The sequence below is a fragment of the Dasypus novemcinctus genome, chromosome 23, assembly GCF_030445035.2.
Source record: "Dasypus novemcinctus isolate mDasNov1 chromosome 23, mDasNov1.1.hap2, whole genome shotgun sequence".
Lineage (NCBI taxonomy): Eukaryota > Metazoa > Chordata > Mammalia > Cingulata > Dasypodidae > Dasypus > Dasypus novemcinctus.
In genome coordinates this window covers 68,352,615-68,839,184 of record NC_080695.1, presented here as the reverse complement: position 1 = coordinate 68,839,184, position 486,570 = coordinate 68,352,615, and the positions used below count along the sequence as shown (strand labels likewise).

At 53.2% G+C, this 486,570-nt stretch overlaps 14 protein-coding genes, 1 long non-coding RNA gene and 1 pseudogene across 52 annotated transcripts; 7 read left to right on the top strand and 9 right to left on the bottom strand.

Moving 5' to 3' along the window:
- The first annotated feature begins 16,759 nt into the window (after positions 1-16,759).
- C23H16orf96 (chromosome 23 C16orf96 homolog) lies at positions 16,760-73,324 on the top strand. Of its 2 annotated transcripts, XM_004452189.4 has the most exons (17): positions 16,760-17,335; positions 34,261-34,365; positions 35,079-35,159; positions 35,342-35,428; positions 35,558-36,821; positions 39,288-39,373; positions 39,729-39,839; positions 55,328-55,402; positions 55,799-55,963; positions 64,402-64,520; positions 65,126-65,188; positions 67,745-67,837; positions 69,671-69,851; positions 70,030-70,132; positions 71,537-71,620; positions 71,937-72,132; positions 73,163-73,324. In XM_004452189.4, the coding sequence occupies exons 1-17, from the start codon at positions 16,916-16,918 to the stop codon at positions 73,176-73,178; spliced, it is 3,249 nt and encodes a 1,082-aa protein (XP_004452246.1). In that variant the 5' UTR covers positions 16,760-16,915; the 3' UTR covers positions 73,179-73,324. The 2 variants fall into 2 exon arrangements, with proteins under 2 accessions (XP_004452246.1, XP_058142536.1); XM_058286553.1 differs by lacking the exon at positions 73,163-73,324 and having other exon boundaries at positions 71,937-72,136.
- A 4,387-nt stretch (positions 73,325-77,711) lies between these two features.
- On the bottom strand, positions 77,712-82,882 carry UBALD1 (UBA like domain containing 1). The gene is made up of 3 exons (XM_004452187.5): positions 82,619-82,882; positions 79,109-79,168; positions 77,712-78,725 (listed from the first exon to the last, which is right to left on the bottom strand). Exons 1-3 carry the CDS (start codon positions 82,736-82,738, stop codon positions 78,375-78,377), a joined length of 531 nt encoding a protein of 176 aa, XP_004452244.1. The 5' UTR covers positions 82,739-82,882; the 3' UTR covers positions 77,712-78,374.
- A 5,233-nt stretch (positions 82,883-88,115) lies between these two features.
- MGRN1 (mahogunin ring finger 1) lies at positions 88,116-152,785 on the top strand. 8 transcript variants are annotated; one of them, XM_071211414.1, is made up of 18 exons: positions 88,155-88,395; positions 114,686-114,804; positions 117,424-117,512; positions 118,088-118,234; positions 120,755-120,872; positions 130,489-130,555; positions 131,169-131,218; positions 133,982-134,029; positions 135,221-135,289; positions 137,577-137,736; positions 140,753-140,862; positions 142,991-143,056; positions 144,619-144,845; positions 145,832-145,955; positions 146,327-146,372; positions 147,221-147,319; positions 149,398-149,442; positions 151,473-152,785. In XM_071211414.1, exons 1-17 carry the CDS (start codon positions 88,308-88,310, stop codon positions 149,436-149,438), a joined length of 1,668 nt encoding a protein of 555 aa, XP_071067515.1. In that variant the 5' UTR covers positions 88,155-88,307; the 3' UTR covers positions 149,439-149,442; positions 151,473-152,785. The 8 variants fall into 8 exon arrangements, with proteins under 8 accessions (XP_004452249.2, XP_071067517.1, XP_071067515.1 ...); XM_071211413.1 differs by having other exon boundaries at positions 88,194-88,395; positions 117,424-117,516; positions 118,092-118,234; XM_071211416.1 differs by lacking the exon at positions 142,991-143,056 and having other exon boundaries at positions 88,139-88,395.
- Positions 145,949-151,475, bottom strand: LOC139437421 (uncharacterized). The gene is made up of 3 exons (XR_011647229.1): positions 149,639-151,475; positions 146,756-146,885; positions 145,949-146,322 (listed from the first exon to the last, which is right to left on the bottom strand). It is a non-coding gene; the product is annotated as an uncharacterized lncRNA (long non-coding RNA).
- Positions 152,786-155,419: 2,634 nt separating the features above from the next.
- NUDT16L1 (nudix hydrolase 16 like 1) lies at positions 155,420-157,529 on the top strand. 4 transcript variants are annotated; one of them, XM_071211411.1, is made up of 3 exons: positions 155,420-155,613; positions 155,712-155,966; positions 156,683-157,529. In XM_071211411.1, exons 1-3 carry the CDS (start codon positions 155,461-155,463, stop codon positions 156,902-156,904), a joined length of 630 nt encoding a protein of 209 aa, XP_071067512.1. In that variant the 5' UTR covers positions 155,420-155,460; the 3' UTR covers positions 156,905-157,529. The 4 variants fall into 4 exon arrangements, with proteins under 4 accessions (XP_071067512.1, XP_071067511.1, XP_058142533.1 ...); XM_071211410.1 differs by having other exon boundaries at positions 155,712-156,036; XM_058286550.2 differs by having other exon boundaries at positions 155,706-155,966.
- A 1,362-nt stretch (positions 157,530-158,891) lies between these two features.
- On the bottom strand, positions 158,892-216,298 carry ANKS3 (ankyrin repeat and sterile alpha motif domain containing 3). 11 transcript variants are annotated; one of them, XM_058286543.2, is made up of 17 exons: positions 210,746-210,808; positions 207,712-207,922; positions 205,167-205,365; positions 204,892-205,013; positions 203,261-203,342; positions 185,350-185,485; positions 179,992-180,150; positions 177,509-177,646; positions 176,800-176,906; positions 176,242-176,418; positions 161,867-161,991; positions 161,253-161,394; positions 160,677-160,855; positions 160,326-160,405; positions 159,713-159,796; positions 159,352-159,442; positions 158,892-159,255 (listed from the first exon to the last, which is right to left on the bottom strand). In XM_058286543.2, exons 1-16 carry the CDS (start codon positions 210,780-210,782, stop codon positions 159,363-159,365), a joined length of 2,058 nt encoding a protein of 685 aa, XP_058142526.1. In that variant the 5' UTR covers positions 210,783-210,808; the 3' UTR covers positions 158,892-159,255; positions 159,352-159,362. The 11 variants fall into 11 exon arrangements, 10 of the variants coding, with proteins under 10 accessions (XP_058142526.1, XP_071067509.1, XP_071067510.1 ...); XR_009183092.2 differs by lacking the exon at positions 158,892-159,255 and having other exon boundaries at positions 159,393-159,442; positions 160,677-161,394; positions 210,746-210,813; XM_071211408.1 differs by lacking the exons at positions 158,892-159,255; positions 159,352-159,442; positions 159,713-159,796 and having other exon boundaries at positions 159,829-160,405; positions 210,746-210,813.
- Positions 161,998-173,582, bottom strand: LOC131275629 (hydroxymethylglutaryl-CoA synthase, cytoplasmic pseudogene; annotated as a pseudogene).
- On the top strand, positions 211,306-225,395 carry DNAAF8 (dynein axonemal assembly factor 8). Of its 2 annotated transcripts, XM_058286547.1 has the most exons (9): positions 211,306-211,510; positions 214,473-214,626; positions 216,253-216,369; positions 218,012-218,503; positions 219,874-219,991; positions 221,346-221,487; positions 222,480-222,605; positions 222,822-222,944; positions 224,706-225,395. In XM_058286547.1, the coding sequence occupies exons 2-9, from the start codon at positions 214,498-214,500 to the stop codon at positions 224,962-224,964; spliced, it is 1,506 nt and encodes a 501-aa protein (XP_058142530.1). In that variant the 5' UTR covers positions 211,306-211,510; positions 214,473-214,497; the 3' UTR covers positions 224,965-225,395. The 2 variants fall into 2 exon arrangements, with proteins under 2 accessions (XP_058142530.1, XP_058142531.1); XM_058286548.1 differs by lacking the exon at positions 222,480-222,605.
- A 9,689-nt stretch (positions 225,396-235,084) lies between these two features.
- SEPTIN12 (septin 12) lies at positions 235,085-255,037 on the bottom strand. 3 transcript variants are annotated; one of them, XM_058286538.1, is made up of 10 exons: positions 254,965-255,037; positions 254,252-254,427; positions 247,558-247,683; positions 247,386-247,467; positions 244,415-244,552; positions 244,113-244,230; positions 243,917-244,012; positions 241,093-241,189; positions 240,251-240,302; positions 235,085-239,733 (listed from the first exon to the last, which is right to left on the bottom strand). In XM_058286538.1, the coding sequence occupies exons 2-10, from the start codon at positions 254,412-254,414 to the stop codon at positions 239,532-239,534; spliced, it is 1,074 nt and encodes a 357-aa protein (XP_058142521.1). In that variant the 5' UTR covers positions 254,415-254,427; positions 254,965-255,037; the 3' UTR covers positions 235,085-239,531. The 3 variants fall into 3 exon arrangements, with proteins under 3 accessions (XP_058142521.1, XP_058142519.1, XP_058142520.1); XM_058286536.2 differs by having other exon boundaries at positions 238,743-239,733; positions 241,134-241,189; XM_058286537.2 differs by having other exon boundaries at positions 238,743-239,733; positions 241,134-241,189; positions 254,252-254,364; positions 254,965-255,007.
- Positions 255,038-272,149: 17,112 nt separating this feature from the next.
- SMIM22 (small integral membrane protein 22) lies at positions 272,150-273,032 on the top strand. Of its 2 annotated transcripts, none has more exons than XM_058286535.2 (4): positions 272,150-272,263; positions 272,502-272,664; positions 272,763-272,842; positions 272,939-273,032. In XM_058286535.2, exons 2-4 carry the CDS (start codon positions 272,529-272,531, stop codon positions 272,978-272,980), a joined length of 258 nt encoding a protein of 85 aa, XP_058142518.1. In that variant the 5' UTR covers positions 272,150-272,263; positions 272,502-272,528; the 3' UTR covers positions 272,981-273,032. The 2 variants fall into 2 exon arrangements, with proteins under 2 accessions (XP_058142518.1, XP_058142517.1); XM_058286534.2 differs by having other exon boundaries at positions 272,763-272,854.
- Positions 273,033-273,186: 154 nt separating this feature from the next.
- Positions 273,187-278,803, bottom strand: ROGDI (rogdi atypical leucine zipper). Its single transcript, XM_058286533.2, has 11 exons — positions 278,696-278,803; positions 278,552-278,623; positions 277,788-277,870; positions 277,545-277,599; positions 276,940-277,020; positions 276,314-276,409; positions 274,892-274,990; positions 274,477-274,590; positions 274,221-274,270; positions 273,986-274,112; positions 273,187-273,714 (listed from the first exon to the last, which is right to left on the bottom strand). Exons 1-11 carry the CDS (start codon positions 278,738-278,740, stop codon positions 273,673-273,675), a joined length of 864 nt encoding a protein of 287 aa, XP_058142516.1. The 5' UTR covers positions 278,741-278,803; the 3' UTR covers positions 273,187-273,672.
- Positions 278,804-279,269: 466 nt separating this feature from the next.
- GLYR1 (glyoxylate reductase 1 homolog) lies at positions 279,270-315,969 on the bottom strand. Of its 8 annotated transcripts, none has more exons than XM_004452202.5 (17): positions 315,806-315,922; positions 314,745-314,781; positions 313,337-313,416; positions 304,782-304,920; positions 304,089-304,331; positions 298,690-298,776; positions 297,538-297,594; positions 296,711-296,761; positions 296,549-296,622; positions 294,582-294,681; positions 291,510-291,572; positions 291,203-291,313; positions 290,201-290,302; positions 289,265-289,427; positions 288,753-288,932; positions 288,264-288,388; positions 279,270-281,393 (listed from the first exon to the last, which is right to left on the bottom strand). In XM_004452202.5, exons 1-17 carry the CDS (start codon positions 315,913-315,915, stop codon positions 281,319-281,321), a joined length of 1,797 nt encoding a protein of 598 aa, XP_004452259.2. In that variant the 5' UTR covers positions 315,916-315,922; the 3' UTR covers positions 279,270-281,318. The 8 variants fall into 8 exon arrangements, with proteins under 8 accessions (XP_004452259.2, XP_004452260.2, XP_004452258.3 ...); XM_004452203.5 differs by having other exon boundaries at positions 291,203-291,295; XM_004452201.5 differs by lacking the exon at positions 291,510-291,572 and having other exon boundaries at positions 315,806-315,969.
- A 1,068-nt stretch (positions 315,970-317,037) lies between these two features.
- Positions 317,038-352,774, top strand: UBN1 (ubinuclein 1). 4 transcript variants are annotated; one of them, XM_004452208.4, is made up of 18 exons: positions 317,038-317,174; positions 320,379-320,666; positions 324,170-324,256; positions 324,753-324,848; positions 325,191-325,325; positions 326,020-326,123; positions 326,772-327,210; positions 339,367-339,437; positions 340,740-340,869; positions 341,033-341,151; positions 341,370-341,498; positions 341,682-341,825; positions 343,596-343,646; positions 343,736-343,778; positions 345,419-346,636; positions 347,678-347,927; positions 348,223-348,312; positions 350,486-352,774. In XM_004452208.4, the coding sequence occupies exons 2-18, from the start codon at positions 320,418-320,420 to the stop codon at positions 350,533-350,535; spliced, it is 3,405 nt and encodes a 1,134-aa protein (XP_004452265.3). In that variant the 5' UTR covers positions 317,038-317,174; positions 320,379-320,417; the 3' UTR covers positions 350,536-352,774. The 4 variants fall into 4 exon arrangements, 3 of the variants coding, with proteins under 3 accessions (XP_004452265.3, XP_058142511.1, XP_058142510.1); XR_011647228.1 differs by lacking the exon at positions 348,223-348,312 and having other exon boundaries at positions 345,419-347,287; XM_058286528.2 differs by lacking the exon at positions 324,753-324,848.
- Positions 352,775-352,931: 157 nt separating this feature from the next.
- Positions 352,932-400,114, bottom strand: PPL (periplakin). Its single transcript, XM_058286526.2, has 22 exons — positions 399,885-400,114; positions 380,976-381,075; positions 373,965-374,119; positions 373,261-373,381; positions 372,299-372,424; positions 372,121-372,162; positions 368,838-368,999; positions 368,637-368,744; positions 368,074-368,169; positions 365,786-365,908; positions 365,547-365,693; positions 364,798-364,949; positions 363,995-364,092; positions 363,726-363,883; positions 362,740-362,918; positions 362,519-362,657; positions 361,436-361,629; positions 360,072-360,222; positions 359,254-359,337; positions 357,826-357,942; positions 357,257-357,349; positions 352,932-356,421 (listed from the first exon to the last, which is right to left on the bottom strand). The coding sequence occupies exons 1-22, from the start codon at positions 399,944-399,946 to the stop codon at positions 353,764-353,766; spliced, it is 5,265 nt and encodes a 1,754-aa protein (XP_058142509.1). The 5' UTR covers positions 399,947-400,114; the 3' UTR covers positions 352,932-353,763.
- An 18,402-nt stretch (positions 400,115-418,516) lies between these two features.
- SEC14L5 (SEC14 like lipid binding 5) lies at positions 418,517-472,589 on the top strand. 3 transcript variants are annotated; one of them, XR_011647227.1, is made up of 17 exons: positions 418,854-418,871; positions 419,326-419,439; positions 438,696-438,845; positions 439,316-439,447; positions 441,338-441,466; positions 442,122-442,314; positions 445,661-445,773; positions 446,348-446,537; positions 448,199-448,287; positions 448,369-448,439; positions 450,187-450,358; positions 457,991-458,125; positions 459,485-459,598; positions 459,968-460,168; positions 463,185-463,294; positions 463,850-464,028; positions 468,696-472,589. XR_011647227.1 is itself a non-coding variant. In XM_058286524.2 (16 exons), the coding sequence occupies exons 2-16, from the start codon at positions 419,377-419,379 to the stop codon at positions 468,802-468,804; spliced, it is 2,040 nt and encodes a 679-aa protein (XP_058142507.1). In that variant the 5' UTR covers positions 418,517-418,771; positions 419,326-419,376; the 3' UTR covers positions 468,805-472,589. The 3 variants fall into 3 exon arrangements, 2 of the variants coding, with proteins under 2 accessions (XP_058142507.1, XP_058142508.1); XM_058286524.2 differs by lacking the exons at positions 418,854-418,871; positions 463,185-463,294 and adding an exon at positions 418,517-418,771; XM_058286525.2 differs by lacking the exon at positions 463,185-463,294 and having other exon boundaries at positions 418,836-418,871.
- A 2,525-nt stretch (positions 472,590-475,114) lies between these two features.
- NAGPA (N-acetylglucosamine-1-phosphodiester alpha-N-acetylglucosaminidase) lies at positions 475,115-484,090 on the bottom strand. The gene is made up of 11 exons (XM_058286523.2): positions 483,964-484,090; positions 483,413-483,862; positions 482,253-482,392; positions 481,255-481,363; positions 480,241-480,369; positions 479,584-479,789; positions 479,449-479,496; positions 478,262-478,390; positions 477,977-478,108; positions 477,824-477,887; positions 475,115-475,871 (listed from the first exon to the last, which is right to left on the bottom strand). Exons 1-11 carry the CDS (start codon positions 484,047-484,049, stop codon positions 475,661-475,663), a joined length of 1,704 nt encoding a protein of 567 aa, XP_058142506.1. The 5' UTR covers positions 484,050-484,090; the 3' UTR covers positions 475,115-475,660.
- Positions 484,091-486,570: the final 2,480 nt, after the last annotated feature.

Genomic DNA, 486,570 nt, shown 5'->3' with positions numbered 1-486,570 from the left:
CCAAGAACTTCCACTCTAACAGACAATATACAGGTAAACCACAAAATGCCAAGCGCTGTGAAGGAAAGAAACAGAATGCGCCAACAGACGGTAACCCGAGTTGGCTTTAGAGAGGGCGTTCAGAAAAGGCCTCTCAAAGGAGGTGAGGGTGAGCGAAGCAGGCATGCCTAGAGCCAGGGGAGGGGCAATCCAGACAGAGGGAAATGCCTGGCCAAAAGCCTGGAGGTGAGAAAGGAAAGGAAGGTTAGTGTGTCAGAGCAGGGTGGTGACGTCAGAGGGGTAGGCTGTTTGCAAATCATGTAGGGCCTTCTAGGCCTTTGCAAGAAATGTGCATTATTCTACAAGTGGAATCTCTTTGTAGGATTTTATGCAGTAGAATTAAATGATTTGATTGACATTTTTTAAAGATCTATTCCCCCCCCCCCCCCCCGCCCACCCTGGGTTATCTGTTCTCTGTGTCTATTTGCTGCATCGTCTTCTTTGTCTGCTTCTGTTGTCAGCTGCACTGGAATCTGTGTTTCTCTTTGTTGCATCATCTTGTTGTGTCAGCTCTCCGTGTGTGCGGCGCCATTCCTGGGCAGGCTGCACTTTCTTTCGCGCTGGGCGGCTCTCCTTATGGGGCGTGCTCCTTGCGCGTGGGGCTCCCCTACGCGGGGGGCACCCCTGCGTGGCAGGGCACTCCTTGCGCACATCAGCACTGCGCATGGGCCATCTCCACATGGGTCAAAGAGGCACGGGATTTGAACCCGGGACTTCCCATGTGGTAGACGGACGCCCTAACCACTGGGCCAAGTCCACTTCCCTTGATTGACATTTTAAAGGGTCATTCTGACTCCTGTATGGAGAATGGTTTAGACCAAGATGCAATTAGGAAGCCAGGAGACCATATGGACCTGCATAAATGTAATTTAACATTTTCCTAGTGGCCACATTTAAAAAGTAGAAAAAAACATGAAGTTATTACTTATAATACTTGATTTAACCTACGTACAAATATTATCAATGCAATATTTAATCAGTATAAATATTATAATCAGATATTTCACTTTCTTTTTCATACCAAGTCTTCAAGATCTGGTATGTATTTTATACTTACAGCACATCTCAGTCTGTACCAGCCACATTTCAAGTGCTCAGTAACCACATGTGGTTGGTGGCTACTGTATTGAACAGCACAGATAGAAAACATTTATTAATTTACTCATTAACCAAGCAAGGTCTTGTTCTAGGCCTGAAAATACACAAAATGGAATGAAACCTAATCCCCTTTCTCAGAGAGCTCACAATCCAGCTAGGGAGGCTCATATAATAGTTATGCTGAAGACGTTAAAACAAAGTGCACTGAGATTTCAGGGAAGGGAATACCAAGACAAGGAAGGCTTCAGAGAAGTGATGGACATTTAGACTGGGACTGAAGGACGCGTAGGAGTTCTCTGGGTGAAAGAAGGGGAGGGCACTCCACACGATGAGAACTGCTTATGCAAAGTCCCAGAGGAATGAAATGCAGAATGTCTCTGGAAAAATAACATCAATTCAATATGACTGGATAGTAGGAAATGAAATGGGAGGGGTAGAGGATGGGGAAAGATGAGGGTCTAATAGAGCAGGCTAAGGAATTCAGAAGTTGTTCTATTCAGTAGGTAAGGGGGAATGTTGAGATTTTTAAACAGAGTGATATGATCAGATCTGTGTTTAAGACAGATCATTCTAGCAGGGTGGAGTGGGTGGAAATTGGAGGCAGGAAGGAAAGGGGTCTAGATGGATCCAGGAAGAAAGCCCCATGGGAGGATGGACAGACAGAAAGGAGGACAAAGGGTGGTCAAGAGTGTCCCACACAGGGAAGTGGACTTGGCTCAATGGATAGAGCATCTGCCTACCACATGGGAGGTCCAGGGTTCAAACCCAGGGCCTCCTTGACCCATGTGGAGTTGGCCCACATGCAGTACTGATGCGCACAAGGGGTGCTGTGCCACGCCGGGATGTCCCCCGCATAGGGGAGCCCCACATGCAAGGAGTGCACCCTGTAAGGAGAGCCACCAGCACGAAAAAAGCGCAGCCTGCCCAGGAATGGCACGGCACACACAGAGAGCTGACACAGCAAGATGACACAACAAAAAGAGATACAGATTCCCGGAGCCGCTGACAAGAATAGAAGCAGACACAGAAGAACACACAGCGAATGGACACAGAGAACAGACAACTGGGGGGTGGGGGAAGGGGAGAGAAATAAATAAAAATAAATCTTAAAAAAAAAAAAGAGTGTCCCACAGAATTGAGGCCAAGCACTTGAACAGAACACACAAACATTACCATTATGCTGGGAATATTTACTAACCATCTAGGGTCCACTGAACAGCAGTGAGTTTGAGAGACGGTAAGAGCCTAAAATTTACTCTGATGGAACTGGGTTCGAGTCTTTTTTTGTTTGTTTGTCTTTATTTTTTTAATGTTACATTAAAAAAATATGAGGTCCCCATATACCCCCCCACCCCCCTCACCCCACTCCTCCCCCCAGGTTCAAGTCTTAGACCAGTTGAACCCAGCGCTCTCCAGCAGGGTCGGCGGTGGGGTGCGGGGGAGGGTTGTGGGGGAGGGGAGGAGCCCTGGCCCTGCTGCGGCCGTCGCCACCCGCCGGCCTGCCCACCCAGACCCCCGGACTGCCAAGGGCGACCGGCCCGAGAGGGCGGCCGGACCAAGGATTCGCTTCGGCTCGGCCACGCATATTTTCCTTCCTCCACGATCTCCAACACTGACAAAGTGGAAGAAACTGAGGAGGAACCGAGGATTGAACCCAGGGTCTCATTTAACAGAGGACCTTACACATGCAAAGCAGGCACTCAACCACTGAGCTCTACCCACTCCCCCACATGGTCACTTTTAAAGCTAGTTTTGGTGAGGAAGCTTTAGTTAGCAATTCAAGACTATGAGCATCCATTACAGTTTACAGTTTTTAAATTTAAGGGTTTTATCTATTTCTGACAACATTGAAGAGAGTATATATAACATGTCAATCACAAAAAATAATATTAAAATGAACACATGTACCCATAATCCACTTTAATAAATATAACATATAGTAATATTTTTTAAAAAAAGTCTTAGACTGTAATACTGTATGACTTGCTTCATATATTCAATTTTTCTAACTATGAAATGAAGATAAATAGAACACCCTCTTCATAAGGCCATTGTGAGGATGGAATGACTTTATGCGTCTAAGTCACTTCACATCGTGCCTAACGCGTAAGAGGCACTCCATACAGACGGCAGGTTTTTTTTTATTAGTGATCCTTGAGTGCTCTGGACCTCGGTTCCCTCATCTATAAAAACAGAATTATCGTCTCCCTCCTGCTGTTAATGGGAATCAAGGAGTCAGATGATTGAAGCATACATGCCCTTAAAACTAAAGGCAAACTGGCTTAGTTTCCAGGCTGCAATGGTAAATACCCCACAATGGACAGGCGTAAACAACTGTGACTTACAGTCTACCGGTTTCAGAGACCCGGAGGCGGGCTTCCCCCTGGGTCAGGAGCGTTCTGGCTGGCTGGCAATCCTGGGGTTCCTCGGCTTTCCCGTCACATGGCAGTGTGTTCTCTTCTCTCTTCTAGGTTCTGTTGACTTCCAGCCTCTTGCTCCTCCACGTGGCTTTCGCTTCATAAAACCCCCAGTAATGGGACTGAGGCCCAGCCTCATTCAGTTGGACTATATCGACTATATCTTAACTTAAAATAACTTTAAAATGTTCTTTATACAATGGGTTCATACCCACAGGGATGGATTAAGAATATGTGTGTTTTCCTGGGGAACATAATTCAACATACCACACAAACATTCCTCAAATGTCCACACAAAACCTGTACCCAAATGTTCATAGCATCATTGTTCATAATAGCCAAAAAGTGGAAAGAACCCAAGTGTCCATCAACTGATGAATGGATGAACAAAAGTGGTATATCCAGACAAGAGAATATTATTTGCACAGAGAAAGGAATGACGTACTAGTACATTCTACAGCATAGATGAACCTTGAAAACATCCTGCTGAGTGAAAGAAGCCAGACACGGAGGCCACGTGTTGAGTGATTCCACTTATATGAAAGTGGAAAGTACGTGTTGTAATTGTAAAAATCCAGATGACTAGGCAGCTCCATAGAGACGGAAAGCAGATTAGAAGGTCCCTAGGACTGGGGGAGTTCTGGGAAATGGGAGCCCACTACCAATGGGTACTGGGTGATGAAATTTTTGGGGGGTGATGTAAACTGTTCTAAAATCGATTGTGGTGATGAGGCACAACTCTGAATAAACTGAAAACCCCTGAATTGTAGAGTGGGTGAGTTAATCATCATGAAGCTGGAACCAAAACAAATAAGCTGTACCCAAAGAAAAACGGAGAGTATTTAGACACATAATGGGGGCTGGGGTGGGAGGAGAAGCAGGCATCTGTGCAGAGCCAGGGCAATGTTTTACTGCTGTTATTTGTTCTGAATTCCGCACTGGGCGCTACTGAACCAGAGCCCACAGCTGCCCCAGGAGGTCTCCTCTTCATTCACTCTTGCAGTGTAACTGCACATCCCGTCTTTCCAAGGGGACCACTCACTTTCTGGGAATGCCTCCCACACACACTCACGCGCACACACGGCCCCCGCCTCCTCCTCACAGGCCCCCTCCATGCCCCACACCTGCCCAGCAAAGTCAGCCGCCCTCTAAGCAGAGAACAGATTTTGCCAGCCCTGGAGAGGCAGGAGCCCTTAGGCCCGACACGCCTGCCACCAGATGCACGGCGTGAACACCTGCTGGCTTTCAACACCACCAGCCCATGGGATTTCCAGAGCCCTCGCTGGCTGTTTGCCTCCCGGGTTGCGTGGAAAAGCGCGAGCTTTCCCACACTCTTTGCAGCCAGTGCCATCTGCTGGCAGAGCGGGGGACGAGGCCTGGGCAAACCCCTCCTGGCCCTTCCTCCCCGACTGGAGCTGAGTTCCTGAGATCTCGCTGGGACTGCTTACTCTCTTACTTAGGCCAGAATTAGAATTCAATCTGCTTCTTATCTTGACTCCCTGAAAAAAAAAAAGCATACAATATCTTAGGTATGTAGCCGGATGATGAATTAGCACAAGCCCCCACAACGGTGCAACAAGCCCGTTGTCAAGAGACAGAGCACGACCTCTTCTGTGCTGCCTGCCAGACGTGGTCACCGTGAGAGGAGGACACTAACGCGGCCCGAAGAACAGATTCATTGTGCCTGTTTTTGTATCTTTGACTGGAGCCACAGAGTGCATGCTTGTAATTGCAAACATCCAGATGACTAAAGGGCTTTTTTTTTTTCCTGGAATTTTAAAGTTCTCAGAAGGGCATTTTGAATGTCAGAATCAGGAGGTGGTGACTTTCTCCTCCCACCTTGCTCTACTTCCTCTCCCCTCCCCCATCGAGCTAATGCGTCATTGGCTTTAAGCTTCAAACAGAACCATGTGATCATTTTAGGAGATGCAGCGAACACCACTGAACACGTACGTGGGGGCAGGTGCTGGGCTCGGCACTTGGTGGGCATCACCTCCCTTCAAGTCCACAAGGAGCCTACGGGTTGACCTCACGGCCCCTAAACCTAATCAGAGTTTACGTAAGGTGCTCACAGTGCCTGGTTAGGGTGACAGTTTGAAATTATTTACGAATCCCAAAAAGAGAAAGATTGTTTGTAAATTGATCTAGTCTTCTGGGTGTGATACCTTTTAATTATATTGGATTCAGTTGGGGGGCCCTCAATTAAATTACCTATTAAGATTAGAGCTTTGATTCGACCATGTCAGTAATGCGTGACTCAGGTTGAGTCTCGGCCCCCTTGGGGGACCCATATAAGTGGACACTCAAAGGGAAGCAGACATGGCTCAACTGATAGAGCGTCTGTCTACCATATGGAGGGTCCAGGATTCAAACCCAGGGCCTCCTGACCTGTGTGGTGAGCTGGCCCACGCGCAGTGCTGCCACGCGCAAGGAGTGCCGTGCCATGCAGGGGTGCCCCTGCTAGGGGTGCTCCATGCACAAGGAGTGCACCCCACAGGGAGAGCCGCCCCATGTGAAAAAAGCGCAGCCTGCCCAGGAATGGCACCGCCCACACAGAGAGTTGATACAGCAAGATGATGCAACAAAAAGAGACACAGATTCCCAGTGCCGCTGGATAATGCAAGTGGACACAGAAGAACACATGGCGAATGGACACAGAGAGCAGACAACGGGGTGGGGGGCAAAGGGGGAGAATAAATAAAATAAATCTTAAAAAAGAAAAAAGAAGACATAGGCCAGAGGAGAGAAACTTGTCATTTTTTAACCTGCCATGTGACGGAAAGGAGAAGACTCACGTAGCTAAAGCTCGGGAAGAGATGGACCATTTGCCTGAGAGCTTACAGCTGACCTTGGGAAGAGAGCCAAAACTGATACAGGAAGCCCTGAGAGACAGGCCCCATGCCCGCCTGCAGCTGAGAAAGGAAGAAACTGGGCCCAAGGAGCCCCAAAAGGGAGAGCGAGCCCAGGAAGGAGAGACCAGAAAGAGATCAGCCGCCATCTTGCTTCAACACGTGGCAGCTGACTTGGGTGAGACAGCAACCTTGGGCTGTAACTTGGCCTTGTAACTGTAAGCTTTTACTCTGTGTTTATTTGGCTTTATAAAAGCCAACAGATTTCTGGTCCTTTGCATCAGCACCCCTTCAGCTGACTAATACAGTTCGTGCCTGGGACCCGGGCTGAGAGGTCTTGTGATTTCAAAGTGATGGTACCCTCACCACCCAATCTGCACTCGAGGTTACCGTGTGAGTCCACACATCCTGGGGCCAGAGAAGACACTGTTATATTCAGGCCGGTACTCCGTGAAAATCTGTTCTTTGCCCTCAGCACAAGTTGAGCCAGCGGCCCCTGGAATCCATGTTCTTGGACCACTAACCTGAATTGTTGCAGTTCTCCGACAGTGGTGGTTTGAAGCTGTATGTATGTAACCAATGGGTTAAAGAGGAAATCAGAGGCGAAATTAGGAAATATCTTCAGGTGAGTGAAAATAAAAATACAACGTACTCAGCGCTGAGAGGAAAATTTATAGCCCTAAATGCTTACATTCAAAAAGAAGAGGGAAGCAGACGTGGCCCAGTGGATAGGACATCCATCTACCACATGGGAGGTCCGCGGTTCAAACCCAGAGCCTCCTGACCCATGTGGAGCTGGCCCACGCACAGTGCTGATGTGCGCAATGAGTGCCGTGCCACGGAGGGGCGTCCCCTGTGTAGGGGAGTCCCACGTGCAAGGAGTGTGCCCCGTAAGGAGAGCCACCCAGTGTGAAAAAAGTGCAGCCTGCCCAGGAGTGGCGCCGCACACATGGAGAACTGACGCAGCAAGATGACTGCAACAAAGAAAGACAGATTCCCGGTGCCACTGACAAGAATACAAGTGGACACAGAAGAACACACAGCAAATGGACACAGAGAGCAGACAACAGGGCAGGGTGGGGAAGGGGAGAGAAATAAATAAAAAATAAATCTTCAAAAAAAAGTGAAAAGGCAGCAGGAAAAAAAAAACGAACTCTAAGTGGATACTACAGACAACTGTCCATACATTAGAAAACCTATATTAAATGGACGAATTCTTAGAAACACCCAAACTGCCTACATTGACTCAAGAAGAAATAGAAGGTCTTTTTTTTTTTTTAAGATTATTTATTTCTCTCCCCTCCCCCCCTCACCCCGGTTGTCTGTTCTCTGTGTCCATTTGCTGCGTGGTTTTCTTTGTCCGCTTCTGTTGTTGTTGGCGGAATCTGTGTCTCTTTTTTTGTTGCATCTTCTTGCTGTGTCAGCCCTCCGTGTGTGCGGCGCCATTCCTGGGCAGGCTGCACTTTCTTTCACGCTGGGCGGCTCTCCTTATGGGGTGCACTCCTTGCGCATGGGGCTCCCCTACGCGGGGGACACCCCTGCATGACATGGCACTCCTTGCGCTCATCAGCACTGTGCATGGGCCAGCTCCACACGGGTCAATGAGGCCTGGGGTTTGAACCGCGGACCTCCCATGTGGTAGACAGACGCCCTAACCACTGGGCCAAGTCCGCTGCCCAAGAAAGAGAAGATCTTAATAAACCAATTAGTAGTAAAGAAATTAAATCAGTAATAAAAAACCTCCCAACAAAGAAAAGTCCAAGACCAGATGCCTTCACAGGGGAATTCTACCAAACATTCCAAGAAGGCTTAACTACGGTTCTTCTCAAACTCTTTTGAAAAAAATTGAAGAGGGGCAACACTCCCTAACTCATTCTACAAAGCCAATGTCACCCTCATACCAAAGCCAGATAAAGATATTACAGGAAAAGAAAACTACAGAATAATATCTCTTATGAATATAGATGCAAAAACCCTCAACAAAAACTAGCAAACCAAATCCAACAGCATATTAAAAGAATTAGACATTATGATCAAGTAAGATTTATCCCTAGTACACAAGGTTGTTTCATTATAAGGAATTCAATTAATGTAATACACTGCATTAATACAATGAAGGAAAAGAAAAACACTTGATCATCTAAATTAATGCAGAAAAGGCACTCAACAAAATACAGCACCCTTTCTTGATAAAACCACTAGAACATCAGGAATAGACAGAAACTTCCTCAACAAGGCAAAGGGTATTATGAAGAGCCCATAGCTAACATCCTACTTAAGGTGAAAGTCGGAAAGCTTTCCTTCTAAGATCAGGAACAAGAAAAGGATGCCCACTGTCACCACTGTTATTCAACGTTGTACTGGAAGTTCTTGCCAGAGTAATTTAGGTGATTAAAAGAAATAAAAGTGGGAAGTGGACTTGGCCCAATGGATAGGGTGTCCGCCTATCACATGGGAGGTCTGTGGTTCAAACCCCGGGCCTCCATGACCTGTGTGGAGCTGACCCACATGCAGTGCTGATGTGCACAAGGAGTGCCCTGCCACGCAGGGGTGTCCCCCGCGTAGGGGAGCCCCACACACAAGGAGTGCGCCCCATGAGGAGAGCTGCCCAGTGCGAAAGAAAGTGCAGCCTGTCCAAGAATGGCACCACACACACGGAGAGCTGACACAAGATGACACAATAAAAAGAGACACAGATTCCTGGTGCCGCTGACAAGACAAGAATAGAAGCGGACACAGAAGAACACACAGCAAATGGACACAGAGAGCAGACACCTGGGGGGGGGAAGGGGAGCGAAATAAATAAAAAATAAATCTTAAAAACAAAAACGAACAAAAAACAAAATAAAAGAAATAAAAATCATCCAATTTGGAAAGGAAGAAGTAAAACTTTCCATATTTGCAGGTGATATGATCTTATATACAGAAAATCCTGAAAAAAATCCACACCAATGTTCCTAGAGCTAATAAATGAATTCAACAAAGTGGTGGGGTACAAGGGCAACACTCAAAAAACACTCAGAAATCAGTTCATTGCAATGAACAACTGGAAGAAAAAATCAAGAAAAAATTCCATTCACCATAGCAACTAAAAGAATCAAATATCTAATCAATAAATCTAACCAAGGATGTAAAGGACATGTACACAGAAAATCACAAAACATTACAAAAGAAATCAAAGAAGACCTAAATAAAGGGAAGGACATTCCATGTTCATGACTGGAAGACTAAATATCATTAGGATGTCAGTACTACCCAAGGCAATTTATAGATTCAATGTAATCCCAATCAAAATTCCTCCTTTGCGGAAATGGAAAAGCCAATCATCAAAATTATATAGCACAGTAAGGGATCCTGAATAGCTAAATCCATCTTGAAAAAGAATGAAGTTGGAGGACTGACACTTCCCAATTTATTACAGAGCCACAGTAAAAACAACAACAAAAGAAAGCATGATACTGGCACAAGGACAGATATATAAGACAAAAAGAATCGAATTGAGAACTTAGAAATTCACCTAATTTTTAAAAAAGATTTAATAAATAATTAATTTCTCCCCAACCCCTTGTTGTTAGCACTTGCTGTGTCTGTTCATTTTTGTTTTCTTTCTTCTTTTTTAAAGATTTATTTTTTATTTATTTCTCTCTCCTTCCCCTCCCCCCCCCCCAGTTGTCTTCTCTCTGTGTCCATTCACTGTGTGTTTTTCTGTGTCTGCTTCTATTCTTGCCAGCGGCACCAGGAATCTGTCTCTTTTTGTTGCGTCATCTTGTGTCAGCTCTCTGTGTGTGTGGTGCCATTCCTGGGCAGTCTGCACTTTTTTTGCGCCAGGCGGCTCTCCATACAGGGTGCACTCCTTGTGTGTGGGGCTCCCTTCCATGGGGGACACCCCTGCGTAGCACAGCACTCCTTGCATGCATCAGCGCTGCGTGTGGGCCAGCTCACTACATGGGTCAAGGAGGCCCTGCGTTTGAACCCTGGACCTCCCATGTGGTAGGAAGACGCTCTATTCATTGAGCCAAATCTGCTTCCCTTCCTTGTTTTCTAGAAGGCACCAGGAACCAAATCCAGGACCTCCAACGTGGGAAGGACATGCCTAATCACTTCAGCCACCTCCGCTCCCTGCTTTGTTATGTCTCTATGTTTTCCATCTTGTGTCTCTTGTTGAATCATCTTGTTGCATCAGCCCATAGCATCAGCTCGCTGTCTTACTTGTCTTCTTTAGGAGTTACCAGGAACCGAACCTGGGACCTCCCATGTGGTAGGCAGGAGTTCAATTGCTTGAGCCACATGTGCTTCCTCCAACTGATTTTTGACAAGGTGCAAAGACTACCCAATTGGGAATGAACAGTCTTCAACAAAAGGTACTGGAAAGAGGATCTCCATTTCAAAAAAAGAAGGACCCTCTACCTTGCACCATACACAAAAATAAACTGAAAATGGATAAAAAACCTAAATACAAGAGCTAGAATTATCAAACTCCTAGAAAAAAATGTAGGGAAGCACCTTCACAATCTTCAGTTAGGAAATGATTTCTTGGAGTTTATACCCAAAGCACAAGCAACCAAAGGAAAATAAATAGATAAATGGGACATTAAATGAAAAGCTTTTGTGTCTCAAAGAACTTTATCATGAAAGTAAAATGACAACCTATACAATAGGAGAAAATATTTGGAAACCACATATCTGATAAAGTTTTAATATCCAGATTATGTAAAGAAATCTTGCAACTTAACAACAAAAATGATAAACAACCCAATTAAAAAATGGGCAAAAGACTTGAATCAACATTTTTCCAAAGAAGATAAACAAATGGCCAGAAAGCACATGAAAAGATGCTCAACACCATTGGCTATTAGGGAAATGCCAATCAAAACCACAGTGAAATATCATTTCACATCTATTAGAATGGCTGCTTTTTAAAAAATGGAATATAACTAGTATTGGCTAGAATAGAAGAAATAGGAACACCCGTTCATTGCTGGTGGCAATGTAACATGGTGCAGCTGCTGTGGAAGACAGGCGATACCTCAGAAAGTTAATTATATAATTACCATATGACCTGGCAATCCCTCCTCTAGGTTTAAAATCAAAAGTATTGAAAGAAGGGACTTGAACATATATTTGCACAGAGATATTCATGGTGGTTTTATTCACAATAGCCAAAAGACAAGCAACTCAAGTGTCCATCAACTGATGAATCGATAACAAAATATGGTATATACATACAGTGGAATATTATTCAGCATTAAAAAGGAATGAAGTCCTGATACATGTGGCAACATGGATCAACCTTGAAGACATTATGTTGAATGAAATAAGCCAGGCACAAAAGGGCAAATATTATATGATCTCACTGATTTGAAACAATAGAATAAGTGAACTCATAAAGTCAGAATCTAGAATATAGGTTACCAGGGGATGGGGTGGGAATAGGGAGCAGGAAGTTAAGGCTTAAACTGTACAAGTTTCCTATCTAGAATGATAGAAATGTTTTGGTAACGGATGGTAGTGATGGTAGCACAATGTTGTGAACACGATTAACAGCACTGAAATAGATATCTGAATATGACCAAAAGCGGAAATGTTAGATTGTATATATGGTAACAGAATTAAAAAAAAATTGAATCCGTGTAACTACACTAGACAAACAGTAACCCTAAGTTAAACCATGGATTTTAATTAATAGCACAATTATTAAAAATGTGCTGTTATTAATTGTAATGAGTGTTCCACACCAATGCCAAGTTGGGTGGTAGGCTGGTGTATGGGAATCCTGTATTTTATGCATGATTGTTCTGTAAACCCGCTTCTCTAATAAAGGAAAAATTCAGACTCAGAGTCTCTATAGCCAGCACTCTGGCACTGAGCTCTTGGACTCTGGTATCTTCTGACCCCTTTGCCCCCAAATCCATCTCCTGGCCATCAGAGAAATGGCTCTGGTATCTGTATTTTTGTCTCAAAAGCTCCCCATTCAGAGCTCTATATGAGAGTTTCTGATTTACTGAACTGGGGTCACCTGCCTATGCTTCAAGGGAGGATGGGAAATTAGTAACTGGAACTTTCCACATCTGCAGTGAGAGCAGGTTCTATCTCCCACCAAGACCCCTAAAGGGGAGACTTCCCCGAACACAGAAATGGTCTCAGATGCTCGATGTCCAAAAAAAATTGGTAAAGAGCCATTATGCTACTTTCCCAGGTTGGCTCCAAATTGCCAGAATTGCTTAAAATTCTATCACTCATATTTCTTTGTAAGACTTATGGGCAGTGCCTTGATCTTTCCCTCCCCCCCATGCTCATCTTCTCATGCTTGTTTCCTACACTAAACTGCTTGCAACTCCCCCTTCTCTTTCCTTGCCCACCTGGAGACCTCTTGCTTATGGTAATCTTTTATTTGCAATTCCAATATCCAAAAGCTTCCCAGGTTTCCAGTGAACGCACCTTCCAGCCAAAGACCACCAGGAATCCCCCTGTGGTTGGAGAAAGTTGGGTCTATTCACTCGGTGCAGCAAGGGAGCGTGTAACCATGGGGAAGGGGTGTCCTCAGTAAGAGAACATTAGAAAGGATGTGGCAGGATTTGGGCTTCTGCTACCTGCTTTCAAGAAGGGCTCAAGGGGCTTTGCTCTGGACTGGACGCTGTCAGGAAATAAGCATAATTCTACAGTTGGCTATTTTAATAAATCTAATGTAGAAGGGGGGAGGGATGAAGGAAAGCTAAAGCCATAATGGGTAAAGAAGCAGCACTCACTTGCCTTGGCCCAGATGGGGCATGTTTGGTCATTTTTGTCTGAGTTCAGACATGGTTACGGACCTGCCTTGCTTTGGTTTGGACCCATCGCCATGGTTAGAAGGCCTGTCTGGCCTCAGTATCCCCTGAAACGGTTGACATTGCGCAGGAGCAGGCCGAGGCTGCGCGGAGCAACACAAAGGCGGACTGTGGGCTGCAGGGGCTGCTGCTTTCTCTTCCTTGATGCCCCCTTTAGCCAAGGGCAGGTGAAGCCAGACCTCAGAATATTCATCTCTGATGCCCAGATCTTCCCCGTTGCCAACAAGGCGCTGGTGAGCAGGTTGCTCAGAAACGGGGTCCAGTTGGACCAGGGTTCGCTCCCCTGCTCTTTTGGTCGCAGGTGAGTTACTGCAGGTGAGGTGTTGAATCCTCTGACATGACAGTGGCGGCACAGAAGAATTTAAGTCTCTAGACGGAGCACATCAGCCACCAGCAACATAGACAATTATTGGAAACAAAACCAGTTATTCGTCCTGGGAACAGACCCTGAAAACGGGCTGATTTACCAATGACCAGGCTCCAAAGTCCAGCTGGGCTTTTTTCCTACTAGATCAGGGCAGTTTTGTTTTGTTTTCTTCTTTAAAGCCTAGCCACAGACCGTTCTACTTACCTGTAGTATTTCTATAGTATTTACACAGGCGCAACAAGAGGTGTTTGCTCCCGCGTCAATTCCCCTTGGGCTAGCTAAGTAGAAATGGAGGGCGCCATGACAACAGCTAATGAATCTGCAATGAAGCTGGCTACCTGGGCTTCCAGAGCACAAGCTGTGTCATCGAGGACATCTGCAAGGGTCAGAGACAAGTTCGGGGTGCTTTTCCATCCTCCCTGCTATGGAAACTGTCATTGACAGGGTGTTCATGAAGAGGGAGGCGTTCTCCTTCCTGGGAGTTCCCTCAGGTCGCCTGTGCCTGCCCCTTTCTGGAAGCCTCTGAGTATTCTTTTCGACTGGAGGGGAAGTAGTTTTAAGCATCTAAAGGTCTTGAAGGATAATCCTGAATTTCAGGTTAAGAGCGGGTGGGGAAGCAGACTTGGCCCAGTGGTTAGGGCGTCCGTCTACCACACGGGAGGTCCGTGGTTCAAACCCCGGGCCTCTTTGACCTGTGCGGAGCTGGCCCATGCGCAGTGCTGATGTGCGCAAGGAGTGCCCTGCCACACGGGTGTCCCTCGCGTAGGGGAGCCCCATGCGCAAGGAGTGCACCCCGTAAGGAGAGCCGCCCAGCGCGAAAGAAAGTGCAGCCTGCCCAGGAATGGTGCCGCACACACGGAGAGCTGACACAAGAAGACGACACAACAAAAAGAAACACAGATTCCCGTGCCACTGACAACAACAGAAGCGGACAAAGAAGACGCAGCAAATAGACACAGAGAACAGATAACCGGGGTGGGGGGGGAAGGGGAGAGAAATAAATAAATCTTTAAAAAAAAAAAAAGAGCAGGTGGTGCAGGAGAGTGTAGCCTGAAGTCCACACATAAGGAGTGTTCAACACGCGCTAGGATGACTGTGGTCAAAAGACAGGCGGTAAGTGCTGGCAAAGATATAGAGAACTAGGAACTCTGGTGCGTGGCTGCCGGGAATATGAAATGGCGCAGCCGCTTTGGAATGGAGACTGGTGGTTCCTCACAGGGTTAGTCATAGACTGACCATTTGACCCAACAAGTCGACTCCTGGGTGTGTATCAGAGGGAAACGAAAACATGTCCACACAAAAGCATATACGCAAATATTCAGAGCAGCCTTATTCATAATAGCCAAAGAGTAGAATTAACCTTATCGTCCATCAGCGGGTAAATGGATAAATAAAGTGTGGCATCTCCAGATGCTGAAATAAAAAGAAATGAAGGACTGATGGATGCTGCAACCTGGGTGGACCTTGAAAATATTATGCTCGGTGAAAGAAGCCAGTCGAGAAAGGCCATGTGATTCCGTGAAATACCCAGAGTAGGCAAATCCTTCAGGACAGAAGCAGGCTAGTGGTTGGCAGGGGCTGAAGGTTTGGCTGTGGAAATGGGGGTGATGGCTGAACAGCATGGGATTTCCTTTTGGGATGGTGAAAATGTGCTGAAGTTGACTGAGGTGATAGTCGCACAACTCTCCGAATATGCTAGAAACCACCAAATTGTATACTTAAATGGGAGAAGTTTATGGTACATGAATATCTCAATAAAGCTGTTTGTTTGTTTTTTAAATAGTAGTAGCCCTATGGGGCTATATTGGGAGTAAAAGCATCATTTATCACAACAGGAGAGGGCCTTTGTGTGTGGGTGGGGGGCACCCTTGAGAGGAGTTAGATCCTGCACAGGACGCTGGTGTGTCTGGAGAGAACAAACTGACACTTAGAGCGAGGAGAGTCCCAACATTAGTTCCTGTTATTCCCAAAGCCCTGTTCTCCCAGCTCTGGAGGCCAGGCCTTCGAAACCAGGTGTCGGCAGGGTTCCAGGGGAGAAGAGCCTCCCTCCCGGCTCCTCCAGGGGTTCCTTGGCCTCCTTGGCTCGTGGCCGCATCCCTCTCATCTCCGCCTCTGGCATCACAGGTCCTTCCCCTCTCCTCCGTGTGTCCCTTAGAGGGGCACTTGTCATTGGATTTAGGACCCACCTGGATAACCCAAGACGAGCTCTCCCTGCAGTCCTTAACGTCATCACATCTGCAAAGACCCTTTTCCCAAATAACGTAAAACAGTTACAGGTTCCAGGATGTGGATGTTTCTTTTGGGGGAGCACTACTCAGCCCGCCGCACCTTTCCAGCTCTTTGGGGTAGAATGCTGGCGAGGTTTGCCCCTTACAGACCGAATCCCTGAGCAGGGCTTATGTTGTGTGATTTGAGGAAGCAGGTGCATGCCAGGAGTGTGGAAGAGCCATGCTGGGGTGGGCCAGGAGTCGGGGTCCTGGGCCAGGAGTGGGGGTCCCAGCTAAGAGTGGGCATTGGGCCAGGAGAGGGGTCCCCACCAAGGTGAGAGCCTTCCCTATGCACTTCCCGTAGGCAGGCTGCCGTGTTCTTATGAGAACTGGCAAAAGCAGGGCTGAGCAGAGCAGGGGCCCAGCTGGTCTCCCTGTCCTGTGGCAGCTGGTTCCAGCCAGTGCCCTTAAGACTCTCAGAGCAAGGCTGAGACCCTGCTCGGTGACAGGGGAGCCCCAGCACAGGGGAAGCACAGAGCCAGGCTGGTGAGGGCATGGGCGGGACTGCCCGCAGCCTTCTCACCTCCCGGCCGGTGTCCAGAAACCAACGTAGCTCTTCAGACTCTTTTCTCGACATCCTCCTTCCTTAAAACTTGGACTTTCCTAAACTCCAAGACAGAGTTTTGTCCTGATTCCAGGGCCTTCCAGGGAGCAGGCAGCCTCTCTGATGCTTTCGCCACATGCTTCCTGGAAGAGTTCATCTGTCTTACGTAATCAAAGGGCTCGAGTCAGAGGGCCAAGTGTTCACGTAGTCAAACACTCATGAAATATTAATTGAGCACCTACCCTGGGCCAGGCTCGCCCGGGAGCACCTGCCCCACTCCAGGCTCTCGGAAGCACGCCCTCGTGCCCAAGTTCCTTGGTGTCCTAGCAACCATCAGAGACTCCAACCTGACCTCCGGCCAGGACAGAGGCCATTTTCTCCCCAACCGCTGGGACTCACTCCCTGCCTGCGCCCCTGAGGACCTGCCAGGACGGTGGAAAGCCATCCCTGGTCTCCAAGTTCGCCCAGAAGCCCGACCCAGCCCCCCACCCCGTCCCCCACGCCTGCAGAATGAGCTTCTCGCTGACCTTCGCCGAACTGGTCAACGTGGCCATCCCGCAGCGCGGGGTGGTGAACTTCCAGGCGCTGCACCTGCTGCTCCACGGCATCCTGGAGCACATCCAGATGGGTGAGGTCAAGAAGGACCTCACGGGGGACGAGGACTTCCTCCAGACCCTGCAGGCCGGGTTCATGCCCAGGGAGGGGGATGCCCAGCCCGTCCCGAGCGCCACCAAGAGGCTCAGCAACGTCTTCGACCACGTGGTGGACCGCCTCGACAGGATGGAGAGTCAGCTGGCCGTGCTGCAGGAGATCCCGTCCACCGCCCAGCTGCTGGAGGGCAGCCACGGGGTCAGCCGGCCTGCCCAGGACCTGTGGCACCTCATCAAGCTCCGGAAGATGGTGGAGGGCAACGAAGAAGCCACGGCAAAGGTGAGTCGCCCCGCCTCTGGAAGCTTCCTGTCTGCCCTTGCCCGGATCTCTTGCTGCTACCCCCTCGTGCCCTCTCTTGATGGGCCCTCTACTAGTGCCAGAGGGGGAAGAGTGGGGCTTTGGAGTCAGACGGAACCGAAGCGCCAGGCTTGCGTGCTTGGTCAAGTAGCAACCACGGTTACCTTGCTGGAAGGAAGGTGAAGGGGTGCGGCCGCTGTGCAAAACAGCCTGGTGGGCCCTCCCGAAGTTAAGCATGCAGTTACCCTAAGACCCAGCAATTCCATTCCTAGCTATGTTCCCCCCCAAATTGAAAATGGGCTCAAACAGATGCTTGTGCACTGGTGTTCGTGGCAGTGGTACTGCCAGCAGCCAAAAGGTGGAAAGCCCCATGTCCAGTAGGCAAATGGATAAATGAACACAGCGTGGTCCATCCATGCGTGGAATATTACTCAGCCGTAAAAAAGGAAAGAAATTCTGATACGTGCTACCACATGGATGACCCTTGAAAACATTATGCTCAGTGAAATGTCAGACGCAAAAGGACAAATATGATTCCATTTGTATGAAATATACATAATAGGAAAATCCCGGAGAAAGAAAGATTGATGGTAGTCAGGGACTTGGGGTGGTGGTGGGGGAAATAGGGGGTTATTGCTTAACGGGTACAGGGTTTCTGTTTGGGGTGATCAAACATTTTGGAAATAGGTAGTGGAGATGGTTGCACAATGCTGTGAATGTGGTTAAGGAAACAAAACTCTTAATGTAGACTCTGCCGTGGGAGAGGCCCAGGTCATTCACGGGGAGCGTGGGGGGAGCGGGGGAGACAGAAGCAAGTGAGGAAAAAATCTGAGAAGTAGCCCTGTGGAGTAGCTCACCCCCGGTTTATAGGTGAGGAAACTGAGGCTGGGATGCGCTCATTGATTTGCTGAGGGCCTATCAAGAGCAAGGGGTACAGCGGGGAGGTGAACCAGAGCTGCCTCCATACCACCCACTGTGCTCTCCTGCCCCTCCAGGCACACAGTAGGTCCTCAGTAAATAACGGCCCAAGGAGGAATAAGAGCTGCCACCTTGATGAAACTTCAGTCAGGCATTCCATCAGATTTTACTTATTTTTTCATTCTTTTCCCTCCTAACTCAACCAGCTCCCCGGAGGCCGTGGGTATCTGGCCAGGACGGGCTTGTAGAAGGGCCTGGATCCCTGGGGTGCAGCTGGGGAGGGCTTCACCTGCGGAAGGAGTTGGCGACACTTGCCGAGGGCGCCTCAGAAGCCCCCGGAGGACCCTTCCTGCCTCCTCTGGTGGCTCCAGGTCTTTGTTGGCTTGTGGCCGCACAATCCCAGTCTCTCCTCACGTGGCTGTCTTCCCCCTGCACCTGCATCCCACTTTCTCTCTTCTGATATGGGTCCTGGTCCATGGATCGGGGCCCCCTCTAGTCCAGTGCAGCCTCGTCGTAACTTGAGGACATCTGCAAAGACCCTGTTTCCAAACAAGGTCCCATGCACAGGTTTTGGGGTTGGGGCTTGAACAACTCTTCTAGGGGGACCTGAGTCCCACCTCGCGTGTGTCTCGGGGTGCCAGGAAGGATGAAGTGTGAGGCTGTGGGAACTGTGCTCTGGACGCACCCGGCACCCAGGCTCTGGCCCCCAAATCTCCACTTGCACCCCACCCTGTCTTCTGAGCTCCAGCGGCACATCTCAGCTGCCAGCTGGGCATCTGCCCCCCGGGTCTTCTCCCCGCATGTCCAACCTGCATCTTCTCGTCTGTCTTCCTAGTGGAGAGCAGGGCCTTCCCTCAGCTGTGTGTGGGCACAGAGGGCACGTTAAACGGGGGTCGCTGGACAGAGTTGCAGGGAGTATTTCAAAGGGGCAGACGAGGTTAGAAGAAGGCAGCAGGGAGGCGTGAAGCTGAAGTACCCGAGGCTCGCAGCCCCTGGACACGGTTATCCCTTCAAGGGTGAGGCAGGGCGCGGGCGCCAGGCTGGGAAGGACCTCAGCCAGGGCGCAGAGTGGGACTGTCCGTCAGGGGCTGCGGCTCTGTGGAAGAACCCAGCCGCTGCGCAAGGCCAGCCCAGCGGGAAGGGGTCTTGGGAGTTAAACACCCAGACCTCTCTCTCCTGCCATCATCCCCTTCCTGAGACCAGAGGGCAGGGGCCTGGTGGTGCAGTCCCCAGGGGTTGGCTCCCGGGGCACAGAGTAGGCAGGGGAGGCCGGAGGACGGGTGCACAGGGGCCGATGAGTGCGCCCATCTCACTGCAGGCCGCCCCAGGCGCGTGCCCCTCGGAGGGCTCAGAGCCAAGCCTTGGCAAAGTCGGGAGAATTTCAGCAGAGACGTGGAGGCAAAGACTTCCTGGTGGAGGAGGTGGCACGAGCCAGCCGGGGGCACAAGGGCCCGTCCTGTCGGCAGCTCCCCGGAGAGGGGAGGGGATGAGGCGCCAGGAGGGTGGTCGGGCCCACCCTGGCGGCGCTCAGACCCAGGGACGGGGTCTTTCTTGGCAAGGGAAGTGCGCAGCCTTTCTTGTTAGGGGCCTGGAGTGGGCTGCATCGCCCCCCCCAGAGGGCTGGTCTGGCCTGAGGAGGGGGGCATCAGTGAAAGGAAGCAGGAGCGAGGGGGGCGGCCAGGGAGGAGGCTGTGAGCCTTTTGGACCGAGGCCAGGGAGAAGGAAGGGCGACGGCTGTGGTGGGCACAGAGAGGGCAGGCAGCTGGATTTTAGGGGGAGTGGGAGGAGAAGCCGGCGGGCCCCGGGGTCTTCAGCCAGGCGCTGGGGGCCAGCTCGGGTCTCCCACGGCTGCGAGCGGGCAAGGCGACGGGTTTGGCCGTTAACATTGCGAGGAGGTGAGGGTGACAATTCTCGGCCAGAGAAACAGGGGTCAAGGACCTGGCGGAAGGGAGGCGGCTAGAGCCAGGCGAGGTGTCCCAGAGGCAGAGGCCGTCAGCCGACCTCTGGGGGAAGAGAGGGAGGGGGTGTGAGGACAGATAGCCCCAGCGCCAGCCGGCTGGCTTCACACCGTTTTGGAACAACGGGAGGCGTTATTTGACAAAGGACCGGCGTGGGTGGGCCAGACAGCCGTCGCTGGGTACTGGGTTCCTTTTCGGAGCCTGGAGAATGTTCTAGAATTAGGCAGCGGAGCTGGTCGCCCAAGACTGTGCGTGTACTGAGTGCCACGGATGCGTTTCGCCACAACGGACGAGAGAGGCGAGGTGGCCGCAGGGTCTGGCCAAGGGCAGGTATGCCTGGGCCAGGAGCAGGAGGGGGGGACTCTGGCCCCCGCCCCGCCTGCCTGGGCGGTGCGGCTTCTGGAATGCACGAGCACTCCAAGCAGCTCAGGAGGCACGGACGACCGCCCCCCTGCCAACCCGGCAAAGGGCCGGCGGCCCCCCAGGCCTGTTTGCGCAGCTGAGGCGTGGCCCCACCCTGTCGGGCTGAAGGAGGTTGCTAAGGGTGACCGCCGTTGTCAGGGTGGTGGCTGGGCTCTAGGAGGTGCCAGCTGGTCAGGTGGCTGCCCCCGCCGCCCGACCAGGCGCGTGCCCCGGGTGGTGGAAGATCAAAGGTCGCGGAGATGCCAGGCCCCCCGCGTCGGGGGACCGCCCCCCCCTCCTCTGGGCTGGCAGGGTCAGGGTCCCTGCCTCACGGGGTGCACAAGGGAGGACACAGACAACCGCCGGCCTCAGCACCCACCCCGATGGGGTGAACGGCGCAGGAAAGCAGGGCAGCCACCGAGGGGCCTCTCCCCTGGGGGAGAGAGAGGGGTTTGTGGGACCTGCAGGCGTGGCCCCCAAGGGCTCTTTCACCAGCACTCTGCCGGGTTGGGGGCTTGTGCACGCCCAAGGGTCCTTATTAAACAGGATTCGCCTGCCGGGTTCTCAGCTGGCGCACCTTCGGGGCCGGCCGTGCCTTGCCGGGGGGCGTTTAGCAGGCCCCCCCACCTCCACCCACCGTAAACCAGGAGCTCCGCCGCCCAGTCGCGACAACCTAAGACGTCTCCAGACGTCTTATTTCCAAAATTTCCAAAATTGCAGGTTCCCAGGCCCTGCCCCAACCCCTGATTCAGCATCCTCCCGGCATCCTGGACCTTGTTTTGGAAAGCTGCACGAGGAAGTCACGGTCTATCACCTCCAGGCCTCGGTTTTCTCACCCGGAACCCCAACTCTTGGCTGGCCAGGCTCGCGGGGAAAAAGGGACGGCAGCTGCTGCTTGTTATTAAGAGCGTTCTGTCTAGCCCTGTTTTCATGTTTTCTGGAAATGGACAGAACTCTACTGTATTATTTGAATGTTTGTAGTACATTCTCTCATATTAAGAAGCATCATTTTTTTTTCCAGTTTCACAATGGAATGAAACTAGAAATCATTAATAGATGGGAAAGAGGGAAATTTGCAAATGTGTGGAGATCGCACAACAAACTCCTGAACAATCGGTGGGTCAAAGAAGAAATCATAAGTGAAATTAGTAAATATATTGAAACAAATGAAAACGAGAACACAACTTATCAAAACTTACGGGATACAGCAAAAAGAGAAATTTATAAATTATTGTATCAAAAAAGAAGATAGAGCTAAAATCAAAGAACTAACCGAACAACTGGAGAAACCAGAAAAAGAAGAGCAAAAGGAAAGAAATAATAAAGTTTAGAGTAGAAATAAATGAAATCGAGAACAAAAAACAATAGAAAAAAATCAACAAAAGCAAAATCTGGTTCTTTCAGAAGATCAATAAAATTGACAAACCCTTAGACTAACAAAGAAAAAAAGAAAGAAGATGCAATTAATAAAATCAGAAATGAAAGGGGGATGTTATGACTTACCCTACAGAAGTAAAAAGGATCATAAAAGGATATTATGAGAAACTGTATGCCAACAAACTAGACAACCTAGATGAAATGGACAAATGCCTAGAAATGCAAAACCTACACTGACACTACAAGTAATATAAGAATTTAACAAACCAATCACATTTAAAGAGATTGAATCTGTCATTAAAAATCTCCCAACAAAGAAAAGTCTAGGACGAGATGGCTTCACAGGTGAATTCTACCAAGCATTTCAAGAATTAACACCAATCCTGTTTAAACTCTTTCGAAAAAATTGAAGAAGGGGGAAAATTACTCAACACATTCTATGAAGCCAATAGCATACCAAAGTCAGATAAAGACACTATAAGAAAAGAAAATTACAGGACAATCTCTCTAATGAACATAGATGCAAAGATTCTCAAAATACTTGCAAATAGAATCTAACAGGACTTCAAAAGAATTATACACCACAATCAAGTGGGATTTATTCCTGGTATGTAAGGGTGGTTCAATGTAAGAAATTCAATTAACATACTATACCACCTTAACAAATTGAAGGAAAAAAACCCACGTGATGATTTTGATCAATGCAGAAAAGGCATTTGACAAAATCTAGCATTCTTTCTTGATAAAAAGCATCCTAAAAAAGAAGAGTGATGTGGCAGGACTCTCACTGCCTGATCTAGAAACATATTACAAAGCTGCGGTGGTTGAAACAGCATGGTGTTAGTATAAAGATAGACATGGTCATCAGTAGCCACCTGGTTTTTGACAAACCTACTAAGTCCATGTTCCTGGGACAAAACAGCTTCTTCAACAAAGGGTGCTGGGACAACTGGTTATCCAAAACCAAGACTGAAAGAGGATGCCTCTCTCACTCCCTAGGCAAGAATCAACTCAAAATGGATCAAAGACTGAACTATAGGGAAGCAGACAGGGCTCAGCTGATAGAGCGTCTGCCTACCACATGGGAGGTCCAGGGTTCGATCTGACCCATGTGGTGAGCTGGCCCATGCACAGAGCTGTCACGCGCAAGGAGTGCCATGCCATGCAGGGACACCCTCGCATAGGGGTGCCCGCACGCAAGGAGTGCGCCCTGCAAGGAGAGCTGCCCCGTGTGAAAAAAGTGCAGCCCGCCCAGGAGCGGTGCCCCCCACACAGAGAGCTGACACAGCAAGATGACATAATAAAAAAGAGACGCAGTTTCCCAGTGCCACCAAGGTGCAAGAGGGCACAGAAGAACACACAGCGAATGGACACAGAGAGCAGACAACGGGGGTGGGGGTGGGGAATCTGGGGATTCTTAAATAAATAAAGACCGAAATATAAAAGCCAGGACCATAAAACTACTAGATGGAACTGTAGAGAAAAATCTTCAAGATCTTGTAGTAGGTGGTGGTTTCTTGGATCTTATACCCAAAGCAGGAGTGACAAAGGAAACAGTAGATAAATAGGACCTCCTCAAACTTAAACATTTTTGCATCTCAGAGAGGACTTTGTCAAAAGGGTGAAAACACAGGCAACTCAATGGGAGAAAATATTTGGAAGTTCAATAAGGGTTTAATATTCATGATATATAAAGAGATGGTACAACTTAATAACCAAAAGACAAAGAACCTGATTAAAAAATATGTGTAAGACTTTGTTTTTTTTGTTTTTTTTGTTTTTTTAAAGATTTATTTTTATTTATTTAATTCCCCTCCCCTCCCCCGGTTGTCTGTTTTCTGTGTCTTTTTGCTGCGTCTTGTTTCTTTGTCCGCTTCTGTTGTCGTCAGCGGCACGGGAAGTGTGGGCGGCGCCATTCCTCGGCAGGCTGCTCCCTCTTTCGCACTGGGCGGCTCTCCTTATGGGTGCACTCCTTGCGCGTGGGGCTCCCCTACGCGGGGGACACCCCTGTGTGGCACGGCACTCCTTGCGCGCATCAGCACTGCGCATGGGCCAGCTCCACACGGGTCAAGGAGGCCCGGGGCTTGAACCGCGGGCCTTCCATGTGGTAGACGGACGCCCTAACCACTGGGCCAAAGTCCGTTTCCCAAAAAATATGTGTAAGACTTTGAATAGACATTTGTCCAAAGAAGAAATACAAATGGCGAAAAAATACATGAACAGATATTCAAAATCACTAGCAATTAGAGAAATGCAAATCAAAGCTAAAATGAGATATCATTTCACACCTATTGGAATGGCCACTGTTAATGAGGCAGAGTGTTGGAGAGGCTGTGGAGAGATAGGAACGCTTATTCACTGTTGGTGGGAATGCAGAATGGTACTGCCATCGGGGAGGATAGTTTAGCAGTTCCTAAAGAAATTGAATATAGATTTGTCACATGACCTTACAACACCTCTACTGGGTATATACCCAAAAGAACTGAGAGCAGTGACACGAACAGACATCTGCACACCAATGTTCATAGTGGCGTTACTCACGATTGCCAAAAGATGGAAACAACCCTGGTGTCCATCAGCCAATGAGTGGATAAACTGTGGTATATACACAAGATGGAATATTATGCAGCTGTAAGAAGAAATGAAGTCATGAAGTACATGACAGCGTGGATGAATCTGGAGGACGTTATGTTGGCTGGAGCAAGCCATACACAAAATGACAAATATGATTTAATATGACAAATAGAATAGCGCAAATATGATTGTGCTATTATGAACTAAACATGTTGTGTAATCTCATGGAGTCAGTAACTGGAATATGGGTCACCAGAAAATAGAATGAGGTTAGAGAATGGAAAGTTGACGGTTAACTTGTGCAGAATTGGTAAAAAAGGATGTTAATCTTTGGAAATGAATAGAAAAGGTGAAAGCCCAACAAAATGTTTGTAACTAGCCGTGCTATTATATAGGTATGACAGTGGTTTAAAGGGAAGGTCATGTATATTACTAAAAGGAAAGCTAAAAAATGTAACACGGAACTGTACAGCATAACAAAACCTCATGTGAAATATGAATATGGATAAGATTGCACATATAAGATTTTCTTTGAAATTGAACAAATATTTTTAATACTACAGGATGCTAATAATGTCAGACAAAAAAATACCATTATGCTAAATAAAAAAACCCAACACAAAGTATTATATATTGTATGATTCCATTTATATAAAATGTAAATATGAATAAATTTATAAAGATGGAGTTAGATTAGTGGTTATGTAAGGCTCAGGAAGGATGGCTAAGGGGTGTGAGTTTTTCTTTTTGGAGTAATGAAATGGTTCTAAAATATTTTTTGTGGTGGTGAATGCACAACACCGTGATTATACTAAACCCATTGATTGTACACTTTGGATGGATTGTATGGTATGTGAACATATCTCAATAAAACTGCTTTACAAAAAGATAGCATCATTTATTTTAGCCATCTTCCCTTTATTTTTGAATTTTTTATTGTGGTAAAATTTGCCATTTTTACCACTTTTAACTTCAAGGCATTAATTGCATTTGCAATGTTTGCCGCCATCCCAGTATTTCCAAAACTTTTTCATCACCCCAAACTGAAACCCTGTACCTATTAAATAATAACTACTTTTACTCCTTGAATATAGGCATATATGTTTTCATTTTTCTTGGGTATATAACTAGAGGTGGAATTGCCAGGTCACATGGTATCTCTATGTTTAGAGTTTGGAGAACTGCTAGACTGTTTCCCAAAGTAACTGGACCATTTTATATTCCCACTAGCAGTGTAGGAGGGCTCCAATTTCTCCACATCCTTTCCAAGACTTGTTATTCTGTTTTTAAAAATTATTATTATTATTACAGTCATCCTTAAGGCTGTGAGGTGTCATCTCATTGTGGTTTTGATTTGCCTTTCCCAAATGGTGAATGATACTGAGAATCTTTTCATGAGCTTATATATATCTTCTTTGGAGAAAAGTCTGTTCAACCCCACTGTCCATTTTTAAATTGAGTTATTTGTCGTTCTTTTATTGAATTGTAGCAGTTCTTTAAATCCTTTACCAGTATGTGATTTGCAAATATGTCTTCCATTTTTCCCATTTTCCCATTCAACCTATTCTGTAGGTTGTCTTTTCACTCTCTTGATAAGTGTCCTTTGATGCACAAATATTTTTTATTTAATCAAGTCCAATTTATTTGTTTTTTCTTTCATTGCCTATGCTTCGGGTGTCATATTTAAGAAATCATTGCTGGATCCAAGTTCTTGAGTTTTAGCTCTTAATTTTAGGTCTTTCATCCATTTTGAGTTAATTTTTGAATATGGCATGAAGTGAGAGTTCAGCTTCATTCCTTTGCATGTGTGTTGTCCCAGCATCATTGGTCAAAGGGATTGCTCTTTCCCCCATTGAATGTTTGGCACCCTTGTTGAAAATCAATTCATCATAGATGTGGAGGTTTACTTCTGAAGTCTCAATTCTGTTCCATTGAGCTATATGTTTACCCTTATGCCGAAACCACAGTTTTCATTACTGTACCTTTTTAATAGGTTTTAATCTCACTTACTGTGTCTCTCATTCCCACTAGTTCTTATTTTTCTACCCAAGATTTCAAATTTTTCTTTGTGCTCACTCAGTGTCTTAATATCTTTTACCTCTTTCATCAGGTTGTCCTTCAACTCCATGATTTGGCTTAGGATATCTGTATGAACCTCATCGATTAGTTGTTTCAAGTGCTGTGTCTTGTCTGAAGCTTTGATTTATTCCATTGTCTGAGTCATATCTCCCTTTTCTTTGTATGTCTTGTCATTTCCTGCTGATGTCTAGGCATCTTCTTCTTTTTTTTTAAGATTTTATTTTTTATTTTTTTCTCTCCCCTGCCCCCCGTTGTCTGCTCCCTGTGTCCATCCGCTGTGTATTCCTCCGCGTCCACTTGCATTCTTGTCAGGGGCCCTGGGAATCTGTGTCTCTTTTTGTTGCATCATCTTGCTGTGTCAGCTCTCTGTGTATGCCATGCCACTCCTGGGAAGGCCACACCTTCCCCGCGTGGGGCAGCTCTCCTTGCAGGGGTGCACTCCCTGCACGTGGGGTTCCCCTATGCGAGGGAGACCCCTACGTGGCACAGCACTCCCTATGTGCATCAGCACTGCGCATGGACCAGCTCACCACGTGGGCCAGGAGGCACTGGATTTGAACCCTGGGCGTCCCACATGGCAGGCAAACGCCCTATCAGTTGAGCCAAATCTGCTTCCCAAGGCATCTGCTTCTGATGCTGAGTTCGCTCTGATGTTCAGTTCCTCTCTCTTGCCTAGGGATGTACTGTTAAGTAGCTGTTCTTTGACTCTTGGTTCAACTTGTTCTAGATATTTAGGAATATCCCTGTTTAACCACTCAAACCAGGGCTAAGCACCCAGTAATGGGATGCAGGCCAGTTTCCAAGAGCCTTGGAGAGGGTGGCACTAAAGACACCTGCTTCCCTCTTTTATTTATATATAATCATTTTTCCTTTTTCGTGCACTTTTCTGGTCTGCCAGCAGATGATACTCTTAGGCAGACCTCTCAGCTCAGATCCCGGGTGCAGGGGGTGAGATACATTCCATGTAACTCCTCAGGCGGGTGGGTGGTGCAGAAGCCGTGTCCTCAGGGCCGGCCAAGACTCAAACAAACTTCCTCAGAAGCTATTCTCCTCCCTTGGCCACCCATAAGGCCATAACCCCCCTCCCTCAGCTTCCTCAGCAACCAACCCGGGGCAGTAAGGAGGGTGGTTGAGAAGGCAGATTATCTCTAGCGCCCAGCTGGCTCTCAGGGCAAACAGGGTCCACTGGCCTGGAAGACTGTGAGCCCCCCAATGCAACAGACAAAGTTTGCTGGCCAAAATCTGAATTTGCTGTAGGCTGTGTCCCTCCCTCTCCCCTCTCTTGGGGAAGAGGACCCCTGCAACCCCTCAGTCCACAGCCACTGCAGACCACAGACTGCTGTTTGCTCTGTGGGTGGGGGAAAGGGCGTCCACTGCTGCTTTTGCAGCTCTACTCACAGGATTTTTTAGCCAGCTGAGACTGCTCTCCTTTGCCCCTCTCTTTTCTGGGTGGTGTCTTGCCTTCCCCTGGTGGCCTGAGCCCCTGAGCAGCCCTCTAGACAGTCTCTGTTGTGTTTCCTGGGAAAGAAGTGATCCTTCCCAGCTCTCTAATCCTCCATCTTCCCAGCCTGTAATAGGTTTTGAAATCAGCAAGTGAGAGTTCCCCAATGTTCTTTTTCGAGATTGTTTTGGCTAAGTTGGTTTCCTTGAAATTCCATATGAATGGCAGGATGAGTTTTCCATTTCTGCAAAAAGAGGCATTGGCTTTTCATAGGGATTGCCTTGTAGCTATAGACTGTTTTGGGTAGTGTTGTCACTTAACACTATTAAATTCAACCCATGGACATGAGATTTCTATCCATTCCTTCCAGTAATATTTTGTAGTTTTCAATGTATGATTCTTGAGTAGTCTTGGTTAAATTTATTCCAAGAGTGGATGATGGCCTGTGGTTAACAGAATAAATATGAGAACATTCTCACATGGACTATAACAAATACACAATACTAATACAGGATATTAATAATGCTTGGGTTGGGGGAAAAATACACAAATGTACTACTATCATTAGTAGTAATATTTTGATGATGTGCTTTCACAATCTGCTACAAATGTTCCACAACAATGCAAGGTATTAAAGGTTAATGGTGGGGTGATGTATGGGAGTCCTGCATGCTACACATGTTTGACTTTTAAGTTCACAACTTTTACTCTACTCTTGTAGTTTATACAGGTTCACATATACATGGTATACTTCAATAAAATTTTTTAAATGAAAAAAAATATTCCTGGATATTTTATTATTTTTGATGCTATTGTAAATGGAATTATTTTCTTAATTTCCTTTGTGGGTTGCTTATTGCCAGTGTATAGAAATACAGCTTGTTTTTGCATGGGTTGATTTTGTATCTTTCAACTTTGCAGAATTAGTTTATTAACTCCAATAGTTTTTAGTGGATTCCTTAGACTTTCTATATGCAAGATCATGTCAAGAGCAAATAGAGATAATTTCCTTTTCCAATTTTTATCTCCTTCCTCCTTTCCTCCCTCCCTTCCTTGCCGAATGCTGTGACTAGAACTTCCAGTATATTGTCATTCAGAAGTAGCAAAAGCAGGCATCCTTGTCTTGTTCTTGATCTTAGGAGAAAGCTTTCAGTCCTTCGCCACTGAGTGTGATGTCAGCTGTGGGGTTTTCATATGTGAACATTGCCATGTTGAGGAAGTTCCCTTCTAGTCCCAGTTTTCCGAGTGTTTCTGAGTGTTGGGTTTTGTCAAATGCTTTTTTTTTTGCATTAATTGAGATGGTTGTGGTTTTTTTATCCCCTTCATTTTATTAATGTGGTATTCCATTACATTGCCTGATTTTGATAAATTTCACCACACCTGCATTCCAGGGATAAATCCGACTTGATCATGGTTCATGGTCCTTTTAATTTGGTTGCTGGTATTTTGTTGAGGATTTTTGCATCTATATTCATAAGGGATATTGCTGTATAGTTATTTTTTCTAGTAGTGTCTTTGTCTGGCTTTGGGTATCAGGGTAATGCTGGCCTCCTAGAATGAGTTAAGAAGTATTCCCTCCTATTCAGTTTTTTGGAAAAATTTAAAAGGATTGGTGTTAATTTTTTTTACCATTTAAAATTTTATTATTTTTAAACAAAATACATTTTATAAAAACCTAATATATGTTTTCATTTAAGATGTAATTAAAATTCATGGTATTTTTATGGTAGTTATTAAAACTTCTAACTATATAGCATAAGCATTTTATGTAGCTTTCAAAGCAATTCTTATTGTGGTAAACTATATACAACATAAAATTTCCCATTTCCACCACTTTTAAGTATACAATTCATTGATATTAATTGCATTCACATGGTTATGCTACCATGACCATCATCTATCACCAACTTTCCTCCATCATCCTTAACAGAAGCTCTGTGCCTATTAAACAGTACTCTTCATGTCATCTCCTGCTACTCCTGGTAACCCATGATTTACTTTTTGTCTGTGAATTTGCGTATTCTCATTATTTCATATAAATGAAATCATACAATATCTTTCCTTTTGTGTTTGGTTTATTTCACTCACCATGATGCTTTCTCGTATTAAATTTTCTTCAAATGTTTGGTAGAAATCACCAGTGATACCATCTGATCTTGAAATTTTCTTTGTTGAGAAATTTTTGATTACTGATATTAATTGCATTCACATGGTTATGCTACCATGACCATCATCTATCACCAACTTTCCTCCATCATCCTTAACAGAAGCTCTGTGCCTATTAAACAGTACTCTTCATGTCATCTCCTGCTACTCCTGGTAACCCATGATTTACTTTTTGTCTGTGAATTTGCGTATTCTCATTATTTCATATAAATGAAATCATACAATATCTTTCCTTTTGTGTTTGGTTTATTTCACTCACCATGATGCTTTCTCGTATTAAATTTTCTTCAAATGTTTGGTAGAAATCACCAGTGATACCATCTGATCTTGAAATTTTCTTTGTTGAGAAATTTTTGATTACTGATTCAATCTCCTTAATTGTTAAAGGTCTATTCAGAATTTCTATTTCTTATTTAGTCAGTTTTGGTAACTTGTGTTTTTCTAGTAATTTGTCCATTTCCTCCAGTTTATCCAATTTATTGAAGTGTAGTTGTTCAGAGTATTTTTTTATAATCCTTTTTATTTCTGTAAAGTCAGAGTAATGTCCCCTCTTTCATTTCCCTTCTTTTAAATTTTTTTAAAAATTATTTTTTTAAAAGGTATTTAGATTACATCCCTTCTTTTTTTTTTTTTTTTTTTTTTTTAAAGATTTATTTATTTATTTATTTAATTTCCCCCCCTCCCCTGGTTGTCTGTTCTTGGTGTCTATTTGCTGCGTCTTGTTTCTTTGTCCGCTTCTGTTGTCGTCAGCGGCACGGGAAGTGTGGGCGGCGCCATTCCTGGGCAGGCTGCTCTTTCTTTTCACGCTGGGCGGCTTTCCTCACCGGCGCACTCCTTGCGCGTGGGGCTCCCCCACGCGGGGGACACCCTTGCGTGGCAGGGCACTCCTTGCGCGCATCAGCGCTGCGCATGGCCAGCTCCACACGGGTCAAGGAAGCCCGGGGTTTGAACCGCGGACCTCCCATATGGTAGACGGACGCCCTAACCACTGGGCCAAAGTCCGTTTTCCCCTTCTTCTTAAATATAGGCATTTACAGCTATAAATTTCCTTATAAGCACTGCTTTAGCTACATCTCATAAGTTTGGGTATGTTCTGCTTTCATTTTTATTCATGTCAAAGTATTTTCTAATTTCCCTTGTGATTTCTTCTTTGAGTTGTTAGTTGTTTAACAGTGTGTTGCTTAATTTCCACATATTTGTGAATTCCCAAAATGTTCTCTTTTTGATTCCCAATTTAATTCCATTGTGATCAGAGAACATACTTTGTATGATTTAAGTCCTTTTAAAATTTACTGATGCTTGTTTTATGGTCTGGCATATAGTCTTTCAAGAAAATATTTCATGTGTACTTGAGAAAAATGTGTGTTCTGCTGTTTTTTGAGTAGAGTGTTTTGTATATGTCTGTTGGATTTGATTGGTTTATAGTGTTGTAGTTGAGTTGAATGTTCTATAGATATCTACACTATTAGATCTAGTTAGTTTTTAGTGTTTATGTCTTCTATTTCCTTGTTGATCTTCAGTCTAGTTTTTCTATGCCTTATTGAGAGTGAGGTATTGAAATCTTGAATGATGATCATTTTAAAAATTTTTATTTATTTTTCTAAAAAAATCAATTTTATTGATACATATTAATAAAGCATACAGTCATCCAAAATGTACAATCAATGATATTTAACATAACCACATAGTTGTACATTCATCACTTCAATCATTATTAGAGCATTTTCACTATTTTGGTAATAATAATAGACAAAAAACAGACAAGCGAACAAAAGATTCATCACCTCTCAATCTCTCTATACTTCCCTTGCTATAAATAACTATTTCTGGCTATTCTTGCTTTCTTATTTATTTTTATTTTAAAGCAGTTTTATTAAGATATATTCACATACTATACCATCTATCCAAAGTGTATAGTCAATAACTTTTAGTATAATTACAAATTTGTGCATTCATCACCACAATTTTAGGTCAACTTCATTACTCCAAAAAGAGAAACTCCACACCCCTTAGCAGTAACCTCTCAATCCCTCTATCTTTCTCTACATAACCACTAATCTAATTTCATTTTTATAAATTGATTTATATTTACACTTTATAAAAATGGAGTCATTAATATCTTTGTGTTTTTTGTCTGATATTAACATTTCGTAACATTAACATACATTTATTCAGGTTCAAAGAAAAACAATCTTATATGTGCAATATTATCCATATTAATATTTCACAAAAGGTTTTAGTATGCTATACAATCCCATGTTATTTTTTAGCTTTACTTCTAGTAATACACATGACCTTAGACTTTCCCTTTCAACCACTGTCATATCCATATAATAGCATTGTTCGTTACAAACATTGTGTTGTGCTTTCACTTTTGCTATTCATTTCCAAAGATTAGCACACAACTTTTTTTTTAACCAATTCTGCCCGTTAACCGTCAGCTTTCCATTCTCTAACCTCTTTCTATTTTCTGGTGACCCATATTCAAGCTATTGACTCCATGAGATTACACAACATATTTAGTTCATAATAGTGTAATCATATTGTATTTGTCCTTTTGCGTCTGGCTTGTTTCACTCAACGTAATATCCTGCATGTTCATCCATGTTGTCACATGCTTCGTGACTTCATTTCTTCTTACAGCTGCATAATATTCCATCATGTAAATACACCACAGTTTTTTATCCACTCATTGTTTGATGGACACCTGGTCAAATGATGATTATTGAATTGTCTATTCCTCTTTTTGGTTCTGTCATTTTTTACTTTATGAATTTTGGGTATCTTTTATGTGCATATGTTTATAAAATCATTGTATCTTCCTAATGGATTGACCCCTTATCATTATAAAATATGCTTCTTTCTAGTAACAATTTTGTTTTACATTCTATTTGTTTCATATTAGTATATATACTCCAGTTCTCTTTTGGCTACTACTTGCATGGTGTGTGTTTTTCTATCCTGTTACTTTCAATCTGTTTGTGTCTTTAAATCTAAAGTGTGTCTCTTGTAGACAACATGTAGTTGGGTCCTATTTTCTGAATTCATTCTATAGTCTCTGCCTTTTAACTGGAGAACTTAATTCATTTACATTTTATTTTTTCTTTATTTTTAAAGAAACTTTAGATTACTAAAATGTTACATTGAAAATATAGGGAATTCTCATATGCCCTCCCTCCCCTCTCACACTTTTCCCCATTAACAACATCTTTCATTAGTGTAGTACGTTTGTTACAATTGATGAACACATATTGACGCATTGCTCCTAGCCATGATCTATACCTTACATTATGGTTTACACTTTGCACTGCACAGTTTTATAGGTTTTGACAAAATGTATAATCCATTTAGATTTAATGTTATTACTGATAAAGAATGACTTATTCTGCCATTTTGTATTTATTTTAACAGCCCTGTATACATATTTTCGTATTTTTTCATACCCATTTACAGTTGAGGAATCTAAAACCTAGAAAGATGCAGTAACAGCTCCAGTCAGTGCTGGAGCTGAGCCGTAAGCCTGGCATTGTGACCAGCTCCTTTTGCCTGGCCTCCTGGCTGTCCCTCTTGCCCTCCCAGATCCAAATTCCACATGCAGCCTGAGGAATCTTCCAAAAATCTAAATCCTGCTGTGATGCCCTTGCTCCCAACCACCCAAAGGCGCCCCTGAGATGGCTCTGCTTTCTTACCTGGTTCTTACCCTGATGGATGTGCATCACACAGGCAAGGGCAGGAGATGCTTTCTGAGGAGTAGTTCCTGGGCTACTGAACAAAGTCAACCTAGAGTTGCATTTTCCCCTCCCAGGCTACCTGAGAGCCCAGAGCACCAGTAATGAGTCATTTGCTGGCCTCTGAGTTTGTTCCAGCTCAGGCCTTGGGAATACCAAGAGGGCCCCTTGGGCCATGGCCATCCCTGAGAGCTGCCCCACTTTGCTTGCCTTCTCGTGGTGTCACACCAACTTCACATTTCCCCCTCCTGCTCCCCTCTTCAGTCCATGAAGACTCTGCAGGAGCTGCTCACTGACCTTTACACACTCAAGGTCACCATCGATGACCTCGGGAAGGATGTGGCCACGCTGAAAGACCAGTTTGAAAAGGTAGACTCCCCGGCATCCTGCACGATGGCCATGCTGCTCAGACCTCGAGCGGTTGGGGCGAGAGGGAAACTCTAAGCTTGTTCTTGGTCAAAGAAAGCAGCGACGGGGGCAGGAAAAGGGAGCTGATGTGGCCCAGCCGCTTGGCCTGTCCCGCTGAGCCCCTCTTTGCTTCTCACCCCACTGTTAATCAGGAAACTGATTTGAAAAGGACAGAAACAGTTCATCCTGACTTAGGCAAAATAAAGAGATTTATTATCTCGTTTCCTAAAAAAGCCAGGGGAAGCCGTCAACTGCCTACAGCCAGATCTAGGTGCACTTACAATAGCAACATCTCCCTTTCTAAAAGATGCTTTCCTCTGGATTGTCTTTATTCTCAGGTCGGTATGCCCCACTTTCTGGCATCTCCAGTCTGCATTCCACTAATTTAACAGAAAGAGAGCACTTCTTCCACTTCTAGAAAGCTCTGTCTGCACTGAAAGGAAGAACACACGTAGCACACGGTTGCACGTACTAGTACTAGCCCTCGTCTGCCCAGGAAACCTCGTGGTCATTCCTCCTAACAGGCCCTGGGAAACACTGCGATGGCATCTGTTCTTCCTTCTCAAACTCTTTCAGTTACCCAAAGCTAAAGCTTTCGACTCTAGCTGTGGGAAGAAGCAGGCGCTGGGGCCAGAACCCGGAGCTCCGGCCCACAGGCTCATCTTATTTGACAGATGAACCCAGAAAAAATAGATAACCTCTTCAAAGAGTTCAAAGAGCAGAACCGCAAGACGAGTGCCTTGCATCGGGAAGTGGTGAGGGCCTCCGCCCCTGCCTGCGCTCCTTGGTCCCCCCACCTCGGGGCTCCGATGCTGGGGGTGGGGCAGGGTGACGAGGACGGTAAACCAGAGAGGCCAGTCTGCCCGCCCCGTGCGGAGGGCGGTGTAGACGAGGGAGCCACATGTGGCCGTCGTTTCCCACCACCCCCGCCTCCCAGATGTCTGTCCAGAACAGGATGAACTCCCTCCCCCAAAGCGATGACCTGGTGCTCTGGAGCAGCCTCCACGAAGCCATGTTCCCCGCGGTGAGTGGAGGAGGGAGAGCAGGAGGGTGGGGAAGATGGCGGGGGGCGATGGCGAGGAGAGGGGGGCAGCCGGGCCGGCCCAGGCTGGGCTCGGGTGGAAGCAGCCCTGCGCGGCCCTCTCTTCCGCAGGATGAGCTGTGGCGGACCTCGCAGCGGCTCTCGGAGGCACCTCTTCCCCAGACCCCCAAGGCCCTCGAGGCTCCAGGGCCCACCGAGGCCGAGAAGCCCTTACGGGTGTCCGAGGTCCTGCGTACCCCCTGGCTTTACAAGTCCCCCGGGATCCTCCCAGATGAAGAGCTCGCCCAAGCCTTTGTGCTCCCCGGGGCCCACGGACCAGACCAGCCTCAGGCACCCGGGCCCGAGCCTGGGGCTGAGCCCGGGTCTGGGGCTGAGCCCGGGCCTGGGGCTGAGCCCGGGCCTGGGGCTGAGCCTGAGCCGGGGGATGAGCCCGAGCCTGGGGCTGAGCCCAGGCCTGGGGCACCGGGGCTGCCAGAACCCGTGCCCGCAGCGGGGCCTGGTCCGGCACTGGGGCCCAGCGTGACACCTGGGGTGTTCTCAGCCCCCAGGCCTGGGGCTGGGCCTGGGCCTGCGCAGCCAAGGGGCTGGCCTGAGCTGCTGGAAGGGTGGCCTGTCCCCAGAGGCTGGCCTTCCTGGGGCTCAGGCTTCTTCTACCCCGGCCGATACCCTTCCAGGCCCCTGTCACCCACCCAGCAGGCCCCCTACTTCAGGACCTTGCCCAGGGTGACCGAGGAGCCCGAAGCATCAGGACCCGCTCGGCTCCTGACGCCGCCGCCCCAGCTGGCTAGGGCGGAAAGGAGAAACCGGGAAGAGCAGCGAGCCCTGGAGGCGAAGGGGGGCCGCAAGGACAGGGCCCCCAGGGACGCGCCGCCCAAGCCGCCCCGCTCTGCCATCCAGAGAATAAAAACCACCGCCACCATCGCCGCCGCCGCCGCCGCCGCCTATGCCGCCGCCGCCGCCTCCGCGGCCCAGGCGGCCAGGGCCGCCGCCAAGGTGGTCAAAGAAGCCCCTGCCACCACGTTGGCCTCCCGAGCCGCAGCCATGGCCATGGCCGGGCCCTTAGGGGCCCTGGCCGACGTGCTGGGCGCGGGCACTGCCCGCGGGGCCACCGCCTCCACCCCCTTCTCGGATGACACCGAGACCGAGGACTACTACGAGTTCTTCTCCCCACCACACTCCACCGGCCCCGTCTCTCCCTACTCGTCCCTGTCGGACCTCGCGCTGGCCGCCAAGCAGGCCGTGACCCCCAAGGACAAGAAGGAGGTCGTAAAGCAGTCCATGACCCAACTCGGCCACCTGCCCGCTCTCCGGGACTCCATGAAGGAAGAGTTCGCCCAGCTGTCTTCCAAGCTGCAGAAGCACCTGACTTGCCTAGGTAGGCCCGGCCTGGCCGCCTGGCCCCGCAAAGCCGCAGGGGCTTAGCCCCCCCACGGCCTTCGGGGAGCACCTCCTCTTGTCTTAGCTCCCCTGACCAAATCGGCATGGCCATCAGCCGCTCATTCCTCGGGCATGCGCGTCGGCCTCTTGCTCAGCTACGATTTCACCGTGAATGTACAGCACCCTCTCATCTTGGGGTGGGGGGGCACTGTTAGGGTTTAAAGTTGGCCCGTAAGGGGGAGAATCACACATCAAAAATTACTCTTGGGGAGCCGCTGTGGCTCAGTGGTTGAGAGCTGGCTTCCCACGTGCGAGGTTCCAGGTTCAATCCCCCGCCTCGGTACTGCCAAAAAGAAATTACTCTTGAAAACGCCTCTCTAGCTGCCCATAAAACACAGTTCCTTAAAGTCATTTATTAACTGCAACTCATGCGGCGGGCTTGGTCCAGTGGTTAGGGAGTCCGTCTACCACATGGGAGGTTCACAGTTCAAACCCCGGGCCTCCTTGACCCGTGTGCAGCGGGCCCATGTGCAGTGCTGATGTGCGCAAGGAGTGCCCTGCCACGCAGGGGTGTCCCCCAAGTAGGGGAGCCCCATGCGCAAGGAGTGCGCCCCGTACGGAGAGCCACCCGGCACAAAAGAAAGTGCAGCCTGCCCAGGAATGGCGCCGCCCACACGGAGAGCTGGCACAACAAGATGACTGCAACAAAAAGAAACACAGATTCCCGTGCCGCTGACAACAACAGAAGCGGACAAAGAAGATGCTGCAAAGAGACACAGAGAACAGACAACCGGGATGGCGGGGAGAAGGGGAGATAAATAAATAAATAAATCTTAAAAAAAAAAAGAAAGTAACTCCAACTCAGCCGCACAGTGGGCCCCACAGGAGGTGAGGAGTTTGGGTTTAGGAGCCACTGCTGGACCAAATATGTATCCATAAAGACCACAGCCGTGCCCTGGGTGGCGACGCTACCGGTGGCGTTACATTTCCCTTTCACGCCCGTGGCGCGTTGTACGTGCTCGTTGGGTGGGATGAAGAGCAGAGGGGCCCTGCCCACCTCGAGCAGGCCTGGGCGTCCCCGCAGGGCTCCTTACAGCCCAGCCTTCTGGTTGCACCCTGGAGCTTCTCAGGCGGTCATTCTCTGATGGGCCCCGAGAATTTGCATTTCTAACCCGTTCCCAGGTGTTGCTGCTCCTGCTGGCCTGGAGACTCACTTTGAGAACCTCTGTCCTTCACTCTTTTTTTTGGAGGTACCAGTGCTTGAGCCCCAGGACCTCGTACATGGGAAGCAGGTGCTCAGCCACCAAGTCACCCCCACCGCCTGTCCTTCACTCTTTACATCATTATCTTGCTTTTTTTACTCTCTGCCAAGTACAAAGGTTGAACGAACCTAAGTTAAATCCAAGTACGGTGCTACCCCTGAGAGGCACTGCTATCCTACAGACCTTAAAAAAAAAGCATAACTTCAGAGAGCTAAAAAGAACAGTATTGATATCAGTGAATACTGGTGTGTCCATAGGGATAAATTCAAATTTAAAATGTAAAGCAATCATAGCCCTAACTCTTCTTCTGACCAGCTGCCGTTTTTGTAAAGAAAATGAAGATGAGTTAGAAAGCTCGCTGTGGCAGACATGCTTTCATAGTCCCCTAGTTAGGTGGGGCACCCTGTTTTCCAGCTTCAGACCGCAGGCCTGTCGCCCATAACTGTTTCTAGGGCCCTTTTTTTTTTTTTTTGAGGTACCAGGCCTGGGGATTGAGCTCCCGACCACGGCTGGAGGAAGCCGCTGCTCGATCACCGAGCCACATTGAGTTGGTTTTTTCGCTTGTTTGCCTGTTTTTAGGAGGCACCGGGCACCGAACTGGGGACCTGCCGTGTGGGAAGCAGGCGCTCAACTACACGAGCCACATCTGCTCCCCATGCTTTTTTTTTAATGCCCCTCCCTGGCCTTTTAGTTCAATCTCCCCTCTCTTATTTTACAGTGGGATGATAAGCTTCATATAATCTGTTAAATAAGAGACTTCCTAGTTTTGCTCAGGGTCACTTTGGGGAGAGAGAAATTTAGGCCCAACTGTCTAATCTGAGAACCACTACCCCTATGTGGCTGTTGAACTCTTGAAATATGTCCAGTTTAAATCCAGATGTGCTCTGAGATACATCCTGGAGTTTGAAAACTTGGTATGAAAAAAATCTCGTAATGATTTTTTATTGCACCTTAAAATGGTAATATTGTGGATCTATTGGGTTAAATCAAACATTTTATTAAAATTAATTCACCTATTTTGTTTTAGAATTTTTACCGTGGCTACTAGAAGATTTACAATGATACCCACGGCCCCCATTTGTGGGTTACAATTATTGCTATTGGAATACATTGCCTTAGAAGCAGCTGGAAAGCTAGCCAATAGGGCTAAATCCTCTTCTTCCACCCCTGCCCCCAACAGCCACTCCTTCCTTTGCTTTCAGCTAATATGGGAGACCCTTCCGAACTCAGGACATCCATGGATGTGTTGCAGGAAAAGATTGGCAACATCCAGAAAGCCAGGCTACAGGTCAGTGTCCTGGGTAGAGGACACTTTTGAGAAGGTAATGGCTTGGGGTGAGCTGATGGCAGAGCTGGGTGGAGCTTCTGCCCTCCCAGACGCAGCATTCGTCCTTCAGCTGAAAGGAGACTTGGGAAGCGACGACGGCCAGGAAGGAGGGCGCAGCTGGCTGGTGCAGAGCCCCCACGGATGGGTGGCTGCACGACCGCTTGGCGCGCAGTGTCTTGGGCCGCTGCTAAAATGGGGCGGGTTGGAGCCATGCGCGTCTGGTATCTTCTTGGTCTCAGGCGTCCCTCCCAGCCCCTTCCCAGCCACGGTGAACTCGGATGCAGAGTCCTGGGATGTTTGTGTCTCCCCTTTCTAGGAGGAGGAACTTGAGAGAATTTGGGGCAACCAAATAAAGGCCATAAAGGAGCACTACATCGTGTTGGACAGAGCTGTGGAAAAACTGGAGATTCGCATGGATGAGTACAAGGTTTGGAGGTCTGGGTGAGCCCAGAGGTGAGGATGGGAGGGGCTGGGCGGGGGAGAGCTCCTCATCAGGACCGTCAGACCCTCCCCAAACGTTCCACAGAAGGCCAGGGAAGCCGGGAGCATCTTACCAGCATTTTGCTATTCATAAATTATACTTCAAGTAAAACCAAACATTGCCACACACAGTCCACCCCACACACACACACGCAAATGAAGGACCTGGATTGTATCTTTCTTATTGATTACTTTGTCTCCAGACCCTGGAAGGGCACCTGGCACAGAGGGAAGACTCAGTTACACCTGCTGAATGAATGAATGAATGAATGAATAGGATTGATTAAGCCCACTGTTCTGTTGATAGCATTTCCCATAGACTAGCTAGGGCACGAGACTGTCCCTGAATTCTCAGCATCGTGGAAACAGCAGAGTAGCTAAATGATCTGGCAGAGGAGTTAGGGGCTCATTACATGTAAATGGGAAGATGAACTAGTATAAAAAACAAACAGAAGATAACATGTTGGGAAGGATGTGGAGAAATTGGGACTCTGTCCAGTGCATTGTGGGAATGTAAAATGGTGCAGCCACTGTGGAAAGCAATAAAGCAGTTCCTCAAAAGTTAAATATAGAATTACCATTTGACCTGGCAAGCCCACTTCTGTATGGTCTATTCAGACAACAGAATATTATTCAGACTTAAAAAGAGGTGAAGTGATGGTCCATGCTACAACATAGATGAAACTTGAAGACATTATGTTGAGTGAAATAAGCTGGATACAAAATGAGAAATATTGTATGATTTCTCTTACATGAAATATTTAGAATAAGCAAATTCACAGACAGAAAGCAGAAGAGTGGCTATTGGAGTGGGGGTAAGGTGAAGAATGTGGAATCAGTGCTAAATGAGTATGAGTTTTGGTTTGGAATGATGAAAATAGTCTGAAAATAGATAGTGGTGAAGGTTCTACAGTGTTGTCAATGTACTTAATGCCAAAGAATTGTCCACTTAAAATAGTTGCAATTATTTTTGAAATGTATATTTTACAACATTTAAAATTATAATTAATTAGTTTTTAAAAGACATGCACATGCAGGAAGGAGTATCTGCTGCTCTGCCAGAGAAAGTGAGAAAAGTGAGAGGAATATTTCTCACTCCTGGGGCACAGAAGGAGGGCAGAGAAGGACGAGAACTGGAGGAGAGGAATAAGCAACCTGACAAAAGGCCATGAGAAACCTCTCGGGATTCATTGGACTGTGTTTTTTTTTTTTCAATTCGGATGTGACCTGCTTTTTTTTAAAACTTTTTATTTTGAAATGCTTTCGAACTTACAGGGCAGTTAGAAAAATAATACAAATCCCATACAGAGAACTCCAATATACCACAAAACCCCCAGATACTCAAATCCACCAATTTTGATATTTTGCCACATTTGCTATATCATTTTTTTTTAAAGATTTCTTTATTTCTTTTTTTTTATTTCTCTCCCCTCCCCCCCCAAGTTATCTGCTTTCTGTGTCTATTCACTGTGTGTTCTTTTGTGTCTGCTTATATTCTTGTCAATAGCACTGGGAATCTGTGTCTCTTTTTGTTGTGTCATCTTGCTGCATCAGCTTTCTGTGTGTGTGGCACCACTCCTGGGCAGGCTGCGCTTTTTTCTCATGGGGCAACTCTCCTTATGGGGTGCACTCCTTGCACGTGGGGCTCCCCTACGCAGGGGACACACCCTGCATGGCATGGCACTCCTTGTGCGCATCAGCACTGCTCATCACATGGGTCAGGAGGCCCTGGGTTTGAACCCTGGACCTCCCATGTGGTAGGTGGACGCTCTATCCATTGAGCCAAATCTGCTTCCCTGCTATATCATTTTATCCATCCATCCATTCATCCATCCAACCATCCATCCATCCATCCATCCATCTGTTTGTCTATCAATTCATTTTCTGAACATTTGAGTATAAGTTATAAACATCATTCTCCTTGGACACTTAATATGGCCAAATACATTTCCCATGAACAAGGGCAGTTATCAAGTTCAAGAAATTTAACATTGTTATACAGCTTACAGTCTATATTTCAATTTTGTCATATATCCCAACAATGTCCTTTTGACTCTTTTCTGTGCCAATCTAGGATCACGGATTGGGTGTAGTTGTCATTGATTCTGGTTACTCTCATTCTTTCTCTCTTTTTTTATTGTGGTCCTATATATACCACATAAATTCTCCCATCTCAGCCACACACAGTCATATCATTCAGTGGGAATATAAATCACACAGAGTTATAGTACCCTCACCACTTTCCATTACTAAAACTTTCCCATTTTCTCCAACAGAAACCCTACACCCATTGTACATTAACTACCCATTCCCCTTGCCCCCTGCCCCTGACAACCTGTACTCTACTTTCTATTCCTACAAGCTTTCATATTCTGCAATATTTTCTTTGTAGCTACCATGAGGCTTAATTTAACATCCGACATCTATAGCTATCTCATTTGCTTTGTGTTGGGGATGGAATTGTGTTCCCCAGAAAAGGCATGTTCAGGTTGCAACCCCTGGTCCTGTGGGTGAATAAAACCTTTGAAGATGTCATTAGATACTGTTTGCCCAAACTCAATGAGGATGGGCCTTAATCCAATATGGCTGGAGTCCTTATAAGCAAAGGAAATTTGACGCTAAAAGGGAGCTATGGGGAGCAGCCAGAAGTTGAAGTCAACAGAACCCAGGAGACAGAAGACACCACCATGTGCATTGCCAAATGACCGAAAAGTCAAGGAACCCCCAAAACTACTGACCAGCCAGAAGATACTAGTGTCGGGAGGAAGCAGGCCTTTAAGCTTCTGACACCTTAAGTCAATAAATTCCTGTTGTTAAGCCAACCCATTATATGGCATTTGTTTTAGCAGCTGGGAAACTAAAGTACTTTGATACCAACATAATTTCGATAGTATCCATAAGCTATATTCCTATACCTCTCCATCCCCCACCTTTATATAGTTCTTGTCACAAATTTCGTGTTTAGATATTATGAATCTGCCTTTTAGATTCTATAAGGAGTAAAAAGTGTAGTTACAAACCAAAAATACAATAGTACAGGCACTTATATTTACCCATGTCATTACCCTCAACAGAGATCTTTGTTTTTTCATGCTGCTTCAGTCTATTGTCTAATGTCATTTTCTTTCAACCTACAGAACTCTTTTTAGCATCCTTTGTAGAACCAGTCTAGTGGTGACGAATTCCCTCAGCTTTTCTTTATCTGGAAATCTCTCCCTCAGTTTTGAAAGAGTTTTGCAAGATATAGAACTCTTGATTGGCAATTTTTTCCCTTTTAGCACTTTAAATATGATATCCAGCTGCCTTCTTGCCTCCTTGGTTTCTGATGAGAAAAACCACACTTAATCACACACTGTATGTGACATTTTCCTAGGCTCTGTGGCCTTCAGAATTCTCTTTTTCTTTGGCATTCAAAGTTTGGTTATAATATGTCACAGTGTGGGTCTCTGTGTTTATCCTGTATGGGTTTTGTTGAGCATCTTGAATGTGTATAAACATGTCTTCTGTTAAATTTGGGATGTGTCAGCCATTATTTCTTTGAGTATTCTCTCTGCCCCTTTCTTTATTCTCCTTCTGGGACTCCTGCAATGTGTGTATCGATATGCTTGATGGTGCCCCACAGGTTCTTTAAACTCTATTTTTCTTCATTTTTTTCTTCCTTCTGCTTCTCAGACTGGATAATTTCAAAAGTTTTATCTTCAGAGTCACTGATTCTTCTGCCAGCCCCAGCTCCAATCTCTGTTAATCTCTCTAGGAAATTTTAAATTTCTGTTACTGTGTTTTTTAGTTCTGTTGGATCCTTTTCATAATTTCCATCTATTAATATTCTCTTTGTGTTCCTCTATCATTTTCCTGATTGCCTTTAGTTATTTTTCTATGCTTTCCTTTAGGCCCTTGAGTGTATTTAGTACCATTTTAAAAAACTCTTTGTCTAGAATGTCCCATTCATGATTTTCCTCATTGATAGTTTCTAATGCTTTAATCTTCTCTTTTCCCTAGGCCATCCCTATGTGTTTCTCTGTAGGTTTTGTAATCTTTTGTTGAAAGCTGGGCATTGTAATATTGTAATGTGTTGTCATTAGAATTTTTTTTTTAAGATTTTTTTTTTTTAATTTCTCTCCCCTTCCCCCCCTCCCAGTTGTCTGCTCTCTGTGTCCATTCACTGTATGCTCTTCTGTGACTGCTTCTATCTTTCTCAGCGGCACTGGGAATCTGTGTTTCTTTTTGTTGTGTCATCTTGTGTCAGCTCTCCGTGTGTGCGTTGCCATTCCTGGGCAGGCTGCATGTTCTTTCGTGCTGGGCAGCTCTCCTTTTAGGGTGCACTCCTTGTGCGTGGGGCTCCCCTATGCGGGGGACACCCCTGTGTGGCACGGCACTCTTTGCACGCATCAACTCTGCTCATGGGCCAGCTGCACACGGGTCAAGGAGGCCCAGGGTTTGAACCGCGGACCTCCCATGTGGTAGACGGATGCCCTATCCATTGGGCCAAGTCCGCTTCCCATCATTAGAATTTAAACAGTGAGGCATCTGTTCCTTACACTTATATCCTGCTAGTGTTATGACAGAGCTTTCCTTGAATGCAAGCAGGTAACAAGAGAGAAAGAGAAAGACATAAAGAAAAAAACCTTTCACAGTCATTGCAGATTTACCTGTGCAAAGGAAATCCTTCAGAGCTTATCCATACAATGAGTTTAAAGAGTAGTTCAAGACCAAAGTACGGGGGCCTTCCTGTTCCTTTCTGTCATGTGGCTTGTCTTGAGCATCTGGCCCTAGGAATTCCTCCACTGACAGGATACAGAGCATTCTAGCAGAGCTGTGTGTGCCTTCTACACACAGGGCAAGTCCTGGGATGGCAAGTCCCTCAAGCCACCACCAGAGAGACTGGGCCAGGCAGACAAGCCCCAGTCTGTGCATGAGGCTTCCTCTTCTCCCTCTGGAATTGGGGCCAGGGACCCCCACTGAGAGGGTGGGCCAGTGAGGGTGGGAGAAAGGCCAGCCAGGGCCACAAGACCCTGCTGCTTTATTCTAGTCACTGGGGCTGGGGACTGAACCCGGGGCCTCATATGTTGGAAGCTGGCACTCAATCCCCGAGCCACATCAGGTCCCCTGAGCTGGTTTTTTCATTTGTCTGCTTGTTGTTTGTTTTCGGGAGGCACCTGGAACCGAGCCCAGGATCTTCCTATGTGGGAAGCAGGCGCTCAACCACTCGAGCCACATCTAATCCCTAACCTGCCACTTTTAAGCTGCCTTTTTCTTGAGTTGGCACTCCCCTTCTTACTACAGACCTTCAGCTGGTTTCTGGAGCTTTGAGAAAGATGTTTCTGCCAGTTCTCACTGGTTGTCTGAATCTCCTGTGGGGGTGGGAGCCCTAAACTTTCTTGCTCTGTCATTTTGAAGGGCCGGGTCCCTGCAATGGACTTTTAAGAACAGAGATGCCCGGTGCATGGTTTTAAATGTTTCCTTGAACAGGGCACAGTGTGACCTCTCTTGGTGACCCAAACACCTGTGAAAGTTCTGCCACATGCAGCTGCCTGGATTCATGTTTGCTCTGAGGACGGTGGGGAGGGGAAGGAGTGGGTCCCTGGGTGCGTTAGTGCAGTTGAGAAAGTGAAAAGTCACCAACGCAGAGGGCACGTCTGGAGAAAGGGGACCTAACCCGCTGAGAGTTCTCAGAAACCCGGGGAAGGGCACGGAAGGGGAGCGTAAGCTGATCTCAGCTTTAAGGAGACAAAACGCCTTTTCCCTGGCAGCTCTCCCGGAATGCTTGCTCCCGCTTCGCCCCAACCTGGCTCGGTGCCTCTGGCGTTCACCAGTGAGAGCTGGCGTTGGCTGGGTCCGCTCTGCGGACCTGCACAGTGCAAGGCAGGGGCTGATCTCCGCCGAGGGAAAAGCCTCCATTCCAACCAACCACACCTGCAGGCTTACCCGAAGCGTTTACCCTGCCAGGGAAGCTGAGCTCGGAAGCCTGCCAGCTGCGGAGAGGACTCCATTGATCCTCACGCAGCAGCCGGCGCTGAGTACCGTCCTCCATCGCCGCCAGAGAAGACAAGCTGTGTAATCGCTCACCCACACTTCGAGATGTGTCAGGGCCCTCGAAGCCGAGTAGTCCCCTCCCTCCCTGGAGAGGACCAAGCTGTATAACCAATAGGACGGTGCAGAAAGGATGGTGTGTGACGCTGGCAACCGGGCCGGGGAAGGCATTGTGGTGTCCTCTGGGGGATCACAGGCTCTGGGGGAAGCCAGACGGCATGTTGGGAGGACACTCAAGCAGCTCGGTGGAGCGCTCCACGTGCTGTGGAAATGCGGCCTGCGCAAGGAGTCGGCCTGGACGCGCCGCCCTGCGTGAGCCGCCTCGGAAGGAGACTCTGCAGCCCAGGGCGGCCTGAGGGACTGCGGTCCCAGCTGGCACCTCGGCGGCACCCGCGAGAGCCACCCGAGCCAGGGCCACCCGGCGCAGGCATTCCAGGTCCTACACCAACAGCCCGGTGCGGGATGGTAAACGTCTGTTGATTTTTATTTTTTTTTTTAATTAAAAAAAAATATTTATTTATTTATTTATTTATTTATTTCTCTCCCACCCCCCCTACCCCCCACCCCCGTTGTCTGTTCTCTGTGTCTATTTGCTGCATCTTGTTTCTTTGTCCGCCTCTGTTGTTGTCAGCGACACGGGGAGCTGGGCGGCCCTCCTTACCGGGCGCACTCCTTGCGCGTAGGGCTCCCCTACGGGGGACACCCCTGCGTGGCAGGGCACTCCTTGCGCACATCAGCACTGCGCGTGGGCCAGCTGCACACGGGTCAAGGAGGCCCGGGGTTTGAACGGGGGCCTCGCATGTGGTAGGCGGACGCCCTAACCACTGGGCCAAATCCTATTCCCCGTTTGTTGTTTTAAACCATTAAGTTTTGGGGTAACTTGTTACGCAAGAATAGACAGCTAATACACATCCAGTTCATCAGTGAGCACCACCACAATGCTGGAAGATTGTAACTAGGCCCTGGGGTACAAAATGAAGCCGGCTAAAAGTGACTTAAATAAGGATAACGTATTATCTTACATAACAAGAAGTCCAGAGGTTGAGTCGCCACAGAATTGGTTAATTCAGTGGCTCAGCCACATCATCAAGCATCACTACAGATGACAAGAGTCATTACAAAATAATAAATGGCTCAATTAGACTAATTCGCACCTAATAATAGAGCCTTGAAAAGTGACAGAAATACAAAGAGAAATAGATAAACCAACCAGCAGCGGGGGATTTTTAACACGTCTCTTTCAAGAATCAATTAATCAGGAGCAGGTATGGCTGAAGCAGTTGAACGCCTGCTTCCCACAGGGGAGGTCCCGGGTTCAGCTCCTGGTATCTCCTAAAAACAAAATAAAAAAAACCAAGCAAGTGGATAAGTGAAGAAACCAACTCAGGGGAGCCGATGTGGCTCAGTGTTGAACACTGGCTTCCCATATCGAGGTCAAGGGTCTCCACCCAAGTACCTTAAAAAAAACACAGAACAATAAATCAAGCAGACAATCAGTAAAAATTTAAAAATCAATAATTAACAAGTTTTCTCTAACGGGTATATATAGAATACCACAGAAAACCTATTCTTTTCCAGTGCACACAGAAAAGTTATTAAAATGGATCTCGTAATGGGGCTGAAAGCAAGTCTCAACAAATTTCAAAGGATTGGTATATCATAGAAATCACATTATCTGACCACAATCCAATTAATTTAGAAATCAAATTCCAAAAAAAATGAGAAAAAATAAACAATTTATGTGTTTGGAAATTAAATAACTCATGATTTAAGAAGAAATCAAGGAAATCAGGCCAATAGATCTGAACAATAATTAAAATTCCACATATCAAAACTTGAGGTGGTGCAACAAAGTATATTTAGGGGAAATGTATAGTCTTAGATGCTTATAGTGAAGGAAGAAAAAGACTATTATCAAGAGTGACTTGGGAAGCAGATGTGGCTCAAGCGATTGGGCTTTTGTCCACTATATGGGAGGTCCAGGGTTTATTCCCAGGGCCTCCTGGTGAAAGTGAGACTTGCATGGTGAGTTGGCCCACATGGAGTGCTGGCCTGCGCAGTAAGCTGGCCCGAGCAGAGAGCTGGTGCAGCAAGATGACTCAACAAAAAGAAACACAGAGGAGAGACAATAAGAGACACAGCAGACCAGGGAGCTGAGGTTGTGCAAGCGATTGAGCACCTCTCTTCCACTCTATAAGGTCCCAGGATTGGTTCCCAGTTCTGCCTAAAGAGAAGACAAGCAGACACAGAAGACACACGGTGAATGGACTCAGAAAGCAGACAGTGAACACAAAGCAACGAGGGGGTGGGGGGACAAATAAATAAACAAATCTTTTTTAAAGAAGAGTGGCTTAGGGGAAATGGATGAGGCTTAAGTGAATGATCTCCCACCTACCACATGGGAGGTCCTGGGTTCGGTAACCGGTGACTCCTGGAAAAGATGAGCAAGACAGTGAGCTGGCATGATGGGCAGGTGTGGTGCGCTGATGCAACAAGATGATATAACAAAGAGACACAAAGAAGAAAGACAATGAGAGACACCATAAACCAGGGAGCTGAGGTGGCTCAAGTGACTGCGCATCTTTCTCCCACATGGGAGGTCCCAGGTTCAGTTCCCGGTGCCTCTAAAGAGAAGATGAGTAGACACAGAGAGCAGAGAGCAAGTGCAAACAATGAAGTGGGGGGCGGGGGGAGTAAATAAATAAAATAAATCTTTAAAAAAAGAGTGGCTTAGAGTCTGAGTTTTTGTTTAGGATGACCAAAATAGTCTGGAAATACACAGCAGTGAAAGTTACATGGTATTGCCAATGTACTTAATGTCAAAGAATTATCCACTTAAAATGGTTGAAATGTTTTTTATGTTGTGTATATTTTACCTCAGTTAAAAATTAATTAGGGGGAAACGGACTTTGGCCCAGTGGTTAGGGCGTCCGTCTACCACATGGGAGGTCCGCGGTTCAAGCCCCGGGCCTCCTTGACCCGTGTGGAGCTGGCCCATGTGCAGTGCTGATGCGCGCAAGGAGTGCCGTGCTACACAGGGGTGTCCCCCGCGTAGGGGAGCCCCACGCGCAAGGAGTGCACCCGTAAGGAGAGCCGCCCAGCGCAAAGGAGGGAGCAGCCTGCCGAGGAATGGCGCCGCCCACACTTCCCGTGCCGCTGACGACAAACTTCCCGTGCCGCTGACGACAACAGAAGCGGACAAAGAAACAAGACGCAGCAAAAAGACACAGAAAACAGACAACCGGGGGAGGGGAATTAAATAAATAAATAAATAAATCTTTAAAAAAAAAAAATTAATTAGGGGAAACGAACTTGGCCCAGTGGTTAGGGCGTCCGTCTACCACATGGGAGGTCCGCGGTTCAAACCCCGGGCCTCCTTGACCCGTGTGGAGCTGGCCCACGTGCAGTGCTGATGCATGCAAGGAGTGCCCTGCCACGCAGGGGTGTCCCCCGCGTAGGGGAGCCCCACGTGCAAGGAGTGCGCCCCATAAGGAGAGCCGCCCAGCGTGAAGGAGAGTGCAGCCTGCCCAGGAATGGCGCCGCCCACACTTCCCAAGCCGCTGACAACAACAGAAGCGGACAAAGAAACAAGATGCAGCAAATAGACACAGAGAACAGACAACCGGGGGGGGGAGGGGAGGAAATAAATAAATCTTAAATAAATAAATAAATAAATAAAATAAAAATTAATTAGGGGAAGCGGACTTGGCCCAGTGGTTAGGGTGTCCGTCTACCACATGGGAGGTCCGTGGGTCAAACCCCGGGCCTCCTTGACCCATGTGGAGCTGGCCCATGCGCAGTGCTGATGCGCGCAAGAAGTGCCGTGCCACACGGGGGTGTCCCCCATGTAGGGAAGCCCCACGCGCAAGGAGTGCACCCCGTAAGGAGAGCCGCCCAGCGCGAAAGAAAGTGCAGCCTGCCCAGGAATGGCGCCGCCCACACGGAGAGCTGACACAGCAAGATGACGCAACAAAAAGAAACACAGATTCCCGTGCTGCTGACAACAACAGGAGTGGACAAAGAAGATGACGCAGCAAATAGACACAAAGAACAGACAACCGGACCGGGGGGGGGGAGGGGGGTGGGGAGGAGAAGGGGAGAGAAATAAATAAATAAATAAATCTTTTTAAAAATAAATAAATTAATTAATTAGGGGAGCTGATGTAGATCAGTGTTTGAGCTCCTGCTTCCCATGTGCAAGATCCCTGGTTCAATCGCTGCTACCTCCTAAAAAAATTAATTTTTTCCCCAAAAAGAATGGCTTAGACTAATCACGAGTTCCCTCCTGGCACTGAGGAGGGGGCCACCTTCGCAGAAGTATGTGGCGGCTTGAAACCAGAACAAAGCCAAGAGGTATAGTTGGGGAACAGCATCACACAGGCGGGGCACCATGTGCAAATGGCACTGCATGCTGGCAACGAGCTTGCTCAAAACCCAAGGGGAATGTGGCTTGCAGCAAGGAAGTCTCAGATGCAAACTCTTCTCCACAGAAGCACTGAGCACAGAGCTGTCCAAGAATTCTCCCACCGCATCCGCCTTCAAGGCCAGCTTACACAATCTGTAAAACAGTGGGAGTGTCTGACACACGGGTCGGCCGTGGACATCCACTCGGCCTTTTGTAACAGTGACATCATCAGCCTATTAAACCTTACATGTAAGAAGCATGGTCTAGGGAAACAGCCCGAGATAGCCAGGAGCACTGGTTCCAGTTCTCTATCTGTCACTGGACTCAGAAGTCAAACTCCCTTAATTCAGTTTCCTCGTCTCTAAAATGATGCTAATTTTCATGATCTCAGGGTCATTAAGATATCCAGTAGCTGTTTTTTTTTTCCAGATTTATTTTATTGATTTATTTCTCCCCACCCACCTTGTTGCTTTCACTTGCTGTATCTGTTCGTCTTGTTTCTTTTTAGGAGACACTGGGAGCCAAACTGGGATCTCCGATGCGGGGGCAGGAGCCTAATTGCTTGAGCCACCTCTGCTCCCAGCTTTTTTGGGTCTCTCATTGTTTTTCCTCCCCACGTCTCTTGTTGCGTCATCTTGTCATGTCAGCTCGCTGCGTCTGCCCGTCCTGTCAGCTCCCTGTCTTCCTTAGGAGGCACTTGGAACTCCTGCTCCCCGCTTTGTTGAGTCTCTCATTATGTTCCCTCTTCTTGTGTCTCTTGTGTCAGCTTGCCACTCCTGCCTGTTGCGCTAGCTTGCTGTCTTCTTTAGGAGGCATCGGGATCCGAACCAGCAATGTGTCCCATGTGGTAGGTGGGAGCCCAGTCACCTGACCCACATCCATTTCCCTAGGTCCAGTGCTTTTTTTCCAAATGGTTTTCCTAAAACCGTTTATTGAATGGTCCATCTTTTCTATAGCAGGCATGAACAGACTTCTCATGACTTCTTAGATGTGTTCTTCCTAGCCTAATGCTCTGTCTGGTCCTATCCAGCTCTACACTTTTTTTCTTCTTTTTTTTTTTAAAGGTATTTATTTATTTCCTCCTCCCGCCCACCCCCATCACCCTTTGTGTTCTCTGTGTCCATCCTCTGTGTTCTTTCTGTGTCTGCTTGTACTCTCATTAGGCGACTCCGGGAACTGATCCTTGGACCTTCTGGAGTGGGAGAGAGGCGCTCATTCTCTTGCGCCACCAAAGCTCTCTGTTCTGCAACATCTCCTTATTGTCTCTCCTCTGTGTCTCTTTTTGCGTCATCTTGCTGTGCCAGCTCTCTGCATCGGCAAGCACTCCTGCACGGGGTGGCACTCCCGCGGAGGCTGGCACCCCATGTTGGCCAGCTCGGTGCATGGGCCAGCTCGCCTTCCCCAGGAAGCCCTGGGCATCAAGCCCTGGACCTCCTGTATGGTAAATGGGAGCCCAACTGCTTGAGCCACATCCGTTTCCCTTCTTTTTAATATCGTTATTACAAAACTATTTTTGTGGTTCGAAATTCAAAAGGTTAAAAAGCCAAAACAGTGAAAAGTTTTTTGCCCACCCCTTTTCCCAGCCATCCAGTTCCCCTTCCTAGAAGAAACTAATGCTATTATTGTTTTGTGTATTCTTTAAGAGACATTTTCTGCATGACTATAAGGAAACATTTCCCCTTTTTCTCCTACAAATAGTCTTCCCCTTTTTTTCTAGAAATGGTAGTATATATTATTCTGTTTATTAAGAGGCATCTCATTCTATATTTTTCAATAGCATAGAATTTACTACTGCATTCTTTTAATTATTGTTACAACATAAGGAATTTTAATACTTGGTCCTAATTCCCTTCAGCTTGAAGAAGCTTCTCTAGCATTTCTTGTAGCACAAGTCTTTGGGTGCTAAATTCTCTTACTTTACTCTAATATCAAAATGTCTTTATTTTTCCTTCATTATTACTCTATATCCATATATCAGTGAATATAGAATTCCGGGTGGATAGTTTCTTATTTCAGCATTCTCAAGATGTTTTCCAAGGTCTGCTGGCTTCCATTCTTTCCAAGTCGGTGATCACTGGAATCAATGTTGGTTTTTGGTATTGTTTTGTTTTCCTGTACATAACACATTGGTTTTCTCTGGCTGCTTTTGAGATTATCTTTTTTATATTTTTATTCGTCAACTTAATTATATTCTTTTTTTTTTAAGATTTATTTATTTCTCTCCCTCTCCCCCCCCCCGCCCCATTGTCTGCTTTCTGTGTCCATTCACTGTGTATTCTTCTGTGTCCACTTGCATTCTTGTCATGTGGCACTGGTAAATTGTGGCACTTTTTTTTGTTGCATCAGCTCTGTGTGTGTGCAGTGCCACTCCTGGGCAGGGCTGTGCTTTTTCCGTACGGGGCAGCTCTCTTTGTGGGGCGCACTCCTTGTGTGTAGGGTACCCCTATGCGGGGAACACCCCTATGTGGCACGGCACTCTTTGAATGTGGGCCAGCTCACCACACGGGTCAGGAGGTCCTGGGTTTCGAATCCTGGACCCTCCAAATGGTAGGCGGATGCTCTATCCGTTGAGCCACAACTGCTTCCCAACTTAATTATATTCTAAGTACAGTTATCTATTTGTGTGCCCTGCCTGGGGTTCACTGGGATCTTAGCTCTGTACATTTATATATTTGCCCAAATTTGGGGATTTTTTTTAACCATGTTTCTTCAAATATTTTTCTGCCTCATTCTCTATTTCCTCTTCTTCTGGGACTTTTAAAAAAATTTATTATTATTTCTTATTTATTTCTCCCCACCCCCTGTTCCCCGTTGTCTGCTCTCTGTGTCCATCCGCTGTGCACTCCTCTGTGTCCGCTTCTATTCTTGTCAGTGGCACCGGGAATCTGTGTCTCTTTTTGTTGCATCATTTCAGTGTGTCAGCTCTTCTCATGTGCAGTGCCACTCCTGGGCAGGTTGAACCTTTCTTCACATGGGGCAGCTCTCCCCACGGGGCACACCCCCTGTGCCTGGGGCTCCCCCACACAGGGGACACTCCTGCATGGCACAGCACTCCCTGCGCGCATCAGCACTGCGCATGGGCCAGCTCCACACGGGTCAAGGAGGCCTGGGGTTTGAACCGCAGACCTCCCATGTGGTAGATGGACGCCCTGACCACTGGGCCAAGTCTGCTTCCCTGGGACCTCTTTTGATACTACCCCTCTGAGGCTCTGATTTCTTTTTCCATCTTTTCTCTCCATTCTTCAGACTGGGTAATTTCTACTGATTTATCTTCATGTTGCGTTTTTTCCTCCCTCATCTTCATTAAGCCCGTTTACAAGTTTTTTTAATCTTATAATTATGATTTTTCCATTCCAGAATTTCCATTTGGTTCTTTTGAAAAGATGTTTATCTCTGTCCAGAGATTTCCTCTCCCTTTACTCTTTTCAAGCCTATTTCCCTTGACGTTACTGAGTCATGGTAGCCACTTCCCAATCCTCGTCTGATAAAGCTTCACATCGGAGTCATCTCAGGGTTGTTCGCTGTCAATTGTCTTTCCTCCCAGGAATGGGTCCCATTTTCCTGTTTCTTCATATGTCAAGGGGTTTCTCTTGCTTCACCCTAGACCTTGTGAATATTATTTCGTGGACAATCTGGATTCTTTGGTATTTATCTGAAGAATGTTTGCTCTTTGTTGACTTGTTAGTTTCAGCAGGCAATTGATTTTATTATCGACTCAAACGGCATACCCTCTCTTGGCTCAGTTCTGGGCTCAGTCCTTTCCTCCTTGCTGTGCTTGTCTCCCCGAGGCATGGTTCGGGGGGGCAGCTAGAGCCTTCGGCTGGGTGTATACACAGAAATCGGGGTGCCCCCCAGCACCCCCTTCCCAGGACATCCTCGCTCCCGCCTGGAAGTTCAAGGAAGGGCGTGCCCAGTCGCTTTAAAGACCCAGCGCCAGGGAGGCTGGGGAGAGCATCCTGGTCCCGGGCAGCCAGGGGCCATCGGGGAGCTGGGGACTCTGTTCCCAAGGACGAGAGGAAGAGTGAAAGCCGGTTTCTGGCCCAGTGGGTGCCACGTTCTTCCCAAGCAGACCCGCTGCGGCTCCTTTACGGGGAGGGTCTGGGTCTGGTTTCCTAGGGCGCCCCTAACAACCTACCGCCAAGTGGCTGAAAGCAGCAGGAACTTACTGTCTCACAGTTTGGGGGGTTAAAAGGGTGAAACCACAGTGCCAGCAGGGCCACCTGGAGGGCAGAGCCTTCCTGGCCTCTTTCGGCGGCTGGCGGTGGCCGCTGGCCAGCGTGGCGCACCTTGGCTCGTACGCGCACGGCTCCACCCCTGCCCCTGTCTTCACATGGCTGTCTCCCCTGTGTCTGTCCAAATTTCTCTTCTTCTGAAGACACCAGTCCTGTTGGACCGGGGCCGACTGTAACCCAATCTGTCCTCATCTTAACCAGTCACATCCTCAAAGGCCCTATTTCCCAACAGGATCACCCTCATGGGACCTGGGATTGAAAGTGAAACATTACTCTGTGGGGGATGCAGCTGTGCCCTAACAGCCTGGTCAGCGAGAGGGGAGGCTGCTGGGTGGGTGCGTTCTGCAGGGAGCACGGGGCCGGGGTCCCTAACACTTAGGCACAGAGTGTGTGGCTCATAATCAGGGGTTGCATAGAATGGAATTCTCACGGGACCCCATTCTGTACCAGAAGAAGAGAACTTGCCTTAAATGTCTCGAGAGCCCGATCAGCAGCCGATTTCCTACCTCCTGTCCCCTCTGCGCCGGGCAAAGAGCCCACGATTCCACCTGGGAGAGGACAGCTCGTACCAAGTCCCCCTCTCCTTCCTCCAGGCAAAGGCCTGGCTTCCCTCCTGGTCTGGGCATTTGGAGACCGCTAAGCCCAGACTTCTGATGTCTGCTCTCTGTCCGCCTGCTTGCTGTCCCTTCCTAACACGTGGACAGGGGAGGTGGGTGTTGGCCTCGAGGCTTCCCAGGGTGGCTGACCTGCCTTTGCTTCTGTTCTCAGAATATCCAGGCTCAAATTAAAAAAATAGATATGATCAAGGTGGATAAAAAGGTGATGGAACAGGAGCTGAAAGAGGTAAGCCCAGGTTCCTGTCTCCCATTTCCCCCTCCTGAGCCCCAGCTCTCCCGCCCAGAGAAATAGACACATCTGACCAAAGGCAAAAGCCAGAGAGAGCCTTCCAGAATTTCCTTGGACTTTTATTCCTATAGAAAGGTTGGGGTAGCATCTCAAAAGTTGTCCCATCATCTCCTATATTCCCGGTGACACTTTGTTATGTCGGTTTACAAATCATGTGCCACATTCTCTGTCATGGGAACACGTTGGCTGAGCTCTCAAGGTTGTGTTTGAGCCAAAGCTAGACCTCCAGGCTCCCAGACTAGAAAAAATTGCCCAAAGGTATCTAGTTTACCCCAGCCTTGCCCTACCCTCCTCCAACAGCCCTTCCTCCTTGAGCTCCCTCTTTCTCTCTAGAAAGCAGACAGGGGTGCCCTGGCAGGCAAGGCAAGCCGGGCCGACCTGGAGACAATGGCCACGGAGCTGAATGAGACGATCCAGAACTTGCTGTTCAAGTTCATGGACAATGAGTGCAGCTGGAAGAATTCTGTGGAGCAGCTCAACAGGGACCTGAGGACCAAGGTGAGCTCCCCGGTTTTATCTCTTGCTGTGTAACAAATGGCCCCCAAATCTAGCAACCTAAAGCAACAAATACTATCTCACAGTTTCTGTGGGTCATGAATTTGGAAGGGGCTTAGCTGGACGGCCTGGCACAGCGTCCCCCCGCGAGGCTGCAGTCTAGCTGGGGGTGGGGGCTGCAGGCACCTGAGGGTTTGATAGAGGCCACAGGTCCTCGTCACCTGGGCTCTCCTTAGGGCTGCTTGAGAGTCCTGGCTACATGGCGGCTGGCTGCCCTGAAAGCCAGGGACCCAAGAGAGTGAAAGAGCAGCTGCAGCGTTTTCTGTCTCTTACTGCAGGAGTCTCGCCCACGTCCTGCTCGTGTCACAAGCCAGCCTCGCTCAGTGTCGGCAGGGACACCACAGGGGCAGGAATACCCAAAGCAATTCTTAGGGCCCAGATCGGGCAAGCGAGGAGACATGACGGAGCGGAGATGGGGGCTCTGCAGAAGGGCCATCCAGGGCTTCATTCATTCCTTCACTCATTCATTTCTTCATCATGGTCGGACCCCCTTCGAGGGGCCAGCCCCTGGGGCCGTGTTACTGAAGGAGTTCCACCGCCACCTCCATTTGTTTTTTGGCTTTTTTTTTTTTAAAGATTTATTTTTATTTATTTCTCTCCCCTCACCCCCTCAGTTGTCTGCTCTCTGCGTCCATTTGATGCGTGTTCTTCTTTGTCCACTTCTGTTGTTGTCAGTGGCACAGGAATCTGTGTTTCTTTTTGTTGCATCATCTTGCTGTGTCTGCTCTCCGTGTGTGCGGCACCATTCTTGGGCAGGCTGCGCTTTCTTTCGCACTGGGCGGCTCTCCTTACGGGGCACACTCCTTGCACGTGGGGCTCCCCTACGCGGGGGACACCCCTGCGTGGCAGGGCACTCCTTGTGTGTATCAGCATTGCACGTGGGCCAGCTCCACACGGGTCAAGGAGGCCCGGGGTTGGAACCATGGACTTCCCATGTGGTATACGATGCCCTAACCGCTGGGCCAGGTCCATTTCCCTGGCTTTTGTTTTGATTTTCAGGAGGTCCCCAGGAGTGAACCCCGGCCTTGTACCTGCGAAGCAGGCACTCAATCACTGAGCCACATCCTCTCCCCGCCTGTCTCCATGTGTAGTCTAACAGATAGTTGCTGGGCAGCCTGCTTGCCAGGTGTGGCTGGTGTGGCCAAAACAGCTTGGGTTCAGAATCGGGCAGCTCTGGGTTGGCCGGCCAGCTCCGCTGTGACCGGCAGGAGCCCTGAGGCAAGTGCTGTACCCTCGCTGAGATTAGTTTTCTGCGTCTGTCAAATGGGGGAGATGCCGATAGCACTGGGGAGATGAAGATAGGGGAGCCAGACATGGCGCCCGGTGCTCGCGGACACAGGCAGTCCACAGAGCACACGAGGCAGTGCAAAGTCACGACTGGGTCAGGATCGTCAGTGAAAGGAACGTGGCGCTGGGAGAAGGGGTTTGGGGACCTGGGTAAGTGTGGGGGCTTAGGGATGGCTTCCCTGGGGAGGCGAGACCTGGAGGCTAAATAAGGAGTTAGCCGGGCAAAGGATGGCAGAGGTGGTGGAGGCAGCCCAGGGCAGCCCAGTCCAACAGCAACAGAACAGCAGCCACGTGGGGAACGGTCAATTTTCTGGAAGCCACGGTTAACAAGCAAAAAGAAGCAGGTGCAATTGATTTGATTTGATTATTATTATTTTTAGATTAATTTTAGTCCCTGCCCCTTGTTGTTTTGCGCTCGCTGTCTGCTCTCTGGGTTTTTTTCTGTCGTTGTGTGCACATCTTCTTTTTAGGAGGCACCGGGGACCGAACCTGGGACTTCCCAAGCGGGAGGGAGGCGCCCAGTTGCTTGAGCCGCCTCAGCTCCCCAGGAGCAATTGATTTTAATCATATATTTGATATGACCCAATCTCCAAAATAGTATCATCTCAACCTGGAACGAACATTAAGCAATACTGAGATCACTTACATTCTGGGTTTCCCACTAAGTCTTTGGAATCCCGGGTTAGCAGAACGCTCTGGACTTCTGGGTCCCTGGCTATGCCGCATGAAGGGATTTAAGGATACGCCATAGGGCAGGCAAAGAATGAAGACTTTATTAAGAAACAAGAGAAGAGAAAAGCCCACAACCCAGGCCTGGGTGCGGGCGTGCTGGGGGTGAGACGCTCTGTGGGGTCTCTTCGGCTGGGCTGGGGCCCCAGCTGTCTGCTGTTCTGACTGCTGCCTTGTGATCCCTGCCTGCTGGCTCGCAGGGCACCTTTGGGAGGCCTGTTTGGAGCTTCCCGGAAAGAGTTCCAAAGGGGCCCTTGTGGCCAGGGCCTTGGCAGGGTCTCTCCGGCTTTGTTCTTAGAGCGGGGTCTCAGGCCCTGCTCACCGCCAGGTCCCAGCTGTGACTCCCCTTTTTCCCTATACTAACCTGCCTGGGAAGGAACGAGAGGCCGAGTGCCCCAGTTCCCCGCCCCCCGCTGAGGCTCCCCAGGGTGGGGGCGTTGCCAGGGAGGATCCCTGCTGGCCCTTGCCCGGGAATGCTGGCCCTCGAGCTGCGGCGTCTCTCTGGTTTGACCTCTGCCACCGCTCTGCGCCTTGGCGCGAGGCCCCGGACCGGGCTAATTAAGGTGCACTGAGCTTCCCCGGAGGTCAGGGCCAAGGCCGGAGGAAAAAAAGAGTGGCTGGATGACCTTGGAAGACCTTGGGTTGAGGGAATGAAGCCGGACCGAGGGCCCTGTGAGTGTGATCCCATTTCTAGGAAGCCTCAGAAGAGGCAGCTTCTTAGAGACGTGGGCAGAGCAACGGGCTGGGGGCAGGCGGGGGCAGCGGCTGCTCAGGGGAGCCAGACTCCCCGCTGGGGTGATGAAAATGGCTTGGAACTAGATCCAGGCAGTGCCTGCACAAACAATGGGGATGGACTAAATGCCGTTGAACTGTTCACTTTAAAGCGGTTAATGCTTCTGTGATCGAAACGTAACACCTCTTTAAAAATAAAGTTTACACAAAAATAAAGTAGTTAACGATTATGTTATGTGAAAAAGAAAAGAGTGTAGGATCATTTAAAACATCAACAACACCAACTATTAGGAAAAATTTCAACTGTGTAGAGAAGTGCAGAGACCAGTATAATTAACCCCCATTTACACAGCACCTAGGTTTATTACTAACATGGGGCTAAATTTGCTTCCTTTTGAAAGATTTATTTATTTATTTATTTCTCTCCCCTTCCCGCCCTGGTTGTCTGTTCTCTGTGTATATTTGCTGCGTCATCTTCTTTGTCTGCTTCTGTTGTTGTCAGCGGCACAGGAATCTGTGTTTCTTTTTGTTGCATCATCTTGCTGTGTCAGCTCTCCGTGTGTACAGCGCCATTCCTGGGCAGGCTGCACTTTCTTTGGCGCTGGGCGGCTCTCCTTACGGGGCGCACTCCTTGCGCGTGGGGCTCCCCTACGCGGGGACACCCCTGCGTGGCAGGGCACTCCTTGCGCGCATCAGCACTGCGCATGGGCCAGCTGCACACGGGTCAAGGAGGCCCGGGGTTTGAACCGCGGACCTCCCATGTGGTAGACGGACGCCCTAACCACTGGGCCAAGTCTGCCGCCCTTGCTTCCTTTTTATGAAGTATACTTTTAAGTTACAAAAATCATGACATTTCACCCTTAAAAATTGTAGTAGTTATTTCTAAAAGATGAGGATACTTTCATGCATAGCACAAACCAGACATCACATCTAACAAATAACAGGGGGTCCTTCTTGGATCTAATTCCCAGCCCATTTGCAGTTGGCTTGATTGCACCAGGAAACACAGTCTCCCCGTGTAGTTCATCGGGCTGTTTTGTTTCTCGAGACTCTTTTCATCTAGAGCAGTTCACTTGTCCCCATTTCCTCCCCCCGCCCCACCACTGAGGTATTGAAGAAAAAACATGCCCGGCCTCTGGGATTGGTCTCGTTGCTTCCTCCTGGTTCCAGAATTGTCTGTAATTTGGAAGTTAGTTCCAAAGGCTTGATCAGATCCAGGTTAATAAATTGGGGAAACGGCTTTCCATTAAAGGACACCAAAGAGATGTGATAGCTAAATGCAGTTTGTGGCCCGTTGAGTCAACTCTGGCTTAAACTAAACAGCTATGAAAGACATCACTTGGATAGTTGGGGAAATGTGAATAGCAACTGCATGTTAGATAATAATGTGTTCTAAATGCTAAATTTCCCATTAATTTAATGCTAATTTAATGGTTACTCTATTTGTGGTGACTCTATAGGAGTATGTCTTTGTTCTTAGGAGACCTGTGCTCACATATTTAAGGGGTGACCTTTTGGCTTCTTTCATTGGGCATCATGTCTTCACGGTTCATCCGTGTTATAGCATGTATGAGAACATTTTTGTGTGTGGCCAAATAATATTCCATTGTATTTATCCATTCATCTATTGATGGCTATTTGGGTTGTTTCCACCTTAGGATAATTGAATAAAGCTGCTAAGATCATTTGTGTACAAGTTTTTATTTGAACTCCTGTGATTTCAGTTCTTTGGGGTATATACCCAAGAGCGGAATGGTTGGGTCATATGGTAATTCTGTGTTTAACTTTTTGTAGGGGTGATGGACCTTTTATTTTTTTCAGGAAATACCGGGGATTGAACCCGGAACCTCACGCCATGTGAAGCAGGTGCTCAACCACTGAGCTACACCCACTCCAGTGGTGATGGATCTTGATGTCTGTGAATGGTTCAAGGAAAAATGTGTGTGTGTGTGTGTGGTATAGTTAAAAGCAAACATGGAAAGGTATTAAAAACTGGTGAATTTAAGTGAAGGATATATGACTATCCATTGGATTATTCTTGCAACTTTTCTGTTGGTTGAAAAGTTTCCAAACCAGGAAATGGGGAAAAGGAACGCTGTGCAGGGATGCCGCACATTCCGGTTGCTTTAGGTCAGCGGCAGGTCACGTGGGCAGGTGGTCCCTTGAGGGTCACCAGCGTCCACCAGTGGAAAGGTGTGTTTCTCCTCTCACAAGCAGCAAGTAATTTGTGGGGAACACTTTGGCACCCCAAGAAAGTCCATTGGCCATTCTCCTAGTAGATTCCTCATCCATTGAGGAGTTCATTAGGGATTGCAAAAGGGGTGCCTTGTAACTCTAGTGACGCTTCTACATTTATCAGCTAGAAGTACATAAAAAAGAGTGTTCTTTCCCTTATCAACTTGAGGTCCTTGGCTACCCTGAAATATGACTCCTGCAGAAAAGACAGGGATAATGATGAATTATTTCCTTAATGATCAGGTTTTGGTATAAGATATTGGTACAATTGCCTCCTCTAAGAAATGGTGGAAAAGGAGGGTTTCCCTTTTTATTTTTTTGCTTTCCCTTTTGTGGCATTATGAATCATGGATTTTGATTTTGTTTTTCATTTTTCAGTAGAGCAATTGTAGGTTTACAGAAAAATCATGCAGAAAGTACAGAATTCCATATGCTCCCCTCACGTGCAGTTTTCCCTATTATTAGCATTTTGAATCAGAGCACTACCTTTGTTAAAATTGATGAAACAATATTATTATAATTATACTATTAACTATCATCCACGGTTTACATTAGGGTTCACTCTTTGGGCTGTACAGTTGTTGTACAATTTTGATTTGGATTTCCCTAATGGCTGATGGCTGTTGAGCACCTTTTCAAGTGTTTGTTGGCCATTTATATATCTTCTTTGGAGAAATGTCTATTCAAGTATTTTTTATGTTTTTTTCTTTTGTTATTTTTATTCAAGTATTTTGCCCATTTTTTTCTCTCATTCTTTAGAGAAATTGTAGTTTTTCAGAAAAATTATGCAGAAAGTACAGAGTTCCATATACTCTCCTCACATGCAGTTTTCCCTATTAGTAACATTTTGCATTGAAGTGCTACCTTTGTTAAAATTAATGAAACAAGATTATTATAATTATACTATTAACTATAATCCATAGTTTACATTTGAGAGATGAACTGAGTTTACTGTGTTGTACAGTTCCATGTTTTTACTTATTTTTATTTTGGTAACATATATACAACCTAAAATTTCCCATTATCTACTTTTGAATATACAATTCATTAGTATTAAATGAAGCCACAATGTTGTGCTTCCATCACCCCATTAAAAATTCATTCCCCCTTCCCTAGCCTGACCCCGACCCCTGGTAACCTGTATTCTAGTTTTGGACTCCATGAAATATTCTAATTATTTCATGTAAGTGAGATCATCCCTTATTTGTCCTTTTGGCCTATTCATCGGATTGTTGTCCTTTGTTTTTGAAACATGAATTTATATATATCCGATTTTGTTTGATCAATTGTTATTTATTTTCTGGTTCAAATTGTCGCATTGATGGCCTGAAGGAGCCCCTTTTTGCTAGTTTCCAAATCCTTTTGACTTGACACTCTAGTTTTGGACACCTTCCTTGCTTTCTAACATGAGAGGATATTACCAGCTCATCTTGCACATTCCCTTCCTCAGACCTGAATCAGCCATTTGTCTTTGAAGTCTTAGTTCCTTTTGATGGGGAATGGTTTTAGAAACCATAATCAGGGCACTTGGAAGGATTTCTTTCTGAAAATTCACAAGTCCCACTTTGGAAAACAGGCTGACATTTTCTTGAAAGGTTAAACATAGAGTTAATTCAGCAGTTCCACTCCTCGGTGAATACCCAAGAAATAATGAAAACGCATATATTAGTCAACCAAAGGGGTGCTGATGCAAAATACCAGAAACTGGCTGGTTTTTATAAAGCGTATTTATTTGGGGAAGGAGCTTACAGATAACAGGCCATAAAGCATAAGTTACTTCCCTCACCAAAGTCTATTTGAGCAAGATGGCTGCCGACGTCTGCGAGGGTTCAGGCTTTCTGGGCTCCTACGTTCCTGGGGCTCGCTTTATTCTGGCTTCAAGGTTCCTTCCTTCCTGGGCCTGGCTTCTCTTTCCTGTGAGTGCTGACTTCCCAGGGCTCCAGCTTAAGTCTTCAGCATCAAACTCCAAAATCAAAACTCCCACATTAAAAGCCCCCAACTCTGTTCTTCTCCATGCCTTTTATCTGTGAGTCCCCAGCCACCAAGGGGCGGGGACTCCACGCCCTAATCATAACTCAACCATGCCCAGGTACAGAGCAGATTACAAACATAATCCAATATTTCTTTTTGGAATTCATCAATTATATCAAACTGCTACAACATATGGCCACATAAAAATCTGTACCCAAATGTTCATAGCAGCATCATTCACAATAGGCAAAGCGTGTTCATCAACAGATGAATGGATAAATAAAATATAATCTATCCATACAATGGAATATTATTCAGCCATAAAAAGAATGAAGTACTTTACATGTGCAACATGGAAGAACCTTGAAAGCATTATGCTAAGCTGAAAGTGGTTTCATGAGTTCTATATAATTTTAAATGCTCATGCATTCTATTGTATCTTCAAAGACAAGGAAAAATAATTTTAAAATTGTCTTCCTCATTTTGGTTTGTGCAAAGCTTTCTATGAAATTAGTGTTTTCTTCCACTGAATGTGAGCATCTTTCACTTGCATTTCCATTTCTAAGCCTGTGGATATTTGCTTTGGGGGTGGATGGGCAACCTGCTCTTTCCCTCCACCACCGCAGCCGTCTCTTCTGTTGCTGCCACCCGCCGGGTCTAGGCTCCAGTCGCTCAACCCTCCCTGTCCCCCTGCAAGCGCCCTGCTTCCCCGAGCCATGTGCATGCCAGAGGCCCGGGCCGGCTGCTCTGCGATGTCGTGTGCCACCTACAAAACACAATTTTGAGATAAAACGATGAAGAGTTTAAAGACGGCGACAGCGGAGCAATAGGCTAAGCCGGTGCCTGAGTGTGGAGCTCCGTGGGTCTGTAGGGCACCCTGCCCACGAAGCCAGGCTGGCGTCCAGGGGAGAGAAGAGCTCTCTTGGGTTGGTGAAGGCGCCCAACTGTGGTGCGATCCCCGATGGGGAGTCAGACTCTGTGGGTGAAGCTCCAGCAGTTACCGGAGAGATCTGAGGAAGTCTGGTACCGTGCTGGGCAGACACCATCGCACAAAGAACGTGATGGAATGAGTGCTGGCAGATGAATGGGGCCATCGGGCAAATGCTTCTTGGGCCTCTGGGCCTGGCATTGAGCGGTGGGTTTGGTTTTAGCTTTTGGAGTCAGTGATATTTCTTTGCCTGGGCTGCTGGGAAGCTCACGGTACAGCTTTCCTCTCATTATGAGGCCCAGCATGGATTGGGAATACAAATCACAACCCAGGCTTTCCCATTTTCCCTCTCCTTGACCACCTCGCTTTGTTTCGTTTTGATCTTGTTCTATCTTTTTATCTGCACAACTTGGTAGGGTGCTGCAAATCCTTCTCTGGGCTGAGGCAGGGTGTGACTTAGTTGATCAGACTCTCTTTTCTTCCCTTTGGCGGTTGGCAGCTAGTCCAAAGTGATCTGGATCCAATGAAGAAAGAGATGGAAGAGGTCTGGAAAATGGTCCGGAAACTGCTGATCGAGGGTCTCCGCTACGACCCGGACAGTGCCGCAGGCTTCAGGAAGTGAGTGCATGCCCCCCCCACCACCTCCTTCTGGGTAGGGGTCCGCTCTCCAGGGAGGAAACAAAGGGCTATCTGGGGATTCTGGGAGGGAAGGCTGGGGTGGGGGGATCTCAGTGGGAGGGGGCAGGGCAGGTGGGCGCTCAGACCCCAGGAGGAGCTCTGCTTCAAAGCCAGTTTGTCAAGGAGGAGGAAACTCAGGCTCCGAGCGGGCAGGGGTCGTGGGAGGCTGCAAAGGGGGCCTGGGAGCCCCTGGGTCCCTGACCCCCGGTGCCAGGCAGTACCCCACACACCCGCAGAGGGTTTCCATCCTCGGATCACCCCTCACACACACACACCCGTGCAGGGTAGCTTCTAGAAGCCCCCTTATTTCAAAGACCACGCATGGTGTTTGGGGCCGGGACATCAGTAACTACTTTTATCCCCACCTCTGGCCCAGATGAGGGGTGAGCAGGGGCTGGAAGAGCTGAGCGGCGTCTGGAGGGGGTGGGCGTGTGGAGGGAGTCCTGCCGCCCCGCTGCTCCCCAAGCACGGCCCGAGCCAGGGGCGGCCTCGCGGGGGGCCGGGCGGCCCCCGCGGACCGGCTGACGGAGCCTCCTGCCTTTCAGGAAGCTGTTTGAGCGGGTCAAGTGCATCTCCTGCGAACGGCCCGTGGAGATGGTGACCGGCCCGTGAGTACCGCCGCCAGGGGGCGCCCGCCACGGCGCCCGCTGGCGGGGATCGCGCCCACCCCGCCGCGACCCCACCGTGCCGCGGGGGGTCCTCTCCGCAGACGTGCACGAGGCCCGAGGGCGTCGTGCATAGGTACACCTGCAGCCTTGGTTCCACAGACCTCCCTTCACTCGTTCCCCATCCCAGCTCGCGGCGTCTTCCAGAAAGTTCGTTCCTTTCTTGAGCAGCCCTCTCTAGTGCCCAGGGGCTGGACGGATTCCAGAAGAAAAGGGACAGAATCATCGCGAGGGGAAGCAGAACGTTGGTGGACGTGCTGGCACTTGCTGCTAGAGCCTAAGAAGTATTGTTTTGAGTTGCCCGGGAGAAGAAAGCCAGGGCCTTGGCAGTGCCCACAGCCATTGCGGTGCCAGCCCGGCCCTGGCCATCAGCCCCTGCCAGCTCACATCCATGCAGGGGCTTTTTGGCTGCAGCCGGAAGTTTTCTTTCAAACCACAGATGTCTAGTTGCAACTTTATTTACAGTAGTCGGAAAGAAATTGGAAGTAACCTAAAGTCTGACAATAGGGAAACGAGTCGTGGGCAATTCACATCTGCCACTATAGGTCGCACTCACTGCCCAGTTCAGTGCTGCCTGGTGGCAGAAATGTGCAGTATCTGTGCTGCCCAATGCAGGAGGCACTCGCCCACGTGGCTACTGAGCCCCTGAAATGTCAGGGCAACTGAGGAACTGAATTTTAAATTTTATTTAATTTTAGTTCATTCAAGTGCCAATTTTAATGGCCACACTTGGCCATTGGCCAACATATTGGATAGCACAGGCGTGGAGGAATATTTAATGACCTGGAATAATGATTGCAATTAATTAAATGAAAAAAGCAAGTTTCAAAGTAATAGGTATAGTATGATCCTATTTGTAAAAAAAGAATACAGACGCATGGAAAAATAATGGAAGGACACATATCAAAATTTTTGTCGTGTGCTTACGTGCTTTGTTGGTTCTTTGTGCTTTTCAGTGCTTCCCAGCATTTTGACAATCCATACCTATTACTTTATTTATTTATCTCCACCCTGCCCCGCCCCATCTGCTCTCTGTGTCCATTAGCTGTGTACTTCTTTGTCTGCAGCACCCGGAATTTGTGTCTCTTTTTGTTGCATCATCTTGCAGTGTCAGCTCTCTGTGTGTTCGGTGCCACTTCTGGGCTGGCTGCACTTTTAATTGCATGCGGCGGCTCTCCTTGTGGGGTGCACTCCTTGCCCATGGGGCTTCCCTATGCAGGGGACACCCCTGCGTGGCAGAGCACTCCTTGCGCGCATCAGCACTGCGCGTGGGCCAGCTCCACATGGGTCAAGGAGGCCCGGGGTTTGAACCCTGGACCTCCCATGTGGTAGGCGGATGCTCTATCCGCTGAGCCAAATCCGCTTCCCAAATATGTATTACTTTAAAATTCTATTGTGGCTTAACATACACACAGGTTAGTACACAAATTTTAACTGTACAATTCAGTGAATATTTACACGTGTCTCTGTGTAATCATTGTGCAAATCAAGATGTGGAACAGCTACAGTGACCCAGGAGGCTAACGTGGTGGAGGTATTTTTTTTTTATCTTAACTCTTTATTGAGGTAAAATTCACATAACATAAAATTAACCGCATGAAAGTGAATAATCCAGGGACAATTATTACGTTCATACTGCGTTGCAACCATCACTTCTATCTAGCTCAAAATATTTTCATCACCCCAAAAGGAAACCCTTTGCAGCCCCTCCCCAGCCCCCTCTCCCCACTTCCCTGTGTTGTCTCTGGTTTGCTGACTCTGGTGTTTCACTTTTAGAATTAGAAAACTTGTTCTTTTCTTTAATGGCAGTTTTTGTTAAATTTCTATTGCAGTAACATATATAAAACAAAATTTCCCATTTTAACCATGATTAAGGGTGCAATTCAGTGGCATTAATTACATTTGCAGTGCTGGGCTCCCATCACCACATCTATTACCAAAACTTTTTCATCACCCTGAACAGAATCTTTGTCCCCCATTGTGAGAACTCTCCATTCCCCCTCCCCCTCTAATCTACTTTCTGTCTCCCTGAATTGGCTTACTCTCGGTATTCCACGTAAGAGAAATTGTACACTTTGTCCCTCTGCGTCTGGCTTATTTCACTCAGCCTAATGTTTTCCAGGTCCATCTCCATTGTCAAGTGTACTGGAACTTTCTTCCTTTTCATGGCTGAATAGTGTTCTGTTGTATGGCTGGAGCACATTTGGTCGATCTGCTTGTCCATTGACGGGCACTCGTGTTGCGGCCGCCTTTTGGCTCTTGTGAATATGCTGCAGTGAACATTTGTGCACACGGGTTCTAGGAAGCTCCCAGTTTAATCAGGGCTGCTCAGAGCCCTGCACAGCGGTTCCATATGGTGGGCGATTCTGGAGAATATGCCCCATCCAAGGGTGGGGGTACCCCAAGTCTTCTCCTTCTCTGGCTGGGACAGCCTCGTGGCTGGGCGTGTGAGCCTCTGTTACACCTCCCCAGCTGTGACCGCCGTCTTGTCCTCTACAGACACCTCATCACCATCCGCAAAGCCCACCTGCTGTCACAGCTGCGGCCCACCAGTGCCAACAGCTACGAGTACCTGCAGCGGCAACAGATGAGGTGAGTGGGCTGCGGGGGGTGGGGGACCTGCCTCGCAGGGGTCCCTCCAGATGCCAAGAGCCTCTCCGTGTGGGACGTGTCCCTGGAACCAAAGATCATCCTGGGCATTGGCCAGCCATTCATTGCAAGGAAGCCTTGCCTTGGTTTCCCAGGGCCGCCGTGCGAAGTCCCACAAGGGGGTGGCTTAAGACAACAGAAATGCATTGCGTCCCCGGTTTGGAGGCCACGAGTCTGAAATCTTACGGGGAAATGCGTTCCTTGCTCTCCCCAACTTCTGGTGACTTGCTGGCGACCGTTGGGCTTCAGTCTCCCTGTCAGTGGTCACCTGGCCGCCTTCTAGTGACCATCTGGCTGCGTCTCCTCTCCTTTTTTTATAAAGTCACCAGGGGAGCGGATGTAGCTCAGTGGTTGAGCGCCTGCTTCCCACAGTCACCAGTCACGTTGGGTCACAGCACACCTTCATCTTTTTGGGCCTCGTTTTAACTAATCAATCTTCAAAGACCCTGTTTCCAAATAAGGTCACCTTCAGAGCACTGGGAGTTGGGCTCTGAACACGTCTTTTTGGGGATCACAAGTCAACCCCGAACAGGGACATTCCAGGAGGTGACTTGGGCAGCAGATGGGCGAATGCGGTGACCCTGGGGAGAGCCACTGACATATTTCTTGGACATCGCTAAGGGCCAAGGGCGGGAGGCTTCTCCTTTGACGCGCACCGCTCCCTGGGAGCATGGAGGAAATAAGCCGTGACTCTTGACCTTCCCCAGTCCTGCCAGGGCCAGCAGGCACTGCGCTGAGTGCTTTGACCGACCTGACCCTGTTGAGGTGGGTTCTGTCATCACCCCCTCTATTAGTCAGCCAGAGGGGTGCTGATGCAAAGTACAAGAAACTGGCTGGTTTTTATAAAGGGTGTTTATTTGGGGTGGGAGCTTACAGACACCAGGCCATAAAGCATGAGTTCCTTCCCTCACCAAAGTCTATTTGAGCAAGACGGCTGCCGACGTCTGCGAGGGCTCAGGCTTCCTGGGTTCCTATGTTCTTGGGGCTCGCTTTCCTCTGGGTTCTAGGTTCCCCTCTTCCTGGGGCTGGCTTCTCTCTCTGGGAGCTTACTTCCCGGGACTTCAGCTTAAGTCTTCAGCATCAAACTCCAACATCAAAACTCCAACATCAGAAACCCTCAACTCTGTTCTTTGCCTTTTATCTGCAAGTCCCACCCACCAAGGGGTGGGAACTCAATGCCCTAATCATAACTCAGTCATGCCCAGGTACAGATTACAAACATAATCTGATATTTCTTTTCATAATTCATCAATAACATCAAACTGCTACACCCCCATTTCACAGTTGAAGAAACTGAGGCTCAGAGTAATTAAGCAACCCAGTGCCAAGGTCACAGCTGGGAACGAGGCTGTGGGACTCCAGGTGCTGCCGTCAGTCACCACCTGGGGCTTTAGCCCCGAGTCCGAATCCCAGCTCCGACCCCGCCATCCTGACGTCCCAGGGCTTCGCGCCCCCTCCACCCCCCGGGAGCCCAGCCCTGGGGTGCGTCTGGCCAGACGGGGATGTGCAGGGGTCTCTGCCCCGTCCCTTACCTGAGTCCTTCCTGAGATCAACAGCACGCCTTTGGCGGCCAGACCACTCTCCGTGGTGTGGCTGGGGCCTGGGGCCATGTGTCTCGATTTTGTCCCCTTGTCCCCAACCACCAGGCCCCCAGCTTCTGCCCAAACACAAGCTGAAGAAATTCCAGTCTTCCCTGTCCACTGGCCTGGCCCTCGGGTTCATCCCGAGGAGGTGGCCCCCAGTGGGCCGCTGATGCCCCCGTCCCCCCCGCCCCAGGGAGCAGCAGCATCTGCGGCAGCTTCAGAACCTTGGAGACGGGGAGGCAAGCCTGCACCCCCTGAGCCCGCCCCGGGACTGGGGCGACGGCCTCCGGAACGCCGCCGGCCTCCAGCTCAAGTCGTACAACCTGTCGACGCTCTACCCCTACGGCGACCCCCAGCTGCTCGACTATGACACCGTGAGTCCGGCTGTGCTTCGGGGCCCGCTGGAAGGGAGGGACCTCAGCGTGGCACCCCCGCTGGGCATGGGGTCCAGGCCCCGAGGACGGGCCCAGCAGGGCTGGGCCTCTGTGGGGGCGAGGTGGGTGGCCAGAAAGGGGGCGGGGAGCCCCTGAGCAGGGACGGGCCGTCCCACAGGCCGAGGTGGACATCCTGGGAGTGGACGGGATCCTGTACAAAGGCCGGATGAGCAGCCAGGACGGCGTGCAGCTCGGGGCCGCCGTGGAGAAGGACCTGGCAGGTGAGGGCCATCGGGCCTTCTGGGGCCCTCTCTGGCCCAGGGGTCTGGCTTTGTGGGGCAAGGTCATGGGGTCAGGGCCAGTGGCCACAGCGGGGGCAGGGCAGGGGCCACAGCCGGCGTCCCTGGCCGGGAGACCCTCACTGAGCCACTAAGTGCCAGGCCCTGGACCAGGTGCTGGGAGACGTGGGAGTAACACAGGTGGGACGGTCCCCCGGGGCTTCCACCTGAGTGGGAGGCAGACAGTAAGCAAATCACCAGAAGACTGAGCTGAGGGAGGCCCCGGGTGATGGGACCACCTGTGACGAGGGACACGGGCCCAGGGAGGGCAGCCACTCTGAGGAGGATGTGGGGGCTCAGCTCTGAAGAGGGGTTAGCTGGATGGAGGGGTGAGGTGCCAGGAGAATGGTCTTGGTAGCGGCTATAGCAGGTGCAAAGGCCCTGTGGTGAGAGGAAGCAGGCACAGTTAGGAGCTCTCCAGGGCTCCTGCTCTAGGCTGGAATACAACAAGGGAAGCCTGCCTCTATGACACTTTAGAGCTTCCTCAGCCTCAGGGAAGAAGAGTTCTAAATTTTGCCCTGGGTTGGCAGCCACACCTGGCCCCATCGGTGGGCCAGAGGGCTAGAAACTACCTGTCGTGATTTTTTTTCTCCGGCACCACTTGCCCCATTGACTTGGGGACTGACCAGCCAGAGTGATCAGCAGGAATTGGATGTCTCAACACAGCAGGGTTTTATTCTAGGGGTTCTGGAATGCCAGGCATTTGCAGTCAAGGTGTCGGCAGGGCCACGCTCCCGGAAGCCTCGGGGCGCGCCCCTCACCTCCTCCAGCTGCAGGTGGCCCCAGGGGCCCTCCTGCCTGTGGCTGCTCTGCTCCAGCCCCTGCTTCCCCATCCACATGGCCTTCCCCTCCATGTCACGTAATTGCATCTCACTCCATGTCACTTAATTGCCAAATCAGGTCACTTCCGTAGGTCCCAAAAGGGACTTCTCTTTTGGGGACCACCTTTCCATGCCCCCCCCCCGCCCCTGCCCCTGTCTTCTCCCCGGTCCTCGCCTGCTCTCTCCTGGCCTCTCTTCCTGAAGTCCAGGTGCCCAGTCGTGCTGACTGGGCTGGACAGGAGGGGGGCTGTGGGCATGGGGCAGGGAGGGGAAAGGGGGGCCCTGGCTTGAGCCTGCAGGGGCCAGGGGCACCTCAGCCAAACCATCCTGCGTGTCACTGACCTGCTGCTAGAACCACGTCTTGAGTTATTACCCAAAAGCCTTCCTTAGACTGGGGAGAGCCTGGGGGCGCCTCTAGACCCAAGAAGGCAGGAGGGGGGACTCTCTCCTCTAAGCGTGGGTGAGGGGAGGTGGGGGGCCCCCGGGGCGCGGGAACGCGGAAGAACCCCCTCCCTTCCCGCCCAAGCCGTGAAGGTCCCGCGGCCTCCTCCGTCCCGAAGCCCGCAGGAGCCGGGGCGCAGCAGCGCGCTCCTGGGCGCCGTTTACTCGCGTGAGTGCCGCCCGCGCCCCCAGCCCGCCCGCGCCTGTCGCCGGGGGAACGGCCTCTGCGGGGCCCTTCAGTGCCCGCACCACCTTCTCCCTCCCCATCCCACCCTTCCGCCCGCTCGCTGGGGGAGGAGCTGCCCCAGTCCTTCCCCGCCCCCCCCCCCCCCCAGGGAGGCTGAGGGTCCCCACCCGGGGCCTGGGAGGCCCGGCCCATAGCTCGCCCCTTCTCGGGGCTTCTCTCCCTCTTCACCCGGCAGAGGGCGCGGGCCTCCAAACCCAGGGTCCTGGGGACCCATCGAGGCTCTCTCCTGTCCTTGCAGCCCTGTACCCCCGCAACAGGGCTGGCACGGCCCCCTTGGGCCCCCACCTGATCGTCCCGTCGCGGCCGCCGTCCCTGCCGCCGCTGCTGCCACCCCTGATCCCGCCGCAGCAGGCCCGGGGGCCCGGCAGGCGCGCGCGGGCCCCGCACCTCGAGCCGCGAGCCGGCGCCCAGACGGCGGAGGAGCCGGCGCGCCCGTGAGCCCCGCCGCGGGGCCCCTCCAGCTGCTGAGGGCAGGGCCGTGAGCCTGGCTGGGGGGTGGGGGGCCGGAGGGGGCCCGGACCCTGGAAGTGGGGGGCCCCACAAGGGGGAGGCCAGAGGGGGCGGGGCCCTGGACGTGGGGCCCCCAGTGTTGGATCCACCATTTGAACCCACTCCTTGGGTATAAACACAAACATATTCCTTCTTTTTCTATATTTTCACACTTTTCTGGTGAGAATGCTCCATGACACCAATTTAATTCCTTGACCAATTTGTGATGCAACGCCAAACATTTTTAAAAACCACTTTCCTTTTTATTTTGCTCAAATGATTGCATCAGGAGGTTCCTTTTCATCTGAATTTTTCTGTGAAACTGATTCATCGATCAACCCCCATCATATCTTACCAATTACAGCTATTGCCACCATGCATTTTATTGGAGGGCTGTTCTTTTTACCAAGACCACTATTTTTAATTTTGTGTTATTTCTGCTGGTAATTATCATTATGAACTGGATCCAAAACGCCCCGGTTGTTTGCATTTCCTTCTTGGCCACCCCAAGAGGAGAGTGGAGCAACCGCCTCACAGATTCCGGATTGTTCTGCCGCTCTCGCTCCCCTTCTGCGTTCTCCCGAAGGCCTCTGGTCCTGAGCTCGCTGCCCCAGTGGAGCGGCTGGCCCAGCCGAACGGCATCCCTTCTCCGTGGCTGCTTCTCATTCCTCCCCCTTCTGGCATCCCTCCCTCCCTCCCTTGCTCCCTCCTCCTCTCACTCTCCTTCCTTATTGTACTTTTGACACATTTCAGAGATTTAGAGTAACTGTCCCTCCGCCCAGTTTGGGGCATGCCCCCCACGTTCCTGTGAGGCTGGGGGGGCGGGGGGATGGGTCAGGAAGCTGGGGGAAGGCCGCCCCGGGGGCTCCAGGCTCTGCCAGGTGAGCGGGAGGTCTGCAGACTCTGCCCATGGGGGTCCCCGGGCCCCTCCCCCAGCGCCCCCAGGCCCTGACTGCGTGTTCTTCTCTCTTCAAGGACTGTGTCCAAGTGAGGCCAAAGGCTTCCTGACCCAGATGATTTACCTGTGGCCCTGGGGGACCACAGCCGTGGAGCCCAGGCCCCTCTGTCCCCACCCCCACAGCACAGATGAGTATTTTTGGCAACTTCTCCCCCAAATAAAATCTTTCGCTCTTCTGACTGGCCGGGTGCCCTTGTCGTGCCCTCCCCACGTGGGTGGGTGGGACCTGCTCACCCCTCCTCCAGCCACACCCCAGGGTCAGGCTCCCTGTGCCAGCGTGGTGGGCAGGTCGGCGGCCGTGGGCAGGAGGGGTGGTATGACCTGCTGGGGGCACAGGCTGGAGGCCCCTGCTCGCCCCCCTGTGCCCCCAGGGCTGACACCACCACGGCACCCAGGTGCTCCCCCCTGGCTCCCCGGCTTCACTTCCCTCCTGGCCCCTCCAGAACTGCGGCCCAGCCCCTTTCTCAGGTCTACAGAGGAGTTGGCGCTGGAACGAAGGCCCGGCGGGCCAGGGTGTCGAGGGTGCGTCTGTCCTCTAGCAGGGCTCCAGGGGGGGTGGGGCCCAGCCGGCCACTGGAGCCGTCCTGGGAAGACGCTCCTGCTCCCCAGTGCGGGCGGGCTGGGGGCGGGCCTGCTCCCAGGTGGGAGCTGTGGGCAGTTCCCTGCCAAGGACGTGGGTGGACCACCCCCCACTGCCCTGATCTCGGGGAGGGGGGTGGACCTGGCAGGTGCTGGAAGCCGGGGAGGGTAGCAGAGGGAACCAAGGATGGGAATTTGGGGGGCTGGAAGCCCAGTGGCCCTGAGCCCTGACTCCTGGCCTGAGACAGGGCAGCAGGCAGGCTGGGTGGGGAGGAGGCGACCTGGGGCTGAAGGGGATCCCGGGGCGGGAAGGCCAGGACAAGGTGGTCCCTCCGGGAGGGCGGCCGGGGGCCGGCCCTGGCTGCACAGCCCCGGCAGAGGATCCTGCCCCTGGCGCTGCTGGGTGGAGATGCCGCCTGGTGCCCTGCTTCCAGCCAGCCCCGCCCCATACCCGCCCACGCAGGCCAAAGGGTCACTGCCTGTTTCCTTCCTTGCAAATGAGCTCATTAACCCCAAGGTGTCAACAAGTGGCAACAGGAACGTGTGCCCCAGATGAGATGACCTGCCCTGGGAAGAGGGCACTGCCAGGCCCCAAAGGCAGGAAGCCACGAGGTGACGTCCAGGCTCTAGGGAAGGGCCTTCTGTGTGGGGACGCTGTAGGGACACTCGAGGCTCTGCACACTGGCCCGCCCGCCCCGTCCAGGCTGGCCGTCCACGGAGCGGGGAGCACCGGGTAGATTCTCCCACGCGCACGCCCCACACGCCGTCAGAGGGGCTTCTCGCCTCTCCTCTCGCTGACAGCCTCCTTCAAGAGCAAGGCCCCGTCGGTATGCGCAGCTTTGTTCTTCCCCAGGAGACGTGGAGGGGCCCCAGAAAGCAGAGCAGAGCTCCCCTGGAACACGGCCCCCCGCACTGTGGAGGCGCGGTGTGAAACACACACACTGCCCTGACAGCAGCTGTGGTTCAGCCCTGCAGCCCTTTCCAAACGGAAGGCCTGGGAACAGCCTTGCTTCTCTAGAGATCTGCCCTCGGCCCGCCCGGGCGGCCTCCTCGCCACCGGGAGGTTGGGAGGCATCAAAGGCACCATCTGTCCTCGAGGGGTGGCTGTTCTGAAAGCCCCTCAGACCTCCCGGCCCTTGCTTGGGGCCAGCCCTGCAGCCGGCCGGCCACAGCTGGTCCTGGGAGAAGCTGGGTGTGACCGCCAGCAAGGCTTGGGGTTGCCGCCCTCGGCGTGGCCCCCACGTCCAGCAGGACCTCGCAGAGAACAAGCGCTTCTCTCTCGAGCCCCGCAGGAGCCCTGCCTGCCCACCGAGGGCATTTCCAGGCCTGACCGCCCCCTGCCGGGGGAGTCGGGCCACTCCCCGCTGCCTGGAGGAAGCTGCTCCAGAGCAGCAGCTGAGGGCCTCGAGCTGGGCAGGGGGGTCGCCTTCAGCCAGTGGTGGCCGGAGGGAGTTTGGGCCAGATGGTCCGCTTTGCCAAGATAAGCCAGAACCAGGGGTTTTCCCGGCAACTCTCCTGAATTTAAAATCTTGGCAAACAAATCAAGAAATTTTAAAACGCCGTGCAAGCCAAACAGCCCCCATCGGGACTGTGAGCTTGCAAGCCTCCGAGATGACCACTCCCCGTGCAGGGGCAGCCCTGACTGGGCACGCCCCGCTGGCACCTGGGGGGACACGCTCCATGCCCACGGCGCTGCCAGGGCCCTCGAAGCATGTTCTCCCCAGCAGCTTTCGCGCATGCAGACTGTTTTTCCGGTGGAACTTTGGAAACACTCAGAAATCTCATTTGGAGCCAAGTCCGGGGGGCGAGACGGGGGTGACCTGGCCCAGACTGGCTGGGCTTTGAGGTGACACAGCTGGTTCCCCTGTGGTGCTCAGGCAGCAGCCGGCTTTGGCTCCTCTCGGTTTGCTCCTGGGCTTTGCAGCCTGGGGAAGAGGTGGAAGGCTCCGCACGCTCCACGTCATACTCCAGTTCTGGGGCACGTGGCTTCCTCAGGCCGCCACCCTGGCTCCTCTTGCACCATCCTGGCCACTCTTCTGCCCAAGGATGTGTGCAACCCTCCCCTGGCCCGAAGCCGGCTCCCAGACCAGGGGCACCCATGGGGGCGCAGACGTGGCGCAGAGTGGGGGGAGAACGCTGGCCTCGCTCCCCCAGGCAGGTCCAGCTCGTCCCCTCGCCTGGGTCCTCACTAAGCATCAAAGGGGACGCTGGCCACCACGTTGGGACTCCCGAGTCCGGGGCTCCCCTGTGAGGGGTCTGCTCCTGGGTGGGCTGCATCAGGGTCACTGGGGGGGGGGGGGTGACTTTGATATTTGTTCCCAATGGTCCCATTGAGAACTTAGACTACTGGCTTTACCCTTTTAGAGGGTACAACTGAGTTTTTAGTATACTTAAGTGTACTGGCCCTTTATCTACCTGGGAAGTATTTAAAAATACACCAGCAGGGTTTCTCCCCAGATTCTGATGTGGAGGAATGGGGAAGGGGGCAGAAAGTCCTGCTTTTCAGGGAGCTCCCAGGAAGCTCTGTTCTGCAGCCAGAGGTGAGAACCTCTGGCATCAGGCAGCCTGGAGGCATTTCTGGTGGTCACTAACGAGGGTGCCACAGGCACCCAGTGGGAGAGGCCAGGGATGCGGCTGCACACCCTGCCACGCCCAAAATATCAGTGCTCGGGAGAGCTCGGCCTCGAGGAGCCCTCCCAGCCTTCATGGAAGACTTGGGGCCCCCAGGCCTGGCACAGAGGAAGGAACATTCAGCCCAGACAGCAGCTGGGTACGTTTCTCAAACTTCACTGCCCGTGTTAATCACCAGTGGTCGGCTCGGGGGTCTTGTCTGGGCCTGAGAGCCTGCATTTCTAACCAGTGGCCAGGTGACCGCCAGCGCACACCCACACTGGGCATTAAGGCCGTGTCTGAGACAGGCTGCTCAGGGCTGCATCAAACCCCAGCCCTCCTGCCTTGTGCCCAGGCCGCCTGCTAATTGCTCCCACACCTGCCTCCTGAAAGCATTCTTCCTACTATCTGCAAGTGGGCGTGGCAGTTCCCTGAGAATTCTCTTCCATCCCAGAGAATGAAGGCCTGGCACGGCCCTGCCCTCTTCCTCCTTCCCCAGTGACCAGGGGGACTTGGGCGGACACAGGACATCAGCTGAGACAGAGCCGCCAGCTTGGCCCCCAATCCTGGACTGGGAGGCGGAGAATGCTGGGGTTCCAGGGCAAACAGGTTTCCGGGTTGTGAACATCAGCATCAGTCTTCAGTGACAACCCGCGTGAACAGCTGTCTCGGGGGCTTCCAGACGGCCCGGGTTCCCGGGACAGTAGGCAGGGTGGCCCGGTGGGAATGCCGCCACATCACTCGGGGCAGGAGCAGGTGCTGTCGACAGATTGTGGGACACCAACCAAGCGTGAGCTTCCGAAGGACACAGCCCAGGAGCTGAGGGAGGGGCTGGGCAAGAAGGAGGCAGGCTTGCCCACGGCCAGCCACACCACGCCCCCAGGGTTGCTGCAAAGGCCCTGGGCGTCCTCAAGTCCCCAAGAAGGGACACAAGGTAGATGCCGCAGGATCCCAAAGCTTCCCCTAGGAACCCCTTCCCCGGGGTGAGCAGCTGCCTGGCCCTACCCAGCTGAGGGGAGCCCGGGATCTCCTACCACCCACGAATGTCTCCTAGTGACCTAACGCTTGCGCCCCATCCCGTGCCAGCACTGCCGCCTCCCTAGGGGACACCCCGCTTCTGGGGCCGGCCTCTGTCCACACGAGCAGCAGTACGGGGGGGTAGACCGAGGCGGGGATTCTTTGGAACACTCTGTGGGAAAATCTCGGGTGGGCAGGAAGATTCTAGAGCATGTTGGGGTTGAAAAGGCAGTGACAGGCAGGAGCAGTGCGGGGCCAGGTGAGACGGGAGATGGCCCTCTGCTTGGCGGCCTCCCCCGCCAGGATGAGCCAGGGGGCGGCAGGGCTCAGAGAACGAGGCAAGACCACAGAGCCCAGTGCTGGTTTGCAATTCTTTCTTCTCCTTAGTTAAAAGGGGGAAAGGAGATGGGCATGGGGTACCCCCGGCTCTGGGGGAGGCATGCAGGCAGCCCCAGCAGGCAGGCACGGGGGGGTGGGCGGAAGAGTCCGGAGCTTCCCGCAACCCTCTCTGCAGGGAACAGCGATGCTGGCGGAAAAGGGGAAGAGGGGAGAGGAGCAGGGCCCTGGGGAGAGGGAGGGGGCAGCCCGGGGCTCCAGGGCTCGCTTCAACATGCAAAGTCCAGATGCCCCGCAGACCAGGCTGCTTTTGGAGAAACAACACATATATAAATACACAGACAGGTGTGCGCTGCGCCCCCACGTGAGCTTCGGTGCCTGGCAGCCCCCAGGAGCTCGGAGCAGGGCCCAGCGATGGGCCCCAGCACCCCCAGGGTGGGGAAGTCCTCGCAGGAAGGCCGATTGCTCTGAGAAGCTCCGCGCGACAGGCACCCAAACTTCGCCCCCGTGCAGTTTCGGGGGCCGCGTGCGTGTGGGCGCAAGGTGCATCCCTGTCTGCCTCGAGTTTGCGCTCTCCCCTCCAGGGCTCTGGGGGATGGGGTGCAGAGGAGGGGTGCAGGGGCCCGCGGAGACATCCTCTCCCCCGCCCCATGGGGCCTGGCCCCTGGGAGGGGGGAGGGGCCACCCTTATCTCTCGGCTTCCATGGCAGGGGGGGCCCTTGGTTCGGAGGCAGCCTGCTGGGGGACTAGGGGGGGCCAGTCTGAAGCCGGGGAAGGAGGTGCTGGAGTCCACAGGGGCAGCTGCTGAGGCTGGTGGTGCTGGGGGCCCCCGGGGGGCGAGGCCGCAGCCGGCCAGCTGGGCGCCGCGAAGCTCCCGGTGGCCGCGTGGGGCAAGTGCGGCGGGGGCGACGTGGCCGTGGCCATTGGGCTGCCGGCGCCACCGCCGTGAAAGCTCTCAGAGGCCTTGAGACGGGAGAACATGGTGAGGGCGTCGGGGAAGTTGGGGGGCGTGGCGGGGGTGTTGGCGGGAGTGCACATCTGCAGGGGAAGAGAGAGAAGGGGGGGGTGAGGCACCTTTCTAGGAGAGCCCCAGGCCTTCCACTGCCCAAGCCTGCGGGTTCCATCTCCAGATGCTACCTGGGCCACCCAGAAACAGGCTGACCAGTCCCCTGGGTGGCCGATCCACATGGCCTAGGCCAGTCCCCCTGCCACACTGGCAGGGGAACTGTGAGGCTCTCCCAGAACCCCCCACACCCCCATACTGCATCCCCAGGGGACCGCAGGGCACGGGGTGGCATTTACTGGTGAGATGGCCGCTCCAGAGGCTGAGGCTGCCCGGGTCGGGTGGGGGCTGTGAAGGTGGGACCGAGTCCAGGCCCTGCTCAGCCTGCACCTGCAGGTCTGCTGCAGGGGACACTTACCATCTGGTGGTGGTGGCTGTAAGGGATGTTGGTCTCCTGGAAAAAGGCGCTGAGGGCCGTCTGCAGGGAGAAAGGCCGCCCTTAGCCTCTGGCGCCGCCCAGGCCAGCGCTGGGCTGAGCTGCTCTGGCCTCGCTGCGGCCCCACGGAAAGACGGGGAGAAGCCTGGCTGAGGGCGCGCGCCTGCCACTGGCTTTCTCTTCCTGCTCCTCCCGGCCGAAGCGCTTCGTGCTGCACGGTGGCCCACCTGGCCCTCCTGCTGAGCCTCCCCTCACCACCTGGCGGCTCGGGTGCCATGGGGACTCTGCGTATTATAGCGGTGCCCTCGCCCCGGGACACATCCACGAGGGGTGGGGGCCGCTTGGCCACCGTGGCCCCTCACCTGTGGCCTGGTGGCTCCCAAATGGCCTGCCATGGACCTGGTCTTTGATTCAGCGGAGTCCAGCCTGGCTCAGCTGCCCACTTGACGGGCGCCAAGTCCCCCTCCCCGCTAAGCTTCAGGCCCCCCCTCTGGGACCTGGGGCGCTGACCAGCTCCCCTGCCCTCTCCTTGGCTGGCCTTCTGGCTGCTTCGCTGTGGGGCCTGGCAGGCAGAGCCCCGGTTCCAGGCCCAGCCTGACCCCTGCCTGGGCGTCACCCCCCTTAGGGCAGCCTCCCTGGAATGTCCTCGAGGTGGCGGGCAGGAGGATGGTAAAAGAACGTGTGCCTCCGGGTCTAACCCCACCGCAGGGTTTACGACAGTGACAGTCGGTGGCCACTAACCCCGGCTACAGCCACGGGCCATCTGCTTTTGGCCAGGCGTGTGCCATCCCCCTAATTGTCGCCTCCCCACCCCGCAGCCACACGGGCAGTCCAGCGGGAGCGTGCCTCCACCTCCTCAGCCCCTGCTGTCACCGTCTTAAGATGGGGAAAGTGGGGGATGACGTGCCCAGCCCAAGGCCACTTGGCTAGCAAGGGCAGAGGCGGGCACCCAGGGCTCCTCGGGACAGGCCCCGGAGGGGAGCGGGGAAGAGGCAGGCAGGCGAGTCCGCCCCGGGTGCAGGGCGGGCTCACCAGGGCGGGCGGCAGCGCTGGCATTTGGCGTGTCCTGACTCGGGGCCTCAGAGGGAAGGAAGGGAAGCGGGCTGCTCTTGTGCAAGCGCCCATGGAGGGGCCTGCCCGGCGAGGGGCCTGTGCCAACGCTGGCCCACCCAAAGCTGGCTCCTCCCAGCAGACCCTGCGCCACGGCTCCCAGGGCTTCGGTTATTCATTCTTTTTAAAAGTGAATTCAAATGAATTAGCCTGAGAATTTCCTCCTGGAGACACCCTACCCAGAGGGTCCCCTAAAGCATGAGCTGGGGCTCTAGGTCCATGGAGACCCCGACACCTGCTGGCTGCCCAACTTCACTTTGCAAACCCTAACCCAGGAGCCCCAGGGGCCGCCCCTTTCCTCCAAATGAGGTGGCTATGGAGCAGTGGCTCCCCTAGCCCTTGCGGTGCAGTGGGTCAACTGGTTCAGACAGCCCCTCCCCCACAGCCTTCTGCCCCCATTAGCACCGGAATCACAGAGAATATGACCCAGAAACAAGGCTGCCAGCTAGGGCTGCCTGAGCAGCTGCCAGACCTGCTAAGGGGTTGTGTGTGTGTGGAAGGGTGAACCAAGGAGCCCCTCCCTCACTCCCATACAGAAGTCTGAGGGTTAGGGGTCCACAGCCCACTTCTACCTTATGTGACCCTCCCCACTGTCCCCCATTTTACAGGTGGAGACATCGAAGCACAGACGGGGATCCCTAGGACCCTGCAGGCCACCAGCTCCCCTACCCATCTGCAGGTTGCTTGTCCCCCCACATTGCTGTCTTCAAAGTCACATCTTCATTTCCTGTGATCAGGCAACACCAATCCCAGCACCCTGAGAGACGCGGCCCGTTGCCCAGCCCAGGGCCAGGCTCGTGGTCTGGGCAGGGAGGATCCCCACCCCCCCACCAGCCCAGCCAGCCCCAGCCCCAGGAGAGGGAGCTGGGTATGCAGAGAACTGCCATGAATGTGGTTTTGCAAGTTTTGCCACATCCAGCCCTAGAGACACATGGGGCTGATTAGAGGTGTCAGGTTAGGTGGGGAGCAGGGAGGTTCCTGCAGGGTGGGGTTGCTAGCCTGGGAGTGATGGTAGGTACAGTTAGCCAGCCATTCCAACTCCCTGGTACAGATGTGGAAACTGAGGCCAGAGTGGGGAAGAGACCTGCAGAGCAGCCTCCAGGCTCTGTTGAGTCCAGACTGGGCAGGGGCAGCGGCCCCCGGTGCCCCGATAGGAAGGAGGGAGCAGGGAGGGGAGGGCGGATTCATCTGGGTGTATCAACCTCTGCCTTCCCAGTCTGTCCAAAGCCTCAGGAAGGAATTCCAACCCCCATCACACCCCCAGGAAAATGGGCCCCAGACAGATCCTGGTCCGGCCGGTGGCTGAAGGAGGAAGATAGCCTGTCTAGCCTCAAACAGCTTCCCTGGGAGAGCCCAGTTGGGCAGGGGCCCCCAGCATGGCAGCCACCGCCGGGTACAGACACCAGCAGCCTGGCTGGGACTGTGACCTGGGGCCCTGGTGAGGCGGTGGAGTCCAAGAGGCTCTCGGCTCAGCCTCAGATCCCATCCGGCCTCCCGGGCTATTTTGGGGCCTTCTGAGTGAGGGAAGGCTGCCTGGCGCCGAGGACCCACCCGGTGGGGAGGCTCCACTTCCTGCGCGGCTGGCCTGAAAGCTACTGAACCGTGTCCACCCTCCTCAGGTGCACCCGTGCAGGTACACGATTCCCTCTGCCAAGACAGGGCAGGACCCAGGACCCGACACACCTATGGGTCCGCGTACACGAATGCACACCCCGACCGCCCGGCTCCGACACAGCACCGTGCCCTCTGCACTGTGTACAGACTGAACACACGCCACCACGACATCCCGCGTGCCCGCACGGCCCCCCCCGCACTGACACTGTAACGTGGCCCGTGCGTAAACACACATTCACATGTGCGCGGACTCACGCTGCCCCGCCGTCTACGCCGGCACACAGACCCCCGCACCCTTAACACGAGACCCGGGGCCCTCCCTTCTCCCGACCCCACGACTCCCAAGGGGGGAGGGCGCGGGCCAGCGCCGGGGCGTCCCCCTTCCGGCCGCCCGCCCGGCTGTCGTGTCCCGGCCAAGCGCCGCCCCGCCCTCCGGCCCCGCCGCCCGGCCGTTACCCAAACAAAAGGGGGTCCCCCCCAGTCAACTCCCAGGGGCGCTGGGGCGCGGGGACTCGGGGCTCCGGCGCCGGCGGCCAGGGCTCCCGCACCCCGCGCGCCAGCGGCGCTTCCGGGCGGAGGCGGGGGCCGCGGAGACGCGCCCGGGCCTGACAGCCGCCCGCCGGGGTTGCGCGTCGGGGTTCGGCCGCCCGGGCCCGTGGGGAGCCCGGGGCGCGGGCGGCGGGGCACAAGCACCCGGGCACGTGTCCGCGCCGGCCCCGCGCCCCCCGGCCCACGCGCGCGCGCCCACGCCGGCCGCCCCCCGCGCACCTCGAACTGCCAGTGGGCCGCCTGCAGCAGCTGCTTCGCCTGGTCGGCCGCGCAGCCCGCCGTCAGCACGAACTGGTTGATCATGACCTGGTGCTTGAGCTCGTCCATGTTCACCGACATGGCGCCCCGCCGCCGCCCGGCCGCCCGCCGCCGCGCGCCCGCCGCCTCACGCGTCCACCATTAGCGAGCCGGCTCCGGCTAATACAAATATTTACTGTGCGCCTCTGACTCACCCCGCCTCGCCTCGCTCCGGCGGCCGCGGGCGGGACGGCCGGGCATGCCGGGAGTTGTAGTCCGCGGGCCCGGGCGGGGGCGGCGGGGAGGCCGGCGCTGGCCCGGGGTTCCCCGCACCCAGGCCTGGCTCTGGCGGGGAGGCGATCAGGAGAAAGCGGGCCGCAGAGGTGGGCGTGGGCCCTCTGCAAGCCCCCACGCCCTTCTGAATACACTCTTTGGGGAGGGCGCGTAGGACTATTGGCCAATGCCGGCTGCTCTTGGGCCACAAGCCCCACGAAGGCTTGCACACACTAGTCCCGGATAGACACTCGTTCAGGGAAAGAATGAAGGGTTGCGTCTGCCCTTTTCAAGGCTCTGCTCGTGCCACTGCCGCCAGGAAGCCTTCAGGGTGTCCCCTGCGGCCCCCAGCGCAAGCGCGCGATGCCCAGCGCTTGGCCCGCCGCGCTGAAGGCCTGAGGAACACCTAGGGGGAGGAACGGCACCCGGGACCGGCTAGCGAGGCCGGTCAGCCTCTGTCAGGTCGGGGTTCCGCTTTCCCATGCAAAATCTCGTGTGCTGGCCCGGAAATCTCGGCCCGCGGCGGGTAGGTAGCAGGACCGCGCGGAGCCAGTTCCGGGTCGGCCACGAACTCCCAGTCCCAGAAGGCACCGGTTTATTTGCATCTGTCCATCCTGGGTGACGTCACTGCGTGAGACCGCGCCTCTGCCAATGGGCGGCCGCGGGGTGTTAGGACCTGGCCTTATAAGGTAAACAAAGCCGACGGCCCAATGAGGCGGCGGCGGGGGCGGGCGCTGGGCGGGGGCGCGTCACGAGGCGGGCGGAGCAGGCCCGGGGGCGCGGGGGTGGGGCGCTGCGGGCCGTGTTTACAGCTCCGCACGTGCCACTTCCGGTTGGCGTCGCTGCCCCGGCGTGCGGCTCCGGGGCTGGTTCTGAGCGGGAGTGGGGCGGTGGGCGGCGGGGAGAAGCTCCGGGCCACGGTCTGGCTTTCACATCCCCGCGTTGGGTGACTTTGGCCAGGTTTCATCCAGTGAGCCGTTATTCTTTAGGCCGTTACTCTGTGCCGGGCCTTAAACCCGGGCTATAGGTGGATTGGCCGAGGGCGGTCTGAGAACAAGACCAGGTCTGGGCGGTGGGGGGTGGACGCTGGTTAAAAATCCCCAGGAACAAATGTAGAATTACGAGTGTGCAAAATGCCCTCGAGAGGGAGGCGCAGGCCCAGGGAGTGGGTTAAAGGACAGTGAAGGGTATTAATAGATCTGCTTTCTCGTACCTATAAGCTTTGGTGTGGCTGTGGCAGGGTGGGGGCCGGATGGGGACTGGAGAGGGGGCAGGGGAGGCGTGCAGTCAGGATCAGGCGCGCTTTGGGGTGTGTCTGGTTCCAGAGGAAGCCGCCTTTGCCTTGCCGCAGAAGCCTTGTCCATCGAATTGGAGTGGAGGAGCTGGGGGGCCCTTCCTGGGCCCCTCCCTGCCGGGGGCTCTCCCATTCGCTGGCAGGAGGAGGACGATAGGGGTTTGGTGGAGAGGGCCTGAAAGATCCTGGGGTTGTTGGGAGGCTAGGGGTACCCTGGAGGCAGAGGTCCCAGGGAGGGAAGAGAGCTAGGCCACAGTGGGATTGCTACGAGGTGGGGAAAGGCCTGGGTATAGTTTTCCTTCCAGTCCTGGCAGAAACCCCTCACCCCTCTTCACTGGGAAACACCAATTTAGCTTCTTTACCGCAACTTTCTGCCTTTCAGGCTCCTCAACTTTTTGCAAATCATGGTGACACCAAGAGATTTTTGGCTCTTAATTAAGAATTACTCCAGGGAGTTGAATGTGGCTCAAGCAGTTGAGCACCCACCTACCACAGGGGAGGTCCCGGGTTCAGTTCCCGATTCCTCCTAAAGAAAAAAGAGTGAGTGCACACAATGAGCAAAAACAACAAAAACAACGCGAAGACAGACTAGGGAGCCGTGGGGTGGAAGGGGGAAGAATCACTCCTCACCTTTGCAAAGCATTTGGGTTAACATGGGCCAAATGCTGAGTGCAGGGAAGGCACACAGTAAAAGGCAGCTCTGAATATGATGACTGTTATTTCTATGGAGATGGCAGCACAGCACGGTGGAAGGTGGCCAGGTACTGGAGTCAGACCTGAATGTCAGCCTTCACCCTGCCACTTAATGACTGTGTGATGCTGGGCCAGTCACTCCCCCTCTGAGCCTGAGTCTCCTTGTTTGTGGAACTCAAGGTAAGAGTGCTGAGCCTCTCCCCCACTCCCAGGGCCGCTGGGGAGTGGGGGGTGGGGTTAATGCCCATGAAGCCCTCAGCATGGGACCTGGCACTCAGTACACTCTTGATTTTTTTGCACTTGTCACTCATTGCCTCATCCCCATTTTACAGATGAGGAAACCCAGACTGGATACCAGACTGCCTTACCCTTTTGCCTGGCCAGTGGGGCAGCAGGGTGTGCTTCTAGCAAGGGAGAGTGTGCCACCCCAGCTGGGTCCACTGAGGGCTTTACCTGCTCAGAGAGTCAGGAAATGCCTTCACTTGTCCCTCTACCCTCACCCAGGTAGCACTCAGGTGCCAGCCCAGGCCTGCCCAGTCCAGAAGGAGCTCTCCCAGGCAGGGGTGGGACAGATGGGGCTGGAAGGGGCAAAGGTCACTTTGCTGGCCCGTGGCCCCCCAGCTCGCTTGTTTTCCCAGGAACAGCAGGGGAAGAAAAACAACCTTGTTTTCAGCTAGGTCTGGCCAGGCTGGAGGGTGGACTTTGGATTTCTCAGCATGCTTAGCTGGGGCCAGTAGATGGGAATGGAGGTGGGGAAGAGAGGAGGGTGCGGCATTTCTAGCAGCACCTTCATCTTACCTGAGGCCCAGAGAAGTCGAGGGCCTTGCCAAAGTTCACACAGCTAGCCAATCGAGGGCCAAGGGTCCTAGCTGCTCTGGCCTCCCCTGGCTTCCTTCTCCCATCCCCCTGCTTTCCCTCACTACCCAGATATTGGTCAGACAGTTGCATGTGCAGGCTCTTTGAGCACTAGAATGAATAGGCCAGGTTCCTCCTGGCTCAGGAGGCTTTTGAAGGTTAGACTTGAGGGACACAGACCAAGGGGCCTTGAGCCGTTGCCAGGTTTTGCCATATTTTTCAAAAGTGCAAATGCGACTGACTGGGGGTGGGGATGGGGGAGTTCCTCATGATCTGATTCTCTCATCCTCCCTCCACTCCAGCCACTAGCATTTGAGCTCGTGGACCACATGCAGCTGTTTTTTGCCTCAGGGCCCTTGCACATGCTGCTTCTCCTGCCTGGTACTTAGGTTGGGCTCCCTTTCACTTTGCCAAGTTAGTTGCATTGCAAGTCCTGGTTTAAATGTCACCTTCTCAGAGAAGCCTCCCAGTTTTCTCCTATTAAGTAGGTATCCTCTATTATTTCATACTGCCCCTCAATCCACTGCCCTGAAGCTCTTAACACATTTTATCAGTATACATTTGTCAGCCTTTTTAGTCCTCTGTTTCTCCACTAGTCTTCAACTTCCATGCTGGCTAGTTCCATCCTTTGATCTCTGTTGGCTACGTCACATCTGCCTTTCACATAGTAGCTGCATGATAAATATCTGTTGACTAACTGAATGAATCACCCAGGATGTTGACTGTGGAGCTAGGATTAAATCAGAAAGGGCTCATCTCCCAGCTGGGCATGGATAATCATAGAAAAATAATGGTGGCGGTGGGTGGGTGCGTGGGTGGGGGAGCTTTGAGGATACCTCCAGTCCTAAGCTCTATGCAGCTGCATACTTAATCAGGCACCCAGCTGCCCTGGTCCAGGATCCAATGGCTGGACATGTTGGTGTTATTTTTCAGGCGTATGTGTGGGAACAGCAGGGCTCTCAGTATTCCTCTTCCCTTCCCCCAAACAGTCAGGGAGGGCAGTAAATGGAATGTGCCTGTGTTACCTGATTCAACAAAGGAAGTCTAGAATAGGGGAAGGAGGATCACACAGAGGTGGGGGTGTTTTCAGGCCTGACCAGGCAAGAGGAATGAAATTGGGACACTGCCATTGCTGGGGGTGGGGGGGTGGGATGGGAGTGCTGTGGCCAGGGCAGTGGCTTGGTTCACATTCCAGCTTTACCACCTCTCTGCTTTGCAATCTGGAGTGGGATACCTCACCTCTCTTCCCTCTTCTGTAAATTGGGAAATCAAAATAGAATAGAACCTACATGAGACTTAAACAAGAGAACATATGCTATATGCAAAGGGCTCAGTATATACCAGGCTGGAGTGAACAGGGAAGTTTAATCAGGCTCCTTCAAGACCTGGACTTTTCCTGATAATCACACAAGTCCTGCAACTCCTTTATTCATTTGGTTTCCCAGGTTCCAATACTGGGAAGGTTGTGCTGGGGCTTTGGGCCCCTGTAAAATTATCCAGCTCATTTTAATGTGGACTATGGTAGATTCTCCATTAGAGACTCTGAGACAGTTACTGCCCTCCCTTGCACCTTTCTTGGCACAGCAGGCTTAAGTACCATCAGTCCTGTGCCCCTGGAAAGTCACTACCCTCTCTGAGCTGAGTTCCTCTACTTTAAAGTAAATAAAAACAGACCCCAGCTTCTCTTGCTTACAGAGTCGTGTGTGTGAGTCAAAAGCCAAGTACCTTGTAAGCTGCATGCCTCTGTATCTCCACCCCGCTTTCGCAAACTTGTTTCCAGCACCTTCTAGGTGCCTCTCCCTCCTTTTTTTCCTCTGTTGAATGGAAATAGGTCTCGCCTTTTGTAGTGGCAGTAGAATTATGTCTTTAAAGTAATTGTCTGAGCGTGTTATTGGAGTGGTGCCTGAGTTCTGGCAAAGGCCAAATCAGGCTCTTTGCTTCCCCTGTGCCACTGGTCCAGGTAAGCAAGCGTCCCAGGTCAGCCCTTTCTGGGTGGCAGGTAAAGGCGTGCCCTCTGCTGGCCGGGCAGAAGACAGACCCTGGGTAGTGGGGAAAACCACGGTGGCGCAGGGAGGCATTTCACTGAGATGGTAAATGGAAAACTTTGCGTCCCTAGAAGCGTCTACATCTGATCGAACTATGAGAAGCCAAAACAGTTAAGATGCTAGTGTTGCGCTTGGAGGGCAGAGGGAAGGCCATTTTGAGGCGCAGAGGATGGTGCCTCCCCCTTAGCTTTAGGTCGTTTGGTTTGTCCCGGAGCCTGGTCAACAACCTCAGCGGGCCTGGGAGCAGAGCATCCTGGGAAATGTAGTCCGCAGCTGGGCTTCCTGGCCGCGGCCCCGGCGGCGAAAGGACTCCATTTCCCGAGATGCCGCTGGCCTGGGAGGCGGGGTGGCCGTGCGGTCGGGCCCAGGGCCGAGCCGGGGGTGGGGACGGAGGCCGAGGCTCCGCGGCGGCAGTGGACGAGCGTCCGTGCGGCCTGGTCCCGGCCATGTCCGCGTGAGGACGCCGGCGCCGCTGTCCCGCCTCGGCCCCGGCCCGGCCGCGCCGCGCACCATGGGCTCCATCCTGAGCCGCCGCATCGCGGGGGTGGAAGACATCGACATCCAGGCGAATTCGGCCTATCGCTATCCCCCGAAGTCCGGTGAGCGCCGGCCGGGCCCCCAGGCGCGCACGGCGGGCGCGGGGTGAAACGCGGGAGCGGCGCGGGGCCCCGGGCTGCTGCCCTCGACGCCTCGGCCTCGAAGCCCCGCGCCTCTCCCGGCCCGGACCCTGAGGCGTGCGTGGGATTTGGGCCCGAGAGCGCCCCGGGTTGCCCCGCGCTCTTGGGCGATGCACCGACTCGCCCGAGGTCGTGCCCGGCGCTACCACTTCCCGGCCGGGTGACCTTGGGTCAATCACTTCAGCCCTCTGTGCCTCAGCTCCCTCCTCTGTACGGTGGAGGAGCTTTTACAAACTGGGGTGGGGGTGGGCCACGGTGGGTTGAGGGGACACGATGGTGGCAAGGCGCTTAGCCCGGGGCCCGGCTCATCGGCCCGTGTTTATAAAGTGTCAATTGTCACCAGCACTGACATCATCACCATCACCGGTTTTCGCTTTCTTTGGTGGCTTGGTGGCTCTGGACACTTTCCATCCCATCTGTGCAGAAGCTGAACTCTCCTGCGGCGTCCGGGGGGGCGGGGGTGTTGGGAGAAGTGGGTTTGGTCCCAAGGAGAAGATTGTATTGATGGTGGGAAGGGCCTCGGGGTTTTTACCAAGCTGGAATGGTTGGAAGGGACTTCTGCGGTCTCTGGTTTATGGCTCTGGGACCTGGTGCCACCAGGGAGGAAGCGACTTTCCCATGGTGTCTGAGCTGGATGGAGGCACCCCTGGGACCAGGCCCCAGTGCCTGACTCCCAGATTCCCAGATAAGCGTTTCCACTCAGTCCCACTGCCTCTGTTGATGAGCGTGCCCTGCTGGGGAATTTCGGTCAGGTTCCTCACTCTCCGTCTTAGCTAGTTATGTGCTGTGGAAAGAGGAGGAGGAGGCGGTGGCGGAGGGTTTGAACATCATTGAGACCTTCAGATGCTGTCCTCAGATCCTGGCTTGTGAAGCAGTGGATCTGATGTGGCCTCCTGGGCCTCACAGCTGACCCTAGTGGGCCAGCATCTTCTGAAGGTGGCCCAGGGGCACCTGCTCCCACCCAGTGGGCACACTGGGTAAGCATGCATTTCCCAGGCCATACTTCAGTCCCACCAGGGCCTGCTGGGGCCTAGGAACCTGAATTTTAAACCTGTGGCCCAGGTGAGCCTGATGTCCACCCAAATTTGAAAACTGCTCTGCCGTGGTTTTGGAATACTAACTGAGTGGGGGTTACTGGGGTTAAGGGGAGGAGTAGAGTTTTGAGACAGTCCGAAGATGGAGTCAGAGCTGGGCACAAAGTGCTGTTGCTTACCAGTTGGGGAGATCTCCATGACCCCAGTGTTGTGGGGCCGTTGGCCGGGGGAACCCCCTGCAGGGCCTGTGGGCTGATGTCCCAGACCTAACAGAGCAGTTGTTTCTAATGTCCTTTTCCATCTCCCGTGTTCTCCCAGCCTATCTCCGGTTGAGTGGCCCTAGGCAAGTTTCTTAGCTCCTGGACCAACAGTTTTCTGTAAAATGGGATGAACTGTCCATGCCACCTAAGTGGGCTGAAGCACACACAGTACCCAGAACAGTGCCTGGCCCGAAATTGGTGTGGGCCAAAGGTGAGCTGCTGAAATTGCTTTGAAGGAAATTGGGCTCAGACCCCAATAGCAGTAGACAAGGGCTTGATTTTTCACACATGGCTGAGTATCCAAAACAAATAAGTTGATAGGGCACTTCCTATCACCTGGGACCAGAGCATGTCCCTTCACTCGAGGGCTTGGACAAGACACATTAGGCCAGGCTGACACACACACGGCTCTCACAGCACGCCTTTTGGATTTGGCACCTGTGACACTCTGTCGCTCTGAGCCTGGACTTGATTTCAGAGTCCAGCTAGCCACTCTGAATCGGTGGGAGCTGGCACCGCAGCTGAGCCCACTGACTTCCAGCAGGAATAGTTCTCTTATGGGCCTGTCCAGAACAAAGGCTGTCCACGCCGCCGGCTGTTTTTTCCTCGTCTGCTTCCTTATTCGTCTGGGCCCCCTTTCCTGTTCATGGCTCCTGGGCCCTGGCCACCACTGTCTTCCCAGACTCCCCCTCAGGTCACGGCAGGTCAGTCAGAGGCAGAAGGGACCTTGGCAGCACTTTGTGCATTTCCCAGTAGTGGATGGGGTACTTTGGAGGTGTTTGGGGTGGTTTTAGGGGTGCCCCCTGGACTGCTAAATCACTTTAAGAGAAAGTTGTTCCCTTTTCACGTCCCTGTCTGTTTTGAATTTTTAAAAATTTGTCAAGGAGAAAGAGTCATTCTGTGCTACTGTCTTCCAGTTGCCCTTTGATTATGTACCTTTCGGCATTTGGTATAGTGGTATCTAGCTTGAATTCAATAATATTTGCTTTGATTTCATTGTGTGTTTTATTTTACGCCCTTTTTTTTAAAAGATCTATTTTTTTATTTATGCCCCCCCCCCCATTGTTTTTACACTCACTGTCTGCTCTCTGTGTCCATTCTCTGTGTGTTCTTCTGTGTCTGCTTGTCCTCTCTTTAGGCAGCACCGGGAACCAATCTTGGGACCTTCCGGGGTGAGAGAGAGGCACTCAATCTCTTGCGCCACCTCACCTCCCTGGTCTGCTGCATCTTTTATTGTCTCTCCTCTCTGTCTCTCTTTGTTGCGTCATCTTGCTGCGCCAGTTCTCCACGCGGGCCAGCACTCCTGCACAGGCCAGCTTGCTTTCACTAGGAGGCCACGGGAATCAAACTCTGGACCTCCTACAAGGTAGACGAGATCCCCATTGCTTGAGCCACATCCACTTTTCTGTTTCACTCTTAAGAGCTTTATTGAGGTGTATTTTAGGCACCATACAGTTCATCTGTTGCAAACAAAAGGTTTGGTGATTTTTAGTGAATTTATGGATTTGTGCTGTTACCACCACAATCCAGTTTTGGATACTTCCTCACCCTGAGAATTTTCTTTGTGCCTATTTGCAGTTAACCCCACCCCCAGCCCATCACTGATGTGCTTTCTGTCTTAAAAAAATTTTTGCCTTTTCTAGACATTTCATGTAAATGGAATCATACAGCATGTAGTCTTTCTTTTTTTTCAGACAGGCTTCTTTCTCTTAGCATAATTTTTTTTTTTTTAGGAGGCACCAGGGATTGAACCCAGGACCTCGTACACGGGAAGTAGGCGCTCAACCACTGAGCCACACCCGCTCCCCAATGAGAGTTGGTTTTTTCATTTGTTTTGTTTTTAAGAGGTATTGGGGATCGAACCTGGGACCTTTTCCATGGGAGGCAAACTCTCAATCACTTGAGCTACATCTGCTCCCCTTAGCTTACTATTTTTGAGGTTCATGCCATTGTGTGGAAATAGAATATTTTGTTTATCAATAGTTTACCTGTCTGTTAATGGACGTTCGGGTTGTTTTTACTCTTTGCCTATTATGAATAATTCTGCTCTGAATATTTATACACAAAGCTTTGTGCAGACATGTGTTTTCATTCTCTCCTGCGTACGTCTTGGAGTGGAATTGCGGGATCGTGTTATAACTCTATGTTTAACTTTTTGAGGAACTGCCAAGCTTTTCTACAAAGGTGTGCCATTTTATATTCCGCTAGCAATAATGAGCGTTGCAATTTCTCCACCTCCTTACCAACGCTCACTGTGGTCTGTCTTTTGATTATAGCCATCCTAGTGGGAATTAGGTGACGTCCCACTGTGATTTTGATTTGCATTTCCCTAAGTGGCTAATAATGTTGAGCATTTTTTCAAATGCTTTTATACATCAACCTCCCTCCCTCTTTTCCTGAAATGTCTATTGAAGTCTTTTGCCCAATTTTTTTTTTCCTGAGGTACTGGGGGCCAGGGATTGAGCCTGGGACGTAGTATGTGGGAAGCCAGTGCTTAACCACTGAGCCCCATTGGCTTCCCTGAGTTGGTTTTCTTGTTTTTTTTTTTAAAGACTTATTTTATTTATTTATTTCCCCCCACCCCCTTGTTGTTTTTTGCTTGCTGTGTCTGACTTCCTTGTTTCTTTAGGAGGCACTGGGTGTCAAACTCGGGACCTCTGATATGGGAGGGAGGTGCCTAAATGCTTGCGCCACCTCTGCTCCCCGCTTTGTTGTGTCTCTCATTATGTTTTTACTCCTCACATCTCTTGGTGCTCAACTGCCTGAGCCACATCTGCTTCCCTGCCCAATTTTTAAGAATTGGATTGTTTTCTTTTTTTTTAAAGATTTATTTTTATTTATTTCTCTCCCCTTTCCCCCTCCCCTTGTCTGCTCTCTATGTCCATTCGCTGTGTGTTCTTCTGGGTCCGCTTGTATTCTTGTCAGGTGACACCAGGAATCTGTGTCTCTTTTTGTTGCATCATCTTGCTGCATCAGCTTTCCAGGTGTGCGGCACCACTCCTGGCCTGGCTGTGCTTTTTTCGCATGGGGCGGCTCTTCTTGTGGGGTGTATTCCTTGTGCGTGGGGCACCCCTACGTGGGGGAACGCCCGCATAGCACGGCACTCCTTGCCCACGGCAGCACTGTGCGTGGGCCACTCACCATAGGAGGCCCTGGATACTGAACCCTGGACCTTTTATCTGGTAGGCGGATGCTTTATCAGTTGAGCCATATCCACTTCCCTGTTTTCTTTTAATTGATATGGAAGCATTCCTTGTGTATTCTGGGTACAGTTCCTTTATTGGCCGTGAAACTTAAATATTTTCTTCCAATCCATGACTTGTTTTTTCATTTTTTTTAATGGTGTCTTGAAGAATAAAAGTTTTCCATTTTGGTGATGTCACATTTACCAGTTTTTAAAAAAATTTTTGGAGTCATAGCTAAGAAATCTTTGCCTACCCTAAGTGAACAAAATTTTGTCCTATGTTTTCTGTCTAGAAGTTTTACAGTTTTAGTCCTTTCTTTTTTTTTTAAAAAGATTTATTTATTTATTTAATTCCCTTCCCCTCCCCCAGTTGTCTGTTTTCTGTGTCTTTTTGCTGCGTCTTGTTTCTTTGTCCGCTTCTGTTGTCGTCAGCGGCACGGGAAGTGTGGGCGGCGCCATTCCTCGGGAGGCTGCTCCCTCCTTCGAGCTGGGCGGCTCTCCTTATGGGTGCACTCCTTGCACGTGGGGCTCCCCTACGCGGGGGACACCCCTACGTGGCAGGGCACTCCTTGCGCGCATCAGCACTGCACATGGGCCAGCTCCACACGGGTCAAGGAGGCCCGGGGCTTGAACCGCGGGCCTCCTATGTGGTAGACGGACACCCTAACCACTGGGCCAAAGTCCGTTTCCCAGTTTTAGTCCTTATATTTAGTTCTGTGATCCATTTTGAGTTAAATTTTTTGGTATATGGTTTGAGGTAAAGATCTAAGTTCATTTTTTTACACTTGGATATTTGATGAAAAGGTTATTCTTTTTCCTTCCAATTGCCTTTGCACATTTGTTGAAACTCAGTCCGGTAACTGTGAGAGTTTATTTCTGGATTCTCTATTCTGTTCCTTTGATCTATATACCTGTCCTGCTGTTCTCAACTGGGGGCGATAGTGGCCCCCAGGGAACATTTGGCAGTGTTTGAAGACATTTTTAGTTCTTAACAGCGGGGGCGGGGGAGATGGAATGCTACTGTCACCTAGTGGATAGATTCTAGGGGATTAAACATCCCGCGTGCCTGCAACAGCCCCCACCCCCCGAGAATTATCTAGCCTCAGCGTGGTTCTCGCCAGGGCTAGCCTCAGACCAGTGGCTCAGTTGGTCGGAGCTTCTGAGTGTGTTTGGAAATCAGGTGGCATAAATCCTCCACCTTTTTAAATTTTCATTTTATTTTATTTATTTCTCCCCCACCCCTCAATGCTTTGTGCTCGCTGTCTGCTTTCTGTGTCTGTTATGTGCTCATCGTCTTTTCTTTAGGAGGCACTGGGAACCGCACCCGGACCTCCCATGTGGGAGGGAGGCGCCCCATGGCTTGAGCCACCTCCGGTCCCGTCTCCTTTTTGTCTTTCAATATTGCTTTGGATATTCTAGGCCCTTGTGCTTCCATATAAGCTTTAGAATTTGCTTGCTGGTTTCTACCAGAACCCTGCAGAGATTTGGATAGCGACCACGTCGACTGTCGCCTCCTTGGGGGGGACGCCACCTTCACGGTGTCGCGTCTTCCCCTCAATGCACATGGTGCTGGCAGCTTTCATTTCTTGGTAGTATGTGTTTTTAAGGTAACTTTAACTAGTTAAGGCAAGACACTACTGGTTTTCCAATCCAGTAGTGATCTAAAGATTCCTTCTTGACATTTCTTTTGAAGTAAGAGTTGATTTTGATGGCGACATTAAGTACACTTAACGCACGTGGCGGAGTTATGGCAGAAGCCCTGCAGCGAGTTCCTGAAGCAGGGGGAACCTTGTTCTTGCCAGACACCCCCAATATAGGTGAGGCCTGAGGCCCCAAGGCAGGACTCCGGCTCTCCTGAGGTTCGTGGCGGGGGTCCCAGCCCCTCAGCTCAGGTTCTTCCTGCTGGCCCCTGCCGACTGCGGACCTCGGGCTGTGAAGGGCCGGCCTGGGTCTCTGCAGCCTCTTTGAGCAGGATTTTCGTCCTCTCTGGAAGCGCACCTCACATGGCATTTTGTGTGAAGTTGCAAGGCCAGGCCTGGGGACCCCCCAGCCCGCTGGCGCGTTTTCCTGCCCAGCCTTCCCGCTGCAGGACCGAGGGGCCTACGGGAGCCGGTGAGCCCCTGCCCAGGCTCACAGCCCCCAAGTGCTCCTGGGGAGAGCACAGCTCCCTGGGGCTGCCCGGGAGAGCCAGCGCAGGCAGGGCCTCTGCCATGCGCCGTGCACGTCTGGGCCTCTGGGGCTGGCAGAGCAGAAGGAGCGGGTTCTAGGACCGGCCTCCCCTCCCTGGCTGCGCTGGCAGGGGTGCGTGCTCCCTGCTCTGAGAGCCGGGGCCTGGCCGCAGCCCTCTCGAGCAGAGTGGCAGCTTCCCCCGTGCTCTGCTGCGTGCACCTGCTTGGGTTCTGTCGCCGTAAGGGCTGTGGGAATCAGGCGAATTTGCCGAGTTCAGTTGTCCAGCCCTAAGCAGGGTTGTATTTTAGGTGAAACAGCAACAGAAGTGACAATGACAAAATGTCCTGTCGGCCCTGTGTGATCTGAGAATGAGTTTGCTTTTGAGGGGCGCTGGGTAGGGCCTGGGCGTGAGGGGCCTGCCGTGGGCTCCCTGCCACCCCGCGTGCCGGGGCTCAGGCCCGGGGCGCCGTGGCTCCAGCGTGCCCCTGGTGCCTGGGCCCTGCCCATTTGTCATGAGCCCCCTGGAGCGGGGGTGTCCCTGAGGTCCCAGCATCATTCGCTGGGCTGCCTACGTGTCACAGGTCGCACCCACTCGAGGGGCCTTTCGCAGCTTCTCTGGGAATTGTTGAGAAATTAAGCTCTCTGCTAAAATAACCTGAGCCGGCCTCCTGCTCCCGGGGCTTCCTTGAGCTCTCATCGCCGCCGCCCCTCGCTCCACGGCTGCCTTGCTCCAGGCCGTGCCAGCCCAGCCTTCCAGGGCAGTGATGCCCCAGCTTGTGCGTTCTGGGGGGCCTGGGGAGAGGGGTTCAGTGGTCATTATTTAAAATAACGGCTTTTCTGAGGTAGGGTTCCCACGCTGCCCCATTCCTTTTGAAGCGTGCGGTTGAGTGGTTTTTAGTACGTTCTCAGGGCTACGTGACCGTCACCACAGTCTACAGCCAGACCATTTTCATCACCCCGAAAGAAGCCCTGTACCCATTAGCACCCCCTGCCCGTTCCCCGCTCCCCCTGGCAACCGCGAATCTGCTTCCCATCTCTCTGGATTTTCCTCATCTGGACGTTTCTTGTAGATGGAACAATATACTATGAAGGCTTCAGGGCCTTGCTTATTTCACTCAGCATGATGTTTTCTAACATACGTCAGAACTTTTTTCCTCTTTTGGGCTGAATAATACTCTGTTATGTGGAAATACCACATTTTGTTCATCTGTTTGTCTGTGGATAGACATTGGAGTTGTTTCCAGAATTTTTGATTCTCCCAGAGAAGTTGCTGTACCTACAGGGTTCCCACATTTGTGGAGGAGGCCAGTTTCTGGTGTCCTGCTGCTTGGGGCTAGGGGGCGGGGGCTCCCCTCTGCAGCTCGGAGCTCCTGGGGGCCCGAAGCAGACTAGCACCCCGCCTGGGAGGCAGTCTCCTCCCTCCCTAGCCGGGCTCCCTAGGAGGCTGCCACCCTCCCCGTCTCTTTCTTCTTCTGTGATAGGAAGCTGGGGAAGGCTCCAGAGCCCTGCTCACCCGGTGCCCAAGGCCAGCCGGGGAAACAGCCAGCTGGGAAAGCTGGTCGCTCGAGCCCCGGGCGAGCCGCCTGCCTTTGACAAAGACTCTGCCGCTGCGAGCAAGCTCCAGCCTCCCTCTGTCATCTGTAAAATGGGGAGCCAAGTGTACGCACGTCTTGGGGTTGTTGGGGGCACAACGTGTGGTACAGGATGTAACGTGCTGGGCTCGCTGCAGGGCCCGCAGTAAGCCGCGGTCACTGGCCGCAGTCATGGAAACCGATGAGTAAGGAGAAGCTCTGCTCAGACTCCCTGACTTTGACCTGACTCTGGGTGGTTGGTGGGGTCCAGGACCACTTGGGTCGCCTTCCTGCCCCAGGCCACAGCCGAGGTGTCTTCTTTGTGGCCATCACTGTCCTGTTCCTGACCTCCCGGGATGACCCCAGAGTTTTCTTGTCTCTCCCCTGGGGCCAGGCATCAGAGCTCAGAATCTAGAGACCAGGAGGTGAACTGGCCTTAATTGCGGGGTGCGGGGGCCTGGCCAGGCGGCACACAGACCTTGGGTGCCGTGCCAGGAGGTGGCTGCTGCCCGCCCCCAGGTGGCTGTGGCTTGCAGGCCGTGGGCCAGGGCCAGGCTGCCCAGAATGAGGGGAGACTTAGTTTAGGGTGTGCATGCGTGCGCGCACGTGTGTTTTCGCCCTCATAAGTTAGGGCGGCCTTTACCTTGTTTGTACCATTCTCATCCTTGGAGATGGCTGCGCAAGCTGCAGATCATCTTAGCGTCACAGGCTTGAGTTTCGTAGTTGGGCACATTTGAAGGAAAAGACAATCCTCGCTGACTGTCTGGTGTGGGGTCCTTTGGCCTCCCAGCCCCTCTGCCTGCTGGGGGCGACAAAGCAAGGAGCACTGGACTCTGAGCCCCGAGACCCAAGTTCCAGCCTCAGCTCTGCCAGAAACTCATTCCCTGGCCTTGAGCCAAGTGCTTGCTCTCTCGGGACCTCAGTTTTCCCAGCTGAAATGCAGGGAGTTAAGCCCTGGTTTCCTGGGACCCTTTGGGTCCTGTTCGGTGGGTCCACAGGAGCAGGCAGGGTGTGAGGGGAGAGACAGGCTGGCAGGACCCTGCCCAGGCGCTCGTCGTCCCGCAGAGCTGCCTGCTTTTCCCTGGCAGCAGGTTTCCGGGAGAACTGCCTGCCCTTCCTGGAGGAGACTTGGGCAGTGGGCGTGCCCGCCTGCCCGACCTCCCGGACCAGGTGCCGCCCAGGCCGCCGCTGGCACGGATCGCCTTCCATTTGGCATTTCCCGTGCGCATTTCCTTTTGTGGTCGCCTACAGTTGTCCAGCTCCCGTCTCTGTCATCACTGTCCCCGTCCCCACAGCGCCTGACTCGGTGCTCAGCAAATCACCAGGAGTCGGTTGATTCTGCCACCTGGGGGAGAACCAGCTCAGCCACTTCCTGGGTCCCGGGAGGGCGACCTCCCACCAGGAGGGCCAGGGGAGCAGTGAGGCCCGTGTTCTCTGCTGTTTGCAGAAATGCCAACAGTAGGGGACAATCTGGAGCAGGCAGTGTATGGGGCAGGTGGCCCGTATGGGGCAGGCGGTCAGTATACAGGGCAGGTGGCCTTTCCAGGGCAGATGGTCAGTATATGGGGCAGGTGGCCTATGTATGGGGCAGGCAGCGTATACAGGGCAGGCGGTCTTTACGGGGCTCTTTGGGATGGCCAGCCTGGGAGACAGGTCAGGATCCACAGGACGGATCTGGTGATTTGCTTCTTCGTAGAGCCAAGTGGGGCAAAGGTTTGAGGAACGACAGACTTTGGGGCCATTTGCTTTTGATGATAGGTTATCTGTGTCCAATGCGCTTTCTAAAATAAGCTCCGAGGCCGAGGTGGAAAGAACACCGTTCCCACAGGCCTTCCTTCAGCGCACTGTTGATTTGGGCCCCGTCGCTTAGTCCAGGGCGCACCAGGCCTGGGGCTGGTGGCAGTGGGCAGAGCCAGCGCTGGTGCCCTGGGGGAGTCACTGTTCTGATGACCGAGCTCCCCATTTACCACATCGCTGCCACGCGGAACTGACTTTCATTATAATATCCCTGAGGGTCAGACTCCCAGGCTGCCCATTTGGTGACTCAAAGAAAGAAGGGATAGGGTTCACTTCCGTGCTCAAAACACGCACATGTGGGAACCTGAAGTCCGACACAGCGAGATGTGCTGATCAGGAGCGCCCAGCTCCCTGGGGGGCCCTGGAGGGAGTGGGGTGCAGCAGCAGAGCAGCCCCCCCGTTGCTGCCCGGAGACCCCTTTGTGGCCTCTGCCTGTTTTTGAACTTGATGCAAATGGAATGAGGCACTCTTGGGAATCCTGCTGCTTCTACTTCACGTGCCACGTGAGGCGGATGAGAGGTGCCTCTTGGGTTCACTTTGCCTGGTTGCCGAGTGACGCCGCGGCGCCCATTGGTGCCACGACTGCGCCCGGTCCGCTGCGGGTGGGCACGGGGGCCGCTCCCGTCTGGGCTGCCGGGCGTGATGCTGCAGTGGGCGCTGTGGAGCGCGGCTTCGGGGCCGGGGTCACAGCGACGCTCACGTCCTCGTGCGCACCCCCACTTCAGTAGCCTTCACCCAGCTTCCTGGAGGGTGGGGGCGGTTTGCACTCGAGCTAGCCGAGTACATTCTGTTTGCTGTACCTTCTCCCCGCTCCAGGTCATTCAGGGCTTTGCTTGCTTAACCCTTCCACTAGATAGCTCTCTGCAGTTTCCATTCCATTTCCCTGCTGGCGAATGAGGGTGAGAACTTTTTCATGTATAAATTGGCCATTCATTTCTCTCCCTCCCTCCATGAAGTGCCTTTTGCACATTTTAAAATGAAATTTCTAAGCTTTTATTCTTTTTCACATTTAAAAAAGTTGGCTTTTCTTTTTTAAAAAATTGATTTGCAGAAGTTCTTTTCTTCAGTAAGTGCTTTCCATTACCTTTTGGGTTCTTTGGAGATGGGTGGTCTATACGGCACTCATGGAAACTAGCTTAGGCCAGGGGTGAAATTTCCTGGGCTCTCTCTGCCTAGAGGAGCCTGCACCAAATCTCAGTGTGTATTTCTGTCCTTCTCTCCCATTTCTTGGCAAGCTCTCTTCTCTTCCCCCATTTCCCAATAAATTGTTTTTACTGGCTTAGCTAAAAAAAAAAAAAAAAAATTTAAAATTGTAAGGCTCCAGGGGAGTCTCTTGACCCCAACGGTGGGAAACCAAGACGTGGAGAGCCACCAGGACGCAGAGGCCCCTTTTGCGCACTGCCCTCCGCACCTCTGCCTGTCTTCACTGCCCCAATGGGGACGAGGCCGACTGGCTGCCCGCCGCGCCCTTCCCAGAACAGGCCAGCGGGCTCTGCTGCTGTCCCCTGGCCTCCCACCCGGCGTGGGCTCTGCTGCTGTCCCCTGGCCTCCCACCCGGCGTGGGCTCTGCTGCTGTCCCCTGGCCTCCCACCCGGCATGGGCTCTGCTGCTGTCCCCTGGCCTCCCACCCGGCGTGGGCTCTGCTGCTGTCCCCTGGCCTCCCACCCGACATGCTGTTCTCGCAGCTTAGGAAGGGTGCCCTGAGCTTGACACCCTGTTCCTATCTGGCCTTGGTTGGAGTCGAAGGTCTCTGTATCCGTGGATTCGTGTAGCTGGGAACTGGGATGAGCGAGTCTCTCGAGGGACTGGAAGAATTGCCGGCAGGTGGGATTCATGAGCTGTCCCCGCCGCCATGGCTGCTTCTGCTGAGCGGAATTGCTGGAGGCCGGCGGTGAGGTGGCCAGGTGGCGTCTCAAGTTCCAGGGCAGAGTGGGTTCCTTAGGCCGCGGGTGCGCTGGGTGCCTTGATGAACTGTGGGAGCGCTCTCTTGGCTGCATGACGTAGGTGAGAGTGAAGGCTGCCGTCGCGGGGTGGGGGTGCGGGGTGAGGCTTGAGCGGCTGCTTGACCTGTCCGTGCCTTGGTTTCCTCAGTGGTAAACAGCTGTAACGGTGTCTTCCACCTCGTGGCCTTCGCTCAGCCGATGAGCGTTTATCCAGCACCTGCAGGTGTGGCCCACGGCGGTGTCACTGGGATGTAGAGCCGCGGAGGGAATCCTGGGGGCGGATGGGACAGCGTGACCAGGAGAGACGTGATCAAGACTGCGGAGAGTTGCAATGGGAAGGAGGTGGCCTCAGGGTGGGGGGGTGCTTGCCGTGGGGACCCGGGCAGGAGAGGCTTAGGGGCCAGAGGGAAGGATGGGAGTCCCCTGGGTCCGGTAAATGGGACGTGCCCCCGGGGTGTGGCCGTCCTGGCTGGGTGCTCTCAGGCCTGGGGAGGCTCTGAGCCTGTCTGGCCTGTTCACATTGTGAGTGTCTCAGAGGTTGGGAGGTTTGGGTGCAGGTGCTTCTCAGGATTTCACACCTGGTCTCGGATAAACTTTTTTTTTTTTTTTAAACTCTGGTACATAGTTCCAGAAAAGTTGGTCCTTGTGGATATGTCGAGGGCATGTGGCAGGGTCCTCAGTTGCTCCTCCCACCCCTCTCTGCCAGCTTCCTCCCAGCGTCTCCTGACAAGTTTGGTGTGGGGCTTTCCAGACCCTTTTATTCAGATCTGCTCGCTCTTTCTCTTTTTTTATTCTCCCCGTTTTAAAATTTTGATTGTGGTAACATAAACACAACACAAAATTTCCCATTTTAACCATTTTTTAAGTGTACAATTCCATGGCATTAATTACATTCACAACGTGGTGCTACCACCACCACCATCCGTTACCAAAATGCTTTCATCACTCCAAACAGAAATTTTGTCCCTATTAAGCAAGAACTTCTCATTCCCCTTCCCAGCCCCTGGTAATCTCTGATCTACTTTGTCTCTACAAATTTGCTTTTTCTCAGTATTTCATATAAGTGGACTCAGACAATATTTGTACTTTCTTGTCTGGCTTATTTCATTCACCATGATGTCTTCAGGGTTCGTCCATGTTGTCACATGTTGTGACAGCTTAAATCCCAAAAAGAAAACGATTAAGGTTTTGAACTAATCCATTCCGGGGGTGTGAGACCCTTTCAGTTGGACTGTGCCAGTAAGGCATGACTCAGTTTAAATCTCCACCCTCTTGCTGGGTCTTGTATAAATGGAGGCACAGAGGAAGAGGGAGCTTTGCCATTTTGACCCTGTCGTGTGAGAGAGGACTCGAGGAACCATAGCAGCCGGAGCTTACACAGGACGCCCCAGGAGGCCGGGCCCACAGAGCAGCTGTGGCGGAAGAGACCAGCCCTGTGCCTGCTTGCCCACAGCCAGGAGGCGGGGAGGCCGAGGGGAAGGCAGGGAGCTCGGCAGAGGTCAGCCGCTGTCTCGCCTCCCCAGGTGGCAGGAGCCGGGGTCACCTGTAGCTGCCTGGGGTGAGAAAGCATCTCTGCTGGGGCCTTGATTTGGGCATTTCATGACCTCAGAACCGTGAGCTTTCACCGTAAATAAAACTCCCATTATGAAAACCAACTCTTTTTTTTTTTTTAAAGGTAATTGCAAATTGCTTGTTTTTTTTTTTTTTAAAAGATTTATTTATTTATTTAATTCCCCCCCCTCCCCTGGTTGTCTGTTCTTGGTGTCTATTTGCTGCATCTTGTTTCTTTGTCCGCTTCTGTTGTCGTCAGCGGCACAGGAAGTGTGGGCGGTGCCATTCCTGGGCAGGCTGCTCTTTCTTTTCACGCTGGGCGGCTTTCCTCACGGGAGCACTCCTTGCGCGTGGGGCTCCCCACGCGGGGGACACCCTTGCGTGGCAGGGCACTCCTTGTGCGCATCAGCACTGCGCATGGCCAGCTCCACACGGGTCAAGGAGGCCCGGGGTTTGAACCGCGGACCTCCCATATGGTAGACGGACGCCTTAACCACTGGGCCTAGTCCGTTTCCCTGAAAACCAACTCTTTTCGGGTACTTTGCGTTGGCAGCCCCATGGTAAACTGAGACATATGTATTAGAATGTCATTCCTTTGTGACAGTGGCTGAAAAATACTATCGTACCAATGGACCATATTCTGTTTCTCCATTTATCCATCGGTGGACGCTTGGGTTGTTTCCACCTTTTGGCTATTGTGAATGTGCTGCTAAGAACACTGGTGTACAGGGATCTGTGAGCCCCTGGGATGGCAAGTCGGGTGGTAGTTCTCCATCTCACTTTCTGAGGAACCGCCAGGCTCTTTTCTACAGTGTTGGCACCACATTACATTCCTACCAACAGTTGCAGAAGGTGCCTGTTCCTCTGCATCCTTGCCAACACTTATTTTATTTTGTTTTATTTGTCTTTCAAAGATTTATTTTACTTATTTCTTTCTCCCCACCCCATCGTTGTTTGCACTTGCCGTATCTATTCATCTTCCTTGTTTCTTTAGGAGGCACTGGAAACTCTACCTGGGATGTCCAATATGGGAGGGAGGCCCCTGATCACTTGAGCCACCTCCATTCCCTGCTTTGATGTGTCTCATTCTGTTTCTCTTCCTGTGTCTCTTGTTGCATCATCTTGTTGCGTCATTCTTGCTGCACCTGCCTGTCACAACAGCTTGCTCTCTTGCTCGTCCTCTTTCGGAGGCACCTGCAACCTCTGCTTCCTGCTTTGTTGTGTCTCACATTATGTTTTTCTTCTTGTGTCTCTTGTTGCATCAGCTTGCCATGCCTGCCCACCACACCAGCTTGCTGTCTTCTTTAGAAGGCACCGGGAACCGAACCAGGAACCTCTTATGTGGTAGGCGGGAGCTCAGTTGCTTGAACTGCATCCACTTCCCATTAACATTTATTTTAAATTATAGCCATCCTACCAGGTGTGAAGTGGTATCTCATTGTGGTTTTGATTTGCATTTCCCTAGTGCCTGATGCTGAGCATCTTTTCCTGGGTTTATTGGCCATTTGTGTATCTTCTTTGGAGAAATGTATATTCAGATGCTGTGCGTATTGTTTAACTGCTTGTTTGTCTTTTTGTTAATTTGTAGGACTTATTTATTTATTTCTCCCCCCTCCCCCCGTGTCCATTCGCTGTGTGTTCTGTGTCTGCTTGAATTCTCGGCAGCACTGGGAATCTGTGTCTCTTTTTGTTAAGTCATCTTGCTGCACCAGCTTTCCGTGCGGGCCAGCACTCCTGGCACGGGGCAGTACTCTGCCCAGGCCAGCACTCCACGCAGGCCAGAACTCTCTGCAGTCTAGCTCACCACACCGGCCAGCTTACCTTTAAGCCACATCTGCTTCCCATGTCCTTTTTTTTTTTTTTTAAATACAATTTTATTGAAGTATATCAGTTCATACATGAGCATAGTAAATTTGTGAATTTACAAAATAAACATGCGTGTCATCATACAGGGCTCCCATACATCACCCCACCACCAGCACCTTGCATTGTTGTGAAACACTTGTTAGTATGAAAGAGCATCATCAAACTATTACTGTTAATTATAGCCCGTATGTTACAATAACCCACTCGATTATTAACACCCTGTATTTGTACTATATATTTGTTGTCATTCAGGAGAAAACGTCCCTGTGTTATACAGTCCCATGCTTTGTACAGTCCATTCAAAGTGTACACAGTGGCTCTCAAATTCATGACAGAGTTGTGCTGTCATCACCTTAGTCAATTTTAGAATGTTTTCATACTCCAAAAGGAAAAATCCCATACCCCCTGTATTAGTCAGCCAAAGGGGTGTTGATGCAAAATACCAGAAATTGGTTGGTTTTGATAAAGGGTATTTATTTGGGGTAGGAGCTTACAGATACCAGGCCATGAAGCATAAGTTACTTCCCTCACCAGTCTATTGTCACGTGTTGGAGCAAGATGGCTGCTGGCGTCTGCGAGGGCTCAGGCTTCCTGGGTTCCTCCCTTCCAGGGTCTTGCTTCTCTCGGGGTTCAAGGTTCCTCTCTTCCTGGGGCTGGCTTCTCTTTGCTCTGTGAGCTTGCTTCCCAGGGCTCCAAGTTAAGGCTTCAGCATCAAACTCCAACATCAAAACCCTTAACTGTGTCCTTTGCCGTGCCTTTTATCTGTGAGTCTCCATACACCAAAGGGTAGAGACTCAGTGCTGTACTGGTACAAGAGGTTTGCATAATTACTTAATCAAATAAACCTCTGAATCCAATATAATCTAATATGCCCAGAGGAAAAGATCTGTTTACAAACATAATCCAATATTTCTTTTTGGAATTCATCAATAATATTAAACTGCTACACCCCCCTTATACCTCCTTATTGTTGTCACTTGGTATGAAAAAAATATTATCTTGCCATTGCTGCAAAATATTACAATATTACTGTTAATTGTTCATAAGTTATTTGTATTTTTAAAGTTAAATTCTTATTTTTTATTAGAGAAGCTGTAGGCTTACAGAAAAATCATGCAGAAAATTGTTAAGTGCAAATTCAGTGGCATTGAGTACATTTATAGTGTTGTGCTGCCTTTACCACCATCCATTACCAAAACATGCTCTGCACTCGGAATACTCCCCACCCGGCCCCTGGTAACGTTGAACCTGTGTTCTAGCTTATGAATTTGCCTCTTCTAGATGTTCATGTGAGTGTCTGCACACAGCACACGAGACGTGTCCTTGGCGTCTGGCTCATCACGCAGCGTCGTGTCTTCAAGGAGATGGGTTTGTTTTCAGCCTTGCTGTTGAGAACGCGCCGTGGAGGCTCGGAGTCCTGGAGTGTGTCCGTGCCACGTGGCTGGGGCTTCTCGGCCGCAGTGGGTCCGTGCTGCCCCTGCCAGTCCCACTGGGTGTGGCCGCAGCAGGACTTTGAGCTGTCTGGTTGGGAAGACCCTTGCGCGCGGCGCTTTACGTGAGCAGCCGCAGTCCCACCTGCCTGTCACCTGTGGGGCGGGCATTGCGGAGGACAGAGGGCTCTGGAATCTGCAGATCTGAGACCAACCCTGAGCACAGGGTCTCACCTGGAGAATGGGGCACCCTCTGGGCCCAGTGTCTGGCGCGTTGGGTCTCCCTTTCCTTCTTCCCCTCAGCCTCCTTTCCTTTCTCTTTTCTGCCCCCACCTGCTCCTCTTAGTCCTAAACTACACATGTACGCATGCGCACACACAGACACACAGCAACAAGTGCACCATAGGTATGAATGCACATGCACATATAAACACACCATATACGCTGTGTGTAGACATACGCACAGCACACATTACGTTCACACATAAACGTGCCCACGTGCACCACAGATGCACCGTTTGCATGTGCGCACACATCCACACACAGCTCACCAATGACACAGTAAAGAACGGCATTTTCCTGAGCCCTTTTTCTGGCCTGGTAGCCTCTGTTTACTCTTTGCTTTATGTGCATCTTCTGCGGCTGCTTCTGGGACCGCTTCAGGATGCTTTCACATTCCTTGTTATGAGTGTTATCTTATACGTGTTCTCTAATAACTTGCTTCATCTTTTTTTGGGGGGGGTACAGCGTGACTTTATTGGTGGTACATGACAAGGCAGGGCCCTCTGAGCGCCTCCCGTTCTTCAGGGGGTCTGGGCTGGAAGCTGTGAGGCTGGGCGATGCTCAGTGTTGGGGGATTGAGTTGGGACCAGGACTCCCCAGCAGCTGTTGCTGGGGCTGGTGGTCCAGGGGCTCTTCCTCCTTGGGGGCATGTGAGCCAGGAGGTCCACCACCCTGTCGCTGTAGTCACGTTCATCGTCATACCCGGAAAGGAGCTTGACGAAGGGGTGGTTGAGAGCAATGCCAGCCCCAGCATCAGAAGTGGAGAGTGGGTGTCACAGGACGCACCCTGGTCCTCGGTGTAGCCCAGGATGCCCTTCCGGGGGCCGTCTCATGCCGTGTCACCGCCTTCTTGATGTCACTGAATTTGGCCTCTTTCCGCAGGCGGCAGGTCAGAGCCGTGCTGGACACGTTGGGTGGGGACACGGGTGCCATGCCGTGAGCTCCCTGGTCAGCTCCAGGGTCACCTCGCCCACTGCCTTGGCAGCCCGTCGAGGCAGGGGTGATGTTCTGGGCATCCCCACGGCCTCCACACTTGCTTTGTCTCTGAGTTGTTCTGCACTTGATCCATGTTGAGACAGACCCAGGTCATGGCTTTTAGCTGTTGGGTGGTGGAGGTTCCGTCTCAGGAACGGGCCACAGTGTATTTATCCATCTCCTTATTGACAAACATAAACACTGATTCCAGTTTTTAAAAACTGATTGAGAGTCTTTTTTTGATCAACGTGTCTCTGTAGCTAAAATATGTATATAAGTTGAAATAAATTTTTTTTAAAAATTCACTTTTGTGTGATCTCTGTATCTTTTTTAAAAAAGGTAATAAGAAAAATAAAACAAATATAAACCTCAAAAAAATTTTTTTTCACATATCCATAAAGCTCTGTTAGAATTTTTCTTCAGGTTTGAGTGGCCATTAGAAACACAGCTAGTGTTACCTAAAATCAATACTTGCGGTGCAGTCACAGTTATTTGTGGATATGCACAAAGGGGTGAAAAATATTGAGTCACCCGCTGTACGTGTTCCCAGCTGAGGTCCAGCAAGCAGTGCTCTGCCTTTTTGTTTCAGCTTTCATTCTGTTAAGCAAGTGCTATTTTCACAGTACATTTAGTGCCACATTTTCTCATTTTTTTGCTTTTTTTTGGTGATTTCTTTGCTTAAAAATGGCTCCCAAGCATAGCACTGAAGCTCAAGAGGCTGTGACATACCCGTGGAGAAAATACGTGTGTCTGTGCAGCTTTGTGCAGGCGAGTTATGGTGCTGTTGGCTGCGAGTTCAGTGTTGATGGATCAACAGTATATATTAAATAAGGTGCCCCAGACAGAAGTACAGGAACACACGTGCAGCGAGGCCGGTCGTTGACCGATTGCTGAAAATGTGCCCAGAGGCTCACAGAACACTAACCCTCTATTTCCTTGAGGAGCAATAGTCCAGTGTAGCAGTTTGATATAATTGATGAATTCCAAAAAAGAAATATTGGATTATGCTTGTACTCTGATCTGTACCTGGGCATGATTGAGTTATCGTTAGGGCTCAGAGTCCCCACCCAGTCCCCACCCCTTGGTGGGTGGAGACTCACAGATAAAAGGCATGGCAAAGGACAGAGTTGGAGCTTTTTTTTTCCTTTTTTTAAAAGATTTATTTGTTTATTTCTCTCCCCTCCCCCCCACCCCGGTTGTCTGCTCTCTGTGTCTATTTGCTGCGTCTTCTTTGTCCGCTTCTGTTGTTGTCAGCGGCATGGGAATCTGTGTTTCTTTTTGTTGCGTCATCTTGCTGTGTCAGCTCTCCATGTGGGCGGCGCCATTCCTGGGCAGGCTGCGCTTTCTTTCGCGCTGGGCAGCTCTCCTTACGGGGCGCACTCCCTGCGCATGGGGCTCCCCTACACGGGGGACACCCCTGCGTGGCAGGGCAACTCCTTGTGTGCATCAGCGCTGAGCATGGGCCTGCTCCACACAGCTCAAGGAGGCCCAGGTTTTGAACCACGGACCTCCCATATGGTAGGCGGATGCCCTAACCACTGGGCCAAGTCCACTACCTGAGTTGGAGCTTTTGATGTGGGGACTTCTGATGTTAGAGTTTGATGCTGAAAACCTCGGAAGTTAGCACCCAGAGGAAAGAGAAGCCAGCACCAGGAAGGAAGGAACCTTGAACCCAGAGAAAAGCGAGCCCCAGGAACGTAGGAACCCAGGAAGCCCTCGCCCTCGCAGATGTTGGCAGCCGTCTTGCTCCAAATAGACTTTGGTGAGGGAAGTCGCTTATGCTTATCGCCTGTTATCTGTAAGCAACTACCCCAAAAAATATCCTTTATAAAACTAACCAATTTCTGGTTATTTTGCATCAGTACCCCTTTGGCGGACTAATACATCCAGTATTCCCTAACTTAGTGTTTCTGGTGACTGAATAGAATATAAAACTACTGCCAGTAGTGAACATTGACTGTATATGCATAAATTGAAGTTATAATTAAAGCTCTAAATGAGACTTTTTCTTTCGGTTTGGCCATTAACAAATACCCAGTTGACCTTAGTAACATAAATATTACAATTTCTATTTATAATATACATACATACTAAAAAAAAATACTTTGGAAAGGTATATCTTCATTAAATAGATGGAATTTTTTTCCCAGTAAGTTCATATATTCATAATTGAATATTACTCATTGCTAGAATGATGCAGAGTTCAGTATCAATTCTGTTTTTTTTTTAAGTTGAAAATCTTTGTTTATATAAATAGATGGGAATTGACAGGTTCAGCTATAGCAATACCATCTAATTTTGAGTTATTTGCATGAAAAACCACATGGATATCTAGCATCAAAATATGTTTATTGTTAACGACTTCTCAGCAGACAATTTGATTAAGTCCTTCCAGTTTTTAAAAATAACAGCCTTATTGAGATATAATTCACATACTACAAAGTTTAATTTGTGGTTTTTCACAGTCATGGCAACCATCACCACTAATTCCAAAATGCGGTTCCAATAACAAGTTTTTGATATCATAACCGTTGCTGAAAGACATCCTTGCCCCATGCCTCAAATCTTTGAAAAATAATTTTTCTCATTTAAAAAATAAAATGCTGGAAGTGGAGGTGGCTCGAGTGATTGGGCTCCCATCTACCATGTAGGAGGTCCAGGGTTTGATTCCCAGGGCCTCCTGGCGAAGGCAGATCGGCCTGGGTGATGAGCTGGCCAGAGCGGAGAGCTGGCTCACATGGAGTGCTGACCCACATGGCATACTGGCCTGCGCAGGAATGCTGTCCTGCACAGAGTGCTGGCTTGCACAGAGAACTGGTGCGGCAAGATGACACGACAAAAAGAGACACAGTGGACCAGGGAGCTGAGATTGTGCAAGAGATTGAGTACCTCTCTCCCACTCCAGAAGGTCCCAGGATTGGTTCCCAGTGCTGCCTAAAGAGAAGACAAGCAGACACAGAAGATACACAGTGAGTGGACACAGAAAGCACAGTGGGTGCAAAAACAGTGAGGGGGCAGGAATAAATAAATAAATCTTGAAAAAAAAGTAAAATGCATTCATTGCAGAAAACTGTACAGGTAAGAAAAAAAAAGTAATAATCACCACCTCTTAATACACAGATTTTAGTTTGGAGCACATACACCTATGAAGTTATTGAAACTGCAGAAAGCCTTTGGCACCAGCTGTATATAGTAAAATGGTCATGAAAAATGCTGTGGAGAAGAATAGAGAAGGGGGCCGGGGAGGTTCAGCAACCAGGGTGGGGGTTCAGCAGCCAGGGTGGGGGTTCAGCAGCCAGGGTGGGGGTCGCAGAGGTTCAAAGGCGCGATCAGAAAAGGCCTCGCTGAGATGGTAACGTGAGGCGAAGGTTCAAGACCCAGCTTTTGGGAAAAACCTTTTTAAAATTATTTTTTAAAATGTATTTTATTTCTAAGCTGAGGAAAGAGTGCAGTGCAAAGGCCCTGCAGTGTGAGCAAGCTGTGGTGAGGAGTAGAGGAAACCATTGGGAGTTTGAGAGCAGTGAGATGTGGAAAACAGACTTCCGGGCAAGGTAGAGGTGTGGAGGTGGGCTGCAGTGAGACAGGCAGCCGGTGCTGGTGGCCTTGGCCGGGGCAGTGGCCACTGGACTGTGTTAGAATCAGGAGCCTACTGGGCCCAGAAAGCAGACAGCATGTGCAAAAACAATGGGGGGCAGGGGGACGACGGGGGCGATAAATAAATCTAAAAATAATCAGGAGTCTGGAGAGGAGAAAGACGGGGGGTTCCCAGACTGGGTTTCAGAAGCCCATTGTATGGGTTAGCTTGTGTTCCATAGCAAATCACTGCAAAATTTAGCCGCTTAAAGCAACAGTGAGCACTTTTTATCTCACGTGGGTTCTGTGGGCAAGGCATTTGGGAAGAGCTTAGCTGGGTAGGTAGTTCTGACTCAGGGTCTCCCTCGGGGAGGCTGCAGGTTTCTAGAAGCTTACCCGGGCTGGAGGATTCACTTCCAAGATGGCTCACTCACCTGGCTGGCGAGTTGGTGCTGACCTCGCCACAGGGCTGCTTGAGTGCACGGCGGCTGACTTCCCCCAGAGCCTGGGAAGGCACACCCCATCATTCCCACAACATCCTCCAGTCTGCACAGGTCAGCCCTACCCAGTGTGAGAGGCGGCCCCTTGGAGGCAGTCCCCCAGGAGGTGTGACCCATCGGGGCCCATCGTGGAGGCTGGCTGCCTCTAGTGAGGAGACTCTGGGGCCTTGTTAGGTGCAAAGTGGTTGTGCCTTGCAGGGCCCCTCGGAGGAGTTTGGAGCCGGTGGCTTCCAGGCCAGGGACCTGACTCCCAGGCTGACTCTGCCTTCTCCGGAATCTTCCCTGCAGAACCAAGCCTGCCTGGACTTTTTCCCGAAGTCCGTCGACAGAGCAAGGAGGGGCAGAGGCCCAATCTCCACGAAGGGCAGCCCGGATGTCCAGGTCTCCTGGGGCGTTCTCAGCAGTGCCTGGTCTCCCCTTGTGGTTGGCTGCGGGGTGCGCTGGTTCACCTGGCAGCCAGGCTGCTAGTGGGGGTTAGCAGGCGAGCGGCCCTGAGCCGGGTTCGCCCTAATCCTTGGGCCAAGCCCCGTCTTGCCTGCTCTGTGCTTCAGGCTCGGTTGGGTCAGCCAAAGACCAGCCAAGGCTGCAGGTGCGGTTCCAAGACCACCTCTGCCTGAGGCCTGGAGGCCAGGTCCACCACCCTGGCTCTGGTGTTCTGGGAAGTGTCACGGTTAAAGTCTTGGCATGTTAAAATGCACCCATGCTCTCAGTACGTGGGGGTTGGTGTGGAGACCAGCACGATTTGGGAAGGCGTCTTTGTGTGCATCTCTATTTCAACCATTATTGTTATTTATAGTCAACTGATCTTTGCCAAGGCATCAATAAAAAAATAGAATTTTTAACAAATAGTGCAGAAACAACAGGATATTCACATGCAAAAAAGGAATTTAGATAATACCTTTTACTTCTCACAGAAATTAATTGAAAATGGATCGTAGATCTAAATGTAAACACTAAAATATAAAACTTCTAGAATACAACATAGAAGAAAACGTTGGACTACAATACAATTAAAAACTACTGCTTTGCAAAAGACTGTTAGGAGAATGGAAAGACAAAACAGAACTGGAGAAATTATTTGCAAAACGTATATCCAAAAAGGACTTTTATCCAAAGTATACAAAGATTTCTTTAAACAATAAGGAAACAGTCAAGTTTTAAAAATGGGCAAAGGATCTGAAAAGACAGGTCACGTGACCAAAGAAGATGTGCAGATGGAAAGTAAGCATATGGAAAGATTCTCAACACCATTTGGCATTAAATACCACTACATACCTGTTAAAATGGCCAAAACTCCCGTTGACAACCCCAAATGCTGATGGGGACGTGGAGCAGCAGGAACGCGCATTCGTTGCTGGTGGAAGTGCAAATGCTACACCTCTTTGGAAGATGGTCTGGCTGTTTCTTACAAAGCTAAACAGAAGAGTCTCGTAGGAGCCAGCGATAGATAGCACTCCTTGGTGTTTACCCACGAGTGGAAAACACGTCCACACAAAAACCCGTACACAAGTATTTAGGTATTTATAGCAGCTTTATTTATAATTGTCAAAAACTGCAAGCAACTGTGTTGTACCAACTGCGTGCATCCATATCATGGAATATTATTCAGCAATTTTAAAAAATGACCTCCCAAGCCATGGAAAGACATGGAGGAACCTTCGATACATATTTCTAGGTGAAAGAAGCCAGTCTGGAAAGACTCCATGCTGTGAGAGTCCCACTGTAGGGCATTCTGGAGAAGACAAAACTAAAGAAACAGTAAACACGTCAGCGGCTGCGGGGGGTCAGGGCCTGGGAGAAGAGGTGATCGTCTTCTCTGTGAAGCTCTGAGGGATCCGTGACGTGACGTAGTCGTCAAGTCCCACGGAACTGTACGCCGCGTCGGCTCTGGGCTTGAGGAGATGTAGCGCGTCAGGGTTGGCTCAGCAGCTGGGGCGATGAGCCACACCAGCACGAGATGTCGGGGCTGCGGGGGAGAGGCTGCAGGAGAACTCTGTGTACTTTCTGCCCATTTCTTTCCTGTAAATCTAAAACTGCTCTAAAAATAATCTAAAAAAGACGTGAATGACCCTTAAACGCCCCAGGCCTTACATCCTCTTTTATAAAGTTCTTCCCACATGGGAAGAGACCATGTGGGGTCTCCTTGGCCACTTTACGGGCAGGAAGGCCTTCCCCGAGAGAATCGTGGGGGCTGCTGCAGCTGCGCTCTCCTCTCCCTGCTTGAAGAGCCTCTCCCTGGAAATGCACTTTCTTCAGTGTGTCCTCATGGTCTTACTGTAAAATGTGTAACATGAAAATTACCATTTTAACCATTTTTAAGTGGACAATTCAGTGACATTCCCTTCATTAATGCAACCATTATACCACTATCTATTTACAGAATTTTTCAACATCCCGAACAGACTCTGTCCCCAATGAGCAGTAACTCCCTCTTCTTCCCTTCCCAGCCCCTGGTAACCTCCGGGCTATTTTCTGTCTCTATTAACTTTCTCAATATCCCGTGTGAGTGGAATCCTACAATACTGCCCTCCTGCGTCTGGCTTGTTTCACTCAACACGATGTCTTCACGGTTTGTCCGTGTTGTGGCGCGGGCGGGCGCTTCGTGCCTTTTCACAGCTGAATAGTGTTCCGCGCTGTGGGTGGAGACCTGTGGGGTCTCCCTTCTTCTGGGTGGGCGTGGTTTTTGCTGCTGTGCACGGGGGTGCACAGGTGTCTGCCCGAGCCCCTGCTTTCAGGTCTCCTGGTCTGTACCTAGCAGTGGGGTTGCCGGTCAAGCGGTCATTCTGTACTTAACTTTGAGGAGCCTCTAAGCTGTTTTTCAGAGCGGCTGCACCTCAGCCCTTCTTTTTCCTGACTTAACAAACTCCTGTCGGTGCGTGTTCCCAGGAAAGAGCTGATGTGGAACAGAACGTTGGGTCTTTGGTCCCCACCACGCCTGCCCCCCAGCTAGCTTCTCTGGCAGCCTTTAGCTCTGCCTCTTCCCACCCTTTCTGTGTGCACTCACCGCTTGTATTGCACACGTAAGTGTGTCCATTCTTCCCCAAAATGGGGTCCAGGACGACAGCCAGTTAGTTTTTTTACTAACAAACATTTTGTGACCATTTCCCTCCTCAGCACCTCCGGGCATCACAGTGGCAGCATTCCATAAAGCCAGCGTGCTAGGATCCACCTCGCGGGTTGCCGCCTTGCTCTCTTCCTCTTGGCTGGCTTTCGAGGCTCCCTCCCCATGGGGGCGTAGGCTTAGGGTTGGGGTAGGTGCCGCCCGCTGCCACTGGGGGGTGGTCGCTGCCCGGTCTCACCGCTCAGCCTGTGCAGGCACGCCGTGCCCACCTGTCGCCCAGGGCCGCAGGTCTCAGCAAGGGGCACGCCTCCACCGAGGCCGCCAGAGCCTGAGCTCTGAGAGCCCCGAGGTCCCCCCCCCAGAAGCTGGAAAGGACCCGCAGGGGCTCTGGTGACCGGAAGTCTGTGCCGGGCACGAAGCTGGGGAAACGTGTCCAGGCCACCGCGCAATTCCCCAGGCCCCACGGTCGCCAGGCCTTCCCCTGCCAGAGAAACCGGGGGAAGGGGTGACGCTGGGCTCAGGAAGCCGGGAGAGCCCGTACCCTCACGTCTCCTGCCGTGAGCTGCACACGCCGCTGCTGGAGGCTGGCTGAGGTCGGACCTTCAGTTCCTCTACCCTGCACGGACGTAGGAGAACTGCTGGTCTAGTGCCTGCTGGGTGCCGGGGCCTGGGGAGGACGCCGGCCCTGAACGCAGAGCCCAGGTGGCAGCGCTCTAGCCCGCAGGGGTGCCGAGATGAGCTTGCTGACAGGCTGGGGCTGCCTGCGGGTCAGGGGGCTGCCTCGAGGAGGTGCTGCTGGAGCTGGGCACCAAAGTGCAGCTGTGAGCTGGGCCCTGTGACCCAGGAGGGCCCTCCGAGGCGGGCAGACGGGTGGGCGTGGAGGCCGGGCAGGACCCCGAGGCGGGAGAAGCCGCGGCCAGGGACGCGAGAGCGGAGAGCCTGTCCTGCAGGGGAGGCTTCCCTGGGCCCGTCACCTGCTCCGCCTCATCCACCACTGCGCTTTCTTTCTGAAACAGGGAACTACTTTGCCTCACACTTCTTCATGGGTGGCGAGAAGTTCGACACCCCGCACCCCGAGGGATACCTCTTCGGAGAGAACATGGACCTCAACTTCCTGGGCAATCGCCCGGTCCAGGTGAGCCCCAGCGGGCAGCGGGCCGAGGCCCTGTGGGAGTGAGCGGAGGCGGCGGTGGCCGTGAGGTCTCCGCTCCGGCCAGTCTGTGTCCAGCTGTGAGGATGGGTGGCCCGGGGCCACCCCACAAGCCCCCCGGAGCTCTGTGCGATTGGGCGAGAAGCGGGTCAGTGGTGTGACTCGGGGGTGCCGGGAGCCAGGTCCCCGAGGGCAGAGCGGCCTCCGTGGACGCCAGCGCGTCCAGGCCTGGGCGTGTGGCGGGAGCTCTGCCTGCCTTGTCCAGGCCGAGCTCCGGGCCGCAGAGGAGGGAGGAAGGCCAAGGCCGGCCCGCGCCTGCGCAGCGCCGCCATCCTGGCATCCTGGAGGGGCCCGGGCAAGCACGTTGGGAGCCTGCCACGTGCCTGGGACTCGTCCATCAGCCTCGGAGGTGCCGTCAACAAGGAAGAAAGCGTTGCGTGAAGGGAAACAGACAGGAAGACAAACGGGGAGGGAGGAGAGGGGCCAGGAGCGACCCGGGGGGCCCCGAAGCAGCGTGGGAGCCGAGGCCTGGCTGGCGGGGAGGCGCCCGCCCTGCTCGTGGCGCAGGTCAGGCACCTGCCCAGAGCGTGAAGGCAGGAGCGAGGGCGTGTGGGGGAGGTGAGCCCGTGAGGCGGGTGGGGGCAAGGCACGGCCTGCGTCTGTGACAAAGCCCCGGGGTGCAGGCTGCAGAGGGGAAAGGGAGCGGGCTGTCGTGGGGCGCCTGCAGCAAACCCCTGAGAGCTGGAGGCCCAGCCGGGGAGGGGAGGATGCGGTGTGTTGTGGAGATTTTGTCTGCACGTCCCGGCAGGGTGGAGGGCCCGGGAAATGCAGCCGTCCTGCGCGGGGTTCTGTGAACCCGGAGGTGGCTGTGGGGGTGCCCGTGGAAGCAGTTGGGGGCGCAGTGCGTTTATATGACTGGATTGGGGCTGGGGGGCCAGGCCAGGCCTGGGCAGGGTCACCAGGAAGGAGGGGGTTCCACGGAGGGAAAAGTGCTGAGCGGGGTCTCACAACCACTCTCAACTTTTTTTTTTTTTTTTAAATTTCTTTCCTCCCTCCAGTTGTCTGCTCTCTGTGTCCACTCCCTGTGTGTTCTTCTGTGACTGCTTCTATCCTTCTCAGTGGCACTGGGAATCTGTGTCTCTCTTTGTTGTGTCATCTTGTGTCAGCCCTCCGTGTGTGCGGTGCCATTCTTGAGCAGGCTGCACTTTCTTTCGTGCTGGGCGGCTCTCCTTACGGGTGCACTCCTTGCGCATGGGGCTCCCCTATGCGGGAACACCCCTCCATGGCATGACACTCCTTGCATGCATCAGCACTGCGCATGGGCCAACTCCACACGGGTCAAGGAGGCCCGGGGTTTGAACTGTGGACCTCCCATGTGGTAGGCGGACGCCCTAACCACTGGGCCAAGTCCACTTCCCCACTCTCACTTCTGACGCCAGTTGCAAGAGCAGGGGTCCCCCGGAGCTCCTCAGGCTCAATAATTGGCTCAGGCGCTCGTAGCACGCGCTGAGAGCTGTGAAGCTCGTGCTTGTGATTTTGGCAGGCAAAGGGTAGAGGGTAAAATCAGCCCAGGGAAGAGGTGCGGGGGGTGATAGCCAGCAGAGTTCCAGCTGCGGGGCTCTGTCATCCGCAGGCCGCACTTCTCTCCTGGACATGATCTGTGCCCGCACACTCGGCGCGCTGGCCTCCAGGGAGGCTCGTCCAGCCTCGGCCCCGTGTCTTTACTGGGACGCCACCCCGTGGGCCTGGGGGACTCCACGTGGCCGACCTCTCTCCAGGGGTTGAGCTGAGAGCCAGAGCACCGCCCTAAGTCACGTCGTTCCTGGCTGGCATGTGCCAACACCCCCCACATGAGCAGAGACCCCCCCAGACAGCACGTTCCGGAGGCTCGGAGCTCACCGCCCAGGAGCCAGGGCCCAGGCCAGGCCCTGCTCGGGGGCGGTTGAATTCCTCCTGCACTGGGGCTTGGGATTTGGTTTCAGATGATGGTCCCACGTGGTGAGGGCCAGGCGGAGGCCCTCAGCATCGGGCACCCTGGACTCCGTGTCCCGGGCGGTGGCCGAGCCCTGGGGTGGCCTTTGGGCCTGGAGGGGTCCCGCGGGGCCAGGGGTGCCCAGGCAGTTGGCAGGAAACCTTTATCCACCAATGGTTGTGGTGCTGAGGGGCTGGCCCAGGGTCCAGCCCCTTCCCGCTGGGCCCAGAGGCGCCCGCGTTGCGCAGCGCTGTCCCCGGCCCTCGGGAGCCCCGGCTCCTGCCCGGGCCTGGCTCCCCCTGATGGTCGTTGGAGGAGGGCTGCCCCTCCGCTGGGAACGTGACTGGAGGGCCCCAGGCTTACCTGCCCCTCCGGTGGGTCCTCGCAGCCAGGTCGAGGTGGCGGAGGGTCCTGCGTCGAATGGGAGTCAGGCCCGCGCGGTGGTGAGGACAACCCGGAATCCGCCGGGGCGGGGTTCGAGTCCTTCCCTCTGACCTAACAGTGCAGCGCGTGGCACGGAGACGAGAGCCCAGGAATCCCCGGCGCCCTGGGACGGGAGCTCCAGGGCCCCTGCTCTCCGCCGCCTGCAGCTCTGGAGGCCCCTGGGGTCACTGTGGGTCTTTCCCTCCCAGTTTCCCTACGTCACTCCCGCCCCGCACGAGCCGGTGAAGACGCTGCGCAGCCTGGTGAACATCCGGAAGGACTCCCTGCGGCTCGTGAGGTACCTCCTGGCGCGGCAGCCCGGGGCCCGGGGGGCCCCCTTTCCTGTGGGCTCAGGGGCTCAGGCCGGACACCGGGTGAGGAGGGCGCGGCGGAGCAGGAGGGCGCCTGGGCCTCTTCCCAGTGGGCCTCTCCCAAGGCGGTCCTGCCCCCTGGGGTACAGGGGGCCCCGTCGGAGACATTTCTAGCTGTCTCAGCAGGGGGGCAGGGAGCTGGCATCTGGAGGACACAGGCCACCCTACAAAGCACCCTACAAGGCACAGGCAGCCCCCACAACAAAGACTTGTCCGGCCCCAAAGGTCAGTAGCGCCGAGGTCGAGACACAAGGCTGGAGGCAGCTGGCGCCACCTCTAAACCCAGGGCGTTCTGTTCCCTTTTCTATGGGAAGGAAAGGAAAGAACTCTGGACTCTTGGACCTCCTTGTCCAAACGGAAAACGCACATCCACGTTGGCTAGGGAAGCGGGGTACGTCCAGGCAGCCAGCTCCCAGGGCCCCTGGATGGGCAGGGCACGCCGCCCAGCAGTTCTTGCCTGCCTCGGCCCGCTGATGCCTCCTTGCCTACCTCCCTCGGGCAGGTACAAGGACGACGCCGACCAGCCCCCGGAGGAGGGCGAGAAGCCCCGGGTCCTCTACAGCCTGGAGTTCACCTTCGACGCCGACGCCCGGGTGGCCATCACCATCTACTGCCAGGCGATGGAGGAGTTCATGAACGGCACGGCCGTGTGAGTCCCCGCGGGCGCCCGGGAGCCGGGGCCTGGCAAGCGGGGGGGGGGGGGGCAGGGGCGGTGGCTTGGGCCTCGGGCAGCGCTGCTCTATCGGTGTTAGAGTTAAACCTTTGCAGATAATGGTATGTGAAATAAGGCCCCTGCTGACCACAAAGCTCCAATTCTGCAACTTGAACACGACCCTGGCGGAGCTGCCACCGGTCTCCAGGCCAGGCTCTGTGACCGTAAGGGACAGCAGAAGAGTGTGCGTCCTCCCTGTGTTGGACAGAACTGCTCCAGGGCTTTGAGGCCCCCCGAGGCCCGGCGCACTCCAGGCGCAGCTCTTCCCGCGTAGCGAGGGCCCGTAGGCGCCCATCAGAGTCAGCGCTGCTGGAGGAGAGTCGGAGCGGGTGCTGCTGGGAGAACCCCCACGAGGGGCTCGCCTGCGGGAGGAGCCAAGCCCCGTTTCCCGGACTTACTTTTGGACGCCTTCTGTTGACCCAAGCGCTGGATTCCTTTTTTCATCGCACGTGTAATTCACGAAGGCGTTCTTAGAAAGAAAGCCTCCGGGGTGCAGAAGCTCAGTATTTGGAGGGTGAAGGGTCCGCCCCTGCCTGGCCCCCTGGAGGCGGGCACCGTGAACTGCTGCCACCACCCAGTGTCACGCCAGCGTGGTATCTCACCCTGTTCTCCAGCCTTCACCAAGGCCCGCCACATGGGTGCCGCGCTGGCTCTTTCCAGGGCGACCTGCAAGCCTGACGGTTGTTCCTCGGCGTGTTTGCTGGTTCTGGTCCCCAGCCAGAAAGGAGGAGGCTGTGCCCGGTGGCAGCTCTGCCACATGCCCCCCACCTGGGCAGCTCTGCTTCTGTCTCGTGCCCTGGGCCTCTGTGTAAGATGTGCTTGGGAGAAGATTCTATCGCTCCCCGAAAAGGTTGGGAAGGCAAAGAAGATGCTCCCGGCACGCCTGTGCAGTGGGCACCCACGGCCGGGGGCCCCTGCATTTCAGAGACGCCCTCCTCGGGGGCCAGGGGCAAGAGGAATGCCGCAGTCTCCTTCCTGAGATGGGGCGCAGGCAGCTGCAGGGTCGCCCACACGCTCGGGTCAGCCCCCCCCCCCCCCCCCCGGCTGCCCTATGGCTGGATAACAGAGCACAGAAGTCACTGGAACAAAGAGAGAAGCAGGAGTGGCTCCAGGACTTGGCAGGCTGTGCCCAGGCACCCCTACCTCAGCCAGCCTGGAAACTGTTTCCATTTGCACTGCAGGGCCGGCCACCCTTTTGCCTCTTCCCCAGCTCCCTCTCCTGCTTCCTGACGAGGAAAGCAAGGCTCAGAGAGGAGGAGGGGCAGGTGTGCGCGAGGGCATGGTCCAAGGCTGCGCCCCTGGCCGCAGGCTCCGTCCTGGGCCTGCTCTTGCCCTCCCCCGCTGGCCCCTGCCCAGGCCCTGCCAAGCCTCTGGACAGGGTCACGGCCCTCTGCCCCTGGGTGCCACGGGTGGGCCTGCCACACCCCACTTCCCCGCCAGTCCTTTCAGGCAAGTCGTGCCCCAGCTTGTGCAAGAGTGTCCTTCATCCAGGAGGCAGAGAGGCCCCAGGGCCAGCAAGCAGGGGCGCAGGGAAATGGGCGAAGGGTGGGTGCAGGTCTCCTGCACGTGGGACACCAGGGTCCATCAGAATTCGGAGACCGCCCCGTTTCTCTTCTGGAAGCATGCCTTGGGCATATGTTCCCGCATGTGAGTTTGGCTGGTGGGGAAGGAGGGTCCCCGAGCGCTTGGAACAGCAAGGTGCTGGAGATGCCCTTTGTCCGCCGCGGGCTGGCTGAATTAGAGCAGAGCTCTGCAGCTGCAGTGGAGCCCCACGTGCCACACGGCTGTCAGAGAACGCAAGTGATTGGGGAGGCAGATCAGTGTGTGGAAATGACAGGGTGGGGAGAGAGTGTGGCGGCCGCTGACTGTGTATAAAAAAAGAAATGTTCGTCTGCACATGTGAACGTGCATTCACTTTCCCAGGAGTGATTGATGGGCCACTTCCAGAAGTAGGCGGCTGGGGACAAGGCCAGCAGGGGGTGGGGAGGGCACTTTGCCCCGTGAACACTGTGTACCTTTTTAATTTTGTACCACGTTTGTTCAAAAATGAGACAAGCTGCACAAACCAGATGGAAAGGCAAGGGCCAGTCTGGGAAGATAACAGAGGTATCGGGTGGTTGTGGGCTCTGGAAGCACCACAGCCCTGGCCGGCGGTGTGACCCGCAGAGGGAGGTGGTGACGGTTTGGGGGTTCTTTCGGAACGAGTGCCATGTGGCCACAGAGGCTGGCCTCCCTCTTCCCACTGGAGAAGAGCTGTGGACTTAGAGCTGTGGACTTGCAGTGGTGGATGCTGCAGGCCAGAAGCTTCTACTCGGTCCCCAAAAGAGAATTGGCTGCCAGCCCCCACCCGTCGGCGGGTCTGTGCCGTGGGGGATCCTGGCAGGCGTGGGGGATGGGACCGGGGGAGCGAGTGCCTAGCAGGGGTGTCATCACCTTTCTCTCCTGCTACCCTTCCAGGTACAGCCCCAAGAGCCCCTCTCTGCAGTCCGAGACCGTCCACTGTAAGAGAGGGGTGAGCCAGCAGTTCTCCCTGCCCTCCTTCAAAATCAACTTCTCGGAATGGAAGGATGATGAGGTATTTCTCTTCGTCTGCACCCCTGCTGTCCCCCTGCCCCCCTTTTCTGAGTCACTCCCCTGGGGCCAGGTTTGAGCACTCGTAGACTGTGGCTCTGGGATGGCCTGGATGCTGGCTGGGCTGGAAACATGGAAAGGTGGGGCTGAGCCAGGCAGCACCAATTTAAAAGGTCGAGACATGGGCTTTGGGGGAAGAAAGGGGGTCCTCCTCAAAGGGGCCGCAGGACAGCAGCCTCGTGGGCTCTGGTACTGGTGGGCAGGCACCCTTCAGCCTAACAAGTCTGCAGCTAGGGACACTGTTTTACACGTGCACAAAGGACGTTCATTATAGCTTTGTAGTAGCAAAAATTTGGAAATAGCCTACCTGTCCTTCAGGAGGGGATTGCTTAAACTTAGTCCATTTATATCACTAGATGCCATGCAGCCTGAGAGCAAAGGAAGGAGAAAGGCAGGCGCTGACTGGGAACACCATCCTGGGCGTGTGGGAAACGGGAGAAGTGTAAGTTGTAGAACAGATACAGGAACAACAGTGAACGTGCACAACAAAGCATTTCTGTAGGCACATGTGTTGGTGTGTACACCTGAGGAAAAGACCAGAAAACAGGCCCATCAAGCTGAAGACGCGGTTACCCTGCAGAGGGCCGTGGTGTGAGGAAGCTAGCACATGACACGCGCACACACGGAGGACATCAGTGCCCTGTACGGTTCTGTACAGGCTTGGGTTTGTTTTTTTTAAGCAGTTTATTGAGGTATAATTTACATGCCATAAAACTTAACGCATTTTAAGTACACAGTTCAATGAATTTTAGGATTTTTAGTAAATTTATGAGTTGTGTGACCGTCCCCACAGTCCATCCAGTGTTTGCACGTTTCCATCAGCCTGGAACTCTCTCTCGTGCCCATTTGCAGTGGACGCCGTTCCTCCCCCAGCCCCTGGCCCCCTGGTCTGCGTTCAGTCTCTATGGATTTGACTTTTCTGGGCATTGCTGTAAGTGGAACCATGCAGCCTGTGGCCGCTGTGCCTGACCGCCTCCACTGAACTGAACTGTGTCGTGCTTTCGTAGATGGCGTTCATGCGTTGCATTTTTAAAACCGCTTGGGGGTGTGTGTGAAGGCAGAGGGGCATGTGGTGATGTAGGGACTGGCCATGGAGTTGCTGGAATTGGGGCTGTGGAGACGGTGAAGACCACACACTGGGACTTGCTCTCAGCCATGGGCGTGCTTGCCAGCCAGGGCTCTCTGATGGCGAGCAGCAGAAGCCATGGCTGAATCACTGAGGTGTGAAAAAATAGCTGTTTTCAGAGGGTCAAAGGAAGAGCTGAACAGTCCCCGGGACCCAGCACGCAGGCACCGTGGCCTCCCACGACCCCGTGGAAGGCTCCAGCCCCGGGTGTGCAGATTCCAGCTCAGTCGCCCGGTAGGACGCCTCTGCGGCGAGCTTGGGTTTCCTGCCCACCCACCTTGTGAGTGGGGCTGGGGAGAACGGGTGCTGGGGCAGGGGCAGAGCGGAAGGGCTGGCAGGCCTGGTTGCTCCACTTCCGTGGTGACGTGGGGCAAGTCTGGGCGGAGGCTGCCCCTGGCAGCTCGGCCGAGTGACCGGGTGGCCTCTCTCGGACCCAGGCTGTCAGCGTTTGGGCCTGGAAGCAGACCGCTGGGTCCTCGCAGATGTGCCGAGTCAGACCGACGGTTTGGGCTCCAGGCCCCCGGTGAAGTCCTTGTCCTGGGGGCACACCTGGCTTGGGCAGCAGTCCAGGAGCGTGTAAGGGCACCCCCTTCCTCAGAACGTCAGGACACCTCGATGCCCACTGCCTGTCTTCTCCACTGGTCTGTGGCGTGGTGTGGGGCTGGGGACGGCCCCTGCGCCTGTCCAGGGTGTCACTCCAGAACCCCACTCCTCACCTGGGCCTTGCCACGTAGTCACCTGCATCGTTTTCTTCTCTGAATCAGCAGTTCTTCTTAAGTGCTTTTTGTTGTGGTGACACACACAGGAATTGCACCGTCAGTGACGTTCAGGGCGCTTGCGGGTCTGCAGCTGTCTGCACTGCCTGCTGCCAGAACGTTAAAGGAAGCCCTGCTCCTGCTCAGCAGGCACTCCCCAGCGCCCTGAGATGGTTTTAAAAATGGGTACTCGATCGGTCACTACTGTAGGTGAAAAACGGTAAACGAAGGAACATGCTCTCAGGTTCTAGCTAGGGATACCGGCCCCTGTTAGACACACAGTAAAGACTCTTTAAAGACAAGTTTGGCATTTTCCTTTTTTTTTAAAGATTTATTTATTTCGCTCCCCTCCCCCCCACCCCAGTTGTCTGTTCTCTGTGTCTATTTGCTGTGTCTTCTTTGTCCGCTTCTGTTGTTGTCAGCATCACGGGAATCTGTGTTTCTTTTTGTGCGTCATCTTGTTGTCCTGTCAGCTCTCCGTGTGGGCGGCACCATTCCTGGGCAGGCTGCACTTTCTTTCACGCTGGGCGGCTCTCCTTATGGGAGGCACTCCTTGCGCGTGGGGCTCCCCTATGCGGGGGACACCCCTGCGTGGCAGGGCACTCCTTTCTTGCATCAGCACTGCGCATGGCCAGCTCCACACAGGTCAAGGAGGCCCGGGGTTTGAACCGCGGACCTCCCATGTGGTAGACGGACGCCCTAACCACTGGGCCAAGTCCGCCTCTCAGGCTTGGCACTCTGACATTTGGGCCTGATCTTTCTTTGTGGCGGCTGGTCCTGGGCCCTGGAGGATGTTTAGTGGCGTGGTGGTCTGAAGCTGCGTGTTCCCTGGAACATCACGTTCTTAAACCTTACCCACTGCGAATAGGAGCTTCCCTTAAGGTGTGACCCACCCCAGCTAGAATGGGTCTTAATCCTATTTCTGGAGTCCTTTATAAGTGAACAAAGTTCAGGCCAAGGGAGAGAAAGCCATGAAACAAGAAACTGAAATCAGCAAAACCCAGAAGAGAGAGGAGAGGCCAGCTGGCGCTGCCGTTTGCCTTGCTGTGTGGCAGAGGAGCCCAGGATCGCCAGCAGCTGATGCCTCAGTTTGGACATTTTCCCGGCCTCAAAACCATGAGCAGATAAAGTCCTGTTGTTTAACTGGACCCGTTCCATGATACTCGCCTTGAGCAGCTTAGGAACCTAAAACAAGCACGTTTACCTAGGGGACATCCCAGACAGTGCCCAGTGTCCCCTGGGTGAGAAGCACCGCCTGGACACCGCACAGGGGGTGACTTCCTGCTGGCAGGCCCATTCTTCAGCATCTCAGCTGGTACCACTGGAGCTGCTGGTGGCTTGTCCTCTGGGCTCCAGGCATCGTGCTGCCTGCCTTCTCTTAGCCATTATTTACAGCTTTGCCTCTTTTGTGACTGCAGCAGTAATGTGTGCTTATTGTAAAGCCTGTATTACACTGGATTCTGTAAAGCAGAATGCCCTCGGTTCTGTCTCCGCTCTCCGGAGGTGACCATTCTGACAGTTCCCATTTAGGGTGTGTTCCAGACTTGTTTCCTGTCTGCATTTGTTTTTGCAAAAATGCAGGCAGACTGTGCAAATATTATTCTGCAACTTGCTTTAAAAAATAGCTCTGTTGAGATATAATTCCTATGCCATACTGTCCACCCTTTGTAAATTCTGGAATTCACTGGTCACCACAGTCAAGTTTAGGACATTTTTATGACTCCAGAAAGAAACCCCGTACCCACAGCAGTCACTCCTCATTCCTCTCTCTCTCCCACAGCCCTCAGCAACCACTTTCTGTCTCTCTGGATTTGTCAATTCTGGACAATATAATATAAATGGAATCATGCAATATGTGGTCTTTTTTTTTTTCAAGATTTTTTTTAATTTTTAAAAATTTTTATTTATCCCCCCCTTGCGGCTTGCTTGCTGTCTGCTCTCTGTGTCCATTTGTTGTGCATTCCTCTGTGTCTGCTTGACTCCCTTTGTTGCGTCATCTTGCTCCACCAGTCCTCCGCGGGCACAGTGCAGGCTGTCATCTCTCCATGCAGTCTGTCAGCTCTCTGTGGGGGAACCTGCCTTCACAAGGAGGCCCTGGGACGTGAACCCAGGGCCTCCCATAGGGTAGACGGGAGCCCAATCGATTGAGCCACAGCCGCTTCCTGATATGTGGTCTTTTTGATTGGCTTCTTTCACTTAACCTAATGTTTTCAAGGGTCATCCATGTTGGAGCATATAGCATGGAGCAGAACTTGATTCCTTTTTGTGGACAAGTAATATCCCATTGAGCGTTGACGGACATTGGGTCTCCAGCCTTTGACTGTTAAGAATAATGCTGCTGTGAACATCCACATCAAAGCTCTGTGCAGACGCCTGCTCGTTTGTCCTGGGCACGGCCTGGCTTTTAACTTTGCTTTGGCTGGGCTAGCCTGTGGGTTCTTTCTGCATCAGTGCTTGCCCAGGTCCTCGCGGGTCTTTGTAAGCCACAGGTCTTGTGGCGTCTTTGCACGTTTTCCCTCCCAGGCCCTCTCCTGGGCTCATCTTTATTTCCGTCAAAAGCCCTGCCATCTTCCTTTGCCCCTTGCTTTCTCCCTACTTCAGTGTCTGTGTAGCCTGGGACTTGCGAAGACCCTTGTCCAGGGACTCGCATGGAATGGGCAACCCCAAAGCAGAAGCGAGATGTTTCATGTGCTGGGGCCCACCAGGCCGCATGGGGGGCGTGGGGAGTGGGGCCCCAAGAGCTCGGTGTGCCTTTCCTGACTTGGCGGCTGCAGTTCCCTTGGAAAGCTTCCCTTGTCCTTGCATTAAAAATAAAGCAAGGCGCAGGGGTTGAGCGCCTGCTCCATGTGTATGAGGTCCTGGGTTCAGTCCCTGGTACCTCCTAAAAAGTAAAATAAAAATAAAATAAAAGTAAAATGAAGCAGGCATTCCTCTCTGGCTTTGTCACGTGGGCAGATGCCTCCCGGACCTCTCCCAACACACTTGCGTCCCAACACTCTTGTGTCCCTACACGTTTGCGTCCCAACACGCTTGCGTGTACTCATGCTTCGCTCTGGCGCATGACTTGCGGGCCACGTACGTCTTCATGTGCCAGACTCCGGGGATCAGAAGATTCTGGGGCATGTGGGTTTTCCCTGTTGGTGCCACTTGCCCTCGGGCCCCTTCCCGGGGTCCTCTGGGGAGCCCCGCCATCCATGTGATGGGCAGTAACTGGGGGATCGGGCAGCGGGCTGGGCCCCGTTCCAGTCCTGCTTCTTCCCACCATGGGGGCAGTTGGGGTCCCAGTGAACCCCGTGGCCTCCATCTCTTTGTTCCCAGGACCCAGCGCTGGCTCGGCACAGAGCAGTGACCCTTCAGGCACGGTGGGGCTTGCGATTCTGTCTGACCATGATTGCCTGGTTGAGTGCTGGTGGGAGGTGTCTGGGGAGGCTGCCTGGAGCAGCGGTGTAGTTGGTTGTCAGGACTTTTTTGGCTGCAAGTGACAGAAACAACTCATGTTGGGCTTACAAAAAGAAAGACGAGTTAATGGAAACGCTGGACAGCGCGAGGTTGCTTCCAGGGCTCGGGTGAGGCCTCAGGACAGGCTCTCTCTGTCCCGGCTTTGCTGCCCACGAACAGCTTTATGCGCAGCCAGACGCTCGGCACCTGGGGCTGCACTCCAGGGCCAGGCCTGAGGACTCAGGGCAGGCTGCCTGGGGCTGTGCGCCCCCCTTCATGCTGCCCTCTGGCCAGATACTTGGGTCATTTACTTACCAGACCACATGGACCCAGAGGGGCAGTTCCCTGAGGAAGCCAGCACCCCCCAAGTGGCAGCTGTCTGTACCTTTTCTGTAACTTTTGGACAGGTCGGGGCGGGGAGGCCCTAGGCGGGTGTATTAGTCAGCCAAAGGGGCGCTGATGCAAAATACCAGAAACCTGCTGGGCGTTATAAAGGATATCTATTTGGGGTAGGAGCTTGCAGATACCAGGCCATAAAGTGTAAGTTCCTTCCCTCACCAAAGTCTATTTCCACGTGTTGGAGCAAGATGGCTGCCAACGTCTGCCAGGGTCAGGCTTCCTGGGTCCCTCTGGGCTCAGCTCCTCTGGTTCCTCCACAAGGTCAGCTGTAGACTATGAGGCAAACGGCTCTGTCTCTCTCACTGGGGCTCCAGCGTCAGCATCAGACTCCAACATCAAAACGTCACCATCAAAAGCCTCAGCTCTGTCCTCTGCCATGCCTTTTATCTGTGAGTCCTCACCCACCAAGGGGAGGGACTCAGCGCTCTAATGACATGGCCCAATCGAAGTCCCAATCATAACTCAGTCATGTCCAGGTACAGACCAGATTACAAACATAATCCAGTATCCTTTTTTGGAATTCATAACCATATCAGACTGCTTTAGTGGGTTAGGACTGGTGAGCTCAGTCTCCAGGACGGAAGGCCCAGGGGTGCCCAGAGCAGCACCCTGTGGCTTTTCTTAGAAACTGGGGGGCAACAAGTGTGGGAGGTGGGGGAGCGTGGGGCTGTGGGCGAGGGCCCCCCATAGGAGCCTTGCCTCTCCCCACTCCCCAAACTGCAGAGAGAAACAGGCCCACCTTCCCGGGGTGCCCACGAGGGGCCCTGAGGCAGGCAGGCAGAATGCTCAGCTCTTGTCTTCAGCCCCCTGGACCAGCCAGCAGGCAGAGGGGAGCACGGGGGCCAGGCCCCCTGCAGGGAGAACACGCGCCTCCGTCCCGGCTCACCCCAGCCAGCCAGAGCTGTCAGCTGGCGCTGAGCAGCCAGGTCAGAGTGCACATGAGTGCAGATGGCTCAGAGCCGCCTCCGCAAGCAGTCACCTGCGTCAGCGCCGAGGTACTGGGTGCTCAGATCACATCCCAGAGCGGCTGAGCTGGAGCGCGGGGGTGGCCCGGCCCCTCCACAACCCGTTCTTTCCCCATCCGGCTGTCTCTGAAATGAGCAGCTGCCAGCGTGCCAACTCCCCTTCCTGGCTTAATCATCGCGCTGGGAAAAGGCAGCGGCTGAGTGTCCTGTTGAGCTGTGTCGTCACGGGCACTTGAGGAAGGTCAGCCGCAAGCTCCCTCCCGGGGCACGTGACTTGGGATGTGCAGGGAGGGAAGAGGCAGGTGGAGCGAGGGAAGGAAGAGGCAGGGAGGGAAGAGGCAGGCGGAGGGCCCTCGTCCTCCAGGAGGACAGCTGGCAGGGGGAGACACTCAGGGCCCTGGGCCTCCGGGACGGCGGGAAGCCACCCGGGTTCCCGCAGAGCAAGGCCCTCCCTCTGACTCGCATAGGTGCCCATGGTGCGGTCCTTCTGCCCCGAGACAGCGAGGAGTGTGCGTGATTGTGGGCGTGTCACCCACCCCCAGGGGTGCAGACCAGCCCCCCAGGACTCGCTGCCCAGCATAGCCCTTGGGATACACTCCTTGGCCACTGCTCTCACCTCCTTCCCCTCGAGCACCCTGGGACCACCAGCCCACAGGGGGACACCCCCATGCTGAAGCTCCCCTTTGCTCCCCAGTTGCCTAGAGACTAGCTCTAATTGCTGCTGTTTATCAAGTGTGCTCCCCATCACAGGTGCAGGTGAGATAACTGAGGCACAGCTCTGTAGTTGCACGCTCTGCACCTCTGCTCAGGGCCCAGCCACCTCCCAGCCGCTCTGCCCTCTGACGGTGTGGTGTCTGCCCGCTGCTCTCGCCACAGGCGCTCCCTGGACCCCCGCCTCCGCTCCGGTGTGGAGGTTGGGCCTCTTGGCACTGGGGTCTAAGGGTTTGGGGTTTGTTCAGCTGGCAGCTGCTCTCCTGGGACTTTAAGCCTGGAGGGCATTTCTAGAAGCAGAGCCCTGGGCTTGAAGTGCGGCAGGCGCAGCCCTGCTTTCCAGCGGGCCAGTGTGCCGGGTGCAGCCTGCTCAGCCGACTGCCCTGGGTGGCCGTGGGGACAGGTGGACAGGGGCCTTCCCCTAAAACAGGGGCAGCCCCCACTGTCGCTGTCGGACGGGCAGAGCCAGCGTCCATCTCTCCTGGCTCCCTCCTCCTCTTTGCTTGTTCTTTGTAGTCCTTCACGGCTCCTTTCTCCTCCTTTGTGTTCCTGGTAGCAAATTCCGTGTTGAGTTTCCTTAGGTTGAAGTCTTGGGGTGACACTTCTTCCTTTCCCTAGTTCATAGTGACCATAACACCTGCGCTCAGCCTGGCGAATGACCTGATTTACACACTATGAAGTTGGTGCAATACTGACCCACTTTACCAAGCGGGAAACTGAGGCTCAGGGAGGCAGAGTGACTTGGGACGGAAATCACGCCAGCCTCCTGGGTGGGGACTGCGAAGGGGGTGCGTTTGAGCTCTGCTTCCACTGCCTGCTTCCTGGGTGGAAGGGGACCCTGGAGCAGTGCCCCAGGAGTCCCCGCTTCCTGCCTAAGGAAGGAGTTCACACCTGGGCTTTGCTGAAGGCCCGTTTTCAGATGTGGGTTGGTTTCAGTGTTTCTAAAACTCTGCTTCGCCTCCTGTTCTTTGGGCAGGAATTCCTCCATCGTGACGCTTCCCGAGGACAGTTCTGCAGATAGACTGGCCCCCTCCCCGCTCCCCTGCGGTGGCCTCCGCAGCCGAAGCCGCTGCCTGGGCTGGGGGCAGAGGCCCTGTGCCACCCCCTGCCCCTGCAAGCACCCGCAGCTGCGCCCCAACCCTGGGAGCTGGGGGCAGCCCCTGCTTCCTCTTTCCTTCTTAATTAATTAACTTATTACCTTTCAGTCAGTTATCAAACTGTAGAGAATCACATTATTCTATACAATAGCGATATAATTTGCCAGGCTCTAGGTTGTAGGGAGTGCTAGAGAATGAATATTCTCGATTCACATTTGCTCGGTGTGTTGATTGCAAAGAAACCTGCAGGCTCACAGACTAGACACTTAAAGATTTTATTAGGGGAGCAAGGGAGAGCAGAACAAAACTATAATGTTAAAGAATCATACTTTTTTTTTTTTAAAGAAAATGGAATAGCTTTATGAGATTTTATTTTTTAAAATTAATAGTTTTGTTCACATACTGTATAATTCACCCACTTAAAATACATAATTCAGTGGTTTTATTATATTCCCAGAGTGGTGCAGCCATCATCCTTTCTTTTAGTAAGTGTTTGTTGAGAAATAGGTGCTGTTTTATTCATTTCCTTTATGAACGAGGACCCCAGCTCTGTGTGCTTCGTGTTGGGGTAGCAGGATGCCCTCCAGGGCTTGCCTGGGGGGTTGTTCCTCTCTCTGCTCAGAGCTGGGGGGCTTCCTGCGTGGGGGGATTCCAGGGAGCGCTTTCCTGAGACCCAGAGTAGGAGCCGACCAGGAGGGGGTGCCGTGTGCTGGAGGGCGGGGTGGGGGCAGGGCGGGGGCGGCACCTGGCTGGCTGCAGGGGCCAGTGGTTGGGGTGAAGTCAGGCTGTGGCCGCAGGCCCAGAGCCCCCCGGCAGGGCTTTATAGCTGGGGGTGGGGTGGGGGTGGGTGGACCTCAGCCCCGGGGGGCCCACCCAGGGGTCTGAGCGTGGAGAGTGAATGAAGCACAGGGAAAGGGGATCTCTCCCTGAGCCCGGAAAGTTCACGGGGCCCCTCCCCTCGCCTGTGTCGCCTTCCCCCTGCCCGCGTGGCGCCAAGCGCCAGGGCTCCCACCCCGATGGCAGCCAGCCTGCAGGGCCTGACCACGCTTGCCTCCTGTTCCCCCCGCAGCTGAACTTCGACCTGGACCGGGGCGTGTTCCCTGTGGTCATTCAGGCCACGGTGGACGAAGGAGACGGTGAGCGCGTCCCCTGCCTTCCCTCCGCCCGTGGGGCCTCCCCCCTAAGCCTGGGGTCGCCCCCCGGGAGACGCCGCGGGAAGATGTGCGCTCAAGCCCAGCTAGCGGGTTTAGGGCAGTGGGTCTGTGGCCCTCCCCTGGGGACCCCTCCAGCACTCCTGCCCTGGGGGCCGGGGCTTAGGTACAAGCCAGCCCTCCCCCAGGGGCAGGTCCTGGTGCTGGAGCCAGCTCTGCCCCGCGTGCTGTGCAGAGAGAGATCTGTTGTTGCTTGTGCTTCAAGGCAACCCCCCTGGAGAGGGACAGCTTCCCCGCTTCCTCCCGGCTGCCCCCCGCTGCTGGCCGGCCCGCCCTCCCCCTGCTGATCCTGTCCAATGGCTCCCAGGCTTAGGGTGAGGACACCGGGTCCCCGCACGCCTGGCCGTGTGCAGAGGGGAGTGGCAGGCACAGGGCCAGCCTCGGGCAGTGCCCGCTCAGATGAGGGGCGCCCGTGAGCGGGTCTCCAAGCTGGCAGGAGCGCAGGCTGGCAGGGTGGGCACGGCAGCGTGGGGGGCAGCGCCTGCACCTGCGGCGGGAGGGCCGAGGCCGGCTCTGACTGCCCCCTCTCTCCGGGCAGTTGTGGAGGTGACTGGCCACGCCCATGTGCTCCTGGCCGCCTTTGAAAAGGTAAGTGCCACGGCGCCTGCTGGGCCCGCGCTGGGAGCTGTTGTAGAGGGGCAGCCTGGCGAGACTGGTCTGATTTGGGCTTCGGGCTACTGCCGGAGGCCTGCCAGGGGGGGAGGCCCAGTGTTTTGGGCTCCTGGGAGGGCCTGGGGTGTGTGGCGAGGGAGGCCAGCCCTTGAGAGCTCTCTAGAGCCCGCTGGCACGGGGGCCAGACGCCCACATGGGCACGCCCAGCCTCATGGGCCGCTTCCGAGAGCCGTGCCCCTGCCCCCCAGGCACAGCGTGTCGGGGGTCGTGAGGAGGCCCTCACAGCTCCCTGCTCGCGGCTCCTCTCCTCAGGCTCTGCCTGCCTGAGCCTCTTGGGCAAGCGCTTCCTCGACTGGCTTGGTTGGCGCCTGCGAGGGCAGAACCTCAGAGCTCGGCATGCCCAGGGCTGGGGTGGCTGTCCCTGCCCTGTGTGTAGCCCCCATCCTGCGCGGGAGGGTGCGGGGAGGGAGGCGTCCAGGCTTGGAGCTGCCCAGGGGGCCAGTGGAGCGGGCTGTTTGCAGGGAAGGATTCAGTTCAGTGGTACCTCTGTCGTCACATGTGCTTGAAATGGGTGTCCCCTCGTTTCCCCCCAGACCTGGAGTGCCTGAGCCCCCCAGCTGTGGGTGTTTTTTGTTTAATGGCTTATTTTTGATTTATAGCTTTCGCCCCCCACCTCGTTGCTTGCGCTTGCTGTCTGTTGGCTGTGTACTGGCTGCTTGCCATCTTTAGGCGGCACCGGGACCCCCATGCAGGAGGAAGAGGCCTAATCCCTGAGCCACCTCCACTCCCTGCTTCTCGTGTCTCTCATTGTGTTTCCTCCGTGCGGCAGCTCACCATGTCAGCTCACCGTCGTCTTCCTCTTCTTTAGGACCCCGGGGAACTGAACCCGGGACCCATGTAGTAGGCAGGCACCCAACTGCTTGAGCCACGTCGCTTCCCTGCTGGTGTTCTGAGCGGCATGTTGAGGGGTGGGATTTGGCTTTGGCAGTGAGGACTGTCAGGTCTCTGCTTTAGGGAGCTGTGGATTCTAGGGATGGGCACAGTTAGACTCGGTCACCCTGTCAGTGTGTGCTTGTCACGCAGGGGTGAGTGCCCGGCGGCGCTAGGATGGGGTCTCTGCTCCCTGAGCCCCTTGCCAGAGGGGTTGGGGAGTGGCCTATTTGACAGTGGTCCAGCTAGCGCCGCCTGCCCCCACCGTGACATTGGCCAGCACTCCACAGCTGCCAAGTGTTTGCAGCACCAGCCTGCGGCCCAGGTGGGACAGGGCCCTGTTTCACTCGAGGAAACAAGGTCCCGTGGTTCAGAAGTGGCCCCGACAGGATGGAGACAGGGTGCCAACTCGGTCCAGCCCCGGGTGCCTGCGCCAGCACCAGGCCTGCATCTGCAGCACATGGGAGGTCGAAGGGCAGCGCCCAGGCCCCTTCTTGTGTCTGGGTCTTTCCAAAGTGCCCGGGCGTCAGAGCAGCTGCTCCACGGCCTGGCCTGCTCTCCCCTGGCGAGGCTGGGCCTGTGTCTCTCTGGCCTCCTGCCCCGAACCTCCCAAAGGCACCGAATGCGGTGGCATGGAGCCCCAGCCGAGCCAGGCCTCTGCCTCCAGGCTCGGCAGCCGCACACACCCAGCTCAGCCTCAGAGAGACGGCCGCGCTCCACACCTCTGCCTTCCTGGGGGCAGGTGGGCAGTCTCCGACAAACAGTCCACCTGTGCTTCTGGTTTAGAGTCCAGCATGCTGGACACTTCCGTTAGAAGCCCCCGGCCACAGCAGGAAGTCCCACGTGCTGGTCTTGGTCTACTCAGATGGGGTTATCGGTGGGGTCGCAGGACTGCAGATCTAACTCCTTCGCCGACCTCGCTGACCTCTGAGGGGGGCGTTGCTTTGGCTACTGCTGAGTGTGGGTTACGCCACGTTAATTTGTTTTTATAGTTTTTTTAAAATAAAGATTTATTTTTTATTTATTTCTCTCCCCTTCCCCCCCCGCCCAGTTGTCTGCTCTCTGTGTCCATTCGCTGTGTGTTCTTCTGTGACTGCTTCTATCCTTATCAGCAGCACCGGAAATCTGTGTCTCTTTTGGTTGCGTCATCTTGTGTCAGCTCTCCGTGTGTGCGGCACCATTCCTGGGCAGGCTGCACTTTCTTTTGCGCTGGGCGGCTCTCCTTACGGGGCGCACTTCTTGCGCGTGGGGCTCCCCTACACAGGGGACACCCCTGTGTGGCAGGGCACTCCTTGTGCACATCAGCACTGCACGTGGGCCAGCTCCACACGGGTCAAGGAGGCCCGGGGTTTGAACTGCGGACCTCCCATGTGGTAGGTGGACGCCCTAACCACTGGGCCAAGTCCGCCTCCCTTAATTTGTTTTTATAGTTTTTAGAGCTTTGAGCTTTTCAGTGTGTGTTCCTGTGCTGTCTTCTCAACTAAATCAAGCTTGGTTCGGCATAGCTTTTGCCCTCCAGGCGCTCTTCCTTGACGTTGGGGTTCCTCGTGGAACCTGGCCGTGTGCTCGTAAGCCTGAGTGTGCCTAAGACTCACCCCCCTTTCGTGCCTCGGGGTGAGGCCTGAGCGCTGCATTTTAGAACATGCCCCAGGTCTGCGGGACGTGTCTCGAGAACCCGCCCTGGCTCTTCAGTCTTCGCGTGGTCTGTCCTCTTCTGCGCTGTGGCAGTGGAGAGGCGCGGAGGGGCTGAGCAGCAGCCGAGCAGGCCCCGGCCGGCCCGGGGTGACCTCCTTTCTCTCTCCCCTGCAGCACATGGATGGCAGCTTCTCCGTGAAGCCCTTAAAGCAGAAGCAGATCGTAAGTTGTCAGACTAAATGCCGTGGCTCATTCTGATTTCAGAGAAACATGCACCCACAGTCAGGCAGGCCCTGTGTGTCGCCCTTCCAGGGCGCCGTGGCGTGTCCCCCCGATGCGTGGGGGCAGGGTCTGCGTGAGCTGTGAGCCTGCCGCACCCCAGCACTGAGGCCCAAGCCCCAGCCTAGTGCCTCGCGTTCAGTAAATACTTGCTGAATGATCATACAGAGGAGGGAAGCAAACAGGAAACAGGGACCGAAGTTCCCTCTCTCCCTTACTTGTTGCTGGAAATACCTCAGTTTTGGTCAAAGACTTGGGCTGACAGCATCTCAGAGGAGGGATGGGGTATTCTGGAACAAGGGGACTGTGGGCCGGCCCCGAGGTCCGGCGCACCCGCTTCCCTCTGGGGGTCCCCCACCCCGCACCTGAGGTCCGAGGAGCAGTTCCTGGTGTCCTCCGCATAAGGACATGTGGATTTCGAGGATGGGGTCCCCCAAACAGCCCGTCAGATTCTGGTTTTAACAGCAGGCTGTCCTTGAGTGTGGCCGCGTGGCCGCGTGGGCGCGCAGGCCCTCTGGCGCACCCCAGCCCGTGCAGCGTGTTTGTTAGGATTTTCAGAGCAGGTCAGGGACGAGCAAAGGCCCAGCCGCTGCGAGGGCCGGAGGGCAGGAGACCCCGGGGATGGCGAGGTGCTTGTCCCGGGTGCTCTGGAGGCTGGGGGTCCGTGTGGAAGGCGGGGTATCCGTGGCCTGGGGACAGCTTTCAGGACGGCCGGTGAGCAGCCTGCAGGCTGGTGTGAGCAACAGGGCAGGTGCCGCATGGGAAAGCGGGCTTGGCGTCTTGTGAAAGGAGACTCTAGAACTCACTGGCAGCCCCTTGGGCACCAAGTCCTGGAAGGCCTCAGCCTCAGGTCAGTTCCAGTCTCTCCGGGGGGCCAGAGTGGCACCTCCCGAGGGGCGTAGTGTGCTTGCTCGGCCCCCACAGGACATGGCCCAGGCCCTCTGGTGGGCAGAGCCCCTGGCCCGTGTCCCGGGCCGCAGGGCAGGCCGGGCAGGCAGCAGGTTCTTCTCTCCCTGGGCCATGGGGCTGGGCGCGCTCCGAGGGCCACTGGGAGCCCCAGCTGCCCCCACCCTGGGACCTGGCGGGTGCCGAGCATGAGGGTGTGGGAAGTGCCGGCGGTTCTCTGCTCTGCAGGTGGACCGGGTCAGCTACCTGCTGCAGGAGATCTACGGCATCGAGAACAAGAACAACCAGGACACGAAGGTAGGGCCCTGGGCCGCGCGCCACACGCCACGCGGGCCGCGCCCCAGTACCTTCCTCCTGCCCTCGCACAAGCCAGCTCGGGCGGCTCCTGGCCGCGGCCACCGCCCTGGGTTCAAGGACGGGCGAGCCGTCGCCCCCCGGCCTTACCTGGAGCCCTGGGGTCACTCCCAGGCACCAGCCTTTTCCCTTCTTTCCAACTTTTTTTTTTTTAATTATTAAAGGTAATGGAGTTTGTGCAGTATTTTTTTGTTTTTCCAGCAAATCCAATGACTTGTTATGCATGTGCCCTTCATGGGGTAGCCTGACTCAGGTCAGTGGGGTAGCCTGGGACCCAGCACCACTTGGGCCACTTGGGGCTGAGCTTGTGGCCTTTGTCCTTCTCTCAAACTCAGCGGGTGGCCCCCACTGCCCCTGCCGGCCGGCGACAACCCCCACCCCGCTGGCCCGAACGCAGTTATCTGGTGGAGCCACGCGGGTTCCAGGCGTCTGATAAAGCAGTGGGCGCTGAGTAAGTCTGGATTGAATTAAGTCACGGTCTGTCGTGGCCTGGACAGAGCTGAGGAGGAAAACTGCAGCACGGCTGCCTTCTTAATTGTTCTTAATCAGCGGCACCGCGGCGTGAATGAAACCCCCCTGTTTCTTAGAATCTCTCCGGAAGTCTCACACCCCCGGCCTCACTCTGACCCTGGATCTGGGACAGCTGGAAGCAGCTAGACGCCGCCGCGGAGGCGCAGTGGTTTGGCCAGGCCGTGGCCTTTCAGGAATTTAGCCTAGACCAAGAAAGAGCTCGCGGCTCGCTTCAGACGGTTCCGACCCCGGTGTCCGCAGAGTTCTGCGAAGACGCCGTCAGGCTCCCGAGGGCAGCCCCAGCGGCGGAGGCAAAGGGCCGGGCCAGGCGCCAGTAGAACTTGACCTCCGCAAACGAGCGGCGGGCCGCAGCGTAGGCCGTCGCTTTCTCTTGATCCAGAAGCTGCCATGATTCACGAGGGCATTTCAAGCAAACTGACCTTTTTTTTTTCCTTTTTTTTTTTTTTTAACAAAACCTAGGCATGCCCTTGACCGCCGTGCAGCCGTGTTCCTTAGTGCCACGGCCTTGCCCTGTGCTCTCCTTGGTTCCGGGCGGTAGAAAGACTCCGTGCCTTTGAGTTGGGGGCAGCAGGCACAGACTCTTCTCTCCATGCGAGTTCTGTCTCGGGCAGGCCCCTGGGGGCCTCACACCTTGCAGCAGCTCCCGGAAGGATTCACCTTGCGTTGGCCCGGGGGCCTGTGTGGGTGGGCACTGGCCCATCCCAGGAAGGACATGGGCCTCCTCCTTTGGGATCTCCCCCAGGCCTTTTGCCTGCTCCCAATTTCTCTTGTGGATGCAGGTGTTCCTTTGACACTTCCCCTGGACTGTCCCCGGGCTGGCTCCGTGTCCCCAGCAGGCACCCTCCCACCCCGAGGTTGGGCAGTGGTCAGCGTGGGCTCAGGGTTGGACCGCCTGCCACCCATCCTGGGCCTCTTCGAACCTTCAGTGTTGTCACGAGTGGGGTCGAGGAACAGGGACAGACGAAGTGACACACAGAGCCCCAGGGGCAATGGGGCATGAGGAGCTGGGGGTCCTGATGAGCCCCTGTCCCTCCCCGAGCAGGGATGAGCCCACTCGTGAGTACTCTGGGCTGACTGTCCCCTGCCCTGCTGGAGTTGCCCCGGTGTGGCATCTGCAGACGGGGGTGGGAGGTGAGGTGGGCTGTGGCCAGGTCCAGCGAGCGGGCACAGGCTCCCACCTGGAGCAGCAGCCAGAGCTCCTCTGCCAAAGCCCACTTAAAAGCAGTGCCTGGTCCGGGCAGCCTGGGAACTGCCGGGCTAAACCAGTGCACAGGTTTGTTTCCTGAAGGCGTCTGGGGTCAGCATGAGGCTGCAGGCTTGTAACCCTCCCAAAGGGCGATGACAGGATGGAACTGTCATCCCGGTGCTGCTGGCAGAGGCTGCGTCCACAGGACGCCATGCCCAGCGCTTTGCCCGTGGCTGTCTGGTCCTCCGCACACCCCACCCCATTCTACAGAGCAGGAGGCCGAGGCTCAGACAGGTGCACGGCCGCACGTGTCACCCAGGAAGCAAGTCACAGGGCTGGGCTGACCCCCAGGCTCGTCTCACCCTAGAGCTCACGCTCCCCCCCATGCCGCACCCCGTTTCCCTCCTACCCGACTCGGGAGCTGTGGGTACACTTGTGGGGTGGGGGCTCGGCCCTGTCCTTGGCCTCAGGCCCTCTGCCTGCCCCCGGCCCACCTCTGCCCTTGTCCTGCAGCCCCCAGACGACGAGAACGGCGACAACAGCAGTGAGTGTGTGGTGTGCCTGTCGGACCTGCGTGACACGCTCATCCTGCCCTGCCGCCACCTGTGCCTCTGCAATTCCTGCGCCGACACGCTGCGCTACCAGGCCAACAACTGCCCCATCTGCCGGCTGCGTGAGTGCCCGCTTGCCCACGTGTGGCTCTCCCAGTCAGGGTCAGCGCAGGCCAAGGGGAGGTTTCTGGAGACTAGCGACGGGCCACACCGTAGCGGCCCCAGGCCAGAGGGCGGCACAGAGCCGTGGGTTCCGTGTTGGCTAAGAAAGAGCCTGTCCTCCCTCCATCCAGGCCGCGGCCGCCTGCGATGGTGACGCGCAGGGCGTGATGCCGACACGACACCAGTGGCACGTGGTATAGTCCACTCCAGGGAAACCAGGCTTGTCAGTACAGCGGCCGTGGAAGAAAGCCGCCAGGCAGATGTTACTACCCATGGGGTTTGAACTGGGCAGAAATTCATCAGTGAATCAGTCTTTATTTAAAAGCTGACCTGGAAAAGAATTTACTTTGATCCCAAATTAAAGTAAAACTGAAGATGGAAAAACGGGCTGGGTGGAAAATGGCTCTAGGAATCCCGTTTGGTTTCACGGGGTATTCCAGAAATGCTGTCAGTGAAAAGTTATTAAGTTGGGCATAACTGTGAGTAAAATAAGTGTCTTCAGATGGAGTCAAAACATCCACTGGTCAAGACGAGCACCAGGCTGGGGGGCCATGGTCTTGGGTCCCCTGAGTTGTCCCTACCCTGTTGAGGCAGGGGATGGGTTGCCCTGGAGGGCTGCAGGCCCCACCTTCCATCTCGGAAACATTCATTTTGGCTTAGCAGGTAAATGATTGCTTTTCAAAAAGGCCTCCTGCTGCTTCACACCCGGGGTGCAGATCAGCACCCAGGAGCTGGCCAGAGACACTGAGGCCGCGTCTTGGCCCCAAGCCAGGACGTGGAGCTGCCCATGGGGCCCACTGCGCTGGGGTGCAGGGGTCCTGCCCGTGGGGCTTGCTGCGCTGGGGTGGAGGGATCCTCCCCGTGGGGCCCCTGCCTGCCCGCGGTTAAGCAGCCAGCTGGGCAGAGGTGGGCTTGAGCTGGGCAGTGGCCCGGAGCTTGTGCTCTCGACCCCACGGCCGGGAGCAGTGACCGTTCTTCAGGGACTAGAGTGCAGCTGGGCATGGGAGACGAGGAGGGTGAGGTCGTCTGTCTCGGGGTTCTGGAGCCTGGCGGGGGGAAGCCCCTGCTGAGGAGGGAGGGCTGGGGGCTGCGGCTGCAAGGCTGGGCGGGCAGTTCACCGTCCTGGCCTGCGGGGTTTCAGCTCAAGGAGGGGACCGCACGGGGGGCCACTCTCCCACATTCCACCTGGAAACGGGGCCGAAGCACCAGGGAGCGTCTGCAGATGGGGGCGGGTGCCTGGGTGAAGGTTCTCTCGTGCGCCCCGAGAGCAGGCAGGGCAGGAGGGGCTGGGCCTGCGGTGACAGGGGTAGCAGCGGCGGTGGAGCGCGCTGGGCGGGAGCTGGGCTGGCGCACTCGGGTCTTCAGGTCTCCCCTGTGGGATCTCAGGACCCTGCACCCCTCTTGTTTGCTCCTTCCCGTGCCCTTTAAGCACCAAGTTCCCCCGGAGCCCCGCTGCCCGGGGCTGCACCAGCACGGGCCCGCGAGCTCAGCCGGCGACCGGGGAGCCCCACGCTCTAGCCGAGCCCTGCCCGCCCGGCCCAGAGCCCTAGGGTCCCTGACGGGCCAGAGGGGGGCCCTGGAGTGATAGTCCTTGGTCCTGAGGCCACTCTGTATGTCGGCTGGAGACCCACAGCCCCCTGTGGGCCTGGAGTGAGGGCTTCTGTGGGCCTCGGCTTCCTGCCTGCAGCCCTGCTGCTCCCCTGTGCCTCCTGCTGCTGGTGGGTTCAGACCGGAGGGGACGGGCTCCCCCGGCCGGCGGCTGGTGTCAGACGTAGGCCTGCCCCGCTGCAGGGAGGCCTGGCCCAGAGGCCCCGCCTGGTGCTGGAGCAGGCAGGGAGCAGTGCACAGCTATCCCTGCCCCACCGGCCTGCGCCCTGGGGGGGAGCAGCGCCAAGGGAGGGAGGGGAGCCTGGCCCATCAGGACTCGGTGCAGTAAGGAAACCCCGGGCCTGGGACTGAGAAACAATGGGCGTGGCTGGGGACAGTCCCTGGAGGGGTCCAGATGGGGGCATTGCAGGGGAGGAGTCGGGCCCTGCCCCGAGAGCAGGGGGCATGGGGAGCAGAGCGGGAGCGTGGCCCCCACTGCTGGCCGAGCTCGGGGACCTCCAGTGTGGAAGGAGTGCGGTGTGGGGCCGGCAGCCTTGCCTGGAACCTTCCACGGGGCCTGGGGCCGGCCTCCAAGGCGGTGCCTCGCCTGCATCATGGGGCCAGGGCCCACCGGAACCTGGGTGCGCTAGGGTCAAAGGTCGGGGAGTCCTGGGGGAAGGAAGGCCCTGCGGTGCTGCCCGTGGGGCGAGCTCTGCCCGCACGGATGCAGGTTCTTGCGTCTCCTCTCCCTCTGTGGCTGATGCCGTCTGCAGCCTTTGTGTGTGTGGCCGTGCGGCTCCACCTGCAGCATGTCTACGGGCAGCCCCAGGTCCTCGGGTGTTTCTGTAACGTGGTTTTACACAGCGGCCCAGCGGGCTGCTTCCGGTAGCAGGAGGGGCGTGGTGAGACGACTGTGTGCCACGGCGTCGTTACCCCCCAGCTCCCGCGGGCGAGTGTCGGTGCTCTGCGGCGCACGTGGCGGTCGGTGGTGTCCACCCGCCCCGTCGGTCCTCTCCTTCCACGCGTTCCTAGGACTTGCTGGCCTCAGGCGCGCCCGCCCGAGGTCTCGACGGGTTGGCAGAGGTGGGGTGGCCGTGGCCGTCACCCTTGGGTTACGGTTCTGTGGGTCCTGCAGGTGTGAGGCCGCGGATGCCCCTTCCCCTGCGCTCTGAGAAACTGCCCACAAGTCTCCACCGGGTCAGCGTGGCAGCTGCCCCCCTCCCGAGCCCCCGTCATTTTGTTGAGACTTTATCCTGCCTGGGACTTGGGGGACAGGTGACTTTCCCAGGAAGTCTGCTGCGGGAGGATGGGCAGTGTCCCCAGAGCCTGCAGGGCCTTGGCGGGGAATGGCTGCCCTTGCCCAGCCTGAGCCCGTCCCTTCTGCCGCAGCTTTCCGGGCCCTTCTGCAGATCCGAGCCGTGCGGAAGAAGCCAGGAGCCCTGTCCCCCATCTCCTTCAGCCCCGCCCTGGCCCAGAGCATGGACCACGACGAGCACGCGGTAAGTGCTTCCCGACTTGTGGGGGGCAGCAGTGGGGAGAGGAGGGAGCCCACCCACCGCAGGCCCTGCCAGGCACCCAGATGCCGCCGCGGGGGACCAGGGCTGCCTCTGCGTCAGGACGGTGTCCGGTTCCCGGGGAAGGGTTGGTCCGGAGGCCTGCGTGGCGGCGGCCGTGGCGGCGTGGCCAGGCAGGGGCTGATGTGCTCGGCCGCCCCAGCCCCCGCTCCGGCTCCTGGGCCTCTGCACTCTGGTCTGGCAAATGGGAGGTGCGGCCACAGGGATGCCCGTGAGGCCTAATGGAGTGAGCCTTGCCGCCCAGCAAGTGCCAGCGCCCCCCAGCAGACCTGCCTCTGGCAAGGGGCCCTCGGTCAGGGGCAGCTGAGCTCGAGCCGCTGTGTTTCTCCCCATCGCTCCCCCGTGCTGGTCCGTCAGGGGGCTCTGGTTGCTAATAACGACACACACCCTTTTTCCTGGTGCAGAGGGCGGCTGTCACGCTCTCCTCCTGTGCCTCCACCCACCTGTCCCTGCCCGGGTGGACCGGGGGGACCTCAGCGGGGGCAGGTTTGTCCCACCTGAACCCTCACAGGGATGTTCCTGGCTTCGGGCAAACAAAGGTGGTCCAGCTCTGGCTTTAGGGACCCAAAGAGAGCCCTGCAGCAGCGGGGAGAGACGCGATGGAGGCGGGGGCTGGAGGGGGAGCAAGGGCCGGCCCAGTGGCGTGGGCAAGGGGCAGGGCCGGGCGGGTCCTCCTGGCGCCACCCGGCTGCGTGCGTGGTCAGCAGCTTGTGCCACCTGGCTGCATGTGTGGTCAGCAGGCGAGTGTTTCCTTGGCCAGGGCACGAGCTCGCTGGGACCCAGCCATTGCCAAGGGCCCAGGCCCCTGGAAAACTCAGCACCTCCGCGTGGGTAAGTCCCCACGACGAGGACCCTGCCTTGCGTGGGTCCCCGTGAGAACCTGTACGTCGGGGCCCTGGGCTGGGCCCGCGCACGTACGGTGGCAGAAGCGACGGTGCAGCCTGCGGTGCTCCTCACCGGGCCTGCGCTTAGACGTCCGCAACTTCCTCAGCCGGGATTTCTGGGTCCCCTAAAACCAAGGCTGCGGCCTCGACGCTGGAGCAGGGGCCAGGGCGTGGTACCCCTCTGGCGGGAGGGCCCCCCTCCACCAGGCCGCCCCGCCCACATATGCGCCCCGTTGGCCGCCTGGCCGTTCACGTTGGGTGTGATCTCCATGCTGCCCACCCCTGGCAGCCGCCACGTGTCGGGGAGTCTTAGCTCAGGACGCGCAGCGCTGCCGGCCGCTGACCATGCCGCCTTTCGCCCTTGCCCGGCCCCCTTTCTGGCCTGGTGGCCGAGCTCAGGCCGTTTCCTCCCAGGCTTGGGGCCAGCAGGCGGCCGGGCTCATGCTCCCTTCTGGGTCGGGAGTGGCAGCCAGGCGGCGCTTGAGGGACCTAGGCCGTGCCGGCCGCGATGTTCTGCAGGAGGCCCACAGCCTCCAGGGCGCCGCTGCCAGCCCCTTGGGAGGGCCGACGCGGCAAACACGCGGGTCCGCGGGTCTGCGCCCCTTCCCCGGGCGGGCGGGTGATTCCCACGTAGAGCCACGTGGGCACACGTTGGGGACCGCCCACAGGAAGTCCCTAGCGGTCCCTACGGAATAGCCCTTGCAGTTAGACACTGGCAATACACCCATGTGGCAGAGCCGAGCCTGGCTGAGACACCCGGGCGCCGGGCAAGGGGTTGGGTGGGTGGCCCAGTGCGTTGCCCAGTCCAGTGCACCCTGACCTGTAGGTGGGGCCCTTGGGGGGTGCCCGCCTCCTGGGAGGACCTGCCCCTCCAGGAGACCAGATCATGGGGTGCTCCACTGGGCAAGGGAGGGGGCTCCGCCAGGCAGGGGAGGGCGCGCCACCATCATGGGGGCTCCGCCGGGCAGGGGAGGGGGCTCCGCCCTCCAGGAACCCCAGCCCAGGCCCCAAGTCGGCGCCTGGCGTTCGCCGCTCCTCGTGTGCTTGTGTGCAGAGGCTCTGGGCCACGGCCCACCTGGGGACAGCGAACCGGGAGACCCTGCTGAGCCCGCTCTGGCACTTAGGCAGGGTGGTGATAGTTGTACAACGTCTGGTTTTTATTTTGACAGTGTCCCTTTAAAAAATCAAAGTCGCACCCCGCCTCCCTGGCCAGCAAGAAACCTAAAAGGGAAACAGTAAGTGTGTCCGCCCCGATTTCGCCCCCTGCCCTGATGGTTCAGCCAGTGACAGGTGTGGGCAGTGGCTTCCGCCCCAGGCCGCTCGTCTGGCTTCCAGGCCTGTCCAGCTCTTCTCCCCAGCCCGGGGCCTTGCCCGCAGGGGCGTGCTGGCCGAGGGGCCGTGGGCAGCCGGGTCCCGCCGCGGCCTCGCGCACTGCCTCCTCTCGCCTGCTTCGCCACGCAGCCCTCTGTTCTCTTGCTGGCGTGGAGCGAATGTCGGAGCTGGACGGGGCGGCCGCCCTCTTGGCAAAGGCGCCCCTCGTGCCTCAGCAACTCCGTCCTCCTGCCTCCCCTCAATGCTGGGGCCTGCCGTTCTCTCGCTGTCCCTGTCCCTGCGGAGGCGTGTGGCAGGCGGGCCCAGCCCAGGAGGCCGGATCGAGCCAGAGGCCCCTCGGGTGCCGGAGAGGGGCAGGCGCTCGAGAGGCGACCCGAGCCTGCTGTTTTCCCTTCTGGAGGGGCAGAGGGGCTCGGGGTAGTTACTTACTTTTAAACCGAGGTCAGGTGAGGGCGCAGACCTGCGCGGGGCAGGCGAGGTCTGTAAGGCGCCCGGGCCCATTGGTGCTCTCTGAGGGTGGCCAGGCCCCCGCAGTCCCCGTGGCTTCCCGGGAGGCAGCTCCCCGCCCTCCAGGTGGCTGGTCAGGCGGGCGGGGGCACGTAGGGCGCTCCCGCGAGCCTGCTGCCCCTTGGAAGGTGGTGGCTGCCCACCCCACCTGGTCCCGGCGCTTGCACCACACCCTTGGACGGCCCCCGCAGTGCCCCTGCCGCTCTTGACCAGTCCTCCCCATCCCTGGGCCTCCCTCCGTCCCGTCATCTTTAGCCACGAAGCGCGACGTGGTCTGACTGGGTCCGCTCCCAAGCAGGGGGTAAAGGCAGTGGCACGTCCAGGCCCGTGAGGGCCCCTGGAGCTGGGCCGGGCGCCTGCGTTGGACGCCCCGGGGGCCGCCCCTCTCGTCCGGAGCCCACGCGCCTCCGGCAGACCCCCCTCTCCTGGCATGGCTTTGCTCTTCGCCTGCTCCCGAGCTCTCTGCCACTAACCCCTCTCACTGCCTCCTCCCTGCCCAGGCAGGCCGGCGAGCCGGGGGGGGAGGCGGGGGGCCAAGGCCGCCATGGGGGCAGCCCTGCTGCGAGCCCCTCACGCTCCTCGTCCTGGGCGCCGGCGCCGGCCCGTGGGTGTCGGGTGCGGTCGGTGTGAGCAGGAGCGAGGCACCTCACCTCTTAGCCTCGTGCGGGCAGGGGCCGGAGCACGTGAGCTGCTGCCTCTCTGCACCTGGGGTCCATCGCAGCCGGCTGAGGGGCCCCTGGACAGGGCCGTCCTCAGGGCTGCTCGGGAGTTCTTGGCAACTCTTCTGAGGGAGGCGGGACTTGAAGGTGGAGGGGACAGGTGGTCGGGAAGGGGTCGGGGAGTAGGGCGCCGGCGGGCTGCAAGCCCAGGGCCTGGGGCCGAGTCCCTGGGCAGCGCGCAGTGGGCAGCGGGCAGGGAGCCCGGGCAGCCAGCCCTCCTACCTGCCTTGTCCCCGCAGAGCTCCGACAGCATCCCGCCAGGCTACGAGCCCATCTCCCTGCTCGAGGCGCTCAATGGCCTCCGGGCCATCTCCCCGGCCATCCCTTCAGCCCCGCTTTACGAGGAAATCACCTACTCAGGGGTCTCGGATGGCCTGTCCCAGGCCAGCTGTCCCCTTGCTGGGATTGACCGAGTCATGGAAAGCAGCCATCAGAAGGGCAAGCCCCGGAGCAAGTCTCCCGACAGGTGAGTCCAGCCGCCTGGCCCTTCACACCTGCCATTCACGGGAGCTGGAGGGTGTGTGCCAAGCGTAAAACAGGAGGATCTGTGGCTTCAGGTGGTTTTATAACACGTTTTAGTCTGTGGCTTGCCAGGACTCACAAGGCCTAGTAGCAAGCTACGTGCACAGCTAAAGTTTATTTTAGCAAAAACGGTAGGAAAAAGACCCACCCTGAGAAGCGCCTGCTGCCCCTCCTCCTCCCCGGCTGTGCGGAAGGGCCCCTCCTCTCAGCACCCAAGGACCCCACAGGGGGCTGCTCACACAGGCAGCCTAGCCGTGGCCGCCGAGAGCCGGGCCGTGGCAGTGGGAGCAGGTGCCGCTGCCGCCTGTGATGTCCGTGCACAGCCGCTCCAGGGGCCAGGCCGGCGTGGCCGCCAAGCCACCCGCACCGCCATGCACCAGGACCCGGCGTAGGGCCGCCGCGGGTCCCTCGCAGACCGGCGGGGGTGGGCAGGCAGCCCTGCCGCGCTGGCTCTGTGCTCGCACGTGCATCTCTTTTTAATCGAAACGTCTAAGGAAGGCACGTGCTCTTTAGAACCACCCAGAACCCCTGTGATTTACACACGGGGCAAAACAGCCCCGAAAGGACCAAAGGGAAACGGGACCCTCTCCTGCCACTTCCCACAACCCCATCCTACCCTAAGGAGAGGCCAGTTTGTTTTCTCTTTCCCGGGAGAAAAAACCAGGCTGTGGAGATCGGCGCCAGGACGGGCCTGGGCTTGGCCTTTCTGTCCTCACGGGCCTGAGCTGCCTGTTCCTGCCGCCGGCCCCTGGGTGGGTTCCAGGCGTTGCTGCCCCAATGGGCACCTCGGCCCCCAGGCCCTGGCGCACATTGGTGGGTCCCCCTGGGAGAGTCCAGCAGGGGAGCAGCTGGCCCCAGCGTGGCTTCGGCAGCTCTGGTGCTTCTTGTCCGGTTGTCGTCCACCCCCACCCTCTCTGTCTCTGTCCCCAGCACCCTGCGGTCCCCATCGTCCCCCATCCACGAAGAGGATGAGGAGAAGCTCTCCGAGGACTCGGCCACTCCTGCTCCGCTGAGCGGCGCGGAGCTGGCACCACCAGAAAGCAGCCTCCCAGAGGTGAGGCTCCGGAGGGCAGGCGCCCCACGCTGCCCCTCCCCTGCCCTGGCCGCTGTACCAGGGCCTCCTGCTGGCCCCGGAAGTGCCACTTCCCGTGCCAGCGCTTCCCAGTCCTCGCAGACCTTCCCCTGGCCTGCACGCACAGTGGCCGTGGCCTGCCCCGAGCCTCGTCACCTCATCCGTAGAGGCGCTGCCTCCTCGCCTGGTTGCGAAGGTTGCGTGAGATGCTGTGGGAAGCCCAGCACGCAGGAAGTGCCACTGGGACCACTCCCCTGGCCGCCGCCGCCTCTTCTCGGGCAAGCCGTGCATCCGGCCCTCGGCACCAGTCGTGGGTCCAGAGCTCCAGGCGGCCTTTTCTCTTTTGTTTCTAGAGTTTTGTAACAGAAGAGGGTGACGAGGTGTCATCGCTCAAGCAAGGTGAGACTTGAGCTTCCGAGGTCTGCTCGAGCGTACCCCCAGCACCCCCCAGCGCTCAGCCCTCAGTGCCCTCTGCGGCCTCGCCAGCGCCTTGGCAGCGACTCCGTCTCGTGCCGCAGCGCCTCTGCGTGCGGTCTGGCAGGGCTCCGGGTTGCCGCCAGCCCCCCGTGGCGGCCACCCAGCTTCGCCTCGGCCTCTCCCCCCAGAGCACGGTTGTGCTGTCCTGCCAGCCCTGGAGGCTCTCGGGGCTCCCGTCAGGACCCTGGGCCTTGGGCAGACGGACACTGGGTCCTCTGCAAGTCCCCGCCTCCCGTGGAGGACAGCGGATCCTGTGCCCTGGGCACAGCCGCCAGGAGGGTCCTCGCTTTTTAGCTTTTGCTTACAAACGGCCTCTGGGAGCCGGGCCTCACGGTGCTTGCTCTGGGCTGGGTGAACACCTGCCCCGCGCCTTGCCAGCGCCCGGGCTGCAGATCCGCGTCGGGGCGGGGGTGGGGGGCTGCCGTGCTTGCACGTCTGGAAGGAAGGATAAGCAAGGGGCAGTTAACGTGTCGCCATAAGTTTTCTTTTAACCTGGGCACGTGGTTCTCTTATAACAAAAAACAAAAGCCCCGCGGCGTGGGGGAAAGAGGGAGGGATGGAAGGAGGAAAGAAAAAAGGAGGTGGCGGCCTTCGGGGTCCCTGGGGAGCACAGGGCGTCAGGGTGGGATCTGGGGCTCGAGCTCAGGGCCCCAGGCCTGGTTGCTGCAGCGCCCCCAGCGAGGAGGCAGACTCCTGGGCCCCTCAGGGAGGGCCCTGCCCAGCCCGGCCCCTCCGTGCGCCGCCCCTGACCTCGCACTTCCCCGCCACAGCGAGCCGCGCGCCGTCCATTGAGAATGTTCTGCAGGACAGCAGCCCTGAGCTCCGCCGCCCTGGCCAGCCGGGCCCGCCCGCCGACGTCTACCTGCCAGGTAACAGCACCCACTCCCTCGCCCTGTGGGGCTGGGGACGCCCCGCCCAGGGCTGGTGGCGCCAGGCTCCGTTCCTGGCTGTGGGCCCCGACTGGCTGAGGGGACCGTGGCGGGAGGAGCTGGCCGCTGCGGGCCTGGGTGCCTCTCTCCCCACCTGGTCCCACGGGCCCCGCCCACGGCAGGGCCAGGCCCTGGCAAGTCCAGCCTGGGCCGCGGGCCCCCCTCCCTGGAGCCAGCTCCACTCGGGAAGGGGAGGCGCTTTGCCCAGGCCCTTCCATCTCCTGCCCCAGGCCTGACGGGTCACCTGCCAAGGGCAGGTGCTGTCCCAGGGGCTGACTGGATCCGCAGGTGCCAGGGAAAGCCTTCAGACCTGGACATGGCTCTGGAAGACAGGCAGGGGTGCCGGGCGCCACGAAGCCCCGGAGCAGCAGGGACCGCAGGGAGCGGTGGCCCCTCTCCCCTCCCCACAGCCGGCCTCCTGGCCCTCGCCCTCGCCAGGTTCAGACTTGAAGTTCTGGGCCCCGAAGAGGGGTGTAGGCATGGGGGGCTTTCACGGCCCCTGTGCCAGGCACCTGCGAGGACAGCCTGGTGTTCTGGAACCAGCTTCAGAGATGGACCCGCAGAAGCAGCAGCTAGGGGCGCCCAGCACCCCACGTGGCCAGGGTGGCCCCCTCGCTGCAGTTGGTCCCCCGGGGTTGCCCAGGAGCCGGGCCTGCCCCTGGTCACAACGGCCCTCTGGGCCTCGTGCTGGTTTGCGGCAGCACGGCCTGTGCCAAGGGGCAGCCTACTGGTGGGCGGCAGAGGGCAGGCGGTGGGCTTGGCTTTCCCGTGCCGGGGCTGTCCAGGGGGCAGGCCCTGCGCAGAGGCTGCTGTGAGGTCGGCGTTTCACGCAGCGGGGCAGGCCAGGAAGGCCTGGCGGGCGGCAGGCGGGCAGCGGGGCTGCGGCCTCCCGGAGCCCGGGCCTGTGCCCTCTGCCCCTGGGCACCTCCCTGCACTCTGGCCCCTTCTGGGGGCTCGCAGACATGGCCAGGACACGCCCTGGGTGAGGTCTCAGAGGGGAGAGGAAGGGCCGGAATCCGCAACTGCGAGCGCCATGGGGCTCGGGGCTCCCCGCTCCCCCTTGCCGTTGAGGAGTTAGGGGTTCAGGGTGTGGCACAGGTGGAGGAAGACGGTGGAAAGGAGAGTGAGCTACCCCAGCCTCCCACGCCTCGCTGCCCCTGGCTCTGCTGCACAAGGCCCCCCTGCCGGCCTCAGCCCTGAGCACCCGCATTCGCCGGAGGCACCGCTGGCTAGAGTAGCGCTCTGGGGAGAGACGGGTCACGTCCCTCGCGTGTGCACGGCCTTCACACATGCATGTATGTGTGCCAGCCATTGGGTGTGTGTTTGCATGTGCACACGGCTGTGCTTACACGTCTGCGGCCCTTGTGCAAGTCTTCGTGTGTGTGGCTGGTGCACTGACGTGTGCGCAGCCCTCGTGCGTGCTTGTTCTCAGTGCCACCCTGAGGCCCACCTACAAACTTCTGTGGACGGGAGCACACAGGTGTCCTCGTTCTTTTCACAACGGCACGGTTGTCCCTTGACGGACGCAGCATGTTTTGGTGACCTTCCGTGTCCCGTCGAGGGAGAAGCCCGCTCCGGCAAACGTGTAGAGCGGCAGCGCATCCTGTCAGCTCCACCCTGTCTCTAGGACAGCGCCTCGCCCCGCCCAGCACCCTGGCTGGTCCCCACCCGAGGACACGGCCTCCGGGGCCTCCCTGGGCACACGGCCTCCATGGGCACAGGCTCGTCCCTGCTCTTGGCTGCCGGCAGCTGTGGCGGGCAGGTGGGAAGCTACAACAGCCCGGCGTTCTAGGCATTTAAAATGTGGCCCAGGTGCGCCGTGTTCCAGGAAGGCTGTGTGCCAGCACGTGCTGGCTCTTTGCTCCTCTGGGCCAGCAGAACACTATGAACGGGCCAAGGCGCTTTGCCTCCCGACGGCCCCTCCCCGGCCTCTCCTAAGGTCAGCCAGTTGCCATGGAATGTGCTAGGCTCTCGCTTTGCTAACTGAGCTTCCGTCTGTCTCCCTCCTCTCTGCGCAGCCCTGGGTCCTGACTCCTGCTCTATTGGTATAGAGGAGTAAGCTGGTACGTGACCTCCTTTCCTACGCATTTCGGGGGGCAGGGGAGGTCCTTGGCAGCAGATGGAGAGAGGAGCCTGCTTCCTGCTCCGCCCCCCATGGCGGTCTCTGATTTCTCACAGAGCTAGATTCAGGGTGCAGAGGTCTCCAGAAGCCGCTCACCCCCTTACCCCAAAAGCCGATCCTGGGACTCCTGGCCATACCTGGGTTTTGGAGCCGGAGGTTTGCCCACCAGGGCTAGACAGACCAGTCGGGAGCTTTCAGGGTCCCAGCAGTGGTGATGTAGCTCAGGTGTGCACGAGCCCCCGTTCCCAGTGGGAGACGGTGACTGCAAGGCCCCTGGCAGCCTCCCAGCAGCAGGGGACCCCCAGGAGGAGACGGGCCCCCGACTCTGGGGTTGTCACCAACGCTGGAAGAGAAGTGTTGGGAGGCTCAGCCAGCTAGTGAAGTGTGTCCTTCCTCCTGTTGCTTTAGAAATCCCCAGGGGATGTAACGTGCCCCACGCTGGGAGGGGTGCAGCCCCAGGCCACCTGCCCCCAAGCCAGGCCCTATGCGGCCCAGCCTGTCCTTGTCCTCGGAGGCCCGGCCCAGACGGTGTCCCCTCCCAAGCTGGCTCTGGGGACCCTCCTCCCTGTCAGCCCGGCCTCCGTGACATGGCCGCTGTCTTGTGCTGGCACATGGTCCTCCTGGGGTCCCTGATCACATTCGCTGCCCAGCGTTTCTGCCATAAACCCTGCCCTCATGCTGCTGCCTTGCCTCACTCTGCCCCCTGCCTCTGGAACCTTCCAGAATACCAGAGCACTCTGAAATAAGCCTGCTGGGAGGCCAGGGAGGCCGACGCCCCACCTGTCACGGAGGTGCCCTCCACCTCCTGAGCCAAGTGGCTGTTTAATGAAAAGCCTCTCCAAGAGTGTCTCCAAACAATGGGCAGATCTGCCTGGGACCCTCCTTTCTTCCAGAAGGTTCCCGGTGCACTAACTACTGGGAAATCTGGTGATGAGAGCCAGGCCTGTGGAGCAGGCGTGGAGTGCCTCTCCTTGGTGGCCTTGCCCTCCTGGGGCCACATGTGAGCCTTGAGCTGCGGCACTTATGCCCTGCTTAGCTTGGCAACTTGGAACAGCCTTGGGTGTTCCTGTCTTCACTCCATTTGGTGCCTGGGGTTGGTGCCAACACACACCTTTCTGTCTTCCTGCAATCTTTCTTGACAAAACCTGTCACTCTATTGAAATAGGACCCAAAGTTCTCAGAAAATCGGCCACAGCTCCCACCTCGTGGGTGGTTGAGTTTTGGAACAGAAGTAGGAAATGCAGGGAAAACCCACCTGCAGAGGATGGTGTCTCGCCCGCATGCTGAGGGCTTGCCGGGTCCCTGCACAGAGCCACAGCCCCCAAAGGAAAGGCCCCTTGGCTGGGGGCAGAGCAGCTCCCGGTACCAGGGAGCTCCTGGCTGGGTGTGAGCAGAAGATGCTGCAGAGGAGGGCACGGCCCCATCTGCACCTGCCGGGGCAGCCCTGGGCACGGTCCTGGAGGGCACAGCCCCATCTGCGCCTGCCAGGGCAGCCCTGAGCAGGGGTCTGGAGGGCACGGCCCCGTCTGCGCCTGCCCGGGCAGCCCTGGGCAGGGGCCTGGAGGGCACGGCCCCGTCTGCACCTGCCTGGGCAGCCCTGGCCAGGGGCCTGGGCCCTTAGGTTGGCTTCCTTTGGCACTGTCCTAGGCATTGCCCAAGTCCACCTGAGTCCTGAGGGAGAGCCCTGTTGGGACAGTGGCTGGCCAGGGCCCGGGAGTCCCCAAGGGGCTGGCAGCCAGTGGCCCCACAGCCCTGTCCCCAGCTGTGCCCGCTGGCGAACTGTGTGGGGAGGGAGGGAGGGAGCGTGCCCTGCGGGCCCAGCCAAGGACCCATTTCCGCAGCAGCCGTGCTGGAAGCTGCTGAGTGCCGGGGGCCCCTTGGGCTCACGGCCGGCAGGCACGCACGCGGGGCTGGCGGTGGACGAGCAGGTGAGCCTGCCGGCCCTAACCCTGCTCCTTCTGCTTCCTGCAGGATGCTCCACCACCCTGGAGACGCCCCACGGCCTCGGCCCCCCAGGCACCCCCCGGCCCATGCTGGGCAGCCTCAGCCCAGACCCCGGGGCTGCTGAGCTGACCCCACTCTGAGTGCCAGGCCTGGCTGCAGCTGGAGCCCCCAGCCCCCGCCTGCACCCAAGGGCCCGTGGCTCCGAGGGGCTGGGGCGACCCCTGGTCAAAGAGCACAGTGGACTGTCCCCTCTGACCCCGCCCTTTTTCTACGGTCGATATATTTGTAAATGGTACAAGATGAAGGACAGCAACGTGTTATCCCGTGTGCCGGTGCCCCGTTGGCGGCTGGCCCTCGGGAGAGCCGCAGGCCCTGCCCATTGTTCCCGTGCGGGCTTCACCCCACCCCAGCCACAGGAGGCCCCGTAGCTCAGCCCTGGCAGACGGTGGCGTGCCGTCCTCACAGGCGCCGTGGGGGCCTGTTGCTGGGGTCGGGGAGGGACGCAGGTCTGGGTCTCATCAGTGAGGCAGGCGGTGCCTGGCCCGGCATGTCCGCCTTACTGGTGCGCCCCTCGGCCCCCCGTGTGGCCCGTGCTGCTGCCTCCCTGCCTCTCAGGCCCTGGGGTGCAGCCACCACCTCCCGAGGCCCTCCCTGCAGCCTCCCGGGCCTTCTGGGCTGCCAGGCTGGGGTCTGACCACAGGGCAGAGGGCTTCTGATGGCCTCTGCACCTTTCCTCCAAGCTCTGGCACCTTCTCAGGGGCCCAGTTCTGCTCCAAGTTGTCAGAGGCGCCTGTGGCCGAGAGGCTGCTGTTCGGCCAGTGGCGCTGCCGTCCCCTTTCCCCCACGGGGAGGCAGTGGCAGCCATGGGTCCCTGCTGGCACCTAGCAGGTCTTGCACATTGCTGGGCCCCCAGCCCCGGCTTCCCTGGGCTCGTGGTGGTCTAGCCCCCACTTTGTCAGCCCTCGGGGGGCAGCTGGCGGCTGGGCACGGCTGTTCCTTCAGGTTGAGCCTGAGAGTGGAACTGCTTGGTCACACACGGCTCACTGCACCCCAGGGTAACCCGCCCCGCTGCCACACAGGCTCGTGCTGGCATCACTCCCACCTGTACACGCAGGCTCTCGTGCACACGCACAGGTGTGCTCACAAGCACACACCTGCGTGCAGGCTGGTTGTGCCCTCCCAGCACCCCCACCCCTGACCTGGCACCAGGACTTGGTCTGACGGACAGGGCAGGTTTGCCCGCCTCAGGTGGACTCGTGCTACAATTTGATGTACTCTGATTGGCTCGACTTTTGTCCGTTTTTACTGTATATTTATAGTAATAAAATCATGCAGCAATACCTGTCTGTTCTCCATGTCCATGCACAGCCCACACCCCGTTCCAGACACCCTCACCCAGTGCACCTGCTGGCTGCTGGCAGGGCCGTCGCAGTGCGCTTGGTGGCCTTGGTCCCCTCTCGTGTAAGGTGGCAGTGGCAACGCAGATGTCCAGGCAGGGCGACGTGAAGCCAGGCGCTAAGTGGCCCGTAGCTGAGACCGGTGACGGGTGTACAAGCGGCCAGTCGCCGGCACGATGCAGTGTGGGCGCCTGAGCTGGGTGTTCTCGTCTTTGCTGGTTCTGACTGGAGCAGGGCCTCCATGTGGGCCGGGAGCTGCTCTAATCCACGGCCGCGTCGTGGGTCCTCACCTCAGTCCACGGCCACATTGGGGATTCTCGTCCCGGTCTGTGTCCCTGATTGGGTCCCTAGCCAGGTACGCAGCAGCTGCTGTGCTGGCAGAGGGCACGACAGCCAAGGCCGCGCCCCCAGGAGCTGACCTTTCAGTCAGCGAGACACTGAGCAGGTGCCTCTTGAGGTTTGGCTCCTGTTAGGAGGAAGGTAAATGGGGGTGACGGGCTAGGGTCACCAGGTGATGGGGTGCCCAGGGCTTCTCTGAGGAGCTGGTGTCACCTCACGTGCTGCACGGCAGCATGGAGCAGCGGGTGCCCAGGCCCAGGAGCCAGCGTCAGTGGACCAGGAAGAGGCTCAGGGTTGTGAGTGAAGGGGGAGACCGCAGGCCCTCCAGGGGCAGTGGGGCCTCGAGATTTGTGTAAGGACAACTGGTCCATGGGCGGCTTTGAGAGGGGAGTCACCCCTCAGGCTGTCAGGGCGGGGAATGGATTGGAGGGGGCACAGGTGGCTGGCAGGTGGGGCTTCAAGGCTGGCACCTGCCCTGGCACCCTACCCAGGCCTCAGTCGCTGTGTGCCCCCAGGGGGTCCCCTGCTGGCCTGCAGCCTCCCCTGGGGCTTCTGGGGGCTTGCCCTGTGCCTTTCTTTGCAGTCCCAGCACTGCAACACCCAGGAGGATGGAGAATAGAACGCGAGTCCTTGAGGCTGCCAGCCCCGTCCCGGGAGAAGCCAGCCACCCACAGCTCTGTGGCTCTGTCAGACTTGCCTGGGCCTGGCACGGTCCCAATGGGCAGGGGGGTCTTGGATGGGCTGACATGAAGCCCCTCTGCACCTCCCCTAACAGACCCAGCCTTTCCTTCATGTCTGGGGTGGGGTGGGGAAGCCTAGAGGGTCCCCCTCCTTGCCTTCGCTGACCTCCCTTCACACACACACCCCTGGACTCGAGCAGACGGCTGCAGCAGGGCGAGGGCTCCTCTTCAGGTCTTTATTCCCCATGCCTCCTGACAAACCAGGACGCTTGCCAGTCCTCTGCCCCTCTTGCTGGTCCTCTGCCCCTCTCCATCAGTCAGGGCAGGCTTCCCTGTGCCACGAGGCTTGGACTGACTCATGGCCCACCCGGGGCTGTGTCCAGTGGCCCCAACCCTGGGCACCCATCCTCTGAGGGCAGGGGTGTTTTCATTCTGGGCATCCATGCCCCCTGTGGGGAGGAAAGTAGATGTCAGGGCCAGCAGCTGGGGAAGTGAGTGACACCATCCTGGTCCCTTGGATGGGTGTCGTCAATGCCCGAGCCCAGAGACTGCCTTCTCCAAGTGGAACACGTGGTGAGTAGCTCAGGTTGTCCCTGTTTCCAGTTGTGGACACTGGGGTGGCATCCTGACGCTGCCAACTGCCGGGTTCCTTCAGGCACGTGGCCCCCGCCCCCCAGTATAAACGGGGGACACCACTCCCCCAGGCGTCCCTGAACGCGGGGCCTCACCTGGCCTGCAGGATGCTTCCAGGGGCAGGGAGGGTGCAGCCCGTGGATGTCTTTCATTTTTTCACTGTGGTAACGTTTATACACAGTGTTTCCCACTTCAACCACTCCCCAGCGTGCACCCCAACTGTTAGCTACAGTCACAAGGTGGTGCGGCGGTCCCCACCTCCGCCTGGCGCTTAGCTTCCTGCTCCAGTGGGCCCCGGGCAGGAGCGGCCACCACGCGCCCGCACCGCTATGCCTTGGGGGCAGTCAGGGCCTCGCCAGCCCTGTTCTCCCCGCTCTTTCGGAGTCAGGCTGCCCGCCGCTGGCCGTGAGCTTGCCCGAGTTACCTGCGCGCACGGCAGGTGCGGGCGCCCGGCAGTGGGCTGCTGCGCGCGGCAGGGGTACGTGGCCCCTGCCGGGCTCGGCCACGCAGCGAGGGGTGCGTCAGGCTCGCAAGGCCAGGGTAGAGGTTGGGGTGGTGGGAGCCCCGAGACCCAGTCCAGGCCGCAGCAGCGCCCCGGAAGGCCCCCACTTCCTCCACACGCCGGTCTCGGAAGTTCGCGCTCCGCTCCCGCCGGTCTCGAGGCGGACGTCGCCTCTCGGGAACCGTAGTTTTTCGGTGCGCGTGCGCGCGGCGCGGCTCCTGGGCGGTGGCTTGCGCGTCCCGCCCTCCCGCGCACCGCTCCTCCTGATTGGCTCTGTTCCCGACGCGCGTCGGCGACGGGCGGGGCGGGGCCCGCGGGCGCAGCTGTTCGCGGATTGGCGAGGCGGGGCGGAGGCGCGGCGGAGGCGGGCCCGCGGATTGGCGGGGCGGAACGGGGGCGGGGCGGGGGCGGGCCTGCGCATGCACTTAAGGGCCCGGCGCCCGGTTGCGGAGGGCGGCGGCAAGATGTCGACGGCGGCGGTTCCGGAGCTGAAGCAGATCAGCCGGGTGGAGGCGATGCGCCTGGGGCCGGGCTGGAGCCACTCGTGCCACGCCATGCTCTACGCGGCCAACCCCGGGCAGCTCTTCGGCCGCATCCCCATGCGCTTCTCGGTGCTGGTGAGGACGGGGCCGGGCGGGGCCGGGGGCTGCGCTCCGACCTCGCCGCCGCGGGCGCCCCCGGCCCGCCCTGACCCGCGCTCCCCCGCCAGATGCAGATGCGCTTCGACGGGCTGCTGGGCTTCCCCGGGGGCTTCGTGGACCGGCGCTTCTGGTCGCTGGAGGACGGACTGAACCGGGTGCTGGGCCTGGGCCTGGGCTGCCTGCGCCTCACCGAGGCCGACTACCTGAGCTCGCACCTGACCGAGGGCCCGCACCGCGTCGTGGCGCACCTGTACGCGCGGCAGCTGACGCTGGAGCAGCTGCACGCCGTGGAGATCAGCGCGGTGCACTCGCGCGACCACGGCCTGGAGGTGGGGCCGCCGCCCGGGCCCCGCCCCCCGCCCCGGGGTTTGGCTCTGGCCCCGCGGAAGGCACCGATGGGTAACACGCCCCCCTGAGGGTCCCCTGGCCGGGCTGGTGGGGTGTCGCTGTCCCCAGGAGCGGGGCAGGGAGAGGGGCTTGGGGTCGGGAGGCCGGGAGAGAAGGGACGGGGACTGGGCCGCCCTCAGGGCTGTGTTACATCTGCCTTGCTGCCTGCCATTGCCAATCCTGGGAGTGGGGAGTGGGCGCGGGTGTGTGGGGGGATCTTCGTGGGGGGACGGTCGGGAGCGAAGGGGGGGGGTGTTTGCCTGGGGAGATGGGAAACTGAAGCGTGAGGGGCGGTGGGCTGGCGGGCTGGGAGGGAAGTTGGGGGCTCCCGGGAGGTGCTTGGGGATCTGTGGGCTTTAGGGATTGGAAGGGCTGGATGCAACACTGGGAGTGTTGGGGGTTCATCAGGTGCAAGGGGGGAGCATGGGGTGCGGGCTGGGAGGGGTATGGGCGAGGAGAGGAGGAGCACGGGGTTGGCCTTGAAACCTGCTTGCCGAGGAGGGCTGGGGGGAGCTGGCTGGCACCTGCCTCACCAGGCCCTGCCCGGGGTGCCCAGTATGTCCTTGGCAAAACTAGCTGCTTTTCCCCTGGCCCCAGATCCCGCAGGGCGTGCCCTGTGGGCAGGGGCCCGGTTTGACCTGGCCTCCTCTCCTTGCAGGTGCTGGGGCTTGTGAGGGTGCCGCTGTACACCCAGAAGGACCGCGTTGGAGGCTTCCCCAACTTCCTCAGCAACGCCTTCATCAGCACCGCCAAGTACCAGCTCCTGTTTGCCCTCAAGGTGCTCAACATGATGCCCGAGGAGAAGCTGGCGGAGGCCTTGGCCGCTGCCACGGAGAAGCAGAAGAAGGCCCTGGAGAAGCTGCTTCCAGCTTCTTCCTGAGGGCACCCCTGGGCCAGCTCTGCCTGCCACCCACCCCCTGGCCCTCTGTGCCCGTGGGCTGAGGCTCAAGCCCGGTACCCCATGGAAGTATCTCCTAGCCTGTTTGTACCCCCCTTCTGACACCTGGGGCCAGTGGGCATCATTGGCAGTGCCGGGCTGGCTGGCACCCAGCCCACCATGGTCTCAGGGCGGGAGCTGGGTGGCCTGGCTCTCCAGTTTGGGATGTCCTCCCTGCCCCACCCTCCTGTGCCGGTCCCTGGCAGCGCAGGCTGCGTGCCCAGGGGCGGCGGCTTTCCCCGCTGGGCTTGCGCACACCTCGGGGCCTTCAGAAGGTGCTTCGCTCCCACGAGGATGCCCCTGGCGGCGTGGTGGACTCATCCCCGCATCCTCCCGCAAGCCGGCCTGCCCAGAGCCGGGTGGGGGGGCAGGCAGTTGTCCTGTTAATTTTGGTGGCTGTTGGATTCACTTGGTTAGGTGTTTCTTCCACGGGGTATAGACTGGGTGAGGCTTTAAAGTGGCTTCACCCCACGGTGGGCTCAGTCCCAGAGGACAGTCAGGGCCATGGGGCCCAGCTGCGTGTGGAGTTGTTGAGGGAAAAGAAAAATAAAGCAGGCTGGCAGCCGCACTGTGTGTTCTTTGGTCCTGGAGGCCCAGGGCTGGCCTCGGGAGGTGGTCCCAGGATACTTGGGCGGGTGCAGCTTCCTCTACCTGGGTGGTGGGCACCAGGCTCAAAAGAGGGGCTCTGGGTCCCCAGGTGTGGGGGTCCAGTGGCGTGGCTCAGGCCAGGGCTGTCTGTCCGCTGCAGCTACCACTGCCCTCCAGGCCACCAGCCTGGTTGGGTGGCTTCTCTGTGCCCTTCCTCCCTGCAGCCTGCTCCAGGGGCCAGCCTGCGGGCACCGGTGTGGAGGCAGAGCCCGGTGCTGGGGGCAAGAGCCCCGTGGCTGTGTCCGTGGCTTGGGAAGAGCCGGAACCTCCCACAGCCAGGGCCCAGCCGGGGTCATCTCACTCGAGCCACCTCAGGCATGGGTGAAAGGGCCACAAGGGTGAGGGAGGGTGCCGAGCAGTGGAACCCCTGGGGCTCCTGGGCACAGGCTTGGGGCTGGTTCTGAGCGCAGCGCCCTCTAACGTGGGTGACAGAGCTGGCAGGGGATGCCTGGGCCCCAGTCAGTGTCTACTGCTGCCGTGAACCAGAACTCAGCCCCTGGCCGGCTGGGGACAAAGACTTGGGTGGTCCACGCCCAGGTCCCAGGGTGTAACCTCTGGGCCCACCCTGCGAGCTCATATGCTAATGAGACAGCAGGGCGGGGCCAGCCACACCTGCAGCCTTGGGGAGGGGCGGGGGCTGTGGAGCGGGCTTGGTCCTCTCTACACAGAGACCCGATTCGAACTTGGGGATTCGAACTTGGGCCGCTGGGAGCCAGGCGCAGCTTGTGTGTGAGAAAATAGAAATTCACCATTGCTGAGCTGGGGAGGGGCAGACATGATCCCGCTCCACGTGGAGGGCACGACGCTTCGCCTCGTCCGGCTCTCTTGGCTCGTGTCCTTTTATTAAAACAAAACCGATCAGGTAGCGCGCTGCCCGGTGAGTTCTGTGAGTGGCTCCAGTGAGGTTACTGATGCTGAGGGCGGCGGGAGCCCCTGAGTTTGTAGGTCCTGGGCGTGTGGGCGGCCAGGGCCCTGAACTTGCACGTGGTGCCTGCAGGATAGTGATCAAGGACACCCTGACCCTGTGGGTTGGGGAGCTAGAACTGGGTTGAGCGGAGTTGTTGGAGGAAGTGGGTGTAGCTCAGTGGTTGAGCGCCTGCTTCCCACACGGGGTCCCGGGTTTGACCCCCAGTACCTCCTAAAACAAGAACAAAGGAAAAACCCAACTCTGACAGGGAGTGGATGTAGCTCAGTGGTTGAGTGCCTGCTTCCCGTGTCTGAGGTCCTGGGTTCAGTATCCGGTACCTTCAAAACAAAGGAAGCTGCAGGAAGCTGTCAAAGCTTTTCGTATCTCTATACCGGCTTATCTTAAACTTTATTTTCCAGCAAATGACATCAGCTGCCCAGGCGCCCTGGTCCTCACCAAGAGGCCACGCCGGCACCTGCAGGGTGTGGGGCTCTCTCCTCTCCAGGCCCCACCTGGTCTGGGCCAGGCTGCCCAGAGCCACGGGCTGGCCACTGGGTTCTGAGCGAGGCCGCGTCCTGCTGCCGCCCTCGCTGCCTGGCCGGGCCGCAGTCCCGTCCTGCCTCTGCCGCTGCTCCGTGAGCCCGATCCTCTGCCCAGGGGCCTGCAGCCGCCCGCTCGCTGCCCTCGTCGTCTCCCCAGTACATAACTTCAGGGTGGATCGATCACCCAACGTCAGGTTCTGGGAAGGCAGAGGGAAGGTTCTGAGAAGGGCAAGGGAGGCTGAAGGGCCCCTGGGGCTCCCGGCCCCAGCTGCAGGCTCCGGGCTGACGCTCACCGCCCCTCCGGCTACGGCTCCCGCCAGCTCTGCCGCCCGGTCAGTGCACACAGCTTCTCCAGGCTCTGGGTCATTGAGCTCAGGGCTTGCCCTGTGGACGGGAGCGCGGTCACGGCTGTGCGCGGGGGCTGGTGGGAGGCTGCCCCAGGTGTCTGAGCACACAGGGCAAGGTTCCCCCAGGGCCTGTGTCCCCCCACTCCCTCGAGGTGACCTGCCAGAGGGAACCCTAGTAGAGCAAGTCCAGCCAGCCTTCCCGGGGAAGGGGTCCCTCTGCCTCCCTCCAAAACTATGGGCGCTCCGCTCACCCACTGGTCCGGGTGGGGGTGGGGCAAGGACCACTCGCCGCTGGCTGGAGACTCACCCATCTCTCGGACCCGGTCCTCCAGGGCCCCTGACAGCTCGGGGAGAGTCATGGCCTGCAAAGAGGCTTGCCAGGCTTTGGGGTCTGCGGAGCACAGGGCTGGGTTGGTCTGGGTCCGCATCCTGAGCGTGGCCACCTGGGAGCCCTGGAGGTCGGCTCCTCCCACCCCAGACCGAGCAGAGGCTGGCAGCCTGTGGGCGCACTTGGGCTTCCACGTCACCTGTCGTGCCCTCCCCCTGCTGGGCACCCATGCCTGGGAAGACGTGTCCCACCCAAGTGTGCTTCCTCAGGGCTTGATGACCAAAGGCCAGCGGCCACTCAGGGCGAGCCCCAGGAGAGCTGGACGGACCCAAGCCGCGGGGTCCCTTGGGTGGGCCCGCCTGGCCCAGCTGTTAGCTCCTTGTCCCTGGGGCTCCTGGCCAGACCCAGCCTCCGGCGGCCTGGGGGACAAGGCGGCCCCACCACAGTAGCCCTGTGCGTGGCCCTGGCCTGCGGTGCCTCTGCCGTCTGGGAGCTGGCGGGCAGCCGGGGCCTGCTGGTGACGAGGAAGGCGGGCCTGGGGCCTCCCCGTCCCCCCACGGCTGCGCGGAGACTGGGGCGCTGCTCTCCTTACCAGCTGGGGGTGGGACTGGGGCCACCCCGCCTCGGGGCTCGTCGTGCCTCGTGCGGGCTGCCAGCTCGGCTTGACAGGCTCTGGGGGACACGAGGCCGAGTGGGGTGAGGGAGAGGCCCGGGCAGGCGTTCCTGCCCGCCCGCCCTGCCGCTGCCCCGAGCACGGCTGCCGTCAGGGCAGGTGCCTGTGGCCGGGAACCTGCCCTCACGGCAGCTCCCGCAGTGCTCCTACAGGAAGAGAGGGGGTGCCACGGGAGGAAGCCGTGACCCAGGGCGGGGGTCCCGCCGAGGCCCACAGCGTGGCTGAGCAAACGGAGGCCCCTCTGGGGACGGCGAGGGGCCGCGCACTCACCGCAGCTGGTCCAGCACGAGCGCCGCGTCCCGGGCCAGGGCCCAGGCCTCCTGCAGCTGGGTGCGGCTGTCCCCGCCGGCGCCGTCCTGCTCCTGCTCCAGGAGGCAGCTCTCCACCACGGCCCGCAGCGCCCGCTCCTGGGACACCAGGCCCCGCAGGGCCTCCACCTCCTCGCTGCGCTACAGGGCCAGGGGGGGCTGCGAGCCAGGCCTGCGCCCTCCCCCCGGGGCTGTGAGCCGTCTGTCCTGGCTGGCGCACTGGCTGTCCCCTGGCGCTTGGCAGTCCACACGGAGCCGGGGCTGCACCCTCTGGTCCTGTCTGCATGCTGTGCCATCTCCTTCCTCTCCTCTGACCTCCCACCCCCAGTGTCCCCATCTGTCCAAGCTCCTCCCCGGTGCGGGGAGCGCTGCGGGGGGGAGCTCTCTGGGCTCTGGGAAGGGTGGAAGGCGCGCTCCTTCTCTTGCTCCATCCGCTCCTCCCCGCCCCGTCTGTCTGTCTGTCTCCAGGCTGGGGCCCTTTCCTCCTGTGCCTCTCGCTGTCCCCGGGGCTCTGCCAGGCGCTCCTGCCCCCACTCACCCTGTGCAGCTGGATGGCGAGCTCCTGCATCTCAGCCTCCAGCCGGTCAGCGTAGGCCAGCTCGAGGGCGTCACTGGGGGGGCGGGCGCTGCTGTGCCAGCGGGCGATGGCCGACGTCATCTTCCTCTTGGGCCCAAACAGCCTGCAGGGGCGGGTCAGAGCCGGGAGCTGCTATGCACCTGCACGGGCGTGACGACCACACCAAGACCACCCCTGGGAAGCGCCCAGCTTGACGGGAGGTGGCCCGCGGGGTCCTGGGGCAAGTGGCCAGAAGCCGAGCTGTAAGAGATGGGGCAGCCCGGCCGTGCCTGCCTCCCACACCTGGCCCTTCCCAGCCCGCTGGCGACTTCCATGGAAAGGAGGGCACTGCCAGTCGCACCCGGCAGTGGGCAACGACAGCCGCGGCCAAGGCCACGGCCTCCAGCCACCCTCCGGATCCAGACCTGAGTGCAGCCAGTCGGGCCACTTCGGGGACCTGGGGCCCGGCCCTTGATGCCAGCTGGATGTGGCTGCAGGAGCGCAGAGCGGAAGCTGCTTCTAGACGGGCCAGCTCCCCGCATCCTCGCTGGGGCCCTGGACGAGCGGGGTGACGGCTGCAGGGGCCCGGGACTCACGTGATGCCGATTTCCTTGAGGTCGCTCTCGGTGAGGGTCAGGAAGATGCGGAGGTCGACGTCCTGCTCCTCGAACACCTGCAGGTACTTCAGGCAGCCGATCTGCTCCAGCAGCGTGGCGAGGTCCTATAGGGCGGGCGGGGCGAGAGAAGACACTGCTGCCAGGCAGAAGCACTTCCACCTCGCTCAGCAGGTTCCCGAAGTCCCGGCGCCACTCCAAGCCCTCCTGAATCCCCGCGTTCAGCACCAGCAAAGGGACCGGCCTAGGGGCAGGACCCCAGCTGTCCCAGCTCCCCCCAGGGAGCAGGGGTCCTGCCACGTGGGGGGAGGCGAGGGGCCCGCAAGGGGGGATGCTCCGCGACGGAATTCCCCTCTCCGACGTCTCCTGCCTAGCCGTCCACATACCCCTGGGAACGGGGTGCCTCTTCCTTCCTGGAGCAGCTCCAGCAAAGGAGGTTACCTGGAGTGGGGGCCATTTGCAAGACCGTCCCAGATCTGGTCAATTTGCAAGTGCCCTTTGGCCTTCAGGCTGCCCTCCTTCGGAAGGGACCCCCGAGGAGGACAAGGATAAACACACTCTAGGTCCAGTTATGGCTCCAGGCTTTTGTCTTCAAGCTTTCTTTGTATTTCTTTTTCTTCCCTTATTTTTTTTACATTGCACAATTCAGTGGTTTTAAGGACATAATATTTAAAAATATTTAAGTACATTTGACAAGGTTATATAACCAGCATTTCTAATTCCAGAATATTTCTATCACCCCAGAAAAGGTTGCTTGTCATCTTGTTATTGTGTTATAAAAATTCTTTCTATATTTTGGATATTAAGCCCTTATCGGATGTATGGTTTGTGACTATTTTCTCCCATTCTGTAGGCTTTTCATGTTGTTGATAATGTCCTTTGATGCACAAAAATTTTTTAATTTTGATGAAGTCAATTTTGTTTCTTTCATTGCTCACACTTTTGGTGTCATACTTAAGAATCAACTGCCAAATCCCAGGTCATGAAGATGTGCCACTATTTTATATTCTAAGAGTTTTATAATTTAAATATGTGTACTTAGCACCCTGTTAACAGAAGACCAACTGGCCATAAAGTCTATTTCTGGACTTTGAGGTCTGTTCCATTGGTATCTATGTCTATCTTTATGCCAGTATCTCATTGTGTTCTTTTAAAAAAGATTTTATTGTTATTTATTGCCCCCCTCTCCAGATGATTCTCTCATCTGTCTGCTCATTGTTTGTTCGCCTTCTCCTGGCACCTCCCACATGAGAGGCCAGTGCCCAACAGCCTGAGCCACATCTGTTCCCCATGGCTGTGGCGTCTGCTGGCCTGTGGCATATGCTTGTTGTGGCGGGGGTCGTGTCTGCTCGTCTTCTTTCAGGAGGCACCAGACCTGAACCCAGGACGTCCCATGTGATGGGTGGGTGCCCAACTGGTTGAACCACATCCACTTCCACGTTGTTATTTTTCTTTTTGTCTCCCCTCCCCCTCTGTTTTTGCTGTCTGTGTCCCTTCACCGTGTGATCGTCTGTGTCTTTCTTTTTTCTTTTTTTTGTCTTTTCTCATTTTTTTCTCCTCTAGGCTTCACTGGGATTCGATCCAGGGGACCTCAATGTGGGAGGGCAATTCCCTGTCACACCACCTGAGTTCCTGGTTTCTGTTGCGTCTCGCTGTGACTCTCCCCTTCGTCTCTTTTGTTGCGTCATCATCTTGATACACTGCTTGCCACATGGGCACACTTTTACCAGGAGGCCCTGGGGACTGAACCCAAGTCCTTTCATATGGTAGATGGAAGCTCAATTGCTTGAGTCACATCCACTTCCCACCACATTATTTTAATTATTATATCTTTGTAGTACAGTTTGAAATTGGGAAATGTGAGTCTTCCAACTTTGTTCTTTTCAGAACTGTTTGGTTATTCATGGCCCAGTGTAGTTCCATATGAATTTGAGGATTGGCTTTTCCATTTCTGCAAATAAAGGCTGCTAGAATTTTTACAGGGATTGCACTGAATTTGTAGATTGCTTTGGGTAATATTAACATCTTAAGAATATTAAGTTTTCCAATCCATGAACAGGGGATGTCATGTTATTTATCGAGTTCTTTAATTTCTTTCAGTGCTGTTTTGTAGTTTTCAATGAACAAGTCTTTTATGTCTTTGGTTAGATTGTTCCTAGGTATTTTATTCTTTTAGATATTATAAATGAAACTGTTTTCTTAATTTCCTCTTTGGATTGCTCATTGCTAGTATATAAAACACAATTGATTTATGTGTGTTGATCTTGTATCCTGCTACTTTACTGAGCTCATTTATTAGCTCTAGTACTTTCCTTGTGAATTTCTTTGGACTTTTAAAATATTAGATAATGTTATCTACAAATAGAGTTTTACTTCTTCCTCCCCAATTTGGATACTTCTGGTGGTTATTTTCTTTTTTCCCCTAACTGCTCTGGCCAGAACTTCTAGCACCATATGGAGTAGCAGTGGTGAAACTGGGCTTCCTTATCTTGTTCCTGATCTTAAAGGGGAGGTTTTAAGTCTTTCACCATTTAGCACGATGTCAGCTGTGGTTTTTTCATAAATGGCCTTGGTCATATGTGAAAGTTCTCTTAGTGTTTTTATCAAGAAAGGGAGCTAGATTTTATTACATGCTTTTCTGTGTTTATTGAGTTGCCATGTGATTTTTTTCCCTTCTATCTGGTGTATTGCATTGGTTTTTCATATGTCAAACCACCCTTGCATTCCTGGGATAAATCTTTCTTGATCATGATGAATAATCTTTTTAGTATGTTGTTGGAGGCAGTTTACTAGTATTTTGTTAAAGATTTTTGCATCCATATCCATAAGAGAAATTGGTCTGTAATTTTTTTCTCTTGTAATACTTTCATCAGGCTTTAGTGTCAGGATAATGCTGTCTATGTAGAAAGAATTACGAAGTGTTTCCTCCTACTGAATTCTCTGAAAAAGTATGAGAGGGATTCATGTTTATTCTTTTTTAAATGTTTGGTAGAATTCGCCAGTGAAACCATTTGGTCCTGGACTTTTCTTTGGTGGAAGGGCTTTGATTATTGATTCAATCTCTGCACTTAGAGTTTTGGTGAGGTTTTCTATTTCTTTTTTTTTTTTTGAGGAAGTAAAGGGGAATGATGCTGGGATCTTACATGTGGGAAGCAGGTGCTCAACCACTGAGCTACATCCACTCCTCTAATTCTTCTTGAGTCCTTAGATAATTTGTGTATTTCTAAGAGTTTTCTAGGAAAGTTGTTGGTGTACAATTGTTCACAGGTATTCAATAGCTTCTTAGATTCTCATCTTTCATCAGATTTGGGAAGTTTTTGGCTATTACTGTATATCTTCAAATTGTGGTGTCCCACAGTTTCGTCAGGCTCTGTTCATTTTTTTTTTTTTCTTTTCATTTCTTTCTGCTCCTCAGACTGGACAATTCCAATTGTCTTGTCTTCTAATTCACTGACCCTTTTTTCTGCCTCCTCTAATCTTGTTACACCCCTCTATTAAATCTTTAATTTCAGTTATTGTACTTTTCAGTTCTAGAATTTCCATTTGGTTCTTTATAATTTTATATCATGATTAAAATTCTCACTTTGTTTATATATTTTTTTCCAGATTTGCTTTAGTTCTTTGCCCATGTTTCCCTTTAGCTCATTAATCCTATTTAAGAGAGTTGATCTAAAATCTCTAATTAGTAGTTTCAGAGACTAAGTTTCTTCCAGAATAGTTTCTGTTGAATTATTTTTTCCCTATCACTGGAACATAGTTTTTATTTCCTTGTATTGCTTTGTAATTTTTTTTTTTAGTTTGTTTTTTGCAAACTGGATATCCTGAGTATTGTGTTGCAGTAACTCTAGAAATCTAAGTCTTCCATTCCTTATTTTGCCAGATCAAAAGAAGGAAAAAGAAGAGAGAAAGTACAAGAGAAAAGTAAATACTAACAAATAGACAAACTCAAAAAAAATTAAAATACATGTTCTGCCTCTTAAAGTCTCTTGGTGGATGCCAATTGGAAGCCAAAAGCTACTGCTGTCAAGGCTGAAATCAAGGCCGTCATCCACACTGGTCTCTCAGGGATCCACCAAACCAAAAAAGAAAAAAGAAAATCAACCAACCAAAAGAAAAAGAAAAAGGTACAATAGTTTTTTACACCCTCCTGGTAGATGCTTCTGGTGTAAGGGCAAAACCGAGGCTAGCATCCACACTGGTCCCTCAGCCATCCACTGGAACAAGAAAACCCACTCACAAAAGAAAGAAACCAATGTAAAAAAGGTTCACTGCCTCTCTACATCCTGGTGGGTGCTAGTGTGAGGTCAGAAGTTTAGGCTAACTAGATGGCCAAAACCAAGGCTAGCGTTCGCTTGGGCTACCTGGGATAGAAGATGCATTGGCTATTTATGTCCTGGTAGATGCTGGTGGGAGACTGTAAGTCACTGCTGCCCACAGGGCTGACACCTGGGCTAGCAAGTGTACTGGTCCCTCAGAGATCCCTGGGACCAACCTTGACCTTCAACCCCAAACTTTGAAAGGTGAGTGTTCCTCTGCCCACCCTGGCCCTAGCCAGCTACTCCCAAATCTGGGTGCATTTCTGCAGCTGCTGCCATTTCCAGACCCTCCCTCTTTCCACGGCTCCTGCCACAGGGCTAAGAAAGAAGGGCTGGTCACTGCTTCCTACTTTCACTTATGAAAGCTGGACTCCCGACAGTTTCTCCTTTTGTCCAGCACTCCTGTGGATCTTCTAAATGTCCAGTCTGGTTTCAGGGTTACCATCTTCTCAATTCCAATTTCTTTGCAGCTCATTCATTTTTCTGATGGAAGGAACAATCTTTACTATTTCTTACTCTACATTTTTCTTTTTGCGTTAATTTTTATATATAATTTGAGGTAGTAGTCCAAATTTATTCTTTAGAATATGGACATCCAGTTGTCCCTGCACCATTAGTTGAAGAGACTAGTGGTCTCTTTACTCATTGAACTGTCTTTGTGACATTGTCGAAAATCATTTCACCAAAGATGTATGAATTAATTTCTATACTCTCAATTCTATTCCATTGGTCTAGAAATCTATCCTTATGTTAGTGCTATACTGCTTGGTTAACTTTCTGGTATATTTTTGAACCAGGAAGTGTGAGTCCTCTAATTCTTGTTCTTCTTTTTCAAGGTTGTTCTGGCTATTTTGGGTCCCTTGCATTTCCGTATGAATTTTAGGATCAGCCTGTCAGTTTCTGCAAAAAAGAGGAAGCTGAGATTTTGATAGGGATTGCACTGACTCTATAGATCAGTTTGGATAGTATAAGTCCTATAATCCATGAACACAGACCATCTTTCATTTAATTTCTTTCAACAATATGTTATATTTTCCAGTGTACAAGTTCTGTACTTCTATTGCTAAATTTAAATTTATTCCTAAGTATTTTATTATTTTTGAGGCTATTATAAATAGAATTGTTTCCTTAATTTCATTTAGGGATTGTTCATTTCAAATGAATAAAATAAATTGATTTCTATCTAACGATCTTGTATCCTGCAGCTTTTCTGAACACATCAGGTGTACATTTTTATTTTTTGGCATGAATTCCTTGGAGTTTTCTACATATGAGATCATGTCATATACAGATAGAAAGTTTTACTTTTTATTTTCCAATCAAAATGCCTTTTATTTAATTTTCTTGCCTAATTGCCTTGGCTCCAGTACAATACTGAATAGAAGCAGAGAGAGCCTACATCCTTGTCTTGTTTCTGATTTTAGGGAAAAAGCTTTCAGTCTTTCACCATACGTATATGCTAGCTTTTGTTCTTATCATAGATTCCCTTTCTCATGTTAAGGAAGTTCCCTTTTATTCCTAGTTTGTTGAGTGTTTTTATCCTGAAAAAGATCTGAATTTTATCAAATGCTTTTTCTGCATCAATTGAGAGATAATCATGTAGTGTCTCCTCTTTATTAATGTGGGATACTACACACTGACTGATTTTCATATGTTGAGTAAATCTTGCATTCCTGGTATAAATCCCAGTTGGTCATGGTGTATAATCCTTTGAATGTGCTGCTAGATTTGGTCTGGCAGAATTTTGTTGAGTATTTTGTGTGGGTCTTTTTTTTTTTTTTTCCATTATATTTTTGCATCTATCGTGGATATTGGGCTATAGTTTTATTTTCTTGTGATGTCTTTAGTCTAGGTATTAGGATAATCCTGGCCTCATGGAGTGAGTTGGAAAGTGTTATTCTTTTTCTACTTTCAGAAGAGGTCTAAAGGATTGGTATTAACCCTTCTTTAAATGTTTGCAGAATTAATCAATGAAGCCATCAGATCTTCAGCTTTCCTTTCTGGGAAGCTTTTAAATCACTGAAACAAACTCTTTACTTGTTAGAGGTGTAGTCAGATTTTCTCTTTCTTCTCAAGTCAGTTCCAGTAGTGTGTGTTTCTACAAATTTGTCCTTTTCATCTATGTTATTTGTCGGCATAAAGCTGTTCATAGTATTCTTTTTTAAAAAAATATCACCGTTGTCTGCTCTCTGTGTCCATTTGCTGTGTGTTCTTCTGTGTCTGCTTGCATTCTTTGTAAGTGGCAACGGGAATCTGTTTCTCTTTTTGTTGTGTCATCTTGATGCGTCAGCTCTCCGTGTGTGCAGCACCACTCCTGGGCTGGCTCTCCTGGCGGGGTGCATTCCTTGTGCATGGGGTTCTCCATGTAGGGGCTACCCTGCATGGCACAGCACTCCTTGTGCCATTAGCACTGTGCATGGGTCAGCTCATCACACAGGTCAGGAGGCCCTGGGTTTGAACCCTTGACCTCCCATGTGGTAGGCGGATGCTCTATCAGTTGAGCCAAATCCACTTCCCATAGTATTCTTAAATTTGGTCAGTAGCATTGTCTCCTTTTTCATTACTGATTTTTTTTTTTTTTTGGTTTTGTTTTTTATTTTTCTTCTTTTTCATTTTTTACTGATTTTTAAAAATTTTAACAGTTACTTAACATGAAATTTATGATTTTGACTATTTTTAAGTGTACAATTCTTACAATGTTTTTTACCATCACTACCTCCCAATACTAAAACTTTTTCATTACCCAGAACAGAAACTCTTTACCCTTTAAACAATAACTCCCCACTTCCCCCTACTCCAGCCCCTGGTAATTTCTGTCTCTCTGAATTTGCTTATTCCAGGTATTTTATACAAGCAGAATCATACTATGTTTGACCTTTTGTTTCTGCCTTCTTCACTTAGCATGGTGTTTCAAGGTTCATCCACGCTGCAGCATGCATCACAACTTCATTCCTTTTTATGGCTGAATAGTTTCCCACTGTTTAGATATAGCATATTTTGTCTCTCCATTCATCTGTTGATGTACATTTGGGATGTTCCCACCTTTTGGCTATTGTGAATAATACTGCTCTGAACATAGGTATACAAGAGCATCTGCTTTTTTTTTTCTTTTTCTTTTTTGAGGTACTGGGGCCTGGGAATTAAACCCAGGACCTTGAATGTGGGAAGCCAGTGTTCAATCACTGAGCCACAGTGGCTTCTCTGAGTTGGCTTTTTTTGTTTGGCTTGTTGTTATTTTCAGGAGGCACCAGAAACTGAACCCGGAACCTCCCATGTGAGCAGGAGCTCAACCACTCGAGCCACATCTGCTTCCAGTAATCTGCTTTTAATTCTTTGGGGTATACCTCTAAGAGTGGAAATGCTGAATCATATGGTAGTTCTATGTTTAACTTTTTGAGGGACAGCCAAATTGTTTTCCTTGTTACTGACTTCAGTAATTTGCATCTTCTCTTTTGTCTATCTAGCTAAACATTTCGTTTATTTCTGCCGTAGTTTTTTAAGATTTATTTTATTTCTCTCCCGTTTCCCCCTCTTCCCCCTGCTGTTGTCTAACCTGTGTCCATTTGCCGTGTATTCTTCTGTGTCTGCTTGCATTCCTGACATTTTTTTGTTGTTGTGTCATCTTGCTGTGTCAGCTCTCCATGTGTGCAGTGCCACTCCTGGGCAAGCTGAGCTTTATTCGTGTGGGGCGTGCTCCTTGTGCATGGGGCACCCTACATGGGGGACACCCCTGCGTGGCGCGGCACTCCTTGCGCGCATCAGCGCTGCGCGTGGGCCAGCTGCACATGGGTCAGGAGGCCCTGGGTTTGAACCTTTGGACCATATGGTAGGCGGATGCTCTATCAGTTGAGCCACAACTGCTTCCCATCTGCCAAAATCTTTATTATTTTCTACCTTCAGCTAGCTTTTGGTTTAGTTTTCACTCGCTCTCTCTCTTTTTTTTTGTATTCCCTTAAAGTATATAGATAGATAATCTATTTGAAATCTTTTTAACACAGGCTTTTACAACTATAAAGTTCCCTCTGGGTACTGCTATGACTGTATTCCATAAGTTTTGAAATATTGTGTTTTTGTTTTAATTTATCTCAAGGTATATTCTAATTTCCCTCATGAGTTCTTCTTTGGCCCACTGGCTATTTAGCAGTGTGTTTGATTTCCCATATTTGTGATTTCCCCAGTTCCTTATGTTGGTGATTTCTAATTTCACTTCATTATGGTTTCACTCATTATGGTTTGAAATGAGTTTGTATGATTTAAATGGTTTGTATGATTCAAATCCTTTTATATTTAATGGAGACTTGTTTTATGGCCTAATACATGATCTATCCTGGAGAATACCCCATGTGCACTTAGGCAAGTGCATCCTGCTGCTGCTGGTGGAGTGTTGTACAGGTGCCTGTCTGTTGGTTCTAGCTTACAGTGTAGCGCAAAACTTCTCTTTTCTTGCTGATCTGCTTAGGTCTATCTATTATTGAGGGTGGGGTATTGAAGTTTCCAAATATTATTGTTCAACTATTTCTCCCATCAATTTTGTCCATTTTTGCTTCATATTATTTTGGTGTTCTCTTGTTAGATGCGTATATGTTTATAAGTTACATATTTTTTTTTGATGGAATGACATTATTATAAAATGTCTTTCTTTGCTCTAACAATTTTTGTCTTAAAGTTCATTTGGTCTGGTATTAGTACAGCCACTCCACCTCTTTTGGTTTCTGTTTGCATGGTTTATTTTTTCCCATCCCTTTATTTTTAACCATCTTGTGTCTTTGACTCTAGTGTCCCTTTACTAGTACTTCCTGTAAGGTAGGTCTATTAGTTACAAATTCTCTTAATTTATATTTATCTGGGTATGTTTTAATTTTTCCTTCATTTGCTGAAGGATAATTTTGCTGGAGAGAGCATTCTTGGTTGACAGTTTTCTTTTTATTTCAGCACACTGAGTATGTCTTCCAGCTGCTTTCTGCCCTCCACTGTCTATATGTCATGTGTCATTCCTCTCTCATTCCCTTTAAGATTTTGTCTTTGTCTTTCAACAGTTTGATTATGCTATGTCTATACATGGGTCTCTAAGTTTATTCCACTTAGAATTCATTGATCTTGTGTGTACAGATTTAGGTCTTCCATCACATTTAGGAAGTTACTGGCCATTATTTTTTCTCATATTCTTCCTGCCCCTTTCTCTCTCCTCTCCTTCTGGCTCTCATTATGTGCTTGCTGGTCTGCTTCAGGATCTCACTGGGTGTCTGTTCATTTTTCTTCATTTTATTTTCTGCTTCTTAGACTGCATAATATCAATTGACCTATCTTCACGTTCTCTAATTCTTTCTTCTGTCAGCTAAAATGTGCTACTGAGTCCATCTAGTGACTTTTTCATTTTCCAACTCCAGAACTTCTATTGGGTTTTCTTTTTAACTTTTTATTTTGAAATACTCTCAAACTTACAAAAATAATACAAAACCAATACAGAGAATGCCAATATGCCCCATCTACTAGTATCCTTCAGTTTTAACGTTTTACCGTATTTGCCATATCCTTCTATCTATCTGTATGTCTGCCTATTTATCAATCCATTTTCTCTACATTTTAGAGTAGGTCGTATACATCATACTTCTTGAACACTTAACACTGCCATGTACAAAAATTTCTTAAGAAGAGGGATATCCACGTATGTAACCACCTTAAATACAGTTATCAAGTTGAAAAAAATTAAGACTGATATGAAGCTTACAATCTATATTCCAATTTTTCCCTAAGTCCCAAAATGTTCTTTCAAGCCTTTGTTCCTCCCTACTACATCCTGTCCAAGATCAAGTGTTACATTTAATTGTCACTGTCCCTTTAGTTGCTCTTTTTTTAAATTGTGGGAATATATATACAACATAACTTTCCCATCCCAACCACTCCCAAGCATACCATTCAACAGATAATCACATTCACAATACTGTAGTACCTTTACCACTTCTCATCACTAGAATTTATAAAGCATTCTCTTAGACTTTCACATTAAAACAACAACAAACAAAAACTCTCATGTGGGGTGAATAAGACTAGTTAGAAAAGTTTGTAAATCTTTTTTGGTGCTGAACTATGACCCAAACCTCATAGATTGTAAAACAGAGATCGTTGGAACTAACGTACAGAACTAAACTTTTTAAATTTGAAGTTAAATTCTATGAATTTATCTAAAATATACACTCACACAAATATGAAATGTAGTGTTTCAGATTGCAAGGTAATATGTAATGTAGTGTTTGTAAAATACCTTTGTTTAATATTAACTAGTATTGTTTTTATTTGTACTGTCATATTTGTTAAAATGACATTTTAATATCCACCGATTAATAATGTAAGTTCAGATTTAAAGATTGATGGGAAAACGGTACATGTAATACTTTTGCAAGTATTGGGAAGTCAGACTGTTCTGAAAAAATAACTTAACTTTTGGGTGCTAGGAAATAGGTTTAATCAAAGTTCATTGCCAGCAATGTGCAGACCTAGTGATGCTGGCACAGAGCATTACCTGTATGCCTCATTAACAATGAGGTGACTAACCCTGAAGTAAAGCAAAGATGCCCTTGTTTCCTGATTCAAGAGGTCAGAACTAGCCTTCATAAATGCCTCTTCCAGATCTCTATCAAAGTAGGTCCCTTCTCGCTTCACATCCCCAAAGGTTGCCAGGCCACTATAGATACTATTTTTATCTCTGTTCTGGCCATTAAGGAAGTTGTTCAGCAACAGCCAAGCTAGAGATTTCTGATGGTGAGTGAAAAATCACTCAAGGTAAAACCTCCATCGTTTCCCTCCTCCTGCCACTGGGCAAGGATCTTTTTGCAGTAGACAGAAGAGCAGCGGTCTAATGCACTGCGAAACACGATATGGAGAGTTTTCCACCTAGTAGAGGGTATTCAGAGAGCATATGAGGATTGTAAAAGTCACAGGCATGTGTATGCATGCCCCACAAAGCCCCCAGTCAAAAATTAAGGAGCGTTTGGCCCAATTAGCAGAGTAATGGCTCCAGCTCCGCCTGTTGGTCTAGCACTTTCTGTTGCATTTACAGCAATACCTCCTCCACTCCCAGGGCATACTGTCTATCCGGAGGGCTGGACTCAGTTCAGTGCACAGCGATGCAGAGAGCAGCTGTGCTCTCAGAGCATGCATTGGAACATGCACTAGTCCTTCTGTATCTCTATCCCAGACTCCTCAAATAGCTGCATCAAATTAGTCCTTGCTGGGAAGCGGACTTGGCCCAACAGATAGGGTGTCCGCCTACCACATGGGAGGTCCAAGGTTCAAACCCAGGGTCTCCTGACCCATGTGATGAGCTGGCCCACGTGCAGTGCTGATGCCACGCAGGGGCGTCCCCTGTGTAGGGGAGCCCTATGCACAAGGAGTGCACCCCATAAGGAGAGCCGCCCTGTGCAAAAAAAGTGCACCTGCCCAGGAGTGGTGCCGCACACACAGAGAGCTGATGCAGCAAGATGACACAAAAAAAAAGAAACAGATTCTTGGTGCCACTGATAAGAATGCAAAGCGGACGCAGAAGAACACACAGCGAATGGACACAGAAAGTAGACGGGGGTGGGGAGGGAGGAGAAATAAAATAAAAAATAAATAAAAAAAAAATTAGTCCTTGCTGACTTTGATTTGCCTTTTTAAAAAAAATTTATTTCTCTCTCTCCCCTCCCCCCCCCACCCCAGTTGTCTGTTCTCTGTGTCTATTTGCTGCGTCGTCGTCTTTGTCCGCTGCTGCTGTTGTCAGCAGCACAGGAATCTGTGTTTCTTTTTGTTGCATCATCTTGTTGTGTCAACTCTCCATGTGTGCAGCACCATTCCTGGGCAGGCTGCACTTTCTTTCGTGCTGGGCAGCTCTCCTTACAGGGTGCACTCCTTGTGCGTGGGGTTCCCCTATGCAGGAGACACCCCTACGCGGGGGACACTCCTGTGTGGCAGGGCACTCCTTGTGCGCATCAGCACTGCAAGTGGGCCAGCTCCACATGGGTCAAGGAGGCCCGGGGTTTGAACCTCGGACCTCCCATGTGGTAGGCGGATGCCCTAACCACATCCGCTTCCCTTGATTTGTTAATGACTGTCTGTGTTCCAAATTCCAGTCAACCCAGGGTCATCATAGAATAGGCTATTTCTCTCTGTAAGATTTTTGTTGTTTTTTGAGTGTACTGGGGGCCAGGGATTGAACCTGGGACCTCATAATCAGGAAGCCATGCTCAAACACTGAGCAAGATTGATTTCCCTGAGTCAGTTTTATTGTTTGTTTTGCTTGCTGTTTTTTGTTTGTTTTTTTTTTAAGGAGGCACCAGGAACTGAACCCAGGACTTCCCATGTGGGAGGTAGGCACATCTACTCCCTCCACAAGATTTCCGCCCCCCCAACAACATTCATTCATTCATTCATTCATTTTCTTCTCCTCCCCCACCCTGCTGTTTTTGGTCTGTTTCCATTTGCTGTGCGATTTTCTGTATCTCTTTCTTTTTGTCTTCTCATCTTTCTCCTCTAGGATTCAGCAGGATTTGATCATGGGGACCTCTGATGTGGAGAGAGGTTCCCTGTCAATTGCGCCATCTCAGTTCCTGGTCTCTGCTGTGCTTCACCTTGACTCTCCCCTCGTCTTTCTTTGTTGTGTGATCATCTTGCTGTGTGACTCACTTGCGTGGGCACTTGGCTCTCTGTGCAGGCACTGGCTCACCATGCAAGCACGCTTTCTCTTCTTTTTCATCAGGAGGTCCCAGATGGTAGGCGGAGGCCTTGTGCCACATCTGCTACCCCCCTGTAAGATTCTGAGCCACAGTCAGGCAAAGAGAGCTGACATCTTCTCTGTCTGTGCAGAGGCCCGTCGGGCCTGGCCCACGCCCGTGGTATGCTATCCAGCGTCTATGCCAGCAGTTTCCCAACTTTGCTTGATCAACGTCTTGAGAGGAAAATCTCAAGGGCAATGGTTCCCATTGCCTTTGCCAGCAGGCTTCGGCAGCCCAGCGAAGTGACCCAGGCATGGTGAAGGGCCAAATGTGACCAGGCAGGGGCCAGGAAAGGGCGTGAGCCACGAAGGAACAGTATTGAGATACTGAGTATTGAGTACTGAGTACTGAGATACCCCCTAGGTTTTGGTCGACCTAGAATTCTTGGTGGGCAAATTTGCTATGTTCTTCCCACAATTTGGCTGTTTCTCTTGAATAAATACTCCCTGGGTTGCTGCAAATTTTGGGTTAACTTCCTGAGTTCTGAAAAAGGTAATTCTAACCTTTTCTGCCAGTTTTTTTGGGTTGATTTTGTGGAGGAGCAATTCTCAAAGGTCCCTACACCATCACTTCTCCCTACCTACTTTCTGAAACAAACAGCTCTAAGACTCCAGCACGACCACAAACGCTCCGATCAACACGTGATCGAGGAATCAAGAGGTGCTCCCTGCTCGCTGTGCCCTGGGAGAAGAGGCCCGAGGGCTCCCTGAAGTGGCCGGGCAGACGGCGCGACCCACACCTGCTGTCACAGGCCACGGGTGGACAGCTGAGCTGCCGTTTAGCAAACAACTGGGAACGCGTTCCCTCGAGGCCCTTCCTCTGCAGAAGAACTCAGTGAGCACCTTGGAGAGCGGAGCCTCACCTGCAGTCCCAGGAACCCGCCCTGCCCGGCAGCCCAACGAAAAGGTGGCATCGGCAGTGGCCGCTGGGAGAACGCCACGCGGCAGCCACTTACTCTGTTTTACATACGTCCTCTCCTGTACTCCTCCAGGTGGCTCTGTGAGCTCACTGCCGTCTCTCTCCTCCCCAAGCTCAGGGAGGCCCGGTCAAGTACGGGAACCAAGGGGGCAGTTAGGTCCCTCCAGGGAAAGAGCCAGGCCACACAGCCTGCCCCCAGCCTCTCTGCCACCCGCGCAGTCGGCTCTCGATGGGAGCAGGTTTACGGGACTTTGGGAAGAAGCCACGCTGCTCGGTTCTGCCTGGCCCATCACAATCACGCACGCACTGTCTCCCCGAGTGGGAAAAGCGCCTTCTGCTAGCAGCACGCCGCCAGTTCTGCAGGTGGTCTTACCTGCGGCCCTGCATAGGGGGCTCGCTCGCTCTGGGGACTGTGTCCTGAGGAGCAGGCTGCCGCGGGAGTCCCAGTGCCGGGAGGCCACTGGCTGTCACTGCCGTGGTAACGGTTCTTGGTCTTCAGATAACTCTTTGTCTGCTTGCGAACTGAGCTCTCCCGAGTGTGGTCTGAATCCTGTGCGAGAGAGGTATTTACACTGACATTGCAGTGACACTGAAGGTCTTACGGCTCATGCAGCTGCAGCCAAACTGCTCTCTGCCCCTGGGTTCTCGCCTCTGCGCCTTCATTTGTGCCCTCCCGAGGTGGGTGAGACTCGGAACCCTTGAGGAACTCTCTCCTCGCCCCCCGCAGAGGCCTCCTTGGGGTTCCTGCTGCAGCCTGTGCCCCCAGCTCAGGCAGGCCTCCCGGAGGGCAGACCCAGAGCCCGCGGTTGAGACGGTGGAGACGTGCATTACATGCGGGTCCCCAGACCTGCCTGTCTCACGGACCGTGAGGCCTCAGCCACGACACCAAAGAAGGGAGGGAGGCAGGAAAACAGGAGGAGAGCCTCCTCACCTCGTTGCTCTCCAGCGAGCCCTCGCTGCTGACGGTGTGGGCTCTCGCCAGCCCCTCGCTGCTGCTGCTCCGGGCGGTCCCCAGGGGGGCGCAGAAAGCAGGTTCTTCTGGCAGTGAGGACAAGGACGCCTGACCACGGGCCCTGCGCGGGGTGAGGGCAGCGTGCGCGCCCCAGGCCGCGGCCCTGGGCTGGATTTCCACAGCCCGCGCCCCCTTCTTAAAGGGGTGACTCTTTTCTCTGTGTTCTGGCGACCGCCCGTCCTAAACGCCACTTCCGCACACACGCGGCAGAGTTTTTTGGCTTTTTTGTTCGCTGATGAATGAATGCTGGGCACAGAGTGAGCGCTCAGCAAACAGCTGCTGAGTGAATGAATGTGTGTAACCACAGACATTTCCTGCTGCTGAATTCACGAAAGCCTCTGAGGGCGGACGAATAAGGCGCTAACTGGGTGGAGGACTCGCCCCGACGCCAGGGGAGACCCTGCGCCAGAAGCTTCTCCTCCCCGGTGCCCACGCCAGATTCTCCGACTTTCCTCACGAGAGCCTGGGCCCTCTGTGCCCTTCGCCCTCTCGCGCTTTCTCGGGGGCTACGCGTGGATGGGCGGGGAGGGGGCGCGCAGGGAGGCCCCGCCTGGACGACTGCGGAAGGGAAGACCAAGCACCCAGCGAGGGGGACGGTGGGACTGGGAGGTTCGGGGTTCGCGTGTACCCCGGCTGCTGCTACTGCTGCTCTCCACGTCCCGGTCGTTGATGGGCGAGGTGACGTCCCGGTAGCAGAGGCCCCCCGCTTCCAGGGGGTTCTCGTCGCTGCTGTTGAAGGTGACGTAGCCCCGCGGAAGCTCCTGCTCTGTGGGCGGAACGGGGCAGGGGAACGTGAACGAGCGCAGCGGGGAAGGCGTGGTCCCCGACCTGGACACGGTGGCCTCAGCAGACGGCGCCCGTCGTGAGGGACGCGGGCTTCCCGGGCCGCGACTCCCGCTACCCGCCGCGGCCCCCCGGGCAGCACTGGTGTTTGCAGTTTGCAGGTGAGCAAAGAGGCTCAGGGGCGCGGCCAGCGCGCGTGGCACATCTGGGAACGGAGCGCAGGTCAAGCCATTTACTATTCCCGTGAAAAGGTAGGAAATTAGCTGGCAACACCTAATCGCTTCCCCTCCCCGGGCTTTTCTTCCCTGTGACTTTCAAACAGAGGCATTAGATGCCGGGCCACCTCCACCAAACAGAGATCTGGCTCAAGAGAAGAGCCCTGGGCTCAAAATTAACAGAAATACCAAGTTACATAACCCTTAAACCTTTCTGCCTGCAAGGAAACAAGCAGAAAAGACACAACACGAAACAAGAGACTATAATTCCACTTCTGCCCCCAACCCCAGAAAGTACATTTCTTTGCACAGAACGAGGTTGGTGGGATTACGGGTCACTTTTCTTTTCCTTATATTTTATGTAGTTACCAAGAGTTTTTACAATCAGCACGTGCTATTTTTCATTTTTTAAAAAATGATGGGTAAAGAAATATATTCATTTCTTGTAAAATCAATTACTACCACAAAATCAAACACTATCACAGATCTAAGAGGAAAAACCAGAAATGCCCTGAAATGCCACGGTCGAGAGAAGCACCACCGTGACTTCCAGACTCCTCCTGTGGTCTAACTATACAGAAACACAGTTGTGCATAAACGGGCTTTGGGCATATATTTCATTTTAAAATAGCACCTGGGAGTGGCTATACAGACGAGCCTCACATACGCCCCAGGGACACACCCTCCTTCCCATCCCCCACCAAACTTCAGGGTAAGGCAGAGGGCACGGGCTTCTCGCAACAGGCTCAGGCACTTGGAAGGAGCAGCTCAGCCAAACGTCCCAAAGCACCGCGCTCGCAGGCGAGCCGCAGAATGAGCTGGGCCCGGCGCCCCGTGGCGGAAGCGCCCCGTGGCGGAAGCGCCCCGTGGCGGAAGCGCGCCAGCTGCTGCGGGAAGGCCTTCCCCAGAGGCCAGCCTGCCCGCCCCTCCCCGGGTGATGGGGAAAGTCCATCCCGAGCTCCCAACCCCGTGCCAGGGCTCCTGAAAATGCAAGCCTGAGCATCCCAGCGCTCCTGAGGCGCTCATGAGCGAAGGATGTTACTTGTATACTCGACTAAAACCCAGTCCCTGGCTGGGAAAGCTGGTCTCTTCCAAGCCCAGGCTGGAGAGGGATTCCCGTTGAGGAGAAAGGCCCATGCCCCGGACTGCCAGGCCGGCAGCCTCAGCGGGGCCCCTGGTCAGGCAGCCGTCAGGGGAGGCTGCAGCTCCAGGGCAGAGCGGGGGGGGCAGGGCCCCAGGAGGCAGCACCAAAGCCAACCCTCCCAAGGAAGGCGCGGCCGCCCAGCTCTCCCGGGGAGCGCGGCCCCCAACGTGCTGTGCTCCAGAAACTCCCGGGAGCGCGGCCCCCAACGTGCTGCGCCCTGGAAACTCCCGGGAGCGTGGCCCCCAACCTGCTGTGCTCCAGAAACTCCTGGGAGCGCAGCCCCCAATGTGCTGCACCCCCAGAAACTCCCAGGAGCGCGGCCCCCAATGTGCTGCACCCCAGAAACTCCCGGGAGCGCGGCCCCCAACCTGCTGTGCTCCAGAAACTCCCGGGAGCGCGGCCCCCAACGTGCTGTGCTCCAGAAACTCCCGGGAGCGTGGCCCCCAACCTGCTGTGCTCCAGAAACTCCCGGGAGCGCGGCCCCCAATGTGCTGCACCCCAGAAACTCCTGGAGAGTGCAGCCCCCAACACGCTGCACCCTGGAAACTCGGGGTCTCGAGCTTGAGGTCCGCCAAGCCCACCATCTGACAAGTCTCAGAAGGGCCTGCGCATCAAGCCCACCAGCCTGAGAGAAGAGGGCAAGAGACAAGTGGCCCCAAGGCCTTCTGCCCCCGAATTCTTTGCCTGGAAAATGCAGTAGGGAAGATGATCTGTCAGCACCTTAATCACACACTCGGCCACAGCTCCTTTACCTGTGATGAAGGGAATCCGAGCCAAGCTGGCACTTGTGCTGCAGAAGAGGAAGCTGCTTTTCTAATTTTAACCGATGGAAAGGAAAACCAAGGAGACGCACCAAATCCCAAGAGCCGGCCGACGGCGGGTGCGTTTCCATCCCTGTCACCAACCTGGGGTCTACCTGCCCACCTTCTGTTCCCGTGCAGGCGGCGTCTTGGCACGCGGCACGCTCACCGTAGCAGGGCGGCGCCGTCTTCCCCCCGAGCCCGAGAGCCGTGAGCCTGGCCAGCGCGCGCGGGCCCTCGTGGATGCTGAGGCCCTTCCTGCGGCAGGGCCTCTGCCGCTGGGGAACCGGGCAGGACTCGTCCGATGAACTCAGGTCTTCGTATTTTCCTGTGCGTCAAACACCAGAATTAGGACAACCTGCTCCGTGATGGACTAATTCACTAGCTCTTCCAAGTAAACTAGAAGAAAATCAGCACGGCTGGTTTTCTTAAGTTAAAAAGAAGGTGTGTTTCCAAGGATTTAACTGTCAGAAATGCCTGAGAGCCGGGCCACCGCTGGGATGGCCCCTGGTGGCATCGGGGACGGCGGGGGGGGCTTGCTAACCGGCAAAGCCAGTCATGATGGAGGAGTTGAATTCTCGTTCTCTTTTTCGGTGTCTTCGTTTTTTAAGTAATAGCATGCATTATGTTTATTGTCAGAAATAAATTTTGTTCTAAGTTTAAGTTCTATTTCTTCATGAAAATATGGTAATATCAGTCACAACTTCTTAAGAAATTTTACATTTTCAGCATTAGGGTTTTTTTTTGGTTGTTGTTGTTTTTAAATAAATCCCTGAATTTTGCCTTACAGGTAAGATCAAATATGAAATACTATGGAAAGCTGTACATCTCCTAGGAGTTAGTATTTCAGATCTCACTTTCCATTTGCGCTCAAGAGCGCAACGTGGGAAGCGGCTGTGGCTCAAGCAACTGAGCTCCTGTTTACCATGTGGAGGACCCGCGTTCAATCCCCTGGGACCTCCTGGTAAAGAAAGGAAAAAGAAAAAGACAAAAAGGCGCCCCAGACCTGCGCAGTGAAGTGCAGGCCCTGCGTGGCATGGAGACAGGTGCAGCCCCCACGCAGAGAGGCAAATGCAGGGATTTATTTAAAGAAGGCTCCTGTCTGATTCTGCTTTTAAGAGACAGACAAGGTGTTTAAAGGAGCTGCTGCTAAGATCTCATTTGGGAGTTGGGGAGATGGGGTGGAGACATGCGGGAGAGGCTTCTCATGTTACCATCTCACCGATGAATTAGTGTTTATTAAAAAAACAAACCTCTGGGGAGAGGGTGTAGCTCAGTGATTTGAGTGCCTGCTTCCCGCGTACGAGGTACCATCCTAAAATTTTTTTCTTTAGATCTGAAATGGCTGGGCTTGATAGCACATCAACATGCCTTTGGAGACAGATTTACTATATCTGTCCTTGGAAGAGGAAAAAACAAAAAGAAATGGCCAGTTCAAAATCCAAATTTTTATTTTATGGAGCTAAAATGCCCGTGTTGCTACAAGATGACTACGGTTTCCAGTCACGCTGACCGTGGTTCTTTGTGTAGCTTGTTCCACAGTGTTGTGCCAGCCAGGGGGGAAGGCCAGCCTCACAGAAGGATGTTCACTTAAAGGAAACAACACCAAAAAGGAAAAAAAGGAAAACAATACTAATGAACAGGGAAGCAGACTTGGCTCAATAGATAGAGCGTCTACCTACCACATGGGAGGTCCAGGGTTCAAACCCAGGGCCTCCTGACCTGTGTGGAGCTGGCCCATGCACAGTGCTGATGTGTGCAAGGAGTGCCGTGCCACGCAGGAGTGTCCCTCACATAGCGAGCCCCACGCTCAAGGAGTGCGCCCCATAAGGAGAGCTGCCCAGCGCAAAAGAAAGTCCAGTCTGCCCAGGAATGGTGCCACACACACGGAGAGCTGATGCAGCAAGATGACGCAACAAAAAGAGATATAGAATCCTGGTGCCGCTGATAAGAATAGAAGTAGTCACAGAAGAACACACAGCAAATGGACACAGAGAACAGACAACTGGGGCGGGGGGGTGGGTGGGAAGGGGAGAGAAATAAATAAAAATAAATTTTAAAAAAAAGATATATATTAAAAAACAAACAAAAACTAATGAACAATCCACCCAACTTCCTCAATTTTACATCGCAGAATGCCTTAACAATTCAGTAATTCTATTTAATCTACTCAGATAATGGACTTAAATTTGGTTTTGTAAGGTATACAGCAGTGATCTCCTATTTTGGTGTCAGTTTTTCAATAAAGAGAGCTGGGCTGACCTGACCCAAGGAAGGAAGAGGGCTCCCTCCGATGGGAGTTGATGGCTGATGGCACAGCTCAGTGGCCTGCCCACAAGCCAGCCAGTTAGAGCTCAGGCTCTAAACAAGGGCCTGTGACCCCCGGCGACCACACTCTCCTTTTACCATTAGACATATGCAAGGATCTACACCAAGCAGAAGATATAGGAAGTTATAAAAAATAAAAAGTACAAGGTGGGTAACCAAGGTAAAGGCAGTGTGTGAATCTGAACATCCCAACACGTCCCCTAAAGCCCGTACAAATTGGCAAGAACAAATAAAACCATGCAAATTTCATACCTTCTACAGAGAGTGCTGCAGACTTCAAATTATCTGTAAGTAGGTGAAAAAAACCCCACCAATTTCTAGCAGAAATATTTCTCAATCTCCCACTCCTAAGCTTTGCAGAGAGATACCTTTTGGAAACTGCAGTGAAGGACAAAAGCCAGAGGGGAAATTCTAAGACCTGGCAGGACAAGAGAACACATAAGCCTTAGCCTAACCACATCCCCTTCCAAAATAAAAAGGCAGTCAGTAAGGAAAGGATCCTTGCTACACTAATAGAAGAGGGAACTGCTGACCTAAGAACCTAACGAACCACGCAAGTCACCAAGTCCTGCTCATGCAATGTAAAAGCAGAGCAGTTCTCCTCTACAAAGCTACCTTGAGCACAAGCAAAAATTGAAAATCAAAACTCCTTAGCTGATGAAAATGCCCTTTCCCTTAAAAAAAAAAAAAAATGTAGAAGAAAACTGTAACACAAGTCTCTGAATTGATAGATCCTCAAACATTTGGATATAGGAAAAAGCACCTTGAATCAGAAATTCAAAAGCAGAGAAAAAAAGAGATACAAACACAAAAGGAATGAAAAGAAAATGGACTGAATTCAGGAAATAAAACATAAGTCAAAATAAAAGACGAAGACTATATTACAAGATGCTTAAAAAGAAGAGATTTCTGAAGCATATGTGGCTCAAGTGACAGGGCTTCTGCCTACCATATGGGAGGACCCAGGTTTGATCCCTGGGGCCTCCTCTTAAAAAAGAAAAAAAAAAAAAGAAAACGTGCCTACACAGCAAACCAGGGCCCAGGCAGCAAACTGAGTGTCCACACAGTGAGCCAGTGCCTGCACCAAGTCATGCAACAAGATGATGATGCAACAAGAGAGAGACGAAGGGGAAAGCCAAGGTGATACACAGCAGAAACCAGGAACTGAGGTGGTGCAGGTGACAGGGAACTTCTCTCTACATCAGAGGTCCCTAGGATCGAATCCTGGTGAATTCTAGAGAAGAGAAGACAGAAAGAGAAATCGATACAGAAGACTACACAGCGAATAGACACAAACAGCAAAAACAATGGGGAAGGGGAGGGGAAAAAAAGTCAATTATTTAAAAAAAAAGAAGAGATTTGCATGGAAAATTAATCAGGAGTATTGAAAAAAGTAAGAAATCAATCAAAAGAATGAATATGAGATAAAGAAGTAAAAAGGTCAAAGAGAAAATGATTTAAATGTAAGGAAGGTAAAGAAAATTCATATTACTTATAATTGGAGTCCTTGGGGGAAAATATGAAACCATGCAATAGAACTATTATTTAAAACAATGAAAGAAAACTTTGCAGAAATAAAAGATCCAAATGTACATATTTAAAGGACTCACCTGGGAAAACCTGATCAACTCTGAAACATATCCTACTAAAATTGTTATACTTCAATGAAAAAGAAAAGTATCTTCAGGGCTCCAGACAAAAAGATTAAATAACTTATAAGGGCAAGAAGATTTGGCTAACATCAGGCAACTTAAAAGCAAGATAAAGCACAGCAACAATGGAAGAGCATTTTCAAGAAATTCCAGGAAAATGTCAACTGGATTTTGTAGCCAACTATGCTGTCCTTCAAGTTCCAAACCTATAGAAAAAGGTTCCAAACCTACAGAAAAAGCTTTAAACAGGCAAAGATTCCGGGAATACTGGGCCAAAAGCATTTTTAAGGAATGTACTAGAAGAAGAGTTTCATCAAATCCAGAGTTTACTGGGGAACCATGGGCAAAAAGATTGATGATAGTAAGCACTTAACTAGTAACTGTAGATGTCAGACTGAGAGGCAGGCAGATGTCAGGGTGGAAAGATAGTATGTAAATGCTACATATTCTGTCCCAGCATATTTTTAATAATACAAATGGGAGATGAAAAAAATTAGTTCACTGAATTGTTGAAACAGCAATAGGCAGGAGTCAAAGGAATCCATTAGAAACAAACAAATCAGATAGTAAAAGATTAAATAAGAGAAGTGATTATGGGCATTTTAAAAACAAACAAGTACAAAAGCACAGGAAAAAACACACACAAACCTTATTAAATATCAAAAGAAATGTGAAAATAGAAGAGTAAAAACAGAACTCACATAGAAAAAGAAACCTAACAAACATAATACACATCGTAACAATAACTTAAGATGACATAGATGACGGGAAGCGGACTTGGCCCAGTGGTTAGGGCGTCCGTCTACCACATGGAGGTCCACAGTTCAAACCCTGGGCCTCCTTGACCCATGTGGAGCTGGCCCATGTACAGTGCTGATGCACACAAGGAGTGCCCTGCCATGCAGTGGGGGGAGCCCCATGTGCAAGGAGTGCGCCCCGTAAGGAGAGCTGCCCAGCACAAAAGAAAGTTCAGCCTGCCCATGAATGGCGCCGCACACACGGAGAGCTGATGCAGCAAGATGATGCAACAACAACAAAAAAGAAATACAGATTCCTATGCCACTGACAACAACAGAAGTGGACGAAAAGAAGAACATGCAGCAAATGGACAAAGAGAACAGACAACTGGGGCGGGGGTGTGGGGGGGGGGAGGAAGGGGAGAGAAAGAAATAAAATAAATCTTTAAAAAAATAAAAATAAATAAAAACATTTTTTATGGGAACAAACACCATAAACAAAGTCAAGAGACAAAAACCAGCAGAGAACTGGCCACCCAGCCGCCTCCTGGCCCTCCTGTGGTGGGCTCCGGACTCCCCTGGAGCCTTGCACGCTTAGAGCTCGTCAGGAGCCCTCGACGCCCTGTCCAACTCGTCGCTCTCATGAGACCAGCGAGACCCAGCCTTGGTGCACACGGAACCACAGGGGCAGCAGAGGTCGCTGGCGAGGATGCTGGAGCCAGATCTCAGCAGAGCAGGTGAGAGCGAGGGAGGAAGGGGTCTTCTTTCTCTCGCAGGACCACACGCACACGCGAGGCGGCAGGCGGGTACCTGGGCTCCGGTAGAGGGCCTTGGGCAGCGAGGGTGAGTGCGCGTCTATCAAGCCCACAATCTTCGTGTGTCCACACTGCTTGGCGAGCATCCGGGCGGTAGCTCCACTGTGGTCTCTCGTGTCCACTTCGACTCCCTGTGGAAGTTTGTGGAAGAAAAAGAATTAGGAGCCAACGTTTCAGAGGAACCTCATATCCCAGTCGCTGACCCTGGCTGAGAAGGGGACGTGCCAGCCCTTACCCCACACCTGGCAAGGTCTGCTCTCTGGAGGCTTCCAAAAGGCTGCGACTGAATGAGAAAGTGCTCAAGGTTGGTGGCTGAGCCCCAAGTTTTGCTCTTATTCTCTTCACAATGACAAAAGTAAATGAGATTTATTCCATCTGGGGACACTCAAATGGCATGACTAAAAGACCTGCCCACAAGAAATACTAAAGGGAGTCCTTCAGGCTGAAATAAAAAGCCACTAGATAGTAACTTGAAGCCATTAGAAGACATGAAGAGCATAGGTAAAAATAAAATCCTGTAATATTGTACTTCTGGTTTGCAACTGCTTTCCCCCTTCCAAATGACTTAATAGGCAAAAGTAAAACAATATTTAAAATGGAATAGGCATTTAATGTATAGATGTAATCTGAGATAATATTAATGGGGAGGGAAAGAGATATATTAGAGAAGAGAGTCTGTATATTACTGAAACTATGTTGGTACTAATCAAACTAGGTTATTATTAGTTTAAGACATTAATTGTAATTACAAGGTAACTACTCAGAAAATAACTAAAAAATATAGAAAAAAGGAAAGAAGAAGGGGATCAAAATAGTATACTACGAAAAAGCAACTTAAAAAAAGCAGTAATGGAGTAATTAAGGAACAGAAAAACATTTAAAACATTTAAAAAAATAGCTAAACGGCAGAATTTCTTTCTTCTCAGTTATTACGTTAAATGCCAATGGACTAAACTCCTCTATTAAAAGGCAGAGATTGGTAGACTGGATGAAAAAGCAAGATCTATTTATATCCTAAATCAAGATGATGCACTTTAAGTACAAAGATACAAAGGATGAAAAGAAAAGAGTAGAAAAGATATTTCATACAAACAGTAATCACAAGAGAGCCAGAGGGAAGTGGATTTGGCTCAACTTATAGAGCATCCGCCTACTACGTGGGAGGTCCAGGGTTCAAACCCAGGGCCTCCTAACCCGTGGGGTGAGCTGGCCCACACGCAGTGCTGATGTGAGCAAGGAGTGCTGTGCCATGCAGGGGTGTTTCCCATATAGGGAAGCCCTACACATGAGAAGTATGCCATGCAAGGAGAGCCACCCTATGCAAAAAAAAAAAAGCACAGCCTGCCCAGGAGTGGCGCTGTACACACAGAGAGCTGACACAGCAAGATGATGCAACAAAAAGACAGATTCCCAGTGCCGCTGACAAAAATGCAAGCGGACACAGAACACACAACAAATGCACACAGAGACCAGAAAACAGGGGGAAGGGAGAAAGGGGAGAGAAATAAATAAATAATAAATCTATTTAAAAAAGAGTATTCAGTGAGACTATTATTAAAGAACCTGTTTTAGGGACTGTAAACAAATAAACAAAAGAGAGATAAAGTGGCTATACTATAGTCAGACAAAATAGACTTTTTTTTTAAGACAAAAAAGATTACAGGAGGCAAAGAAGGATATTGGTGAAAGGTTGAATACAGCAAAAAGATATAATGTTTATAAGCATATATGTACCTAACAACCGAGCCCCAAAATATATAGGGCAAAACTTGACATAATGGAAGGGAGAAAGAGATTGTTATATGACAGACTATATGTTAGGCAACAAATCAAATCTTAATAAATTTAGGTGGTGGACTTGGCCCAGTGGTTAGGGCGTCCGTCTACCACATGGGAGGTCCGCAGTTCAAACCCCGGGCCTCCTTGACTCGTGTGGAGCTGGTCCATGTGCAGTGCTAATGCGCACAAGGAGTGCCGTGCCACGCAGGGGTGTCCCCACATGCAAGGAGTGCGCCCCATAGGGAGAGCCGCCCAGCGCAAAAGAAAGTGCAGCCTGCCCAGGAATGGTGCCGCACACACATGGAGAGCTGACACAACAAGATGACTCAACAAAAAGAAACACAGATTCCCCTGCCGCTGACAACAGAAGCGGACAAAGAAGACACAGCAAATAGACACAGAGAGCAGACAACCGGGGTGGGAGGGGAAGGGGAGAGAAATTAATTAATTAATTAAAAATTGATAAAAAATAAAATAAAATAAATTTAAAAATATTTAAATCATCCAAAGTATCTTCTTGGACTAAAATGGAATAAAGCTAGAGAAAAGAAGGAAAAGTGGAAATTTACACATATGTGGAAATCAAACAATACACTACCAAATAACCAATGGGTCAAACAAAGAAGAAATCACAAGGGAAATTAGGAAATATATTGAAACAAATGAAAATGAAAACACAGCATACCAAAATTTATAGGATGCAGCAAAGGCAGTGCTGAGAGAAAAACTGAAATGCCTATATTAAAAGAGACCACAAATCAATAACCTAACTTCATACCTAAAGTAACTTGATCAAGAAAGGTAAATTAAACCGAAAGTTATTAGAAGGGAAGAAATAGTAAGGATAAGAACAGAGATAAAAGAAATAGAGGGAAACGGACTTTGGCCCAGTGGTTAGGGCGTCCGTCTACCATATGGGAGGTCCGCGGTTCAAACCCCAGGCCTCCTTGACCCATGTGGAGCTGGCCATGCGCAGCGCTGATGCGCGCAAGGAGTACCGTGCCACGCAAGGGTGTCCCCCGCGTGGGGGAGCCCCACGCGCAAGGAGTGCGCCCGTGAGGAAAGCCGCCCAGCGTGAAAAGAAAGAGCAGCCTGCCCAGGAATGGCGCCACCCACACTTCCCGTGCCGCTGACGACAACAGAAGCGGACAAAGAGACAAGACGCAGCAAATAGACACCAAGAACAGACAACCAGGGGAGGGGGGGAAATTAAATAAATAAATTAAAAAAAAAAAAAAAGAAATAGAGAATAGGAAAACAACAAAGAATTAATAAAGGCAAAAGTAGGTTTTTTTAAAAAAAAAATCAATAAAATATACGAACCTTTTGCCTGACAAGGAAAAAAAGACAGAGGACACAAATAACTAAAATCAGAAATGAAAGTGGAAACATTACTATCAACCTTATAAAAATAAAACAGAATTATAAGATGGTATCATAAGTAATTATATGGCAATAAATCAGAATATGTAGATGAAATGGACAAATTCCTAGAAACTAGAAATTACCTAATCTGATGCAAGAAGATACAGAAAAATCTCAACAGACCTATAAAAAATAAAAAGATCGAACCAGTAATTTAAAGTTGCCCAATCCTCAAACTACTCCAAAAAATAAAGAGGGATTACTTACTAACTCATTCTATAAGGCCAACACTACCCTGATAGGAAAGTCAGATAAAGACAGCACAAAAAAAGAAAATTTTTTTAAAAAAGAGAGAAAAGAAAATTACTGACCAATATCCCTAATGAATACAGATGTAAAGATCCTTACCAAAACCGAATCCAGCAGTACATTTAAAGTATATATATCATGGCCAAGTGGGATTTGTTCCAGGAATGCAAGGCTGGTTCAACATAAGAAAATCAGTCAATGTAATACACCACATTAACTGAATGAAGGAAAAGACCACATGATCGTCTCAGTGATGCTGAAATGGCATTTGACAAAAACCAACATCCTTTCCTTATAAAAACACTCAGACAACTAGGAATACAAGGGAACTTTCTCAACATGATAAAAGGTATTTATGAAAAACCCACAGAAATATCATACTCCATGGTGAAAAGACTGAAAGCTTTCTCCCTAAGATCAGGAACAAGACAAGAATAACCACTGTCACCACTGTTATTCAACATTATACTTGAAGTTCTAGCCAGAGCAATCAGGCAAGAAAAAGAAATAAAAGGCATCCATATTAGAAAGGAAGAAGTCAAATTATCCCTAATTGTAGATGACATGATATTATAAACAGAAAATGCCAAAGAATCCATAAGCAAGCTACTAGAACTAATAAACAAATTCAGCAAAGTTATATGATACAAGATAAACACACAGAAGTCAGCTGGTTTTCTACATAGCAGTAAAGAACAATACAAAAAAGGAAATCAAGAAAACAATTCCATTTATAATATGTAAAACTTTATACCTAGGAATAAATTTAACCAAGGAGGTGAACGGCTTATACAATGAAATCTACAAAACATTGCTGAAAAATTAAAGACCTAAATAATGGAAAGACATCCTGTATTCAGGGAGTAGAAGACTTAATATAGTTAAGATGTTAATTCCAATTAAAGCAACCTACAAATTCAGCGCAATCCCTATCAAAATTTCAGCGGCCTTTTTGGCAAAAATAGAAAAGGTCATCTTCAAATTCAAATGGAATTGAAAGAGGCCCCGAATAGCCAAAACGATCTTGAAAGAGAAGAACAAAGCTGGAGTATTCACATGACCTGATTTCAAATCTTACTACAAAAGCTACAGTAATTAAAACACTGTGGTACTGGCATAAGAAGAGATATATACAGTAATAGAATACAACCTCTATTGAATATAGAATATAGAATAGAACTTCAATAGAATAGAACTTCTTCTCACCCAGAGGTAAATCCATACTACTATGGCCAATTGGTTTTCAACAAGGGTGCCAAGTTTAATCATTAGGGAAAAGAATAATCTCTTCTACAAATGCTGGGACAACTAGAAATCTACATGCAAAAGAATTAATGTGAATACTGTATGATCTCACTTACATGAAATAATTAGAACATGTAAAATTAGAGTCAGAAACTAGAATGTAGGTTATAAGGGTCTGGGATCAGGGAGTTAATGCTTAATTGGTACAGAGTTTCTATTTGGGGTGATAGCAAAATTTTGGTAATAGATGTTGGTGAATGTAATTAACATTGTGAATGTAATTAACACCACTGAATTGTATATTTGAAAGTGGTTAAATTAACAGGCAGTTTTATGTCGTATTTTTGTTAAGAGAATAAAAATTTAGAAACAATAATATCTATGATAAACAGAGATGCTATAACTCAACAATCTGATCAAAAAATGTGCAAGGATATGAATGGAAGTTTGTCCAAAGGAGAAATACAAATGGCAAAAAAGCACATGAAAAAATGTTCAACATCATTAGTGTTTAGGGAAATGCAAATCAAAGCTACAATGAGATACCATTTCACACCTATTAGAATGGCCACTATTAAAGAGACAGAGAACTACAAGTGTTGGAGAGGATGTGGAGAGATAGGGACAATTATTCACTGTTGGTGGGAATGAAGAATGGTACAGCCACTGTGAAGGACTGTTTGGCAGTCCCTAAAGAAGGTGAATATAGATTTGCCACACAACCCAGCAATACCACTACGTGGTATATACCCAGAAGAACTGAGAGCAGTGACACAAACAGAAATGTGCACACCGATCTTCATAGCAGTGTTATTCACAATTGCCAAAAGATGGAAACAACCCAGGTATCCATCAACCAACAAATGGATAAACTGTGGATTATACACATGACGGGAATATTATGGAGCTGTAAGAAGAAACAAAGTTGTAAAATATATGACAACATGGATGACCTGGAGGACATTAAGTTGAGTGAAGCAAGCCAGACACAAAAGGACAAATACCTTTCTCCATGAGCTCTCTGGGATGGAGCCACATTGTAGTAAGACTTCTTATACGGTAGCTGAAGACTCTAAGAGCAAGTGTTCTAAGACAACAAGGTAGAAACCGTGTGGCCTTTTTAAGTCCTATCCTTGGAAATGCAGAGGCTGTGTGCACAGAACCAGCTCTGCTGGTTTTGAAGATGTTTAAATACCGCCATACTGGGTGGGAAATGGCTGCTGCCTCAAGGGCGTGCCTTGCTCTCCTGGTCCCCCTGACCGCACCAGACTTCTTCCCAATCCAGCTGCAACCAAAGGGTGAATTACCAGCATGCAGGGAGGCAGCCCCTGCTCAGACTGGTCAGTGCTTCTGCCTTTCAGCTGCTAAACATTCTGAACATTCCTCCTGAATATTGCTATTTTACAGTTAAATAGCAGACACAAGAAGTTCAAGGACTTGCCCTGGCCACACAGCCAGGATTAAACCCTGGAAATCCTCATCTACTTCCTGTATTGTCAACTGTTTACTCGCAAGGAATATGTGGTCTATGAATGTTTGGTGAATAAACGAACACAAACAAATATATATATATGTATATATATTCCACACTATAGAGTACAGTTTTATATCATTTCCTTGCTCTTAAATATGAATGCACAACTGACCTGATAGAATATACCATGAATTCAGTTCCTGATTCAAAACTACCTTTTTTCAAATAATTTATATCATTCATTTTTCCAGGTTTCTAAAATAAGTATTAGGGAGTGGAGGTGGTTCAAGCAATTAGGCGCCTTCCTCCCACATCAGAGGTCCTGGGTTTGGCTCCTGGTGCCTCCTAGAGAAACAAGGAAGACGAACAGACAGCAAGTACAAAACAACGAGGGGGTGGGGAGAAATAAAAAAAAAGAACTTAAAATAAGTATTGCAAATTGATATAGAAGACCTGAGCGTTAAATTACAAAACAGCTTACAAAGCAATTTATTTATTTTTAAGATTTATTTTGGGAAACGGACTTTTGCCCAGTGGTTAGGGCATCCGTCTACCATATGGGAGGTCCGCGGTTCAAACCCCGGGCCTCCTTGACCCGTGTGGAGCTGGCCATGCGCAGTGCTGATGCGCGCAAGGAGTGCCGTGCCACGCAAGGGTGTCCCCCGCGTGGGGGAGCCCCACGCGCAAGGAGTGCGCCCGTGAGGAAAGCCGCCCAGCGTGAAAAGAAAGTGCAGCCTGCCCAGGAATGGCGCCGCCCACATTTCCCGTGCTGCTGACGACAACAGAAGCGGACAAAGAAACAAGACGCAGCAAACAGACACCAAGAACAGACAACCAGGGGAGGGGGGGAATTTAAATAAACAAATAAATCTTTAAAAAAAAAAAAAAAGATTTATTTTATTTATTTATCGCCCTCCCCTCATTGTGGTTGCTGTCTGCTCTCTATGTCCATTCACTGTGTGCTCTCTGTGTCTACTTGTCTTCTCTTTAGGAGGCACCGGGAACTGAACCTGGGACCTCCCATGTGGAAGAGAGGCGCTCAATCACCTGAGCCTCTGGTTTGTTGTCTTTCTCACTCTTTCCTCTTTGTGTTTCTTTTGTTGTGTCATCTTGCACCAGCTTGCCTTCTCCAGGAGGCACCAGGTACAGAACCCAGGACCTCCCATGTGATAGGCAGAAGCCGAATCGCTTGAGCCACATCTGCTTCCCCAAAGCAATTTATAACATACTTAAAAAGTTTGTCAATATTGTGTTGCTGCTGCAGCTGTTGTTATATTTTAATGCACACGGAGACTCAAGTTCATAGTCTGGGGGTCCTTTCAGATGATCAAAAGCTGAGTTTTCCAACCAGGCAGCTGTAGCTCATTAGATCTGTCATGGGCCATGAAACCTACTTGCCAATAATGTTGAAAGATTATTCATTTCAATCTCGTCTAATAGGACAGATCTTTCTCTGACAAAATATTAGTGAAAAACACTGAATTTTGGGCTTGTGGATGGAAACTCAATAGAGAAACTAAAGTCAAGTGGAGCTAGCAGAGCACCTGACCAGAGCAGAGCTTCGGGACTGCCTGGGAAAGAGCTCCTCCAGCAGTCTCCACCACCAAGCCTTCTTGGTAACGGACACAGTCTCGTGCACAGTCACGTGGCTCGGTCCTGCCTCCCGGCCAGGGGGTGCATCCCCCAGGAACACTCCTGAACTCCAGCGTCACTGGGACTTATTTCTGTTCCAACTATAAGGTGGCTGTTGGTGATATGTGTGTGTGTGTGTGTGTGTGTGTGTGTGTATGATCTGGCTTGTTAATTCAAAAAATAAAACTGTAGAAAAAGGGGAAAGAAACGAGTACAAAGATAACCTATGGAATAGGGGAAAATATCTGGAAACCATATGATAAGGGTTTAATATCTAGAATATATAAAGAACAACAACAAACAAGAACAGCAACAACCCAATTAAAAAATGGGCCAAGGATCTGAATAGATGTTTCTCCCAAGAAGGTATTCAAATGGCCAATAAGTATATGAAAAGATGCTCAACCTCATTAGCCATTAAAGAAATGAAATTAAAACTACAATGAGATCTACTTTACATCCACTACGATGACTATTATTTAAAAAGCTGAAAATAACAAGTATTAGCAAGGATCCAGGGAAACACACTGTTGGTGGGAATGTAAAGTGGTGCAGTCCCTATGGAAAACAGTGTGGCGGGTCCTCAGAAAGTAAAACACAGGACCCAGCAATTGTGTGTCAACTTGGCTAGGTCGTTTGGTCAAGCAAGCACTGGTCTGTTACTGTGAAGATATTTTGAGAATTTAAATCATCAGTAAGTTGACTGCATCGACGGCTGATTGCAGCTACAATCAACTGAGTAGATTGCCTTCAACCATGGGAGAAGTCTCATCCAATTAGCTGAAGGCTTTAAAAGAAGAAGTGATGATTTCAGCAGTCAGAGGGGAGAATTTCCATGTCTACTTCAGCCAGTCAGTTTTTCCTGGGGGAATTCATCAAAAGCCTTCATCAGAGTTCCCAGTTTGCAGCCTGCCCTATGGAATTTGGACCCATCCCCAGTCACATAAGGCAATTCCTATAAGTCTCATGCTACTTACATTACATATATATATATATGTATGTATCTTCTGTGGTTGTTTCCCTAGAGAACCCTGTTTAATACACTCTTCTAGGTATATACCCCAAAGAATCAAAGCAGGGACTCAGACAGCTGTTTGTACACCAATGTTTATCATCGCATCATTCACAAGTGCCAAAAGGTAGAAGCATCCCAAGTGTCCATCCACAGATGAGTGGATAAACAAAATATGGTATATTCATACGATGGAATATTATTCAGCTTGAAGTGCTGGTATATGCTACACATAGATGAACCTTCAAGACACGGTGTTGAGTAAAGTGAGCCAGACACAAAAAGACAGATATTGTCGTATTTCTCTTATAGGAAATACTTAGAATAAGGAAATTCATAGGGACAAAAAGCAGAATAGTGATTACCAAGGTTGGGGGAGAGGGGAAGGGGGAGTTATTGCTAAATGAGTTTGAGTTTTGATTTGGGATGAGGAAAATAGTCTGGAAATAGCGGTGAAAATTACACAGGGTTGTCAGTGTACTTCATGTCAACGAACTGTCTACTTAACATGATTAAAATGATTTTTGTCACAATTCAAAAGAAAGAAATTTTTATAAAATGTGCACACCCTTTGACCCAGCAATTCAACCCAAAGGAACTTAACAACCAAGGAAATAATTAAGGACATGCACCAAGATGCAGGATCTTCGCTGCAGCCGTAAGCACAGTGAGGGCTGGAGACAGGCTGAGGCGGGGGGCTGGCTAGAGAAGGGGAGCGTGTTTGTCCAAGGGACACCACTAACGGGAAGAGCAGAAGAGTGGCACTTGGAGAGGGGTGCACAGGACATCTCTAAGAAGCACAGCGCATTACAAAATGTGGTACAGCCTGAGTCCACTTTTGACTTAAAATTACGGATCTACAAAAGCCCTCAGGGGAAACGGACTTGGCCCAGTGGTTAGGGCGTCCGTCTACCACATGGGAGGTCCACGGTTCAAACCCCGGGCCTCCTTGACCCGTGTGGAGCTGGCCCACGCACAGTGCTGATGCGCACAAGGAGTGCCGCGCCACGCAGGGGTGTCCCCCGCGTAGGGGAGCCCCGCGAACAAGGAGTGCACCCTGTAAGGAGAGCCGCCCAGCACGAAAGAAAGCGCAGCCTGCCCAGGAATGGTGCTGCACACACTTCCCGTGCCGCTGACGATGCGGACAAAGAAACAAGACGCAGCAAATAGACACAGAGAACAGACAACCAGGGGAGGGGGGGGAATTAAATAAATAAATAAATCTTAAAAAAAAACAAAGTCCTCAGCAACACGTTAAATGGGCCCGCTCCAGATGGTGGGCGAGTGAGTGATTTTGCTTTCTCCTTGCTTAATTGTATTTTCTAGTTCTTTTACAGCAAATATTTATGCTATATAATGGACATATACATTTTCCCCCCCTTTTTAAAAAAAAAAACTATGATCAACTAACAGTCTCAGAGACTGTACAAAACTGATTATTATAAATCCCTCTGGTCAGGAAAAAAACTATATTTTTTATAAGAACCCAATGAGTTTTACGGTCTAGATTCAATTCTATTGCTCCCCTACTTTCTAGAGATCTGGTTAGAAATCAGTAATGAAACTTCCAGCCTTAAAGGATAATTTCTAGTTTGACAGAAGGAATCCAAAGACTTCAACCAGAGAAAACAATCCCATCTTTACTACACAGTTTTTAACTAATATCTGTTTTTAAGCCTGGAAAACTTCCACCTCAGTTTTATACTTAAGGAAAAGGCCCAGCAATATTATTTCTTAGTGAGTGAAAAATGAGGAGGGAAATAGAACCAAGAACAAGGTTCCTGGGTGTGGGAGGGCAACGTTAGAATTTCTATTTTATCCTTTAGTATTATTTCTATTTTTGTCCCTATTTTATGGTATACATACTATATTACTGGAGAGCTACATGATTAAAACTTTTAACTGACAGGGATGTTGGATCAAAAAAGTTTGGAGGGGAATAGATGTAGTTCAAGTGGTTGAGCACCTGCTTTTCATATATGAGGTCCTGGGTTCGACCCCAGTACCTCCTAAAAACAAACAAGGAACCAAGCAAAAGAGAAAACAAAACAAAACTCTCACTGGGGAGCAGATGCAGCTCAGTGGTTGAGGGCGTGCTTCCCATGTACCAAGTCCTGGGTGTAATCCCCGGACTTCCTAGGAGAAGGATGGAGACCATGGATACAATCACCCTGGAAGCACCAATCCATCTGGAAAGCACACCATCAATTCCCAGCTCCCTCCTTAGGGGCGGGGCCCAGACATGCCCACATAGTCTCCTGGCTGAGCTGCGGGGGCCTGGCCTGCTGGGAGGACGGGAAACGGGTCCCTGGGCATGCAGCCACAGCCTGCCCTGCCCTGGCAGAGAGCACGGGGGCCCAGCCTCGCCCAGCTCGTGCTCGCAAGGGGAGCATGCGAGGGGAGGTCAGGGACCCACCTCCCGTGGTCTAACGACCACTGGGCAGGAGGAAGTCCACCAGGCGATGGGCGATGGGCGGCACTTCCTCACGGGGCGCGCCTGACCACCCCAATGACGCCACCCCCAGCCAGGACGCAGTCCCCGGCCATCGACCAGCACAGCCGATTCCTGACCAGTGCGCTGGAGGGAGAACTCTGCTAATTTCCTGATTTTGATCCTTGTATGTGATTACAAAAGAGAGCATTCTTGTTTTTAGAAAAGATCTACTAAAATATTTAGGGGTAAAGGGGCATTATGTTTGCAACATACTCTCACCTGATTCCAAAATAGTAACATGTCTGGATAGACAGACCGATAAAAAAAAAATGAGGTCAAATGGTAACATTCGGACAATCTGGGGGAAGGCACGCAAAGCATCTGGACAATTCTGCAACTTTATACGTGAAATTATTTCAAAATTTTAAATTTTAAAAATTTTCCAACACAACTGCTTTCCCATATCTATAAGCTGTCCACACACAATCTGAGAGCCAGTTCGGGGGTACAGGGGTCCAAATGAGGGGGTAATCTGCAGAGGAGATGAATGAATGGTCCTATGTCAATAATTTTCCAAAAGGTTTTTCATTTTAAAAAATCATAAGAGTAACGGCCTCTACCTTAAGAAGGGACTCTAAACTTAAACGCTTTTTACAGTTCTGGATAATTACCCATTCATTCTTGATGTCTTAAGCATGTCTAGAACATGTCAGCAGAATCACTTTCAAAGAATAATTATTTGCAGAAAAAGAAACCCAAATGCCAATAATTACATGAAACCTCAGCAGAAACCGAGAAAGCCAAAAGCCAACAGATGACAACTTGTAATTCCCACCAAATTGCAAAGAAAAATTTTAGTCTGGCGATTCCGTACCAAGTGTTAGGAAGGGTGGGGGGAGACAACTTGCAAGCACTGCTGGTTGCATCTGACAGACCCAGAGCAGTTTGTGTCTGGGCAAAGGTTCCCACTACAGATGCTAGAAAAAGAAGGTCCTCGTGCTTTTTGTCTGACTGTGGCAGCCAAGGTTGAATGGGGGAATGCAGGAAATTCTTAAAACATGGGGAAGGGGAAAATAAATCTTTGCAACTCAGAAATAGGGGAAAAACCAAAAACAAAACACTGTTGGGAAGAGCACAAACTGGTCCAACCAGCAAGGAAAGCAATTTGGCCCTGTTCAGTCGAGACCAAGATGCACCTGGCCCGACCCCACAAGTCCTACCTGGAGAACATCCTTACCTCCTGGCAGATTCCTGCACACGTGCTGAAGAGGACACAGAGACCAAGCTAATGGCTGCACTGCGAGAGACAGCGGAAGCCGGAATGCTACCTCAAGGTCTGCTGAAGTAGGCAGGGGTGACCGGAACAAGTTCACACGCCAGGTAGGCAGAGCTGCCCACATGGGGCAACCACAGTACACAGAGCAACATGTGCTAAATGACACATGCAGTCCACTCCAGTATTAACAAAAATATTAAAAATATCCAAAACCTGGGAAGCAGATGTGGCTCAAGCAATTGGGCTCCTGTCTACCATATAGGTGGTCCAGGGTTCAATGCCCAGGGCCTCCTGGTGAAGGCAAGCTGGCCCATGTAGTGAGCTGGCCCACGTGGAGTGCTGGCCTGCGCAGCGCTGCCCCACGCAGGAGTGTTGGCCCATGCGGAGAGCTGGCGCAGCAAGGTAATGCAACCAAAAGAGACACAGAGGAGAGACAGTAAAACACAACAGACCATGGAGCCTAGGTGGTGTGAGAAAATGATCACCTCCCTCCCACTCTGGAAGGTCCCAAAACTGGTTCCCGGAGCTGCCTAATAAGAATACAAGCAGGGAAGCAGATTTGGCTCAATTGATAGAGCATCTGCCTACCATATGGGTTCAAACCCAGGGCCTCCTGACCCGTGTGATGGGCTGGCCCACACACAGTGCTGATGCACGCAAGGAGTGCTGTGTCCCTGCACAGGGGTGTCCCTGTGTAGGGGAGCCCCAGGCGCAAGGAGTACAACCCATAAGGAGAGCCATCCCATGCAGAAAATGTGCAGCCTGCCCCAGAGTGGCACCGCACACACGGACAGCTGATGCAGCAAGATGACGCAACAAAAAAGAGACGTAGTTTTCCAGTGCCGCTGACAAGAATACAAGTGGATACAGAAGAACACACAGCAAATGGACACAGAGAGTAGACAACTCTGGGGAGGGGGGAAGGGGAGAGATAAATAAAAAACAAATCTTTAAAAACATATTTTAAAAAAGAATACAAGCAGACACAGAAGAATACACAGCAAATGGACACAGGAAGCAGACACTGGGTGGACAGGGAATAAATAAATAAAACAAAATCTTTAAAAAATATATATATATACATACAAAATCATTCTGAACACAGCTTGAAGATACATAGGATGTGATGAATGAATAAAATCATGAACAGGAAAAGCACACACCAATATCAGATAGAGGGTAGGGGGTGGGGCTGAAGGGGTAAAAAGGGAACTTCAATTGTTTTCCCCTTAAAAAGCAAATGAGAAGGGAAGTGACTGTGGCTCAATCATCTGGGTTCCCGTCTACCACATGGGAGGTCCTGGGTTCGCGTCCCGGGGTCTCCTTGTGAAGGCAGGCTCTCCCGCACGCTGTGGAGTGCCGCCCGGCCCGCCAGTGCCATGCAGAGCTGACTCAGCAAGGTGCCGCAACAAAAAAGGGAGACAAGCCAAAATGCAGAAGAGTGTGCAGTGAACGGACACAGAGAGCAGACAGCAAGCAAGCTGCAAGGGTGGTGGCGGAAATAAATAAGTACAGACACAGAAGAACACACAGCGAATGGCACAGAGAGCAGACAGCAAGTAAAAAGCTGCAGGGAATTGGGATAAAAAAAAAAGGCAAAGAAGAAGAGCTGAAGCAAATAAGGCATGATGTTAGCATGTGTACCAGATTCATGTGGATACCCTTCTGTCTCATGCATATTTTTTACCATGTGCATGTAGTGTCCTCAAATTCTTTTTAAGAGATAGCTTGTTAAAATTTATCATTCAAAAAGTTCCCAGTAATTGGTTAGAAAAGAACAATCCTGGGGAGTGAATGTAGCTAGTGGTTGAGCGCCAGCTTCGCATATGAGGTCCCAGGTTCAATCCCTGGTATCTCCTAAAAAAACAAACAAACGAACTCCAAAGAAAATTGGGAAATAATTCACGAAAGGAATATAAACAGCCAATAAAAATATTTTAGATTTTTAAATTTATTCCACCCCTCCCCCCCCAGTTTTCACACTCTGTCTGCTCTCTCTGTCTGTTTGTTGTGTACTCATCTTCTTTTTACGAGGCACCGGGAACGGAACCCAGGACCTCACACACGGGAAGGAGATGCCCAATGGCCTAAGCCATCTCTGTTCCCAATAAATATATTTTAAAAAGCTGAATCTTATTAATAATTAAAGAAATACAACCCAAAATGAGGTGCTACTTTTTCCTACCAGATTGGCAAAAACCTAGAAGACTGATAACACCGAGTGCCGGCGAGGATGTAAGACAAAGGGTGCCATTGTACATTATTGGTGGGAAGAACAAGAAAGACAACCTTCTTAGTGGAAATTTGTTAAGACTCACTAAATTTGTACCCCAATGGATATTTTTTAACAGCTTTATTGAGCTATAAGTACCATACCATCCAATTCACCCACTTAAAGTAGACAGCTCAATGCCTTTTAGTATATTCCTGGAGTTGTGCAACCATCACCACAATCAATACTAGGGTATTTTTATCAACCCAAAATGAAACTCTCTACCCCTTAGCAATCACACACCCTTAACTCCTCCACTACCCCTATTCTGGGCATTTCATAGCAACGAAATCATAAAATGAAATCATACAATATGGAGTCCTTTGCATCTGGCTTATTTTACTTAGCAGAATGTTTTCAAGGTTCACCCACATTGTGGCATGTATCAGTACTTCATCCCTTTTTATTGCCAAATGATACCCCGCTGTACGGATATACCACATTTTGTTTATACAACTGCTATCTGATGGACATTTGGGTTGTTTTTCACTTGTTGGCTAATATGAATAAAGCTGCTGTGAAGACTGGGGTACAAGTTTCTGTGTAGACGTATGCTTTCACTTCTCTTGGGTATATACTGTGATACTGTGCTTATGGTATTATGGTAATACTGTGCTTAAGTCACATAGTAATACTGTGCTTAACATTTTGAGAAACTGCCAACCAGCAGCTGCACCATTTTACATTCCCACCAGCAGCATATGAAAGTTCCAGTTTCTCCATATTCTTATCAACCCTTATTATTATCAGTCTTTTTGATTACAGCCACCCTCATGGGTGTGACACAGCACATCACTGTGGTTTTGATTTGCATTTCCTAGATGGCTAATGACATTGAGCACATTTTCATGTGCCTACTGGCCATTTGAATATCTTCTCTGGAGAACTGTCTATTCAGATCCTTGTCTGTTGTTCAATTGGGTCACTTGTCTTTTTATTAGGACCTATTTAATTTCAAACATGAACACTGGTGATCGCTCTTGTAGAAATACAGTATACAGAAATAATCAGGAGTGTTAAAGCTGTGTGTACAAGGATCTGTCCCAGATCACTATTATTGCAAAATGCTGAGCGACAGGTTAAATTGTGGAACGTATTATCCATGGGATACCAAACAGGGATGTGTACTGACCTGATAAGATGTCTATGGAATATTAAATTAGTTTTTGAAAGTTGCAGAATCTCTTGGGAAGTGGATTTGGCTCAACGGATAGAGTGTCTGCCTACCACGTGGGAGGTTCAGGGTTCAAACCCAGGACCCCCTGACCCGTGTGATGAGCTGGCTCACGTGCAGTGCTGATACGCACAAGGAGTGCCTGCCATGCAGGAGTATCCCCCGCATAGGAGAGCCCCATGCACAAGGAGTGTGCCCTGCAAGGAGAGCCACCCAGCATGAAAAAAGTGCAGCCTGCCCAGGAATGGCGCCACATGCACAGAGAGTTGATGCAGCAAGATGACCCAACAAAAGGAGACACAGATTCCCAGTGCCACTGACAAGAATGTAAGCGGGCACAGAAGAACACACAGCAAATGGACACAGAGAGCAGACAACTGGCGGGAGGGGTGGGGTGGGCAGGGAAGCAGGGAGAAAAAAAAAGTTGCAGAATCTCATTTTGTTCAGAATAAAAAACAATATGTTTGTGGATTTATAGAAATATGCCATGGGAAGCTGATGTGGCTCAAGTGATTGAGCTCCCACCTACCATATGGGAGTCCTTGGTTCAGTTCCTGGTGCCTCCTAAAGAAAACAGCAGGGAAGCGGACTTGGCTCACAAATAGAGCATCTGCCTACCACATGGGAGGTCCACGGTTTAAACCCAGGACCTCCTTGACCCGTGTGGCTGGTCCACACGCAGAGCTGATGGGCGCAAGGAGTGCCATGCCATGCAGGGGTGTCCCCCGCGTAGGGGCGCCCCATGAGCAAGGAGTGTGCCCTGTAAGTAGAGCCGCCCAGCACAAAAGAAAGTCCAGCCTGCCCAGGGGTGGCGCCGCACACACACACAGAGCTGATGCAACAAGATGACACAACAAAAGGAGACAAAGATTCCCAGGCCGCTGACAAGAATAGAAACAGACACAGAAGAACACACAGCAAATGGACACAGAGAACAGACAACTGGGCGGGGGGGGGGGGGAAGGGGAGATAAATAAATAAATAAATCTTTAAAAAATATGAGCGCAAGCTGGCACAACAGGGAGGCATAGCAAGCTGACACAACAAGAGACACAAGAAGAAAAGTATAATGACAGACACAACAAAAGCAGGGAGTGAAGGTTCCCGGTGCCTCCTAAAAAGGACGAGCAAGACAGCGAGCAGATGTGATGGGCAAGCACGGCAAGCTGATGCAACAAGATGACGCAACAAAAGACATAAGAAGAGAAAAACACAATGAGAGACACAACGAAACAGCAAACAGAGGTAGCTCAAGTGATCAGGCACCTCCCTCTCATATCAGAGTTTTTGGGTTCGGTTCCTGGTGCCTCCTAAAGAAACAAGGAAGACGAATAGACACAGCAAATGCAAACAATGAGGGGGTGGGGATAAATAAATAAATCTTAAAAAAAAAGAAAGAAATATGCCTGTATAAGTAGAGTAAAAATCAGAAGGCTCTGCTCAAACCAAGTGGGTAACTTGGGGAGAAGAAAAGGTGGTTAGAAAAGGGAAAATGATCTTTATCTTCTTATTCTATAAAATTTTTTAAGTGATGGGATTATGAGTGCTACTTACTTTTAAAAGTATGTTTTTCTACATTTTTCTCTTTTTTTCACATTTTTCAAATAAAACATTTTCAAAATTATTACAGGAATAGGTATCTTTTTTTATCACCACTGTACCCCGAACACCCAAGGACCACTCAATATGTGGCATCAATAGGCAATCAATGTGTGATCTATGTCTCTTTTAAAAATAAATTAAAAATATATTAAAAAAAAAAAACCTACAATAAGCAACCCAAAATAAAAAAGACAATCAATGAAAAAGTGTTCAATAAATGAACGAAGAGCAGTTATTCCCATATAAGAAAATTCTGTTACAGTTTTTACTTCAGTGACATGATTTCTCACTTGCTGTGGCTAAATTATAAGCTAATCAACAGGGTCACTTACATGATTCAGAAAATACTGCACGATTATCTCATGACCTGCGGCAGCTGCTTCCATCAAAGGAGTAAATCCATATACCGGCTCTCTGCAAGATGAAGGCCCAAGGCAGAAGATTAAAGAAGAGACGTTCTACCCCGGCATTTCCTGATGAAGATAAAACCAAGCCACACACAAGTCCTGTTCTAAGTGCAGAGGCCCCCTCATACTCACAAGAATGAAGAGGGTGAGAATGAGAGAAGCGCTGACGAATGCTGTGGCCTCAGGAACCCCTCTGGTCTCTCCCCAGCACTGGTCTGTGCAAAAGACAGATCTGTTCCCGCTTAACTCCTCAAGCTCCACTTTAATCATGCTCAGAAAGCAGTTATTGCTACTGAATGCTCACAGAAGCTGAATGCCTCCTTTTTTTAAAATTTTATTTGTCTCCCCACCCCCCCAGCCCACTGTCTCCTCTCTGTGTCCATTCGCTGTGTATTCTTCTGTGCCCGCTTGCATTCTTGTCAGTGGCACCGGGAATCTGTGTCTCCTTTTGTTGCATCATCTTGCTGCGTCAGCTCTCTGTGTGTGTGGCACCACTCCTGGGCAGGCTGCACTTTTTTCGTGTGGGGCGGCTCTCCTTAGGGGACGCACTCCTTGCACGTGGGGCTCCCCTACGTGGGGGACACCCCTGCATGGCACAGCACTCCTTGCGCACATCAGCGCTGCGCGTGGGCCAGCTCACCCCACAGGTCAGGAGGCCCTGGGTTTGAACCCTGGACCTCCCATATGGTAGGCGATGCTCTATCAGTTGAGCCAAATCTGCTTCCCTGAATGCCTCCTTAACCACCCACGAAATTCTATCTAGGAACCCCTCCTGGAAAGCTCTGACACTACTAATCTAGCACGTCCTTACTCCACCTTGTACCTTAAGCTTAGTCTTTCTGCCTGGTTAGAGTTAATTTGGTGCTGTCTTCAGGTTGCTTCATAATCCTTACTTGCTTTGTGCACATCTAGTACACAAAAACCAAGCTAACCACTGTTTTTTCAACCATTCTAAGACATATTTTAACCTCTTAATATCTCTGAAGTTAGAATGTGTCTTACAGTCAATAGGCAAGCTGAATTTTAAGTGGCAGCATATTTTTCTCTCTTAGCAGCACATAAAATTATGGTGTGTCTTACAATGGATGCCACCAGCTTGGAGTGTGCACAGTTACCAGGCCGGTGGTGATGCTATGTAGGTGCTTGCTGTACGGAAAGTATATGCTTCAGACAATATCACCTCCCATTTATAAAACCTGGTGTTTGTTTTCAAAGTATCACTTCATCTGATACACATAAAAGCCAAGGAAGGAAAGAGATCAGCATTTACTGCATGCCAGTTAAACGCAATTCTCTGTGGCAGGTCCCTGGTGATGGGAGGGGACATGACTCCTCTAACAACTCTAGGACATAGGTCCTGCTATCCCCAGTTTTCAGATGAAGAAAATGAGGCTCCAAGAGCTTAAATGATGCACCCAAGGTGGCAGCCTTGGCACGACTCTTTCCGTTCTGCCCTTTGGTACCCTGAGGGGGTGTGGTCGGAACTCTACTCGGAGGCCCCTACAGCCGCCTCCTCTAGAGACAGGCGACAGCAGGCCTCCTCCGCAGCCACTCACCTCACGTTGGCATTCGCTCCGCTGTCCAGAAGGAACTTCACCATCTGTGGGTGCCCGGCGCTGGTGCAGTGGAAGAGGGCGGTCCAGCCCTGAATGTCTTTCATCTCCAGCTCGGCACCTTGCTTCAAGACAACACAGGACGCCCGTTACCTCGGCTGCTCTCCTCGAGGCTGCTCACCTAGAGGCATGCGCTGAGACACGGGGGCAGTGGCACGAGCATGCGTGCACGCACCACGGCTGTGCCCGGCTGCTGGTCAAAGTCACCCCGGGCTCACCTGGAGGAGAAAGTAGGCGATGCTCTCGTTGCCGCAGCTGGAGGCCAGCATCAGTGGCGTCTGGCCCTCGGGGGTCGGCACGTTCACACTCACCCCCGCCTCGAGCAGCAGGTGCACGATGGTGTCATGGCCAATGTAGGAGGCGTACATCAGCGGGGTCCAGCCACCTCCGTTCTTCTTATTCAGATCCAACTCTCTCCTAAACAGACACAAGACAGCTAGAAAAGCCTGGCACCGCACATGCAGGCTCTCCCGGAGCGAGGCTAAGCCGAGAGCTAGGCTGGGAGGGGCGGCCTGGACACGGAAGTTTTCTCCCCGCCCTGGGGGAAGGCAGACTGGGAAACTTGCACATTTGCTCCCAAGACCATCTCCGGAAGGCCAGTTCTTGGCGTTTGTGGTCCTTTTCTGATTTCATATTCTCATCTGCTCCTCCTGCGACCCTAAAACCCGCGATTCTCTCCTTTTGTGCCACAGTTCTCAGCAACGTCTGGAGATATTTTGGGTTGTCACAACTGGGGGCCGTGCCCCTGGGGGCATTCGGCAATGTCTGGAGATATCTGGGGTTGTGACGGCCTTAGGGGACAGCTACTGGCAGCCACTGGGCAGAGGCCAGGGATGTGGCTAATGGTCTATGACGCACAGGATGGGCTCCCTTACCCCACGAAAAACAAGGATCCGGGCCACAGAATCAATAATGCCGAGAACGGAACCCTGCCCTTGAGCCTTGACCCCACCACAAAATGACCAGAGGAGGTCACGAGGCAGGAGGAAGGGACTCAGACAACAGGCGAGTCCTACTGCAATGGAGTTTTCTTTTGTCATCTCCCCCTACAGAAAGAGTCTGGAAAAACCCATGCCCAAAGAATCCTCCTTCTCACTGATTTCTGTGAAAATCATGGAAATTCATTTTGTCACAGAAAAAAATCACGTGGACTTCTCGGCCTGGAGTCTGGGGCTGGGGTGTGGGAAACATTTTAGATAACCTCCCTTCCAGGAGCACCTTGCAGTTACTGCCCCCACAGGCCTGCTCCCTTCCACAATTCTTGTCTCCAGTGGTGGAACACCTGGCAGCCGATCCACACAGCTTGTGGCTCCCACAGGTACTGATGCAGTAAGCTCCACCTAGAACCTCGCAGGCCCAGGCAGGCGTTCCAGGTCTGGGGTCCAGGGGCGCAGCAGCAGGTGCTGCCTGGGAGACCGGGTGGAGGTGCCTTTGGGAACAGAACCCGGGTCGATTCAGGCCATGCTTACCCGACTGCCTTCACGTATAAAGTGCTCAGTTCCTCATGGAAGGGGGGGGGCCTGACCCTCGGCCAAGGGTCCCTGCGCTCGCCCACCTCCCTCTGAGCCGCAGGCCTCCCGCCTCCTGCCCCCAGCTGCCCAAGCGTCCCTGGGCTGTGCTCACTGTGGACAAGCCTCCACCGCGCCTGGAGTCAGAAGCCTCATCCCAACATAAACGCTCCTCTGCTCCACGGAAGTCCTGCGGCCCAAGGCTTAGAAGAGCCGCTCCGGATCGTGCATTTTAACAGGATGCCCAAAGACTCAGCCTGCGCTTCCACAGGAACAGAGTGACAGCTGGGGTGTCGGTGACCCCGTGAGGGGGCAAGCTGACCCGATACACAGCCACCTCCCCTTAGCGCCACCTGGGGAAGGCGACCTCTAGCAAGGCGCCCTCGTGCTTGGTTGGCCAACGTTTAAAGGCGACAGCGAGGGGAGTGGATGTGGCTCGGTGGTTGAGCGCCGGCTCCCCCCAAACGAGGTCCCGGGTTCAATCCCTGGCACTGAGACCTCAAAAATGAATGAATGAATGAATGAATGAAAATAAAAGTGACAGCGACACCACACGAACTGCAGGCCTGGGGCTTCGATGAGGCTTAGCTTTGGCGCACCAGGAACTGGAAAAGGCCGAGGCATGAATCATCTTCTCCATATGGACACGGGCCATTTCTCCGAGTTATTAAGTGGGAAACGGAATACGCCCGAAGTATGGGGGTAGAAGAGAGGAGACCAACTAAGTGTCATATTGTTCTAGGCACAAGAGAGAGCTGTGGGCCAGGGACAAGGGCTTTGTGCAGTACTGAGACGTGCACAGAGGGGCCGCTGGTTCGGGTGGTAGCCCTCCAGGAGCTGAGAGCAAAACCCCGGCCCGTCTCTGTGGAGGAGGGATTCGGCCCAACCCTCTGAGTAAAAAAGACCAAGGGGCCATCAGTTCCTGCCTTGTTTTCTTTTTTAAGGATTCCTGCGATCCATTAGTGAAAACCCTAAAATTACGCTGGCTAAAAGAAGTCTGGGATGTTTATCAGCCTCTGAAAAAAGTTTGTCCTTTTTCATCCTGAGAATAAAAACTGCCTTCCTCGGGAATGGTCAGCATACAGCATTCCTGACAACTGCCCAAGAAACCCAGGAGCTCATTTATTCCATCTGTACTGATTGCCCATAACTGTGGGCAGAGCCGCCTTCAGTCACTGAGGTTTCTCAGGGCTCTCGAGCAGTGGGCAGGGTCCTCGGAAGGCAGGGACAAGGACCACGGCCCGAGCTCGCTCACCGCTCAGCACACTCCTTCACCACTTCGTACTGGCCGATGGAAGCAGCCGTGTGAAGATCCAAGGGGACGTCCAGCTCCTCCCGGCTGACCTGCGTGCCCAGCCCGTGCCACATGGACAGGCTGCGGTTCAGGAGCTCCGGCTCACTGGCTTCGTCGCTGAGCTCGGACATGGCTGCAGAGGGAGGCTCGGGCTTGGGTCTCTTCCTCCTGGCTGTTCCAGGGAATGAAATGAGATGGTCACACGCCTACCCACTGGAGGCTGCTGCGTCCCTGCCCTGTGGGACTGACACTCGCTGCAGTGGACTGCGGGGGGCTGAAGAGTGTCCTCCAAAACCCAGGTCCACCCAGAATCCCAGATTGCACTCTATTTGGAAACAGGGTCTCTGCAAATGCAGTCAGTTAAATTGAGATGAGGTCACACTGGATTAGGGTAGGCCTAATCCAATGACTAATGTCATAAGAAAACACAGACAGACAGACAGGAGAAGGCCATGTGAAGACAGAGGCTGAGGTTGCAGTTCTGCTGCCATAAGACAAGGAACACCTGGCACCACCTGAAGGTGAACGAGGCCAAGGGCAGCGCCTCCCCTGGAGCTGCTGAAGGGGGCAGGGCCCTGCCCCGCTGCCCAAGTCTAGCCTCCAAAGCTGAGAATAAATTTCCGTTGTGTCAGGCCACCCAATGTGTGGTAATTTGTTAGAGCAGCCTAGGAAATTAATATACAACTAGCTTGAAATCAGCGACTTTTATATTACAAAATGATATCATAGGCACCTCGGGGACGTATGCCGAAAACCAGCAAGGTTGTTGATTGGGCAGCTCCACTGCACTAATGCTAGCAAGCTTCTAACCACAGACGGCGCACAGACGGGGGGGTCATAAACAGCAGAGCATACTTTTCTTTGTCAACCCACAGGCCCCAGATTCTAAAAAGGGAATTTGCCAGACTCAACGAGCCTGATAAACTTTTAGACAGGCAGACGCGATGCCAGATTGGGTCATCTGACCAAATCAGTTATTGGATGTGGTGGGAACCTTGGACTGAGGGTTAGATCAAAACTTAGTTCTGTGTCTAGACGTCTCCAAGTCCCCCATGCCCCAATGTCTAATGGGGATAGTCGTCAAAACTCACAGGCTACTGTGAAAAACACAGGAATGGATCAAACCATGGCTCAGCCATACAACGGAATGCTACTCAGCAACAAAAAGGAGGAAGGCACCATTGACACGTGCAACAAGTAGACACATCTCAGATGCATCATGCTGAGTGGAAGAAGCCAGACTCAGAAGGCTACCTACTGCATGAGTCCATCTGTAAGGCATTCAGGAAAAGGCAAAGCTAAAGGGTAAGAGGTCAGGCCAGGGGCTATGGGAGATCGTCGACCACAAAGGGGCAGCCCAGGAAATTGTTTTGGGGTGATGAACCTGTTCTGTATCTTGACTGTGGTGGGAGATATGCAATTCTACATATTTGTCAAAATTCACAGAACTGAACACCAAAATGAGTGAATTTTACTCTATGTTTTTAAAATATATTTTAACACCTGCAAAGAAAGTCCCTAACACAGAAACTAGGCTGTGGTTAGTACTGAGCTAATGTCAACTGACAAGGAATCTACCTAGGCCTCCCCTGGAAGTGGGAAAGATAAGAGGAGAAAGTGACTGGCTGGTAACTGTGTGAGTGACACTTCCCCCCACATGGGACACCACCAGGAGTGGCAAGCCAGGATGGAGGATGAGCTCCATGATGATGAGTTCTCATTCTGGGAATCCTAGCCAAATCAAGGCCAAGTCATTAGCTTCCTAATAGAACCCTTAGGTCCAGAGTGACATCCGTCTCCTACTCTACTCTGTGCGGAAAAGAACAAGGAAGCAAGCGCAGGAAAGGGAGAGAAGACAAAGATGGCAATGTCACTTTCAGACAGCAGCTCCCAGAGGCTCTACTAAGGAATGCTTCCAAGCCCCAGGTCACAGCCACAATGACCAAGTGACAAACAAGCCACCAAGATGGAGGACAAAGCATTTGCAGTCTCTTGGCAAGAGCACATGTACATGGGAGTAAACTTCTGCTGGAATCAACACATGTCACACTGGCAGGCCCTGAGATCAGCCAGTGCCCTCACTTTGCAGGTCAGCAAAAAAGCAGGGATAAGAATTCAAGCAAGCTAACTGCATTTCAGGGCCCTTTACAACACACCCCTTCAGCCTCCTTTGGGCACATCTCTTCTACTCCATATGCCTCCTCCAAGGTGGGGCTCAGGTTAGCTCCCTATTTATTGGACGGTCCTATGTCCATCACCCTGCGGGCTGCAGAGGGACCATGAGAACCAGACCTCTGCTCAAGAAGCCTCTGGATCATCAAATACAATGAATGTGCCACAATGATGAAAGAGGTGGTTGATGTGGGAGAAGTGGGATGGGGGGGTGGGGGGGGCATTTGGGAACCTCTTATATTTTTCAAAGTAACATTTTTTGTGATATATGTATTTTTAAAAAAAAGACAATTAAAAATATATATGTATTAAAAAAAAAGAAAAAGAAAAAGAAGCCTCTGGAGGGAGGGCCCGAGGCAGGGAACTGGTAAGCCACTATTTTTTCGCCCTGCCACGTGTCTGACACTCTACGATGGATGTGGAATAAATCACTAACAAAATGGTGATAATATTCATGCATGTATTTGGATATATGTAGGAAATGTTTAGTACACTGCTTCCAGAAGGATTCTCCAGGACGTGGAACTGTGCACGGGGCCTTTTCATTTTTCACTCGACTCTCAGTTTTGTTTTTTGTTTTTCTAACTGTAAGTATCAGTTACTTTTAAAATAAACTAGAAACCGTCTAGGTGAAAAAATACGATGCTGGTGACCCACTGCCACGCCCACAGAGAAAAGGCACGTCAAAAGCCCCTAGGTCTTCCCTCCCCCATGTCCCCCACCCCACCCCGGCATGGGGAGGTGAGGCGGGGACCGGAGTATCTTGGCTCCCAAACCCCATCCGCAGGCCGCAGGGTGGGTCCCTAGGTAACAACCTGCGCACCCAAAGCGACTGATGCTCCCCGACGCCTCGCTAGCATCCTCTGTGGCACTCGCACAGTAAACCTGTGATGTCCCCACTGCACCGCTCAAGAGGAGCTCGGGGCTGGAAAGTCACGTGGCGAGCAAGCAGCCGGGCTAGGGCCTCGGCGGGCGGCAGGTGCCAGCACCTGGGGGCCGGGCCGTCGGGGAGCCTACCTGCGCTGGGCCTCAGGCCTCGGGCCGCCGTCCGCCCGCCGCCCCCGACACCCCCGCGGGCCGCGCTGTCCGCCCGCGCCCGCCCCGAGGTCCCAAAGCCGCCACAACCAGCCGCTGCCCCGGCCGGCGCCCGCCCCGGAAGTGATTGCGGAAGGGCGCGGAGCACGCCTGGCCGCGCACGAGTCCCCGGCGGAGCAGCTCCAGGCGCTGGCCCGAATTGGCTCATCCGGGACCAGTACCTTCCGATTGGCTTGCCCCTCTCAGAGAGCGGCACCCATGGCAGCCAATGAACAAGGAGAGAGCTCTCTGCCCCGCCCTGCCACTGCCCGGGTGAACCAATCCTGTTGCAAGACGACAGGACGCGCCAGGTCCGGGAAGAGGAGCAGGGGGAAAAGGGGTTGAAAACCCAGCAACGTAAGACTCTTCTGAGGGGAGAACGCCGAAAGGGGTGACGGTTTCAGTAATTACGGCCCGGCTATAGGGGCGCGGGCGCGAGCGCGACCAGAGTAGCGCCTTGGTGACTGTTTATATCCCTGCCAGGACCTGCAGGGAGGGAAGGCGAGGACCCAAGGTGAGTGGGAGTGGGCCTGCGGCAGCCGCTGACACAAAAGTCGGGATGGGACGGGACACAGGAAACCAGGGGCTGGGAGCGGGCAGGAGGAAGGGCAAGCTGTTTTCTTGTTTCCCAGCTTTAAAACTTGAACTTTCCACCCGGCAGGCCGTTGGCGTCTAGTTGTCATAACAACCGGCCGCCTCCCGGCAGGTGGGGCTGGGGGCGGGACCTTGGAGGCGGGGCTAACGGGCTGCAGCCAAGAAACGGACTGGAGCTGAGCCAGGACTCGGGGGCGCCTGCGACGCATTTCCCGTGTGGCACTGGACTGCTCACCCTGTCTGGATAAGCCCCGCTCCTGAGCCTGGCGTCCAGGCCCCTGCACGAGCTGGCCCGGCGAGGGACACCTGCTTCTTCCAAACACGTGGGGCATTTCTCACTCTGCTGAGCCCCGGGGCCTGCTCTTCCCTTTGCCGGCAGCGGCTTGGCCCCCTGCAGAGTCTTTGGCAGCGGCGGCTGCTCCTCCGAGTTTCTGTGGCCGGAAGAAATACTGCGTTCTGAATCGCCAAGCAGCCCTGAGTCCAAAGACCTCTCCCTGATGTGTGTACCCGAGGCGTCCGCGCCCTACTTCCCCCAATCCAAGGTGCACCAAACGCCTGCCCCCTTCCATAAGCACAGAGAAGGCGGCGAAGACCCGTGCACGTCTCCTGAGGTTGCCCTGAAAGACGCCTGCCCTTGCCTGGGCGAGGGGCTCCGACCTGCTAGTTTTTGTCCACCAAAGGTGGTTTGCCCTCTTGGGGTGACCAAAGGGACGCTGGTACCCCCGTCACTGGGACCGGCACACAAAAGAAGGAAACCTCAAGTTCACCCTCTGGCAGGGCTAGCCTCACATTGGGTCTGAAAGTGCTTTGCGGTTTACTGAGCCAGTGGCAGCCTGTGCCACCCAACTATTAATACAAAAGCCCGCGCGGCTTCAGCGCACTCCTTACCGGAGCATTTACTGATCACTGCTGGGCTCCCTCCCCTCAGACCCTGGAAGAACATCTCACCCCCTGCCACCGCTAGGCAGATGCTATAGGGGTGAGAGCCCACGTTCCCAGTTGACTCTTCCTCTAGATTCTAGAGCACATGGCCTTTTACAGGGCAGCCCCTTAAAGCCATGGGATCCCCGTATTGCTGAATGCCCAGGGCATGAGCTTTGGACTAAGTCTGTCTGCCTGATTTCCAGCTTAGCTCCACCATTTAGGATTGTGGGACCTTAGGCCAGTCATTTCACCACCCTGAGCCTCAGTGTCCTCATCTATGGAATGGGGATAACCATAGGCTGCTGTGAGGATTAAGCCAGATGCTGTTTACGCACGTCACCTCCTCATTTGCTTCAAGAATCAGAATTACAAAAACCAATGAAGGGGATGTGGCTCAAGTGATTAAGCTTCTGCCTACCACATAGGAGGTCCCGGGTTCGGTTCCTGGTACCTCCTGGAGAAGGCAAGCTTGTGCAATGGGCAGGTGCAGCGAGCTGATGTAGCAAGGTGATGCAGCAAAAGAGACACAAAGAGGAAAGACAGAGACACAACAAAGCAGGGAGCTGAGGTGGCTCAGGTGATTGAGCGCCTCTCTTCCACGTGGGAGTCCCAGGTTTGGTTCCTGGTGCTTCCTAAAGAGAAGACGAGCAGACAGCAACTGCAAACAATGAGAGGGGTGGGGGGATAAATAAATAAAAATAAGTCATGAAAAAAAAAAAGAATTACAAAACATTTGAGGAAAGTGGACTGTCTCATCCATTCAACAAACATGTACTAAGCACCTACTGCATGCCAGGCCCTGAGCTGACTGTGGCTTCAAAGAGATCTAAGGCTCTTGCCCTCAGGGAGCTCCCAGGCTAGAGCTCTGCTGTCTAAGCAGAAACCACGAGCCACAAAACGTGCTGAGTCCAAATCCAGATGAGCTGTAGGTGCAAAATATATACTAGTGGAAAGTAAAATGTCCTGTTAATCATTTTTATATTGGTTACAAGATAACATACTATTTTGAATATAGTAAGTTAAATAAAAAATAATATTACAATTAATTTCACAGGTCTTTTCACTTTGTTTAATATGGATACTAGAAAAATTAAAATTACAAATGAACCAGATATATTTCTTTTGGGTAGCTCTGGTCTAAGGGGCACCAGGCAATGACCATGGGGACAGGCACCTATGAGGGGTCCTGGGTGCTGGCAGGGAGGAGTGTTAGTACAGAGGAGGGCGCCTCTCTTCTAGTGCCAAGCTTCAGTTCTCAGGTGGGAGCCTGGTGAGAGGTGGGCAAGGGGGACTGGCCCAGTGCCTGGGTACAAAGGACTAGTTTAAGTGGGTACCCCAAAAGTAATCTCTCGGGGACTCCAAAAAGTCTCTAGTCCATTTCTCTGTAAGCAGTAGTAGAGGGTCTTGGGGCTTGAAATCTCCCCTCATGGGGCCTGTAAAATGGAGATAATTATAATATCTATGATACTACAGATTATTATACTCATATACCTATACCTATATATCATACATACATCATATACATGTCATCATATGTATCATGTATCATATATGTATCATTACATGTATAATTATATGATCACATACCCACATCTACACATTATAGATAAAATTATATAAATTTCAAGCTTCTATATATATCTTTATATAGATCTACCCCTCTCTCTCTCTCTCTCTCTCTCTCTCTCTCTCTCTCTCTCTCTCTATATATATATATATATATATATATATATATATATATATATATATATATATATGCAGGCTTCACACACACACACGGTGTATGCCCGGCTGCAGCATGCAGTAACTGGAATTTGCAGAACCGGAAGGGAAGGGGTGGAGGCCTGAGGATCTGTTTGCATCTCCCACGGGGTGGCGGATGCCTTGAAAAGGCAGCCCCCAGCCCGTGACCCTTGGCCACTCGGGCCCCTTCTCATCCCGTCCCCTGTCCTCCCCAGGCTCCTGGGATGATGGCGTGCTGAGATGGCGTCGAAGGACACAGATGGTGGGGCTCTGCCTGGCTCCCCGTGGACCTCCCAGGGGGGCCCCTGGGACGCCATCCACGAGGCCGTGAGGGGGCAGCTCCCCACCCTGGACTCGGACTCCTCCTTGGTAAGCCAGAGCGTCCTCCTGAGGCCCCACTGCCGCATCCCCTGACCCGACACGGCCTAAGGGTCAGCTCTGGGCTGCTCCTGAGACTTCTCCCTCTGACTTTAAGTGACAGGCTGGGAAGCGGTGGGAGTTCATTTTTATTTCACTCTCCATCGTCTGCCATAAAGTTGGGTTTTCTGGGTTCCCTCTGCTCCTCAATCCTTTCTTCGGAGTTTACCATCCTCTCTGCTTTTGTTTGCTGCTTATGTTTAGCGATGCTCAGCTTCCTCGCGGGTCACTCCTGCGTCCCCCAAAGTGCAGCTGGAGAATTCCTCCAGGGGCCTAAACAGTAACCATGCTTGGGGTGGTGTCCTCACCACCTCCTGGCCCAACAAAAGGTCAGGGTTCTCACGACAGCAGAGCCGAAGGAGAGGGGCCCCAGCATCCCCCTGCCATTGCCAACCTGTCCTGTAACCTGGGGGAGGTTGCCACACCAAGCCAGCCTCAGTTTCCCCAGCTGCAAAATATGGTACAAATTTGGATTCTGTATGCAAGAATACATTTGTGCCTGGTCCCAAGTAGGTCTCAATAAATAGAGTCAAATCATCCATATCCTGGCAGAGTTCCTGTCCCAGCGAGAGCCCCTGGTTGCTCTGTAGAGGACAGTAACAAGAAGCAGGGAGGAGGACTGGGGAGGGTTAGGGACCGAGCCTCACCGCCTGGTCCAGAGCCCAGCTCTGCTCCCCACAGCTTGTCTGACTGTAAAGCAAACCCCCTAGACTCCTAAGCCCACCTTCTGTTCTCTGAAGTTGGGATAACCTCACCCTTCGGTATCTCCCTTACAGGGTTGCTGTAAAGATTAAGTAATACACAGTGAGTGCTCACTACCTAGTAATTGTATTTACTGATCACACACATTCATTCAACAAACACTCACGGAGCTACCTCAGCCTTTGAAAAGCTGAAGGACCCTTTGCAACATCACATACCTCACCATGATGGTCACACAAATACTGAGCAAGAGAATGTTCAAGGACAAAAAGTGAGTCTGAACTCAGGTTTAAATGAACTGCACTGGAAAGGAGACATGCACGTGTGTAAGGTGCGACGCGGGACTCCCTGACATGACAGTACTCGGTTGGCGCCACCCAGGGGCCACAAGCAGGGGGAGAAAGGGCCAGGCTTTTAGAAGGGAAGGGCCTGGGTCTGGGTCCTACCTGGGCCACCTGCAAAGATGAACGTGACAAAGCCTTCTGGACCCCAGGGACCACCCAGTCACGCCGAGGCTAAATGGTGCGTTTCCACGTATTGGGTCTCATGCCATCTTGTCTTCAGAACTGCCCTGTGAGGTGGGCAGAGCAGGTCCCTCCTCTCACGGGGAGGTGACAGACGGCGGCCCCGAGCCATGAGGTGCTGGCCCAGGGTTGCCTCGTGCAGCCCCGAGCGGGGGTCTCCGTGCAGGTGCGAGCCGAACCGCGCGCCCCCACCTCCCCGCGAGGTGGCGCTGCCGAGCCGTTTGCCGAGGGACGGCCGCGCCGCGGGGGAAGGCGCTGGGTGTCCCCACCCGGCTCCGGAGCGGCCCGGGGGGGCTGGGGGCTGGACGCCGGGGCGCAGGCCTAATAACGCGGAGCCGCTGGTTTCCGGCAGTCGGACTGCGAGGACGCGGAGCCGTTCATCTTCCGGCGCAACCAAGCCGCGCTCATCCCCGACCTGTCGGAGGAGCTGGCGGGAGACGCCGCGGCGCCCGGGGGCGGGGCCGCCCAGGTGAGTGCGGGCGGGCGGGGGCGGGGCCGCCCAGGTGAGTGCGGGCGGGCGGGGGCGGGGCCGCCCAGGTGAGTGCGGGCGGGCGGGGGCGGGGCCGCCCAGGTGAGCTCGCGCGCCCGGGGGCGGGGCCGCCCAGGTGAGTGCAGGCGGGCGGGGGCGGGGCCGCCCAGGTGAGTGCGGGCGGGCGGGGGCGGGGCCGCCCAGGTGTGCGCGCGCGCCCGGGGGCGGGGCCGCCCAGGTGAGTGCGGGCGGGCGGGGGCGGGGCCGCCCAGGTGAGCTCGCGCGCCCGGGGGCGGGGCCGCCCAGGTGAGTGCGGGCGGGCGGGGGCGGGGCCGCCCAGGTGAGTGCGGGCGGGCGGGGGCGGGGCCGCCCAGGTGTGTACGGGCGGGCGGGGGCGGGGCCGCCCAGGTGTGTGCGCGCGCCCGGGGGCGGGGCCGCCCAGGTGAGTGCGGGCGGGCGGGGGCGGGGCCGCCCAGGTGTGTGCGCGCGCCCGGGGGCGGGGCCGCCCAGGTGAGTGCGGGCGGGCGGGGGCGGGGCCGCCCAGGTGAGCTCGCGCGCCCGGGGGCGGGGCCGCCCAGGTGAGTGCGGGCGGGCGGGGGCGGGGCCGCCCTGGTGTGTACGGGCGCCCGGGGGAGGGGCCGCCCAAGTGTGTGTGGGCGGGCGGGGGCGGCAGCCAAAGAGCAGCCAGGGCCCGGGAGTGGAGGGCTCCTGGCCAGTTTGGGCTTTGCTCTCCCTCTATCCCTCCAACACACATGCTCACATCCCATCCTCACGCATGCCCCAGACTCACACACACGCCTCACACTCACATGTTCACACACAACCACCACACGCTCGCATGCACATACCTCACACACACGCACAAGTTCATATACACACACTCACATGCACACATGTTCATACATCACACACATACCTCGCTCACACATGCACGTGTTCACATACACATGAGCATACTCCACACACGTTCACACACCACCACAGGCTCACACGCACACACCTCTTACACACATGTTCTCTCACACACCATCACATGCTCATACACATACCTCACTCACACACGCACACGTTCACATACACATGCGCACATGTTCACACACACACCATAACACACATGCAATGCACATACCTCACTCTCACGCACATGTTCACATACACACTCATGCACATACCCCGCACTCACGCACCTGCTGACACATGTGTAGTTACTGTGTACATTCTTGTATCCAGCCACACTGCAAGGCCACATGCATCTCTGGAACATGATCGTTCCCCTTGGGTCCCCCCAGAGTTGCCTCTTCATTGTTTCATGTCAAGGCAGAGCTTTGGTACAGCTAAGATCTACAGACGTGGTCACTCCCCACTTCTGTGGCATATTACATAAATGCAGGGTGACCCCCCCACACACTTCTTTCTGGGACACCTAAAAGTTCTAAAGCATTCGGAGAAGCAAAATTAAATTCTTGAAGACAGTATATAGAAATCTTCTATACTTTCCATGCAATTTCTCTGTGAACTTAAAACTCTAAATATGAAGTTTATTAACATGAAGAGAAAAAAAAGGAAAAGAAAAGAAATGCAAAAAGCCCCACCCTTCGGTGGTGTTTTGAGGGTGCTAACCAGACACCTGTCTTCTCCATAGCCAGTGCTGGGGCCGGTGGAATTCGCTGCGGAACTCGGGAGCAAGTGGAAGGCAAGGGCCGAGCACTCAGCCCTTCTGGAAGGAAAGGACCCTCAGGGGCCCTTGCAGAGCTGTGCTGCGATCGGCTCTCTTCTTGGGATCCCCGAGGAGACCCCCAGGTGGCAGGAAGGCGACCTTGGGGGCATCCCCTGCAACACCAAAGAGTCCCAGAGTCCTCTCTGGGGGCCGCAGGGAGTGGCCGCCGTCCCCGCCTGGGAAGGCCACCTGAAGACTGGGACTGTGCGCTCTCCCTCACCCCCCGGGCAAGGCTCCGACTCCGTAAGCCTCAGAGCCCTCCGGAGGGACAGAAGGAAGATGATAGAGAAGGACATACTTCGTAAAGTAACCTGGGGCGCCCCGGACCAGACAGCCTGTGAAGCCGCCCCGGCAGGCCCCAGACCGGAAGCACCCCCAGAGGGACCTCGGGAAGGACTGCCGGTGCTCTCCCTCCAGGTGAACGCCTCCCCTTGGCCTTCCCGGGGTCCCGGTCAGGGAACTAGCCGGTTCATCCTGGCCGGCTCGAGCGCTGCCCCGGGGTGACCACAGGCCCGCGGGTCCAGGTTCATGGGCAGGTGAGCGGTTGGACCTCCCTCTTCAGCAGGTGTGTGGTCCCAGCACTTGGCCATCCTCAGGTCAAGTCGGCCAGCAGAAAGAAGAAGCCGAGGAGATCCAGCCCTCTTTAGCCAGGGAGAGAGAGCAGTACCAAATCCAAGCACGTTTATAAATACATACAGCCATATATAAGAAACAGGAGAAGGTTTTGTCAAAGCATGACACCCCAAATGTTCAAAACCCTCATTCTCATACAAACAGACGCCCAGCTCTAACCTCTGGGAGTGGTATTTGGCTCAGAAGTGAGGGAACCAGCGGGATGACAAGGCTGGTTCAAAGAAATGGTGAGAATCCGGGACTTTGTAGGACGCTGGGAAAACAGGAATGCAGAGATAAAACTGCTGCATTAAGTACGAAAGTGGTAGGTGTCCTACAGGGCCATAAAACTGTTGACTCGGGGGCTAACTACTCTACTGGGCGGAAGACAAAACCATCACACCTAAGGTTTACAAAACTGTAAAGTGGCTGGGCCCTGGTCAGTTGTGCAAACGAAGTTACCTCCCCCTAGATTTGGGCTTGTTAGAAAATGCTCCAGTGTGACCTTCGTGCAATTCTCTTTTTGCCTTCTTTATAAATTTTGGATAATTTTCCTTAGCAATGTAGAGAAAACAGGCTTCAAAGTGTAAATGGAAGTCTTTTTCTGCCAATTCCGCTTTATCAGTTACTGTTTAAACAAACTGTTCTCTCCTTTCTACTTGCCCATAAAAGTTTTTACTTCCATTCATCTGTAGGGCTGCAAGGTACTGAAAAGGCCATAAATCATAACTATTCTTGATAAATGTCCTCCCTCCCTCTTTTGTGGCTCCCCTAGCCCCAGAGCACCCATTGCCAACTCCTGCCTCGAACAACCTGTCTCTTAAAAGAACAAAACCTTTTACCCTGCAAACATTTTGAACCTGTATGAACCTGTATGAATAGTTTAAAACAACACCAGATTTCTTCCAGGTCACACAAAGTCTTTGGTGCCAAAATTAAATAAGAATTGCCAAAAACACGAGTAGGGAGGAGGTGGCAAGACAGATCCCACTCTGACTCAGGCTATCTGTTGTGCCATCGCGAGGGGTGGGTGGGCAGGCCAGGCCGTTCGCAGGCGCTGGCTGCATTTGGCCCGGATTTTTACCTGCAGCCCCGCCGCGGTCACGGCAGTTCCCGGCATCGGGAGCCCTGACCCCTGGCAGCCTTGTAACCAGTCCCCGGTTTAATCGTTTCAGCAACTTGAAGAGTGGGATTTGGATCACGTCCTTCAAAGTCTGACGGTCCCAGGAGCAGAGCAGGGAGACGGCGCGCCTGCAGCCGCGGGGTGGGCCGCCCACCTCCGTCGAGGCCCAGGTCTGCCCTTGACGGGGCCCTAGCGAAGCCCCCACGAGCATCTCCTCCCGGGTGCGTGCTGGGCGCCTCCTCCCCGCGCCCACACACTTCCGCGGCCCCCCATCCTCCTGCACAGGGCTGTGGTCAGTCCTTGAAAGGCGTCGATCACTTGTTCAGGCATTCATTCATTCACCTGGGAGGGGAGGGCCTACCACGTGGGTCAGGACCCTGCAAGCTGGGCCCTGTCCGCACCCCCCCCCCCCCCCCGCATCCTTGTCCTGATCCGCCCATCCTCTCCTTTCTGGGGGCAGTGTAGGTCCGGCCTTTGATGCTTAAGCACGAGCCCCCTGCCCCCCTCCTTCCTGTCCCTCACTGCCCTTGGGGCCTTGTTCCCGGCCATGAAGGGGTGGGGTGGGGGGGCAGGACTGAGGGGAGGAGCACACGGGGAAGGGGTCTGGCCTCCAGGGACGGAGCAGAGCCGCTGTGGTGCACAGCCCCCTGTGCTGTGTTGACACTGTGGTGTTTGTCTGGAGTTTAACCCATGGCAGCAGGATGTGCAGACACTGTCCTGTAGGTGGGGTGCATTGGTGCACTCTTTTTTTTTTTTAATTTATTTATTCCCTCCCCCCACCCCCGCCCTTGTGGCTTGCTTGCTATCTGCTCTCTGTCCATTCGCTGCGCGTTCTTCTGTGTCTGCTTGTCTTCCTCTGTTGCACATCTTGTTGCGCCAGCTCTCTGCGGCGCGGGCCGTCAGCTCTCTGTGGGCCAGCCTGCCTTCACAGGGAGGCCCCGGGACGCGAACCCAGGGCTTCCCATATGGGAGACGGGAGCCCAATCAATTGAGCCACAGCCGCTTCCGTGGTGCGCTCTTTTTGCAGGGCAATCTGGCGCAGTCTCTTCTCTACTTGTAAGGCACACGACCCTCTGACCAAACTCCTCCCCTTCTACAGACTCACCCGAGGCGGCCAAGATGTGTGTTTAAAGATGTCCCTTGCGGCATTGTTTATAATTGTGAAATATGAGAAGCAACCCGCATGGCTAAATCAGTCCCACCAGGGAATGCTCTAGAGCTTAGTGAGGGAAATCGGGGTATAGTAACACGGAAAGATGTCCTACATTCACTGAAACAGCGAAGTTTCTATAAAACATTTCAATCACAGAACTGTTAGTTTTGGTAAGTGGGACGGGGGAGGAAGAGGTGGGAAGACTCTGAAAAGTCAGTCTCGTCCTGAAGCTCACCCACATCAGCCCTGCTGAGCTCGGGGGGGGCGTCGCCATCCACACAAGGAGACCCGGGGTGTCCAGAGGTTCCAGCAGCTACAGCCAAACAGGGACCCCAAGTCCCCACCAAGTACCCCCTTCCTCTGGCCCTCAGGCCACACCACGCCAGGGCTGCAGGACGAGCTCATGGAACGGCTTGCCCTCCTGTGTGCTGCACAGTCCCGGGCGTCTGCCCCTGCCAGGAAGGCACCTGCTGACGGACCCCAAGACGCCGAGGAGCTGGGAGCCGGAAGCAGGTGGGGCTCCTCGCCAGCTGTCACCCCCTTCCGTTGCGGTCTTGCCGCATTGATTGAGCCTGCTGTGGGCAGGGCACTAGCTGTATATTTTCTCACATAAGCTCAGGAATCTGAGCGGGTAGGTGCTCCTATGATCCCCATTTTAAAGGTGGGGAAGCTGAGGCTCAGAGTGGTTGGCCCACCCAGGCTACAGGTAGCAGGGCTGGAACTCGAGCCTCAAAGCGGCGGCTCTTCCCCAAACCCTGCCCACGGCCTCCTCGGGGGCAGTAGCAGGGTTATTCCGTGAGCCCACCCCCTGGCCACCGCTGATTGGTCCCCAGCCATTGGCATCTGGCCAACCAGAGCCCTTCCCTGGGAGTTTTCCCTCCCCATGTCTCTGGGGGGTAGAAGGGCTTTGTGCAGCCACGTGGAGAAAGGCAGGCTGTGGTGACAGTGAGGCCAGGGGAAGCGGGGGTGGCAGTGGGGTCCTGGGATTCCCTAAGGCCCAGCTGTAGAGCTGCTCTGCCTGCACTTTGGTTGTCCCACCCTTTCCAGGAAGCAGAGAGCCACTGGGTCCCCTTTTTGCTTAAGCTGGTTAGAGTGGGCTTTTGTCACGGGCAACCCAAAGTGTCTGATCCACACATCCAGACCTGCACTGTCCAGCCTGGTACCACGTGGCTACTGAGCCCTTGCAATGTGGCCCGTGGGACTGAGGAACTGAGGATATTTTATGTTTTAAATTTGACTTCAACTCAGATGTCATTTAAACGGCCGCCTGTGGGCAGAACAGTAAAGGACCTTTCCACCCCTGTGGGACATCCCGTGGACAGCGCTGGCCTCCACCTCAAGGCCCTTCTGGGGAGGAGGAGGGCGACTGGGCCTCAGGCACCCGCCTCGGTGCCGGCACACGGGGGGCGCCCATCGGTGGCAGCCGTGAGCGTGGAGGCTGGACAGGCCCCCGGGGCCATGGCGTCCTGCGCAAAGTGTCTCTCAGCTCCGCTTTCTCGTCTCAGGCGTGCTGCCACCAAGCGGGGCCCGGAGCCCGCTGCGGACACGGGGCTGCAGGGCCCTGCGGAGCCTCCCACCATCTTCCTGGACCTGCGGCAGCCCCAGCCACCGGCCGGCCAGTGCCCCGAGAAGTGCGGGGAGCGCGGAACCCCCGCAGCCAACTCGGGGACTGCGGAGGGCGGGACGACCCCAGGAGTGGAAGGAAGCCCGAGCGGCCCTTGGGTTTGAGCCGGCTGGGTGGCTCAGTGGTCAGAGCGGCCAGTGCCATTCAAGTCCCTGGTGGGAAGCTGGGCCTGGCTGGGGTGGGTGGGGGCCCATCAGCGCACCCATGTTCTTCTCCTCCCCAGCCTCACCTGCAGCTCCTCTGACAGTGAGGAGGAAGAGGAGGAAGAGGAGGAGGGGGAGCAGGCAGCTCTGAGCACCCTGCGGGGCCCAGGGGAGAGGGTGCATCCTCCTGCCCAGCACCTCAGGTAACCCCAGAGGCCAGCGCACTGCGCTCAGGGCCTCGGTGGCCTGGGGTGCTCCGCCCGGGCCTGCACAGCCTGCCCTTGACCCGGCACAGCACACACTGTGCCGGCAGCTGCGTGTCTTGCGCGGGAGGGCAGGGGGTGTGGGGAGCCCACCTGGGACCCAGCGTCGTCTCCCAGCCTGGCCTCCTGGCCTCCGGCCATCGCGGACGACACCCCACTAGTGATGGCAGTGAAAGTGAAGAGAAAGCGTAGGGATGGGATGACGTTGTTGGCCAGGAACGAGAAGGTTTGGGTAAATTAAAAAGTAAAACGGCACATTCTGAGGAGGCTCGGGTCTCGACGGGAGGTGGGCAATGGGGTCACAAGCTAATTAAGAGCTGAGCCGCAGATCCCGCCCTCTGTGCCCGTTGTGGGGACCCCTGCAACGTTCCCTAAATGTGGTACCTGACCAGGCATTCTAGGAAAAAGGGGGGAAGAAGAAGCGGGGTTGAGCAATATTAAATCGGTTTCTTCTCGGAAGCCCTAAGAAGCTGGTATATGTTGCGTCTCGGCGAGGGCTGTGACACAGCAATCGCCTTTTATCGAGCATCTGGAGAGCCAGGGAGCACACGTCTCAGCCGTGCTTGCTTTCTGTGTTGGCATCAGGTCTGCTGACTGGTCATCAAAGTGCCTTTCTCCTAACACTCAGCACCGCTTGGCAAAGCTCTGTGTTTCCCAGGGCTCCAGAGTCAGGGCTCGGGGGTTCAGCCGGCAGCTGCTTCTAGTCCAAGGAGCCAGGTCAGGCTGGCCCGAGCCGCGCAGCCAGGCACCAGGGCGCCCGTCCACGCCCGACGTGGCGAGCCCACCTGCTGCGGTCGGACCGCCTTATTGCCTGGTGACTTCGCCAAGCCTGGATGAGAGCTCCTGGGATTAGGATGTCTCTAGTGTGCATATTCATTCTAGAATTACCTAGTGGTTGGTTACCCAGGATTAAAGACTGACACTTGGGGAACTCAGAAGAGGCAGCAGACAGTTTTCTGGTTGCCCCACCTGCTGGGTGGGAGCCTCCAACTTGCTCTTTTTTTTTTCCCTAAGATTTATTTATTTATTTATCCTCCCCCCCCCCCCCGGTTGTCTGCTCTCTGTGTCCTTTCGCTGTGTCTTCTTCTGTGACCACTTCTATCCTTATCAGCGGCACGGGAATCTGTGTTTCTTTTTGTTGTGTCATCTTGCTGTGTCAGCTCTCCGCGTGTGCAGGGCCATTCCTGGGCAGGCTGCACTCTCTTTTGTGCTGGGCGGCTCTCCCTACCGGGCACACTCCTTGCGCGTGGGGCTTCCCTACGCGGGGGACACCCTTGCGTGGCAGGGCACTCCTTGCGCGCATCAGCACTGCGCATGGGCCAGCTCCACACGGGTCAAGGAGGCCCGGGGTTTGAACCTTGGACCTCCCATGTGGTAGGCAGACGCCCTATCCATTGGGCCAAGTTCACTTTCCTCCAACTTGCTCTTGCGGGGGGCGACCACTCGGGCTCCACGTTGTCAGTCTTGCAGCACCCACTGCACGGAACACAGGAGCCGTGAGTGTCCGTTGCCGCACCCGTTTCCCAGCCGGGCTCCAGCAGGAGGTGGCGGTGACCCATCTCACGCCCTTCTTTTCCTTCCCACTGAGCTGATGCTGAAAGGGGAGCCGAAGCAAGGCTGCTGGCGCCCGCTGGGGCAGGGAGGTGCAGGAGGCTTGGCCCCCCATGCCCGTGCAGCCTGAGCTTGCTTTCACTGTTTCAGGGACTGCACCGGGAAAAGTCAGCTTCTCCAGCAGCTCAGGGCGTTTCGGAAAGCAGCGGCTGGGTCCGAGCTGGCTGTCGGCCAGGGCGCCAGGGCTCAGAAGGGTGCAGCCCCCGGAGAAATGACCGGATGGGGACCCGGGAGGAAGCAACCCCTGGAGCTCCGGGCTGGAGGCAGTAGCAGGGCCCCAGCCCTGCAGGACCCTCGGGGGCCTGGGCCAGCCGGGGAGGCCCCGGGGCCTGTTCCGGGCCAGCCGTAGGCACCTTGGGGCGCAGGATCTGCAAGGGAGGCGGGCACCTGCCCTGCCCTCCACGCCCCCGCCCTGGGGGCTCTGGCTGGTTTCCATCACCACGTGCTGTGGTAGAGAGAGGACTTAAGGCTGTAGCTCCGCCACACCGACTTCTGTTAGGATTCAGTTAGAACGTTTTCATGGACTTGGCACCAAGATGCAGACACAGGCTTGGACGTCTAGTCCATTAACCCCTTTGGGGACAGGGAGCCCGCTGCTCTGGGGACAGAGAGGCTGGGAAGCAGCGCGGCCACGGGCGTTTGCGCTGAGGGGCGGCTCTGTTTCTTTGTCGTTGTCCCTTTCAGCATCTTTTCTCATTAGTGGGCATCCCTCACGCCCATCATACAAGTTGCTTTGTAAAACATCAGTACTTGAAAAATAAAAATGTATTTATTCTCTGAGTTGGAGAAGTCAGCCTGGCTTCTTGGGGCCCTGAATACTTGCCACGTGGTGTATCTAAATTCGCATTCCCACCACACACACCAACACGAAGGCCAAACTGACTTTTTGATAAACGGGTAAAGATGAAAATTTGCCTCCCCTTTTTTTTCTTGAACCAAGATACAAAGGCACATGGGCTCCAGGGTCCTTCCAGACTCAAGGTGGTGGTGGTCCTTACAAGAGTTCTTTTTTTTTAAAGATTTATTTTTTATTTATTTCTCTCCCCATCCCTCCTTTCCCCCAGTTGTCTGCTCTCTGTGTCCATTTGCTGTGTATTCTTCTGTGACTGCTTCTGTCCTTATCAGCGGCACCGGGAATCTGTGTCTCTTTTTGTTCCGTCATCTTGTGTCAGCTCTCCGTGTGTGTGGCGCCATTCCTGGGCAGGCTGCACTTTCTTTCACGCTGGGCGGCTCTCCTTATGGGGTGCACTCCTTGCGCGTGGGGCTCCCCTACACGGGGGACACCCCTGTGTGGCAGGGCACTCCTTGTGCATATCAAGGATGTTTTGTTCTCTAGTCAGAATGAGAAGATGCTCCTGACATGCTCCCAGTGCAATAAAGTTTTCATACAAAGTCAAAACTTCTCTCCCATGGGAAGCAGATGTAACTCAAGGAGTTGGGCACCCACCTACCACATGGGAAGTCCTGGGTTCAGTTCCTGGTGCTTCCTAAAGAAGACGAGCAAGACGGTGAGGGGACACAAGATAACACAATGAGATGATGCAACAAAGAGACACAACAAGAGAACACAATGAGACACAAAAGCAGGGAGCAGAGGAGGCTCAAGCAACTGGGTTCCTCCCTTCTACGTGGGAGGTCCTGGGTTTGGTTCCTGGTGCCTCCTAAAAGGATGAGCAGACACAGCACACAATGAACAGACACAGAGAGCAGACAGCGAACACAAACAATAGGGGGAGGGAGAGAAATATATTGAAAAATGCTTCTCCCCCACCAGAACAGGCACATGGGAAAGAAGTTTCATGGTCTGCTCACTGCGGGAAGAGGATTCTGTCTCATGGCCCACCTGAAGACCCACCTAACCAAGTGTCCACACCAGGGCACCTGTTGTGGGAAAACCTTCTGGTGAGCCTGGCACTTCATTGAGCATGAGGTCGCTCACACCAGGCAGAAGTACTGCCAGTGTGGCCTTTGCCAGAACAGTGTCCCTCAGAGTCCAGCTCACCTGCCACCAGGGGAGCACTCAGGTGGGAGGCCCCGTACATGTGGCCCATGTGGGAAAACCGTCAGCAGGAACTACGATCTCCTCACCCACCAGGGCGTAGACACTGCATGGAGTGTGGGTAGGGCTTCAGCCAGCGCTCCAACCTGGACACTCACAACCAACCCACACTGGGGAGAAACCCTTTGTTTGCTTCGACTGCAAGTAGATTTTCCACCAGAGTTCCCACGTGGCCCACCACGAAGCCATCCATGTGGAAGAGAGGACCTATAAGTGCAAAGGTTGCAGGAAATGCTTTGCCCTTGACTTAGAATTCCTGGAGCACCAGACAGCTCACCTGGAAAAGAGGCTCTGTTCCTATCTCTGGTGTGGGAAGAGATTCACCTGGCAATCCAACTTCATGGTTCACCTGAGACTAGACATTGGCAAAAAGCCCTTCAAGTGCTTTACCTGTGAAAAGAGCTACAGTCTGAACTCTCATCTTGTCATGCATGAGCTCACTCACACTAGGGAGAAGCCATGCCCCTGCTCACAGTGGGAAAAACTTCTGCAGGAATTCTGACCTCCTCACTGGAGAGAGACCTGGTGGCTGTGCTCACTGTGGGAAATGGTTCCTGAGGAATCCCTACCTGAACCTCCACAAGAAGATTCACATTTGAGGGAATCCTTCCCTCGGAATTCCTGAACCAGGCCATCAGCGCCCTCATAGGAATGCATGTTCACACTCATTTTTGGCAAGGTATGCATTCACAGAGATGGGGGATAGACAATAATGTTGTAATAACAGCTTCCTGGGTACAGCTGCTCTTATTATTTTAAGCTACTTTCTAAGAACATTGGAAATTCCAACTCTCCCACCACGCAAGAGGCTATAAGAGCAGGAGAAGCTTTAGTAGGAACTCTGATCTCATCACACATTGGTGAGTCCCCACTGGCAAGAAACCCTGTGCCTGCCCATTTCAGATATCTGGTGTATTATTCAGCCAATGGGGTGCTGATGCAAAATACCAGAAATCTGTTGGCTCTCATAAAGGGTATTTATTTGGGGTAGGAGCTTACAGATACCAGGCTATAAAGCATAAATTACCTCCCTCACCTAAGTCTATTGTCACGTGTTGGAGCAAGATGGCTGCCGACGTCTGCAAGGGTTCAGGCATCCTGGGTTCCTCTCTTCCTTTACTCTTTCCTCTGTGAGCTTACTTCCTGGGGCTCCATCTTAAGACTTCAGCATCAAACACCAACATCAAAACTCCAACATTAAAAAACCCTCCAGGAAGCGGACTTGGCCCAGTGGTTAGGGCGCCCGTCTACCACATGGGAGGTCCGTGGTTCAAACCCCAGGCCTCCTTGACCCATGTGGAGCTGGCCCATGTGCAGCCCTAATGCGCGCAAGGAGTGCCATGCCATGCGCAAGGAGTGTGCTCCATAAGGAGAGCTGCCCCGCGCGAAAAAAGTGCAGCCTGCCCAGGAGTGGCACTGCACACATGGAGGAGAGCTGACACAGCAAGATGGCGCAACAAAGAGAGACACAGATTCCGGGTGCTGCTGACAAGAATCCAAGTGGACACAGAAGAACACACACAGCAAATGGTCACAGAGAGCAGACGTTTGGGGGGGGGAAGGGAAGAGAAATAAATAAAAATTAAAAAAAAAAAAAAGATTCAGAGGGTCCCTTGCCAGGCGCGGGGGTGGTCCAGCAGTGGACCAGCAGCTCCTTGTGGGCGGGGAGAGGTACCAGGTCATCTCTGAATCCTCAGTGCTGGTTAGAATTGGTGCTCAAGTAAATACTTGTTGAATGGAGGAAAGGACAGATGAAAAAGTGAATGCATGAATACCATGTTGAAACGGAAATAACCCTGCCGGCTAAAAGATTTGAAACATGATAGCCAAGTTTTTTTGCCAGTTCCACTGAAGTAAATACCTCCGGGGCACAGGCAAGCCCCAGTTTTCAAGCTAAACAAAAGAACAGGCTGGCTATGGCCAGAGGATTCCAAAAGCTACTGTCAGAACCTGAAGCCCCCTGGGGAAATCCAGGCCCGAACAAGGAGGCCTGTTTTGTTGCTTTTTCCTTGCCCCTCACCCTAAGCACAGAAGGCTGCCCCCACGCAAAGAACTCAGACGCCTTTTGCTCACGTACAATCAATTTGTGTATACATATTTTTACACAATTCAATGAACTGTAGTATATTTACAGAGTTGTACAGCCATCACCACAATCCGATACAACCTGCATCTTAATTCCTTAAACTTTGCAGGTGAGGGGGGTGGAGGGGGGTGGAGAATGGGTTCCTCAGAGCCCTCGTCCCAAGTTTAAGAAATGTAAGCCAGGGAGGCATCCTGGCCTCCGACCCCATCCACACAAGCCAAAGTTTCAAATGCTGTCTCTCCCACGTGTTCCCTGGGTCATCCTGGTCCTCCCTGCAAACCGCACCTCACCTTCCTCAACTGTGGCAGCTGTCACAGGCACCTGGGGGCATTGGGGTTCCGCTCACAAGAGGCCCACAAATCCAGAAGCCCCCAGCACTGGGTGCGGTCTGAACTAATAGTATTTGTAGTTATACAAACATAAGAACATTTATATTTATACATGTAAATGTAGCTTTTTTTCATAGTGTTGATAGAGTCCACAAAGCAGTGGGACCTTAAAATGCCGTCCTCATACTGGAAAAAGTTTGCAAATGACTGAGCAGCAGCACACACCCCTATGAAAACAGAGGGGGCGATCATCTCTTCACCAATGCTAGAGTTTCACAATCTCAAATTACAAATAAACTCAGCTGATATTTGTCCTTACTACTTAATTATGCCTGGGGGAAGGGGCCTCAGACCAAGCACTCTAAAAGTCATCATCTTCGCTAGCAATTTTCCAGCGTCCAAATGACGGCGAGCCAACAGTTCAAATACAAGTCAGAGATTAGCTAATTCAACCTAGTTATCCAGTAGGGTCATCAGAGAACTGCAGTGCCCCAAACCCCACCTCCATGGGGCATTTTCTTACACTTCTTCTACAGCCTCCAGGAGCTAACAATCGCCGCTAATGCTTGGTAAGCATTTGCTAAGTACACAGGGTTGCGCCTTCACTGTGCTACTTCAGTGTTTGCAAAGACACCCTTACATCTATGTCTATATCATGACCCAATGTTTTAGACAAATAAACCGAGGCTGGGAGGTGCGGGGCCTCGCCCAAGGACTCGCTGCTGAGGCAGGAGCCAAGAGGAACTCAGGCCGGCTCCAGGGCGGCGTTCCCGACCAGCCCCACCGCAAGCCTGGGCACCGGCCAGGTATTCGAGCCCTGCTGTTTTTCAGAAGACTCTGATCTTGTCCTGAGACCCAGCTGGAGGCCATAACGGCCCCCCCACCCCACCTGGTTAACTACTGAGGCACAGCTTGAAGATCTGTTTGACACACAGGTGCTCAATACGTATCTGATGAATGAATGAAGGGATGGATTGAAGTTGTTCTTCATCAGCCACCCAACCAGATTCTTGCTAGACCCACAACATGGAGTTCTGCTGCTCCGATCCTTTTCAGATCCTTGGCTTGGGAATGGAGGTGGCTCCAGTGGTTGCATGCCTGCTTCTTACACAGGAGGTCCTAGGTTCAGTTCCCGGTGCCTCCTAAACAAACAACAAGCAAAACTGTTCGAGAAAATACGGCGCTTACTGGGACACAGAGACTGATGTGACTATAGATAAGAAAGAATTTATTGAGAAGCTCTCCCAACAGAGGGGTCTGAAGAACAGACTTCAGCCCCCCCACCAGCATGGTGGGGGTCTGAAGAGAGACTTTAGCCCACTCCTGGAAGGGGAGGACTTGAGTTTATACAGAACTTTCCTAGGCGGGGAAATGATAGTTGGTGGGAGGGGCGCGAGGGTCCGAGTGAAGTGCAGGGGCCAATGGGAAGCCCTAGAGGTGGAACTTTTCCTGACAGTGACTGGAGGAGAGTGGGTTGGGAGTTATGGTTTCTTGGAATGCTGCAGGAGCAGATGTTTCTTTATTCTGTAGGAATTTTAGCTCCCTCTGATATGTAGGTAGGGAAGGTTTCCATTTCCCTTTACTCCCGTCTCTAGGTGGTTTCTTTATTTAACCTGTGGGGAAGTGCCGTGCCCTTATGCATGTAGGCTTATGGGGAATGGGGTTAGCCTTTTCCCAGTGCATATCAGGGGAAACTGAGCTACAGCTTGTTAATTATTGCAAACCTCTAACAAAAACAAACAAGAAAACCAACTCAGGGAAGCCAATGTGGCTCCGTGGTTGAGCGGCGGATTCCCACATACAAGGTCCCAGGTTCAACCCTCAGTCCCCAGTACCTAAAAAACAAGCAAACAACAAAAAAAAATACTTGACTCGGACAGTAATATTCATGCAGGATGGCCCACAAGACATCTGCTCCTCTCAGCCTCGCCACTGGCGGCATTTGGGGCAGGATAGTTCTCTGTGGCAGGGGCTGTGCTGAGCATTGTAGGATGCTTAGCAGCATGCCGGAGTTCCAGCCACTAGATGCCAGCAGCACTGCCACCTCCCCCAACTGTGACGACCAAACGTCTCCAGATATTGCCCAATATCCCCTGAGGGGCGCAATTGTCCCTGGTTGACAACCCCTGCTTTAGAGCAAAATGTCTCAAATTTTACTGAGCATCAGAATTAGCCAAGTAGCTTGTTAAAAATGTAGCTTGGGGGTGGGGAGTAGGGTATATGGGAACCTCCTATATTTTTTTAATGTAACATTTTGTGTGACCTATGTATCTTTAAAAAAAAAGATAATAAAAAAAAGTCATGGGAAACGGACTTTGGCCCAGTGGTTAGGGCGTCCGTCTACCACATGGGAGGTCTGCGGTTCAAGCCCCGGGCCTCCTTGACCCGTGTGGAGCTGGCCATGCGCAGTGCTGATGCGCGCAAGGAGTGCCCTGCCACTCAGGGGTGTCCCCCGCGTAGGGGAGCCCCACGCGCAAGGAGTGCACCCATAAGGAGAGCCGCCCAGCGCGAAGGAGGGAGCAGCCTGCCGAGGAATGGTGCCGCCCACACTTCCCATGCCGCTGACAACAACAGAAGCGGACAAAGAAACAAGATGCAGCGAAAAGACACAGAAAACAGACAACCGGGGGAGGGGAGGGGAATTAAATAAATAAAAATAAATCTTAAAAAAAAAAAAAAAGTCATAAGGCCGGGGAGTGGTGCAGCTCAAGTGGCTGAGTGCCTGCTTCCCATGTATGAGGTCCTAGGTTCAATCTCCAGTACCTTCTAAAAATAAACAAATGAAAAAAACAAGTCTTATTAGGGAGTGGATATAGCTCAATGGTTGAGTACCTACTTCTCATATATGAGGGCCCCGGGGCCTCCTTAAAAAAAAAAAGTCAAAGGACATTGATTGTACTCTGGATGGACTGTATGATGTGTGAATAAAATTGCTTTAAAAAAAAAAAAAGTAGCTTGGGAAGCAGCTGTGGCTCAAGCAATTGCGCTCCCATTTACCACACAGAGAACTTGGGTTCGGTTCCCCGTGCCTCTGGGAGAAGACAAGCACTCACTAGTCTGGGCTGCCTGCTTCAAACCCCAACTTTGCCAATTTCTCCATGCCTGACTTTTGGAAAGTGACCAACTTACCCTTTCTGAGACTCAGTATCCTTCTCTGTAAAATGGGGATAAATACTCCTTGTGCCCCCAAAGGATACTTACTAGGCTTAAGTAAGACAGAGCATGTAAGATACTTCACTTTGGGGTGGAACACATAAATGCTCAGTAAATGTGAGGGCCTTTCTCTTTCTTTTCTTTTTTTTTTTAAAAGATTTATTTTTTCTTTCTTTCTCTCCCCTCCCCCACCCCTCCCACCATTGTCTGTGTCCATTTACTGTGTGTTCTTCTGTGTCGCTTGTATTCTTGTCAGCGGCATCTGTCTCTCTATGTTGCGACATCTTACTGTGTCAGCTCTCCTGTGTGCAGTGCCATTCCTGGGCAGGCTGCGCTTTTTTTGCACTGGGCGGCTCTCCTTACAGGGCGCACTCCTTGTACATGGGGCTCCCCTACGTGGGGGACACCCCTGTGTGGCAGGGCACTCTTTGCACACATCCAGCACTGCACATGGGCCAGCTCATCACCTGGGTCAGGAAGCCCTGGGTTTGAACCTTGGACCTCCCATGTGGTAGGTGGACGCCCTATCCGTTGAGCCAAATCAACTTCCCTGAGGGTCTTTTTTCATTGACAGGAAGGAAGAGGGATAAAGCATGTTGCATGATACTGTGAAATCGCTCCTTGGAGAGTGCAGTTCTGTCTGGGTTCCATTATTAGATTTTAGGCAGATGAGTGGATAGATCAATTAACAGGGAGACAGGTGATCTCCAGTATTTACACCTTGAACCACCCAGCACTGGAAACTTTGTCTGCCTCATTCCTAGAGGCAGCAAGTCAAATGAGAAGCCGGGGATCAACAACTTTCCCAAGTATGAAGATTCCTACGAGGGAGCACTGCCTCCAGAACGAAGCAGCTTGGAGAAAGGCTGCAGCAGGCAGGAAGAAGGGGAGATTGGAGGAAAACCAGGCAAGTGGGAAGAAATCTGCTAAAGCCTTCTGCTTCCGGTCGGCCCAGACATCACCCAAAACATGGATGAGATTCACGTACTCCTCTTGGGAAAAGTAAATAGCCAGATTCTCACACACTATCAGTCCCTAAGACAGTACAAGGCTCTCTCCTCCGTCTTCAGACCATCACCTGCTCTTGACCTGGGGTCACCTGTTCAAATGCCCACAGAGGCTGGGGTGGTGGTGGTGGTGGTAGAAGCAAGGCTGGGTTTCAACACACTCTTCATATGCTGGGAAGACATTCTGGGATATTCTTGCTTTCCACAAATATATGCGCTCTCTCCCATTTTTCTTAAAACACGTCTTTCTCTTGGTCACTCTTTTGTATTAAGATTTTTCAAAATGACGTGAGTAATGTAGAAATTTTCTCTATCACAGGAAAACAAGTGACACATGGTGCCAAACGGCAGCTCAGGGGAGGCCTCAGTGCCAAGAAAACAGCAAGTCAGGGGGCACACCCCTTCTCTAAAGGGGCTACTCCTGTGGGGACGCAGGCCCTACACTCCAGCCAATCAGACTGCTCCAGAGAAGTCTGGAATCTGGATTTTTAGGTGAAAACTCCCAATTTTGAGTTCAGACTCAAAATGGTTTTAAATACTGTGTGAGGAAAGCAGACTTGGCCCAGTGGTTAGGGCATCCATCTACCACATGGGAAGTCCATGGTTCAAACCCTGGGCCTCCTTGACCCGTGTGGAGCTGGCCCATGCACAGTGCTGATGCGCGCAAGGAGTGCCCTGCCACCGGGTGTCCCCCGCGTAGGGGAGCCCCACACGCAAGGAGCGCGCCCCGTAAGGAGAGCCGCCCAGCGCGAAAGAAAAGTGCAGCCTGTCCAGAAATGGCGCCACACACACAGAGAGCCGACATAACAAGATGATGCAACAAAAAGAAATACAGATTCCCATGCCGCTGACAACAACAGAAGTAGACAAAGAACTCGCAGCAAATGGACACAGAGAAGGCCCAAGGCCAAGCGAGACAAGGGGCGGCACCCGGCGGTCCGAGACTCAGCTTAGCCCCAGGGGCTGCGACACGCGGAGGACCTCCCGGAGCCCCAGCCTCCGCACCCACGCACACAGTAGGTGCACAATCCACGTCGGGGGCCGGAGGGCCGGCCGGTCCTCACCCGCGCGCCAGGCTCGGATCGCGGAAACCCGCCGCCCCCATCGCACTCGCCTTCCCGCGAGCGCGCCGCGCCCGCCGCGCCCGCCGCGCCCGCCGCGCCCGCCGCGCCCGCCGCGCCCGCCGCGCCCGCCGCGCCCGCCGCGCCCGCCGCGCCCGCCGCGCCCGCCGCGCCCGCCGCGCCCGCCGGAAGCGGAAGTCGCAACCGCCGCATCCGGGGTTCTAACCGGTTCCACACTTCCCAGAGTGCCCCGCGCGGCGCCCAGACGGCCGGTGCCTGGGAGCTTCGGGAGCGCGCCTCGCCGCCTTGGGGGTCTCCGAGGAGACTTAGGAGTAGCTCTGGCCAGGGGCTCGGATACGGGGGCTTCAGCCTCCCGGCGTCCGCGTCCCGGCCGACCCTGTGCGAGCCGGTTCCTCGTTCTCTCTGAGCCTCAGTTTCCACATCTGGCACAATAACCGCTTAAGGTTACTTGTGCCTCTTTCAAAACCATCCCTTCAACTATTCATACCTCTGTGTGTGTTTAATTTCATTGTGATAACATGTATAACACAATTTGTCACTTTAACAATAAGTGTGCAAGTCAGTGGTATTAATTGCATTCACAACGTTGTGCCACTACCATCACCACCATCCATTACCAACAGTTTTTAACCACCCTAAACAGAAACTTCTTGTCCACTAAGCAATCGCTCCCCATCCCTGCATATATTAGGTTGGTGCAAAAGTAATCGCGGTTTTGCATTGTTGAAATTTGCCATTTGGTTTTGGAATACATTTTTTTTTTTAAGAATGTAACAAAGTCTTTTATTATGAGTTTTTAAAATTATTTCAAACTCTCCATACACAGGCAAAATGAAGTATACAGTTTAACATACTGGAATTTGCCTGGAGAAGGGAAAATCATCTAAAGCATGCTTAACCAAGAGGCCAACTCATCTGCCCACCTCCAAGAACAAGGAGATGAACGTGATAGACTGCCCTCCATCTGACCATTCGTTCACCACCGTTCAATAACCCTTTGTTAGGCCCAGATCAGCAGCACATTTCCTGCCAACTATCATTAAATGTCCAAGTAGCCTTTCATCATCATCTTCTGCTACAATAATCTGAGAAATATGTTTTTAAGGAATCACCAGAAAATGTGTTGGTGTTTGTGGGGAAATGTCATGGAAAGCAAGACACTGGTCATCTTCAAAAACGATTTTGGGGATTTCCTTGCAGATAATCTTCCCGAAGACCATGTTACCACCAGGCCAAGCGGCCCGAGCCTTGGCGATCTCCTCTGCCAACGCGGCCTCCCTCCTGCGCGGCGGCTCGAGGAGAAGCTAGGGAGGAGGGAGGAGTCCGGGCGGAATACATTCTCCTATAAATGTAGCTATGTTATATATCATTTTTTTTAACTTATTTATTTATTTAATTCCCCCCCACCCCCGTTGTCTGTTCTCTGTGTCTATTTGCTGCCTCTTGTGTCTCGTTTCTTTGTCCGCTTCTGTTGTCGTCAGCGGCACAGGAAGTGTGGGCGGCGCCATTCCTGGGCAGGCTACACTTTCTTTCGCGCTGGGCGGCTCTCCTTAAGGGGCGCACTCCTTGTGGGGCACACTCCTTGTGGGGCGCACTCCTTGCACATGGGGCTCCCCTACGGGGGACACCCCTGCGTGGCAGGGCACTCCTTGCGCGCATCAGCACTGCCCATGGGCCAGCTCCACACGGGTCAGGGAGGCCCGGGGTTTGAACCGTGGACCTCCCATGTGGTAGATGGATGCCCTAACCACTGGGCCAAGTCCGTTTCCCATGTTATATATCATTTTAATGTGCATTTCTTGCTTTATGTTTTCTTTTTGCTAATAACATTACTTGCTGTTTATTTTATTTTCACTTTAGACTATGGAAATGATGTTAGACAAAAAGCAAATTTGAGCAGTTTTCTTATTTGAGTTAAAAATGAGTCGTAAAGCAGCAGAGACAACTCACATCAACAACATTTTGGGCCTGGATCTGCTAATGAACGTACAGTGCATTAGTGATTCAAGAAGTTTTGCAAAGGAGACAACAGTCTTGAAGATGAGGAGCGTAGTGGCTGGCCATCGGAAGTTGACAATGACCAACTGAGAGTGATCATCAAAGCTGATCCTCTTACAACTACAGGAGAATTTGCCAAAGAACTCAATGTCAACCATTCTATGGTCGTTTGGCATTTGAAGCAAATTGGAAAGCCTCATGAGCTGACTGAAAATCAAAAAAATTGTCACTTTGAAGTGTCATCTTCTCTTATTCTAATGCAACACAACAAACCAGTTCTCAATTAGATTGTGACGTGTGATGAAAAGTGGATTTTATACAACAACCAGTGATAACTAGCTCAGTGGTTGGACCAAGAAGAAGTTCCAAAGCACTTCCCAAAGCCATACTTGCACCCAAAAAAAGGCCATGGTCACTGTTTGGTGGCCTGCTGCTGGTCTGATCCACTACAGCTTTCTGAATCCCAGCAAAAACATTTCATCTGAGAAGTATGCTCAGCAAATTGATGAGATGCACCGAAAACTGCAATGCCTGCAGCCCACCTCGGTCAACAGAAAGGGCCCAATTCTTCTCTATGACAATGCCCGATCGCATGTCACACAACCAAAACTTCAAAAGTTGACCCATTGGGCTAAGAAATTTTGCCTCATCCACCATATTCACCTGACCTCTCGCCAACCGATTACCACTGTTTCAAGCATCTTGACAACTTTTTGCAGGGACAATGCTTCCACAACCAGCAGGATGCAGAAAATGCTTTCCAAGAGGTCGTCGAATGCTGAAGCATGGATTTTTATGCTACAAGAACAAACAAACTTATTTCTCATTAGCAAAAATGTGTAGATTGTAATGGTTCCTATTTTGATTATTCAAGATGTGTTTGAGCCTAGTTATGATTTAAAATCCACCATCCAAAACCACAATTCCTTTTGCACCAACCTAATATATTATTGAATCCTCATGTCTGTCAATTCTACTAGGTGCTGGAGGTACTTACATGGTGATTCTCCTTTGCCAATTTTGATCTGTATCCTCTGTAATAACTTATAACTGAAAATAACTTTTCTGAATTCTTCCAGCAGATTATTGAGCCTGAGGGTGGTTTTGGGGACTCCCCCCCCACCCTTACCTTCTTTCTGGAATTTCTGCCCACAGATCGCCCCATGGCTCATTCCTTTACTCCTTCAGGTCTTTACTTAAATGTCCCATAAACCCCCATAACCCTCGATAGTCCTCTACCACATGTGCCTTATTTTTTGCCAGAGGGCCCATCGCAATCCAAGAGGCGTCTACATGTCACTTATTTCTTCTGTATGTTGTCATCTCCCCCACCCAGATGTAAGCTCCCTGAGGGCAGCGACGCGGCTGTGTTCCCTGCTCTCCTCCCAGCTTCTGTAACAGGGTGCCCTGGAGGCCCTGGACAAACACTCCAAGAAGGAGCAAGTGAATGGACGCAGAGCTCCCTCGCAGGCTTCAAGGACCCCACTGTGCTCCACGGTGTGGGCGGCTGGGGAGCGGCCCCAAGGGAATGCAGGTCCAAATCCCTGCAGTGGGTGAACATGGCACTTATTGTGGCAAAAGGGACTTTAGAGATGTGATTAGATTAGGGGTGCTGCGACGGGGAGATGATTCTGGATTACCCAGGGAAGGCCGATGGAGTCACAGGATCCCAATGAGAGGAAGGCCGAGGGGGCTTTGACTTCAGAAGAAGGCGGCCAGGTGAGGACTGGAGCAAGGTGCCAAGATTTAACGCGACCTAACGATGGGGACGGGGCGACCAGCCAAGGAATGCGAGGTGTGCAGCTCTAGAAGCTGGGAGAGACCAAGAAGGGATTCTCAGGAAGTGGATTTGGTTCAACGGATAGAGCGTCTGCCTACCACATGGGAGGTCCAGGGTTCAAGCCCTGGTGAGCTGGCCTACGCGCAGTGCTGATGCGCGCAAGGAGTGCCCTGTCATGCAGGGGTGTCCCCGCATAGGGCAGCCCCATGCTCAAGGACTGCGCCCTGTAAGGAGAGCCGCCCTGCCCAAAAAAAAACCACAGCCTGCCCAGGAGCAGTACTGCACACACGGAGAGCTGACGCAGCAAGAGGACGCAACAAAAAGAAACACAGATTCCCGGTGCCACTGACAGGAATGCAAGCAGACACAGAAGAACACACAGCGAATAGACACAGAGAGCAGACGGGGCAGGGGGGCAAGAAATAAATAAAAAATAATCTTAAAAAAAAAAAAAGAATGTATTCTCCTCTCGTTCCACCTGTAATTGGGGGAGGGGAGCACAACCCCAACAGCACCTTGATTTCAGCTGGTGAAATTCACTTCCGCCTTCGCCCTTTACTGAACGCTCACTATGCCTCTCTCCTGAACTCAGAGGTGCCCCCAGCTCCCTAGGCGTTCACTTTTCTTTTCACTACCCAGCTACCTTAGCTTCAGCCCTGCCATGTGGGACTGTGAAGTCCATTTCTGTTGGAAGGTTCTAGAGTCTCCCGGGTGAGTGCGCACATCCGCCTGCCCTGGACCGGCGCCCCATCCTGTTCCTCTCACCCCTGCCTACCGTGTCTCTCCACGCTGTGGCGGGCACACTCTGTGAATGATTCCCTTCCATCTGCACGACAGTGCACGAGCACGGCACTATCATCCTGGTAGCACAGATGAGGAAACTGAGGCACAGAAAGAATAAGGGACTTGCCCGAGGTCACATTGCTTGTTGGTGGCCAGGGATGTCATACGTTGGCTTTACCAGACTTCGAAGTGGGGGCTGTTTTCTCAGCACCGTGCTGCCAGGGCAGGGAGAAGAGGAAGCAGGCAGCAATGGAACGCTGAGATGAGGGAAGACAGCCAAACATGGGGCGACCAAAGATGGGGCATTGTTCACTGTTTCTCATAGCCGGGTGGGCCACCCTGGCTGTGAGTGAGAGGCTGGGTGGACAGGGTTGGCGGCAGAAAGCCTGATTTGTGATTTGGGTCTGGGGATGGGGCAGAGGAGGGCTGGTGGCCCAAAGGACGCCCTCCCAGGGCTTTGAGATTCCCAGCGCCTTGGGTGTCTCCCATTCTTACACAGGAAGAGCCATACTTTTATTCGAGGATAGCTCCAAGGAGGTGTTTCCAAAAACACCTTTGGCTCTCTGAGCACGGCTTTCCTTAAAAAGCAATGTCCACCTTTAATAGACGCTCTAGTACACGCGTGGGGGCCCCGCGGGCTCAGCATCCCTCCTCCGTGCTGTCGTGGGCCCGCCTGCGGACTTTTGAGGGCCCGGCCGCAGCCGCGTGGCTGGTGGGCGCAGGGGACAGGTTCACCCATCCGGGCCCGCGGGGCAGCACGTGGCTCTCGTTGAGCCTCCAGACGCGGTAGTTCTCGTAGTGGACGTTGTGGGTGATGTCCTTCAGGTCCTGGAGGTGGGAGCTGAGCGGCGGGGGGCCCGTCAGCCGGGCCAAGGTGGGCCCCGGCCCCTGGCCCCCACTGCCCCCTGGCCCCCCCCAGACCCTGCCCCCCAGCCCCTGACCACCCCCAGACCCTGCCCCCTGGCCCCTGATCCCCACCTGGCCCCTGCCCCCCCAGTGCCTGGCCCCCCCTGCCCCCTGGCACCTGGCCACCCCCGGCCCCTGACCCCTGGCCCCTGCCCCCCCCCGGTCCCTGGCCACCCCCAGCCCCTGGCCCCTCTGGCCCCTGCCCCCCCAGCCCCTGCCCCCCTGGCCCCCTGGTCCCTGGCCACCCCCAGCCCCTGCCCCCTGGCCCCTGGCCCCCACTGCCCCCTGGCCCCCGGCCACCCCCAGCCCCTGCCCCCTGGCCCCTGGCCCCCCTGGCTCCTGGCACCCAGCCACTCCCAACCCCTGCCCCCCAGCCCCTGCCCCCGGCCCCTGGCCCCCACTGCCCCCTGACCCCCGGCCACCCCCAGCCCCTGGCCTCCCTGCTGCCTCACCGAATGAGCAGGTCTCGCAGGAGAGGAAACTCGCAGTGCGCCGTGTTCTCCACTGCAAGACACCGGCCGCCCCGTCGCGCAGTGAGCACTGGTTAAGCGCCCACTGCACCCTCCCTGCTTTCCTGTCCCACCTCCCACTCATTCATTCATTCATTCACGCACTCACTGTCATGCCCCAGCCCCTGGCACCAGCGGCTCCTGCAAACAGCTGTTGAATCAGTGAAGCCACCAGTCACTTATCAGTTTCATGGCCCACGATTATATCTTGTATAACATTCCGTGAGATTTCATATTACACTCTTAGTAATTATTATAGTTCATTATATCAATGTCAGACTTCTAATAAGTATAACAACTAATTGCTGGCTCGGGGCCTGGCTGCCCCTTCTTGCTCTTCCTCTTGTCCCCAGAGGGGCCGCCCCTGGCTCTCCGTGGTAGCCCCTGCCTCCCATACTTCCTGCCTTGGGTGTCTCCCCCTGTCCTTGTGTCATCTTCTGGGTTGTCCCCCTCTCCCACCTGGGGACAGGGACCAGGTCAGTCCTGTGCTCACGCTGTCCCCAGAAACCGCACGCTGCCCACAGTAACTTCTAGAGGGTGAATAAGGGGCCTTCCGGTGCTGGGCGTCGTGCCCCGCGTGGCCGAGGCGCCTTTCTCTGCACCCCTGACCGTGCGGGAGGTGGGTGCTCAAGCACTGGGCGGTGGCCCCGGGGGTCCAGCCCTGGGCCCCGGGCGGGGAAGACCGGCCTGCCCCGGGCCCGCCTGTTTCCTGCCCGTGGGCCTGTGGTGGACGCGGAGGACACCGGAGGACGGCCCCGGACCCCCCCTCACCGCCCCCCACTGACCTTCGATGACGCCCCACTTGGTCTTCCGGCCGAGGACGCACCTTCCGTTCACCAGGTGCTCGCGGTCGGCGCCCACCACGGCGAAGGGGATGCGTTCCTGCAGGCAGCGGGGGGAGACGACGGGGGGGGTGGCTGTGCGGGGAGGGTGGAGGGGGCGCGGGGGGTTCCCCTTGGAGGGGAGGGGGAAAGCGCTAGAAGGAGCGCGAAGCACCTAAGGAGTCAGACGACACAAATTCTCACCAGTGCCTCCATTTCCTCAGCTATAAAACAGAGATAATAGTCATGGTGGTAAGAACAATGTGGTAGTAACAGATAAGGACAGGGCTTTGGGAAAGCTCGCAGATGCTAAGGACGGTTAAGAGTTAGCAGAGTGACGCTTGCAAACTGGTGTTGTGGGTCACCACACTGAGGATGTACTCTTGCTAGCCCCGGGTCTCTTACCTGTGAAACGGAGCCAGAGATTACCCTCAGTGGTTGTCAACCAGGGCTTGGCAGCCTAAGGTCCATGGGCCAAGTCTGCCCAGCCCTGGCTTGTTTCGGTAAATAAAGTTTTATTGGGGGAAGTGGACTTGGCCCAGTGGTTAGGGCGTCCATCTACCACATGGGAGGTCCGCGGTTCAAACCCCGGGCCTCCTTGACCCGTGTGCAGCTGGCCCATGCGCAGTGCTGATGTGCGCAAGGAGTGCTGCGCCACGCAGGGGTGTCCCCGCGTAGGGGAGCCCCACGAGCAAGGAGTGCGCCCTGTAAGGAGAGCCGTCCAGCGCAAAAGAAAGTGCAGCCTGCCCAGGAATGGCGCCGCACACACGGAGAGCTGACACAGCAAGATGACGCAACAAAAAGAAACACAGATTCCTGTGCTGCTGACAACAACAGAAGCGGACAAAGAAGAACACGCAGCAAATAGACACAGAGAACAGACAACTGGGGCGGGGGTAAAGGGAAGAGAAATAAATAAATACATCTTTAAAAAAAGTTTTATTGGCACACAGCCACGCCCTGGTGATCCTCTTGGCTAAGGCTGCCGTCATGCCTGAGGCAACAACGGAGCAGATGGTTGTGACAGAGAAAGCGTGGCCCACGAAGCTCAAAGACGTACCATCTGGTCCTTTGCAATAAAGTTTGCTGAGCCCTGTCGTAAATTTTATTGCTTTATTCGCTCACAGCCGGAGCAGAAGGTCAAACTTGCAAACCCCGAAGTCCTGTGTATGGGTTTCTTTGATTTTTAGTTTTGTTGTGGTATCATATACACAACGTCGTATTTCAAGTACACAATTCCATGGGGTTCAAAGCAGTCACAAGGTTGTGCTCGCATCAGCACCATCCATTACCAAAATTTTTCCATCACCCCAAACAGAAACTGTGTACCAATTATACATTAACTTTCCATTCCCCACCCCTAACGCTGGTCACTTGTCATCTACTTTCTGCCTCTACAAATTTGCATATCCTAGGTATTTCATGGAAGTGAGATCACACGTGTTTGTCCTTTTTGACCGGCTTCTTTCACTCCACGTGTCTTCCAGGGTCATCTGTGTTGCAGCATGGACCTGAACTTCATTCATCGTTACGCCTGTAGAGTAGTCCACTGTCTGGAGGTGCATCCATTCGTCTGTTGATGGACAGTCGGTTCTTTCAGCTTTTTGACCACGGTGAACACTGCACAAGTTTCGATGTGGACCCAGGCTGTCACTTCTCTTGGGTACATGCCTAAGAGAGGGTCATATGGTAACTCTGCTTCACCTCCTGGAGGCCACGGGCTGTTTCAAAAGGGTGGCACCAGTTTACAGCCCCACCAGCAATGGGTGAGGGCGCCTGTTTCTCTACAGTCCCATCAACCCTTGTAATTGTCTTCCCCCCGCCCCCAGTTGTCTGCTCTCTTGTGTCCATTTGCTGTGTGTTCTTCTGTGTCCGCTTCGCTTCTTGTCAGTGGCACTGGGAATCTGTGTCTCTTTTTGTTGCGTCATCTTGCTGCGTCAGCAAGCCACGTGTGCGGCGCCACTCCTGGGCAGGCTGCACTTTTTTTCGCACTGGGCGGCTCTCCTTACAGGGTGCACTCCTTGCACGTGGGGGGCACTCCTGTGTGGCACGGCACTCCTTGCGTGCATTGGCACTGTGTGTGGGCCAGCTTCACACAGGTCAGGAGGCCCGGGGCTTGAACCATGGACCTCTAATGTGGTAGGTGGACGCTCTAACCATTGAACCAAGTTCGCTTCTTGTAATTGTCTTTTTAGTATAACAATTCTAGGGGGTACAGAGCGGGTACTCGTTGTGCTTCTGATTTGCATTTCCCTCACGGCTAATGATGCTTGAGCATGTTTTCAAAGGCTTATTGGCCATTCGTTCATCTTCTTTGGAGAAGATTCTTTGCCCATTTTCAATTGGGTTATTTGCCTTTTTAAACTTTTGAGTTTTAAGAGTTCTTAATCTATTCTGGGAACTTATTGGCGTGAGTTATTTTTGGCTCACTTTGAGTGTGTGATGGGGGTGGATGCAGATCAGTAGCTGAGCACCTGCTTTCCATGTACCGGGTCCTGGGTTCACTCCCCAGCACCTCCTGAAAACAACCACAGAAATGGAAAAGCCAGCTCTCAATGGGGAGCAGATACAGCTCAAGTGATTGCGCCTGCTGCCCAGGCATGAGGTCCTGGGTTCCAGCCCCAGCACCTTCTTACAAAAAAAAAAAAATCGAGCTTGTGTTGGAGAGTCACACCTGCTGGAGGTACTGAACCTATCCCCGGCTTGTAACGAGCCGAATCTTCCGAGGGAAGAAACCAGCACAGCGCAGCGCCACCAGCCCCGCCACCCCCGTGGCCCTCACCCTTACCCGGATCTTGCTGTTGAGAATCCTGTCGTTGATGTCCTCGTCGAAGCACTTCTGCGGGTACACGTCAATGCTGTGGTTCTTCAGGTCTTGCTGGATCTGGTGGGGACACACGGGTGGGCTCCCCTTGCTCCTTCTACGGCGCCCCCCTCCCCACCGCGGACCCCAGCTCTATCCCGGCCCCGCTCGCCCAGATCACCCTGTGCCTGAAGGTCTCCCGCTCCTCGAGGGTCAGGCTGTCGGCCCTGGCGATCACGGGCACCACGTTGACGGTCCTGCACAGCCGCTGCAGGAACTCGATGTCCAGGGGCCGGAGGCTGCGGGTGGTGGTGGTGGTGGGTCGGGGGGGGTGGGGGGGTGGCGGCGGCAAGTGCATGAGCGCGGGGTGTGCCGGCTCACGGTCCTCACCGGCCACCCCTCCTCCTCCTCTCTGCCCACTGCGCCCCTCTCCCCTGCTCTGCCCCTCTGCCCCCCCCCACCCGGCCGGAGCCGCCCCCTCACCAGTGCCCGGTGGGGGGCACGAAGTACACACAGCAGTGCACCCGGGTGTCGGGGATGTGCCGCTGGCGGGTGATGAGGATCTCCTCCTGCAGGTACCGCTCGTACTGCTCCCTGATGTAGCCCAGGATGGGGTCCCAGCTGGGGCAGAGGCGAGACGGACCCTCCCCTCAGAGGCACCCCCGGGCCGCACGTCCCGCCTCCCTGGGGAGGAGGGGTGGCCTTCCCTGAGGGCGACTGCCATCCTGGTTTGCCAGGGACGGAGGCGTTTCCTAGGGTCCTAGGCTTTCCATCCACCCGCCATTCTCGCACCAAACCTCAGCCTCCCTGTCTGTGAAATGGGGCCAGGGCGGCAATGACCTGGTAAAGGAGGAGACGCAAGGCGATCGGCTGCAGCCGGCTGGGGTCAGGATGCCCCTGGCTCTCGCCTGTTTTGTTACCGGACTGTCCCCACTCCTCTCCAGGCTCCCTCGCCCCTCCCACCTGCTGTCGACACAGGGGCCCCAAGACCCTTTTAAAGACAGGAGTCGGGCCCACCGTGTTCGGCTCAACCCCCAGTGCTGCCTACCTTGTGGTTCCAACCTCCTTTCCTCCCAGGCTCCGTCCCCTCCCCTTCACTCCCTTCGTCATGCCCTTCCACCCCACCCCCATGCTGTTCCTTGCAGACGCCAGGCCTAGCCCACCTCAGGGCCTTTGCTCTTGCTCTTCCCTCTGCCTGAATATCCACATGGCTCATTTCCCCCCCCCCCCTGCCCAAAGGTCACCTTCTCAGTGAGGTTTTTCTTGATGACCCAATTTACAATGGCAATCCCTAAGGCCCTGGTCCCGTGTCCCTGCCCTATTTTTCGTCAGCACTGTGCCGCTTCTGACACACTGTTTCTCAGGTGAACATCCTTCGCGGCTTGCCTGGCCTAGTCCTGGTGTCCCCCCGTTGCTCCAGTATAACTATGAACAGTGCCCCTGTCCCTCTCACAAAGGTCCTGATCAGGTGACCGATGCGCGCTTTGCCCTCTGCGGCGCTGCATGGTTTTGTCCGTTGCTTCCCCACCGCCACGGCCGTGTCATTCCACGCAGGCACGAGTGTGGATGTGTTGCCTTCATGGCTGTACCCTCCCCCTGCCCATGCCTAGAACAGACTTGGGCACACAGCAAGTGCTCAATAAAGCATCGTGCGCAGGCCGGCTTCATGGACGCGCCTGCTGAGCCGCGGCTTGAGGTCCCATGCTCAGAAGGAGCCTGTGCTCGGGACGTCCTGCCGTCATTGTCCTAAAATCCCTCGTAATTTTTGAACGGCCTGAATGTGACAGAGCTGGATCCATGCGACTTCTCCCCACGTGCCTCTTCTGTTCCTGTTATTTGAACCTCTAGTTGGTGCTGGAGTTGGTAGGTGTACGTCCAAGACACTTGAATCTCTGGGCTGTCTGTGTGCCAGCTGGGCCCTGAGCCTCAGCAGAGTTGCAACTCCTACTCTCCAGTTTGTTGATTCACCCAGGACAGGGGTGAGGATGGACAACCTCCACACCAAGGACCCGGGAGAGAGTCTACAGCTGCAAGCAAGAGGGTTCTATCCATCAGTTGGATGGGATCAAAGCCCCCTCTCAGTTAGAGGTGGAGTGGGCATCACCATCCCAGAATCCTCAGGACTGGGGAATAAAATATGGACTAGAGTAGACTTACTGGTGTTCTACTATAGACTTATTGTGATTCTAGCAATGGAAGAAATTATATCACTGATGTGGAGACAGTGGCCATTGGAGGTTTTGAGGTCAGGGAGAGGGTAAAACAGGTGAAATATGGGGGCATTTTTGGGATTTGGGAATTGTCCTGAATGACATTGCAATTACATACAGGCCATTATACATCCTGCCATAACCTACAGAATTGAGTGGGAGAGAGTGTAAACTACAATGTAGACTATAATCCATGCTGAGTGGCAATGCTCCAAATGTGCTCATCAATTGCAATGAATGTAGCACACTAAAGAAAGAAGTTGTAGGGAAGCGGACTTGGCCCAGTGGTTAGGGCATCTGTCTACCACATGGGAGGTCTGCGGTTCAAATCTCGGGCCTCCTTGACCCCTGTGGAGCTGGCCCATGCGCAGTGCTGATGCGCGCAAGGAGTGCCCTGCCACGCAGGGGTGTCCCCTGCATAGGGAAGCCCCATGCGCAAGGAGTGCACCCTGTAAGGAGAGCCGCCCAGCGCGAAAGAAAGTGCAGCCTGCCCAGGAATGGTGCCGCACACACGGAGAGCTGACACAACAAGATGCCGCAACAAAAAGAAACACAAATTCCCGTGCCACTGACAACAGAAGCAGACAAAGAAGAAGACGCAGCAAATAGACACAGAGAACAGACCACCAGGGTTGGGGGGGGTGGAAGAGAAATAAATAAATAAATCTTTAAAAAAAAAGAAGTTGTTAATGTGGGGCAAAGTGGGAGGTGTGGGGAGTGGGGCATATGGGAAACCCTTGTATTTTTTTATGTAACATTTTATGTAATCTAAGTATAAAAATGAATAAAAATTTAAAAACCAAAAGCAACATTAAGCAAAGCCTAAGGTTAAAAAAGATTTTTTTTGAGCGAGGGGCCCTGCATTTTTATTGCACTGGGCTCCCCAACTTATGTCGCTGGTCCTGATTGTGTGTGTGTGTGTGTGAGAACCAGCTCTCGTGGAATTGTTGAACTCTGCTGGCTGGGTGTCAGCCTCCCCAGGTAACAGTGAAGGAAACTGAGGCTCGGAGAACTTACCCGACCTGTCCCAGGTTACGGGGCTCGCCAGGGGCCTCACCCGAGGTGCTGCTTCTGCAGCGAGGGCCCCCTCCCCTGCCCACCCGGGGCCCCCTCCCCTGCCCACCCCAGCCTTACGGAGCGCTTCCTGCGCGCCCGGGCGAGCCCGTCACGCAACGAGGAGGCGTGGCTTCGGGGCGGCGTGGCCCCGGGGCTGGGGGCGAGGGGCTCGGCGCCCGGGAACTCACCACTTGTCGTTGTTGATCTGGTCCCCGAAGCCCGGCGTGTCGGTCACCGTCAGCTTCAGCTTCACGCCCTTCTCCTCGAGGACTGAGGGCGCAGGGAGGCCGCGCGGTCGGCCCGGGCGGGGCGGGCGCGGGGGGGGGGGGGGGGGGGCGCGGGGGGGGGGCGCGCACTCACCGTGGGTCACCGACTGCAGCTGCAGCGTCTGTGGCACGGGGCCCCCCGCGGCGGGGGGCGTCGTCTTCCACACTTTGGACTTGAACAGGGTGCTCACCATGGTGGATTTGCCCAGCCCGCTCTGCCCTGGGGCGACACGGAGAGCGAGAGGCGCGCTGGGCCCGCGCTGCGCAGCCGCCCGCGCGCCGGCTCTTCCTTTGCAATGATTTCAAACATACACGACAAGTGCAAAATAATACAACACCGTGCAGGGACCCAGCGTGCCCCTACCCCCAAGTACTGAGAACCGCCAGATTCAACATTTTGCCACCTTTGCCGTATCATTCATTTTTAAATATCTATCTATCATCTATCTATCCACCATCTGTAATCTATCTACCGTCTATCTATCTTTCTATGTATCTGCCTATCTATCTACCTGCTATCTATCTATCTATCTATCTATCTACCTACCTTCTATCTATCTATCCATCCATCTATCTATCTATCTATCTATCTATCTATCTATCTATCTATCTATCTTCTGAACATTTGAGAGCAGGCTGCACACATCACACTCCTCGAACACATAATACTTACATGTACATTTCCTACATGGATATTTCATTTCCTACAAGGATATTCACTTATGTGATCCCCTCAAGTACAGTTATCAAGTTCAAGACATTTAACATTGATATAAAGCTTACATTCTATATTCCAGGTTTCCTCATGTTGCAATAATGTTCTTTTGAGCCGTTTCTCCTCTATTCTTAGGTCCCATCCGAGATCATGTATTGCATTTAGTTGTCATTATCATTTTAGTTTCTCTTTCTTTGTTTTAATTGTGAAAACATACATACAACATACTCCTTCCTATCCCCTCCCCTCCCAAGCACACCATTCAGTGGAATTATCGCAGTCACAATGTCGCAGTACTCTACGCTCATTTTGCATTAACTCCCACCACCCCTGTACCCTACGTTCTGTCACTACGAGTGGCATATTCTCCAATATTTTCTTTGTAGTTACCATGGAACTTAAATTTAACATCCTAAATCTATAACAATCTCATTTACTTTGATACAAACTTAACCTCAATGGTATAGAAATGGTATGTTCCTATAGCCCTCTGTCCCCCCACCTTTATGTAGTTCTTGTCACAGTGTACATATTTATACATTACGAGTCCAAACCCATTTGCTTTGGTCTGCTAAAAATTTCCCAAATCAGTATATCAGAAATGTGTTGGCCTTTACAATGGGGATTTATTAATTTTTTACATTACAGTTCTGAGGCCATGAAAGTGTCCAAATCAAGTCTTCATTAGGCAGTGCTTTCTCCCCAAAGACTGGCTGCCGGCAATCCTGGACTCCACTCTCACGTGGCAAGGCCCATGGCAGCGTCTGCTTGTCTCTCCCTTCTCTCCCGGGTTCTGTTGCCTTCGGCTTTTTGGTTCTGTGGCTTTCTCTCCCATCTCGTGTGCTTTCCTCTGTGCTTCTCTTTCCATATTCACCCCATGTATGAAGGACTCCAGTAAGAGAATTAAGACCCAGCTGAGTAACCTAATCAAAAGAAGTTTCCACCTATAATACCCACAGGAATGGATAAACCCTAAGGACATGATTTTCTGGGGTCCAAAAAAGCCTCAAAGTACCACACCATTTATTTATGCATTTTCCTTAAGATCCTGTAGAAAGTAAAAAGTGGAGTTACAAATAAAAAATACAATAGTACCAGTATTTATATCTACCAATGCCATTGTATTTACTAGAGAGCTTTATTTCTTCATGTGGCCTCAGTCAGTTTTCTAGTGGACTTCCCTTTCAACTTGCAGAACTCCCTTTAGCTGATCTTGTAGGGCTGGTCTGGTGGTGATGAACTCCCTCAGTTTTCATTTATTTGAGAATGTCTTAATTTCTCCCTCATTTTTGGAAAGCAGTTTTGCCAGATATCAAATTCTTGGTTGGCAATTTTTTTTGCTTTCAGCACTTTAAATATATCAGCCTGATGCCTTCTTGCCTCCATGGTTTCTGATAAGAAATTGGCACTTAATCTTACTGAGGTTCCCTTTTATGTGACACATTGCTTCTCTCTTGAGGGTTTCAGAATTGTCTCTTATCTTTGGCATTCAACAGTTTGATTATAATGTGGTGCACTGTGGGTCTACTTGGGTTTCTCCTGTCTGGAGTTTGTTGAGCATCTTGGATGTATATATTCATGTCTTTTGTTAAATTGGGGAAGTTTTTAGTCTATATTTCTTTGAATACACTCTCTGCCCCTTACTGTTTTCTTCTGGGACTCCTACAATGTGCGTGTTGATACTCTTGAAGGTGTCCACAGGTTCCCCAGGCTCTGCTCACTTTTTCTTCTTGCTTCTCCTCTTGCTGCTGGTCTTATCTTCAACTTCACTGACTCTTCTGTCAGCTCCAATCTGCTATTGAGCCCTCAAGGGGATTTTTAATTTCTGTTACTATGGTCTTCATCTTCATTTGGTTCCCTTTCATGGTTTCCACCTCTCTGTTGATGTTTTAGCTTTCTAAAAGCTGCTGGGAGCAATATACCAGAAATGGATTGGCTTTTAAAACAGAGATTTATTCGGTAAAAAGCTTGCATTTATGAGGCCATGAAAGTGTCCAAAACAAGGCATCATCAGGTAAGCCTTTCTCCCCAAGCTGCAGCTATGGGTGGTCAGGCACGTGGCAGCCTCTGCTCTTCTCCCCCCCCTCCTCCAGGCCTCATTGCTTTCATTTTCTGGCTAATGTGGCTCCCTCTCAGCTTCCGTGTTCCATTGATTTCAGCTTCTGGCTCCCGGGGCCTTCTCTCCAAGCATCTGGGTTCCTGCAGCTTTTTTTTTTTTTGTATCTGTGGTTTTTTGTTCCTCTGTTTATAAAGGACTCCAGTAAGAGGATTAAGACCCAACCAGCCACACAATCTAACCAAGTTCTTACCTGAAGTGATTTAAATCAAAAGGCCTCATCTACAGTAGGTTTACATGCACAGGAATCGGTTAGCCTGGAGGACATGATTTTCTGGGGTCCACAAAAGCTTCAAACTGTCACAGTTGCTATTCTCTTTGTGTTCATCTATTGCTTTCCTGATTTCCTTTAGTTCTTTGTCCATGTTTTCCTTTAGCTCTTTGAGTATATTTAGGACTCTTTTTGGAAGTGTTTATATGGGATATTCCAGGTCTACTCCTCCTCATTAATGGTTTCTAAGGCTTTAATCTTCTCCTCTGCCTGGGCCTTCACTTCCTGTTTCTTTGTATGTTTTGTAACCTTCTGTTGAAACCTGGACATTTTGATTTTATAGCGTGTTATTGCAGTTTAGACTGAGGTATCTGTTCCTTAAACTTGTATCCAGCTAGTTTTATGACACAGCTTTCCTTGAATGCTGGGAGCCAACAAAAAGGAGGAGGAGGAAGGGTGAGGGGAAAAAAGAAAACAGCTTTCCCAGTCTTAGCAGATTCACCTGTGGGTGCTCTCCCCCAGGGCCCATCCATACAGTGAGTTTGGAGAACAGCCCTAGGCCAAAGCATAGGGGCCTCCCTGGTTCTTTGCATCTTGTTTAGGGCATGCCTGTGTGGCTCTAGGAATGTCACCTCTTCCCTAAGAAAGAGTTTCCTCATGGTCCCAGGCACGGCACTGTGTGTCCCACAGCCAGCAATTCCTTGCCCTAGGCAGAACGACTTGACTGCTGTCCCACAGTCTTCTGTAGGAAAGCCCCGTGTGCCTTCTACACGCAGGGTCAGTTCTGGACAGCCAGTCCCTTAGGCCACCACCAGACAGATTGGGCCAGACACACACACTCCCATTATGTGCACAAGGGCTCCTCTGCTCCCTCTGGAACTGGGACCAGGGATCTGCACTGGGTGTGTGGGACAGTAAGGGTAAGGGAGGGTCCAGCCAGGGTGTCACGAAGATCCTACTGCTTCTTGCCCCCTCAAATTATCCCTGGTCTGTTTGCTCATTTTTGCTTGTTGTCTGCTCATTGTCTGTTTTTTTTTTTTTACTTTGCTTTTTTTTTTCTTTAGGTGGCACAGGGAACTGAACCCAGGACCTCCCATGTGGGAGGTGGGCTCTCAACTGCTTGACCCACATCTGCTCCCCCACCTCCTGCTTTTTTTTTTTTTAAGATATATATATTTATTTATTTGTTTGTTTCTTCCCACCCTCTTGTTGTTTGCACATGCTGTGTCTGCTCATCTTCCTTGTTTCTTTAGGAGGTACCGGGAACTGAACCCACGACCTGCAATGTGGGAGGGAGGTGCCTAATTACTTGAGGCACCTCTGTTCCCTGCTTTGTTGTGTCTTTCGTTATGTTTTTCTTCTTGTGTCTCTTGTTGCTTCATCTTGTGGCATCACTTGCCATGCCTGCCCATTGTGCCAGCTCACTGTCTTTTTTAGGAGGCAGCAGGAACCAAACCTGGGACCTCCCGTGTGGGAGGCGGGCACTCAACTGCTCGAGCCACATCCGCTCCCCCACCTATTGCATTTCGGTGGCCTCTTTCTTGATTCCGTGCCTGTCCTGTTACTGCAGCCCTTTAACTGTTTCCTGGGGTTTTGAGAAAGATGTTTCTGCCCGTCCTTGTTGGCTGTTCAAAGCTCCTGGGGTCAGGCTGGATCTGAAGCTTCTCACTCCACCATCTTGATCAGGGTGGAACCTTTTTTTATGAATTTTTTTTTTTTTTAGAGAAGTTGTGAGCTTATAAAAGAATCATGCATAATGTGTAGAATTCCCATACATTATCCCTCCACCAACTTACATTGTCTTGGGACATTTGTTACAGATTCTGAGAGAACATGATCAGACTATCACCACTAACTATGATCCAGAGCGTACACTTGGTATATTCTTTCCATACACCCAGGGCAGGACTCCTCAAATACATTTTTTTAAAAATGTAAACTGTTTTTGAAATATGACAAATTCAGAGAAGGACATACCGTCCTACATGTCCAGCCCAATGCATGCTTACAAACTAAGCCCACCCATGTACACGGCCCCAGACCAAGCACCCGCCAGCCCCAGTTATGCCTGTTTAGCAAGTTCTCACCCCGACCCTGGGGTCGCTGCTATCCTGACCTCTGTCAGCCCTAGCTTCGTTTTCCTGCCTTTGACCTTGACATGAACGGACTCACGCTGCGGGTGGTCTTTCTCGCCTGGCTCCTCGGGCTCAGCACCATCGCTGAGCTTTGTGGATGTCTGGGTGTCAGTGTGGGCAGCTCATTCTCTCGGCTGTAGGGGGCTCCCCAACTCTTTGGACCCTGCCCCACAGCACGAAACACCCTGCATCACATCTCAGCACACACCGTTGTGTAGGTAACAGTTTTTTCTCAGAGCCTCTTGGCCCAACACAGTCCCGTGTGGCCACCGACACTTGCAATGGGGCTGATCACAACTGAGATGTGCTGTTAGTATAAAGTCACAGCGGATTTCACAGGCTTAGGAGGGAAAAAGGAATATTTAGTAGTTCATGAATGAATGTTTCATATTGATTACATGACCAAGTGCTAACATTTTGGATACACTTTTCACCTATCCCTTGTTACGTTTTCAAAGGTGGTCATTAGGAAATTTAAAATTCCCTGTGTGGTTCATATTCTATTTCTCCTGGACAGCACTGCCTTAGAATAACATCCTTTCTGAGTGCTATGCACTCTGGTATTTTATATGCTATCCTATCTAGGTAATGTTGTAAAAACTGTGGTTATTTTTTAAGGAGTGTGGAGTTTCCGTTGGGAGGGACAAAAAGGTTCTGGGTGATGACAGCATAACGTTGTGATGAGTGAAATGAGTGCCACTGAATTGTACATTTAAAAACGGCATGTTTTATATATATGTTACCTGTAGCAGTTTGATATGGTTATGAATTCCAAAAATAGATATTGGATTATGCTTATAGTCTGATCTGAACCTGGGCATGATTGAGTTATGGTTAGGACATTGTGTCCCCACCCCTTGATGGCTGGGGACTCACAGATAAAAGGCATGGCAAAGGACAGAGTTGGAGATTTCTGATGTTAGAGTTTGATAGTGAAGACCCACGAAGTCAGCACCCAGAGGAAAGAGAAGCCAGCCCCTGGAAGGAAGGAATCTAGAACCCAGAGTAAAGCAAGCCCCAGGAACGAAGGAACACAGGAAGCCTGAGCCCTCGCAGACGTCGGCAGCCATCTTGCTCCAACATATGAAAATAGACTTTGGTGAGGGAAGGAACTTATGCTTATGGCCTGGCATCTGTAAGCTCCTACCCCAAATAAATACCCTTTTTAAAAACCAACCAGTTTTCTGGTATTTTGCATCAGCACCCCTTTGGCTGACTATTACATTACCACCATAACATTTTTTAAGAGTTTGAAAAAAAATGTAGATTTTTTTTTATTAGCACACACAAATGAAATTCTGGGTAAACTGATCCACGGGTGCGTACAATGCACCAGGCACTGTGCTAAGTCATATGGGGAAACTGAGGCAGAGCAGAGCCAGGGAGCATGCCCAAGGTCCCACACGGGTGGGGATAAGGCTCCAGGGCTGGAGCCTGTTTCTGGGCCGGGGTCTGACCCGCTGCTGCCCACCCCGTCTGCCCTGCCTGGACCTGGGTGGGGCTTTCGGGGGAGGTTTTGTCTTTCAGGGACGCTGTGTGTCTCAGACCTGCCGCGCCCACGTCATGGGCTCGCCCGCTGGTCCGCCCCGTGAGGCCCCCGCCCACACTCACCCACCACCATGATGTTGAACTCGAAGCCCATCTTCATGGCCTTGATCTTGAGCTGGTCCAGCACGGCCTCGATGCCCACGTAACCGAGCATCTCGCAGGGCGGGGTCCTGGGGCTGGGGGGCCGCGACAAGCAGGGCGACGGGGCCTGTCCCAGGGGGTCCATGGCGCAGCGGTGCCTGGGGCCCGCGTGGGGGTGGGAAGAGGGGCCGCGTCGCTGGGGGCTCCAGAGGGGGGGGGGTGCCCCGATTCCAGAGCTCCCCCACGATTTACACCCCCTGGGCTTGTCCCTCAAATCGTCACGGCCCAAGAGGTTCCATGAAAGGGGCCTGCGGGCAGCTGCTTCTCGGGGGAGACCGAACCCCCACCCTGATGCGCCAGAACCCCAGATCGCCCTCCCCACTCCCCCCACCCACGGCCCAGGCAGGGGCGCTCAGGCCAGGCTGGCTTTCTGCTCAGACACTTCCCAATTGGACCTGGCTCCATGGGGTCTGGGGGGGGGGGTAGCAGGGAACTTGGGGAGGGGGCACTGTCTGCCCCAGGGGACATGGAAGCAGGGGTGACAGATGGAGCCTGGAAGAGCCTCTGGAAGAGCCGAGCGGACAGAGGCGCTGAGAGGGAGACTGAGGACAGGCAGGGGTGGGGGGTGGGGAAGAGGGCCTCCTGGGGAGGAAGGGCAGGGACGCGAGGGAGGGAGGGGAGCAGCCGGGTGGCACCTGGTGGCCCGGGTCCTTGTGCGAGCTTCGAAGAGCTGCCCCTGCCCAGGCAGGCCCTGCTGTGTGTGGCGGGGGGGAGGGGAGGTGACAGTTAACCTTAGAATCTGAGTTCCACGGTCCCTTATGGCCGGGCAGGCTCCGCGGTGCCCAGTGCAGGCAGCCAGGGAGATGACAGCCAGGCCCCTCCTGGACGCTGCCCCTGTCCTGTTCACCCGCACCCTGGCCTGGGGTGTGCAGCCCCCACCCCAGGGTGCGTCACACAGCGGGTAGAGCTCAGGCCTCCTGGCCACGCTGCCAGGGCGAGCAGAGGCCCTGAACGGACACCCACGCGCCCGCGTCTCCCATCCAAGGCTGGAGCCGATGGTTTAGGCTGCCGGCTCTGACATCTTAGGAGCTGGGTTTACAACTATTTACCCGGTCCTTACTCTGCACTTGGCAGTGTAAGGGCTCTGGGGACCCTCGAGTGTGAATTCATTTAGTACTCATACAGCCCTAGGAAGTCAGTGCCGTTAGCACCCCCCACCCCCGCTTACAGACAGGAGAAGGTCAAGGGATTTGCTCAAGGTCACACAGTGAGAGAACAGGAGAGCTGGGATTCAGGGCCTGGCACCCCGACCAGAGCCTGTGTGTGCAGCTCGGCCGCCTCTTTCCTTTCTCACATAAACAGCTAGATTCTGAACGGGTCTTAAAGGAGTGTATGGGAGCAGATGTGGCTCAAGCCGTTGAGCTCCTGCCTCCCATATGGGAGGTCCCAGGTTTGGTTCCCAGTGCCTCCTGGAAAAAAACAAACAACAAGCAAAACAAACGTGAGACAAACTCAGGGAAGCACATGTGGCTCAGTGGCTGAGCTCTGGCTTCCCAAATATGACGCCTGGGTTTAATCCTGGCCCCCGGTGTTAGAAAGAAAGTTGCACCTGTAAGAAAACAAAAGCTCACCTGATTGTGGAGGAGAAAAGTATTTTATTAACGATCTTGCAAGAACAGGTACTCGACCTGGATAAAGTGGCCAGTGGGCCAAACCGCAAGAAACACTGACATTTATACCTAACCCCACATGCAGGTCCCTCCCCTGTTCCCCAGTGAGTGGGAACCTCAGGGGTTATAGCCTATCTGAATTGTCTAATTAAGTTCTGGGGTCCCTGCTCTCAGTCCCCGCTCAGTCACTCTCTACACCCTGGCAGGCTGGGCGGGCTCGGTGTCGCTTTCATTCCTGGTGCGCTTTTCAGATTTGGCACTGTTTCCACGATTGGCCCCGCCCCCACCTCTCACCATTGGCCCTTCTCGCTTTGACCCCGCCCCCAGCACTCACCATTGGCCCCCTCGTTTTGGTGGCACTTTTCAAATTCCTGGAGCGCCAAAGCCTCTAGAACCCCTTTCCCTCCCTCCTCGAAAGGCAGAGCTGGCTCTGGCTTCCCCTTTGTGAAAATTAAACTCAACCCTTTCCTACAAATCCCCCCTCTTTCTTTTAGACGCTTTAGTTTTCACAATTTAGTTTCTCAACTCTGCTAAGAGCCTACTCACATTCTTCCTCATAGAGATCTTCCTCTTTAAGGGGTACACGTTGTTTTGCTTGTACTGTATGGGCATCTGTTTGGTTAGGGCCGTTTCAATGAGTTTCTGAGCTAATGCTTGGGCACATGGGATGATGCAACATCCAACTGCTGTGAGTACCCCAGCCATGATGATAAGGGACGTCAGGACAGACAGTGCCACCCCTTTCCATTTTCCAAACCAGCTCTAACCATCCTGTGAGTGGGGTGTCAATGCCAGAATTTTCTGCCAGCTCCTCAGATATGGCTGTTAAACCTTGGAAGGCCATGCTTTGGATGGCCCCATCTGGGGCCGTATTATTGGGGGCGAAGGTACAGCAACTACCTCCAATCATAACACAGACGCCTCCTTTCTCTGCTAGCATCATGTCTAGGGCTATCCTATTTTCCCAGGCCATTCGGCTAGTAGCATCCCTCTGTTCTGCCATTCCCTTACCTGCATCCCTAGTGTAATTGATAAATCTTTGTTGATTATAATATATATAGTTACTCCAATCCACATTTTTGTTAATGGTGACCCACCAGAACAAGAATGACTCAAATCCTGCAGCTACCTGATTTCTAGCTTTAAATTCATTAGGGGGAAACGGACTTTGGCCCAGTGGTTAGGGCGTCCATCTACCACATGGGAGGTCCGCGGTTCAAGCCCCGGGCCTCCTTGACCCGTGTGGAGCTGGCCCATGCACAGTGCTGATGCGTGCAAGGAATGCCCTGCCACGCAGGGGTGTCCCCCGCGTAGGGGAGCCCCACGCGCAAGGAGTGCACCCATAGGGAGAGCCGCCCAGCGCGAAGGAGGGAGCAGCCTGCTGAGGAATGGCGCCGCCCACACTTCCCGTGCTGCTGACGAAAACAGAAGCGGACAAAGAAACAAGACGCAGCAAAAGACACAGAAAGCAGACAACCGGGGGAGGGGAGGGGAATTAAATAAATAAAAATAAATCTTTAAAAAAAAAAATTCATTAGGGACTCCCAGGGAACTCCTATACTATCTAGATAAATTCAGTCATCAAAGGAACCAGGTAAACATCTTTTCTTTCTCTCTCCCTGGTTTTGTGTTTCCTCCTCTTTTTCAAATGCCAGGGTAAATGGGATGGCCACTTGAACCAGAGCACAGGTCCCTCCCCACTTCTCAGGTAACACTGGTAGGAGGATGCCCTTTCGGCAGTACCACCCGAGGTCTGCTCGGGGTGTGGCCAAACTGGAGGAACTGCCAGTACTATCCTCACTCACGTTCCATACTTGTGTACACAACCCATGGTCCCCAGGTCCTGGAGCCCTTTTCCCCATCTAGAGAGACAGGAGAGGGACTTCCTGGACCAAGGAGGGAAGCAGGTACGGCTTTGACAGGAGGGAAGAGAGAGGACAGCATACACGGTTCTCACCAGGAGTAGAATTCTGGAAGAGGAGTGTCATGCACTTAAACTCCCTTTCATGCTCTTCCAGACCGAGTGGAAAGGGCACAATATGAGCTGTGGGGCGGCCTGTTGCACAAGCGTAACAGTTGCTTTTCTTCAGACTCTGGACCGTATATTTGACCCATTCTGGCCAGGCATTTGCATCTCCATCTCCCGTCTTTATTTCTGTGGTCTGCTTTAAATCCTCTCCCTTGAGCATCCTGACTGCTTTGGGATCCTTCTGCATCGGGGAGCTGGCCTTTGGTGGGTTTTCCCTTGGTATCTCTGAAAGGTTAGTGGGAGGGGGCTTGTTGACGTCGTATCCACAGGAGGAGGAAGGACTCGAATACGGAACCTCCCCGGGGGAGCTTTACCTGTAACGTCCCCCCATTCCATACACTCTATTGACTACTTGGTCCCTGCTGCTGCTCCCCGTTTCTAATTAGTCTGCCTTCTTAATAGTTATTACTATTGGATCGCATTGAAGACTTTTGCAGTCTGGTATTACCTTTATAAAAGGTTATTTTTACCCTTTAATGGCCTCAAACTTGGTGGGATCCATCCTGTATTCATTGTCAATCCCTTTCTTTCTTTCTTCTTTTTCTAAGATTTATTTATTTATATCTCTCCCCTCCCCCCCACCCCGGTTGTCTGTTCTCTGTGTCTATTTGCTGCATCTTCTTTGTCCGCTTCTGTTGTTGTCAGCGGCACGGGAATCTGTGTTTCCTTCCGGTCAAGGAGGCCCGGGGTTTGAACCGCGGACCTCCCATGTGGTAGACGGACGCCCTAACCACTGGGCCAAGTCTGCCGCCGATTGTCCATCCCTTATACTGGGTAGCCCACCAAACATCATCCCAGGAGGCCAAGGTGGGTTTGACTGTAACCATTCCCCACTGGCTCTGGTTATAGGTATTTATTTATTTATTTATTTATTTATTTTTTAAAGATTTATTTATTTTATTTAATTCCCTCCCCCCACCCCGGTTGTCTGTTCTCTGTGTCTATTTGCTGCCTCTCGTTTCTTTGTCCGCTTTTGTTGTCGTCAGCGGCATGGGAAGTGTGGGCGGTGCCATTCCTGGGCAGGCTGCTCTTTCTTTCGCGCTGGGCGGCTCTCCTTGTGCGTGGGGCTCCCCTACGCGGGGACACCCCTGCATGGCGCGCATTAGCACTGCGCATGGGCCAGCTCCACACGGGTCAAGGAGGCCCGGGGTTTGAACCGCGGACCTCCCATGTGGTAGGCGGATGCCCTAACCACTGGGCCAAGTCCGTTTCCCTATAGGTATTTATTTTCCCCACTCAGCCATCACTGGTGCTCCAAATTCCTAGACCTTCAGTTGTATTTGCTATCCATTTAACAGGGTTTGTCATGACCTGAATCCGAAACATCATAGTCAGTATAATTCTCATTTTCAGAAACTTTAAATCCTTCATCTGCTAGTCTCTTAAGGCACTAGACAAGGTGGAGACAGGTAACAGACTTCCCTCTAAGTGGAGAGATATCTTCCCACAAAATTCATTGATACAGAGTCTGATCAGTCCCTCCCCCTTTCCTATATGCCCTCCCAACTCTTGCCTTCTCAGAGTGATCCTTAAGGGATTCAAAGTTGGAGCTGCTTCCCAGGACTTGGACGGTGTTGTTGGGTACTTATCGTCTAGTTCAGTCACTGGTCCTTTTACTCGAAAATAGTGGGTCCAGGCTTTTTCTGCTGTCCAGACTGCAGTTTCAGTTGTCAACAAAATTTGATAGGTCCTTCCCAGGTTGGCTAAAGTTTGGACTCTTTCCACCACTTGATTAGGACCCAACTGCCGGTTTGGTGTTGATGGACAGTGAATTCAAGAGGTGGGGTCTGGGCCAGCAAACCACGATGCCTGAGGGATGACAAAGTAGAGGACAAAGCCAGTATAAAATTCTTAAGGAAGAAATCCTTCGACTCAAAGGAAGGGAGGTCTCCAGTCCTCCTAGGAAAAGGCAAGGAAAAAAACATTTCCTAAGGGGAGATTCCCAGCTCTTTCCTAGGGGCAGTTCTAATTCTCAATAGGGCTATGGGTAAGCACCTAATCCAGGGTAACTTTATTTCTAAGACCAACTTAGAAAGATCCTTCTTTAAAGGTTGATTCATTCTCTCTACTCTTCCTGAAGACAGCGGGTGCCAAGGTGTCTGGAAGTTCTGTGTGACACCCAGCCTTCGCATAATGTTCTGGAGTACACGGGAGGTAAAGTGGCTGCCATTGTCTGCGTCTGTATTTTCCACTAACCCATAATGAGGAATGATTTGTTCAAGGATAATTTTAGAAGTTCCTAATGCTGTAGGTGAGACCAGAGAAGATGCCTCCACCTATCCTGTCAAATGGTCTACAATAACCAAAACGTACTTTAGCTGACCCATTGGGGGCATTTCAGTGTAATCAGCCTGAATGCTCTGGAATGGCCTGAGGCCCGGCTCCTGTTCCCCTTGTTCTGACCTCCTTAAGAGTTTCCTATTAACCTTTTAGAAAATTATACCTCGTTCACTTTTTTGTTTAGCTACAGTATAAAGGCCCATGCATCCAAAGTACTTAAGAACAAGATCACAAATGGCCTGTACCCTCAGTGACTCCCTTGTTGTAAGACTGCTAATACCTCTCTCATCACTTGTTAATTCAACATCTGTCTGTCATCCGGGAGGAGTCACCTCCCTTGGTCATCCAGGGTTGCTCCTAACTGTTCCAGTCTTTCACCTCCTTTTCAGAGAATGTGGGGACCCCAAACTTTTCAGGAATGGAGGGTATCAGGATCATCAACTTCAAAGGGGAACTGGGGGAGGCTTCCTAGCCTCTTCATCTGCTAACCTATTGCCCTTTGCCTCAAACGTATGACCTTTCTGGTATTTGTTTACATGTACCACTGATATTTCCCTGGGTAAAAGTAGATTGGTCAATATTTGTTTTATTAGTTCCCTGTGGACTAGCCCGTTTTCCTTGCTGTTAATCAATCCCCTCTTTTCCCAAATTTTCCAAAAGTGTGGACTACCCCAAAAGCATACTTGGAGTCAGTGTAGACTGTACCATCCTCTTCCTCTAATAATTCGAGGGCTTGATTTAATGCATACAATTCACAAGTTTGAGCTGACCAGTCACTGGGCAATCGGCCAGCTTCTTTCACCTCACAAGTTAGTCCATCCACAATTGCATAGCCATTGTGCTTCCTTCCTTCGAGGACCCTGGAGGACCCATCTATGAAAATTTTCCCCCCAAGTGCAGGGGAAGGTCCCCAAGGTCAGATCAGACTCGATCTGATACTCAGTCAGGTCTAAACAATCATGTGCAGGTGCCTCCATTTTGTCAGATTCCTTCCAAAGGAAGGAGGCCGGGTTTAGGCTATGGTCTGTTGTCAATACCAAGTCATTTTTCCCATTAGGATAGCCTCATACTTCAGAATTCGGGAATCAGTCCACCACCTTCCTGCTTTCTGAGACAGAATAGTTCTGACCTGATGAGGGGTGCTAATGACTAAGGCTCCCCCGAAAGTCAGCTTCCTGCTCTCTTCTACCAGGAGAGTGGTTGCTGCCACAGCTTGAACGCATCCGGGCCATCCCCTGGAGACAGGATCCAAAATCTTGGAAAGAGAGGCTATAGGTCTCCTTTGACCTCCCCAGATTTGGGTCAGAGCCCCAAGGCTGTCCCTTTATCTACTGTAACAAATAGGTGGAAATGTTTCTCGAGGGAAGGGAGGACTAGACCAGGGGCCTGCACCAGCGCCCATTTGAGCCCCTCTAAAGCCTCTGTCTCCCCCTGAGAGCTGACACCTTCATTCTTAAAGGGGTGCTGAAGGATGATGGTCACTCTTTTGTAACTGCTGCCCCCTGGTTAGGAGCAGTAGGCCTTACCTGACAAGGTGTAAAACCCTCCTGCTTTTCTGTCATGGTTGGAGGAAGTCAACTACGGCACCCTGTGTGAAACTGGCTAAAATCCCTGTATTGCTAACAAGATGGAAGAAATAAACTTAATTAGAATTTTGAGGATAGGATATCATTAAAAGGATACTGGGCCACAAAAATAGAAAAGGCCAGGTAATGGCAACTGAGGCACAGTGGTCTCACAATGAGAGACTGTGCTGGCTCCATGGCTACGCTTGCAACACAAGGAATGCAATGGTTGAATGCTTGATGACTATCAGGATGATGCCACAGGCAGAGATAAAAATGAGCACATATATTTTATAGTCTATGGAACACTTAGACTTTGCACCTTGAGATAAGATTTTTTGAATTCCTTGGCTCATGAGTAATGGTACTAGTTAACTGCATGTTGCTGCTTGTTCTCACGTAGACTGGGGTATATAGAAAGCCCCCTGTAAACAATAAAGTTGTCTGATGAATCTCTACTCTCAGACCCCCTGATCCCAGCTCTCTCGTTCTTTCTCTTTGTTTCATTCTTCTTCTTCTCTTTGTCTTTCATTCCTGATACTCTTCGGGCCCAAATCTCCAACAGCCAGGTGCCTATAGGTTGTATCTTCTCAAAGTTGATGGGCTTTATTTTACAGGTTTCATTAGAAATTGGTTTCCAGGTCCCAGGTGAGGAAAGGTTATCCATAGTATCTCGACAGGGTTAAGCTGAAGTGGATCCCAGCCACCTCGTTTACTGTTTCCTTCCTGGTGGGAAAATGCTTAGCCCTGGCAGGATGGCATGTGGGTTTGCCAGTCCTCCCCAGGATATGAGAGGGACAGGTTTTAGAATAAGGGCTAGGAGAGAGACTTGGATGAAGCATGTTCATTACTTAGAAAATGAAGTTTACCAGGATCTTTTAGCATGTTCAATATCCCTCTGCATATGATCTAGAAAAGATATCAGCATGGGAAGCAGATGTGGCTCAACCAATAGAGCATCCATCTACCACAGAGGAGGTCCAGGGCTGGGTACCCAGGGCCTCCTGGCCCGTGTGATGAGTTGGTCCCCATGCAGTGCTGTTGTGTGCAAGAAGTGCCATGTCACACAGGAGTTCCCCTGGCATAGGGATGCCCCACGCACAAGGAGTGTGCCCCACAAGGAGAGCAGCCCCACGAGAACAAAGCGCAGCCTGCCCAGGAGCGGTGCTGCACACATGGAGAGCTGATGCAGTAAGACGACACAAGAAAGAAACACGGATTCCCAGCCCTGCCTGACAAGAATGCAAGGGGACAAAGAAGAACACACAGCGAATAGACACAGAGAGCAGACAAAGGGGGGGGGGGGGAGAAGGGGAGAGAAACAAATAAATAAATAATAATAAATCTTAAGAAAAAAAAGATGCCCTGGATGGTGCTTCAGAGGTAATCACCGGACATTGTAAATCCTCACAGGGCCCACTTGATGGAATAGAGGAGAGTATGGGCCATGATGTGAACCAATGTATATGAGGTGCAGAGGTGCCCAAAGATGTACTTACCAAATCCAATGGATGTGTCATGATGATGGGAACGAGTGTTGTTGGGGGGGGGGGAAAGGGGGGGTGGGGGGGTGGGGTTGAATGGGACCTCACATATATATTTTTAATGTAATATTATTACAAAGTCAATAAAAAATAAAAAAATTAAAAAAAAAAAAAAAGAAAAAAAAGAACTTCATAAAAAAAAGAAAAGACATCACCATAATCATCAAGCATACATATAGAATAGAAGAGATATAGGTACAATACTTAATACCAATCAATGCATAAGTTTTTTTTTTGAGTTGCAATCATTAGATCCAAGGTCCACACTTGCAACACCATACAAGTTGTCTCTCCATGGGAGCAAGCCATAATGCCAATTGTGTTTTAAGTTTTACTCACAGCACTCTGGAGATCATTGCTCCACCTGGTAAGTCCTTCATGCAGCTAGCACGCTGCAGCACCATTGACCCTAGAGAGACGCTAAGATGGTAGTCTCCAGGATTCCACCCGCCTGGTACACAGCGTCCTTCAGCATCATGGAGATTTTTACGTCTACACCTTCACCATGATGACATTAATTAACAAGTATTTAACTTCAGCAATACAGCCCAATGGAATCAAGATTATCTTCCTTTCCCAGCACTTTAATACGCAGATTGAGGTGGCCTCTGGCAGTTTTTCCTGTTATGAAACTACCTTTTGTTACTAAAATCAATTCAGTTTCTGCGTAATAATAACTTACTGGAATTAGCCATTCAAACATTTTGGTTTGAACATTGCTTCTACAAACTTCTTATAACTATCCATAACCACATAGACAATAGTTGCTTCATCTCAAGACAAATTCCCTCTTCACAAAACATATTCCCTTACTTAATGCTACCTTCTACAATACCTTCTACAACTTCTATATGCATTCAAGTTTTGTCCTACATACTTCCATCCTGATTTTATGAAAACCAGCTATCTTATCCTAGGAAAAAAATACATTCTTTTAAACAAACATCAAATTTCAGTCAGCACTCCCATAAACCTTTTATGCCTTTCTATATCTACTCAAGTCTCATATCCCTCATTCTGTTCTGTGAAAAAATAATAAACTATTCTTCTCAATTTAGGCATTTCAAGATTTCCATACTTTATTAATAAGTTGTTTTTGTTTTTTAGCTATTTGAATAGAGCTCTTTTAAGAATTTTCATTGTCAATTTAATATTACCACCTGGAGGTATTAAAACATACACTGAACAAACAGAAAAACACAAAAAGAATTATGAAAGCAAGGTTGGCACAGAGCCAATCTGCATCTGCCCTGTATTTTGGCCAGAATATGTTGGGCAGTCATTTCCTTTCCCTTGGTCCGATTATTATCAGTCCAATGTTCCAACATCCTCGCTAATGGGCTGTCCGGAGGAATGTCTCCAGGGGATCTTACAGATACCCCCTCCTGGGTCAACCGACTGCCACTTTTCCCCATTCTGAGTCTTTTCTGGGTTTCTTTCAAGCCCAGACATCAGAATTTCCCCACCACCAAGGCAATACTTAACAGTCCCTTTTCTTACTTTGGCCTGTGCACAGGTTTACCTGGTCAGCAAGAGGCAGGTTTTCCTTTCCCCTTTTCTCAACCAGAAAAGGCAGATCTAAGCATCTGGTCTCTGGTCAGAGGCAGGTCCCCAGGGCCAGAGTCTGAGACCGCTCAATCAGGAGGACGTGCCTTCCCCTCGTCTGCTCTGGGGGACCCCTCCAAAACTGTGGATCCTGGAGGAGCCCCCAAGATTCTTAGAAAGAAAGCTGCACCTGTAAGAAAACAGAAGCTCACCCGATTGTGGAGGAGGAAAGAATTTTATTAAGGATCTTGCAAGGACCGGCTATTGACCTGGATAAAATGGCCGCACCAAACAGCAAGAAACACTGACATTTATACCCTAACCCCAACATGCGGGTCCCTCCACTGTTGCCCATTGATTGGGTACTTCAGGGGTTGCAGCCTATCCGAATCGTCTAAGTAAGTTCCTCGGTTCCCACTCTCAGTCGCTGCTCCTGCCTTCCCTACACTCTGGTGGGCTGGGTGGGCTGGGCACCACTTTCATTCCGCTCGCCCTTTTCAAATTTGGTTTTCACTATTGGCTCCGCCCCCACCCCTCACCATTGGCCCTCCCCGCTCTGGCCCTGCTCCCAGCTCTCACCATTGGCCCTCCCTGCTCTGGCCCTGCTCCCAGCACTCACCATTGGCCCTCCCCGCTCTAGCCTTGCTCCCAGCACTCACCATTGGCCCTCCCCGTTCTGGCTCCGTCCCCAGCTCTCACCATTGGCCCTCCCCGCTCCAGCCCTGCTCCCAGCTCTCACCATTGGCCCTCCCCGTTCTGGCTCCGCCCCCACCTCTCACCATTGGCCCTCCCCGCTCTGGCCCTGCTCCCAGCCCTCACCATTGGCCCTCCCCGTTCTGGCTCTGCCCCCCACCTCTCACCATTGGCCCTCCCCGCTCTGGCCCCGCCCCCAGCACTCACCATTAGCCCGCTCACTTTGGCACCACTTTTCAAATTCCTGGTGCGCCAAAATTTCTAGAACCCCTTTCCTTCCCTCCTCGAAAGGCAGAGCCGGCTCTGGCTTCCCTTTGTGAAAATTAAACTCAGCGCTTTCCTACACCGGTCCCGGCAGCTCCGGGCCCATCCTCACAGCCCACTCAGCTGATTTGCGCGGCCTGCGCTGGAGGAGCCGCGCGCGCAGCTTCGGTCCTCACCCCTCCCTAGGGCCCCTCTGACGAGCTGTTGCTTCTCCCAAGCCCGGCTGACCCGGGTGTTTCCAGTTTCTCTCTTCCCTGGGCACCTGAGTTGGCAAACCCCAAGCCGTCCTCTGGGCCGGGGGCGGGCAAGTGCTTCCTGTAAATGAGCAGCTGTTTTAGGGTTCCCGAAGCCTGAACCCAATCACAGACGCCGCAGAAGCGCGGGGCGTGGCCGAGTTCAGCAGCGCTTCCCAGAAGCAGGCAGCTCGCGTGGCTCATCCGCCATGGGCCGGGCCCTGGGAGGCCCTGGAGAGCTCTCAGCCGGGGCGTCGGAGGGTTCTGGAATCAGCCACCAGAGAGAACTCAAGGGCTGGATTGAACGCGGGGCGAGATGCACGCTCCGGCGGGAGTGCGGGTGCGCACCTGCCGGGGCCGCGGGGGCTGCTTCCTTGAGCCCGGGCGCCCCCCTTTCCCCCTCCGTGAAAGCCCCGGCGTGCTCACTGGTCTGCCTTACGCAGAAGAGGGACTGAAAATGACCACTTTTTCCTGGCTCCGCATTCCTGCCCGAGCGGGAAGCGTGCGGGGACGGGTGGGTGAAGCGCCGTGGTGGTGGGTGATGGGGCCCACCTGGCTGCTGCTGCACCAGGCCTGGGCGCTGGGCCCTGGGTGGGTGACTTTCCACTGACGGTCATCTTTGGGGGGTCCTCCTCCACGGCTGAGTTGTCGCCCTTCTCCCACCTCTTTCCCTTCCTCAGGCCCACCTGCTCCAATCCTCAGCCTCAGCTACCCCCCCCCCCCCGAGTCTACTGAACCCCACCTGTACTGGGCCTGAGCAGCCCTCCACCGTTCTCTGTCCACTTCCCCTTCCCTGCATCCTTCCTAGTTGGTGACTGCCGCACCTCCTCCAAGTCTGACGGCAGAGGCTTCACTTCAGAGGGCGGGAGGCCGGGAGTGGGGTGAGGAGGGGGGGGCGAGCGGGCAGGTGGGGGGCTGGCGAAGAGCTTGCCCTGAACCGGTTCTGTTTTCAACAGTGAAACCCCACGGGCTCCAGCTCCCCAGCCGCGGAGGGATTGGGCAAGTGTGGCCTCTTCAAAGAGCAAAGGAGGAAGTGGTCAGCGAAGGTGGATGGCCGAGCGGTTCTGGTGGAGCAGGGTGGACCTTGAGCCGTGGTAGCTTCCCCTGCTGGGAGCCGCTTTGCACAGGAACACTTTCTCCAGGGACATCATCCCATCCGAGTGGTGTACAATTTTGAAAAATTCGAGAAAATAGGAGGGGAGGAGGGAGCCTCCGTGGGCACCTGCAAGGGTTGCAAGACGCCGGCGCATTCCCAGGACCCACGCGGTTTATAATCAGGTTTGCAGAAAGCGTGCCGCCGCTTGGCAAGGTGCTGCTGGCTGTGCTACGTGGGAAAAGCAGAGGGTCAAACGACCTGAGCCGTGTGACCAGGGCAGGCGACCCCAGTGGCATACCTGCACACCGGGGTATTTATCACACATTTTCTATGGGCTAGGTGTCGTGCTAAGAAAGCCTGTTTTTTTAGGAGGTCCCAGGGATTGAACCTGGGACCCCGTACATGTGAAGCAGGTGCTCAACCACCCAGCCATGCCTGCTCCATAAGAAACTCTTTATATTGACTATTTCATTTAATCTTCACAGCAACCCTAAGATGTCGACTATTAATATGACCATTTTACAGATGAGGGGACTGAGGCAGGGAGGGGTCAGGGAACGTGCCCAAGGCCACCAACAGGTGGGAGCTAAGGGCTGGCATAGGACCCGGTTCTAGGGTCTGACCCACCCTTAGGCTTTGCTGTAACAAAGCACGGCAAATGGGGTGGCTTTAAAACAACAGAAAGGAAAGTATTTGTGGTTCAACCAGTTGGGTGCCCGCCTACCACATGGAAGGTCCTGGATTCGGGCCCCAGTGCCTCCTAAAGAAGACGGGCAGATGCTGTGCCTGCCACAACGAGCAGACATCTAAATGAGCAGATGCCACAAGCCAGCAGATGCCATAGCCTGCGGGGAGCGGATGTGGCTCAGGCCGTTGGGCACTCGCTCTCATGTGGGAGGTTCCGGGTTTGGTTCCCAGTACATCTGGGAGAAGATGAGCCAACAATGAGCAGACAGATGAGAGAACTGTCTAGGGAAGGGGGGGGGGGGATAAATAATAATAATAATAAAGTAAATGGGAAAAAAAACACCCAAAACCCAGAAAGTCATGTCTTACATTCTGGAGGCCAGCAGCTCTCCCTCTGAAGGCATCTTCCGAGGCGCTTTTTGGCCTTCTGTGTATCTTCTTTGAAGAAATAGCTATTCGAGTCTTTTGTCTATTTTCTAATTGCGTTGTCTGCCTTTTTGTTGTTGAACTGTACGTGTTCTTTATATATTCTGGATATTAAACTTTCACCAGTGTTTTAGTTACCTGGCTGCTAAAACAAATACCATACAAAGGGTGAATGCAAAAATAAAAATTTATCAGCTCCTAGTTTCAGAGGCCACGAAGCCTGCTTCCACCCATGGTTGGTATCTTCTGGCTGGCCAGCAATTTTGGGAATTCCTTGACTTTACCGTCATATGGCGACAGGTTCTGTTGACTTCCCACTTCTGGCTGCTTCCTTGGCTTTTCTCTCTGTGACTTTCTGTACAAGAACTCCAGTACAGGGAAGCGGATTTGACTCACCTGATAGCGCGTTCACCTACCACGTGGGAGGTCCAGGGTTCAAACCCAGGGCCTCCTTGACCCATGTGGAGCTGGCCCACACGCAGTGCTGATGCATGCAAGGAGTGCCGTGCCACGCAGGGGTGTCCCCCGCGTAGGGGAGCCCCACGTGCAAGGAGTGCGCCCCATAAGGAGAGCTGCCCTGTGAGAATAAAAGCACAGCCTGCCCAGGAGTGGCGCTGCACACACGGAGAGCTGACACAACAAGATGACGCAACAAAAAGAGACAGATTCCCAGTGCCGCTGCAAGCAGACACAGAGGAACACACAGCGAAGGGACACAGAGAGCAGACAACTGCGGGGGGGGGGGGGGGGGGGGGAGGTGTGGAAGGGGAGAGAAATAAAAAATAAATCTTAAAAAAAAAAGAACTCCAGCACAGGGTCAAAACCCATCCTGGGGAGTGGAGGTGGCTCAAGAGATTGGGTGCCTCCCTCCCACATGGGAGGTCCTGGGCTCCGTGCCCCATGCCTCCTAAAAAGAAGACGGGCAGACAGTGCATGCAGATGAGGGGAAGAAATAAATAAAAAATAAAATAAATTTTTAAAAAAAGCAAACCCACCCTGATTCATCTGGGTCACACCTTAACTGAAGTAACCTCATCAGAAGGTCCTGTTTACAACGGGTTCTTGCCTCAGGAGTGGATGCAGAACGTTTTTCTGGGATACATAGCTCCAAATTACCAGAGACAGGTATGTGATTTCCACATACGTCCTCCCACTCTGTAGGTTGTCTTTCAACTTTCATGCTGAAGGACTTTGATGCATAAAAGTTTTTGATTTTGATTAAATCTCATTCATCTATTTTTTTTTCTTTTGTTACTAATACTTTGGGTGTAAAGTCTAGGAAACCACTGCCCAACACAAGGTCCTGAAGATGCTTCCCTATGTTTTCCTCTAGGGATTTATAATTTTGTTCTTATATTTAGGTCCTCGATCCATTTTGAGTAGATTTTTGTTATTTTTTTGGGTCTATTTATCTTCCTTCATTCTTTTCCATATGGACATCCAATTTTCCCAGCACCATTTGTTGAAGATAATATTCTTCCCCATGGAGTGAACTTGGCACTTGTCAAAAAATCAGCTGGCCATAGAAGTGAGGGTTTGTTTCTGAACTCTCAATTCTATTTCATTGGTCTACATGTCTATCCTTGTGTCAATGTCATGTTTTTTTTTTTTAAAGATTTATTTATTTCTCTCCCCTTCCCCCCCCCCCCCCGCCCCGGGCCCCGGTTGTCTGTTCTCTGTGTCTATTTGCTGCGTCTTCTTTGTCTGCTTCTGTTGTTGTCAGTGGCATGGGAATCTGTGTTTCTTTTTGTTGCGTCATCTTGTTGTGTCAGCTCTCCGTGTGTGCGGTGCCATTCCTGGGCGGGCTGTGCTTTTTTCATGTGGGGTGGCTCTCCTTACGGGGCACACTCCTTGCGCGTGGGGCTCCCCTACGTGGGGACACCCCTGCGTGGCAGGGCACTCCTTGCGCTCATCAGCCAGCTCCACACGGGTCAAGGAGGCCCGGGGTTTGAACCACGGACCTCCCATGTGGTAGACGGACGCCCTAACCACTGGGCCAAGTCCGCTTCCCTATCATGTTGTTTTGATTACTGTGCATTTCTTTGTAATAGGTGTTAAAATTGGGAAGTGTCAGTCCTCCAACTTGATTTTTTTTTGAAGATGGCTTTAGCTATTTGGGGCCCCTTTCCCTTCCATATACATTTGATGATTGACTTTTCCATCTTTGCAAAGAAGGGTGTTGGAATTTTGATTGGGGTTGCATTGAATCTGTAAATTGCTTTGGGTAGAATTGACATCTTATCGATAGTTATGTTTCTAATCCATCAACATGGAATGTCCTTCCACCTACTTGAGACTTCTTTGATTTCTTTCAGCAATGTTTTCTGTGTACAAGTCTTCTGTATTCTTTGTTAAATTTATTCCTAGATACTTGTTTCTTTTGGTTGCTATTGTAAGTGGAATTTTTCCCCCTCAATTTCCTCTTCCGATTATCTGTTACTTGTGTGTAGCAACACTACTGACTTTTGCAAGGTGGTCTGGGATCCCGCCACTTTGCTGAATTCCTTTATTTGTTCTGGTAGCTTTGTTGTGTACACTTAACTTTTTGAGGAACTGCCAATTGTTTTCTACAACACGACAGCCCGGTCATTTTCAAATGTACTGTCCCTTCTGAAATCTCAGATTGGGGAGGGAGGGGGTGAAGACGTAGGACTGGGGTCCCCATGCAGGAGACCCTACCACATGGGGCTCTGGGGCCCGAATGCCTGGGGCCACTTTCTGGAAAGTTCCAGACGTGCTCCCCAGAATCAGAGCCCCCAAAGACGCCCCACCCTTGTCCCCAGAACCTGTGACAAGGTGGCCTCACATGGCAAAAGGGACTTTGCTGATGGGATGAAACTACAGACCTCAAGATGGAAAACTGTGCTGGATTATTGGGGGGCTCCATGTAACCACAAGGGACCTTGTAAAAGGGAGGCAGGAAGTCAGAGGAGGCGGTGAGGCAACCACAGCAGAGGAGTGGGGGCAGCCTGGGGAAACTGGCAAGATAAGGGGAAGCGGCTTCTCCCACAGGCCTTGGCGGGGGGGGGGGGGGGGAGGGCGGAGAATGCCACCCTGCCCACCCACGTGGGTATTCTGACTTCCAGAACCGTGAGATAGTACGTGTGGATAGTTTCAAGTACTAAGTTTGGGGTTATTTGTTACAGCAGTGGCAAGAAGCTAATACACTGGGATTGTGACTTGGGCTAATTGCTTTGCTCTCAAGGCCTCGGTTTCCACATCGGTGAAATGGGGACAGCAGTAACCCTCACTTTGGGATGGCCATGGGGCATACACCAGCCAGGTGATGCATGTCCAGTGTTGGGCGCAGTATGTCCCCTGCCCGACGGCGAGCACCCTGCTACCACCACACGGTGTCCGCCTGGCTCGCAGCACCCCCTCCAGTGTGGCCAGCGTCTGTCCCCGGTGGCCCTCGGCCCAGGTGGGGAAGGAAGGAGGTGAGCCCGCCTCGCTGGGGAGGCTGGCGGCATCACGCAGGGCCAGGGCCCAGGGCCAGGTCCTGCCCTCTTTGGAGAGGTCCTGCGCCAGCGTGCCGAGAGGGTGAAAACAGAGCCTGCGGGCACCTCTCAGCTGTAGGTGGCTGAACAGAAGCGAGCGCTTCTCCCTGCTCTCAGCTCCCCTCCCCCAGCCCTTTGTTTTTTTCATTCATGAAATAAACCCCACGTCTGAGCGAAAAACCCCTGGAATGCAGAAGCTGACAAGCCTGTGGCCTCCTCCCGGGGGGGGGGGGGGCCCTGGCACACCTGTGGGAGGCAGCCAGCACACCTGCGGAGGGTTGGGGGCGGGAGCACACCTGTGTGGGCGGGGACGCCCTGCCCCCCAGCCCTGGCAGCACCTGGCTGGCCCTGGGGAGGGCGGGGCTGGTTGCCAAGGCCTCAGGCGGCTGAGTTTCCGGAAGTGAGCCGCAGTTGGTGCACCCCAGGACCCACGACCTGCCGGGCTGGGGAGCTTCCTGGAGACAGGTGGGGGCCTAAGGGCGGGGCTCCTGGGGGGAGAGGGCTGCCCATGGCGGGGCCGGGGTAGGGACAAGAGAAAGCCTGGGCAAGGGCAGGTGTGGCAGCGGGGCTGAGCCGGGGCAGGGGCTGGGGGTGGGAGGCGGGCAGGGCGAAAGCAGGAGCGGGGGTGGGTGGGCTGGGTCAGGGCCGGGGGTGAGGGCCGGCCCCCGGAGCGCGCGGCTGAAGCCTGCCGGGGCCCGGGCAGGCGGGCAGCCCAGGCGTCCCCGCTGAGATGGCGCCGTCGCCCGAGGATCTGCGGCAGGAGCTGGAGGCCACGGCCCAGGAGGTGCTGGGGCGGCTGCGGAGCCGCCAGCTGTTCCAGTCCGAGTGGGACACGGCCGCCTTCGTCGTCTTCCTCACCTTCGTGGGTGAGTGTGGCCGGAGCCCCCTGCTAGGTGCCCCCCCCACCTCGCCCTGCCAGGCCCCGAGGTCAAGGGCCAAGTGTGGACCCCCGCCCGGCCCGCAGGCACCGTGCTCCTCCTGCTGCTCCTGGCCGTCCTTCGCTGCTGCTGCTGCTGCTGCTGCGACAGCCCCAGGCCGCAGAAGGTGAGCCCCGAGGTGAGCCCCGGGTGGCGCTGGGGGCGGCCGGGGCGGGGCGGCACGAGTCCAGGGGCCAACGCCCGGCCCTCTGTGTCCCTGCAGCGGAGACTCAAGGGAGCGGACAACCTGGCCCTGGAACCCTAGGCCCCTCCCGCGTGCCCTGCCCGCGCGGGGACAATGAAGGTCTTTGCCCAGAGCCTGCGTGCGAGTGTGTGTCCAGCCTCCGGGCCCCCCTGGCTTCAGCGGGCAGAACCGCCACCACCGCACCGGGCCCGCGGTGGGCCGGGCGCAGGTGGCGGGAAGGAGCAGGCCGCCAGCGGGGACCCCACTCATGCAGGCCGACACGGGGGTTCCAGGCAAAGGCTGACGACCTTTATTTCTTGGGGGGCCCTGGTCGGGCGGCAGAACATACACTGCGGCAACACTCAGCTCCGGGAGGGTGGCCTTGGCCTGCCCCCGTCCCTGCCACCTGCCTCCCACCCACAGCTTGGCCAGGGTCGCCCCATCACCCTCTGGGGGCAGCCGGGCAGGCAAGGAGGGAGCTAGCCTGGCCCCACCCTGAGTCCAAAGGTCCCCACAGGAGGGCCGGGCTGGGCCTGGGACTGGCTGGCCTTCCGGATCCTTCTGTCTTCAGAACAAACCCAACCAGGTTCTGGGCCCGGGGGCTGGTGGTCATCCCATCGGTGCCAACGCCACGGGCGGGCCGGGGCGGAGAGGAGGCTGGACGGCATGCACTGCCCAGGCTCCTGGCTCGGGCCAGCTCTCCGAGGGGGTGGCGGGCGGGACAGGGACCCCTGGGCCACTTTCCCAGGGGACAGGCTCCCAGGGCGCTCTGCTCAGAAGGGTCTGTAGCTCCAGTAGCTGGAGAACACGGAGATCTGGGGGAGGGGGAACCTGGGGTCAGTGGTGGCATTGGGGGGCCCCAAATGGAGCCAGGAAACAAGTCAAGGTCACCCAAGAACAGAGGAGAGGGTGGTATTCTCCAGCCACCCCCCGGCCCACCTGCCTGTTGGGGAGCGGGGAGGACAATGGGCCCGAAGATCTGGGGGTGCTTTGGAGGTGTGATAGGAGCCCTTGGGAGCCCCCGAAAGGCCCTGGCAGCCCCATCTGCTGGAGGCCCTACCCCCCCCCCAAGCCCCCCAGCCCCACCTTGTCCTTGAGCTGCTGGCAGAGCTGCAGGGAGACCGTGAAGAAGACAAGCGCGTCATTGAGCCACGGGATCACGCACTCCACCTTGTGCACGTGGCTCACCTCCAAACGCTGCGAGCCCCACTCACTGCGGGCGGGTGACGGGGGCCCTGAGGGTGGCGGGCCCGCCTGGCCCACCTGCCCCCCAGGTGCAGAGGCAGGTGTAGGGAGGGCGCCCCAGGACCCCCATACTCACAACATGGCCCCCGGGCTGTGGAGCACGGAGCCCCCCGCTGGGCGGAAGTTCTAGGCAGAACAGCGAGCAGAGCCGTCAGTCAGCCCCCACCGGCCCCGCGGGCCCGCGGGCCGGGGGCGGGGGAGCCGGGGGAAGCCGGGGGAGTGTGGGGGGGGAGAGCGGGGGGGCGGAGCTGGGGGAGCTGGAGAGGAGCCGGGGGAGCCGGGGGAGAGCCAGGGGAGAGTCGGGGGGCGCGGGGGGCGCGGGCCCTGCGCACCTTGGTGGAGTTGGGCTGCAGGGCGTGCAGCTGGTACACGGTCAGGCAGAGCTTGTTGAGGTTGACGTAGACGTTCACCAGCAGGTCGGCGGGCAGGGCGGGGGCGAACATGCGCTGGGGGAGCCCCCGCAGGCAGGCGGGGGTCAGCAGCGGGCAGTCGGCCCCCAGGCCCTCCCCTCCCCTGCTCCAGAATCCTTGGGGCTCCCAGCCACCCCCCCCTTTTCCCAGGGGCCCCAGGTATGGGGCCGGCTCCGCCACAACAGGGGCATGGAGGGGGGATGCGGGATGCGAGCCAAGGACCCCTTCCCAGAAAAGCCTGCCTGCCTACAGTTTTGGGGGTCTAGGACTGCCACTCTGGGGAAATCTAAGCCCTCTGGAGAGAACCCCTCTCCCCGGGCCCAGGCTGGGCACTGACCGTGAGGCCACTGGCGGCGAGCTCGGGCAGCGTGAGGGTGGCCGGGGTGGTGAGCCGGCTGCGGGCTCGGGTCAGCTGCAGCATCACGGCGTCCATCAGCTGTGGGGCGGGGGCCCGCGACAACTGTGGTTACAGCGGCCGGCGGGTCCCGCCCTGGCGCGCTCGGGCCCTGAGCTCCCGGTGGGGGCTGGCTAGAGGCGGCTAACCGGGCCCCGGCTGGGTGAGGCGGGGGCACGGCCTCTGCGCTGCCCACCACCCGCCTGGGGGCTCCCATCGCACGGACCCTGACCCCTGGCCCGGGGGAGATGGAGGCGGCCCAGCGGTTCTGTCCCAGGGCGCGGGTGCTTTGCGGGTGGGCCTGAAGGCAGTGGAGGAGCTTGGAAAGGGGCCCTTGGTTCAGGATGCTGCAAGGGAACGGGGAGGGCTTCCTGGAGGAGGTGATGGGATGGCTGAGCTAAGTCCTGCTTTTACATTTTTTTCTTCATCCTAAACCAGAAATTCTGTCCCCGTTAGCAGTGATTGCCCGTCCTCCTCCCGTAATCTCACCTACTTTCTGCCTCCACGCACCCACCTGCCCTAGACGCCTCGTGTAAGCGGGACGAGACAGTGGCTGTCCTTTGGCTCCGGGCTCCTTACACTGAGCGCAACCATCACCCCCGGGGCTTCCCTCCTTTCCACGGCTGGGGCACAGCCCAGCGCGCGGACACACCACATCGTGCTCGTCCACTCACTTGCTGCTTCCACCTTTTGCCTAACGTGGGTGATGAGCAGCCCCGCTTTACAGGTGAGGGGACTGAGGCTCTAATGGGGTGTGCCCCATGCCTGGGGGTTCCTGGAGCCTGGTCCTTAGCCATGGAGCAGAGCCTCCTGGGCAGCATCCTGTGAGCACCAGGCTGACCTGGCCCCAGAGTCATAGGGGCAAAGAGGCCGCACCTCCTACGCACCCCGCCACCCCCCAGGGGCTACAGTTCTGGAAGGGACCCAAGTCTGTGAGGCTCAGAGAGGGCGAACAAACCACCTGAGGACACACAGCAGGACAGGACTGGGCTGCAGCCTCGCTGTCAGCGCCTGCCCCACCAGGCAGTTCGCCCCGTAGCTAAGGCCCAGGCTTTTCCTATTGCTACACTGCTGCCAGCGGCTGCTCTGCTGAATGCTGGGGAACCCCTGGCCGGAACTGCCACTACGGCTATCCCCCCCTTTTACAGGTGAGGAAACTGAGGCACAGGGTGGCTCAGTGAGTAACTTGGGGCTGCACAGCCCTTGGTGGTGGCTGTGGGATGGGAGCCTAGTTCTTATTCCAGAGCCGGGGTGGGTCTGGACACGGCCACCAAGAAAAGGGCCGGCCTCCAACGAGCCTGGGGACGCGGCTCCCTAAGGGCCCTGAGGGGCCCGGCTCCCCCCAGCACCCCCTGGGCAGCCCACCTTGAGGACCTCGGCTCCCGTCTTGAACTGGTAGCTCTCGTCGCGGTTGGCGAGGAGGTGGACTGCGTGGCTCACGTGGTTCCTGGCGTCCTGGATCTGTGCCCCGTGCCCGGAGCCGTTAGCCCGCGGGGCCTCGGCGGGCGGCCCGGGCGGCGGGGGGCGGGGGTGCTGCCTTCTGGAGCCGGGTCGCACCAGCTCTCCTTACGGCTGTGGCTCTGCACCCCGGAGGGAGGGCCCAGCTGGGTGCCGGGGACGCGGCCCCTGTCCTCACCCACGTTACCTTCTAAGGCCGAGGGTGGCCGGGAACCGAGTGGGTGGGGACAGAGCCCAGCTGGGGCAGCAGCCAGCGGGAGGGAGAGAGGCTGGGGGGCCGCGCCGCACAGGAGTGTGGGTATCGTCCCAAGAGCCACGGAGGCCCCTGGAGGCTCTGGCAGGGGAGTCACTTGTTGAAGGGGCTGCCGCCAACCCTACTGGGGCCCGCAGACCCTGCGGGCTCTCTACTCCCCCAGCGCCAGGGCCCCGGGCTTGGCTGCTAAGAAGCCCCTGCCAGGCCTGCTGTGCCACAAATGCCCGCAGCCAGGCCTGCTCTGCCAAGGCCACCCGGGGGGGGGGGGGAGGTCGGCGACCTGCTGCAGCTTCCACTGCTTGTCCTCCCGGAAGGCGAAGTGCAGCAGCTGGTTGTTCCGGGGCATCTTCAGGTTCACGTCCTGGCGGTCAGGAGGGGGAGTGAGCTGGGCAGAGGCACGCGCTCCAGCCCTGCAGAGGAGGATGGCGTGGGGCGGCACAGGCCCCAGCTGCCCCCCCGCCGCAGAGGGTCTCCCCATGCGTGGCCCCTTGGGGGGGTGACCATGGAGGTCAGGAAACTGCATCCGGTGGCGGGGAGAGTAATTGTGGGCCAAGGGGAAGAAGAGGGAGCCCCACCCCGGGCTTGGCACCCGGCTTACTTGGGCGCAGAGTGGAGCTCAGAGGCTGGCTGCTTCAATCTGATCCGGAGCCAGCCTCATTCCCCCGGCCCCTGCTCGGCGCAAACCCTTCCCTGCACCTGCTCACTGAATCTCCACACTGATCCCCCAAGGAGATGACAACAAACAAGGATCCCCAGGGCAAGGAGGTCAGAGGTCCCGCCCGGAGCCACACGCTGGCTGCAGGCAGAGCTGAGAGGCCGGGGGGACCCCCCTGCTCGTCCCGCTGGCATGGCGAGGGGGGGCAGGGAGAGGGGCCCGAGACTCACCGCCTGGCTCAGCGCGTCCCCTTGCAGAGTCAGCACGCCCTTCACCTGGTCGGTGCTGCAAGACACGGGGCCAGAGGGCGTGTGCTGCCTGCCCCTGCCCCCCCCCCCCCACGCAGCCCCTCTGGACCCGCAGCTTCCCCTGCACCACTGCCCGGCCTGGGGATGTCCGGCCTAGAACCACTCATGCCTCTGGACCTCAAGAGTCTCCCAGACCCCCTCGATTTGCGCCCAGCCCGGGCTCACCCACAGCTGCCTAGGATGAAGTTCTCGGGCTTGGCTGGCCCCTCGGTGCCCATGCCCTGCAGAGTGAAGCGGAGCGAGGCCTCCTGCGGGCAGGGGACAAGGGTCACAGGCAGGGGAGGCGTCAGGGGGGCTGGCCTCACCTGGGCTTTGGCGGCTGGGCCAGGGGTCGGTATCCAGCCTGCCCGGCTCCTTCCGCTTGCTGGGGCCCCCCATGGCCTGCATCTTCAGGCCCACGGCCCACCTGCACACTTCACGGGCCACCTGCTCACTCCACAGAGCTGAGTGTCTATTGTGCGCCAGACTCCGGCAGGACAAAACCCCGACGGGTGGGCCTCCCCGCTTAGTGGAGGGGCTCGGAGGAGAGGGCGGAGTCAAGAGATGAGGACCGCAGCGACGGTACCCGGGAATTCTGGGCCCCCTCAGCTGGGTGCTTTGGGGCGGTGACTGGCTCACTGATGCCCACCGCAGCCCCAAAGGCCCTCCTCCTTGCAAACGAGGAAACCACGGCCCCAAGGGTTGAGTAACTCCAGCAACGGCTACGGAGGCAGGGAGCCCTCAAATGGCAGGCTCAAGGGCGCCTCTTCCAGGAAGCCTTCCCCGGCCCGGGCGACGTCAGGGCCCCTGCCTCCCGCCGTGGGCTCGGCGCCCCTGTCCTCGCGCAGCTGCGCGTGTCCGCAAGCAGTTGGTGGCCCGTGAGCCCCGCCGGGCGGCCGAGGGCTGGGCCTGGCGCGACACGGTGGGCGCAGGGCCGGGGCCGGGCTCACCTTGAGGATGTCCTGCAGCTGCCGCAGCACGGCGTGCACCTCGTCCTGCAGCAGCCAGCGGAACTCCTCCTCCTGCGGGGACAGGCGGCGCTCAGCGGCGGCGGCGGCGGCCCCGGCTCCCGGCCCCCGGCCGCCCGGCCTCACCAGCACCGCGCGCTCCGCCGCCGTCGCTGCCATCGCGGCCGCCATCGCCGCCAGCCCCCGAGCGGCCGTCAGCCCAGGCCCGCCGCCTGCCTGTCCGCCGCGCTCCGGGCCCCGCCCGGCGTCCGATTGGCGGAGCGGGCGCCGGCCCCGCCCCCACGCCGTCTCCGCGCCGGCGATTGGCGCGCGCCTCTCGGGCCGCCCCGGCTCGGCCGCCTGCCCCGCCCCGCCCGGCTCTGATTGGGCGCCTGCTGCACGGGCGCTCGGGACTGGAGGAGGGTCAGCTCGCTGCGCTCGGGGACGGGCCAGCGGGGCAGTCTGCGCCCCACACCGCGTTCCCATTGGCCCGCCGGGCCCCGCTCTGGGGGTGTCGTGGCCCCAGCCGGGAAGGACAGGAGGCTCCCCGCTTGCGTGGGGCTAGGGCCCACTTTCCTTCCCCGCCCCAGGCCGGCGGACCTGCTCCCGCGGCCGCCCCGCCCCTCGCCATGTCCTCCCCCCACAAAAATCCCAGAGCTCCAGGCCAGGGGCTGGCCGGGACTGGCCCCCAGGCAGCTGGAAGAGTGAGCCGGCACAGTCGTGTATCCAAGAATGTTTTATTTCTCTTGCAGTAGCTTTGTTAATTGCACAAAATCATGTGTTTTTTTTTTTTTTTGCCATTTAAACATTATCACACAATCCTATTCTGAAAGACAAATGTTCATTAAAAACAAAGCAAAAATAAAAATTCACAACCTTAATTACCTAGATTTGTCATTCTTTAAAGGTTTAAAGGAAAAAAGAGGGGGTTTAGGGAAGGTGGGGCTTTTCTTACAAGCTTTTTCACAAGTGTCACATTTTCTCTTTAAAAGGGAAGGATTTCAAAACAAAGGTGAAATAGCTTAAACAGAAATATTCATAAAAAGGAACTTTACAGAATTGTCAACAATAAGACAACATTGACTAACCAGTTTCATTACAGCATCTCCCCCCACCCCACCCCCAGTGTCAGGCCAGAACTAGAGCAGGCTTTGTATCCAGATGGAAATGAGTTCAAAATCCCAGTGAAACCAGCTGCGCCCCACACCCCACAGGCATGTTCCCTGCCCTCCCCCACATCCTCTCAGACCCTCTAACCCAGGTTCTAATCCGTGAAAAGGGGCCAAGGCCCGAGGGCAGGACCTCACACCCATGCGGCCACATTCACAGAGATATGTATATAATCATAGATTTCACTATAAATGTTGACTTTCTGCAAATTGTGACTTTGGAAAAACCAACCCACACAGAGGGAGAGTGGATGGGCATCCCTTCGGTGACTTCTCCTTGTTCTTAGGCTACATTCCACCCCCTTTCTGGTCCCCTGACCAAGGAGAAATGCCAGGGCCTCCAGGATGCCCCAGATCCACCCCGAGGCTGTTCAGGCTACTAGGCCAGGCCCGTTCTCCTCTTCTCTGGGGCCCTGGAAGCACTGAAGATCCTGACGCTGGCTGGCGTGAAGACACTCATTCCTGTATCAAGAGCTGAGCCCAAGAAATGGTCAGCATTGGCCAGGCTATGTCTGGGCCAAACAAAGGACAGAAAGACAGAAAAAAAGGCTGTCTCCAAGGGAGGAAAGGGGAAGGGAGGAGGAAGAGGAGGGACACGCAGGGGACCTGTGCGGGGGTGGCTGGAGAACGTGGGGCCACCACGAGGTGCCCAAGTCAGGGTGGCTCCTCAGAGCCAGTCCAAGAGTCTGTGGCATAACGGAAACAGGAAGGGGCCCATCTCCCCCCTCATTCTTCACTCCTTCAGGAACCCCTTTCCCAAGGGCTGGAATGCAAATCTGAAGACTACAACAGCTTGGTGAGGAGCCGGCAGAGGGATGCCCTGAGCCCTTGAGCCCCCACTGAAGCAAGGAACTCTGATTCTGGCCAGGGCAGGGCGGTGAAGAGCAGTGGTGAGCGTGGGGCTTCCGCGAGGCTCACTAGGGGCTGGCCATGTGCTGCCCCCGTCTTCGCTTGACTGTGCCAATCTCTTTGCAGTTCACAAAGGCATTTATGGAAGAGTTAGTTGCACATTGGTAGCTTAAACGTGAAAATCCTTATCAACTGGTCACCTGAGGTTGGCGGTCCCTCGGGACCCTCCCTCTGGAGTCTGTGCTGGCTCCTGTGGGCCCAGGGCCTCTCCCTGCAAGGGATCCAGGAGGGGATGTGGACATGACTACAGCATCTTCATGCAGGGGAAGCTGGGGGAAGCCTTCCAACTCTCACTGCTGATTCTAGTTCCTCGGCTGGAAGGGGTTTGAAATGAGACAAGCTTGGAAGAAGAAAGAAGAAAAAAGCCAGGCAGCAGTTTCTGGGTAGCTTCTATCCTGGGGTGAGAGCCTGTGTGTGTGTGAGAGAGAGAGAGAATACACAGCCACCTAGGCCAGGAGCCAGTGCCCACCTCAAGAGTGTTCCTACAAGCCAATCCTGCAGTACCCTCCCCGCCCTCCCCAGGACCTCTGGGGAGGAGTAGTGCCACGTGCTGTGCTGATGGCGAGTCTCAAAGTCTGTATAAAAGGAAATGGAGACAGGTGGACTGGTCCAGAGTTCAGTCCCAGGACCCCGACCCCACGTGAGGAACAGGGGGTCAGAGGGAACATTGGAGGGGTGGGGGTGCTGACGGCTTAGTGTATATAGGCTCGGTACACGGCAGACATGTCATTGTCGGACTGGTCCAGTGCCTTGGCTCTTTTGTATACCTGGAAAAAAAGAGAGGGCGTCAGTCTCTAGCAGTCTCTGCTGGAGGCAGCTCTAGATGAGCGAAGCAGAGAGATGCCGGGGTTGAGGCTGAACATGAATCCTGACTCCCCCACTTACTGGTTTGGCAAAGTGCCTAAAATTCTCTGCACTCCAGACATCACGTCTTGGTATGGACAAGGTAACGGCACCCCCGTTCATGGCCGCCAGGAGGGTTAAACGTGGTAAGGCATGCAGAGTGCTCAGAGAAGTGGCAGAGTCAGTGCATGGCAGAGGCCAGTGCTGCTGGTGATTGTAAACACTGCCCTCACATCCCTCCAAGGGCTTCCCCACTCTGTGCCTTTGACCTTGCCATACCCCATGACGGAAATGCTCTTCCCTAAAGGCAGTGGGTACCTTCCCTGACTCTCATGTAAGGTAGCAGCGGCACCACTTCACCCTGTCAACTTGATCTCTTTATTCTGTTGTGTTTTATTCTCATTTCTTAACCTCTGAAGTTTTACACTTCTTTAAATGTATGAACTTATTTCGTGTCTCCCATTATGGAAGCTCCATAAGGAAGGGAAGGAGCTATACATCAGTGTATCCCCAGAGCCCAGAGCAGAGCCTGGCAACTAATTCAGCTGACACCCAAGGGATGGTAGGTGACTATTAAAGAGCTTAATGAGAATTAAGAAGTCAATATTCTAGAAACAGATGTGGTTCAAGTAGTTGAGTGCCTGCTTCCCACATGAGATATCCCAGGTTTGGTTCCAGGTGCCTCCTAAAAAAAAAAACCCAAACAAATGAATAAAAACCAACTCAGGGGAGCCGATATAGCTCAGTGGTTGGTTCTTCCTTCTTCCTGAATATAAGGTCCCAGGTTCAATCTCTGGCCCCCAGTACCTCCAAAAAAAAAAAAAAAACCCATTATTCAACAAGACCAATATAATATCCACTGTGCTAAGCTAATGTGGCTGGACACATAGGCCTGCCACAGGGCTCGATGCAGAGTTTGTTTTATAAAACACAGTCTAGTTGGAGTCGCTGTAAAAACTGCAAGAACCTGGAGCCTCTTTTTAGTCCTTACACCCTAGTACTCTAGTGCTCTTTGAGACTCTGAAGTGGGTCTGAGTACATAACCAGCCAAGCTCCTGCCTCTGTGGGGCACTCTATCATGCTGTCCTTCCTCAGGTCAGGACCTGATGGTGCCAGACAAGAGCCAAGGAATGTCTGTTGCACCCAGGCTCAGACAGTTATGGGAGGCCACACTTGGGGAGAGGGCTTGTGAAAGAGGTCACCTGTTTTTAGCAGAGCCCCTGACCTCCCTCCAGGAGTCTCTCATTTCTTTCCCTTAGCACAATACCAAGATAGGCGTTATTTTGTAGATGTTCTTTTCAGCTCTGCTGTAGCAAAACACCTAGAAATCCTAAAAGCTTACAATGAACATGGAAGCTTTTTATCCTGCCAATAACAACCATAAAATCTAGACCAAAAATGAACAACTTGAAGGCACTGCAGTGACCACACAGGCAGATTCTGGAAGGAAGAAGCCAACACGTGGATGAAATAAATTGCACAGGCTCAGTTTCTGTTGTTATATAAACTGGGCCCAAGTCTCAGGCTGGCCCCTGAACCAGTGGTATACAGGATGATGTTCAAGAGCCTGAACATGGTTAAAAGAACTGAACTGAGATTCGATTTGCTGCCAAAGAGACAGAGTATGCAGCTTGAGTCCAACCAGGTAAACTGCTTATTAAAACATTAAGAAGAAAAATTAACACTGTTTGTTGGAATAAAATAGAAAGCTTCCACAATGTCACCATCGCAATGTCCAGGATGTAAACCAGAATTATTCAACACATAAAAAAAAACAGGACATTGTGACCCATTCTCAAGAAAAGATAATCAGGGAAGTGGACTTGGCTCAATGGCTAGGGCGTCCACTTACCACATGGGAGGTCCAAGGTTCAAACCTCCTTGACCCGTGTGGAGCTGGCCCTTGAGCAGTGCTGATGCACGCAAGGAGTGCCGTGCCACACAGGGGTGTCCCCCATGTAGGGGAGCCCCATGTGCAAGGAGTGCGCCCGTGAGGAAAGCCGCCCAGCGCGAAGCAAAGTCCAGCCTGCCCAGGAATGGCACTGCACACACGGAGAGCTGATGCAGCAAGATGATGCAACAAAAAGAGACACAGATTCCTGTGCTGCTGACAAGAATATAAGCGGACACAAAAGAACACACAGCGAATGGACACAGAGAGCAGACAACTGGGGTAGTGGGGGCGGGGACGGGGAGGGAGAGAATTAAATACAAAATAAATAAGTCTTCTAAAAAAAAAAAAAAAAAGAAAAGATAATTAATGGAGACTGACCCTGAGAAGATATGTATGTCAGAATCAGCAGACAGAGATTTAAAAACTATTATAATTATGCTCAAGGACATAAAGGAAAAAAGGTTTGTAATGAGAGAAAAGATATGAAATCTCAGGAGAGAATCAGTAATTATATAAAAGAATTATATAAAAGAAAAAAACAGAAGTTCTAAAACTGAAATATACAGTATCTGAAAGAAATAATTTACTATTGAAAACCAAAAATAAAGAGAAAATCTTGTAAGAAGCAGATGTGGCTCAAGCAGTTGGGCTCCTGTCTACCATACAGGGGGTCCAGGGTTCGATTCCTGGGGCTTCCTGGTGAAGGCAAGCTGGCCTGTGCAGTGAGCTGGCCCACACGGTGTGCTGGCCAGTGCAGGAGTGCTGGTGCAGCAAGATGATGCAACAAAGAGACACAGAGAAGAGACAATAAAAGATGCAGCAGATGAGGGAGCTGAGGTGGCGCAAGAGATTGAGTGCCTCTTTCCCACCCTGGAAGGTCCCGAGATTGGTTCCCAATGCCACCTAAAGAGAAGACAGACAGACACAGAAGAACATACAATGAACGGACACAGGAAGAAGAGAGTGCAAAAACAAGCGTGGTGGGGGAGAAGTAAATAAATAAAAATCTTAAAAACACATGAAAAAGAGAAAATCTTGAAAGCTGTCAGAAAAAGCAGTCCCATCACATAGAGGGTACAGTATGTGAATGCCTGAGGGTTTTTCATCAGAAAGAAGGGAAGGCAGACGACAGTGATGAAAGTTAAACCAAAACTAAATCAACACCACCAACTGTCGACTCAGAATGAAGACTAAAATAAAGACCTTTTCAGATAAAAGAGAACTAAAATAATTTCTCACCAGTAGATCTGCATTACAAGAAATGCTAAAGAAAGTTCTTCCAGCTGAAAGAAAATAAAGTCTGCTCTTCAGGAAGAAATGAGAAGCACTGGAAATGGTAAATCTAGAGAAATAAAAATTATTATTTTTTCCAATTGCTATAAAATAGATGCAGATTTAAATAAAAAAATTATAAGCCTAGCTGGCAGGCTTAAAGCATAGATAGGCATAATATACAGGCCACCTACACTGTAAGGCAGTGGGTCTCGACCTGGGGCCTCTGTCCTCTGAGGGACATTGGGACACATCTAGTTTTTTGGTCGTCACAACTGAGGGGCTGATACTGGTGTCCAGTGATACAGGCCAGGGATCCTGCTAACTGTCCTGCAGTGCCCAGGACAGTGCCCCACAACACAACGTCAGCAGTGCCATGGCTGAGGACCCTGCCTCGAAGGACAGGGGAGGGGCAGTAAACTTTCTAGACGGCTGCAGGTTTCTACATTCTAAGGGAGATGAAACAGTATTAACTCTGAGCAGGCTGTGAAATGTCAGAGATGTACATTGTAAACCCTAGAGCAAGCACTAAAAAACAAAAGGAAAAAAAGTAAAGAGGCATAGTGAAAAGGCCATTAGATAAATTAAAATGAAATTCTAAAATATATTAAAATTACCCAAAAGAAGGTAAGAAAGTGGAAATGGACCAAAAAAAAAAACAAAAAAAAAAAACCACCAAAACAAAATGGGGGGGGGAATAAACAGATCAAATGATGAAATGGTAGCTCCAAACCCAATCACAACAATAATGCCATTAAATGTTAATGGACTTAGCTAACCACAGGATCCTAAAACTCAACTCATGGCTCATAACAGTGCGGAGTCCAAACTCACACTGCCCAAATGTTCCCGAAACCGCCATACTCCATTATGAAATTAGCCAAAATACCTGTTTTCCACCCAATGAGTCCTGTAGTGACAGGGGAGAGGCAACTCAGAAAACCACTCATTGAGAAGCTTTCCCAACTCAGGCCACACTTGGAAGCCTTCAGAAGTAACTAGAATTAAAGATGAGCTCATCGATAAAACATTACAAAATACTTAAAAGAATTCTGCTGACAGAGAAACACATAAATCAGGAATACAGGATAATGAACTATAAAAAGGCAGGTTTGGGAAAAAAAATACTGTGTTTTCAAGTTTTTCTTGCTGAACCTCTAAGTATTTAATGAAAATCAGTATTAGCTTATAATACCTGAAAGATAGAGCTTCTAAAATTAATGGCTCTATATCTTTCATATGCATCTATTTTACAAAATATAGTTTTTATTGTACTTGTGTGGAAAAGACAATATATATTGCTCAGTTTTTTTTTTTTTTGTTTAAAGATTAACTTTCTATCAGGTTGAGATAAGAAAGCTTAACTTCTACCTTAAAAATTTATTTTCAAAATTTGCTGAGGGGGCAGTGGATGTGGCTCAAGTGATTGGGCTCTTGTCTACCATATAGGAGGTCCAGGGTTCGATTCCTGGGGCCTCCTGGGGAAGGTAAGCTGGCCTGTGTGGTGATTTGGCCCAAGTGGAGAGCTGGCCCACCAGAGTACTAGCTCATGTGGAATGTTGGCCCACGCGGAGAGTTGGCCTGCGCAGAAAGCTGGTGCAGCAAGATGATGCAACAGAAAGAGACACAGAGGAGTGACAATAAGAGATGGAGAAGACCAGGGAGCTGAGGTGGTGCAAGAGACTGAGTGCCTCTCTCCCACTCTGGAAGGTCCCAGGATCGGTTCCCTGTGCCACCTAAAGAGAAGACAAGTAGACACAGAAGAACACACAGCGAATGGACATAGAAAGAGTGCAAAATGAGGTGGGTGGAGAAATAAATCTTAATTTACTATAAATTAAAAAAAAAATTTGCTGTGTAAGGGAGCAGGTGTAGCTCAGTGGTTGAATGCCTACTTCACACGTACGAGGTCCCAGGTTCAATTTCTGGTACCTCCTTAAAAAAAAAAATTCATGTGTAGATGGCTTAATAAATACATCATTCAAGAAATGTTAATTGAACACTTCAGTTGAAAGGCAGGTATTGTTGGAATGTATAGAAATGTTAGATCCAATTATAGATTATCTACAAAAAAAAACCCTTAAAGATACACGTTGAAAGTAAAGGGATGGAGAAAGATATCATGGGAATAAGCATGAGAGGGCTGCAGTGGCTATAATCGCATCAGATAATATTATCTCGTAATCTGTAACAAATGTTCCACCGCAGTGTGGTGTGTTGATAGAGGGGTATTGTATAGGAATTCTGCACATGTACATGATTATTCTGTAAGTTTACACCTTCTGTCATAAAAATATATTTAAAAAATATTAATATGGTAGGTTGGGGGGAAATACACCAAATGTAAGGATTATAATAGTAAGATTTTGACAATATTGTTCCATAATTTGTAACAAATGTTTCAGAATAATGCAAGGTGTTGGTGCTGGGTTGATGTATGCGGCCCCTGTATGATGTTATGTATGTTTGCTTTCTAAGTTCACAACTTTTACTTATACTTTTTACACTTATTAAAAAAAAAGAAAAAAAGACAAAGTCCAACAAGGATATTTCATAAGAAAAGGATAAGTTCATCAGAAAGACAATAATTATAAGCTGTCTTTGAACCTAAAAACAAGAGTTTCAAACATATCAAGGAAAAATGGACAGAATTTAAGGAAAATTAGATAATTCCATAATCATATTTGGAGATTTTTACTACCTCTCTCAGAAATTTACACAACTAGATCAAAATTCAGCAAAGATGGGCTGATAAATACTATCCACCATTTTGACCTAATCGATATCTGCAGAATACTACACCCAACAATTGCGGAACACACATTCTTTCACGTGCACACAGTATGTCCACCTAGTTAGGCCACGTGTTGGGCCCTAAAGCAAGTCTGGATATGTTCTTTGACCACAAGAAAAATAAATTAGAAGTCAATAGCTATAAAGTATCTAAGAAAACACCAAATCTGGAAATTAAACTTTTCAATGATCCATGGCCAGAGAAGTCATGAGGAAAATGAGTGTGGCTAAGAAGGCAATTTACAGCTGTAAATGCTTACATCAGAGAACGTGGAAGGTCTAAAATCAATACCTAAGAGGGAAGCGGATTTGGCTCAATGGATAGAGTATCTGCCTACCACATGGGAGGGAGGTCCAGGGTTCAAACCCAGGGCCTCCTGACCCGTGTGGTGAGCTGGCCCACGTGCAGTGCTGATGCGTGCAAGGAGTGCCGTGCCATGCAGGGGTGTCCCCTATGTAGGGGAGCCTCATGCACAAGGAGTGCGCCCCATATAGAGAGCCACCCCACGTGATAAAAGTGCAGCTTGCCCAGGAGTGGTGCCCCACACACAGAGAGCTGATGCAGCCGGATGATGCCAAAAAAAAAAAGAGACAGATTCCCGGTGCCACTGATAAGAATATAAACAGACACAAAAGAGCACACAGCAAACGGACAGAGAGCAGACAACTAGGGGGAAAGGGGGAAGAGGAGAGAAAAAGAAAAAAAAAACCTAAGAGCCCACCTTAAGAGGTTAGAAAAAGAAAAATTCGAAGTAAAAGGCAAGAAATGATTTTAAAAAACAGCAACCAACTAGAGGACCCTGTAGACGTGAAGCCACCCCCTCCTCAAAACTACCTCATTGGCTGCAGCTGCCATGGGTGTGGGGTGGTTGACGGCATCGCCCAGGGCAATGGCTAAGCGGAGATCCTTCTGGATATATTTCAGGTAGAAATCAGGTTTAAAGTTTCCTTGCAGGATATCTGAGAAGAGAAAAACCACTTATCAGAAGAAATAAAAGGACCCTACCTTTCTTAAGAAGTCATCTGCAGCAGCATGAGGGCTGAATGCCTCTTATTTCCTACTAGCATAACCCTCTCGGTCCCTCCTTCACCCTGAGACACCCAAGAGATGAAGTCGTGATCCTGTGCCCCAACGTTCCAACCACCACGTCTCTCTGAAACACCGCAGACCAGGGCATGGGCTGAATGGATGGAGGGTGCTTCTCTCACACCCAAAACCCCCTGAAGAAAAAGCACCCTTCTGTGGCAGGAAGCAGCTGCCTGCCTGGTCCAGTTCTCCAAAGATAATGAAAAACTAAAACTCAAGATGACAGGCCAACTTTACTTTGGCACTTCTGGTCCAGGAAGATGCTGGCCAACTGTCCCTGATTGAGGATGTCCAAGAGTGTCTGCTGGGACTGGCCTGTCACTTGCGCCAGGGTCAGCCCCTCGGCGATGGTGGCCATGAAGCTCCCCTGGACCATGTTCACGATGAGCATCATCTTGGCTGCGTTGCCAACCTCACCTGCTCAGGGCAAAGAGTCATGGTCACTTTACAAGAATTCCGTAGGCAGGGAATTTCTGCCCTGCCCTCGCACCTGCTTGGAGCCCCTGCCCCAACCCCATGGACCCACCTCTACACCCAGGGAGGCCCCATTCACCTGCCCCTGACAGAATGGCTCTGACCCTTCTGGCTCTTCCTCCTTCCAGGCACTGACTGGAAACCTTCCCCTGGGGGCCCCAGGCAGAGGCTGTGCGGGGTTGACGCTGTCATCAGTGCCATCTACAGGGGATGTGGCCCACCCAGCCTCCAGGCCTCCAGGCCTGAAGGGCACGATGGGTGGGCAGGCATGTTACCTAGAAAGAAGGAGGTCTTCCCCATTGCCTGGAAGCAGCTGCTGCAGTCCTCATACAAGCCCCTGTCTCCGGCTGCTAAGATCACCAACATCCCATCATTAGACAGCTGCTGATTCCCTGAGACTGGGGCTTCCAGAAAGCGGCCGCCCCGGGACACAATCACCTGGAAAGGAAAGTCACAGCTTTGGGAGGTCTGGCCTCTCACTAGGGCCTCCGGGCAGGGAGTAAGGGAAGTCCTCAGGCGGGTTGGCTCTCAACCCTGAGGACATGTCTTCTTGCCACGCCTTTACAGAGCTAAGGGGCATGAGCACTATTTGGCCACCAGGGCAGAGGCCCTAAGGCCTGAGATCTGTACCAAGGTGAGGGACTGAGGTGGGAGGGTTAGACTGGCCATCCTCTGACAGATGCATGGATCATGCCGCAGTGAAAAGAGAGAAGCTGGGATCTTCTTGAAGGCTGCCGCTGATTCAGATAAGCAAACCCAAGCAGAGTATCCAACAGTTTGGGTGAACATGCTTTCCCTCTGGACACTGCCCCTTCTTAACTTCAACCACCCTCAGAATATACAAGTGGCCCAGAAGTCACTGCTCTGACCTTCGGGCCCAGAAGTTCAGGGAGGGGGAATACTTTGCTACCGTAGAGAGCTGTTTAAACCCAACAGGCCATTTGGGCAGCATGGCCTGCTGCACATCATGAGACTGGCAGCTACAGGACCCGAGTCCCAACCGAGCTGGGCGGCACCCTCCCACAGCCGCCGTGACTAGCTGGGCTTTGAAGGTGGGGAGTGGAGGCAGGCTAGCACCAAGGATACCAGTCTCCTCTCTCTCTGGCTCATGCTCTAGAGAAGCTAAGTTGCCCACACTTGGGTGTGGGCCCTATGGGTCCTGGGCTCCAACCAAGTGGATGCTGGAGGGCCAGCTGGAACGAGGCCGCTACCTGGGCCAGCTCAGTGACTGTGTCTGCGTCCACCGTTGACATGTCCACGTAGCATTTCCCGGGGCGGATCCCTTGCAGGACACCACTGGGGCCTAGCACCAGCTGTGGGAACACAAGGGAGAAGCAATAGCCCGGGCTCCCAGTGAGATGCCTAAGGAGCCCTTGAGACCCAAGTTCAGAAACCTGTTGCTTTTTGGGTACATTTCTTGATTAGAAGTTAACTAATCAGACTGAAAAGGGAAGAGCAAGAAACAAAGCAAGGGACAGAAATGTATTTCCAGTCTGTCTGTCTGTCTGTATTTACACATACATACATACATACTGGGGGCTGGGGACTGAACCCGGGACCTCGTATGTGGGAAGCAGGCACTCAACTACTGAGCCACATTGGCTCCCAAGTTGGTTTTTTCATTTGTTTTGCTTGTTGTTTCTTTTTTTTGTTTTGTTTTTTTTCAGGAGGCACCAGGAACTGAACCTGGGACCTATAACGTAGTAGGTGGGTGCTCAACTGCTTGAGTCACATCTACTCCCCTCATTTTTTTTTTTTTTTAAAGGAATGCGTATTTCTTTTTATTAAAAATCTCCTGATTAAAAAAAGGAGCTTCAGTATTTAGTTTTTGGGCTTCTCTGAATTTACTTGGATTATATTACCCATTTACCAAGATGACAACTACCATTTGAACTTGTACAGCAATAGCTAAACGTGGACACTTGGTGCAAATACCAACGGCACACTCAACCCCAAACAAGAACACATGGAACAGGCTCAGGAACCATTTACTCTCAGACCTCTTGCATCCTGGTAGCTCTCATTCCATTGTTCTGAATTAAAGGGAATCTACGTTCAATTTCTACAAACACTCTTCCCAATGGGTGATGGCCCCGGGATGGGAATGTGACCCCCACATGCTGACACTTACTCTGTGTGCAGGGGAGATGGGGCAGAGGCCGGCCAGCTTCCCTAGCACAGCCTCAGATGCTGGGGGGAGGGGGGGTCCTTACGTCCTTGGCTGCCTTTGGGTCCGACACGCAGGCGAAGGTGATGTCACAAGTTGAAACAACTTCAGCGGGGGTTCTTCCTAGGCGGGCCCCCTCCTGGATGAACAAATCACACTGCAAAAGTCACAGACCCCAACATGAGCTGCAGGCAATGCACAACAAACACGCCGGCCAGGCCAGAGACGTGTTCGCTGGTCCTCCTCACTGGCTCCCAAGGCTGGGCCTGGGAGCCTGGACACCAGAGCTGGTGGTGTAACTTCTTGAGGGAAGCAGACGGGGCCTCTCGAGGACTGTCCATGTTTTTGCATACCTGGTGCCTAGAACGGTGTTCTACTTCACAGTAAGCACAAAACAAGTGGCTGCGGATGGCTTCCTGTTTGAAGAACAGGACGTTGAATAGTACCTGTCCCCAGCCCCCTCTGTGGTTGCCTTGGCAATAGCAAAATCCACCCCAGCTCCCTGAGCTACGGCAGTTAGTGGGGGACTCAGTCTGGGACTGGGGGGCTTCCATGCTGGCCGAGGCGCCTCACTGAGCTTTTATCTAACACTGTGGGCCAGGTTAGGACTTCTGGGGGGTCTAAGGGTACTAACTTTTCTTCTGAGAATTAAATCACCAGCGCATCCCATGGCAAAATGTGTCATGAGTATTCTGGTGTATTTCCTTCAATATTTTCAAAAGTACTTAGAATAATTATCATTTATAATGGATGGCTACAAAATATTCTGAGAGAGATACCTTAACTTATCTAACGGCTCCCCTATCGTTTGATATTTAGCCTGCTTTCAACTTCTAACTATAACTGACCCCAACAACCATCTTCACATACAATGCTTCCTCACTGCTTCTAATGTAGGTCTTTATAAGTAGAAAGAAACAATAAACAATAAAATCCAAATGATTTTCAAGTTAACAGATTTAGACAAATGGTTTTCCAATAGGGTTGTGCCGCTTTATAATGATCAACAGCAAGGTCTCAAATTACTAGCACTAAGTACACTGTTCAAAAACAAGAGAGAAGCCTCTATAAACACATCTAAGTTTTTTCCTACTTTATAATTTAACCAGCTAAAAAACGGCAACTTTGTGTTTGATGTATGTTGGTCACTCCTGATTACTGTTTTTCATTCCTTTGTTCATTGTGTTTCCTCTTTTGTGAGCTATTTTTTGTTAGAGTTCTCAAGCTGTGGATTTAGTAAAATGAACATATTATTCTTTTTCTATCATATTTGTTACAAGTACTTGCACTTGTAGTTGGTGTATCTTCAATTTTGTTAACTTTTCGTCAGAGGACTGTTACCAAAAACAATGACCATTTTTTTTTTCTTTAGTGATTTTGATTGCTTCTAGGCTTAGAAAGACCAATCTTAATATTTTCTTATGGTTTGTCCTTTTAAAAACATTAATTCAGTAATCTATTTGGAACATATTTTAGTATGTGGTAAAAAATGAGGTTAAGTATTTCCCCAAATATCCAGCCAGTTGTCCAAAACATTGTTTTCTGACCAAGCCCTCATGTTGCCCCGCTGATTTATGATGATGCCATCCTACAGAGAAGTCTTAGGAGAGCTAGTCTAATTTAATAGATTTATGTCTATTATTTCAGCAACATACAGCCTTTCAGTAGTGCAGCTTTACATTACCCTTTTAATTTTTGCTTGAGTCTTTCCTTCTGTGAAAATTAAAAAAAATGTTTCCTTTTTATTATTCCAGAAGAAACAGGGAATCATTTTTATCAAGGTTCTTTGAAAAAAAAAATGCTATGGGGACTATCATAACTTATGCCAGGCACTGTGCTAAGTATTTCACATCATCTCAATTAACTTTCAAACCCCGAGGAAGTAGGTGCTTTTACCACCACCATTTTTCTAGATGGCGAATCTGAGGTTTAGCAAGGCAGAGGTCTCTTGCCTAAGGTCAGAAGCAGAGCACCAGTGACTTGAATTCGGGTCTGCCCAAGTCCAAGCCCAATTTCTTAACTGCTCTGCCTCCCTGTAAATTAATCTGGAAAGAACCATCATGTTGTTAACTTTCAGGTTTTCAAGCAAGAAAAAAAAATTGGATGACCCAAGGCTCACGCCAAAGGGGAATGCCCTCCTCACAAGCCCTGATTCTCCTGATGTTCTGGCAATGGCGCATGCCTAGATTTTCTGATGACCCCAGTCTTCAGCAACCGCAGGAGCTTAGAAGAATGTCTGAATCACAAAACATTCTGTCAGTGGGACCTGTGAGACCTCACTCCTGGCTTAGGTACCTGCAAGCCTACCAGTGCCCAGCACCTAGAGCCCCAACCCTTACGTGGCCTTCAGTGCCTGTTTTCCCAGGGCCCCTTTCAATCACCAACCACTTGGTCTTTCCGAAAAAGATTTTATGAATTTTTTTTTTAACTTTGCCTAAAACGTTTTTGTTAATTCACGTTCATCCACTCCAATGCCTTCTTCGGCAACCACAGCTCATGTCAGCTCTCACCGCCGTCGTGACGTTTGCAGGGCCACCAGCCTGCTTTGCTGTGCACTTGTGGGGATGCTAACCCATTCACAAACATCCCCAACTACATCATGGTCCTCAAGAAGCTGGTTCATTTCTTTTTTTAAAAGTCTTCTCTCTTTCCTTCCTGGCAAGAAGCATGGTGCTTTATTTTTCCAGCTCTCAGGCTATGGTCCTTCAACTTTTCTTAGGTGGAAACTTGAGGAAACCTCATGGTTGCTCTCCATTACAAAAGGTGCAAGTCGCCAAATTCAGAGTGTTCCATTTCAGGGCATACACAGACCCCTAAGAGGCCATGGACCCCCCGAGGTTAAGAACTTCTAAAGCTGGGTTGCCCAATGCACTGGCCATTAGCAACATGTGGCTCTTTAAATTAAAACTACATAAAATTAAAAATGCAGTTCTTCAGTTGTGTTAAGTCCCATTTGGTAAGTGGCTACAGCGAGGAAAGGTCCATCACTGTGCACGCTCTAATGGACAGAGCTGTCCAGTGAAACCCAAACAATAGACTACAAAAAACACCAAGCAGGTCTATCTCTATGCATTCCAAATGAATGATACAGACAACATATGGCAATGCGCGCGCCCACACATACACGCATATTGTACATGCATGGAAAAAAGGCGGCTAATGGCAGGGAGTGAAGAATTTTCACTTCATTTTATACCCCTGGCTATTCTGAAATGGTGAATTTTGATGATGAAATCCTAACTTTACATATCTACATTTCTACCTCCTGAACGAAGTGCCTGGTCTCTCCTACTCTACCACATGCAGAGTGCTGAGTAGAGACAACAGGAAGAGACTTCCAGCCTCAGGTTATCAGGTTACCTCCCCCACCCCCTGCACAGGTCAAGACTGACCACCCAGCCCCAAAAGCTCCCGTGGATGCTTACTTTCTCTGCAGTCCGGTTCCAGACAGTCACTGTGTGGCCCATTTTTAGCAAGTTGGAAACGATGCCACTTCCCATGAGACCAAGGCCCAAAAATCCTATCCTGAAAAAAGACAGAAACTGATCAGCTCAGGGCACAGTGGGAGGGACAGGGGGTAACTGTGGCCATAGTGTGGCCAATTCTGGGGCCCTCTAGCCACCAGCAGCACTTTAATGCTGGCACTAGGTTTAGGGCTGGGGGACTGCATCCAGACGGGGCTTTTTCTCACCGCGCTGTCGTCTCAAAGTGCCCCTAAATTTAAACCAGCATTTTTAAACCTTCAACTGCTACAGGAAAAAGTAGGACTTGTGTGATTATGGGCAAGTCTTCCAAGTCTGGTTTCCTTTCTGCTTTAGTAGAGCGTCCGAGCTTACAATCCCATTATCCTAAGAAACCACAAATTCATCTTCAGCTCCTGAGCCAGTTTCCTGATGGGTGATCTCCTCTGCTGGGCTTTCAGATGCCATTTAAACAAGTAGCAGGATCTGGTACAAGTAACTGAAACAGTGTTTTCAGAACCATTTAGTCAACCAGCCTCAAATCTGAGATGACTTCTTCAAATGTAGGAATCAAGGACCCCAATTTTCAACTAACTCTCTTTCCTGACTTCGATCCTCCCCAGCTCTAAGCCTCTATACCTCCTTTCATTTGTCCTGCTGTCAGCAGAGCTGGGCTGTGTTCCAGCTCTTTGCCAAAGATGCCCTTTGTCTGAGTGTTGGAGCCTATCTCCCGCAGTGCACAAACCCTTCCCGTGGTCACCTTCTGACCCTATGGCAGCCACACTCTTCCCTGGCTCTTCCTTCTCTCCTCTCCCTTGCACTCTCTGACAAGAGGTCCATTATGATCCTCTGGGACTAAAGTATTCCAGTGGACACTGCACCCTGCTTATCCTCACTTCCTACAGCCCACTCAGTCCTGCCACTCCTTTAACTGGGGGGCTGCTGCCACAGCTCCGCCACTGCCAGCTGTTTCTACATGCTTTAACAGATGATTTTATCTTGTCCGAATGTCATCTCTCGGTTCTTGCATTTTATCTCTCATTGCATGTGACATGGCTAAACTCTATCTCTTCCTTCTTTTTTTTTTTAGGTGCCAGGGGCCAGGGATTGAACCCAGGACCTTACATTTGGGAAGCTGAAGTTGGCACTCAACCACTGAGTCACATCTGCTTCCCTGACTTGGTTTTCTTCTCTGCTTTGCCTGTTGCTTTTTGGTTTTTCAGGAGGCATCAGGAACTGAACCCCGCACCTTCCATGTGGGAGACAGGCAACCAACTGCTTGACCTCATCTGCATTCCTCTTACTTCATTTTTGCTTTCAGCTCTGGGCATCTCTACTTTAACCCCATATGATCAGGAGTGTCAGGAGGGCACAGCAAGGAGAGCCAGGGAGGCAGGATTGCCGGCTTCTAAATGTCCCCATCTCCCTCCTCCCCACTCCAGCCCCCAATTTCAAGCATTTTCATCATGGTTCGACTGAGCCAGTGGTTCTCAGTGTGGTTCCCAGACTAGTAGCATCAACACAGCTGGGAACATGTTAAAAATACAAACGCTCAGGGTCTGCCCCAGACTTCCTGATGCAGAAACCCCGGGGATGGGGCTCAGCAATGTGTATTTCACAGGGCCCCCTCCAGGTGAATCTTAGAACCACTGTACCAAGTGTTCCCTGCTTAGAGGCTCAACAGTGAGTTATGAAGCCAACAACCCTCCAGCTTGTACTCAAGGGAGAACCCACTGTAGATTTATACAATTTCTGTCTTCTACAAGTCAAATTACACCCTGGCAAATCATTATCAGTAAAATTTACACCTTTCCCCCACCCCACTCCATTTAATCCCAGTAGTGGCTAGGATGCAATCTTTCAAGAGCTTCTGGGGGTCACCCAGCACAGCAGAACCTGAGCCCCAGGAGGCATTTTCATCCAGGTCGTACTTTTTGTCTGTGGGGGTGATGCTGCCATTTACTGCCGTGCTGTCTGCTGCCTGGATGGAGGTGGAACCGGTCTCCTAGGGGAGGAATCACAAATCACGAGTTAGTCTGCCCACTACAAGGCCCCAGCTGGAAAATAAAACAGGAGGCATAGGATCTATGTACCTCTTCACATATTTTCAACTTCTTTGTGATTGCCTGGTAACAGACAGCTGGCTAATAGAGAGAGAGAGGAAAAAGATCACTTACTGAACACTTAACTGATCTCCATTTTAACGTCCCTAAAAGTTGAAGTCTAAAGAGAGAAGTTAATACTGAATATTAACATGGTGTCCAGCTTTACTGAACTTCAAATGATACACTAGAAAGTGAACACAATCACCTCATTTAGCTCTCCACCCAACTCTGCAAGGTTCTTTTGCCAACAATGATGCTGACACCCAGAGGCATTAAGTCACATGCTCAGGGTCCCATGGCTAGTTAGAGTAAAACCGGGCTGAGAACCCAGACTCATGAAATCCTGAAGCCACAAAGTGAAATCCTGAAGCCACAAAGTGCATCAGCAGAGGCTGTCAAGGCTCAGCCTAATCTGTGGGCTTGCAAACACAAAGGAAACTTTCCCTTCACATCTCCAGGGCTCACTGGGACTCTCCTGATCAGGCAGCCTCAGAAGACATCCACTGAGCAGCATGGGCTACTCACGGACAGCCAACAGATTAAGATGCTTGGTTTTGGCATTAGACACTGAAGATAATGACAATGTTTCAACGACACAGCTGGATGGGTTTTGAAAGCATTTTTGGGTCTGTTTTTAAATCCTGGCAATGCTCAATTCACTGGTGGACCTCTAGCTGACTGTTTTAACTTGTCGCTCTGGGTAGTACAGGCAGATCCTACCTTTTCAGTCTAGTAGGATAAGGTTCCAATGCAAGAGCACTTCCCCCTCTGGCCAGCCCCTGACCAAGGATCAGCAACCTCAAAGAAAAAATTACCTTCTCTGTTTGGCTGAGCAGGAAGTGATGGAAATGAGGGTCTGCATCTTTAACAGGCTGAAATCAAAAAATGATTAAAGAAGTTATCCTCCAAAAAAAGATCACTTCTTTCTGCTGATAACTACTCTCCTCTAGCTGAAACATCTCTGGGATCTGGTCTCTTCTACAACTGTCCGGAAACTCTTTTCCCACTGTTGGTCTGAGCCTCTTATAAATGACCCCCATTCCAGTTAGAGGAAAATTGGCTTCAAATGTAAAAGAAGAGATGTTTCTGAAAGGTAGATTTATCAATTATTTCAACACTGTGAGAAAAATATTAAAAACATACTAGCATTTTAAAAATTCAGTATTTACTGATCACTTCAGATAACCTAGCAGACTAAGCCAAATCAATTCTCAAGCCTCTTTTCCAATTTTAGGGTTTTGGTCTACTTGTGTCTGAACCTTAAGGGTCTAATCTTAATGAAGATTGATATTGACAGAGAAATAAAGTGCCAACAACTACAGGATTTATGAGAACTTTCCCAATTACACCCAGTAACAGCAGAATGTTGTATCCACACCAAGGATAAAATAACTTGTGGCTACTAAACACCAAAGTTGTATATATAGACAGTGAAAGGCTACTTATATTAGGTGACAAGCATTTGTATAATAATCCCACTTTTGTGAAAAACAACCCCAATCCTAACACAATAGTTATATATGGGTATGTATTCTGTAAGTGGGTGACTGGGTATAACAAAAGGTCTGGATAAAACAAACTGAGCAGTGATAATGCAGGAGGGTAGAGACTTTCACTTTTCATCTCATATACTTCTGTACAGTTTGGGGGTGGATACGGGGTGAGGGTTGGTGGGGAGTTTCATACAGAAGAAAAGGGGGATGAAAGAAAAAGCACGGGAGTGGCTGTAGCTCAGTGGTTGAGCATCTGCTTCCCATGTACAAGGTCCAAGGTTCAATCCCTGGTACCTCCTAAAACAAAACAAAACAGAACAAAACAAAACAAAACAGAACAAAACAAAACAAAACAGAACAAAACAAAACAAAACAGAATAAAACAAAACCAAAAGAAAAAGTGCATCATATAGTAACTCCAGGAAACCAGCTCTGAAACCGTGGCTTGTCTTGGCCCACAGGGGAGCTCATTACCTCACTTGCTGTTGGCTGCCATTTAAACGTGGCCATCGGTCCAGCCATCACCCCCTTCACGGTACTGGATTCAGGTATAGTGAGATCCTACAGAGGGAAAGGTCACATCATCAGGACACCGGCCACGCCAGTAGATGTCTCCACGGCCCAAATCGGGGAGATCCTCTTCAATGCTTTGCCTCTGTTAAATCCCATTCAACACTGAACTAAACCCCTAATGAGCTCCATCATCTAAGCCTGAGTTCAAGCCAAGGTCCCTAGGCCAACTTCTGACTGATGTTCCATGTTCACTTGGGGAAACAGCACAAATTTTCCCCATCAACAGAAAGTGAGCCCTTCTTTCCATTTGTGAAATAAAATGTATTCTTATGCCTAAATTTCACAAGGATGGTGATAATTAGTCCAACTATATATATTCCCCAGTGTTGTCAACAAATGACAGAGAAAATTCTTCATGGCATTAATGAACATTAAGAACACAGTACCAGCTTCATTAGGAATATACTATATCAAAAACAAAAAATAAAACCAAATAAACCTGTTTATGTTTATTACTATTATTGAAATAATGAAAATGCTCTAATAATAATTGAAGGTGATGAATGCACAACTATGTGACTGTATCAAATACCACTGATTGTATGCTTTAAAAATAATATATATCAATAAAGTTGATTTGTTATTCTTAAAAAAAAAATCTAATAAAGCGTCATAGAGCCAATGAGGCAATCTGCCCACAATTTTACAGCTACTAAGTGATGAAACTAGAAGTAGAACCCAGGACTGTCTGAATCCAAGAACACTGCCATTTCTATTTGGGTATCTCATGGGAGCCTCAACATTCCCCCAATGAACTTTTTTTTTTTTAAGTTGGTACCAGGAATTGAACCCACAACCCTGGCATGGGAAGCAGATGCTCAACCACTGGGCTATACCTGCTCCCCACAAGGAACTCCCCTGCCTAACCTGTTTCACCTGCAGTCTTCCCAACCTAGAAAATGGCCACTCCTTTCTACCAGACCAAGATCTCTGGAGTCATCCTTGATTCCATCTGCTTCCATCCTTGACCACTAGTCTGGCTCTACATGGCAGCCAGAGAGATCTTTTAAAAAATCAAGTTGGATCAGGTCACTTCTCTGCCTAAACCCTCCACTGGCTTCCTATCTCACTCAGCAAAGCTGAAAGGTTCATCACGGCCTCCAAGGCTATCCATGTTTTGTCACCCCTACCTCATCCTCATCTCTGAAGTCATGTTCTATTCCTTTCCCTGACTTACCAGTCTCCAGTTCACTAACATGCCCTTGACCCTCCACCTCATCCCCCAAACATCCTAAGCATTCATGCAAAATACCCCAGTGCCTTTGCACTTTTCTTTCCCTCTGCTGAGAAAGCTCTTCCAGCAGTTATCTACTTGGCTCACCCTCTCACTTTAAGACTGTTTAAATGTTACCTTATCAGAGTGGCTTTACCTGACCTCACTCTATCATCCCCCTTTAGAATATAATGATTATAATGACAGTGAATGTTTTTATCAGGCTTACTCTGTGCAGACTTTTTTTTCATTTACTTTTTTAAGGAGGTACTGGGGATTGAACCCAGGACCTCCTACGTGGGAAGCAGGTGCTCATCCACTGAGCTACATCTGTTCCCCAATGAGAATTGTTTTTGTTTTTTTTTTCCTAGGAGGTATGAGGGATTGAATCCAGGACTTCACATCTAGGAAGCAGGTGCTCAACCACTTGAGCTACATCTGCTCCCAATGTGCAGCGATTATTACAAATACTTAATTTACTTATCTGTTCATTTCATCCTCATGACTTCATGAGACAGAACTATTATTGTCTCCATTTTAGGGAGGATACTGAGGCAAGAGAATGCTTAAGTAGCCTTGCCCAAGGTCACAGGGAATTTGGCTCCAGGGTCAAGTCATGATAAGTAAGTTCTCTGAAAGCAAGAACTTTGCCAATTTTCTTTATACCCTGGGCCAGGAACTATGCTGGGCACAGAGCAGGTGTTCAATATTTATTGAAATGAACATGAGAGGGGCCTTGTCTAGCCTTTACACTGCTTTCTCTTTAGATATCTGGCCTAAAGTAAGGCTGCCCAACAAATAGTTATTGAACATAGAGGTCTTGTTAAGAAAAGAGGACCACTGCAGTGCAGTCCGAAGGAACTTGCAGTGATGGGAATGTTTTCTCTCTGTGTTGTCTAATATGGCAGCCATTTGTCAAGTCACCCTCAATTCCCTGAAACTGGTTAGTTTGAAGAACTGAATTTTTAAATGGTACTTCACCTAAATTCATTTTAATGTTAACGGCCACACAAGGCTATAGTGGCAATGCTGCACAGCTATATGGAACAGAGCCCAGCTTCAGCAAATTACCTAAGGCTCTAACGACAGAATGCGAGTGAGGAGGAGGATACAGTTCTGGGTCTGGGAGCGGTAACTAAAGTTCTTGCTTCCCAAACCCTCGCTGGCAGCGTGAACTTCTAGGACAGCTATTGGACTTACAAACTGCTCCTGTCAAGATGGCTTCTGCCGAGCTGCACTTCCCAACTCAGGACTAGGGAATGAGAACCGAAGGAGAGTGAGCACTGCTCTGCACAGCTCTCCTAAGAAAGCCTTTCCCTCCTTCATTTCACTGATGCAGTCATGATCAAGGTCGGCCTTTGCTGTTAATCCACATGGGACATGAGATTATGCCCCAAAAATGGTAATTATCTGGGGCTCTGTCCATTTGTCAGCCTATGTTACTCCTCACCGACTCCAAGAGGAGCTCACCAGCCAATGACAATCACTAGAGCAACACACACAGTCTTCAGGCCACAGCATATACTAGACTGGAAAACGCACCAGAATTCCAAAGTCCAGGCGTGATTCCCTGTCTCTCTGAAGGGGCTGAAGACCAACAGTCAGAACTGAAATGGCTGCCTGGGATTGGGGTAAACACCACTAGCCAGCTGTTTCCTCCTTGCTGAAGAATCCTCTCACTACAGGTCAGGTCAAGCATGAAGAGTGAGTAGAAAGGATCCCTCAAAGAGTCAGGCAGATAGAGACCCTGGGCTGAAACCTGGCTTTGAGCAACAGAAGCAGAAATCTTACCACTCCTCAAATTAGTAATTCAGATTCGACGGTGAACTGCTTTTTATTGGGAGCTTTTGAGAGGGCTCCCTAGTAGAAAACCCGGCAGCAGCCTCTGCAATTGAACTAGAACTGTCTAGCTCTCACTGTACTGCTGGCTGCCGCTCGCAAAATAACAAATGCAAACAACACTGAGCAGGTGCTTAATATATCCCAGGCACTGTTCTTAGAGCTTTGCCTGTCTTATTCTTTTATTTCCTGCAAGGAACCTAGGAGGTAAGTATGATTATTATTTCCAACAATCAGCTGAGGAAACTGAGGCAAAGGTCACAAAGCAGCAGCAAATCATGGAGTCATGATTCAATTCAGGGCCCTTGGTCCTAACTTCTCCTTTAGACTTCCCTCTATCCAAAATGAAGTAGTTTCTCTCCAGGGCAGGCAAAGAAAGACTCAGTGAGACTCAGGGCTTAAGATACAAGGCAAAACAAACTTGGAAAATAGTAGAAAACCTTGCAGCCCAGATTCCTTTTGGACCCCCAAGAAATAAAAGCCAAAAATTCACATTACCAAAGTAGCTCAACACTCCCTGGAATGTTCTTTCTGCACTGCCATTGGCAGTTTTTTCAAGTCTTCTCCCTTTTAGGCTGATGTTTACCTGTCCTCAGTTACTTAGGGCTGTTACTGCCACCAAGTTCCACTCTCATCTCTGCCCTTTGCTTCAGGTCTTTTCACAAGGAAAAGGACTTTCACTAACCCATAGGCTGCATCTAGCTCAGAAATGCTTTTTGTATCCATAAAGTTTTTAAAATTTGAATTAGCTCCTAATATTTAAAACTGGAACCTTTCATGTAAATATAGATATTTCCAGCTTCTCTTGAGAAAAACCAGACAAGCGGGCAATGGCTGGCTGGAACCCCGTGTCTGGGGTATGACCTCCCCAGGCAGCTTGCCTGGCCACCCCACCACTGGGTGCCAAGAGGCTGGGTGCCATGCTGGAGTCCTGCTGCTGCTTACTTCTGTCAGCTGCTCTCAGACTCATTCCCTGCCCACCTTGCTGGTGTCTGAAGTGTGTGAGCCTTGGTCTGATGTCTAGAGTTTCACCCATGGCCTCATTGCCCAGCTGCTCTGCCAGCCATCTGGCTTCAATTCCCTTTACCTGGCTGTAACCATCTTCCTTGCATTCCTGACACCAACCACCTCTCCCTCACCCTTCATCTCAAAATTCTCCCCACTGGGCCTCTAAGACACTTGATCTAAAGAGTCTTTTTCAGAAAGAAAGGAAGAGATACATTATTTCTACTTTATTCAATGTTGCTGGCTCTTTGAGGCCTAATGTTTTCTCTGCGAAGTAGTCTCCTAATCTAAGCTTTTCTTCCTCCTTACTTTCCTGAAACAAATCTCATCCAGTTTCATGGATTCAACTATTCTCTTTACATAATGGCTTCCAAACAGTATTTCCACTCTTGGTATTACCCCAGCCTCTTTGGCTCTCTAGACATCACTTCAAAGTCATCACATCCAGAACAGAACCGGCCTCTTTCCCTGTAAGTGGGCTCTGTTTCCTGACTCCACTCTATTAAGAAAAGTATCACCATTTTCACAGGCATGAAGCTTGAAATCATTTTCATTTCCCTTTTCTCATTCATCCCTTATATAACCAATTGCCAAATCGTATGAACTTTCTTTGAAGTGTCTCACATATTTCCTTTTAACATTAGCAATCACATTCAAGCAGAGCTCCTTATGAATATACACCTGGGGTCAGCCTTCTAATTTAGTTTTGAACCTTTCTTCTTTGCCTTCAATGACTGTAGCTTTGTCTTATTAACATAGCTTGGATCATACTGCCAATATAACAACCAGCTCAAAACCTTAAAGGCCTCCACTGACTCCATGACGATGCTCAAGCTGCTAAACGAGACCTTCAAGACCCTCCACAAACCAGTTACAACCTACTTTTCTCTCCCCACTCTCCTTATCGTCCTCTAAATATACTGAGACTCTACACTCCAACATCAAGCCTCTCTCAGGCAGTACCCTCCAGCTTTGGAATGCCTTCTTGCTAGGTATCCCATACCAGCCCTTGCATATATACCGTTTTGACCATCGGCTTGAACACAGACTGCTTACTGCCTTGTGTTCTTAGTTTGTGCCTGGACATCCAGGCCATGCCTCTCAACTTAGTCTAAGATTCTTAAGGGCAGCCCTTAGCATAGGACCCTACACCTTCTCAGTGAGCCGAGGCAGACTGTAGTGCTCAACTCTAGCTGATAAAAAAGGAAGCCACTAATTGCAGAAGTGAAGAGGTAAAACAAACCTTTTCATCCTTTGGGGGCCGACCCCGCTTCCGGGGACTTTGCTCTTGGGCTCTTTTCAGAGGGGATTTGGAGCCTCTCTCTGAAGAGCCTGAAGACACCCTCTTCTTTCCTTCTCCCATACTCTTCTTCACCTTCCCTTCAGAGAGGCCCAGTCTGCGCTTCTCATCACCTGAGTTTGGCCTACTTCTCTCCTCACTGGAATTACGCCGACTCTTGTCATCAGCAGAATTGTGGGATGATGTCTGAAAGTTTAATAACAATAATAATAACCACAGCAGCCACCAATGACACGTGCCAGGCACTGCTTTAAGAGCATGGTATGAGTTAGCCTCACAGCACCCCTATGATACAGGTGCTGCTGTCATCTGTACTTGAAAAAGCAAAATCAAGCCACCTGCCCAAGGTCCCAAAGCTAGGCAGTGGGGTTTAAATCCAGCCAGTATATCCAGAGGCTGTGCTCTTTCCATAAGTCAAGATACTTCTCCTGGGTCAAAGCGCCTTTCTTAAGAACAACAACCTTTTCCAGAAAGGTTAGCCACATGCATGGAGATGCAAGCTGATGAAGCAAAACACTGACCCCTTGGCATTTCCTAAGAATAAAGTCTTGGGATTGGGTGACATTTAATGTTAGTTATGACATAAAAATAACCAGTCTGGCACTGGCATAAAATGAAAATGACTGCATGTCTCACCTGATCTTTCCCTTTGGCTCTCCTTAGGAACTCTTCTACTGCATCCACAGCTTGCTGGAATCTTTTACCCTTGTTAATTTTTATCATTTCCTCTTTATGAGCATGATATGGCTTTAGCTGTTCCACTTTGATCCAGGCACTAGCAGGAAACAAATACAGAAAAGGGTATCATCCACACAACATATACCTGAAAGAATCAAAGACCTCACCTGAACAGAAATGCAAATATCCATTTGAAACAGGCCTGCATGATTTTTTTCAAAACATGCATCAACTATTCCAAACTCTGGAGCCTAAGAGATTTTTTAAAAAACAAGTCTAGCAGCACAATGGCAACAAACACAAATGAAACCAATCACAGTTGCAGGCAGTTTATTCTGCTTTCATTCCCCAGCCTTCAATGCCCAGCCAAGTCCAACCTGCTGCTTCTCACCTCACAGTACAAATGGTTGCTCACAGACCCCTGGGAATCAGGGCACATGGAAGCATTATTGTGGTGCTACCTGTGGCAGCATTATTGGGCAATACAGCACTTGCTGCCTGCCAACAACTTGAACCAGATTTATGATCTGTCAAATCAAGTGAGGATCAGGGAATGTTCCCAGGGGAAAGAAATGCAAAATCTCGAAAATGCTGCTCTTATAAATATGTGTATCCATGGCTACTAAACCATGCAAAAAATGTGGCACATGGTTTGGAATGAGGAAGCAGTCACAAAAGGAGGGCTTTAAAACCAAACTTCTCCTTGAAATTTAAGGTAGACAAATACACTCCTCTGATATTTTATTTTTAATTTCTACAATCAATGTCTAACACATGAATGTGAAAAATGCAGCCAGTTTTCAATTCTGGACTGCCTGGCCTACCAAACTAACCTGACAATGCAATCAGACTCTGTCTGGAGTTTCCTTAGATGGCTGTTGGCTTACGGACTCCAAGTAAAAAGGAAAGAATTTTACAGTCTTGGCAAGCTATCAATTTATATATGCTTTATCCTATAATACTTACAGGTTTCAGGATATAACCTTCAGAAAAGTGGGTCAGGCTAAAGATAACAAAACTGAGCTATCACATTAACTCAGGGCTCTTTCCTTTAGAGAAAGCTAGGGAATATTCACTAACAAGAGTACAAGCACTAACCTGTGTCCATATAAACAATGCTACTGATCCACCAATAGCTACTTGTTGGTAATGATAGGTCTGTGTGAACACAACAGCCCTGGGACTGTCAGCCTGTAAATGCAAGATTGCAAACCAGGACTAAGCATGCTCTCTATGGCTAAACAAAACTTAAGAGAAAAAATGATGAAAAGGGACAGAGTTGTTGGTCTCACTGGTGTAAAGCTCCAACCAGGTGAGTTAAGAAGGTATCTTTCTAGGGAAATTTGACAGGATGGAGCCACAGGATCCAATCACACAGGGAGAAAAAACATGGAATTTTCAACCCCACATTTTCTGGGAAATATATCACTGAATCGACCCTCTTGTCTCTGCTTGGCTTTACAGCGTTTCCCAAAGAACAGTACTAGAGGCAATTAGACGCAAAGCTGGACACGCCTCGAAAGGCAAGTTAAGCTGCCATACTAACTGGTGGCTCTGAGATGACACCCGGTCAGTGATGAAGCCTACTTAAGGGGCCACGGCCTTAGGACAGGCATCACCCTTCTGGGAGCTTCAGGTCAAGAGCTGAGAACTGCATGAGTTTCCAGTATAAGATCACCAGGGTGATTTTGTGGAGCCCCTTGAGATGGGACAGAAGACTCCAAGAATCACAAGTCTTACCCACTGTTAGCTACTGCCATCCCTCTGTCTCCCACTGTCTTAAACTCACATGAATCCCTGATTTAGAATAAATGGAAAGGTGAGGACATCTGTGGAGGAAGAACCAATTTTGTTTTAAGCATTTTAAATGGATTACTAATTTCTCTGAGAAGGAACAGTACCACCAAAATCTCACTCCCCTCAAAGACTGGAATTTCAGATACTAAAAAGAAATTTTCCTCTGTATTATATCAGCTTTGAAAAACCAAAAGTTTGCTAAATAAACTGATAGCATGCATGTGATTTCAAGGGGATACCTGCAAAAAAAAAAAAAAAAAAAAAAAAGGCTAATCTCCTTAAGAAATCAACCTGTTGTCAGAGAAGCATCCTGTCACACCAGAAAACCAGCAAACAGAGCACTAGCCTGCCAGAGCCCTAGGAGGATCACCTCTGGAAACGGAAATCATTCTGGCCGACTGAAAAGAAATATTTTCTTTAGAAGGCTGACGGCAAAACTGCTGTCTTCTCTTAGAGGGTACACTTTACAGCTTGAGCTTCAATAATGCAATACTCTGCGACCCACTGAGCCACAGCAGCTGGCCTGGCATGCAAACGGTGCTCAATAATCACTGAGTAAATGATGCCTTCCAGGCATGGTGAGGAGGGGCTGTGTGGCCCACCTCTGGGTTAGCAGATACCTAAAAAGCTCTGCTTTGTAAAGGTTTTCCATTTCTCTGTTCTTTGCTTTTTAACTGACGTTTGGTTTCTTTCCTTGATAAGAGCTGTAACTTGTAATTTCCTCACACCCTCTTCACCATAACTGGCCAGAGCTTACCTTTTGACCGGCCAGTTTGTTGTAGGCTGGGAAGTTAGAAACATCAAGTTTAGTAAAGTTATGTGTAAATTAAGAGGCTGCTTTTATGTAGAGGGAAGTTAATTACACATTATGTGTAGGAGTAACAGGCTGAAAACCAGCTAACTGGCCATCAGTGGGGGACTAGTCAAATCACAGCACACACTATAACAATGGGATTTTGTGAAGTCTTCACAAAGAACAAAATGGAAGGTTCCTTGACATATTTGGTTAAATGGGCAAGCAAGATGCAGAGCAACATGTGTGGTCTGTTCACTTTTTTATATAAAAGTGAGGAAAAAGGAATATCTATCTTCTTAATTATGTATACAGTATCTCATGAGAGACACACAAGAAACTGGTATAGGAGGAGGCCTGTGAGTGGGGGGAACTGGAACTGGGTGGCTGAAGAACTGGGACAAATGGAAAGGTTACACTATTTATACATGGATATATATTCTTTGGAACAATAGGACATGTATTACTTTCAAAACAACAACATGTCAATAACAAAGGCTGTAGAACACAGGCTGTTCTGGTAGCTTCCTGTGACTTCCCTGCTAGTGGGTCTGCTCCAGGTGGGTAACTACTGCCTATCTGCTGTGTGACTGCACCAGCAACACTGCCCAATGCTGTACACCTGCCTTCTATACCCAAGATGCTTACTACACATTTTTTTCACTTGTTTAGACAGAACTTCCACTAAGCAACCCGCAGATTACATACCCCATGCAAACTGAACTAAAACCCCACGTTTTCAAAATCTTTTGTCACTCTCACCTGCTCTCCCCTTAAATTAAAACCATACCATACTAAAGATGTCAGTCAATGAACAATCTGAAACACCCTTAACATGTGCTTCACACTTCACACAGAAACACAGACCTGGGCTGAAGCCCTCAAGCTAACAGGGAGAGGAGAAGGAGAGAGGGAGCGGAAGAGGGCGACGACGATGACATGTGAGCATAGTCCAAAGACCCAGGTCCGAAGTTGTGCGTTGGCCTCTGCATCTGGATTTGGTGAATAGAACTTAGTAAATAATTTCTATGCCTTCCTTGTTTGTTTTTTTTTTAACCATTCAAGGTTGAGAATTATTGAGGTATTATAGGTCCAAGTCTAAACTACTTAGATATAAAAGCACCAAGGGAAAAAAAATTTGGAATGTCTCAGTTAATTTCAAGCAACGATTACCATGCAGCCATCAACAAAGACTTGCTGATAAGACAGATGTGGAAGATTTTGTTTCCAAAATTGAAAACTTTTCAAGGATACAGGATACAGATTTCCCGAAGCAGGACAAAGTTTTCAAGCTGCACTGCCTATGCCATCGGGGCCCACAACTTCATTTTGTACCCGTTTCTAAAATTCCGTTACATGACACCTGCTACTGGAGCATGATGCATCAACTATGAAGAGAGTCACCACCAGGACAGGAGCTGCTGCTGGAAGGAGAGAAACCACTCAGCTCACCAGGAGAGCTACTGTTCAACCCTGGCCTAGTGACAGTGCTGTCTCAGCCCAAATATCTGTTAACAGATATCAGTCCAACTATCTGACCCTCCCTATCTACTTGGCGCTATTCTCCAGCTATGACACAGTGCCGGATGTAGGCAAAGTGGGTGAAAAGAAAAAGAGATGCCCACATGGTTCCAAGCTGATGTGCTTGTAAGTAGATTTTTCTAGAAGTGTTCTCTTAGTACTGACACCTCACACCCAGCCAGAACTTTCCCACCTTGTCTATGGAAGATGGCCTGGTGTAAAAAGTACCCTGAGCTGGGATCCTGGACATCTTAGCACTTAAATCCTTAATTCCTTAAAACTCCTTCTCAGCTTCTTTTTGTTAGAAAATGAGAACCAGAACAACTAGGTGACCCATTTCCTGAGACAGCTGTTGTGGATGAGATGTGAAGACTATTGTGGGAGCTCTCAGGCAGTCATTTCAGATCTACCCCTAGTTTGCCTGGCACCTCCAAACTAATAAGCTCCCCTTCCATTCTGCCATCCATGGCCAGAGACAAAGCTGTTAAACCCTGAGCTCAGTTTCTACTCCATGGGTAACTGTCCTTGATTAGGTCTCAAGACAGACCCCTGGGTACCTGAGACTCTTTGGATGTGGTCACCTGGTGGAAGTGGCAGAGTTATGCTGAAGTTACTCTTTCCTCTGCATTCCAAGAAAATCATTCTTAAAATGATGGTGGCCAATTTCTGCCTTGGCGGCCAGGGCTCTGAGAGCACAATCCAGCTATCTTGCTAAGTCCTCCCCCAACTCCCCTCCCCCCTCCCCCCAGGAAGCCCTAATTCCAACAGTGGGATGTCAACACTATCACAATCTGTTACATGCTTTGATAGGGAAGGGGAGAGCAAAGTTTTCTGCAAGTTTGAAATCATACACCCTGTCTTAAAAGTCACCCTTTTTATTCTTTAGTAAAGGTCCTTCTTGATATAAAAAATTGCTCTATTTTTTTCCTGTAAGTAGTAAATCAGTTCTGAAATTAAACATTTCTGACCAAATCCTCTATTTCTTGGGAATATAGACCCTGTCTATTCAGCTCAGGATCCAGTAACCAAAAGAGAGCCCCTACTCCAGGATGTGCCAGGAGCAGATACCCCTCTTCCTGGTATCAAATGTTTAAGATCAGGTAGAATCTAGCATCTTCTATAACCACTGTGGTTATAAAAAATTCTCTTGCACTTCCTGTCTGTACCACCTCCTAAATGTTTCATATAGTATTCCTTGCATTTGTCCTGAACAGATTCATGCATCCTCTATTCCACTCAAGGTGCTCTTCACCAAAATGTTTGAGGGTTTATGAACAAGTCGATGTTTACCTCCTTAAGGTCATTCATGATTTTGTCAATTCTGATTAGGCTCTTTTACCAGTCTCTGCTTTTCCACCTGAAAGAGTCCTACTCTTTTGTCTGACTCAGTCCCGTTCTCTGGATCTCGACTGGTTTCCTCAGACCCTTTTGGAAGTATGAACCGAACTGCATGTAGTATTCCTGCCGAAGCACATTATAATTTAACATACAGGTGGGATAATGTACTGTTTTGTGTTCAAAGCTTTACTCCTTAGGAATCTCCGACTCTCAGATTCCTTTCTTTTCAAACACACATACACCCCCCCCACCCCCCCACAAAAACGCAAACTCTCATGGGCATAGTCTGTCTCTTTTCCTTAAAGGCTCCTGTTTCTGTTAAAATTCACTACCTTTCCCCCTCAGATGTATACTCTCACCTGATATTTGCTGAGCAGCTGCTGTACCAAACCACAACATACAAAAATGATCCCACTTCTCCACAACTACAAAGTAGGGGCATTACCCCCACACCTGCATGAGGACAAAGTCTTAGCAAGGTGAAGCAGCTTGCCCAGCCAAATCAAGACCTGATTCCATATCAGAATGCACATTAGGCAGGTAACAAATCCAAAGCCCCTATCCCAAAGTAATTTCATGCTACCTGTCCATTTGAAGAGTTTTACCTTCAAGAAAGTATAAAGACACGAAACAAAATTTGCCTTAATACCTATCACCAAGGAACCCATCTCCCCTCAGAGAAGTGCTTGTAGATCTTGTCCCTTTGTTTCCTTTCTCTAAGTCAACTGCCTACTCATAAAAGCATAGCATGTTAGCCCCTTGGAGACCTCATTTTTAAATAGCTTTTTATGTGGAACTCCATCAAAGGAGTTTAAAAGATATATCTAGCAGTTGCTCTGTATCCACCTGCTTATGAAGCCCCAGAGAACTTTTGTCAGTAGAAATCACATCACTGTCCCATCTCCACTGCCAACATCACAAGCCTATATTCATGTTCAGTGAGCTCATCATTAACACTGGCTTTACTTGCTTGCCTGAGTAAGCGAAATGCACTCAACTCCAATTATCTGTGACCTATCACTAGCATTTTGTTAACACAGGGGTCACAGTTTATTCTTCTAGCCTTTCTGTATGTTCTTCCTTTTACTCTAAACAGAATAGTGGCTTTTAGGCCTCCTAGGATCTGGTTAAGTTCCCACTTAATGTGAGTTCTCATTTTTGTTTTAGATTTGTGCAACTCTTCATTTAGCTAACTGAGCTTGGGCCAACCATATTGTCTACTATTCCCAAGCACAAGTTCTTCACTCCAAGCAAGGAGTCTTTCCTTGCCCATGATGGCTAAAGGAAGCCCAGCCATTGTTCATGGTATCCCCACTGCTTGGAATGCTCTTATTATTCCTGCCTGTCCAAATTCTATCCATTCCCCAGAGCTTGATTCAAATTCCATCTCTTCCATCATGCCTTCTTTGACCTCACTGGTCTCTACTGATTACTCCTTATTCCAGAACTCTTTAGTAATTACCTCCACCACTCATTCTGCACCTAATCCCACCTAACTGTTCTGTCTTTTCTACCTAAGTGAGCTTCTGGAAGGCTGGGATCACAACATTTGCTTTCCTGAGAGCTCCCTTTGTAATCAAGCAATGCAGAGTGTGGATGAATAATCAACACTTGACTTATGCACTGGGATGGTCTTTCTTATGGAATTTGTGGCATTATGAAAACATTCTCTCTTCTAGAGTGTCTGTGGCCAGAGACTTCCTTGAAGTATTCCTTGAATCTGCTAAGTTGGTCTGTGATAGAGAACTGGCAGCTGGGTATAAGGGTATTATCCATGTGGTTAAGGGAAACATGTTATACAATCAAACACGAAACCAGAAAGGTACTCTAACATATAAACTCCTCAATGAATGAAGAACACCATTTATAAAGGGTTTTCATATATACTACACTGATTTCTGGGAATGCATATTTTAACCATGCAGTATTAGGTAGATTAAAAAAACTACATTTTCCAAACCTAAGGCCACATTCTCCTCTAAGAATAATAAATAGAACTACAACTACTTAGACCTCAAACCATTTACTAGACCCAGATAATAACCTTGATGTAGTGATGAGAAAGCTAAACAAATTACAGGATACTTAGGTAATACACACTCTTTTCTTCATTGGCTTCTTATATGGCCTTGGAGAGTCATGTCAAAGAATCTCAATCTCAAATTAATGTCCTAGTTTCCTCAACTCTATTCTAGTTAAAAAGCTTTACAGTTACAGTTAGGGCAAATAACCTAGTTTTATAAAAGAAAACAAGACTAAACTATTACTTTTATTAAGATAAATAAAATTTTAGTTTCCATTCTATATTACATGGCATGAACCACAAAGTTATGCAGTCATTAAAAGACGACCAAACAAAGCTCTTATAATAGGAAGTGCCTATGGACTGAAGTAAAGAGAGATGTGATGGGAAACGGACTTTGGCCCAGTGGTTAGGGCGTCCGTCTACCACATGGGAGGTCCGCGGTTCAAGCCCCGGGCCTCCTTGACCCGTGTGGAGCTGGCCCGTGCGCAGTGCTGATGCGCGCAAGGAGTGCCCTGCTACACAGGGGTGTCCCCCGCGTAGGGGAGCCCCACGCGCAAGGAGTGCGCCCGTAAGGAGAGCCGCCCAGCACGAAGGAGGGAGCAGCCTGCCGAGGAATGGCGCCGCCCACACTTCCCATGCCGCTGACGACAACAGAAGCGGACAAAGAAACAAGACGCAGCAAAAAGACACAGAAAACAGACAACCGGGGGAGGGGAGGGGAATTAAATAAATAAAAAAATAAATCTTTAAAAAAAAAAAAAAGAGAGATGTGATAAACTAACTGATTGTGACTAGCATATTTAGAAGGTTCTTACCTGACTGAAATTGTCACCAGCCCCAGGAGAGTTGCTCATGACAATTTCTGTGAGATAAGAATAGCAGCACCTTTTGTTTAGGTGTGAAGCCAGAAGGATAAGCTATTCTTATAAGCTACAGGAAAGAGTGAGCCAAGGTCCCTTAGAATATCCTCAGAGCAGCTCAGGCCCAAGATAACATCCACACAAAGGCAAAGAGAAACTCTTGGTAAGGACTACTCACTGATCTTCTGTTCCAAAAAATTTCACAAAGAAGCATTTCTTTCCGCGTGGTTTCTTCAAGTCCTTGGGTGGATTAACAATCTGGGCAACAAAAAGAAGAGGTAGAATGGCAACACAGCAGCCCATTAGAAAGTAATTTTCCATAATTATGAATTGGTAAGAAAAAATAAATAAAATGAGGAATGTGTATTAAAAAAAAAAGAACCCAGGGCCTAGTACAAGTCCAAATCTGGCACTTTTCTACTGATAAGTGTGGAAATGTGCAAACATTCTAAAGGTGTCCTATACCTACCATGTTGCACTGTATTCAGCAGACACCATATCCCTTATACTGCTGTGGCTCCATTTTAAAAACGGCTCAAACTAAAATCTGCATATCCTCCCCAACGTGATCCTGTCTCATCAATGAAGTAAGGCTGAAAACGTTCTTAAAAACACTTCTTATGTGGGTGGATGTGGCTCAAGCAGTTGAGCACTTGCTTCCCACATGGGAAGTCCTGGGTTCAGTTTCTGGTGCCTCCTAAAAACAAAAAAACAAACAAGCAAACAAATGAAAAAAACCGGGAGCAGATGTGGCTCAAGCAGTTAAGAGCCCACCTCCCACATGGGAGGTCCTAGGTTTGGTTCTGGTACCCCCGGAAAAAAACAAAAACAAACAACAAAAAAAACAAATGATAAAACCCACTCAAGGAAGCTGATGTGGCTCAGTGGTTGAGCACTGGCTTCCCACGTACGAGGTCCTGGGTTCAACCCCTGGCCCTGGTACCTCAAAACAAACAAACAAACAAATCCAAAAAGCAAACAAACAAATAAAAAGCTTTCTTGTGCAGGTAGACTTTATGAGACAAGTAACAGTAAAAAGAAAGGATAAGAGGCACAGAAAATGCCACATTCCAAAGAGAGTCTTAAGATATTTACTGGACTGCTACCAAGAATATAAAAACAGAACATTTGGAAAGCTATGATGGATCACCTTGTGCAGGATCTAGAATGTCAACTTTTGCAAAGATACATGGGAACAAGCATATATGAAAAGATGAAAAGAAAATTTAAACTTCGGACAAAAATACTTTGCCTTTTTAACTAATATTTAGATTTCTCTCTTCCTGGGTAGTTTCTCGTTAAATTTAAGCATAAAGGTAAATTCAAATTAGGATCGGTTTCCAGAGTTTTAAAAAAAAAAAGGGTTTCACCACAATCATCTTTGATTCAAAAAACAAATGCTGCAGACTTGATTTATACTGCTTTTTCTAAATGAAGTGATATCTCAGAAAAAAGATTCTGAACATGTTATTTAAATAGGCCTAGTTTTACTAAAATAATGCTAGAATTCCAGGGAAATGCATCTTACATTACCCACACCCTCAAACCCAACTTCAGATGCCTTCCTTTAGTATCAAAACACTCACCTTTCCCGGCCAAGGAGGATACCTGCCGAGTTTCCCCCTAGAGAAAACACAACAGAGTCAGCACTTGCCTTGGGAAAACCAATCCATCTCCTTCAACCCATTCAACCTGCAACCTGCAATTTATTTTCCCAAATCTGCACCCTCAAGTGCCAGGAAAAAAGCTGGCAAACTGGAGTTCTTAATCTGAATTCCACGGTTGGGCCCATGAGGGCCTCAAACCCACGAAATGAATGCAAAATCATATATGCATATGTGCAAGGTAGGTGCTCTTCTGATGACAGGGGACATAGAACAACAAAACCAAGAGACACTTGTCCAGTCTCCCAGTGAAGGGCGGGTGCACGGCAGTTCTTCCGTAAACACAGACTTCCCTTTCCGAAATCTGCTTTAATTCACTACAAGACCAACCCAACTTTGACAAATGCTAATGGAAACCTTCCAGTGGGTCGAGAACGAGGGAGGCGGTGACAATCAGTCTTGGTTCGGGTGCTTGTCTGGGACACAGAAGTAGGCCAAAAAGGTACCCAAAAAGGTTCAGTGCCAAGCCTTCTCTGGTAAAGAAGAAGTACCCCCTCCATTTCTTCACAAAGAGGCGCCAGTAGTCCAGTTTCGACACTCCCGGTCGAGCCGCCCGCACAAGTCGGTCTCATCACAACGCGCGTTTGGACGCGCCTGCCTGGCAAGCTGGCCCCGCGGACTCCCTGGTTGTCCTGCTTTCCAGGGAGCCCCAGCAAGACCCCGGGGACCCAGTGGCCGCGGAAGTTGCGGGGCGCCGAAGACTCCCTTCACGGTGGCCGCCTACGTCCGGGCCGGGAGCGCAGCCCTCCCACGGGCGGCTTCGGAGCTCAGAGCCGGGCCCGTGGCGGCCACCCTCGGCCTCAGTCCCCCGGGGCCGGGCTGCCCCTTCCGCCCGGCGTCGCTCCCAGCGCCGGCACCTCCTCTTCCCCTCTCTGCACGGCCTAGAGAGCATTATAAAAAGGCAGCTCCGGGGCCGACCGTGAACCCCACGCCCAGGGGTCAGCACCCCGGCACCTCGCTCGCCCCCGGTCGCCGGGACTCACCACACCAAATCGCCGAGCCGCAGATTCACAGTCGCCATCTTACCACCCAACCACCGCCGCCGCACAGGCCGCCGGGAACCTCGGGTCCCCACCCCCCCGACACCGCCCATTGGAGTGGGCCGGACCACGTGATGAGGGCCTGCTGTCAGCGGCCACGCCGCTGCTCTGACGTCACCGCGCCCGCCGCCTCTCATTAGCCGGCCGAGCGGCACGTGACGCGGGCGCCGAGGTCTCCGCGAGCCGGAGCCTCGAGCCTCTCGACTCCTTCCCCGCCCCCCCGTGCCTCGTCCCCCCACCGCTCCGGCTCGTGACAACGAAGCGCCCGCGGTCTGAGGCGGCGGCGGCGGCGGCGGCGACGACGGTGCGGCCGGCCGAGCGCGCGAGGAAGCCGGCCTTGAGGCCCGCCCCGCCTCCCGGGGCCCCGGACTCCAGCCTCCTCCCCCTTCGGCGCTTCCGTTTCGGCCGTTAGTCCCGCGCGGGCCCCGGGGCCATTTCCGAGCCTGAGGCGCCGGCCGGCTCGTCGGCTGCGTTCGGGAGCTCCCCTGACGGACCTCGGTGCGGCCTGGAAAGCGGCGCCACCCGAGCCTCGGGTCCTGCGCCCGGCGGGCTCCTCTTGGCCGCAGCCCGGGAGGCCCGGTCCCCCCTCGTCTCCTCGCCGGGGACCGGGGGCCGCGCTCCCCGGGGCTTCGAACGCCGCGCTCGGCAGGCGGGCGAGGGGTCCGTCCCGCCACCGGCTCCTTTGGCGCGCTCTCGCGACCGGCCGGCTTTCGGGAAGCCCGCGGGTCCGGCGCGGCAAGTTCTCCCGCGGCGCTCGCCGGCCGCCCGCCCCGCCGTCCCCCGAGTGACTCCGCGGACCTCGACTTGGCACTTCTGCGCTTCCGCCCGCGCCGGCTCGCCGCACCGCCGGCGAGGCTCCCCGGGCGCGCGTGGGCCCGGCCATGGGCCGCCCGCCCGCCGGGAGCCATGGCTCGGGCGCCGGCCGCTAGCAGCGCCGCAGCCTGGGGGCCCGGGCCGGCATGAGGACGGCCGCGGGGGGACGTGCGTGGCCCGCGGGGCTGTAGCCGGCGCCGGGGACAAAGGTGCGTGTCTGGGTACAGACCAGGCGCAGAAGTAAACCTGTTGTGATTTTGACACTTTTGAAGAAGTTGTGTTCGGGCTGTTGTGACAACAGGGAGTCAAATGCCGGGCGTAGCGTGGACGCGTTAAAATTAAACAGTGAAATGGAGACTCGGAGGAGCGTTCAGCACAGTGACTGCCTAAACTCCAGGATACCCGCTAGAAAATAAAATTTTCGGAAAGACCCCAGTCGCAGTTGCAGACCTAACTCTTAGAACCGGAGTTTTCTTGAGTTACCGACTTCGTTGAAAAGGTAGCCGGTCCACGCGCATTTCCCGTCTGCATTTTGTCATACCCAGACTTGAGTTTTTAGCTTACAGGGTTGGCGTCAGACTGGTTTTTCGTAGGAGACAAATTTCTCTGAAGTAGCATGAATTACTTTCAGGAACTGTCATTTACTGTCTTGTTTTGTTTTAAAAGCAAACTACCTATTTAAAGTATTTAAGATTTCCAGGAAGAAGTTTGATAAAACTCAACATGCATTCCAAATTTAAAAACACTTATGTTTTGAGGAGTTGAAAGATATCTTAACTTGATAATGAGGGTGCCTTTAAATCAACGCATTGCTCTGGCAAAGAATATCATGTCTAATGTTATCCTGGAAGCTCTAGCCATTGCAATAAGGCATGAAACAAAAAATAAGAAATCGATTTTTCAGGAAGGGAAAGACAACACTCATTTCTAGAGATGATAGGGTTCCCTATTTTGAAAAAAAGTCAAGGGAAAACCATTAAAGCTATTAAGAGTTCGGAAAGGGACAACTACATAATCAACATACAAAGTTCAATTTTCTGTTTCACCACTAACTGGATTGAAAATATAATAATTAAGAGGTCCTATTTACAATGACCAAAACAGCAACAACAAAAAAACCCTGAGATACCAAAGAAGACTTGAGTAAATGAGAGTAGCATTCTTGTTTAATAACAGTTGAGGTTTTTTTTAATAGGGATGCTTTTGTGGGTAGGTTACTAAATCTTTACCCTGAATAATGTTCAACTCGAAGTTGATTATTTAAAAAATTAGCTTTTCTCAAGCTTTTAAGTTTTACTAATATTTTGTTTCATTTACAGATTAAGTTTTTTGTTGTTGTTGTTGTAAAAAACTAAAAATTCTTGATCTTTGACAAATGTTCAGTTAAGGCACTGGTTTAACAGATTAAATTCCCCTGAATATTTTTCCAGATGCTCAATTCTTGTAAATACTTAAGACATTTGAAAAAAGTGAACTTAGAAGCCTGATAGTAAAATCTTATCGCGGACTTAAGCAACTCTCATTAGGTCTAATAAGCTTGTGTCAATCAAGTTCTTTTTAAAAGAAAGTGTAAACACTTTTCAAACTTAATTATATTTCTTAAGCATCTCAAATTAAAATTGTAAATCTAATGACATTCTTTGATGCCTCATTCCCTTCAGTTTTTCAAATGGCTTAATAAAAAGCAACAGCACATTATGATTATTACAAAACTTCATCTAAAATCTTACCTGAAAGTGGTAATACACTGTAGCTTTGCTTTGCTTTATTCTCTTGTTCTGTTTCTATAGCTTTGGCTTCCCAGTCTTCAACTAAGAAGAATTTTACCATTTAAGTGCGTGGAAGTTAGTGTGTCTAACACTTGGACCAAAATAGATTACGTTTTTGAATTTCTGACTGATTAGTGACACTAGGACCTGCCTGGTTGCCACTCCTGGGGTGACTTTCCTGAAGCATCCCATTGATGAATGTGCTGATTCTCTTACATGAGGCTTTGCCTGTTCCTATCACTGAGGGACTTTTCAGCTTTCAGCTGGGATTTAGGTTCACAACCCAGTACTTACAGTATGTCCTGGGTTTTATGGTCATAATGGAAAAACGAGTATTGAATATACAGAAATGCATCTTTATATATGGATTTATATGATATATACATAAATATTAAGGTAAAAGCTTTCTGACAAAATGCTCATTTATGATTCAGTTATAATAAAAACACGCCATTTGGGGAACTTAACAAAATGTTTCTAAAATTGATCTGAAATAGTAAGTGGGCTGGGGTAGCCAAGTAGTATTTTTAAAAGAAAAATGATAAAGATGAACTTTCAGTTGAAGATATTAAAATATACTGCATAACTTTAAATGGCTTGGTACTACATTAATACAACCAGATGGAGTTCAGAAATAGACCTTAAGAAACTTAAAACCTGGCAGGGGAAATAGGGGTTATTTAGTGATTTATGCTGGGAAGAAATCACCCCATACCTTATAGCATAATATATTTCACTTGGGTTAAAAAGTTAAATGTGAAAAAATCTGTCTATAAAAGACTATGTAGATAAATTCTTGTACGAGATCTGTTTGGAAAAGGACAGTCTAGGCATAAAAGAAACATGAGAAGTCATAAGGGAAAAGAGCCTGTTTTGGCAGCATAAAAAGTTAAAATTACTTTCATTCTACCTCATTCTAAGTAAAAGTAAACAGTAAATTACAAACCAGGAATGTACTTGTGAGAGAGATGACAGGCAAAGGGATATATCTATTCTATATCGAGGGCCCTTAAAAATAAATAAAAAATTCACCATTCATTCAACTGTTTCCTTATCTCTGGACATTTGGGTTTCCTCCATTTTTTTCTATACAAACAAAGCTGCAATGAATATTGATATGGTAGAAAGCTCACATTAGAATGTAAACTTGAAAAGTAGGACACAAAATTATTTGTGTAACACAAAAAATGTATATATTATATATTTGCATATTTATATTCTCTAAACCCTTGGAATTCTGGGACTCTGAATCTATGTCGAACATTCTCAAACAATTTTGAAGTTCTTGGGCATGTGATAATTTGTCTCTTTGCCAAGACCCATGTTTGGGCGGTGAGAGGCTGGTGCTCAAGAGCCAGTAACTTGGTTAGGAAAATGAGCCTAGTAATACCTCACCTGAATCATTGGTTCTTTGCTTATTTTAGCATACCCAATAACTTTCACAATGTGATGAAAACTCTTTCATTGTGTGCATTGGCCCTAATGAAAGTAAGCTGCTGGTGATGAAAATAAAGAGCTCTTAACAAAGTGTTTATTCTCAGCCAGGTAAAAAAGTGTTGGGTAAATGAAATGAAAAATAATATTTTGTGGTAGGATTTGCAGTTTTGGGAATTCTTAAGAATTTGTCAGCTTGGGTTCTCTAATGTCAAAGGATTGTTACATATATGTAGAAAAAGATTGAAAGGAAATATGAGAAACAGTGGTTATCTCTGAATAATAAGCTTTGGGGTGTTTTTCATATATATATATATATATGAAAAATATATTCCCGTAGAGTATTAAGCAGAAAAAAGCAATAAAATGGCAATTAAAGTAAATTTAACAAGGATTCTTTTTGATTCTGAAATTGTTTTAAACTTAAATCTGTATAATTGAGCAGAGAAGTCATTTTTTTCATCTTGGTTTGACCTGACCCTACTTTCCAATGTTAACAGAAGCCATGCAGTGACAACCACCAAGAGTTGTTGGTAGCCATGTCGGAGCCCCACAGAGTCCAGTTCACCTCTCTCCCAGGTTCTCTGAATCCAGCGTTTTTGAAGAAATCTCGGAAGGAGGAGGTCGGGGGAGCAGAACATCATCAGGACACTGAGCCGGCTGCAGCAGCTGTTCGGATTACACTTACCCTCTTTGAACCAGATCACAAGCGCTGCCCAGAGTTCTTCTACCCAGAGCTGGTGAAAAATATACGTGGGAAAGTGAAAGGCCTTCAACCTGGAGACAAGGTATGCCCCAGCATCACTCTGCAGATCTAAGGCATGGGTGTCAGTCTGCACCTGCAGCTCCCTTGGGGTGGAAATGAGACTGGAGAGTCTGCCCCACGGTCACATTATTCATCCCAAAGCATGAACTGGGATGGTTTAGTCTCTGGGCATGAAGGGATAGAACTCTTTCCAGACGTATTCTCCTGATTTATGCTAGTGAAAAAGGTATGGCATATCCAAGGCTAATTTTGAATTATGACTTATATAAATAAAAGGAACAACAAGTTTTTCATGCTAAATCTATAAAAGTTACATGTACATGAGAACAGTCTCTGGCTGCTTCAGTGAAGGAAATCCATGCTGGACATTTTTTTCTTCTAAGGGACTCTCATTCTTTGTCTGGTGTAAGGGCAGACGAGCAGAGACAAACTGTTGATCTCTTCCAAATATGGTAGTATTCTGGTAGTTTCTTTACTTGGATAGACAGAAACCTGTTTTTGGCTTTTAAAAATTTTTGTTTGAATTTTCACTTTTTTTGTTGTTGTTGCCAGAATTGGGTTTGTTAACCAAATGTTAATCAATTTGATATAAGTGGTTTTTTTGGTTGTTGTTTTGGTTGTTTTTAAGTGTTCTACTTATTTTCCTGACAGATTTGTTTTACCTTTTAGTATGGACATTTTCAAACATGCACAGAAATGAGAATAATATAATAAGCCCCCATGTATCCATCACCCAACTTTGTTAATATTTTGGCAGTTCATTAACATTTTTTAAATAAAAAATTTTAAATTGAATTATGTATATAAGACAAGTACACAAATGATAAATGCATGGGTTGGTGGGTTTTCACAAACTCAATATACCCATGTAACCTGCATTTGGATCAAGAAATAAAACATTTAGCAGGACACCAGAAACCTTCCTTATTTCCTTCAAAGACACTGCCCTACCCTCAACCACTCTCTTGGTTTCTAATGCCTTATATCTATTTTTTAATTTCATATAAATGGAATGATATACTATGAGTGGGAGTTGGGTGAAGAGCATTTGAAATACTCTGTATACCACACACTGCACTCTGAGAAAGATACATTGAGTCCCTCAGATGCAGCATTTCGGTCTCCTGAGTGAATCTGGGTACCTGCTCATAGGGTGTTTGAGGGTGAAATTAGATCACCTAGGTAAAGTTCTAGCAGGCGTCTCAGTGGTAGGTGCTCAGTTGTGCTGTTCGGGATGAGCATGTTTGGTTAGAAGGATCATCTGCTTTGCTCAGATAAATATTTGTTTCCTTGAATGGAGACCAGTGAGTCTGTATCAAAGGTCAATCTCTGTTATATGAGGGCCAGTTAGGATGAGAAAACACCTTTTTACATCCCTTCATAATCCCTTTTCCAAAGTGACCACAGTGTTCGCTTCCTTAAGAGAAAGAGAAAGAGAAAACAGGGACTGGGTAAGGTATTTATTTATGGACTGAAACCAAAATTAGTCACCAGTAATTGGAACCCTTATACTCTGATTTCACCTTTTTTTGAGTTCTCAATACCCTTCTCCACTACAGAAAAAAGCATAGAGCATAAACACACAGGAGACTTTGGCTCCGATTTCAGGGAATTTACTACTGGACCATGGGTTAAGAACCCATGAATCTGTGTGACTACTCTGCAATTTAAAAGTACAATATAATTGGACAGATTAATTTCCTAATTTAGCATTTGTTACAACGTGAAAGCTCTGTGCTGGATACTTGAGGACTGTGAAAAGGTGGAGAAGACGCCATCCTAGCCTCAAAGGAATTTGCAGTCTGGTAGATGTTTTAGGAGAATATTATTTACAAAGGTGAAGTTACAGTGTGGTGACTGTTTAAATAAAAAATAGGCCCTTCAGTGCTTAGACAGAGCAGAGCTTACTCCCAGGATGCTGAATTTGGACAGAGCTAGACCTTCCTACATTGAAGAAATAGTTATTGTAAGACTACTGTTTGTAAAACATTAGGAGTACACATTGGCTCCAACCCTGCTCGAGATTGCTGGGATTTTTTTTTTTTTTTAAAGATTTATTTATTTATTTAATTCCTCCCCCCTCCCCCGGTTGTCTGTTCTCTGTGTCTATTTGCTGCGTCTTGTTTCTTTGTCCGCTTCTGTTGTCGTCAGTGGCAAGGGAAGTGTGGGCGGTGCCATTCCTGGGCAGGCTGCACTTTCTTTCGCGCTGGGCGGCTCTCCTTATGGGTGCACTCCTTGCACATGGGGCTCCCTTACTCGGGGGACACCCCTGCGTGGGGCGGCACTCCTTGCGCGCATCAGCACTGCGCATGGGCCAGCTCCACACGGGTCAAGGAGGCCCGGGGTTTGAACCGCGGACCTCCCATGTGGTAGACGGACGCCCTAATCACTGGACCAAGTCCGTTTCCCTGGGATTTCTTACAATTATTTTAATCTCTTAAGTTATATGTGATCATTGTAGAAAAATTAGAAGATACAGATAATTGCATATTTTGAAGGCCACCACCTTTGTGGTACATAACATTATATATGTTCCATAATAATTCATGATAAATGTATATATCTATATGCATTATATATTTATTACAAAGTACTTAGGTTCTTCATGGATGGGAGAGATTTCGGTAGGCAAGAGATGGGAGGGTGGGATAAAATAGTTTTTGAAGAAGCATCCAATATTTAGGTATTGTTTTGTTTTGCTTTGTTTTGGTCTACTCTGAAGTCTTAGGTGTACTTGGCGCAGGCGTCTTTTAAAACTAAGATTTCTTGCCCAAGAAGTTTAAGGTACAACTCTGGAAATTTTACTTGTTAGAGAAAATGAAAGAATAAGTTTATGAAATAAACTACGAGAGACCACATGAAAATGTTTTGAGTGAGTATTGTGTTTGAGAGGACAAGAGACGTTTATTGATCCTTTTAAAGACAGGCTTCCAAGGATGGGGAGTGTCTTGCTCCTGAGGATGGGTATAACTTTCAGTATCTCAGAGAAGTTCAAATTCAGACCATTCCTCTAAACAGTGATATAGAGAGCCTGGTTCCCAGGTAACTCTCAGTAATATACACTGCATTCAGGGGTTCTTAACTTTTTTTGAGCCATTGACCACTTTGGCTGTCTGGTGACACTTATGGACCCCTTTGTAAAAATATTTTTAAATGCATAAAATAATTTTTAGGGTTACAAAGGAAATGGACTAACTATATCAAAGCACAGTTCCTGCGGGGTGCCCATCCCTGAGCAAAGGCCCTTGGCCATATTCGGAACCCTGGAGAACCTAATACTGTGGTAGGTGGATTATAGACATTTAATACAGTTTTGTTAAATTACATGGATGCAAGTTTTACTTTTTTAAACAACTAGAATAAATACAGAGTAGTAGCATGTTTTCTACTTTGATTTTTCTGAAAAACTTGTTTTTATCATGCCATTTTTTGTAGATGTTGAGTGGTCAGTGAAAGTTCTATTAATGTGAATAAGATTGTGGAATTTTTCATGACTTATTTTTTGGGGGAATGGTCTCTTTACAGAAGAAAGATGTCTTGGATCCTTTCAATGATGAAGAGAAGGAAAGGCATAAAGTAGAGGCCCTTGCCCGGAAATTTGAAGAAAAATACGTAAGATTTCTCAGGCCACAAAACAACCTCATTGGGTGGGAAAGATTTCCAGACATTTCCATATTCCCTTAGTGGATGGTCATTTAAATTGATACTGATCTGGAAACAAGTGTAGAGCTTGAAAAGGAGAATATAGCCGATAAACAAATGTATTAATGTACAAAAATATCTCTGGCTAGAAATACTGTATGTAGTTAAATGGACAGATGAACGAAGGCACTCTTACCCTTCCTTAGAATAAATGTTTTGGTATGAAGCATTAGAAGCCATAGTTCATTTTTCTATCTCAAGCCATTTTATGCAGATAAAAATGTTTTTAGAGAAAATCTGTCTTCAGGGAAAAGACGTTTTATGGCATGTATGTGACTGGTTTCAGTGCATTACAGTCTTCAGTCACTAGCTTAGAAAGTTCATGGTAACAGCTAATTCTGTTATTAGAATTGTTTTTTGTTTGTTTTTATCAAGAAGCATGTGAGCTACTGTTTTTAAATTTTAGGGTGGAAAGAAACGTAGAAAAGACCGAATTCAGGACTTGATTGACATGGGGTACGGTTATGATGAATCCGATTCCTTCATTGATAACTCTGAGGCAGTAAGTATTTATTGAAAATGTTCTGTCAGAAGTGCCACAGTTGAGCTCCTCCTGATAATGGCCAGGAGGCTACAAGTGGGTGTGCCTTCCTCTTGGGATGAAAAAAAAGCAAGACTGAGGAGAGTTCAATCAACATCCTTTATCTCAGCCTTAGGTCCCACATCTATAAAATGATGACCAGATCTGTGCAAAAAACCACCTAGCTCTGACATTTATGATTGACCAGAAAGGTTGTCCTAGCACGCTGTCAGAAATGTGACCGAGAAACACAGTAATGTCTGTTTTACACCTTGGAATAGAGCACCAGAATTTGGAGCTGACCATTTGTTTTCTCTCCTTCAGTATGATGAGCTTGTTCCAGCTTCTTTGACTACAAAGTATGGAGGATTTTACATTAACTCAGGAACCCTGCAGTTTAGACAAGCATCAGAATCTGAGGATGATTTCATTAAAGAAAAGAAGAAAAAGTCCCCAAAGGTTAGAATGTTGCTTGCGTTTAAGGTTTCTAGGAATGCTTTTTCATGTGACCATATAAGGTCAGTAGTTGACCCCCCCCAGAATATGCAACCATTTAGGGTTCCTCCCGAGACCGGTAGGAAGAAATGAGCTGTGTACCTCCTCATGTGAGGTTGGAGGGCTCTGTTCAGCTCTTGTCACTGTGTTCACATCACACTGGCGTCCCAGCAACCAGCAGGGTTAGTTTCTCGAGGGCCTCTGGAAGGGTGTGGAGTGAGGGAAGTGTCTGCCAGCTGGCTGTGTCTCTTCTGTGGACATGCAGAGGACTTTGTCCAAGGGCTGCCAACCCCATGAAAACAAACTAACCTGAAGATCATGCTTAAAAACATATCTGCCTCTGCCTGTGTGTTAAAAATAAGAGATACAGCCCACAGACACGTGGCTTGTTTACACCCTGCTGCTTTTTGGAAGTTCGTTTCAATCTGGAAAGGTTTCTTCTCAGACAGAAGGAGGTCCCACTGTTGCCTCAGCCCCAGGTGTTTCCAGGAGACACTGTCAGTAGGAATGTAGGATTGAAATACTGTGCGTTTGTGGTTTTGTGGTTCCATGTCAGGGACCAAACTTAACGTTTTCATAGGGCAAGGCCAGTGCTGTGTAGTGTACTTGCTCCCTGAGTTAGGGAGCTGTGTAACTGTGCCTTGTCTTTAATTCTCAGAAGCGGAAGTTGAAGGAAGGTGGTGAAAAGATAAAGAAGAAGAAAAAAGATGACACTTACGACAAGGAGAAGAAATCGAAGAAGTCCAAGTTTTCCAAAGCCGGGTGAGAGGCAGCAGCTTCTTTGCTAGGATCCAGTCTGAACTGCTAGGGTGGGACACCTGGGATCCCAGTTTCTGGAGAGGCAGCAGGGCTTGGCCTTGCCATCTCCCTTCCGCTTCCCGCAGTGCCATTCCTCCGTCTCTGTATCAGATACCAGAGTTTCCTTTGTTCCACTGTGATTGTTGGTGGCTCTTTCTGTCACTTTTTGATTGAGTTTCTCGTTCTCTTGGGCACCTCTGTTTCTGCCCCAGTTCTTTCTCTCTCCGCTCTTTCTCTTTGTCTTCTGTGGTCACGCTTCCTTTTCTTTGCTTAGTTTCACCCCAGCAGCTTAAGTTGGTGCTGTTCTCTGCTGCTCCTGCTTTCTCACTTTAAATATTTTTCTTGCCCCCACGTTTTTATTTTGCAAGTTTTTATTTTAGCCTGGAAGTGGTTTCTGAAAGCCCATTAGGTATTTAGTGTTATATGACATTGTTTTGCTAACCTGCATTAAATTTCAAGCTTTGGTATCAAGCTCTGTGTGCCCAGAGGAGGGCGGACTTGTGATGGTGCGGCCCTCCTGGGGACTGTGGCAATGGGAGTAGATGAGGTGCTCTGGATTTCCCTTTTGAGGTGTTCTGCAGCCTGAGTAACCCATTTCTCCCTTGCTTACAGCTTCACAGCCCTCAATGCCAGTAAGGAGAAAAAGAAAAAGAAATACTCTGGGGCTTTAAGTGTTAAAGAAATGTTAAAGAAATTTCAGAAGGAGAAAGAAGCTCAGAAAAAGAGGGATGAGGAGCATAAGCCTTTAACGGTCTCATCCACGGAAGCTCAGGGCCTGCGGGAGTTGGAAAGCACCTCTGACCCCTTGCTTTCACTCTTCGGCTCTGCTTCCGACAACGACTTGCTTCAGGCAGCCACTGCCATGGACTCACTGACTGACTTGGACTTGGAGCAGCTGCTCAGCGAGTCTCCAGAAGGGAGCCCCTTCTGTGACGTGGATGAGGAAAGCAACTCTCTTGGAGTGGGATTGGACCCGGAATTCAGGCAACCCTCTTCCCTCCCTGAAGGCCTGACAGCACCCCTGGAAAAGCGCATTAAGGAGCTGGCTCAGGTATGGTGGCATTGTGTGATCAGGCTTTCCTGGAATACTGGTTCTGTACTGCCCAGAGAGACCCTTAGTAAGTGGGCAGTTGAAGCCTATACTTTTCCTAAGCTCTCTTCTTATTCCTGTGTGAGAAAACTTAGAGTAAAGCTTTGCCCATCAGGCAGCATAGCATCTTTAAGGCCGTTCCTGGTTCCTTCATTCCTGGAGAATTTACTTTCTTCTAGGGAGATTTTTCTCTCCTTCTGTTTTCTGCCTGTCAGTTCCTTTTCCACAGACTATTGTTCCTTTTGTGCTACTGACTGACGCTTATTTTACCAGCAGCCAGCTGAGGCAGATATTCAACTCTTTAATATACCTTTTTTTTAAAAATCTTTTTAAAACATTTATTTTTCTCCCCTTCCCTTCCCCCCCTCCCTGCAGTTGTCTGCTCTCTGTGTCCATTCGCTGTGTGTTCTTCTGTAACCACTTCTATCCTTATCAGTGGCACCGGGAATCTGTGTTTCTTTTTGTTGCGCCTCTTGTGTCAGTTCTCCTTGTGTGCGGTGCCATTCTTGGGCAGGCTGCACTTTCTTTTGCGCTGGGCAGCTCTTCTCACAGGGCACACTCCTTGCGTGTGGGGCTTCCCTACACGGGGGACACCCCTGCATGGCACAGCATTCCTTGTGTGCATCAGTACTGCACATGGGCCAGCTCCACATGGGTCAAGGAGGCCCAGGATTTGAACTGCAGACCTCCCATGTGGTAGGTGGATGCCCTAATCCATTGGGCCAAGTCCGCTTCCCTAATATACTTTTGAATGTCATGAAAATATACAAAGATTTGCAAATATGTAAGGTACACAGAAAGTGTATACTTAATTGCAGCTAGATTTCAGTTGCTGCCTTGATTCACAAATCATCAACTTAGGTAGTATAATCAGGAATGCCTGAAAATTGGGATAAATAAAATGCTTAATTTTAAATGCTGTCCATGTCCCTTTAAAAGCAAGAGCAACACTGTGATAACATTTACCTTTTAGTTTATTTGAGGCACCGTGACTTTAACGCCATCTCCATTGACACTTACAGTCTATAGCTGTTAGTTTAATCTCAGAGATTCTCCACAGTATTTCCTTATGTGTAATATCCCTGTGTTTTAGGGCAGGGTGAAATATAAAGGACCAATGCTACAAATGGTTTTCTCACTTCAAAAAATATTAAAATATATGATGTAAATAATCTTATTTAAATCTCCAGCCCTTCCTCATTAGCCTGTGTGTAGTGTTGCTCGTAAGTATTCTATACGAATGTAATGATTTCAGTGAATTGTGCTGTGTCAGGGATTCTGAGTGTATCTTAATGTCACGTTAAGGTGGAAGCAGTTAAACCTGAACTTGCTATCTTTGAGCATACTGTGCTACTTTTGCCTCTTGGAATCAGGGTTAAAAAAAAAATTACTCCTTATTCTTTTAAAAACTCCTACAGTTTGCAATCAAATTGTTTTGTAGCTTCTGAAAATCTTATTAGATAAGTAAGGTCTATGTGACAGTCTATTGCTTTTTATAGAAGATATTCAAAACAATTCTTGGATGTTTTCCCTGCCTTGCCATAGGTTGTGTTCTAGTCTGATAACTTATACTTATCATTTCATTTTCTTGGGAAAGATATTGGCAAATTTAGTGGAAGTGAAATGGTATAATATGAAACAGTGCTGTATGTGATGCAAGAAATCCTCACTTCCCAGAGTCCACTTAGTGGACAAATGGTTAGCAAGCGATCCTTCAGTTAAATGTTAAGTCTTGGTTATCTGTGACTGCTTGACAGAGATAGGCTTTAAGATCCCAAACAAAGCTAGACTGGGTCCTGATGGTGAGGTGGCAACCAGGAGAGATTTTGGCTTACTAGTTTGAAAATATAACATTGAAGTATGAAACTGACACTTAGTCATTACCTGATCTTCTCCTGTAATAGCATTAAAAAACTTTGGAAAATGGGGTGGAAAGTGTATGGAAATTACCTGTCATCCCACCAATGTAAAAACTACTTTCAGTTTGCATATTCCTTTCTAGCCTCTGTGTATGTTTTTACACAGTTGTCATTATGGTTGCGAAGAATTGTTTCTTGTTCTTTTCACTTAATATTACTACAAAGCCCTCACCATTTTTAATGGTTGCATCAAAAAGAAGACTTAGTTTAGAAAGTTACTTAATGCCACACCAATGGATCCCCAGGTGCTCTGTTCCAACCAGGGCAGTGTGCTTGGGAATATGTAGTCTTCCATGTAATGCTTCTTCCTAGATATGTGAGTGCCCTACCCAGATCCTTTTGAGAATCTGTTAGGAGAGAAATTCTTCCCTGGAAAAAAAAAAATGCATGTGTACACAAAAAAATTGCATATAATTTCCTAAGTCAAGAATAGATATTTGGGTCTCTAATGAGGGGCCCTGTCCTAGATCTTGAATGTACATTGCTTTTTTTTTTTTTTTTTTTGAGGTACTGGGGCGAGGGATTGAGCCCACCTTCTGTGTGGGAAGCTGGTGCTCAGCCACTGAGCCACATTGGCTTCCCTGAATTGTTTTTTTCATTTGTTTGTTTGTTTTCTTAGGAGGCACCAGGGATCAAACCCAGGACCTCCCATGTGGGAAGCAGGTGCTCAGCTGCTCAAGCCACATCCACTCCCTGAACATTGCATTTAAAAAAAAAAAAGATTTACCTATTTACTATATTTTTCTTTTATTTATCCCCCCTCCCCCAGGTGGTTTGCTCATTGTTTGCGTGCCTTCTCCAGGAGGCACCGGGAACCTAACCCAGAACCTCTCACATGAGAGGTGAGTGCCCAACAGCCTGAGCACCTCTACTCCCCACATTGCATTTTTAAAGCTTAAATTAAACTTGATGTTTATAACTGTAATATTAGTAGTGTTATTGTTTCATCATTTTGTTTTTCACTGCCCTTATTTTTTCTCTTCCCTGTTTCCTTTGTTTTTATAATAATATTGGTTAGTTTTTAAATCTTGGCCCTAAATGGTTCACGTTTCAGTTTCTATTGCCGTCTGAAGAACCATCCCAAAAGTTCAATGACTTAAAACAGCCATCTATTCTATTTCTCCTAATTCTGTGAGTTGGCTGGTGGTTCCTTTTCTGGTGTTACCTGGTGTGTTATGTGCTACCCTCAGCTGGCAGGTTGGTTGGGCCCAGGGGTGGCTGGTCCTCTGTCCCCACTTGCTTCTTCCAGGGCTTCTTCAGGGCTTCTCAGGATGGCTGAGGTGGAAGGATGCTGCCCTTAAGGTCTAGCCTTAGATGTTCTATGTTTAATGTCACTTCTACCACCCTCTACTGTTCAAAGTGAGTCACAAGAGCAGGCCAAACCCAAGGGTTGGGGAGCTAGAGGCCACCTCTCCAGGCGGGGAGTGCTCCATGCTAGGAAGGAGTTGGTGGTTTGCAGTTGTCCACAGTACCTAAGCTGATTCTCATCTGATACATACCAATCCCCTCCAGAAAAACACATTCTTCATAGGAAGCAAAAATTAGATTTATTTCCTGAGATGGTAGATGCCTGTTCAGTGTTTGTTTTCTTCTCATGCTATCCCATGTTTTTATTCCTTCTTGTATCATACATTTTTATGTGTCCCAGTTAATCCAGTGATTGGACTTGACTGGCTTACCCCATCTTCTCTTAATATGCATCGATTGCGTCTTTTGTCTTGGTGGTTGGAACATGCAGGTGTTAAGAAGGCGTAGGAGAAGTGGTCACAGAAGAGCACACAGCAAATGGACATAGAGAGCAGGCAACTGCGGGGGGAGAATAAAAAAAAACTTAAAAAAAAAAAAGCGTAGGTTTGTGCCCCTTTGGATTGTTGTCTTTTTGGAGCCTCTCAGCCTGACGACCCAGGTCTCTCTCAGTCCTCTTCAGTCAAGGTGAGTGGGAATAATACTAAGAACAGCAAGGAATCAGACCCCATGTCACCACCCCTTCTGCCTCCTCAACAGCTTACCTTTCTATAGAGTTAGAGCCCTTACACCCCAGAGGATTCCAGGAAAGGGGATGGATCCAAGAAAAATAAGGAAGAGGGAAAACCCAGCCTGTATGAACTTTTTGAAAAAAGAAAAGCATACCAGATTTGGTTTTGTTCAGTAAAAACAGGTATAGTATGTAAGATTCTGATGTCGGTGCTGAAAGGTTACAAGTGGCATTTCTTATAATAAATAAAACAATGCATTAAAAGGCTCTTGGAACTATTGTAAGTCTTCCTGATGTGGTACTTAGTTTAGCTTCTTTTACTAGTTAGTTTAGGATTAATGGATTTATATAGCTTCTGGGACAAGGGTGTCTCTTCTTGGTTTTGAAGGACCTTGCTTCTGAAAGACTGTCAGATATATATCCAGTTCTTTTAAACAGATTATTTTAAAATGCAATGCTTGATTATCATCAGTATTAAACATGACCTTCAGAGATATTGCCTATGCACTTCAGAAGAAACAATCTTTTAAAAGATTAAATGGGCAGAAAGCTTCTAAAGTATTGGAGAAATGGTTATCTAGAAATGTTTTATTTGAAACAAGCTATTGATGGGTCTGACAGATGGTGGGGCAGTTGAAATACATAATAAAGTAATTAGGTTGAATTAATGTGAAGGTGCTTCAGGATCTTATAACTAGCAGTATAAGCCTAAGCAGACGAATTACTCAATTTTATTTGCTCACACAATCACAATTCCAGTACACTGAAAATGCATAGGTTAGAATTCTGAATGCTTCTGAAAGTAGGAGAAATTGGCAGGCAAGTGGGTTAAAACAGCATCCATTTCCCTTCTTCTGTGACTCATCTGCTCCACCCCCTTTCCATCTCATGCCTATGGGCTTTCCTCTAGCCAAAGGGCCTTCAGAAGCTTGAGTTTTGCTTCTTTTCCAACTTATTTAAGTTATTAAGTTTCTCTTGGGTTTTTAAAAAATACTTATTTCTAGTGGTGACAACATCACAGGTATTGATAATACTATATATTATTTTCTTTAGGAGGTACTGGGGAGTGACCCTAGCAACTTGTACAAGCAAAGCAGGCATTCAGCTGAGCTACACCTGCTCCGCTTCAAGTTGGGTTGTTTTTTTTTGTTTTCTTGTTTTTTTTCTGAGATTGCGGGGCTGGGGATTGAACCCGGGGCTTTGATATATGGAAGCCCAGTGCTCAATCACTGAGCCACATTGTCTCCCCTGAGCTGGTTTTTTTGTTTGTTTTTTATTTTTAGGAGGCACCAGGGACGGAACCTGGGACCCTCCCATGTGGGAAGCAGTGCTCAACCTCTTGAGCCATATCTGCTCTCTCCAAGTTGTTGTTATTATTTTTAAATTCATTGATATATATCACTCACATGTAAATGTATATAAACAATAAATGTATAATAGTTGTGAACTTACAAAACAAACACACACAACATCAAACAAATGTATATAACATCTCACCCTACCACCAATAACTTGCATTGTTTTTAAACGTTTTTAATAATTAGAGCATTGTCAAAATATTACTACTAAACAAAGTATTTTTTCCCTAACCAATCTGATTATCTTTATATCATTTATATATGAACATACTTAAACAATTAAGTGTATAGTAAAAGTTGTGAATTTACAAATCAAACATGCATAACATCATACAGGGGTCCCATACATCAACTCTTCACCAACACCTTGCATTGTCATGAGACATTTGTTATAAACTATGAAAGAACACTGTCAAAATCTTACTACTAATCATAGTTCTTATCTTATATTTGGTGTGTTTTTCCCCCATCCCACCCTATTATTATTTTTTTAAATATATTTTTTATGACAGAAGTTGTAAACTTATAAAACAGTCGTGCACATGTGCAGAATTCCCAAACAATACCCCTCCCTCTTACTACTAATCATAGTCCTTATCTTACATTTGGTGTGTTTTTCCCCCAACCCACCCTATTATTTTTAAAATATATTTGTTATGACAGAAGTTGTAAACTTATAAAACAATCATACACATGTTCAGAATTCCCAAACAACACCCCTCCATCAACACACCACAATGTGGTGTGTCATTTGCTACAGATAAAATAATAATCATCTGATTATTACCATGTCCATAGTGTACATTTGGCTCACATTTTCCATACTGCCTCTGTATCAACACATACATCTTTTGCATGGATGCAAGACTATTACTACTACTAACCACAGTCTATAGGTCACTCCAGCTCTGTTTTTCCCATACTTCTCCACATTCCAACACCCCGCAGTAGTGATATACATTTGTTCTAGCTACCAAAGGACACTCTTGAATCGGTACCATCAACCACAATTCTCACCCACCTCTTGGCTTACTGTGCTGTCCAGTTCTTAGATTATTCTCAAGCATTCTGTCGATTGGATTTACATAACTAGACTACCATTTTCAGTCACATCCCCATTTATAAACTAGCTGTTACTGTGTGTTACCATCCACTCTATACATTTCCACACTTTTACATTAAGGCTGATTAAAACTTCTACGTACATTAAATATCAGTAGTCCACTCAGTCCTTCTCTTATCTCCTTTAAAAATCTACCTACTACCAGCTCTTGAAGGTATTTTCCAATAATTTCTTATAGAAGTTTTATGGTTCTTTTATTTTTAGTTTTTTGATCCATTTTGAGTTAATTTTTGGATAAGGTGTGATATAGGGGTCCTCCCTCCTTCTTTCAGCTATGGATGTTCAGTTCTTTTAGCACCATTTGTTGAATGGATTGTTCTGCCCGAGCGGTGTGAATTTGACAGGCTAGTCAAAAATCACTTGACCATACCTGTGACGGCCTGTTTCTGAACCATAAATTTGGTTCCGTTGGTCTATTGTGTCTGTCTTTAGGCCAGTACCATGCTGTTTTTACCACTATAGGTAGGTTTTATGATTTAAAGTCTGGAGATGAGGGTTTGCTTTTCCTTTTTATCATGTTTTTGGCCATTCAGGACTCCTTACCCTGCCAAATAAATTCAGTGATTGTGTTTTCAATTTTTTCTTTAATGCTGGTGGCATTTTTATTAAATCTGTGTATCAATTTGAGTAGAATTGACATCTTAATGATATTTATTCTTCCAGTCCATGAGCATGGAAGGTTCTTCCAGTTATTTAGAGCTTTTTAAATTTAACATTGAGTTGCAGTTTTCTGAATACAAGTGCTTTACATCATTGGTTAAATTTATTCCTGTTTGAGTTTTATCTGTCATTTTATTTTCACCACTCTTTTTGACACTTTTAGTTACTTTTATTGATATAATCTTCATTTCTAGACTCTCTTCCAGGCCTCTCTCTCCTTCCTTTTCTTTTCAGGCTCTATCACACCCTTTAATAATAAAATAAAATTCTGGTCTCTTGCTTAGAAGTTCTCTCAGTTTCTGTTTATCTGTGAATATTCTAATTTCGCCCTCTTTTTTTTTTTTAATATTTATTTCTCGCGCCCCCCCCCCCCCCAGTTGTCTGTTCTTTGTGTCTATTTGCTGCGTGTTTTTCTTTGTCCACTTCTGTTTCTCTTGTTGTCAGCGGCATGGGAATCTGTTTCTTTTTGTTGTGTCATCTTGTGTCAGCTCTCCGTGTGTGTGGCGCCATTCTTGGGCAGGCTGCACTTCTTTCGCGCTGGGCAGCTCTCCTTATGGGGCACACTCCTTGCGTGTGGGGCTTCCTCACACGGGGACACCCCTGCGTGGCATGGCACTCCTTGCGCCCATCAGCACTGCACATGGGCCAGCTCCACACGGGTCAGGGCGGCCCAGGGTTTGAATTGCAGACCTCCCATGTGGTAGACGGATGCCCTAACCGCTGGTCCAAGTCCGCTTCCCTCGCCCTCATTTTTGAAAGATATAAGATTCTTGGCTGGAAGTTTTTCTTTTGTAGTATCTTAAATATATCAGACCACTGTCTTCTTACCTCCATGGTTTCTGGTGAGAAATCAGCACTTAATCTTATTGGATATCCCTCATATGTTATGCATTGCTTTTCTCTTGCTGCTCTCCGAATTCTCTCTTTGTCTTTGGCCTTTGACATTCTGATGAATATGTGTGTTGGAGTTGGTCTATTGGATTCTTTTTGGATGGGGGTACGTTGTGCTTCTTGGACAGGGATATCTATATCCTTCAGTAGGGTTGGGAAATTTTCTACCATTATTTCTTCACATATTCCTTCTGTCCCTTTTCCCTTCTCTTCTCCTTCTGGGACACCCATGACACGTATGTTTGCATGCCTTTTGCTGTCATTTAGTTCCCCGAGACCTTGTTCAATTTTTTCCATTCTTTTCTTCATCTGTTCTTTTGTACGTTCACTTTCAGAGGCCATTTCTTCAAGCTCACCAATCCTTTCTTCTCCCTCCTCAAATCTGCTTTTATATGATTCCAATGTTTTTAAAATTTCATTGATTCTACCTTTCATTCCCATAAGATCTGCTATTTTTCTATGTATGCTTTCAAATTCTTCTGTGTGCTCATCCAATGTCTTCTTAATATCCTTCATCTCTTTAACCATCTCATCGAATTTATGAAGGAGATTCGTTTGAACATCTATAATTAGTTGTCTTAACTCCTTTATGTCATCTGGAGGCTTATCTTGTTCCTTTAACTGGGCCATAGCTTCCTGTTTCTTGGTGTGGATTGTAATTTTTTTGTTGGTGTCTTTGCATCTGGCTTACTAGAGTATTTATTCTGGATGCAGTTTTTCTCTTTAGTTTAGGGCTTCCTATTGTTTCTCCCTTGCTGGTTATGCAGTAGGAGCCAAGCATGTGGTTGGTGCTGTAAACTGTGGAGGCTCAAGCTGCCCTCATTGCACCAGGGACCAATGAATCTTCTTCCAACTTTCTCCCTTGCCAGGGATAGGGACAGAGTAACAGCTATGTGGAATAATCTTCATGCAGGCCTAGACTGTAGTTGCCCAGAGAGACTGATGAAGCTTCACATCTCTTTCTCCCCTGCCTGGGGCAGGGATGGAGCTGCAGGTGTGGGCAGCAGTCTATACAGTGTGGTTCCAAGATGACCGCTGTTGCCCTGGTAGACTTCTGATTTTCAGTCTATGCCTGCCAAAGTTCCCTGCAGTTATCTGTATAGGCTGGTGCAGGGCTCCTCAGCCTCCTCCCCACCAGAGATGGGGTTGAAGCCTAGGCTGGCTGCAGGCTGATATGCATGAAAGAAACTGGTTCCTGCTGACACTGAGCAATTCAGTCAGAGTTTCAGTCAGCCCGGCTTCCGCTCAGGCTGGGGGCGGAGTCAGAGTGGCAGCTACTGTCCTCTTTCTAACTTGGACTGGTTCTCACCCCCCTGTTCCCAGGGTTATCTCTTAGCCAGCTAAGTCTCCCAATCAGTAGCCGAAATCGGCAGCCAACCGTCTCCTCCTCTCCTGTTTCTGGGAAATGGAGCTTCCAATTCCTGTCACAGAGTGCTCCTGGGGCCTGGGGCGGCTCATTCCTGTCACAGAGCGCTCCTGGGGCCTGTAGCAGCTCGTGCTGCCAGAGTCGGACAATCACCGGCCTCCTCGGCTTGGCCGGTAATTTCCTGGAGAGGCTGGCGCAGGTCCCCGCAACTTTCTCCTTGCTGGAGGTGACAGTAGGGCCTAGGCTAGACCTGTAGTCTGACCTGAATGGGAAGAAGCTGGTCCCCACCAGCACTGGGATTTTCAGTCCGCCCTGCTTCCCCTTGTGCCAGGTGCGGAGTTAAGATGGCGGCTCCCAGCCTCTTTCTGACCTGGACAGGCTCAAACCTTAGCTGTTCTCAGGATCAACTGTAGCCCACTGAATTTCCTCATAGCTGAAATTGGTGCCCAACCGTCTCTTCCTCCCCCTTTTTGGGAAAGTGGAGCTTTCAGTTCCAGCAGTGGTACAGTTCCCAAGGCAGCTTGCGCCTCCAGTGGAGGATGGGCACTGGCCTCCGGGGCGTGGAGCCCTCTACTTATGAATCTTCTCTGCAGACAGGCAGTTTCCTCCTTCCACTCTCCCAAAGACATTGCAAGATGCTCTTCTGGCCTCCTGGAGCCCCAAAACAGGTGCTTCAGCTACCTCCAGAGAGCTCTGGGTGTTTGCTAACTGCCCTGTAGCAGGAGCTGACTCTAGGAGCTCCTTACTCTGCCACCATCTTCCTGGTTCTCCTCCAAGTTATTTTCGATTGCTCAGTTTAAGCTGTTCTTAATTTGCATTCTTTCAGTATATCTCTTTTTGTTCATGCATTCATTCACTCAGCCAACATTTACTAAGTATCTATTATGTGATAGGCAGTTGTGGGAAATACGTTGGTGAATGCAACTCAGTTCTTGTCCTCAATGAGCTTATTATATAAATGGACTGATAGATAAACAACTGACTCTAGGACTAAGCAAAATGAAATAAGCTCTGTGATGTTTGGATGGCCAGATTAAAGATATATAAGGTCAGACAGCATTTTGCCTGAAGTATAAAAGAGAAACTCTTGGGAGAACATAGGAATTGGACTGGAGGCAATGGGGTTGACCAGCACCCCCATCCTGTCTTGGGCGATGGCTATGGTAAGCCAGGGCACAGAGCCGAGGGTGGACAGGTTGTTAGAATGTGATGTGAGATGGGTGCTGAAGTGGAAGGCTGGGGCTGGGTCCTGGAGACCCTAAATTCCCTGAGGAGTTTGGGTTTGATTCTAGGCTGAAGAGAAGCCTCTGAAGGGTTCTAAAGAAGGGAGAATACAAGGATTTAAGGATGTGAGTGCTGTTATTGGGACTGGGAAACAGGAGGAAGAGCAGACGTGGGGGAGAAACTAGTGGACATGGTTTCAGTTAAGTTTGTATACCAGAAGATCATCCAATCATAGACGTCTATGAGGTCGTTGGAAATTCTGGTCCTGAGCTTAGAAAAGAGGGTTTAGAACTAGAGGTTTAGATTTGAGAGACCTCCATGCCTCTCTGTTATTTTGAAGTCATGAGGGGTAAGAGGTTATTGGGAGAAGTGTGTTCTAGATTAAACCTTGGGGGCAGTGGGAGAGGTTGGAAGAGAACCCAGAGAATGCATTAAGAGGAAGCCAAGGTGGAACAATTGAGGTGGAGGGTGATTAGCAGTGTCAGTGGTTTCAGAAGGCCTGAGCAGGGTTGATTCCTTCCTCCCAGTCACCTTGGAGTCCTTGTCTGTCATCATGATTGTATAGCAAGTCTGACTTCAGAAACTTTATTTTGCCTGAAGCCTTCAGATGAGCAACTGTGGCGTTTAGATCAGTACTCTCAACTCTGCCGGCACATAGTCAGCAGAGTAATTTTTAAAGAGTGCTTATGCTCTGGACACTTTTTAACAATATTGATTCTTGGGCCTCACCCCCAGAGATTCTGATTTAACTGGTCTGGGGTGGGTGGGGGTGGCTCCCCAGGTGATTTCCGTAACCAGTCAAGTATGAGAACCTCTGGTTAGAGAGACTTTGCAGGGTCTGCTTTTCTGCCTTCTGCCCTCAGTGCCTTGGCTGCCTGCTCCAGTTGCTCCAGGTTCTTCAAGCTTGCTGCTCTCCAGAGTGTTAACTGTGGGAAGCAAAAAAAAAAAAAAAAAAAGGCAGTAGAGTAACCTAATAACTTCCTGCGATCTTGCATAAGTAGGTAGGTAGTAAGGTGCGTAAGTCTGTCAAATGGACTATGTGATAGTTTATGATTGCTGCAAGTACATTATGAATTTTTAGAGAAGGATAATGTCATTTAAATGCTAAAGCTGTACATAGTTTGTTTTTTTGTGTTTTGTGTGTGTGTGTGTCTGTATATGGAGAAAGGCCTTCAAATTTTGTAGGTATTTTGAAAATTGTTTTTGCACTGTATATATAGGAAAATCTGTTTCATGGTTTAGTTGATAGAGTTCTGGGCATAGGAGTGAGGGAGCTGCTGAATTGACCTCTGTGCCAGATGCATCATGATTGCTTTGACTCTGATTTTCTTTTATGTGACTGTTGTTTTAAATCCTGGGATGAACGTAGACGGTCCATAGATGCTTCAGCAGCATTTGAAAAGAGCTGGATGTTACTATGGCTGGAGAATATTGATCACAGGTGAACTTAATCTGGGATTAAGGCAGAGTGGGGAAGGTCGTGGTGAGGGTTTTATTGACAGATGTTCTTTATGGACTGATTCCTCTTTGTGCCTGTGGGTGAGGGTGAGGGTCTGTGAGTGTCAGTGCACTAACAGGTGTTCCTGTCTGATGTGAACCAGGCTGCCCGAGCTGCGGAGGGAGAGAGCAAACAGAAATTCTTCACTCAGGATATCAATGGCATCCTATTAGAGTGAGTATCTTGTTTGGTTGTCTGTATCTGCTGTCACCATGCCTGGGTTGAGCAGGCTCGGGGTGGATTGTTTGGAGGGATATAGACTGGCGGAGAGTAACAAATTAAACTCCGTAAAGGTGACCACTCAAAAGATAACTGGAAAATTGGATTAATACGTTTTCATTGTTTTATTTTATTTTTTTAAAGAGACACTGAATATTTGTCTCCAGAAAATGATAGCCCTTATTAGTCTTAGGCAGTGGACATTGTTAGAGCACTGTACATAATAGTAATAGTCATGGCCTGTTGAGAGAGATGTCTTGGAGAGTGTGAAATGGAAGAGAAGTACCAGACCGTGCAAGTGGACTCCGTGAAGTCTCGGTGGTCTGCTCTCCCATGGGGTGTCCGCAGGGTCCCTCATCAGTCTCTTTCTTACCCTCACTCCTGCCAGCCTTCATCATCCTGTAGCACTTCTCCCAAATACCTGAACCTCAGACACTGCACTGTCTAAATTGGGTTTAAAAGCAAAAAAAACAAAAAAGAAAAACCCAAACATATAAACTCCAAACCAGATTGTTTGTATCTGGCTTTCCAGTTTTGCCAACTTTTCTCCCAGTTGCATTAAGCAGTGGAGGAAGTTTGTCTCTCAACAACTGAGGATTTTGCACATGTACACTTGTCAAGACTCAAGAGTTTTCTAGCACGTGGCCTTGCCTGGTGAGGATCTGTGTGGGCCCCTTGGATAAGTAATAAGTAAGCATAGGCTACAAAGAGTACCTGAGGGTCAGCATAGTTGAGAGATTTGTGTCAACAAGGAACCTACTTGAACAGGTCAAATACAGAAAGCTCAAGGCATTGAAGATAATCTTTTCCTGGTTGTCTAGCTAGGAAACCAGTGAGGATTTCCCTGACTTTATAATCATGAGTAGAACTGGGAACTGGAAAAAAAAAAAGATGGTAGAAAGTATTTCCTGTTGACTTCAAATAACATTACTTTCCATTTTGAAAGCTTTTTTCTTTTTCTAACTTATGAAATTTAGTACTTCAGAGCTTGTTCTCTTGCGCTCTGTTTTTGTTTTGCCTCCCTTTGACTTGGTCTTGTTTGACATGAGTCTATACCAGCTTTACCTTGCCAAGCTCACGGGTTTGGGAGTTCTGTTTGTTGATTACTGAAGGCCTTTTGCATTGGCCCCTCAGTTTCAGTGTGTGACCTACCAGGTAATGTTTGACCTGCTTTGGCTCCTCGCTTTTCTCTAAGCCTCTTGTGAAAGAAGTTGCAGGGAGCTGCAGACCATTCTGTGACTCTGTTGTGTTCTTTAGCATAGAGGTGCAAACTCGGGAGCTGAGTAGCCAGATCCGTTCAGGGGTGTATGCCTATCTCGCTTCGTTCCTGCCCTGCAGCAAGGACACCCTAGTCAAACGGGCTCGGAAACTGCATCTCTACGAACAGGTGGGTGGTTTTGGAGTGGAGCACATTGGCTTCTTTGCCCACCCGAGGGGGTGACTGCCTTCATAGTTGCCCCACCTGCTGCAGCATTGCCTCAGCTGATCATTCCTTAAGATGAAAAGTGCTGCTTAATCCAGGCCTGTGGTTTGTAAAACATTCTCTGCAGGGCGGGCGTCTGAAGGAGCCTCTCCAGAAGCTTAAAGAAGCCATTGGCAGGGTGATGCCAGAGCAGATGGCCAAGTACCAGGACGAATGCCAGGCACACACGCAAGCAAAGGTTGCTAAGTAAGTGCTTCCTGTCGCTTTTGCCCGACATTATTCTAGTCTCCTGTCTCTTTCCTTCTCTTTACACTTCTCAGCTTTACATTTCCAAGTGAGACTCTTGGCTCTTGTTCATCATTTTCACCTTCTCATCTTAGAAGTTCCAGTTACTGAGAGATTGGAAAAAAGAAGCAGTTCTTTTGTCGACCTCTGGGTCCCACTTAATTTTCTTTGCCCTGCAGGATGCTGGAAGAGGAGAAAGACAAGGAGCAGAGAGAACGGATTTGTTCTGATGAGGAAGAAGATGAAGAAAAGGGGGGCAGACGGATCATGGGGCCCCGGAAGAAATTCCAATGGAATGATGAAATCAGGTGTGCCCAAACTGGGACTTTGTCTCATTGTAGGGTTTGTGGGGATGGTGTGTGAGCATGTCCCCATATTTCTAATGATGGTTAGAATCATTTACTTTAATCAGGGCTGCTGAGAGCACATGATTGAAACCTTAAAGAAGCACTGGGGTAGTTTGAAGTTTCTGATTTCCACTTCCTCCTCAGGGAGCTGCTCTGCCAAGTGGTGAAGATAAAACTGGAGAGCTATGATCTGGGGAGGAACAAAGCCCAGTCTTTGGAGGACTACGTGAAGGCATTTCTAGATGCTGAAGTCAAACCTCTCTGGCCCAAAGGCTGGATGCAGGCCAGGTGAGGGCGGCGAGCTGCTGATGGTCAGGTTGTAGTGGGGAGCTGGGGCATTAATGCATTCGGGATTATTTGAGGGTTGCTTCTGTTGCAGGCCAACGGGGTCCTCGGGGATGTGTTGTCTGAATGACTAGACTCTGATCCCACCTGAGTAATTTGGGGGCATACTGGTGACTGTGAAGAAGGGAAGTGATCTGTCAGTTTTGTCTTTGTCATTCTTTGGCCTGCTTCAGTTTGAGGTTGGCTGCATGCTCTTCCCATCTTGATCTGTACTTCTTGTTCTGAAATCATGGCTCCTTTTAGAAGTTGAGGGGCAGATACCTCTTGGGAATGTCTTAATGCTCTGATAGAGGTCTCACTTGTAAGGAGCAGGGCTGACTCCTTACTGGAGTTAAGTGCAGCCTGACCTCTGTCTCAGAGGCACTTCGTTTTTTGTTTTTAATGAAATTTTATTAAAGTAAATCATCCATACATGAACACATGTAAACAAGTGTATGTTAAAGTCTGTGAGTTTCCAAAACACGAATATCATTGTACAAGGCTCCCATACATCTCCCTACCACCAATACCTTGCCTTGTTATAAAACATTTGTTACTAACTATGACAGAGTTTCGTTAGGGGGCAGGTGTAGCTCCAGTGGTTGAGCACCTACTTCCCATGTGCAAGGTTCTGGGTTCAATTCCTAGTATATTCTTTTAAAAAAAGCATCATCAAAAATTTAATACTAACTAGTTCATACATTTGCTCTATTTTTCCCCAACCCATCCAATTATTAATGTTCTATGTTAGTATTATATATTTGTTATCATTTGTGAAAAAACTTACTGTATTTGTCCTGTTAACCACAGTCCATCATCCACTGAATTCCATGTTGTACAGTGCCATGCTTTGTGCATTCCATTCCAAGTGTACACTTTGTAGCTCTCCTTTTTATCACAGAATTGTACTGTTATCAGCCTAGTGAATTTTAGAACATTTTCATTACTTAGAGGCACTTTGAATTACATAGTTTCCCATGAATGGAATATGTCTTCAGGACAGGGAAAATGCGGTCAGGCTGGTTTTCTTTCTTTTTTTTTTTTTTAAGATTTATTTTTAATTTATTTCTCTCCCCTTCCCTGCCTGCCCCCACCCCAGTTGTCTGCTCTCTCTGTCCTTTTGCTTTGTGTTCTTCTGTGTTCACTTGTATTCTTGTCAGCGGCATGCGGAATCTGTGTCTCTTTTTGTTGTGTCATCTTGCTGCATCAGCTCTCCGCTTGTGCGGTGCCACTCCTGGGCAAACTGCACTTTTTTTCACGCTGGGCAGCTCTCCTTGCGGGGTGTACTCCTTGCGCGTGGGGCTCCCCTATGTGGGGGCACCCCTGCATGGCAGGGCACTCCTGGTGCACATCAGCACTGTGCGTGGACCAGCTCATCACATGGGTCAGGAGGCCCGGAGTTTGAACCTTGGACCTCCCATGTGGTAGGCGGACACTCTATCGGTTGAGCCAAATCCTCTGGTTTTCTTGATTGGGCCAGATTCATCTGTGATTTGGACAAATGATGTGGTCTTGGGGACAGAGCTATAGCTTTTCTTGGTAAAGACTAGTCTCTTGGCTTGTGGGTTGCCAATGCAGCCCCTTTCAATCTTCTCCCCAATAATTAGGCTGACCGGGCAGCTGACACCTAGTGGGTAATAGCCACTGAGTACTGGGGACAGGAGAAGCGCTAGAAGCAGAGTCCCTGCCTCCAAGGGCATATGAAAACTGCCCAGTGTGCTCTGGTTCTTTCAGGACTCTGTTCAAGGAAAGCAGACGAGGCCACGGGCACCTGACCTCAATCCTGTAAGTATCTCAGTGTTCTTCTTGGGGCTGCTCTTGTTTTTATTTCTTTCAGGATTTCCTCTAAACTTTTTTTTCATTCCTTTGGACAGGACCAAGAAGAAAGTAATAGTTCCTCCTAAAATCAAATTGAAGGTGAGTTAGCCTGCTCAGGTTATGTGCCATTTGTCCTCCCTAATCTCTCTCTGGTCCATCTGGTGAAAACTCTTGAGTGACCATGGCAGCTCCTGAGCTTTGCTACGTCTGGGGACAGCTCTTCAGGACATGACCCTTAAGGTTATACCATGAGGCAGTCTGGCCCACTGCAGGGGCCGGGGCCTGTGTTGGCAGGGGAGAGACCCAAGCCAGGCCACCTAGCCCCCTCTGACCCCAGGTCTACAGTTGTGCTCACCTGGCACAGTGCCTGGGTTGTTTTGGGGCTGGAACAAGGTCTACTTGACAGCCCTTTGGGAACAAAGAGCCCTTTCTGACACAAAAGCATTATGCTGGGACAATATATCATCTTTTTATGAAGAAAGTATACTCCTAGCCAAGTGTAGTATAGTCTGAGCTACAACAGAAAGGAAGGGTTGCTTTTGTTGAGTTTATGTGGCAGAAGTGGAAGAAAGTGTAGGGACTGGGGATGCGAGTAGAGACTGAACACCACTGTAGACACTGAACCTCTCAAGGGGGCAGAAATGCTCTTTCACCAACACGCTTACAGGTTCACAAGGCTTGGTGGTCCCCTTTGTGGTACCAAAAAGCTGGGAGAAAGGGGTTGCAGCTCATTTATTTTGTGTGTGTGTGGTACTGGCTTCCCAGTGAGTTGTTTTTTTTTTGTTATATGGTTTTTTTTAGGAGGTACCAGGGATTGAACCCAGGACCTCATACATGGGAAGCAGGAGCTCAACCACTTGAGCTACATCCGCTCCCCTCAGGTCATTTGCTCTTTTTTTTTTTTTAAGTTTTATTTATTTTTATTTATTTCTCTCCTCTCTGCCCCCATCCCAGTTGTCTGTGCTCTCTGTCCATTTGCTGTGTGTTCTTGTGTGTTCTTCTGTGTTTGCTTCTATTCTTGTCAGCAGCACCAGGAATCTGTGTCATCTTGCTGCATCAGCTCTTCATGTGTGCGGCACCACTCCTGGGCAGGCTGAACTTTCTTTCGCGCTGGGCGGCTCCCCTTACGGGGCGCACTTCTTGTGCATGGGGTTCCCCTACACGGGGCCCTGCGTGGCACAGCACTCCTTGCGCACATCAGCACTGCACATGGGCCAGCTCCACGTGGGTCAAGGATGCCCTGGGTTTGAACCACGGACCTCCCATGTGGTAGGCGAATGCTCTATCCATTGAGCCAAGTCCACTTCCAGGTCATTTACTCTTCAGTCTCTTCTGAGCTCCTGCCATGTCTCAGACACACTGTGTTAAGCGCTTGGGATACAGGAGCAATCAGATAGATGAGTTCTGTTCCCAAGAACCTAGACTCAGGAGAAAAAGAAAGCTAATTCAAGGTGCTTCTCATTCCCAGTTGAGGCTAGCAGCATCTCAAGAGTGTTTATAGGCACAGTGGCCCTTTGCTTGAGCCTTGAGCATTTTCAAGCATGGAGGGTAAAAGTCTCACTGGATGCTCGTGTGCTCCCGCCCACCAAACAGGCATGGGGGAGGTGGAGGTAAAAGGTGCAGCATTGTGGTGCTTGCTCTCTCTGTCCCTTGTGAAAGTATACAGGGAGGCCCCAGAACAGGGCCGTTGTTGGCAATTGTGGGCCTGTCTCAACATCAGCATTTCTGCTTTTCTTTAGGAATCATCTACTAAGCCTGATAAAAAGGTTTCCATTCCGTCAGGCCAGATCGGTGGTCCCATTGCTTTGCCTTCAGAACATCAGGGAGGAGGCCTGAGCATCGGGGCTGCAAACAGGGAGCTCCCATCTCAGACATCTGGCAGCCTTGCTAATCCTGCTCCCATCAATCTGGAAGACTCCTTGGATGAGGACTTAATCCGTAATTCAGCCTCCTCATTGGAAGCCGTGTCTAAGGAATTGGCTGTATTGAATAGCAGAGCAAGTGGGAGCTCTGAATTCACATTGCCTGTACCCTCAAAAGTGCCTGCAGAAAAAATCGCAGGTGTCATATGTACAGAAGAAAAAAGGAACTTTCCGAAGCCCATCCCTTCTGCTCCACTACCCTCTAGCTCTCTGCAGTCACCCCTCAATTTTCTGGCTGAACAGGCTCTGGCACTGGGGCAGTCCTCTCAGGAGAAAAAAACAGAGAGTTCTGGCTACAAAGAGCTGTCCTGTCAGGGTCCCCTCAGTAAGAGCCTGCCAGAGGTGCACCAGCCCAAGGCAAAACACCACAGTTTGCCACGGACGTCTCACGGACCCCAGGTGGCAGCTCCAGCGCCTGGCCCCCAAGTTAAAGTCCTTCATGCAGGCGCTCAGCAGAAGAGCTTCACTCCCCCAGCCCCGCTTGCCAGTAAGCTCCAAGGCCCCAAGGCTCCCTCCCCCCAGTGTCATCGTTCCCTCCTCCAGCTGGTAAAGACGGCGACCAAAGGCCAGAGCTTCCATCCCTCCACATCATCCTCTTCAGGGGGCACGCCCGCCCCCAGCAGCAGCTCTCATAAGAACCCAGGCTCACCTTCCACATCCCTGAGCCAAGCAGCAAAACAGCATGCAGCCAGCTCTTCAGGGCCACTTTACAGGAGCACTCCCTTTGCCGGCTCACTCTCCAAACACGGGGTTGCTTCCGGCAGCTCTTCCTCCGGAGGGATGCCAGTCCAGAGTTCTGCTTCTGGGAACCTGCTTCCAGGCGTGCAGCCTCCCTCCACTGGACAGCCCAGCCACCGGCCCGTCCCAAGCTCAGCAGTGAAAAAGCCTCCTGTTTCCCAGAAACTGACGCTGGTGGCACCTCCAGGTGGTCCAAATGGAGATTCTGGCGGGGGAACCCAGGGAGTGGCCAAGTTACTGACCTCCTCCCTGAAGCCCTCTGCGGTTAGCAATGTGGTGCCGTCTACCTCCTTGCCAGTGAGTACCCTGGCAGAGCAGTCCCCTAGGGGGTCTTGAGCAGAGGGCTGCTTATGTCATCCTGACTTGAGAAAGATCTGAAAATGAAGGTCAGGTAGGAGCAGTGAGCTCGTAAATCAGGAGGACTGGGCTGCCTGTTTCAGGCCCTTCCTTTTCTGGTGACAGGAATCCCAGGATAGCCTGGACCTTCTTCTTAGACGGAAGAGCAGAGTGGAAGGACTAGTCAGCACCTGTGTCTGTAGGGAAGGGTGATATGTGCAGCAGCGAGTGAACTGCAGAACTCGGCTTTTGTAACCTCTTATCTGTCCACCTCTCCAAACAAGTGAAAGGAAATTTTATGACCTGTAAGATTGTTCCCTATGTGGAGACTTTCACAGCCCAGGAATATCATTACCTTCTAAAAGTGATTCTCGTGATTGGGTTTGAAGGAATCTGCAGGTCAAAGCCAATTTGACAGAGCAGCTAATGAGTCTGGCCTCAGTGATTACCAGAAGTTTGGAAGCAAGTGTGGGAAATGGGAGAGAGCTTTTTCTTCTTTTTTTTTTTCTTCCAATATGTAAAACAACTAAATGGTTGCAAAGATGAAACTATAGAAAAGTATGTTCAGAGAAGTCTCAGTTCCCTTTTCCCTGTTTCTGCCACCCATATAAGGTGACTATTATTAGTTTCTGGGTTATTTTTTCTTTTCCTCTTTAAAAATAATTACATACAAATATATATTTTATGTATAAGCATGAGTGCATGTTTATAAACATGTACATTTACATGTATGTATGTAAGTTTATGTACATCTATAATATTTTCCTTACAAAAAGGAGCCATATTTAATACTCTGCTTTTAAAATGAATGGCGTATAACAGTGTATCCTGGAAACGATTCCACGTTAAGTCATAGAAACCGTCCTCATTTCTTTCTTTGGCTGCAGAGTAGGAGGGATTTGACACGTGTGTGTCCGCGTCCTGGGTGGTAATAGGTTTGTTTTGTGAGTGAGTTGTGAACAGTTCTGGAGTTTTGATCCCTTTGCTGTGTTTCCTCCCCAGAAAGGAACGAGTGGGGCTGTGCTGCTAACCAGCTCCTCTCCCTTAAACCTGCTGTCTCCTTCCTACAAGTCCAGCAGCCCAAAGCTGCCTGGGGCCATGAACTCGAACTCTCTGGGCATTATAGCCCCTGTCCCGTTTCCTCTTCATGTGCTCTCCTTCAGTGCCGACTCCTCTGCCAAAGCAGGGGTCTCCAAGGATGCCATCGTCACAGGGCCTGCCCCTGGGACTTTCCACCATGGCCTCAGCCACAGTAAGTGCTTCTCTTCCCTCCTCCTGTCACTTCAGAGCTGCAGGAGGTGCACCTCTGAGCTATGCTGATGGGTTCTGTTGTGTGTGCTGTTGGTGTGTACGTCCCTGTCTCTACTGTGTGACCATGGGGACGTTTCCTGGGAACCTTGGTGATCCCCTCCCGTTTGGGCTTTTTAACCCAGAACTGGTCCAGTAGGTTGTTGGGGGCTATTGACGGCCAAGCTGCTCTTGTGTTCCTGTCTTCAATGTGTGTGTTTTGTTCTTTTCTCCCCCTCCTTTCTCTGTTTCTCTCTTAGGTCTTCTGGCTGGCTTGCATTCCAGCCCGCACCATGCAGCGCCTCTCCCACACGCTGCCTTGTCTACCCATATTCCACAGAGTCTGCCAGGTAATTGTCTGATGGCCAGTCTGTCACCTGCATTGTGCGTCACTTCCCCCTGCACCCATTAGATGCCTTGTCTGGTGCCAGATATTTCAGTGTCTTCAAATTATCATCACTGTGTTGTCCTCTTGGCTTGTCCTTTGAGTCTTTGGCTTTGTGTGTGTGTAGAGAATGACACAGGGATCTACCACTTTGAAATTTTCCCTGGTCCCCCACCTTGGGACTGCTACGGGTCAGCCTTACTCCTTAGATTGTCACCCTGTGTGATCAGAGGTTGCTAGTACAGGGAGTTGTGGTGGCCTGTGTAAGAGGCAGGAATTCCCAGCCTTCTTCCACTTCTCCTCTTCATTTTAATGTAAAAAAGCAGGAGCAGGGAGTGGGTTTAGCTTAGTGGTTAGAGTGCCTGCTTCCCATGTACGCGGTCCTAGGTTCAATTCCCAGTACTGCCTTAAAAAAAAAAAACAAACAACAGGAGGGTAGTGGTGGTGTGTCTCTTCCAAGGACCAGCTGGAGCACTGCAAAGCCTTTAAATTCGTGCTGGTGTACCTTCCAAGTATTACCAGTTTAAGAAGGCTCTCCCAATTTAGTTCAAATAAAAGCCAAATAGCAGAGAGAGATTACAGTGGTAGGTTTTCAGGCAGGATACCTTATGTCAGATGTTAGCATACATCCGAGGGAGGGGCAGCTTTCAGGGATTTGGCCAGTGCTCCCTTTCTTCTCTTGTTCTCCCTCTCTGTGGAGCAGTGGCTCTGAAGACTAGGGAGCCTCTGACAGCCCTGGGTTTATGGATCTTTTGCTAGCCCAGGAGAAGGCACAGGTGTCCAGGTTATCACCTTTGTGTTCAATGGATTGGCCTCGCCCTGTTCTGGGACCTTGTCTCTTCTGTTTACTCTTTACCTGATGGAATTGTGGTGCTAAGCCTCATTGCTGCTGCTCTTCTTACTACCCTACACCTGCTCCAGAACTGACCAGGGGGGCTACATTGGTCAGGGGAGAGACATTTTCAAGGAAGCTGGCCCTTGGGTAGCCCTGGGGACTTGTGCTGGGCAAGGCAAAAAGGCAAGGCACCATCACCTGGGCTGTGCGTCTGTGACCGACAGGGTTGAGCACTTAGCTACAGCTTCTCTCAAGTCCATGTCAGGCTCTTTACCTGGCATGGGCTCCTTGGTGCACGTGTTTGAGGCTAAAGTAGTCACAGTGGACGAGAGAGGCCATCTTGGCAACTCTCTCCCGGTTGGGTGAGAATGGATCACTGAGATACAGTGAGGGGCTAGGCCTGTATCAACAGTCAGCGCCTCTCTTTTTCTGGAGAAGTGGTAAAAGGCAATGTACTTACTCCACAAACTGGTGGATTACAGAATCACCTAGGTGAGAGTTTGTGTTGTTTTAGAAAGAGATTGTGCTGCATCTACTTGCTTTTGGGAACATTACTCTTTCAAGCATAGAAACAAAATAATTGACGAGCCATAGGAAACCTGGCTGTGGGTCTATGCTATTTTTAGCTCACACATACAAAAAAAGAGGAAGAAGATGGTTGTACTGTTTCTTTCCTGTTTTTCTCTGGGCACTGAAAGGCTGTCAGAAAAGCAATGACGCTAAAGCAGGTTTTTCCAAGTAAGCTTTTCTTCTCTTCTTTAGATGGACTTCTGTTTGGACTTCTGTTTGTGGGGTTAAATTGAGTGGTTATAAATGAAAAGCTGTCTGCTCATTTCAGCCATGTGATGTGTGTCTGCTTTCCTTTCTTTTCCTGTATGGACTTGGAACGCTAGTGCTTTTGCAATCCTGTCTCTCTAGGGCCTGAGGCCCTTTGCGGGGAGAGTGGTCACTGCTACCTTGAGCTCAGTGCATCACCAGGCCTCCCCGCAGAGTCCCAGTCTCCTGGCTGGAGAATCAAAGCAACCCAAGTAGTGTAACAAGAGTCACTGTTCTGGGAACGCTGTACACAGCAGCCCCCTGCCTTCCCAGTGTTCAGTGTGTCCCACATACTTTGCAGTCTGATCCATGTAGCAGTGTGCTCCAATGACCACTCGAATGTTCTTTGACTTGAGTCTCAGAACACTCAGAGCTCAGGGGCTTTTGCTTCTTAAGAAGTGATCCCCTTGATGTTTGGTTATTGCTGCCTCACGGAAATCTGAGATACTGAAAGACTTATATCCTGTTTTTGCTTATTCTTTTCCAGATGCTTCTCAACTTCATGGGAAAGGGCCCAGTGTACCACGAAAATTGTGATACCTTCAGAGGAAAGGCTTGACTGACTTAGGTCTGGGTGGGAGCTGGACGTGGAGACCTCAGAGATGGATCTTCACTGCACTCTTTCTGCCAGTTGGCATTCTTCTGGAGAAGGCGTGAGTCTAAGTGGAGCATTTCTTGGCACTTCTGATGTGCCCCCAATTAGGGAGCAGCCCCATGCGTCTCAGGAGGCACTTCCTTACCTGGTGCTCTGGGCCTTGTGGCTCTGTTGCTGGACAATCATCAGAGGGGCAGCTCCTAGGATGGGGCCACTGGGCTGTGGTGCGGGGGAGGGCCTGTGTGTTCCCAGCTCCAGTGGCGTGGCAGAGTGGCACGTACCCCTGTTTAAATCTGCCCAACCCCCTTGGTATCTGGTCAGAGTACCTCATGGCCCTTCTGGACAGGGGCACCTTCTGGCCACAGTAGGATCGCTGGGATGGCTCATGGTGTCTGTCCCATCCTCACGCTGTGTACTCAGCAGGACAAAAACTCAGCTGAAGCCACAGCTCCGAGACTGACCTTGTCTCTCTGAAAAAATATCAAGAACACCTGACATGTGTTCCTTGTAGGGGGGGCCAGTTTCTCCTCTTAACATGACAATGAAGCTCTTTTAGAGAAAAGATCTTTGTAGATTCAACCATTGTGATAGGATTTTTAAAACACTTATTTTTGGCTCAGTTTTCCTCATTACCATTAAATGCATTGGATAGAATGGGACTGTTCTTCGCATGTCGTATTATAGGAAGATATAATTCCAGTGCCTTTATGGTGGAGCAGAATTAGACAACATCCATTTCAGCCCTCTGAGTGGGTCTCAGATAAGGGCCTTTTTTAAAGATATGTCTGTACTTAAGAAGACATAGCCAGTTTTGAGTTTTTGTGGTTGCACATAATAATCTGTGCCGTCCTGAAAACCCAGTTCCCAAGTCAGCCAGGGCCCAGTTTTGTTTTCCCAGAATTCATGCCGGTGGACTCCAGAGCCCCAAAGCCCTTCTTCATCTCTTTGTGGGCAGAGGATCCGAGGGGTTCCAGGTCATGGGTAGACATTCCAGTTTGTTCTCTTAATCATCCCCAGAGCTGCAGTAACAGGCCTCTGTGACATGCCTGTCGTGTAGAACCCGGTCTTGAAGCCCAGGGGCTGCCTCTCCAAGCCCTGGGGCTCTGCATTGACTTAGGGTGGCATGCAGACGAGCTTGGAGAGTGGATCAGAGACCGACTAGGAGCGCGATTCCAGATCCCAAGTCACCAAGCAGCTCATGCTAAGCCAGTGGCTGTTTCTCAAGGCGCTTAGAGCGTTTGCCCACCCTTGAAGTCCGTGCCACAAGGTGTACTTGAACTGGTTGGTCCAGCTAAGTTTTTTCAAATATGGAAAAAATAAGCAACTTCTTCAGAATGCAAACCTGTGTGAAGACACTAGGAGCTCTTTGGTTTCTGACTCCCAGGGCACAACGCTTCGTAACTCATAATTCGTGTAGCGGTTTGCCGGCCTTCCTTGTTTCCTTCCAGGGGAACAAGACCGTCCATCAGCTATTCGGCCAGGCCTCTGCTCTGACTGCTTTTTTTATGTAAGAATCAGTATGTGTTTCACATTGGGCTAAGTGGATTCCTTATCCCCTTATTATATATATTTTTTGCAACTTGGATTTCCAGTTTGTTTACAGAATAGTCTTAGGTAGTAGCAAAAGAGCCAAAGAAGAGATTTGTATTGCTGAGTGCAAAGCCGAGCGGGGCCATCCATGAGTGCTGAGCAGTGGGAACTCCCCGGGCTTCTCTGCCCGTGAGCCTCCCAGGTCCAGTCCAGTCCCTCTCCTTTTCCCCCCAGTACCCCCCTTTACCTACCACTGAGTGTGCAGCTGGAGCAGGTAACCCTCATTTTTAGGAATCTAGTGATGCTTCTTGCCTCAGGGAAATGTTTATTTGATGGGGAGTTTGAGATTTCTTTTTCTTGTTTATGCTTTATTTGTGATCTTGAAAGAGTGAATGATTAAACAGCCATGGCAAGGTTACGGCTGCAGCGGAGAGTGGGGCAGAGGGGGCTCCGGGTCCTGGGGGCTGCAGCAGCTGCAGGGGTTTCCTTGGTGCAGCAACGTCTCCGAGCACTTAACTGGGGCGTGGCCGTTTCTTAGGTGTGAGAGGGGCTGTGGCTTTTGTGCAGCTACTATGTTGGTGTTAGGGGTGGTGTGGAAATTGTTGAATCTTGTATAAAGCAACTCAATAAATTGTTTCGAGGTTTCCAAAACACTTTCTCTCATCTTTTTCTTTTTACCATATTTGCAAGTAATTCTTCCCATAGGAGTTTGTATACATAATACCCATTTTGGCCAAGTCAAGGGAGCGTGGGGAAATAAGCCTCATGTGCAAAAGAGTTTTTAAAAAAAAAAACGCTTACCATGAAATTAGAGTCAAGCCACTGGGTTTTTTTATTATTACACTATAAATAAAGTTCCCCGTTACTTCCCATTTTCTTGCATATAATAGGAGCTAGAACCAGAAATTAATTTGGTGAAAAGCAACTGTTTTGTGTATCTAAATATCAATGAGATAAGCAGCAAGACTTATGAGGCACTAAAACTAAATTAACAGCAAAAAAAGAAAATTTATCAAAAAATTTTAATTTCAGAACCATGAAACACTGATGTTGCATTTTCCTGGGACATCTGGCTAACAACCTTCATTCTAGCACCGATGGGCAGACCCTGGGCTGGTTTTGGTGAGCCTTCTCTGGCACAGAGCCCAGATCTGTCTCATGAGCCAGACAAACACTGAGGCCGCCTCTCTGATGGAAACCTGGGGGAGCGTGAATGCAGGTTGATGGCCTCCGTGGGCTCAGTCCTTTGATGAACAGAAAGGTGCATGAAAAGAGGGCCCTTTTGCTCTAAAGTTTGGCCATCTGGCATGCCAAGGCCTGTGCTGCGTTGAGCAGGCTCATCAGCCTTGATTGTTGTAGGCTTTTAGATTGTTCTCAGGCATCAAGAGGAGTCTTGATGGGAGTGTGCAGGGAGAAAGAGGGCATCGCAGTTGTGGAATCACTTGCTTTTATCCTGTGCCCGCTGTGCTTCTCCGTGAGTTGTCCTCTGAGCAGCCTGACAGCAAGGACATGGATAAAATGCTCAGCTCTGGATAGATTAGGGAGCTGCACAGAGGCCAGGGAGAAGACACCCGGGAGGTCACTGGGGAGAAAAGAGCCAAGCGTCTGCTTCCATGAGGACACAAGTGAAAGGGCTGTGCCTACTTCTGCCCAGAAACCAAGACTGCCAGCTCCTGGATGGACATGTCCTTGTTGACATAGCGATCATACTGGGCGGGGGTCAGCCTCCCGTGCTTTAAGGCCTCTTCAATGGAGAACTTCCTGCCTGACTTCCTGTCATGTATCACTGAGGATTCCCCATTCGGCCCCTTCACTGATATCTCCTCCCAGTCACATTCCTGGCTTCTGAGTTTCACAAACATATTCCAGTCGATGAGACCAGCACGATGGGCTTCCTCTGGGGACAGCTCCCGGCCTGTGTCAGGGTCAATGACCACGATGGAGCGCCGCAGGTGGTTCTCTCGCTGCTCTCTCTTGACAGCCATGGAGCCCAGGCGCCTCTGCAGCTCATCAATCTCGAGATCTTTGTCCCTGGAGAGCCTTTTGAGGTCATCCAGTTCTCTTTCCAGGGACCACAGTCTAGAGTCCAGGTTCTTCCCCGAGTCCACTGCAGTCATGTTTCTCAAATCTCGTGTTTCTGTTGCCGCCATTTCAATTTCTGATTGGAGTCTTCTGGTCTCCAGCTGTAGGTTTTGCTGCTCCAGCTGTAACTTGTGGTTTTCTTCCCTTAGGAAGTCCAATTCTTTGGATGACTTGGAGTTATGGAATTCCAGCTCTGATAACTTGGCTTCTAGCCGACTCACCTCTGCGTCTAGCTCCCTCTTGCTCTGGCTCTCCTCCTCCAGGCTGCTCTTGAGTTTCTGAATCTCCTGCTCTGTGTCACCTTTCTCCACCTGGACACTTTCGGAGAAGACCACCTTTTCCTTGACCTCCATCTTCTCCAGGTTGAGGAGTTTCTTCCTCAGGGTCTCAAGCTCGCTCTCTAGGACCTGCCGCCGGTGCCTTTCTTCCTCCAGCTGGAGCTTGAGCAGGGAGTGCTCCCTGGCCTGTTGGGGGTCCTGCTGGAGGACCACTTTCTGCTTGAGGGTCACCTTCTCTCTGGCTTCCCCCTCCTCCCTCTCCAGCTCTGCCAGCCGATGCTTCAGGCGCTGCACCTCTAGCTCGGCCTCCCTCCGCGCCTGCCGTTCACGCTCCAGCTCCTCCAGCTGGCGCTCCAGCTCCCCTCGCCGCCGCTGCAGTCTGCGCAGCTCCCCTCGGAGGTAGTCAATCTGTCTGAGTTCGATGTCGATACTCTCCGTGAAGGAGTTCACCTCAGCCCGCAGCCCGGGGTCCTCCTCGTACCTGACCACCTCCTGCTGGACCACCTTTTCCCTCACCTGGGAAAGCTCCTCTTCCTTCTGTTTGATTTTTCCTTCCTGAGAAGCCCTCTCCCTCTCAAGATCCACTTGTTTCTTCTGTTCTTCTGATAGCTTTGCCCTCAAGGATTCCACTTCCTCTTTAGTTTGGGGATCCTCCTGGAATTGGAGGATCTCCTGGACCACCTCCTTGGTCTGTATCTGGGGCTTCGTGTCCTTCAGGGCCTGGATCTCTTGTTTTAGTTGGTAGATCTCTAAATCACACCTCTCAATCAGCCTGGTCTTGTCGACGATCTCCTCCCTGAGCCGCTGAAGCTCTTTCTCCATCTCAGGGTCGGTCTTGTACTTTATCACCTCTTTGGTCACTTCCTTGAGTTCCACTTGGGGGCCTCGCTTCCTGAGTGCCTCCAGCTCGCTCTGGTAGCTCTTCAGCTGCTCCTCGGCTGCTCTGTACTTCCTCTCCTGATTCACAAGTTCCAGGCGCAGGTTGGCCCCCTCGCTCTCTGCCTTGGGGTCTGGCCGGATGATCTCCCGTACTTTCTCTTGCACCACCACCTTTGCATTCTCCTCTTCTAAGGCCCATATCTTTCGGAGGAGCTCTGTCTTTTCCCTCTGGTTGGCACGCGCCTTGGCGGCCTCGCCCTCATACTGGTGTTTGAGGTCACTGACCTCCCTTTCCGTGGCCTGGTCCTTTTCCACCTTGAGCACCTCTTTGACGGTGATCCTCCCCTCGGCCATGGCCCGCTCCTTCTCCAGCCTCTTCAGCTTGTCCTGCAGGAAGCTCAGCTCTTCCTCTTGCTTCTCCCTGAGCATGCCCTCCTGCTGCTGGTCCGCCTCCAGCTGCCGGTATTCCGCCTCCAGCTGGGGGTCGTTCTGCAGTTTCACCACCTCTTTCTCTGTGATCTTCTCCCGCGCCCTGCTCCTCTCCTCAGCCAGGGCAGCGATGCGCTGTTGCAGCAGGACTACCTCTGCTTCCCGGGCGCCCTTCTGCCGCCTCAGCTCCTCCAGCTCCTCCCTGAGCTGGAGGACCTCCTCTGCCTGCACCCGGTCCGGCTCTATACGCAAGACCTCCTTCACCATGTACTCCTGCCCCCCCGCCCTGCTCGTGTGCTCCAGCGTGCGCAGCCGTAGCGCCTCCAGCTCCTCCTGCAGCATCTGGTTCTTCCGCTGCTCCTCAGCCAGGGTCTGCTGCATCTGCTGGAGACTCTCCTCCAGCGCAGGGTCTGGTACCTTCTTTAGCACCTCCTTCCTCACCACCAATTCTTGAGGCTTCTGATTCTGCAGAATCAGGATTTCCTCCTGGGCGCTCTTGACCTCGTTCTCCAGTTGCTGCCTCCGCTGAGTCTCCTCGTCCAGCTCCTTCTTAATCCGCCACACCTCCTCCCCTCCGGAGCCCGGCTTGCTTCCGTGCAGGGTTTCACAGGTCAGTTCTGCTTCTGGATGCTGGGGTGGAGAAGACCAGGCATGGTTAAAGGCAGACTCCCGCACGGGCTGTTCCCGACCTGGTCTGAGCTGACCTGGGTTACCGGGAACAGGTCTGACTGGCTGTCCTGCGATCCCCAGAGGACTCCCTCCATGTCTCTTTCCCAGTAGTCGAGTTCTGGGGTTACTTTTGAAAACAGTAAAGCAACTATTTTAGATTTTTGAAACACATCTGGTAAAATGTTTTAAAACTATGGAAGAGTGACGTGGAGCAGCAGTGTCCCACCTCAGGACCCATCCCTGGGGCTGTCCTGTCATCCTCAGACCTTTTCTATGTGTACACAAGCACATGTGTATGTAGTGTGTGCCGTGCATTTATTTTTCCTGCACAAATGGTATTCTGTGTCTTGCTTATTTTAAGCACTTAAAACAGTGATAATTCCGTGTCACAGAGACGGAATTCCGTAGCACAGAGAGCCCTACTTTGTTATTTAACAGTTACAGTTTTCCTTTGTGTGGATGGACTGTAATTTATTTAACTGGCCCATTGCCGGTGAAAATATTCAGCAGCTTCCAGTTTCTTGCTACCACAAGCAATGTTGTCATAAACGTTACGCACTTTAAAAAATCAGTTAATCCCAAGTATGTAGTAAATATTTGGTGAACTGAACACAAGTTGTGGTTAAGTCACTGGAAGCGCTGGCTTGGGCCAGAGTCTATACTGATCCTGCCGAGGAATGCTGGTGGGGGCCCATCCCACTCACCCACAGCCTGTTTCTTTGAAACAGAGCAAGTCTCTGTTTTTCAGGTGTTGGTCAGAATAGTTTTAAGTGCAGGTTAGCACTAGATAGATTACCTGTCTCAGGAGGTTCAGAGCAAATTCCAGATTCTGCAGCCTCTGCCTGTTGATAGCATTGACTTCGGTGAACTTGGCAGCAAGAGCAGCTTCCTACAGAAATTTTTAGGGGAGCAGTCAGCAAACTGCACTCTATAGGCTAAGCGAGAAAGAGTTGAAGAGCTTGGACACAGTTTTTGTAAAGTCAGGCATTCAGGTGCTAGCAGGACAGCCTCTTGCCTGTTCACACCTGGAGTGACACTCAAGCCTCGTTTGGTGGAGAGAGAATTGGGTTTAGAGCCTGAAGACGCAGGTCTGAGTCCTGGCTCTGGTAACCTGAGCAAGCCTTGTTACCTCTGAAGAGCCAGTATACTGGCCCTCTGCTGTGTCCTTAGTGAACTGCCCAAATCCATAGCTCTGGCCCAGACACCTCCACCAGGCTGCCTTGTAGGCTTATCGATGTTGGAATTGGTGCCCCATAACAAGGTCACCAAACCTGTTTGCACCCCAGAGGTCTCTTGGCCCAGTGTCCCTGTTGTGTGTGCAGCATTCGCCTTCCACCTCACTGCCAGGAAGCCTACGGAGCTTACCTCTTCCTTCACTTTGGCTGCGGGAGACTGGAGCCTGGCTTTCTTGCTCACGTGACTGTTCCTACCATTCTCCAAGTCAAGAAGGGACCTCAGTTTCTCTGCTTCCAACTCATAGTCCTGGAGAACAAGAGACATTGCAATGGGAAGATAAGAGCAGCTGAGAAGAGATCCAAATGCTCTTAGGTCTCTTTCCAGCTGCCCAGAGCACAGTCTAACCCATGCTGGTTTTAGAGTCTGCACAGGGCTTTCTCACAGCTGTGCCCTTTACTAGCTGCCAGGAGGTTTTGAAAACCAGTATCAGGTGGAGAAAGTGGCCACAGTAGTTGCTGAGGGGAGGGAGAAGGTAGAAGAGAGGTGATGTGGGGGCATTTTTGGGATTTTGAGTTGTCCTTAATGATATTGCAGGGTCAGATGCTGGACTTTATATATCCTGCCATAACCCACTGAATGTACTGGGGGAGAGTGCAAACTACAGGGTAAACTGTTATCTATGTAGTGCAGCGGTGCCCCAAAATGTGTTCAATGAGTGCAATGAGGGTGCCGCAGTGATGAGGGAGGTTGTTGGTGTGGGAGGAGTGGGGTGGGGGCTGGGGGTATACAGAAACCTCTTATATTTTTTAGTATAAGGTTTTTTTTGTGATGTATGTGTATTCAAAAAAATATAATTTACAAAAATGATGTGGGGGGGGTGGGGAGTGGGTTATATGGGCGCCTCTTAGGTTTTTTGTTTTTTTATGTTTTTTAATGTAACATTACTTGTGATCTATTAACTTTAATTAAAAAAAAAAGAATTGAAAAAAAAGAAAACTAGTATTGACAACCCATAAGGTATGTCACTGAATAATATACAGGAAAAAGTAAAAGGTTTTCTATAATCCCTCTTCCGTCCTTAGAGTCCAGCTGTTTTATTGTCCCCTTTTTGGCCTTTCGCAGGTGCCTAGGGATTCTGACATTCTGCTTTCTTTATTTAACCTTATACCATAAACCTTGTCACATGTTGCCACCACCTAATTGTCATATTTACCAGGTGGCTAACTTTAAAACCCATCAGGGAGACATGTGATCATTTACTACCCATTCCTCTGCAATTGGACAGTTTGGATATTTCTAGTTTGTTTGCTTTACTATTACAGTACAGTTACAACAGCTTGGTTTATCCTGCATCATTATTATTTTGTAGCTTTTCCTTTAGGGTAAATTCCCCCAAGGAGCTTACTGGTTCAGAGTATGAAATCCTTTTATGGTTTTCAGCCTAGTACCATATGGTTTTCTCAAAGGGCTGTGTCAGTTGAGACTGTCCCCGACAGTGTGTGAGTATAACCAGTTACTCATCAACCCTGCTAGTGCCACGTGCTGCTTTTTCTAGTTTGCTTGGTATAAAGAGGTCCCCTCCTGTTTTATATTTTGGGCAGAAGTTTTGCATCTCACCTTTACTGCTTGCTGGTACTGCTGGGAATTGGCATAGACTCTCTGGACTTCTGGTTCCCTACTTGCTATTTCATCTAGCAGGTTCTGTAAAACAACAAATTTTAAAAATAAATCCTCTTGATAAAGTAAGCTGGTTCCTTAGACTCTGAAATTACTCTTCTGTAGTGTTCAGTATAATGCATGGCTTTCTTGTATGCATCTGTTAATCTGTGCAGGAGGCCGTTCTAAGGCATGTGTAGAAGGGCTAAGAAGGTAATTATCCTGAGTGGTTTGAAATGCCAGGCACTGTTCCGACATCTTACTTAGATGATCTCGTTTAACCTCCAGAGTCTTGTGGGGTCCGCGCCACCCTTAGCTCCAGGTGGGGAATGCGGAACCTGGAGCTCAGTGAGGTTAGGGAACTTGCCGCAGGCCGTGGCTGACGAGGGATCAGAGCCTGGGCTCCTGGACCCCCGTGCTCCTGGACCCCCGTGCTCCTGGACCCCTGTGCCCCTCATCCCTGCCCCAAGGCATGGCTGCCTTTTGAGGCGAGACTCTGGACTTTGGAAGGGGATGTTTTCCCTGCAAGGGCTACTCTTGCCTTTTAGCCATCGCACTTACTCAGCCAACCTGCATGGAGTGTCCACCCTGGGCCAGGCCAGTGCTGGCCCTGAGGAGGGAGAGATGAGGGATATGTGGTTCTTCTCAGAGGGCAGTGAGGACAGCTGTGCCAAGGCCACTGGCCAGCCACTGTCTGGTCCTTACCACAAGGTGGCCTGTTGGCCTTGGGGCCTCCCTGTGCCACCACAGGCCTGTGAAAGCAGCAGCACCCATCTCACCTTCTGGTTTTTCAGCTTGGTCTCCACCTGGCTGAGGGTGTCCGTCTCTTGGGGCTCGTAGCTGGGGATGCTGGACAAGAACTGGGACATGTGCTCATGGCTGCTGTTGTACTCGTCGTAAGCCACCTTGGCGTCCTGTAGGCTCTGGGACCTACAGGAGGAAAGGCTGTCAGGCCTCCACCGCTGGGAGCGGACGGCCCCAGAAGGTGTCTGTGAAGCCCTTTCTAGGGTGCCACCTGTCACTTTTTTTAAAGAAAGAGGAAGACAAAATGGAATTAAACTGGAAGTGACCTAAACATTCACCAAAAAGGGACCAAATTATGGAATGTTCAGTTGGAGTACTCCATAGTCTCCGTGAAGAACAAGATAGGTCTATCTGTACTGACTTGCAAAGATCATAGAATCTCAATAACCCGTGAGTCAAAGGAAAAACTCCAAGGGAAGCTAGGAAATCTCTTTAATTCATTGAAAATAAAAACATATAATTTGTTAGGTGTAGCTAAAGCAGGAACTATATAGCATTAAATGGTTATATTAGAAAAGAAATCTCAAGCCAACAACCTAAGGTTCCACCTTAAAGAAAACAGATTAAATCTAATATATGCAGCAGGAAGGCAATCATGAGCAGAAGTTGATGACATGGAAAACAACTTTTCAGGGGGAAAAAAGAAGATTCAAACACAACAGCAAAAGATACAACGGGATGAGAGGGGGCATTGCCTCAAAAGCTGTAGACATTAAAAAAGATCACAAGAGGACATTTATGAACAATTTTATGCCAATCCAACAACTTAGATGAAATGGGCAGGTTCTTTAAAAGGCACAAACTCCCAAAGTTAACTTGAAAAGTAAAGAACCGTAATAGTTCTCTATTAAAGAGATGGCGTTTATAGTTAAAAATCTTCCCATTACAAGTCTACAGGCCCAGATGGCTTCACTGGTGGATTCTGCCAGGCATGTGTGGAGGAAGAAAGAATGCCAGTTCTACACACCCTCTTTAGAAAGCAGAGGAGGGAACACTTGCCGACTCAGGAGTCCAGCTAAATATAGGACAGGAAAAACAAGCTACAGTACATGTGTAGTGTGTTGTCACTCATATGCTGGTACCCCTCTCCTTGACTCTGTATTTTTGGAAGGCTACATGTGGACCTGGTAACAGTGCTTTCCTGGGCAGGGGCAGGGAATGGTCATTGTAATCACTTTGAATGTTTTATTCGTGTATGTATTGCTTTTTTCAAAAGGAAGAAATTCTTTAGTAAACAAAACAGTCTTCACTGGCTTTTGCGGCAGATTCCCAGAAGACAGACTAGCTGGGCCCAAGGCTGCTGCCCGCTCCCTCCTTCCTGCCTGCCCAGCGGCCCCACCTGTGGTCAATCTGCTGGCAGAGGTTGTCAAAGCGCTGGCCCAGCTTGTGGACCTCGGCCTCCTGGCGCTCGAGGTCAGGGCAGTGCTCCTGGAAGCGGCTGGCCAGTGTGCTTGCGCACTGCTTGGCGGTCTGCAGGTGCTGCTCGGCCTCGCTGAGGAGGGGCTTCCTGGCCTGCAGCTCAGAGGCCATGGCCTGCGAGGAGGAGGGGGTCGGTGGTGGCACTGTGGCCAGGACTGCCAGGAACCCAGGGCAAACCCTGTCATGAGCACTTGGACAGCCCTGCACTGGCAGGTGTTTAAGCCAAGTGGGGAGGAACCGGGGCGTTGCTGCTGGGCCCCTTCCCAAACCTGGTGGTCGTTTCTGCAAGGTCCCTTTTCATTAGTGGACAGAACCGCCCAAGGTCCCGCCAGCGGGCAGCTCCCGTGTCTTGTGACAGCGCGCGCACCCTGGACCGGAGCAGGCCTGCCTCTTTCTCCCTTCAACCCACCCATTCCTCTGCCTGAGACGGGATCTCAGGGCCTCATGAGGCTGGCGTGAGGTGGGGTGTGAGTAAGGGGTCTGTCAGGGCCAGACCTGGAGGCCTAACGTGGCCAGGCAGGCAAGTGGGAGGTGCCCAGGGCCAGTGATGGGGGCAGATGTTCTGCTGGTGCACTGCTGGGCTGGCTTGCCCAAGGGCACGGGCACAGCCAGGTCTGCTCAGCGAAGTGTCCTGGAAACCTGGGTTGTTTGTGGTATTTTTTTTTAATGTCTTTTTTTCTTTTTTTTTTTAAAGTTATGTAGATCACAAAAAATTGTTACATTAAAAAGTATAAGAGGTCCCACCTACCCCACCCCCACCCCAGGTATTTGATTTTAAAATCCTGACTCCTGAAATTCCACAGGCCACACCAGCCCCAGGAGCAGCCGGCACTGTGCCGTGGGCCTCCACTCGGCACACTTGGCATTCCAAACACGAAGATGCCCGCTGCTGTGCTCTCTCGGGCTCTGTCCCCACCTCTCCAGGAGGCGGTGGGACGGGATGCACCTAAAGGCCGTTCACGGCTTGGAGAGGCTCCCCGAGGCTCAGGGCCCCCAGACTCACGGCCAGCTTCTGCCTCTTGTCATCCAGGGCGCAGCCACCCTCGGGCACCACGTCGTCCTGGGCCAGCTGGCTCTCATACTTGGCCAGCAGCTCCCGGCCCTGCTGCAGGCACATCTCCAGGCGGTGGGCCACATCAAGCCTGAGGATGCAGGGCAGGAGTGGGAGGGGGCCCTTGGCTCCTCGGCCCCACCCCAGCCTCCCTACTGCCGCCCGTCACCCACTTCTCCTGGGCCGAGGCCAGCAGCTGCGCCAGGTGCTGGTATTTGCCGTTGGTGTCCTCCACGCGCGTCCTCAGCAAGGGCACGCTGCCGCTGCCCGGGAGGGCCGCGATGAACGCCTCGCAGGCAGCCGTGCTCCGGGCTCGGTCGGGCTCGATGCGCAGCAGCTCGCTGGTAATGTTCTGTGGGGACCAGGAGCCCCCATCTCAGAGCCGGACCCTGCCAGCGAGCGCAGGGCAGCTGCCTCCGCTGCCCCACGGCCACCCGGCTCGTGCGGGCTGTCCTCACCAGGAGGTTCATCGGGTCTGCAGTGCTGGGGGCTTCCCTCCCCAGGGAATTCTGGTGCGGGGTGAGGAGCGGTCGGGTGTGGGGGGCTGGTGAGTGACAACTATGGGAGGCGGGCAGTTGCTGGCACTTCTGCTCCCAGCACAGTACCTGGAGAGCTCCACTCCTCTCTAAGGGGGGACCTGGGCTCCCACAGCTGGGAAGCCGCTGAAGGAGTAGGGGCCGGGCCACACCTGAGGCCCTGTCGCCCCTGCCCGCTGCTGGGGCTGTTGCCACGGGGGCTCAGGATGCGTGTGGAAGCGAGGGGGTGAGCTGCTCGGGCCCTGCCAGGCCCTCCCGTCGTCTCACCCTGTTCCCCCGCGGCCCTGCACCTGGGGATCAGCCCGTGGCCAAAGAAACTTGCAAAACTTGGCTGCGATCCCCCAGCCAGCTGGTGAGCCACCACAGCCGCCCCTCAGTGTGGAGGGCCCAGGTCAGCCAGTGCTGCCACCTTGTCGTGTGCCAGCCACGGGGCCAGGCGGTTGGCAGGCCAGAGGCAACCAGAGCCTCACCCACCTTCCTCCCAGCACGGGCCCCGGGCGGCGCGGCGTCCTCGGCCTACAACAGCCCAGCCTCTCTGTGCCCAGGCCGTCCCTGTCAGGCACCCGCAGTGGTGGGGTGAGTGGGGTGAGGCCTCAGGCCGGGGCCCCGGGAGCTAGGGGTACCTTGAGGTCCTTGGCCCGCTCAGCACTGTCCTGCGCAGCGCGGCCCTGCTCCAGTGGGGGCCGCAGGGTCCCCGTGATGGCCTTCTCCTGCCGGTCCAGGTCGCTGGCCACCTTGTCCAAGCCGGCTAGCAGCTGCCGCCCCTGCAGGTCAGCAGCATCTGCTGGGGGGCAGGGGGGCGTGATACAGTCAGGGGCTGCAGCAGAGGGTCGTGAGGCATAGCCCCCACCCCGGCCCTCCCTAGGCTTTGGGCAGGTGGCCCTCCACCCACCTCCAGGGTGCTCTGCCTTCAGCATCTCGTGCCGCTGCTGGAGCGCACTCCTGCTCCCGGCTGCCTTCTGCCGCACACTGCGGTACTGGCTGCCCAAGCTGCGAGCACAGAGGCACGGAGCTGGGGCCCAGGGTGGCCGCCCACCCCCTCTGCCCTCTGCCCTCTGCCCTCCACCCACAGACGCCAGATCCCTGGGCTGGAGCTGGGCAGAGCTCGTCAAGATGCTCTTGGAGTTGGTTTGCCCTGGGGTCCTTGGTGCAGACGTCTACTTCCTTCCTTCCTCCATTCCTCAGTCTTTTTTCTTCGTAGCACACTTGACTACCTAAAATCATCTTGCTCATTTGCCTGTCTTCCCCACCGATGCTTTACTTCTGAGGGGGGCAGTACAGAGTAGGTGCTCAGTAAATGTTTGCTGGGTGAATGGATCAAGGCATTCCCTCAGCATTCTCGAGTGCTGACTTGCCATCAGGTCCTGAGCTAGGTGGGCCATGGGGATGGGAGAGAAACTCCAGGGAGCCCACTGCCCAGTGAGGCTGACGCCCTAGCACCAACAGTCTTGGTGAAAAGCGCTGCAGGCAGTGAAAGGAGACCCCACTTATCCCAGACCCAGGGAGGGGTGAGGGGGCCGTCAGGGAAGGCCCACAGCAGGTGAGCCCGAGCTGGGGCTTCAAGGGGCCGGAGCCGCCCAGGCGGCAGGTGGAGAGGCCCAGAGGCACTTTTAGAGAAACTTCACTGAGCTGTCCCCACAGCCAGACGTCCCCACGGGGCAGAGCCAGGCTGCGCCGCTCGCCCAGCCCTCATACCTGTCGGCCAGAGCCAGCGCCTCGGGGTCAGTGGGGGGGATCACGAAGCAGACGGCCGGGGCGCTCAGCGGGCTGCCCGCGTTGTCCGTGAGGTCCCAGCTCTCCCCGTTGTTCTTGTGCAGGGTGTAGGTGCAGCCCCGAGAGACCAGACCCTGGCAGGGGAGGCCATGCGGTCGGAGCCCCAGGTGGACCTGCCCCCGGCCTAGGCCTGGGGGGGCCTCGCCTGCCTCTCGGACTCTCCCCAAGACACGTCGCCACACGGAGGTGGGGGGTGGGGTGGGGCCCAACGCCCACCTCGATTTCCCTTTGGGGATCCACCCCTGCCCACGTGATCGCGCCTCTTCCCCATTCCCAGTCCATGACCACTCCCGGTAGACACACAACTCAGCCCTGGCCAATGAGAAAACGGCATCCCCAGGCCCTGCGCCCAGATTAGGGTGGGCACGTGCCTCGGACCAGCCGATGAGAACCTCCCCTGGCCGCGGGCCTGCTAAGCCCGTGGATTTTTTTAGGTACCCGGGGATTGAACCTGGGGCCTCCCCTGTGGGACGCAGGCGCTCAACCTCAAGCCACATCCGCTCCCGCGCCGGCTGCGGTGCCGTGAGGGTGCACGTCCACCACGGGGAGAAGGGTTGGCCAAGAGGGACACGGGCCCCTGCCAAATCCCTGCGGAGGCTCATTGCTGACATGGACAGCGGCAGATCTGGGCCCAGCCTGGGGCCCCCGGGGGTGCTTGGGCAGGGGCTCACCTGGTCACCCTCGAAATCACAGAGGGCCTCCACGGGGAGGGGCTTGAGCGGCGTCTCCCGGCGGTACTTGAGGGGCACCACCTGCTGCCCTCGCTTCTGCAGGCCCCGCACCACGTCCTCGTACTTGTCCAGGGCCTTCTCCTGGTCCTGAAGAGGGCGGGAAGGGGCCAGCGCTGAGGCCTGCCCAGAGCCGGGGGTGCACGCCGGCCCCCCGCCAGCAGGGCCTGAGCCCCACTCACATCCAGCTCCCGCAGCAGCAGCTCGATCTGGTACCGGTCCTTGAAGTCGGGGCTGAACTTGTGGTTCAGGTCCGAGTCCACCCTGCGCAGCAGCTCCTGGGCATCCTGCACATCTTTGCGGAACTGGGGGGACATGAGGTCGCCCTATTACAGGCAGAAGCCACCAGAAGCACCTGGGACTTCGGGCCAAGGCTTCAGGTTCCAAGTGGGGGTGGGCGCCCACTCGCCCCGGCCTCTGGGCTCCTCCCTCCGGGATGGCTCCAGCCCCAGCCCAGCTTCCCAGGGCCCTCCCCACTCCACGATGCCATCTCCATGGCACGTGGCCATACGCTCCACTAAGTCTGGAGTGCTCTTTCCTATTCTATTCATCTTTGTGTCAGGATCACAGTCTCTTTTTTTAAAAAAAGATTTATTTCCCCCTCCCCTTTGCCCTTCCCCCACTCTGTTTTTGCTGTTTGTGTCCATTTGCTGTGTGACCTGTATCTCTCTCTCTTTTGGTCTTCTCTTCTTATTTTTTCTCCTCTAGGATTCACTGGGATTTGATCCTGGGGACCTCTCATGTGGAGAGAGGTTCCCTGTCAATTGCGCCACCTCAGTTCCTGGTCTCTGCTGTGCTTCACCTCGACTCTCTCTTCGCCTTTTTTTTGTTGTTGTTGCATCATCATCTTGCAGAGTGACTCGCTTGCGTGGGCACTGGCTCACCACGCGGGCACTGGCTCACCACGCAGGCACTGGCTTGCGCAGGCACACTTTTCTCTTTTTCTTTTACCCAGGAGGCCCCAGGGATCGAACCTGGGTCCTCCCATATGGTAGGCAGAAGCCCTATCACTTGAGCCACATCCGCTTCCCCTTAATTCATTTTCTAAGTAGTTAATGAACATGCCCGGAACTTGTCGCCACCTCGCCGTACGTCTCAGACAGTTCAGGAATCGTGGCAGTAGGGGGAGGGGAGGAGGGGGGAGGGAAGAAGGGAGGGGGCCCAGCCCGGCATAGCTGCCACCACCGCCATGATGCCATGTCTGACCCTCTCAATAGTGTGCTTTCACTCTAAGTCTTCTTAAATGTAGGACAAGCCTCCCCGCTCGGTCCTCGAAAATCATCTTGCCTGATGCTCAGGCCTCCAACTCCAAATCATTCCATCCATCAGCCATCCCTGAGCCCGGCTGTGCCCTGGGCCGAGCTCGGCCCCGCGCTCACGGCCCGACGGCACTTAGACGCTGAGCCCACCACTGCGCAAGCATCACCTCGCTTCACGTCCCCCAAACCGCCCAATCGTAAGACTCGCCCATGACTCCTGGTAAAAGCACACTTTTGGAGACAGTGGCCGCGGGAGTTGCTGAGGGCAGGGAGAGGGAGGAAGAGATGTGATGTGGGGGCATTTTTGGGATTTGGAGTTGTCCTCAGTGATACAGCAGGACAGATGCAGGACATTGTATATCCTGCCAGAACCACTGGGTGGACTGGGGGAGAGTGTGAACTATAAACTATAGTCCATGCAGTGCAGCAGTGCTCCAAAATATGTTCACCAAATGCAATGAACGTGCCACAACGATGAGGGAGGTTGTTGATGTGGGAGGAATGGGGGGTGCAGGCGGTGGGATATATGGGAAACTCTTATATTTTTTAATGTAACATTTGTGTGATTTATGTGTCTTTTAAAAAAAAGATATTGAAAAAACAAAAACCAAACCCACACCTTCCTGCACCCACACTGACCTGCTGAATCAGGGTCCCCAGCCTGGGCCCCTGGCTAGAGACATGGGAGCGTTCAGAGACACCCATAGCCAGAAGCGGAGCGGCTCTGTGGCCGGGGTGAGGGGGAGGCCCTGGGAAGCTTCTGGAGGGAAGGGGCTCAAGAGCCAAGGCCACCCGTGAGCCAAGTCGGTACTGAGCGCGCGCCAAGAAATAGCACCCCCTAGTGGGCTAAATGGTGTCCTCCCAAAACTCAGGTTCACCGTCTGGAAATGGGGTCTCGGCAGATGTCCTGAGTTGGACGAGGCCATCCTGGAGGAGGGTGGCCCTGAGCCAAGGTGACTGGTGTCCTTAGAAGAAGAGGGAAATCTGGACACAGAGGGAAGCAGGCCACACGAAGACGGAGGACGCGGGTGGAGCGATGCCACCCCAGGAAGTGGGGAAGGCCTCTGCCCCCAGCGCCTCCGGGGGGAGCACAGCCCCGCTGACTGCTGATTCGGGCAGTGGGGCCAGGTGGTTGGCGCCTTGTTCTGGCAGCCCTGGGAAAACGAGGCACCCCGGGACCCGGCGGGGGGCGGGGGGCGGGCGGGCCGCACCTGGTGGAAGTCCTCCATGTACTTGAGGTGGCTCTCCTCGCAGATGAGCAGGTTCAGGTATTCCTTCCAGTCCGCGTGCACAGCCTCCATGTGTGCCTGTGGGGAGCAGGGGGGACGCCCGGATGGAGGCGGTGGGATTTGGGGCCGGTGGCCACGGGGCTGGGCCTGGCTCCCGCAGCGGCAGGGGCTGGGGAAGGGAGGCTGGGGCGGGAGGAAGCAAGAGGGGCAGGGCCAAGCACCCAGCAGGGCTGCCCTGTGTGGGTGCTCAGGCTGGGCGTGGCACAAGGGGCACGCGGGGAGCGTGCCTGCCCAGAGTGCGCCCGCTTAAAATTCTCACGGAGGCACCACACGGGGGGCTTTGGGAGCCTCGGGGCCAAGGTCAGGACTTGGTACAGGATCGAGAGACTGAGAAGGAAAGAGTCAAAGCAAGACAGAAGCAGGACGTGGACAGACATGCAGCCGGGATGCAGCTCGGGTGGCCGAGCTCCAGGCGGTCCGCAGGCGAAGGCAGCCCTGAGGCCAGCCTGGAGGAGGTGCCCCCAAGGCCCTCCCCGCACACGTACCTCGATGGAGTTCCTCCCGGGGTGCTCGGCTGCGAGCAGCTGGTCCCCCTCGCTGTGCAGCTTGTTGATCCTCTCCTCTTTGGCCTCCAGGTTCCGGTTGATGAAATTCTGCAGCGGGAGCCCACGCAGGGGTCTCGGCGCCCGGCCCGGCAGCCCCGGGCTCTCTTCCCACCCTGCCCGCCGTGCCCCCCCGGCTCCCACCTCGTACTGGCGCCGGCGGCTGGGGTAGTCGAGGTTGCGGTCGCTCCAGTCGTACTGCATACGGTCCTTGGCCTGCTGGTCCAGCCAGTACAGCTCGTTGGTGCAGCGCTGCATGTAGTCCCGCAGCGAGCTCAGGTGCTGCTGCCGCGCCTGCGAGGCGGCCTGCGGGGCGCGAGTCGAGGTCAGGGACCCGGCCCTCCGCTGCATGAGGCGCGAGACCCAGCTCGACTGCTTCCGGGCCGGGGGCCATCGGCCGAGCCGCGCTCCTTCACTCAGCCTTTTACTGAGCACCTACTAAGTGCCAGGTGTCCCACCAGGCTCTGGGAGGGCAGCAGGAACCGAACAGAGACGACACCCCCACGGAACTGCGGTGCAGGGGAACCTCGGTTTACCTGCTTGTAAAATGGACAGTGACGGCCCTGACCTTAAAGGCAGAGACTGGCATATAGTAAATGCTCAATATGGGAAGCGGATTTGGCTCAACGGATAGAGCATCCGCCTACCACATGGGAGGTCCAGGGTTCAAGCCCAGAGCCTCCTGACCTGTGTGGTGACCTGGCCCATGCGCAGTACTGATGTGCGCAAGGAGTACCCTGCCTCGCAGGGGTGTCCTTGCATAGGGGAGCCCCATGTGCAAGGAGTGCGCCCCATAAGGAGAGCCGCCCAGCGTGAAGAAAGCGCAGCCTGCCCAGGAATGGCGCCGCACACATGGAGAGCTGATCCAGCAAGATGATGCAAAAAGAGACACAGATTCCTGGCGCCGCTGACAAGAATACAAGCAGACACAGAAGAACACACAGCAAATGGACACAGACAGCAGATGACGGTGGGGGGGAGGGGAGAGAAAAAAAAAATTAGCAGCAACTTCCACTGTTACCTCTATCACAATCATCTTCTAAAGGGCCAGAAGGAAAGTAGCAAACTGCTACCTGTATCCACCTGAGAAGAGGGCGGCTGGTAGGGGGGTGGGGAGGAGGGGGAGGGTGGCCGGGGCTTTGCACTCTGCTCTGTAGCGCGACACCACGGAGGATCCCCCCGTGCACGAGGCTCTGTGCTAAGGGCTTCTCCAGCCTTGCCTGATTTCAGCTTCCAAGCCACCCTGTGAGCCAGGACGCTCCATTGTACAGACAAGGAAACTGAGGCGCTCCCTCACGGCCTCACCACCAAGGGCGAAGCTAAAGTTCAAACCCAGAGAGCCGGGTCTGCAGCCCGGCCTCCCGTCTGTGGTGTTTGCAACAGGAGAGCGTCCGTACATTACTTATGCAATTTTAAAAAAAGATGCGTGCGGTCCCGCCGTACGGTGGTGTACTATTCAGCGATAAAAAGAAGTGAGCTGTCAGGCCGCCAGAAGACACGGAGGAAACTTAAATGCATCTTGCCAGCCTGAAAAGCCTGCCTGCCGCGTGATTCCAACCACGTGATGTTTGGAAAAGGCCAAACTATCCAGACCATAAAAAAACAACAGAGGTTGCCATGGGCTCGGGGAGGGGCACGAGTCTGTGGCACACGGGGCATTTTTAGGGCAGTGAAACTCTTCTGAGCGACACTGCAGTGGTGGATCCATGGCCTGCAGTTGTCAAAACCCACTGAGTTCACCACACGAAGAGTGAACCCCAGTGTAGACTGTGGACCTGGGTTCGTAACAACGCACCGATGCTGGTCCACCCCTTGTAACAAGCATCACGCTGACACAGGTGTTAACAACAGGGCAACGTGTGTGTCGCAGGAGGCAGAGCCCATGGGAACGCTGCACCTTCTGCTCTAAAAAAATATTCCAGGGAGTCGGACGTGGCTCAACTGATGGAGCATCCACCTACCATATTGAGGGTCCAGGGTTCAAACCCAGGGCTCCTGACCCATGGGGTGAGCTGGCCCATGTGCAGTGCTGCCGCACGCAAGGAGTGTTGTGCTGCACAGAGGCGCCCCTACATAGGGGTACCCCGAGTGCAAGGTGTGCACCCCGCAAGGAGAGCCGCCCCTCGTGAAAAAAGCACAGCCCGCCCAGCAGTGGCACTGCACACACAGAGAGCTGACGCAGCAAGATGACGCAACAAAAAAGAGACGCAGATTCCCAGTGCCACCTGATAATGCAAGCAGACACAAGAACACACAGCAAATGGACATGGAGAGCAGACAACGCAGGGGAAAGGGGGGAGAAATAAATAAAATCTTAAAAAAAAAAATAGTCCAGTAATTTTGTTTCAAAAGTGGGAAAAAGAGAAACTTGCATAGAAAACATATGGCAGAGCAATTGGCACACAGTAGGCACTTAATAATGAAATAAGCAAATTCGGGGGAAACAGATGTGACTCAATCAGCAGGGCTCCCAGGGTTTGATACCCACGGCCTCCTGGTGAGGGCGAGCTGGCCCACGCGGGAATGCGGCCCCGCGCAGGAGTGCCGGCCGATATGTAGAGCTGGTGCAGCAAGATGACGCAACAAGAGACACAGAGAAGAGAAAATAAGAAGACGTAGCAGAACAGGGAGCTGAGGTGGCACAAGAGGGTAATCGCCTCTCTCCCACTCTGGAAGGGCCCAGGATTGGTTCCCAGAGCCGCCTAATGAGAATACAAGCAGACACAGAAGTACATGCAGCGAGTGGACACAGAGAGCAGACAACGGGGGGACCTGGGTGGGGGGAAATAAATAATAAATCTTTAAAAAAATTTTTTAAAAGAGCAAACTGGGGAAGCACATGTGGCTGAAGTGACAGAGCTTCCACCTACCATATGGGAGGACCCAGGTTTGATCCCTGGGGCCTTGTGGTGAAAAAGAAGAGAAAGCGTGCCTGCGCAGAGAGCCAGTGCCCGCTCAAGTGCGTCCCACAGCAAGATGATGACTCATCAAAAGAGAGACAAGGGGAAAGTCAAGGTGAAGCGCAGCAGAGACCAGGAACTGAGGGGGCGCAATTGACAGGGAACCTCTCTCCACATCAGAGGTCCCCGGGATCAAATCCTGGTGACTCCTAGAGGAGAGAAAACGAGAAGAGAAGACAACACAGACAGCAAAAACAGCAGGGGGAGGAGGAGACGGGGATAAATAAATCTTTAAAAAAAAAAAAAGCAAATTGTAGGAACAGGCCATCTCCACGCTCTGGGGTTTCCCCACAGCACAGGCTTAGCTGGGCTGCCTTTCGGGAACTGTCCCTTCTCACCAAATCCCCTGTCGTTCTGTTGGAAAACTCTCCTGTGCGCCCCTATCATTTTTCACAGACTAAGTTCATAAAAAGATGCTTCTTGTCGCCACCGCCCCGGGCTCCCGTCCCCCCCCGCAGGGAGCTCACCAGCAGCTTCTGGTACTTGGCCTGGAGTTCTCGGTTCGGCTCCTGCGGACAGGGCCAGGGCACGGGGAGGTGAGGATGCAGGCGTGAGGCCCCATTGTCCCCGGGCCCCCCCCCCAGCGCACCCCATCCGGCCCCTCCCCCCCCCCCCCCCCCGCCAGGGTCCCCGCCCACGCCCCACCTGGTCCCCCTCCTTGGCCAGGTGGGGCCCGATGGCCTTGACTTCATTGTGGAAGATGTTGTGCTGCTCCACCTGGCGGTCCACCAGCGGCAGGTCCGTCCCGAAGCTCTGGCCGCCCAGCTGGTCCTGGGGTGGGAGACGGCATGGGGAGGGGCTGGGTGGGGGCCCCCCCACTGCGAGCCTCGGCCCTGGCAGGGTGGGTGCCAGGGGCTGAACTGTGAATCCCCAAAAGGTGCGGGGAAGAACGGGCTGGAGAGGGCCCCGAGGCCAGCGCCTGGTGTCCTCATGAGACGGGGAGACGGACGCCGGGGCGTGGGGAGAACCCGGGGCTGGAAGGGCGGGAGGGACCTCCGGCGGCTTTCGGGGGAGCACGCCCCGCTGACCCCTTGCCGCTGGCCTCTGGGATGAGACCGTCAATTTCTGTCTTTCCAGCCCCACAGTCTGTGGGTCTTCGTTCCAGCAGCCCCAGGAGAGTAAGAGGGTGGGGGAGCACTGGGGTCTGCTCCGGGAGCCGTGGGGAGCGAGCTCCCGCCATGCTGCTCGCTGTTTCCACGCATCATCTCATTTAATCCTCCCCACAACCTCAGGGGCCCGAACAGTTATTCCTTCCATTTCACCCAAGGGGAAACAGGCTCAGAGAGGGGAAATCAGTTGCCTAGGGTCACCCCACTAAAAATGGGGGAGCCGGGACTTGAACCCAGGAAGCCCGTCTCTAGCAGCCGTGCTCTTATCCGCAGTGAATACGGGCTGGGCAGGGCACGGCAGGGGCGGCAGCAGGCTGGAAGCCCCGGCCGGACCCCACTGAGACCCCAGAGCAGCAGCGTGGAATGCCTGACAGGGCCCGAGTCTTCACCTCCTGCTGTGTGACCTCCGGCTGGGCGCTCGCCCTCTCTGAGCCTCGCCCCTTCTCCGGTTATGAGAACCCCTCCCCAGCTGAGGCCCTGGAGCCTGGCGGGCCGTACCAGCTTCTCCTCCACCAGTGCGGCCCAGTTGACCCGGGGGTCCGCCTCCTTCGCCACCAGGCTGTAGATCCGCTTGTGCTTCCCGCGCAGGTTGGCCACGCGCTCCTTCAGCTGCCGGATGCTGAGGAGGAGAGCGGCCGCCCCCTTAGCAGGGTCCCGTGGGGGGGCCTCCCGCCCCCCAACCCGGCCTGCAAGGGGGCAGTGGCCTTGGGTTCCAGGCGGTCTCTCCGCCGCCCCCCGCCCACCTCCGTCCTTTCTCCCCCCAAGTGTGCCTAGAACCACGGAAGTCTCCAGAAGAACCAGGCGGGCTCTCTAGAGCGCACCGTCCACAGGGGAAGCAGCCGAGGGCACAGGGGACAGCATGTGGCCGCCAGGGACACCGAGGACGCCGGCCCTGCCCGGGGTGGGGACGGGCCAGCGGGGAGGCGTGGGAGGTCACCCGCAGCCCGGCGCGGGATGAGCTCGCGCACAAGCCGGGGGCTCGGGGACGGCGCGACGGGCTCGGGGACCTGAGCCTCAGTCTCCCCAACGCAGAACGGGTGGTGAGGACGGGACACGGAAGCCCGTGGCGTGGCGTGCGGGCAGCCCCCGATCCCAGTCTCCCCGCCTCGGCGTCGCTCCTGCGGGCTGAGCGGGCTGCGACCACCTCCCCGCCCTCCTGCCCGCCGCCCAGGGGGCCCCGGGGCCCGATGGGGGGGACCTACTCCTCGGCGATCATGTCCCCCTGGGGGTGCTTCATGTGCTTGGCGATGGCCGCGTCGGCCTCCAGCACGTACAGCAGCTTCTCGGACTCCGACACCCTCTGCAGAGCCACGTCGCGGTGCTGGGGCTGCTGGCCCTCCTGCAGCCGCGCCAGGTCCTGGGGGGCACGGGGGAGAGAGGACGTGGGCGGGGGCTCACGTGCGCACGGCGGGGACGGGGGGTGGGGGGGTGAGGGGAGACCTCTGGGGTCCCCGCCTGTGCGACCCCCAGCCCCCACCGGCTCCGGGCCAGTGCGGGAGGCCGCCGGAAGGGCGAGGACGCGGGCCAGCCCCACCGGGGCGGCTGCGAGCCCACACGGGCTGGCGTTGGGGAAGGGAACAAGCCGGGGACCAGGGCGCGGGGGTGCTCTGTGCGTGTTGGGGGTCCAGGAAGCCTCTCTGGGGAGGGGACACAAGCGAAGAATTAGGGACGAGGGGGCCCCAGCCGGGAGGAGGGGGAAGTGTGCCGGGCAGAGGGAGCAGCCTGTGCAAAGGCCCTGGGGCAGGGGAAAGCACGCCGTGGTTGAGGCCTGGTGAGACGACGCAGAGACGGGAGCGGGAGAGGTGCACGGTGGGGTGTGGGGCGGTCTGAGGACGGACCCCGCGTGGGCCCTGGTTAGGAGAGGCTGCGGCGGCCAGGGCGTGAGCTGGGGGGGACCGGTCAGCAGCCTGGTGGCACCCAGGGGAGAGCCGAGGGTGGTGCCAGTGGAAACGGGAGCTGTTTGGGAGGCACAATAGGTAAGATGGCTAAGAAGCTCCTGCTCTCCGTTTAGGGGGAAACAACGAGCAGCAGTCGGGACAGCCGGTTTCTAAACACTGGCCTGTGAGCGTGGACAACGCTCGTGAAGCCCTGCCATGCGTCAGGCGCTGTCCAGGCCCTGGGGACAGCCTGTCCAGGGGCAGAGGCGACGAGTGGGCTAAATGCAGGACAGACGATGGGGGGACCGTGGGCCCTGGAGACCCGCTCTTTCTCTCTGCCAGTCTCGACCCTCAGCGGCGACAGAAGTGCATGCTTCGCTGCTCAGCAGTCACAGAGCAGACCACGTGTGCTGCGCTACGAGCAAACCTCAAAAACCTCGTGCCGGGAGGAAGACGCCGGCCCGCGCGGTCCGTTTCCACTTAGGGGCAGACCCAGAGAGAGGCAGATTAGCCATGGCCCAGAGGGGAGGGACCCACAGTCGACGGGCGCGAGGGAGTTTCTTGAGATGAAAATGCTCTAAAACCGATGGGTGGCGCTGGCCACACCATCAGGAGAGGGACTAAAATTGAACACTTGAAACGGGAGGATTTTAGGATCTGCAAAATATGCCTCAATCTTAAAAAGGTGACAAAGGGGAGATGTGAATAGAGGCGTCGTGGGCCCAGCCTGAAAAGACTCTTGGAGGAAACAAAACGGGGTGGGCCCAGCATGTGGAAAGGCCAGCGGAGCTGGGGCCGCCCCCGACTCCGGAGTAGACATGGCCGGTCGGCGACAACAAAGCTTCCCGATCTTGGCTGGGGTGGAATTTTATCCGCGCCCTCCTCCCCCGGGGATCCGAAGCCCCTCTGAAGCAGTGACGGTGTCCAATGTTAATGCTAAAAGGAACCATTGCCCGACTCAGGCGGGCGGCCAGTGGGAAGGCCAGCCCTCTTACCACGGGGAGGCCGGGACGTGACGCGGGATGCCGTGTGCGCGTTCAGAAGTTCAACGCCAGGACGAATAGGTGGCGAGAGAGGGCAGAGGGTGGTGACCTCTGGGGGACAGTGACCGGGCAGGGTGGTGAGAGGGCTCTGAGAAACAAACGCTTTCTACCCTGACCTGGGCGGTGTTTCCACGAAGGTCGACAGACGAAAGAACTCCCCTGGCGGAACCTTTAAAACGTGTACCCTTTATATACACTGTTTATAAGCTATGCCACCGTAAAAATGGTTAAAAATAGACTTTTAAAAATCATGGGGACCAAAATACCTAGCAAACTTTAAATGGGAAGCACACACCCCGACAGACAGGCGAGAAAGCCAAAGGGCAGGCCATGCGGAGGATGCAGCTTGGGGGGGGTTGAGCACCTGCCTCCCACAGACGAGGTCCCAGGCTCAAGCCCCAGAACCGCCTAAAAAAAGAAAAGAAAAAAAGTGGACTGTTACTGGTGGAATCTGGGTGGTGGGAATCTGGGTGTTTGCGGTACAATTCTTTCAACTTTTCTGCCCATTAAGAAATTTGGATAAGGGAAGTGGACTTGGCCCAATGGCTAGGGCGTCCGTCTACCACATGGGAGGTCCGCGGTTCAAACCTGGGGCCTCCTTGACCTGTGTGGAGCTGCCCATGCATGGGCTGATGCGCGCAAGGAGTGCCGTGCCACGCAGGGCTGTCCCTGCGTAGGGGAGCCCCATGTGTAAGGAGCCGCCCAGTGCAAAAGAAAGTGCAGCCTGCCCAGGAATGGCGCCGCCCACACGGAGAGCTGACACAAGATGACGCAACAAAAAGAGACACAGATTCCCGTGCTGCTGACAACAACAGAAGCGGACAAAGAAGACGCAGCAAATAGACACAGAGAACAGACAACCGGGGTGGGGTGGGGGAAGGTAGGAAGGGGAGAAAAATAAATAAAAATAAATCTTAAAAAAAAAAAAGAAATTTGGATAATAAAATATTAGGGGTGGAGACACTCTCACACCCAGGGCCTGGGGATTCTGCTCCGGGGAAGTGGCCCTGGCGAGGCCGACAGGCACCTCCAGGGGGTGAGTGTGTCTGTGCCCAGCACCAGGCAGAACCCTTTCTGCATATTTTCCCCCAGAAGGCACGTCCTCTAGTGGTCCCTCATCAACAGAGGAGGAGACTGAGGTTGTGGCTTGCCTCAGTTGCCTAAACGTACAGCGCTATTAAGTTGCAGGGCTGCGGTTTAACCCTGGGAAGACCGACCCCTGAGCTCAAGTTGCTATGAGGGTGTGGGCTCCGCTCGTTATGGTGTCTTGATCCTTTATATTGATCAATGATCATCAGGGCATAGGTTAATGGGCTGTCATATGGTGGAATACTATGCAGCCATGAAAAAGGATGGGTCATTGCCAATAATACGGCATATTGACTTCATGCGCCTTGTGATGAGATATGCTTGAGAAGGGCACAGAATGACTTCTGTGATTTTCCTGTAAAAGGCATAACCCCAGTCGAATCATGAGAAAACAAGAGACAAACCCAAACTGAGGGGCATCCTCCCAAGCAATTGGCAGGCATTCTTCTAAAGGGTCAAGGTCGTGGAAGACCAGAAGGACAGAGGAACTGTCCCAGATTGGAGGAGACCAAGGAGACAGGATGATGAAACGTGATGTGGGCTCCAGGATGGGATGCTGGACCCAGAAGAGGCCATCGGGGGAAAAGGCAGTTTAGCTAATTGTACTGTCCTGACGTTAATTTCCTGGGTTTGTTAACTGTACTACAGTTATAAGTCTCCTAATGAGGGGGGGAGTAAAAAAAAAAAAAAGATTCTCCTAATGAATGGGAAGGTGAGTCAAGCGTACATGGGAATTCTCTGTGCTATTTCTGCAACTTTTATGTAAGTCTGTGGAGCAGTTTCATATTATTGATGAATGCCAAAAAGAAATACTGGATTATGTTTGTAAATTGATCTTTTCCGCTGGGCATATTAGATTATATTGAATTCATAGGTTGACTTAATTAAGTAATTATGTAAACCTCTTGTGCCAGTAGGGCGATGAGTTGGGTGGGGACTCACAGATAAAAGGCAGGGCAAAGGACAGAGTTGGGGGTTCTTAATGTTGGAGTTTTGATGTTGGAGTCTGATGCTGAAGCTGGAGCCCCAGGAGGGAAGAAAGAGAGCGAGAGCGAGCCGTTCACCTGATAGTCTACAGCTGACCTTGTGGAGAAACCAGAGGAGCTGAGGCCAGAGGAACCCAGGAAGCCTGAACCCTCGCAGATGTTGGCAGCCATCGTGCCCCAACATGTGAAAATAGACTTTGATGAGGGAAGTAACTTATGCTTTATGGCCTGGTATCTGCAAGCTCCTACCCCAAGTAAATACTCTTTATAAAAAACGACCAATTTCTGGTATTTTGCATCAGCACCCCTTTGGCTGACTAATACAGTCTGAAATCCTTTTAAAATAAAAAGTTTAAAAAATGAGGCTATAGCTCATGATCCACATGGTCACAATACATTAAGTAAAATATGAGGTTACTTAATACAAACAAGGTAGAGCACAATTCCACTGGAGGGAGAGGGGGTTAGCATACACACATATACAAAAATATATAAAAGTATACATCACACACATACACATCTACATACATACACACGTACACATACATACACACACACACATATATACACATACCTATGAATATATAAAATGAGAAAAGGTTGAAAAGATAAACACCCAAGTGTTAATAGGTGAAATCTCTGGCAGGGGATTTATGAGATTTTAATTTGCTTCGTTATACTTGTTTATCTATCCTAAAATGTTTGTACTGAACACATATTACTTTTATTATTGGCCAAAAAAAGAGGCGCGCCCTAGAAAGCTGTTTTCACTTAGGAAAGAAAAAACACGACCACTGGGGCCGGCGAGAAGGGAAGGCTAAAGAAATCCCTGAAGGAGCTGGGGGCCCGGGGCCGGGGGGCCGGGGGGCCGGGGGCCGCAGGGGGAAGGCCTGGTTACGGGGCATCCCGGCAGGGCAAGGGGGAGGGGGGCAGGTGAGCGCAGGGGGGGGGGCCTCTGGAGCGGGAGGGGGTGAGGCTGGCTGGAGGCCCCCGCAGGGGCAGCTTGTGACAGAGAACGAGCTCTGCCTGCCTCCCCCCCGATTCTCCCCTTGCCTCCCCTTCCCACGGCCTCTGCCACCCTGCCCCCACTGCGCCCGCCACAGGCCCCTGCTTGTCCCCGCACGTCCCTGGCTGGGCCCTGGGGGGGTGACCTCTGGACTAGTGGGTGGGGGGTGGCCGGCCACGGGCACCTGGGACTCCCTCACCACCTGCTCGTCCTCAGCCCCCCACTCTTCCGGGCCCAACCTGGGTGAGGTCACCAGGCAAAATGCAGAACACTCAGTTAAGTCTCAATTCCAGATAAACAAATAATTTTGTAGTGTAAGTATATCCCAAATAGGGAACGGGACAAACTTACGCTAAATTTTTTTGTGTTCTAAAATTTAAACTTAACTGGCCATCCTAGAGTTTCATTTGCTAAATCTGGCAGCCCCTCTCCCAGGCTGCTTCTGGGGCCAGCCCTGGCACTGATTCGTCACCCCAGTTCTCTCCAAACCTCAGTTTCTCCAGCCACAGAGCGAACATCAACCCAGCCCCACGGGGCCCGGGAGCGTTGGAGAAGATGATTGTTTTAGCACCTCGCAGGGGCCCGGCAAGCTGCAGAGTCCTCGTGCCACTTCAGGAGACCCTCTGAGCTCAGGGTGGCTGTCACCCCACATCCCAGAGGAGGAAACTGAGGCTCGGAGCAGCAAAGCGATGGTCGCTATTTTCTCTTTTCCAAAAGAGGAGGGGCGGGTGCATCCCGGCTGGTGGCAGTACGTGGGATGGGAGTGACAATGGGAGGATAATACGCCAGTCATCATGACAGCTATAATACCACGGAGCCTGCGCTGTGCCTGCGGGGCCTCGTCGGATCTCCACAGCAGCCCCGCCAAGGGACGCGCGCCCTTACCCACTGCATGCTCGAGGGGCGACGTGGCCTTGCTCGGGAGGTCACGCAGGGGGCGAGAGAGCTGGACCCCAACCCAGGCCTGAGCTCCCGGGTGCGGCGTCTCCTCCGAGCAGGGAAGCGCTTTGTTCTCTAGGAGCTCATTCAGGGGACACAGGTTTTGACGACAACAACCGCCTGGCGGGTGCCATCCCCAGAGCAGGTCTTCTCCACTCGGCGCCGCTGGCACCGGGGCCGGCTCGCTCTCCGTGGTCGGGCCAGCCCGCGCGTGGCGGGGTGTTTAGCGCAACCCGGCCTCTGCCCGCCAGGTGCCAGCTGCGCCCCTCACCTCCGTGTGGGGTTCAGCTGTGTCCCCCCGAGAAACATGTTCGAGTCTGACCCTCGGGTCCCCCAAATGGGCCCTTATTTGGAAATGGGGTTTTGGAAGATGTGATTTGTTCAAATAAAGCCAAACTGTTAAAATAGAACCCAATCCAATACGGCACATGAGAAGGGGTGAGGAGAGAGGGGCAGGGGCCAGGGAGACGCCGGGGAGGAGGCTGTGCAAAGACGGAGGAGGCAGAGCCACGGGCGCCAAGGGAGCCGGCAGCCACCAGAGGCTGGCAGAGGCAGGAGGAGGCTGCCCCGGGGGCTGGCACGGGCAGGAGGAGGCTGCCCCGGGGGCTGGCAGAGGCAGGAGGAGGCTGCCCCGGGGGCTGGCACGGGCGGGGGGAGCCTGCCCTGGAGGTTGGTGCACATAGGAGGAGCCCCCCTTGGGGGCTGGCAGAGGCAGGAGGAGGCTGCCCTGGGGGCTGGCACGGGCGGGGGGAGCCTGCCCTGGAGGTTGGCGCACATAGGAGGAGCCTGCCCCGGGGGCTGGCACGGGCAGGAGGAGCCTGCCCCGGGGGCTGGCACGGGGGGGGGGAGCCTGCCCTGGAGGTTGGCACACGTAGAGGAGCCTGCCCTGGACCCGCAGGGCCACCCCGGCCCTGTCCACACCTTCATTTCGGACTTCTGGCCTTATAGAACCTGAGACAACACGTTTCTGTCGTTCCAGCCACGGGTTGCTGGTACTTTGCTCGGGCCGCCCCAGGCCACCAAGACACGCTCCTCCAGTTGTGACAACCAAAAATGTCTGTCTCCTGGGAGGGGAGGAATGAGGACAGAATCCCCGGGGTGGGGGGGACCCCTGTCTAGACTAGAGTGTCCTCCCAAGCAGCGACCAGGACAGGCGGGGGCGAGCGCCCGGCCCGCGGGGCCCAGAGGCGGTGGGGACGGCGGCAGGTGCGGGCTGGGGGGGGGGCGGCAGGGGGGGCCGGGCGCCGCAGCGTGGCGGGAGGGGGGCACTCACGCGCTGCATCCTGGCCTCTGAGTCCACAATGTTCTTCTCCACCTGGTCGGCATTCTTCTGCAGCTGCTCGATGAGCTCCGACAGCTCCTTGTTGGAGATGCTGCACGGACAGACCGCCGGGTGGGTGGGGGGGCCTGGGCTGCTCCTCCCGCTGGTTCCCGGCCCCCCAGGCTGCCCCCGGCCCAGGGCTGCCCCCCCACCTGCGCCCTGGCCCCCCAGGCTGCCCCCGTACCTGGGCTGCTCCCCACCCCCACCCCTGCACCCAGGCTCCCCCGGCTGCTCCCCCACCTGCGCCCCGGCCCCCCAGGCTGCCCCTGGCTCCGGGCTGCTCCCCCACCTGCGCCCCGGCTCCCCAGGCTGCCCCCAGCCCCAGGTGGGCTCCCAGAAGGAGCTGCTCACCAGGGCTTGGCTGTCCCCACAGGGCTACACCCTAAAGCCACAGAATGGGGTGGGGGGCAGTCAGCCCGCCTCTGCCATTCGCTAACACTTCTGTTCTGCCCAGTCAGCCAAGCCCCGTGGTTTGTGTGTTTACATGTATTTTTCAGTTGAGATCTAATTCACAAACAGTAGGCCCTTTACAGGTTAGGCTTTAGTTGTTGTTTCTTTAAGATTTACTTCATTTCTGTATTTCTCCCCCACCCCACTCGTTGTTTGCACTCGCTGTCTGCTCTGTGTCTGTTCGTTGTGTGCTCATCCTTTTTTAGGAGGCACCAGGAACCGAACCCAGGACCTCCCATGTGGGAGGGAGGCTCCTAATCCCTTGAGCCACCTCCGCCCCCCTAACACGTCAGTTTTTAAATGCCCAGACCCCAAGCCGCCGTGGGATACCACTTCACACCCACTAGGACAACTAGATAAAAAAAAGACAGACGACAAGTGTTGGTGAGGATGTTGCAAAACCAGACCCCCCCACGCTGCTGGTGGGAACGTGCAATGGTGCAGCCGCTGTGGAGAACAGCCCGCGGCTCCCCAGTTAAGCACAGAGTTGCGAGATGACCCAGCAAGCCCCCTCCTGGGAATGGACCCACCCACACAGGGACGTGGTCCGCAGCACGAGTCGCAGTAGCCCAAAGGTGGAAATAACCCAGAGGTCCTTCAACAGGTGAGCAGCGCAACCAAACAGTCCACCCGTACAACGGAGCATTACTCAGCCCTGAAAAGGAATGGACTTCCAACGCATGCCGCGACTTGGACGCATGGCGAAACCATTACACAAGCAGGAGGCCAGACTCGACAGGCCGCACGTGGTGTGACTCCATGCATATGAAATATCCAGAACAGAAAGGACATCTGTGGCTGCCAGGGACTGGGGTGGGGGAAGGGCGGGGAACTGGGGAGAGGCTACTAATGGGTACAAGATATTCTGGGGCAGGGTGATGAAAATGCTCTAAAATTGATTGTGGCAATGGTTGCACGATTCTCCAAATACAATGAAAACCAGTGAATTTGGGAATTTAAGTGGACGAAATGTAGGTATGTGAATTATAGCTTGAGTTGTTACCCTCCTGTGCCTACCCCCCAAAAAAGGCAAGTGCCATTTGTAAGCGACAGGGGCTTGTTTTCTCGGGACCCTCGAGTCGGGTTCTTGCCTTTTATCCTGCATTTCTCAAGGATAGACCAGCTCCAGGGAATACCACGGGAAGGTGCGTGCACGCCACGTGTAGGTGACCTCATATCCTCCTACCCCCCGGAGTAGAGGGCATCGTGCGCTCCGTTTTACAGATGGGGAAAACGAGGCAGAGAGTGATTTCCTAAGGTGGCCACAGTCCCACAGGCAGACAGCGGGGCAGAGCTGGGGTTCGAGTCCAGGTGTCCGGGACCCAGCCCCAGACCCCAAGCACGAGAGCGGAGCAAGCTTTGGCTCTTTGGGTTTGGGGTCCTGAAAAACAGGCCTCCAAGGGGCCAGGACGTCTCCCCGTCCGGCTGGCCCTGGGAGCCGGCGCGAGTGTCCTTCCGGGTGTCCCCCGAGAGCCGTGGAGCCCTGAGCTAGGAGGCACAGGCACTGGAGGTGCGGAGCCCGCAGAGGGGGCGCAGGGCCCAGGGGCGAAGGGGAGTGGCCGAGCCCGTCCAGTTCTCATCTCGCGGCTGGACCTGGCACCGCGGGTCATCGGCCACCGCTGGGGGCCATGACACGGCCCCACGCCCTCGCCTGCCCCACCCACCGTGCACTCACAGTCCCCCAGCCGAGCGGGGAGGGCCACGGCGCTTCCCCCCACCCCAGAGGAGGGAGGGGGCCCCGCGGCCAGCACCTGGGCCGTGGGACGGCCCCGCCTCCCTGCTCCACGGGCCCGTGGGCCGAGCGCCCACACAGGGGCTTGTCGTCGGGGTGGCGGCCCCACCTGCCCATTCCAGAGAGGAACTAGCCAAGAAGGCGCCTCCTGAGGTCAAGCAGGGGGAGGCTGGCCCGGGGGAAAGACCGTGGCGTCTGGGGCCCAAAGCCCAGGTTCAAACCCCAACTCCACCGCCCGGCCCTGTGACCTTGGGGAGCTGCTCTGTATCCTCTGGGCCTCAGTTTCACCATCTATAAGATGGGGCTAAAAACCCCACGCAGTTAGGTGGCCCGGGGGTGGAGCCGCCACTTCTGGAAACACCGGAACTGAGTTTCAAAGACAAGGCTGGTGGAAACAGCTCAAGTGTCCAAAAACAGACGAACGGATAAACAAACATGGTGTATCCAGACGACGGATGAGAAAAGGCAGACATTCCGAGCCGGGCTGCGACATGTGCGAGCTTGAAGACACGAAGCCAACAAGCCGGACACGGAAGGGCGAATACCGTGCGGCTCCACTGATGCGAAACATCTAGAACAGGCAAATTGGTGGAGGCAGAAAGTAGATTAGAGTTTGGCAGGGGGAGGGGAGGGAGGAAAGGGCCGTTTTGACTTGGTCGGTAGAGAGTGATTTGAAATTTTGGAAATTTGAAAGGAAAATTAATTTTAAAAACAATTTTGGAGTTGAAGGACTAAAGTGACGTTCAGAGCAGCATCTGGGAGCCTCACAGCAGATGAACCTGCACGGGAACCACCGCTGGGGCCCTGGCACACAGTGGGCACTCGAGAAATATTTGTGAGGAATGTGAACTACCCAGCACTTAATAGGACTGAGTAAATGGTAGCAACGATTGTTCATTTGTGCACCCAATACTCTTTGCTGTTGGCAATGAAACCAGATGCTTGTGTTGCTCCCCAAAGCGTGCATGGCATTTGGCCACGGACCCTCTCTCTCTCCTGAGGGTACCGCTTGCCTGCGGTGCTCACTTTAAAAGTAGGCTCCTGGCAAGCAGATTTGGCTCAACAGATAGAGCGCCCGCCTACCACATGGGAGGTCCAGGGTTCAAACCCGTGTGGAGCTGGCCCACGCCCAGTGCTGATGTGCGCAAGGAGTGCCCTGCCACGTAGGGGTGTCCCCCACGTAGGGGAGCCCCATGTACAAGGAGTGTGCCCTGCAAAGAGAACCACCCAGCGCGAAAAAAGTCCAGCCCGCCCAGGAGTGGCGCCGCACACACAGAGAGCTGACGCAGCAAGATGACACAACAAAAAGAGACACAGATTCCCGGCGCCGCTGACAAGAATGCAGGAGGACACAGAAGAACACACAGCAAATGGACACAGAGCAGACAATGGGGGGGGGCGAGGGGAGAGAAATAAATAAAAATAAATCTTTAGCCTGGGCCCTCTTCAGAAGGGCCCAGGGCACGAACGACGAAGAGAAACTGGGAGACCGAGGCAGACGGCGGGAGACGAAGGGGCTAGGGGAGCTGGATGGAACGTGGGAGCCTGGACGGGCCCTTGAGACGGAAAAAGAACCCTGCGTGGGGAGCTGGTGAAGTATGATAATAAGTCCATCGTTTAGGAAAAGGTTCCTTCTAGATGGCCAGGTCCCCTGGCAAGCCCCGAGTGGAGCTGAGACGGCGGGTGCCGATGCCTGAGGGAAGCCCCTGCCCTGGCCAAGACCCCTCCCCCCCCCAGTAAAGGCCAGAGGGGCAGGGCCTGGGCAGGGACCCAAGTCCCTGGAAGTGGCCTCTCAGTCCAGCCCGGGCTGCCCGGGGCACTTTTGCAAGCCTGGTGGGGGGGGGTCACGGCAAGCAGACTGGGGCTGTTTCTCCCCAAAACTGGCCCTTGTTTTCCCCTCCCAGGCTGGGGAAGCTGGAGTCCGGCATGGGCCCAGGGGGCTGGGTCCTGTCCACAGACCAAGGATGCGGCCCAGGACGGCGGGGGGCTGCCCACCTCCTCCGGAGAGCTGGGGGCCGGGTGTGGGGAGCAGAGCTGGGCCGCCTGGGCTCCTCTTCTTGTCCCAGGACGTACCTGGGACGCACCTGGGAGCCTCGGTGGCAGCGGCACCCTTGCTCTGCCGCCGCTGGGAGCTACAGACTCAGCGACCACGGCCCGACCTGCTCCAGCACCTGCGGCACGTCTGCCGCCCGCGCTCACGGCCGAGGTCGCGGGGGCTCAGGGAGGGCGGCTGCAGAGCCAGAAGCTGCGATCGGGCCCGGGGCTGCGCGAGGCTGAAGCCCAGGTCGGCTCGGTGTAGCCGGGTGGGCGGCGGGGACGGTGACCTGGACAAGCCGGGGTGGAGAGGGCACCGGCTCACCCAGGTGCCACCGACGCGCCGCACGCACAGAGGCCGGGAGTTCAGGCACCCGGGCCGCCTCGCTTCCCACCCTCACGGTCGCCCCTTCTCCCTTGAACTTGGCGCCAGTCTCGCTTGCCCTTCTCTGCAGCTGGAGGGGGGCAGAAGAGCTGGCGGGCAAGCACCAGACGAGAGGCAGGCGGCTGGGGCCGCCTCCTAGAGCTGGCCCTCCAAAGTCGCGATTTACTGAGCCTCCCTGGGCCTCAGTTTCTCCATCTGTAGAGTGGGGGCCATCCTAGGACGCCCGCCACGGGACCAGGGTGGGGATTAACTGAGAGGGCAGATAAAAACACTGCCTCGGGAGGGAGCCCGGGCTCTGGACCTCGGCCGGTGCCTCCAGGCAGGGCGGGAAGTGGGCTCCTTTCAAGGAGGTGGCGAAAGCCAGCGGCCGAGGCGCCACCGAGGAGCTAAAACAGGAGCCGCGCCGCCCACGCCACCGGGGCCCTTCCTCTTGCAAGCCGAAACTCGCCCTGATTCCGCGGCGTGGGTGGCGCCTTGCCCTGGCACAGGGAGTTGGCAAGTGACCTTGACATTCGGAAAGGTCTCCTGCAGAATCCACGAGACAGGCTCACGTAAGGGGAAGGGGACTGTTCGCGAAGTAACAGGGCGGGGGCCCCAGGCTTCCCCCAGCCCACTTCAGGAACCTCGGGCTTGGGCTAAGGACCCAATGGGTAGAGGGTGCTTCCATGGAAGGATTTCCGCTGCCCCAAGAACCCCTCTCCAGCCACAAGAGGGAAACTACAGCAGGGAAAGGCGGGGGCAACTGGTCTACCCGGCTGTTCGAACAGCACCTCCGGGATGGTCTCTCTCTCCTCTAGTTTCACCTGCGGATCCCATCTCCCAGCCATCCTCCTCCTCCTCCACCCGCGGCTGCTGCCTCCACCTCGGCTGAGGGCAGCGCCTCCCACCCGGACCAAGGCCACGGCCACCCCACCTCCAGCCAGGGGCCTCACGCTCAGCAGAGACCTCTGCCCAGGACGCAGCCAGGCTGCACCCGTCTCCAGCGTGAGACCCGCCTGGGCTCCCCGTGGGCCTCGGGACTGAGCTCCCACTCCCGGCCCAGCCCCGCCCGCCCTCGTCCCGCCGCCGGCCCTGCTCCCACTGCCCCGCGCACGCCTGCAAGCATCGATGCGCCTTCCTGCCCCGAGCGGTCAGGGCGGCCCTGCCTCCCGCGGGTGCGCTTCCCCAGGTCCTCCCTCCGGCCACACTGGGCTCGTGGACCCCACGGCAACGGCGCCCCTGCCTCCACCTCCTCTGTGGGCCCGGCAGCCCCCAGGAGGTCCTGCTCCCGGCCTCCTGCTTCCCTCCAGGAGACCCCGGGGCCTCCGAGGGGCACAGTGGATGGCCAGTCCTCCAGGAGGGGGTCCCCGTGGGCCCTGGGGTCCCTGTGCCACCCTAGGGTCCCTCCGCGCTCACACTGCAGCAAATGACCCAGGGAGGGAAACTAAGGCAGTTTCTCACAGCCTATCACTACACAGGCCTGGTTTGCCTCAGACCTGGGTACAGGCTTGGGTGGGTTCCTTGTTCTTGCTGTGCCTCAGTTTCCCCCTTCATGAAATGGGGATAAGAATAGCTCCTTCTGGGATATGCATTTGGCTCAAAGGATAGAGCATCCACCTCCCACATGGGAGGTCCAGGGTTCAAACCCAGGGCCTCCTGACCCGTGTGGAGCTGGCTCATGCATAGTGCTGATGCGCACATGGAGTGCCCTGCCACGCAGGGGTGTCCCCACATAGGGGAGCCCCACGCGCAGGGAGTGCACCCCGTAAGGAGAGCCGCCCAGCGCAAAAGAAAGTGCGGCCTGCCCAGGAATGGTGCCGCACACACGGAGAGCTGATGCTGCAAGATGGCACAACAAAAAGAGACACAGATTCCTGGTGCCGCTGACAAGAATATAAGCAGACACAGAACACACAGCGAATGGACACAGAGAGCAGACAATGGGGGTTGGATGGGAAAGGGGAGAGAAATAAATAAAAAATAAATCTTAAAAAAAAAATAGCTCCTGCTCAGAGCGTGGAGGAGACTCAAGGAGAGGCTCCTCATTAAGCGCGCCGGCAGGCCACGAGGCTCGGGTCGCTGCCTCCCTCCCCCCTCCCCCCGTCACTAAAAGGCAGCCTCTCTGAGAACAGGGATCTGCCTGTTTGCTCCCTGTTGTGTCCACGGCACCCAGCATGGAGCTCAATCCACAAACGGCCGAACCAACTGCTGCTGGCTTTTTGGCACACGTGATCTCGCCGGCTGCAGCTTCCCTGCCCTCCTCCATAAAGCGGGGGGCACCGTGGCCGCCTGCCACGGGGCACACAGCGGGGCGCATTCGGTAAGTGGGAGGGGCTCCCCACGTGGGGTCGGAACTGTGGCGCTTCACGTCCAAGGCCAGCGCCGTCCAGAGGAAACAGAGCGTTGGCCACGTCACGGGATTAAACATTTTCCAGCAGCCCCGTGAAAGAAGTGAAAAGAAATGGGTGGACTTCATTTTAATACATTTTATTGAGCCTGATAGATCCCAAATGACGGGCGCTCATCTCTGTCTTTTTCACACTAAGCCGTCCAAAGCTGGGGTGTGGCTGACACTCAGGGCGCTTCCCGCTCTGTTCTCCCACATTCCGGGGGGCTAGTGGGAAGTGTGGTTCTGGGCGGTTCTGGGGCCTCTGGGCCCACTTGGCTCCAAGCCCACAGGAGCTGCACCCTGTCGGCTCTGCTAGAATAAAGCAGGTGGAGGCTCAGAGCATCTATTTGCTGCGCTTGGCACCTGGTTGCAGGGGAACTTAATAAATGCACGTTGCCACTCCTCCCTGCCATGGCCCCGTCAGACCCACACATGCTGCCCAGACTCCTGGCCCTGCTGGCCGGGATTGGTCTACAGACCTGTGCCCGTCCGACGTCAAGGCAATCCCAGGCCCCAGCCGTGCCCGGGGCAGCCCGGGAGCGGAGGGCAGGGTGTGCTGCCCGCCCCCTGACCCCTGTGGGCCGCCGCAACTTGGCCCTCGGGCCACTGGGCAGAGCTGGGGCACTTGGCTTGTTTCCCACCTGCCCCTCCCTCCAGAGAGAGAACAGACCCCAGTGACCAGGCAGAATGGGGGCCCCCGCCCCAGCTACCCCCCAGAACTGCCGCCGTCCCTTGTCCGGTCACGGCCCCGCCCGCGCCCGTGGGGACACGGGAGAGGACGGGCACGGGCGTGCCTGGTGGGTCCGGTGCTCCCTGCCTGCCCACGGCCGCCCGCCTCCCGGGCCTGAGTCAGCCCCCGTGTGTCGGCCCGGATCACGTCTCGGGGTTCCTCCCCTTTGGGGTTAATTCTGCCTCAGTAGGTGTGCAGCCAGGCAGCCAGCGGGAGCCAGGGCGGCTGAGCGCTGGAATGTTTGGAATGCAGGGGAACCACACACCTCTCCGCAGGGGCTGGCCTCGCCCCTGCGAGGGCCGGGGCCTCAGCAGTCCTGCCTACCTCCGAGGCCGGTGAGGGGGGCGCCGAGAGGCTTCCTGGGGACCCCAGGCCTGGTGGGCGGCTCCTCTCCCATGCCGTGGAGCGCCCCACCTTCTCTCAACCCTGGCCGAGAGAGCAAAGGGCTGAGGTGGGAGAGTGGGCACTTGGAAGATGACTGCAGAAAAGAAAGAACCACTGAACAAGCAGATCATCTCCCAAGCGCCCGTTTCCCCGCTCAGCCCTCTCCGGGCACCATCTACTGAAATCTCGCAGCCCTATGAGGCAGGCACCATCGTCGTTGTCGGGGTGCTTTCCCGAACCCTACCTATTAGGTTACAAACATCTGGACAATAAGGATTTACGCAGCTTTGGGGGGCCCTTGTGTCACCCTGGCTTCCAGATCTTGCACAGGCTCATTATTTAAGTGTTGAATCAGGAGCACATCAACATCGCACATCTCCCCATTGTCCAGATGAGGATAACTGAGGCTCAGAGGGGCTGAGAAACCTGTTTCAGTTGCCTTGGCTGCTCAAGCAAACACCACGCGATGGTTCTGCTTCGACAACGGGAATTAAACGGCTCACAGTTTTGAGGTTAGGAGAAAGTCCAAATCGAGGCACCTCAAGGCTCTCTCTGAAGTCTGTGACGATCTGGGGCTGCTGCTGGTGTTCCTTGGTCCTTAGCTTGTCCCACGGCAAGACACGTGGCGGTCTCTCCTGGTCTCTCCCTTCTTTCCGCTGAAGTCCAGCTTCTTGCTGTGCCTTTTCCTATCTGAATTTCATTCTGCTTATGAAGGACCCAGGAACAGGATTAAGACCCATCCTGATCAAGCTGGGCCACCCTGCCACTGAAGTAACCTCATCGAAAGATCCAACTTCCAGTGGGTCACGCCCACAGGAACGGGTTAAGCGTAAGAACATGTTTTTTTCGGGTGTCCGCATAGCTCCAGACCACGCTGCTCAAGGTCGAGCACCTGGGAAGTGAGCCTAGCAGCCTGGCTCCAGAGCCCGCTCCTCAGGAAAAGGCGGAAGCCAACGCTGACCCGCCAGGCACAGCGACGGGGAGGCACGGGGCGGACGAGGCGATGCGGTAAGGAATTCACCACCAGGGCAGGCAAAGGGGCGGACATCTTGTTGGCGTCTTCATCAGTACAATTAATCCAGTGGTTGAGTAACCCTCAGTGGTGGTAAACTGAGGCTGAGTCATTCTCCTAAGATGACCCGAGGGACTCCCAGCTCGCTCCCCTGACAGGACTTTCAGGCAGAAGGGAAGTGGCATTCAGCCGACACCTCCCGGGCCACACCCCGTCCCGGTGCCTGACACATGTGTCCTCTTTAATCCTCATAACAACCCTTCAAGGAAGGTACTAGTTTTACTCCCATTGCAGATGAGGAAACTGAGCCTCAGGGACGAGAGGCAACTTGCCCAGGGTCACGGAGTTAGTGAACATCCATGTCTGTAGCTGTTGCAGACCCAGCCAGGTGCTTTCGAGATGCTCAAGAATTACTGAATAAATTCTCACCCCTACCTCTCAATTCCTTGTCATCTCTCCACCCTTCTTACAGACCTTGGAAACAGTCCCTTCTCCATTAACAAGCCCCTGGAGATGAGTCATTGATATATTATAAAATGTCTGCTCAATTCGATACCCATTTATTGATCCACAAGCTTATGAGAGGACTGGAATTCAGGGCTACAGAAGAACCTTCCAAAAAGCTGAGTAAATCGTATTGTCCAGAAGTTTATAGCCTAATAGGTAGTATTAAGAAAAGCACCCCAATAGCTTTAATTACAAAGATTCTAGATTGCCTTGGTCAGGGTCTTTTCATTCCTTCTATCCCATTCAGACCTTATATCCTAAGTTTTCACTGTGAAAATACAGTTCAATCGAAAAAAATCAGGAAGAGGAAAGGAAACAAAGGGAAAGCAAGATAAACAGGAAATAGAAAATTATAAGGCAGGAGTAGGCGCAAAATATCAGTCATTACAATAAATGTAAATGATTTAAATTCACCTATTAAAAAGATAAGACTCTCAGGGAAGAATTAAAAACAAAACAAAATCTAGTTGTGTGCCATTTTACAAGACAGATGCCTGAGACTAAATGATACAGGAAGGTTGAGAAAAAGGGATGGAGTGCATCACACCAGGCAACTGTTATTAAAAAAAGGAAACATGATCCATATAACTATAGGACAAGATAGAGCAAGGCAATCAGTATAAATATATGGGTCCCACCCCTGGTTGCATATCAAAAGACTGATATCTGGGCCCCACCCCAGAGTTTCTGACAATTAGCCTGGGATAGAGCTCAGGTATCTATTTTAAAACTCCTCAGGTGATTCTAATGTGCGTCAACATTGAGAACGAAGAAATGAACCACAGCAAAGGGTTATGAGAGTTAAAAGGGAATGAAATGAGGAAAATCCCTCGATCTCTATAGGAAGGAAGTCTTGTGAGAAAGCAGTTCACATACAATACCAGATTGATTGGTCAATTGACCAATCTTCTCACTGGAAACCTCCCCAGTAATTAGCAAATTCCCCCACACCCAGCTACTAATCCTCAGGAAGTATACTCTGAGCTGGGAGGGTGGCTGGTGCAGTAGTGACCTCGGCTCTGCTTGCAACCTAGTCTGATTCTGTCCAGGGAAGGCTGCCCCACCCCTGGGCCTCTGAGTGGGCGTAGGGCTCCCGTGTCAGGCCTGTGCTTTCGGGCTCTCGTTACGGGAACACCCAGAAGTTCAAGCTGCTCTAAGTAAAATCAGGATGTGTCTTGAAAATTTTTGAATGATAAACAGGGCATGCCAACCTCTGTATTCTCAGGTGTTAGGACATCACTCTGGGCTCAGGATGAGTGCGCAAGGAGTAGCAGCCTCCATTTCTTGAGCACCTACTATGTGCCCAACACTCTACATACATCATCTCCAGTCATCTCCACCCTACTGCATGCTTCCAATCTGCAGATTCAAAGCAGACCATCAACCACTGTTTCCTGAGCACCTACTATGTGCCAGGCACTGTGCTAGGGATGAACGGGTGACCACGAATGCGCAAAGCCCTTGCCCTGATGAAGCTTACTGACAGTCTAGCAGTGATAAACGTGCCCCAAGCAGGGAGGAACACAGGGGGCTTCAGGGCAGACCCCAGGCCTGGGAGCCAGCCCTGCAGCTGCAAAGCCCAGGCTCTTTCTACTCTACCCACAATGCCCTCAGTCCCTGTCCATGGGCCTCAGTTTCCCCGTCAGTAACTTGAGGGTATTATTGTCCATTTTATAGTTAGGAAGAGTCAAGCTCTGTATCTGGGGGAGCAGGGCCTGACCTTCCACTGGTCTTTACAGCACAAACTCAGAATCCTTCCTCACCCTTCGGCTGGAAACAAACCCCACACCCAAGACAGAGGAGATGAAAAGCCTGAGAGTCAGGAGCCTAAAATCTGAACATAGGCAGCTGGAGTGGCAAAGAATTCTGCAAACTGCTCTCCCATAGCCCAGTGGCCGGTGGAGCTGCCAGCGAGCACGGGGCCCAGTGTGTGCTTACCTTACGACACCTGACCAAGGCCCTCTGCCCAGGGAAGCAGGGGCAGCTGGCACAGCGTGTGTGCCCAGGAAAGGGGGGGCTCGGACACCCTACCGGCCGGCCCTGCCTGCTCCTGAGTCAGGCTGCCCGGGTTCGAACGACTGAGTGTCCCTGGGTAAGTCCCGTCAACGCCCAGAGCCTCTCTGTTCTCCCACCTAGACAACGGAGACGAGGGTAGGATTTATTTAAGAAGGACGGCGCAGCATCTGATAATCCTCCTTCAGGACTGTGGCTCCGAGCCAGAAGCCAACTCAGGGCGCCTCCTTGAACTCACACCTGCCCCTCTACCAGCCCCCACTTCCTCGCCGCCTCCCACCTGCTCCCCACCCAGGCCGGCTCCCCTTCCCCCATGAACCCACCCCCCTCCCTCCCCAAACCTTTCCTCTCCCCACAGCCTGGCCTCTGAGATGCAGGGTTTTGGGGATCCCCCTTCCTGCAATCGCTCTCGCACATGCTGTTCCCTGTCAGCACTCCTCCTCACCAGCCCCTTCCTTCTCTTTAAAAAAATTTAAGGTAAGCGGATTTGGCTCAACGGATAGGGCGTCCACCTACCACACGGGGGGTCCAGGGTTCAAACCCAGGGCCTCCTGACCTGTGTGGTGAGCTGGCCCTGTGCAAGGAGTGCCACGGCTGTCCCCCCATGTAGGGGAGCCCCATGCGCAAGGAGTGCGCCCCGTAAGGAGAGCCGCCCCGTGTGATAAGAACGCAGCCTGCCCAGGAGTGGCGCCACACACAGAGAGCCGACGCAACAAAAAGAGACACAGATTCCTGGTGCCGCTGACAAGAATGCGAGCAGACACAGAAGAATGCACAGCGAATGGACACAGAGAGCAGACAACGGGGAGGCGGAGGGGGAACGAAATAAAATTCTGAAAAATCTTAAAAAAAAAAGTTTAAAAGCCACGATCTGCTTCAAACCTACAGAAAGATCCTCAGGGGTCCCCCGTGTTCCCAGCCCCAAGACTGAGCCGATGTGCTCATGGCGCCATATTTGCTTCAGATCTATTTTTGCTAGAGAAATAAGGTGTTCTCTTTCTACTGTCCCTTTAGCTTCTCCTCGGCAGTAACGGGGTCCCGAAGTTGCCGGTTTCTTCTCCGCCTCGTGCTTCCAATCCACGCACTTCCGCGCACAGAAGCATCGTGTGGCTTCGCCGTGTATGCTTTCAAGAGCTACATAAACATCATAATCTTTCCTCCTCCACCAACTTTCTCTGTCCCCCCCACAGGATGCTTTTCTGGATTCACGCATGTGGATCCCTCCCTCCCCTGCCTCAATCACGTCTTCAGCCACCTGGTCCGGCTAGCCCAGCTGCTCGGGTGCCTCCTCCTCCAGGAAGCCCACCGGATCGGAGCCCCTGCCTGCACTCCCCGTCCTCAGCCCACCCGCCGCAGTCCTTTTTGCCCGGCATTGTCACCTGCTACTTGCTCACACCCCACCCCGCACACGGAAGGCACGCAGCGTGCGCCCAGCACGGGGGCTTCTCGCTCGGGTCCTCGAATTCCTTTCCACTAGATAAAGCTCCCCCCCACGCCCACCTTCTTCCTTCAGCTGACCCCGGGGCTGTGTGTGCAGGGAGGGAGAGAATCTTCGCCGTCCCCCGTGGTGCACCCCTAGCCATTTATTCCTTCACTCCCTCACTCATTCACGCCAGCCGTGGTGCCTGGGGAAGATGGTCACTCCCCTCCCACCTGGCCGCCACAGACCGTGGACAATAGAAGGGGTGGCTCTGCTGCCAGGGAGGCTGGACCGGCTCACCTAGGGGAGGAGGCACAGCAGGCCAAGGGCGGACAGCAGTCTCCGCGGGAGCCACTGCCTGGGCCAGGCCGTGGGGCCCGTGAGGGGGTAGAGGGGTGAGTTCGTGGGGTGCAGGGTGGCAGCTTCCACGCAGCCCGCGAGCAACGAGAAGCCGGGGTGGGGGGCTGGGCGGGGGGCCAGGGCTGGATTCACATCTTGCAACGAGTTCCCTGGCTGCCATGGGGAGAATGGACCTGGGTGCTCAGGGTGGAAGCAGGGCCAGTCTCCAGGCGAGAGCTCCTGTGGGTGCTGGGGCCGGGAGAAGCGGGGATCCTGTTCGGGGGGGACGGGTAGGCCCCCGAAGTCTTAGCTCAGTCCCACCGGGAGGCCGAAAGGAGAACCAGGTGCCTCCCCAGGCTCGGGAGGCTGTAATCCAGAAGCCCCTGCGGAAAGCAGAGAACGAAGGCGGAGGGCCCATTTCCCCCCTCCAGCTCCCAGGACAGGGGCAGGCAGGCTGGGAGGGGGCGGGGAGCTGGAGACGCCCTCCCCACGCAGCCCTGCCCGGAGCCCGGGGAGCCGCGGGCTCAGAACCCGGCTTCCCCCCTGCCCAGCAGCTTCTTCCTCAGCCCCAGGGCCCTCCTGCTGCCCCCTCCCCGCCTTGGGGTGCTGCCAGGGGGTGTGGCTCGAGCCCCGCCTCCTGCCTCCCCAGCTCACGGTCCTCAAATTTGGCCCCTGACAATTCCTGAAATGCCATTAGCAGCCACCCTGGGGGGCCAGCGCAGCCCTGTGCTGAATCTACGTTATCAGGGCCTGCTCCTCTGCTCAGAGGGCAAGTGGGCGAGTGGGGGCAAAGCTGGAGGGAGGAGGGCTGGAAAGGGTTGCGGGGGTGGAGCCGGTGAGCCCCAGGATCATAACTGCACCCCCTGGCCCCGAGCGGTACCTGGAGAGAGCTGCGGCCAGTCCCAGTTTCCCTCCCCAGCGGTCCCGGGGCCCCCAGCATCGGCCCCTTGTGAGCTGGGCGTCCAAGGTGAGAGCCTCCCGTCTGCTGTGACATGGGGCGCCTCCACACCGAGGGGGGCCACGGGAGGGACCCTAGAAGTAGGTAGGGCTGGAGGTGGACGGGGGGCCTCCCCCAAATCATCAGGCTTGCCACCGTCACGCATCTACGCGTGTGTGCATGTGTGTGTCTCCGTGTGTCTCTAGTGGGTAAGATCTTGTCCCCAAAATAGAAGTTCAGGTCCTATCCCCGGTACCTGTGCGTGTGACATTATTTGGACATAGGGTCTTTGTAGATGTCACCAAGGTAAGAGATCATTGGCCCGAAACCCAGTGACCGGTGTCCTCGTGAGAAAAGAGGACACAGACAGGCACGCAGGGGACGCAGGAGGACGGAGGCAGGAAATGGAGGGACGCTGCCACGAGCCATGGGTCACCAAGAGGGGCCGGCCACCGCCAGACGCCGGGGGGAGGCCGGGAAGGACGCCCCTCCAGGTGTCAGAGGGAGCTCGGCTTGGACTTCTCGCCTCTGGAACGCGAGACGATGAGTTTCCATCGTCTCCAGCCCCCCAGTGTGTGGGACTTCGTTCCGGCAGCCCCAGAACACGGAGGCAGCGTCCACTTGAGTGTGTGGGAAATGTGTGGGCATCACGGTCCTTTCACCACCAGCCTCGGTCCCCGTGGCTGGACGGGTAGCTCGGGGCTCAGCATGTCAGAGAATCCCAAGAGCAGGGCCACGGTTGCTAACGCTGGCCACCGCGATTGACCAGTCACTTACTCTGAGCAGGTCTCAGGGCTGGGCCTGCCACACGCATTATTTCACTTAAACCACCTGGCAGCCTCACCCAGTGGGGACTGCTAGCCTCACCTCACTTCCCAGAATCAGGGCACAGAGAAGTGAAGTGACCTGCCCAAGGTCACACAGCTCTGGGGAGGCCAAACTGGGGCTTGACCTCACGGCTGGCCCGCATCAAACTCTGTGCAACTCATCACCAAGAGACTCAGGGTACCCCAGGAAGCTTCCAGAAGAGCATCCTGCCCTTTCACTACCCTCCCCCTGCCTCCCACGCAGCCGAGCCATTCTGGCAGGACCCTGCCGTGTGAAACGGGGCCTCTGGCAGCACCTCCTGCCCCGCGTGGCTCGGGCCAAGGTCGGGAGGCGAGACCAGGAGTCAAGGCCAGGCCATCAGGTGCTTCCCGGGACCGGCCAGGGAGGAGGGGCAAGATTATTCCCATGTTATAGACGGGAATGAGATGCCAGGTTTCCTCTCCCAAAGTCAAACAGGCAAAAGGCAGTCCGACTCCAGAGCTGGATCTGCTTGGGTTTGGGGGATTTATTTATTTTTCCCCTTGATTGAGGTTTTGCTTGTTTTACATCTTAAGAGACTATTTATCATATAAACATAAGCTCGTTCACAGAAGCCAGTTACCCCATCACCCAATAGACAGTCTTCACGATTGTTTTACCTTCTACTTCTTGTCCATGTGTCTTTACAGTATTTGCATGTAGTCAACTCGTCTAGAGAGACTTCCGGTTTCTGCATTTTGCGCTTCACCTTACTGTCTGCATTTTTCTGTGCTGCAGAGCAAGATCTCAGCCGCTCCGCTCCTCTCCCGACAGGTCAGAGCCCTTCCCGGGGGGGCCCTCAGGCCCTCCGCTCTCATCCCCCGGAACAGCGGGGCTGGAGACCTCGTCTGTCTGTCCAGCTCTGCGTTCCACTGCCCCACCCCACGGCGCCTGCCACGCGATCAAGGAGGCACGACTCCATCCTAAGTCCCCGGTGCGACCGGCGGAGCCTCCAGGGCAGGGAGAGCACCGTGATCTCCTCCACGGCCACCCCCACTCCCTGGATCCGCCACCCCGGAAGGGCACCCGGAAAGCGTGCAGCGCGCAGCCCGTCCCCCGGGGGCAGCCCGCGCAAGCCCGAGCACGGGGTCGGGGCCTCCCCGCGGTTGTTGCAGCATCACCATCGCCCTCTCAGGGGCTGAGCACGCGGCCACCGACACCCTCCTGCGTTCTTTAATCCCCGCATGGGTGACACCTCCAGGCCGGCGCTGTGCTTAGCCCCATTTCACAGAGGAGAGAGCCCAGCGGCTGGCCCGAGGGGGCACCGGCGGGATGCGGCGGGGGCAGCACTCTCAGTGCCCAAGGAGGGTGGGAGCAGGTGCCCCCCCCGGCCACCCCCGCGGCCTGCCCCACCAGCCCCGACCCTGTCATTAGCTCAGGTGTGAACGCCAGCACCCACACCTGCTATTAGGAACTGGGCCGACGGGCGTAGCGGGAGCCGCCGCCCTCTCTGGTTTCAGCGGCTGAGGGCTGACACCCTGGGAGGGGCAGTTTCCCAGCCCCGCTCAGCCACGATTTCGGCACTTCTCAGGCCACAGCCCTTCGACTGCCTGAGTGCAAAAATCACTGCTCTCGGCTCCTGGGTCCCCTTGGCTCCAGCCACCTGGGCACGTCCTCCGTGCTGGAGGCATTCTCCCCACCATCACATCCGCTCCTCCCTGCAAACCCATACAGGAGATACTTCTTGTCACCATCACCACTTGGCAGATGAAGAGACGGTGGTTCAGAGAGGTTCCCTGACTTGCTCACAAGCAGATGTGGCAAAGCTGGGAGCAGAAACGAGTCATTCTGCTCCCGGGGCAGAGCCCGAACCCTCCTCACATGTTGCCTCTCACGGGCAACCTCTCCCAGACAAGGGAGGAGGCCCTTAGGAAACTCAGGGCGAAAGGATAGCTTGGGGGTGAGTGCCCAAGTGCTTCCTGTGGTGCCTGGTACCGGGCTAAGCGTGGTATACATCCTCAAGGGATTCTTGTTGGGAGAATGACACAAAATGCTGTCCTCTGCCCCATGACTGGGTCCACGGCTCCTCTCCCATTCAGGAAACCGGGCCGAGGGACACAAGGCTGGCAAGAGGACTGGGCCCCCACCCGGGGCCGCTGCTGCTCTCACCCTCAGTGCTGGGGTGGAAGTAATGGGAGGTCACGGGGAGCCGTGAGCGCCTCTCACTCTGTCTTGCACAGAGCAATCAGGGCAGGCTGCCTGGAGAAAGAGACTACTCTAACCTGAGACCTGCGATCAGTCCAGGGAAGAGGGCACAGCCTCGGGCCAGGAGGAGAGAGAGAGGAGGGGGTCAGGATGCCATGCCCCCCTCCCGGGGCCCTGGGCGACCCCGCAGCCGTTAAGGATGGGCAGCCTTCCTTCCCGAGCCCAGGCTCCCTGGAGAGGATGGAGAGCTGGGGGCGGGGAGAGGCAGAGGCCAGAGGCGCCGTGTGCGCACAGGAAGGGCTCGCCGGCCCTGGCTGGGGGGCGGGGAGGGGACAGGCGTTGTGGCTGGCGCAGGCCGTGCAGTTGTGCAATGTCGGGAGAACAGAGCGGGGACTGGGCCCGACCCCAGCCTGGCTCGGGAGCCAGCTGGACGCGGCCGTGGAGGAGCGGGCGACGGCCCCGCCCGGCCCCTGGGGTTGTGAAAGACCTGCGGGGGTGGCGGTGGAGGGGCCCCTCGGCGGGCGGGATGAAACGCCTCTGAGCCCGAAACCGCCCGAACAGGAGTGAGGGGCCGGTGGGAACCCAGGGCAGTGGGGCTTTGGCAAGGGTGGAAGGGAAGGGAACCTGCACCTGCCAGACAGGTCGGCCTGGGCTGGCCCGCAGGGGTGGGTGGGGACCCTGGGCGCAGGGCTTCGTCTGGGCACTGGGAGGAAGCGAGGAACTGCTCAGGGCACCGTGGGGGCCACAGGGAGAGGGCTGTGGGTGCGAGGGGGGGGGGGCGTGAGGCGACACTCCGGGACAGGTGGCTCCTGGTGCCCAGGAGCTGGCAGGGCCCTTCCTCCTGGCCACCAGCTCCCACCCCCCTGTCCCGGGGGGGTCGGGGTGCAATCCCGCCCCTCCCTCCAGCTCAGCATCTCCCCCGCCTCCACCTGGTTGTTAAGTGACTGCATTAGCGCTTATCAGCACCGCGGCTGCCCGGCTCACCGCAGACACATCGAGACTTGTCGCTGCCTCCCCAGGCCGCCCCGGGAAGCCGCGGCTGGGAGACGCCGCCAGTTTCGGGCCTCGGGAAGGGGCCCCGCCCCTGGGGGAGCCGCCAGCCCCGGGGAGGCCCCCCGAGCGCGGGCACGGCTCCCCCCCCCCCAGCGCGGAGGCTCAGCGCAGCGCCCCCCGCCGCCGGCCCGGGCGCAGCGCGGCAGGTGGCTCCCCGGCCCCCCGCGGCCCCGAGCGCTCCCCCCGAGGCGCCAGCGCCACTTCCCTGCCCGCGTGCCCGGCGCCCCCGTGGCACCCCGCCTTGGGTACGGTGACCTCCGGACACCCCACCCTCACCCCAGCGGCCTGGGGCGGCCCCTGTACCCCCGGCTCGGTCCCCCGCCCCCTGGGCCCCCCCAGGCAGTGCCCGCTGGGCAGGGCGAGTGCTCCTGGAAGTCCCCCGGCGCTGCCCCCCAGCTCCAGGGCGGCCCCCCGCGGCCCCCACGCCCAGGCCCCCCACCTCCAGCCCCGCAGCCCCCGAAGGCCCCGGCGCCCCGCAGCGCGCGGCGGCGGGAGGGCGCGCTCACCTCCGCGTCTGCACCTTGGGGCTGTATTTGCCCTTGTTTTTCTTCCTGAAGAGCGAGTTCATGGCGGCGGCGGGACGAGGCGGCGGCGCGGGGCTGCGGGGCTGCGGGCTGCGGGGCTGCGGCGCTGGGCGGCGGGCGGAGGGCGGCCCCGGCGCGCACCGGGCGGCGGGCGCAGGTGAGCGAGCGGCGGCGAGGGCACCCGAGTGGCGCGCGGCCGCGGCGCCCGGTCTCTACCCGCGGGGGGGCGGGGCGCCCGGCGGCCACTCGCTCTCGGGCCGCTCCCCGAGAAGGTGGCGCTTACCTTCCCCGAGGAGGGGCCACCGGCGGGCGGGGCTGCCAGCGCCCGGGGCCCGCCCTTTGCCCCGGCCGAGGGCGTGGGGCGCCGGGCCGGCCCCGGGCGGGAGCGGAGTGGAGGCCGTGGGCACACGGAGCCCCCCAGCCCCAGCCCGGGGACTCGGGCCACCGGGCCGGGGGCAGGGGCCAGCTCTCCCACCCCAGGCTGGCGCGCCCCCTGCCGCCCGGCCCTGGGCTGATTCCCAGGTGGGCCCAGACAGGTGTGACAGAGCGGTGGGAGCCTGCCCTGGGGAGCTAGTGAGTTGCACTCAGGCGGTAGGGGTGCGGATGCAACGAGGAAAAGGGGCTCTGCGGTGTGCGGGGGCCAGCTGGCCAGGGGAGACTCCTCCATCGGTATTTTACCAAGCTGAGCCTCAGTTTCCTTCTTTGTCAAACAGAAGCAACAACTGTCCCCATCCAGATGGAGTGGGAGGAGATTGCTGTGCATAATCGCTGCCATTCATGTGCAGGAAGCTCTGCTGTTACTTATTACTGTGCCATCCGGGGCAGACTGAAAACTCCCTTGAGACTTCACTAACCCCGGCCCTGGCGTGATAGAAGCTCGTGGCTGTTGTTCAAAGCTGTCCGGTTCTGGTTCAGAACGGCCACATTGCACCACTCCATCCCTGGGCCACTGGGTTCCCGAGGCAGATTTTGTGCCAGTGTATCCCTGGGTTAGACCATGGGCCACTGTGTGCCTGGGTTAGACCACAGGCCAGTATGTGCCCAGGTTAGACCCTGCAAGAGGGAGTGGCTCTGAGGGCATCGGAATCCCCAGCAGTTTGTAAAATGCAGATTCATGGGCCTCCAGGGGTCCTGACTGGGAGTCCAAGAACCTGACATTTTGACAGGTTCCCAGGCCTCGCCCCGAGAACCCGGGAGCAAGGGGTGATCCTGTCTGCAGCTCTCAGCTCTCAGGCAGGGGGGACCCCCAAACAGAGCTTCCTGCCGAACCGGCCCTGGGTGTTTCCCCTCCGAACTTGGCTTTGCCTGGCTCCCCTCTCAGGTGCTTCCCCCAGGCGCGCAGTAAGGGCGTCAGCTGTTCCCTCCACCCAAAGGGACTTTCCTTCCAGGGCTCCAAGGGGGTGCTGAGGGGACCCTCCCTCCAGCCGGCTGACACTGAGAGCAGGTGCCAGGGGGAGCCAGGGCTCCGAGCCGCAGGTGTGTGGGGACCCCACCTGGGACGCGCAGGAGCCTGAGCCCCTCACACGGCCTGCTCAGCCACAGGCGCCTTGTCCTGCACCCCACATGGGCCACAGAGAGGGGCTCGGGAAGGCCCCCTGCGGGCCCTGTGCCCACGCTGTGGCCCCCCCGGGCGCCCTCTCCTTCCTGGATTAGCTTGCCTACAGATGGCGCAGGTGGCCGCTCAGGCGCTGCGGGGAGCTCCCTGCGGCGGTGTTGCTAAGGAGGAGGGCCGGGAGACGGCCTGTCACCCCGCTGGAGGGGTTGATTAAACAGCCCAGGCGCACCCACACCCGGGGAGACCCTGCAGCTGAGAAGGAAGGGCAGGCTGTCGTGCAAGCCTCGCCTCGGCGCACGAAGGCACGTGCAAGGGGCAAAGGGCGAACGAGCGCATGAAATGTGGCGAGAATTAAAACGCGGGCGTCTGGGGGTCTGGGGTGGGGGTGGGCTAAGCTGGAGCTCCCCGGATGGCTTCTGTGTCATGTCTGCAGCTGCCTTGGAAGTTTGGAATTTTCAAGATTGCAGGTTGAAGGGGCAAAAAGAGAGTGTACAGGAGGCCCCGGTTTGTGTCTCACGTTAAGAAGAAAGACTCTGCATGTGCATCTGCACTCTTGTACGGGCAAAGGCAAAGACAACTTCTGGAAAGATCCGGAAGGAGCTGTCGGCTATGATTCCAGTCGTGGGGGGTGGGTGGGGGGGAACAAGGGAGAAATCGGAATTCTCACTGCACACCCTTTTGTACTATTTGGTTGTTATTTTATCATTTGTTCGAATTGCTTTTTTCTCTGTTGATTTTTAAAAATCAGTTAAAAATGAACCAAGTCCGGCGCTGCTTCTTCCCAGTGCCTTCCCTGTTGCCCTGCCTAGCTGGGCAGGGGGGGCTGCGCCTCTGTGCACCCGCCTGCTGCGTGCCCCTCTGCCAGCATGGGCCGACTGCTGGTGACAGCCTCCTCCCCTGTCTCACCTCCTCACTGGCCTGGGAGGTGCTGGAGATAAGGAGATCAAAGACAGGAAATGAGGAGACTTTGGGGACAGGGACCCCACTGAGTAAGGAAGTCATCCTACCCCCCAAGTGGCGGCCGGTCCAAGGGCAGCGACAAATACCACTACGGGAGCCCCCTGCAGGGCTCCAAAGGTGGTGGGGAGGGCGGGCAGCCTGCGCAAACCCGGTCCGAGGCCCCGCTTGACCTTTTTTGGCTGGGCCAACCTGGGCAAGTCATGTTGCCTGTCTGAGCTCAGTTTTCCTCCTCTGTGAAATGGGCGCGGTCGCGTGAGTGAAGCACGTAGTACAGCCCTGACATCTGTCAAGGCTCATCCAGTGGATGGAATCTGTAGCGTGAGACTGATGCTTGCGGGTATGAGGTTCTAGCAATTACGGGAGCTCCTAATTGGCAAAACTCTGGCCTTCTCCACATTTCCAAAAGCCCCTTCCCCACACGTCCTAGGAAGGTGAAGTCTGGCTTTGGAAGGGACCCAGACGGGGGGCTGCAGGTTTTGCAGGCGTATAGCTCAGCTGCTGAGTGGCGGCAGTGGCATTGGATGCAGGGGTGTCGCATCTCGTTTCTTGAGGCCGACTTGGTGCCAGCCAACATGGCATGGACCCAACGTGCCTCAGTTTACCGGTTCTCCCAGCGCCCCACCCTGGGTGAAGCAGGCCAGCCTTACCCGGGAGGCGGCCGCTCTCTCGTCTCATTTTCCAGCAAGACTCTGCGGGGTGCAGCGACGAGCTAGGCTGGCACCCGGGTGGGCCGGGCCCCAGCGCCCGAACTCTCGGACCCCCGACGCCTGCACCCTCTGCTCCGGGCAGCTGCGCCGAGGCTCCAGGCTGACTCAGCTGGGCCCGGCCCAGGAGAGGCGGGACCCGAGCCGATTTCGGGAGGAATGCCATCGCTCTCCCCCACCCCTCCCCCGCGGCCTCCAAAGGGGGCTCCGCGCGGCCACGGGCTGCGTGTGTGCACGCGTGAGCCCACGTGAGCACGCACATGTCCGTGGGTGGGCAGGCCGGGCGGGGTGGGAGATCTGTTCCTGCCCTGCGCAGCCCCCCCACCCCCCGGGCAGATGGGATTTGTTGGGTTGCAAGGCGCCCTCTCCTGCCAAGTGACTCATCCCCTCTCCTGCTGGTGTGGGTGGCGGGGGGCGACCTGCCCGGGGGCTCGGGGAGGGGGGTGTGCTCCCCTCTACATGTGCTTCATGGTCAAGCCCCTGGAGACCGCACCTGCAGGCCCCCCCCCCCGCCCCCGGGACCCTGCTCCCCCCTCCAGGCCACCGCTCGCAGGAGGCTTCTGTCCCTGGGGCAGCCCCGCCCCTCTGCTCCACGGTCCTCATTTCCCCAGCACCTGGATGGCACTCGGGCTGTTCCCGGGAACCAGTTTGAAACAAGACGGGCAGCATTCCCCAGCCGGGGAGAGAAGGGGTGTGCAGGGAGGCTTCTCCCGGGACGGCCGTGCCCCGCTCTCCATCCTGTGGCCTTGCCGCCACCCTGGAACATTTAAAAATGCAGATTCCAGACCCCCACCCCCTCCCCAGATACGATGGTTTGGCGGATCTTGGAAGGACCCAGGCATCTGCATTGGTGATGAACGCCCACCCCGCGGGATATGAAGCAGGTGGCTTCTGTGCCACCCTGAGGAACAGACACGCAGGGCAGACACAGCCTGGTCTAGGTTGGGTTTGAGTCCTCTGCTGTGTGGCCTCGGGCAGGTGGCTTAGCCTCTCTGAAACTCTCGTCCCCCATCTGTGGAATGGGCACGAGCCAGGGAGTGGGGACATGCTCCGAGGGCACGGGAGGGGGCTGGCCCTGCCTCACCCCGTGTTTTGTAACACTTATTTACTTTTCTGACAGGACAATAGGAGGAATGGAAAATCTTCCTGGCCCTCTAGCTCGGATGAGCTGACTCACCCTCCGCCCTGGGCAGGGGGCCCTGCAAGCTCCCCGCAGCCCTCCTGGGGCCAGAGGGGAGCCCGGGCTCTGGCAGCCGGGGCAGGAGAGGGTCGTGAGTCATGCCCGGAGAATGTGCCGCGGGCCCCCGCCCGCCCCGGCCCCCTGGCAGGCCGCCCCTTCCTGGCCCCCTCCCTGTGCCTGCCAGGCGGCCCTGCTTGGCCGAGCCCCTGCCGCCGCTCCCTGGCTGCAGGCTGGCATGCCCGCAGCAGCGCCAGCTCCGTGCCGGGGCCGGACAGTGGCCGCTCTTGTCCCCAGGACCCCCGGCCGCCCTGGCCCTTCTCCCAGGACTGACCACCGGGGGGTTGGGCCCTCGGCTCAGCGGGGCCCCCCACTCTGGCCGGGCCGTGCCACCCCATCAGCCCGGAGTGGCAGGTTCAGGCCTCTGGGGCTGCAGGCACCTCATCTCAAGCCGTGGGCCGCTTTCCAGCCCCATCTGCCGCACGTCGCCAGCCACCTCGTTTCCAGCCTGACCCGGCCTCTGCCACCAGGCCAGGAGGCCATCCGGGGAGGAGGTGGCGCTGTCAGGGCGGAGGGAGGAGCTGGGTGGGGCCAGACAGGCCCTGCCAGGCCCGGGATCCCCGCGGGACAGGCCGTCCACCCCGTCCCCCTCTGTGCCTGCTCCCACTTCCTCCCCGCCCCGCCTGCCTAGCAGACCGGTGGGGCCACATTTCTGGGACCAGCGCCTGGGTTGTGACCCGACCCTGGGGACTGCCCAGGTCAGGAGGTTGGGACCCTGTGGGGTGGACGGGCCAGGCCACAGTGGGCAGAATACGAGTCGAAACCCGGCTGCCCATTCCCCCCCCGGCAGGACCGTGGGCAAAGGTCTTTGCCTCTCTGAGCCTCAGTTTCCCCATCTGTAAAATGGGGACGCCGTGGCATCTGCCCTAAGGAGCCTTGGAAGGACTCCGTGAAGTAAGACATGCAATAATGATAAACGGTAACAACATTTTTTGAGCACTTGCTATGTGCCAAGCACTCGGGGGTTGGCACCGTCCTTTGCCAGCTTTTGGGAGGTGTGACGGACGTTCAGGCAAGTGCACAGATGTAAAGTGTACAGTTAGCCGAGCTTGGGCTTTAGCGGCCAGCTGTGAAGCTACCAGCATGGTCAAGATGGCAAAGAGAGGCTCCCGGCCCCCGGATACAGACGCTCCCTGACTTTAAACGGCTGCCCCGGGTGGTCAGTGGGGGGCTCAGGATGGGAACCCCGGGAATCTGAGCGAGGGCCCTGGTTCCCACCTCTGCCAGCATTCAGCAGGGGGTCTGGCATAGAGTAGGTGCTGGATGTCACCATGGAATGAGTGAATGAATGAATGAGTGAGTGAATGAATGAATGAGTGAGTGAATGAATGAATGAGTGAGTGAGTGCATGAGTGAGTGAGTGAATGAATGAGTGCATGAGTGAATGAGTGCATGAGTGAACGAATGAATGAGTGAATGAGTGCATGAGTGAGTGAGTGAATGAATGAATGAGTGAATGAGTGCATGAGTGAATGAGTGCATGAGTGAGTGAGTGAATGAATGAATGAGTGAATGAGTGCATGAGTGAGTGAGTGAATGAATGAGTGAGTGAATGAGTGCATGAGTGAGTGAGTGCATGAGTAAGGGGCCAGGCATGGAATGGCCCTAGGGAAGGTCCCCTGAGGAGGTCAGGGAGGGGCTACTAGGTTCTGAGTCAGAAAGACGGTGGAAGGGAAGAGGTCCCTCCCACATATTTGCTCATCTAGTTATTGAGCATCTACTGTATGCCCTGCTCTGGCGATTCAGCAGCAAGCAAGGTGCGGCCCCCACCTTCAAGGGGCCCCTGTCCGGGAAGCGGGGAGTTGAAAAGCACCCAGCTGCACCTTTAAAAACTGAAATAACCTCCAAGGCCAGCAGCGGGGCGGTCATTAAATTGTGGCGCCAGCAGGGCCAGGAGTGACAGCAGCAGGCCGGCGGGGTCTGTGCTCTGAGACGGGGAGGCCTGTGGGTAGCCCTTCCCACCCGCAGGTGTCCCCCGGAGGCGCCCCTCCCGCCTGCGCAGGGCTCGCCCCGCCCTCCGTCCCCTGGCTCTGCTGAGCTCAAACATTCCTGCGCTGGCTGCACGGCCAAGCCCCCACCGGCCGCCCTTCCAGGCTGTTCTCTGGCCACAGGCTCAGGCCTAATCCCCGCCCCAGCCTCGTCCTCGGGGACAGATGAGTCAGTGCTGGTCCGTCCTGGACAAACATCCCCTCCTCCCAGCCCCGGGGTCCCTGCTCCGCCCTGACCCCAGGCCCGGCGGTCCTGTCCCCGGGAAGCTCCAGCTTCCGCTGTTCCGGGGAAGGTCCCGGCAGCGCTGGCCAGGGCAGCTTTCCGTGACGACGGCCGTGCTCTGCCCAGGGTGGCCACCAGCCACTGGCTGCTGAGCAGTTAGAATGTGGCTCGTGCCACAGGGAAACCGGATTTTAAATTTGATTTCTTTTCAATTCATTTCCATATAAACAGCCACAGGTGGCTGGAGGCGGTGGCAGCTCCAGGATCAGCCTGGACGGGGGCCTGGGAGGGGGCGGGGCGGCCCTGATGGCTGGGTGGGCCTCAGGGCCCCGGGGGTGGGCAGCCCACGCTTCCCTTCCCCTTCTTCTGGGAGCTGGTCTTCCTCCTCTCCCTGGCACGGGGTCCTGCCCCCTCCCCAGCACTGCTGGCCGGGGGTCTGCTCGCCTCCACCCTCTCCTTGATGACGTCAGCAGCCTCCTTCCCACCCCCTCTGGTCTGCTGCAGTCAGTTCTCCACCCAGCAGCCCGAATGCTGAGGCAGAAGGCAGGGGGCTTCCCCTGCCCCCTCTCCCAGCAGCTCCCGTTTGCCCCGATGTCCCCGTGACCTCTCTGAGCTCATCCCCTGCCCCCTCCCCTCGGATTCATCCACCCCAGACATGCAGACTCTGCTTGCCACTTCCTGGACCATACCAAGCCTCTGCAGCCCCAGGGCCTTTGCACAGGCTGCTCCCTATCCCAGGAATCCACGTCCACGTGGCTGCTCCTGGCTCTTCCTCCAGGTCTTTGCTGCTCTTGTCACCTGCTCCTTCAGGCCCACCCTGAGCAGCCTGTTGACATTGTGATGCCCCTCCTCCACTCCCACCTTCTGTACACCTGCCCATTATACACTTAGGGCTCGCTAAGGCAGCAGCACTTACTTTTTTTTGGTAACAGGGCTGGAGATTGAACCCGGGACCTCATGTGTGGGAAGCTGGCACTCAATCGCTGGCTCCTTCATTTATTTGCTTTTTTATTTTTAAAGATTTACTTACTTTATTTATTCCCCCTCCCCTCGTTGTTTGTGGTTGCTGTCTGCTCTCTGTGTTCCATTCGCTGTGTGCTCGCTGTGTCTACACATCTTCTCTTTAGGAGGCACCAGGAACTGAACCTGGGACCTGCCATGTGGAAAAGAGGCGCTCAATCGCCTGAGCCACCTCAGCTCCCTGCTTTGTTGTGTCTTTCTTGTCTTTCCTCTTTGTGTCTCATTGTTGCATCAGCTCACCATGCCTGCTTGCTGTCTTGCTCATCTTCTCCAGGAGGCACCAGAAATCGAACCCAGGACCTCCTGCGTGGGAATCAGGCACTCAACCGCTTGAGCCACGTCTGCTTCCCAGCATTTATTTATTTAAAATATATATATATTTATTTCCCCTCGTGACCCCCCCATCCCAGTTGTCTGTTCTCTGTGTCTATTCACTGCCTGTTCTTTGTCTGCTTCTGTTGTTGTCAGCGGCACGGGAATCTGTGTTTCTTTTTGTTGCGTCATCTTGTTGCATCAGCTCCCCGTGTGTGCAGTGCCATTCCTGGGCAGGCTGCACTGTCTTACACGCTGGGCGGCTCTCCTTATGGGCGCACTCCTTGCGCGTGGGGCTCCCCTACGCAGGGGACACCCCTGCGTGGGAGGGCACTCCTTGCACGCATCAGCACTGCACATGGCCAGCTCCCACACGGGTCAAGGAGGCCCGGGGTTTGAACCGCGGACCTCCCATGTGGTAGGCGGACGCCCTAACCACTGGGCCAAGTCTGCTTCCCAGCATTTACTTATTTATTACCTGTATAGCCGGCCTCTTTTCTAGGTAAGCTCCCCCAGGGCAGGGGTTTGTCCTTTTTTTTCCCCACTATAGGGGTTCATCACCCCCCACTACACTTAGTATTTGACACCAAATAACTTTGTATAGGATGACCGGTTGGTGCCACTCGGCCTGGGCGAGGCTGGCCTGGACACTGGGCCCCTACCCCAGCTGGCCAGGAGCAGCCGACCCACCTCTCCTTCACCTCCGGGGACCGTCGACTCCCGCTCTTGGCCAAGGAGACCTGGGGTGAGCAGAGTGGAGGAAGCACCGGCACTGCCCCAGGCCCCGCTGCGGGCGGGGAGGGAGCCCAGCCCAGGCCAAGCCTCCTTCCCAGCAGCCTGCCCCCACCGCTGGGCGGCTGGGTGACACCAGGTGCCCCTTGCGTGGGGGCACTCGCTCCCCAGCAGCTCCTGGCGGTGCCCCTCCCAGGGCCATGCCTCACCAGGGCCGGACAGGGCAGGACTACAAAGGCCTGGGTCCAGAGACCCCATGGACTGACCGAGGCCCCTGCCCGGCCTCCCCCTGCCCGGCCTCCCCCCTGCCCGGCCTTGCCCTGCCCAGCCTCCCCCTCTCCCCTGTGGGTGCCTCCTGTCAGCAAAGCTCTGCCCCAGCCTCCTTTCCAAAAGCCTGCCCAGGATGGGGGTCGGGGGCTCCCCTAACCTGCGGGGAAGGCAGTAACAGCACGTGCTCCTTCTGCCCACAGGGGTCTTGGCCTGGGACCCCTGGGCTGCAGAGCTTGGCGTGGAGTGGGGCACCTGGGAAAGTGGGTGGGGGCAGGAGGCAGACCCACCCCAGGCTGTGGAGGAGGTGGCCCTGCTGGGAGGAGCTGTGGGGCGCGCACCCGAGGGCTCCCCCAGGGCAACACGTCCCCCCGCAGCCTCAGGGGACGCCGTGGGCGCCCTGGCCCTGGAGGATGGCCCAGTGCACCTGCTCCCTGGGGAAGGCCTTGCCTCTCCACCAGGTGGTGAGAGGATGGGGCGTCGCTCCCTGGGGCAGCGGGCTGGGGTACTCTCTGCATTGACCAGCGGTGGCGTGGGGCAAGCTGAATAATGACGCCCCCAATTCCCGGAACCTGGGGCTGTGACCTCGTACGTGCCTCTTTTCCAGGGGTGCTGTAAGGAAGGACATGAACTGAGTGGCTAAAACAATGGCAGTTTTGAAGGTTTTTTCCCCATTGAGCTGGCTGCCTTGACATCTTATTTTTCTTTCAATTTAAGTAATATCCTTGTTTTCTTAACTTTATTTTTAAAGTTTTAGATTACAGAAAATCACGTAGAAAATACAGGGAGGCAGTGGACTTGGCCCAGTGGTTAGCCACATGGGAGGTCCGCGGTTCAAACCCCGGGCCTCCTTGACCCGTGTGCAGCTGGCCCATGCGCAGTGCTGATGCGCGCAAGGAGTGCCCTGCCACGCAGGGGTGTCCCCCGCGTAGGGGAGCCCCACGCGCAAGGAGTGCACCCCATAAGGAGAGCCGCCCAGCGCCAAAGAAGGTGCAGCCTGCCCAGGAATGGCGCCGCCCACACAGAGAGCTGACACAACTAGATGACACAACAAAAAGAAACACAGATTCCCGTGCCACTGACAACAACAGAAGCGGACAAAGAAGACGACACAGCAAATAGACACAGAGAGCAGACAACCAGGGTGGGGGGGGGCGGGAAGGGGAGAGAAATAAATAAACAAATAAATCTTAAAAAAAAAAGAAAGAAAATACAGGGAATTCCTATATACCCCGTCCCTCCCCCTCTCACATTTTCCCCTGATTATAACATCCCTTATTAGTGTGGTGCATTTGTTGCAATTGATGTACAAATATTGAAGCACTGCTACTAACCATTACGGCTCATACTCTGCTCCGTACAGTTTTAGAGGTTTTGACTGAATGTATAAGGGCCTGCAGCTGTCATTGCGCTGTCATGCAGAACAATTCCAATGCCCTAAAAAGACCCCATGCTCCACCTCTTCTCGCCCGCCCCTCAGAACCTCTGGTGACCACTGTCCTCACATCAACGTCACAAACTCTTCTGTCACTACAGTAATAATAAGTCCACTTTGGTGCATGGCTGCATTCCCCCTTAAGTCTGTTCAATCCTCAACCTTGAGGATTTGGGGGTGATCCTTTTCGCCTCCCCAACAAAATCATTTGAAATACCAGTGTTAAAATTTGAGACAGTCCCCTCCAGCTCTTCTTTCTTTCAGGGGCTTTGAGTGTAAGGTCCAAGAAACCACCGCCTCCTGCAAGATCTTGAAGAGCTGGCCCTGCATTTTCTTCTAGGAGTCTTATGGTTCTAGCTTTTATGTTCAGGTCCTTGATCCGCTTTGAGTTCATTTGTGTCTAAGGTGTGAGACAGGCATCCTCTTTCTTTCTTTGCCAGCTGGCTATCCAGTTCTTTCAGCACCATTTGTTGAATGGGCTGCTCTGGCCCAGCTGGGTGGGCTTAACAGCCTTGTCAAAACTCACTTGACCGTAAATGTGAGGATGTATTTCTGAACTTGATTTGATTCCATTGGCCAGTCTATCTGTCTTTATGCCAGTACCATGCTGGGTTATTTTTGTTTGGTTTGTTTTTGCTTTTTACCATAGTAGCTATATAATATGCTTTAAAGTTGGGAAGTGAGAGTCCTCCAATTTCATACTTCTTTTAAAAGATATTTTTTGGCTATTTGGGGGTCTTACCCTTCAGATAAATTTTATAATTGATTTTTCAGTTCTACAAACAAGGCTGTTGGAATTTTTATTGGGATTGCATGAATCTATAGATCAGCTTGGGTAGAATTGACACCTTAATGATATTTAATCTTCCAACCTATGAACATGGAATAGCCTTCCATTATTTAGATCATCTTTGGTTTCTTTTAGCCGTGTTTTATAGATTTCTGAGTACAGGTCCTTTATATCCTGGGTTAAGTTTCTTCCTAAATGGAAAAAAGTCTTCAGAAACCACATATCTGACAAAGGTTTGATTTTCATGTTATATAAAGAGATCACACAACCTAACAACCTAACAACAAGCAACCCAATTATAAAATGGGCTAAAGACTTGAAGAGACATTTTTACAAAGAGGAAATACAAATGGCCAAAAGGCACTTGAAAAAATTTCTGTTCAACATCACTATCTATTAGGGAAATGCAGATCAAACTACAATGAGATGTCATTTCATGCCTTACAGAATGGACATTATTAAAAAACAAAACAAAACCCAGAAAACTAAAGTGCTGGAGAGGATGAGGAGAAATAGGAGCACTCCTTCACTGCTGGTGGGAAATGTAAAATGGTGCAGCCTCTGTGGAAGGCAGTTTGGCATTTCCTCAGGAAGCTAAATACAGAACTGCCATATGATCCAGCAATCCCACTGCTAAGAATATATTCAGAAGAACTGAAAGCAAGGAAGTACAGATATTCGTACACCAATGTTCATAGTGGCATTATACACAATTGCTGAAAGATGGAAACACCCTAAGTGTCCATCAACCAATGAATGGATAAATGAAATGTGGTGTGGCAGTTTGAGATTATTTTATGAATGCCCAAGAGAGAAAGATTATGTTTGTAAACTAAGCTCTTCCTCTGGGGTGATAGCCTTTGATTGCATTGAATCAGTTGAGGGCCTTGGATTAGATTGCTTGCTGAGAGTGCTTTAGGGCTTTCGATTGGACTAGGCAGGGAGGTGTAACTCAGGTTGAGTCTCCGCCTCCTTGCTGAGTCTGATAGAAACGGACACCCAGACAGACAGATGGAGGGAAAAGGAAGCCACCATGTTTGATCCTGCCGTGTCAGAGAGAGAATGTCTGAAGCACGAAGCCCCCAAGAGGCTGCGCCCACAAAGCAGCTCAAGAGGAGGGCAGCCCTGCTGTGTGCCTGAGAGCTCACAGCTGGGCTTGGGAAGAGTGTGGAACAGCCAAGCCTGCGTAGGAGGCCCAGAGACCAGCCCTGCGCCTGCTCGCTCAAAGCTCAGTTCCAAGAGACGGTTGACTCTGGGGGGGAGACAAAGACCTCTGCAGAGACAGGCGGCCGTCTTGCGTCACCACGTGGCAACATGCCAGGATCTGACTGATGGTGCCTCAGTTTGGACTTTTCACAGCCTTGGAACTGAGGGTTTTACCTCGAATAAATCCCCTTTATAAAAGCCAACCCAGGCAGCGGACTTGGCCCAGTGGTTAGGGCATCCGTCTACCACATGGGAGGTCCGTGGTTCAAACCCCAGGCCTCCTTGACCCGTGTGGAGCTGGCCCACACGCAGTGCTGATGCGCGCAAGGAGGGCCCTGCCATGCAGGGGTGTCCCCGCAAAGGGGAGCCGCACGCGCAAGGAGTGCGCCCCATAAAGAGAGCCACCCAGCGCGAAAGAAAGTGCAGCCTGCCCAGGAATGGCGCCGCCCACATGGAGAGCTGACACAACAAGATGACGCAACAAAAAGAGACACAGATTCCCGTGCCGCGGACAAAGAAGACACAGCAGATAGACACAAGAACAGACAACCGGGGTGGGTGGGGGGAGAGAAATAAATAAGTCTCTTAAAAAAAAAAAAGCCAACCCATTTCTGGTACTTCACATCAGCAGCTCTTTGGCAAACTAAAACAGTAGCATGTACTTATGATGGAATGCGATCCAGCTGTAAGAAGAAATGAGCCGGGGAAGCACATGACAACACGGAGGAACTATGAGCACATTACGTTGAGCGAAATAAACCCAGCACAAGAGGATGAGTATTGTTTGGTCTCATGGATATAAATACAACGAGCAGACTGACAGCGTTGGGCTGCGGAGTGTTGGCTGCTGGGAGATGGAATGTGGGCTGAGAAGGCGGAGCTGAGGCTGGATGTACGTGACTGTTTAATGAGGCCTGTTGTAAATACGTAGTACACTCTAACGAGTGTAACGAGCACTGTTGATTCTCGGAGGTGACTGGGGCTGAAGGGGCGGTCTAGGCAGGTTACCGATAGTTGGAGGACAGCTGGAGGGTAATGCAGGGAATACTTAACAGTGATTGTGGTGGCAGAGGAGGAGAGTGGTAAATAATACCAAACCCAGGAATGTTTGGTTTAGGGAATGAAAACAAAAACAGAAATTTATTCTCGTAAAACAGTTCCAGAGGCCAGAAGTCCAAAACCCAGGCCGGGAAACGGCACGTTCTCCTCCCCTGCTCTTCTGGCTCCAGGTGGCTGCGGCCTTCCTTGGCACTCCCTGGCTTGTAGGACCTTCCCCTATCCCTCCATCGTCACATGGCCATCTGCTCTCCTCTGTCTTTGCGTCCAAATTTCCCTCTTCTAAGACCCCCAGTCATGGTGGCTCGGGGCCCACCCTAACCCAGTTTGGCCTCATCTCAACTAATCCCTTCTTCAAAGACTCTTTCCAACCGAGGTCAATCACGTTTGTGGAACTGGGGGTTTGGGCTGGAACATGTCTTTTGGGGACGACACACTTCAACCCATAATGTACGGCAAAAGGGTCTTTGGAGCTCTGGCTAATCTAAGGATCTGGAGATGGGAAGATTATTCTGGATTGGGGGGGAAGTGGAATCATGAGCGTTCTTGGCTCCAGAGAGGAAATGGCGTTGTGACGATGGAAGCAGAATCTGGACAGACGCACTCTGAAGATGGAGGAGTGGCCACAAGCCAAGGAGCGTGGGCGGCCTCTAGAAGCCAGAAAAGGTCAGGAATTGGATCCTCCCTGGAGACTCCAGAAGGAACCAGCCCTGCCGACGCCTCGACTTTAGCCCAGGGAACCTGATTTTGGACTTCCAGCTTTCAAAACTGTAAGAAAATTAACGTTTTGTTTTAGGCCATCAAGTTTATGATTAATTTGTTATAGCGGCAACAAGGAAACTCATACCTGGGGGTTCCGTCTTCGCCGCCATCAAGCTTCCTCAGTTGCCTAGGGTAAGGCAGGTCCTGGGGGCTGGGGAGTGGGTCTCCCCCTCCACCTCCAGTTCCCTGGGAGTCTGCTTTAGGTGGGGGAGTTGCATGGTGTATGAGTTATAGCTCAATAAAGCTGTCATTTAAAAACAGAGTTCTCACTTCCGTCTCCTGTGCTGCCCGCCGTCTGCTACGCCGTGAGGTCCCCTGGGAGGTGGCACTTCCCCCCCACCCAGCAAATAGCAAACATTTGTGTCCTGGCCCCTGGCCGGGCCTCACCACCCGGCCACCCTCGGGAGAGCCCGCGAGGTGGGCTCTAACGTTACCCCCTCTAGAAGGAGGGGCGGCTGCAGCTCCGCCACGCCAGCGGCCACGCGGCTGGAAGGCGGCCGGCCCAGGGGCTGTGCTCGCTTCTGCCACCCGGCGCCTGCCCCCAGAGCTCGTGGTCCCCCGAGCCCCCTGCCTCTCCTGCTCGCCTCCTCGCCTGCGGGGCTTGGCTGGACTGGGAAGCCGGGCTGAGGGTGGGGGACAGCCCCTCGGGACAGGCGCTCCCAGAGTCGGACGCTGCCCCATCAAAGCCAGGGACCAGGAGGGCCGCACCGGGGGCTCGCACACTGTGCTTGATGTCCTCACCGGTGACCCCGGGCCCTTGTGTACCCCAAATCCAGGAAGCCTCTGAGCTCCACGCGGAGAACTGGGGGAGGGAAAAGGACTGAGAAGCACCGAACACCTCAGAAAGTGGAGGGTGGGCGCCAGGGGCTGGGGAGGGGGTGGCGGGCACGGGCTCCCTTTTGGCGCGATGTTCCTTCTGGAACTACATAGAAGTGGTAGATGCACGACGTTGTGAAGGTATTAAATGCCACTGAATTGTACGCTTTAAAATCACTGAAATGGTAAACCTTCTATTTTATGGACTTGAACAAAATAATGATAAAAAAAAAGTCATCTTCCTGACTGCCCCCCTCTCTCCAGCTTCAATTCCATTCCGGGGCCCTTATGTATTCCAGGTCCCAAATCAAGGGCCTCTTCCCAGCCCCCCACCCACAAGTGTGAACGCCAGTGGTCCCAGGGCTCTGCACCCTGGGTCCCCTCAGTCCCAGTTCTGCTCCTCACGCCATCTGTCTTGGTGTCACACTGAGCTGAACTGGGGGCATTTTCCTGTAGGATGCTTACCGCATTTGGATTGGGTCCATTGTTTTAGTCAAATAAGGACATCACTAATGGTTGAATTCCCTGTGGTCGTGGCCCATATGTGGGAAAGATATTCAGGGATGAGGTGTGGTATCTGGGATCCTCAAAACCTACCTCCTCGCAAGGCAGTTTTGACCAGTTCATTCTAGCTGGGCGGGCGGAAGCCATGGCCAGAGGCTGAGGGCCTCCTCCAGGACCCCTTCATGCCCACACTGCTTCCTCCTTCAAACCAAGCCATCCTTCCAGTACCTCCGCAGTCAGGGCCCGGGGGGCCTGGATATTTTGCAGCTCAGCCTGGAAATTCACACCTTCCAGACCTTTCAGCTGCAGCTCTGGGCAAAGATGGCACTGGAGAATCAGAGAGTTCTGGGTTTGAGGTCCAGGGCTACCCTTTACTAGCAGTGTGACCTTGGGAAAGTTACTTAACCTCTCTGAGCTTCAGGTTCCTCATCTCCAAAGGGATAAAAGCAGTCCCTACCTCCCAGCACTGCACGAACCCCCGGTGAGGGGCTGCGTGCAGGCTTTGCAGCACAGCAATCAGCCCCAGTCGGTGCGACCTTGGCCAAATTCCTCAACCTCTGGCACATGGCGATTAAAAAATTTTTGAGGGAAGTGAATTTGGCTCAACTGATAGAGCATCCACCTACCATATGGGAGGTCCAGGGTGCAAACTCAGGGCCTCCTGGCCCATGTGGAGAGCTGGCCCATGCACAGTGCTGATGCGCGCAAGGAGTGCCATGCCACGCAGGGGTGTCCCCCGTGTAGGGGAGCCCCATGTGCAAGGAGTGCACCCCGTAAGGAAAGCCGCCTAGTGTGAAAGAAAGTGCAGCCTGCCCAGGAATGGCGCCGCACACACGGAGAGCTGACACAACAAGGTGATGCAACAAAGAGAGACACAGATTCCCAGTGCCGCTGATAAGGATAGAAGAGGTCACAGAAGAACACACAGCGAATGGACACAGAGAGTAGACAATTGGGGGGGTGGGGGGGAGAAATAAATAAAAATAAATAAATCTTTTAAAAAAACCTTCAGCCTATAGGAGTTGTTTTGAGGATTGAAGGTGCTTGTGTTGGCTAAGCCGCAGATGGCGCCTGGGACAGGTATGGCTGGCAGGAGAACAGAGCCCAACAGCTGACATGTGGCAGGGGCGGAGGGACTGCCATCTTCCACACTGGGCTCTCTGTACCCCGTTCTCCCACCCACCCACAGGTCTGCAAGGTTGGGGGCAGGAAACCTGGTGCCGGCACCTTCAGCTCCCTCCCACCACCCAAGCTCAGGGGCCCCCTGCTGCTCCCCTTGGCTCTCCTCCCCTCGGCCCTGCTCACCCCATCTCCTGCGCCCCCTGCTGCTCTCCCCAGCTGTCACCTCTGTGGCACATGTGGGGAGCCAGAGGGGCAGCCGGAAAGAGTCTGCCTGGGTGGGAGAGAGTGGTGGGATGTGAGGAGACGTAGGAGCGGACCTCCCCCCGACTCTGGGGCTGGCATCCTGGGAGCCTCAGGCTTGGAGGGGCCTCCGGGATTGGCTGGCCAGGCTTGCACAGGGCAGTCTGCTTACAGGAACCGTTTGGAGACCTTGTTAGAAAGACAGAGCCCCAGGCTCCTCTGGGAGGTGCCTGGGAACCTGCATTTTAACGTGCAGCCTAGAGGAGTTTCAGGACCTGGAAAGTTTGGGACAGACTACTCCAGCCCCAGCCTGCCGTGCTGGAAATAACAGCTAACGTTGTTTAATGCTCTCGGTGTGCCAGACCCTGACGTCCAGGGGGAGGAAGGGGAGTTGTCCGCATAAGTCCCGGGACGGGACGAAAAGTCCCTGGAACCCCGGCTCCACCCCCAGTTTCCCTTTCTGGAGACAACCAGGAGCCGTGGGCTGGCGTTTGCTGCCACCGTGTGGCAGGAAGGGGAACTTCGCGCCCCGTAATTCAAGTGATGACTTAAGAAAACAGGCTGAACGCCCCGTTCCAGGACCCCATCGACGTGGGGACCGATGAATAAGACAGGCACGGTCCCTGCCCTCATGGAGCCCACCGTCTGCGGGGAGAGACAATGACCCACAAACAAATGATTACATAAAATAATAAAGTGTGGTATACCCCAGGAAGCAAACAAACAGGTGCTGGTTCCCATGGGGTGCAAGGATGTATTTGCTAACCGGGGTGTGGTCTGATTCCCTACCCACCTCTCCACCCACCAGGGCTGGGGGTCACACGAGGGCAGGCACGTCTGGTCGGACTCAGCCGTGCACCCCGTGCCCGGCATGTGGTCGGCGCTCAGTAAATGCTGAATGGACTCAGCGTGGTCCGGAGTTGGTTTCTTGGCTCTTGTCGTCTCTTTCAGTCCCAAGAGATGGGGGGCCGGAAGGGAAGGCTGGGGAGGGCGGCTGGCCCTCGGTGGCGCTCTGTACTCACGGGCGAGTGAATGAATGAGGGCGTGGGGGGGGCTCAGGGGAGGAGCAGGACGGGCTCTGGGCGTGGCCAGGTGAGCCGCGGAGCTCAGGGCCCAGGTGGAGGAGCCTAGAGTGAGGCTGGTGCCAGTTAGGGAAGGGCCCAGGCTCCGCCCCGGGGCGGGGCTAGACTGGGCTGGAACCTTGGAGGGGGGTCTTTTGGGGGACCGGCCAATCCCTTGGCGGGGTATCTTAGGGCGGCGACCAGAAGGGGGCGCAGGGCCAGTCCTGGGGACGGGAGGAGGCGGAGTCTGGATAAAGTTATGGATGTGGTTTCCCGGAAGGGTGGCCAATCAGAAGGAAGGGTCGGCCTGAGGGCGGGGCCAAACAAGGGTCTTGTAAAACGAAGGGCAGGGCTAAGGATGAGGCGGGGCCAGACCGGGGGCGGGGCCAAGAGTGTGGCGCGGGCGGGGCCAGGGCACGACCAGTCAGAGGGCAGGTAAGCCTGGGGTGGGGCGCTGGCTGGAGGCGGGAAGAGGCGGTCTGGGGGCGGGGCCAACAGGGGTGTGGGCGGGGCCAAGACACGACCAGGCAGAAGGCAGGGTAAGCTTGGGCGGGGCGCTGGCGGGCGGTGGGCGGGGCGCTGGCGGGCGGTGGGCGGGGCCGGCCCGGGGGCGGGGCCCGCGCCGGGCTCTCCGCTGTCCCAGGTCCTGGAGCCTCCAGCTCCGCACTTCTCGCTCCCGCGCCGCGGGCCCCTCCCCGGCCGCCGGGTTGCAGGGTGCGTGGAGCCGGAGCCCCAGGCCGGGCGGCTGCGGTCGGGCCTCGCCCGGTCTTTGCGCCGGGGGCCGGGAGGCCGTAGGGTCCCGGCGCGCTCAGCTCCCGGGCCGGGCGGGCGTCCAGGGCTCTGTCCCGGGACTGCGTCCCCCGAGACGCAAGGGCGACGGTGAGCGCGGCTGGGGGGCCTGGGCGTGCTTGGGTGTGTGCACGCTGTGCGAACGCCTGTGCGCGCCTGGGCAACTGTGTGTGTGCGTGGAGTTGGGCAGGTGCGTGTGCCAGGGAAGTCGTGTGTGCAAAGTAGCGTGTGTGTGCAAGGGCCCCGCGTTGGCGGGAGTCGCGTGTGAATGTGTGACAGACACGGTGCGTGTGAGATTTGGGGAAGGCTGCGTGGGTATGTGAGGGTGTCTTGGAAAACGGAAGGGCAGGTGCGAGGGTAGTGGAGGTAGAGCGTCGCGGGCCGGCTGCGGGGTGCGCGCTCGAGGGGAACCGTGGGTGCGGTGTTCACGTGGGTGGCAGTGAGTGCAGAGGTGGGGAAGGAGCACGGTTTGGGGGTGCTGACTGCCCTCGGAGAGGAGCGTGGTCTGGCACCTCGCAGGGGTGCTTTGGGGCTCCTCCAAGTGAGTGGGCTGGGGAGACGTGTGGGTGGGGCCAGAGGGGGGCAGCCGGCAGTCTCCCCGCTGCACGTCGCGGCGCTGCCACCTCATCCGCCCCTCGCCCCAGGCTCTGCGTGTCACCCCCCGCCTGGGTGGCTTCCCTGGCTCCTGGGCGAACATGGTGCAGAAGTTCCAGTCTCCAGTCCGCGTCTACAAGTTCCCGTTCGAGCTGGTCATGGCGGTGAGTGACCCCTGGCTCTTGCCCTCCTCGGGCGGTGGTTGGAGGGACACAGGAGTTTGGCTGCCATGGGAAAGGGAAGGGACCCTGGGACCCCCAGATCAGAGGGAACTGTTGAACCGCACAGGTGACCAGGCGAGTGGGCTTCTGCCTACTGACCCCTTCCCCTCCCTGCCTCCCATCTTCCACCAGAACTCCTGGGATCCTTTCTTCACCTTGTCAGAGCAAACGTGCTCCCTCACCTCCGACTCACGGAGGGAAGGAGAGCAGGGTCCCAGCCATGGCTGCCGTTCCGTGTAATGATAAGAGTAAATACAGTGATGATGATGGAGCAACCGTTTATTGAGTGTTTACACTGCTAAGTCTTTCCATATGTTGTTTCATTTAATTCCCAATAGTGTTCATTATTCCCCTTTTGCCACCACTAAGCTGCGGTTTGGACAGGTGATATGACAGTCACAGGTTCCAAGATGAGGGCTAAGTGGAGCTGTGCCTTAGATATACACAGGGGGACACTCGAGCCCCGATTTCAACCATGACACCATGAGGGCCCTCCTCCTCCTCGCGGACCCCCTCCCTTCCCCTTCAAGGATGCTGAGACCAGGAGCAGAGGTCAGGAGAGAGCGGGCGAGTGGCCGGTAGGCTCAGAACACCTGTCACCCTGGCGGAGCTGTCTGGCTTGCAGATGTGAGCCCTGGGGGTCGGGGCTGAGACCCCCCATCCTGCAGGTCTCCGCTTCCTGAGGCCCCGGGCAGCTTGTGAGACCCTTGGACTCTGAGGAGCCCCAAGTATTAACATGACTGTGTCTCAGGGAGGGTTGGAAACAAAATCAGTAAGGAGAGTCGTTTTCAGCGTAGACTCCCCGTGTCGGGACTCAGGGTCACACGGCGAGGCAGGTGGGCTCTAGCACTGGCCCCAGGCTCACGGCTTCCCGGATCAGTGGTCTTTGCACCGTGGGGCAGGCTGGGAGCCAGGTGGACATGGTTTCCTCCTTGGCTCCATCACGATCTCTCGGAGCTGCATTTTTCTTTGCAATTAGGTGTGGGCAATGGCACGGGGTTGTGGTGAGGAGTAAAAGAGATGTTGCCTAGGGCCTTTGGATACAGTAGGTGCTCACTAAATGCTGCTGCCACTGTTATGACATCTTATGGTCTTATCAACGACTGCACTGCAAGGGTACAAAATGCCAGAATCCAAGCCCCCCGCTCTCCACCGTTGCTGCTGAACCCCAGCCTCCTCCTGTCCAAGCACATGCGAGTTGGTGTGTGTGTGTGTGTCCTGCCCCATCTTATCTACAAATCTACATACGTGTGCACTTACAGCTGGATAAAGGATTGAGAAGGCATCCCTGGGGTCACCCGTATGCATTGCGTTCTGACACGGAGATTTTTGGGATCAGAGAGAGGCAGGGGCTTCATGGTTCTGGGGTTGTAGTCCAGCTCCACAGTGGGCTCACTTGGTGACCTTGGGCAAGGTACTCAGCCTCTCTGAGCCTTCACCCTGGCACGTGCACACACTTTTCCGGGTCTTAGCATTGTGTTGTGCCGAGGCGTCAATGAGTCAATACTTGTAAAGCGGCAAGCGCAGGCACTGACACAGTGGGTCTGCGCCGTCACGGGTGTTTTATGGCTGGGGTCCACCTGGTTTTCCTGTGCCCATTCCAGGGGCGGGGCAGGACATCAGGGGGTGAGGAGGAGACCTGGCACCTGTCGCCAGGAGCCCTGCGTCCCTGCTGCTGCTCCGCCGTGCCCTGGGTGTGCGTCTTTGCAAAGTCACTGAGCATCTCCGAGCCTCCATTCCTGGTACGCAGACACTAACTTGAGGTTAAATAGGAATAACTGTCCTCTGTCTACAGCTCCTGGCAGCTCACTCATGCCAACACCCCAGGACTCGTTCATTCATTCATTCATTCATTCATTCATTCATTCATTCAAGAGCAGGGAGACATCATGCCCACCCTTCCGGAACAGTCCAGGGATCCACAGTTCTCTGTGATGGCGTAGAGAAACACCCAGAGCTAGAGCGGAAAATTCACTGTTGCCTGGGCTTAATAAACGTAAACTTTGTTTAGCACGTTTAGGATTCTCAAAAATATGCATCATCTTTGCACTTGAAAATAAAACATGCCCACTAATGTAGCATTGATAGGTTAGCAAACGTTCTTGCCTTGCCTTTCTTGGAATATGTTAACCGTATTTTGCAAGCTCCACACTCGATGAGTGAAGACAGGGCTCAGTTTACCCCCAAGCTGCCAACGTTCTGGACACTGACGCATAGAGGTTTGTGGGTACATAAGAAAAAAAGGTTTTCAAATATTTGTTATCTGTCTCTGTGCTAATTTAAGTCCTTCATATTTTTGAAAGGACTGCCATGACCATGTAGCCTTATCTTCCACACAGTCCTTGTCGGCGAAACAGCCCCAACCACAGTGCAGCCGACAAAGCCACTTTGCCGACTGTTTACAAAACATCATTGTCCCCGAAATAGCTGCATAACTCAGCATAAGCTGTGCACTGGGCAGGCACAAAAGGGTTTTTCTGCACTTAATGTCTGCTTTTGTTCCTCAGTGAAACACTTGCCCTTAGTTTGGGGTAAATGCCAGGGAAGTTTCGGATGAACTTGGCTATTTTCCTTGCATCCGAGTCATCAGATGAGCCGCTCTTTTGTTTCTTCTCTTCAACAAAACTGACATGAGACTCAGTATGTCTTTTGCTTCTTCAGAAATCCAGCAGGGACGACAAACACGACTGAAACTGGGCTCAAGGAATTGGTCATAAAATAGCACTTTTAGGCAACCTTTCTAGACCCAGCTTTAAAGTTCTATTTTTTTTTTCTCTCTTTCACTTTCAAACATTTATCTACTTGAATGGGCCAAATCCTTTGACATGAATTCTGCTTCCTTAGGGTGGGTTTCCAGAAGGACCTTTGCTTTCTTCTTTCACGAAAGCACTCTAGTATTTGATTCAAAACAATGAACTTGTACTGTCTTTGTAAACAGAGAAAAATAATTGAAACAATGGAGGCTGGAGAGGGTCCTGGTTCCTTCGACCCTGCTCCCGGAGGAGGTGGTGGCTCTTTGTCTGAGATGCCTGAGCGTAGGATCCAAAGGGCCATCTTGGACCGAGGGCCCAGATGGTTGAGAGTCCTCCAGGCCAGTCCTGGTCAGCCTAGGGCCCGTTGTCTCGATGGCTGATGACATGGATGCCCGCCCCATGGCTGGTGCTCAGAGCCAGACCCTCCAGGCTGGGTTCTGCTTCAGCACATCCCATAATCCCTCCAGCCTCAGCTTTCACCTGGAAAATGGAGATAGTAGAGGCACCTACATCTCAGCAATTGAAGTGAGGATTACACGAGGGCTGTGGTGTCAGGCGGGCTGCACTTTTTTTATTACTAAGGCTCATGAAATAGTTAAGATGCTGCTGGATTGGAACAGTTTTATTGAGATGCGTCACATATGACACAGTTCATCCACCTAAAGTGTGCTGTTCAGCGGTTTTAGTTCCTTTTGAGTTGGGCAGCCATCACCATAGTCAGTTTTAGAAATTCCTCATCGCCCCCAAAAGAAACCTGTACCCTTCAACTCTCACCCCTCTGTGTCCCCTTCCTTCCCCCAGCCCTGGGCAACCACTGGTCTTACTTTCTGTCTCTGTGGATTTGCCTCTTCTGGACATTTCATGTGAACAGAATCATGCAATACGTGGCTTCTTGCAGTTAGTATAGTGTTTTCAAGGTTCATCCGTATCGTAGCATGTATCAAAACTGCATTCCTTTTCGCAAATGAGAAGAGTTGTGGTGTACAGAGCAATCGTGCATAAAATGCCGTTCATTCCTTTTTATGTTTATAGCTCAGGAATATTCCAGTGTATGCATAGACCACGTTTTGTGTATCCTTTCATTTGTGGATGGACACGTGGGTTGTTTCTACGCTGATCATTGTGAACAATGCTGCTGTGAGCAATCGTGTGCAGGTTTTGTGTGGATATTATGTTTTCATTTCTCTTGGGTATGTACCTAGGATGGACACCTTTTCCTTTTTTGTTTTCTGATCGAATTTGGGACCTCGTATGTGGGAGGCCTGTGCTCAACCACTGAGCCACGTTAGCTCTCGTCTGTTTGAGCAACATTTTTGCTCACTGTTTTGCTCATTTGCTTGCTCGTTATTTGCTTATTGTTTTTGCTCATTGTTTGCTCACTGGTTTGCTTGTTGTTTTGCTCGTAGTTTTTTTTTTCTTTTTCTTTAGGCAGCATGGGAACAGAATCTGGGATGTACCACATGGAAGGCAGGTGCTCAACTGCTTGAGCCCCATCCGTTCCCTACCTTTTTCTTATTGGAAACTATTTTATTTTGTTTTAAAGATTAGTTTATTTATTTCTCTCCTCTTTCCCCTCCACCCCGGTTGTCTGTTCTCTGTGTCTGTTTGCTGCATCTTCTTTGTCTGCTTCTGTTGTCAGCGGCACGGGAATCTGTGTTTCTTTTTGTTGCATCATCTTGTTGTGTCAGCGCTCCATGTGTGCGGCGCCATTCCTGGGTGGGCTGCGCTTTCTTTTGCGCTGGGTGGCTCTCCTAATGGGTGCACTCCTTGCGCGTGGGGCTCCCCTACGCGGGGGACACCCCTGCGTGGGGCGGCACTCCCTGCGCGCATCAGCACTGCGCATGGGCCAGCTGCACACGGGTCAAAGAGGCCCGGGGTTTGAACCGCGGACCTCCCATGCGGTAGACGGACGCCCTATCCACTGGGCCAAGTGTGCCGCTTAGAGACTATTTTAAATTTGATGCTTCCATTCATGCCCTCTTCCCAACATTTCTATTGCTCTGACTCTATTTCTGCCAAAGAAATCTCTGCTGTGAATGGTGGTGGCCTTCGGTGGGTTTAAGCAGATTGCATAATTTGCTCTATTTAATGACCACGTCTATACCGCCCGTACTAGGCCCCAGGCACGGTTCTGAGCCCGTTCAAGTATTTACTCGTGAGCTGCTCACGGTCACCACACGAGACAGGTCCTGAGCAGCCCCATTCTACGGATGACGAAACTGAGGCCCAGAAAGGACGTGCGGATTACCCAGGTCCACAAGGCCAACATGAGCCGGGGTGGGACCGAGGCCGGGCAACTCAGAGCCGGGTCGGGGATTTGGGGTCACTGCGGCGGCGTCCGGGCAGAGCGAGCGGTTCCCCTGGGGCAGTGACCATCAGGCCCGTGTCCAGGACGCGTCACCCCTTGGGGAACCCACAAGCCCTGGCCACTTGGAGGGCAGCCGATGCTGTCTGAGCCGCGGCTCCTTCCCTTCCGCCCTCCCAGAGGCAGGGACTACTACAGCAGCCTCGTCTGGAGCAGACGAGGAAACCGAGGCTCAGAAAGGCTCAGGAACCAGTCACGGATCCTGGCCAGTAAAGAGCAGAGGAATCTGGACCCCTGGCCTCCACCCCAGCTCACGACCCTAATTCTTATCCAGCCACTGCCCAGGAGCCCCTGGGGGCCTCGGAAGCCCGGAAGTTTCGGATCACCCCTGGTTCTGCGACCTCGAGCCGAAAGGTGGCACGTTGTAGGGTTTCCTAAGCAGCGGGGCTTTCATGAAAGGGCGGGTCACAGCGAGAGAGGACCGTGCTCAGCAATTAAGTGTTAAAATATTTAAAGGCAGGGCCTGTTTGTATTGATAAACAGCTTGTCATTTAGCAAATGGATCGTTAATAAGGAGCTGCCGGGGCAGGCCAGGGGTGGTTACGGTTGGAATCGTTGTCAGGGACATAGTTTTAATAAAGCAGCAGGGGCCTAATTTAAATGAGTTTAAATTAGTCCCCTGGAGCCTGTCACCTGATCCGGTTGCTAACAGACTAAAGGAAGCACTGTTTTCCACCCGGGATGGCTTACCCGGCCTTGAGCAGGCTCTGATTTGCGCTGGGAGAACAGAGTGGATTCATGGCCCCGCAGAGTGGTCTAATCATTCCAGACGGTCCTGAAATGAACCCAGGGCACGCGCGTGTGCAGGCCTTCCACGGACAGTGGCCGTGCCCCCGCCCTGCGCCACGCCAGCCCTGTGCCAGCCACACGGTCTGCAAATGAGCAGCTGCCCAGCCCTGCCGGGGCTGCCTGATTTTTCGGCTCGTTTGCTCGTTGGCGTGGGTCGCTTCCCGTGCCGCGGGCTCCGTGAAGGCAGCGGCCACGTCTGCCCTGCTCCGGCTCCGCCAACCGCACAGAACGTCCCCCCCCCCCGGGTGCTGTCGCGGGGCGGTCGGTGCAGCCCAGCAGCCGGGCAAATGCGACGTGGCCTGCTAGGTCCCCGCTGGGGAAGAGCGGGGCCGAGCAGGGCCGGAGCGCAGGGGCCCCGGGTGGACACTGCGGGTCCTCGACGCCACGAGGCTGCGGGAGCAGGACGCGGGCACACAGGCAGAACTTGTCCCTCCGAAGAAATGACAGGAAGGGCCTGGGAACCCGGGGAGGTTGTCAGCCGGGCAGAGACGTGATGGGGCTCGGGGTTCACGAGGAATCCGCGGCTGCCTCTGGGAAGTGGACCGCAGGGGGAGGCTGCGTCCTCGAGGCAAGGGCGACATCCTGAAGCTGCCGCAGGTACCCAGGCGGGGGGCCCAGCCGCATTCCGGGGGCCCTTCCCCGCCAACGGAGAGGCTGACACGCCGGGCCAATGTCCCCGGGTCCCGGGCGCAGCTGGCTGCCCCTCGTCCCTTCTCAGGCGCCGGCTGATCCTGGAGGCCGGGGCACAGCACCCAGAGGAGAAGCCCGCGCCCGCTCCGCTCCCGACGGGCGTTTGTGTTCAGGCGCCGGCGTGGGTGGGTGGCCACGTTCTCCCGGGGCCCGTGGGCCGGGGGCTGGGATGGGGGAGCCTCGCGTGGAGAAGACACGGCGTCCCAGCACCCAGGGGTGCGAGGGGCCTGCCTCACCGGAACGAGAGCTAACCAGGCCGCGGCTAACCCCCGACGCTGCAGCCCGTTACGAGCAGGCATAACGGGTCCTCGCCACCCCGTGGACCGCGCTTCGTCGGCCAGTGCCGCTGTGTTCCCACGTGCCAGGGGGGAAGCACGCAGGCGGTTCCTCACCTGCCCAGTGAGCACCTTCCAGAACCGAGCCCTCGAAGGGTGCAGGTGCCCGCGGCCGCAGGCACAGGTTACCCTCTGAGCCGCACGCCCATGGCCCCCGGCGGGTGTCGATAGCCCGCCCACTGCCTGACCTGCTCGTTTAGGTACAGAGAGGAAGATGGCCAGATGTCCCATCTTCTTTCCTGTGCCTGCTCGTTCATTCACTCATTCATTCATTCACTCACTCACTCATTCATTCATTCATTCATTCACCGTGTATTTGCCGAACGCCTGCTCTGTCCCTGGTGCCACAGAGGGCACTGGGGAAATCAACGGTGAACAAAACAGACGTGAGGACAATGGGATTGAGGCTGCAAAAAAATCCCAACACAGAACATCCTATTCCAAGTCACGGGAAGTGCCACTGGTGGGCCCTAAACCATCAAAGGGTTGCTTTACTCTTGACCATTTTTGGGGTCAGTTTTTTTTTAAACTACTATGTGCTTCCTGGCACAGTGCTAAATTCCACATGCACATTATTCCCCTTAATCTTCACAGCACCCTTAGGAAGTCGGTGTTGTTGTTGCTGTCATCATCATCATCATCATCATCATCATCATCTCATCATCATTAATCCATATTTTTTTCTGAGCATATTGAGCCTCAGAGAGGTTACGTGGAGGCCACCCAGCTGGAAAGAGGCAGGTGGGGTCTGAACCCTGCGCTTTCTGTCTCTGCGCCGCCCCCCTCCCCCATTTAATCCTGATCTTGTCCTCTCCCTGCTCTGGGTGTCTTGGCTGCAGGATCCTTCTGACCCTCTGTTTCTTCCTCTGGGTCTCCCGAGCTGCCTTTGGCTCGAGTAGCGGCAGATTGTCCAGCTCCGAGGCCAACTGGGTGTAGCTGCTTTGACAGATTTTATGCAGTGGCCGTCTCAAAGGGCTCTCAGGGTGATGTCCCGTCCTGACACGCCTTCTCCCTTCATCAGCTGGGATGGCACTGCTGCCATCGGGGAGTCTGGTACTCAGTCAACAAGCTCTGCTTGGGTGCTGCTGCCAACAGGTGGGGGAAATCCATCCCATGGAATACTATTCAGCCTGTAAAAGGGAGAAGCACTGATCCATGCTACAAAGTGGATGAAGCGCGAACACATACACAAAAGGCGATTACTGTATGATTCCACTTCTACGAAAGAGGCAAATGCATAGAGACAGAAAGGAGATGGTGGTCGCCTGGGGAGGGGGGAGGGGAAAGGAATGAGGACTGACTGCTAACAGGGATCGCTTCCTTTCCGGGGTGATGAGAGGGTTCTGGAATTAGACAGCGGTGACGTCGCACAATCTTGTGCATGTGCTAAAAACCACTGAACCGTACTCTCTAAAAGGGTGAGCGGTATCTCCACAACGAGAGTTGGGGGAGGCGAGGGGATTGAAACGCTGCCTGTTCGGGGGTTTCCCAGGCTCACGTGAGGAAAGTGGGGCCTGACATCCCGGTCTGGCCGTGCAGGCGCCAGGGCCCCAATCTGGCCGCAGAGTGGAAAGAGGAGGTGAAGCCCTGAGCTTTCCCACTTGCAGTGGAAGGTTTGGGGTAAGCCTGTTCCAGCTTTTGGACTTGGATGGGGGAGAGCAGGAAGGAAGGGGCGGGGGGAAGGAGCCAGCAGCTGTCAACTGAATTGATTAGCAGAAATAGCTTCTCTGTCCTTTATAGAATCTCATTCTTTTTTTAAAAAAATTTGAATTTATTGAACAAATGCTTATGTCGAGCTAAACATGTGCCAGGCACTGCTCTAAGCATTTGACTAAAATGAACTCCTTTATTCCCCTGACAACTCAATCAAGTAGGTACTTTTATTATTTGCCTTTTTACCAGGGAGTGCAGTGGAGAGGTGAAAGGCATAGTCAAGGTCACGCAGCTGGCAGGAGCAGGGACTGTAACCCAGACTCCAGAGTCTGTGCTCTTAACGGGTATGCTGTCGTTCATTATTCATTCGTTCATTCATCATGTAAATATCAAGTGTTGACTCTGGGCCAGGCGTTTTGCAAAGCCTCCCCCCTCCGTAGACCGAGTGTGTCAGGGTGGATTTTTGCAGGATCGGGGGGCCCACGGGAGGCAGCCAATGGGGGTCTCCACTCCCCGCCCTTCCCAGATGTATCCCTGCAGGGTAGGCTCTGGGCCCTGGGCCAGCTCCCTTGCCGAGCTGGGAAGCCTTGAGTGTCCCTCTCCGGTCACCTGGCAGCTTGCAACCCAATCCCTCTGCCGCCTTGTGTCCCTGGGGGACCAGCCCATGTGCTTAGTCAGCAGGAAAAGGCTCAGGGCTCCTGCGTGGACAGTCAGCGCCGGGCAGGCCGACTGTGGCACGGGAGCCGAGGGGCCGAGGCCCGTCGGCAGGCGTGAAACTCGCCGTGGCGAGCTGGGTGCCCACACGGCGGGGGGCCCATGCGTGCTTGGCCCCCTAAGTCCCCGTGACACGCCGAAGGCAAGGGGGATGGGGCCTGCTGGGTCTCAGAGCCTCTGCCGGGGCCTTCTGCCCACGGTGCACCAGCCTCTCGAGGGTGGCAGACGTGTTCAAGGGAAAGAAGATAAGCAATAATTCCAGAAAACGAAAGAATGCAGTAAGAAACGGGGAAAGTTAAATGTCTACCAAATGCCCCCTTAGGTCAAGTCCTCCTGTCGAGGGGTAATACGTGGAACATAGGGAGGTGGCTACATTTGCATGTGCTGGCTGGGATGCGGGGGGTGGGGGGCAGGTAAAGTCCCCACCTGCCTGGCCGGCATTTGCATTTTATTCCACCAGCGTTGATGAAACGCCTGCCCCCGAGCCAGGCCCGGGCAGGGGGAGGACCCCCAGAGGAGGTCAGCGGTGGGCACGGACACGTTTCCAGCCGCACAGGGGACCGTCCGAGGAAAGGGGCCGAGGAGGGCCAGGGTTCGGCCACGGTGGCCCCGCCAGCCTGCGTGCTTCCCGTCCGGGCGGGGGCATGACTTGGCTTTGGGCCTCTCCCTCCAGTGTCCTGGCACCGCGGGGTCTGGCCGTGGGGGCTCATGTCCCAGCCTGGCCCCGCGCCAGCTGGTGGCCGTGGGCGGGCGACCTCACCTCGCTGAGCCTCGGTGTCACCATGTGTCAGACGGGGAGGCTGGAGTGGTAGCTCCTTCCTTGGGTTGCTGGAGGATTTAACTGTGAAGAGCGTAGAGCAGTACCAGGTACACAGTGGAGCCAAATTTTTTTTTTTTTAAGATTTTATTTATTTCTCTCCCTTTCCCCCTGTTGTCTGATCTCTCTGTCCATTCGCTGTGTGTTCTTCTGCATCCGCTTGCATTATCAGGAGGCACCGGGAAACTGCGTCTCTTTTTGTTGCATCATCTTGCTGCATCAGCTCTCTGTGTGTGCGGTGCCACTTCTGGGTGGGCTGTGCTTTTTTTCCGCGAGAGGTGGCTCTCCTTGTGGGGTGCACTCCTTGTGTGTGGGCTCCCCTATGCGGGGGCCACCCCTGCGTGGCACAGCACTCCTTGTGTACGGCAGCGCTGCGCGTGGGCCAGCTCACCACGCAGGTCAGGAGGCCCCGGGTTTGAACCCTGGATCCTCCATATGGTAGGCGGATGCTCTATCAGTTGAGCCACGTCTGCTTCGCTGGAGCCAAATTTAAGCGTCCGCCATTCCCAGCACTGTGGCGATGACTAGCCTTTGGCAGCCAAAAACTCTGCCCGGATGCGCCCACCTGGGACTCGCCCGGTGCCTGAGGCTTATGAGGTTGACTGGCCATCCAGGGGCCTGGAGCCAAGCCACCGTCTCCAGAGACCCCGGGGCTGGCAGGAGCTGCTTTCTCGCTCCCCTGCGACAGGAGGACAAGGTGGGGGCGGCAGAGAGAAGGCAAGGGCTGGTCCTGCCCGACTCCCCGGGCCCTGCCCCGCCCGGCCAGCAGGTGGACAGGTCAACTTCCCCTCATGCCCTCCTCGCCGCTCCCTCACCCCAGCCCTGCCTCTCCGGGCCCCAACACAGGGTCACTGAGACCTGGTGTGTCTGAAACGCTGGCACTTGTGACATAGCCAGAGACCTCAGGAGAGCGGCCAGGGCTTGGGGACCCGTTCAAATGGGCCTGGGCTCCCAACCCGCCCCTCACTGGCTGTGGGATGCTGGGCCTCAACGGGCTTGGCTGTAAAACGAGGAAAAAAGGCGATTCTTGTTATTCGTGGTAGATTTGTTCGACAATCTCTCCGTGGACGCTGAATTAGCCAACACTGAACCACTGCTCCTGGGGGGATAAGAACCTCTGCTCACAGCACAGTCACAAGCAGGCACACGTCACCTTGTCTGATGTGCGCTTCTGTTCAAAGACTCCCTATTGATTGATTGACTGATTGATTATGGATTGCTTTTTTTTAAAAGGTGTATTTTATTTCTGTCCCCTTCCATGCCCCCTCCCCGCCGTTGTCTGCTCTGTGTCCATTCGCTGTGTGTTCTTCTGTGTTCGCTTGCACCCTCGGCAGCAACGGGAAATTGCGTCTTTTTTGTTGCGTCATCTTGCTGCATCAGCTCTCTATGTGTGCGGCGCCACTCGTGGGCAGGCTGCGCTTTTTTTCATGTGGGGCGGCTCTTCTCGCGGGGCGTAGTCCTTGTGCGTGGGGCACCCCTTCGCGGGGGCGCCCCTGAATGGCGGCACTCTTTGCACACATCAGCACTGTGCATGGGCCAGCTCACCACACGGGCCAGGAGGCCCTGGGTTTGAAAGCTGGACCCTCCGTATGGTAGATGGATGCTTGTGGGACTCACTCCTTGTGCATGGGACACCCCCATGCGGGGACACCCCTGCGTGGCACGGCACTCCTTGCGCGCATCAGCATTGCAAGTGGGCCAGCTCACCACACGGGCCAGGAAGCTCTGGGGATCGATCCCTGGACCTCCCATGTGGTAGGTGGACGCTCTGTCAGTTGAGCCACGTCTGCTTCCCAAAGACGCCTTATTTAACACACGCCACTGACTCACCACCACGACCTCACAGCCAAGCGCCGTGACACGGGCTTGGACGAAGTCCCTCCAGCACAGTCTTCCGGCGCTTGGGGACCCTAGACCGGGAAGGCAGCACGACGTCTGGGGGCCATTTTAAACTGGCAAAACCACCAACAAAAAGCACAAAGTGCTACACCACGGCACTAAGCACGCTGCCAAAAAGGACACACGTTTACAGCGCAAGAGAGGGCAGCGCATGCCCCGTTCCCCCTCAGCCGGGAACTGTGCTTGGGCAGCTCAGGCTCGGCACCGCTCCGTGCAGGTCGCTCAGCGTCGCCTTCGGGGTTACAAGTAACTTCTAGCGAGGATGCACATCTGCGCGTGACGAGGGTCTGCTTGCTTCCCACCCCGCGGGGGCGCCGTGGGGATGCAACGACGCAGCTCGAGCTCAGCAGACGGCAGCTGGCCGCGGCGTCCCACGCCAGCCACGGCGACTCCGCGGAGCCCCGGTGCAGCCTCCGGCCCTCGGGAGCCAGTGCGGGGAGGGCCCTTGAACAGGCCTTATTTCAGGGCCCCGCGGGTGGCGGCGCCGCCGCCGGAGCAGCCGCTGGCCCCGCGGAGGCAGCGCCTTCCCTTCGGCTGCCCGAGCGCCCGTCGGTGGCCCACCAGCCGCGCCCGCTCCTGCTTATCTGGAAGCTGCAGACGGGGCTTTTCCAACACGAGGCTTGTCACGACAGGAAGTGAGTCCAGCGGCCCCGGGGGGCCCTGCACCGGCCGCGTGTGCTGAGCCGCGGCCTCGTTCCCTGGTCCCTGGTTGGCCCATCAGCAAGTTTTTTTGATTTCCTTCCTCGTGCATGGACGTGTCTTCACCGCGTGTGTCAAGGACCAAGCCGGGTGGCAGGTACGTGGTCAGGACAGCGGAAAAACTGCGAGCCTTCAAAGCAAGTGCGTCGTGACAGGCTGCGATAAGGGCCATCGAGGAAACACAGGGGCTAAGAGGGTGGAGGACGGGGGTGGAGGGGGAGGGGGTCCCAGGGGGATGGGCTGCATGGACCAGGTCCGGGGCCACAGCATCTCCTTGGCCCTGCATGCAGGACTCTTACCTCCTCCAGGAAGTCCTCCATGACTGCCTGCCTCCCCCACCTCTGGAGACCACCGTTCCCTGAGAATGGGCTTTTCCTTCCACCACGGGGGGGTTTGAAGAACCCGTAGCACCCCCGAAGTGCTCCAGACCCGGGATCAGGCCGCTTGGGGTCAAGGCCACGGGTGCGCAGCTCCACCCCGCGGCCTCGGTCTCGGCGCCTGTCGCGTGGCGGGAACACCGGTTCCGGCTCCTGGGTCTGGTCACACCGGCCGGAGGGGGGGGGCGGGGGGGAGACATTGCCCTGGGAGGGGAAGCAGAGCTCTCTGGGGACCGGACCACAGAACGGTCGCGCGTGAACCTTACCACAGTCCCCGCGGAAGGCGCCCGCCTGCTGCCGCCTGGCAGAAAGCACCGCCCTGGCCGTCCCCCACCCACGCGGGGACCCCCGCTGACCCAGGCGTGGCCGAGGGTCGGGGCTACCGGGACGTGGCCCTTGTGCGGAAGGAACGGTCGTGGCTGTGGGACTCTGGGGTCATCTCCCCCTTCCGGGCTGGGCCCCCGCGGGGCCTCTTCCTGGCAACAGGTGGGACCACGCCGTGGCACGGGCTGCGTCCTCCCGCTCGAGGCTCCCGGCCCTGGCACGAACGACGACCGGGGCCACGGCGGACCGTGCACGTTCTTTGTTTCCCCGAAGGCCTTTCGTCTTCCCGTGCCTCTTCACTTGTTCTCTGGTCGCTCACTCATTCCTCCCGTATTTACTGGGTGCCGGGAGCGCCCCAGGGCGCCAGGGCTCTGCAGTGCCTTGGGCGCCTGCAGGTGCCCAGCCAGCCCCAGGACGCGGCCTCTTCCGTCTCTCGCAAGCCTGCACTGCGCCCATTTGAGTCCTTTGCTGGGCGAGGACCCCAGAGAATTAAAATCCTGGGTGTTGGATTAGAGTGGACTTACTGATATTCTATTCATGAACTATTGTGATTAGTAATGGAAGAAAATGTGGCCTTGGTGTGGAGAAAGTGGCCATGGTGGCTGCTGGGGGTAGGGAGTGGGAGGAAGAGATGAGAGGTGGGGGTGTTTTTGGGACTTGGAGTTGTCCTGGGTGGTGCTGCGGGGACAGTTACCGGACACTCTATGTCCTCCCATGGCCCACTGGGTGGACTGGGGGAGAGTGTGGGCTATGACGTGAACCATTGACCATGAGGTGCAGCAGTGCTCAGAGATGTATTCACCAAGTGCAGTGAATGTCTCATGATGATGGAGGAGGTTGTTGTTATGGGGGGAGAAGTGGGATAAGGGGGGTGGGGGGTTTATGGGGACCTCATATTTTTTTAATGCAGTATTAAAAAAATAAAGACAAAAAAAAAATCCTGGGTGTTGCTTGCGTTGAGCTCGACGTGCAATAGTCAACCTAGTTTCGAGCCTGGGGAGCTGAGCTTGTCACATACCCATTTCCCAGATGGTGAAGCAGGCGAGGAGGAGGCGGGGGGAGGGGGGTGCTGCACTGACCGCCTGTCCTGCTGTCACCCAGTTTGCAACGGCTCCCTCCGCAGTGGAGACAAGCATTCCTTCCAAAGGAGGTCAGGGCAGCCTGAGCAGCGTGGGGGACACACAGATCACCGGGCGCCCTTTGCCTGCCCTCTGGGCCCGGCCCCCAGGAGCTCCCAGGAGCCCCCTGCCTTGGGGGATGTGGACGCCCGCGTCCCGGGCTGGCGTGCTTGTCGAGGAGAGCAGCTAGGGACACGCGGGGCAGCTGTGTCCCCCCGAGCCTGGCGCGGGGAGCCCTGGGCCGGCCTTGTGGGCCCCGGGATGAGGGCGAGGGCACCCGCGCACACTGCCAGTTCTTCCTCGGCCCCCCTGCCCCATCCGAGGGGGCGGGGGACACCGCTCCTCCCGGGAGCCCGGAGGGAAGTGGGGGAGGAGTCTGTCCTCAGATGCCAGCGCTATTTTGGGAGCTCGCCTCGATCTGGATTCCAGGGCACGTGGGCTGTGACAGGAGCTCGGAGCAGACCCCGCTGGGAGCATGTCAGGCGCAGGGGTGCCCCCCGCCCCGCAGCTCTGACCCGGGACTTCCAAAACTGGACACAGACTCTCGCTCTCCCGGGCCCTGGTTTGTGGGCGTGGGACTCCCCTCCAACCACCCTCACCCAGTTCTGCACCCACCTGGGAGGACCCCCTGCCCAGAGCCCCGGGCTGACCTGGCGCGGCTCAGGGACACGGTTTCGGGGGGCCTGGCTTGAAATCCAACTGCACTTAGCGCCACGCCCTGCCCGAGACATACAGAGACGCCCCGGAGGCGCCCACCCTGCTGTCGCCCCAGCACCCACACCAGCTCAACTCAGTCCCGATGACGGCCGGGGGCCAGGCTGTGGATTAGCCTCATGGACACTGAGAAGTTAAGGAACCTGCCCAAGGACACACAGCTCAAAAGCAGTGGTGCTGGGGCTTGCACCCACACAGGGGACCCTGGGGAGCCTTGCCCCGGCTCACGAACTGCAGGCAGCTCTGCAGGCACATATGCATTTATCATATAACACGTTACAGTACAATGTATTATGATGCATTACATTTCAGTGCAAAACCATACAGCTTAATGTAGTACAATTCAATATAACGGAATGGAATGCAATAAAAAGTATATACGCTGTAATAACACATCTATTCCTATATAAACAGACCCTGTATTGAAGCTACCCATGTATTTACTTATATCTTTATTTACAGATTGTATTTAAAATACTTACATGAGGGAGTGGATGTGGCTCAAGTGGTTGAGCACCTGCTTCCCACATGGGAGGTTCTGGGTTTGGTTCTTGGTGCCTCCTAAAAACAACCACAACAAACAACAAGCAAACAAATGAAAAAGCCAACTCAGGGAGCTGTGGTTGAGCTCTGGCTTCCCACATATGAGGCCCTGGGTTCAATTCCCCAGTACCTCAAAAAAAAAAAAAAAAAAAGTAGGCTTTAAATGCAAAAAAAATCAAAACAAACCAAAAACCCAAAAACAAAAAAAAACTTATATGCATGCTATCTATATTTATAAAATTATAACACATTATACATGAAACACTATGTGTATTATATATAACATGTATGTACTATATATAAACATATTCACATAAATTCATATATATTCACATGAATTCATAGAAACTATTTTAATATACTTGATATATTTAGTTATATTTATTATGTATATTATACGTGTGGATACATGTGTATATGAGTATATGCAGGCACACACATATACATTTACACAAGTGTGTAAATGTATATTATGTGTTTGTGTATATGTGGGCATGTATACAAACAGAAAAAGAGATACTCTTTTTTCTACAAAGTTATCTTTAATATCTAGCTAAATAAATAACATCACATGCAAGACAAAACCACCAAAGGTTTTTACCCTAGTTAAAGGTGCAGCAACTATTCTAAATTCTAAAACTAAACATCTGTGTATAAGAAATCACCTTGATTAAAGTTTTTCAAGTTTAATTATTCCTCCTTAAATAATTTAAAATTCTATATTGAACAAAGCAGATACAAATGTATTTATGTAACTTAACTTTAAACACAAAGTATGGCTTAAAAGTCATTAATTACTTCTGCATCATCATAATATATGAGCATCCTTTAGAGAGCATTATTCTTAGTTCAAATGAATGCATTGTACACACCTACAGATAATATAAACCAAATTACTCTGCCCCAAATAGGAATAAAGTATTAGGATACCAACAAAACTAATTAATTTCTAGAAATTTTGGTAAACATCATAAGCAATTTAATATAATTCAAGACACATAAGATTTACAGGGCTTATAGTACACGTATATACAAACAAACAGAGAAAAAGAGAGACACTTTTTAAAACAACTTTATTGAGATATAATTCACATACCATATGACTTACCAATTTAAAGTATACAAAAATTCAGTGGCTTTAGGTAAATTCACAGATTTGTGCATCTATCACCACAATCAATTTTAGAACATTTTCATTACCTTAAAAAGAAACTCTCCATACCTTAGCTATCATCACTGATCCCCAGCCCATGGTAACTACTGCTGTACTTCCTGTCTTATAGATTAGGCTTTTCTGGATATTTCCTATAAATGGAATCATACAATGCATGGCCTTTTGTGTCTGGTTTCCTTAACACAGCATAATCTTTTCAAGGTTCATCCATACTATAGCAGGTATCAGAATTTCACTACTCTTTATGGCTGAATAAAATTTCACTGTATGAATATACCACATTTTGTGTATCCATTCATCAGATGGTGGCCTTTTGGGTTGTTTCTACTTTTTAGCTATTATGAATTATGCTGCGGTGGACATTCATGTACAAGTTTTTGTGTGGACGTATGTTTTCAGTTCTCTTGGGTATATAAACCTATATTTAACCATTTGAGGAACTGCCAGACTGTTTTCCAGTCACTGCACCATTTTACTTTCCCACCGTTGATGAACTAGGGGTCCAATTTATCTGAATCCTTGCCAATACTTGTTATTTTCCATTATTTAAATAATAGTCACCCTAATCGTTGCTATTGTGGTTTTGATTTGCACTTCCCTAATGACCTTTGATCTGGAATAACCTTTCATGTGCTTTTGGCCATTTGTATGTTTTCTTTGGATAAATGTCTATACTGTTCATTTTAAAGTTGGGTTGTCTTTCCGTTGCTGGCTTGTGGGAGTTCTTCATATATTCTGGATACTAAACCTTTATCAGATATATGATTTGTAACTATCTTCTCACTTCTGTAGGTTGACTTTTCCCTATCTTGATAATATTTTAAGAAACCATTGCCAAAATCCAAGGTCTTGTAGATTTTCTCGTATTTTCCTTTTAATATATGGCTTTAGCCCTTAAGTTAAGGACATTGACCCATTTTGAGTTAATTTTTCTGCAGGGTGTGAGGTGGGAACCTAACTTCATTCATTTGCATGTGGCTATCCAGTTGTCCCAGCACTATTTGTTGGTGCCTTGTTGAAAATCCATTGACCGTAAATGTGAGGGTTTATTTCTGGACTCTCAATTCCGTTCCATTGATATACTTGTCATCCTTATGCCAGGACCACACTCTTTTGATGACTGTAGTTTTGTATTAAGTTTTGAAGTTGGGAAATTCAATCCTTCAATTTTGTTCTTCTTTTTTCAAGATTGGTTTGGCTGTTCTGGGTCGCTTGCATTTCAAAATGAACTTGAGGATCAGCTTGTCAATTTCTGCAAATAAGTCTACTGGGATTTTGATAGGGATTTTGTTGAGTCTGTAGAAGGATTTGTGGAGTACAGCCATCTCAACCACGTCAAATCTTCTGATGTGCGAACCTGAGGTGTCTTTCCATTATTTAGATCTTCTTTCATTTCTTTCAGCTCTGTTTTGTAGTTTTCAGAGTGTAAGTTCTTTTGTTAAATTCTTTTGTAAATTCCTAGTGTATCCTATTCTTTTTGATGCTATTGTAAATGGGATTTTAAAAATTTTATTATTTTTTTCTCATTGCTACTGTGTAGAAATATAACTGATTTTTGTATGTTGATCTTATGTCCTGCCACATTGCTGAACTTATTAGCTCTAATAGTTTTGTTCTGTTTTTTTTTGTCCTTAGGATTTTCTATATACAAGATCATGTTATTCGCAAAAATAGTTTTACTTCTTCCTTTCCAAGCTGGGCACCTTTTATTTCTTTATTTTATCCAGTTGCCCTGGCTAGTGCCTCCAGTACAATATTCAACAGAATCGGTGACAGCAGGCATTTGGGGGGAAAGCACCCAATCTCTCACCATGAAGCATGAAGTTAGATGTGGAATTTTTTGTAAATGCCCCTTTTTTTTAGGTTGAGGAATTTCCCTTGAATTCCTGGTTTGTTAAGTACTGTTGCTGTGGTTTTTTAATCATTTTGTAAAATGCTTTTTTGGAGAAATGCCCTCTTCTCATATGACCCAGGTGAGTCAACTCTTCCTTCCGAGGGTGAAAATCCAATGTCCGAGCAAAAAGCTATTGGCCGGATCTTGTCCAGGCGCTTCTATAGCTCTGCTCCCAGAGGGGTTAACCCGGAGTCCTTGCTGGAAATGACGGCAGCAGCGCGCGGTCCCCGAGCCGGGAAGCGCTCCTCTGCTCGGGATCCCGGGCCTGTAAACGGGCCCCCAGCCCCGCGCGGGCGGCCGGCGCGCCCCGGGCCCCGCGCTCACGCCGCCCCGTCCCGCAGGCCTACGAGAAGCGCTTCCCCACCTGCCCGCAGATCCCCGTCTTCCTGGGCAGCGAGGTCCTGAGCGAGTCGCTCAGCGCCGACGGCGCGGTGCACGTGGTGGAGCGGAGCTGCCGGCTGCGGGTGGAGGCGCCGCGGCTGCTGCGCAAGGTGCGCGCGGGGCTGCGGGCCCGAGAGGAGGCGAGGGCGGCGGTGGAGGGAGCGGGGGCGCTGGGCGGGCGGGGTCCCCGGGATTCGTGGATCCCCGTCCCGGCAGACCAGACCAGGTGCGGGGGGCTGCGCGGTGGGGTCCGGGGAGTAGAGGGGGGCGGTGGGGGGTGGGGTACCGGGGCTCCACAGGTGCAGGGGTCTGAGTCTGGGCAGACCAGATTGGGGTCGGGAATTCTGAGGGACCAGGGCCGGGCAGGTGGCAGGATTGAGGGAACGGGGTTCGGGTCCGGAGGGGGCCGGGCTGGGGCAGGGCGCGAGGCGGCGAGGCGGAGGTACCGGGAGCACGGCGGCACCGGGTATCTCGATTTCGGGACTCCGGGGGCGGCCGCAGGGGGGGGCAGGAGGAGCCCGCGGGACGCGTGTCGCCACCCCCCGCGCCCTCTCCAGCCGCGTGCTCCTTTCTCCTGCAGATCGCGGGAGTAGAGCATGTGGTCTTCGTGCAGAAAAACACCTTGAACTGGAAGGAGAGGACGCTCCTCATCGAGGCGCACAACGAGACGTTTGCCAGCCGCGTCGTGGTCAATGAGAACTGCAGCTACACGGTGAGCACAGGCGGGCACGTCCACCTGGAGCGACCCTGGCAGCCACCGCTGTGCCCAGAGCTTTGCTGTGGCCTCCCTCTCTCCTAAGGTGGCCAGATGAGATGGTGAAGCCCAATGACATTTGAGGTTCAGACCAACAATTGATACTTTTTTGGTATAAGCATGTCTCAAATAGGGTTTGGGACATACTTATGCTAAAAAAGTATCAATTGTTGATCTGCAGTTCAAATGTGACTGTGGGGCTTGTATTTTATTTTTGTGCTAAATCTGGCAACGTTATTCCCTCCTTCCTTTCTTCCCTCCTTCCCTTCTTTGTGAAACTGTGCCTCAATTTCCTCACATCCTTCAAATGGGGTTACTAGCTGCACCCAACATCTGGGGTGCGGTGAGGAGTAAATGACGTGGAACAGCCAAACCCGCGAGACCAGTTTCTGGCACATACTGAGTCCTATACCGTACCTTTCGACATAATTGGTTGTTATTATTAATCTCCAATATGGACTGATTGGACACCAGTCTGCCTGGCCACTGCCCTCTGGGGCTTCCTTTCTGGTGGGAGACACAGAAAAGAAACAAAAGCAAACAACAGATACCCACATCTTTGTCACAAGTGCTAAGAAGGAACCGAGCAGAGAGAATTTGGAAAAGAAGAGGACTTGCTTAAATACCTTTGGCCCCCCAGGCCTCTCTGAGGGGGTGTCATTTAAGCTGAGAGTTGAGGATGAGGGGGGACACGTCCTGGGAACGGCTGGGAATGGGGTGAAGACCCTGCGGCTGGCGGGCCTCGGGGCCCCGCCCCTGGTAGCTTCGAGGTCTGGGGGGCCTTCGGGGCTCCTCTCTTGGGAGTGGAAGGGGAGAGGGGCGGAGAAGGAAAGTGCAGAGAGCCTGGCTCAGGCAGACACGCCTGGACCGTCCCAGCTCCAGCTCCGCCGCTGTCCGGCTGAGTGGCCTCGAGCCGTTGCTGCAGCGCCCTGGGCCACCCTTTCCATTTCTGAGAAATGGAGGCGTTAATGGAAACCGCCTCTCTGGGTTGCTCTGAGGATCAAGCCAGATAAGTTAGGGAGAGCCCCTTAGCCCATGCTCGACCCCTAAACGGCGTTTGCACGGCGTACTCCGCGTCGTGATGGTGTAGCAGAGGGGCGTTTGGCTTTGTCCTTGCCCAGCCCCCTGCCAAGGGACCTGGCCTTGCTCACCCTAGCAGGGTCCTCGTATACAGCAGGCATCCAGCCTATGTCCCTCGCTTTTCCTGGGGCCTCCTGGATGTTCACATGTTTACATCTGGGCTGTGCGGGTTTTTAAAGACTGTTAACAGTGCATGGGGTTTCCCAGTGTGAGTTCTTCCAGCAGCTGAAGCAGAACCATTGAGGCTGCTTGTGAAATGCAGATTCCCCGGCTCTACCCTTCACCGGGGGGTGGGCCTATCAATCTGCCTATTTAATGGACTCCCAGGTGACACTTCTGCTCACACAGGTGCCAGTAGCACGAGATGGGGTCTGCAGAGCAGCTCTGTCAATGCAGTTGGCTTTGCTGTTTCTATACTTCTATTTCATGTGTAAATTTTATCTATATGTAATACCTGTTATATCATATACACATTCTATGCATTCTTTACAGATAGTTACGTAGATACAACTTTTCCAGGGCGGGGGCACAGATAATCAGACCTGCCTTCTCCTGGCCCCGCACTGGGAGGCTCTTTGCTCCTTAGTGGTTTAGTCGCTGCCGGCTTCTCTGGGCGGGGTCCCTGGTCCTGCCAGCCCCTCTCGTGTTGTGACTGTGACGTGCCATCCACAGCTTGCTCTGGGTGGGCCCCTGGCACCTGCAGATGATGGGGGCAAAGGTCCCGGCCTCCCCCTACCGTGGCTCTGTCGTCGCCCCCACCTCTTTCAGGTCCACCCTGAGAACGAGGAGTGGACTTGCTTCGAGCAGTCCGCCTCCCTGGACGTCCGCTCCTTCTTCGGCTTCGAGAGTGCCTTGGAGAAGATCGCCATGAAGCAGTACACGGCCAGCGTCAAGAGGGTGAGAGGCGGGCTGGCTCGGTCGCCGGAGGAAGTCGCCCGGACCAGGGAGGCCCTGTCCTGGTTCAGACGCCCTCCGTCCCCTGACAGCCGCGTGACTTTGGGCGAGATCGTCCCCCTTCCCGGGCCTCAGTGCCCTCACCTGTCAAGTGGGTGTGACAGTAATAAGCATGTCACGTGAGAGTGGGCGGAAAGCGCTTGACCTGTAGTGGGTGCACCGTCATCTTTTTTCCAACCGCACCCCAACATCAGGGCTTCGGGTGTGAGCTCTCTGGGTGGAGGAGGGACGGTTGGGGTGCTTTTTCCTGGTTAAAATGACTGTTGGTTTGAAGAGCTCAGACCCATCCCTGAGAACAGGGGCCTTTTGGTTCACCGAAACAGGTCGAATTCCTTTTCAGAATATATGTTGCCCACATGTTACCACTATAACAATGATCACTGAGCTGTTTTGCATTCTCCTTTGCGTACTGAATCTTGGAAACCTGTCATGCATTTTATACTGATGCCACGTCTCCATTCGAGCCAGCCACATCCCAACGGCTCGGTGGCCACGGGGCAGGGCCGGGTGGCACCCCGGGTAGGTGACCCCACGCTGCTGCGTCCCCGCGGCCGCCGGGCCCCCGCGCTGACGCCTCCTGGTCCTCGCTGGCTTGCAGGGGAAGGAGGTGATCGAGCACTACCTGAATGAGCTCATCTCGCGGGGCGTCTCCCACGTCCCCCGGTGGTCGCCCGCTCCTGTCGGCGAGGAGGGTGCTCCCACGCAGGTCCGGCCGCGGGACCCTGGCTCCCCGGAGGCCGGCAGGCCCAGCAGTGCCCTGGGCCCCGCCCTGGAGACCGTCGCTCCGGAAGGTAAGTCACCGCAGGCGAGGCCAGCGGCGGGTCGGGGTCCCGGGGTCCCCCACAGTCCTCGGAAACCCTTGCCCGCTCTGGGGTGGGGGGAGAGCCACAGGTCCCCTCGGGCACGGGGTCTGGGTTGACCTCTGCCCTCTCCTGTTGCGCTCTCTCTGTCCTGGCCCGAGAGCCAGGCCTGGTGTATTTCTAGGTTAGAATCGCCCTCTGGGGCCTCGGCACTGCCATCATCTCTGGTTTTATTTCTATTTTTGATTATATGAGTCATGCATGATCATGGCAGGAAAAAAATCATAGATGATAAAATCAAACTGCTCAGGAGATGTAAAGCAGGATGAAGACTGCTTCCCCCTCCCTGGACCCAACAGTAGCTTTCTGTTTATTTTTTTATTTTTTAAAGATTTATTTATTCATTTATTTCTCTCTCCTTTCCCCCCACCCCGGTTGTCTGTTCTGCTATTTTGCTGCGTCTTCTTTGTCCGCTTCTGTTGTTGTCAGCGGCACAGGAATCTGTGTTTCTTTTTGCTGTGTCATCTTGTGTCATTTCTCCGTGTGTGCGGTGCCATTCCTGGGCAGGCTGCACTTTCTTTCGCTCTGGGCAGCTCTCCTTACAGGTTGCACTCCTTGCGCGTGGGGCTCCCCTATGCGGGGACACCCCTGCATGGCAGGGCACTCCTTGCGCGCATCAGCACTGCACATGGGCCAGCTCCACACGGGTCAAGGAGGCCCGGGGTTTGAACCGGGGACCGTCCCATGTGGTAGATGGACGCCCTAACCACTGGGCCAAGTCCGTCTCCTAGTTTTCTGTTTATATTTCCTGGGTGTTACTTGCATTGATGGCATATATAGGGCCATAAGTATATATGTATATGTGCACACATGTATGTATAGACACATGTATGTATAATGTATGTTGAACAAATAAGAGCATATTACACACCATATTTGGCCATTAGCTTTCCTCCCGTCCATTAATGTTTCCTTTTTTTTTTTAAGATTTATTTTTTATTTGTTTCTCTCCCTCCCCCCCCACCAGTTGTCTGCTCTCTGCGTCCATCTGTGACTGCTTCTATCCTTATCAGCGGCACCAGGAATCTGTGTTTCTTTTTGTTGCGTCATCTTGTGTCAGCTCTCCATGTGTGCAGCACCATTCCTGGGCAGGCTGCACTTTCTTTCGCACTTGGTGACTCCCCTTACGGGGCGCACTTCTTGTGTGTGGGGCTCCCCTACGTGGGGGACACCCCTGCGTGGCAGGGCACTCCTTGCGCGCATCAGCCCTGCACATGGGCCAACTCCACACGGGTCAAGGAGGCCCGGGGTTTGAACTGCGGACCTCCCATGTGGTAGGCGGACGCCCTATCCATTGGGTCAAGTCCATTTCCCTATTAATGTTTCTTGAACTACTTTCCTATTGGTGCAGTATCATTTTATAAGACCATGCCACAGTATTCTCTGGTGTAGCTGCCCCATAAGTGATTTAGCTTGTCTTCTAATGATGGACATTTAGACTTTCAGTTTAAAAATGAAAAAACAATGCAGAACATCTTTGTACTTTGGGGTGTTTTAAAAATATATCTGTATGCATAAAGATTTCAAAATGGAATTGCTGGGTCAAAGGTTATGTGTAATTAAAATTTTGGTAGATATTATCAGTTTACCCTCCAAGGAAGTTGTCCTAAGCAATGTTCCTATGGAAAGTGTCTGTTTATTCCTAAATTCCTTCCCCATTCCCCATGAGACTGTTATTAAAAGTTTTAAACTTCTGAAAGCTAAAGAATGATCACTGGTAGATTAGTAATCAATTCATTGATTGTGAGTGAGGTCAAGTATTTTTTTCATGTTAAGTAACCCTTTGTTATCCTTTCTTTGTGAATTCCTGTTCTCATTCTGTGCCCATTTTCCTATTTGCTCACTGATGTCTTATTGCTTTGTAAGCATTCTTTGTTTATTAAGGCAATCACCCCTTGGTCATATTTCAGACTTTGATTGACATGGAAAACATTCACAATGTCACGTGAAAAGAAACATAAACAAGCGAACAACTAGGACACAGATCTGTACATATGCCACAGACGCAGATTTTAAAACGTGCTCGTGTGTTTCCTTTAGAGCCACTTGAGTGACTGCCACGTAATGAGCACACCTGGGGCCACCATCAGGGAGAACCACATTCACTCAGCAGGGGTTTATGCCCCAGCGACCCTGTGCCATCTGCCGTTGTGTGCGCACTGGCTTTTCCTAAAACAAGACCTTCCCCTGCCCTTCCTGGGCTCACACCCAGCGGTGCCCCTCGCTGGCTTGTCTCGGCTGGGGCTCGTCCCGTGCCCCAAAAGGGCGGGCACTCGGGATGGCTGGCACAAGGCCCAGTCCTGCCCCTGCCTCCCCGTTCCCAACCACTGAGCCTTTGTGCTGAGCAGTAGGAAGGGCCTTCACCTGGACCTCGAGGCAGGAGGGTGCCGGGGTCCTCTGGCTGGCCAGTGGGGCCTGGACAGTCCCCTGAGCATCCCTCCTGCCTCTATTTACCCAGATGCCTCCTGGCACAGCTGGGGTGACGCCTGGTCCGGGGCTTCTCTGTTTTGGGGGATCCATTGCTGCTGGAAGCGCAGAGCTTCCGTTTGTTCTCCTGCTGGGCCATCTGTGCACAAAGACCTGGTTGTGCCCAGATGGGCCGCTGCTTCGTGCGCCGTCTCCGCCTGCTGCCGGGCTGCCGGGCTGCCACTGGGAGAATAAGAGCTAAGCGCGGGGGCTCGGGCCTCAGGCCGGGGGCACGGCCTGCCAGTGCCTGCCCCAGACGGCCCGTGGTGCATGGTGGCTTTGTGGGGAGGGAGGGGTTCAAGGTTCCATCTGCCGAGGGTCTCACATCCCAGGAGGAGGCTGGGGAGGGGGAGCACACAGGCAGCTTACGCTCGCCCCCAGCCTCCTCGGCGCCGGGTGCACCGCGTGTGTCCCCGTTTGCGTTGGTGACCTCTCCCACCTCTCAAGTGGGAGCACTGGTGAGGCCAGAGGTGTCGGGGGGCCCCACGGGGGTGCTGGGAGCATCCCCCAGCCCTCAACGGGCACGAGCTCGTCTTGTAATAATCTCAACAGCCCCAGCGGGTGGGATGATGATTTCGTGTCTTTCGGAGGGTCAAAGAGGAGAAAGCACGAGCCACGGGGAGAGCTGGGTGACGAATCAGTGGGGAGATGTTGTGGATCTGGGGCGCACGCGGCTGCTATCGGGAGAAGGGGGCCCAGCCTCACCTGGATCCGCGTTTTGGTGTGAGGGTGGCCCATGGCCGGGCACGTGGCCCAGACCATGTGGGCCCCCGTCTTCTCCTGAAACCCGCCTGCTTCTTCCTTCTCCAAGGGGACAAGCTGGACGCCGACTACATCGAGAGGTGCCTGGGCCACCTCACGCCCATGCAGGAGAGCTGCCTGATCCAGCTGCGCCACTGGCTGCAGGAGACCCACGAGGGCAAGGTGGGCGCAGGGGTGCGCCTGCCGGAGCCGGGGCGGGAGGTGGCGTGCTGACATGCGAGCACTGTGAACGGTTACTTTGGTTGTAGAATGCCTCGTGCATCCAAAACCTGTGCCATGCACACCACCGATGGCCCAGTTTTCAACCTCGGCCCTGCGGGCGTCAGGGGCCTTCCCGTGCACACTGCAGGGGACTCAGCTGCCTCCCTGGTCTCCATCCTCGCGGTGCCAGCTATTTCCTGCTTCCCGTGGTGACCACCAAAAATGTCCCCGAATGCCCCTGGCTGAGAACCCCTGTTGCATGCACTGTGCTCTCGAAACCACGCGTGCTGCTCTTTCCAAGAGCGCCGTCTTGAGCCCGGGGGATCTTGCCTTTCAGCTCTGTCCCGCTAACGTGCGGCAGGAGGACCCAGGCGGCGATGAGCCGCGCAGGCCACCCCGTGGCCCCCTCCCTGCCCTGCTGTCGGGCAGATCCCAGCTCAGTGTCTGCAGCTGTGATGGGGACCTCGTCGGCTGCGCCTGGATCTCCTGAGTTGGGAGCTCAAACGTGATGGCTTTCTCCCGCCTTCTCTCCCAGATTCCCAAAGACGAGCACATCCTCCGGTTCCTGCGCGCGCGGGACTTCCACCTCGACAAGGCCCGGGACATGCTGTGCCAGTCCCTGAGCTGGCGAAAGCAGCACCAGGTGGACCTGCTGCTCCAGAGCTGGCGGCCCCCGGCCCTCCTGGAGGAGTTCTTCGCGGGGGGCTGGCACTACCAGGACATAGGTGCGCCCCTTTACCTGCAGAGCTTGCGACACACCTTGGTCAGTCTTATCCTAGCGTCTTTTGACTCTTCTGGAGATGCCTTCGAGGTGACGGCCCAGCCCCCCCAAGAAGGCGGAGCCAGAACTGACCTCTGGGCTTGAGGCCAGACATTCCTTTCCTGGGGGACCCCCCCCCAACCCCGTCATCACTTTGGGTACTTGTGACCGTAAAAGAAATGGCCACGTGGATATATTTTCTGGTAAATTTCCATTGAAGCCAGAGCTTATTAAACATTTCAACGTCCTTTATTTTATTTTTAGATTTTATTGATTTATTTATTTCTCCCCCCCCCCCCCATTGTCTGCTCTCTGTGTCCATTTGCTGTGTGTTCTTCTGTGTCTGCTTGTATTCTCATTAGGTGGCTCCAGGAACTGATCCTGGGATCTTCTGGAGTGGGAGAGAGGCGATCATTCTCTTGTGCAACCCCAGCTCCCTGATCTGCTGCGTCTCTTATTATCTCTCCTCTGTGTCTCTCTCTTTTTTTTAAAAGATTTATTTATTTATTTTTTATTGATTTCTCTCCTCTCCCCACCCCCCCCAGTTGTCTTCTCTCTGTGTCCATTTGCTGTGTGTTCTTCTGTGACCGCTTCTGTACTTATCAGCAGCACTGAGAATCTGTGTCTCCTTTTGTTGTGTCATCTTGCTGCATCAGCTCTCTGTGTGTGCGGCACCATTCCTGGGCAGGCTACACTTTCTTTCGCACTGGGCGGCTCTCCTTACGGGGTGCACTCCTTGCGCGTGGGGCTCCCCTATGTGGGGGACACCCCTGTGCGGCAGGGCACTCCTCGCGCGCATCAGCACTGCACATGGGCCAGCTGTACATGGGTCAAGGAGGCCCGGGGTTTGAACCGCGGACCTCCCATGTGGTAGATGGACGCCCTAAACACTGGGCCAAGTCGGCTTCCGCCTATGTCTCTGTTTGTTGTATCATCTGGCTATGCCAGCTCTCCACATGGGCCAGCATTACTGTGCAGGGCAGCACTCCTGCGAGGGGCAGTACGCCATGCAGGCCAGCACTCCGCGTGGGCCAGCTCACCATGTGGGCCAGCTTGCCTTCACCAGGAGGCCCTGAGCATTGAACCCTGGACCTCCTATATGGTAGACAGTAGCCCAATTGCTTGAGCCACATCCGCTTCCCAGTGTCCTTTATTTTAAAAAATCACGTATACATCCATCGATCAGGGAAAACGTTGAACCCTCCTGATGAATCTTACTAGTTTCCTAGTCGTAGCACCTCCCAGACCTTCATTCCTTTTTTATGCCGATAAGACCCGCAGTGGGGCTAGACCACTTTGTGCTCAGCCATCACCCGTGGTGGCTTCCACCTTTGGCTACTGCGAGTAACCCTGCTACGAGCACTCATGTCTGAGTGTCCCTCAGTCCCTGCTGTCAGCCCTTTTGAGGACACATACCCAAGAGCGGGCTGCCGGCCGTGTCCTTATTTTTAACACTTCTGCCGTTTCTGTCTTCCAGCTCTTTCGGAAGCAGGCAGGGGCTCAGTCAATAAACGAGTGGATGGGCCTGGGGACCGTGGCATCCCGTCCTCCGCGGAGGGGACGTCCTCGTCACTGGCTCTGACAGCCCCCCGCAATGACCGTCTCTTCTCTGCTCTTTCCCCCCAGATGGCCGCCCCCTCTACGTCCTCCGCCTCGGCCAGATGGACACCAAGGGCTTGATGAAGGCGCTGGGCGAGGAGGCGCTGCTGCGGCACGTGAGTGCGGCCGCGCCCCGGCACCCCGGGGCCTGTGCGGTGTGGGGATGAGGCACGCCTCTCACCCTCTCCGTCTCTCAGGTCCTCTGCGTGCACGAGGAAGGACAGAAGAGGTGCGAGGGGAGCACGAAGCAGCTCGGCCGTCCCATCAGGCAAGTTCCGGGGCTGGCGCGGGCCCCTGCGCAGGCAGAGCGGCCGAGGCTCGCCGGGCAGTGCTCGCACACACCGCCTCGCGCAGTTCCTACGAGGCCTCCACGGGGCCAGGGACTGTGTCCATGGCCACGAGGCTTTTGGCGTGGGGATTCGAACCCGCGCCTGTCTGGCCCTGGGGACGGGAGCCTGGTCCTGTGCTCTACGTCCACCTCTCCTTCCCCTTTGGAGGCCAGCTCTCCCACCCCAGGTCCCACCCCAGCCGTCTCCCAGGCAGGCACCTTCCGGGTACCGGGTTCATCCGGCCACCCGCTGTCCCTCTCTGGCATCCTTAAATTTCTCATCCTCAGCCGAGTTTCCCACGACCAGCATTTTGCAGCGGCATTCCCCAAAGGCCGTGACCTTTTTCTGAGCCCCGGCTTCCTCTTCTGTAGAGGGGGGCAGTTAAGACCTCCTGGAGTTTCCATGTGGGTTATCAAAAGTATAACTGATTAGAGAAAAAATAATGCAGACACACAGCGTGCCCTTCCACGACTCTCCTTGATTTAGCTCATCCTCGTCAGAGCCCTGCGAGGGAGGACCTGCTCCCTAAGATTTTATCCCCAAATGGCCTGATTTTTGTGAAAATTAGGTCCTTTGCCATTTGGAGATTTCCTAAGAAGACGTGCACTGGGTGGGTGGGTGGGGGGGGGGGGGTGAAGCAAGCAGGCAGGGGAGGAAGGAGCTCCTTGCAGAGGTGTGGGCAGGGCTAAGGGAACAAACGCTTCCAGGGACTGAGCAAGTGCAGTCAGACTGTCCTTTTCCCCACTAGCACTAATGAAACGGAGGCACAGAGAGGTTAAGGGAGTTGAGCAAAGGCACACAGTAAGCAGCAGAGCTGGAACTCGAACCCAGCCCTCAGGCCCCTGAGTGCAGGTGCTTCGCCCCTACGCTCGCCCTTCTTATAACAGCGATAAGAACTAGGTTTCATCATGTGTGCGCTCTGGGTCAGGCCTCACAAAGGCTGCACCCGTGCCCTCCCGTTTAATCCCAGCATTGCTTGAGATGGTGACTGTCGTTGCCAGTGTCCTGACGCGTCAAGTTGGGACAATGTCACGGGCCGGGGGTGAGATCGGATCCACGCTCTGAACCTCTGCCGTGTGGCCTCCCCGTGGTGGCAGGACCCCTGAGAGTGCCCTGTGCCCCTGCCCCCTCCTCCCAGCCCTGCCCACTGAGCTGCCTGTCTGTCCCTCCCTGTCGGGGGCTGGGGAGAGCTGAGCTGGAGCCAGGTCCATCTCTGCAGGGGGGCTGGGGAGGGGTGAGCTGGAACCAGGTCCCTCCCTGTAAGGGGGCTGGGGAAGGGTGACTGGAGCCGGGTCTCTCCCTGCAGGGTGGGGGAGGGCTGAGCTGAGCCAGGTCCCTCCCTGTAGGGGGATGGGGAGGGCTGAGCTGGAGCCAGGCCCCTCTCTGTAGGGTCCCGGGGAGGGCTGAGCTGAGCCGGGTCCCTCCCTGCAGGGCCGGGGAGGGCTGAGCTGAGCCGGGTCCCTCCCTGTAAGGGGGCTGGGGAGGGGTGCCTGGAGCCGGGTCCCTCCCTGTAGGGGGGCTGGGGAGAGCTGAGCTGAGCCGGGTCCCTCCCTGTAGGGGGGCTGGGGAGAGCTGAGCTGAGCCGGGTCCCTCCCTGTAAGGGGGCTGGGGAGGGGTGCCTGGAGCCGGGTCCCTCCCTGCAGGGCGGGGGAGGGCTGAGCTGAGCCGGGGCCGTCTCCACCGCAGCTCCTGGACCTGCCTGGTGGACCTGGAGGGCCTGAGCATGCGGCACCTGTGGCGCCCGGGCGTGCGGGCCCTGCTGCGCATGATCGCCGTGGTCGAGGACAACTACCCCGAGACTCTGGGCCGCCTGCTTATCGTGCGGACGCCCCGCGTCTTTCCGGTGCTCTGGACGCTGGTGAGAGCGGGAGCGGGGCCCTGCCACCGCCCTGCCCGGCCTCCTCCTGCACGGGTCCCGGGCAGTGTGGCTGCGACGCGCTCCACGCGTCCTGGGGGTCACCCTCTAAGGTGCGGCACACCCCGAGGCAAGGCCGTGCCCACGAGCGGTCACTGCCCGCTCCCCCGGCCCCCCATCCCTGGCGGCCACGATGGCTCTCGGTCTCTGGATTGGCCTGTTCTGGACGTTTCATAGAACAGGAATCCACAGCGTGGCCTTGGGGCCTGTCTGCTCTCAGCAGGCACAGCGTCCCCACGGCTCGGCTCCTGCAGCGGGCGGCGGTATCGCGGGCCTTTTGATGGCCAGACGGTGCTCGGTGGGGTGGACGGGCCCTTGCGTCCGTCCACTGTCCCATTCCTTTGATGGGAGGGTCACGCTCGGACCTGTGCCCAGGGCTCCCGTGAGCTGGTGCCAGGGTGTCTGAGCCCCGGGCTGTGGGGCAGGCATTAGAAAACTTTTCCTGCCCCCAACCCACAGGAGGACATTAATTTTATGGTGCAACCCAGTGTGTGCATGTCCACCCAACGAGGCCCACAAAACCAGGCTCTCCTTAACGCGTTACAGTCCCCTCTGCTCCTCTTTTCCATTCCATTAAAAATGTGCTCGTCTCGAGCCACTGTGGATTGCAGAACCCACCGGTAGGAGGTCACTTGGGGTGGAAAACCAGTGTTCAAAACGGGGTTCTGGGAGCAATGCAGAGCCTCAGGCCCCGCCCAGAGCTAGAGTCAGAATCTGCAGCTTTTTAAGTTTTTATTTCTTTCTCTTCCCTTCTTCGCCCCCTAGTTGTCTGCTCTCTGTGTCCATTTGCTGTGTGTTCTTCTGTATCCACTTGGATTCTTGTCAGTGGCACAGGGAATCTGTGTTTCTTTTTGTTGCGTCATCTTGCTGCGTCAGCTCTCTGTGTGTGTGGCACCACTCCTGGGCAGGCTGCACTTTTTTTGCGTGAGGTGGTTCTCCTTATGGGGCACACTCCTTGCACGTGGGGTTCCCCTATGCGGGGGACACCCCTGCGTGACACGGCACTCCTGGCACGCATCAGCACTGCACGTGGGCCAGCTCCACATGTGTCAGGTCACCAGACAGGTCAGGAGGCCCTGGGTTTGAATCCTGGGCCTCCCATGTGGTAGGCGGACGCCCTATCGGTTGATCCAAATCCACTTCCCAGAATCTGCAGCTTAACCAGCTCCCCAGGGAATCTTCTGAGATGGGTGCCTGTAAGTGGGGGTGAGAACAAGAGGGCCGAGGCCGGGGAATTGAAAACTAAGTGCCTTCATTTTTTTTGCTATGTGCCAGGCACCTTTCTAGGCCCTGGGGAGTCAGCCGCTAACGTGCCAGCCACGGTGCGTCCCCCATCGTCACGGGGATGGAGGTTCATCAGCCCCATGAGTGACCACGTAATGGTTCTCCATGGCAAGGCCCTGGAGTTCTGGGTTCCCACGCTAAGCTGGTGGTGGGGGGCATGGTGTAGACTGGAGAATCCGGAAGGGGCTGTCCTTGGGCTGGGAGGAGCCGGAGTCAGCAGCCCAGGGAGGGAGGAGAATTGCGGCAGGTGAAGGGAGTAGCTCAGACGAAGGCCCGAGGCAGGACCGAGCTCGATGCTCTTGAGGATGGACAGGTCCTGGGTGGCTGGGGCAAGGAGGAGGCTGGGGAGGTATCCAGGGGCAGCTCCCGCCAAGTTCAGACCAGGGTAAAGCAGGGACCTTGCCTGGGGGTAGGGAGCCATGGGAGGTTTTCCAGCAGGGGAGAGCCGTGAGCCGACGTCCAGGACAGAAGTTTCTGCTCTTTGTGAGAAGTAGGTCCTTTGCTGCTTGGGGATTTCCTAAAACGGCGTACATTACCGTGGGTGGCTGGGTGGTTGCTGTGGCCCCTGCAAGGCCCAAGCGATCCTGTCTTCCAGCCGGGCTGCAGAGCAGGAGCTGGGCGAGGGACAGGCAGACCCTGCTGCTCAGGGTTTTTTTAATTTTAAAAAAATTTACTGACGTATATCACTCATATATAAACATACATAAACGATAGGTGTATAGTAAAAGTTGTGAACTTACAAAACAAACAAATGTAACATCATACAGGGCTCTCATACCTCACCCTACCACCAATACCTTGCATTGCTGTGAAACATTTTTAACTAATGATTACAGAGCATCGTCAAAATATTGCTATTATTATCTTTATATCATTTATATATGAACATACATAAACAATAAGTGTATAGTAAAAGTTGGGAACTTACAAAGCAAATATGCATAACGTCATACAGGGGTCCCACACATCAACCCTCCACCAACACCTTGCATTGTCATGAGACGTTTGTTACAAATTATGAAAGAATATTGTCAAAATCTTACTACTAATTGGAGTCCTTATCTTACATTAGTTGTATTTTCCCCCAACCCATCCTATTATTATTTTTAAAATATACTCTTTTGAGAGAAGTTGTAAACTTACAAAATAATCATGCACATGTGAAGAATTCCCAAATAATACCCCTCTATCAACACACCACACTGTGGTGGAACATTTGCTACAGGTAAGATGTTATCATCTGATTGTTACCACGTCCATAGTGTACATTTGGCACACTTTCCATACTCCCCCATTATCAACACAGTACATCTTTGGCATAGATGCAAGCATATTACATTATTACTGCTAACCACAGTCCATAGGTCACTCCACTTGTATCTTTCCCATGCTTCTCCACATTTCCACCATCCTGCAATAATGATGTACATTTGCTCTAGCTAACAAAGGACACTCTTGCATCTGTACCATCAACCATAATTCTTATCCACTTTGGGTTTACTGTGCTGTTCAGTTCCTAGATTATTCTCTAGCATTCTGTCAATTGGCATTTACATACCTAGACTACCATTTTCAGCCATCCCCATTTATAAACTAGCTGTTACTCACTACAGTATGTTACCATCAACTCTATACATTTCCACACTTTCACAGTAAAGCTAATTAAAACTTCTACATACATTAAACATCAGTAGTCCTTTCAGTTCTCCTCTTATCTCCTTTAAGAATCCACCACCCACCACCAGGTCTTGAAGATATTTTCCTACATTTTCTTCTAGAGGCTTTATGGTTCTTGCTTTTATATTTAGGTTTTTGATCCATTTTGAGTTAAATGTTGGATAAGGTGTGAGATAGGGGTCCTCTTTCCTTCTTTTTGGTATGGATCTCCAGTACTTTCAGCATCATTTGTTGAATGGACTGTTCTCCTGAGCTGTGTGGGTTTGACAGCTAATCAAAAATCATTCGACCATACATGTAAGGGTCTATTGTGAGGAACCATCAGTTTGGTTCCATTAGTCTATGTGTCTGTCTTTATGCCAGTACCATGCTGTTTTTACCACTGTAGCTAGGTAATATGATTTAAAGTCTGGAGACGAGAGTCCTCCAACTTCACTTTTCCTTTTTAAGATGTTTCTGGCTATTCAGGACCCCTTACCTTTCCAAATAAACTTGATAATCATGTTTTCAATTTATTTAAAAAATGCATGTGGAATTTTTATTGGGATTGCATTGAATTTGTATATCAATTTGAATAGAATTGACATCTTAATAAACTTTATTTAGTCTTCCAATCTGTGAGCATAGAATGTTCTTCCAATTATTTAGGCCTTTTTTGATTTCTTTTAACACTGAGTTATAGTTTTCTGAATACAAGTACTTTACATCATTGGTAAAGTTTATTCCTGAATATTTGGGTTTTATCTGTCATATTTTATTTTCACCACTCTTTTACTTATTGATATAATCTTCATTTCTAGACTTTCTTTCAGGCCTTGTCTCCTGTCTTTTTTTTTTTTTTTTTTTTTAAAGATTTATTTATCCCTCCCCCACCCCTCCGGCCCCGGTTGTCTGTTCTCTGTGTCTATTTGCTGCGTCTTCTTCTTTGGCTGCTTCTGTTGTTGTCAGTGGCACGGGAATCTGTGTTTCTTTTAGTTGTGTCATCTTGTGTCAGCTCTCTGTATGTGCGGCGCCATTCCTGGGCAGGCTGCACTTTCTTTCGCGCTGGGTGGCTCTTCTTATGGGGCACACTCCTTGCGTGTGGGGCTCCCCTATGCGGGGGACACCCCTGTGTGGCACGGTACTCCTTGCGCACATCAGCACTGCACGTGGGCCAGCTCCACACGGGTCAAGGAGGCCCGGGGTTTGAACCGTGGACCTCCCATGTGGTAGACGGACACCCTAACCACTGGACCAAGTCCGCTTCCTCCTGTCTTTTCTTTTCAAGCTTTAGAACACCCTTTAGTATTTCCTGAAAATTCGGTCTCTTGATTAGAAATTCTCTCAGTTTCTATCTGTGAATATTCTTCATTTTTAAAAAAAGATTAATTAATTTATTTTTAATTTATTTCTCTCCCCTCCCCCTCCCCCTCCATCCCCAGTTGTCTGCTGTGTCCATTTGCTGTGTGTTCTTCTGTGTCTGCTTATATTCTTGTCAGTGGCACTGGGAATCTGTCTCTTTCTGTTGTGTCGTCTTGCTGCGTCAGCTCTCCATGTGTGTGGTGCCACTCCTGAGCAGGCTGCACTTTTTTTGTGCTGGGTGGCTCTCCTTATGGGTTGCACTCCTTGCACGTGGGGCTCCCCTTTGCAGGGGACACCCCTGTGTGTAATGGCACCCCTTCCCCTTGTGCACATCAGCACTGTACACATGGGCCCACTCATCACATGGGTCAGGAGACCCTGGGTTTGAACCCTGGACCTCCCATGTGGTAGGAGGATGCTCTATCAGTTGAGCCAAATCTGCTTCCCCTCACCCTTATTTTTGAAAGACAATCTTGCTGGATATAAGATTCTTGGCTGGAAGTTTTTCTCTTGTAGTTTCTTAAATATATCATACCACTGTCTTCTTGCCTCTTTGGTGTCTGATGAGAAATCAGCATTTAATCTTATTGGGTATCCCTTATATGTTATGCATTGAAATTTTCTTGCTGTTCTCAGAATTTTCTCTTTGCCTTTGACGCTTGACATTCTGATTAGTATGTGTCTCAGAGTTGGTCTATTCAGATTTTTTCAGATGGGAGTATGTCGTGCATCTTGAACATTGATATCTATGTCCTTCAATAGGGTTGGGAAATTTTCTACCATTATTTCTTCAAATATTCCTTCTGTCCCTTTTCCCTTCTCTTCTCCTTCTGGGACATCCATGACTCATATGTTTGCACATCTCTTGCTGTCATTTAGTTCCCTGAAACCTTGTTCAATTTTTTCCATTCTTTCTTTCATCTCTTCTTTTGTATGTTCGCTTTCAGAGGCCATTTCTTCAAGCTCACCAATCCTTTCTTCTCACTCCTCAGATCTGCTATTATATGATTCCAATGTATTTTTAATTTCATTAATTGTACCTTTCATTCCTATAAGATCTGCTATTTTTCTATGTATGCTTTCAAATTCTTCTTTGTGCTCATTCAATGTCTTCTTAATATCCTTGATCTTTTCAGCCATCTCATTGAATTTATTAAGATTTTTTTGAACATCTATGATTCGTTTTCTCAACTCCTTTATGTCATCTGGAGGTTTATCTTGTTCCTTTAACTGGGCCATATCTTCCTGTTTCTTGGTGTCTTGGCATCTGGCTTACTCGGATATTTATACTGGGTGCATTTTTTCTTTTTAGAGAGAAAGACTTCCTGCCCTTTCTCTCTTGCTGGTTGTGCAGTAGTTGGTGCAAGGATGTAGTTGGTGCTGTAAGCTGTGGAGGCTCAAGCTGCCCTCATTGCCCCAGGGACTGGTGAAGCTTCTCCCAACTTTCTCCTTTGCCAGGGGTAGGGACAGAGCCACAGCAGTGTGAATAATCCAAGTCATGCAGGCCTAGACTGTCATTGCCCAGAGAGATGGATGAAGCTTCACGCCCCTTTCTCCCCTGCCTGGGGTAGGGATGGAGCTGCAGGTGTGGGCAGCAGTCTATGCAGTGTGGCTCCACGATGATCACAGTTGCCCTGGTAGATTTCTGATTATTCAGTCTGTGCCAGCCAAAGGTACCTACAGTTACCTGGATAGGCTGGTGTGGGGCCCACCAGCCTCCTCCCTTCTAGAGGTGGTGAAGCCTAGTCTAGGGCTGCAGGCCGATCTGGGTGAAAGAAACCAGTCTCTACAATCACTGTGATTTTCTGTCAGCCCAGCTTCCCCTCATGCTGAGGGCAGAGCCAAAATGGTGGCCACTGGCCTCTTTCCAACTTGGACAGGCTCAAACTTTAGCTGTTCTCAGTAAAATTATACTTTAACCTGCCAAATTTACTCATCAGTAGCTGAAATTGGTACCCAACCAACTCTTCCTTCCCTGTTTTTGGGAAGTGGAGCTTTCAATTCTTGCTGCAGAATAGCTCCTGAGGCGGCTTGTGCCTCCAGTGGAGGATGGGCCCCAGCATCTGTGGCATGGAGCGCTCTGCTTATGAATCTTCTCTGCAGATGGGCAGTCTCCTCCTTCCAGTCCTTCAAGGATGTTGCAGGATGCTCTTCTGGCCTCCTGGAGCCCCCAAACAGGTGCTTTAGCTAGCTCCAGAGAGCTCTGGGTGTTTGCTAACTGCCCTGTAGCAGGAGCTGACTCTAGAGCTCCTTGCTCTGCTGCCACTTTGCTGGTTGTCCTGCTTAGGGTTTTTTAATCCTGAAATGTTCTGATCTTTGCAGAAAATTTAGTTCCTTTGCTCTTTGGAGAATTCCTAAGCAGACGTATATCTTTGCCGTAAGGGGTTTGAGTCGGTCCATCAGGGTCGTGGCTGGAAGCAGAGCCCCCTCCTTACTGAGGGAACAGCTGGAACGAGGAGCCAAAGCTTACCCCAGCGCTGGCGGGGCCCAGGGAAGGGAAGGGCAGCAGCAGGGCCCAGTGGGGGCGGGACCCCTGGGGGCTTCCCCAGGGGACACTGAGGCTGGGAGGGAGTGGGCGAGATGTCCTGGCCACACTCTCCCTACCCGCTCCTCTCCTGCTGCCCACCCCGTAGGCTGCCCTGGGTGGAGCCAGCCCTGCCGCCCGCAGGCAGAGAAGGATCAGAGAGGGCGGGATTCCCGTTCCCAAAGGCTCCTTCGCCTCTGGCATTCCTTGCTGCCTTGGCTTGTCTGGTGCCTCATTCATTCGTTCAGTCATTCACCAACTCCTTATTGAGCTTATTTCATGAGTCAGCCACGAGGCCGGCAGCCGGGATGCCGTGAGAAACCAGACCCCCAAGCAGCTGATGGCTTCATGTTAAAACACTCTTGCTTTGGGGTAGACGCAATGTGGTCCATGCAGACTGTGGCATACTTTTCTGCCGTGAAAAGGCCCGGAGCACTGATCCCGCGACAACGCGGGTGCCCCTTGAAAACACCGTGGATGCTGAGTGACACTAGCCAGACCCCGAGGCCATATGCCTTGTGATTCCGTTTATGCGAAATCACAGGAGACTCAGAGCAGCGGGTGGTGGCCAGGGGCTGGGGAGGGGCCGCTGGGAAGGCTGCGCTCCTCCTGGGGTGATGAAATGCTCGGCGGCCAGGGGCGCTGGCTGGGAAATACTAAAAGCCCCTGGACCGCACCTTTTAAAACGGCTAATTCGAGAGCACGTGCGTTCCTCCCCGATGCATCCCACCTCGCCGCCCCCACTGCAGGTCAGCCCCTTCATCAACGACACCACCCGGCGGAAATTCCTCATCTACAGCGGCAGCAACTACCAAGGCCCGGGGGGCCTCGTGGACTACCTGGAGAAGGACGTGATCCCCGACTTCCTCGGGGGAGAGTGCGTGGTGAGGCCCCCGGGGTGCCCCCTCTGCCGCGCTTCCTGGGCTGGGGGCCGGGGGCCTGGGCAGCCCACCGGGCACGGCCCCCACCTGGGGGGCCCCGTCCTGGCTCTTTGGGGGTTAGCGCTTGTTTTAGAAGCTGCCCCCGGGGAGAAGTGACGCCTTGGGGGGCGGGGGGTGGGCTTTGGGTCTTTGAAATACGTGCTGAGCTTTCTCCAGCCCTCAGATGCTCTGGGCGTTGCTAAGCAACCGACAGCGTCTACCTGCTGGCCCCGCCCCCTGCTGCGGGGGAGGGGGCTCCGCGGTGCCTGCGGCCCCGGAGCTCCAGTGCAGGCGGGATTTGTCGCTAAGCCGCAGCCGCGCGCTCTTCCCGCCCCCTGGGACTGGGGCGACCTGCCGCTGGGGGCTGCGGAAATGCTTGAGAGCATCTGGCCTCGTTTCTGGATACAAAAAGGAATTTCTCCAACTCGGTCTCTCCCCTTGCTGCCACACAGACATATGACCTCAGGGGGACTTACTTCCATTTGATTATTTCAGGAGGGTGGGCGGAGCTTTGGTTTGTGAATACTCATGTTTTCTCAAGAAACAAGGGGGCCTCCACGCTGAGGGTGAAGCAGCCCCTGTGGGGTGCAGCGGGGGCTCCCCCAGACCCAGGCGTCACCCCAGCACAGTGGTCACGGGGGGAGGGGGTGCTGATCTTGTGCATTTTCTTCCTGGCTCAGCCCCTTTCCGCTGTGTGACCTCAGGCAAATGGCCTAACCTCTCTGAAAGTCTTTCCTCTGTGAAATGGGAAGAATGATGGTTCTGTTAAAAGAAAAACTTTCATGCAATTCAGGCTTATGGAACCATTCGTGAACTGGGCAGCACCCCCTTTGGAAAGTAGAAGGGGGCTCCACCGAGGGGTTGGGAAGGGGACGCTCTCTGATGTTCTGATTGGCTGACCCCAAGGTTCCGTTTTCCTTGGGTCTGACAAAGTGGGGAGCAGGCTCGGTGTGCTTGTCCATTCGGACCCTCTGCTGGCCCGAAACTGGTTGCTCACCAGCTCTGCTCACCTGCCACCGGCAGGGTGTCTGCCGTGGTTCCATTTTCTGGCAAAGCCCTGGTTGTTTCTGTCCCCTGGAAAATCCCCTATTGGGAAGGGGTCCCTCCCGGCCACGCCCGGGGCCGGTGGCCACTTTATTGTTCTAGCAGCTCTCACGCCCTGGGCGCTTCTGGGCGCTTCGTGGGGTGACGTTGGCCTGCAACGCCCGGTGCCCCGCTTGGTCGGGGGGCTGCTGTTCTGAGTGTTTCGGGGTCACAGCACCCTGCTGGGGGTCAGACCGGGAGGACACCCCTGACCTGCCTCCCGTGGCCTCTGTCCCTCAGTGCGACGTCCCCGAAGGAGGACTGGTCCCCAAGTCCCTGTACCTGACGGACGAGGAGCACGAGCACGCGGAGACCTACCAGGCGGCCAGCGTGCTCCGGGGCGCCCCCCACGAGGTGCGGGGCGGGGGCCTGGGAGGTTCCCCCAAGCAGAGCCTGCCTCGAGGGTTCTTGTGCAAGGGGGGGCCTGGAGGAAGGGGTCGGGCAGGGTGGGCCAAGAGAGGGCGGCCGCTCTGGGCGTGAGTGGTCCCCACGGCTCTGTCTCGAGGTTAGGGCCACCCCATCTCAGAGAGGGGTTCATCAGCTCAGAGCAAGTCACTGGACGGGGCAGTGGGGAGCCCCAGGGGCCTGTGGGCGGGAGACCCCGAGGCAGGCCGGGGTGGGCTCCCACGGCACCCGGTCCCAGCCCTCCTCCTCTTGGGTGAGATCCCGAGGTGGACAGGCACCCACCGCCCGGCCCCTCCGCCCTTGCTTGTGTCCACGCAGGTGGCTGTGGGGATTCCGGAAGGGCAGTGCGTCATCACCTGGGACTTCGACGTCCTGCAGGGCCACGTGCTGTTCAGCCTGTACCACGCCAAGCAGGCGCCCGCGGCCGGCGGGCCGCTGTCGGAGCAAGGCTGGGTCCTGGGCGTGGATTACAGCCGCGTGGAGGCGCCCCTCGTCTGCCGCGAAGGGGAGAGCATCCAGGTTCTCGCTCTTTGTTCCTTCCTCACGCGTGGCTGGGTGCCCGTGCGTGCCCAGGGTCGCATCCGAGAAGGGGCAGCGCCCACGGTACCCACTTGTCCTCATTTCCCCAGGGCTGCCGATCCAAAGACCCCCACACCGGGTGACTTAAAGCAACAGGAAGGCATTTGCTGGAAGCCTGAAATGAGGGTGGGGAGGGCTGGCTCCCCCCAGGCTCCGGGAGGGGCCAGACTGGCTTCTGCTGCCCTCCTTAACTTCCTTGCCTTGTGGACCCGTCGTCCCCGCCTTATGGGTCTTCTCCTTGTGTCTCTCTTCTGTGTCCCTTCTCTCTTCTAAGGACACCGGTCATTGGATTTAGGGCTCATCCTTAATCCTTAGCCTGATTACCTCTGCAAAGACCCGATTTCCAGATAAGGTCACGTTCTGGGCTGGTGGGTAGAGGTGGATTCGGGGTGGGGGCGCTATTAAACCCAGAGCACGCACCCACGTGGAGGACGAGCTCAACTGTGCCTGGCACGTGGGGCGTCCTGGGACGCGCCCAGTAACCTCACCAGGAACTGCGGGGGAGTGGCTGGCGTCTTGGGTGCTTGGGGTGCGGGGGGGTTGTCAGCAAGGATTTCCTGAGCGTGAGAGATGGAGCCCGAGTTTTCTGGAACCTTCTCATTTGGAGACAGGGACGAGGGCGCTGAGGGTGCCGGCTGGGGGTAACTCGCGTGCGGGGGAGCAGACGCCCTCCCTGGCTGTGACGACGTTCAGGAACGAAAGGATTCGGGACGTTTTAACGCCCAGGGTCTCCCTCCTGCTGGGCCAAGCAGGTCTTGGGCGCCACCTTTGTGTCCATCAGGGTCTTCCCAAGAAACAGAGCCGACAGGCGACGGGCGTGTGTTGACAGGTGTGTGTGCGGACGTGTCTATGCACATAGGTGCGCCTCAATGTACGTTTTTTTAAAAAAAGAGTTATTGATTTTTTTATTTCTCTCCCCTCCCCCCACCCCGGTTGTCTGCTCTCTGTGTCTATTTGCTGCGTCGTCTTCTTTGTCCGCTTCTGTTGTTGTCAGCGGCACGGGAATCTGTGTTTCTTTTTGTTGCATCATCTTGTGTGTCAGCTCTCCGTGTGGGCGGCGCCATTCCTGGGCAGGCTGCACTCTCTTTTGCGCTGGGCGGCTCTCCTTACGGGGCACACTCCTTGTGCGTGGGGCTCTCTTATGTGGGGACACCCCTGTGTGGCAGGGCACTCCTTGCACGCATCAGCACTGTGCATGGGCCTTCTGCACACAGGTTAAGGAGGCCCGGGATTTGAACCGTGGACCTCCCATGTTGTAGGTGGACGCCCTATCCACTGGGCCAAGTCCGCTGCCCTGAATATACGTTTTTAAAGAGATTTACTTATTTTTAGGACTTGGCTCCTGGGATAGTGGGGCTGGCGAGCCTGCGGTCTGTAGGGCAGGCAGGAGCTGAGGTTGTGAAGTCTTGACTCTGAGGTGTCTGGGGCCGGCACGCTGGAAATTTGGGCAGGATTTCTCTGGAAAACGTGGGTTTCACGCTTAAGGCCTACAACGGGGTGGACGCCCCCCCGCCCCGTGCTCTAGGGCGAGCTCTTCCTCCAGGTCAGCGCATGTGCAAGGCCTCCCGTCTTAGGCCAGTGCTTGGCCCGGCGCCTGGCACCGCAGCCTGGCTGAGTGGACGCACCGGCCCATGTTGAAGCCCCTCCTGCCGGATGCCGAGCCCCCGGGAGTGGCCGAGGGGGCCATGACGGGTCGCTCCAGGGCACAAGGCGATGTGGCCGCCACCCCGCGAGGGTCCTGGCCGGGGCCGGCCCCGGGACGTGACTTCAGAGACCCGGGACAGGGAGGGGGCTGTCGCCATCAGAAGCCACGGGGGAGGAGGGCCGAGGGGCGCCTGCTCTGGGGTCTGAGGAGCTGCTGGCCCGACGGCCCTGCAGTGCCCACTCGCGGCGCCCGACCCTGTCCTGGGCTGGCTTCAGGCGTGGAAGGGTTGGGGGCGCTTAGAGACTGGAGGGTGAAGCCCACCTGGTCGCTGAGACGTGCGGGGCCTGCATGGGGCCGAGGGACCGGAGGAAATACTGGTGGCCGAGGCCAGGGGCGCGGCAGCTTGGGCCGGGGGCGGGGGTGAAGCTGACGGGGAGGGCAGGGGGCAACTGGGGGGCGCTGGAGGCAAGCCAGGCTGGCCGCCCCATCGGCAGCCGCTTCCCAGGCGGTGCATCCTGAGGACTTTGAACCCTGGGGTTTCCTGGGCCCCTATTTCCCCTGCCGTGGGAGGTTCCCCGCCCCCCGCCCGAGGCTGCCCTTGCTGGGGGGGGGGGGGGGCTGTGTGGTTAAGCCCCTGTGCCCTCCACGCGGCAGCTCAAGGCCAGGCTGGCCTCATCGTTGGCTCCTGGTGTTCCCCGTGCCCCCCTTTCGGTCCTCGGCTTGGGATCCTGGCCCTCCCCGGGTGGGGCCTGCGCGCCCTGCCCCTGTCCAAGCATCCTGGCCCGTCCCCATGTCTCCAAGGAGGCCAGCCCACCCCCGTCACTGCCAAGGACAGGGAGAGGGCCCGTGGGCCCCGTTCGGGGCTGACCGTGCCGGCGGCAGGAGGGCGGACGCAGGTGGGCTTTGAAGTCTGAGCTCTCCGCGTGCGTGGGGGCAGCGTGCAAGCTCCGTGGGGAGGAGGGTCTTACAGGGCGGCCGGGGACTGGAAGGGGCGCTGATGCTCCCGGTGGAACAGCCAGTGCGAAGGTAAAGAAGCAGGGAGCAGGCGAGTGGGCTTGGGGCGCAGAGCGAGAGCTGGAAGTGACGTGGATGGGAAGAGAGGTGCCGAGGCCCTGGGGTCGGCAGGCTGACGAGACTCAATGCTCTTCTGGGGGCAGACTCAGGACCCTGGGACCCCAGACTCAGACGACCCAGGACACCTGTCACAGGTGTGGGCTGCCAGGCCCCACGCCGGATGGGCTAAACTGGAATGCCCGGGCGGTGGGTGTGGGATTCACCTGCCTCCCCGTCCCACTCCCTTCTGACACACAGAACTGACACCACGGAGAAATTGTAGATCTGGAAACGGGTCTCTGAAGTGTGACGGGAACGTGAGCCACCCCTGTTGACCCCCACGCTCGCCCAGAGGCCAGTGCCTGCAGGTCAAGCCTCACCCCCTCACCTCCAACCACGCCAGGTCCATGGGCCTTGCTGGCGCCGAGGATTCACGGAAGGCTCCGCGGGGAGAGGAGCGGAGGGCTGTCTGCAGGCCCCCCATTTAACATCCCCCTCCCGTCTCAAGCTGCACGTCCCTCTGCCTCTGCCTGTCCCCACCGCCAGCCAGCTCCCTCCCAAGGCCCTCAGTTTGCAAATCCCGTTCAGCCAAACGGAAGCCCGAGGAACTCCTGGGGCTTGGCCAACCCACACCCCCGCTGCCCTGGGGACGCCTCCCCAGGTGGCCCCGACTCCCCACAGGTTAAGAGAGAGGCTCTCGGCTACCAGGGGTGCCCAGACGATTGTGGGGCCACAGGGGGTGTGGCGTGGCTCCGGGCGGGCCCTGAAGGGGGCTTGGCCCGTGGGCCGGGGGAAGGGGCAGGAGGAGAAGAGCCCCTCGTCCGGCGTGGCGGGACGAAGTGGGGCGCTGCGTTCCCGGCGGGAGCCGGCCCCCCGGGAAGGCCCGGGAGGGCCCGGGGCTCAAGCGGGCTGCTGTGTTGCAGGGCTCCCACGTGGCCCGGTGGCCCGGCGTCTACCTGCTGCAGTGGCAGGTGCTCGCGCCCCCCGACAGCGTGGCCTGCAGCCTCCCCGGCGTGGATGGTGTCCTGAGCGCCCTCCACAGCCCCAGTCCCCGGTGTAAGCTTCTCTACTACTACGAGGTGCTGGCGTCCGAGGACTTCAGGTACGAGGGGCCCCTTCGGATGGCGATGGGGCGGCCGGCCTGCGGAGCCGACTCCCCCAGGGCCCAGGCCCCGCCTCACGCTGTTGAAACCCTCCAGCCATCCCCACGAGGGCCTCCGCGGGCGAGTGGGCGACTCCGGGCCCCAGACGCTGCTTCAGCAGCAGAACCTGCCCCCCCGCGGGAACCTGCTCCGACGCCCCCTTAGCAGCCCCGCTGGTCTGCGTGTGTCTCCTGAACCGACGAACGAGGTGACTCAAAAGAGCACCGAGTTCTTCTAGGGAACAGTGGTTCCAGGCCTCCCCGAGCTTCCGGAGGCGCCTGGCAATCTGGGGTTCCTTGGCTTGTAGATGCCTCATTCCGTCCTGCCTTTGTCTTTACTTGGCCTCTGTGTGCGTGCCAGGCTTCACATGGCCTCTGTGTGTGGGTCTGGCTTCTCGTGCCTCTGTATATGTCTCTGGCCTCATGTGGCCTCCATGTGCAGGTCTGGCCTCACATGGCCTCATGTGGCCTCCATGTGTGCCTCTGGCTTCATGTGACCCCTCATGTGTGTCTCTGGCTTCACATGACCTTTCATGTGTATCTCTGGCTTCATGTGGCCTCTGTGTGCAGGTCTGGTTCCACGTGGCCTCTGTGTGTGTTTGGCTTCACGTGGCCTCTGTGTGTGTCTCTGGCCTCACGTGGCCTCTGTGTGCAGGTCTGGTTCCACGTGGCCTCTGTATGCAGGTCTGGCCTCATGCAGCCTCCGTGTGCGGGTCTGGCCTCACGTGGCCTCTGTATGTGTCTCTGGCCTCATATGGCCTCCATGTGCAGGTCTGGCCTCATGCAGCCTCCGTGTGCAGGTCTGGCCTCACGTGGCCTCTGTGTGTGTCTGGCTTCGCGTGGCCTCTGTGTGTGGGTCTGGCTTCACGTGGCCTCCGTGTGAAGGTCTGGCCTCATGTGGCCTCTGTGTGTCTGGCTTCGCGTGGCCTCTGTGTGTGGGTCTGGCTTCGCGTGGCCTCTGTGTGTGGGTCTGGTTCCACATGGCCTCTGTATGTGTCTCTGGCCTCATGTGGCCTCTGTGTGCAGGTCTGGCCTCACATGGCCTCATGTGGCCTCCATGTGTGCCTCTGGCTTCATGTGACCCCTCATGTGTGTCTCTGCCTTCACATGACCTTTCATGTGTATCTCTGGCTTCATGTGGCCTCTGTGTGCAGGTCTGGTTCCACGTGGCCTCTGTGTGTGTGTTTGGCTTCACATGGCCTCTGTGTGTGTCTCTGGCCTCACGTGGCCTCTGTGTGCAGGTCTGGCCTCATGCAGCCTCCGTGTGTGGGTCTGGCCTCACGTGGCCTCTGTATGTGTCTCTGGCCTCATATGGCCTCCATGTGCAGGTCTGGCCTCACGTGGCCTCTGTGTGACGATCTGGCCTCATTGTGTGGCCTCTGTGTGTGGGCCTGGTTCCACATGGCCTCTGTATGTGTCTCTAGCCTCACGTGGCCTCTTTGTGTAGGTCTGGTTCCATGTGGCCTCTGTGTGCATGTCTGGCCTCACGTGGCCTCTGTGTGCAGGTCTGGTTCCACGTGGCCTCTGTGTGCGAGTCTGGCCTCACGTGGCCTCTGTGTGTGCCTCTGGCTTCATGTGATCTCTCATGTGTGTCTCTGGCTTCACATGACCTTTCGTGTGTATCTCTGGCTTCATGTGGCCTCCGTGTGCAGGTCTGGCCTCACGTGGCCTCTGTGCACGTTGCTGGCCTCACGTGGCCTCTGTGTACAGGTCTGGTTCCACGTGGCCTCTGTGTGTGTGTTTGGCTTCACGTGGCCTCTGTGTGCGGGTCTGGCCTCACATGGCCTGTGTCTGGCTCTCCTTCCTTTCTTAGGAAGATGCTCACTGGATCCAGGGCCCACCTAAATAGCCATCCTTCCCTTACTCACACCTGCAGAGGCCCTGTTTCCAAGTTTCCCACTTCACAGGTTCCAGGTGACGTGGATTTAGTGGGGGGGAGCTCGCCCCAACCACTGCAGAGCCTGTAGAGAGGCGGGCTCCTGCGGAGGCCTCCTGCCTGGAGCTCCCCTCACTGCTGGACACCCAGAGAGCAGGTCCGGAATGCTTCCAGAACAGTGTTCTGGAGTTCTGGAGCAGAGCTGCACAGGCAACTCCCCCAAGGGTCGCCGTCGGAGAGGCAGGGGAGGGTGGCGGCTACGACCGTCAGGCACCCCCGGCTGCTGTGCACCTCTCTCACGGGCGCCCCCTGTTCAAGGGGGACCACGGGAGCCCCCCAGCCCGTGGGGTCGGGCGGTGCAGGGCCTGCCTGCCGCTGGACGGACGGTGAGCGGCATCGAGAGCAGACACGAGCCGAGCCTGGGGACGGGCTGGCTGGCGCCCCGAGCAGCAGGCGCTTTCTTCAAGGCCTCGTTTTTTATCTTTAAAAAACCAGCGTGCCTTTGTGTCCAGCTTCGTGGCAGAGCCATGTTAGTTTTCATCTACAAATAATTCTTTAAATTCTTTACCATGGAGTAAAATCGAGGCTCCGGGCAGACGCCATGTTTGGACCCCGTGTTCCAGGCTGAGCTTCAAGACACCCCGGGTGCATGCAGCCCTAGGCGAGAAACACCCAGATGAGTCTTTTTTTTTTAAGATGTATTTTTTTTTTAAAGATTTATTTATTTATTTAATTCCCCCCCCAACCCCCCCCCAGTTGTCTGTTCTCTGTGTCTGTTTTGCTGCGTCTTGTTTCTTTGTCCGCTTCTGTTGTCGTCAGCGGCACGGGAAGTGTGGGCGGCGCCATTCCTGGGCAGGCTGCTCCCTCCTTCGTGCTGGGCGGCTTTCCTCACGGGCGCACTCCTTGCGCGTGGGGCTCCCCCACGCGGGGGACACCCTTGCGTGGCACGGCACTCCTTGCGCGCATCAGTGCTGCGCATGGCCAGCTCCACACGGGTCAAGGAGGCCCGGGATTTGAACCGCGGACCTCCCATATGGTAGACGGACGCCCTAACCACTGGGCCAAAGTCCGTTTCCCTAAGATGTATTTTTTATCTCTTTCTCTCCCCTTCCCCCCGTTGTCTGCTTTCTGTGTCCATTTGCTGTGTGTTCTTCTGTGTCCACTTTCATTCTTGTCAGGTGGCACCGGGAGTCTATGTCTCTTTTTGTTGCGTCATCTTGAGCTGCGTCAGCTCTCCGTGTGTGCGGCGCTGCTCCTGGGCGGGCTGCGCTTTTTTCCGCACCGGGCGGCTCTCCTTGTGGGGTGCACTCCTCGCACATGGGGAGCCCATACGCAGGGGCACCCCTGAGTGGCACGGCGCTCCTTGTGTGCGGCAGCACTGCACATGGGCCAGCTCACCACATGGGCCGGGAGGCCCTGGGTTTGAACCCTGGACCTCCTATATGGTAGGCGGATGCTCTATTAGTTGAGCCACGTCTACTTCCAGATGGAGTCTTTAACCCAAAGAGGGGCCCGCAGCTTGCCGGGGGCCGGCGCCTCCGTCTTTGGGACGTGGCATGTTTTGGCCTCCAGCTTCTGCAGAGAGGACACAGGCCAGGCTCCAGGTGTGGGGGCTGTGGTCCCCGAGGTCCTGAGTCAGGGCAGATGGAGGCTGCCGCCGCGGTGTTGGGGGGGGCGGGCAGGAGCCCAAAGCTCACCAGCCTCCTTGGTGTGGCCCGTGGGTGGGTGGGTGGGTGGGGGTCTGCTTGTGCTCCAGTAGCTTCATGAGAAAACTGATCCTGGTCACCCTCCGTGGGGGAGAGGGGGTGGGCGTGGCGAGCAAGATAAACAGGGTCTGCCTTCACAGAGCAGGGACCAAACTGTCACCCCCGGGGGTAATTCCGAGCCTCAGTGAATGCAGAAGTTGTGCCCAGCCCGGAGCCCTTGCCCAAGGTCACAGCCAGGAAGGGCTGGAGGGCAGAGAGCGCACAGAGCAAGGGGCCTGCTGCAGGGTACGGTGGGGAGGCAGGTATTCGGGAAACTTCCCAAGGAAGTGACACTGTCGTTGAGATCCGAGATGTGTGCACACAATCCCAGAGTGGGTAGCGCGTGCGGTTGCTGGGGCCTGAGAGTGCATTTCTCGCGAGGTCCGGGCGATGCTGATGCCTCCGGAGCAGCCAGTCCTCAAGCCGTCCTAGGGCCGCTGCCAGCCACCCTCGGGGGGTGAGATGAAGCAATTAGAATGTAAAAAGTAGAGCTCGGTTCCTCAGCCGCGCTGGCCCCACGTCAAGGGCTCGAAGGCCCTGTGTGGCTGGGGGCTGCTGTGCTGGACAGCAAGACAGGATGTGCCCAGTGAGGGCGCCAGGCAATGCGGGGGCTGGAAGGTGGCTCGTGAGACAGGGAGAAGGCGTGAGGTGGGAGACGGGCGCTGGGAGCTCCCAGGCCTGCAGGGCCTTCTGGACCCCAGGTGGTCCCCAGACCAGTGAGAGCCCCCCCCAGAACGGCAGGCTGTGGCTCTGCGCAGGGAGGAGGTTAGGGAAAGGGCGCGGGCGTCATTTCTCACCGCCCTGCACTCAGCTTTTCCCTCTGCACTTGACCCTGGCCCCGAGCGATTAGCTGCCTCGGGGATTAGCTGCCTCGGGGATTAGCTGCCTCGGGGAACGAGCCCTGGGGCCTAATTTACAGCATCCGCGGCTTTTCCTCTGTGGCACCGCAGCCCCAGGGCCGTGTCACCTCCAGAGGGTGAGGTGCGTACCCCGACTTTCCTCCCCAGGGGCTCCATGTCCAGTCTGGAATCCTGCGCCAGTGGCTTCTCCCAGCTCAGCGCCGCCACGTCCTCCTCCTCCAGCCAGTCCCACAGCAGCTCCCTCATCTCCAGATAGCCCTGCGGGGCAGCCCGCGCTCCTCCCGCCTCCGCAAGTGTCCAGAACCGAAAGCCAGCCCGCGGCGGAGCCTGCGCCCACGTGGGCCTCGGCGCCGCCGCCGTTCGGGGTGTCTGGAGCCGGGAGCAGCGACACAGCTCCAGGACCTGCGCAGCCTGAGCCTCTGGGCCAGGGCTGGAGGGTGCGAGCAGCAGGACCCCCCACCCAGGCTCCAGGCAGGGAAAGCCCAGGGGCCCCTCTGCCCCCCTCCAGGTCTAGCCTGATCTCGGGGCTCGGGGACATCACCAGGCTCAGCCCCGCTCTCTCCGCCTCTTGCTCTGCTGTCCTTGAGGTCAGCTTCATTCTCAGGAAGGGCCCCCTCCCATAAGGCTCCCCCTCTCCACCAGCTCAGCTGCCGAAGAGAAGCTGTCCCCCCAAAAGTTCCAACTGCCATCTCCGAAGTGAGTCTCATCGGCCTGCCTGGGTGCCTCGCCAAGTCCTGAACCGGTGCTGTGGCCGAGGTAATGACTGGCAGGGTCACGTGTCCAGGCTGGTCCAATCACAGGGACCACGGGGCGCAGTGACTGGCAGGCCCCAGAGCCAATCAGGTGGGCTGGAAAGGGCGAGAGGAGGGCCTTAAGGAACACCGGGCTCCCCTGCAGAAGGAGGCAAGCTTGCCGGGCAGGCAAAACTGCTGGCCGTGGACTGTCGCACCTGCTCCTGTAGGCGATGCCGTGGCCCCAGGTGCCTGGAGGTGGACGGCCAGGTGAGCCGCAGGTGCTGCTTCCTGCGGGGAGCAGCCTGCCCTGGCCTGGAGAGCCGTCCCCCAGTGCTTGCCTGGGCGGTCCAGCACCGCACAGCCTGGCTTGGAGAAGGCCGCGGCCCAAGTTCCAGGCGGTGAGGCGGTTCAAGAGACCTACGCTCCACGGGAGGTCCCTTCCTCTCCCGGCGGGGTTGAGTGGGGACTTCTGGCTGTGAGTCACGGAACTCAGGCCCCCTCCCCCTCCCCCCAGTGACATAAACACAAGACGGTAGCAATTCCTTGGTGCATGAAACTGGTCAGTCCAGGGGGCTGGGCCTCAGTGGCTGGACACAGGTGTCGCCACGGCGTCGGGACTCACCTGCAGGGTGACACCTGGGGCTGGGGCAGGTCTGAACCCCCAGAACTGGCTCCAACACTGCCCAGAATCTCCTCAAGTTCCCAGATGGGAAAGTCTCGGGTTTCCTTGGGGCCTGAGGATGTTTTCCCTTTTTCTGGGCCTCCAAGGAGACGACAGGTCAGAGGTCACCAGCTGGCAGCCTGCAGTCCGACCTGTCCCCTTCAGATTGCTTTTTCTGGCCTATCGAGTGATTTTAAAACTGGCAAATTTTACTCGAAAGTCAGAATTTCTGGCTTCTCTTAGGCAGCTGGATATGTTGGCAAAAGGGGGTCACTATGACCGCGTGGGGGCAACTAGCTGTGCTGCCCAGTTGCGCCCACTGGATGGAGCCACCCCAGTTCCCACCCCTCCCTATTGCCTCCCACCCAATCCACATCACTCAGTCCCATTATCTGCCTGCAGAGGACCTCACTGACATAGCCCTGTGGGCAGCCTGGGAGCCGGGAGGCCCCGTGTTACTGCTCTGTCTCACTGTGCTTGGAGTTGGGGCCCTGTGTGGCCCACACCCAGAGCCACCGGGCCTGGCCCAGGGGTGGGTCTCCAACCAGGCTTCACCACCTCAAGTGGCCTGGCATTCAGGGCAAGGACAGTGAGGGCTGCCCCACCAGCCTCAGCCCGAACCCCAGTGCAGAGGGAAGGGCCTTTCTTTTCACAGTTTCATCCGGCTTCCTGTGGGCTCTGTGTCTCAGGTCTAGGAAAAAAGCGCGTAGCTCTGCAGCCTGCACCTGGTGCACGTGCGTGGGTATGGGCTCGCAGGTGTACGGGCGTGGGCACGCGTGCGTGCGTGCACGCCAGAGACCGAGAGATTGGAGGAAGATGTCTCAAACCCAGTGCTCCCGCGCCACGAGGCACCTGTCGCCAGAGCAGGGTGCGCTGTTTTCAACCACCTGTGCTGAATGTCGAGCTTGCCTTTGGAGCCCCGTGGTGTCCCAGAAGAACTGCCCCGGCTCTCTCCGCTCTCTCTGGAATCCGGAGTGGATGGGGCTGGCCTCGCAGCCTGCCCTGGCCCTGCTTACAGTGTCTGTGGTGCTAGGACCTCTGAAGTCACCTGCAGTCAGAGTCAAAGCTGCAGACCAGGGCTGCTCCCACCGCCTTCGTCGTCAAGGGAAGGAGGGAGAAACCTTTCCTTGCCTTGGGCTTAAATGGTCTTTTGAGAGCTGGGTAAATGTGTTTGGAATTCAGTCCCATGCTTTTCTCCGGATCTGCCAATTCCAGAGAGGAGGTTGGGCATCTCAATGGCAGGGACGAGGAGCCTCAGACCCACTTGGCACTCCTCTTGGGAGCTCTCTCTCCCCCGCTGCAGAAACCCTGCTCAACAAAGGGAATTCACTGGCTCCTGTAACAGGGATGGCTGAGGGTGTCTTGCTTCAGGCATGGCTGGATCCAGGAGCCCTCTGTCTCCGGGGCTCACGCTCCCATCATCTCAGCCTCACCCAGGACTCTTGCCTCCACATCTGGGTGCAAGCTTACCTTCTTCTCCACCTGGTGGCTGCCAGCAGCCCCCCATCCTACAACCAAATGGTTCACAACTTCAAAGGCAGAGACGCTCCCTTTCCCATCTCAAACCTTGGAGAAAGGCTCTCATTGGCCCTGCTCGGGTCCCACACTCTCTCCTGTGGACTGTATGGGCCAGAGGGCGAGGGGCCCTGTGATGAGCTCTCCCTCCAGAAGTGACACGGGAGGGGAAGGGCTCAAATCCCCAGTGGACAAGGGGAGCTGGGCCACAAAACCAGGAGATGCCCACCAGGTGCCCAGTTTCGTGCCAGAGGCACTTGGGACCTCACGGCAGGAGCAGCCGCAGGCTGTGCTTCCTCGGGGAGGCTTGGAATAAACAAGCCACGACAGGTTGCCGAGCACGAGGCTTTCCGATGTTCCCAGCCGTGCGGGGCGGCAGCTCCCTGGCCTGGGCTTCATTCTTCATCTTGTCCATCTGGTCATTATGGTCAGGGCAGGGGTCACAGTGCCCTGTCCAAGCAATGAGGTGTTCAAGAGCCTGGGCCTGGAATTTAGACAGACAGGAGATGGCTCATGCCCCACTGTCCTTTCCCTCGCTGTGTAACCTCGAGCAGGCGGCTCAACCTCTCTGTGCCTCAGTTTCCTCATCTGTAAGATGGGGATAGCAGCGCCTACCTCACTGGGTTGAGAGGGACCGAACGAGGTCGTGGCTGCACCATCACAGGGCAGCTCCCCGGTGGCACCCGGTCACTGCCAGCTTCTCATCCAATGATTCCAGCTCCTTCTGGAGGACACCCATCGCTTTCCACGGGACAGGCTCGGAGCGCTGCGTCCAGGGACAGGTGGTGTGGCGCTGTCATCTCCCTCTCAGCTGGGGGCGCAGTCGGATTTTCTGTTTTAGAAACTGCCTGAGTGTTCTGGGCAAATCCACCAACCTGGAGGGGCATAGTTCTGAGTGGCATTTCCCACAATCAGAGGACTTTTTCTCAGCAGCTTGAAATAAGGGGGGGTGTTGAGAATTTTTCCCTAACCTGCACACTCTGGCATTTACCCCCTCTTATAAAGTGCATTGTTCAAGGGGCACTGCATAATTCTTTTCAACAAAGTCTGTCCCAACCAGTAAAAAACGTTTCTTGTTCTCCTGAACATTTTGCCCAACCGGAAGCATTAAATATTTTAGATTTGGATATACCTCTAGTGTCTCTGCTTCCTGAAACCCGGGAGGTTTCCCTGGACCCGTTAAGAATTTGGTGGCTGCCTTTTGTAAGAACGGAGAGGATCCTTAATCGGGGTGCAAAATTGGTTCTTGAGGGTGAAAAAGGCTTACGCTCTGTATGTCTAAAGCACAGCTATACAAAAAGTACATAAACCAGGGGCATCACAAGTTCACGGGGAGGGGGCGGGGCAACTGGGAAGGAAACGTCTATAAAGGTTCCTTGAGCGGGTGGGGGTGATAATGGGGGAGAAGGCTGGCACGGCTCCAGACAGGCTCACCAGCCGCCCAGCCGCCTGCCGCCTCCGGCCGGCCGCGACACAAAGGTCCCCGGGAGCAGCGTTCCCTGAACAGGTCACCCTGCAGCTTCCTTCCCAGGGCGGCGCCCGGGCAGCGGGCCAGCGAATCATTCCAGCCCGTTTAAATCGCCGATGCCTGGGGCCCACTCGGTGCCGCGACGGGGCATCTGGGGGATGGGTTTCTGGAATCTTCTTTCCAGGTGGAGGTGTGGGCGCTGCCATTTGACACACATCTTCCGGGTTCGAGCAAAGTCCCAGCCCTGGAGCGTTGTCTCCGAGGGCAGGGAGGGCCCTGCCCTGGGGGCCGCCCGTCCTTCCAGGCAGCGCGCAGGGCACCGGGGGTTGGGGAGGAAAAAAGGACACGGATCGCGGACCCGGAGCCGCGCGCCTTGGCTGCAGTTCTGGTGAGAGGAGAAGGTGTGGGTCCTTTGACTCCCGTCCACACCAGCTGCTCTGACCCCCCACTTCCACCCGCGGCAGTCACTGCCTGTGGACGTTCCACGGGTGGCGTCAACTGGGGACAAGCGGTTCCAAGGCCGCCGTCCCCGCCGGCCGCCTGGAGGTTACAGAGGGCAAAGCTGCGTCTAAGGAGGGCGGGACCCCGGGGCTGGCGGGGGGGGGGGGGGGGGGGGGGGGGGGGGGGCACGACAGGGGACGATGACGACGACGGGACGGAGGGGGGGGGACTGGGGGGACGGGGGGGGGGGGCAGGGCGCTGCTGACGTCTGTCTGTCCCTGTCACGGGCCTCCACACCCAGAGAGGGCGAAGCGCGCCCAGGGCTCCCCGGGGGCTCAGGGCCGGTTCTCGCTTCAAGGCAGGGGCGGGGCCCCCGCAGAGGCGGGGCGCGGGGTGGTGGCAGCAGCCGAGGGACTCGGGGCTGCCTGGGAGGAGCGGAGGAAAGGGCTGTGAGGCTCTCCCGTGGCTTCCAGCGGCTCCAGCCATCTCCCCCTCCACTACTCTTCCCTGCCCCCCCACGCCTCACCAGGTATTTCCGAGGATTGAGGGTCTCCAAAAAGCACTGTCTGACTCCTCTGAGTTAAGTTTTCTGGAGCAAGCTCTTTCTGAGAGACTCCTTGGGCATCTGATGAAAGCTGTGGGGACAGGGACACACACACATTCATCTGCATTGCTGGGCTTCACAGAACCCTCCAAGCCCACCCAAAGGAGCAGACCCTTTTTTCTGGGGTCTTTCCCAATGCTACAGTTTGGTAGAGTGCCCAGCAGCCAGGGTGTGTTGTCACAGCAACAACCGCGCCCTGGTTCCCACCCAGGGGAGACTTCCTGTCCTGTCTGGATGAGGTGGGGGAGAGGATCCCGTGTCAACCCCTGACCAGCCCTCTTGCAGCTGATTTTTCTATTTGTGTCAGTGTCCACCTCCCACTACTGAGGTAGGTGCTGGAATCTTGGACCCTTCTCCACCTCCTGCTCTGTGTCCTATTGCAGCACTGCAAGTGCTTAAATCCAAAAACGTGCCTCTGCTGCAGCAGTACGTTCTAAGTGCCAGGTCTCTCGGGGTTACAAGAGACTGAAAACCCAGAGCCTCCATGTGTCTGGAAAGTCCAAGTGTAATTCTAGCCTCAGGTATGGCTGGATGCAGGTGCTCCAGCGCCGTCCTCCCTCCCCAGTCCTCCTCCTTTGTGTGGGCAGCACGCTGCTGCAGGCCCACACACCCTGTCCTATTTACTCCCCGTTGGGGTGGCGTCTGGCCACCAATTGCACACTGGGATGCCCACAGGGGCTGGGTGGGCACACTCACAAGCGAGGCCCCCTGGGGCCGCAGAGGGCAGGCAGGCTGGCCGTGACCTCAGCTGTGGCTAGTCGTTACTGGGTGAGCTGCCAGATCACGCTTCTTTTTCAGAGAAACCAGAAGTCTAGAAGTTGCTCATGGCTGGATTCTTAAACATTGTAATTTAAATTTTATAAAAACAGCATGGACTAAACTTTCACCACTCAACGTAGGGTCCCCGGGCCAGTCTCGGCAGCACCCAGCGGCTTAGGAGAATCCCAGCTCCACCCAGACCTAAAGGACCAGAACCTGGTTTTTAACCAGCCCCCAGGCGACGTGTGTCCCTATTAAAGTTTGAGAAGCCCGGGGTGAAACACCACGAGCTGGCTCTGGCCCTTTCAGGACTTTGGAGTAGGCGAGTCGAGGTGCCCGTTAAAAGTGCCCCCTGCTGAGACCTAGGAGGACCCGCAAGCGCAGCATTTGGAATAGACACCACCTGGTGGCTCCTTTTATTCCATCAATTTACTCAAGCGATAGAAAACCCTTTCAGCGGCGGGTCGGGAACGCCTGCAAACATGATGCTTCCCCGCCGCGTCCCGCCTTCCAACGCGCTTCCTCCCACCGCAAAGAGAAGTCAAGCTTGGCAAGTCCAGTGATAAGGGAGAAAGCCAGCAAGCCCGAGCCCCGTCACCTGGGGCTGGCCGGCACGAGCCGCTTTGTCATGATTTGGTCTCCGTGTCGGTTCCCCAGTGGCTCCGTCGCCAGGAGGCGGAGGCTCTTTGGCACCAAAGCAGGCCCCCCAGGGCCTCTGGGCAGCACACACAGACAGACAGGTGAGCGGCGGCAGCTGTGCCAAGGAAAGGCCCGGGGGAGGCCCGCGGAGCCCGGGTCCTCCGGCTGCAGGTCCCTGGGCAGGCGAGGGCTGAGGCACAAGCGGAAGTCGGGCTGCGGCCACCCAGACACGTCCACACATGGGTGGCCTTGCGGCTTCCCCTGCAGAGGCTGGGCCGCGAGTGTGAGGCTTCAGTCCTTGAAGGGGCTGCAGGCGGCTCCCGGCGGCTCCTTCTCGGCGGCCAGGAGCTCCCCGTTCATCTCCTGCAGCGGGTGGTAGACGTAGTCGCCGCGGAGGTGCCGGTTCCTCTGGGCCCTCGAGCCCAGAAGCAAGGCCACGTTCGCCGCCGTGCTGGCCAGCAGGAGGAGGCCCAGGGCCAGCGTGAGGGCCAGCCAGGTGGTCCTGGGGGTGGGGGGGTGAGAGAAGTGCTCAGTGCCGGCCGCTGGGCAGGACCGGGGGGGCCGGGGAGCCACCCGAGGTGCCTCCCGCCCCCGCTTCGACACCCCCACCCAGGAGCGAGGTCACAAGGCCAAGGGCCCGCAGGGACCGAGCCGAGCACACGGGTGATGGCCTAAGGGACTGTGGCACGCTCGGGTGGCCGTCCCCAGTGGCCCCCGGGAAGCCACAGCTCCTGTGTGCCACGGGAGGCCTTGCAAAAACCACCTGGATGCCCCTGAGGTTGACAAGTTGCTAAAAACTTTTACGAAGTTAAAAACGGTGCAGCTGAGGAGCTAATCCGGCCCGCCAGGCATCTGTTTGCCTCTCTGAGAACAGAGAGGGTGGCCCACTCAGAGGCTCCAGGGTCCTCAAAATGGGCAGAGCAGGGAAACCAAACGGGTCACCCATCCCCCAAGGCGGGGAGCTGGTGGGCGAAGGCGGAGTCTTGCAAAGCCGTGTCTTTCCTCTCCAAAAGAACCGCGGCTGGAGCCCTCAAAGCACAGGCGGAACTGCTCGGGGGCCCGCGGCCCTGCCCCCTCAGCCCCCCGCGGGCAGCTGCCCACGGGCTCCGGTCTGCAGGGCAGGGGCGACGCGACATCTCGTGCCGGAGGACAGGCCGGGGGGCATGGGGGTCTAGAGCCTGGGGTGTGGGGCTGCCATGCTGGGGCACCCGGGCACAGCCTTGGGGGATCCTGCGCAGCATGTCAAACCTGCCCCGGACGACGTGGTCAGAACCCCAGGAGGGGCCTGGGCTCTGCATTTGTGACGCGCTCCCAGGCTGTCCCCGGGGACAGTGCCTGGGGAGATGTTTTTTCCACTCTTTTTAATAAATCATACTAACATACAAAAAATGTTGTGCTGCCGTCACCACGATCCGTTACCAAAACTCTTCCATCAGCCCAGATGGCAACTCCGACCCGGCGAGCAGCGATGCCCCGTTCCCAACCCCAGCTTGCCCGCCGCGACCCTACTTCCTGTCTCTCAACTTGCTACTTTTAGGTATTTCGTGTAAGGAGAACCATACGAATCTGCATCTGGCTTATCTCACATCACGTCTTCAAGGTTCATCCAGCTGGGGCGACGTCTTCAAGGTTCATCCAGCTGGGGCGCGTATCAGAGTGTCACTTTCTTAGGGCTGAATAACAGCGCATTGATGGAGGGACCCTTTCGTTTATCTGTTCAGCAACTGTTTGGGTCGCTCTACCCTTTGGCTACTGGGAATAATGCTGCTAGGATCTGTCTGAGTCCCTGTTTTCAATTCTTTGGGGAATATGCCTAGGGGGAGAACTGCCGGGTCACGTGGTGGTTTCACGGTTCATTTTCTGAGGAACTGCCAAGCTGTTTTCCACAGCGGCTGCACCGGTCTACACTGTGGGAGCTTTTACTTCACCCCCAAACACGATCCCACCTATGGAGTCGGGGTGGGGCCCAGGCCTCAGCTTTGCACCATCCGAGGTGGGAGCTGTGAGAATGGGGGTGCTCAAAGTGGGGTTCCCAGGCTTCAGCATCAGCACCACCTGGGGACCAGATCTAAGTGCAAATTCTCAGGCTCCCCCCGGGCCAGCTGAATTCAAATCCCTGAGGGTGGACCCGGCCACCCTTTCAAGAGCCCTCTAGGAGATCAAGTTTGAGACCCTCCGCACTAGAAGACATAAGCACGGCGCACAACGCCTGGGACGGGGCCTGGACACCTGTGTCTCCTGGAAGCCGGGAAAGCCAGCCTTTAAGGTCAAGGCAATTCAGCGCGGCCTTCCCTGCACACGCCCCGTGGGGTGGCGGCCCGGGCCCTGTCCACCGCCTCCCAGGCCTCTCGGGCGGCTGCGAGCCTCAGTGGCCCCTCCGCCTGAGCTCACGACCCCGCTCTATCACCTGGGGCCGTGGGCGAGGCCGGCCCTCGCAGGTGGAAGCCAACCTACCCGGTGAAAAAGGAGAGTTCTCCTGCCCGCAGCACGGCCTCGGCGGACGGCAGGCACTGCTTCCCTGTGAAACACCAGACGGAGGCTTGGGGGCCCGGGCCGTGGTGGAGGTCTGCCCTCTGCTGTCCCCCGGGTCCTAGGAGGGGCCCGTACCTTGAGGGGTGGTGCTGCTCAGGGCAGGCGCCTGGGCGAGGCTGCAGTTGCCAGTCTGGGGGTCGCAGGGACACTGGTGCTCACACTCGCAGGGCCTGTGGCAGCCTGGCCCGTGCCAGCCGGGGGGACACTCTGTGGAGGGGGCGCAGAGGTCAGGCCGCCCGTGGCAGGGTCTCGGCAGAGCCCGGCTGATGGGAGTTTCCTCCCGGAAAACTGAACCCGCTGTGGGGTGCCCCTGGGGGGTCCCCCAGGCTTGCCGACGCGGTGGGCCCTGCTTGGGCTTACTGTGCGCACAGGTGTCTCCAAAGAAGCCAGGGGGGCAGGTGCAGGTCCCTCGAACTGGGTCACAGGCAGCTCCGTTCTGACACTGGCACCTCTTGGCACAGTCCTCCCCGAAGGAACCGTTGGTGCAAGCTGGGGTGGGGGAGGGGACTCAGCAGAGCCCGGCCCTGTCCCCTCCAGGCCGCGGCCCACAGGACTCCGGGCACCCCGGTGGCCCCGGGGGTTAAAGCACGCCCCCGACAGGTAGTTCCTGAGAACCCTTTGTGCACCAGGCCCCGAAGATGCACGGCGGGAACTGACGGTCTAGAGCGGAGACAGCCAAGCCCACGTGGATGCCCAAGTGGCGGCGAATGCGGGAGGGACAGAACAGTGGCGTTGAGAGGCATTTAACCAAGGGAGGGGAGGACTCAGCAGGAGGGGGCAGGCAGAGGCGGGAAATCGCCGAGCCTGCTTGAAGACGGCAAGAGGGCAGTGCAGTGGGCACAGCCCCAGAGCTGGGCGGGCATGGCACGAGGGGCCAGAGCCCTGGGGGCTGCGAGGTCACTAAGTGCAAGAGGAGGTCACCAAAGGGTTTAAGCTGGGGGTGAGTATTGAGGTTGAACTGTGTGTCCCCCCAAAAGTGTATGCCCACATCCTAGCTCCCCGGAATCTGTGGCCGTGACCTTGTCTGGGAATCAGTGGATGTAGTTAGTTAAAGATCTGGAGATGAGATCATCTGGTGGGCCCTAAACCCCAGCACTGCTGTCTTTTGAGAGAGGAGAGAGAGATGTGGGCACAGGCAGCTGGGGGAAGGAAAGGGAAGAAGGAGCAGAGAGCGGAGCGATGCAACAACAGCTGGGGAAGGCCTGGGGCTCCAGAAACTGCACGAGCCCAGGAAGGTTCCTCCCCCAGAGCATCTGGAGGGAGCAGGGCCTGGTCGATGCCTTGATTTGGGGCTTTGGGCCTCCAGAAGTGAAAGGATAATTTCTGTTGGTTCAAGCCACCCACTTGGTGGAAATCTGTAGCATCAGCCCGAGGAAACTAGCTTAGTGGTTTGCAAGCAAGACGAGAGCAAAAGGCAAGCTCCCCCTGAGCCAGAAGGCAGGGCTGCTGCTCCCGCCTCCCCGTGGGCGACTGAAGGCAGCTGGGTTGCTCGAAGCTGCCACCATCACCCTCTCCCCATGCGTCTGGGCCACCCCGATGGCTGTTACCTTCACTGCAGCTGGATCCCGTCCACCCAGCTCCACAGCGGCAGCCGGCTGCCGAGATAAGACCGAGAAGGCCAGGTGAGGCTCCGCCGGGGGGCGGTGAAAAGGGGGAGCCCCCTCCCCGGAGCCCCCACTCACTCTCGGTGCAAAGCCCGTGCTGGCTGCAGTTGGAGGGGCCGCAGTCCAGCTCACTGCAGGCGGCGCCCCGCCAGAAACGGCCTGTGCACTGGCACGTCCCCTGCACACAGACCCCGTGGCCGCTGCAGTCGGGTGGCTGGCAGCGGGGCTCGTGCACGCACACCACAGTGGACACGTGGCGGGGACAGCGCCACATGCTGTCCTGGCTGTGGGCGGAGACATGGTGTCAGGAGAGACCTGGGGGCCGGGCACCCCCGGCTGACCCCTCAAAATCCTGCCACCCTCTCCCTTGTCGCCTCTCTGGCCTTTTACAGTTCCTCCTGTTCCTCCCACTGCAGGGTCTTTGCACGTGCCGTCCCCACGGCTGCCTAGCCGCCTCCTCATCCTTCAGCTCTCAGCTTGCATTTCATCCTCCTCGGGGAGGTCTTTCCTGCCCAATCGGCTCCCTTTCACAGGCTTGGGTAGTACCAGGATGCTCCACTCAATCCATTACATGTTCCCTAAGCAGCGAGAGGCAGGGACCGCAGCTTACTCTGCTCCCTACAGAATCCCCAGGGCCTGGCACATTGTAGGTACTCTACATTGATTGGCTGAGTGAGCCCAGGGGCCCGGCAGGCCTCGAGCAGACCTCCTGGAGGGGGGCTTGGGTGGGCTCACCAGTGGTCCGACGGGTAACTGGCCAAGGTCCCGTTGAGCACAAAGGTGGCGGAACCTCCTCCGTCCAGGTTGATGGCGTTGACCACGTCCTGTTTCAGCAGGAACTCTGCCATCTCCCACAGGTTGATGCTGTGGCACAAGAGCAGCTCTCGTGACCGAGTTCCCTACTGTTTTTGGCTTAACTTTCAATAGCGGACAGTATCACATGCACTGTGGTTGGCAAACTTCTACAATCAGCCTGCCAAAATGTCCCACCCGAATCCCCCGAAGCTGTGTGACTAGAGGCCACTGCTGGGACTGTGTCATGTTACGTGGCACAGCTGACCCCAGGGAGGGAGATGAGCTTGGATTATCTGGTTGGACCCAAACTGGAATCTCTGGAATGAGCCCCTAGAAGCAGAGCTCTTTCTCTGGCCAGCGGCAGAACTAGCTAGAAGGGGATTCGATGCACCTTTGGTGGCGTGAAGATGGGAGGGGTGGGGCACTGGTCAGCCTGAAGGTGCTGAAAGGCCCTGGCTGACAGCCAGGAAAGAGACCTCAGTCCTACAGCCACAAGGAACTGGACTGGGTTGATGACCAGAAGGAGCCTGGAGGCAGAATCTTTTCCAGAACCTGCAGGTAACGTCTCAATTTTGTCCATGGAGCCTCTGGACCCCGACCCAGCTTGGTCCGCCTGGATTCCTGACCCACAGAACTTTGAGCCCATAAACAGTGTGGCTGGAAGCTGCTCAGTCCGCGATCGTTTGTTACGCAGCAGTAGGAAACTCGCATACCCACACTGCAGAGGAGGAAATGTGGCTCAGAGAGGCTGAGTGGCTTGTCTACAGCCACAGAGCTGGGAGTGGAACCAAGCTCTTCTCCCTCCTAAGTGTGTGATCTTTTCCCTTTATTACAACTGGGGCTCAGAGGACTGAGCCCTAGAGCTGGGGAGGCTGTGAAGGGAAGTGTGTGGGGGAGGAGGTCTGGAAGGGGACAGACCCAGAGTGGGAGCTCAGAAGCCCGACTCCCACTCACCCCCGCTGCTCCGTCTGCCCGTCCACGTGGAAGAGCACGAGCTGCCCCTGACGGTCGTGGCCCACTGCCGTCCTGGCCGAGATCACGTTCACAAACTTGCTAAAGGTACCTGGAAGAGAAGCCACCGCTGGTCACGGGCCCCCGTGGGAGGCTTCCTGGGCTGTGCCCGGAGGGTGCACCAGCCTCTTTGGCTCCCTCTGCCCTCCCTAATCTGGGCTCCAGGTAGTAGCTAGAGTACTGTGTAGACCAGGCCACCTCCCTCTCCTGGAAAAGACCGTCGAATGACTTCCATGGGGCGGGACAAGATCCAAATGCCTTCCGGGGCTTCCAAGGCTACCTCCGCTGCCTGCTTCCCGTCAGCTGGGGCTCTGTGGGACTCGCCACCCCACAGCCACTTCCTGTCTCAGGGCTTTTCCTGTTGTTCTCTCAGGTTGAACTGTGCTCCACCCACCCCCATGCTGGCTCCTTATCTAAGGTCACCTCAGTGCAGCCTTCCCTGACCGCCCAGTCTAAAAGAGCCCCTACCCATACCAGGGCCACGATGCACCCATTCCCACCCTCCCCTGGAACCTCCACTCCACAGCACCCATCGGAACCGTGTGGACTCTCGGGCTCAGCCCCAGGGATTCTGACTGAGGAGGCTGGAGGTGGGGCGGGCGGTTCACTCTTTCTAACAAGCTCCCGGGCGCTGCCGCTGCTGATCTGAAGTTAGCAGCTCTTCTCCACTCCCTTACCAAAGCTCCCTGCCCACTGCCTCTCTCCTTACCCCGCCAATGGAGCTTCTTTCTTAGCACTCACCACTTCCGTTATATCACGCATCAGTTTTCTGTCTTAAAGGTTCCATGGGAGCAGGAACCTCATCTCTCTTAACCCCTTCAGTGCTGGGCGCAAAGCACCTGCTCCATCTGCTCAAAGACTTCAGAGGAGCTTCTTCCCTGGTCACCCCCACTCCTGGTTCTCAAGACGGCTGCTGCCAACAGCCCCTCCTCGCCCCACACCTGTCTCCTGCGTCTCCTCGCACTCAATGGCCTGGCTCTCGTTGATGTAGATGCTTCCATTGCGAATCAGCCACCCGACGCCGCTCAGCAGCTGCACAAATGGATTCTCCGTGTCTAGCACCTCCTCCTCAGACAGGTACCTGGACACAGGAAAGGGGTGAGGCTCGCTCACCAGACGGAGTGGCCTCGGGTCATGGGGCATCCTGCCCTCCCTCCTTCCCCCACCTGGCTCCTTGATTCCTCCCTGAGCCCCAAGAACCTGTCTGGTCCGGGGTACAGCAGTGGAGCCACACGGTTCTTTGGAGCCCCCCCTACTGTTAAAAGCCAGGGCCCCCAGGACTGAAGCCAGGGGCAAGGCTCCAAAAATACTTCCCCACGCCTTTGTAATCTGCTGAGCATGTCTTGGTCTAGGCTTCATTTCATCTGCATAAGTGTCTCTACCACATCTCAAATCTTCCTAATGTCCTCAAGTCCCGGCCACCCCCCTAAACCACCACCTGATGATGCCTGTAACTGCCTCTTAACTAGCTTCCTTGCTTCTACTCCAGGACTTCCAACCTATTTGCCACCTGGGGTTAAGACAAACATTTAAAATATTCAAAGCCGGTCATTCTAGGACACTCTGCTCCTGCTTTCCATTCCTCAAACACACCCTGCCCCCTGCACCTCTGACCTTTGAACTCACCATTCCTTCTGCAGAAATGTTCTTCCTCCAGTTTTGAGACTCATGATTAATCTTCAGATCTGAACTTAAAGGTCACCTCCTCAGAGAAACCTTCCCGGACCACCCTCCAGAAAATCAACAGTTTTCTATCTATTCCTGTTTATTCCTTAGCTGCACTTACACAACCTGAATTCATTTTTAACTGTTTACCTGACTTTTGTTTACTTCCCCTAGTAATGGAGAGATCGGTTAAGGCAAAGACTGTGGGTGCTAGTTTACTGCTATATCCGAGTGCCGGGAACACTGCAGAGCAGGTGCTCAAAGTGACTGGTTCTTGAATAAACTCTGCAAGGCAAGTATTACCATTCTCGTTTTGCAGGGAAGGCAGCGTAAGCACAGGTGAGCTTGGTCAGATGACGTAAGCAAAGGCGGCAACGCTACAACCCAATCTCTGGCCCACTGCCCTCAACAGCCACGGGGCTCCCTGCCTCCTCACCCGGTGACCAGGGTCCCGTCGCGGCGGATCCCGAACTGCGCGTTCTGCAGCCCCCCGGAGCTGCTCACCCGCCGCCCGTCGCTCACCACGTTCCCCAGGCACTCGCCGGTGTCCATGCGGAAGAAGCCGCCGTTCTGGGCGGCGCGGCAGCCCGCCGCCCGCGCTGTCTCCTCCACGGTGGCCCGGCGCTTGGACGCGCAGCCGCCGGGCCCGCCGGGCTCCAGCACCGAGAAGGTGCGCAGGGGCGCGGCGGCGCGGGTCAGGTGGCCGGCCACCGGGCGGCCCGCGAAGTGCGAGACGAAGGTGCGCACGGCCGGGCGGCCGGGGGCCGCGGGGGGCGGCGGCCAGCTCTCGTGCGCGCGCGGGCCGGAGCGCACCGGCGTGCAGTCCCGGGCGGAGCGCGCGCGCGCGGGGGGGTAGGGCAGCAGCAGGTCGTCGTCGCGGGAGGCCCTGCGGGGACCGGGCAGCGGGGAGGCTGTGAGCTCGGAGGGCCGCGCCCCGGGCAGGCCCGGACCCCCGAGCCAGGCTCGCCCGCCGACAGCTGCACTCACCCCGAGCCGAGGCCGCGGGCCGCCTGCCCGAGCGAGCGGAGCAGCGCGAGGAAGAAGAGGAGCCAGCGGCCCATGGAGGCCGCCATGATGCCCGCCCGCTTCTGGTCACGTGGGCGCGGCGCACGTGACGCCGGCCCCGGGCGGCCGCTTTCGGCCGGGACTGAATGGCCTTCGCTCCTTCCGGATCGCTTGCATTTAGGGACTTTCGCGGGGGAGAGGAGTAACTTTTTATTGCGACGTTTTTTCAAGCCAGTAGGAAGTTGCAGGACTATTGCTAAGAACTCCCGTACACCTTTTACTCGGATTCATAACTGATGACTTTTCACCCCTTTTGCTTTATCATTTATACTTTATTCATGCACGTGTATTTTCTTCTGAGTCAGTTGATCATAAGTTGCAGGCATCATGATCCCTTACTCCAATACTTTACTAAGTATCTTCTAAGAACAAGGTTATTTTCTTACATAATTATAAAATTAGTACGTTAAATATTGATCCATCTCTATGATCTAATCCACAGTACATAATCAAATTTTGCTAATTGTCCCTCTGGTGCCCTAGAGAGAAAAAAATTTCCCTGTCCAGCATCTAATCCAGAATCACCATTCATTTAGATGGCATGCCTCTTTAGTCTCCCTTAGTTTGGAACAGTTCTTCCACCTTTCCTTGTCTTTTTTTTTTTTTTTAACAAATCAATTTTATTGATAAATATTAGTAAAGCATACAGTCCATCCAAAGTGTACAATCAGTGGTTTTGGGCGTAATCACATAGTTGTGCATTCACCACTTCAATCATTATTAGAGCATTTTCATTATTTCAATAATAATAAAAACCAGACCAAAAAATTCATCACCTCTCAATCTCTCTGTGCTTCTCCTGCTATACATAGCTGCTCTTTCTGGATATTCTTGCATATTTACTTATTTATTTTAAAGCAATTTTATTGAGGTATATTCACATACCACAATCTATCCAAAGTGTATATAGTCAGTGACTTTTAGTATTATCACAATGTCGTGCATTCATCACAAAAGAATTTTAAAACAATCTCATTACTCCAAAAAGAAAGACTCCACATCCCTTAGCAGCCTCACTCAATCTATCCTGCCACAGCCCTAGATAACCACTGATCTAATTTCATTCCTATAAATTGGTTAACATTTACATGTTAAATAAGCGGAATCATACAATATGTAGTGCCTTTTGTGGGAAAGGGTTAAGTTTAGTTTTCACAAAGGGGAAGCTTGAGAAGGCTCTGCTATTCTAGGAGGGAGGGAAAGGGGTTCTAGCTGCTTTGGCGCTCCAGGAATTAGGAAAGTAGGGCCAAAACGAGGGGGGCCAATGGTGTGGAGTGAGGGCGGGGCCAAAGCAAGGAAGGCCAATGGTGCGAAGTGAGGGCGGGGCCAAAGCAAGGAAGGCCAATGGTGAGAAGTGAGGGCAGGGCCAAAGTGAGACTGACCAATGGTGAGTGCTGGGGGCAGGGCCAATAGTAAAGCAGCGACGAGCCCACCCGGCCCACCTGGGTGTAGAGAGCCTGGATCCAGGACTCAGAGCCAGAAACCGGGAACTTAGTTAGCAACTCATAGCTGTAACCCCTGCAGGACCCAGTCAGTGGGGAACAGGGGAGAGACCTGCGTGTTAGGGTAGGGTATAAATATGTTTCTTACTGTTTGGTGTGGGCCATTTTATCCAGGTTGTCCATCCATTCTTGCAAGATTGTTAATAAAATCCTTCTCCACAATGGGGTGAGCTTTTGTTTTCTTACAGGTGCAGCTTTCTTTCTAATACTTTTTGTCTGTTTTTTTTTCACTTAGCATAATGGGTTTTTTGACGTCTGATAATCACATCTTGTACCATTAACATATGTTTGTGTTCAATTTCAAAGGAAAACAGTCTTATATATGCAATATTACCCATATTCATATTTCACATGAAGTTTTACTATGCTGCACAGTCCATTTTTAGCTTCCTTTAGTAATTTATATGACCTCGGACTTTCCCTTTCAACTACCATCATATCCGTAAATAGCATTGCTAGTTAACAACACTATGATGTGCCTTCACCTTTTCTATTCCTTTTCAAATATTGACATGCATCCTTTTTGACCAGTTCTGCACTAGTTGATCCTCAGCTTTCCATTCTCTAACTGCATTCTATTTTCTGATGATCCATATTCAAGGTATTAACTCCATATGATTACACGATAACTTAGTTCTTAATAGTGCAACCATACAATATTTGTCCTCCTGTTTCTGGTTTGCTTCACTCAACATAATGTCCTCCGGGTTCATTCTTGTCTTATGGCCTTGACATTTTTACAGAGCACAGGCAGGACTGGCTACATCATTTACAGGAGCCAGTGCAAAATTAAAACGCAAGGGGCCCTTGTTAAAAACTTTTAAGAATTTCGGGATGGAGACAGCGCATTCGAGCAAGCGCCGGTCCTCTCTGACCGGGGCCTTGCGCAGCTGCACAGGTGGACGGCTCTGAAGCCAGCCCTGAGTACTGGCCGGTTATTTTGGAGCACGTGCCTCAAGCTTCCTCTGAGAGGATACCCCTCTTCAGGGTCCTTGCGCCAGGGCCACGTCTGGGCTTAGGCTGTCCT

Excerpts from the sequence above, each read along its gene's own strand:
- GLYR1 (XM_004452202.5), bottom strand. The coding sequence starts at position 315,915 with ATGGGCGGTGTCGGGGGGGTGGGGACCCGAGGTTCCCGGCGGCCTGTG. Across the intron at positions 290,303-291,202 it reads ACCCAAAGGCAGCCAAGGAC|CTGGTGCTAGGCCCCAGTGG; the intron begins GTAAGGACCCCC and ends GTGTTCCCACAG. Across the intron at positions 288,389-288,752 it reads CCTGGACCAGAAGTGCCAAA|ATATCCTGCAAGGAAACTTT; the intron begins GTAAAGTTGGCC and ends TTCTCTTCTCAG.
- SEC14L5 (XM_058286524.2), top strand. The coding sequence starts at position 419,377 with ATGGTGCAGAAGTTCCAGTCTCCAGTCCGCGTCTACAAGTTCCCGTTC. Across the intron at positions 439,448-441,337 it reads ATGAGAACTGCAGCTACACG|GTCCACCCTGAGAACGAGGA; the intron begins GTGAGCACAGGC and ends CACCTCTTTCAG. Across the intron at positions 458,126-459,484 it reads TCCTCGGGGGAGAGTGCGTG|TGCGACGTCCCCGAAGGAGG; the intron begins GTGAGGCCCCCG and ends TCTGTCCCTCAG.
- UBN1 (XM_004452208.4), top strand. The coding sequence starts at position 320,418 with ATGTCGGAGCCCCACAGAGTCCAGTTCACCTCTCTCCCAGGTTCTCTG. Across the intron at positions 325,326-326,019 it reads AGAAGAAAAAGTCCCCAAAG|AAGCGGAAGTTGAAGGAAGG; the intron begins GTTAGAATGTTG and ends TTTAATTCTCAG. Across the intron at positions 341,152-341,369 it reads ACGCAAGCAAAGGTTGCTAA|GATGCTGGAAGAGGAGAAAG; the intron begins GTAAGTGCTTCC and ends TTTGCCCTGCAG.
- ANKS3 (XM_058286539.2), bottom strand. The coding sequence starts at position 210,782 with ATGCTAGCGAGGCGTCGGGGAGCATCAGTCGCTTTGG. Across the intron at positions 207,923-210,745 it reads GGGAGCATCAGTCGCTTTGG|CCAGGAGGAAGAGACCCAAG; the intron begins GTGCGCAGGTTG and ends TCCCTGGAACAG. Across the intron at positions 205,366-207,711 it reads GTGAAGGAGTGTGCTGAGCG|GAGAGAGTTGGATCTGAATA; the intron begins GTGAGCGAGCTC and ends GTGTCTGTTTAG.
- ROGDI (XM_058286533.2), bottom strand. The coding sequence starts at position 278,740 with ATGGCGGCCGCGATGGCAGCGACGGCGGCGGAGCGCGCGGTGCTG. Across the intron at positions 278,624-278,695 it reads CGGCGGAGCGCGCGGTGCTG|GAGGAGGAGTTCCGCTGGCT; the intron begins GTGAGGCCGGGC and ends CTGTCCCCGCAG. Across the intron at positions 277,021-277,544 it reads GGGACGCGCTGAGCCAGGCG|GACGTGAACCTGAAGATGCC; the intron begins GTGAGTCTCGGG and ends CCTGACCGCCAG.
- UBALD1 (XM_004452187.5), bottom strand. The coding sequence starts at position 82,738 with ATGTCGGTGAACATGGACGAGCTCAAGCACCAGGTCATGATCAACCAG. Across the intron at positions 79,169-82,618 it reads CGGCCCACTGGCAGTTCGAG|ACGGCCCTCAGCGCCTTTTT; the intron begins GTGCGCGGGGGG and ends TTCTCCCTGCAG. Across the intron at positions 78,726-79,108 it reads ACAGCCACCACCACCAGATG|ATGTGCACTCCCGCCAACAC; the intron begins GTAAGTGTCCCC and ends CTTCCCCTGCAG.
- PPL (XM_058286526.2), bottom strand. The coding sequence starts at position 399,946 with ATGAACTCGCTCTTCAGGAAGAAAAACAAGGGCAAATACAGCCCCAAG. Across the intron at positions 381,076-399,884 it reads CCCAAGGTGCAGACGCGGAG|CATCTCCAACAAGGAGCTGT; the intron begins GTGAGCGCGCCC and ends CTGTCCGTGCAG. Across the intron at positions 372,163-372,298 it reads TGGCCAAGGAGGGGGACCAG|GAGCCGAACCGAGAACTCCA; the intron begins GTGGGGCGTGGG and ends CCCTGTCCGCAG.
- NUDT16L1 (XM_058286549.2), top strand. The coding sequence starts at position 155,461 with ATGTCGACGGCGGCGGTTCCGGAGCTGAAGCAGATCAGCCGGGTGGAG. Across the intron at positions 155,614-155,705 it reads CCATGCGCTTCTCGGTGCTG|ATGCAGATGCGCTTCGACGG; the intron begins GTGAGGACGGGG and ends CTCCCCCGCCAG. Across the intron at positions 156,037-156,682 it reads CCCGCGGAAGGCACCGATGG|GTGCTGGGGCTTGTGAGGGT; the intron begins GTAACACGCCCC and ends CTCTCCTTGCAG.
- DNAAF8 (XM_058286547.1), top strand. The coding sequence starts at position 214,498 with ATGGCGTCGAAGGACACAGATGGTGGGGCTCTGCCTGGCTCCCCGTGG. Across the intron at positions 216,370-218,011 it reads CCGGGGGCGGGGCCGCCCAG|CCAGTGCTGGGGCCGGTGGA; the intron begins GTGAGTGCGGGC and ends TCTTCTCCATAG. Across the intron at positions 218,504-219,873 it reads TGCCGGTGCTCTCCCTCCAG|CAACTTGAAGAGTGGGATTT; the intron begins GTGAACGCCTCC and ends TAATCGTTTCAG.
- C23H16orf96 (XM_004452189.4), top strand. The coding sequence starts at position 16,916 with ATGAGCTTCTCGCTGACCTTCGCCGAACTGGTCAACGTGGCCATCCCG. Across the intron at positions 69,852-70,029 it reads AGCTGCTCGACTATGACACC|GCCGAGGTGGACATCCTGGG; the intron begins GTGAGTCCGGCT and ends GCCGTCCCACAG. Across the intron at positions 70,133-71,536 it reads CGTGGAGAAGGACCTGGCAG|CCGTGAAGGTCCCGCGGCCT; the intron begins GTGAGGGCCATC and ends TTCCCGCCCAAG.
- MGRN1 (XM_004452191.4), top strand. The coding sequence starts at position 88,308 with ATGGGCTCCATCCTGAGCCGCCGCATCGCGGGGGTGGAAGACATCGAC. Across the intron at positions 120,873-130,488 it reads CGGAATGGAAGGATGATGAG|CTGAACTTCGACCTGGACCG; the intron begins GTATTTCTCTTC and ends TTCCCCCCGCAG. Across the intron at positions 130,556-131,168 it reads CACGGTGGACGAAGGAGACG|TTGTGGAGGTGACTGGCCAC; the intron begins GTGAGCGCGTCC and ends CTCTCCGGGCAG.
- SMIM22 (XM_058286534.2), top strand. The coding sequence starts at position 272,529 with ATGGCGCCGTCGCCCGAGGATCTGCGGCAGGAGCTGGAGGCCACGGCC. Across the intron at positions 272,665-272,762 it reads CGTCTTCCTCACCTTCGTGG|GCACCGTGCTCCTCCTGCTG; the intron begins GTGAGTGTGGCC and ends CCCGGCCCGCAG. Across the intron at positions 272,855-272,938 it reads CGCAGAAGGTGAGCCCCGAG|CGGAGACTCAAGGGAGCGGA; the intron begins GTGAGCCCCGGG and ends GTGTCCCTGCAG.
- SEPTIN12 (XM_058286536.2), bottom strand. The coding sequence starts at position 254,414 with ATGGACCCCCTGGGACAGGCCCCGTCGCCCTGCTTGTCGCGGCCCCCC. Across the intron at positions 244,231-244,414 it reads GTGCCCCCCACCGGGCACTG|CCTCCGGCCCCTGGACATCG; the intron begins GTGAGGGGGCGG and ends CACCACCCGCAG. Across the intron at positions 244,013-244,112 it reads GGGAGACCTTCAGGCACAGG|ATCCAGCAAGACCTGAAGAA; the intron begins GTGATCTGGGCG and ends TGTCCCCACCAG.
- NAGPA (XM_058286523.2), bottom strand. The coding sequence starts at position 484,049 with ATGGCGGCCTCCATGGGCCGCTGGCTCCTCTTCTTCCTCGCGCTGCTC. Across the intron at positions 477,888-477,976 it reads GAGCAGCACCACCCCTCAAG|GGAAGCAGTGCCTGCCGTCC; the intron begins GTACGGGCCCCT and ends GGTGTTTCACAG. Across the intron at positions 475,872-477,823 it reads GAACTCTCCTTTTTCACCGG|GACCACCTGGCTGGCCCTCA; the intron begins GTAGGTTGGCTT and ends CCCCACCCCCAG.